A 439,087-nucleotide genomic window follows, 5' to 3' on the forward strand; every position below is an offset into this window, starting at 1 on the left:
GAATGCACAGAAAACTGACTAAGTGTGGCCTTTTTCTTGCAGTGACCTAAGCTTTGAATTAAGGCCTTTCTAAAGATGATCTGATCAGGCATTGTTCCACCTGGACCTCATTGGGTAAAAGTGCTGTATTGCTGGTCAGAGGGCTTAAAACAAATTGACAACTTTTTGTGAAAGTACATAAGCTATAACTATAGTATTCTCATTCCAGAAAATGTTGCGTTTCTTTTTTCCATCAGCATATATATGTGAGTAGCAAATATTATTTCATATTTGCTTTTAATATTAAAATTGCATTTAATTTAACTTTATGCTTAGAGTGACCACATGAGTTTAAAATTCATGTTACAAAAACAGCAATATTTTGAGAAGCCATTGTATGCAGTTTGTAACTAAAATTGAGAGGAAGGATTGAGTGATCCTGGATAAGTGCAAAAACAAATAGTTTCACTCTCTTCATAGCATCCGCTGTCTCTTCACCACAGCATGGCAACAGCCCCTTGGCTCGTTCCACTTTTTTATTTTTTGATGCGGGGGGAATTGATGACCTCATCTTATGGCAAGTCTGCCATGTATTCAGTCAAAGAGGATAAAACTATAACTGTGTCTGAAGTTGCTCATGCGCTAAACCATTCAATACGAGGGTTAGTCTGAAAGATATTGAGGTATAGCAAGGTGATCTGTTTAGGAATAAAGAGATTTACAGTGCTGAGGAAAAGATTGTGAACACCTTCTGATTTTCACATATTTCAAACCTAAAATGTCATTAGATCTTAACTGGTCTAGTTAATCTGATGAAGCATGGCAGAACGCATGCCACTCTTCCGACGTTTATTTATCATCAAATAATGCATCATTCAATATCCATGTGTGAAAAAGTAACTGGTGGCAACCCCTTGAGCAGCAATGATGGCGAACTGAATGTTTCCTGTAATCGGTGCACAGTCTCTCACATTCCTTTTGAGAAAATGTGGCTCCTTCCTCCTTACAGAACTCATTTATCTCTCTACTATTTGAAGGGAGACAAGGACGGGCATGGAAGAAGAAGCCATGAGGCTCTTAAGTGGTTAATATGACCTTAACAACTTAAAATATGACATTAACAAGTTAAAAAAAGAAAAAAACTAGAAAAACCCTTGGGACAATTTCCACTTTCTCATACACTGAGTGAGATTTTCATTTGAAATTGAAATGAGTTAATAAATTTAAAAGCTCAATAACTATGTTAACTGTCTACTGCAACCCTTTACATGTGTGGTACTGTACATTGTCTGTGTAAGGATTTCTGAAGTGATAATAAATGAAGAAAATAACCTTTGCTTTCTGAAGGTTGTGGAAACTTGAATCCAGTTCCTCCTTATTTACTGTATATACTGCCCTGGAGGAGAAACGGCTCACACATTTAATTACTTCTTTCTTCCGAGCAGACAGGCCAGTTGAATGTTGGTGCACTTTTCTTTTCATTATTCCTGTTAATAAACACTTTAGAAAGGCTGCTAGATTTCTCACTAGGAAAAACAGATGATGAATGGATGGTTAATGAAAGTTGATACTGAGTGGAGGCCATTCTACCAATCTTGCTCACTTAGTATTTTATTAATTAAGGGATAGTAAAATTTTGTTGAGCTGATTCTTTAGGGAGAGATATTTAGCTTTATTATACCACTTTATAACACTCTTACCACCCGTTCATCCATTTTCTAACCCAATTCTTAATCCAATTAATGGTCACAGGGAAGTCTGAAACTCTCCTGACAAGCGACAGGCAGGAGGTAGAATACATATACTGTATACCCTGAATGGGATGTCAATCAATTACAGGGCAAAACACACAAGCACACACTCACACCAGGGCCAATGTTCCCAGAAACTAATTAGTCTACCTGGATCTTTAAGGACTGTGGGAGGAAAGCCATGCAAACATGGGGAGAATATACAAACTCCACAGAGACAGTACCCCCAGGAATTGAACTCAGGGTCCCAACACTGCTAGACAGCAATGATAACCACTGTGCCACCCATGCCACTCTTACATTTAATGTAAAACTTTGTACATTACATTATTTACACTGCATTATATACAGTGTTGTCCTGAACAAAGCTGTCTGCAAAGCAAACCAATAAATGATTTATTACAACGCTGAGGGTGCCAGAACTGTTCAATGAGACTTATTATTAAATATTTAAAATGACCTTGACATTAACACTGAGTATTGAAATCTGTAGAGTTTGTCACATTATTAATGTCCACATTATAGCATTGCACAGTAACAGCAAAATGTAACTCAGTTTTAATGCATTTAGTGTGTATACTGTACATATGGGCATGTTTCACCGGTGAAAGTTAGTTACTGTATGTCACGCTACTGAGCCTCTAATAAAGGCAAAATAATTGTGTGTGGCTGCAAACTTTTACTATAGCTCCATTTATTCTTTGTAAGATACATAAAACACCTCTGTGTACTAGCCCCCAGGGAGTTCTCAGAAAGATTATCTGAGTTCTTATAATTTATTGGCTGTGGTTAGAAATCACCCAGATTGGTGTGTGGAAATAATGGTTTAAGATTGATTGAAAATCTGATTGAAAAGTCATGCATCAGCATTTTTATGTAGTGGGAGGGGAAATTAGACAGCTGTGTTGCAACTTTTAACTAACTGCAGAAATAAATTCATACAAATACATAAAGCATCTTATTTCCCACTCCCAGGGTGGCGTGTACTGAAACGCACTGTACAGTATGTATCGCAAAAGTAGGCAGCTTGGTGTTTAGTGCTTCTGCTGCATATCTCTTGGGTCCTGGGATTGGGTCTGGTCAGTAGTGCGTTATGGGTGGAGTTTGCATGTTCAGACTGTGTTCATGTATGCTACATTATTAAACCATGTGCACTCGACTCTTCCTATCATTGCGAAGCAGAACTCAAAATGTTGTAGATCTTTCACATACTAATGGGGAACACAAGCAGGGTTTAGACCAGTGCTTTCTAAGCCTGGTTATGGTGATTCACACAATTGTTGGTTTTTGTTCCAGCCAAGCCCCTGATTACACAATCAAACCCTTCATTGACTTAATAATAATAAGGATAATAATAATAATAACAACAAATAATAATTTGTACTGTTTGTTATCAGCTCTAAAAGAGGTTCTAATGAAAGCAGAATGAAGGATAAGGGCAGCTGAACTAATTAAGCCCAGCTGCCACAACTCCCTACTAATCCTGACGTAGTTGCCTCAGTTCCCATGCATGTACTGTATACACCACACGACACCCTCTCTGTGAGCTCACAAAGCCTTAGAGGATAACTTGTGTCAGCAGGTGTGAACTGACTCTCACCAACACACTTTAAAATCTGGTGGTTGTTTGGTCTTACTGTACCTGTTGAGTTAAAGATATCCTGACTCAAGTCCATTCTACTGGGGCCATATTTGACCAGTTGTGCTATTTTGCTAAATATCTTGTTTACAATCTACTGTAATTACGTTGCCCAGGCTCATATCTCTAATGTGTGAGCTCTCCAGCTCAACACGCAGGATCTTCCTATCATATTAATTGTCTTTATGATGTCACGCATTCAATTAATGTAAAACAGCAAAAGAATCACTGATACAAACAATAAAATGTGCACGTCTTTTTTTCAGATTTCCATGTTTGTGATCAGAATAAAGTAACCCAGAATTTTGGTCTATCAGGATGTTTCATTTAACAAAAAGCTTACTGGACTGAAACGTCACATTTTAAGAAAATAATTACCCTGATACATACTTCCAAGAAGTGTCATCCAACAATTTTCAAACTATTTTCATCCAATTGAAGGGTCACAGTGGAGCTGGAGCCTATCTAAGCAATCAACATGCACAACACAGAATACACCCTGGGCGGGACACCAGTCCCTTGCAGGGCACACATACACACACTCCCACCAGGGCCAATTTTCCCAGATGACCTACCAGCATGTCTATGGATTGTGGGAGGAAACTAGAGCACCCAGAGGAAACACACACACGAATATGGGGAGAACATACAAGCTCCACACAGACAGCACCCCCAGCTGTGGAATTGAACCCAGGGGCCCAGTGCTGTGTTGCAGCAATGCTAACCACTGCACCACCATGGTGCCCCCAAAGAGCTGTCAATGTCTTTTCAAATGTCAATGACATTTAGAATGAATTAAATGGAAGATGAGTTTGAAAAAAATCATTTTATACATCTCTTATAAAACTCAATACTTTCAATTCCTAATATGGATTCTGAAAATCATATTGTGCATTTGTAACTTTCCTCATAAATCGATTTGATCTCTGAATTTACCCACGTAGTTTTACAGCATCTGCAGAACGAAGAAGTATTCTTTACCACAGAATACATCAATTTCGATATTACAGTCATTTAAAATTGCACTCTAGTCAGAGCAAGACTGCTTTGGAGTTTGGCATTTACCACCTTTTTTGTTGTTGAGACGGACAAAAGCAATGGGTCATCTTTGAGAATCCTATGTGGCTTTATTTAGCACTCATTCATGTGATAACAAACAAACCATTTGTTTAAGTTCACCTTTCAACACAAGTCTCTACAGATACATACAATCACAAACTTTTTTCACAAAGTGCCTTTTTAAAAATAAAAAATGAACAAATGAACAGAAAAACCCTTCAGCACCAAATTTAAACACAGAAGTTTCAATGCTCATGCATTTGCTTTCTATCTGCTATTGTGACAATGGTGATAAGAACAATGGCTACAGATCAATTCATGAGCTACAGCTCTTAATTAACAAACGTAAACATTTTCAAAGCAATACTTATTTCATGTTCTTCTTCATTTTTTTAAATTATTCCTTCCAAAAATGTCATAAAAAAGAAAACAAAATTATCAATGAAACCGTCAGTTTCCTTGAACCATGCAGTTTAAATCACCATTAATACTTTGCAGTAACCACCCATCTTAGAGAACATTTTTGCAACATGTACATCCTTGAAACATTCAAAGCAAAAGAGCTGTCTGACAAATATTTATGAAAATCCTAAGTGGGTTCTTTAGAAAAGAACATTTTGTGAAAAAGTATTTTCAATCGGCCAAATAACTGCAATCCTTCCTCGAAAGCGTTTTTTAGTAGCATACATTAAAAGCAGATTAAAATACTGCAGCCTTTCTCCCAAAGGATACTGCAGTTTATTTGGAGACGCTGACAAGTCCCTTAAAACTATTACTTCAGAAAAACAACTTCACAATCAGATTTTTAAGTGTAAACAGTGAGAGAAGTTGTGGTATCTATGTGAATGTGAATTTGCGTCTTTGATGTTTAAATACTAATGCATGACAAATGCACAGAGTGTAATTAGGCCTCATTTGAACAGTGAAGAAAGTATCCCCTGTACTGAACACACAATATGAACCATACCAATATTTGTCATTGACAAGACAGACTTAAGTGGCTACAAGTTGTACTGGTAGAGATATGAAAACATAGCTGACAGCTATCAAACCACACTGTCATATATTTATGTATGCATTTCAGAGTAGTATAGCTGTGATGTTACATTAGTATTAAATTGCTCACATTCAAGTACACATTTTTGTCAATTTTGGAACCTATTCAGTTGTTTAGTGTCATTTATAAAGTAGAAGGAGTTACAGTAGCTGTAGTACTCAGAGTGTACACTTGCACACTCCCTGTATAATCCTCTGAACAGTGACTGGGACTAATTTAAAAATGTTTGATTCATTGTTCAAAAACAGAGAGTGCAGCATGTTATCTTGATATTTTGATGATTTCATAGTTTACAAAATTCTGAAGATTCCAAGTTCCAATTGAATGTATTTTGTTATTATATGAGTAGTGTTTACTGTATATACTGTAACAAGCATTTTTCCAGAGATAGAAAAGTGTAGCACAGTCCTTAAAAATGTAAAAATTAAAATTGGAATTTTGATGCTTTTTGAGTTTAGTTCATCTTTCAGAGCATGATCCTTAAGTCTGAGCATTCTCCTCTGATACTCTGATTTACAACACTTATACAAACGAAACACAAAGACGTATTTCCCAGGTAATAGTAAAAAAGTGCAAATAATACAAACACCTTGAAATTTAAGAGAGTAACAGATATATCTACAATGTAATTGTTAAAAAAAATATTATGGAGCCCTGTCACTAAAAGCTGGGCTTTTCTCCATTAGTATTACACCTAAGGAATACTTATGTATCTGTGGTAAAATCAATCAAATTATTCACAGATTCACATTTAAGGGATGTAGATAAATTAAGTTGCTTTAACACTTTCTTACCCCTGACAATAAATCCAGGAGTAAAAAAAAGTTTTCCACATCTAAACATGAGTTCTGCATTGTTGGAAACTGCAGAACCCATTTAATTTCCCATCTAATTATTAGGAAGCACATCTAAGCTTATTCCTAGAGGAAGAGGAAGAATAAGAAGACATTTATGCTGTCTCATTTATTTTTCAATATTGCATTCATGTGTAACTCCACTGCCAAAGACAAAAGTGGTAAAAAAGCATTTACCTACGGTAGTTTGTTGTTTCTTTTTAATACAGCTTTACAGTTGTGTGGGGTTTACCATGCTTATTCTATGAGGTTTACTGTGGAGAACATATAGTTAGTATAATTACATATCACTCTTTTTTTTCTTTTTATTCATTCTGCTCTATGCTTCAGCACGTTTTAGGAGCATTTTATTGTACTTTTTCTATGATTCATGATATTGTACTAGGGCTTTTTAAGGCTTATCGTAAATTTCTTACTAGAAGTAAAAACGTGATTTCTTTTGAGAAACATCTCTCAGATACCCAGAGGATAAAATTTTTAATGTTCGTGAAAAAGTATAGATGATTTATGTCACTTCCACAAAAACAGAAAATATAAATGACAAGAATTATACAAAACAACTTTGGAAAAAAAATCACTAAAAAGGGTGAAACAGGTTCAGAATTTCCATTGAAAACATATCTTAATTGCTTATATTCTTTGGACTACACTTAATACAAAATCAGACTATATTTCTTTAAAAAAAGTTTGGTAACTGCATTTGCAGTTCATTCCAAAATGAACCCACTATTTGTTTTTGTTTATTCTGTGTTATTCTGGCTTATAACATGGACAGTTTTCTGACCTCAACAGACATGATAAAAAGAGGAATGCTCACTGTTCCTAACTGTTGCAGAAAGCATGTGGTTTAGACCGAGGAGGCCGTATTTCTCTTGGTAAAAATACAACTAATTTGCCAAGCAGTGTACTTTGTTAAAATGGATACCACACCATGTCTGAAATTCCCACCAGAGAAGCTGTGATTAAAGACACTCACTCTGGATTTCACACTGAATATCAACAGTACAGGATACATTTTAACCTTGCTCATATCTGCTCATTTTTAAACACGTTACTGTCCTGACAGAAATCTATTTCATTGCCAAAATAATGCTATAAATATCAAAGAGATTTCGAAGGGCAATAAGTGCTACTTGTATTACACCAGTGCACCACTGGTATTTTACATCACCACAGGATGTGATAGATCATGTTAAAGGACAGGAACAGGGAGTTGTGCACTGCTGATTACCACTGACACTGTAACAAGAAGTTCAAAGGAGTTCATCATACAGAAATGTTGCATCTGTGTTTTCTTGGCTGACATTTCCATTGCATGTTTATGATATGAATTGATCTTGGATTTTCCCCCTTTTTAAGTCCTATTTGAGGCAACTGGAGCAACAAGAAGACACCATGACAAAAAGCACATTGTATCAAGACTATTCTACGTCTATAGAACTATGTATTTATTTTCCATTTCTAGCAGTGTTAAATACCCCAGTCAACACATATGTACTGTAGCACCCAAACCAAACTCCGGACTCTGAACTGGGTTTATCATTCTGGCTTTGAGATTTTTTCTTAACTTAGTGCCAAGCTTTTTGAAAGAAAAGATAAGCAGAATTTACTTCATTTGCCTTTTCCTCCAACCTTCTTTTAAAAAGATTCCTTGCTTAAAACCTGCTAAAATACAAACCAAAACATTCTGAAATGACAAAACAAATTTGTAATTTTACCAATCCAAATTTGTTCACATACACTATCAGCAGGCAAACGTCCAAATACACAATGTTTTGCATCAGTCCCTAAGCAACTATTCTTTTTTCCACAAATAAAAAAAGTGCTCTTTTCAATTTTACTGTTTTCCTTTTCTAAGTAAAGTGTGGTGTTGGAGATATTTTAAGCACCTCTGGTATCAAAATCAGTGCAGTATTCTTGGTTCATCTTTAATTTTCTGAAGCTGATTTCAGTGTTGTGGCCCAGGAGTGATGATGTTCAACCGTTGCTGTTTGGTCCTGAGATGGATGTTCCCATGGTTACCAAATGCCACTGGATCTGCCACCAGGGGGAGCCAAAATTCTGGCTGAAGATCTCTTTGGAATATGATCATCAACTTGGGCTCCTGGCACACAAGAAATAATTGGACAAAACTATTACAGCTATTTTGTAGTTAGATATTGCTCATAGACAATTTTAACATTTTATTAAATAACATTATTAATAACATATTTTCTTGCACTTCAACATCTACACTTTCTCTCACATTTGGCATTTACTTTTATTTTTTTATTTTTAATTTCAAATGAGAAAAAAAGCAAATTCATTAATATCGCTATAGCTGTAAATAAAGTTGTACATAAAAATGCAACTCATACTGAGAAAGTCTTGATATTTGTGTTTTAGAACACAAAATAATTCGGCCACCACATAAAGTTTAATTAGAGAAGAACAACAGAATAATATTAAATCTATTTGAGGTATATCAGTAAATCCCAATTATTCTTTTAGTCTTCAAATTTTAAAATACAAAATTTAAGACCTCTGCAATATAGCTGTCAATGTTCAAATTTGATTTCTCGATTGGGTGTACATCCTGGAAGTACATGGATATGTTTTTTAACCTATATTTTCATCTATTGAAGTGTCACTTGCTGCTCTTTGCCAGTTCATCATGGCCCCTGGAGAAAAGACAGTGTGAAATGGCTGAGAGCTCCCTCTATCAGTGAGCAATAATAATAATAATAATATAGTTTACACTTATATAGTGCTTTTCTGGACACTCCACTCAAAGCGCTGTCCAGGTAATGGGGACTCCCCTCCACCACCACCAATGTGCAGCATCCACCTGGATGATGCAACAGCAGCCATAGTGTGCCAGAACACTCAAATTTGGGAAATTTGGCCAGGATGCCTGGGTTACACCCCTACTCTTTTTGAAAAGCACCCTGGGATTTTTATTGACCACAGAGAGTCAGTACCTTGTTTTTATGTCTCATGCAAAGGACGGCGCCTTTTTACAGTAAAGTCTCCTCGTCAGTAATACTGGGGCATTAGGACCCACATGGGCCACAGGGTGAGCACCCCCTGCTGGCCCCACTAACACCTCTTCCAGCAGCAACCTTAGTTTTTCCCAGGAGGTCTCCCATCCAGGTACTGACCAGGCTCACACCTGCTTAGCTTCAATGGGCTGCCAATTGTGAGTTGCAGGGTGATATGGCTGCTGGCTACAGTAGGATTACCAGACAGACTGAAGCTAGATTCATGCAGGTCCCTCATGCCTCCATGTCGTGTGGTTGGCCTGGTGGGGGTGTCAGCATCGGGGGGTCCCATCTCCTTCTTCCCCGAGTTGTGGACCACCGCTACATCACCCACGTAGGGAGTGCGGTCGACTCCTTTCAGGACCTGGCGCTGACATAGGACACAAATAACAGTCAGTCAGAAGCGTCTCTTTCTTTGGTTGGGGTTTCTGTTGCAGATGAGAGCCAGACAGCTAACATGGTCTCATCTCCAGAGGGTCACAGCAGATCAGTCTCTAGAGATGTGCGCAAAACACAGCGACATGCAACAGCTGCCATCACCTGCTGTATACAGATGGAGCTATAATAATAATTAATAAAAATTGCTTACACTTATATAGCTTTTCTGGACACTCCACTCAAAGCCCTTTACAGGTAATGGGGACTCCCCTCCACCACCACCAATGTGCAGCATCCACCTGGATGATGCGACGGCAGCCATAGTGCGCCAGAACGCTCACCACACATCAGCTATCAGTGGGGAGGAGAGCAGAGTGATGAAGCCAAATCATAGATGGGGATTATTAGGAGGCCATGATTGGTAAGGGCCAATGGGAAATTTAATCAGCTCTATAAGAGCCGAGCTGATCATAGACAAAGTTCACGTCACAATTATGCAATTATTATTTTACTAATTACCTACGTAGCAGGCAAGGAGCTTTTTTGTTGCTAAATTTGGCAACAGTTTTGTTTATGTTTTCATCAATGAAACCAACAACATTCAAGGAAATTTTCAAACGGCACATTTTAAAAAAACTCACAAGCCTTAAATGATATTGGAAACTAAGGGGGTAAGTACCTTTGCGGTAATCCTGTGAAATCGATGTATTCAGAAGATTTGAAACTGCCACTGTTCCAGATCATCAGATCAGGATGTTGATTCACACTAAACTTTAACACTTCATGTCTGAAGTGTCTGTGGCAATTTATAATACTTACAATAATAGAAAGATTTTGTAAGACAAGCCATGTCATTTCAAGGCTCACATTCCCAAATATACTGATGAAAAAAAGAAAGACAACATTTTCTGGAATGAGAATACTAGTTATAGCTTATGTACTTTCACAAAAGCCCCCTGACCAGCAATACAGCTTGTGCAGTCAGGCATTGCACATTACAATCACACAAAAGCTCGTTAGGTGCACTTTTACCCAATGAGGGCCAGGTGAAACAATGCCTGATCAGATCATCTTTAGAAAGGCCTTAATTCAAAGCTTAGGTCACTGCAAGAAAAAGGCCACATTTAGTCAGTTTTCTGTGCATTCCATAATGCCTCGAATGTCACCAGAAGCAATGGAAAGGGCCATTGGCATGCTGCAGGCAGGCATGTCATGTGCCAGTGTTGCCAGACACTATGGAGTAAGCTGCTCCACTGTGTCTCTACTAAAGAGAAAGTTTCAGCAGACCGGCAGGACAGATGACCGTCCAAGATCCGGTTGCCCTGGAGTGACCACACCAGAGCAGGACCGACACATCAGACTGGTCCATCTGAGAGATCATTTCAGATCTGCCACCCTTACTGCTGCTAAAACTGCCGGTAGACACAATGCCCACATCAGTGACAGGACAGTGAGGCTCCATGCTGCTGGCCTAAGAGCAAGGCGACCTGTCAGAGGCCCACTGCTCACACCTCCTAGACGTCACACCTGACTGGCTTGATCCAGACAGAGGCTGGGATGGACTCGTCAGCAGTGGCATCAGGTCACTCTGATGAGTCACTCTTCAGCCTGTTCCACCCAGACAGGAGGGCCAGATTGTGGAGGAGGAGGTGTTGCTTTTCTTTTTTCCATCAGTATATATCAAGTGTAAACTCATCAAAATTACATTGGTGTTTAATTTTCTTGTCAGAAGGATTCCTCTAATCATGTGGTCACAACAGTTGATCCTCAGTACTGATGTCTTGCAAATTTGTCAGTGCAAGTATGAATTTGTATGAATGAACACAAAAAGGCAACCACCAAAAATATTATGGGTAATTGCCAAATAATACATCTAAAATGAAGAAATCCTGCAAATACAAAATATTCAAATATTCATTACTTTCTTTATATAGCAATATATAATTTAAATAATTTAACAGTCTCAAGTGATAATTAACATCTTGAAATCCTGCACTTAGATTTAGAGGCCAGATGAAAAACCTGCCCTCACCAAAGGTGTCTGGTTAATCAAATTAAAAAATATGCTGAAAAATGATAATTCAATGTCATCGTAAATTAAAGAGGAACTGAAGTCCCAATTTCTCAGACCGGTTATTACATCTCGGTAACAAAATCAATTCTTTGAAATGAACAGTACAGAAAAATTTTACACATCTGGAATTAAGTACAAAATTGTGAACTTTGTGAAAGTTCTGTATGGGTGCCATTGTTGTCACAAACCCCTGGTCTCGCCACAGGCAAGAGTAAAAGTTCCCACAATTTGCGCCATGATGTGGCCCTTCTTGCTCACTAGTCACTGTAGTTAATAATGTACTGTGATATACAAGCGAAGAAGTAGAGGTTGAGCAACAAACATTTCACCGCAGAAATGTTCCAACGTAATCTGCATGCAGAGTTAACAAATAGCATTTGTCAGCAAAAGCATCTTGAAACCGAGAGCAATATTTCTATTGGACTAAAAGAGATGTATCTGCAAGCCTGCTTTTTTACAGTGTTATAAGGCTGCTTCAAGTCACTGGACGTTTTATTACACCGTTCTGAATCGAAGACAATGATGGCAACACAGTGTTGTGCATACTTGGAAATTTCACACATCACTGTGTACATTTTATTTTCTATTGTAGTTTGAAATGCACTCATCAATTCCATGTCTTTCTAACTATCAAATATAAAAATAGAGTTGCAGTTCCCCTTAAATACACAAACTGATCGCCATCTCAGGGATTTCACAATGGAACATTTTTTACTTGTGTGACTATTTTTCAGCATATTCTGAGAGAGATTAAAGCAGCACACTATACATCATATCATTCAGTGAAACCTGACTAAATCCCCCTTAATTGTATTTCAAAGAGTAACTGATTGCTGCACTCCTCTCGGCTGACTTTAAACTGGCCATCAGCAGCCATTCTTGGGACTGCTTTGTTCTTACAGCTGTGAATGACTTAACGGAGAGCAGAAGGTTTTGATGTTGCTCTCAGGCTGTGACATACTATAAGGATTCCCACAGATTCTCTTACGTGTTGAGTTTACAAGTCTAAAGCAGCCCATTCTCCTCATGTTTAAAATCCTAGTAACCTTTAACTATCCATTAGGGTCTCCTTGCCTCCATTGTTAATTACATATACAGTATTTGAACTCAAATATATTTAGAGTGTATTGAGGCACTAAAGTCACTTCTGCAACCAGTTAAAGAATCTAGGATATAGATCAGTCAGCTCTACCCCAGCTTCTTCAGGGACCTTCCATTGAACCGATTTGATCAAGACCACACTGTGACCGAGTCTCTTACCTTGTCCCTCTGCACCATTTTCTTGTACAGGAAGTCGGGGAAGGTCCTCAGTGGGTAGAACTTGCCAGTTCCCTCGGCGCACATGAACGCACCGTTCTCACAGACCACCCTGCCGCGGCTGATGGTGACCAGCGGAACTCCGTGGCAGCGCATGTTCTCGTACAGGTTGATGTCTCCTCCTTGCACCTGAGTGCTCACCGAGATAGTCCTGGACAAAGGAAATCGAGATGTGCGGCTTGTGATCACAGCAGGAAAATGCCCCACGGATGATCTTGGCTCTAATTAGGACGTTTCATACAGCAGATAAAGTCAACGTAAGTAGTGGGGTTGACTTCAAGGTTAAGATCAAGTCATTGCAATGTCCTTTCTGTGTCTGAGTATATCCACACACCTGTTTATCTAACAGGGAAGGCCTTTGGAGCTTCAAAGAGCAAGCAGGAGTGGCAGTGAATCATGGGAACTTAACTCATGCAGCTCATGCTTTCTCTTGAAAGCACTGTAATTCTGAAAAGTGTCATATAAAAACTGCTAGAATCCTTTTTGGGGGCAAACTACCACCGTGTCATACTTGTAAGCTCCAATAAGGGCAACACAGCTGTCTTGGGCTTCCAAAATTGACTCAATACTTGCAAAGGAGAGTTTGAAGTTTCTTTAGTCCAGGGATTGACAACCCAGGTTCCTGAGTGCCAAACTGCCACAGATTTTAAAGGCACCTTTCATTTAGCTCCTGATAAAGACATGGAAAACATCTGATTTGACTTCTTATTCTTATGACTTCTTATGTTAAATTCTGAGATGGAATGATACCCAGAAACACACAAGTCACCTGGGGACAGGTTTGCCTGCCCCTGGATTTAGTAGTACTTTCTAATACTATGGAAGCTATGAAATAGTCAGATCTGACTCAGATCTACAGTATTTCGCTATAAAGGTATTTAAATGGATATATTTCTATTTATATTCACTGCTGGTATTTTTTCTTGATTCTGAAGAGATGATGATGTCAGTGACTAAACGTCCTTTTCCTTCCTTTGCAAATGGATCATAAATAGAAGAGTTGAGACTTGCATTAACCTACTGTAGGTTTATAGTAGGAGTTATATAGGAGTCTAATGATGTGTCTTTATTGTAAATGTCTGTAGATTTTGTAGATCTGTAGATAAAGACTGATTTTACTCATTGGTCATGCCAATAAAGCATCTTGAACTGAAATGGAATTGTTTTCAACCCATTTTGTAACAACAGTGCCATCTGCTGGCAGATTATACTTAAAGTGTTTAGCTGACAAGTGATCCAAAAAGGGGAGTGACAAAGCCAGCAGGACAGACAGAATGACTTACTGATATGCAACCTTTTATTCTTCTTGCTATGTGTCTTTTATACCAGAAGGTGGTGCAATCGAGGAGTTAAATATACCAAACTTCACATGTTCGCATAGCTAAACAGACGTTCCTGTAGCTGTGGTTTCTGAGCTGTACATTTCACATCAGTTTCTAACAAGAATATCAGCTTTATAATGTGAACTATCTGCAAAATGTTTATGGTTGAAACTGTAAATGTTAAAGCTATATCCAATACTTCATTACATAATGACATGACATACCATTTTTATGAATTATATTTTAAACCACAAGCGTGTTCAAAAACTTAAGGTAGAAAGAATGGTAATGTACTTACATTAAGTAGCTAAAAGGATATCGTAATCAAAGGTAAGGCATATTCTGTATCACTTTACCACATTAATTCTAATGCATTGGTTATGATATAGTAGAAACGGGTGTCAAGCTCTATAGCCTGGTGCACAATGTCATCGGTTTGGAGCCCAAAGACATTTAAATCAGTGGTTGTTAGATGAGGTGCAGCTGTTGGCTGGCGCTTCTGTATTGCACTTAAACCCAGGACTTTTTGACAAGTCCTTCTATAACCAATATGAAAGGAGCACTTAGTTTCTGTGCGATCTCAAAAGGTCAGCTCTCCTTAAACTGATTGTTGGTGTTACAAGACAAAGCAGATGGTGGAGTTTCAGCATTCAGATTCAAACCTGCCAGGGTAATGTCTTCCCTGAGAGGTTTAGTTAACCTATTTAGTGAAACACACTTGTAGCATTACGATCTGGAGCAGTACAGATTTTTTTGTGGACAAGAATCAGGTGACTAACAACATCATAACTCTTAAAAACTGCAAAGAGCAATGCAGAACTTTGCGGGATTTGGTGGGATACTGGATAATCAGCTCAGCAGTGCACAAAAACACAGTAAGAAACAAACTCACATCACTGATAAGTACACAAGGCATTTGGGCTTTACTACATTACACGTGTAAAGCAACTGATGTTTTGTATTGATAAACAAAAATATATTGTACCTCATTTTGAAAGCTTGCATATTTCAGTACTAGTTCATGCTCTGTCAGGTCTGAAGCATAAAAAATTGAAGTTATTTTATAGCAGTTTTGTGACCTTGATTTCTAAGCTCTCCATCTGAACAGCCGAGAGCTTCCTACCGTGTGGCATCTGGATCCCACACCACCACATCTGCGTCAGCCCCTGGGATGATCCGGCCCTTCCTCGGATATAGGTTGTAGATCTTGGCGGCATTGGAACTTGTTACCGCTACAAAACGGTTCTCATCCATCTTCCCTCCAACCTGAAGGGATTTGAAAAAATAGTACAAAAGTGGACGATGCAGATCAGGAGTGCAGCCTGCAACAAGTAACGTTCTTCACTATCTGCAAATAATCCCAAATGAAGACATCTGAAGGTTAATAAAATGGATTGTGAAATGATTTTTCCAGTCCATTTGCTGTAATGGGAATGCATTATACTTTTCACTCTTTGTTAAACCTTCTTTTCATTCTTAAATTTAAAGGACTGAAGTGGGACTTAGTGTGACGTTTCAGTTAATACAGTACATACAAGATTTGGGTCCATCAATTTTGTACAAAACTGTTGTAATTTCAGGGAAATGGAGAGCTAAGGTGAGTGATGATATGATCGCTGTCCTGTGAGAGAAAACAGGGACAACAGCATTCTGGTATATGAAAATGAACAAAACTCACATAATTCTAAAAAAAAAGACTCCTTCAGAAATCCTCTACTTTTCCCAACAAATCAGATTCAGGATTACTTATCTGTTCATGAGTATTATGTTGTCTAAATGTTCCAGGTTTCTAAGAGGAATTTATAAATTCTCCCCCCAGAAAAATAGCCAGCTATTCCAGTGCAATTTCTGAAGGAGTTCTGCAGATTTCTTGCAGAACCAATATGGGGTTTATCCCCATAATACTTCAGGCTTCGTAAATGTATTTTGCAACATTTCTTGTCAGGAATTCTTAACTATTTTATATAGAGTACAAAGGTCTTAGTTCATATACAGCAGGAGTCACAAACACAAAGAGTTTTGTACTCAATGTCTGGTTATAGCAAGTTTTTAGGCAGCAAACCCACACAGTTTTTATAGGAACAATTCAAGATATTTTTTAAGTGCTACTGCATTAAGGACTCTTCAATTTCCCCTGGGAGTCTCTTCTAAAGTCAGGTTTACTTGCAATGGTGAGCCTGTGAGAGATAGGTCATACTTCAACACCTGAGTCGAACCTTATAGTTTCAGTATACCGTATGTATCATAATGACTACAGAATGTATTACGTACAACTCCTCTCTCCCAGATGACACTCATCCGGTCCTGGACTCCACTGACACCATGGGGAATTTTAGTGAAGTCCTCCTTGCCCATTGCCTTTTGCTTGGTCGTGAAAGGACGGTGGTCTGAGGCCACAACATTGATAGTGTCACTGCAAGCACAAGAAAAATCGGGAATATAAAAAAAAAACATACAGTAGCTATGGATGCATTGGAAGTAAACTTGAAGTGACTGCTAAATTATTTAAATTAGACACAAAAGTAATACATTTTAAAGGAAATATAGTAATTTCAGAATATTGACAGCTCATCAATGAAGGACAGTTATATCAAGGCTTTAACAGACTAAACTCCGGGTGGCACTCTGAGCTCAGCTGAGCTTTTCCACTCCTAGGCCTGACATGGGAGCTGTGGTCCCTGAGGGAACAGAGAGTAGGCCTGCGTACTTTCCCAGCAGGCTCATCAGGTAGTTGGGAGTGTTGGGGTCCAGTCGGAGGGGAGGCACAGTAACATAGGCAGCAGCGTGCGACCAGTCCTGGTGGTAGTAGTGCAGTCCATTCAAGACGGCGTGAGCTACGGTCGTCTCCGCATGGACTACCTTGCCTGGTCCAACAGGGAGAACAGTGATCAATACACACAATATCATGCACATAATGCTACTGTTTAGCCCAATGTTACATGATGGTTATTTAATGCAACATGAGAAGATATTCCTAGACATAATATGATCATCTTACTGTTAGATATTATGTAAATAACATACAGTATCAATCTTTCTAGAAATCCACGTAAAGAAAAACAGAATTAGTACATACTGTTACTATTCTGAACTTTTGTTATTCTGATGGATCCTGTCCAGAGAAGTTTCCCTACATTATGTTGGCAGAAAGGTTTTATGTCCATTCAAGCAATCTGTCATTTAATCCTAGAGACTGTGTACGAGGTCTTGCCGTGTAAAATGAGGCTGTTACAGTGATCTTATTCCCCCAGGTAATTTGAAAGTATTCCCTGCTCCCTGCGGGCAGGAACCAATTGTTTTGGTGTAATGGGTTTGGTACAGTACTAGCAGGGCCTGTGTGGTTTCAATGATTAAAAGATTGTAATGGCAGCTCAAACGCAATGCTGCTTGTGCTTCAGAAAAACAAAAGGGAAGGTTATGATCTGGGTACACAGATGAAGACCAGCTTCACGTTGGAAAGTGGTCGGTTCTGCAGACCTGACAAATTACCTTGGCAGGACACTGCTATCTTTAGCATGAATTCTCCTGTACATTTTTTAAATTACTGCAATAGTAGTCTCCAGTAGAGCATTAAAGAGAAATATGTTTTGTGTTTCTAACCTCTGTGAAATCTTACAGTATATGCTTGCATATTACACTCTTTGGCAATAGATATACTGTGGGCTGATGTGTGCTAACTGGTGTTCTGTTACTGACTGTGAAAGAGACGGAGAGAAATTCTGCCATTAAGCCAGTGAAGAAGAGGAGAGGTGCAAGTGACTGAAGATGAAGCTTACCCTGCATCTTCGCAGTGGCTACGACATCCCCTGCAGACATGCTGGACACATTGACCAGATAGATGGGACAATGAGCCTTAGGAGGTGATAAAAAATGAAGACAAGTGAGTTTCACAGTTCACTTTTCTGAGTACTAAGTATCTTACATCTAAAGTGATGATTTTTCCCCATCCATCCATTTTCTTACCACTTTATCCAAAACAGGGTTGCAGGGGAGGCAGAGCCTGTCCTGGCACAAGGCCAGTGTTCCCAGAAGCCACTTACGTATCAATATGTATTTGGACTGTGTGGGGGGGGGACTGGAGCACCTGAAGGAAACCCACACAAAAATGGGGACACCATACAAACTTCACACAGATAGTACCTAAGGAATTGAACTCAGGGCCCCAGCACTGCAAGGCAGCAATGCTAACCACTGTGCCACCACACTGTGATTGTTTAAAAAAAAAAAAATCAAATTCAGGTACTATACGCACAGGTCATAAATTAACTGAAGGATAAGTTCACAAACTAGTGTATTATGAATTTATCACTTCTGATAAGCTGAAACCTGAAACCTGAGTTATTTTTAAATTCTGTACTCCTGCTGCTCTAACCTATTTAACCTATTTAGTTGGCAATTGGTACAAATGTAGCATAAACTGTGAATAACTTGTCTTGTATATATTTTAACAAAGCAATCTAAATACCATTCGTCAGGGCTGTACAAAAAAATTAACTGCTACCCCTATACATGTCTCCTGTTAATCCCACTTTTATTTGTGAATATTTAAATAAACACAAATGTTAAGACTTTATTGATAAGAATGAGCTTTTAATTTAATTATCTTTTTTTAATTTTAATACTCATCTTATTCTTTTTTTTTTTACCAGATCAGTCTGTACAGGAGCACTGGGCAGCTCTTGCTTCGAGTTGAGTCAGTGTTGTACTGTAGTTGAAAATCCTCACTAGAAGTCTGAAGAAAATGTCTAAACCAAAGATGACTGGGACACACATTTGCCTTTTCCTTATCTTATTGTATTTTGAGTCATGGAGATACTACTCTATAATACATCAATGTCAGACTCAATGAAATCAAAGGTGCCTACTTTCAAAAATCCGATGCAGTCACTACAGACATGCTATTTATTCTACAGTCCTGCAGAAAGTAGAACTCACTTTTTGTTTCTCATCACATTAAATGACAGACCCCTGAACCTGGCACGAAACGGATTCAGCAGTCGGCTTTCCAGCCATTGTGAAGAACAGCACCACTCTCCATTGTGATCTTTTATTAAAACAGTAAATCAGCCCAGAGGAATGTGAGAATAAAGGCAAGCCTTTCTACTAAATCTGTACAATCAGGAAAGCTCTACCAAAAAGGCAGCTTTACTGCCAAACCAACCTTTCAGATTGTTAGGAGTTTTATACGGTGTGCTGGAAATAACAGGGATCCCCCCAAAAAACTTAATCTTCAGGGGTGCTAAGAATAATAACAATACAGGAGGAGTGCAGCTACAATAAAAGTTTGTGCTTCGCTGTGAGCGTCTCTGTACTGTATCTGTTACTGTTGGGATTGTATGACTATATTCTAACCCACAGCAGACCTCGGCAGTTTGTACCTGGAGTCATAACACTGGGCCATCTTTTTATACTACTGCTTTGTGAACCCGTTGTCTTTATTAAAGAGAAAAGAAAATATTTCTGTTTGTAATCATTGTCTTGGATAATAAATTTATTGTTATTACCATTTTCGTAATACATTGGCCAAAAAGAAAAAAAATGATATACTGTACAGATACAGAGCTATCATACAGATAGGAGCTATCATCTGTAGAGCTACTAAATGTAACGTCCAATTAATTAATTGTGGTGCATGGGCTTAAGAAAGTAGAATCAAGTATAAAACCAAAAAGTATAGCTGAATTTAGAAAAGAACAGTCTAAAAACTAATGTTTTAGAATTAATAACTAGTCATTAATTTGTTGTTAGGACTTACTACAGATAATCACTCATATGAGACTCATACTAATAACTTGCTGACAACTACCACTGTCTGTATGTTTCATCAGTCACCAATGAACATTTCAGTCCAGAAACCCTATTTCTTAAACTGAGCATTATTTTAGACTTTGCCGAATTTTCTTTATTTAGGCAATATTCTGTATATTTTCTTGATTTCTCTGCTTTACAGTCATTCCTGGAACACCAGTACCACTTTCATAGAAGGATTGAACTTGTTTTCAACAAAAATGAACGACCTGTGCTGTGCCTTCTAAATATTAAAATTAGCAATGAAGTTACAATTGAATGAATAAAGCAGCTAGAGAATAAGAAGTGTCTGAAAGGTGATAAATACTAAAAATGATTGTTCTAAAGATTTACTGTAAACAAACCATTTTATTAGACATTTTTAATGCTTTTAACTCAGATGATAAGAAATCATACCTCTTGGAAATTTGGATTTGCTTTCCTATAGTCTGTTTACGGGGATAATTTCTGACTTTATTTAATCTTTCCCAGAAATAAACCAGTTCCAGTTGATATATATATTTACAGTATACGTCTTTTAAAAAAAGCCCATCACAGGAACAGATAGGGACTCAAACACACACACTGCAGTATATTATGAATGCAGTACTTACTCTGTTAGCAATGGTAATGGCACGATGAGTGGCCTCTGCCTCTAGCTGTTGGTGGAAAACAAAAGTTGCAGAAATTGAGAAAGAAGGATTTTTAAAGGAAAACCTTTAAACTGTGTTTCCCTATAGTGACTATAGTCCTTTTCTATTACACACCAAAGCTCACATAGTTTTCAGGCTCTACAGGCAAGTGCTCAACAAATAAAGCAGCATACAAGACATCATCACAACACCTAGACAGGACGGCCTTAATCTTATCAAACCTTTAGTGCTCCAAAACCCATTAAAAAAACTTTCTGACACTCTGATACCATCATGACACAATGATTCTAATGATTGTGACTGCTGATGCAGGTACAGTACAGTTTCATGGTGCTGTGTGCAAACAAATAAGGAGTCTGTTATAAAAGGAATATAAATATAATATATAATAACATAAATATAAATGGACTTAACAAGTCAGGGCAATGAGATTAAGCAACATAGTAATAGCTAAACTGCACTGTCTTTCTGCAATTAATACATTATGATATTAATCTTAAGTGTTTGGTTAAATCAAATATCAAATGCATGCAATTAGGGAATCCTGCATTAGGGTTTACTAATTGCATTGACGTGTTTCACATTTCTTTTAAAGAATCCATGTATTTCATTTATACTGTATATCCTAAAAATGGGTACTGAAAGGCAAGAGTGCCGTCCTTTATTGAATTTAGTACTTTAGTACAGTATGGAAATTGAAGAGATTGCAAAGCTCCTAAAGACTACCACTATCCCTGAGAGCCATTTACTGAATTGCATTGTACAGGTCCATATTCCTGTACAGTATGTCTACACCTAATGGAAAACTATACAAATACTTCACATGGTTCATCAGCTGTCTGCTCAGCAAATAGTAAAAACAACATAATTTTCAGACATACTCCCATGCATTACAACACAAAGAACAAAACACTAAACACTGGCAATTAAAATATCTTAGCATCACATATTAAAATTTGCAGAATTATGTCTTGGAAGGATAGAAGAACAGCTTTGAAAGCATTTTTATTCTTATCTTCAGGGAGCAAAATCGGCCCCTGAGAGTCACTCAAGTGTAGATGAAACAGTGCAAACTCCAGAAGCAGCAATTGATTAATCCCTTTACGTTCTTTACTTTCACTCCAGTGCCTTCACACAAGAATGAACGAATTTTCCCATGGAGCCAACAACTGCCTTGCACATCCCCCTGTAGGTTTCCGTGAGCTTGGGGATAATTCAGTGGGCACAGGTGGACCCGCCTGCCTGCTCACCTCCTCAGGTCTGCTGATCTCGATGCCCTCAGGCCCGCTGATGCCCAGGTCCAGCGCCTCTTTGGCCCCCTGTAAGACACAGACCCTTCATTTCCTACAGAGCAGAACCTGGCACCAACTTCTCAAAAGCTATTTTGAAAAACGTGATGTGATTAAATTTAAAATGTAAACAATCTCTGAGATTTTATGCACTTGTCTGTTGTGACACTGAGATTCATAGATCTAAATGATAAGGAAAACATATTGCATATTTCAATGCGTACATTCCGACAACATCAAGTTTCATTAAACCTAAAATGCTTGAGACATATTAAATAAATCTTAGAGTTACCTTACCTTAGAATTACCAGTAAGGTACAAAAACAAAGTTGGAAATACTATTTTAATTTAATATATCCGATAACATCCACAAGGTGGAGCTTCAGGGGCTAGAGTTGCTGCGCAACTGATCTTTAATGAAAACACCTGATTTCTTTTGTAAAGAACAAAAAATCCATGTTTAGCATCAAGGGGGTATTTATAGAAAGATATGCCTTATGAACCCTATTCCATTAGTTTGTATTCTAGATACTGTTTTAATAACGTCACTTCAAACATTACGATTTCTCCAATTACTAATTCAAAGTAACACCTGAAGAAGGCTCCATGGAACATTACTTGTTCCTCCACATACAGTACATGACCATTTAAGAAAGTTTAAGAAAGGGACATCTGTAAGTCTAGCAGAGCTGTAAGTACATCTCAGCTCTCACCTAATTCCCCACTAATCCACTTTCTAGTCTCCAGCAAAGAACTGTGTTAAGAGCACACTGATCACATTCATAGGATTTAGGGGTGATACCATATTTGCACAGCCCTTATTCAGTTAAGCAAACAGAAAAGGCTTTGATTTATCAGAAGGAGCAGGGTGATGTTACACATAAGTAGAAGGGAAATAGGTGGAGATAAAAAGCTAAGAAGTGTAGGGTAAGTATGACACATTTCATCTGCCCAACTGACACCACTGCCTGGACAATGTCCTTTTGTAAGAAACTAAAACAATTGTATCTTCAAGGGCAATTTTATTAGAGTTCTATGATGTCAAATGCATTTCGGAGAGAAATTATATACGTAAGCATGCCACAGTCTGTATATGGGCATTTGTGTTTCAACTCTTGTTCTTTGTGCATCATATATTGTTTGATCAATGCACTGCAAACAGACACAACTCAAGTAAGCAATTATTACCGCATGGAGACATTGGATTCACAGCAAAGAATAGGTTACATGAAAAGAGAGAGAAACAACAGATTTGAAATCAGTGTTATGTTGCTGCTGCCTGTTTGTTGTCGCTCCTGTATATGTCTCAGTATTCAACCAAATTTATAATGAGCCCTTCATGGTTTTTTGGGGGGACATGATTGATAAAAGGACTTTGAGTTCATGATAGAACATTGACCAGCATATTCATGCCACTTACACTTCCATCTCTAGTCATGGCTCTATTCTTATTATACTGTAATTATTAATTCTCTGAAGAATCTGACTCTGATTTTTAATTTTTAAAAGTGGCTCATGCTGGCCTTTGCATGCCTGTATTGTTGATTTTAGACCAAAAGGTATTTATTTTGAACATTTCTACTCTCAGCTGAGGGCCTGTTTTGTTTTTATTTTTAGCTTGTATTAATAATAACATAAATAACATTTTCTCCACTGTAAAATGAATGTGACATTGTTTCCTTTCTCTGGTGCGTCATTTGTATCCACAAGGGAGTGCTGACCTGATTTTTCAGTGTTTGTTAATCAGTCTGTATCAGCCTATTGTTCTGGCCAGAAGAATAAAGCCATTGGGCACATCAAAACTTCATAAAGTTAATGTATCAATCTACATAAGCCTCCCAATGCTGTGAACTAACACATTCCACACAGTAGTGTTGGAACATTCAAAGCAGAATTAACTTAAGGAATTGTTCTTTGTAATTATGGGAGAGTGACTTTGATTGGTTCTACAACATTTGGAGAAGGCAACTTCTGAAGTCAATTTGGAAAATTTCTGAAAAAGGTTACTGTATTTATTAATTCATTTTTAATTTTGCCCATCTCTTTATTTTGTGAAGTGATTCTATTATCTGTGTTGGCTGCCAAAGAAAGCACAGCCAGTTTCACACTTGTTTTTTTAAACCAAAGCACTGGAATGTACATATAAGGAGACTAGAAGGACAGCACAATGCAATCAAAAGAAAGGAGCAGGCCAGATTAACATCTTGATTATGCAGGGCAGTCAATCATATGTTTTTTCTGGTGAGCCTGTTGAATGCCCAGTGAACATCAAAAAAGAAAACACATAGTACGGAACCAATACATCCCACTTATCAAGCAGTAACGCTTGTGTGCCACTGGTTGGTGAAGGGTGGACCAAGCCACCTCAGGTGGATTCTCCAATAGTGAAGTGAAGCTGTCAGTAGTGATGAATCAAGGTTCTGGGTAGACCACTATGATTCACGTTAGTCAGGGAGCCACAGCTGTGCAGAATGAATGGTAATCTGATGTGGGCAGGACTGTCTAGTCACTCCAAACTCCACCTGTGACTGATGACAACCCGACTGGGGCACTGCAGTACATTGTTCAAGTACTGTATGTTCATCGTTCAAGTTTAGTAGTAACATTTTTTGATACTCAATATAAAAAATGTTTAAAATTAGAAAACAATATTGGGGCATCAGTGGTATTACAGCCACAGGACTTTACTCTTGCAAATAGATAATCCCTGTAATGAATAGGAATTTGATTCAAACAACATTCCCCCTTTTCCTTGTTTAAAATGTTAGTGCAGTGTACAGTATACAGCATAAGAACTATTTTCACCATCCACTCAAAACAAAGGTATTTATACACCTACCTGAGATTTCTATTTCAAGTGATAGGGGTGACAGTTTTGTTGATTGTGATTTTAGTTCCTACTTGACCAGGTCCAGTAATCGCGTTAGTTTGTGCAGTAATGTATATAACACAAAATCTCACCTCAGCCACAAGCTCTCCATTTTCGGCATGGACACGTGCCACAGCACCGATGTCCTTGCAGGTATAAAAGACCTGGTACAGTTCACTGTCTCTCAGCATGTACAGGTCTTTGTATGTCATGAACATCTGGAATGAGTTCACTCCCTTGTCTCTCACCAGCGTCTCCATTTCAGACCTCACCTGAGGAACAGGCAGGGCTTCAGTCATGGCAGTAAACAGGTTTGTAGACAATAACGTATTATTAATAAAGTAAATTAAAGTAATAATGTCACTTTGAGGAAGCACATTATAAATAACATGAATAACATCTAGTAAAGGAGCTGAAATTAGGGAAGATTTGATTTAATTTTCTTTTCAAAACACAAAACTCAACTTTCAAATGTTCAATTGGGGCTTTCAAATGGAGTTAATGGCATTTTTAATATTTATTCTTCAACCTGTTAATCTCAAAATAGCACATTATGAGTTTTAAGTTATTTGAGCACAGATTCACCAAAAATGTCAATTGGAATTCCACTATGTGAACACATATCTTATGCTTAGCTAAAAAAAATCGATACACACCCCACTTAAACTGCCAATACTTATTTTAACTACCATGTATTCAATCTGTTCTCTTAATTTTGCTTGTTTATTTTCGCTCAGTCAGTTGGCATTGAACAAAATCTGTTGGCTAACTGTACTCCTTACAATGTGTAAGGATTCTAAATAGTACTGTTGGTACGTTGTCCCAGCATGAAGATTGACAGCTGGCTGTTTCTATTAACATACTGTAAAGGAATTTTACAAAATATACTGTAGCTACTACACTATCAATTCAGTATTTTATAATTGCAGTTAAATTAAATAATTATCACAGCAACCTAACAAAGATAACAATGAAAATATCACTAATTCTTTTCTGTTCTAAGAAGATTATTATTTAATTATTTTACATAAGTTACATATACTTGTTACTTCTACAGCTTCTTCTTTTTTTCTTCTATAGTACAGACAACATTCAGGGTATTTTTTTCTTGTATCTACACACCTGCTGATACCAATCTCTGTGAGTCTTGTATTTATAGGACATAAAATGGGACTCCATCCTACTAAAAGTCAGTAGTGAGTAAAGTTGGAATAATTTGAGTAATACAAATAGAATATATAGATCTAAAAACTGTTCACAACTGGGAAAGTAAAGCTTGTTTGAATTGCACATAAAAAGAGAAAAACTTTTCTGATTAAAATCATCATGTTATTGCCATGTATTGCCAGAACTGGATCTCTCATTAAACAAAGAAAAAAAGGCAGATGGGTCCTGGATAGCAGGATAAAATGCTGTGAAAGTGACTTTTGAGTGCTGATATGAATAGTAGAAATCCAGCTACTCAAAAAAGAAAGAATGACATTGAAAGAAGCAATTTAGCCTATTTCCAGGAATGGATGAAGCAACATAGAGTCGATGTACCTTCGGGCTCCACCAGGTGACCCCCATGTGAAGTGCATAGTCACAGCAGGCCTTGGGGTCAGCCAGGGCTCGGCATTTGTCGTACGCCTCCAGCAGAGAAGTGTCTTTGTCTGGTAAGACATGGCCGATTATCATCGTTGTTCCTCCCACAAGAGCAGCCTGCATGCAGACAGACACTTCCGTAAGACAACAGCGCATAGCATTTACCTTTCACCCATGAGTACACACCTCTCCCCACTGATCTCTTGCTCTTCGGGGTTAAGGTTATTTTTATCGTTTGAAACGTTATTTCCAAGTTGACTGATATTAATAAAGAGGTAAAAGGTGAATTTTAGAAAAAGGTATTACCTTACAGTATAATCTCACAAACTGAGGCAAGTGCAAACAAAATAATTTCCTAAATTCAATGTCTAAATCATGATGAAACCTTTAATAAAGTCAGGTCATTCCTTATGAAAGCCACCATGGTTGTGGTGAATTAATCAATGCATGAGCTTTAAGTAATTAAGGAAAGTCTTGTGGATTAAAGTGGGCATGTAGATTCTTCCAGTGTGCAACCTATTTATTTTAGAAATTCATATTTAAAAATAATCTAATTTTGATTAATTAGAACCATCATAAGCTTTTATTTATATGGTAACATTTCCATTCAAGGTAAATTACATGTAAGCGAAAGTGTATATATAAGAGGAGATCATTATATTTTTTGCAAGCAAAGCAAAAACCTGTAATAAGTGAAATTGTATTAACATTTTTTGAGGGACTGTACAGTGTATAAAGTATAAGAGCTTTATACACTGTACAGTTTGTATGAAAGAGTCACAACAATAAGAATCCAAGTACATACTGTATGGAATGGCAAATCACACCTGATTTAGTGTGAAAGACCTTTCGCTGAAGAATTTCTTCATTACGACTGACCTCAGTCTCAACAATTACCAGTGCAGGATGGGTAAAAATAAAATTGGTTCCATGGTACACATCAACATTTTACTAAGAACAGCAATTAAGGGTCTAATTTTCCTGTTATGAAACTGTGACTCTTTAATGACTAAGAATTGTGGACACAACCATGTTCAATTGAATACTACAGTTCCTCTCTGGCCATCATAGTGCCAGTGCTGTCAGGTCAGTATTTGCAGAGACTATGCACTGTAATTAGACTGTGGAATTCTCATTATGTGCAAAACCCAGACTGTGAGAAGACTAATGGCAGACTGCCTAGTCATGTGTTCAATATGCTAATGCAGGCTAGACATTTCTACATGACAGATTTGAATCGCAATCCCCAGCCACAGTTCGCTCTGTCTGCTTACAGTCAATGTATTATGTATGAGCTCAGCCTTACTGCAAATACAGGGGACGAAATATCTCAGATGACTAGATTTTATTTCATATAATAAAAAAGCATTTGGAGACAAGGTGCTACTGTTAATCTTCAGATTTAGTAAATTGAGATATACAGTATGGTGTAATATTTTACTGTATGTGTTGAATGAAAAGGAAGCATTTTGAATTTATGTAAAAACACAAAGCGACTAGAAACAAGGAGTAATATTGCCATTCTGCAAGGGTGAAAAATATTCAAAGCAATTGTTTTTCTTCACAAGAGTGAAAAGGTGCCACTTTTTAAAAAACAAATAGAATAAAAAACAGAATTGTTTTCATTAAACCCAAGTCCTAGGCTGGATGCTGCTGTCACACACCCTTAAACAAGACACTCTGTGCAAATTACTCCTGATGTATAATTAGGTCTCCAGGTTGTCATTGAAAATGAGACTTTGGTCTCACCTGACTTATGTGACAAAATAAAAAAATGACAAAGCGTCATGACAATGAGTAGTCTTTTTTCTTCATGAATGTCTGTGCATTGATACTCTAATTTCTTCTATATCGGTAGTAAACTTTAAACAAACATTTCTCACATTATCTAATATTTTAAAATATTTTCAATTTCTTTGTTAATAATAATAATAATTGCTTACACTTATATAGCGCTTTTCTGGACACTCACTCAAAGCGCTTTACAGGTAATGGGGACTCCCCTCCACCACCACCAATGTGTAGCATCCACCTGGATGATGCGACGGCAGCCATAGTGCGCCAGAACGCTCACCACACATCAGCTATCAGTGGGGAGGAGAGCAGAGTAATGTAGCCAATTCATAGAGGGGGAGTATTAGGAGGCCATGATTGGTAAGGGCCAATTGGAAATTTGGCCAGGACACCGTGGTTACACCCCTACTCTTTTCGAGAAGCGCCCTGGGATTTTTAATGACCACAGAGAGTCAGGACCTCGGTTTTACGTCTCATCCGAAGGACGGCGCCTGTTTACAGTATAGTGTCCCCATCACTATACTGGGGCATTAGGACCCACATGGACCACAGGGTGAGCGCCCCCTGCTGGCCCCACTAACACCTCTTCCAGCAGCAACCTTAGTTTTTCCCAGGAGGTCTCCCATCCAGGTACTGACCAGGCTCACACCTGCTTAGCTTCAGTGGGCTGCCAGTTGTGAGTTGCAGGGTGATATGGCTGCTGAGTTACATTCAATGTTTTGTGCTGTTGGCATTCAAAAGTGGAGAAAACAATCATGTGAGCAACAAGCCTAACTGCATTTTGTAATATTTTTTTAATGCCAAGAAGTAATTAAAATATAGTAATGTTTGAGAAAAATAAAAAAAACGCAAATAAGAATAAAACTATACGTTATTGTGTTGCTGATTCTCAGTGGTACTGTATATGAAAACACACCCATCAGAGACTTAAACACTTTAAGGCAAAATTAATCTTTTACTTAACTTTTTTGATGATTAATTGGCTCACCATTTAGTTATTTTTCTTTAGCTTGTATTAAAATATCTTTAAAATTATAAACATGCTATTCATCAAATTTATAAGTGGCAGAGTTTAATGATAATCACTCATAATAACATGACAATTGGTCTCCCACTGAGGCTCCCATCATAAATGAATAGAGAGAGAGTAAACATTTGAGATTTAAGGAACCCATCAGTCCTGCCAGGCAGTGATTAGTAGAGTTCAATAACAGTTAGTTTACACCGATATCAAACGTGCCAAGTTAAGGCAAACTAAAGAAGGTCAAACAAAATATATTGAGACACTAGTTCATTTTTCAAATACAAGAGCAACAATAAAACAAATTTAAGAGTTTGTTTCATGATGAAACTGTGGGGGAAAATTTGGAGTTCATTAGTCAAACAGCAGGAGGCAATGTGGTGCAGTGGTTAACATTACTGCCTTGCAGCACTTATTACTTGGCCTTCCAGATGCCTGATTCTGTCTGCTTGGAGTTTGCATGGGTCTCCTCTAGATGCTTCGGTTTCTTCCCTCAGTGCAAAAACATACTGGTAGGTTAATTGGCTTCTAGGAAAATTGGTGCTGGTCTGACTGTGCCCTGTGATTAACTGGTTTACCATTTATGGAGATATCTGCCTTGTGCTTGTCGCTTGCTGGGATAAGCTAAAGCTCCCCGTGACCCTGAATTGGAAGAAGCTGTTAGAAAATGGCCAGATATGTATTGAAGAGAAATGCTTCAAATATGATAACACCAACAATTCAAATCAACTGCATTTTTATCTCAAGCTGACCCTCAAGGAACTTCACATAAAAGGAGCAACAATCACATTGTTCACATACAGTGGTGTGAAAAAGTGTTTGCCCCCTTCCTAATTTCTTATTTTTTTTGCATGTTTGTCACACTGAAATGTTTCAGATCATCAAACAAATTGAAATATTAGACAAAGATAACACAAATAAACACAAAATGCAGTTTTTAAATGAAGGTTTTTATTATTAAGGGAAATAAAATCCAAACCTACATGGCACTGTGTGAAAAAGTGATTGCCCTCTAAACCTAATAACTGGTTGGGCCACCCTTAGCAGCAACAACTGCAATCAAGCGTTTGCGATAACTGGCAATGAGTCTTTTACAGCGCTGTGAAGGAATTTTCACACCACTGTAGTTAATTTCAGTGTGCTTCTGATATGTCCCTTTTCTTTCTTTCATTTAATAATACACAGATGTGTTGAACAGAGATAATTAAATATGATGCTGATGGATGACTTTGAAAGCCTTTTTTTCTCACTGGGAAATGTAAATGCCTCTGTTTTTTATTTCAAAGTTGCTTAAATGGAAATATTGTGCACATCATAGAACTATTAACTCCCTAAAAGCTAACATGCTATTTGCATTCTTTGAACCCTAGTGTTTTAGTTTCCAATATAAAACTCCAAATACTGGGAGACCGTGCTTTCTCATCGCTACTACAGAAGGATCTCCTAGCCCATATTTAAACCTGGCAAGTCAGCCGTTACTTTCAAACCCGGTCTTAAAATGCAGTTTTATACTATACAGAATTTTACTTATGTTAAATTTACTTTTTTACATTTCAAATTCAGATTCAATATTTATTGCCATACCCACTTAGTTGTTAGGAGTTTGCCTCAGTGTGCTCACAAGTTAGACAATTAGACAATAAAAACAGTAACAGCAAAAACACTAAATACAACATAACAAAAAACCATAAAGTGACAAGAAAGAATCTCATACAATATTAAAATAAAATGAAAATACCTGGTGCATTAGAGGGGTTTATAGTTCATGTACAGTACATGTATTTGTGTATATATATATACAGTAGTGTTTGATTGTAGAGAGACTTGGGGATCTGCATTATAATATATGCATTATGAAAGACACAATAATAATAATAAGAATACATTCTTCTTCTTTATTATATTTTACAATATACATTTTAGCAACCAGAGGAAATCCATGTAAACCTGTCTCATCTCACTCATCCTTTTTGATATCTTTGATTAATGTCTTGTACATCAATCAATCATTTTTCATATTTTAATGGTGTTTTTGTGGTTGCTTTTTCATGATAATAAATCAATGAGCTTTTCAGGGAGCAAAACGTCCCTCTGCACCTGAGCCATTAATCACATTGGCAAGTGGCAAATCAGTCTGACGGTGCCTCAGATGTGTACACTCCAGCTGATATCCCAGGGAATTATTTTCTTTCCTTCTGCTTTTGGTTGTTCTTCATTTTCTATGCACGCCAGCAAAATCTTTTCAGAATCAAGGAAGAACAATTACAAATAAGATGGAAGAAGTAAGTCCTTTTAATCCATTTTTTTGGTAGTTTGGTAGTTAATAGTTAAGGCTTCAACAACATGGCTGTGTAGCTTGTTCCAGATTGTGTTATGTTGGTGTTCTGACAGCCACAGTTTAAATTATTTATACTTCTGTTTCAATGGTTTCCTTGGGATTCCCAGATCTGCTCGGACAACCACTTTAAAAGCCTCCATACTTACCCATAATTACATGCATAGAGTTTTTTCTAAATGTTTTTAGACTTCCAAGCATGGAAGCCACTAAAGATTGTTAGGATTTTTCAATTTATTAGACATAAACTATTTGACCAATCAACTTATGACTTGGGAAAAGTCATTTTAGAGATAGTACAATTACAATATGGGATCAAGTTGGCCTTGCACAATAAACATAATAGTTTTATCCAGTGATGTTTGTGTCTCAAAGATATCTTGATATCTCAAGATATCTCAAAGCATTTTCCAATCAAAAGAACATCAATGAAAAAATAATACTTAGGCAAATGCATGGGTAATGCATAGAACAAGTTGAGACAAAGAAATGTCAATAAAAAAATCTGGAAATGTAAGTCTGAATCCTTTTAAACAACTTTAAAAAGAAGTTAACTGGAAGTCATGTACAATCTGAGTTTAGATGTGCAACTGCAAAAAGCCCATTTGCCAAATGTATGGCATCTCATCATGGGGACTCACAGCGAACCAGAATCCAGTGAGTAAAGCTGTTGGGATGGAGTTTAATAATTCAGCACATTTTTGAGGTAGCAAGAAGCCGGATTATAAGGCTTAATTAGACAGGATTTAAAACCAATGACACACTTAATAGAGTGCCAATGCAGCAAAGCCAAGACTTAAGATCTTGTTAAAACACTTGAAAGTCAGTTTTGAACAAATCAAGCCTGCTGATTGCATTATAAGAGGTATAAATAAACACTGAATAATTGTAATCCAATGCAGAGAAAACAAAGGAATGCGTATCTCAGCATCTGACTGGGACAACATAGACCATAAACAGGCAACATTAAGCAGGTGAAAAAAGACACATCTGAATAATATTTAGGAGTTTTTTTTTACCATAGTACTGTAGCTGATCTAGTCATTTACACAGTTCATGCCAAGACACCACTTACCAGGAACTTGCTACATTACATAAAATGTGGTGCTAGTAAGTAAATTTAACACACATTTCTATACTGAATTATAACAGAGTTCTGTTGGTGCTTTGCAATGCAAAGACAAATAATTCTTAGACATTTTTTTCTTTGCTACTAACATCCACTCAATTTCAGTCTTATATATTGCTTTCCTATTATTGCTTTCCTTTAATATTCAGGACAACAGAACTTGCTGTTAAGCCTTCAAAACTGTTTTCAGCTTTCTAGTTATTTTTTACTTTGAACTGATACTGCTACAAATTCACTCTCAATTGCGAATGTGTCCTAAAATACAGTATAACCTTATGAAAGAAAAGTTAGTACATTTTAATATATTTTGTCCAAATAATAGTGATGATTTTGGGTTTTTTTAAGAAAAACTTTCTGACTTTTGACAGTTCTCGAGGTCCACTCAGATGAATCAGTTTCCAAATACTTTAGTATGATTTATCACTCCCCAGTAGAACCTAAGATACATCTTTGAAGATATTTAGCTTGACAAAATCATTTTCATAAGTTAACACAAACCCAAAGGCACATACAATTTGATTAACTATTCTTTCATTGATTCATTCAAATGCTTAATCAAACATTATAAAACATTTATGGTAAAAATGTAGTTTAAAAGGTACAGTATGTAGAACACTAGTAACACAAGCAGATTTCTACCAATACTGAGTTACAGAATGCACATTGCAAAAAACATTAGCTCATTTTTCCAATATAGATTTTTATTTCTTAAGGGACTGCGAAACAGTCTAGACAAAAATAAAAATGACTAATGAGCTTCACAATATTGACCTAATTTTTACACTAGCAAGTCTAGTTGAGAGTGTGCATCATATGCCAGAACCTAATTGCAAGTATTAGGGACAATACATATCATAAATGACCACTCTATCGGCACAGCAGTAAACAGATGGGAGTCTGCCATGAATCACAAGAATATAAAAATTCTCACACACATATATATATACACTAAGAAAATATGTACTGTACATAACAGTATGTGTAATTTTGTACTCCTAGATCATTGTTTTTACATTTTGTGTTCCTGTTCTAGCAAAAAAAACAGATGAATATATTTTAATTTTGAATATTAATATATAGGATGACTGTATTTATTCAATATTTTATTATGCTGTTCAGTTTTATGCAGGCTGCTGTGCACTCGGGGATTAAAAATGTTTCACTGATTATCATACAGTACACCTTTACACCTTTATGAGGTGACAAAGGCAGCTGGTTCCCTAATATGAAAATATACCGAAGCACTCTGGAAATGCAAGACCTGTTATCAGGCTAATTATTAATTAGCAACCATGTTAACAAACTAAACTGTTTAAGTGTGATATTATGAGAGGATGTGCTATTTAAGTATAAAATATTAAAGCTCACATTATCTTTTTATACTTATGGTTACATAAGCAGGGTACAGCCTGAATTTGATGCCAGTCCATCGCAGGACACATACAGACACAAATACAGAGAGCACATTACGTCCAGAATGGAACCCAGCACTGCAAGGCAGCAATTCAATTCAATTTATTTTTATATAGCGCCTTTCACAACAAGGTTGCCCGAAGGCGATGCTAAACACTGTGCCGCCCTGTAGCAACCCAAACTTATCTTTACTCGAAATCACTGGGTTGAACACACAGCATGTTTTTATTACCCACTGGTAGAAAGAAAAAACGTAGAAGACAAGAGTCAGACAATAACACAAAGAAGGCCAATATAGCAGTCTGTGCCTGTGGCAACTGTTGTCAATAGAAATGCTTTATTAATGCATTGTGACATTTTCTATCCATGCAGCTAAGTACAATGTGCATAAGGAACCCTCTTCATAAAAAATATGTTTTGACATTGAAATGTCAAGTATCACAATATTGTCTTTGGAGAAGAGCAAAAGTGAAACAACTTAATTAACTTAAAATAAAGTGACTAGCTGTCAGTTTGTTGGCATCACTAAGCAGCCAAGAGCTGGAATTTTTTCTCATAGTGTTCAAAAAGCAGCAGTATAAAGCAGTGTTCAGTGGCTGAATCATCACACTGCATAAGGAAGTACTTTTAAAAACTTCATCCTTAGGGTTATAGCAGCTACAGCAGGAAAAAAACTGTATTACGGTTTTAGAATCTTAGGATTTATTCCTTGCTTTCTCCCTGTGGCAGTGCACCTACTGAGCTCAACCCATGCTGAGAATGTAAATGTGACAGTGTTCAACGGATCAATGTTGCTCACACATACTTTAGCATTCAAGTTAATATGATACACACAAGGTCTATAAACCAGAGGTAAGCTTTTAAAAATGACTCTTCTAAAGACACTGAATAACTACCAAAATGTATACACATTACTATTCGAGCAAGTAACATACCTACTGTAAGTTTGTTATATTATTTTCATAATAATATACCATGTGAAAAAGAGTGAAAAGACAGTGTAATGATACATGTTTTATCTAATACATGTAGAGTGTGCTCTCCCCAATGATTGTGTGCAATAGCTTTCCAGGTAGCTGTAAAGAATGGTAAGGTACGTGGCACATGCATTAGTTTGTTTTGAGGACTCAGAATGGAAGTAAGACAGGATAATGTCATGAACAGGTTGGACAGAAGAACATGGAGAAGTGCTAGTGGGGTATTCAGAGAACATGCAAACAGGACAGATGTAGATAGTGATGGGCAGAATACTACTTTAAGTCCCTGCACTTACACTGAGTGAAAAAGCTTATGATTTGCTGAAATGGCTTTCAAGTTTTGAATGGCCAGTGAGACTTGCTTATCTCACAAAAAGGGATTATCATTCTCGAAGTTCTCGTCTGTGAAGTCTGACAAATCCAGGCCTAATGAAGGACAAGAAGGATTACACATGCTCATTCATTCAACGATGAGCTGTCCAGGGTACTCATGCTGTGGACATTTTTTAGAACAATAACTACTCTAATGCGTTTTAGATAAAGAAACTAGAGAATCAATTTTAGTTTGTTTTATTCATATTAGCTTGATAGAATATGGACTAGACCAGACTTTTTTGTATTGTTAGATTGGTGTTATACAATAGTACTGCCAATAAAAATCACATTAAGCAAATAAACATATGATTTACTGTAGGATCTCTTCAGATACTAATTCTCTTTAAATTTGAAGTCTTCTGGAGGGGCAGTGGAAAATTAAAGTCAATATGTCATTTGTCTTAGCTTTTCCCACTTTTTTTCAAAAGGCTTTTCATCAAGAATGTGTGTGTGTGATAAATGCAATTTGTTATAATATCATTAGCTAATAAAAAAATAACATTTATTATCTATACACACATTAACTTAAATTTAAACATCAAATTAAACATTCCTAGCAATGTTAATGAAAATTCCAAGATATAGAAAATTACTGAAAAAAGTTCTTAATGTGCTTCTAGCTCACTGTATCATACCAAAACAGTTTACAAGGCACATAAAATACTGTTATCCTGATTGAAGTTTGTATTTAAGAAAGGCTTGGTTTTAAAAATGATTATAATGGACTCTGTGTTTTTTGATAAAATAATGACTACTATTAATATACTCAGGGAGACAAGTTCATTATATAATTACAGCAGAAAATAAAAAGGATAGAATTTTAAAACAATTTATACTGTACAATAACATACTTTTATTAACTGTCAGTCTGGCAAGATTTAGCAAAAATTTAGGCATGCTTTTCCTAACCTGAAGGGCTACGTATGAAATATTTAGTCTCAATAAGCTTATTCTAAGCTTAAACATGGTATTTAATCAAGCAAAGTACAGTAACAGTATTTAGGTGGTATAATTTCCATACATAGCTACCCTCAAGATCATCTGTACTTCAACTACAGCTGTTTTGAGGTTAGGGACGTATTTAATGTATTGGAGATGCATAGGTAGTACTACTACCAATGCTCCATGTGTGTAAAAGAAAATATATCTAATATATACAGTATATAGAGTGTATATATACAAACAATAAATATTTATATTTGCTGTGGTATCGTGTGTGCAAAACAAATATATATTTTTAGGTTTATATCTGTTTATGTTTTATATACTGTATATCTAATATGTCTTAACTCAAAGTCAGAAGATGAAGAATTCTCATGGGTCTGATTTAAGAAACCCCTGAGGAATTGTGGTATGGGCTGGGATGGAAAATTGAGCCTGTCAAGCAATGTAAATGAATTATAATTGAAGGCCCTGCTACAGCAGGTGGAGACATTTAATATAAATAGTAACTGCAATGCAAATCTGTTCTGTAAACAGTAATAATGCCAGTTTAGGCTCGGCATGCATTGAGTGTAAATGATTTTACAATATAAAATAATAAATAATAAATGTAATAAAAATAATAACAAATAAATGTATCAAAAAGGCATATAAGTATACATTTAACATGAAAATGCTGATGCAAAGAGCTGAAAGAAAACAAAATTACATCCTGATTTAGTGTGCTCTCCTGGTTTAAGCTGTTATAAAGCATCTGGCTGCTTGGTATGGGAAGGCTCATTACAACCATTTAAATTTCAATTCTTTTTCTTGGGATTGTTGAACTACTTTGACAGTTAAGAAATGAAACAAAAGCACGGTATTTTCTCATTGCATAAAGACAAGGATCTTGTTATCCAAATTCTGCTGTATTTGACAATATAGCGACAGCAGCTAAGTGTTAAAAGGCAGAGGAAGACAACTGTCGAAAAAGAAAAATAAGAAGAGCATGATTTTAAAGATAAATTTGTAAATTCTTAAATGGGCTGGTAAAGCACTGTATAGACATTTATCAGTTTCACAAGAAGTAGTTTTTCTCATACAATGCAATCTATATAATTAATTAAATAAAATAATGCCACTGTCCATAAAATAGTGTGATGCCACCAGGGTGGGTAACCATAGGGCGGTCTTTATAGGTGGGTCCCTGCCCAGACCCATCCCTCAGAAGCTATAAAGATAATCAGTTCTCTTTATATATAATAGTGTGAGATTACAACCACCATCAAAGAAAATAAATAACCAAAAGAATACCTAGCCATTTGCTGGGCTCCTATCACTTTTTAACAGCAACAAATTAAGAAAATGAGCAGGAGGCTGCATACCTGCAGTCACACAATACCAGCACTGTTGTATTCAACTCTAATGCCCTTGGGGTTACTCATGCAGATTTCTCACTCTTCAGCTCAAAAAGCTTTGACTTTAGATCAGGATTCGCAAATGAGGTCATAAGTGAGTTAAAGGTGTGGTACTTCAGGGGAAAGGCACCGCCCTCCTGTGGTGACTTCAAAATATGATCTGTTATTACAACTGCATCATTATTCACAGTGTTAATTCCACATGGGTGCACATTTTGAAATTGTATTGCGTTCAAATGTATTAAGGAGAAAACTGTAAGCACAATAATGGATCCCATAACTTAGCAAACATCAAAATGATACATACTGTATAAGAAACAGACACAGAGATCTGAGCTGAAATAAATTTAAGATCTGAAAAATATAACAAAAGGTAGGCAGGAAAGTAGAGGAGCAATATAATAACTATAACTCCAAACCTAATCGACTTACTACATGGGGTTGTTGAAATTTATAGAGCCAACTTAAAAATGAACATAGCCTGTATCCTTTTACTCCAACTTAAAATAATTGGCAATTTAGATGACCAGTTCTTCTTACTCTAGGTGATTAATACTCGCTCACTAATGTCAGGTCAGCACTTTTAACAGCATTTGAAATATGTTTAGACATCTTGCCATGTCTCTTTTCACGAGGAATGATGGCAGCCGAAAGCTTGGGAGAAATTAGAATCGTTTATTGGGATGTGGAGATTTGGCGTAACCCGCTTGGCTGAGGGCAAACCTCCCGGCCGTTGGACGGGGAGGATAGGACCCCCATGCGACCAATGGGGTAGCTGCAAAGGTGGAGAGGGGGTGGAGGAGGGATGCAGAAAACAAACGAGGAAGAGGAGAGGGTGACGTTTGATATATATGGAGACCGGTTGCTTACGTCAGGATTAGTGAGAATCGTAGCAGCTGTGTCGAATGAGCACGGCTGCCTTCATTCCTCCCGAACTTTCATTAAAAAACTCAATTAAAAAACAAGAGTACAGTAATCTGCAAACAATATTTATTATCCTTTCACTCAACTTACAAACAATAAAATTGAATGTGTTAAAAAGATTAAATGAGGTTACTGACCATGGATAGAAATTGGTTCCCATACAAGGAAAAGTGAAATAGAAAAAGCTCATTCAATGTAACACGTTTTTCACGTGGTACCACAATGGTACTGAGTGCATTTGTCCTATTAAAAGATACCTATAGCAAGTGAGGCATTGTCAATGTATGAGTATGTTGCAAAAGCTGCTAGTAGGAAGAACATTACTTCTGACGATATGCTTAAAATAGTTTTAAGTGCCGATGATGAATCTTTTGGACTCTGGATAACAGTGGCATGGCTACATGGTTACCACTTTGCAGATTTATGGTCTTCAATCTGATTGCAATGTAGGGTATTTTGTCCCGTCAGCATTAATGTATTGCTTCTTATATTAGATACATAATTAACACCTGCTATTCCTGGATATACTCTCCAGGCATGCCAGCTGTTAATTATGTATCTAATATAATCCATAAGACTGGAATACCTCAGATGCTCATCATACAAGGCAATGGGTAATTTATGGCAATAAAAGGCTCATTCCGCTTTCTAATATGTAAGAAGCCAAGAAGAAAATGGCTTGTCTTTTGCTCATGATAGCCTAAATGTGAGAGGGTTAAATCTTCTGAGGCAGCTGAAAGACAGAATCAATTATTGCTCAGATATCTTAGCACACATGCTGCTTTTGAGAAACAAAGTTACAAACTAACATATTGGTAACATTCTTCAGTATGCCACAGGTCACACTATAATGAAACACTAATTGGTAGCATTATAAAGGAGTCCAAAGAAATACTGTGAACTTTTCATTGTCCCTTGTCAGGTCAAAGCCTAAGCAAACAGAAAACTTCTGAAACTGTGTGGGTTTAGAATTTTTAAATCTTTTTAATGAGGTACAGGCTCTAGATGACTGATATATATAATATAATATATATACGGGTATAAAATATTTGAGGGTATTTCCAACACTCGGAATTCAGTAGGTTGTTAAATTAGCCTTACAATCCAAATCTTCAAATCCACAGCTTCAAATCTTACAACTTAGATAAAACTACAGGTCATTAGCTGACTGTGTACAGTGTCCAGGGAGCCCCAAGGAAGCCAAGAGCCATCAGAGCTGGAAGACCTTCAGTCAGGACAATCTTGAGCTGTCCAGGAGTTGCCAGATGCCTGTGAGCTTACAGTGCTGTCAGTGAGAGATCATTATTCCAACCAAGGCTTTGCCTTGGGCACCATGCCCATGGAATCACACTGTGAATGAGGAGCAGATGGGCCTAATAGCACACAACTGAAGTAAAGCATGTGTGACTCTTATTATCTCTCCTGTGCAAGAATGAAGGCTGCAGCACCGAGCCCACTTAGTTAACAAGTGGGGTTTCCAAACGGGACGATTATGAAAAGAAAAATGTCTCATGTTTCCAAAACATGTTTCCAGAGTTTTCTTTTTCGCAGTGCTCTTTGATGAACTGTCATAGTTCAATTTATCATCAATTGCAATAGATCTTTTTCTTCTACAATTGCATTACAAAGTTGGATCATTTATTTCTGGTTCCAGTTTATTTTTCCTGGTCAAGAGTAATATTTTAAGAAGGTTCATATAAAAAGTTCAACAAAAATATATTCTTGTAGACATCCATTAAAATGTTCTATAATTATATATAATTTAGAGCTTACAATTTCATATTTTAGCTCATTTTAAAATGTGGTAACTAACAGCATTTCCTTCATAAACATAGTATACATTGGCTTATACATCTGTATTATTATACCTTTGTATAAATATTCATCCATTTTCTAACCACTTTATCCAGAATCCCGAAGGAGCCAGAACCTAAACCAGGAAGCAATGGGTGCAAGGCAGGATACACCCTGGATGGGATGCCAGTTCTTTGAAGAACACATGTATAAATATATTTTTATATATTGAACTCTATGATATACTGTGTACTGTAGCTAGAATCAGTATACATCCACTGATTTGCATGAAACATACCCTGCCATACCGAAAAGGCAACAAAAATTAAATAGCATACATTTTGTCTTTAATACATTCTCACAATAGAGTATAACCAACATTTTTTCACACAAGCATTAGCAGTGCATCCACCTGTTCTTTACACTACTTTACAGTCCTACTTGTTCTCCACAGCAGGTTTACACTGGTTGACACAGGCTCCGTCACTCTGCTAAATACAATGGAAACCAAAAACTTCAATGAGATTAAGGTCAGGCTACCAAACCAAAAAATGATTTTAGGCACAAATGTGTTTTTTATGAGTTCCCTAGATATATTATACTAACAAAATGAACAGAATTGCATGTTTAAAGTTTAAATTTCCGTATCTTCTGCATGGAAAATTATTATATTTTAAGTTATTTACATACTTATTTTCTGACAGTTTATAGCTATACAGTACATTTCACTTAAGATTATTCCAAGAACCTATCAAGTTGCAAGCTTTAAAATACCACTGTTAGGTCCACAGGGAGACCTTTTATATGTAAAATAGTTAAAGAGCAGCCTAAACTCAGCTGAGGCCCACGGGAAAGAAATACTTGGAAAAAAAGGTCAAACTTCAATTTTCCAGTCAGATGATTTTTCTTCTCCTTGCAGAAGAAGTTGATCCACTGCCCTTGTAAAATGAACCAATTTTGTGACTTTCAAACAAGCCCTTAGGATTACAGGGAAGAATGATAAACAGTGACATCCAACAGAAGATCCTCATCCTGACTCACAAACATGGTGGTTGGAGTATCATGGTTTAGGGTTGCTTTGCTGCCTCAGGACCCTGACAGCTTGTAATTATTGACAAAACTCAACATTGTATCGGCATATCCTGAAGAAGAATGTCAGATTATCCATTTGTCACCTGAAGCTGAGCCAAAAGTGGGTCATGCAGCAAGATAATGATGCTAACATACACGCTGTAAAAAAGGCATTTGGGATTGACCGAGTCAGATTCTGGACCTACTATAAACCCCCATTCAAATGTTCTGGCAGGACTTCAAGTGTTTATAAAAGGAAATCCTCAAATTATTAACTTGTAGTAGTTCTGTAAGGAAGACTAGGCCATAATTCATAAAAGCCAAGTGAGAAATATATAAACACTAACAGGACACATCTGGTTGCTCACGTAGGAGCAACAGTTTTTTATTTTTTATTTTTAAAAATACACACCTACGTGCTGCCTCACAAAAGTTAATGAAGATAAATGAAACAAAATATTCTGTCATTTAAAGGAATATACAAATCTAATTTAAATAACTATTTTATTGATGTTTTGCGATACCAATGGATTCATATTAGAAAAAAATGAACATTTTATAAAAGGTAGTACAGTAGGTCCCTGTCCACGAGAAAAAGAAAATCCATAAAATTGATTTTTCTAGCCAAGACCAGATAACATGACTGAGAACCTTCTGTACTGTAGCATTACAAATTACAGTGTTTTAAACTTTGTGATAGCACTGTGAACTCCTTTAAAGAAAATCCCCAGAGCTTCTACATCAATCTGGTGACATCTGCTTACGCTTCTTCAACAATTTACTGCATCCCTGAACACCCAATTTCACATGAAATGGAGATGTAATAGCCCACCGGCTCTAAGAAGTATCTGTCATCGCTTTGCCGTAACCTTTGATTTACCTACTGTATTATTTTAAGATTAAGGTACTGTATCTATAAACTGACTACACGCACCAATGTGCACAATAAGCTCTTGAAAACAACGTTAGGGTTTTTGTTCGCTTTCAGTCTGCAAAAATCATACCCAATATATCCTTAGAATAAATCATCAGAAGCTCAGTTGTTTTAAAAAAGGGAAGTAAATTACTAGTTATTTTTCTTACATATTCACCAGCCTGGAATAACCAATTGTTCAAGACGCAGGCTTGAAACAAGGATTCCTGTGTATTACACAGGAAGAATGAAGACACACAGATACGCTTCTCAGAAAAGCTCACCAGCCAGAGCCAGTTACCTGATAAAATGTTGTAAGCTCTATGGTGCTTTCAAGTAGAGTTCCAGGGAACAGCAACACTATTTTTTTTATATTTGGGATTTAGAAAGAATCAGAATTGATGACTGCATTTCAAACCACAGTAAAAATCAAACGTACACAGGATAGATCACATTACATGGATCACGTTGGAAACTTTCTGTTATATTTTGTGAACCACAACCTGTACTTATTCTCTTGTATATTGCATTACAATAGTCATTATAGTGACTAGTGAGCTGGAAGGGCCCCATCACGTCACAATTCTCACGGGATTTGCGACAACATGGCGGCTTACAGTACTTTCACAAAGTTCACCATTTTGTACTTAATTCAAAATTTGATATTTTTTTTTCTATCGCATTAATTAATTTATTTTGTTATCAAATTTTAATAAACGATCTGAGAAATTTGGACTGCAGTTCCCCTTTAACACTGACCGGATGAGTGCCATAACCACAACAATAACACGATTGCAAGCCTTCAGACAACTAACCCCCCCCATCCTGGTAGCACTCTGCCACAAGTATACATCTCTCATTGTACTGTATATCCAATACCAGAAATTTTCATTGGACACACCTGTTGTGAGAAAGTTTTGCAGAAAGAAACCGTAACATTTCAGAGCAACTGGAAATTGGAAACTATATAAACAATATCCTATGGTAATGTTAAAAATATTCCTATACAATTTATGTTCTACACATTTTGTATTTAAATATATTCCCAAGTGTTCTATTCATGAACATAGACTGTATGTTACATGTTTTTTTTTCTTATGTTGCCTTTAGAACTCCTTACTCCAATCTTCAGCTAATGACTGGTGTTTGATAGATAATAATAACATCAGCAACATTTAGAGCAGTCTATATAAACTCAGTCTATAGCTTGATCAACAATTTTCAGCACTGTCAGCATGGACAGCTCCCCAGCCAACTCAGCCTGTCTGACAGGACTATTAAAGAGAGCACTGAACAGCCTTATCTCACATTGAATTATAGCACAAGAAAAGGGCCATGACCTGAGCCATAGATCTATCCCAAATGTCCCTGACTGATGGCTCTGAAAAGCCAAACAGGCATGTCTCCCTGTTGACACTGGCTTCTGTCTGTTTCGCTGGTTTGACTTTTCAAAGAGCAGCAAGATTTCAATGACTATTTAATATTTCCCATATTCATGGTTGTCTGGGGTGAGTGGAATGATAGGATTTCACTTGTAGAAAATTCAGCTGCATTTGAGTTTGTTGCTCAATGAAGCTGGCTTAATTTAAAATTTGCTGTCAACTGGTCATCTGTTCTGCCAGAAGAAAAAGAGGAATGGAGAACAGGGCAGTGAGTTTCTTACTGCTGACAAAATTGAGTATGCATGTTTAGGAGCTGCAATTTGTTTTTGTGCAATACGGTATTCATAATGAACAGAGACAGCAGTAACAATAACAATTAAAGTGTCAGGGAACCGTTTATACAAATTTTAAAATGTTAGACTTACTAATGCAAAGCTGTTCAGCTGCAAACTGAAAGTTTTCCATCTCATTTCCAGTGCATTTTATGGGGGGTAACTGCTGAGTTTATAGGCTATTATTGTTCAAGCTACAGGAAGTGGACAAAAACACCAATGTAAAGTCGCTTACTGTAAAAGGACTTTGAGCCAACACCTGAGCCCAGTGCAGCTTGTATGCACAGTGGCTTAAATTGTACCAGTGTCTGGAATTCTACAGGAACAATGGGACACCGTTTTTCATCTTTTTGACGGTGTTTGACGGAGGTGGAAAAATGATGTCTCATTCCAGAATATCCTGAAAATGCTTAGATTCGTGCAAATCGGTGATGCCATAATATACAGTATGGATAACACCAGTGTCATGCATCAGACAACTGGGAAAACTGTTGTGGATGTGATCGGGTGACTTAGAGGTGTTTGACATGGAAAAAAAGACTTTAACAAATATTGCAGATCCTAAGAGAATTAAAACAAAACGTTTTTACCATTTCTCAGCTGTGGTTAAGAACCAAAAGTTTTACTCCATATTAGTTCTTCCTCTTCTGTTTACCTGGTCAAGGTCCCCTCAATACTTTGCTCAGAAGGTTTCTTTTGTGTTCTGTTGTTGACTTGACTATTGCTTACAACAAAACCTTATCATTGAATTAAATTCATAATCATTGAATTAAAAAACATTTAAATAAAAATTCCCTAGCAGGATAATTACTATTCAGAGCATGCAGCAGTGCTAGTGTGCAAGCTGCAAAAGGAACAAGTGGAGGTTACATCAATGCTGACAAGCAAAAAGGATAAATGTGCTAAATGTGCTGGGAGTTAATCCCCTTGTTTGCCTCTTAACGTCAAAATACAATTCTTTACTCTTCCCTTCCATGCTGAAATACAGGAATCTCACCAAACCCTGTCTCCTGAGCTTTGAAATGAATGTTCTGTAAATTCACATCATTTTCATAGAAGAATCACAATTTCCAAGCACTGAAGACCAAACAAAAAATCTGTCTTTATTTCAGTGGTATTCAGTTCAGTCAATTTAATTACATGAATTTATACCAAAGTGCCTTTAGATTCATATATTAATCCACATATAATTTATAATATTATATTTATAGTATTGTAACGCATACGGCCTCCATTGCTTGTGAGAGCCGGCTTACCAGTGTGGTGACGTCACTGCCCTTCCCTGTGAATAGCAGGGACCGCAGCCACCAGGCTTAAGGGAGACTTCTCTTTGGCTCAAGAGGCTGGGTCCCTATTGAGTGATGCTGGAGGCCTGGGTTCGAGTCCCCGATGGTGAGGGGCTGACCTGAGGTAGCAGTGGTGAGGGTGCCCACGTGAACCCTGAAGTGTTACAATATTTTATTACATAAACAGCATGCCTTATTGTTAGAGGAAGCAGTGAGTTTGGAGTCACACTGGAGTCACACGCCAGCTCATACTCCATGTAAAGACCACTTGTGCAACACTGTGAACCCACAGTTAACAATGAGAAAAATAAAGGACAAAACTTGTTTTAAAGATGATATGTTTTCCATTAGACAGAAGGAAACCACTCTTCCTCCAGTGCCTAGTGCCTATTTGTAAAAGTGTTTTACTTAAAAGAAAGCAAAGCTGACAATCAATCATATACCTAAATAATATATATATATACACAGTGTACCAATTCTAAGGAGGAAACTCAAGGATGATTCAGCATGTATAAATACTAAAACTTTAAATCTCAAAGAATTTAAGAATTTGAATTCAGAAGGCAGGATAAAATGTTTTATTCTTAAAAAGGTGTACATCCCTAAATAATGATGTGTAAACTGGGGGAAAAAATCTTTGATAAGGGAAGTTACTGAGGAAAACTCAAATGGATTCTCACTATGAAAGACAGTTTCCACATATCAAAGAGCTGTTAAGGTTGGTAGAGATAATGGAAAAGTCAGTCATAGCTCCAGAACAATCTTCCCTCTGAACCCTCTCTGTTTTCAAAAAATAACAAGAATGGAAAAAAATGAAAAAGAAATGAAAGATCAGCCAAAACAAAAAGCACATAACATTATTAAATAAGACCATTTAAATTGGAATATAATTGGAATACTTAGAAAAAAACTGGGAGTGCAGTGATTAGCATTGCTGTCTTTCAGCATTGGGGTCCCGGGTTCAATTCCTGTGTTGGTTTATGTGTTGACTCTGTGTTTGTGTCTGCGTGTGCCCTGTGATGGACTGGCATCCTGTCCATGATATAGCCCAACCTGGTACCAGCTGCCTGCCTGGATAGGCTCAGGCTCCCCTGACACTGTATTGGATAAAGTGGATAGAAATTGAATGGATGAATGGAAAAGAACTACCCTGTGTATTGCCATTCCCAGCTATTTCTTTTGCTAAACATGAAAGGTCCACCTGCTTGTCTTGCATTTTTTGGAAGTATTTATGGGATAATCAGTTTTTCTACTTTGAAGTCATCGCGCAATTAGGACAGTAGCAATTTGTTGGAATGGTACGCCATTTTCATAAAAGCATTTTGCCTATAAAAATATTAGAAATCTGTTTTTAATATATTTATCAAGAAGAAAAAAATACATCTAGAGATTTTAATGAAATTAGAAATGACAATGAAAACATTTCAGTACAGTGAAGCGCAAGATCCATGTACGTTAAGGCACCATAAAATGCATTTTTAGTTCAGGTGCCAGCAGATCCAAGATGATTAGGTTGGCAGGGCCCTGTCTCACAGGAGTCTATAATTGAAACCATTGTTCCCAAACACAATGCTGCAATAGGCTGTCTTCCCAGCCCCATGGTTTCTATGGAAACAGAATTTGATCTGCAATACAACAGTCTCTGTGAGCTCTAGACTTGCACCAGTATCAGCTTTATTGTTAAAAGAAAATCTTTAGAAAAACAAGACACAATGCTACTTGTGTCATCAGCTGGACGCTGCCACAATGCAGACAAATTCTTCCTTTTTATAAAGAAATAGCCCTGCTTTGTGTCAGAGTTCTATAATTGGTACATTATCATAGGCCTCACCGCAAAGACCACGTGTGTGGTCTTTCTCTTAGAATGCCCGGATAGGGTTATTTTCCATGTTTTTGGAAATAAATTACTATAAAACATGTCTTTAAATTAATTTTAAATCAGTACTAAGCATACAGTTTTAAGTTAAATAAAGCTTGGTACAAATACTGCTGCACTATCTCTTTCAGTAGTTCAGTAGTCCTCCCTTATACCCTAGGGGTGGTGGGTGGCTCTGTGGCTAAGGATCTGCACCTGTGGCTAGACAGTTGCTGGTTCATATCCCACAGCTGGCAGAGGAATCCTACTCCATTGGGCCCCTGAGCAAGGCCCTTAACCTCAACTGATCCAGGGGCACCGTATAAATGGCTGACCCTGCGCTCTGACCCCAAGCTTCTCTCCCTGTCTGTATCACGCCCAGTACACCTACAGGGCGCTCTACTTCTCTCCTGTCCCTAGTTCCCTGTGATTATTCATGTCTTTCTGGTGTGTCTTGTCGTGTAGCCTATTTACGTCCTGCTTCTGCTCTGCTCCTCACTCAGCATTGACGTTCGGATATCCTGAGACCTGCCTAGCACCAGGTCACTCCTGTCCATGGCCTGAGGGCATAGGTTTCTATATGGCATTTCCTGAACAGCTGAGCCCAGGCTAACCCCTGTCTCACCGCTATGCATAGGGTCATTCCGCTCTCCTGCCATTCCAAGGTTTGTCCTTCCCGACATCCGTGACAGTCTGTATGTCTCGCGGAGAGCAAGTTGGGGTATGTGAAAAGACAAATTCCTTATACAAGAAATTGTATATGGCCAATAAAGAGATCTACTAGTAGAGTCATTTTTTTATAAACCAGAGAATAAAGAAAATAATATTTCAAACAATTGTTCAGGCCACAGTGCACCAAATGGACACAACAGCAAACCTGTATGTAAAGTAATAGCGATTATTTCAAACGTTCACAAGTAAATGCTACAAACAAATAGACTTGAAAAAAAGATATTTAATCCTAGAAAAGTGAAAAAAAAAATGTACACTGCAGTTTCACAGTCTGGTTGCGCCTTATCAGCCAGCCACCAGAAAACACTGAAACTAAACATCTCAATGGCCATAAGATGTATTCAGAGATGTCACTAGCTATATGTCCCCAACATATTCATGTCCAGATAGCCCCATTATTAACATATGGCCTTTGTTAAGAATGCATTTAATTATTCTAACTATCAGGCTGCCAACCGACATATTGTTTTAAGCGATAAGCTCTAGCCTCCTTCTAATGCGATTCCATGTTAGTACTGTCAAATATAAGCTTGCTGTAATAGACTGAACAATCGAGGTACCCAAAAGAAATGGAAATATAGATATCACCACACGCTTTACATTTACCATCGAAAACCAGCACAGCTGTTACAAGAGGTAATGCACCCTTTATTCGTTTTTTTATTTAAACTGAAGTCCTCACATTGCTTACAGTCTGTGCTCCCCTACTGCAGCTAGGCATGTATGCCGAAAAGTGAAGAGCTACAGTAGTCAGGCTTACACAGTGCACTGTATTTGCTTTGCCTTGGTTTCTCTTAACCTGCAGCAGGCTTTATCACTCCTTTGTGTGCTTTGACACTGTCTCCCTCTTCACTATTACACTATACTGTTTCTCTACAGTAACAGAAAAGCACATATTCTCAAAAGGATGTAACAAACATAAGGTCAACGCAAAGTTTAAGGAATTAACATAAAAAATTGTTTGAATAAAACTGAAGGACAATGTCAAGAGCTGATTTGTAAGGTATTATTATTATTAAAGACTCCAAAATCAATGTTATTTTTTCACAGGGAAGACAAAGTACAATCTCTGGGTTCTGCAGTGCAGTGGAAAAATCAATCACAAGGTCAACAGAGTTATCTCACAACTGCAGGTGTGAACACTAGCCTGGCATACTAATCTATTAATCAGGAATCTCTTCATGCAGAGGACAGGAGCTAAAAATTCAGACTTGCTGCTTTAACTGATTTCTGCAAGTATAATATGACTGGAAATTGTGAATACCTGCAATATTTCATCATTTATACATTGTTTCCTACTTACATTACATTCCCTATTTGCTATATACTGTATGTATGTAATTACATATGATATAGTACTACAGCATATTATCCCAAGATATGTTCAAATCTGTTGATATAACAAAATAGCAAAGCATATGCTGAACTCAAGCAAACTACTGTACCTACAAAAAAAATCAATTTTGGCCTACAACGGAGTCTTAAAGCTTTCCTTTTACACACATATTAGTCTTACCAAGCACATGATTGTAAAGCAGAAAGCAGAAGAGAATGGCCCTGTAAAAAAGCTGTCAATCCTTTCTCATTTCCATTGACAAACTACTGTGACAATACCTTTTTGCCAGAGAATAGATCTGACAACACAAAAATGACTCAAACTTGCAAATACTATAATGGGAGAAATGCCTTTACTCAATCTTAATTACCAAACACAATAGATTTCGGGAGAGCAGGGATATTCAACACAGGAGAATGCTGCACTGAAAGGCTATGAAGAAGAAATATTACATGGATCTTATAAGCAGCAGCAAATGTTTATTGACAACAGCATTGCTACTGTACCTTGTAGTCTGATCTCACCAGATCATCGAAGATGGGCTTGGTTATTACTTGGATTATAGATCTTTAAGAAAAACTATGCTACTGCTCTTGCAGTGGAAAAACTTGTTTTCTTTCTTTTTACTTTTCAGCATGGAATTAACCTTTTCTTGTTCCTTTGCTGCTTACACACTGATGCTGATCATCTCTCCATTCTGATCCATTTAACATGGACGACCAACTCTGATCCAGAGTGAATGTGTTTTATATATCAACCGGACAGTGTTTATATCCCTGAGACTGTTATCACTTTATTGAATCAATTAATGATTTAGTCACAAATGGCTCACTGTGGTTTTAAAGAACAACATCAGTTCAACAATTCAAAACAATTCAGTTTTGAAGTATATCTAGTGTTTTAATCCACCTTCTTTAGATTTTAGAAGTGTTCCAAGGGGAACTGATTATTTCATGGTGACTGACCATTATATATGTCACAAATGTATAAATAATCCGGCGGGTTTTATATGTGCTGCATAACATTTATCTTTAACAAGTGATGCTGGTACACCAGCAGTTGGAAGAGGCCCTTTGGACCAGAATTTCCAAAATTCCAATCATCCTTTGGATGAGATGAACACCAAGCTCATGACTGTTTCTGAACACCAAAGATCCCTAACATATTTGTCCCCTTACACCATCCCCCCTCAAATTTACCCCCTTAGTTCAACTGGTGAAGCAATTTCTCACTACTTTCACCTAATTTACAGTGTAATGGGGCTGCTTGCATACAATGGCTACTGTCTCCCTCCTGGATGGGTATTGCACTTTACTGGTAGATGAAAAAGGTTCCTTCTTACACTGCAAGTATTTTGGAGATTCCCCAGGATGAAAAATGCTATACAAATCCAAGGAATTCAATTATTTTCTCGCATTTACAGCATAAAGTGTTTTTCACTGTAGTCTTTGAGCTTGTGAAGGTAAGACCATGTTATCTGATGAAATAGGGCACATTTTCTAGGGTGTGGTAAAGATTTCACATGCTAAGCTTTTTTAGCAGAAATCTTCAGTAAAAGAAATTGTTGCAGACATTGATCATGGTACAATATCTCATTTACAAAGTCTGCTTTCCTTTCCATCCTGTACTAACTAACTAGGCCTGTTTGACTTGTACTGTAGCAGCTAGTATACAACATTCTACAAGTCGTTTGGCTGTAATGAATTTGTAAAATTAAACTGCATGAAGTAAAATGTTGATGCTTAATTACTTCCGATTTGCAGAAATGATTTTTAGCTCATAAAACATTGATAAATAAGCGTAAGGATAGACATATGGAATGGATCTGACAGTTAAAGCATAAACGTAAATCTGATTCTGTACTGTTCATATAAACGATATAACATTACTAATAAAAAATAGACAACAGTGTTGTAATTTTCAAAAACACAAAACCTTTTTTTCTATAGAGGGTTTATAAAGTAAGGAGTAAACCTTCAATGGATTGAGGCCAGATTTATGACAGCTGAGATGTCATAGGAGCCAAGCAAGTCTGGATGATATACTCATCTGTACTGGGATGAAAGCAAACAGCAGATGGTGCATTTCCAAACAGCTCCCATCAAACTGGAAAACTCTTGGAAGAAATAACTTCCTTATGGCCCTGAAACTGCTTTTAAAGCATTTATACTGTGCATGTAATATATTACTTTAAACAGCAGAAATAATTGAGCTAATGCCACAAGGTAGGATTTAGGACATAAGAGGGGTTTTGGGTGTATACAATACAAGTAACATATTTAGTCTGTACACTATTGGGACACTATTGGTCTGTACACTATTTTCTCTTTATGAATAAACAATCCAATGGCAATCTTCTAATGCAAACATACAGTACATATTTGGTTTTATGCTCAAAGTACTCCTGAAAGGTCATTTACTGTAGCTCTCTTAATGTGTGGAGAGGAATAAATTATATCAATGATGAGGAACTCCTGACAATGAATCCATCAGGATTTACTGGTAAATACAACACATTAGCTACTACAGCACTTCACATTTGCTGCTCCTGTACACTTTATCTTGAGGTTTAGTGATCAAGCTTTTGAAGGTTCTGATCTAGAGTATAAGGCTTCAAGCTCAATTACATGACAAGCTTATTTTCTTTGCACTCAATCCAAGACGTAGGATTAAAAATCAAAGTCAGAAGTTCAATTTGGGTATCGTGTCAGTGTGTAGGCTACAAATGAACAAGTGTTCCATTTAGAATTTTTCATGTTATTAGTTTCATGCTGAAACAAACAAAGAAAAAAAAACAAATGTCACCCGTTAAACCTTATTGCCTTATTCACATAAGCCTTATGTGAACGAGTGTCACACAGAAGAAAACTTAACAGTCAAAATGTTAATTATGTACTTTTCAACAGGGATTTAATCACTTCTTGCTTCATTACATATATTGTAATTTTTAATTATGCCTAAGATTTCTAATTCTTTTTCAAAGCAGTTTATTACATTACATTATGTATTATATAACATTAAATGAGATTTAAACAACAATGAAACACTACAATACCTGATTAATGCTTAACTGAACAACAATTAGTGCCACTCAGAAAGTTACAGGCTCCAATGAAGAGCAATAGAACATATTTCAGCTTCTGATATATCTGGTACTCTGTTGAATTCCTATCACACTGAAAATACAATTCTTATGAGAAAGATCAGCAATGTTATTAATATTATCCAAACTATAGTACCAAATGTTTCAGACTTCTGTCAGATTTCTTTGGCTATGCCATAAATGCCAGCAATAGTGTGTCAAAGATACTTCTATAAACATGAACAGAATATGTGATAATTAGGATTAAGGTACCGTCGCAACTGGAAAAGTACACATAACCCTTATAACATGAAAGAAGAGTAAATAAAAATGTTCATCCTCCTATAATTATTCATGAAACCTTTGTCCTGTGAGATTCTGGAAGGAATACATATGACTACTTTGTATATGTGCACAGACTCAGAATCACTACAAATGAAGAAGAGCATATTCTCTCAGAGGCACTGTTGGAGCTGAGCATAGCAGAACTGTCAGTGAAAAGCCTGATCAATAACTCTAATGTTCTGTGAAGTAAAGTCATATTCCATTGTTTTGCTTTTCAGGAGCTATAGGGAAAGCAATTCCAACTGAATGCAACCACAGCTCTTTAAAACAGCACTAAATAGCATGTCATATTCAAAATGCGTCCAGACCCTGACCTGGCCTTTGTAAGGGTGCACATTTTTTAATTTCCCCTTTCTTACAGGAAGCCATGACCAAACTAGAGTCTAAACTTTGTATCTCCTTGCTTCTAATGGTGTTTCATTTCCCAGTATAAATGATTCACCTTCATCTGCATGAGGAGGCTGCAATTCGCTGTTTCTTTCTTGATTTAAGGAGCACCTAGAGCTCTGTCACACAATCTCCCACATTTACAGATTGCCAGGTACTATATACAGTGTATAGAAAACTTTTTAGGCTACAAATCAATAAAGTGTTCTTAGTGCATAGAACTTGTGACCTTGAATGTTAATTTTCAAACTCAGGCCGAAGTTATTAAGGTATCAATGTGAACCAATTTATCTTCTGTTAGTTCTTAAAATCCAAATTTCCAAGAGAATAATGGCAAACATGCAAAGATAACTGTAGTACTCAATAAACATTTCACATTTCACGCCGAATGTCTCTGAATAGAGCAAACACATATAATAATTAAACTGTATATGCTTTCTTGCTTGGATATTCTGGTAACCTAATTCACTAACACATGGTGGATCTAATTTATATGCAAAGAAAAGGCAGAGTAACTGTTTCTATAACAATTTTTACAGTTTTCTGCTCAACATTTTTTTAAATCAGTTTTCAGGCCAGTAATTCATCAGTCATCACAGCAAAAGTTGTTGTAAAATCTGTATTCTATTAAGTCAACAAGACTTTTCTCTATTTACTGTACATTTTCTGCTTCCACTAAAATGAATCCAATGGATCTGTCATGTGAGATATGAACAATAGACTACTGAACTTATACTATGAAGTGAGAGCATTGTTTAACACATACAACCCAATTAACTAGAATCTCACATTATTGATGATATTGATGGCATGAGTTACAATACTTAATTACTGTACAAATAATAAGGAAAGGCAGTCATCTGAGTATACAGTAATTTCTCCATTCTGGTGTGTTTTGTTTTTTCATCACCAAAAACTGCAAATCTTCAGAACATTGTTTCATGATGCAAAGCAAAACAAACAATAATGTAAACTTCAAACCAATGCATGCTTCCTTTATATTCTGTCTCGCACACACACACAAAACAACATTGGAATTCTTCCAAAACTGCTACAAAGCTGTCGGGGCAGGGCAGTTACCCCTCCAGTCTTTTCCACAGAGAGAAAACCGGCACCACATTGTACCTTAGTCCCGTTGTAAAAGTCGTCCACGGAGGTGGCGTTCATAAAGGTCTGGTGAAAGTGGGTGCTGGTGTCGATGCCCCCCGGGATGACCAGCTTGCCGGTCGCATCGATGACCTTGGCACCTCCAGGGATCATGAGCTCACGCCCCACCTGCTGGATAATCCCATTTTCAATGTACACGTCCGCCTCCTGGGTGAAGTCGTCGTTCACCACCTTCCCGCCTTTAATCAGGATCCGCACAGTCGCTGAATTAGCGGCCATGGCCCTGGCAGAGGAAACAAAGAACCAGGAGCACCGTTCAGAGGACATGGATGTAACTATCAATATGAAATATAATGTAATATTAAAACTGATAAAAATATATATTGTAATGCCATTCAAATATATTACAGACAGTAAAAAAATAAACTACAAACTTCATAAAACAAGTACAAAATATTTATTTATATGTACAGCATATATAACAGATATATTTATGTCTTAGGCAGAAAAAACAGACCATCCATAAGTGTAACATTAATGTTCATATATTAAGCTTTCAAAACAAAATGCATTAAATGCCAAATAAAGTGCTCAAATGTGTCCACTTTAGTTTAGAAGGTTTAGCTTTAAAAATAAATAAATTGAGAGCTGAGGGCAGCACTATGGCTCAATGGTTAGCGCTGGGGCCCTGGGTCCTGGGATGGTGTCTCCATGGAGTTTTTCCTGTCATGGTCCAAAGACTTACTGGCAGGTTAACTGGCTTCCAGGAACATTGGCTGTGGTGTGGGTGTGTGGATACTTGTCTGTAAGTGTGCCCTGTGATGGGATGGCTTCACGCCCAGGATGTATCCTGCCTTGTTCCCGTTACTTGTGCCCGGGATAGGCTCCATCTCCCTCATAACTCCGAACTGGATAAAGCAGTTAGAAAATGGATGGATGGAAATTAGGAGCTCAGTGGGTTAGATGTTTTCAGACAAAATGCAAAAGAAAAACTGCAATGCATCTTCAGGAGTGAAGGGGATCCCGCTGGTGGGCCAAATGTTAATAATCTAATGGGAGGTTATGTTTTTAGTTCACAAACGCAGTCCAATATTTCAGAAAGATTTTTACCAAACTAACAGGGAAATTGGCACTTGTGAATTATCGCCACATTTTTAAACTTCAGATTTTTTTTCTAGTGGTGTACCTAAATTCCAAAATGTAATTATTATTGCAAGAATAATAATATGCAGAAAATGGTTATTCCTCAAAAAAATATAAATTAATTAATAATTAATAAAGATATTAATTTTGTCTGGCTATACAGACATCAACCTCTGTTTTTATTAAACCACCACAGTAAGTGGTATTTTAAGTGCTGGCAAAAGTCATTTACAGAGATCAAATTGTGTATTATGTATTATGTTCACTGAATTCAAATGTGAAAAGGGCCATATGGTAAAAAAAAAAGACTTTATTCACTGCTTTTTTAACAGGACTTCACAATCCTCATAACTCCCCAGGGTTACCTGTGAAGAACTCTCAAAATGGTGCAGGAAGTAAGAGTTCTTAAGTATAGGGGTGTTAACACCAGTGTCCTGGCTAAATTCTCCTCTGGGCAAATATAACCTGCCTTACTTAGAGTTTCCTCAAAGTGAAGCAAGTTTTCACATCTCTACCTCATCTCCTCGGTGGTGTAAAAGCTGGCATAAATGGCAACTAGCCATAACCCAGGTGGTTGGTGAACTTCAGTGACGAATGAAGTGGGTCTCTTTTAACATACTGTACTGAACTTGGTACTTTGATGAAAATCAATGCATAAATGCAAGGGATCAAATCATTATTATAATTAAAGGAGGAAAGGAAAAACAAAGAGACACTTCACAAATTTCTCCATGACAAATCATTTAATCATGCAATAGATGGTTTCGAGAGTGGAAAAATTGCACTTACTAAGATCCACTCAACATTTCTTTCTTTTTTGAACATTCAGGCTGGTACTGCTAAATAGGAAGGTTTCACTGTAATAAAAGACTACATTTTATACCTGACTCTCTCTCTGAAATTATTGTTACAAATGATTATTATTTAGCCACCTGACTAACAACAGGCATTTAGATTTTAGGCCTATAGAAGTGTCAACTAGATCATTTGTCTTTACAACCTGTGGATTGAACCTCTCTCGACACAGTTCTTTCAGTATGCAGATGTACTGTAGGTTCTCCTGCTGTGAAATATTAAATCTCCTTCTGAATATTGACTTGTAAATGTAAAAATTACATTTTTTCACTAATCATTAATTTGTCCGTTTGGTAAACTCTGGACATTTGTTTTTTTCTTATCATTAATATAATGAGATAAGAATCTGAGATTATTTTGAAGATGCAGTGGTTATTGCTACAGTATGTAGGCATTTTGTGCTTACACAAAATGCAGTTGAAGCTGTAAGCAATTTGAAACACAAGATCAATTGGAAGTTCTCCTGAGGTCATTACATAACAAATAATATTAAGGAATCCCTCAGAAGTGACACACTGTATTTAATCTTCATGTTTACTTTTTGCATGAACTCAATTTTCTTTGGGCCTTTTTTGGTTAGAATGAGAGAGACCACATATGAAATCCAGATTCCAAGGAAAAGTCCACATCCTTTACCTATTCAACTTGAGGCACAAAAAATAAAAAGGAAGTTTCCCCATGTTGTAGAATGCTTTTAGTGTAGATTTTCAATATTTTAGCACCACAAGAAAAACTGTAAATACATAATTTAAAGGTTGAACAAATTTACAGTGGTGCGCAAAGAACTGTTTTGCTTGCAGGAAAATCCGGCAAAACAAACACATAACATAGGGTACTCAGACAAACACATAAATGTATAAAGTGAAGCAATTTTGTGTAGAAAACAAAAAACAGAACCTGGCACAATTACATACAATGAATATTTTCATATACTGATATAAAATGTGACATATCTATGTGGATCCTACAATTGCTAGTAGTACATATATTATGGAATACGCAATTCCCACTCTAAGCTGGCAAACCCTGCTGGGAAATAAGTTAAGTCCAGGTTCTCCAGCAATTTTAAATTAATAAATAAATTTTCCAAAAACTGTTCCATTGTCTTTCGTCTATTAGGTGACTTTTTTCCCTCTCATTGCAAAACAAGTCCCCTTATCTTTCCTGCAGCCCATAATTATTATAAACTCTACTACTATATAAAGTGACAGGGAGTTTAAAGTCAAAACAAAATACTTATTTCAAATAGTTAATAAGCAATTAATTACTCGGCTCATTACTATGCAGCTGAAAAGCAGATTGTGTACAAATTGAGTGGGCGTAATGCAGATAAAATGGCCGTCAGAGGACAGTTTCAAATTTACAATGCAGTCTAATCTGTTTGGGACCGAAAACAAGCAAATTATGTAGATTTATTTTGCATATTAAGAATAATACCTTTTACAATCTGGCAGTGTGCGCATCTTTCACAAATACCAGTCATGATATCCTGTTAATGAGCTCATTTCTATTAAATGCAAAGGGTATGTTTGTTGTGGCGGATAACACTTTGTGAACACTAGAGCATTTGCTTTCGGTACTGCCCACACAGACTGATTTTTTTTCTGTTAGCCAGCTGGTTAAGAGTGTGACTAACTATATTTCAACTGCAGAAAAGCTGAGCATAATTCTAATTCTAAACAGATGAGTCTACTCAAATCCCAGAGTTGTAAGTGCATGATGACCAGAAGAACGTGGGAGCTCAAAAAGCTATACATTCCTAATGTATGAGGTTACGATATCTACAGACTAAAATTTTCAACTGATAAAAAAAGATTTCTCTAACTTCAGCTACGAATTGGGGCAGTTCCTTTATTTGCATTCGCAATACCATTAGTAAGGCGGAAACCAAAGTCATTCCTTTCACCATTCCAACAGAATCGCCACCTTAGAATAAATAAGCAACTCCAATAAATGTGTACTATACAGCCATAGCCTCAGGGGTCCACACAATTACCATTGATATTTTGGTTTCCCCATATAGAACATTTGTGATATCACTCACTAGCAGAGGACAGACAGCAGATGACAGTCAGTAGAAAGAAGCCAAAACTACAGAGTGCACATCTTAAATGAATGGAATAATCCCCAGGCCACTGCAATACGCATTTAAATTGCTTTTGACAAATTAAATCTAAAGATGTGAGGCTGAGAAGTACCACTCACTGGAAGTAATAAACAAGAAAAGCCACGAGGCTTTCCGTGAGGACTCTGAATCAACACTTGTGCATGCAATGATCTGTTTTACAGCCACAGAATGCAAAAAAATGTTTTTATATTCATATTTGTCCAATACTGTTAGAGATGCTGCTTTTAAGTCTTTATTCTTTACATAAAGAGATTAAGAAAATGTATTGCCTTCTTGTTTGGAATAAATCAGTAATAAAGTGAAAGTGATGAAAGCACGGCAATACGATTTTCCAGTCTCAAAACTTACATTGACCACTTGAAACAGCACTCATACTGTTATTTTACTATTTCAGAAGTTTTGCATCTATTGGGGGATGAATTTCATTGAGAAGACAGATGGAATTAAGTAAAATACCTGTGTCGTGACATGATTAATAAAAAAGAAGCTTCTGTGTCTCAGAAAGGTCTTGAACTTCCCAGCTCAGAGTGGAGTGGTTACTTTTCATACAAGTCATGTTTATCTTGCTTTCTTGAATTAGTTGCACTCTTTGGTCCACCTTGTCACTTACTGTAAGTCCTTGTTTAATATTGACATATTAATATATTAGTAAGCTCACTTGTAGTATACACACAAGGACATTTGCTACTAATTATTTAACTATTTAATATTAAGCATAGAAAGACAACAGAAGTGTTTCCTTAGGGATTTCATATGAATGAGTGTGGTGCTATATGCCTTAGATACAGTAGCTTTTTATTCGACAGTATAAGATGTTCTATTTTTGAGTACAACAATATGAAGAATTACATGCCTTGAAAGGCTTAACCATTCACATAACATCACCATCCAATTCATTAAAATTCCCCTCTTGCTTGTAAACAATTTTGATTCCAATATATTATAAATTAGACCCCAAACTAGACCAATAGGACATACCGTATACATAATGTTGTAACAGAGACGTTAATGCATTAACCTGCTCATTGTAAATCAAATAATTTATATCAAAGTGCACAGATGCTATAGCAGGCAAAAGACACTGCATTGACTTTTGTGCAAATTTATCGCCTGGTAAGTAGAGACTGGAGATGCAAAAACTAGGTGTGTTTGGTGTTGTTTAATCCCATCTGGGATTTCAGAAGCAATGCAATGGAAATGGAGAGAAAATGGCACCTGCAAATTGGGTTGACTTCATGCTCTGCTTACATTACTACATTCAGACATGAGAAAGGAACTGGAAGCAGAAGAAAAGAAATATGACTGAGGAGGGCTAGGCAAAGACAGGAGGAGACAATACTACAAGAATGATGGCAAAATAAGAGATACTAATTGTAAAATACTGTATTGATTTAGAACACAAACATGGGGTTCTTAGAAAATTTTCCTAGCTGAAAATGAATGAGCTGGAGTGCAAATAATTTTGTTCTTGTGTTTGTAAGTTTTGATCATTTCAAAACCTGATGACCAAACAACTAGATACAATGTGGCCTCTGTTGAGTCCTGCAAAACTGTCAAAAGGATGTGGGTACGAGGGAGCCAAGCAGACGGCAGCTCACATGAAGCAGGAGCACAGAGAATGGTCACACTAAAATAAGCAATTGAGATACACTTTAATGTAAAACTATTCTGGTATAGTTTATAAACTAGTCAAGCTGGGCAAACACCTTGCATGTGTAAATGCCCTCCTCTCCTTTCTGATGTTTAATTTTTGAAGCTGTAGCTTCTGTAGATTATGAGTAATTATAGTAACTGCCTCTCTCTGTTCTCTTTACGCTCTGTATTATCAGATGAACAATTGTCAGCTGAGGTGGATACCCTCAGATTCTTTTAGGCCAAACATTAATTGCTTTGACAGAACAAGCGACAGTTTCACTGTCACTGTCAATGTGGCTCAGTCTTGCCCTGGAGGAGTCTGCAAAGCGCATTTCTCACACACAAAAAAATACTTTCTGCCCTGTACAGCAGGCGATCCGCTGTCAGACTCTCACATAACCTGAACTTTCCTAAAAAAATGAAGTAATTAAATTTCAGGCCTGGAGCAATTAAAAGTAATTATACGTAGGATTTTGAGGCTTGGTGGATTCTAGTTGAAGGCCGCTAGGAGCATGATTTTACCACTAAATACGTAGCACTTACACAACACAAAGCATGTCTTCTACAGCATATGCTGAAAAAAATCAACAACAAATCTAATATATTTTTTATAGTTTTGGAGATTTCTATCAACCTTTAATCAGTGTACACTATATAAAGTCTCAGTATCAGATTCACAGTATAAACTCACAAAACAGATAAGCAAGGGAAACTCCAAACAAGATTTTAAGTTTTTCCACTGCCTTATCACTCAACAAAATCTGTCTCCTTTCTCATGTTTTTTTTGTTATGTTATATGTTCATTTTTACCACTTTAATATGTGCATCTCTCTTAAGTATTTTTGATTTTAAGGCTGCTGTTCTCTTTGCAATTCCTCAAATATTAAATAAACAAATAATGTCATAATTTTCATCAGCTACTTCCTAATGTTTCTAAGTCTTCTTCTTAGTCTTCCAACTGGAGGTTTTCTGTCATATAGGTGAGTCTGCAAAGATGAGAAAATGTAGACAGCTAATACTGTAGCCAGTCTATACAGTGAGACCTGGTCTGCTTCAAACCTTATACCGAAAAACAGAGCTAAAAAATACAACAACAATTTTTATTACACCTAAAATCATCTATAATCTGGAGGATATTTATGGTGTTTTTTGCATTACAGCTTCCAAAACATAAAATCTCACTAAACATGCTGCTGCCCAAATAAAGTATGCTACAGTATGTAATGCTGTGCCATTGTTTTGTATCAAAGAGCAAGTGATTATCAAATTACAGTAAATCACAGAGGCCAGCATGAAGTCATTATGACAACAGCTTGGGTTTTTGCCCAAACTAGTGGCCCTTTCTGCTTGCATACAAAAATTATGAGACAGAAAAAAAGAGAGATTATCTGGTACAGTAGTTCTGAGGAGAGGGAGGACATTTTGAGAGGCCATCCTCTAAATCTCTGAAAACAGAACTACTGGACCGGATGGTAATGTGTCTAGAAATATTAATACAGTAGAATATTGTAACTTCCTCTGTAATAAGTCATTTTTCCCTCACAAACGAGGGACCACAATGCTAAAACCCTAACCTCCAATCAAAACTTGAACTTTGCCCAGCCTTGAATCTTGAAGACTTTCAAGTAGAGGTCTAGAAACAAATTGTAGACTAAACAAGAAAGATAAAAAATACAGATCCACTTTGATTACTACCAATAGAAGTAAGAGTAGTAAGTGGTAAGAGTGAAATTACTACTAGATTAATCGAATATTGGGAATATCCTCTTGCAATTAAGATTTTGATGTGACCCAGTAGAAGGTTTTCCTGCATAAGAACATTTTCAATATAAAACTGTAAAACACAGTCCTGTGCCCTAGACCCACAGTTCCAGTCAGCAGAACAGAAGTGGAAATCTTGTCAGGCTGTGCATTTACTGTATATTGTATAAGGATACTTCTTATTGCTATTCTACCTGTGGAACATGCTTAACCTTTGTAACAGTTCAGAACACTGGTGCCTGCTGGAGAAGATAATAAAAGTCACTTTCTGGCTATTGTAACTTCATATACTGGTCAACAACCTCACCTTAAATTTTGTTATTCTTAAATAACAAAGAAAATGTGTGAAGCACATAACTGGGGCAGGCATTCACTAACACTAGAAACTGGAAGGTTGGTCTTATGCTTTGAGTAGGTGCTGACAGCGATGCTCAGCAAAGCTGGATAGTTATACCACAGCTTTGAAGGTTGTGTAGGACAACTAGACTATTCCACTATAGTCAGGAACACATCTTTTTCATATATCAAGGGTCAGCATTATATTGTGTTTCTCAACATCTTCCAAGAACAGAAATTAAGATTCACAATGATATTAATTATTGTCCAGAGGTCTGAACTCAACTCAAAACCAAACTGGACTCAATCATCCTTGCCAAGTGAAGACAAGTTGAGCAAATTAAGGAAATTACTGCAGGGAAAATGGCTACAGGGAATGGGAATGTGTCCCCTATTTCAAACACTGTTTGCTTTTAATGCCTTGGCAAACAATATTATAGAGGATCAAGTTGCAAAATTTCCACTCAGCCTTATGAGTTCTCCAAACCCGCCCTATGGTTACTGCTTAAATAGTTTCTTTTGTGTTTACTGTGGCATTTGAACTGGAAAAATATGAAAAAAACTTCTGGCACAGTGGCTAAAGCACAAATAACCAAAGTGAAGCATCTTCCAACATATTAGATTGCACAGACATACTTTACTAAAAGAAGGGAGGCTGTAAAATCTGTAGTCTCTATTTCATTGCAGATTATCAATCCGTGTTAGCATTTAACACATGCAAATTATAGAAGAGACCACTTTTCAAAAGTTTCTGCTCCTTTTACACAAAAGCATAGTGTCTATTTTTTCAAATGATTATCTTGCATTACAAGGGAGGGATTCAGAATAATGAATTAATTACTTGAAGTGACTTACTGGAAGGTACAGTAATCTTCATCACTAAAATCAATGTTGAGTGAAAAACTAGAACAAAGCAAAATGTCTAAGGCTGCTGTATCTAAGGCACAGCAGAGAGCTTTTCAGAAAAAAACAACACTTTCACTCACATCATAGAATACAGACAATTTGGATTTAAGAATCCGATTAGATGGGCCTAAGATGGACTTGTAAGTTATTCTTCTGTGATACTAAAGGAAGGTGGTCACTGCTATTAATTTAAGACAATCACAAAGTATAGTAACATGGTTATAATGATGTTCCTGTGTTAACTTCAAACTCTCTACTATGTGGGATAAACCCAAGTCCAGACTGCAATGACGGTGACTCATACTGTAGCTAACTGTTTCAGCTGTATTTTTCAGCCTCACAAACCCTGCTGTCTTACTCATTGACTTCTGAAGCTATTTGCAAACCCAGACTGCATGAGACATGCCCTGTAATAGCAGCACAGCATACAGTAGTTCTGAATATGAAATAACAAATAGAGAAATATTTTATGATTATGATTTATCATTGTGATTGACTTCTTATGATTTACTCTGCATCTTGCTCTGCAACTTAAAACCACTTTTTTCCCCATAATACAAAACATTCTGCATTACATAAAATATTGGAATATTAATCCATACTATGAATCTGTTCTTTACTGTATTTACCAAAAAGATTAAATGTGTGTGTGAACAATACAGTAAATAGTCAAAGGCAGGACACACACTTCTGTAAATCCCTTCCCTGTTTCGATCAATGGCTACCCTGGGGTGTCAATGGAGTTGTAATGCAGGAGCAGAATGGCATAGTGCTTAATAATGAAGGGGAGGATTATTCTTTTACACAGACCAAAAATGAGTTTCTGTTTTACAGTCCTTACATTGTTGCCAAGGGATCCTGTACAGCAGCACAGCAAGGAAATCATTCAACCTGCTGCTACACTTCTGGATCTTTGAAGCATATTACGGTTCAGTAACAAATAAAATGGTACCTCTGAAGTACAGGACTGGTTCTTAAAAGCAAAAAAAGAACAACCATATTTCTTGTCTCATGTTCAAGGTGTTACGTTTTCTAAATTACAAGGGATTTTCAGAACTCAGAAGGCTGTGGTCAAAGTTCTGAATTAGAATCATTATTTCAGTATTTATGTTAGATCCAGGAGCACAGAAAAAAAATCATTCCTGTCCCTAGTGTGCTGTACATAACGGTTTCCCTTCTTTTAAACATAAAGAGTCCTGTCTGAGGTTTATGCTGCAAAATAGGAACACATTCAATAGAATGAAAAGCTATCAGAAATCAGTATGTAATGGAAGATTCACTTAGAAAAAGTGTGCAAGAAAGGATAAAACTATTGGGATTAAAGGATTCTGTATTAAAGAACATTTTGAAGATTACAAATAATTTCAAAAACCTACAACAGAAAAAGTCTGAATGAGAGCAACTCTATGAAAATCAAGATATAAAAATATACAGTGATTAACATTAAATTCAAAGAGTTGTGGGGGTCTGGAACAAGCTAATCAGCCAAATTCTCAATGCTAACCCCCAGGCTTCTTTCAAAAAACAAATGGACGTCATTCTCAAATCACTTAGTTACTAACAGCCAGATGAGGCAGATGGGCCAAGTGACCTTTCTCATTTACTTTGTCACTAGTACTAGTCCTTGATCAGTGAATCCCCTGCCAAAACACTCTTAACATACTAAACTACATTATCCCCCAAGATACATCATTCATAAGGTCATGAAAGGCTGCTACAACACACAGTGTGCAGCCAAGTGTTCCTGGAAGGCAAACAGACAGTCATTAGCCTAGAGCTGCAAAAAGGGTGTGACTGTTGACAGAGACACATCCCTTAAATCATGTCTGCGTTGCTCAGTGTTGCTCTTTCACTCACCATCCTTAACCAAGCGGCTTGATGAACACACTTCACTTGAGCAAATGTGCTTATGCACATCCCTATTCTTTTTATCATAACGAAGATAAGGAGAAACTAAAGCAGCTGTCTGAGATCAGGCCCCAGCAATACGGTACCAGAAGGGAGTCAAATAAGCGCCCCCCCCCATTAGCGTATCGTCACAGAGAGCAGCACCCTTCTATTTGCACTTTGGGGTTCTCAGTTCAGGGCTGATTTAGCAATGAGAAAATACATTGTTAATTGAAACAGGCTCTCAAGAATTCCACTGAAAGCGTCATTAGCGTCTCTGCTTAGAGGACTTGTGTACTGTAGATACTGGCCCAAGCACCGGAATCCTTAATCCAGGCAAAATTTCCAATTAGATACCAGAACCAGCCTTGCAAAAACAATGAATGCAAAAACAAATCTCTTTGTGTGTGCGTAGAGTACAATGCTTCTTTTTTGGTCTGATGCCATGAATAAATCATTAGGGATAGAACGGCAGGTCCTTGTTGTGTGATAAATAGTCACAATGATTAAAAAAAAAACTGAGACACTCTTGCTCGTCTGCTCTTATTGAATTGCTTTGTTTGTCCTTATTGCCACATTCGAAACACTAGTGAGAATCAGAAAATGATTGTTGGAACGTAACCAAAAATCATCCCTCCAGAGGCAAAGTTTTCCTTTCTTCTGAGAGGGCACACCCCATATTTGGCAAAAAAGAAACTCGGAAAGAAAAATAAAACCATTATAAACAGTGCTATTTTTGTTGCATTTAAACGTTAAGGTATCAAAACGATTATTCAACAAAGAGTACATAAAATAACAACATAAACATGCAAATTGATTTTATGTATCATTTTGTTTCCTGTGCTTCATTAAACATGCACTTGTGGTACTCCATTAAAACAGCAATAACAGCATATATGAGAAAAAGGCTAGAAGCCGGTGCATTAATTACTGCACAATTGCTATGCCTAATACTACTGTAGTATAGGTTAGCGATGGGGTCTGTTATCCCTCGCGGCTCTACACAATGCAACCAACAATGAAACACAACCCTCTTTTTTGGCTTGCGTACCAAAGACAGGTCTGTCCTGCTCCATGTAATACTATCACACTCGGAAACCGATACTCCAATCTGCTAGCAAATACAAACGAAGCTGATATTTTGTATTCTATCATAATAACTATTAGCTATTTTAACAGTTTCATGACATTATAAATTAATCTAGAACCTAAAACATAAAACCTTCAGAGCCATGTTCAAGACCCGCTCCATTCCCCAGCCTACACAAAGACACCGAGCTCTAATTGTGACCAAAGACACCTCCTGCAGATTTATAACCGTTTGCTGAAGTGACACAAGATGCACAGTTAATACATTTTATTGTGCGAAAAAAGATAAATGCGTGAATAAACGCGTGGGTAAAGTACGTAAATAATAAAAAAAAATCAACCCATACATATTTTTATCATGCTGCACTTAACGCATCCACCCAATGCAGGTGACACTTACAATGGTGGACATTTATGTGCTGCTCTTAATAGAATTATAATGGCACTGCGAGATTAAAAACCTACACGAGGAAGTATTGGTAGAAAAATACGACACGGGCTAAAACCAAACTACCATTAACTTAAACAGCGTCTCATTCAGTGAAACAACCTCCTTAATCCAGTAGACACTGTATCAAGTGTGTAACACGCAGAGTACAGGTACAGTATATTTACTGTTCCTTCCAGCATTTCAAATGCACTACAAAGATTACATTTCCTAGAACTCACTCATTGCACACGGTAACCTACAGCTAATGGTACTGAGAGAATGAACATACCTTGGTTTTCTTATTTCCAAAGGTTTTTCTTTCACAGCGTAGAAAACGAAGACACCAGCCCCCTCCTTTCTGTGCAAGCCGATGACAGCTGGCACTTCACTGGGTTGCAGATGCTGCACTTGGCGGAGGAGCCCTCTCACAGCATCTTGAGAAAGACGAGACCGGGTGACAGAACTGTATACCAATCAAAGAGAGCCTCTCTCAAACCAGTCGCTCTGACTGACCAATACACTCGCAGACGAGGCGTGCCTACACGAGTGGGTTGGAACCATTCTGAAGCCCCTGGGGATTTTGTGGGAGTGCTAGCATTAGAAATGTTTTGCTTGGTCCAAATAAGTGATACACAGGGAGAAAACGTACCCCCCATGAGCCAGATAATCTAAAGAAAACGTTTCAAGTGCCTACTGTATGGTTATAGTGTAAAGTGGCATTGAAAGAAAGAATAGTTAGATTTAATAAACAGTAATGGTTAGTCTTCGCGCAGAGAAATAATTCTTGATACTTTTTCTGATATTTTATATAGCTTTTGCGTTTTAGAATGGAAATGATAGAAGACAGACGTTTAAACATATTGTGTAATCCATTTACTCTCCAAAAATTGTTAACCTACAACCAGGTAATTGTGACACATCACACACATTTCCAGGCCAGATCAGGGAGAATTAATGGAAATTCATTAATTTATTGAACACTTATTGTTCACCTTAACTAGTTCATGTACTGAACAGTATATAGGATATACTGTAGATTTCACTAACAAATCTGAATTGCTTGCAGAAAAATAAGGTTTAAAACAGAGGCTTCAAACTGAATTCCAGAAATGTGTTGTGTCTACTGGTTTCTGTTCCAACCAAAGAAGTCAATTAATTAAAAAATAATAATTCCTAACACTTATATAGCACTTTTCTGGACACTCCACTCATAGCGCTTTACAGTAAGGAGGACTCCCCTCCACCACAACTAATGTGCAGCACCTACTTGGATGATGAGACGGCAGCCATAGTACAGTACGCCAGTACCCTCCCCACACACCAGCTATCAGTGGGGAGGAGAACAGAGTGATTAAGCCAATTCATAGATGGGGATTATTAGGAGGGCATGCTGGGTAAAGGCCAACGGGAAATTTGGCCAGGATGCCTTGGTAATTCCCCTACTCTTTACGAGAATTTTTATCTTAAGGTCTTGTACTAGTGATTCTACAAGACATTCACTTCATTAAAGGTCTAGTTACCTAAATAAATCACCTCAGAGCCTGGTTGGAAGTATTACAATTATGCCGCTAACTGAATAATCAAAGTAGTACAGTATGTACAATTAATTAAGAATGAGTGAAACAAAAACAAGATGACACTCAGACCTCCAGGAGCTTGAGATCCCAGGGTTAAGGATTATCTTATGTGGTTCATACTGTACATAATATACAAGGCCAAAATTTAAGTCTTTCAACCATGAGGATTGACCCTGGGGAAATTTACACAGAAACTTGTAGGATATTAATATAATGTTGCCGTCGAGTTCTGGTATTTCAGCTGCCAATCAGAAGAATGGCTTTTCCTTCATAGCTGTCATTGAGAGGAATTCAGATATATCTTTCCTGACATGACTTACACCATTAAAAACAATTTAAATTAACTATGAAGAGCGTGAAAGGGCTGGTTACTTAACTCAGGCACTATTCATCTGTTACTGGGGCTCTTTCTTCGTCAGCGTGCTGCTCACCTGTGTCTGGAAGAAATGCTAGCCCCGGTGTGTCTAGACTGCAGCTGTTGGTGCACCTGCTCACCACAGACTTAGGGAACCTTACTGCATTTCAGAAGTACATGACAATAGTTGATTATTATTCTATTTGCAAGCCAGCCAAAAAAGGAAGTTTTCCTTCCATTGTCAATAATTAAGGTGTTCACTTACAATGCATGCTGAGAGCAATGGTCAAACATTGTGAGGTCAAGCCTAGAAGATGTGTACAGTTCAATTCGGGCCAGTATTTGATTTCTGTGTGGACAGAGTGTGACACACCCACAGTTTCGGGGGGCCATAGCAAGTGATGTTTTACTGTATAAAGGCAGGTCCAGCAAACAGACAAGGTTCAAATCCAGTCTTCCAAATTCCTAGAAACTCACAACTGGGGATCTGAGACTATGCTCTAAACTAAGCCTCTGAGACATTTCTACAACACTCTTCTGAGTTACTCATACAGTAGTTGCACAGCTCAGCAGTTGCTTGGTTGGTAGCTTTCAGTCTACCCCTGAGGGGTTTGCACACAGAGGCTCTCCCCTCTGCCAATAGACAGCAGAAATCAAGAAGCGTTTAAACTGTCACCAGACAAATTGTCTTCAAGCAACTGAAAGCAGCAACACACTCCCCACAGCTTACTGGGTAATACGGCTCAAACAGTGATTTCTAATTACTCTGGAACGTCTGCCCTCTTACAAGACCCACATATTGCCTCCTCCAACAGCAGTGAATTTCACAACGTCAAAGTACCAGCCGACTACATATAAGAATCCAACACTTTGGGTGTCCCGATTAGTTACGTCACTATAACAGTTTAGCCAGCAGCTACTGTAAATCACCCTGGAACTCTCAACTGGCAGCCCACTGATCTGAAGCAGCTGTGAACTTTGCCAGTACCTGGATGGGAGACCTCCTGGTAAAACTAACACTGCTCAAAGAGGTGCACAGTAAGTGGGACCAGTAGGGAGCACTCACCCTGCAGTCTGTGTGTGCCCTAATGGCCCAGTATAGTAATAGGGACCCTAAATACTGTCTTTTGGTGAGATGTAAAACCAAGGTCCTGATAAACCATGTAAAACTGTGGTCAATAAAAATCTCAGGGCATTTCTTGAAAAGGGTAGGGGTGTCCTGGCCAAATATCCTCCTGGCTTCATTAGCTTCAATAGCTGATGTGTGGTGAGTGTACTGGCGCACTTTGGCTGCTGTCGCATCCTCCAGGTGTGTGGTTCACATTAGTTGTGGTGGTGGGGAGTCCAGAAAACCGCTACTATATGTTCTGTAAGTATAAGTAACTATTATGATGAATTATTAGTTTCATGTCTGTATAAAACCTGTTGTATTGTTTCCATCAAAATTATCACAGTCATGCTCTACAGTGACATGCACAGCTTGTTACCACCATCACTCAGACTTGTGGAGACCTTGTGAGTTAATTGGTATGGTGGCATGGCCTTCCGAATCATCCAGTGGTGATGGGTTCTACTGTGGCTAGAAACCTGTCTTACCAGAGTGGAATCTAACAGTGATTAGGAGATATGTGGCTCAGGGCTGGGAGCCCTGAATATACTGTAACATATATTTTGTTACATGTGACACATGCCACAAGCAGACTGGAATTGTGATTATTTTATTGACTTACAACAGAACAATGTAATTACAAACACAAACAAAATAAAACATACAAAATTGTGACCTGTCCCACGTCCCAGGATTTGTCATTGTAAATTATTGAACTTTTTCCTATTAGAACAGTTCCAGCAACTGAAGACAGGCACCCAACCTCATAATATATATTTACTGTAGATTTAGCTGCATTTAGATAAAAAAGTAAAAGTCATTGTGCTTTTAGATAGTAATGTGTAAGTCATCATTATGAAAGTACAGCAGGGAATTTACTTCATTCACTCTGAGGTGAAGCATTTATGGCAGGCATTATCCACCTAATATCCCAGATAGACAGCAGAAGCTTATATTACTTCCACAGTTGTTTTTACGGGAAAAGTTAGAGTGGCAAGCCAAAAGTGGAATTTAGCCAGAACCTAGGAATTATCATCACTGCTCTAACACACAGTGCCAACCACATGTTCCGGGCCTTGGTTATCACAACATTGTGCCACAAGGATCTGTTTATTTTCCCTTTGCTCTTGATTATATCAACAGCTTAGAATCTGGTACAGTTACCATACTAGGAAAATTTACAGATGATACCCAAACAGGGGGAGTGGCGTACTCAGAAAGAGTATCAGGGGAATAATGCAGATAACAATCATGAATTGGCCAGACAGCTGAGTAAAATTAACTTTGATAAGTGCAAAATAAAGTATGCTGGCTGTGGGAACATAAACTATACATATCACATACAGTAGGTGATTCTGAGCTGCAGGAAATGTAAATTCTTTCCTCCTTCTCACGTTTGCCCATGATAAAAAAGCAATGAGAATGCTTGTGCATATACAGTGGCTGATACTGTGGTTATATCCAGAAAAGTTCATCTCAAGCCTTACAGTGTACAAGCAACCTCTCATTTAGAATATTATGTCTCAAGCAGCAGACCAAAAAAGGTATATCATAGTCTTAGAATAAGGTCAAAGAAAATGACAAGAATGATTCATACTTTCAGGACATTATTATTATGTGCCTCCATACTAAGACATACCCCCCGTGAAATAGGAACATAAAGCAAATTCTAAAACAATTCTAAAAGAATGAGCTGTGAACCGAATAATGTGTATCACTTCAATAATAATAATAATAATAATAATAATAATAATAATAATAATAATAGATATCCTGATCTCTGGAGGTGCAATGGGAGTCTCAAGAACTACATCAGTGGCCTCCGAAGGCTTCCTGTCTCCATGGGGTTTGGTAATGAGAAGATAATAGATGGAATATGGTAGAAGCAAGCATTTTCATGGTTAAGGTTAGAGAGCTCTTTGAAGAATTCAGACAAATGGTCATTGATATTCACAGGTTGGGAGATGGCTATGAAATAATCTACCACTTTCCACTGCAGTGTCCATTATTACAAACAGTTACAAACATGAGAAGCCCATTCATCCCATCCAGCCTGTTTGGGCACTTACTAGTTAATTTGCTCCAAGGATCTCATCCAGCCACTTCTTGAATGAAGTCAAAGTATTGGCTTGAACCACGTGGATAGCGAGTTTATTCCATACTCCTACAACACTTTGCATAAAGATGTGTCTACTATTCTCACTTTTAAATGCACTTCTGCATAGTTTTTACTTTTTCCCTCTGGTTCATGTTTCACTGTTCAATTTGCAGCATTCCACAACGTTGACTCTGTCGATGGTTTTGAATTTTGAATGCTTGCATCAGGTTCCCTTGTAGTCTTCTCTGTTCATAAATGTCCAATTACTTCAGCCTGTGAGTATAGGACATTCTTTGAAGTCCTGTAAAGCACCTGGTTGTTCTTATATGGAGTGATTAAAGAACAGCAATATCTTTTGTAGTGGCACTATACTAATAGCTGCAGACCTGCTAGGAATAAGTTGAAATGCCACCATGGGCTGTGAAATAAATGGGTTGGGACACTATTGTAAATGTAAAGTTACAAGGTCACAAAGTGAGCAAATCTACAATATACGCAGGCATCTTCACGGTTAAAAGTGTTACCATCTGCATTTTAACATTGCCTGGCTTAATGTGGTTTCCAGAGCTAGGTTGCCAGGCAGAAGAATTTTCTGAGGGAAAACTTCAAAAAGACGCAACCCAGGCATGCCAAACATCATGTGAATGACAATTCGGATAAAACAAAATTCAGATGAAATGAAAATGACATGATCATCAGTGATATGTTGGGCATAAAAAGATGAAGCTCATATGAGAAACCTTTAATGCCACTGTGATACATTGTGGGGGTGGGGACTCTTGTGTTTTGGGGTTGTTTTGCATTAATGCGTCTGAAACCATTGTCAAGAAGGGTCAAATCATGAACTCTGGCACAGGCCAGGGCATTTTGGCCAGACAGCCAGTTCGTTCTGCCAGCATGCTCAAGCTTTGCTGAAAATAAATTTTCCAGCATGACAACTCTCCAAAGCATACATCCAAATTAACAAAACTGCATGGCATTTGTTTGTTCATCTGTGTTCGCGTGGCTTTCTCATGGGTGCTCTGGTTTCCTCCCTAATTCCAAAAAATACTGGTAAATTAACTAGTTACAAGCCCCCTTTGCTGAATGGATGGGTGGAAAAGACCTGACAGGATCGACTCTGTGTGGAATTAGCTACCCCCTGTGCCAATATGAGGCAACAACCAGGATGAAAATTGTTTTAGTCTGAGTCTAGGCTTCATCTCTGGAGAAAAGAGCATGAGAGTACTGGAAGGTGTTTTCAGTAGCAATGGTTTGAGCTGCCAGGCCTGTAGGACTCGGGATACTTGTGAAGGACGCTAGGGATGCTTATGAACAGAGAGCTTAGGCTATAATGAGGGACATCACAAGTGCTCAACAGGTGGGCTGCATGATAGCTCATTTGCTACTGAGGATTGGGGCTGGCAAGCTGAAACAGGTTGGATGGGAGGAATTAGCACCTGCTGGAATAGGACATCAGCTGGCAAGGTATGAGAGAATCTTCTAAATGGGAGAGGGAGTCTAGATAGCACAGATGGAGCTCTGAATACACTGGGTGCTTACCATCAACAGATAGGTGTGGCCTGAGAGAAAGAATGGGAGATGCTGCTGTATCAGGCACAAGTGGTGATTAATGAAAACCAAGAGGGGTCCCTGTCCAAACAGGATCAGCCGTTATAGTTGAGATTGAAATGATTGTTTTTGCAAGGATTATGTGCTTTTGGAAAGACTGGCAGAAACATGGAGTGAATCATGAAGAATACTCTAGTGCCTAATATGATTGGTGAAGTTATGGTGTTAATGAAAAAACTAGGAGCCGGAGGATTTCCATCTGTAAGATTGAGTGACAACGTAGGTCATTTACAATTAAGGTGACGTGTGAGCACAATTCAGAATGGTGTGTATGCTTGGCATTGTTACAGCAGGATTGTCTGATACAATGCTTTCTTACATTAACCAAATTGCAGGAGTGATGAAAATAAATGCTAAGTCTATACCTTAAGAACATGGTGACTGAACCAACGGTAAATACTTAAAAGCTAAATGCATTGGATTTCTGTAATTATGCAGTGAAATGTTGGTTTTGTAGGATTTAGTCATACTGTAATTCAGAGGCTCCTGTTTTTCTTTTTAATCTTTGTAATGGAAACAAAAGCCATCTATCTGATTTAGTGACAGTTAATAATTGCAAACTTAGGAGAACAATATGTGACAGCTGCCATAACATCAGAGAGGGAAGTGGCAAGAACGAAACGTACACAATACTGTGCACAGAACTTTATTCATCCGAGCTCCTGAGAGCATTACGTAGTGACAGCGAAGTGTTTTTCTACCCAACTCACTTTGTTGATCAATACCAGAGACCAGAGTGTATGAGTGCAGATCCATTTACTGCACAATCATTGTTGTATAGTTTGTTGCTATTTTGCAGCTTTGTTTTACAGTTATTTTTGTATCTTTCATTTAAACCCACCCAATTTGGAATTGCCAGTAGTTTCGTTATGACTAAGCTTACAACAGTGACCACTGTACTACAGAAGGAGAATAGGGATGAGCAGTCACACATGTCCTACCTACCAAGTCCTACTTGGTTCAAATCAAGTCAATGTGTCATGGGGTAATAGGCCCTGCCTGTTGACTTCAAGGTGCTTAATGCAGTATCTTAATTTGATGTATATCCCATGCTGGAGGTGAAGGAAATGCTAGAAGGGCAGTTCTTTACAATAATGGACTAAATGACAAGATATTTGAAAAATTTCCCTGACACCAGCTGTAGAAAAACAGCTTTTTGAAGTCGCAGTACCCTGTGGGTTACAAGGTGCTTCTATGATGTTTCAAAGTGTGCAGACACCTAAAGTATGAAGTTGTAATCGTTTACAGTACAGTATATCCCCGATGGAAGCATCCTTCTGAAACATCTAACAGAGGTGCTCCAGGATTTAAGGGCCAGACCCTTGCACCAAACCAAGGCCAATGAGAAGGTGGGAACAAAGTATTTCAGGATCGTCTTGGGTTAAAAGTGTGTGAACCGTTAAGAAACAAGGTGTTGGCATTGTTGCCTGTCCTGTGCCCATGTCAAAAATGGATGTTCAAGGAGTTCCGGGGTTTACTGACTATAAGTGGGGACTTGTTAAAAAGTTTTCAACACTGGCCACACCCCTAACCAAGTTGACCAAACAGGGTGCCCCAGACAAGCTCCAGTGGATGGAACAGTGGCAGTCCTCCTTCCAGAATATAAGTTCCACCTGTGTTGGGACCTGGTCTTGTGCTGCCCAGACTCCTCACTACCTTTTCTTTTGCAACCTGATAACACAGGAACAAGCCTAGAAACAGTGCTGTTCTAGGAAGTGAAACGGCAGGAAGTCAAATTTTCTATCTCAGCTGGAAGCTATTATCCAGGGAACATGTAGCACCATAGGAAAGGAGTGCTTAGTGATGAAATGTGCAAAAAAAGCCCTGTGATACTATCTGCTGAGTTTCCCTTTACCCTACATGTTCCATTGAGGGTGGCTGTGCTTGGTAAAGGATAGTAATCGTTATGTGGCTCAGTAGTACTACTCCCTGCAAGTGCGCAAGTATTCCAGTACCAGCTACAGGACAGAGCCCACTTGTCTAGGACACCTTTCCATGGCCATTCAATGGGGGTGGGGGTGGGGGTTGAGGCAAGAAGTCAGCCTACTCACCATCTGAGAGGAGGCAGCTGGTAGTCCTTAAGATCCTATTATCTGATAGCTATGCAAGTTTCTGTTTAAACATGTTTCATTTTCTCAGGTGTGTGAGGTAGCCAGCGAGATAGGTACAGTACAGCCAACACACCCAGGAGCTCTGCAGATGAGCTCCCGAAAGAAACTGGGTGAATGTGGTGAAGGTCAGGCCACTGAGACACACAGCCAAGGTGCTGAGAGTGGAAGATAGTCAGAAAGAAGAGACAACGAGCTCTAAGAGAGTAGCTAGAGAAGTTGCTGGTGGCTGAAGAGGTTTTTTTTGTTTGTTTTTGGAACTTGGAAAAATGTTGGTTAAATAGAGCGCTGGTTTCACTGTGAACGCTTCAACCCTTCCCATGCTGTCAGTTCCTAGCAGCCTCTAACAGTCATGGTTATGATTTCCTTTGCTGGAGTGTAGACATATGAAGGATTTTCTGTAGGTGAGGACACTAGTATTACTGTGATTACTCGGTACTCCTCTTCAGTTGCTTTTCATCCCTCTAGATGAAAAGCATTAATCTGCTGTCTTTTATATTATTCAACACGCACCTAGGACTATATTTAGAAATGTACTGTAGTATTTTTAGATAGCTTTAGAACATTCATATGTGTCCTTTATAAACTCAGTCACTATACAAATTATAAATGAAGGCACTTCTTTAAGTAGTTAAAAATGGCTCATAAAAGTTAAAACAATGAAAAGGTACAACTTTATTTGGGATAATTTCATTCCATTTTTATTAATTGGCACATCTGTGGATCAGTCTGTTATCCCGTATTTCTGTTAGTAGTCAGTGCCTTCAATAGTTGCCATTTGTATGACTATATGCTGCACTGTATATGTCTGTGCTGAGAATGGAGAATGGTGTTATAAATAAATAAAAAAAAAACAAAGAGAGCTCTGAAGTAAAGGCTTTCAAGAAATGCTGGACTGGAGTTCGACTGACATTAGTCTGACCATAGACTATTGTCTTCCCATCTTAATGTCACATGGCACAGTGAGTAAATACATAAACAAAAACATTTTATTACACGCTATACATCACAACAGACTAAAAGAAGATAGTTCTCAGTAAGTACAAAAAATACAGAACAAAAATGAATAGCTAGTCCTGCAGCAGGTCTGATTGCTTCTGTGTACATATTTGCTTTTTTAATGACAAGGTGTCACCACTGTTACTGGATCTATACTCACGTAAACTCAAAAATTTTAACATTATTGTCTGCTGGTATTCATTGAAGTGCTGCCATTACCATAGTGCAAAGTTTGTCCATATTACTTTTCTGTTATGACTCCATCTTTACACTACCAGAGGGCGCCTCAAGCACTGGCTGCTGGCCCAGCTGCGCAGCAAAGACACAGATCATGCAGACGGCTGTAACCAATCACGAACTGAGCAGTGTACCTGGTACTCCATGCTCCCTCACTCAGCTACTGTATATATAAACTGAGCTCTCATTCATTCAATGCTTAGTCTTGTACTTGTATATCTCTGGTCAGAGCTCTGGACCTTATTTACCTGGTTTTCCCTGAACTTAGTTTCCTGTGTCTGTTTCCTGTTGTGTTCCAGTCCTTGTTTATTTTCTTGTCCTTGTTTTATTATCTTCTCCTGGTTACTCCTAGTTTCCTTTCCCCTGCTATTTGTGTTTTATTTTGCTTTGGATTGTCTTCATGGTTCCTGAATTTGGCCTGTTCCTGGACTTTGAGGATTTATTATTTTAGTGTTTGTTTAGTATCTCTGTTTGTTGGTACCTGCACAGGGTTCATTCCCCTATTTGTTGTAACTGTCTCGGCAGCCCCTTACGTTTGGTGATCTGTTTTGTCTCCACAAAAGAGAGATAAGGACTTTTCATTTGCTAAAATGCCAAGCCTTTTCAAGAGCTAGAGTTGTACCTTTTCATGTTCATTTTTTTTAATGCTGAGTATAGTGTCGTTCAGTTAGCTAACGATGTGCATAACCCTGAATTCCCTCACTCACTTCATCAGTGTCAGGTGTGGGCCTTTAACAAAATATCAACTCGTACTTCTGTTGAAGAGGAGATTCCAATGTGGGACAGAAGTAGAAGCAAGAACAGATAAGAATGGAATTATGGATATTGAATTGAAGGGGCTAGAGGAAGTAGCATCAATGATAAACCAAAAGTGCTTTTCTTCATGATTTTTTTCACTTGCACCTCATAAAACATCTATGAAGCCTGTTTGCTCAATTTGTCAGATGCAAATGTTTCAGCAATTTATGATGACTACGTGTGTATGTTTTAGTGAAAATTACCCACTCTTAATGAGGAAAGGAAATAGAAAAACTAAACGTAATGGTAATACATTATCCATTGATAATGCAAGAAGTTGTGCTTTGATACATTGAAAGGAGAATACAGAATAGATAGAAATAAAGGCAGAGTATAAATCAAAGCGCGGTACACCTCCCTAGAGTTTGACAACACGGGGTTCTGCATATGTCAAATTATAATCAATTCCTTTTAAAACTGATATTTGTTAAAATCAATTTCTCATTGATACCAGAACACAAATTTTAAAATACCACTAATATACAGAATAAATTACTTACACATCTAGTGGAGGCAGGGATCTGTGAAAAGCAAGCCTGCTGCTGTGACAGATTCACTTGCTGTGTAGGAACATAACAGATGCAGATTGGTTGAATGGTCTGTTCTCTGATGTCTGATGTACTTGAAATCTGGAGCTGTAGCTGTCATCTTTTGCTCGAGTATAATAGTCACAGGATAAGAGATAATTCATTTTAAATTTGAAAAAGCGTACTAAAACAGTACTTTATTAAATTCCTTTCTTAGTAAAAAGAGACCTCACAATTTAAGACCAATTATCTTACGTATGCCCGATTGTAAATAATTGTCCTTACTGTTTCTATGTCTGACTGTTCATAGCAATCATATTTACCTGAATATACTGTACATGTTAATGATGCAATGGACTGGTACGGTATACTTTTGTTGTACTTAGGTTTTGTTGTATTAGCTTTTGATGTTTCAATTCACTTATGATTTTAGTGGTTTGAATATTGATTCGTTTGGGTAATTTATGGTTGAAGATTAGCACGTTTTGTCAATGCATATTTCAGTCTCCAGTCTTGTCATGTGTATGACACTCTTCAAAACTGATGTCACCTGATGTGCTGATGTGCACAATAAACTTTAGAGAAGTGATCTCCAATCTTTCTAAGCACTGTAGCATTTTTGGAATGTAATTACAACACAAAATCACCAAGAAAATGTAAAACAAACAGCCTTTTTTACCTGATGTAATGTAAAATCTAAAAGTCAAGTGTAAATATAGCGACGGTGAATGAGCTGATCTTGTCACCTGACCAATTGCAGGAATTGGTGGTTGTCTGTTATCTGAAGGACAGAGGGCATAACCTCTTTGTGTGCAGGTCATAGGAGGGAAGAGGCCAGACCAAGGATCAAGGAACTGTCTCAGAAAAACTCTTTTGAGGAAAGTCTGGGAGAAACTTTGTTGTTTGGAAGCCAATAAGAAGGATAACTGCTTGGCCATGATACTGTAGAGAGGGAGTTTGTAAAATAGTTCAGGTAGGAGCTCAAGAAAGAACTTAGAATTTTGTTTTGGGTGTGGTGTTTTGAGTTCCCTGCCCTATAAATAAATTGCACTAGGGTGTTTAAACCTTACAGCTGTGTTTGTGTGTTTGCTGGCCTGGACCCACATATTTTAAAGATTCCTGTCACGACACACCCATGGGTATGCCACAATATGTACGTATTTTGTCCACTACTCACCAGTTCTCAGTGTGACATCTGTATCTGCACAATATCTTCCAGAGCCCTGAAATCAGGCCTGTAGTTTGAGACTGCTAGTTGGATACTTCATATCTGGCATCTGTCAGGCTGGTCTGATGCTTGGTCTAGATTATTTTCATTTAAAAAGTAAGTGGATCCAAAGTAAGCCTTCACTTTAAAAGCAAGAGATAACAGAAGCAGATAATTTAATTTTTAGAGGACTCATAAGCATGATGTCAGCTCAATGTCATTTTCTTTATAGTAGTTATATCAACTCCACCACATTGTGAACCAAACGAACGTTAGAAATTTGGGAGTATTGATAAAGGAACCCAGCTTTGTCTTGTTGAAGCTGATACCCTTACTTCCTTCAAGAAGCTGCTGGATGAGATCATGGGTTCAATGGGCTACTTATTACAACTAGCAGGCTAGATAAACTGCTTGGCCTCCTCTCATTCAAAACTATTCTCATGTTCTTAATCTGACAGCAAATCTACAACAGCTCCAAATCAAGTACTGCAGTAGATGGACAACCTGATTTTTCCCTGTTTCCCTTTTTCCCCAGTTTCCCTGATGCTCTTTCCTTTGCAGAAACCCTGCTGCTGTTGCAGCACCTGGCCTTAGGAAACATAAGCTACAATACCCAATAGCAAGTCCTCATTTTCCATCGACAAACAGACTTACACTTAGACGAAGGCCAGTTTTTCCAGGTGCCAATTTACCTACCAGTATGTTTTTGGACTATTGGAGGAAACTGTAGCTCTGAAAGAACATGGGGAGAACATACAAACTCCATGCAGATAAGCCCCCCTGTATCTGAAGCCAGGGCATAGTGCATTGAGGCAGCAATGCTAACCACTGCTCAAATGTGCCTTTCCACTCAGTACTTGAGCAGCAAAATACGTTTGCCAAAAGAGCTGATTTTTTTCAGTGTTCTCTTTAGGAAATAGAGGTGCTGCAGCATGTTATGCTCTTTCACTGGGAGGACTAGTCCCAGTTTCGATCTGAAGGCATCCAAAGCTTGATACAGTATGTCTCTTTACTTTCCCTGTAGTTCACAGTTCAGCTTCTTCAGTTTTATGTTATATCCATAAGGAACCCGGAGTATATTAACTATGTATGGTTAGACAGCTCTCTGCATTGCAGCTTAAAGAGAGAAAAACAATGACAGCTTCTCAATACTGTACATGCATTCTATATATTTCTCACTCTTCCCAAAACACCTGAGCGTCAAGTAGCTCTTGTGTAGAAATGTCTTCGGTGTTTATTCCCACCCCATATTCCACCCCATAAAAGCACCAGGCCTGCAGCTTGTCTGTAGCTGACGTTCAAAGCAATATGGTCATGGAAAATGGATTGGTATAATGTTAAATAGTTAGTGTAGTGGAGCTGTTAAGGAGAAGCCATTAAGCAGTGTGCACTTTTTGCCTGATGCTGGAGTTTATGTGGGATTTGAGGCAGATTGACTTATGAAAAGACTGTAATATTCATAGTCATGCCACTAGTGGCCACCATAAATATGGCCTCAAAATGTACAGTATAAATGTCTCCCTTGAATGTATCCATCCTGGCAAGCCACAGACACCAGTCAGGGTACCAGTCCATCACAAAGCACACACACTCACACCAGGTTTTACAAAACCCAATTAAGTGTGTCTCATGATGCCTTACTATAATCATAGGATGAGAGGTTTTAAGAAGTGTACATTTTGGAATAGGTAACAGAAATAGGATAATTTAAAATATACCCTAGATGTCTCCGGGACTTTCAGAAACAGTAGCATTTTGTGCTAAGGTCCCCTGAGCTACAAAAAGTGGGAATGTTTCACGGTAGTGTGGCTGTGAATGATTCCTCACCTTTTCCTAGTGGCTTACTATAGCAGAGAGATTTTATTTAACAAAACTTACTTATACAGTAAACTGCAATAGCATCTCATTTTCGGTGTTTTCCTGGAGAAGGCTAGTATTTCTGGATCATGCTAATTTTGACTTTATTCCAACAGGTAAGAATGTTCATAGTGTGACACACTGGTAGAAAGTCATGGGTCGCATGGTGGGTTGTATGAAACACAAAACAGAAACCTAAAGTAACTAAATAAAATACAGTGCCAGTTTCTTTAGGCAGCCTAATACAGTACCGAAATTGCATAATCCAGAATGGCTAGTATACTGTACATTTACATTTTTTTCCTGGATTTTTACATTGTCCAACTACTGTAAATCCGTATTCCTGAAGGATGTCTTATTTAAGAATAGGGTTCCCAATGTACTGCAGAATTGTAGCTTTGAAGCTTTTTGTAAAAGATCAAAAATACTGTGTTTAGATCTTTTCTAATCCTAGATGTCCTTCTAACATTTGGCTCTGTGCATATACTGTATACAGTAGATATGACTTGATTTGAAGGATCTGAGAATTAAAATCTCTTCCACACATTGTTATTTATCTCCTCAAATACAATAAGCCATATTACAATTGTGATTGTGGAAACTGAAGAGGACTATCAGAATTAACTATTTTTTGTGTTTTTCATGGAACATTTGATATTCCTCCTGCTTTCATGGAGGCTGGGGACTTGAATTTGGGCTGCCCATCCTGTGTTTAACTTATAGTACAGTATGTCCACTGAACTTGTGGTTTCCTTCAGCATCTTCCTGTAGTCTATCGGTCTATCGTATGTATAGGTCTATCGTATGTATAAAATACAGACATCAATTAAATACATTCTTTATAATATATATATTTTAATGAATACAAAGAATAATTCAGGAAATAACTTTGATTCATAATATTTGCAATTAATATGCATTCATATATTGTAATGTTAGAAACAATCAATGCATGTTTCTTTTTTTTCAGTAATAATCTTTTTGTTTTAATTGGAATGCGTAGCTATAGCAAACATTAAAATGAAGTAATCATATCACACCAGACTGGAGCTCCTCTGTGTTCTTTAACAGCCAGAAAAAAAAACCTTCACAAATGAATCCAAACCTGAGCGACATCCTCAATAGCAAGTAGCTACAACAGTAGCTCACTCAGTGATATTTTTTTGGGATCAAACTATGGAATAGTTCACCTTAGTAGACTTTGGGAGCCAGGTGAATCTTTCTCACACAATTCCCCCCCCCACTATTTTTGTCCTCCTGCTGCATAGATTTTAACAAATGTGCACATGAATACACACAAACAACTTATTTATACTTTCATCCTCTCACTTTTTAGAGCCAGCCTTTAGGAATAGCCATCATACGCCGGCAGCTGAATCACCAGCACTAACTTGCCTACAGCTTCAATATCAAAAACTACTGTACATTGACTGCGTGACTAACATTGACCGAAGGAGGCCACACTAGGACTCTTCCAAAATTCTCATACAAAAGCTGTAGAAAGCGCAATGCAAAGGTCCCAGTGGAGAAGCCCCATGAGCAGTGTTCATATTGTCTGGGCCCTAAGCAAGCCCAGAGTGCACTGCACAACATGCATCAAGAATGAGACAGTTTTCCAGTTCTTCACAGGTTGTGCTGAATCCACACTTTGTGCTGCCACTCTGAGGTGTGGGTCCACTTAAGACAGCTTGGTATGCTGATTACACAACCAGCTCAGCGAAGACTTGTTGCTCCCTATCTTACAACAAGTAGGTGCACTGTATCTTCTATAAGGAGACAATTACAAATCCTCATATATTGTAGATGGGCACCATGCTGGTTATTGGTGGGCACTTATAGGCAGATTAGGCAATATAAAAAGATATATTCATGTATGCTAGTCAGTCAGAGGTTAAATTCACATGATGAGACAGAGGGAATAAATATAAAACAAACTAGAGATCAGTATACTATTATTAACGTCTCAAAGATTATTTTTCTTCACAACCTTAAAGTCAAAGCGTAACCCTCATCATTAACTGGATTTAGGGCACCCCCTTGGAAGCCTTAACATTAAAATAAGGATTAGAATCCCAGTAAAATTAAGATTCTGTGGGAAGACAACATTATTGGAGAGCTCTGTTAAAATAAGCACATCACTTTTCTGTCCTTGAAGTGCTGGTAGGAATATAGGCCCTGGGCTCTAGTTCATGGAGGGTTCTGTGTTGTATCCACCTGGCTTCACTGCACGTTTGCCAGATTCTACAGCCTTAATGTTTCTCCCGGCTGCAGATCTTCACCTTGTAGCTTTGGCCAAGGTCTGTGGCTCCAAGGGTCCAGTCTGGACTCTCAAACATCTTATGCTGCACATTGGTGGTGGTGGAGGGGAGTCCCCATTACCCGTAAAGCGCTTTGAGTGGAGTGTCCAGAAAAGCGCTATATAAGTGTAAGCAATTATTATTATTATTGTCATGTTAGGTAATGACTGCTTTTGAAAATGAAGGGGAATGGTGTGTTACACTCTGAACCTTGGCTCCCTGAATGAGAGAGAGTCACTCCCCACAATACAACCATCAGTAATTTAGATACAGGCAGCAGAGAGCCATGCAGCAGGGGTTGAATAGGTGACTTTATTACACATACTCAAGTGCAGAGCATTTCCCATGTGTTGATAAGTGCACTTCCCTCTTACCTGAAATTACGACTCCTGCAAAAATGACAAGTGCTAAGAAAATAATCTGTGGCTCTTTAAGAACATTACAGGCTAAAACTGAATAGAAGATGTTTTCAGGGGTGCAAGGTGCAGCTCCCCTGTTGTATAAAGGATTACTCATCAAGCTGAGGTGACAGGAAACTATAGGTTCGACAGTTTGGCTGTTTGAGTTACTTTGCCAACCACATGCAATGAGAAACAAAGATCACCTCTCCAAAAAATTGACAGGAAATTCTAAAGAGTATCACTCTGAAATCTGAAAGTAGAAAAACGAATAGGCTGCCTGTATTTAGTTAAGGTTAAGATGACTAAACCATAAAAAACGTTTTACACAGTGAAGGGTAAAAGTCTGCACATCTTTAGTAAAACACTGGAGTGTCCAGATCGGTGACCCCTATAAAATCACACATTTGTTTTATTTTTATTTCCATTATTGTTATTTGTGTCGATTGTGACTCATCTTTTTATTTGCCAGTCACATTCCATTTCATCTTTATTCATGGGTGTGCAGGCTTTTGTCCATGAACAGAAGTGCTACACTTTCACTGCTGAAGCAGAACACATGCTGGCAGTATGATGCAGCAAACATGAGCAATGAAGGTTTACAAATAAAAAATGTTACGTTAGGTGTATCATGTGCAACATGCAAGCAAGATATATTATGTGAAAGAAGAAATGCTTTCTCTATTTAAATAGAAATGTTAAATTATGTTGCACCCAGAACTACCCAAATCAGCCAATATCATTTAAAAGGTCATGGTTTAAATGAAATGCCCATCATTGCAATGTACTCAAGTTGGATAATTTCACACCTTGGTCAAATCAATACACAGTACTTACAAAACATTTGGTGGGTGAGTATACTGTATATAATGTGTTTTAAATGTAAACTAAAATACCTTACAGAAGACTGGGGGTTGGATTGTTTTAGGTTTTGTTTAAAAAGACTTTACAATGCAAGGTGTTCCAAACATTAGCAGGATGACTTTCAGCTATCCTCTTATTTCAGTCTTGAAATGAACCCCCAAAGCAATGGTTATTTCAAAGATTCATTGATCGCATGGCCTCTAGCTTGATTTTCACTAGCAATTGTTGACAGTTCCTCCCTTGGAAGAAAACTGAGCTCTGAAATACAAAGCTTCAAAAGTCAAATTGTAAATGTACACCTACAGTAACACTGGAACTGTGGTCAAATTACACATATTAAATGTTACAAACAATTTAAGTACTGTGGTATATGGGACACAAAGTTAAGAGGTATTTATTAATGAAAAAGTGAAAAATGACAGGAGCTTTAATTTTTTTTTGCACAAAAACAGTACATTTATTCAAGTGTTCTCCAGCACAAGTACATAAGAAAGGAGCCTTTTCTTCTTTCTGGGCACTGAAAATAATGGGACGAAGGCGGACTGAGTCTGACTGCTACATTGGTTGTACGCACTGACCTTTAGAATAAGTATAATTCATATACAGCTATGTCACGAGAAATAGTTACACAGAAGTACAATAGAATCACTGAGAGAAATATAGAGCAATTGACCTGTAGTCTCAGACTTGTGAAATGCACGTTATTGTTGTCAATAAATATCGAAGCGACGGTAAAAATTACAGTCCAATGAAACAGAATCTAAAACAAACAATAAAAAAGAAACACTGACGATCCTGCTGCATGGAATGTAGGGTAAAGAAGCATTGCTGCCAGGGATCAAGCAAGTACATATGTAACAGTAAAAGTTATTACCAAAGGGGTTTTTTCTAATTTCCAATATGAATACATGATTTTCCCACAGATAAGCACCAACTACAATGTCTAGGCTAAAACACATGAATCTTTCCATTATTTTTTTACTTTTTATTTTTTTCAAGTACAAAGTTAAAATGCCTTTGTTAATATATTTGTATAAGAGTAAAATAATAGTGCTTTTTTTCATAACTACGAGAACTTAAAAACAGTCATTGTCAAGACAAGTTGATTTTTTTTTTCCTAACAATATATTTTTTTTTCTTTTAGCACCTTATGAAACACCTACAGTCCCTCTTTTAGGTCTTAAAAAAAGAAAAAGAAACAAACAAACAAACTACCGCATGTAGGGCTGTGCGATAAAGCTGAGTTTCTCCTTCTTAAAGCTGTTGACAAGTTATTGTTAAGATCACTTGACAAATCATCACAAGCCACATTTTCAATCAGACATATAAACTATTCATAAATACAAAAGGCAGGCTGGAAATCTCTCACCTCCCATTCCCACTGCTTCATAGCTTATTTGAATACAAATTAATCAGTTCTTTTTTTTTAATCTAAGCTTTACTAATTTCATTATATATATTAGCAAAGAATCATATTTGTACATCTCATAGGTAATTTAAAAAGACATAACAAACAAATAGCAACAGGCGAACTTGTCTATATACAAAATCTAGGCATTGTAATTATGGAGTTGGACCAAAGGAGAAAGGAGCAAACATGATCAATATCAAAAGCTGAAGTTATTCAAGTCCAGTGCAATGTTGATAACTGTATATTGAAATATCTGCAAATGGTGCCCTTTTTTCACATTTGTTTTAAGGAGAGAAAAACAATCCTGTTTCATGAATGTAAAATTGGCTGACACTTGAGCTAAGTGGGTTAAGAATTTCCTCATTTTCAGTATTTGTGACAAGGCAGCAGAATCTGGGGGAACACTGTGTCTGAGATGACTAAGGACAACACCCTGCTTCACCTTGAGATATTCAAGTGCTGCGTTTTAGTTCCTCTCTTTCAGCAATCATTAAAAGCAAGCAAAGTAAGTAGTTTTTCTATTTTTTTATTTCTTGTGCACCAGGGAGTTTAAAGGTCAGACATATAGGCAAGTATAGTGATGACACCAGATTTTATAGCAGGAATCATAAGGAAATATGCAATTCCAGCATAGTTTTGAGGTTGGAGGGTGGTCAGAACGCAGTTATGTACCAGTAGCCAGACTCAAGCAGGATATTAATTTACACTAACCAATGCTCAGCTACAATATTTTAAGCAGTTCCTTTCTCCTATTTGTATCCCACATGCTGCACATATTTAATTTCATCTTGATATGCCAACTATAACATAGTGACAAATCCTATCCTAAAATAGAGAAAGATATGGAAAAAAAGGGGATCTGCTTTCTTTACCCACTGAGTGTGCATGTGTATGACAAATGCCACACACATGCTCCCCCCCTCAACTAAATAGTATACATTGTTTTCCTTAAAATGATTGATCTCTTCCATTATACTTGATTAGAAAAATAATCACCCACACCCCCTTTTCTTTCACATCCATTGGCACAGCCCTAGCATGATCAAGTACTACAAGGGTAATACAGTTCACATCATAATGCAAAACAAAAAAAATACTCAAAAAGGAAGGGAGAGGGGGAGAGAAATAAGAGAAAAAAAAGGAAAACATACATACAAAACAGCTAAACAAAGTTGATAATACAGCAAAAAACTCCTATAAAAAGGCAGAACAGCAATGTGAAAGCCGCACCATTATTCTTGTAGTTTGCACCTGACTGAATATAGCTTGCAGGGGCAAGGGGTGATGGTCATGCTCACTAGGCTGTAAAACCGCCACCCTTCAACCCCAACCCCCTACAGAGTTGTACAGTAAAATGACATCAGTCTGAGTAAAACTGCAAAAGTAGTTTACTACAGCCTGTGAGCTCAAGGTTTTGGATGACGAAAAACATCGCTAACCATTTGGCTGGCTTAAGTTCGTTTGTGCTGCCACAGGCGTTGGCCTGAGTAAACAAGGCCAAAGTATTGAAAAGCACCAGTAAATTCTGTATAAAAGCTGTGGTAGAAAAGCAGTAATGGCAGATTATTTGCATTTTCTTTTTCTTCCTTTCTTTCTCTTTCTTTTCTGTCCATCTTTGTGTTTTTTTTTTACAGTGACTTCACTTGCAACTTATTGCGTTGTACGTCCCTTTCCGTGGACAAAGCCACGGGACATCACTGACAAAAAAACGAAAAAAAAAAGACAAAGAAAGCAAAAAAATAAACTCTTTTTTTTATATGTCGTCACAACCCTGTCTGTCGAAGTTGTAAGGCCACATGGAAGCGGATGTTTTTAATCATCTTAGTCTTTTAAAAGCACCATAATATAGTCACCATTGTACAGTAGTACCTTTAAGTTATGTATATGAACTGTAAACGAGAGGTAAAAGTGAATTGTTGTTTTCTTTCCAAGGATTCCTTAAGACAGAACCATCAAAACAGTAAAAAATGTATGCTTGATTGGTTCCTATATCTGTAAGGCTCAGCAACTGGAAGTGAATAGCATACTGTTGTGGCCCCCTGGCTTGTGCTCCTATCCATCAGAACCAGGCTGTAATGATTACAGAATTAACACACACATATATATGCTCATACACACATGCAGGATATATATATGCATCTTAAGAATGATCATTATTTCAGCTGTTCGGTATTTCTCAATCCTTCTCTTCAAAACATTTTGTCTCAGTGCTGTAAAAAGAAAGCCTTGTCTCAAGTACAGCTTGCACACATAAATCAATTTAAAAAATTTGACCGGATAACATTGCTAAAAATTAAAATGACATTAAAAAAATTAAATAGGATAAAAGAATGACGTTTAAAATACAAGAAATTATGTAAAACATCTACTTTAAATGTATTTTTTTTCTTGTAAATAATCAGAGTAAAATTTCATTTTTTTCGCTTGTTTCCTGTTAAATATCAGTTCTTGTGTGTGTGTGTTTTTCTTTCTGCAAGTGTTTCGGGTTTTACAGACAGGCAAAGTACTCTTTTAGTGGTGCGAACAGGTGGCGAATGACCGGCACACTCCAAGACCTTCCCAAGAGTCTCTGCCTGGCCAGGCGGCTCATGTTGGAGACATCTGTGTAATGGACAGGGAAGCCAAACACCCTATGGGAGGGAGAGAAAGTAATGAAGAACAAAAAGACAAGGAATGAGCTTCCTGATTGAAACTCCCTTTGATGTTTAAGAACCCAACCTGAAAAAAAATCATCTATGGCCTGTGCCTCTTCTCTTTTTGAGGTGTTTTGCCATTCAGCCTATTTGCTGATTGACCTAGACTGGACGTTTAGCACCATTCTACAGAGAACATCTCTCTCTATCACTTGTGGCAGAGCTCTGCGGTCTTAACAAGCTTTTTCCGATGTCCCTTCTTATACATCTGCGTTTACAGCGTTTTCTCCTGGTTTCTCTTTGTTTCTCCATCACCAATGTCTGGTCAATTCAAATTACACACATTCTCATTCTTATTTATTGACAGGATGTGGTCTTTTGTAAAATGACCATATTAGTCTCTATTGCTCATATTACTTCAGTGTTAGGGTAGACATAAAATGTACAATTTAAAGACAATATGTAAGCCGTAAATTCAACTCCTTTAAAGAAAGTACTGTGCATAGACAGTAATAAAAATACATACAGATGCAGCCATTCAAAAGGGGTGGGGTATTTCGCGGTATACCCCGGTGGGCATGTCGCATCAAAACGCAGTATCACGTGATACATCGCGTCATTTGACGTCATGCCGGAAAGTATCCGGAATCACCTTGTAAAACCGCCAGGAGGAGCCAATAAAGCTTAACCTCTCATGTACAGCATTTGAGCTTTTAAATTTAAACTGTGTATTACAGCATGTTAATCACCAGTCATTAAAAAGTTGGTAAATTTTATGAAAGCAAGATTGCTCAGTTGGACAAAAGTACACAACCTACCTTTATCAGAAATATTAATGCATCAAAGCCTTTACCGAAGATATAACTAATAGTATTAATAATGAACGACTTTGGAAAAGCTGTAAACTCAAAGTATTACGCTGGTCCACATTCTTTCTAACCGTCATTTTAAACAAAAATACTTTTAGTTCTTTCTTTGACAAACAGGACATTAGCTAGCCAATACGATAAAGGAATGATAAAGGAATGACTTTTTTTTGCTAATTTCTTTAGCACATTTGTACAAGCACTTGGAATCTGTCCAAGCCCTACTTTGTCAGGCATTTTCTTTTACTGCAACGGACATAAAACCTCCCTTGCTTTTAACAGAGCGTTCATAATTTCATAATTGATTTTTCATAAAATCAACGCTTTCTTTTCCCTATACCAGATATTATGGAACCACTTCAGAAGGGTGTCAGCCAGTCAGATTCCAGGAATCGGTACTTAAAAGAAAAAATACACACCATATTCCATTTCTCCCTAAACATTTTAAGCATTGAAGTCTTTAACTAACATGTGAAATAGCGTGTAAAAAAGTGATAGTTTTAAGCTTTTCTGCTAATATAATATGGAATCGCGTATCTAAATAAATTAATAACGATATGATTATATTCGTGTACTGCGACATTTCTTTAAAAAAATAGAATAGCAATATTATGGACAATTAATTGACTTTTATATTTCTAAATATCACAACATGATCGAATTTAAGTCATTTTAATAACAATGAATAGTCACCTACTGTATGCGTTACAATATAAACATTTATATTGATTTAAATTCGATCATTCGACGGACACAAGAACTCAGACTTGCGGAGTTGAATCTCAACAAAACAACAACAAATCTCAATATCTTGTATGAATTATTCGTAATACAAACCAAAAATAGCCCGCAAACTCTCTCAAATTCCTCCAATTATCATAATCCCGGCCCTTATGCAAAATGAAACCCTCCTCCCATCCCAGTTTATCCTCTTTATCATAAACAAAATCTACCTCAATTTTCAACATAAAGCATTACACAAAATCAATACCTCAACACTCCATACTCAACAACGATAATTCACAAACAGCTAGAACATGTAACTCCACAATCCCAAATAGACCTAATTTCCATAACCCCGCCCCTTATGCAAAACTAACACCCCTCCCCTGTTCTCTCTCTCCGCTGGCATTTGTAATCGTTTTTTTTTTAAATAAATTTTAGTCATGTATTTTAAAAATCTTAAGATTTCTATATTTATGTCTTTATTTAGTGGTTTCATTAGTGACAAAGGCTAAACTTTCTTGGAAAAATGTCTTTTATGTTAACCATGTTTGCTATTAATTCATTTAGGGCTAGAATATGTTAATTGCCTTCCAATGAAAGAAGGGTTCCTTTCGCCGTAGTCGGGTTGACATTAGAAGCTTGCCACGCCGGACTGTTATACCAACGCATTAGCATGTTAAAGCGATTTCATTGAGGAGCCTAGCTTTCTTAACTAGTAAGTACGGTACTTACTGGGTGGTTTTGGAGGGGGGGGAGGTGTCTTTCGCTGGAAATCTCGCCCCCTTCTACTTTGAAAATACCTGTGAAACCGGTTTAATTCGTCACAGCCAGCACTCCCGCAGAGAGGGGGGTTGTACTTGCAGTGCATCGGTATAGATGGGAAAGCTAGAGCCGACCGCTACGCCGCCCACGTGTTATGCTCTTCGTTAATGTCTAAGCCGGAACACATCATTATATCTCATTTTGTATTTCTATTAAAAAAAAATCGTTTGCCCAGCCTAACACTATTGTTGTTATTGTTTTTATCCTGTAAAGCGCTTTGAGGAGCCACCTTTAAAGGCGCCATATACAATAAAGTTCATTATTATTATTGTTAATTTGCTGGACAGAGAGGTGAACATTATTACGCAGAAGACAAAGATAGCGATTTACGTTGCATTGTGCATTGTGGTGCTGTAATACAGTTTTAAATAATTAAAAGTCTAAACAGTATCAGCTTTATTTATGGGTTTTAAATAAAGGCGATTTAAACGCAATTTAAATCAATATAAATGTTTATATTGTAAGGAACAGGTGACTATTCATTGTTTTTAAAATGACTTATATTTGATCAAGTTGTGATATTTAGAAATATAAATTTGTTTGGTGCGGGGTGCGGAACCAGGGAACTATTTACATGGAAAACGGGCGTTTCCAAGTGCTTGTACAATCGATGGAAATGTTCAAATAAATGTGCAAAATAAATAAACAAAATAATCATTTATTTCTTTATCATATTGGCTAGCTAATGTCCTCTCTTTGCTAGTTAGTGGCTGTGTTTCTGCGTTGGGTAGCAACGGGTGACTATGTTCTCAGGTGGAAGATGTAAACAGCTTAATTTTCGTGTTATATAATTTTCTTAAAATTAAAATTCATACTATACAGCAATCGCATATTTGGGTACCGTTTCATAAAACTTTCATGCTTAAAATGTTTAGGGAGAAATGGAAGACTGGTGTGTATTTTTTCTTAAACATACACAGTACAGTTTACATACAGTAATGTTTATGTTCCTAAATTAATATCGTTTATGACCTTCAGATGCGTTATGCTCCTCTTCTTTTTATGCTCAGCTACTAACATTTCCCTTTAGTGGTAAAATTTCATATAAATATTCAATACTAAGCAGATTAAAATGTGCACAGTAAAGAGATTAAATGATTAAATCTTTTCACTACCGACCAATGCACCACGAGTGCCCCTGCAGTGGCTTTCCCGTACCGCGGGTTTGTACCGTGCATTTTGAATGGCTGCATCTGTACAGCACGGGGTGATATTTCACCAGATGTTTTACTTGAATGATCATGTGATGGGAAGATTTACTATTGGACATGCTTCTTTTTTATGAAGCTGCAAGCCTCACCTCCTTCACTACTGGATAGTTCAGAATAAAAAAAACAGCAACAAAGTAACAAAAGCATCTTCTCACATGCAGCACATCAACTACAGCTCTGCCAGAAACAAGGCAGAAGAGACTCTGAGACTCTGAGATGTCTTACCTTTCCATCTCAGTGCACCACAGAATGTCCTCCTTTTCATTCATGTAGACGGGGAAGTGCTGGTCTTTGCCCTGCTTGATAGAATTAGACCGAGTGGTGATGGTTCTCACTTTGCTGAACTGAAAGAAAAACCAGTGCTTTAAAATGAACAAAAAGGTCTGGCTTTCACAATGGACTGAATGGGCAGTGCCTTCTCGGCAAGCCAAGGATGTCTGCACAAGAGATCTCTAACAGTGAAGGCAGAGCTCTACTGCTTTGCTGCATAAAAGCTTGTCAACATTGTGAAGGTCTTTAATTTGATTAATTGTTCCATGTTTTCCTTCTAGTCTTGCATTTACAGCACGTCAGGTTGTTCTTTTGGCACTGTATTACTACAATGTTACCATGACACCGAGCAAGCAAACCAAGATCCAGCAGCAGTGTGGCATATCAGGTAGAACTCTAGACTCATACTGTATCTACAGTATACACAGTAAGATTGTGGGTTCATATCCCAAGTACTGTAGATCCCTTTTGTTGTGCCTTGGAGCAAGCATTTGGAGCTCAGATTACTGAAACAAACCCAGCTTTATAAATTGTTACCAAAGATTGTTAATATGTCAGGCAATGATGCAGTATAATCTACAGTAACCCCACTTCGCAATATTTCTCATTTTTAAGTCATATGCATTTTCTGGAGTGTTAGACTGACTGTTGTGACAGCCACAGTGGCCAGAGGCTAGGTGCGCAGGCAGGCTTTTAGAAACATTTAGAAAATGACCACATCATTCTAGGGAGGTCAGTGGATGGTAGAGTAGAAAGGTGGGTCCCACTACAGGAAAAAATAAGACTCTACAGGCTTAATCTCTTTCATCTACTGTACCTACGGATGAAGAAATTGCACTGTGAGCAGACTTCAGCCTTAACAGGTCAGAAATCTTTCTGGTCATCTCAGAATTTAGGAAAGGAGCTGCTGTTTTAAAGATGTGGGAATATTTCCTTTTTGTGGTCAAGATACTGTATCTACCAGGTAAAAGAAATAATTGACTTGTACAGTATTTTAATGCACTATTTGAGAAAGGGTAAAAGAGTGGAGATCAGCAATCAAAATCAGTCCTTTGGTTAGTATCGGTTCAGACAGTTATTTTGTCCTGAGTAGGATCTCCTAGTTGATAAGAAGCAGTCCCTTTCTGGCCTAAATCGTGCCTAAATTACAGGGCACAATCTGTAATCTGTTTCCTGGTTCTGTGGAAGGCTGTGGCTAGGTACTCACTGTTATTGCAAATAACTGTACTTAACGGTAATAGACATTGTATGCTGGGGTTTTTCTGTTAATACAGTAGGTGTAATTAAATATGTTCTCATCTTAGATCTTGTTCAGGTTAGAAACAAAAACAAAACTGGTATTCTCTCACGACAGAGATTTGTCATTATTAACTTTTAAAATTTGTTTTCTTATCTTTTAAGGTCTTGGCTCATTTAAGCCCCAAGACAATACTGAGATGTTTTAACTATTTTATAAGATTTTAGAAGGAAATCTGTACATGCAACTTAAAGAAAAGTCTCATGGATACCAAATCAGACACACAGATATTTTTTTAACTTAATGTGTAGCCTTCACAATGAAAGACAAGATTTTACTTCTAACCTGTCCAAGTGATGCCAAACAGTGATTAATTAAACATGTTGGCATCTGACAATGACATCTGTGTAATCTATATATTTAGTCAAGAAACTTTCTATGTTTTCAGAGATAATTCCCTGAAGTGTACTTTTTTGTCTTCATTTCACCACTTACATTCACATTTTCCTTTGTCTTTTTAATATTTATTTTTAATATTATCAATGAACACAAATCCATTTAAAAATAAAGATTCTGACAAGACCTCTAGTGATCAGGCAGGTTAGTAAAACAAGCATGTCCCTTCCAAACTGAGACTCTGCACAGAACAACTACAGGAGTAAAGTGTGAATTACTGAGGACTAAAATGCATTAAACCTCACTGTTTATTTTATTGTAGGATTTTTCTAACCCATGATGTGAACCGAGTCTATATAGAGGGGTTAATAATGCTCCTAGCCCTGCACTGCTCTCAGTGTGAGGTCTAAGACTCAGCTGTCAGGGCTAGACCATCAATGGAGCTGCACAGCAAGAAAGAGCAAGGCTGTCAGTAGCACTTGAAGAGAGCCTCAAAACAAATGGAACCAAAACAGAGTCTCAGCAAAGCTTCTGGAAACCCTGATGTTACATAATTTCATACATTTCATTATTTCAAAGACAACATTCTCACAATTTTTAATGCTGTCCCTTTCTACACTATGTCTGTAAACGCTTCACCCCCTACTGTATGGCAGTTTTGAATTATGTGTGTCTTCTACAAGACTAGAATTATGTCTCCAGTCCCCTTACCATGGTGTACAGTATATATGTCATGTCAAGGATAAGAAAATCCTTTTGTGCTAAAAACGGTTTGGTGCAAATTCGGTTAATTTGCAAGAATAGTGTGTGCACTTAACCAATGGTTAAGAACCAGTAGATGTACTGTATATTAGAAAGCACACTTCAGAGAGAATCTGCTGACAGCTCATATCTGCTTCTCTATGAGGTACAAATTTAAGATACTAGCTGGATAGGGTCCCGTGTGTTTCAGACATATTTGCAGAATACAGAAAATCAGGAAAAAAAGACATTTTTTTTTCAGAGAAGATGAACATAAATGGTCTAGACACTTGGTGATTTAATTTGTTCTGACCTGGCTCACATTACATCTCTTACTTGCACAAGAGCATAAGCATAAGCATTAGCATAAGCATGATGGATGAGCAAATTACAAGGATGTCACAGGTTCCACACACGCTGCTGAGTGCTCCTGGGCTCACCTTGGCTGTCCGACCATGCTCCAGACAGTCCTGCAGATCCAGCTTGTCATTGGTCATGGCCGCCAGAGGTCTGCACACAGGAAGACAGGACACAGGGAGGGAAACGACTTGAGCTCTCTCCACGGACCTATAGTACATACGATCCCCCTCTCCCCCAATTTAACCTCTTGCATGGAATGCTCTGCCGCAAGGTTACTTTGAAGAAATGTTTGTAGCTTGGGATTTAAAAAATCTACTGTTGTGACTATAGAAGGAAATCATAAGTGTTAAATAACTAAAATAAAAAAAAACACAAAGCCACCCACCATGACTGCAAAATATAACTTTAAATGAGAAAATATATAATAAACAATCCTTATATAAGGTGTGCAAGGCTTTCATAATGTTTTGCAACTCAGGTACACAGAAACAAGATAACGAAAACCACTTTTATTGCTCAATGCATTATCTCAACATACCTTACCTGTTCCTCCTTCAAAATAATAATTCCCTAAAAACAGAGGTTTTCTCCGATTGTCTTACCACTTATCAAAGGGGGACTTACCATCTTGAAACCTTGTACCATACACCACAGATTTTAGAAACTAAGGCATTTGCCATTTTCTAGGCAATAGGGCGGTTGACCCAACATTTCAAAGTCACACTCTTGAACAGATGCCTTGTGAAATGACGCACATTTTGCATCAGCAGAACACCACATCTCAACATCCCCTAGTGTTTTTGTTTGCAGACTAACACTCTGGCCAGCGAGTCATAAGACTATTGACCAGCAACTGTAGTTATATGGCATATAATCAATTAGCAGTACACCCTTCTGGTTTCCACAAATTTCTGATCATAATCTCCCTAGGCCTAGACACAGTGCAGAATTTACTCAATGTACTACTTCCACTACTTTGAAAAACAAAGTCTGGGATTCTGGGTATCAACCCCTGTAACACCACCAATAACCAGTAACAGCAGTGTTGCATCAGTTTTAAAGAGATCCAGCTTCTCTTTGCTGATCTCTACTCTGGTAATGATGTGACCAAGGTTTTTGGACAAACCCACCTGGTAGACACTGTTGAAATGCCAGAGATTTCATGGATAATGATTTCAACATGTCCTACAGAACTGTGAATCTTTTTGCAAGATTTGCAAACGTGATTTGACACTCTTGCATTATGTTCTTTAGAAAAGACGTTTGGGGACTTACTGTGTTCAGGTATTGATTTTAAATCTTTAAATCTTTAGATCACTGTGGAATAAGGAGGAGCTGCTTCCCCTACCTCAGTAAGCCCTGTCTGCTAGGATATACTTTACAGTTCCTTGCTTTAGCAAGAGTGAGCTGACTGCAAGTTGCTTTACAAAATAACAGAATGATCTTCTGACCAACCTTTTAAATACATTAAAAATACATTTTAAATAAGAAATGATAAGTATACATGTGCTTTCAATAATGTTCTTCAGTTCAGTTCAGTTTTATAGTCATTTGCACAAGTGCAATGTGCAATGAAATGCTTGTTTGCATCTGTGCTCCAATACAAAGACATTAAGAAAAACACCAACAACATAGACACAGAACAGCAGCAGCAACAACAAGTTAAATAACATACATTTTAGAAAAAGAAAACATCAGTGTGAGCCAGTGGTAGGGGTAGAGTTCAGTAATCTGACATCTTGTGGGAAGAAACTGTCTCTGAATCTGGACTTTTGTGCCTTTATGCTCCTATAATGCTTACCAGACGGAAGGAGGGAGAAAAATGAGAAACCAGGATAACTGGTATCCTAAGCGATACTTCCAGCCTTCCTGAGGCAGCGAGCAGTAAAAATGTCTGATATTGAGGGCAGCTGTACTCCAATGATGGACTGGGCTGACCTGACCACCCCCTGTACTTCCGGTCAGACAACGAGCTGCTGCCAAACCACACTGTAATACCACACGTGAGCACACTCTCTATAGTGCACCTGTAAAATGTGGTAAGGACAGCTGAAGATCGACCAAATTTTTTCAACTGTCTGAGGAATTTGACTTGCATGACAGGAACGGTTTTAGTTATACTGTATAAGCCAAAAATCTTTTGAATGTATTAATTTTATTAATTAAGTGCTGACTGTTTGGCACTCATATGCTCAGTTAAAAGTATTATAGTTTCCTATAAGGATTTCCTATAAGGATCCAGAGTTGTTAAGTTCTTTTTTTATATCTGACTAAGGCCTTCATCTGTAGTTATTAAGGAACTGTTTCAATATTGCTAGGCATTTTAGGAGAACATTATAATAAAGCAAGATGTTACCAAGATGTTGTCTCACTAGGCAAAGAATAATACAAATGACAACCCAGCCATCAAATGCAACTTTTAAACCTAATGCTTTTTGGCAGCTTTTAATGGAGGCAGGTGAGATGCCTGTAGCAAAAAGAAAGCTATCAACTGACAAACATTTGGGACTTGTTATTGGCAGGCAAGTGGACAGTTTCATTTAATATATTCAGAGAGTCCACTAGGTTTTATAGGCTACCTATAATCCTCAGTGAGTAATGACCTGGAAACAGCGGTAATATAAGGCAAATAAGCGAATAAGTGATTCACGTAAAATGATGAAGAGCTCAGGGTGGAAGGGGAAGCCAGAAGACACACACCAGGAGTGAACGTCAGTGGTCTAGCTCATGTTTTCATTAATAACAGGTTATTTAAACCAACACAAATTGGAGGTTTTCCACTGCTCACTTTCCACTGTTATTGAGAACTCATGCGCATATCCATCTGTCCTTCTAAAACACATTTTCTCTGTATATGTATGCACTGTATATATCATAATTTCAAGAATTCTCTAAATCTTCAGCCATCATAAATGAGATTTTGTTTTTAAATGGACTTAACTGGTTAAATAAAGTTTTAAATTTAAATCTCTAGTACTCTGAAATTTTCTAAGTGGCTTTTCAATGTAATGGGCAATTTATTACAAGCAGTATCTTCACAATTTGGGATCGCCAATTGTTTTAACTCTCAACTCTCTGCCACTGACTGCTCTACCTGCTCAGGGGAGAATGAAATGTGAATATGCTCCTGCCACGTGCGCACACATACAGAAGGGTTTACTGGATGTTGGATATATTTAAAGCACAAAGGCTGACTGTAAAGATAATGCTGGCTAGAGGAGCAGTGTGTCTATTGATAATGCCCCTGCCAACCTGCAGCTATCTGGGCAAGATACAGGAGTCACTGCTGCACTGAGAGCAAAGTGGACTCTGATCAACTTATCCCAGAGCTAATCTGATGGCATTCAGCCAGCTGTGCACAGTCCAAAAGATCACCACTGTTCTCTGTCAAATATCCTTACCTTGTGATATACAGCCACAGCTTAGCATTTTCACAGGGGTTGCACTTTTCTAACCCATTTTCTACTGTTTGATCAAGGTGACAGTGTATTTCTTTGGCTCCTTATTGATCTGGGTGGCACCAAACTACACAGCTTTGTCTGCTCACATGCACCAGAATTTTTAACTCACTGGGTACAGTATTACCGAAATGCTGTGTTCAGACCGATGGACGATTGCACATAAGCAGCACCACTGTGAGACTCCATTAGAAATAAAGGTTTTCAGTTCTAGCTACCAGTTATTGAACAATATTAACAAATATTGGCACTGAGGTAAAGTGTCAGAAAATGGTAATTAGAATGATACCAGGTCTGTACTGTAAGTACAGTATGCAGGTCGATTTAAAGAGCTGGAATAAAGAAGCGTTCAGGGAGATCTGAGTGATACTTTAATAGCTGCCAATTTGTCAGTCATTAGTAAACGAAAAGTGCAGCTAATTTTAGGAATTAGAAAGGGAGGTACTTTATACTACAGGACTAAGAATGCACAGGCTTCTGGATGCTGTGTTCTGGATGCTATTAAATAACAGCCCCGATGGGCTTCCTGTTTATTAAGCTTCTAACAACATGAAGTGAATATTCCCCTCTCTCCTGTAAACTTTCTATTTTTGAAAATGAGATGCCAGACAGAGACCAGCCACAGCCTGACAGCAAGAGGGAGGGGAACCTCAGCCTTCTCTATTGTCTACTGTCTGTATTGTTATGCTGGGATTCAGGACACCAACAGTGGCTTCCCTCACCGTTCTCTCACCAACCTGTTCATACCAGGAAGGTTACCCCAGAAGTAACGAGCCCGGTGGGCAGCAGAGACCTCCTTGGCATCAATCATTACTGGGTTGCACTGTGGAGGATGGAGACAGCAAGGAGAAAGCAGTGTAAATGAACCGACCTAGAACATTGCTGACAAAGAAAGGATGTACAAAATACTTGCACGTTAAATAGTCCTCCACATAAATCAATCTGGTCATTAATCTGAGCAATATTAAAGAATCTCAGTACTACTGTTATAATGCTCTGAACTAATAATTCAAGAAGAATCTATTCTTCATCCTGTTTGATCCATAGCAGTACACCTCTTAGCCACACGGTGGCAGCCTTTGCCCATGAACTAATGCTTGAAATTCAGCAACATCAGAACTTCAGCGCTGTCAAATGTGATGTCACCAATTATATAATGACAATAAATACATTAGCACGTAACCAGTGCTGTCAATATGCAACAACTGAGCCTTCAGTTATTCAGCCTTAGCTGTCAGGATCCGATTATTTTACATTTAGGCTCTGATAGTGTTAAATGCAATAAATATACTGTAACAAAAGAGTGAGGGAAGCACCTCCAGGAAGCGGGAGATATCTCGCTTGTCGCTGACACCCATGGCCACCACATTCTCAAACAGCCAGAAGAAAGGCCTGTCGTCTCCTTCTTTGGGGCGTGCCTCATGGAGCAACCGGTAGAACTCAAAAAACAAACGGCCAGTTCCCTCTGAGAAGGAAACACACACAGAGGACACGCATTCAGCCTTCCCCGTTAAACTCGTTTACTTCTAAACAGATCTACTGTACACCCAGGCCAAAAATGGAAAAGAGAAGAGGCCTAAGCTTTACTAAAGCAATATGTAACACCACTGAGCTTTAGAATAACAGAAAAACATGTTTTACCTTTTGAAAACATAAGATAAGAAGCCAGATTCTACATTTTAAAAATACTTTGATTAGATTAAACTACATATAAGTCATTTAAATCTTAATAGAATGTCTCAAAGACTGAAGGTCATAATGACTGACTGACTAGATGTTTAATTCTTTTAATTTACAAACACTGCTTTAAACATCAGTCACTTCCAATGCAGAGAACCATATTGAAGCACGATATTATCAATTATTAATTTATGAAAACAGAATACATTAGTTCAGTGACTTGCAGTACTGTATGTTCACTAAAGAGATTAACTTCATCCTTAGTCTAATGTCCACAAGAGTGTGCAATACAGTACCAAACCTACTTTAAAAGAAAAAGTATGCCATTTCAAAAGCAAATAAAATTGTATAATATTCAAATCACCACATCTACAGAATTAAAAGTATAACATTGATCCAATACTACAAATTAACTGCATCCCCCTCCTGCAAATACTCTACTTAGCGTACACAAATAACCTCTACAGTATATTAAAAACTTGCAGTGAGTGAGCTGAAGAAAAAAAACACCAGGAATTTCTACTGCCTTCCATCGTTTGAAAAAATATTTCTAAATCTCCTTAAAATGTCACCTTTTTGACATATATTCTGTACTTTTTCAAAAATAATAGCTGAAGTTGAGCCACACTCCAGCATTGAAGTATACTGTACTACTACAAATACAACTAAGTGAAGTGTTGTCATTAAACACCACAGTAAAGTGCAGTATGATAAAAAAGGATTTTACAATTTTCTGCACAGAATCCTCAGTTCAAAAAGATTAAAAGTTAAAGATTGTCAAGTGAAATTACATGAAGCTGCAATGCTATGCTAACAGAAGCTTATCCATAGATGTACTGTAGTGCAATATAAAATTTCCATAGTACTGTAGCTGTTTAAAATCAATCTCGGTCCTACCATAAAGGCCTTTCCTAGCAGGATTCACGATGGAAAGGTCATTGCATGGGCTTCCACCGATGACCAGGTCAAAGGGGCCCCACTCCTGTATCTGTGGAGAGAAACAAGTGGACTTTCTCACACAGTTCATTGACTCATCCAAGGAAACTGTTCTATTCCCCCAGAAATGTACATTTAAGGTCACAAAAGTATTCATTCTTCACTGGGTTTTTAGCCAAGACAGACTATATATTTTTTTTTTAAAAAAAAAAAGATCTTTCAATTGTCAAAAGCAGATTGTCAATTGTCAAAAGATGGTTTCCAATACCCATTTACAAAATGTGTAAAAAAAACAGAGTTTAAAAAAGGGACTAAGGACAGGTTTCACATGATAGCATCTAAGAAGCGTCAAGCACACTCTATAATATTATCTCAGAAATGACTCTGGAAAATTTCTTCATCTGAAATTCAAATCCCTATTCCAAACATGAGACCATCTTCATTAAAAACATCTGCTAGAATGTGAATCCCTTTATTTAGGGAAAGCAGAGAAAATGAAGGGGGAAAGTAACAAAGAGTAACACACAATACCAAGGAATCTGAAGTGTTTCACCAGTCAAAGGTAAACTGGTTTTCAACTAAAATCAAATTATGATACAGCACCAACATCATGTCAATCAAGTAAAAACATATCCTATAATATCTTATATTAAATGAGGAGTTGGTAGAACAGTAGGAGTACAAACAGTAATACAAATTGAGGAACAGCCCAAGCCAGTTTAAAGACAAGGAGAAAAACAGTGGTGAAAGTGAGCATCCCTGATGAGGAACAAGTACATGTTTATTCCATGCTGAAAAGAGAAGAACGTTTCTTCTCAACGTTTCGGCTGTAGAGCCCTCCCTGATGAGTACCCCTATAAAAAGCAAACTAAAAAAGAGGATGGTTAACATTTCAGAAAGGTTTGCATACAATATTTTCACCTTTATTCATGAAATCTAGTCCCAGTCCCATATGGCATTCTATCCCATATCCCATTCTTCCGTCTCAGAAACATTTCCTATATTGTCTTTGATTGTTGTAGAAAAGCTGGTCAACACATTAGTTGTTTTTTTCTAGAACTGATGACTGCAGCATCCTGCTTGCTGAGGTAACTAAATCCACACTGAATAAACTGCAGTATGTCCAGAATTCAGCAGCCAGAATCCTGACCAGTTTGGTGCAAGAGATCACAAAACACCTTTCGTGGAGTCCTTGCACCTGTCTGACGTATGACTCTGTTCTCCACCTGGCAACCTTTTTTGTCTTGACTCTGGCCTTGTAGATGTCCCTCAAGCTCATTTACAGTCAATGGGTGAAAGATCCTTCTCCTGCTATTCCTCAGTGCTCTGTAACTCTATCCCCAAGGATATCAGAGAATAATTTACCCCTAGCACGTTTAAATCTAGACTCAAAATGTTTCTGTTCAGAAAGGCTTTTTCTTACCGTACTTAGTGTCTTTGCTGGCTCAGGTTTCTAACTTCTGCTGCACTTCCAATTGATTGTCTGTCTTTTACAGGTATGTACTTTGTAAACTGCTTATCCTTATAACTGTTTTCGTTCCTTTTACACCTACTGTAAAGCTTTGTGATGCTACTTTTAAAAGGCTCTATATAATTAATAACAGCTTTATTTTTTTATTATTAATAATAAAAGTTGAACCAACCTACTTGAGACAGTCAAAAGCCTTCTTGGTGTGCATGTGGAGAAGCAGTGTCATAGCTGCATGTAGAAAGGGGAGGGGGCAGTGAAGTTTGCCATTTCCAAGGGACTCTTTAATAAAACCTGCCTACTGTAATTGTTGGTTGTACAGGGCTCCAGCTGGCATGATCACACAATAACTCACTACTTCAGCAAAAGGAACGAACCCCAAAAATAGTTCAGGAACTTTGTCTTACAACAGCAACAAATACAGCAATAATACCACAATAATATCACACTAAAACCTTCCACGATGTTGGAATTCAGCATTTCAAGCAGAAAGGATACTAATTGCAGCCAAAATGTCTGACAATATTGAGGAGGAATACCATCAACGTCAGGAGATTTGTCATGTTCCGAGCTGCTTGATTTAGTTCTGACAGGGATAGAGCCAGTTCTGCAGTTAAAAGACTAGTTAAATGAAGAGAATGGTGAAACTTCAAACACTTTTTCCCAATTATATTAAATTTCTGAACTGTTTAATTAACGGTGTTGCTATCTGCACAGGATCTGACAGTAATACATCCTCTGCCAGTCTGAAAGCAGGAATGTCTGCAAAGTGTTCGTAGCGGACTCTCAAAGCAGGAGTGTGGTTGGACTAGCTGTGAATAAAATACTGTAACAGTTCCGCCTAGATCTTTGTATAAGAAATCTGGCTCAATGTTTGAGCGTCAAATTGAATTATTTTCTATCAAAGCTAAGTTCCATTATTATAATGTATTTTGAAAAAGTCAAGTTTAGAACTCCCTAATTTTACATACACAAGATTTAATTGGTTGTGCGTAAATATAACAGAACTATCTTTAAAAATAATTATGGAGTTGTCAACAGAGCCTTGGTTAAAAACAAGTGATGTCTTCAAGTTAGTGTCAGAAGCATCTCATTTTGTAGTAATTTTGTATTAAAATACTAGCAGGGACATATCTGACAGAAATATGCTGGCTCAAAATGAGAATGTTTTTATAGTGACATGGGTATCTCAACATGTGTCATATCTCAGTATCACATTGTGCTACAAAACATATATAGTCAATTCTGAAGTATGACTTGGGACTAGCCCATAAATTATTAAATATTTTTTTTAGTTGTCAAACATTCTTAATTATCTAATATAACCAGATCAGACATACAATTGTCCAGTGTTGTCTGGTTTTTTAAATTGACATCACTTTGTCACATATCTGGATCATGACAACATTCGTATCTGCCTGCAGAATCACATCAAACTCCACAAGATTTGGCAAGGAAATTTAAAAAATCTGGTTTTAACGTCGTGCAGGCACGAACTGAAACAAATACCCTCCGCCCTGCCATATAATCAAAAACATCAGATTCAGGAAAAAAACCCTGGTATGATAAAGAATAAGAAGTCATACAAGAATTTCACTCTCTCAAACCACTAAACACTAAAAATTATGAAGGTTTAAAACAAATTGACATGCTTTGTAAAACAAATCCAGATTTAAAAGACATCAGAGGAAACACGAGAGGATCAGGAGCCAGAAGGTCTCACCTCCCAATAAGAATTACTGTAGTAAAAGAAAAAGAAAACCAACTGAGTTGACATCACACAATGACACTAAAAGTCACTCATTATGAGAAAATGTGGTATACACAAAGCACGTCTGATTTTATCCACATCCACAGTAATAAAACACAACACAGGACATTTTAATTATTAATGTACAGTAGTAAGTGTTGTTTGTTAATCCAATTTTATGAGGCAAGAACTTTGGATTTAATGAACTTTTCTATTTCCTTCACCCCACTAATGTGAGGCTGTCTGCCAGCATGAAGGACTTTTGAGGACCATAGGATACAATAAGAAAGACTGGTTGCCAGTCTCCCTCAGTGATCTTCTCACTCTTAAAAAAGCAGATCCCTGCTGAACTGTCGCTGTGCAAAATGTGGGTAAAAATGAAGCACCACTCCCTCCATCAAAAGAACAATGACAGATTTCCTGCTTTCTTTCAAGTGCAGCTGTTTATCAGTCTATCCAAATAAATGCTAAGGGCTTGCTCCAGCCTCTGGAAGAATGATGTGCTCAGTGTGCCCTCTCACTCAGAGCCACAGCGCCTCTCACATAGCGCCCTAGTCCTGCTGTTCCAAATTTGAAAGTCACATAGGGATTGTCTTTTTAAAGAATGCAACCACTTTTACATGATGGATCATTTTCCCTCCTGCAAAACTCATGCTGCAGGCCGTTGCTTCAGGAACAGCCCTCCAGATCTGCAACTCAAGTGTTTCAAACTCTCCTGTTTTGCTATACAACTATTCAGTACCCTTTTCTCTGTCCTTTGTGTCCCTCTGACCAAGACCAGTTTTAGTTAATTATTCCTGAACAGCTGACACCTGAATGCTTAAGCCCACACTTATCACAACAACCCATGAGCTTTCCCCCGCCATGTCAGCTTTGCAGGCAGTGCCTGCTGCTCCATTAAGAGCTCCAGCAGAGCGGCCATTTTAGCTAGCTCTGGAGAACTGAAATCTTCCAGCTTCTTCTTAATTTGGGGGACTGTGGGGTAAAGAATTAGCCTTTTTCTGCAGCCCAGACATCCCGGTTAGACTGCCAACACAAATATAGTAAAGGATAACAAAACTGACCGAAAAGAGGTGAGTAAGCAGAAGGAGCTCTAACTTGAAATATTGTTCCAGCATACTGATCTTCCTTCTGTCTTATTTTTTTGAGGCTGCACATCCAATGAAGGCTAAGATTTGATAGCTCTTGTCATTTAGAGATGTTGGAAGAATGTTTAAAAATCTTTATGCACTGAATGTACAGTTGATCAAGATTGCAGGGGAGAAACAGTTTAGACCTAGTAAAAACTTAAAACCCTCTTGGACTGTGCCCACCATCACGGCCTTATCCGTTCTTGTTGATGTGCCTTTTAAATGCTATTTAAATTGTGAATTAAAAATCCAGTTAAATTCCAGTTCCAGTGTGAATTCCAGTTTGACAAAAAAATGACCTAGCTGGAGTAAGAACATTGACTGATGGGAGTTGAAGATGGGCAGAAACACAAGAAGCCTGGAAAATACTTAAATCTTAAATTCTTAAAATCAAAAGCATAATCAGCAAAACTATTGAAAAGCACAGCTGGGTCACAATATTTTGTAGATTGTATAACACACACGTTGGCTTTTTCAAATTGGCGCAAAACTAACTGATAATAAGATGCCTAATAGTGAATTTATATACTTGCACTTCAGTAGTCAATCCCTAATGGTGTAGCTATACAGTAGGTTGTTTTAAGTCCAAATGACTTTTCTCCTTTTTTTTCCTACAAAAGTATGGTATTTATAAACAGGAAAGAGGTCACATAAGGAATTTCTTTTGAGCTGGCAGGAAATCATTAATTGTAAAAGCCTGATAATTCACATTCCAAAAGGATCAGCTAGATTTATGTCACTTTTAAGTCTTTAATCAGCGTAACAGAAGATTGCAGAACATTTACACCCTAGCACAGAATCAGGTAATATATGACTTTCACTGAGCACCCTTGACTGAGGTGTAACTTGACATGGGTAAAATAGTTTAAGATAAATGATAACTCTCTGAACTGTCTGAACATTAAGAATAAAAGGGTACTTGTTTAAAAAGTGAGGGCAAGATACTGTCTCCGCAAATACATGAACGAAATATCTTGTTTCCAAGCTTTTTTTTATACAATGCCAAAATGTGCTTCAGCATATAGATAGGAATGGACTGCATTTGCTGGGTCCAATAACAAAATAACAATGTTTTATTAACAAACTGTTATGGAAACAGCTTCCTTATTGGAATAATTCTTATTTGAATTGAGGATTTTTTCCTAACCTCCTAATGTAGAATAAAAAAAGATCATTGATCATCTGTTTCCTGCAGCAGGAAGGTTGTGAAGAGGACATGTCACTGCACTCCAGTGAAACAGCCCCTCTCAAGCCTCTTTAAAAATCTCAGTCACAGTCATCTACTAGCTTGGGCCCAGTCACAGAGCAGGCTTGCTCTGCTGTTGTCTGAGTGTGCACCTTTTCCTGGCTGGAGGGTTAAGGGCCCTGACTGATCATACTTTTCACACAACTAAGAAAAAGCAGTATCTGCACTGAGCTGACTGCCAGATTTCACTTATACGTCTTTAGAGATCTGCATTCGATAGAATCTGCTTTCGGTATAAACACTGCAGGAAGACACCCAAATAGCAGGTGTTCTTTAGGTGTAAAAATGAATCATTTCACAGACATTTTCAGGCTCACTGAAAAAAAAAAGACAGAGGCAGCACTGTTACCTTCCAAGAAAACAACCCAGTTTTTGATTGACAATTTTTTCCTACATACTGTATTAATCCATTTATTCATCTTGGAAAATGCCACATCTCAGAAAAAAAAACCCAAGCAAAACAAGCAGTAGGGACAACATACTGTAGCAAAATGAAGGTTAAGTCTTCATTTCTTTTGAGAGATGTCTGGTGAGTTTGCACTTACGTGTTTGCGTGTAACATTCCTGACATCTCCAACATACATGATCCTGCCCTGGTGTCGGACAATCCCCACTGTAATGGAGTCCTCACACACTTCGGAAGCTATGTACCGCTCCACCTGAATACCAAGGTCTTTTAGCACCAGAAGTCCTGGAGAAACATTGATAGTAGGTAAAATAACAGATCTCCAGCATTCATCCTACAATATACTAATACACCCGCACAATAAGCTCAGCCTACAATCTTCAAATTTGGGTATATAGCTGAGGTTTCCCAAAGTTTAGCTAAGTTGCAGCACAGATCCCTTGAACGAAGCCTGACAAAAGATTACAAAAGAAAAATCTCAACGTACTATATGTTGCTATCATTACTGCAAACCAAAATCTCCTGTTAATTATCCTGACCTGCTGTGGGTCTTTGCTAACCTGCGAGAAGACTTGAATCGACTTCTGCAGTCAATAAAGGAAACCATCAAAAAACTCACCTGTTGCAATACCATCAAATAGCGACAGGACGCGAATGGGTTTCCTTTTTTCGGCAGAGACTGGAGGGTAAAGCTTTGGTGGATCCTGAAAAACAGAAAATACAATGTTTTGAGAAAAAAGATCAATGCCATACTTTCTTGGCACATCCTCTTACTTCTTCCTGAAATTGGAAGAATGAATTGTTAAGCAATCGTTAGCACTGTACTTCATTCTTTTCAAAAGTTAAATATTTTAATTTATAACAGGACAAGAAGGAAGCAGAGCAAAAAGAATGAGCAAGAAACATCGTCTGATTAACAATTCCTTCAGTCCTTACATTTTCTTAGGTTGTTCATTATGCCATACAAATGAAAATATATGCCTATGAAGCCTGCTGTTTGGTGGTCTTTTGTGTTAGACTGGTCAGCTCATGTTCTGTACCTCTGATACTCACAAAATCTTGGTCATGGTTATTGGCAAAGAAGTGCTGGAGGCGGGAGGGCCAGTCCTCTCGTCTTTTCAGCAGCCCGTAGATGCCCTTCGTTCCACACATGTAGCAGTTCCAGGGATCCTCCTTGATAGCGGCTTGGGCTGCACCTGGTCCCACAAGAAGGTCCACGCACTCCACACAAAAGCACCTACAAGGGAATATGGGGCAACCTTGTTGTGAAAGGTGCTATATAAAAATAAACTGAATTTAATTTAACATAATAAAGTCATCCTTCCTAACCCCAGGTCCAGGCAGATTAAAATATCATGGAATCTGCCTGTGGAACAAATTATTTGTTTTGTATGTGGCCATACAGATACTGTACTATTTTATAGAGCTACTTGGTAGCTTCACACATTCCAGCTTCTGCAACACGGTGAATTGGAGTTCATCACCACTGGAAAGCTTGTATACTCCATATGGTGACTATGTAATGAACAAGCTGCCCAGCCACATTATTGAAACTGATACTCTGGCTTCTTTCAAGAAATGGATGGGTGAGATTCATGGACCAAATAACTATTACCAAATGGGCCAGATGGGCCAAATAACCTCCTCTCGTTTGTAACCTTCTTACTGTACGTTGTTATCCTGAATGTCCATTACTTGAAGGATCTTCGGCCAACAAAGCAAAATCTAAATGAAAAAACAATTACTAAGTCCTCGTAAACCTGCACGTCCCGGTAAAGACATCATGTGCCTAAGGTTGAAAGCTAAATAATATAAAGTCTTTATGCCCACAAAATACAGGGTAAGATAGTCAATGTGATTTGAAGCAAACAGCAACAGAATAACAACTGAGTACGACTGTAGTTCTTAACTGTCATAAGGTTCCCATTTAATTGAGGTCTGCCTGACAAGTTCTATCATGAAAATTGGTACTATTTGATTTGAATCTGTAAATGTTAAATGCTGAATTAAAAAAATATATATATATTTGCTCTCACTTTACACTCAAAAGGCATTTGTACACAGTAAACCCTAGGTTTAACAGACTGATAGGCAGGAAGGAGTGTTCGTTATTGTGAAATGTCCTTTAAAACTCAAATTACATTATTTCAACCTAAAAACACATTATAATATGAGAACTATATCTAACGACTATCTATACGCTTTATGTATCTTTTGATCTATTTTTAAAAATGACAATCTACAAAATGAGAACTGTTCTCATGCCTTTTTTAAACAAATACACAAATTCTTTCATCTGTCCTACAAAATACTGTATAAAAATTGCTAAAGCATACAAAACACCAACGACACCCATTGCAAGCAACTGATCTAACCCTATAGGGCACCAGTGATATTCCTGAATTTCAAATCTACTGTATGTATAGCATCTAGCTTAGAATTTATTTTAACCTTTTTTTGGTGCATTTCACTGAATTTCTTCATATTAACATGTTCATGTATTTTTAAAATCTTTAATAATTCACTAAAACACACAAACAACACTAACTCTAAGCAATTGACCTACCCCTATACCCACTACTGATATTCATGCTTTTTAGAAAATGATATTTATTGTTTTATTATTCCATTTGACTGAGATTTATGAGATATTTTTCTTATTTTATTGTACATTACTGTTTTGTACTTCTTTTTATAAATGCATAAAATATTGTGTCATATTATGCAGTCTCTTATTAAAAAATGTCAAACACCAATACGATCCCACTTTAACAATATCTTACATTTAATGTATCTACAACTCATTTATACTTTTATTATTTCTTCTAATTCCTATTTTTCAGAATACATCGAGAGTGTTGACCAGACTAGCTTCTGCTTTTGCAGCCCAGTATTATTATCAGTCTGGTATTTCCGATTTCATAGACAAAACTCCCCAGAATTTGTCTGTTAAAGCCAAAGTCTGTTAAACCGAGGGTTTGCTGTAGTCACTTGATGTTATCTATTTTTTCCACTTGAACCAATTTAAAAATGGATCTAAAACGGATTCAAGTGTTTTTTTTTACTTGTAATGTCCGTTCTGTTTCCCTTTGGCTCTGAACGACTATTTCTTGCTGCTGTGACAAAGAGTAAAGCTACACAACAATGTTTCCTCCTTACTTCACGGTCCATCAGTCATTAAGACTTAATTTTGTTTGCTCCTGCTCCTGTTATTTAAGGCATCCACCATACCTTATGAAGTAAGATGGTAAAGGAAGGTAAAAACATACTGTAGTAGTTGTTTAACAGCGATAACTGAAACTTCAGGTTCGACTTGCTCAAGGCTGATACTCCATTAGACAGGCTGTGATGTCCTTGTTACAGCACAGTGTTCAGCCATGCCGGTTTTAACAGACAATCACATGTGATACTTGCCCTGCACCTGTCAAAACATGCTGATTAAGATGAGAGAGCAAACACTTGCTTTTACTTGCAAAAGCAAAAGAACAGGAACAGAATTCCACTGACTGAGCACGGAAGAGGGCAAAAAAAAAAGAATCTCAGCAGAAAATCCCCTCTCATAGTAGAAGTCTGCAAAGGATGTTAACTGCAGGTCCTCTAAAACCGAGATACTGACCTACAAATTTACAATCTCTTAGTATTTGTCCTAGAAATGCTCTTAATTACCATGAAATTATAACTTTGGATAAACAGCTGTTGTTGCTTTGTGAGTACATTTACTGTACAAAACAGTACTGCTGAAGTGATTTCTGTTTTACACTTCACATTCCACACGATTTAGGCATGTTCCATGTGACGCACCTCAGAGTCGTAGTATACTGAAAGGGAACAGGTAATTCCAATTTTAAAAAAAATCGATGTACTGTTCAGTCTGTTTTGCATTGATGCAGTGGAATTTTAGTTTCACACATCACTGCAATACACTATCTTTTCTGTATTTTAACTCAAGAGATTTTTGTTGAGTGAATGGATCTTTAGTGGGCAGGGTTGTAATATGTAGGGAATTGCTGCCTCATAGCTCATGGTCCCTTGGTTGAACTGTTTCCTCCCACAGTCCGAAGACATACTGGTAGGTTGATTGGCTTCTGGGAAAATTGGCCACTGGAGTGAGTATGGGCAAGATTGTCTGCTTGTGCCCTGTAATGGACTGGCATCCTATACAGGGTATATCCTGCCCTGCACCCGTTGTTTGCCAGGTTGGGCACCAGCTCCCCCCTTCAACCTTGTATTGGCTACAGGAGTTGGATAATGGATGGATGCATCTTTAGCTTTGTGCTACACAATATTTTTTGATTTTACACTGTAAAGTAAAAACATCAGACTTGATAATAACATTTTTCCTCTGTATCTGTGTATAAACTAACTACATTGATAACTACTAATTTCACTAACTACAGGAAGACGCCGACAGCTAGACATGTTCAGTTAGAAAGATCCTTGCTGAAGAAAAGTCTGTGGGTATATGGAGATCAAAACTGCTCTCTGTTCACACAGGAATAGTAACACTGCTGCCCCTCAAAAGTAAAAAAAATCAGATTACCTAATTGTATTAAGGAGGAACTGCAATGCTATTTTTATATTTCCTTAAAATCTTGCAGCAAAACTGAAGTTAAAATTGCACAGATACTTACTTTACTGCTTTACAGAAATCACAGCTAACCTTTATTTAGAACATACTAAACAGGTCACTGCTTCCAATAATACTGCATTAGAAACCAGCCATATTATAAAATGTCTGAATTAGCTGCTTAGACATTGTGACAATTTCTTATACACAGACCATGGCAGAATTATTATTTTATGTATAGCTGGCCCAGGTATTCCACAGCTTTAAATCTCTGAAGGAATGAACACTTTGCAGACATTCTTGCTGTCAGGGGTATTACCATCAGAACATGAATAATCCCACATTTTGCCATTTTCTAAAATTAAACAGTTTGTACACTAAATATGATCAGGAAAAGTGTATGGGGTTTCTCCAATCTCTTCATTTATCTAGTCTTTCTCCTGCACAATTGCCAGGAGAAAGTCGGGCAATGGGTTTAGCCTTTCTCTAGGGAATCTCATCAGAGCTGACCACTGTTAGCTATTTCCCTTGTCTTGTCACTCTGCTATTTCAACCCCTATTTCTATCAAAAGTATTCAACACTGTGCTGATGATGGATGTGTATTTAGACAACGGCTCCCAATCTCTGCCTCATCTATTACCTATTAGTGCGTTACTAGGGCATAAAATGCATTACTGACTTTAAAATTTGCCAATGAGAAAACTGGCTTATTGACAATTGAAGATAATGTATCCATATGAGCAATTTGAAGTGCTATATAAAAGATTAGTTGCCATTAAAGTAAGTGGATTAACTGCCATTAGTTCATCTGTAATAAATCATATATCCTGTACAGTGGAACACTGGGACAATGAAGTGAAATTTGTCATTTTTGATGTGTACTAATGAAACTTCAGATCAAATGAGGAAAGAATGAATACAGAAGTACAGAATGTCAGCTTTTGTTCCCAGCTATTATTTTACATACATATTTATTCATGTTAGAATAATGTGATTTGTTTCATTTCCCTATTTCAGGTGAGCATACTGTACTGTAAGTGCTGTATTGGAACAAATGGCTCACATGTGCTTCTAAATGCTCAGGTGTTCCATGTTGCATTAGTTTTGAAAACAAAACAATGTTTCCAGCTTCTGAAGTTTACTCTCTGGATCTGCCTCTTGATTTAGAAGGCATAAACCAAGAGGAAGCCTAGAAGAGTTGTCGGTGATTGAAAAGCAAGCGAAGATGAGAGCAAAACAAAATCCAATTGGAACCATTACAATGAGATTGGGATTGTATATATAATATAGAATATATTATATATACAATATACAACAATATTACAATATAGAATGCCTTGAAAAATAAATAAATTACTGGAGAAGTAAGCAATTGGAAAAGACAAGTTGTCCAAGGAAGATGACAACGGTTAATGACAGAAAAGCTTGAGAACTCAGAAGAAAAACCCTAAAATAACAAGTCAAAGAGATTACAAACTCCAGAGAGCAGGAGACAGGAGAATTACAAAGGCTATGCTGCCAGATGCAAATGTTTCATCACCACTAAAAACATATTTTTTTTATTAATTCATTAATTTAAATTAATTTAAATACTCACCTGAAATTGGAGGATTGAACAAAACAAATGACATTGTGTTGAGCTGACATTAAAACTGTGAACTGTACTGTATGCACAAAAATATCCAGAAATAAAAGCTGAATTAAAATATATTTTTCAATAGCAGGGCTTGAAATTCAAAAATCTTTTTGTCAATCTGTCTTTTATTGCCAACCTCCTCTTCATTGAAGGTACAAGATGAAAACTTAGGAGTAGGAAGATAGTTTTTCTTCCTCATCAAGCAACCCTCAGCAACACCCTCAGTGAAACTCAGCAAAACGACACGCACCGCCTTTCCCCCCGATTAACTAAATTCATTTCACGCAAGGTTCGAAATCAATAACACAGAACCAGCTAAGGAAATCCCAGTAAACCAGGGGGAACACCCACTGTCTGTCTCCAGAGCTGATGTGTACAAGGTCTTTAAAAAGACAAATCCACTAGACTAGAACGCAAAGCTCCTGACCCCGATGCTATCCCTGGTCGTGTCCTGAAGCCTACGCAGATCAACGGGCAGGCATCTTTCACGGACATATTTAATCTCTCCCTTACTCAATGCACAGTCCCCTCTTGCTTCAAGAAAACCATCATTGTCCTGATCCCCAAGACAATCAGAGTCAACTGCCTAAATGACTCTGCTAAACCGCCTCTGTTGCACTCACATCTATTATCATGAAATGCTTCGAGCGGCTCATCAAAGCTCATCTTTACTGCCTGACACCATGGACCCACTGCAATTTGCATACCGACAGAACAGATCAACAGAGGATGCCATCGCCACTGCTCTACACACTACCCTTTCACACCTAGATTAAAAAGGAACGTATTTGAGAATGTTGTTTGTTGATTACAGCTCAGCATTTAATACCATCGTACCCTCAAGGCTAATCACTAAGCTCTGGGATCTAGAACTAAGCTCCCCTCTCTGCAATTGGATCTTGGGCTTTCTGATGGGCTGACCGCAGGTGGTGAGACTAGGCACAAATATATCCTCTACCCTGACTCTGAAAAAAGGCGCCCCCCAAGGCTGCGTACTTGGCTCTCTGCTCTACTCTCTATTCACCCTCGACTGCGTTGCCAGGAACAAATCAAACTTCATCATTAAGTTTGCGGATGATACAACGATCATCGGCTTGATCACGAACGGTGATGAGTCTTTGTACAGGGAGGAGGTAGAAACGCATGGTGCCAGGACAACAACCTCTCTCTGAACACCAGCAAAACTAAGGAGCTGATCGTAGACTACAGGAAGCATCGGGGAACAGACCACGCACCCATTCACATCAATGGGTCTGCAGTGGAGAGAGTCAACAGTTTCAAATTCCTTGGTGTCAACATCACAGATTATCTAACCTGGACCCACCACACCAACCTCGTAGCCAAGACAGCACGGTAGTGTCTATTCTTTCTCTGCAAACTAAAAAAGTTTGGCATGCCGTCACACATCCTGAACAATCTCTACAGGTGCACCATCGAAAGCATCCTAACTTGCTGAATCACTGCCTGGTATGGTAACTGCTCCACCTGAGAGTGCAAGGTACTGCAGAGGGTGGTGAAACTGGCTCAAATCACTACCGGCTGCACGCTACCAAACATCAAGTATATCTCCTCTTTTAGAAGCCTCAAGAAGGCCAGGTCTATCCTCAGATACCCCAGTCACCTTAACCACAACTTCTTCACTCTACTATGATCTGGAAAACGATACCAAGTATACAGACCAAGACCAACAGGTTTTGAAACAGCATCTTCCCCCAGGCAATAAGACTGCTAAACAGTCAACCACAGCCTTAACCTAATCCCTATAAACTTCTGTCCTTCTACCCTTACTGTATATCCCTCTTAACGAGCTCGCAGATAAAGCATTTCATTGCCCACAACACTGCTGTAGGCTGTATTGTTCATGCATTGATAAATAAACCTTGATTGATTGATTGATAGAACCCACGTATCTGCTTTTCATGTTGTCAAAGGCAGGCTTTTGTGTATGACAATCAAACAGATTGTCTCCTTTAAAGTTGTTATCTTCAAGGAGGCTCTGAAGGACCAGGATGCACTAATACCTCTGTCAGTGCCTCTTTAGTATACCGAACCATAGCTTGAACTGTGGAGAAGTCTGTCTTCCCTTTGAAAATGCTTCGAGAGAAGGACTACTGTACATGCACCAGTACATCTTTCATCAAGTGGCAGAGGGCCACAAAGTTGAATTGTCTGTCTGACAGCAATCAAAATCAACCCGTTTTCTATCCCTGTTCGTCCGGCTATAACGAATACAAGATGTGCAATAACTAAAATTGTGTGGCATACCGTTGCGCTGAAATTCAACCCCTGAATAGTACACAGTAAAATTTCACTTCCCTGTCCTACTAGTTGCACTTTTCACCGTACATGCCTTTTGTGATAATGAGTTTGGTTGTGACAAAATGTCAGCATTTGAGCATTTGTTTGCTGTTAAAACAGTGTATAATAAATATTTTTGATTACATTTTAAATATTATTTCTTGCATCCTTTTCACATATACTGTATGTATTTGGAATTTCACTGTTTTGCAGTAGCCTGGTCTGACTGAAAGAAACACTGTATTTGATTTATAGCCTTTTAAAGCATTCATAGGTCACAAAACCTGACCAATAAAGCTGTAGCAGTAAATAAACAATCTCAAACAAAACTAGAATAAACCCTATTGTTAAACCTTGGATTCACACAGACTCGATCCTTTTTCTTGTGGCCTTGTCTCTTCCCACAACTTTACTGCTGCCATTTGTCTTCAAGATGTCCTCGGCTGGCCCCACAATATGCTCAAGGTCTGGAACATTTCTCACCGGCAACAGTTGTTGTTTCCGCACATGAGCACCTCGCGGCCCCCGCAGCAGATGGTGCAGTACGACTGGTATCCGTCATCGTCGTACTGATACGCACATTCCAGGAAACAATTCTGAAAAACGCAGAACAGTGTTTGTTCCCTGTAACTCAGATACGACTGTTGCTGAAGCCAAAACGCATGCGGCTCTGTGATGTGAAAGTTGAGAAGAAAGCGTGTGAAGCCAGAGACCATAACTGCCAAGATCTGAGCCTAACAAACACTATCAGAACACTAAAAGAGCAGTATCGACTGACACTTTGCTAATGTGACGTTTCTGACTGTGTCCTATTGAGCGAAGTAGCAAAATTTTTTGACTCCTGTCAGTGACAGGACTGCTCATACCGCGTGACTAGAATACAGCACACAATTCGTTTTCTCACTAATACAGCTCTCAAAAGTCAACATGTGATGCAATAAAAATTTATTATCTCAGAAATTTGCTTAGCCCTCAAGCAGCTGTTTTACACAAAGAGATAAAAAACAGTAAAAGAAACATTATATTAAAAATGAACATAACATTACAGAAAGACATAAATCCCTACACACAGTAGTCATTACACTCCACTCCTACAGGAATCCACACAGATTACCAGAACATGTAAATGTACAGTACTTCCCTACAATCACCTTAAGCTCCCGTAATTGTACGATACCCCTTCACCACTACCTGCACTTGCTCATAAACCAAAACTCCTTTATTGGGTACATGTTGAAATTGTAAGAAATGGTAAGAAGCAGACTTAACAGATTTCAGCCAGTAAAAATGTTACATTGGGAGACGCCATCCTTATATTAATGTGTAATAAAGGAATCGGGGCATTTGTATTAACAGCCTTACAGTAACTTAAAATGAAATTTTAATTTGAAAATTTCATTTAGTTATTAGCCCTGTTTACTGCCTTAGAACCCCATCAAGTTCATACTGACAGAAAGATCAAGCATATCAATATACAATAACAAACATAATAATGTTGGAGGGTGGAAGTAACTAGATTTATAGGCACCCCTGCAATTTTACATTTACAAAGAATAACCTTTTTCCTTTCACCTCTTCAATATACTTATGGGAAAAATAAAATGAGATACAAATTGCATTTGATTGTTCTGGTATTAAATAAAAAATATTAGATAAATATTTTAAATAAATCAATGAGATTAAATGTGAAGGACTGCCCTGCAAAAACCAATATAATCAATTTTTTGCCATGCTTATACTATATACAGGTCCAAAACAGAAAAGAAGAACATATCTATTCGAATGAACTGTTCTATCACTGGGTAGGAGTTAAGGCAGCTGCAGAAAACTATGGGTAAGACTGTTAATTAGCTCTTTGTCCAAGCACAGTGTTTCAGGAGACTTTCTATCTATCTAACTGGAAAGGCAAACACATAAACATACCTTGCAGTTTTGGCACATGCCTCCCAGGAAGAGAGGATGTTCAAGGGAGACATTCAGACTTCCGCAGGAAATGCAAATATCTGTAAAGAAAAGCATACACTTTAAATCTAAATAAAAACATTTATCCTGCAAGTATAGCAACGCAGCCCTGCCTAGTAATAGCGTTTTGCAGTCACAAGCAAAATAAGCCTTTAAACTTAAGAAGTACTTTGCAAGGGACAAGACAGCAGGCTTTGTGTTTTGTTCGTGTCACTGACACAATCCTCTTCAGCAGTTCAGCAATGGCCCCATCGGATTACTTGCTGCTCAACATCAGTGACCCACTTCCTCTCACAGAATTGAATCTGTCCAAGGGATTGTTGCAGAAACTCTTCTGTGGATGAAGTGTGTGCTTGTTGTACAGACTTTGATGTCTGTCCAAGACTCTTAAATATCAGCTAGAACGAAATGAGCGCTAAGAGTCGCTGATGCAGTTAATGAGAGACAGATGCTGTCCGTCATATGGAAGGGACACTATGGCCAAGCAGTGAAAGATAAACCACATACCTTCTATGTTTCTGCATTTTTGCCTCACTTCATACACGAGCCGCTCTAAAATTAAAAAAAAAAGAAAGTCACTTTTCAGCCCTAGGAATAGAATAGGGTTGCTTCACGTCCAGTTTTACAGCATATACTGATTTCCAGCCTAGCCACCTCCCCCCAGACTTACACCCAGTAAAGTACCCAGCTCTGATACATTACTCACATTTCTGCAGACAGCAGTGTAACGATGGGTAGGTTGGCACTGGTGTAGATCACAGGCCAGGACTAAATAAAGTCCAAACCACAGGATGGAGGTATAAGCATGAACATGTTTATTCGATTGTAATATGCTTCAAGCAATATTCACTTTATATGCAGCTCTTTACAATCAGAGTACATGGATGTCAAGAGTTAGGCTACTTAATCAGTTAAACTCACGTATCGTAATATCATTAGCAAAGAAGTGCCTGCTCTTAGGTTTCTGCTATTTCTGCAGTAGTGTAATGTGCACAGGTTTTAACCTTGCAATCCACTATATTAAACTACCCATGGTTCTTAAAGGTTTATATTTCATTTCAATAGGTCTCAGTGTAACAAAGTGGACTCTGTAGGTACACTCGCAGAAGTGGGCAGGAGCAGGTTTCTAGTACCTCGGGTTCTCTCGTCTATGATTTCCTTGATCTTGGGCTTCTCTGCTGTGCTTTTCCTTGGCTTTTTGGCTGGTGGAGGTGGGGTATAGGCTGCAGCTTCGGGTTCCACCCACATCTCAGTGTAAACTTCTTTGTAGGGGTTACGTTCCTCTGGGGAGGGGAAGAAACGTTGTGACTTCAACATTGCAACAACAAGGAGCACATTCCCAAAGCTTGGTACCAGCCTTGAAGGGGAACCATTTTTAAAGCAGGAATTTCAGCTCTGACCAAGGTTTTAAATCATTATTTGTAGCTGGATGCACAGTACCGACTTCTGAGAAAACAGCAGGAGCAAAAAACTGGAGCAAACGTTCTTTCCTGTGGACAGCCAAATAAATGTGGTTCATAAGACTGAGAAACCGCAGCCCTAAATGCACTTACAGTAAAGTGAAGAGTAGTTTTAATGTGAAAAAGGCAAAGAATAGACATGGAAACAGCAATTTTTGTACTGAAAAGGATCTACATTTCTGAATAATACAATTAACAACTGCATAAGTGAGTTATTATGGTAGTAAACACTGGGTTTTGGAGCAAATAATGTGTCCACAAAAAGGAAGGCACTTATCAGTAAATATTGATAACCCTGTTATTCTGTAACTGTAAACTGAAATTAATTGAAAGTTGTAAAGAGCATTTTGACACTACCGAGCTCTGAAATGCTGGTGAAGTGGAAGCTTTTTTATTTTGTACACATTTGTTCAAATTCCTATTGTACATGTTGACAAAGAACCTTTTCAAACTATTTAGAACACATATCTAATTTGATAGCATAAGTTTAATTATCTAGTGGTAATTTTATCTCATTTTAAATTGTGCTGTTTAAAATTAAGATAAAAAAACAAAGCACACTGCACACTGAAAAAGAGCAGCAAAAAACAAGTTGAATCACCTTTGAAAACACCATCCTTGTCAAGGTGCTAACTCTATTTCTCATGGGTCCCAAGAAGGTCAGACTTTTATTTTAGCCGAGACAGATTTTAAATTAAATCTGCTGTGCTTTCTAGTGCTATGAAGTAGCCAAAGACAGCCACTAAGTCTTGTTTTTTTTAACAGGTACTGCATCATTAGGCAGCCATGGGGGAAAACAGTAAACCCCACCCAAACACTAAGAAAGACAAAAACATGCTAACAAAGCCCAAGAATTGGGGACTAGCACACCAAATTTGCCCAGGTGGGCATTGTGGGTATTAGAGCCCAGTGCCTGTCAGCAGAGCTGCTGTTTTAATCACTACCTTCTGGGGGCTCCAGTCCTTTTGGCCCAGTTGGCTGGAACCCGCCCATTGCCCACTCGATCATCTGCTTGTTCTGAAGGTCTACTGATTTTGATGTGTCAGTCTCATCGGTGTCAGGACAGGTAGGGAAGATTTTTCCTGCTCTGCTGCTGGCCACCTGCCAAAAGATCACAGGACCTTTAATGTGACACGCAACCTTCATTTGAACAGGATGATACATCAAACAAAGTCATTATGACAAGTGTTCTCGGTGTCACACACATGGTGTACAGTGCACAATTTGAATGCTTCCAGCTCTCACTGTAGTCATGCTTCCTCTCTATCCTCTCTATCACTCCAGAGGTTTCCTGTGATGCTTTACATATCATGAAGTTACTTACAGAGGCTTTCAATTATCAGAATAAAATGTTCATACTGTAAGCACTAGAAGAACATGTTTTGTATCTGTCATGATAACAGTTACAGAAAACAATAAATACTGCTGCAGTTTATATTGTTAACAACTAAAATCTGTAGCTCTGTGCCTCTTTCTATTCTAACCTTTCATGCCATTTTACATGTTTAAGTGATAATTAACTTTTTCTTTTCTAATTTAAATTTAACACCTAGTGTCTTTTGAGAATGCAGAGTATGTGCTTTTTTGTGAAGTTATTTTTTGTGATACTGCAGAACATTTGTTCCAAAAAGGGATATGCAAAGATAAATTAAGTCCTTTTTTCCCCAATACTAGCTACTTACAATTCATCTGAGGCTAACGGAACTCCTAAAACTTTGTGCTGATAGAGGAACATTCATTGCCTACAAATCATGCAGTTTCAGTGGACTGATGGACTTTTAACAATAGTTTCCAGTTAAGCCTTAAACATACAGCATCCTTTTAGACAGTAAAGTAAAAGTTTGCATTAACAATACAGAATAACACACTGCAATATTTTCTCATGCTTTGATTGTATTTTATAGTCTTGGCCAGCTTATCTGACTTAGGTCTCAAGTTTATTTTTGCTTTTTTGCACAATAAAGCTCATTTTACACTAATTGATTCTTGTGTGTAAGTGACAGTGTGTGGGTTAATCAGCCCAGCCCTTGTTAACCTTGTCAACTCCAGAATATTGCACTTGCTCTACAATGCAACCATGTTACACTGCACATAATTTAAGCTGCGGTTGTGTTTTTGAATGTGGTTGCACAGCAGTGAATGCACTGCCATTGTGTTTTACATGATAGAGAGGGCTGCCAAAAACCCAGACATCAATAACACACGTGGGAATGGAACATAGATCAACAGAACTTCAGAAAAATGACAGATACAGTACATCACATGGCAAGAGGTGGGGGTTTATAAATTTAGATTTAAGGCTCTCAAAATTGACTCTTGATGAAGGCTTTGGTCCTGGATTGTTGGCTTTCTTTGGTATCTGATACATAAAAAGTCATTTCCATTTTAAGAATATCAACTTTTGTTTGAAAGTTTTCTATGTTATACATATTTTGGTCTTTTTTAACTTAAAGCCTCTACATGACTGTGGAAACAATTATTTTTCAAAATCAACCATATTTCACTTACTTGAAGCACCTCATAAATTGCTTTCTTGTACATGGGCTGTTTGTTATAGGTTGGCTGGTGAAAGGCATTAGAAAATGAACTCAAAGGCATCAGTTTCTCCACGCAGACCTAGCAAACAAAAGATAAGTAAGCATAAGTAAGATAAATTGCCCATTTTAGTATTGTTTACACATTAAAACTGTCTGTGTTAACATCCAAATTCAGACATTTAATCTGGCTATATATATATGTACATGCATATTTAAACATACTATGGGAACTGTTTAAATCACTGATTAAACTGTAGAATTTACAGCAACAAAAAGCAAAAACCCTGTAAACATGAATAGTTATATAGTTTTTCTATAAAGAACAATATGCCCTTGACTAATGAAAACAGAATTTGAAATGTTAAAAATGTTTTCACCTTGTGAAACACTATGACTTGATAGTACAGCACCCTCTTATTTTGAATATGAACAAAAAACTTCAGCAACATTTACTCAGGAACCAATCCTGCCCCTCGTAGCTTTTCAAAGAATTCTGACATTTTCAACCACCAATCTTCTTTGGTTGGAGGCTTTCACTCTTTGGTTTGATGTGGTTTCTGGCGGGACAGAGTTGCACATACAGGAAGGAGCTAGCAGAAGGAGGTTCTTTACTTTCTTTTGATCACTGTTTCAAAATTTTCTAGTTTTGTCTATTTCAGTTAAAAAATAACTGAATGATAGCAAAGGAATGTTTCACTGGATAATGGATTTTTGCTTTCTCAGGATCTATCAGTCCAAACCAACAAATATTTCACAGAAATCAGGATGTAGTGATGAACAGTATTATAAACTCAATGTGTTTGTGTTTTTGTGCATGTACTTTCTAAGTTTGGTTTACTTACTCTATAGCACAGATCATTTTATATGTATCCATAGTTTCAAAGTGTACATATACTTCCTGTTTCTTGCTACTTCCTGGCATGAACACAAATAATAAAACACATGATATAATTCATCTAACATACTCACATATTCTCTTTTACTGTGTTGTAAATTCATGTTTTGTCTTAATTATTTCACTTTTGGGTGCTCATTTTTAGTTCTGTTTTAAATATAGAATTTCTGCTTTCATGTTTCTGTTTAAAAAAAGTACTTTTTTTTCTTTACTTCTAAACAAGTTTAAAACTTTAAAAAATGAAAAATTAGATATATTAGATCAAACATAACATCGTGGATCTCTATTAGTATTAAAAAACCTTTGGGTATTTTATAAAAAGGTAAAAAGGAAACACAGTATGCTGCCACTGTAGGATACAATCATCTGAGAGACATCAACTGTGAATGCAGTCAGCTGATACCAGGAGTGTAATGTATATGTATAGTATATGACTGTGAAAACCAGCTTGCTGATCTCTCTTCACATTCAGCACAGCAGCAGGAACCAGTTACACACCCTATAAGGACTGTGTGGTCACAACAAGCAGGGGTGCAGGAGGATTCAGCCTGAGAGGTCTGAAAAGAAGTTTCCCTGCTGCAAAAAAAAGTTCAAACTCTGTGATCCACGAAAAGGCTCATTAACTCATTAAACTAACAACTGAGAAAGATGGGATCAATGACCTCTTCCCATTTGGAACCTTAAATTCTTAAGTATCTGTTGTACAGTACGTTATTGAGAGATTTGGTAAACAGAGGGGCTTATACAGTATCTATGTGTGCCTATGTATATTTGCCATTGTTGTATTTCTTCAAGATTAATATAAACTGATGTCTTCATACACGGGGAAATTATGGCTTTTTTTACTTGTTAATCACTTTCACATACAGGCATACAGAGCCCACTAGCACACAGAACCTACTGCAATCTAAGTGCCAGTCAGAATAAAGAACCTTTGGTTAAGTGTGTGAATTTGCAATGATGAATTTATTCCATTATTGCCATTATCGATAATTAATGGCTGAGATATTAATAGGCTGTTTCAGTAAGTCTGACGAGTGGGTGCTCTCCCCAGTAACTTTATAAGCAGTGACAGCACGTGAGGCTTTATTTTTCTTTAGTATTGGCTATTTCTGCCAATTACTCTGTGGTACCGTCGAGCGTGTCTTACTGGGAAACTGTTTCTGTTAGTGTTCTTTTAAGTTCTGCATGCTCACGGATGCAGCTTTTTATTAGGGCTACTGCACGAACCATATCATGAGATAGAGGTGTGTGTCATGAACTGGGTCATTTGTTTGTGTTTGGGAATCGGAATTGTTGTCTTCCATTTGTGCAAGCAGTTTTCTGTAGTCTATCACATTTGTTGCTAATATTGTTTTTTAATTTTTAAAAAGATATATAAAGTCCCTAGAGCTCTGGATCTATGACCCCACCTATACATACCTACTGTATACTATGGTATCTTCCACACGGGAGATTTAAGGGGATTTAAAGCTCTAATATGATTTATTCGGGGAAATGACAGTTGAGGAGAGGTAGAGTGCTGGAAACTGCTTCTCAAATTTCCCCTAATAGGTAGGACTTGAAGGTTAAACCCTGGAGTCTTTCTATTTTTCTCTCGTTGTTCATAAAGGTTAATCCTTCGTTTTATTTTTGCCATTTAATTTTTGACCTTTTTCTTGTTACATTTCTGTGCATTTTGTTAATCCAGTTGAAGGTTAGGCTTCGTTAGGTTTTCTTCCCCTTTTTTGCCCAATAAAGGCTGTTATTCGTTCTTAACCCCACATGCTTTGCCTTGTCAGTGCCCTCTCTGCATTCGCACCATAGACCTGGAGAACGATATCTATCCTCTCTGTATACTTGTATATGGCTGGAATGACAAATAAACTTGAACTATGTTTGTGGGAAAATCCATTTCCAATAGTGGCACAGGGCCTTTTTTTTGTGGTACTGTCCTTCTTGACCACTCAGCTTCATCTAAAACAGCAAATCTGCAATTTATTTAATTAAGTAATGAGGGTCCTTCTGGTTTGGTGTCTGTCGGCTTGCGGTCTGCTCACTGATTAATGGTTTGCCCCGAGATTTTGACAGCCTCACAGGCTGGCAGGTTAACCACTCCATTAATAACTGCCTCAGAATGCCATCACATACCCAAAGACAATACTTTAAATTGTTGACTGTCATAGTGCTAATACTAACACTCCAGTTTGACTGTGGCTTAATAAGAAATACGGTAACTATACACTACGGCACTAGGTACTAGTATTGCACACAAAGTAGCACCACATTCTTGACCTACAGTATAGAGTAATGTGATGAGAAAATTAAATATTTAAAAACAATAATAATAAATAATTCCTTACACTTATATAGAGCTTTTCTGGACACTCCGCTCAGAGCACTTTACAGGTAATGGAGAGTATCCACCACCACCACCAATGTGTAGCATTGCCAGAGTGTGCCAGTACGCTCACTACACACCTGCTATCAGTAGGGAGGAGAACAGAGTGATGAAGCCAGTTCATATATGGGGACTATTAGAAGTCCATGATTGGTAAAGGCCAGGGGGAAATTTGGCCAGGACGCCAGGGTAACACCCCTACTCTTTTTGAGAAACAATTTTTAATGACCACAGGGAGTCAGGACCTCGGTTTTACGTCTCATCGAGAGACCTTTTTATAGTATAGTGTAGTATAGTGTCCCTGTCACTATACTGGGGCATTAGGGATCCACACAGACCGGAGGGAGAGCACCCCCTACTGGACTCACTAACACCACTTCCAGCAGCAACATTAGCTTTCCCAGGAGGTCTCCCATCCAGGTACTGACCAGTCTCACACCTCCTTAGCTTCAGTGGGTTGCCTGTGAATTGCAGGGTGATATGGCAATATTTCTAAATTGCTGTGTTTTAAGTTTTGAACCGAGTCTGCAGGAGCCATATTTTAAAACTAATGCAGTCAAATATACCACTGGTACAATAACAGACCTTTTTTTGTTTTATGATTAAGCAATGTGATTCTGATAACCCTGAGCAGTCCAAACAATGTGCATAAGTGGCGAAAACCCCTTTAAAACAAACTCATATTGACATAAAACCCAACTTACATCCATGGCTATATAAAGTCCATGTAAAGCTTACCACGGAAAACTTGCCGTCACCGAACCACATGACCCATCTGGTTCCCTCGGCAGCTCTGCTCCGCCCTGTCATCCACCAGGACACGATCCGGCCTGGCCACCAGGAAAACCCGCGTAGCTTCCCCCAGACCAGTTCTCCAATCCCAAAGCCACGACCGTCCTACAGGAGCCAAGCAGCCACACAAACAATGAGAATCTTTTCATCATGAGGCCCACTGCATACTGCACCGTAATGAAGGATCCATTTCAATTTCAAGTATTTGGACAGTCACACAATTTTTGTTGTTTTGGATCTGTACTCCAGCACATTGGTTTGAAATGAAACAATGAAACAATGACTATGAGGTTAAAGTGCAGAATGTCAGCTGTAATTCGAGGGTATTTATGTCTATATTGGGTAAACCATATAAGAAGCACAGCCCTTTTTATACATAGTCCCCCCATAATAAAGGACGAAAAGTAATTGGACGCATTAACATAACCTTAAACACAAGATCCTTTGCAATTGATGACTGCCTGAAGTCTGCGACCCATAGACATCATATTCCCTGGTGATGCTCTGCCAGGCCTGTAATGCAGCCATTTTCAGTTCCTGCTTGTTTCGAGGGCTTTATGCCTTCAATCTTGTCTTCAGTAAGTGAAATTCATGCTCAATGGGATTCAGGTCGGGTGATTGACTTGGCCAGTCAAGGACATTCCACTTTGTGGCCCTGAAAAACTCCATAGTTGCTTTAGCAGTATGTTTGGGGGTCATTGTCCTGCTGCAAGGTGAAGTGCCATCCAATGAGTTTTGAGGCATTTGGCTGGATCTGAGCAGATAAGATACTTCTGTACACTTCAGGATTCATCCTGCTGCTGCCGTCTGCAGTCACATCATCAATAAAGACAAGTGAGCCAGTTCCACTGGCAGCCATACATGCCCAAGCCATGACACTACCTCCACTATGTTTCACAGATGAGTGGTATGCTTTGGATCATGAGCAGTTCCTTTTTTTCTCCACACTTTCCTCTTTCCGTCACTCTGGTACAGGTTAATCTTCATCTCATCTGTCCATAAGACTTTATTCCAGAACTCTACAGGCTTTTTTATGTACTTTTTAGCAAACTGTAACCTGGCCTTTGTGTTTTTGAGGCTTACCAGTGGTTTGCATCTCGTGGTGAGCCCTCTGAGGTTATGCTGGTGTATTCTTCTCTTTATGGTAGTCTTTGACACATCTATGCCTACATCCTGGAGAGTGTTCCTGATCTGTTCAACAGTTGAAAAGGATTTTTTCTTCATGATTGAAAGTATTCTTCGCTCATCCACTACTGTGGTCTTCCATGGTCTCTTGCTTCTTAACAATGTACCAAACAGTTTGACACACCTAATGTTTTGGCTATGTTTCTGATTGATTTATTCTGATTTTTCAGCCTCATGAAGGCCCGCTTTACTGTCATTGCCCCTTCTTTGGTCCTCATGTTGAGAGACAACAGCAACAGACTCCAGATGCAAATGCCACATTTAGAATCAACTCTAGACCTTTTGTTAGCTCTCTTGTGCATGAGCTCACAATGCAATGACACACAGCTGGCCAAGAAACAACTGAGTGGCCAACTGTCCAATTACTTTTGGTCCCTTAAAATGGGAGGACTATGTATAAAAAGGGCTGTGATTCCTATATGGTTCACCCAATAGAGACATAAATACCCTCAAATTAAAGCTGACATTCTGCACCTAAACCTCATAGTCATGTTTCATTTCAAATCCAATGTGTTCAAATACAGAGCCAATCCAACAAAAATTATTTCACTGTCCAAATACTTATGGACTGCACTGTATTTCTAAAAAGTCAATAAGTTCAGAGCAATCAAATCAACATAATTTCTCCTAGTGAATCATCGCATGATACGAGGCACTTAAAGCACAATGTTCGGTTCCTTGATTTTCTAAAATGAATGGCAGAATTAATAATGAACTATTCACAAGAATTCAAATTTGTCACAATCTGACAAGAATCCATTTAGGTCAGTCACATTTTTAAAATTCGATTATTCTAACAGCTTCTAGAAATGGTTCGCACCTTACACTAGGTCTGTTGTAACTTTATCATTTTCTCACAAAAAATAGCTTAGGGTGATCAGCCAAAATCCAAGGGTTCCAATGACTATATCATGTGTCCTAACTTATTAATAGGTAGAGAAGGTTTGTAATGCGTTCAACTGGTTGAACACACAGTAAAGAACATACAAAATGGGAACTGTAACTTGGGAGTATTAAACAAGCTACAGTGTACCTAGCCATGTTGCTGAAGCTGATACCCTGGCTTCTTTCAAGAAAGGTTGTGTGGAATCCTTGGCTTAATTAACTACCAGCTATCAAGCAGGCTAGATGGTTTGAGTGGCTCCTCTCATTTGTATCTAAGAAGAAACCCTTCAGAAAATACTATTGACTATGTTATCCATATCAACAATAAAAACAAAATTCTACTGTGCATCCTTAATGTTAAGCTAGATACATACACCACACTTGAAGCACTCAATTTTTTCTCTTTAACTGACAATTAGTAGTTAGTATTAGTAGTTAATTTTTTGATAATTCTTTAACCAATATTATAGGCTTTTTAGCCTGTTTGGTATGTGGCAGATCAGCTGGGCATGAAAGCACATAAAGAACCAATTCAGTACAGTATGACCTATGCTGGAATTGATTACTTTTATGTTCTCATTTAAGCAAAATGGCAAAGAACACATACTCTATATTAAAATACTTGTCAAAGGTTTTTTTAAACCATTTTCCATCATATTGATGGTTTTTTTAAAACCCTATTCTCAAAAATAAACTTGCAAACATACTACTTAGACTCAAAAAGAAGCTAAACAAATTAAGCGATTTTGGGGTTTAAACTGTTGAGACATACTGTATAAGAGGCAGTTTTGTAAATAGCTAGCCTATTCAAACATCTATATGGCGATGATTGTGAATAGTGCAGCAACTATAAGTTGGACACCACGGATGTACTTTTAAGTCAGCTTAAAATGGCCACCATCTATGTCCATGCTGGCTAACGTGCAGACATAGAGGTGTTCATCGTCTGTTGCCTTTGTCTATGAAACTGTTTCCCATGATCCTTATTACTACAGTAAGGACATCAAATTAAAGTACTCCACAGTAAACAGTTTTCTGAATACAGCATAATTTTAATAAAACGGATCCAATATTCTGCTCTATAGAAAATAGTTTAGAAAATTCTTCTAAAATATAGTATGTCTGGTGCCCTTCCCCAGAAATAGGAGTATTTCACCTCGTATTCGGGTTCCACATCTGTTGACTTGGGGATGGATTTGTCGACAGTTTCCGCGGAGACAGGCTCGGGGGTGGTGGCCACAGTGGGGGAGGCCGGGTCTGTGTGCTGTTGGGGAGGGAGCTGGTTGACGACCACCTCCTCCTCCTCCTTCTGTGTCTCGTTCCCGGCAGGTTCCTCCATTGCGTTCATCACAGCCACAAGTTTGGCCCTTTTCTCTGCCTGCACCAAAGCAAGACACATGGAATAGGGAATGGGTTACTTAGAAAAAAACAGAAGAGTAAAAGCTAAGTTATAAAAAGGCCTATTTTTAGGGAAGAAATTATTTTTTTATTATGTTTTCCAGATATACAGTATAACAAAGCATACATCAACAGTGGCTATAAAAAGTATGGTAAATAAATACTGTACATTGTTTTTTACTTCACTTAGACTTAGGCTTGAATGCGTAGACTTTATGTTGTTTGTATATCATTCCATTTCTTTTAGTGCATCATCATTTTTACTTTTCTGATGATGATTTGGCTCAGCTGTGCTGAAAATTCTAGGAAAAGCATCTTATGGAAAGACTCCGGAAAGGAAGTGAAGGAGAAGTCTAATCCTCTGAATTCCCAAGGAAAAGCAGTGAAGTGTGCGCAATTACTTTGCACACAGACACTAGGAATCCATCCACAATCTGCTTTAGCTGGAATGCTTATTTGAAATGTCAAAGAAAAATCTGAGCAGAACTGAAAACAGATGACTGGTAGAAAACACATGACAAAATTTGAAACCAGAAAGAAATAAAAAAGAGAAGACGACACACACCATCCGTTTTAGAGGACAAAACTTTAAATTAATCTGAATGACCCTCCATACTGAAAGATAGGAATACCACGGCTTGTTCCCACTGTCCCAAGTCCAGAGCTCTTTAGAAGTTAACTGCTTGGAACAAATAGGGTTCCAGAGTTGAACAGACCATTTCATTACATGAACAGAGAGATCAATTCTTAAAGAAGCACACGGACCTCTGTAGCTGCATTAAAACCATGCAGTGGCTATTTTTTCTGTGGAATTCGCACCCTATCTTTAATGTGTCATAAACAGTTTAAAAAAATAAAAGTAATGTATAAAAATAAAAATGTTATAACTCAGTGAACATCCAGAGTTATTTCATGTGCTTCTTACTGCCAGAACAGCTGCTGTGGGAGGAGGTGTGCTGGTGGTGTGCAGTGCAGTGAGATGGTCAGATCATTCCTGCACAGTTCTGATATTGCTGTCTAACTCTTGTTCAGAGGGTTCCATGGATGGCGACTTGGAAAAGGGCAGTACTTATGGCTGAAAGTGAAGATTTGTCAATTCCCTTCAACATTACACAAAAACCCTAATTTGATAAGATATTAACAGAAGACAAATTAAATCCTACTGTACCTTTACTCTTAATACCCATACTGTATGTTAAACATTCTGACAGGTTAGGAATGTGTAACTATTTTCTCTTTTATTTATTCACTCATCTGAGAAAAATTATAATCTGTAAATTTATAAGCAAAACAGGTTATTTGTGATCACATGCTTCAGTTTTCTGTTCTTTATACTCTATGGCTGAAAACATGGCAGTAATAAAAAATGAATAGAAATACTGTGCATGAAGGAGACAGTTTATTCCCAGTAAATTAACCCAATATAAAGAACCATTTCATTTTTGACAGGATACTTATTTTGGTTTGGGTAAAACGGCAATTTCCTATGCGTGGAATCCACAACAAAGTCCTTCACTGTGTCACAATTTTTCACAATCCTTGTATAGGTCTAAGAAAAATAGTGTTTATGCAAAAAACACACCGAAAGAAACAATGCTTGATATAGATTGTACAGGATATTACTAGAATGATTCCATTGGTTTTGTCTACAATTTCTTAATCATTTTTTGACAGGTTTCTGACAGAAATATTGCAATAGATTTATTCCTTCTTCACATCATATTAATATTTTAGGGGTGTCTGTCTTGGACACCAACAATTTTGAGTCTTTGGATGATGTGCTCAATCTCAAGGATCTCTCATATTGCTCAGCTGTGTTATTGTATGCAGCACTTTCTGTGCAGAAGTCACAGGACAGACCCCACTTAGCTGTTACGGATAGTTGAGCAAGGATGCAGCGACCAGGAGGGCTTCGTTTCAGTTGATTTGGTTGCTGGAGGCTACTGAATATGCAAGGACCCTAAATTTCCTTAAGAGTGCTGTCATGGTGCTTCACTGTGGTTTGAGTCATTTCCCAGAGTCCTTGTCTTCTCTCTTTCACTGAACCATCACATTCATACTCCCAGCCCAAGTGTTCCTTTTATACTTGCACACGGCACACTGGCACACCCAAGGTTACAAGCATGTTTTTCTCACCATGTATGTATTGTCACATCTTTCATAATACCTTACTCAGCATATAACAAGGAGCTCTCGCATTATTTATTATTATTATTTATAAGCCTATCATGCCACCTCTCAAAATACTGTAATACTAAAAGTCTTTCTAAAAAGGATCCACCTTTTCCTTTTAACCTATCCTACTGAAGATCTACTGTAGTTCAAGCCCTTATCTCTTTAAAGAAGTAAGAATTTTCTGAGTTCATGTCTATTGAACTCCTTTTTTAGCAACCTGAAAGCTGTGCAAAGAGCACTGAATAAAAAGATATAAGTAAAAACCTTATAACCTTATAATAAAAATAAATGGGTAGCTTCACATCATTTTGTATTTTTGGATAAATTGTGTTGCATTTTTAAAATATTTTACTATTTATGCCAGTAAATTACCCCAATATTTGGTGTCTTGGCATTTCTCAAGTCTAGCAAAAATACAGATCTGTAGTCTGGTCATTGTATTTACAGGTACAATTGACTTGCAATGTCAAAACACTCAAAAAAACAAAAGGTTTTATTTTTATTGCTCTTTAGTTGTTTTATTATAGGCAGATTTAGATAGTACGTTTTTGCGGCAGATTTGCTGTGCCACTCCGTGAAAAGGCACTGAACCTCCTGTTAGACACACTGGTGCATACACTGTGACAAAAGATGAACATCACTATGAGTTAGAAGTGCCTGCCTGCTCTTCTTCATTATCCCCACATGGGAGCTGCTGCTGGGAGCCAAGATTGTGATGATACAATTGGTGATTCCAAACTGGATGGATCATCTAACATAATTTGCAATTCTAACTAAAACAATTTCAAAAGCATGCGCTGACAGTATGTACATATTCCTAATTTTAACTTCTACACTTAAAAACTTGTTAACTAATATAACTTGTTATATTTTTGTCTTTCTTGCCTCATTTTGTTAGACCTCAAAAGCTAAGCAAGGCAGAGACACATCTAAGGAAAATCAGGTTACTGCTGTAAGCGACGAAGGTGGACAAGTAGGTGGCACTCTTGTCTCTAGCTCTGGCAGGAATTTCCACAAACCAATTATTATTAATATCCCTTCAAGAAAGTTTTTTTTTCCAGAGAAAACTTGTAATTAACATTGTGAACTTCCATTCAGTCTTCTTGTTATATCCCAATGCCTACTGTAAGCAGAATAATCTTGCAGAAGTTTAATTTGAACTGGCACAATTTTCAAAATTCTTTGCTGTATCAGCATAGTTTCATTGCCCTCAGCAGTTTTAAAATATGATGAGATTCTGAATAACAGATGCACTCAAGAAATCGCTGCTGACTCCTTTACCTGACACTTGGCAGAGTTCACAAGAGAAGGTGTAAGTACGGAGCTCTCTGAAGAGACATCCAAATAAACACCGCAAGAAATATGAATATAACAGATAATGCAGAAAAGACCATATTTTGGATTTCTGACAGATTCTCATAATTTTTTTATATCAGCTTCCCTGTGGCAGAAGCTTATCACTCACATGGGAGGCAAGGGTTCTACAATTTCACCACCTTTAATTTTCTTTCCAACCTGAAATTGTGGCTTCTTTATTACTGGGTTCAGATGTTAAAAATAGTAGAAGGGCTTAACTAGCTATTGTACTGGTACGGATAAAGCACTTGTTTCAGACTAAGAAACACGTCTCAAGTGCGATTTTGCGGGGCCATTAAGATGTTAACACTGTGGAGACAGCACATAGAGGCAGTTCTTGTTTTGAAGTAAGGCAAGTGATTGCCTGAACTTGGAGAGTGACTTTAATAATACAATTTTAACCTCATTTTGTGTGCATGGAAAATAAGATGAATTTTTTAACTTTCTCAGGAAAGCCATTTATTTTTGGCCACTTCCTATGGGAAAAAAAAAATCAAGTACACCAATTTCCGCATCACTTCAATGTGCTCTTAAACTGACAGCTGCCAATGGCACTGATAAAGGAATGGAAGATCCTCTACGCCATGTTCTGTATGGAAAGAGGTGATCCTCTGACTGTTGGCTCTGCTTGTTGCACTGTGCTTTTGTGCATTAAACTAGTTTCAAGGGAATAGAACACATTCTGGTCAAGGAAATTACACATAAATGTACTCAGTGTGAGACTTTGTTCCTTTTTGACTGGGTGAGTTGAAATACAGTATGTGTATCTACTTATCTTTCTCACTCTGGTTCTCAACTGATGGAGGCTTCAAGAAATGAGTAGGAGACATATTTGTATTAAATGAGAACTGAGCAATATGTGGTGTAAAAGAGGCAATTTGGAGTCAACATAAACACTCTGACCCCTATTTTTACAAGCTCTTTTGTCAAGCTCCTAACCTCAAGTGAAATTTATTGGAGCAAAAACCTCTCAGCAATTTGGGTGCAAATGTAAGTTTACTCATGACAGCTAAAATCTACAAACTGAGAGGAAGCTGCAATGCTCTTGTTAGAAACAGCCTGACGCAACCAAGAGCAAAAGTTCACAGAGCAGATTGAAATGACTAAAATGCTAAGCGAGTTGTAGTAATAGAGCAAATAAAGCAGAAAAACAAAAGCCTGCCAAACCTTTCTAATGAACATGCTGTGGTACAGTTTGTATCAATCCCTCAGACTCTTTCAGCTCATTTTAATTCATAGCTTCTTCAACTCTGCTCACTTGGATCTGGAAAGTATGAAGGAGTTTCCAAGAATAAATGCCAATTTTCTCTGTATTTTTCTGCCTGGATACTAAACACTGAACACTGAAAATAAGCACATTGCTTTCTTCTCATTTTCACTATACAACTCCTCCTCCTAAGTTAGTCACAGAAATTAATAGCAAAAATAAGCACACTTTTTGCTCAAGATACACACCTTGTTCCAATCAAACCTACAATGTGTCATTTATAAACCTAGATGTTTTACAGGGTATCACAAAAAGAAGAGGCTAATATTTTTTGTCTGTACACTGGCATGGCATTTGTGAAGATGGTTTCTAAAGCATTTTTTGGGATAACAAAACATGAGCGCTGTGTTAAAGTTCTTTTACATCTTGGGTGATATTATCTGTGTGAGAGGTGAATTACCTCATACAGTATATAATCAAGAGGGAAACAGATTTCATTAGAATCACTGAAGCCTGAGAGTAAGGACACCACCCAGGTCTTAACAGAAAGCCTAACCCTGTCATAGATATGAAAGAATCCAGTGTTGATAAGGAAAGATGAAAGGTGAGAAAGGGACGTTTCTCATGGCAACACAGTACTAAAAAAATGTATCACAATTGTTCCTATTTTTGCATCTTCTGAAAGACTGCATTTTAAAAGTCTGTGACTATGTACGTTAGACCACAAATGTCATGTACTGTATCTTTACACAACAATGGTACCTTAGAGAGACTTTCATTCAGTTATAGCTGTATTTTACAAGACTAAATATGATACTTTTTTTTTACTTCATTAAATACACTCATAGCTGTCTGCTAGTCACCTACAGTAAATAGAGAGCAAAGGAACATTACAAATCTATGTAAGAAAGAATAAAGTAAGCAAATACAACTTACACACTATATAGAAACTGTATAGAAACCTTATTCTAAAACATATGTTTACTTGAAAGTAAGGCAAGGGCAGTTATAAAAAGTGACAATTCAATCTAATTTGATCCATGTAAATAACACTAGGGCTTTTCTTTGCAACCTCTCATGAATTACATCATAAATGAAAACTTAAAAAATCAGGTAGCTGTGAAATACGTAACTAAAAGACCTACAGTTGCCATGAACTTTATTATTTAATTCAGCATTCGCCATGGAAAAACTAAAAGGTTCTGAAGCAAAAAAAAAACAATAAAAACATAGAAATGTCAAAATGAGTTTTATCTGGAAGAAGAATCATATACAGTATATAACAACAAACACTGGAATTTCTGTAGACTGTACTTCTACAACTAAGCCTTCAAACATCATTGTATTACAGGCTCTCCATCACTGCATGAAGGCTTCAATAATAATGGAACCACCAGCCTTCCCTTCACAGTTCTCTCTACTGACAAATATTTCACCCTTCAGCTGACAGTTAACTATCCCTGCCAAACAGTTTCACCTGGCATGACCTTGATGCAGTTCCCAACCTCCCCCACCGTAAATACAGTAAATGACATGTCCAAATTCCACTGCAGCCTGCGAATCTGCATTTGCCTTGCTATTTGTGGTGATCAGACATGTTGAGTTACATTTCCTAAGGTTTATACATACTATATACAATATACAGTTAACTGGCTTGTGTATTGCAAAGTGTGTTGTATCTTGTATGTTTGTTCATTATTAATAAATTATGTGTTTGCTTGGTCAAAGCTAATGTATTTATTTATTACCCTCCATAACTGTGTCCATACTCATGCTTTAATTTGTTCTTAACACTAGGACCTATTTCTTGACCCCGTTCTATTTTGTAACAATATAAAAGGTGAACTGAGTATCTCACAGTGAGAGGCAACCACAGGTAGCATTACAGTAGGAAAGGGAATAGGAATTTGAATAGTAGGTCAATTTGCACACCTCTTGGATTGGTGTAATAAGAACACTTGACTGACAACAAATACATTTTGATTAAAAAGGGCATTCTAACCTACCCACATGCTGGTAGTATGAATAATAAATAAACTAGCAACCCAAATGGAAGGGAATTAGGTTTGCAGTAGCCGATACCTGCACAGCTTTAAAGACTAGTATTCAGGAAGGATTCTATCCCTTTGCATTGAAATTGCCTGATGAAAACTGGGGAGATTCCAATTTGAAACTGTCACACAGTTATTGAGGAATCCCATCTGTTTTCTTCCGCACTAATGTGAGAAAGGTATTAGAAACCTCAACTTTAATAGAGCTGTTACTCCTTAAAATGCTGAAAAACACATTTATATGTTTAAGGCTGCTGTGACTTTTTCATTCAATTTTTGAGGTCCATCTCAAAGAGGCAGCACATACTGTATACTGTACATCTTAGTCAATATTTAATGAAGCTTAAATCATGGCTCCCTCTTGCTTTACTGATTATGATGTGAGTACAGAGTATAAGTGAAGTGTTCTTTGCCCAACGCATCTGTGTTAAAAAGGCCATAATTAAAGATTACTATTATCTTTACTCAACTAAATAAAAGTTGATTTTTTTATTTTTCATCAGAATACTGAACAGATAAAAAGTAGTTTATGCCTGAATTTTACTCTACACCCTGAGCACAGCAAATTCAAAGTTGGCTCTGCTTGAAAAAAGACCTAGACTGCTGCAATAAGTCATTACTTGTTGGAATGCATTGAATCTGCACACTGTTGTCTGCCATAAGCACAACCTGCGATAGGATGTGTTTACATATTTAAGTCTCTGGAGTAGACTATGAGGTTTCTAGAGTCAATACAGCACATAAGATTGTTAGGAATGCTTTCCATTCTGTTGACTTTAGCAGTACTGTATATCTGCGCCACTGGCCTTATGTGCACAAAGAAGCTTGTAGATGCCTAAACAGTGCATTTCTTTAAAAAAGACTGAAATGTAAATTACCTAAAAAGTATTAGTTCAGAATTTTTTGTTCTGAAAACTCAAAAATATAAACAGTAAATATATACTGTACATTCCTGAATGCAATCATCCTCATCCTTAACTTTACCACCCAATAAAACTTTCACTAAACCTTTGCAGGAAGTTAATCCTGTAAACAGGAGGAGATTGACAAAGGGTTTTCGAAACTTTCCAAATGTGATTATGAAATGGCCCATCTTACAAGAATACTGGGGAAAAGCTGTAGCATAAACATTTAACCTGTGATTAATGTTGCTAGGGTCTTGGACCAATCATTGTGGAATTTCAGCTAACTGAAGTAAAAATCACTAATTGAATATTAAGAGTAATAACATATTTAAACAACTTGCACACCATAGTATTTTCTCAGCAACATTTGGCAAAATATCAAGATATTTTTTTATTTATTTAGCCATTCACACACAGCAGATTGCAAGTAGAATTGTTTCCTAAAATGTTCCTGCTGAGTGCAGGCCCATGTCTTTAGGCCCACTTCCTGTCCTCCTTCACAATTAACATATGTTACTGGGGGTTTTGTTTGGTGTCATGAAGTACAGTAGGAGTACTTTTACTACCAACTGTGCATGTCATCTACACTGCGTTCGGATTTGGTCACTGCATTATACACACATCATAGGAAGCTTTAGAGCAGGAATCTCTAAAATCCAAAACTTATCAGTACAAAAAAAAACTTCTAATAAAGCAAACTTGTTAGATCAATTAAGACTTCCATTAGGAAATTAAATAAGGTTGAAAAGAAAACCAGCAGGTGTGTGGTCCCTCCCCTCCCTGCTTTAGAGAATGTCCAGAGAAGGATAACTAAGATAGACCTGGATGAAATCTAAACTATGAACACCAGGTCATTCTCAAATTTTTATGATCCCAGGTCAACTTTTTGTTTTGAAAACTTTCTTACAGAATGGGAAGTTCACATTAAATACCATGTTTGTTTTCTGTGAATACAGAATGGGTTGAAGTCCTGATTTAACCCCGGAGCTGAAGGGCATATGGCTTTAATCAGATTTAGACTTCTTGTTACACTGGCTTGTTAAACTTTAGTGGGCATAAATACGTTATGGGCAGCTTATTTCCACTGCATCGCACTATCAATTGGGAGGTCACCCAAGTGACAAAACCACAGCTGACAAGGCTGATGACTAACTAAAAAGCACTGATGAGAAATGTTTTTTAATTCTACAGACCATTGGAACACAACCATGAAGCCAAAGAAAGAAAAATGAGTTGGAAAAATGCAAGATTGCAAGTTGTCCCAACAGTCACTGAGGCAGATAAAGCACAGATTTTAAAATTATTATAAATCCTTAACAGGACAGAGATATTTACGAGCAGTGATAAAGAGGAATCCAGCCCAGGAGAAAGCAGCCATGCTTCCTGTTCTATCCCTGTACTTCCTAGATTGGCTCCAGGTTGCTGGAATGAATGAATACATCTGATAATATATTTGTGATTTACTTTTATGGAGTATTTATATTGAAGCTTTAAAGTTAATCTCTTTTACGGATTTATAAGGGAAATGCACATTTATTACAGTCCACCTCTTCTCAGGTTTGTATTACAGAGGTATATATAGTCGAAGGTAAGTTCACCTCTAATCATTGTTTATATTATATTGTTATAGAACCAAAGTTAATAAATTAATCACTTATTTTCTAGATAACCCAAATGGCCACCTTTTACTTGTTTACTGCCTGCGCATCTTTTAGACTGACCTTATGTTCCACACAACTGTAGAGGTTTCAATACTAAGAAGTAAAGGTCCCTTGCTTAATAGAGCACTTGTCTTGGGTACACTAAAGACGTGTTTCTGAGTGGGGCTTGATCTACAATAGGAGAACTTTGCCTTTCGAGGCGATTCGCCAAAGAAGCAAACACCAACACGTTAGGCCCTAAGTAGGACCAATAATGCCTCGACTTTTCCTGAGGTGAGGAATGTCACTGCAACAGGCTCATTATACTGTACATGACCTGCTCTCCAGAAGAAGAGGTCAAACTGGCATTGACTGGCTAATTGTGACACGGTCCAGTTCTCAAATGGGCCATGTCACATGGTCCATTTGAGAAATGGTTTGTCTTGCAATAAAAATATTGAGACACAGAGAAAAAAAAAAAGCCTTAATTTCAAGGTAGCCTGAAGCATTCAGGACAGCAGTGCCAGAAGAGAGAGTTATACTGTGACTCTGGCTTTTAGATCAACCCCAGAGGACACAATGGCCATCTGTGACTAACGAAGCTCACAGTACATCTTTTTAAACCAATCTAGATTTTGTCTTCAAACTCAACTCCACGAGTACCTGAAAATTTTTTGGTGTTACTTACAGTACTGCAAAAATTGTTGTCACCTGTACTGTATATCCAGTATACAGTACTGGGAGGTGTACTGAAGCATATGACATTACAGATTTTCTCTATTATTACGCATTTTGTACAATCCGATGGCATCAATGTGGATTTTTAAAAAATATTCACAGTAGCTTTACTAGTTCTTGCAGTTCACTTTAAATTCTGATTTGGAGTTACGTCAGCATTGTATCAAATATCAGCTCCCCAAAGTTTCATTGCAGTCTGAGAAACATCAGCTCACTTAGCAGGCATTACATCATCTATACAAGGATAAAAACTCTGAAAATATACCTGCCATATTCACTTCTCAGAAACAGACTGGCAATAGTGGAGGTAATAAATGTACTCTTAAAAAAATAAAACCTAAATTAAGCTACCTTTGCTACTCTTAATGGAGACATGGCTTTCTCAAAGGAAACTCTTATGCCGTAATGTAAAAATGTAAATGTTTTTTTTTATTTTGGATTTGTGGTTGAAAATAAGGGGGAAAAATAAGCTGCTCAGCACAAGCAGGTTACGCTATCTGAGTGTCTTGTCCGAGTACAGCCGTTTACATTACAAACACATGTTTTGAAGATAGAACTGCTATTTTGAGATCCCATACCAGCAAAATAACAGTAAACCTGAGTGTCCAAACGTTCTGAATTTAGGTCGACACTGCACGCAACAAGACCAGGCTTTGGCAGTGAATAATGAGGGCCATGGTATCACATTTCCGTTATAATTTACATGCTCGTCAGAAAATTTTACTTTCATTTTTCTCGGGGTGGGGGTTAGCTTATTTATCTTAGAAAGCTATGGAAAATTGCCCTTTTTTTTCGAGGAAAGTCTGTAACTATAAATGCTGTCAGAAACAGAGCTGCTCCTGGACTTTATCCAGTTACGACTGCCCTCTTTCTGGGCCTCTCACATGAGTTCAGCAACACCAGCTGGGAAGGCTTTCCAGTTTTTCAAAAAAAAAGGGAAGCTGGAAATACAATGTATTCTTTATTATTTGCACACACCCTCCACTGACAAATCAATCTGTACAGAGATACCGCCATCTCCACTTCACCCGTTGTGTAAGAGAGCTGAGGAGATGAGGAATATCACACTTTAAATGGAAAACAGCGACTCCCTAAAGAGTGTGAGGCCAATATTGTACTGTATGTAGAAGCTACACTTTTTTTTTTACATACGTAAGCCATATTTTCCTGTGTGTGAAGAAACAGTATATAGTAGAATGAGTAAAACCTTGTGTTATACCACAAAGAGCACAGATTTAAAAATGAAAAAGTAAAGGGGGGAGATGTTTATAAAAGTATATACAGTATGTGCAATTCCTGAACCATTTAAAAAATATATATTTTAAAGCAGGCTTCCAATCGCATGTTCCAGCACATTTGCTCATCTCTGATGTCTATCACCCTTCTGCGATCAAACGGAAAGTAGAGGATCCATTCACTCTTCACTCTCTCCCATATTAATTTATATGGAAGTGGGAGAAAGGGACAAACTAAGCAGCAAAAGGAAAGATCAGTCTATTCAACCTGGGGATGACAAAGAACAGAACCCCTTTTTTCTTGTTTTTTACACCCACATACGCATGGTATTGAACTGTATGATTCCATTAGGGTGACACTGAAGGCAAACAATAATTCCCCAGGATTTGCAAAGGACCTAGAACTTTCAATCAATAGCAACATTACCTCTTTTGACCTGTGTAGGATGCCCCTATACCGCACTTTTAAAACCAATTGATTTTCCTTCCACTGACTGATTTAACCAAACAGTCTACTTACTTTTTTTTTCCAAGATACCTGGTTCTATACCCCTACTTAACATTCACTATATTAAAAAAACAGGCACCTAAACATTCTATAATGTGATGAATAACAGGATAATATTTTATACCAGCTAAACGTTTGAAAGTTAATTAAATGCTTAAATGCAAAGTCGGATCTTCCTTCTAGTGGGGCAAAGATTGGCACTGCACAGACAGGAAGTTGCTAGCAGGAAGTGTATGTTTAGTTCGCTGTTGATCATTGTTTTAAAACTTTTTAGTGTTGTGTCGGTCTCTGTTTCAGTAAAAAAAAAAAATCTGCTTTGCTCCAGATTTCTGATCAACTGTAGGGGCCAAAAAGAAATTTCTCTTCAGGTGATTTGGGTTCTCTTCACCTCTTTATGAAAAATCTAATTTAAATCAACAATAGATTAATGCAAGATATTTGGATATGCTGATATAATTACATTTTTAATGGCAATTCATTTTATTTCCCTGGGAGAAGGGTTAAATAAACTTAAAAGTTGTCCAATCTGATACCCTGGCCCCTTTCAAGATTCTAGCTGCTAGCAAACAAGTACGCTCAATGGGGCGAATGGCCTTCTCTCATTTGTAACCTTATTTTCTTATCGACCAAATTCTGTCATTGATTAAGTTAAAGAAATTACAATGAAAACTAAACTAGAAGTCAATTTTCTAAAAAATCAGTCAGAAACAGCAAACCTTCCCCAAAAAATGGGCCTGTTCAACTCTTCAAATTCTTCAAACTCTTCTAGAATTCTTCAAAGACAGCCTGAAGAAGGCTCCACATCTGAAATATTGTGCTTTATTTTCCATCTTTATTTTTTACTTTTCAGCCTGAAATTAACCTTTACTTCTTCCAAACAGAAAGTAGGCACATATGCTATTCCTACTGAATAGGTTGTTCTGAGCTGCAGGAAGCTACAAAAGGTATCTCAGTATTTAAATTGATTCTTCTATGTCCTCATCAAGACACAGTGTGTACACAATGTTAAATGAGATCTCATTTAGAATATTGCATTCAAGATTGGTTGCCATCCTACAAAAAGGGATACTGCTGCCTTAAAAAAAGTTCAAATTAGATCAGGATTGATAAGTGGTCTCAGTTGAATGTCACATACACACAGTCTGGAGCAAAGGAGACAAAGGGGTGACTTGATCCAAGTACTGTATATAACATTATAAAATGTACAGAGAAGGGCCTACTCAGCAGCCTATAATGAGGATGTCGCATTAAAGATCTTAGTTCAAATCATAATCATAGTGATCTGACCTCATATACTGTACTACACCACAAAACTGACAATGTGAAACAGTATTTCTGATCACCATGATTCTAGACTTACAAATTTTGATTGAATTTTCTGGGCATTAGTTGATTAACAGATTATAGTTATACCTGTAGGTCCATCAGTTCATTGAAAACGAGTAAGAATAAAAACACCCTCACTCAAAGAGTAATGCTACTATAGAATGTCTGATATCAAATGCTAGAAAACAAACTCACCAAACAGCTATGAAAAGGTGTAGTGGATACTTGTTTTTTAGAATTACATAAAGAAATAAAGGAAAACTCACACATGTAAATACCTTTCATATACTACTACTACTACTACTACTACTACTACTACTACTACTACTACTACTACTACTACTACTACTACTACTACTACTACTACTACTGATAATAATAATTGCTTACACTTATATAGCGCTTTTCTGGACACTCCATATCAGTGGAGCAGTTACATTGTTATTTTTTTAAACAAAAAGTCTACACAAACTCTGCATAGTGAACACAATTTAAAGCAGATCCCTCCATAATGTACCGATATAAAGAAATGTTTTTCCTCTTGTAGTTATCTGTCAGCTACTCCTTATAAGCACGGCTCTTAAAAACTTTGCCACGCAGTTAAGCTTTATTTGAATAAATCGATACTAGAAAACCCTTTATCTTACAGCATTTTTCCATCTAACTTATTTCATGCCCAGAGCTTGATCTGAGATTTTTCTTCCATACTAAATCAAAGCAAGATTAAATGTGCTTTGATGGCCACATAACATATAGTGGACTTCAGAATTGAACCTTGTAATGCAGAACCCTCAAAAAATCATAATTATTGAATCAGTCCTTGACCATTTTGTCTGCTGATTAACTGGTTAAGTTCATACAGCAATGGTTTACCTAAGACTGAAAACAATGGTTAATAAAGGACTTGAATTTGAACAAAGAGTATTCTATAAAATCTATGTATTTTTACTGGTAACAAATTCGATTGTGGGTTAAAAAATGGGTCCTTCAATTGTCATCTATCCTTTACTATTACTATTGAATTCGGTATATTCTGGAGAATTACCAGGAAGCTGCTTATTCCTACTGTAGTAAGGGTCATAGCATTCTGGAAGCTATTCAGAAATCACAGGGCACAAGGTGGGAATATAGACAGTCCATCACAGAGCATATACACAAGCACATGCAAAAAACTTGGAGACACAAATCAATCTAGCCAGCTTGTGTTTGGGAAATGGAAGATGGGAATAACATACAGGCAGTAGGAGCCCAGTTCGGAATTCAAATCAGGGCTGAAGAACTGCTAGTATATACTTGAAGAAGCCTTAATACCAAGCTTGCTCCAGTACCACCAGTTGCAGGATATAAATGGGTAACTGCATTTGTGGGGAGGAAGAATAACTTTAAATGGGCCACCATCCCATCCAAGGAGAGTTTCATATTTTCATTCAGCTTCAGGTTAGAGAAACCCAAATTAGCTCCAACCCTGTAACCCACACTAACTGAAATCAATGGCCTGGATTCCAACTGGCAGCCTCCAGCAGGTCGGCCATACCAATAATGTCAGGGTGACAGTTTGGAGAAGCAGTGTGCTATTAAACACCAGTTTCTTACCACACATCTCAGACCTACTGAACAGCAACTCACCGCCCTGTTGGACTGATACTAAAATATAATGCTGAGAGACACTAACATCAAGAATGGATCATTTTCTTGGGAATGACTTCAATAATCCCAGAATCTTACATTTCAAAGCAGTTGAAAACAAATGAAACTTTAAAACACGCAAAAGATGGTAGAGAAAGGCCCACACTTACAGTATGAAAGCTGGCCACAGTGTGCTACCCAGCTGTCCTTAATTGCCATGGACACTAGAAAAAGTTATTGTCTCATAAATCAGTAGACTAGAGTTACCTTCCATTTCAATATGGCAGCCAGCTTTCTAGATTTCTCTAAACTTGTTTTTCAGACAAGCACATTGTTTTGCCACTTGCACATCTGAACACTTTACAGAGATTTCAGATTCGCCTTAACTCAATCCTCTTCCTTTTAAATTTGTTAGTCAATCAAGCTTTAAATGCTATACGTGCAAATCAAAGTAAACTCAGTTGAGCTCAAGACTTTGGCTCATAGCTCTGCTTGAGGTTATAGATGATTCTGTCATAGTGCCACTTTTATAATTATGCTAAACTTCTGATAATGCTCCTAACTTAATTTAGTTTTTAGTGTTTTGCCTTTAATGATATAATCTAATGTTTCAGTTCAATTGTCACAACATTGGCAATATTGTTAATCTGAAAAAACATTTGAAATAGAACAAATTTCAAATTGAAAATGACCATCTGAGAACATAACATGCTTGTCATTCCTTTTGTAATTAAACATATGACTTCCAATTTTAATGATCATAATGAAAAATAAACCTTCATCACCCATTGTCTATGTACTGTAGCAATCATTCTAGCCACATACTAAAAATGAAAATTGGCCATGATGTATACAGTATGATAACACCGAGGGGAGATAAAACCGTACCTGCTAATACAGACTGTTATGAAATGCAATTAAAATTTAAAAGTAAGATACCAGAACAAAGCTTGTGATGTTCATTATCTGTACACTCCACCCTCACACTGTTGGAGGTTCATTATCTCTACAGTCCATCTTCACACAGTTGGAGGTACTGTAAATCCTGTGTTTTAGACATGCATTCATGACAAAACCAAGCACTACACAACATGGGTAAAATTGTCACATGGGTGGGAACTCATTACATAAGTCACAGCACGTAATGAGCGAGTGTTCTCCTGTAGGAGCCTTCAGAGTCACTGTCTGATTTTCTTTATCTTTCTGGATCTCCTGACTCATTATTAAATGGCAGACAGGGGTATCCAACTAATGAGCATTATGCCTTTATTAGAGAGGTGTTTCACATTATTCAGCATAATCCTCAGTGCCATATATATAAGTGCATATTGTGTATTCCAGTTCTGTTAGTTCAGTCACTCCAAATCAAAGAGAATACTGTCACATTTCATTGTTACACAGCAACAATCCAGGGGGCTTTCTCCATACGTATTTATAGTAAAATGTTGGGGTTTTGTTTATTCAAAAATTATTCATATATTTTACTCCAGTGTAATCTTGTCTTGCATATCACCAAGTAATAGAAAGTGGATACAAAACCATTTCTTATTCTTGAATTCATATTAAGGAGTACTGTATGCTGAGTAAACTGTGGTCATGCTCTCAAAGCGACAGGTCACACAACAGATCAACCAGTTCAAGGTTCCGATGCTGTCTCATAATGGTGTTTATATGAACTGGTACTTCTGGGTTTTTTGGATATTGGAGTATTTCTCATTGTGAAGCAAGGAGAAGCTCTAGTTAACATCAAGGTCTTTTCGAGATTTAAAAGAAACATAGATCCAAATGAGATCAACAACCATAGAACAATGAATGATTGCTTTTCACGACAAACTGTTTCTGGTTAACGTTTTCAAAATATTACTTCATCCCCTAACACTGTTTTATCGTTTATCATGCACAATAGATAATTAATTTAAAGAAACTGGACAATAAACTTCATTCAGGCAAACACAGAAGTGGTGGTATTGGATGGGATTTGACAAATCATTGATTAGACATATCTGAGATAAATGCTCAGGGCAACAATGTTGATAAGAACATGAAATACAGTTATCCAAGTTTTGTACTCATAATGTCAAGAAGGAAAATATTTAATATTTATGCACATTTTGTGTAAATGTTAAAAATGTTAGGATTCATCATAAAATATGTTTGCACTTGCATTTTACCAGCCACTGAAGTGTGCGCTTTGATCTCGAGCAGTCCTATAATCACAGCGTATAACAGATGCTACATACGATTCTTGAGCTCAACATTAGTAAAATATTGCAAAGGTTTGCAACTAACAAGTAATAAAAGCTTATTTATCAACATACTTTGTATTTCCAGTGAATTAGTTGAGAGAAATGAAATTTTTTAAGGTGAATCAGGTCATTCACACTCATAAATGAGAGAGTAACAGGGCTCCATGGAACTGAGTCCGTTACAGGGGATGACGTCACTTCCTGGAAACCTACATGTAGATATTGTAGTAGCCTCTCTTGGCTAGAGTTTTGTGGTTTTGCAGAGCTCGTCACTGTCTAGCTATAGTTTGAGCCCAAGAGCAAATGTGATTGAATCCTAACAAGACAGAGCAGAGCTGTACCCATCACAAAAACATTGACAATCAAAGATGGTCACCTGTGATGTACAGAACGTCCAGTTATCAGTGAAATGAAACACAGCCATATGAAGCGTGTGAAGTGAATCTGTCCTAAGGGAGTCAACCCATATCAGGACGTTTCATGAACCATGGCTGGCAAGCTGCAGTAATAGATATTTAAAACTTACGGAAAGAACAACTTTATAAAGACCTTCCGTCTCTTTTATAAACGCATCAACATTTCAAATCAGGAGGAAAGGGATGCTTTGTAACTATGAAGGCAAAAAGCTGCTCTGTTATAATCTATTTTCGTTGGGGTCTGTGTGAACATGTTTCAGCACACACATCCTGCCTAGGTTCTGCAGTACCAATCAGTAAACATTTCCCAGAACAAGGCAGCTGTAACTGCCACATCCAGTGTTTTAGCATGTTTCCAATACTATGAAACCTTATACCCATTCTTCACTCCATATACTGTAAGCCTCTTTGCATTTTAAATAATGGAATCAGACAATGAGAGAGATATCGCTGCTATAGAGACCAGACTAATTGTTGGTCTGTAAAGCATGCCATATTTGGACCGATTAAGGGTAGTAAATCCTGCAAAAGAGATGTGGGGACTTGACTGAGACAATCAAAATCCTGAATGGTACTGTCCAAGTCAAAGACCCAGGGACATTAATGCAAATTAAAACTGAAAACGCATACAGAGGGCTGTGGGAGCTGGAAACACATTTTTCAACCATGTTGCTGAAGTTGCTGTTCCAGATCCTTTTTGAGAAGTGGCTTGAAGGGACACTCTTGGGGCATACTGTAGTAACTTGTAACCAAATAATACATCATGCAATCAGATGACAGGACCTTGTTCAATTCACATAATCTATTAGAAGCTTGTAGATCATGTTTACTAACCTACTTCTCCTGAACCACATACTTCCTTGAACACTTATTTAGGCATTTAAAAGATAGAGCATTAAAAGATTGAATTTTGAAGATTAATTTTTTTCTGGTGAAACTCAGAAGTTTCACCATTCTGCAGCCTTCCTGCAGCCCATCACTGATTTTCTACTGTACGTACTTTGGAAACATTAGAGAAACTAAACTCAACTAGACACCCTACAAAAGGGGTTCCCTAAACATATCCACAAAGAATATTTCCTTAAGAAAAAAATACATTCAGACAAAGGTTACAATTGTAGCTGCATGTTTAAATGGGAGTGTCTCCCTCAAAATAAGCAAAAAAAGATTATTATTATAATAGTATAATCAACATTACTTGTTCAGTTTAAAGAGTGCTGCATTACATATCCCCTCCAGTGATAAAAAAATGGTATTACATGATCTATCATGTTTTCTAAATATGGCCTAACTAGATTTTAGTTAATAAACTCACATTAGATATGATATGTGACAGAGCGTCCATTAAGCTCAAACAGAAGTCTTGTTTTAACTTCAGCAAGGCACGAGATGAAACCACTAGTTCTTTAATCACTAGTTAGTTCTGATTATATTAGAAGTGGCTGCATTTCAAAATCTTGTTTAAATGAACTATAGGTGAGGAGAGAGTGGACTAGATTATAATAACTGGATGTACCCCTCCAAAATCACATAGGGATTTGGAATCAATCTGACTGTTTTAATTTTATTGACTGTCTTGTGTGTGACAGCTGTGCACTCTCAGTGTGCGTGGTTGAGAATGGAGTGAATTCTGAATCTCAGGCAATGACATAAAGTAGTTTTGACAGAGCTCCAAAATTTTAAGGCTGTTTTTTAAACAATCATTTCAGCCACACAAAACGCAAAAACTGTTGTTGCTTTTTTTGTCTTCCTGATGAAGAAACTGATGTAACAAAAAGTTTTTGCTACTGCCACATACTAATGTGGAGCCGTGGTAGCTCCTGACTAGTCTAGGCCTGACTAGAAGGTCCTGGGTTCAATCCCAGGTAGGGGCGAGTGTTGTAGCTTGAGCTAATTCCTTCCAGATGGCTCCCACGTCCACCTTCTTTCCAAATGAGTACCGGGGGTTAATCCTTCCGGGGGTAATAGGCCGAGCGGAGCGTGATGTTAACCACATCACCTCTATCTCCAGTGTCGGATGGTCAAGAGAAATGGTGGTCCTTGCCCCCCATTCCCCCATGGGCCTTTATGGCCTTTATGTACCTACCACATACTAATGCTGAGACAATAAAATTGTTCAAGCTGGAAAGATATAATTCCACAGAGCTGTAAGTCTGAACTTTGAAGGTTTGAAGAATATGAGACAGATAACCAAGATCTCAAGGCTTTACAGCAGCCTTACAGACATCACGATTCTTTCACAACACTGAAAAGAAACTGACACTGATACAGGATCTGAAGGTTTGCACAAGTCAGAAGATGTTTTTGGTCAGACAAAAGCATTAGGTCACTTAGTAACACAGGGGAAGGTTTAACAAGAAAACAGATCAAACACAAGAACTTAATAAAAGTGAAACACAACAAAGTAAGTTCCAAAATATGGGTAGGCTTGACACAAACAAGAGCCAATATATTATCTTATTTGACCATTTATAATGGTCTTCATTTCAGCATTTCAAAAATGTCAGAGAAATGTTCATTCTTGGGACTGTTGACGGCAATGGTCCATAGATGCATGAGCAGGTACAATACTGCTCATCCCAATTGTGGGCACTGCACTCAGTCTGCTCTGTTCCTTTTGTTGAGAAGAACAAAAGGAAATAACTGGTTTAGCAAGGAAAATCCCAAGCAAAGAAAAATTAGGATGTATTAAAAAAGGAGCAGCTGGACCTGCGGTTAGACATAGTACACAACCGGACCGCTAATGAAGCATTTACACCATATCCACCATTAATGTATTACTGAGACCAAGAATGTTTGATTTTTCGGCAAGCTGTAAAACTATATCCGACATGGAAAGGTGACACAAAACAAATACTTTGGTCTTATTTAGAATGTAAAGAAATTTGTTGGATTTAATTGTTGTGAATGGTGTTTACGACTTGATTGCAAATGTCCTCTTCTAAACAGATGTTCTGTATTATGATTATTCCAATCCTATAACACACTGTATAACTGGAGATATAATATATATTTACTATATACAGTACTATACATATTCTACACATACTGTACTTCTGAGCACGGACCTGAGTGTTATTGTGTGATAAAATGAGCTGAATACCTTCCAACTGGCTCTGAAAACAGTGACTAATTTCTTAATTGTCCTTCAGATATAATAATAATATAATAATAAACTTTATTTTATATAGCGCCTTTAAAGGTGGCTTCTCAAAGCGCTTTACAGGATGACAATAACAATAAATAAGAAGACTACAACAATAAATAAGAAAAATTTCACAAGACAGGACACAATTATAATTACAGCAATGCAACAATAACAATAGAGGAGACCGTGGAAGATGGTATTAAGAAGAGCAGAGGGGTGAAGAATGGAACCAGTTAAGTAAAGGCTTTTCTGAAAAGGAGGGTTTTGAGTCTGGATTTGAAGGAGTTTAGAGAAGGTGACTCTCTAATATCCTTGGGCAAGGAGTTCCAGAGCTTGGGGGCATAGCAGGAGAAGGCCCTGTCGCCCATACAATGTAGACGGGCTTGGGGGACAGTAAGGAGGGCAGAATTTGAAGAGCGGAGGTTGCGAGGTGGGGAGTAGGGCGATAAAAGTTCAGACAGGTATTGAGGTGCCAAGCCATGTAAAGCCTTGTAGGTGAGCATGAGGATTTTAAAGTCTACGCGGAATTTGACCGGAAGCCAGTGCAAGGACTCCAGGATAGGAGTAATGTGAACACTTGCACTAGATCTGGTCAGGATTCTGGCTGCTGAATTTTGGACATACTGCAGCTTGTTCAGAGTAGATTTAGATACCCCAGGGAGCAGAGCATTGCAGTAGTCAATTCGAGAGAATACAAATATGTTGATCAGCTTTTCAGCCACAGTTAATGATAGCATAGGGCGTAGTCTTGCGATATTTCTAAGGTGAAAAAAAGATGTTTTGACAGTATGCTGTACATGTGGGTCGAATGTTAAGCCAGAATCGAATATAACCCCAAGGTTTTTCAATTTTGATTGGAGCTCAAGTACAGAGCCATCTACAGACAGGGTTACAGGACTGGCTTTGCGAAGTTGATGGGGGGTACCAATAAGCATGACTTCAGTCTTGTCACAGTTAAGATGAAGGAAGTTTTGAGTCATCCAAATTTTTATGTCAGAGATGCAATTAGATAGAATAGAGATATAAGTATTCTGATCCTACTTAATTTAAAACCGTCAGTCTTTAGATTAAAAAATTATGTATAAAATTACAAGAAAAAATAATAAACATTCGAGCAGTTGTTGTGATGCCAAACTAGATCTGAATGAATCCACACCAAGGAGACAAAATCAGCTGAAATCAACACACATGCTAAGGAAATGTTTCAAACAGAAGAGCAGCAGAAACCTTTCTTTTGCACAATCAGTTTTGAATCTGACTTCCAAGCTGAGAATATATCTCTTAATGGACTTATTAGAGAGGGAGGGAAGATCTTAGCTACTGTACAGCTTCATTACACATTATTTTTTCAGCAAAGCGAGATCACGTAGATCAACAGGGAAGAATCCCATTACAGTTTCACATCTGAAGTAGTGAAGCTGAAGGAATTTTCATGACCGTATTAGGGGAACACATCTCTTGACAAAGCAGTGAGACTGGGAATGACCATTCAGTACAGGAGCGGACTGACCCCATTATCCAAGGACCAGGCAGACTGAGTGGGGGTTGACCTTCCAGGACCTTCCCGTTGTAAAACCATAATGAGAGATGCAAGTGCTGCTGGGTGTGAAATGCCCATTTCTCAATGACAGATATGTTAGTTCGCCCCCTCTGGAAAGAGGGCACTGCCGTTCCTTACTGATGGTTAGCTCCCCCTGTAACTAACCTAAGTGACAGGCGATCCGATATATCTGAAACATTTCTGGCTTTCTTATTAAGTTATGTCATAATTAAGAAAAGCAATCGAAGAAAAATAATCAAGAAATATTCCAATTCTTTTGCCAGAGCCTAAATGGTCTTCCAAATAGATTTACTTCCTTTAAAATGTCTCATTTACCATGGAAGAAACTTGTGGATCATTTAAAAAAAAACTGTTCTTGTTTTGACTACAAATATCTTTGTTTTTAATTTCATGCTTTTGTGTTAAAAAATTGTCTGCAAAGCGCATAACAATGTGAAGATAAGAAAGGAAGACAACAAGTTTCGTGACTCCAACAGACATGAAATTATCTGGAACCTACTGTACACTGTTTCACATCCAATGCTTTGACATTTTTAGCTATGGGTTTGATTCTTCTAAACAGAGTGAAGACTGACTTACATATCTTGCAATTTATGTAACTAGAATCTGAAAACTTTTTGTAGCAATATTATCTCCATGGGAGTAAATTATTTAAGCAATGTGTATACCATTAAGAAAAATGTGATACATTCTTACTTGGGCATACAGTTACGGAAGAATACACATCACATCATTGAGACAGTACTTTTTCTGAATTTTCCCTCATGAGTAAAAAACAGTTATTGTTCATCTGGCAGCAAGTGCATGTTTTTTTCACAGGATACAGTTTCATGAGCCTCACCACTGAAGCTGTATCTTTTCCACTTGTCCTTCATCTGCAGCACAAACTGATTGGGAGGTTAGCATTCAGTGCATGCCCACACATTGTCTCTGACTGGTAAATCACTTGCAACTATTTCCTGTTAATTCATGGATCTGGAAACCATGGACTTGAGCAAGCCTTTACTCCTGCCTTTAAAGCCTGCAATCCTTCGTTTTTGCGAAACAGGTTTTGTGAAACTGAATTACAATAATCAGTAAGGCTGAGAATATGTTAACTGTACATGTGGCAGTGGCATAAACAATATTTAATATGATCACATTTCTTATTTTTGGCATATTTTTCTTCTTTCTTTTGCCATGAACAAATCAGTTCACTCTTTTTATGGGTGTAATTAATGGCATGGAGAAACAAATTACTTTGAGCCACTATTAGAGGCACAGACAATGCTGTTTAAACTATCTAAATAGTAAGATCTTCCAACAACAACAAAATTAACAACATTAATAACATTCAATTTTACTTTACACCTCCTTGCAATAATACAGAGATAAAACTCTGCAGACATAAAATTCACAGAAAAGTGACCAAATCCAAGAGTAAAATAACTGAATACGAGTTGCAGTAAAAAAGACAGATCTTGAAGCAATTAAACAATGTTCACAATTACACAGTTTCTAATGAATTTGGGCAATGAGACCTAGAATCATGAAACTACACAAGGTAAGTTTCCATTACACATTGTTTGGAGCCTAGTCTTGGAAAGTATAAAAAGACGTAAATCAGAAGATCATATATAAAGTGTTGAAATACACTCATGAAATCCTGTAATCTGGAGCTACTGTAGATCATTCAGTGCCTTATCTGTGCAGGGGAACCATAATATCCACTCTATATTTTACAGGAAGCTATTGCATTTACTGTATACTAAAGCAGGGCAGTCACACAAAAGTCACACTATTCTGATGTCTCTTTAGTACCTCGGAAGAGACCCCAGTAAAGTATTACAATTGTTTGATGTAATCTTTCTTTTCAAATGCAATGGAAGGCGGAAATCAATGAAACTCCTTTTTCAAAACCATGTACAGTGTGTATGTGTATTAGTTCACATGGGTATAGAAGCGTCAGTTCAGCTAAGTCTTAATGCTATCTCTGTAAACATACAAAAATATCAATAGGATCGACAATAATAAGACAAGACAGAATTAGATTAAAAATAACAGCAAATAGACAACGAAATGCAGCAAAACAGTTTAAAATATTAAAAATCCCTGCTGGTTGGAGGTTTTCCGTCATCAGTCTCTGCTTGGGATGTATATGGTTTGCTTTAATGGAAAAAAACTGACTGTCACCATCGCCAGTTGAAAGAGGACTGAAAATGGATGGACACAACCATAAAACATACAAATGCACTCCCATTAAACTACCAGTACATCATTAGAAACACAAAATCTGTCAAAAATAAAAAAACACTTATAAGACATCAAGCAAAAAAAGATAAATAAGGAGTATGACACTGCAAAAAAAGCATTTTATGCACTAATTGTTGATTTCCTGTCAACTATGCAGTACGCATGTAAAAAAAAAAGTTTAAAGGTATTGCCAAAGTGGTTTATTTGTTTGGGCCTTTGCCAGTGTGACAGCAAGGGAAAGCAGATCATTATGGTCTACTCTCTCCCTTGTGGAAGCTTCTGAGGTAAACCTATTCCATAACAGCACACAATATCAACACAATTCAAATAATGCACCAGCAACACAGCGAGGGATATGCAACCCAGAAAACACTGAATTATTCAGGAAGGTTCATCATATCACACACTTAAGTAGAGGCTCATATATAACAACCAGCTCCTAAGGGAGGGTGAGCCCCCTGCTGAAATCTATGCATTCCAGCACATGAGGACAACAATAGAGCAATATATGGCTACATGGCTGTTTCATTCACTAAACTTAGCCTTAATAGATCTCACAACAAGTACTGCTCACTCCAGAGAAAGTTTAAGAAAAAACAAACAAATGTTTCAAATTGGATTCATCAGAGCCTTTACAATCCGCACACTGCTTCTTTATATTATAGTTATTTATGTTTATCTAATATCAGACTCTGAAACTACCTTTTGAAATGGCTTTATTTAAAAAAAAACTGAAATTTCTGAAACCATAGCAAGACATTCACTACTACCACAGAGAATCCTCTGTACAAACTGGAGAAATAAGGAAATATGTTAAGTACAGCAACATTTTTTATGTTTCCTGAAGTCCCAAATTCAACTTTTTGTACAGCTGTAAACATTTCCCTACATTGTTCTAAAATACAAATCACGCTACGTGACACAATTAGCATTACAATGCCATTTTCCATTGCATTTCATTTGTTATCTGAGAACCGTTTTTTCTCAGTTAATGTTTAGTGAAGTTTGCACAATGCAGCCTCCTATGGATAGACTATGCATGTCAAACTCTGCTTTAGAAAACAACTTTCAAACATTTTCCCTCACCACTGCTGCTCCCAGAATCCTTTCAAACTATCTTAATCTAGCTGTCAGCGTTGCAAGCGGCACAAATCTCCTTTTATTTGAACCTTTTTGACCTTTCATAACAGAAAGACAAAAAAAGCTACAAAACGTGGCTGATAAACCGTCACTTCGCCAACCCTTCCGGACACACAAAGGGAAAAGTTTCCCCTTTAAAAGAGAAAAGTTCACATTCTCGTTTCATATGTTGCCAATGTCTTACCCTGTTTGCAAATATTTACAACTCAAGTTCAAGGCTTGAGGCCCTCATAATTAACTTTTTGCCTTGTATTAGACTAACAGGCTCTTTGTAACTATCTCATCCCTTCAGCTACTGCTTTGAAGCACCAAATTCCAGCTGGAGATTTAAGGGAGGATTTTGAGTCCTGTTATTACAAATCAAAATTTTAATTAAGGCAGTAAATAATGTACTGATATAGAGAAAAAGTAAAACAAATTAACTACTGGCACAAAAATAAGCAACAAAGAATAATTTCTGCAAAGAAACAAACATCTTTTCTACAAAAAAGTCTCATTACAAATTATTATTCCTATTTAAAACACTTTCCTCTCCTAGTGGTGCTGTTGCTTTCCCTTATTTTATTTAAAGTGATGGTTTCCCTTTAAGTTGCTCAGAGCAGATGCTCCGTAACAACTCTCCAGAAATACCTTAAGTCAGCATATTCTGTCTCCTTGCTGTAACCAGGCTAAACACAAAAGCACATATCACTGTGTCATTAAACAAATAATTTAATGGACATACCCATAAACCCTGGTGCACGCAACTTTAAATCCAGTGTGGGGTTTAATTTTTTTTGCCCCCCTCTCTTGGGGTAAAGGAGGCTTGCTTTAAAAAAAAAAGCTGAAAATTTCTTTGTCTGGGAATTCAGGGTCAGGTGATTCCCGACAGGAATTCTGGTTGGCTAGAAGGGACTTGCAAACGCTGGCAGGGAGCCAGGAGGCTGTCTGCATGCAGGCTGGAAATTTGCTGCAAACCTCGTCTTCACCCTCATATCTATAACACAAGGTTCATTTCCATAGCTGGGGGTGGGGGTTGGGTGGTAGGGAATGGGGGGTGGGCGAAAGGAATAGACTGTAACACAAGGCACATAAAAAAGTGTTCCCGTTTCTGAGTGAAAAATGTACACCCCTGCAAGCTGGGATTTTCTAAGTTAAACCAGCCTTCCAAGACGCTGCTACTATTCAAAAATTGCCTACATTATTTGAGGGATTCCTCACTAGCTAACCAAGGATTGTACCACACAAAATAATGAAGTCCTGCTCATCTGTCTGTTGTTGTTGCTAGAATTTCTACAGAGTTCTAGAATGTTCACGCACACACGCCATGGGTGTGATAGACTTGAGCAGGACAAAGACCTCACTTTGCAGGAAAAATAACAAAAAAAGCAAAACTCTATTTTCACAGCTGGTTCTGTCTATTTACAGAAAAATTCAATGTAAAGCTTTCATACTGTATCTCACAATTAAAAAAAAAACAGTAATAAAAACACCATGAGTGCAAACAAGGACAAATAAGCTGCAGGATACTCTGTGCTTTTATTTTATCTTGTACTCGTTTCTACATGTCCTGGTAGTTTGGTAATATTTTCACCTCCTAGACACATTTATGAACACTCTGCCCCCACTGTAATAGGGGGGTTTTAGGCTTTGGAGGAGCAAATATAGTATAGTAGGCCCTGCACGGGTTTCCATGGTGACAGATCATTACAGAACACTGAAGCGTTCACTACTTCAAATTAATTTGGAAACAATTTCTGACATGATTAAATGATTACTGAGGGAAAGGCATACTTAGAAGCCTTTCATACGACTATGAGATTTCAATCTGTTTAGATGTATAGATTGCACTTCACAAACAAAAAAAAAACTGCAGATTCAAATTCTTTCAGAAAAAGGAGCTCCGAGGTATTCAATTAATTAAAGCGTGTTCTAAAACTGCCGTCTTTTTTCACACACACAAAAGTCACTTCCATTGATTTGATAAAGCCACCAAAATGACACAAAGGTTTAAATTCTTTAAAGTGCAAAGATCTCAGTTCACAAAACAGACCAACAGAATGGGACAGTCCCTTAACCTCAACTAACAATTTTGTTTTAGCAAAGAAACACTGTAGTGGCACTGCTAGCTTCTAAAAATGAAGGCATCTATTTTTTCTATTAAATACCAATAATCATAATATCAGCTTTTCTTATTTTTTTTATTATTACCCAATTATGTTTGTGAAGAAAAGTAAAAATTGAGGAGCTTCTTTTCCTGGGTTAAATTTTTATCATTGTCTTCAAAAAACACTACTTTAAAAATGAAAATGTGAGGATAAATACCTATATACAGTGTACCATTTTTAAATAAAATTATCTTTTATAGTCATGTACAGTAAGTTAGCCATGTTTGACAAAGTACTTAAGCACTTTAAAACAGTTGTGTTATGTAGTCTAATTTGCTTCATTTCTTTTATTTTTTACCTTTTAGGATATACTGTTTACAGACTCACTTAATAGTCTGAACAAGTTTTCTGAACAAACAAATATTTTGATATTGGATTATGCAATGGTCTGTAGTCCGAGGACATTTTATTGAGGGCAGTATCTACTCAGCTTCAGGACTAATCTCTATTTTTATTATTTGTAGACAAATCACAATTTTATGCTGCTGTTGACCTCTAGTTGAACAGATGAACATAAAATACAGGATGTGTACACTGCAGCTTATAACTGAATACAACCCCCCTTTCTGGAGCTGATCAACCTGTTAAAACCAAAGAAAAGCAAGAGCAGGAAACAACAGCAATTTAACAACACAATTCTGTATTTCTGATTGGTAAGATGGTTTGAGACTTTCTAGCATTTTAAAGTACTTCAAAATATACGCAACACAATGTGCTTTCCTATAGTGCCATACAAGCAACTGAAAAGCAACTGAATGATTTCACTATACAGAAATTAGAATTTACAGATGGCAAATATGTGTTTCATACTGACTTATTTACACAATAATTATAAAATATACTCAACTCTATGTGAATATTATACAGATTTGCCACCTAAAGCATATAAAATACACTTTGAAATAAGGCAGTTCCCTCTAATCTTAAACACTATGAAACCCCAGATTTTTAATCTTCCTATTTTGCACTCGACAATTGTTAGACCATTGCGGGGTGGTCTACCCACTACATTGAGGTACCTAAGAGATCAATTAATAAGCTGCTTTGATTAGTTAGTAAAGTGTAGAAGTGCAAAGTGTATTTTCACAGTCTTAGCTGAACCCAGCTACCACCTGTTTCATGCATTTGTCTGATAATGCAGGCAAGTTAAAACATGCAGGCTAAGCACAATATGGTTCACAAGAAAATAAAATATTGAAGTGTATGCACCAAAATACAACAGTAAGTTGCAGGGGTCTAACCGTCTCAACCAGTAAAGGCTCTTAACTGAGGTGAACAGAGTCCAACAGTCCAGACATTGCTGGTTATTGATGATCACTGATACTATCTGTCAGTATGGTGACTGTAAGTAGGATTTCCCAAGAGGAGGCACACAATGGGCTTAACCTGCCATCCAGCAGTTATTGCTAGGGCTATTGAGTTTGCAGTGTTGTCAGGGAGAACCACACTGCTCCTCCAAATGGTATTAACTTTCCCCATAATGCACAGCACATTTCTTAGCATGGATTGACAGGCAGAACGTTGGAGGAGTGCAAATATCGTCTTCCTTTCACCTGTACTTTTGAGAAAAGACTGATAATTGCAAAGCTGGCTTCCAAAGTATAAGTATATCAATGTGAAAACCAATTAGCAATCAGTTTATTAAAAAGTTGACTGATGTATTTAACAAGATATTTCTTGTTAAATACATCAGTTGACTTTTTAATAAATTTCATACATCAAACAAGAAAAAATAGTTATAGACAACATAAAAAAGAAATTACAACATACCAAAATAATTCCCTCTTTGCTAACTATTATTGTCATATTAATACCTTCTCATATTGCTGTTGTGGTAAGTCCTAGAGTGGAATGCAAATAAAAAGGCTCTCAGTGTCTTTGTCTTTTATAAAAGATCTCTCTTACTCCGGTCTGGACAGGGAGGGGAAACACTTCACCAGACTCTTGACTGTGTTGTCTGGAGGTCTGGGTTCAGAGGTTAGGTAATTGCTGCTGTTGTCACATTGACAGGAGGTGTTAGGGTCAGACACAGAGGTCTCCTGAGGCAGGGGTACAGATTCTCCATTAATTACAGCAGATCTTCCGGGTGACTGATGGCCTCTGTCAATGTTAGTGACTGGGGAAGTACATTGCCAAATGCAACCTTATGTTTCAAAGGCCACATGCATTTGCTTAAGATTCTGGTGCACAAGGAAGTTCACAGGTGTGGTCTGATTGTTAAGACATACATAGCCATTCTGTCCATCTTTAGGATCTTTAGCTTAACACTAGACACTGCTCCAGAATCACAGACGCCCTAATTAAATTCTATTTGGTAATGACTGCTGGTCCCTCCAAATTAATGTTATACAACCTTTACTGATCTTTCATGGTGCCGTGTGTAATAGGACCAACGATTTCTGATGGTTAAACACTTAAACACACTTTTGTGAAATCTGACAGGGCATTCATTACATCTTACTACTACTAAGGAATTATTGTGATATTAGATTCCTTAAACAATGGTCCACACTACAGATATGAAAATGCTGCATGATAAAAGAAAATTATCTGTTAAAGTAAAAAACAAATTAATTTAGAATTCACAGCAGAAAAGACACACAAATACATACTAAGTATACTACTTTTCAAAGGAGCAAGTGGAAACTGAGGTCAAATGCTAAATTGCTAACCAATGTAATCGGAATAGGGACTTCCCATCTTTGGCAAGTATTTTGGGAATTAAAAAAAGTAAAGATAAAACCCTTAGATCAATAGGAAAAGGGTAACTTTAGGAACATGCTAGACTCACTGAAACCCCTTTCACTTGTGTGTTATTAAAAATACATGGTTGAATAGCTTAGTATTCAATTGTTGAATGAGTTAGTTCCACTAATTTAGATTTGTCACTTTCTCCTAGATTATTTCCTTCCAAACCAGTTAAATACATCCCTATGTATTCATGTTTGCAAATTACAGGCTTGTAAACTATAGGCTTGTAAACCTGTAAGTAAAGTCTGCATTATGCATGGCACCTACAATTATTATGAACATGAAATAAGTGCTTTGTAAGTAACAACCACAACTCATAGATGAATGGAGAGAGGAATGTGAATTTGTTAATCAACACCCGAGAGTTGCTGCTGTATGCCTGGTTTTGGTTAGTTTGAGCCTGACAAAGTCACCTTTCCAAAGCTTCAAACCACATTCTCCTGTGGACATCTATTAATGGCTGCCAAGCCTCTGTATGAAAAGAGCTTGAAGTGTTTAACAAGAGGCAGCTGTCCGAAAGGTTGTATAATTACTGCACGCAAAGCTGGATTTCTGTCGGCAGGAGAGCATCTCTCTGGGTAAGGGCAGCATATTCACCCGCTTTGTGTACTCTGTGTTTGAAACCGAGTGTGCAAGAAAGGTAAAGGACTACATTTAATTAAGTTTCCCTGATACGCCGTTTAACTGATTCTATTTGCACCAATAAATAAGGCTTCTTCTCACATAAATGCATGGGCTGTTTGCCATCCAGTGCATGAAACACAAGGTCTGCCCCGAAGGATTACATTCAAATGGCTAAGCGGGGCTTAATACAACTCAGCTGGGAGCAGAGAACAGGGGACCGTGTGTCTGTATGGAGGAGTGCTGGCAGTTTGGCTGGCTCTAATTATCATATGATAATTCCGCAACTGACCACTTCCTTTCAGGACGCTTACACTGTCCTCAAAAAGAAAAATATTTGTATAATATTCAATCCAGAATAAAGAAAGAAAACAGAAAAATCTGATGTTAGCATGACACAAAACAGATACATCTATACTTCCATCAAGTGCATGGTTAAAAAACCAAAAAGCAACAGAGGCATGTGTTACTTGGTGCAGTATGGTAAATTCTCTCCCAGGACATATTTGAAACACGATTGTGAACTTCTCTGGCTTTCTTCTTAACATGCGTATTTTAAATCCAATCCATTTCTAAATATTGTACCTTTCATACCCTTCCAGTATGGAAACTGAACACAAATGCAAAATTAAGACTGTTAGCATAAAATGATGCCCTGCTGCAACCCTCAGGTGTAAATCCAAGTGGGGCTGTGATTTCTGTCAAGTATTGATGGATTTGCAGAGGAAATTAGTTTCAGCTGCTGCTTGTGGGAGGCAGAGATGTAGAATATTTACATACCGGTATGTGTTGTGAGCACAGTGTTTTAACTTTCTCAGTACACACCAAATTAAATCCTGGATTGGAAAAACCATTTCATGAGCTGTCCTGTCATTCTTGAATTACGGATGTTTGCAGTAAATTAATGAAGTTTACCACTCGCCAACAAAGCATAAAGTGAAATCAAAGTGAAAAGTGAAATCATAATGAGACCTGGCTTGGGAATTCTCCTGCCTCCTTTAAGGGTCTCCGCCAGTCGGTGCAAATTATGCGGTGAGGACCTGTCACAAATTACTGGAGGCCTGGCATCAGCCACAAGGGGGCCTCCTGGGGTCAGAGTTTATACGCATTTGGAAACACGTGTTAGCAATCAGGTCTCAAGTCATAGCCTGCTGGGAAACAAACGTTTAGCCGACCATTCCAGTCCTCGAGCAGAGAAAATGTCACCTATTCTCTGCCACTCTCCATCCATCTTATGGATTAACATGCACCTTGTGTACACACCAACCCAGATCCACCTGTGAGCTGAGGGCAAGTGTGAATACCAATGTTGTTTTATCTCATTACCACCACACACAGCAAGAACTGCTTTGTTGTTTACAAAGTGACTGTTAGTTCCATTGGCAAACCTATTCCTAATTCCTCCCTCAATTTGGAAATCTGTTTCAAAAGAAATCCTACTCTTTGTACAAAACAGGCCTAAAAAAAACTTAATACAAATTGAGAGGCCCTAGTGGGTGTTTGAATCAGCACACTGAATGTTATTGGAAGCAATTAGTGTAAATGCCTTTATTCAGCTCACCTGTCTCTTAATATGTAAAGTTAAATGGAAAATGAAAACAATAATATTACTGCAATTTTAATTTTAAGAGCTTTTAACAATTTCTGTATGCCAATTTAGCTCAACATGGTTAAAATGATGTAATCCTACACAGTGTAGACGAAAATATTTAATGAACAGCCTATTTAGACTACAATGCATTAAATATGCTGAATTTAAAACATTTCTCAATCTTTTGAAATACTTCTCAAGTCACAACAGACGACTGTATACCTAATTTAGATGTAATAATAATAATCGCAAATATAGCTGCTATGCACCTGGGACAAGCCTGTCAAAAGGGTTCTTTGAAATTTGTCATAGAAAAAGAAATATCACAAAATTCAAGGAAATGCAGGAAGGAAGCCCCCACCTTGTTTTACATAATTCAAGTCTGATTGGTGCAATTTATATACTATCTTGGGAGAATAGCCAAACACTAGGCACTTTTACACCCCAAACTGTTAAGCAAGAATGTTATTTGGCTCAAAAGTAAAAACAAGAGCAAGAAGCTTCGGAGATGCTGTTTATGGATTCTAACAAACCTGTACTGTATGTACAGTGTCAGTTCTTAAATATGTGCTATTTAAAACACTACTCTCTAATTGTATGTACCATCATATATTGAGAATACCAAACAATACAATTTAGATTTGTTCTCATCACAAAAAAATGAATAGAAGCCTAGAACCCTCCAATCAGCAAAATGCAAAAATACATTTTAAAAACTCAGAAAACACCGTGTGCTGCATACATAATACTTTTTTGCCTCACTCAAGTTTGGCCTGTTCCCTTCCTATTGAGACAGCGAGTTTAATCATTGACTTACTGAAAAGTTTAAATACTTGTTTTTGATTTCCACAAGTGATCCAAGTTCTCTTATGGCTTAAAGTGCATGGAAAGATTGACTGTCCAAATTTGTAGCATAAAAAGGGCTAAGAAAGTCTATAAACCTGGAACAGTACTAAAATGTAAATAGTGAAGCTAGTAAAGCTAACCTCCAGTGCAAACCTTTCACACTGCACGTTTCCAGAATCAACATTTATCTTTAGTGTTGTTACATTTTTAAAATTTGACCCATGGAAGTCAGGGTACATTTATGACTGCTAAAGGCCCTGGTCTTGCAAATCTGCACAATGAATAGCAAGACTTTTGTTGTGTGTTCATGGAAATTGCCTTAACTCAGCCTAGAGAAATGAAGAGATCTGTCTCTCAGCTGATGGAACAGCAACCCCTTTTTTTTGCAGATGTTAAGATAATAAAAAGATAAAAGATCAGCCCATACAGTGAAACCTGCATGGCGCACAGTCATAATCCTAGACGTCATAACATCTACAATAGGTGAAAAAAAGGTGACACTGAAAACACAATTAATGTCAGCCAAACATAGCTTTAAGACAGCATTCAGATACAGTAGCTGTCTACTTTTTCATCGAATAGCATCTTGAGAAATCTTAGAACTCAAAAAACCCATAAAAGTCCTATTGAAGATGAAAGAATGAAGACTGATTTTTGTAATATAACTTTATACTATATGTTTACATTTAATCATTTCACTATGAAAGCATCAAAAGTACAGTATTTCATACAGTTCATACATTACTGTACTGTATGTCATCAAGGTACAAGAAAAACCAATTCAGAGAAGAGAAACCAGATAAATTTCAGGGCTCAAAGGAAGATGTACATTCCTACACTGACCACCTAAAAGAACTGAACCTTTTTCATCTTGAACAGAGAAGACTTTGAGTGGATCCAATTTAAGCATTCAAAATCCTCAAGCAGACTAAGCCAATTTCATGAACTTCTTCACAATCAACAGTGAAACATGAACCAGAGGACACAAATGAAAACTATGCGGAAATGAATTTATACCTGAGAACGAAAGGCACTTCTTTACGCAAATGGGTTTGGGTTTCTGGATGTCCCGCCATTTTGTTGAAACTACCCAAGTCGGGACCCTCTAATCATGTTAAATGAAATCTTTCCATCAATTAGCTACTGAAGAAAGTATGTTGAACAGAATGGCCTCCAATCATTTGTAACTGATCTTAGGTTCTTAAAAGAAAATGAACCTAACGTCTCTTGACCAAAAAGTGAATTCCTGCAGTACCACAACTTTTAGCTTTCTTACAGACAGAAATACTGAAAACAGAAATAATAAGTTAGACTGCTACTGTACATGCACGTGCAATTAATTTCCTTTTACTTAAGCATTCAGACATCCATTACCTTAGGGACAACATCAGGAATGAGAAATCTGGTTTGTTTTCTGATGGTCCAAGCAAATGGTACTGTAATGAAAAGCTCTTGACCCCAAAGCAAATGTCCTTAGAATTTCACTACTCTATTAATATGAGGCCCAACCAGGTCATCCTACGATAACACAATATTCAAATAACAAACCAAAATTCTCAATTACTATACATTCGCAGGTCCTCACTTGCCCTATATTACTACATGCTGAAAGAGGAAATATAAAATATGGGCCTTGCATCATGGAGCACAACCTCACAGCAGACTGCTCCTAAAACTCTTCACCATACTTTCACAGTACAGTCACTCTCAGCTCATTTCACATCCCATTGACTTTTAATAAGTGACTCATTTGACTCATAAAGGCTAATACTTCCATCATAGTTTACATGGTTGCCAGGGTTTCATAAGGTAGATAACATCAACTATACACGACACGGGAAGATCTTCCTAGAGCTGGAAGTAAGAACATCCTGTAGGTGAACAGTAGATCTAATCACCCCCACAAATTGGAGAGAAGCACATTGATTATAAAGCTTTGAAATGGTGCATTAAAATATACATGATTTATAAGTAGTCAAATACCAGAAGCTCTTCTGTGAAGGCCAAATTAGCTTATATGAGCTTTCTCACAATCCTTTACACCTGTTTTACATTTCAATTATAGTTGGTTAAGGCTGATGACACTAGCTTCTTAGTAACATCCACTACCATGTTTCATGAATAAAAAAAAAAATCCTAAAATTAGCATGGAAAATGATATGGGAAGCTATGCTACATTCAGCACAATTAAAATAGAAACACATTCATCTCTATTTTATTTTCTTTGAATATCGTCGAAACTATGAAAATTCAATGGAAAACAAGTTATGAAAATAAAAAATAATAAAAGTTTTAGAAACTTTCTGGGAAGAATCCTGTGGATGTATTCAGAATGATTGCTGCCACTGGAATTGCAAAACAGGTTGTGATTTTGCAAAACAAACTAAATCGCAAAATACAAGTTTCCCTAAGAGCCATTTGACTGAGATCTGATTTCTTTCTAAGAACGTTCTTGGCAGCAGTGTCCACAGGTTTCTCAGAGCATGCTGGACGAGGCTGTTTAAACTTTGCAGAACCTTTTCTTTAGAATGTGTGTCTCCTGGGTAAGAAACTTGTTTCGCCACTAAGGAATCTGATTCCAGCCTTCTCAGCTTCAGGGATGGCACTTGCACTTTTTAAAAACAATTTACAGGAAACTTTTTATAGGATTTGAGAACAGCTGGCTATAATCTTTTGCTTAAAAATGTTCATTTATTCTGTCTCACTTCTTGGAAAAGCTCCTAGGTGTAGACATCTTAAAAGTTTTAATATTCAAGCCATCATCGAAAATTAACCACACATGACAGGGCTCTGGACTCCTGACTGGAGATCAATAGTTGGTGATACCTGAGCAAGATGCTTTACCTTTATTGCTCCAAGAAATAATTATGGCCTATGTAGGTTTCTTTGGATAAGTGTCAGCCAAATAAATTGATATATTTAGGTACTGTAACTCCTTTTCCATTTCAAAACTCAATAATGTGCTGCTTGCTTGCTTGAATCTATGAAAATAAGACACATAAACGTTCACAAGTTTCAAATTTCCTTTTGCTTTGCATCTGATTTTGAAGTTTCAAGTTTGTGGTCAAATTGTTCTTGGCAGAGGTGGGATGCTAACAAATTGGATTAATTGTGGCAGATTTAAATAAATAAAAAAACAAACAAAAATCAGGGCAGTCTTCATAAAGTGCACTACTAGATTAACCAAGGTAATTTTGGTTTTTCTTTTGAGGAAGAAATGTTACAGCAGAGCAGTCTTGGTTAGACCAAAGACACTGTCCTCCACTCTTCACAGAAATCAATCTTGATGAACATAGATTAGCTCACATTAAATGTGGCTTAATGTTTTTTTTTTCCATCTGCTAGAAGCAGAGCCTGGGGTTTAGGGAAGATGAGTTTTCTTCTTGCTTCTTCGTGTTGTCAACCATTTTGATTCTCAGCAGATCCCAAGGCAAATGTGCCAGTAATTAGGGACCTAATCAGTTCCAGACTGAAGAATGCAGTTGTCCTAACTAGAAAAGGCAAATATAACATGTTTTAAAATGTACTGAAGCACGTGTGCTATGTGGTGCTGTAGGCCAATAATCTTCCTATCTATTTACTGTATATCTTCATAATTATATGAAAGAGCCTATCCACAAATTTCATAAATTAGATTTTCTCCTCTCTTTCTTAACCATTCTGTTGGTGTATCTGAACATATTTTAAAGTGCATTAAAAGTGGACCTACCCACTGGTGAAAACAGTAACAATAAATTCATGTTACAATATCCAATGCTTGCCATCTCATTGTTGTTGCAGTTGATATAGCCATACATATCTCTTCAGCTTTGTTTATCAATACCTGTCAATATTCGTTTTGATGAGGTTACACATGCTAGTGATCTGTGATTAATTCAATCTTTGATTTTTCCTATTTCTCCTATTTCACAAGGAATATCATCTTACAGAATTGACTCAGTCTTTCCAGGTTTTCATCTGCTTGGACCAAGTGCAGTCTTGGCAATGCTTTCTTTGAAGGCCTCCAATTTCCCTAATGGTCATGAATTGAGGCTCTTGAGTGTGCTCAGGGCCTGACCAAAACAAAACCACCAAAACAATGTGAATTGTCCATAACCTGTATCACACAATTAATCCACCTCTAGGCCACACATATTACAGATTAATGTTGTTTTTGGTTTTTAATTATTTTACAATATGTAAAACCGCATAGGGGTTATGACTATAAGCTTGGAAAAATGACATAATGACAGAAACAGCGCTTCCCTAATTTCTTCTCCTTCTTGAATATTCTAAAACTAAAATATCTTTATATGCTTTTAAAAGAAGAAAAGCAGCAGTAACTTTTTTCCACTCCTCAGAAATCACAAATGTTCTCAGTCTTTTATTACCCAGAAGCCATTTGTTTATATTCATAATTCGTATATTGTACAATTCATTTGTCATTGCTTTCGGTCAATCTAGATCAGCCTACTCCTGTGTAGTGCTTGCCCTTGAAATTGCTATTCGCTCTGGTCATCATTCCATAACACAAGACAAAAACAGGTAATACAGAGTGCTGGATAACTGAGTAAAATCAAAATACTTCCATTGCCAGTTGCTTCAATCAGAAAACAGGAAATAACTCAAATCAAGCCTTCAAACAAATTTTGAAGTCTTTATACAGAAATGGTGACATTCAACCACTAAATGATACTTATATCACAGCACTATAACTACGGAAATTAGATGAAATCCAACCTCTTTAATTATTTCCAGGCCATTCGGGGCTATCAGGAGTTTTTGGCATTTACTCTTCTGTTGTATTTCAATTTGGAAAAGTAAAATTAAAAAATTCTGGCAAACTTTACATTCTACAAGAAAATAAACACTTTATTCCCAAGGAAAGAGTTGATTTAATCTTAAGCTGGTCTGTGGATGTTGGCTCTTCTGCTAGTTGCCTGCTACCCCACCACTGCATTTTGTACTGTGATTCCTCACATGGAAATATGCCATGACCAGGTTATGAACAGTTTAGCCAGTCTGAGAAAACACTGGGTTAACCTGCGGTGCTATGCAAGAAATATACAGGCGGGCAAAATTTTGGCAGGTATAGTAAATGCAAAGGTAACACAAAGATAGATTGTAATATTTACCATTTTTTCTTCATTTCCCAATATCAACACACAATATCCCCCCATATTTAGAGTCTCTACAAGCTGAAGGAGCAAGATAGGATGTTACTGTAGGTGTCCTGATCTTAACAATTAAATAAAAAATCCAACCAAGAGTTCTCTCTCAGGTCTATACTCACAGGAGACTTGAAATCTTGCTCAAGAAGAAAAATGGTAGAACGTTTGCATAGCCACTGCTTGAATTCACCAGCTGTCCCTTTTACTTTGCCCTTTTATTTTTAGCTTCATCTCTACTGCAATGCTCAAGGCAAGCCAGATATCCAGATCAAAATCAGAGAAAATATTAATTTCACACTTTTCCTCATTTTAAATTAATTCACACTTTGTTCACACTTTTCTTATTCTTTTGGCTTACTCTTATTACAATGGCACTGTGTATTTTGCAAGACTAAAGTTCCCTCATCAGAGGCAATGAGAGGAAGGACCCTTGAGTTCCAACATATTGACTACTTCGAAATATAAGTGCAGCTGTGGAAAGAGGATTTGAATCAGCACTTTCATCTTTCCTAAGAATGAGAAGAATGCAACAGAAACCAGAGTGGTCTGGATTTACATTTGTTGCACTGTCAGTATTAAACATGCAACAGACCTAAAAAGAAGAAGAGTGTAAACACAGTTAAGGCCATAGTGAAATAGAATTTCAAGCTTGTCCCAAGCTTCTTGGTAAAGCTGTTGCTGTAGTTGTGGTGTCAGAAGGAAGTTTTCAGATGTTTTCACTACATCCCAGCACAATAGCAAAATTATTTCAACTGTACACAACATGGTATTAAAATCAATTATCTAAGGGAGCTGAACCTTTTTAGTCTTGAAAAGAAAATACTATGAGGGGACCTGATAAGTTTTTAAAATCTTCAAAGGTATTGACAAAGTCAACCCAATGGAATTCTTCAAAATCAACAGTTTAACACAAGCCAGAGGAGACAAGTGGGAAGTACACTGAAGTACATTTAAAACTGGGGATTGGGGAACACTTCTTTACTGGTTATGAGAGTATGGAACAAACTACCCAGTCATGTTGTTGAAGCTGATACCTTGGCAACTTTAAAGTAACTGCTGGATCAGATCCATGGAACAATTATCTACTAACTACCAAGCAAGTAAGTCGGGCTTAATGGCTCACACTGGTTTGTACACATCATTTTGTTTAATTACACTTAATGCTTGTTTAGAGGGGCCACTTACTAATATATTAGTTCACATCCAATCTTAAATGAAACATGGTTGTTATTAACCCATAATAAACAATTTAACATACAACCTTATATTTAAATTTCATACTGCTAAGTTCTAGTGAAATATGAACAGTTAGAGACATACGTATGCAATGCTGATACGTACTGTAAACACACACAAACATATGTATAGTATCTTTATAAACTTATATTAAAATTCATTGCATACTGTAAGTACAGTACCTATTTAAATGTATTTCATATACACTGAGCATGAAAAAAAATCAATTACAGACGCAAGAAAATGAAAAAGGTTTTACTAGGAAATAATAGAAAATCCTTTTTTACAGCAGGTGTCCTAATATTTTATTTTACAGACATGGCCCACCCAATTAGCTACTAAACACCAAATGAGATGGATGGATCGAGCGGCCTCCTCCCATTTGTAATTGTTCTTTTTAAATTCAAATACTGACTGCACTTGTCATCAGCAGGGTTTTAGGAGAATTCTACTGTGAAAGTCATAGACTTGTAGCATCTGTGACCACCAATGGAAACAATTCAAGCTGTACTGTACATCTACAACTCATGCTGAACTCATGTGTTGCACAAGGATGCAGATGTTGTCTTGAGAGAGAAAGATTGTATCCTTTTCCTTTCAGAAGCACACAGATATGCCTGTTCACATACCACATGTCATCCCACACATGTTCAATGGTACTGAAGTCTGGCATGTAGTGTGTCCTAGCCAGTCATGTTGCAATTAACCGCTCAACACTGACCTACCCATTGACTGGTCTGTTGTACAAAACAATTATTTGTATCATTCTGCAAGTGTGCGTATTGTTGATGCCCATCAACGTGACCTACAGAAAACCTTGATTCATCACTAAAGAGCACTTAACTTACTGTTGGCACATCTACTTGTGGTAACTTAGTCTGGACTTTTGATAAATGAGACATATTGGTTTTTTTCTGTGTATTATTCTTTTGATTTTCACCAGGCTTATCATTAAACAGGTTAAATCAGCTCATCAACTGTGCCCAATCAACCCTCAAACTAATGAGGAGATTAAGTGCTTATGCAACAAGTTCACTCAAGTGTATCACAGTCGGCCATGAATAAACAATTTAATCAAAATCACACCAAAAACACTTCATCAATATGCTAAATCTGTATGCTTTATTCTTCTAATAACATTCATGCATAGAGTGACAAGTTTGTGTTGATGATCAGTATGTATGTATAGTATTTAAGTATTTTATAATTATTTAACCAGCACATTTTTTGTAATTTTAGAACTATATTCTATAATGCAGAAAGACTCTGGGGGAGAATTCAGTTTGGAAAACATTTTATAACATGGCTCCATTTGTGTGAATGAACATGAAGATACAGTACCACTTTTGAAAATACAGCAAGTATAGTATATTACTTTTAAGTGGAAATAATCGGCTATATAGCTAAGCAACAGTGCAAAAGAGAACCTTTACAGGGGACATTTTCTTTTGATTACAACAGATCTTATCTCTGCTAAGTATAGAAGCTATCCAGCATCAAATACCTTACAGAAGTTTTGCTTTAAAGAGCTCCTACTATGCTAAAGGTTCAGATAACCACTTTGCAACCACATTTTACAGCCAGGCTACTACAGAACAAACAAGTGTCAAGTTTCCATGGTCTACTATTAAAAAAAAGTTAGCATTTTGTTAACCCTTCAATATCCTTTATAAGATGTTACTTAACTTTTCACTGTCTTTTAAAGATCTCTCACTGCATTTCTATTAGGAGTATATAGCAGAAAAATAAAAGAAAATCAGAAACAGCTTCCAACATACCCCCTTCCGTAAATAGCAAAATATTTACTTACTCTGTGTGGCTTTTCATAAAATAACCACTGAGATGAGCCATAGGAAAATAAATCGGTCTTTCAGCATATGTATAACAAGTAGCACAAATTAATAATTAAGAACAACCCTATTTTATTAAACATTTCCGTAAATATTTCTGAGCAAAATCCCAATCCCTTTATTATATCCAACAAAACTGCAGTCAGAATTTCCATTACTTTATCAATTTTTACTATCTATTCTATCTAAACATATTATTTAATACAATGAGTGTCTCCTATTCTCAGAAATGTATCTCTTTAAACATTTTATACAGTGCTTGTGAATTCAATGACAGCCAGTCAAATCCTCTTGCAAGGTGACATATAACCCAGGGCAGTGTTACAAATACTGCATACTGGAATACTTTCTGGAGAGACACCATGGTGATCAATGCATTTTAAGAAGGAGGGAGGTTAACACAAGATGGCAGTTCTTGTTTTCATTACATTTCCCAGTATGCAATAGGGAATGTCCAGCTGTTCTCTGACCCCTGACCCACTGATGAAGGAAGACAATTGGTCGGGTGACAATTTAAAACTAGGAAGCAGAGGCTTCCAAGTTGGCTGCCTACATCTTCTGGCAAGAAAGTCACCAGACGGAGAAGGGAGAAAATGAAGGAATCAAGTGTAAGAGATAGACTTTGTTTGAAAATCAGTAAGCAACTTAGCTGTCCCATGTGTTTATAGACAGGACGTGCTCAAAGAAGCCTTTTCCAAAGTAAACTATTAATATCGAAGACCCGGAGGACACAACAAATATTAATACTGTAATGATCTTTTTGGTAAAAAAAAACCTTTTCGATGTGCTTAAATCTCATCAGCTTAGACAGTTATTATGGCATTCACCACTTATTCCAAATTTAATTGCCACAGGGCACAGGCAACATGTTCAGTGTGAGCACTTTTTTCAAAGACTAAAGTGAAGGCCTGGAGTCCCTAGTACTGGGAAGGAGCTGGGGCATCTGTTTGCCTAGAAAGACAAGTTGGCAGTAAAGCTCCGCCTTTTTCATGATGGATCTGTGAAGCAAGACAAGTGATCGGCCTCAGAGCAGACACATCACTCATTTCCTCAGGTCAGTGTACAAGCGAGGTGATGTGCAGAATAGAATGATGGCTGGCTAGCATAAAATGGAGCATAAAATTGCAAAGGAATGAACCTAAAACAGAAGACTTTTCTGAAGCGTAAATAATTAACATTCACATAAAGGTAGTAATTGCAGTGCACTGAAATTCATAACATAAGGTTGAGGAGAAGGACAAACCAACTGCAATCACCCTAGGAAGAGACCTTCAGATCACACTATGCATGAACGGTATGCAAATTACACAAATACTGTATATATGGAGCAATTAGGTTCTAGTTTTCTCACAAAGCTAACATCTCAGTGAATGCTCATTATCTCAATTACTGGGATTCAGAAATGTTTATTTTGGAAAAAAGACCACCCACCGTAAAATTATTATACTAGAAGGAAAAACTTTCTTCTGTGTCCATTTAAGGAAAAACAGCAGAAAGATTGATATTTCCTTTTGTATCCAGCGACAACTTTGTTAACTATTATTTCTTACAATTCTTATAAAGGTAAATGTGGCAAATTATGAAATTTGACAAACATTAATGGTATATTCCATTATATTCATTACATATAAAATGAAATATGCTTTTGTGCTCTGAAATATGTTTGTAGTTGAAATTCTGAGCAAAGTGTGACCTATATATTCCCTGGTTGTTTTGCTTTTAAGTGACTGACATTCCAATTTCAGGCTAATTTATATGGAAGAACATTTAAATGAGACTTCAGCTTATGAGACTGTACACAATTACGTTAGATTCTAGGACACGTATCAGCAGTATTTATAGAGCACAGAGTGTCTGTTTTTATTTGGATACTTATTATAAAAAATCACATGAATAAATCCTCTATTCTTTGTGACCACTTGGTTGTGCTAAGGCACTATAAACTCTGTCTTGTTTTGGAACACATGAGCTGTTTAAAAGCTTTTGAGGATTCTGTGATCTTTCAAGTCATCTTTTTGGATGACCTAAATTAAACTGAAAAAAGCCAAGTCTTCATGTGGGCTCTGCTCCATCACTCGTAATACAAAATAGACGGCTATGTTTTCTACTGAAGTGCGATATGAAACAATAACTCTCAGGGCAAGTAACGGAAAGGACAAAAAATCGTGCTGGCCTGCAGCTCGTATCTTTGTAATCTATGTCTGTCTTGTCAGCTTGGACAACATCCAACACAGGATATCAAACCAGAGGGCAGAAGCCTGGTCATTCTCATGCAATACCTTTCTGTTTCTTTGTACTGAATCATCATTACCATTTAGAATTGTTTTGCGGTGAGTTGGGAGTGTAATAAGCAATGCATTTGTATTTTCTGAAAAAGTGAAATTTTCCCAAAATAAACCTCTATTCTTCCCTCAGGAAAAAAAAAATACTGCATTTCCTGTAACAAAGTTCTGTAACAAACTACAACACAACCCTTTCACCTCCAGGCTGCTCGTCTGAAAAAACAAAAATCAGCTCAGCTCCATTTTGATTTGTCATTTGTCAAGAGCTGTGTAAGATGTTTGGGGTGTCACGTACAATCAGAATGACAGAGCTTTTTATGTGCTTTGAAAAAAAAATCCCATTCCAAACTGAACTTGTAAAAAAGTATAAAAAACTGTATGTTCACATACAGTATCACAGTGCCTGACAGAACCTGATGGAGTTGTTACCAGGGACTGCCAGACATGTAGTGAGCGTTCATAAAATCACACAACGCCTAAAAAGGCAGACCTCAGACATGCTGCGCTTAATGAACACTTTTCAGGCCATTTTCTATTGTTCTTTGCTCTCATTGAAGTGAAGATAGTTCATTTCCTATTGGAGCCTATAGCTGAAGAAAAATAGTTTAACCCTTGTGGCACCTTTTACCTTATTTTGTGCTTAACAAGGACTAAAGGCTATAAATACAGAAAGGGTACTGCTATGCTGAGTGAAGATAAATCTACAAGGGAAGCACAATTTACAAATATTTTTCAATCAGAAAATAGGATTGTTAGCACCCATGTTGTTCAGAGTTCACAAGGCATAGTTAACTACAATATAGCAAAAGTTTTAAATGCAGAAGGTGGTGATGGCAATTCTAATAATGTGTTAATTCAAATATAAGCTCTGTGTTTCCAGACACTTATCACTTTTCATACAGTAATAGCAAAATAGCAGCTCAAACTCGTATGTATCTATGGTGTATCCATACATGAGGATCCTGTTACTATTAAATAAAATAGATATGTGCAATTATATTTTGAAGCTCAGTCATGCATACTGTATTACACTAAATTTTTACAAATGTATACAGGTGACTGAGGATGACAGGACATTCCCCACAGCTTTCAAGGAACGTAGTTCAGGTCAGAGCTGCTGTCTTGCTAGAACCTGCTGTGTTCAATTAATCAATTCATTATGGTTAATATGTTTTTGTGCTTTCTTTTGAAGCCATGTGGTTGAAGCTGATACCTTTATTATTTCAAGAAATGTCTGGATAAGATCCTTGGGTCAATGGACTCCGAACTACCAAACAGGCTAGGTGGACCAAATATCCTCCTTTTGTCTGTAATCATTCTTACTGTATGTTTTTTAAACCACTGTGACAGAGCAGATATTTATGTGCAGAGTTCATTTACACTTATGAGCTCACCAATTTCCATTTTAAGAAGTAAAACATATTAATAACTGAATTAGCTGCCCCACACAGGATTAACTACTGCACCTGTCACAGCTATTTTGAAACCCATTTGTGTGTGCAATTAAAACCATATTAAGAGTAAAAAGTGAAGTCAAATACATTTTGGCTGTGTGTGCATGCAACATTCAGCGTCTTAATGTAGGGAAGCCTGCTGTCAGTACTACTGACCACAAAGTATTTACAACTACCCATTCAAGCTCCATGTTCAGCCAAACCAAGATGACTGTGTTTAAAGATCTAACCATTTGATAATCTGCAAGGGGGCCTCAACATGTCAAAATGCAAAGGCATAAGGTACTTTCCGTGTAATCACTATGTTAAGCTGCACCTGAAATTAAATACTACATATTTAATTTCACAGCACACAGCACAGGAAAGACAACTAAACTAAATTATCAGTACCACATAAAATGTACTGACAGTCTTCATTTGTTGCACATTAATAATAATAATATCTACTCCAACAATAGACACTTAGTACTTGTACTACCGTTGCAGTATCTTGTCAGCAAGATAACTCTGCTGATGCAAGATGAAATGGTTTGAGTCTTTATGATTAATGTTAAAGAAAAAATATAATGTCCTTAAACTCACCTTTGAACCAATTCTGTTTGTCAGTCAAAAATGCACACAATCTGTTAATTCCAAAACAAGACCTGAGCTTGCCCTTCTCACTTATCAGCCCCATGGTCAACCAACTGATAGTTATGTACAGTACATGGCTGTCTGTTACATTTTTTCAGCTGGTAAATGAGAAGTCCTAGCAATTTTCTTTTGAACTCAATGGAGATGTATGCAGAAATCACAACTACAAATTATACAATCATTACGGTTACGAATGATAAAAACCAATGCCCAGAAGGCACTCAACATGCTTTGCTAAAGTGGGTTCTAGGGAAAATGTGATGTATTTTCCACGGAAGCATGTCATTGGTAAAAAGACAGACAGACATGTTTGGTTTAGCTAGGTGAACAATACACATTTCTGGCTTCACCAAACATATAACTAACTATATAATTTTATAACTAACATCACACAGTATGTTGAAGGTTTGTTTGCAGTATTAAATTAATTAGAGCAGTCAGGCTGAGTAGGGTGTGCATGGGGTTTACCTAACTGGTATAGTAGTTAAGCATTATCAATGCAGAACTGTTGAGGGGGTTGCTATGATATCTGAGATAAAAGTATTTACATTTAATGCAGATTGATGCATTAATGCATATGAGATCTCAGATTTCTTTAGGAAGCACTTTTTCAGATATGTATTGCTCAATACATTTACCTTCTTAATACATGGCATACAAATAGGTACAGTATGTGTACAGTATATGTAAATGCCAGGCTAAGAAGCTTTACTGTATATGAAGTATGTATTTGAAGTGAAAAGTTTTGAGCAGCAACAGAGGTGCAGTTTGGTTTTATGGATTCCAAGTAATGATAAGATAAACGTCCTTCAAATGCCTAGGTGGCCTAACCATAATCTAAGATTACAAAGTACAAAAAATTGTCATATTATTCTGAGAGAAACACGCATTTTGAAACCTTGCATCTTCCAAAAAATCATTACTGCTGCCTTCAACCATCTTGAGAGTCTTTGTAGTATAAAAAAAGTATTTCTCAAATACCAAAGCAGCCATCACACTTGCAGAAGTAGTGTATCTGCATGATAAATTGCAAAAACTGATATAATCAAGAAGCCAGAGCCCAAAACCCTTTATACACTTAATCATGCTGACAATTACCTTTCCACCTGGTATTATGCCTCTTAAACAAGAATCTTTTTGAACCTGTATGAAAAGCAAATCACCTGTACTGGAATATTAATATTAATATTCAAATCTGTGCATTTTCCAAGATCTTTTTGTAATGGCTTAAGTTTTAAAAACAAAAAAATGAGATTTAAGATGACTATAGGCGAAATATCCAATGGGAAAACAGTGTCCCATTTTAAATTACTACACAAATACTAAATTGGTACTACTTGTATGACAAAATGAAAGCAACTGTCATTTCAGGATCTAGGTTGAAGGCCCTGCTTCAATCACAAAGGTTTTGCTTTTATTATTTCAGTGGATTTCTTCAAAATGTCTTCCAACACATAGGATTAAAAGAATTAAAAACCACAAACCCTTACACTTAGGAGAAATTATTTTTTCATAAAATATGCTGTACCGATCATCTGCATATAGGTACATATCACACAATAGCAATAGATTTGAACTGCACCTTATTACACAACAGTTTCCATCACTTTAACTCCTATTTTTTTCAACAGAATGATACACGTCCCCAAATATAATAAGAAAAAATAAGTAGTTACAGAAATGAAGAGTTTGCCCACAATCTCAGTGGCTAAATTTAGCAAGGACTGAGAAACAACAACAACAACAACAACAAAAAAAAACACTTCAAAACAAGCTCTCTTGTTCCCGCTGTAAAGTGAGAATGATCTTTAAAACCAAAGGCCATATCTTTCAAGCTCTTTTTTCCACCTGTGCCACACAATTAAACAATGAAAAAGGAGAAAACACCAAAACATGGAGGTTTGACCTCAGAAAAGGGACAAAAAATACTGGCTCCGAAAGACGTATCAATCAATAACCACACCACATGTCATGCCAACACACCTAGTAACAGTCAATCAAATAAATGGTACCTTCATGAGATATCAACTGATCCATCAAATACACTTGGCTTTTAAGAGTGATGCGCTTTTGGTAGTTTTCCCTTATTTCGCGGGGGTTTGATTTCGGCTTTGAACTGGCCCTTACTATTGTCTCTCACAGAGGGTGTTGAGCGACTTACTCACCTCCATCTTCCATTTGGCCAGCCACTCATCCCTCTTCCTCTTGCTAATGTAATAAGGGTCCCCAGCCTGGAAGGTTATTCTCTGCATAGGCCTCTGACGTAGGCTGGTTTCCCAGCCCAGTCCCCCACGAAGCCTGGCTCGAGTTCCCTGCTCAAAGGGATAAAAAGAACACGGGAAAACAACATAAATGAGCTGCTGAGTAGTGTTTTCCCCTTACCGAAAAAGAAAGCTGACTATTCCAAACACAGCTGGAATTGCCATCGGCAAATGGTAATGCCAGGGTCTGAAAAGTGCCAAACTAGTGGAATGAGCGCATGTGTGGCTAAGTGAAGCATCTCTTTTTACGAGGTGTTCACTCTCGGGAAGGAAGCGAACTCTTGCACATGCGGCTTAGCATCAAGAAGAAGCCATGAATGCCCACACAGCCATTAAAACTGAATGCATGGTGACTTTTTCTAATGCCACTCACTCATCAATAAGCAGACCTAGCTATTTTCTTCCATTTTGTGTTTTTCCTAACTGTCAGATGAATCCACTGATTAACCTTAATGCCTCTGATGAGAAAACCAAGTGTATTTGATATTTGCAATTTATATACCACTCAGTACCATTTATTTCAAAATGCACATTCATCGAAGGACCGAAGAACTCTTCTGCAAGGAGGAAATCAGCAGAAACTCCACATAACGATCTTGGAACCTCTCCTTATCAAGACAATCCGCTGTTGGTCTTCCACATTTCTTGCACAGACACTTTGTTTTCCAAGCCTGTGGATGTCAGTGAATGAAGTCTCTTATACAGTATATCTAAGGTAAGATATACGCCTTGACCAAGTGCTGAAATGCTTATAGCCTGCAAAGAAACTGGAAGCATATAAAACACACTTTCTTTGTAGAAGCTAATGTAGTATGAATATTTGCAAATAGATACAATTACTTGTAATTTTCATTTTAGGCACTCATCCTTGAGCAATAGCGGGTTTGTTAAAAGACTGAAAATGGGTCTCACCTATGAACTTTGAATATACAGTTATCTCTTTTGTTAGTAAAACAAGGTTAATTTTTAATTCACAGGTCTGAACGAGCCCTTTGGTATCAAATGAGGCATGAAGAAGTTTAATTCAGTCTTGCACTGAATGGGTAAAATAAAAAATGAGGTGTGCTACGATTTAAAAGTAGCCGTTCAATGGGAAACTGAAGTAAAGAACTGAATTAAAAAGTGGGCACAGGCAACTATTGCATTCATGTTTACAGATATTTATGAATGATGATGCAACAGGACAATCATTTAATTTATTTAGAAGGTCTGGCTTACAGTTGCAAGCATGCTTCTCCAGAAAGGAGTCTGTTCATACGAAAGTACGAAAGAACAAAAGTACAGCACTTGTAAAGAAAAAAAGCATACACAAGTCGGGGCATTATTCAGAATCCCCTGCCAGATTAAGATCTTTTCCTGATTAAACTGAAATCTTTCGACCACCTTTTTAGACTACAGTAGCAAACAGCTACAATCAGCTTGCTTTGCTATACCCATGCTTCTCCAGGGCACTCTTCTCCTACCTGTGCACCTCCGTGTTTTTGTCTGGTAACCGGGGGATGCAGCGCTGAGAAGTCAAAGGTTACAGTATATACAGAGCCATTCAAAGCAACACAATATATCAGATCTTTTGCCTGCGTTTTTAAAATGAAGAAACACATTTAGATTAAAATGTCTTTTAAAGCTATGGAAGTGATATGGTAGAAGATCAAAAACTACCAAGTTGAAAGTTAATACCTCATTTAAAACGTCAGGCCCAAGGTAATCAGAATGGAACAACCAGGATCAGGATGTTTCTTTGCTTTGTTTTCCGGCACATAACTGCTCCTGGGGTTTCCCAAGGCACGTTTGTTCTGACTACTGGAAAACTACCACACAAATGCCTCAGTCTATTTCAACAGAAAGCATTTCCCAAAATCAATATTTTATACCACATTCATAAAGAAAGTGGAATATACAGTAGGATTTAACATTCATTTCATTGTGTTAATATGACATGTATTATATTAAATACAGACTGTAGATCTTTTTACCACAAATATGACAGCTCAAAGTATTCAGCTCTTAACCCTTTTAATGAAATGTCTATCCATGTTTTCTAAAGCTTTCTCCATGTAACTATAAGGCTAAAAGAAAGATAAAGTTCTATAATCAATAATCAGAAAAAAAACCTTTGAAAATCTTAAAACCACAGCAGTTTGCGCTCTGAAACAAGTGACCATAGCCAGCACAAAATATCATAACAATACTAAAATTTCATAATACCATTCAAAGAAACCGGTGTAGTCTAAAAATATGTACACAAACAATTTAAAACACTTTCTAAATGTAGCATTAAAGCAGAAATTCTTACTGATACAACTGCCATTTACTGCGCTCAGCATATCCATGCTAATTAAACAAAGACAACCATCAAATAAACAGTGTACACAATTATTCAATTTTCTGGAATTGGGAGCCTTTTCAGTACAATATTAATGACATTTAAGAATACCGTAGTCTTCCAAAACTATACGACAAATCAAATTAAAACTTTATTAATTAACAGCCAAAATGCATGTGCAAAAATAGTACAATGAATGAGAACCTAGTTCATAGACTATTCATTATAATAATTTGCTTCCATGGTATCTGTTTCTTTTTAATCTGAACCCAACAAGCTCTTTGATACACACCCAAAATACCGCATATGAACCACTGATTACTACAAGACTTTCAACTATGATTCTGCTCCAGAGTTACCTCCTGATGCAAACAAATGCTGTATTTAGGATTTATTGAATTCTCAGGGACAAACTACTGTATTTCCCACAGCAATGACTAAAATCACACTTTATTGAGTGAGAGGTTGACAACCTCAGCATTAGCAAATTAGATAGCCATACAGTATGGCAGTGCTTACCCGCCAGGTATTTCTGTTACAGCCTAAGATAAAAAGATTGTTGAAGAACTTTTTTGGGGAGTGACTGCTCTTTCATTTTCATAACCTTGTTAATTATTTTAGGTGTCTGGAAACAACTGAAATAAAATGTATGGCATTTGAACTTGAATTTGAATTACAATAAAGAACAATAAAAGACATCTGCAAGATCTGTTCATACATACGTTCATTTTTTGTATGTACTGTATGTGTATACAGTATGTATACGTATGTACTGCTCACAAAAAATAGTGGATTTTTAGCTAATATTGCACAATGCTTCAAACCACAAATACAAATTTGCACAGTTTAAAAGATAAAAAAGTCATTCTTCACTTCACATATAGCATGTGGAAACAGGAAAATCAAGCAAAAGGCCATGACAAGAAGCAAAAATACAATGTGGTTCTTGATGATTTTTGATGCAGTTTTACACAGCTGTGACTTGACCCTGTCAAATGTGGAGATTATTTCTGACAGCACTAACAATGCTGTCTATAAGGAATGACGACGAGCTATTTTGGAGGCCTATAACATTTTTCCGAATAACACCTCAGCCTAGCACAACCTTATCTGATCCCTGACTTATCAGGGAACAATAGGAGTCTAAGAGACCATACACCACTGTTGTTACAGTCTTCACCAGCCTACCTGAAGTCATGGGTAGTCATGTACAGTTGGTGGCCTCTGAAAGTTCCAACAAGTAGATGATTTCAAATGTCCCCTTTTAGCTCATTTTAGATGTTGTTTTAGAAGTCTAGTGCCTGCAGTGTGTTCTGTGGAACGCCCACTAAAGACTCTTCCAGTGTGTTATAACCAGAACTAGAAGCAGCTGATCACTAACAATAACTGGTTGTGAATCTCCATATCTATGCCTTAAAGCATTTTGAAAGATCTTCACCTATTGTTCTCCCTTAGTCTTTGCATCTTCATTACAACAAAAGTGAATCAATAAACACACAATAACCATTCTATCACACCCATATGCCTTATGCCATAAAAATCTCTATATGAAGTGGCCATCTGTTTTCAGCCCTTAATTACCAGTTCTATCCAATGTCATGTCAATGTTTTTTTGGGGGGACTTTGACCTTTGACTTTTTGTGAGCAGTATACTGTATATACATAAACATAAGTCCTTAAGCATTCAAATGAGGTTTCTGAAACCTAGTGGACTGTTCCAACATGCCCCATACTGTACATCCCTGACGACAGTCATCTTGACTGACAACCTCTTGCAAGATCATCTACATCAGGCCCTGAATATTGCAGGTTCCACCTCTTTTTACTTATGTAAACAGCATCTGGACAAAAGCTTCTGGACACAAAATTGTAAATGGATCTTGAAGAGTCAGAGAGGGGACTGATACAGCACAACAAAATGAGAGCCTTACCTCTGTTTTGACTGTCTCACAGCTGCTCTCGTCTTGCTCCTCTGTGTCTGAAAGAAAAGAATGGACATTCAGAATGACTGATTACTGCAGCTACATGTTTGCTAACACATAGTGTGATCTGTTTATAATTAAAACCACCCATTTGTGATCCAGCTAGAACTGATTATAGCTGCACCAAACACCCTCTCTTCTAAGAACTAAATACGACTCGTGTGGGACATACTATAAATCATGTGTAGACAACCTCTCTAGGAAAAGTCCAAACCAATTGGAAATATGGTACAAAATTCTGTTCTGTATTAACACTAGAAATATTTAACAAAAACTAAAAAACATTTACACTCTATTCTACCGAGAACAAAACATGTGGTTTGTGTTTTGAATAATATCTGGATACTAACATTAAAACAGAACTACATATTGGTTGAAAACAAGTTTCAGTTTAAAAAAAATCAAATTCACCGCAGGCAAATAACCCAGCATGTATTTATCTGAACAGCCAGAATTAAAAAAAAATCTTGTTTTCTAGGAACACTCATCACTGAGGCACTCAAATAAATATGTGAAAAGAAAGACACTTGATTTTGTTTCATATTAGCTGGATAACAGAAAATATAATAAATGTCTGTCTTATCTTTATGAATCTCTAATCATAAAGGTCTAGGTTATTTTATAAAGGCCTCTTTAAATCTGCACCATTTGGAGTTTGAGATTTTTAGAATATCCCTCTATCTCTACAATTTCAGGAATTATGGAAACAGACATTTCAAACTCAAAACCTACGAGTAAAAGTAAAATGACTTTACAAATTCAAAGCTTTTTCCTGGCCTGAAACAGTTTTACCATACCATGAAACAAACCTATCTTCTAAATGTTCACATGTAAAAAATATTTAAAATAATATGTTAATTTGAGACAATAATAAATCAATTAATTTTTATTTTTCAGCTGGAATGAAAACAAGACTCTTTCAGCTTCAAGGAGCGATTCTGAAACTTTGTCCTAAAATTTAGAATGCACAGTTTTCATATAAAGTGACCACATACTTATATACAATTTATATTCATATGGGTTCCTATCTATAACTTGAACATAACATTAAAGCCATTTAGAGTTACAGATAGTATGTTTAAAAAAACTGTTTTCCATCCATCCATTTTCTCACCACTTCTTCCAATTCAGGGCTGCAGGGGAGCCAGAATCTACGTATTTCAGCAAGCAGCAGGTACAAGACAGGTTAGAACCCTAGACAGGACACCACTCCATCGCAGGGCTCACACAGGCACAAACATGCACACACTCACACCAGGGGCAATCTTCCACGAACCTAATTAGCCTACTTGTACGTCTTTGGACTACTGGAGGGAACTAGGGCACACAGGGAAAACCCATGCGAACATGGGGAGAAGATACAAACTCCACGCTGACAGCACCCCAGGTCTGAAATTTAACCTACAGTAGGTCTCCATTGCTGAGAGGCAGCAAAGCTAACCACTGCATTATAAATGCACTAAGTAAAACTATATTCCTATATTCTACAAATCTGACAGTACTTTCATTTAAGATGGCTAATGGACACATTGATGGACACAGGGTAAGAATTCTTCTAAAACATCATCAGAGTGGATGAAATCAGTACTCACATCGGCTTGAACAGTTTTATGAATTCCAAATTAAAATTAAGTTTGCATTCAGCTAATGAATTAAGCATATTTTACAATATAGCATTTGTGTCCAATTGTGACTAAGCATATACTTTGTTAAAGTCATTATCAGAAAGAATCTGGAAAGATCTCAAGTAAATTTAAGGACTCACACAGATCAAATTAATTAAAATGGTATGACTGGGGATAGGGTGAGTGAAGTTGAGTTTCAACTGAGGTTAACATTTGCACTTCCCAGCTTGATTATTTTATTAAGTGTTTGAATATATATTGTTGCACAGTATTTACATTAGCATCCTTGGACGAGGAGAACAGAGATTTTCAATCTTTTCCTTTTTTTCTAACAGGACTAGGAATCATCATTATAAAAAGGTGTGATGTCTTCTTTATTTTAGGGAGGGTCTGGCATTTTATTGTGGAATAATCAGGCTAAAAACACCTCTCCTGTGATAGAAAAGCATGAGTAAAATAGAGAAATTGGCTCACATTCAGTTGTGGGCCCCAGTGCTTGAGAGAAGGAGATTTAATCCTGGGTAGGATCCATTTTTTTTAGGACTAAGGTTTTCTCTCTGAGCTTTGACAGAAAATAAGAAGTATGTAGAGTATGTGCTGCATAACGCTTGGCTATTTCCTGCCCTTTATTTTGTTATAGTAATATAAAAATTGCCTGTCAACACACCTTGCTTTTGCAATGCATAGAATTAAGCAAAGACATTTACTCTGTATAAAAACGGCCCATGCCCTGTTGTACAACTAATGTGATGCACCACCACTTTCAATACATCAGAAGAACACTGACTATATTATTGTGACTTACAGAATTTACAGCAATTTTATAATTTTGTCTGTCAAGATGATTTAAAATATTTCTATGCAAATGTAGTTCAGGTGGGTAGCTGCGTCAGCATGCGTAGGCTGCAAAGGACCAAGTAATAGGTTTATTCCATGCTGAAAAAAAGAAATGTAAATGCAAATGTAGTTCAGGTGTCTGTATACAGTATACAGCCTTCTTCAGGTGTCTGAAGAAGGCTCCACGGCCGAAACGTTGTGTTTTCTTTCTTCCTTTTTTCAGCATGGAATAAACCTATTACTTGTTCCATTCTATGCATATGCAGACTTTTTGCTTGTACAGTGGCTTGCATTTCTTCAACAGAAGAGCTCATCTGTAGTGATTCAGATAGGAACACAAGAGGAAAGTACACATGCTTCAGCACTCAACCATGTGTACTATCCTCCTAAAAGCTGTATAGAAAGTGATGTCTGATAAACATCTCTCTCACCATAATAAATGCCAAAGCCCACCGACTAGGATACTGGAACAGTGGAATTACTATATACTGTATACTGTATATTTTTCATTATTTTATACTATTATTTGTCATTCTCCAGGGGCAAAATCAGGGATAAAGGCAAAACAAATCAACCTGTAGCTCTATAACAAAACATGATTTTATTATATATAACCTGCCACATTGAAATTGTAATAGTTCCCTTAAGGACTTGACTCAGAGCATCAACACATATGATCTCTCTTTTGAACCGCCCACCCATCAAGTCATTCATTTTTTAACATTCATTCTGCGGTGACTTATGGGAGTTGCGATTTCACTAGGAGCCTAGAGAGCTCATCCAACCCACTGACACCACTGAGACAGTCGTGTGTCACTACCTGGGGAATCCCAGCCACAGTCAGCTAGCATCATGACTTAGTCACAAACACATTTGGATCACAGATCTCAACTTTACTAGTCACAGGCAAGCTCAGATAGGAACATTATTTGGAAGACAGGCAACATCCACGTGGTGGCTCTTAGATACGGTTCACCACATTGCAAAAAAAGCAGCAAACATGTGGGGACCTCATGCATACTGGCACGCTGCCAGATCACCCAGACGACATCCTGCACCTCCAACAACCTCATTTATCTCCTGCAAAAAATGCCCAGCTATCTACAGTAAGTTGGGGAAACTGGAAGGAGACTAGGAAACAGCTTCAGAGAACATGTTCGGGCTCTGAATATGAAAGATTTCTCAAACCCCATAGTTTCTCATTTCACCTCAGACGGCCATGATCACACTGATCTCTCTGTCTCTGTTCTCAAAGAAGGGTTCCTCATCTCCCATAGCAGAAAAACAACAGAAGCAAAACTCATCTTGAAACTATGTTCACACCATCTCCCTTCTCTCAATGACTGACTTATTTTCATGTAATCTTCTCTGTTCTCATGTAGGCTTTGACCTCACACCTTCCTTCACCCCTCTCCACTTTGCACTTCCTGAGTGGCCTCTCTGCCTCTCCTGCCTCCTCCCCTCTCTCAGGTTTTGTTCTCCTACAATATTTAATCTTTGCTGTCTACCCTTTCTTTCGCACACCTTAAGAAGGCTTCACAGCCGAAACATTGTGTTTTCTCTTGTCTCCTTTCATCATAGAATAAATCTAATACTTTGCAGACTATGCATGCTGACGCAGCTACCCACCTGAACTACGTCATGTAATGTAGCAAAGTTGCCAATCGTCAGCAGGTGTGGGCATGTCACCACTTGCTTTTGAGGATCACTTGCTTGCTCAAGTGATGGCAAGATAAAATGACAATTCCCTGTGTCCTATGCCTAAGGCATTCAGGTACAGTGCCTCCAGAACCAGACATCAAGCCTTTAGTGGCACCCTGAGTTTCTGTGATGTACTTGTGTGGGGCTAGTTCCCGTCTCTAATCCCTTTCCAAATTATTTCTTGCGTGGACCTTCAAGTTTATTCAGGAACACTAAGTACACTACTTCCAAGTAGATCTCCCTGCAAATGTGTAGTGTGCATGTTTCATATGTCTCGTGTAGAAGGGCATACTGTACATCTCAATTCAGACTACATTTGCAGCCACAGTCACAGCGGGTCACATGCTTCATGCTTCTTCAGAAGACCCCTTTTCTATTTTTCTAGACCTCGATACCATAGCTACTATACTAATCCCACCTGGGATTGATGCTTTCATTATAACACACCCCTTTAGGAGAGATACTGTAAAACTCTTCCTCTTCTCCCCTGATCCTTATCCAGGGAGGTAAGGCAGGCCAGCCATGTTCTTCATTGGTAACTGCTCCTTGTCTGCTCCAGGGACTCCTTTCCAGCTGTGCTAGAACATAGGCCCCTCTCTCTCATTTTTCCTTCTTCTCTCTCGGCTACTTCTGCAATCGGGAGCAAAGCCATCTTCATTCTTTCACGGAGAGAAGGGTCTCTACTCATGGCTAAAGTCTCTTGTCAATTGACATCATAATCTGGCCAGGCAAAAGTAGATGAGTGCAGTGGGACTATACACACAGCTGAGGGCTGTTCTTTTGCTGATATTCCTATGGCTGTTAGCCTTCACGATCCTGCATTGAAGCAGCACCTTCTCCTGGAAACAGATCTTCCCTAGCTTGGAGCTTTTGTAAATAAGGACCTTCCCTACCCAGACACCCACTCTCTTCTCTGAGTGTAGCATTATACACACCCTGAGTCGCTATGCCCTGTGCTTATTCCCATGAATTCTTCAGTTACTGTACCTCCACACTCACAATCAAAATAATTATGATGCTACAGTATATCCTGCAGCTTTTGGGAGGTGTTGATGCCAACAGGTGGTCCTTGAACCTCTCTGAACCAGTCTCTATCCATGGCCAACCTGCCGCAACTGGAATGCTTAGAAAAGCATTAGCTGGGCCCATACATTTATGACTTTCAGTACAGTAGGTGTACAAATTCAGTTTTTACATCTGCAACACACGCACACACACACAGGATGATAATGTAATTATTTGCATTGAACTGAATAGCTGAAAGATATATTGTAGAGTACTTATAAATAAATAAAACCTTGCAAATCAAAGCCTACTATACACGCTCTTATGAAACGCACTAACACAATAATGGAAACAATCAAATGCAAACTTACAGCAATATGAAATATACAGTGAGCTGCTGGTCTACACAACTTTAAGAAATGGAGTCACAAATCAAAGCCCACTTCAGAGGAGGATTTATCCCTGTCAACTGAATTAAATGTAATGAAAATAAGTCACATTTTCAGCATTTATTTTTTGTCATGCGACATCCCTTTAAAATTATCTTGACTAATTGGGTTTCTCAAATAATTAGGAAATAAGCCAAGCTGCTTTTCACTTAAGACCTCAGACACTGAGTGTCTTGTGTCATCAATTCCTCAAGTACAGTTTACAGGTGATGCTGATCGCTAATTCCAGAGCCAATTTAACTCACATTCCAGTCCTGCAGTTCACCAATTGATATATGCATACAGGGTTTAGCATTCATATTCACCAGACAACCAGAACAGATTTCTACAGAATGGAGATGGATCTAATGTACAGTGCTCACAACAACAATATTTAAAAAAAGATGTGGTGCTAAAAGGGTACTTAGAGGACAAAATGAATGCATTTTGCTAATTGTGGATCTTAAATGCACAATTGGCTTTTAAAGGGAGTATTATACATTATACATACAAATAATGAGGATGTGCAGGGTGCATTTACATATCCCTCTCACAGACACACACCCTTTGTAGTGCTTTGTAGTGCTGTATATACACTACAGTGGATATAAAAAGTCTACACACCCTTATTGAAATCGCAGGTTTTTGTGATGTAAAGCCAGAAATCAAGATAATCATGTCAGACATTTTTTCAATCTTTAATGTGACCTTGCAACCAACAAAATTCAAGAGAAAAACAAATAGATAATTCTAAGGAAAACAATTAAAATAAAAAAAAACTACAACACCCTATTTGCATAAGTGTGCCACCCCCCCCAAACCAATACTTTGTGGAAGCACGTTTTGCATTTGTTACAGCAGTATTTGTGAATTAGTCTCTATCAACTTTGCACACCTAGACTTTGCAATTTTATCCCACTCTTCCTTGCAAAAAAGTTCAAGCTCCTTCAAATTGCCAGGGGATCTCCTGTGCATAGCCCTCTTTATGTCATTCCACAGGTTTTCTATGGGATTGAGGTCTGGGCTCTGACTGGGTGTGGCCGTCGCGGTTCCGTGGGGGCTTTGATCTTCCTTTTCTGAAGCCATATATTGGTTGACTTGGATATGTGCTTTGGGTCGTTATCATGTTGGAAGGTGAAATTCCTCTTCATCTTCAGCTTTCTGACAGAGATCAGCAGGTTTTGTGCCAAAATATCTTGATATTTGGAGCTAGTCATTATCCTATCTATCTTGACTAGAGCCCCTGTCCCAGCTGAAGAGAAGCAGCCCCAAAGCATGATGCTGCCACCACCATGCTTCACAGTAGGTATGATGTTCTTTGGATGATGAGGTGTATTGTCTTTGCGCCAAACATATCTTTTAGAATTAATGCCAAAAAGTTCAAACCTTGTCTCATCAGACCATAAGACATTTTACCACATGGTTTGGGGTGATTAAATGTATTTTTTTGCCAAATTTAGATGAGGTTACATGTTCTTTTTCATCATGCCACCCTACCCCAATGCTCAGATGTGCAGAATACAGGAGAATGTTGTCACAAGCAAGGAGTGACCAGTACCTGCCAGAAATTCCTGCACCTCCTTTAAAGTTGCAGTAGGCCTCTTGGTAGCCTCCCTGATAAGTTTTCTTCCCGTCCTGTCATTAACTTTGGAAGGTTGTCCTAATCTTGGCAATGTCCCTGTGGTGCCACATTTTCTCCACTTATTGATGACAGTTTTCACAGTCCTCCATGGTACATCTAATGCCTTTGATATTCTTTTATACCCCTCTCCTGATCGGTACCTTTCAACAATAAGATCCCATAGATGTTTTGTCAGCTCCTTGCGGACCATGGCTATGCCAGTAGGATGCAACCACGAAAGTTTCAAGTAATTCCTTCAGGAACAGCTGATTTTTACTTGGGGTTTATCAGAATCACTTTCATTGATGGCAGGTGTATGCTACTTACTTTTGGACATGATTTTGAATGTGATTGGTTTACCCTGAACACAGCTACAGCCCCCATTATAAAAGGGTGTGCACACTTATGCAACCAGGGTGTTGTAAGTTTTTAAATTTCAATTATTTTTCCTAATAATTATCTTTTTTTTTTTCTTTTGAATTTCGTTGGAAAGATGGAAAAATGTCTGACACGATTTATCTTGATTTCTGGCTTTACATCACAAAAACCTGCAATTTCAATAAGGGTGTGTAGACTTTTTATATCCACTGTAAATGGGAGAGAGAATGTGACTGACAACCTTCTAAGCAGGTTACCAGCAATTAATTCTTATATTACACCTCATGGCCACTGTCTGTACCACTTAGAAAAGAAGCAGATGAACCTTAACTAGCATGTCACTGAAGAAACCGAGCACCTGGCTAAAAGTCATATTACCACAGAAGAACATGACAATTCAGGTAAAATCAAAGGTGAAAAGCTTAAGTCTGCAAGAGCCTCATACATTATTGCTAGGACATATTTTCACTGTTTTAGGATATTTTAATAATGACAATAGATTATTTGCAAACTTGTGCTCCAAAAAGTAACAAATGTAGATTTTGATTTTAAGGTCTTCTCTTCTCACACTGGGCAAACATCTAAAAACAAAATAGAATGCAAACCTGTATATTTATGTTTCTATGTTTATATCTGTAGCATTAAAATGGCACATCAACACAGACCATCTCATCATGAAGGCACATCAGAGACTTCCTCAGACAATTAAGGAAGTTTGTAGTCAGTCAACACCTCCTTGTCCGATTCTAAGCCATTATAGAGAGCATTCTGACGTTTTCTATCTCTGTGTGGTACTGAAGCACGGACATCCTAACAAGGAAAATACTTCAAAGCATTGTTATGAAGGCCTCTAAGATCACTGGCACTGCTCTTTCCTTAGTTGAATCCTTAGTTGAATCCATCTCACCCCACAAATGACTTATTTCAGCTGCTCCCCTCAGGTAGACATTTCACATCGCTGACATCCAAAACTTCACGTTTCAGGAACAGCTTCTTCCCGACTGCTGTTATGCTGCTCAACAAGTAATGTGCCCCCAACCATCAAAAACTTAGTATTGTGCTTTATGACCTGTATCACATTTAAATTGTACTGATTTGTCTATGTTTACATTTGTCTAGTTGTCTATGTTTACATTGCAGGGCATCAACTCAGTATTTTTTGCATATTCGATTATAGAGTGAATTTTTATGTTCTGTATTTTGTTCTGTCTCTCGTCGTTCTGTATTTTAATAATCTGTATTGTATATTGCATTCTGGTCCTGTATTTACATTCTGTATGTTATTGTCACCTGTCAAAAGTCTGTAGCAAAGCTGTACCAACAACAATTTCCACCAGCCTCAGTCGTGTGGCAAAACAGATTCTATTCTATTTTATTTTTTTAAACCAAAACGTAATTATATACAAGATGTTTGTTGTGATTCAATATTATTGTAAATGGGTCCTCTTACTTAATAAAGGTTACAGACAAGAGGAGGCATGCAGCCCATCTAGCCCATTTGGTAGTTTGTAGTTCATTTATGCAAGAATCTCATCCAGACATGTTTTTGAACAAGGCAGTTTATCTACTTCAAACATGTCTGGATAGCTTTTTTATACTCCCACAACCCTTCTGGGTAGTCAAATTATATGACTTACATGATTCAGCTAAATTGTTGTTTTAATGACCTATCAATAAATCTAACTAATGTTTGATCTGAAATAGTGTCTGTTTTCCGGAAAGCCATGGCCAATGAGCTAGCTTCACAGGAGTTACACGTTTCAGAAATTCATTAATTAAGAATTTAAGAATTTCATTGTTGGCACCAAGTTTCAGATGCACAATCTGACATCGGAAAACGTCTGGCAAAACGTCTACGTCCATGTCACGTTCTGTTTCCCTGGATGCAAAAGGTGCTGAAAATAACTTCCATTAGCACGAGTGCAACTTGAAGGAACACATTCCTCCTTATGAACAGCATGAGGCCTTTATTTCTTACCATTAATACATTATTTAATTTGTCGGTGGCAGAAAAATGCTTTGTTAATGTGGATACATCTTAATACAAGCACACTGATGTGTGTGATTATGTTTCACAGCGCATTGTCCGTTGCTTAATTCTGTCATGAGGTCAGTCCATTAGAGGAGATGAAAGGTGCTTATAGATAATAGAATATACCACTCTACATTACCATACAGGCCCCAAATGTGGTAACTCTAGGATTAGGGCAATACCTAATGTGGAACAACATAAACAACATGTTATCAAATGTGCTTCTGATACCTACAGAACCTCTGAATCTTTTATGTTAATGCTTTTTATGATAGGAATGTCTTTCCTTCTTTCAATGTTCTATACACCGAAAATTGTTAACCTGTAGCCATTCATTTTCTATCAGTTTCCCATGTACTACAGTATATCCCATTCAATTTCTCTTTCCTGAAAATACAAACCCTTATTTTGGATTCTACCTTTCAAAATATATTGCAAAGCCTACCATATTATGTTTAAACAGTTTCCTCAGGTTTCACTCCCTTATGTTTTCCTTTCTGTTTCTTGATTGTTTAAAAAGACTAGATCATACAGGCATTCTATCTAGTAGGTGTTGTGACTAAGTAAGGAAGCAATTTTTAGCCTGTCCTTCCTTTTAATTTTTAGCTGCTGATGTCCCAGATGGTCTTCACCAATTTGTGTGAGGAAAATAAAAATCTCCCACTATAAAGACTTCCCTAATTACATCCCTAATTGCTCTATATAAGACTATGTTATTGGAAGATTTGATAAAGAATCTAAATGTAGCAGGTTTGTAGAATATACCAAACACCTATTTGTGTTTGAATATTTGTATGATCTGATCTGTATTAGGAGATGTTTGATTAATCTTATGTTAAATTCCTGTTCCTCAGTTATCTTTTTGATGTCAATGTCTTACATATTTTGGTGGGACAATTTGCCAAAACCAAATATCTAAGTTCCTAAGCAATGTCTCTCACAGTAAATCATGCCAATAACAACCAAATGATTACATAAGTTGGGCACAGTCATATCTTTCATTATTCATGGTTTCATTAAAATGTAGTCTTTTTTTAACTTACAGCATATTTATACATATTCTTAATCAGATTCAGATTCAGATTAGTATATTCTTAACACATTGAACAACACTCAATCAACAAACCTATCTGCTCATTATCCAGGCAGATATGCCATCTTGCAAGCAATATAGAATCATACGCTGTAATTGTGGAGCACTGCTTCGGCTATAGGTGCTGTTTATTAGGCTTTTAATTGAAAAACACTACAACGATGCCAAAAAAAACATCTAACTATAATTTTTCTTTCTTCATAAAAAATGTAAGAGTTACTCTTCCTGTTAGCTCCTGAAAGCCTCAAAGACATCCAGCCAAAAAATGCAGGCTCACAGAAAGCTCTGCAGTCCAATATCCACTGTGGATTGCAAAAGTGGGTCAACCGGAATTCAGTACTGGCAAAACCATTTATACACAACTTAAGATCCAGGCAAATATTCAGATTACTTAAAAAATAAACACTACTGTTTATCCCTGCCTCACTTCCATGTGGTATCCTCAGTAAAGACAGGTAACATGACACCATTTATTAAAAATTATTAAAATGTACTCAATGACAGATAGGCAGATATTTCATAATAACAGTTCTTCTCACTATTTCTGAATCATGCGTACAATTGTCAGATGGAATTTTTCAGATATTAATTCTATTAAAAGTGAATATGTGAAAAAAATATTTATAACACTTTTAATCCCAAAACAACTTGTTTCACACTCTCACTGGTTTAACATTTTAAAAATGCACAGTGCCTCACAGACCTGCCATAAATTGTACCGCTTTAAAACAAAGAGCTAAATGTGTCTTGGCACACAATTACGGCAGAACTACAGGATGTCGCAAACACTCTTAAAATACGGGCAAAAATACAGCTTTATAGAGGTATCTCGTAGCTAAAACCACTGTGAATTTCAGCATTCGTATTGGCGTTGAAACTTGAGTCGCGCTCTTGACACTTAAGCCCACTTCACAACTCAGGGTATTAAAGTATGAAAAAATCCCCTTGTAAAACTTCAACAGGGTCAAGTATCACACCTATGCACAAAAAAAAACAAGCACCTGTTAATGACACACGTTCCGACTTCATATTTTTTACGTAGAAATTTATTAGTGTACTGTATATACCATTACATTTTGGTAAATCTACTGTAGGTAAAGTAATAAAATCATAAAATAAAAATCAATCAAGGTACTGATACATGGTATTTATTCAAAAACCTAGTCTTAAAGAGTGCTCTTAGGGCCCTGACCCAGGGCCTGCTACATCAGAGAAAGCCTGAAAAATCTGAAAAGGTTATCTGGAAAAATACTCAGCAGTGACAAATCAATGAGCTATTCATCTTATAGATGGATTTCTGGTCATCCAGTGAGGACGGACACCCACTCTGGTAGAACGCCAGAACAATAGATAACAACAGAGATAACAAAAGATAACTTGCACTCTAATTAAACAAATAAGAATAAGAGCTTTGAAAAGCTTTCTGAGCAGGATGAAAGTAGCTATCTTGTAGCTATAACCTGTACTTGATATTGGTTTTCTTTGAATAAAGAAGGCCTTGTTACCTGTGGTGCTAAATGCATTATGCAGACAGCATGCACCAAGTAACTATGACCTAAAACACTGACTCTCGTTTCCTGCCTTATCAGAAAATCAATGTTTCTCAGACAGGCTTCAGTTTCTTCCAGGAAAATGAGAACAAAGCAGGGCACTAAAAATAACTCTTCACATGCTGCCATTTTTGCTATCGTGTCACCTCCTTTCACTTGTCAGTTTTTTTTAAATCAGCCTTCATTCAGGTCACACATTAGATTATCCTTTGGCATTGACTGTCTCGGTTAGTACAACAATACTATTATATACTGTACGTATACTGTACATGTTCCAATTGAATTAAAAAAATATTTTTTCAGCAAAACTGTGAACTATGTCAATCAGAACTATTTAAAACAACATAAAACCTAATGCTACAATTTAGTTCTAGTGCTTTCAAATTGGCAAATATGAAGAAAAACAAAAAATGTCTTCAACAGAAAATTCAGTCACCTTTCCCACAAGCTCTGCAGTTCTCAGATATGGGATTAACAGACTTTCTGTTCCAGGATTAATTACATTATCTTCTTCTAAGCAAGTGGTCCCTAACTCTAATTCTTGAGGTTTGCAGTACAGGGGGTTCCTGGGGTTCTTTAAATCGACAGCTGGTTTCGGCCTGAGAAAAAGGGCTTAAAATGACCCAGATGGACCAGTCTGCTTTCAGTTATTAAAGATTTAAGGAAGCTACAAAGCAAAATTTGAGTTTGAGGTATTGAATCTGTTCTGAGGTATTTTAGAATTAAAGTTACATTTTTCTTACACAAGGTCATGGATAAACAAAATAGCTCTGATATTTTACACTGGCCCTTCTGTTGATGAAACAGTGGTTGAATATTAGTTCTGCATAATGGTTCTTTGATTGTTTTGACTGATTTGCTATACCCAATCAAACCCAAAGAAATGGGGCCTAATACTTTTTAACTTGCACACATTCAAATGTTTAATGGTGAGAGAAAATATTGTACACAAGGTCTCACTTCCTCTGGGTGCAGGTTCATACTACACCAGAATATATCTCATATGCACCAGCACTTGAATTCTTAGAATGCAGCAGGAAGGTCACACAAAATACGGAAACTATACATATACATAAAATACAGTGAAAATATTTCTGAAAATACTGTATGTATTCTGTATCAGTTCATGAGTAAAAAAAAAACAAGAACATTACTTTCCACAAATCTTGTACTTTAAAGATTCATTTTCACTCAAATTCACATTATGAAACATTCAAGGTACAAAAACAAAACTCAACAACTTTCTTTCTCACTCAACAATCTTTGACGAGAAATTACACTGATCCAATATTTTGTTACATACAATCCTTTTCATTAGCTTTTTTGTACTGTAAACCCTCATTGAAAGGTGTGATTTATTGAGCTAAGCAGACAAAAATATTTTTTTAAATATTTTTTCCCAAGTGAACTTACAGTACATAAAATTAAAACATAAAACATATATCAACATTTCCTGGAAATCTGTTTAAGAACACAATCTTTGTAAAAAACGAAACAATGTACTTTTTTTCTCAGATGAAATTTAATGTAGTAATACATAACTCACTAATATAAACAATAATGACTGAATTAATCTACACTGTATTAAACCATCTCATTTAAAAAAAAACTCCTCCAACCTAGTTATGAGAAACAATTTTGATCATTAAATCAATTGATGTCTAAGGAAAATCTAAGAGATTTATCAAATAGATGCACCACATACACCACAATATGTTTCTTTGAGTGACTGCACAAAGGAATATCACCTGGTGTGTGGTACATCAGTAATTTATTTTGCTCAAATATACCATTGGGCCACAACTAAAAGGAACTAACAGACTAACATTTAATATAAAAATATAAGAAAAGACAGGCTGACAGCTATAAAACATTGTCTTCTGTTACAAATAAAGGAATGTCCAATTTTTGTTTAGATTTAAACACAGGAATTTGAGTCTGCTAAAAATCATGATAAAGAATGGGAATGATTACATCCATGACTTGCCTGAGATGGGAATACATTACCAAAATGGCTCAGAATATCAATGAGTTCAGGCAGTAAAGTTCAAACTTTCGCAGATGCTGTCGGTTTTGCAGAGGCTTTCAAAAGCAGAAATAGCTAAACAAAAACTTAACATAATAATAAGTTATGGTAGCAAGTACAGCTCACCTAGATGTTACTAATTACTTGACTGCTGCTCTGTGCATTGTAAAATACCTTAATGCATTTGAGGTCAATTATAACAGTGTAACTGTTTATATGCATATGGGGCTTATAAAGCCCATATTTGACTTTTATTTGATCTAAGAATATTATTTTCTAGAGCTTAAGTAGCTAATGACAACCATAAAAAGAAATATTAAACTTTGTCCCAGCATTTCATATATTCCATAAATGATGTGACTACAAAGACATTTACAAAAATGGCTTAAGGCCTACAAAATATTTGTTACCATATATTTCCTGGAGAAAATGTTATTACACAGACAAATTTTAACAATGTAGATTCATCAAAGCCGACGGAACTGAGCCATTGACAAAGCTCAACTGTAACAATTTAAGTGTAAATCAATTTCAATGTACAATATCCAAAAACCAATTTCCTAACAGCTACTTCCAATTTAGGGTCGCGGGGGAGCCAGACCCTGTCTATGGCAAGAAACAAGTACGAAGCAGGGTACATCTTGGATGGGACACTAGTCCATTGCAGGACACACACACTAATTTTAGTCAAGCCAATTAACAAACTAGTATGTCTTTGGACTGCAGGAGGAAACTACAGCAATTTGAGGAAACTCCTGCAATCACTGGGAGAATGTACAAACTCCACACAGGTAGCACCGTAGGTCCAGAAATGAACCCAGGGCCCCAGCTGTGATTTAGCAATGCTAACCCCTGAGCTACCATTCTGCCTTCTATTCTATCTTCTAATAAGAAATATTTTTTCTTCACAAATTTAATTTAAAAGCCTCAAATGCATTTTGACTAAATTATTCTGTTCAAAAATCAGTGCCAGAAACAGGACATATGTAAAAATTCATTTTCAAGGACAGGAACATTTAATTGAAGAGCATGTATGGGTTCTTATACAATATCTGTTTCAGAATAACCCTGACTGAGTCCCTAAGAAGACATAATACTGAAATTAATCTTAAACTGTGGTCAAAGGTCACAAGGTCACAAAATTATTTTTGGACACAACATTTAATGGTTCATATATGTGTTCCAAAATAACCACGCACTTTATAAGGAACATTAACGTTTTCATCTTTATATTTTATTGTTTTTGCTATTGAACATTCTGAGAGGTCAAAGGCCACAGTCAAAGGAGTTATGAAAAGGTTTTGTATTTGACCTTCAGGGAAGGTCAGAGGTTATAGGTAATAGGAAACGTTATTTTGTTCTAGAGCATTAAGGGTTCCTACTTGTGTTTCACAGTACTTATGACACCATCTACACCTACATTATTATAACACTATTCTGCAAGTGCAGAGAATAAGAACAATACAATAATAACAACAACACATTGTATCCTTCCTTCATAAGAGTTTAAATGTTATGTTCATGACAGAGCATATATCATTTCGTAAAGATGTTCCATAATAGCCTCGATTCTACAGTATCTACACTCAAGAAAAAGCTATGACAAGATTTTGCATATGACATTACTAAATGTCGGAGGTTATGATCAAGATCATTTTTTGTTTGAACACATAAGGTTTCCTATTTTTGTGTTTTATAGTAACCATGACCCTATCTATCCAAATTATGGAGTTGCAAGATAATTTTTCATTTGACCAGAAGGAAAGGTCAAAGGTAATACTGTATACTGTATGGCTAAGATATAACGAGAGCAGTAAGCTTCAGGTCAGGAACTATAATTCCTGCAGACTACTCTCCCTATCTCTGTGATTCATGAGCCCACCACATTCTGCAATAGATATAGTATCTGTCACAACTTAAGCAAATGTCTGCATATTAAGCACATGAAATGCACTTGGCTCATGACAGCCATATTTATTCAAGAGGGCGGGATCCTATAATCGTTTAGACATACCAAATTTCACTACAATCAGCCAAGAGCGAGGACTTATCATTCCACATCATGTGACATCAAAAAACATTTCTACAACCACTGTAGACTCAAGCAAGCTCTGGGTCTACTGAAAATGTTTCATGTCTACCACACCTCCCACTTAATAGGCAATGTTGCTAAGTTTTGTTTCTATGGAACCACATCGTCATGAATAATGTAGACAGGCAACACGGGCTACTTTATACCGAGTTCTCCTATGTTTGGTTTTACACTTTCACAGAAGTTTTTTTTTATTCACCAAATTTAAGACAGCACCTAAATTAACTTGGACATAACACAACCCATCCAGGATTCAAGCCCCTGCAATGTTTTATTTTAGAAGACCAAAGCTTTCAAAATTCCTCACTGGGCAGAGTGGTGCCTCTGTGGCTAAGGATCTGTGCCTGTGGCTGGAAGGTTGCCGGCTCAAATCCCGCAGCCGGCAGAGGAATCCTACTCCGTTGGGCCCCTGAGCAAGGCCCTTAACTCCAACTGCTCCAGGGGTGCTGTACAATGGCTGCCCTGTGCTCTGACCCCAGGCTCTCTCCCTATCTGTGTGTCTCATGGAGAGCAAGCTGGGGTATGCAAAAAGACAAATTCCTAATGCAAGAAATTGTATAGGGTTAATAAAGTGATGTTATGATGTTATTTTTGAAAAATGCAATATGGTGGGCAAACCATGTTATTACCCAGTGTAGCTTTCACCCTGACACAGCTTCCCACAAGCCTTTGCAATCAGTCCAAATTTTATGAGTTTTCATCTGGGGGATGGATTGCACAGGCATTAGAAAATAACGGCAGAAGAAAAATCACTGAACAAGAACAGAAACGGCAATGTTACTTGAGGCACTCATTGTAATAAATTCTTATTAATTTTCTTAGGCTGTTGATTTATATAAATGTGTAGAGTAAAAATGGATTAATAAGCTGACAAAACAAAATACTTTAAATGGCATAATATTTAAAATACAAAATGTTTTGCTATACTGTAGATAATCATAAAGCTGTAAAGGTTAAATAAATATCTGCAGCTATCTGCAGCACAACTTTACTTGCTTAGTACATAACTAATTAGTTCTACAAAATGACACAATGCAATGATGGTATAATGATTATTTATTACTTGACTTCAGTCAAGAGTATGCAGATACCTTGAGGCTGGCGGTCAGAATTACAGGTTAAGAAACATTGCCCTATAATGCACAGCCCTATACATGGGGCTAAAATGCTACAAAACTGAAGTTGAACATCAGACATCAAAAATGGTCCCATGCATTCTTTGTTGCGTGCAGTCTTCAGTGTTTTTTTTAAATAAACTGCATGCTTGGTAGCCTAGCATCCTGTACATAATTTGTCTATTTTGACAATTTTCCAGGAGGTTTTTATTTGCAGTGGTTCGATATGAAATACAAACCAAATCTACAGTATAGATGAAATGAGCTTTTATGAAGCCTATATGAAGAAAGTGGGATCTGTCTGCTTTTAAGTGCACTTTCAACATGTTGCCAGCTGAGGTGCATAAGGCATAAAGGCCCATTAATTCAGTCCTGCTGCTAAGCCCTAATTACAATGTTAAGAGAAAACTGACAGGAAGTGGATTAGAAAAGGGAGATTTCACAGAGATTTATTGAGTGTTTAACGTTATGGTGTGAGCTCATTTAAAAACAAACCAGATCCGAAGTCATAATTCTTCAAACTACTTAGTAAAAAAATAATAATTTGGAGAAAATTTGCTTGACTCTTGATAAAGGTGTTCTGTGCTTGTTGCCAACTTTAATCTTCGATGATAGTGTCACACTTGTTATTGCAGAAAATTAATCAAGCAACATACTGTATTAAGCAGGGAACAAAAGAGAATTAAAACAATAAAAAGGTTCCAGATCCATGATGTGTTTGGAGAGAGGCCAAGTTTACTTTGGCACACGTCACAACATGACCTTACATCCCCTCCCATGAGTCACAGCTGTCTATAATTATACCTTAGCTTTCATTCAGCTTGACGTGCACTTTAAACACTGGCTCTGTTGTGCTGCACTTTCGACAGGGATCTCTTAAGTATTTCGACTCACAGTGTGCATCTCAAAGCTTCATGTGGTGTAAAAAATCAACACGTACATACAGCACTCCATGATTACCAAAATGTACAGTACATGTTTAAAATAACTTTAAACCACTGCTCTTGATTAAGAGCTGGTACATGTGCAACATCAACAGAGAAATCGAGTTTTGGATTTTTACAAAGAAAACTAGCTGATAAATCTAAAGTGACCCTTCATGAATTTATTCATCAGTGAACACGCAGCTTTTTATTTTAAGTCCCTGCTAAAGAATGATCTACATGTAACCTACTGTACCAAAGGGTGTAATTCATTTGCAATGGCCTCACTTTCCTGTCTTCAACAATGCAAGCAGAGGTTAGCCAGAGTGTATGGATTTAACCCAAGAGAAACAACAAGGGTGGCTCTCTTGTGTGATACAGTACAGCCTCCTCAATTGTGTGCAAGTAATTTAGTTGACCTGTGCTGTAATTCTTGTGAGACTATTTATTTTTTACTGTTCTTGCAAGTCTTGAAACAGCTACTAATAATGCAAGCTGTAAAGAGAAAAGTGTGAAAAGGGATAAGTTCTTATCATTTAAAGGTCCAGTGCACTGGGGTTACCCTGTGTTTTAAATTAATTCATTCATCTAGCACATCAATACTTTTCTACCACACCCATTCTACTAAACAATAGGGCTACAAATACCTATGTATATATAGATGCGTGTGGATTTTGCATGTGACACAGAACATTTCATCAGTTATCCACATCACTTAAAAGTTACTACATATTCTTTAAAGAAAGTTATTAATGAACAACAATCTTAAGGATGCATTTGTAATGCCGATTTTTCTCTTGATGAAGAAATACAGGCTTCTATATTTTTAAAAAAACGTACATTTATCACAAGTGAAATAACCTTGTTCCTTCATCTGAAATTAACATACAGTGGATGTAAAAAGTCTACACACCCTTATTGAAAATGCAGGTTTTTGTGATGTAAAACCAGAAATCAAGATAAATCATGTCATACATTTTTCTATCTTTAATGTGACCTTGCAACCAACACAATTCAAGAGAACAACAAATAGTTAATTATTAGGAAAAATAATTGAAATTTAAAAACCTACAACACTCTGGTTGCATAAGTGTCCACATCTTTTTATAATGAGGACTGTAGCTGTGTTCAGAGTTAATCAATCACATTCAAAATCATGTCCAAAGATAAGTAGCATACACCTGCCTTCCTGCCATCCATCAATGAAAGTGATTCTGATTAACCCCAAATAAAAATCAGCTGTTCCTGTAGGACTTCCTTGAAACTTTCGTGGTTGCATTCTACTGGGATAGCCATGGTCTGTAAGGAGCTGACAAAACATCTACGGGATCTTATTGTTGAAAGGTACCGATCAGGAGAGGGGTATAAAAGAATATCAAAAGGCACTGGATGTACCATGGAGCACTGTGAAGACTATCATCAATGAGTGGAGAAAATGTGGCACCACAAACATATATTTCTTTTGTTCATTATGAACTGCTGAACAGTGGCACTGTAAAAGTTTTATTTCCTTTTTCAAATCAGTTTTTTTTTGTGCAAACTACACCCTGCCATCTCTTTCTGTTGGGTGTACTTTCATGCAAAATTTAGTAAGATGTACTCTCTGCGACACTATAATTGGTGTCTCTGCAATCAGGGTAGACAGAGATACAGTGCCTTACAAAACAATTTCAAACCCCTGCACAGTTTTTGCATCGTGTTAAAGTTGCAATTAATATTTGTTAGATACATAAACATACCTACACCACTAACTCAAAGCAAAACAGAAAAATAAAAAATAAATAATATGAAACAAAACTGGGAAAGTCATGATTGGAATCATGGGATTGTATTCAAAGTGCAAGTATTCAAACACTCTGACGTTTTTTTTGCTTATTTAGACACAATTAGTTCAGAGGCCTCTTAGTGCAATAACAGTGGTTCATATGAGTTCAGAATAAATGCACTTCTCTCTACATGGTCCCTCAGTCAGTGAATTTCAAGCAAAGATTCAAACATTGAAGACAGAAGATAGATAAAGTTATAGAAAAGCACAAATGAGGAGAAACATACAGTATAAACAATTAACAGCACCAAATTTCCCTTTAGACACTGTGAAGTCAATTATTAACAAGTGAAATAAGTAGGTATGGCTGCCCCTCATAACTGAGCATCCAGCCCAAGAGGAATCTGGTTAAGGATAAAATTGAGACACCACTTTTCTGATTTTGAAAGAACTACTGTACAGAGTTCAATGGCTGAGAAGGGAGAAAATATTCATAAGTCAGTAATATCCCTGTCAGTCTTCAAAGCTGGCCTGTATGGCGGAGTGGCAAACCCATCTCAAATCCCATATGGGGTTTGCAACTAATTATTTACATTATACTGCCAACATGTGACAAAAGGTTTTGTGGTGAGACAAGACAAAACTGGAACTTTTTGGTCTAAATGCAAAGTGTTACATCTGACACATACCCAGCATAGTGGAAATCAATCAACACCATCCGAACTGACAAGCATGGGGGTGGCAGCATTATGTTATAGTTCTGCTTCTCATCAGACTGGGAAGCTTGTCAAGACTGATGGAAAGAAAGATGGAGCAAAAGTACAGTCAAGTCTTAGAGGAAAACCTGCTTCAGAACTAAAGCCCAGACAAAAAAATCACCTTTTTAGCAGGACAGTGATCAAAAACATGAGGCCAATGCTACAATGGTATGACTCAAAAACAGGAAAGTTGAGTGGCCCTGTCAAATTCCTGACCTGAATCCTATGAAGAACTGTAAAAAGGTTTGACAATTGCTGTCGTGAAAAATGATTCCTAAACAGCTTGAACCTGAGGTATCTGCCAAGAAGAATTGGGAAAATAAAAATGGTCTGGAGCCCACAAGAAAAGTTGGCAGAAACTTACCCAAAAAGACATGCAACTATAATTGCTCACAAAGATGTTTCCATTAAATTTTGAGTGCACAGGTATGAATACTTATGCAATCCATCCATCCATCCATTTTCTAACTGCTTAGTCCTACAGATGGTCACAGTGGTAACAGGCTAAGCAGGGCAGAAGACCAGACTTCCCATCCCCCAGCCACAGTCTCTTCCCAATGGGTTGTGCTCGGGACACCTCCTTCAGGAGGTGCCTGGGGGGGGGGGGGAAGCGTCCTTACCAGATGCCCAAAGCACCACAAATGGCTCCTCTCCACCCCAGAGGAACAGCGACTCTACGCCCATGTCATCCCAGACTGCCGAGCTCCTCACCGTGTCACGGAGAGTAAGCCCAACAGCCCTACAGAGAAACCTAACTTTCGCCTCTTGTGCCTGTGATCTCACTCTGTTCACTAACTACCAAAGCTCTGGACCATAGATTTAGGATGCAGACAGATTGACCGGAACAGAGTCCTTTCGTCCAAAAACTTCACCTTCCAAAAAGCTTCACCACTACGGTTAGGTACAGCATCTGCATTGCTGCAGCCATTGTACCCATGGTTGAGGTGGAAGGGCTTAAGTTTCGAAGAGATGCTTAAAGCTGTGTTGTTTCTGGAAGTATATCGCTCAATTCTGTTGATGATGTAACTAGTGAGGGCAGCAGGAGAATGAATTCTGCAGTTGACAGAAAAATGCTGTCTGCCTCTATACTGTATGTATTGGTCGGTGCTTCACCATGCAGCATGAAGAAACGCGTACGGTTAATGCAAGCAAATGGCTAATGCAGCCAAGCAGCTCACAGGCAGGAGAAAGGGGAAGGTTTTGGACTAGCAAAGCCAGTCTCCAGACTGGAACACAACAGAGCCATATTTTACATATGGAAGACAAAAACTGGAGTCAAAGTGGCTGCAACAAACCATCCCAAATTAAATAGACTGGTAAATTCAATGGGCCATAGTCCTCATGCAGTCATTGCTTCAAAGCAATACAGTACAGTACAACCAAATACTGACTTTTACAATCTGAAAACATACTTAAAGTAAATGTGTATATACATTATATATACATACTGTATGTGTATTTACTTTAAATCTCTCTGCTAAACACAAAGAATGTTTTTGATCTAACATGATGAAATAAATGCATGGAATTACCTCAAAATAAAACATATTGCACAATAGGTAGAGGTATAGTATAAGGATACTTCCAGAACAATGGTAGTTTAATACATAGACAACATGGATTTAGAAAGGGAATGTCTTGGTTAACTATGAACTATTTTAACCATCAAGAAGAATAATTTTTATCACTAAAGCAAACATGATATCTCTAGGTTTCTGGAAAGCTTTTCATCATGTCCCGTATTTAAGCCTTAAGGACTGATTCTTGAATACAAAGCTTTAGAAATGCAAGATAACATGCTTAAGGTCCTCCTTAATTCCACTGGTAAAGGTAATTTCTAACCCTATTTGATTGGCTGATTTATCTAAGTCCTCATTAAGACAACGCGGAGAAGCAAGACTGAAACAAAATGCTTGAAAGCACAGCAAAAGTGTGTTATGTAAATGAAGCGAAGACCTCATTTAGAGTACTGTTTTCAGTTTGGTCAAAATGCCACAAAAATAATATTATAGCCTTAGAGGAAGTTTAAAGAATGCCATATAAAGAAAGTTTAAAGGAGATATATTGTATATCTTCAGGCTAGAGACAGCAAAGGTGATTGATACGAGATTTCACCCAAGAGTGAAAAATTCTAAGGGATATCAACATGGTCAAGCCAGAGGATTATTTCAGATTCAGTACAGAAACAAGGGCATGGAGACAAACTTGGAAGCTATCACTGAAGCCATTTGGGATGGGAATTTTTTTTTACTCAAAAGCTTTCCAGTCAGGTGGTTAAGGCATGAACTTCGAGAAACAGTTGGATCACTACCGAACACACTAGAAAGACACGCCAAATCAAATGGCCTCCTCTTGCTGCCTCAGCTAGCTCTTAAACTGGACACACTCACACACAGCAGAATTCCAGTAAAACTACAAATTATCTTTGCCTTCAGTATAAACGCTTGTGTAGTAGAAGACATTAATGTAACAGAAATATATTTTGGTTTCTTGCAAATGAGCAACAGTAATGAGACTCTATTTTTATGATAAGTCAAATTGTAACAGAGATGATTATTTTTAGGACAGCACTGCTGCCTCATAGCCTTGGGTACCTGAGTTCAATTCCAGCCCTGGTGTGCTGTCAACATGTAGTTTCTCTGTTCTCTCCATGTTTGTGTGTGTTTCATCTGTGTGCTCTGGTCTCCTCCCACAGTCCAAAGATGCTCTGTTAGGTTAACCAACTTCTGGTAAAACTGGCCCTGGAGTGAGTGTGTGCGTATCTGTGTCTGTCTGCCCTGCAATGGACGCGTCTCATCCAGGTTGTACATGTATCTAGGCTTGCACCACTTGCTTGCTAGGATAGACTCCAGCTGCTGTGCGACCCTGAGTTTGATTAAATGGTTAGTGAATGCATGGGTGAATATATATATATATTAATGTATTAATGTGATGGTATGCAGTGTATTTTTGTTTCAATACAGAATATTGCTGACATCTTGAGCAGCTCAAAGCACTATTACACAATTGTACATTTCAGGTGAAAAAAATTAAGAACCACACTTTTTACAAGCATCTACAGTAGATTAAAGAGCATTCCATGTTTTATAACTCCAACAAGAGTACAAAATTGTAAGCATACTAACCCCTACTGTAATTTTCTATGTCTGTACTAAAAATGGGAATTTCCCTTTTGCATGAACTGAAACCATGTTTTCTTTCCTCTAAAACACAAAAAGGTACTATGGACAATAAGGTCATTTCCGAACAGAAAATCATGTGAAACTCTGCTTGTGAGAATTTTGCTTTAAGAATCTGCTGGCAATAATACGTCACAGTTTCAGAGAATTCTGTGTCTGTCATTTTTGAATATTTTCTGATATCAATCATGTCTGAAGTATGGAAATTATAACAAAGGCACCAGAACTACATGGAAATCAAGCATAAAAGATGCTGGAAAGAGGACTGAAATTTTGAAATGAACCTTCTCTACCACGTGGAAATGTAGATTTCAGGCATTTCTATTGTTTAACGTGAAAGAATGCCAGTGGAATTGTAGAATGAATGGTTTCCACAAGAATCTCTTTGAAAAATGTTTAATTCCTTCACAATACTTTTTTTTTAGTGAACAATCATTTTTATTGTTTAGCAACACAAGCATGAACTGTGTACAACAAGAACATCTTCAAAAGTCAGCCAAACTTAAAGATCTGAATAAAAGAAAATAGATAAGAGAAAAAAGAAAGAGCAAGACTTTGAGAAAAAAAATACTACAGCAGAAGTTTAGCGATTTCTATTGCAACATATGTACTTGCCCTGTTGTGAATGCTACTGTATATTGTGATACATGCATTTAATAATAACCCTAATCATTGGTTATGTATTTCGTTAACTGGTTAATTATTAAATGTTACAAATCAAGTGGATCAACACTGCAATAAGGTTAGAGGACATCTGTAATTTAATTTCACCGAAAGCATAAGAAAGCACTAATGTCAAAGAATCTCATGTAAAGCCCATGAACAGCTCTTTCTAGATTGAAATTTTTCAAGACAAATGGTATTCCGTTACTCTGCTAGTAGGAATGAGCCCTTACTAAAGTAACTAATAATACCGTACTACCCAGGTGATTTTGTTTCAGACCGAAAAAACAGACTGCTTCTAACTAAAATAATTGGACCAATTGGTAAAAGCAAATTTGAGGCTTTGATAGGAAGTGGAATGATTATAATAAAACCCGACAAGCATCACATACTTTTTTCAGACAATATATTTCTTTTTTGTGGATCAAATAAATTTTTCCTTACTTTTTAGGGAAATGAGACAGCATCAGGGAAAACTAGAACTCTGTGTTGAATGCTTTTATACCACATTGCTCATTTTCTTTTGTATTTTACACTGAACACACTGTTTACTTCACCGTTAAGACAGAAATTAAATTTACACCAATCATGAACAGTGAGTGGGCTCATGTATTGCTTGTTGGTGAGTATGGTGTTTTGCTCACCATGAATTACTTGAGTAGCTGTCTATCTGACAAGTCCCCTCCACGTCTTTGAAGGTTTTTAGTGATATGCAAAAAAGTAATGTCTGCAGTGGGGAGGTAATACTAAAAAGAGGATAAACTAATGAAATGGAACTAAGGAAGCATGTTCAGGACACATGCTGCAGTGTAGATGTTGCTCAGTCTAGTGTATGCTTTTTATTGAGGTTGATAAAGTAATAAAATGAAATACCAGATTATGTGCCAAATACTCCCTGCTCTCCTTTACAGTTCCTTTAAAAGTTTATTTAATTATAAGAACTGATTTGACATGCGTATTCTGAATTGACACTATATAATTGGTTAATACTATATTGCTGCTCCTCTGTTGAACTCTTGTGTACAATTTCTTTAAAACAATTCCAAGGAATGGGATAGGTACTGCACATGCCTTTGTGTGTTTAAAAAAGAAAAAGAGAAAACCCCACTGAAGCTGTAAAAGGATACGAAGGTGGTGTGTATTTCAATGATTTCTGAAAGTAAGTAATGCAATTGGTTTTGCTCGTTTTGGTTTTTTACTAGAAAAGACTAACTGAACTTATTAGTCTTTTTAAGCCAACTAGTATAGATAGATGCACTCTCTCCCTGTCACTTATATTACTTCCCATTCACATACTGTACTATATTTTTGACCATGACCAGTTATAGTTATTTACTTTTTAAAGAAGTGATGAACACTTTTATCCCAAGGCACACTGAACTTCAAGGTCATTAAACAAGACCTACATTACCATAATATTTCATTCTAACAATTACTGTATAATTGCTTAGGGACAACAAATTTGCTGCTATTATGTATGGAAATAATGAACCTGGTTCCATTAACATATTGCAGGTTTCTGCTATTAATTTACAATAAGAAAGGCCTTTTTGACATTTGTAATAGTGGTTGTAACTTGGTTAGTCTGTTCCCCTAGCCATGATCCATCTTCATAATAAAATATGATAATTAACCAGTTATTACAAATTAATTCAAGTGATAACTGCATTTCACTAGCATAGCTGAACTATAAACAAATGTAACGTCATTCAGGATGTATTATATTATTCATAAACACTATACAAATTGAATTTACATTAAGTACTCTGAAATTGATTTTACTACATATGAACAATATGTTTATTCCATGCTGAAAAGAGAAGAAAGAAAACACCTGAAGAAGGCTCCACGGCCAAAATGTTGTGTTCTCTTTCTTCTCTTTTCAGCATGGAATAAACCCATTACTTGTTCCTTTTCAGCCTACGCATGCTGACGCAGCTACCCACCTGATTTACTACATATGTATTGAAATCATATACTGGTATTTTCTAGTAAATTACTGATTGGCTTTATAACCTTCTCCTGCAGATTGTTGTTTGTTCTGAGGAATTTGTTCCCTTTTCTACAAGTCTGTGTGCGTGTACAGAATGAGAGATGAGGACTATGGGTACTAAGGTATTGGCAACAAGGTATAGTAATAGCACAGACCTGGGTGGTATTTTCACAAAACATCATGGAGCCATCGACTGTTCCTTTGTCAACATACCTTTAACAGATTCATAAATATGGTTTACTAGCATGGTAGCGACATTACGATGATGGAAGACAATACCGTAAATACGCCCATCATTCCTTATCTGCATATGATGAAAGTGATTCATAAAAAAACATGATGACAGTAAACGCCATTTACTGGTGTGGAAAATACCACATACTCAACTACTGTCAGTAAGAGAATAGGCTTGTCAGTGGGAAAAGTTTAATGTTATTTTATTCCATTCTCGAGTAATTTGTCATTGTGTCTGACAATATATATTTATTGATTTTTTTATTATTATTTTTGATATGCACAATTAGGAATAGTAAATTGTGTTTTTTCACATCTTGGTTTTCTACAATAAACCCCCTGACTAAACACAGGGGAGGATGGGGAAGTGTAAGTAAACTCCCCTGGCCCCCAGCCTTCAAACCATTTGTCTTTTACCACTAGCAAAACAGCCCCAAACTGAAGTTCCAGTGCTCAGTGAATGAGAAGCATATTCCTCACTGACCTCACTGCAGACCTGTAAGCGTCCAGGGGGGGTCGCTGTGTCACAGAGAGCCAAGAGCCCCTGGCTGACTAATGTCACCTTACCCTCAATCATGTTGAATACCGGGAATACTAGTCACAGTTTCCTAATGGCATGACCCAGTCTCAAACCAGTGACAAACCTCAATTCGGCAAGTGCCTATACTCGCTGAGCCACTCACATCTTTTCTAAATGATAATTTAATGGTGGTATGTGCTGTTAAGTATCATAGTGAAACCTGGGAGTAATTACATGCTCTGAAAGAAACCTAGGTACAAGTCAACTTGAATTAGACAGTAAAGGGTTGCGGTCAGGACAAAAGGGGATATCTCAAACCTTGCAAACTTTGCTGGTCCAACCTTTTAAACTACAAAACGATAATTTATCTGTTTCTGATCATGACACACGGCAAATGTTTGAGCTGATAAAAAAAATACTTTAAATATCATGAACTGGACAGAGAAACAAAAAATAAAGCCCCGAGGAATTGTAAAATTGAATTAATAACATTCCTTGTCTTAATGGGATCACAACAAGATTACATAATGGTTTAAACCAACTATTTTTCTAAAATAATAGATATTTGAGATGGAAAAATAAACCATTCCACTTTTGGCACCACAGTCCAAACTTGTGACTGAAAGTCACCTCTGTTCAGTATCTGCAGTTTGAAAAAACTATGTTCAATGCAGATCACTGTATTAATGTGTTCCCTGCCATGAAGACAGAAGATGCCATCATTTCATACATACAATATGCCTCCAGTGAACAGGATTAATTATGGAGCCTTGACGTTAATTTAATTAATTATGTAAAAATGACCAGTTATGACCATTTCAGTACTGATCGGGCCAAATATTTGTTCTTCCTTTTACAGATGGTTCAGATAATTTATCTGTCTCTTCCAAATTTTCTTTTGTGGCAAAATTCACCTTTTTGTCATATGAATGTGAATCCTACAGGGCATTACCTCAATTTTGTCACTCAGTATTCAGTATTAGGTAAATGAGACACTCATTTCCATACTGACTTCTACTGGTTGCTTTGTCATTTTCCAGTAATGTTTCATTACTTTTAACACGCCGGTACTATGTAATTTGACATGATGTCATTTAACCTGACATTGGTTAAAAACTCTGTCGCAGTGTTTTAGCAAGCCAAAAAGGACATACCATCTCTTTTGATTAATAACTTCCTATGCCACTTTTATGTTATGAATGCTATAGTAATATATCCATCTATCCAAATGAATGAGTCACACATCACCCACTTTTTTATTAAGTCCAACACTTCACAATGGATCCCATAAGTTTATCTGTTGCTGTTTTTTATTTATATTTATGGCTCTGCTCAGAATTGTCTAATCTCTTCATTTAAAAGCTTCATGTACGAAAGTGCATGGACAGCCACTTAGTTTAACGCTGATGGTTTTCATATCACAGATACCACTATCCTCACTGCAGAAATCACGTGTTGCTTTTCTAAAGAGGCTTGTCTGAGAGATGGCTTGTGTATTTAGGCTTGAGGGAGGTAAAGGGGAAAGCAGACTAGGTAAAAATTAAATGAAATGTCCGTATTGTTTCAATTGGACTGATTGTGTAGATTGTGTTCGCTGGGCTGTATTACAGTTGAAATTCGGTAGATCTTGTTTTTCTCACTCTGACTGACCATACAGTATCACCAGGTGGTTTCCTGAAATAAGACTTGGTATCGACTTCAACAACATGGCTGGGTAGCTTGTCTTAAGACTCCCATAATTCTGGATAAGGAAGTACCTCCTGGTCTCGGACCTATGCGCACTTCTGTGTGGTTTCCATTTGTGCCCTCTGGCTCTTGTTTCACTGTTCATTCATTAGAAATCTGCTCTTGTTTCACTCTTCATTCATTAGAAATCTGCTGTGTTTATTATCGGTGCCTTTAAATACTTGCACCATGTCCCACTGTTATCTTTTCTGTTCAAGACTAACAAGGTTCCCCAAGTGTTCACCAGCTGTAATTTGAGGATTTAAGCTTTTATGAGGAAGCTTCTCAAAATCTAAATGTAACATTTTGTAGGCTCCATGTGGCCCCAGTGTCCCTAAAAGCAGTCATTTTACTATTGCATTGTAAAATCTAACTCTTCAGAAACATGGTGTGGCAAATAAAAACATAATATCTACAACACGGTGTGATAGGACTGCAGGTTCAAACAAGGTGGCAGCTGTTGTTTGAATTAGAGTCCTCAGAAGGATGGGGAGAATGATCTGCTGTCCTCAGTCAGCTAACCTATTAGAAGAAGTCAACTTGGTGGGCAACATTTGAAGTGGAGACTTGCATGTTGGTCAACATCTGCTGCCTGAGGAAGAGAGCAGATCCTCTGCACCAGAGGGAGAGCACATACTGTAGGAAGTGTCCATGTGACTGAATGTGGACTGTGGAACTGTGTGTGTGAGTTTTTGTGATTATCCATTATCCAACTGAGCTTTTCTAATATGTGAGTCTTGAGAGCAAGAGCTTTGTTTTTCTGGTAAGCAGTTCATCTGCCCATCTAGTAAATGGAAAGGGACTTTGAAGAAGTCTAGGTAGAGCTTGAAGGAGGGCCTAAGTGATTGTTTGGAGTTTCTCGCACTATACAGAAAAGTCACCCTGGCATTTGTGTCTGTTTTTCCTGAGACCCATCTATTCGAGCATCCCACAACTGGTAAACGAAGAAAAAGAATGAAAGACTAGATGGGTAAGACCCATCAGTAAAGATTAAATAATACCATTTTTATTGCTACCTTGACACCCATGTTTTCAGACCTAAATTTATTGTCCAGCTGACTGTCCAAACTTTTCTTGCTTTTAAAAAGTTTTTAAGAGTTTATTTTTAAAACTAGTTTTTGAAACATGCTGATCTACTGGGCCAGTTTTTCACATATGACAAAACTGTTAATGCTCTCACCCTCACGGGTAATAAAGACTGCTGCCACATGATAAGACATAATACTTCACACATTCTGGCTACAATAAGGCAATCAATAACTGTTCTATACTTGGCTTTGAATACCCACTGCCAACATTCCTCTCTAGGAAATCTTTCAAGTCTCAATGGGACATAGGCCAGAGCACCATTTAGGCTTTGTTAGTACTGATACATTTCTCTGTTCAAATGAGCAGAGGGCAGTACAAGTCAGGAGCATTGTCCTGTATAAAGAGCTTATTGGATTTCACTCTGATGAGCTCTGCCAGGTGATCATACTAAGATCAGATAAAAATGGGGCAGGACTCACATGCCACAGTAAAGCTTTGCACTACTTGCAAAGAATATGACTCACTAGGTAACAGCTTCCATGGTGTCGTTCAGTGTGAATGCAAGGCATTGCTGATTGTGTTTCACCTATGCATGTCAATTTACCTAGTTTTCACTGTCAGCTTGGTAAAAGTAAGAAGTGATTCTCACCACTCAATAAAACTCAAGGTAACTGTACATGTTTCTATTCTGGTTGCCCTCAATTATCACAGCTGGTATGAGACCCCCTGCAATATCTGTGTGTACACAGGAATATCTCCTATACATGCTATAGTGTCTCTGCAACAAAATCATAAATCTGTGGGTTAACTGTGGGATGTTTTCTTTTATCTCTAAAGAGCTCTGGAGAAGCCATTTTGGCCTTATATCTAAAGCACTAATTTATAGTCAGGGGTTCACACGATTCTTAGACTAGATAGGTTTTCATTCTTTTTTTCTGTTTACCCTTGTTGCTGATATTTTGCTTTTCTGTGCCACACTGTACGGTTTTGAACCTTAAACTCTTACTTCAGCATAGGACAACAGTGCTAACCTATGACAATTGTATTCACTAAGAAGAATCTGTACCTCCTCTCTGTTTGGATAGTCCTATAACATACAGCAAATTCACACAACATATTCAAGGCATCCATTTTTAAAATCATGTTTCATATGGGGACCTGCACACTACTAACATGAATTTCTCTTTATACCTGTCATATCTAGCATCTGTAATATCAATCACAATTAATACATTACTAGTAAGTTGAATGAGAACAAAAACTATTCAGTTTGGATTTAATTTCTTCTCAGATTTTTAACAATTAAAACACTACTTAACACACTGAACACAACTCACAGTGAAGTCACTGTCTCATGACATCAGCTTCATTTCCTGCATATCTCTGAGAGAAAACCCCTGTGATAACCACTACACGTTTCCACACACATTAAGCCTTCTTTTTACTATATTATTCTGAGGATGTTCACCTATGGCAAATTACCATTTCTAGGAAGAGCTAATCTGTCAACTGAAAAATGCAGATAAAAATATTTTAGGTAATATAATACACAGTTCTCATTTTTGCCCACTGTATGCTTAAAGATGAATCTGTGATTCATTTATGTTTTCTCAGAGCAATGAACGGTTTGTCATTTATCATTTAGGAGAGGTCGGTTCATTATTACTGTGTTAGTCAGCGACAGCTGGGAGATGCTGTAAGTCACTTGGCTCTGTAAATACCATGGCTAGAAATATTGAGAATTGTAGTAATACATTATTTTGCTATTGCAACAAAATCCATGGGACACGGAAAGAAAAGAATACCAGTAAAACTTTTTTTTTCCACTAATGAAGGTAATTTGTTTTGTCAATTCAGAGAAAGGGAAACCTTACTTCTCTGAGGCTTGAAATGACTTGTGGACTATAACTCAATAGGTAATCAACAGCTGCCGCCCCAAAGAAGAACCTGAGCAATTATTTTGACTGCTAGTCTGGCCAAGGCACACATCTCCTAGGTTACTAGACAAAGGGCCAGCAAGCCATCTATTCATGCCATTTTGTACATTTCTACATTTAGCTTCGGAGGGGTGTTTTCCCCTTTCTGGACAAAGAAGCAGCAAGAAACCCATTTAAACCCTTGGTAACCTATTTCAAATTCTAGTTTTGCTTTCACTTCATTACCCTCCACAAGGCTCATCATGAGCTCTTTGCTTATTGAATCTCACTGGGAGAGACACATCAGACTAGCTAAAAGGCCTCTCGTAGCAGAAGTCTGCCTTATTGTGGCCATGAACAGAGTTTTCCTTTATGGGAAGGACAGGACCAATTCAGTCAAATAACAACAGAAATGCTGCAAAAGACTTATTTCACCTTGCATCTACAGTATGCAGGGATAAGCCTAGCAATAACAAAGTGAAAAACATGCATCAACCCAGAAGGTTACAAGATACGTCCTGGGTCATTCCTTTCTTAGATGCCTTCATATTTAGAAAGCCTCATGGCAATATTCAAAGAAACAACTGTTTGTAGATTCATAAGCTCTACTAGCATCTATGTTCTCAAATATTTATTTAAAATACCAGCAACAGATTTTTTTTCAAAATAACTTGAGCTTAATAGCAAAAGGCAATAAGTAAAAAAACAAACAAACATGTAAGTAAAATTCCTTTGTCCAGGTAAAGCAAGCATAAAATATAACAAACGTAAGCTTGTTACAGTATACCGTAGCTGTCCTCAGAAAACACACACACAGTTTCCCAATACTACTTGGCGAACTTCTGTTCATAAAAAGTTGAACTAAAAACAAATGTAAATCATAACTAAAAAGAATCACATGGGTCTATATGTACAAGACCACTTAAGACACAACTTTAAATTATAGGAAACTATAACACGAGTGTCTTTATTAGAGTAAGACAGACATATCATGACAGCTACTGTATAAGAAAGCATAAAGTGATACTTTTAACAGTTAAGGTGAAATGTTCCATGACCATGCCTCGCTGTGTGACTAAGACCTGAAGACGCCCAAGAAAAAGATACAACCTACCAACATTTCCAAATATTTCTCTGAGTGTGTGCATGGAAACATTTCAGCAATGTCCAAGCTCCGGCATAACTTAATGCAAAATGATATGGACACAATGTATCATGTTCATTGATTAGATTTTTTAAAAGCTTTTGTTGTTTAACAACAAAATGAAAACAAGCCATCAAGCTCTGCCACTTATATTAAACTAAATCTAACTTAAGCTATCAATCAGTAACAAAATTAAAAAAAAATCCTTAAAAGCCACACAGCCTAACATTTTTCTTAAGGTATACTTTAGAAACTAACTCATCGCATTTCAGTTACCAAAGCCTGTTTTACAGCCTGCTGTCAGGCTTGAATTTCTTTTGCTTTGCATTAAAACAAATTCATCCAGAAAAATGAGATCATAAGGGAAGGAAATATTTATCAAGGGGTGGTAAAAGTTATTCTGAAATAAGTATCACAAAGTACCAGTAGTTTTCCATTACTGCAGCGACACTTTGAATTTTGTATGAAAGATTAAAAAAAACACCAGGAAATAAAGAGGCAGTATCTTTTAGAGGATTTGCTCTTTTGTTGGTCCAAAATAAAAACCGACATGAGACGAAATACTAACTGCATCAGTCAAATTTACCAGCGTGAAAAATCTCTCCCTTTTTTTTAAACTGCGGGTAACAAGAGGTGATTCAGCAGGCTTAATAGAATAAGTGTATGGTTTTCCTTATAATTTGCAGTGCTCACAGGCCTATCCATTTCTCAAAGGAAAATAGAAAGGGCAGCAAGTTATTTTTAGCACTTTGATATTGTTACAGCACTGTCTCTGCAGCTTATGTCCTCTAACTAAAACCCTCCCATGCATGAAAGGAGTTCCAGTTCCAGCTGAGTTTAATTTGACACAGTCCAGAGAATACAAGACATAAACACTGTTATTATACAGTGTCAACACTGTCGCAATGAAGAGACTAATTAGTCAAAAGAGCTGCACTGCGATGGTGAAAGAGGCAGGGCTCAAAGTCTCCATAAACCTTGAACCAAGAATGACATACTGTATGTACAGGTTGACTTAACTGTATGCCCATATACTGTACCTCTCCTGTGCATGGTACTAATTCTCAATGCACTAATAAAGACAGTGAAATTGCGTCTTTGCATTGTTTTTGGTAGAAAGATGGGCTGATTTGCTTAAGAACACAAAGGTATGAATAGTTCAGAAATTCCTCTAAGGCAGTGGTTCTCAAACTTTTTGGACCAAGTACCACTCCTGATCAAACCAAAGCATCCAAGTACCACCCACAAGTCATCGTCTCATAGGAACCCCAGAAATTCTCAATGACCAACATGAGTGCGTGTGTGCGCACACACTCACATACACATATAATAAATATTACAATAATAAACTTTATTTAATTTAGCGCCTTTAAAGGTGGCTTCTCAAATTGCTTTTCAGTGAGAGTCTAACAGATTTTAAATCGTCAGACATTTTCTTGATGGCAAAGGTCTCGCGGTGGATGTTGCAATGCGTCCATTCATTTCTGGAGCAACCTCTCCAATTCGTGCAACTACACCGCTGTGTCGGCTTGTCATCGCTCTAGCACCGTCTGTACAAACTCTGACGCATTTTATCCAGTCGATGTCATTCTCTTCGATAAATTCAATCAGAAGCTGAAATATGTGCTCTCCTGTAGTTCCTGTTGGTAGCAGCTTACAGAACAGAAAGTCCTCATGGGACGTACTCCCAAACTCGTATCTAACGTAAACGAGCAAATTGGCCAAATCGACTACAGACTCATCTAATTGCAGTGTAAAGCATCTTCTCATCTTAACACGCTCTATCAGCATACTTTTGATATCATCCGCCATTTCAATAATTCTATGAGTGAATGTGTCTTTCAGAGGGGGTAGCAGGTCGAGCTGTTTAGCAGACTTTTCTCCACACAATACGTCAGCTCTTTTGCCAACGGTAAATAAGATTCTTCAAAAATAGTGTGGGGTTTACCTGCTTTAGCAATCCGCAAGCTTGCATTAATCCCCGTTTCCATTTCAGGAGTCTGTCTCAGAAGTTAAAAGAAGTTTTTATTTCATGCACATGAGAGCGAAACACAGAGATACTCGGTGTATTTTTCTCAAATTAAACTAGAACAGTTCTTAAATATTTTTCTGTTATCTATCACGCTCTCCTGTCCTCACAAGATTACCAGCGTTCGTAGCACGCATTTCTATGCATTCCTGTGTTTACAACTTTGGCATTGTTCCAAAACCATGCAGATTCTCCTACCTCCCCTGGAGATAGCTTTTTTTAAATACAATTGGTCACTTACGTTCGTAGCACACATTCCTATAGAGTGGTATAGAATTACATTGTACTGTAGCTCTGTTTCCACTCAAGTATTAGTGCGAGCTGTATCGTAGTACGTAGGCTGCGTATTCGACACGTATTAAAATAGAAAATATGAAAACTTGTCCTGATTTTTCAGCGCACGCAACAAAGTACCAGGGTCATATGGCGTACCAGCTGGCGGCGCCACAGTTTGAGAAACACTGTTCTAAGGTAAACTGTTAGCTACTCCTGAGGCATTGCCGTCGTCACCCAAATTTCACATAAATATTTTCCATCAGCAATACAACAAACTCTCTCAAAACTGCCCTAACTGCATGATACCTGTAACAAAAATGACGGTTTTGTCAGATTTTAACGTAAAACATTTTTCTAACAAGCAAAAAAGGCAAAAAAGAATGTGTTAAAAAAAATAAAACCAGGCACTATGATATTTGACTGATATTTTCGTAAGATGCCACAGTCTTTAATGTATCCATTTGTCTAGCCTACTCGTTGTTTGTTTATATGTTCATATGATAATCTGTCTTGTATTATTTTTTCCAGTGATGGTGGCTGTGTTTTCTCAAACAATATACTGTATGTTCTCTTAAGTTATAAGGCACAAGGTATAAGAACAGACAGTCAAACACACTTAGAGCAGTGCACATTAATTCAAGGATATTTTTGCTGAGACTATTCTTAATAAAGTCTTGTTCTTTTATCTTTTAATTTAAGATTATAAGAAATAATTAAATAAATCATGATCTGCCATTAGCTAAATGGAATGTCTGATTTTGCTGGTTTTATTAAATGTATTAAATTTAAATGGATCAGGTGCATTTAATTTCCTAAACAACATTTAAGGACATATTCAAAGAATAAGTTGCATCTTCATTTTAAATGAGCACAAATATTAGAAATCCCTCTATTAGAAAGTTGAGAACATTAAAGATGCAACTGAATTTTGTAACAGAAGCATGCACTTTGTACAGACTTGTGTGCTTTTATCTCATACAAATCAAGCCTAGAGAAACTATCTTTGACCAAGTTCTATGCCTTGGCCGAAGGCGGTTGTGTTTTGAATAAATCACTCCTAATTGGAGAATGACGGCCTAGTAAAATCTATGCAAAACCTTAGAAGAAATGAGCTCCCGTTGTCTTAGAAATAATTGGAAGCCATATCATGCAGCTGCAATGAGACTCTTCAGTCCTAAGAGTTCTCGGTATCTTTTTGGGAACCTTTTTTTTCCCTTCACTGTCAAGCTGGGTTGCAATCAAACCGCTGAGTACCTGACCAAACAAAAAGCACAGAATTCGCAGGCCTCTCTACAGCTGTCCTCGTGTAACTCCTCTTTCAGCACAATAGGAATAAGTAACTAAATAACCAGTCCATGAGGTAAAGGGTTTTTGTTCTTTTCTTCCCAAATTCAAGGTCACTGGGTTTACGAAAAGGGTTGGGTTACATTCCTGACTGAGAAAATGTGCCAGTTGATTATGTTCCAGTATTTCTGCAATAAATTCTAATCCCACTCTACTACCTACTTCCAGTATAACACAGAAACAGAAACCTTCCCAATCTGCTCCGTGTTCAACTAAACAATTATAAAACAAAACCTAAAACAAACATATCAGTCCCTGGCTGCTTTTTGTGAGATAAAGTTTGACTTGAATATATTATGTAACAATTAAATTATATACGATCAGGAAAATTGCCAAAAGCACCAGAACTAAGAGTATTTTACACACAGTGTAAATGGAAAACAACAATTAAAATACAAATAGGTTCTTCATGAAGCATTAAGCCTACCTTCACGTACACTTTAAAATGCTATGCAATACAGAAATCAAAGCTGAATCCCGTCAGGTTCATGTTCTTGGTGCAGTTGGCAGATTCATTACTGCTCTTCCTATTTCAGACTGCATTTGCCACAGGAAGATTCTACAGCATCTTCATTTTTAAAGCTGTCACACCAAAGATGAATTTTAAACTGCTTAGGTGCAAATTATTCATGTTCCATAGCCATTCAAGACATGGGAAATCTATAATGTCCAACTGAATAATATAAATCAGTCACACAACATAAAAATATAGTTTTTCCTGTTTGTTGTCCATGGGTATAATCCATGGCATTCGTCTTACATGTCCACACAGTATCAGATTTTTGGGGCCTTGTTGTATTATTATCATTTAATGCATTGAGTCATAAACTGTTGACTCATCAGTCAAGAGTTAGTGCCTCTAGTGAACAGTATTGTGAATGCTTTAAAAATTATTCAAAATACAGCCTTTTGAAAGCCCCCTCCCCATTAAATTGTTGTCACTTAGAACAGTTTATTACCATACCAGTCTGCGTGTGCAGTTAAAACGATCAAACTTCAGACCTTGCCTGAAGAGTCAGTATGAAACACACATACATCATTCTTTTATTACTATACCTCATCCTTCTTAGTTTTGAGTCAACTCCACTTGCCCTTTATCTGCACAGAATTATTTTTTTTCTATAACATGAAAACCCAGTAGAGAATATGATGTACTTCTCCGAAGCATTTTTAAAGTGATAACTTTGAAATTCTGATTCTTTTGGACAACAAGGCAAAAAGCTGTCAGGCACAGACAAGAGTCAAAAGTTATCTAGAATATTATGCAATTACATATATCAACGATAATTCATATGACAAGAATGAAGGAAGCACTTGAGTAAATGAGGGATACCAAGTATATTAAAAGCAGGTGCTTCCACACAGATGTGGTTTCTTAGTTAATTAAGCAATTAACATCCCATCATGCGTAGGATAATGTGTAAAAATGCTGGGCAGGCTCAGTTGCCAGTGATTTGGGCTAACATGATTAGAAGAAGAGATCTCAGTAACTTTGTGAGAGGGGTGATTGTTGGAGCACATTTGGTAGGAGTTTCCGTGATGAAGACCACTCATCTTGCTAATGTCGCATAAGGCTAAGGTCGCCAACAGAGGCTAGGGTGATACTGGCATGGAAGTCTGAGGGGAAGACATCATCAACTAGTGTTAACCGTGGAGAAAGGGGCATACTCAACCATGATGTCCGTGCATTGGTTTGAGATGTAAGGCAAAACAGATGAGCAACTCTGAATCAGTTGACTGCAAATGTCAAGGTGAGGCTTGAGAAGTCTTTTTCAAGCGGATGAGTACTGTACATGTGGGGCGCATGCAAAAAGAAGCTTACTGGCTCAAGTACTGTACTTGTTTTCCACAGTGAAAGGTACTGGTGGCTTTGTCATGGTGTGGGGTGTGTTTTTCTGGCAGGGTTTAAGTACCAATCACCCCCTTAAAGGGCAAGGTAAATGACAATAAATACAAAGCCATTCTGAGTGATCATGTTCATTCTGTGGTGAAGCAGTTCCATGTTGATTGGAGTGGAATCTTGTGCTCACAAGTGCTCACTATTTGGTTTTATGAGCATGAAAATGATGTAAACCATTTGCCATGACTGTGCCAGTCACCAGAACTCAACTCAGTTGAACACTTGTGGGAGAATCTGAAGCAGCACCTAAGACAGCATTTTCCACCACCATCAACAAAACACCAAATGATAGAAGTTTTCTTTGCATCCCTCGGAGAGAGTTCCAGACACTTGCAGAATCTATGCCTAACTACACTGAAACTTTACTGATGGCTTGTTGTGCCCCAACATCCTATTAAGACACTTTGTGTTGAAGTTTCCTTTATTTTGGCAGTTACCTGTATATTCATACATTATAATTAATATGACAACTTCCAAAATTATCCGAGGTTTTTATATGCAAACATCCAAGAAGAGATGTTTATTTTTACCTTTTATTGTTTAGACCTCCTGTATCCACCTTTCCTTCTTAGGTTGTGTTTTTAATTTCCTTATTTTGTTTTATATCCACCAATGAGATATGACCTACCAAGGTTCCTCTCAATGCTTCCCCATATCAGGCAGGAATGTCAGACAGGAAGCAGGTCCTTCTGTCCTATGCTCAATCACAGAATCTGAGCCAGAGGCATTTGATATCTGGTGTACCAGCCAGTCGTCCATCCTGTTTTCTGTCCTCTGTGTTCTCTTCATGAGAGTGTTCTTTGATATACAATGTTTCTTTTTTATACTGTACATAGGGAATTCATCCAAGATGCACCAGCCAGAGACTTCTGGCATTGTCTACAATGATGCCAGTCCTGGGATGCTCTCCAGAATTTCCAGATGTTCTCCTGCGGTGAGATCCTGTTAAAACCAAAACCCAGTACTTCTATTTTTCTTTTGCAAGTTGCCCAGAACAATTCCAAGATCACAAAAGGGGAAAAGGAAAACAAACATAACTGCTTCAAAATTAAGAATCAGATTTCTGTTTTATGGCCTTTGACTGCCATTATTATAACAGTTACATACCCAGGATCTGCAACCATGCTGACTTCCAATGCATACAAATTTTACATTCAGCTGTAAAAGCTGTAAGAGAAAAGAAACATCAATACATCCACGATCAGAAAGCTGCTTAATCCTAGTAAGGGTCACATAACAAGGATCCTATCCCAGTATCGCTGAGTGCAAGAAGGTCATCTAGGAGCGCAAATCACCATGCCACCAACAGATATAACAAGTATAACTTGCAAAAAATTAAAATGAATTGAACACAATGTCAACAAAGCTAATGTAATAAAGTTTTGAACTACAGAAAATGAAATGGCCATTCTTATGATTCATCTCATATTCATTCTTATTATAGTAATTCTTTTGTAATTTAAAGTTAAGCTATTCCTACCTGCTACAATAGCAAGAAGACACTACCTATAAACCTACATACAGTATGCAAAGGAGGAGCGTGAACCAAACACTGTGAAAAACTGAACGAGAAACAACACAAAATTAACGTAAATTCTTCCTGGTGTGTACAACCTAAAGACCATTTTTTCCATTCAGTTCATCGCTGACTCAAGCCACAGATGAAATGAGTGTGGTGGTTTGATTTTAGACCACAAACATCATGCAGCATTTGAAACAAAGAGCTGAAAGGTGAAAGACATGCACTGGAGCCGAGCTACTTTCTCACTCTCCTACATCAGTTTGGCCTAATTTTAACAGGCTTATTTAGCTGTACCATGCCATGTGACAATGACAAACATCTGTTTATGAAACAGATCCACTGTGACTCTCAAAAACTGAAAAGTTTCAATACAATTTATTGTAGTTAATAATACTGCTAGGATCCTTAAGTGTTTAACACCCAAAGCTATGTGGTAGTGGCACTCTCACCTTTGTTCCATTCCTCTGTTGTTCATATCATTAGTGCATATTTTAAAGATCAAACGTTTTGCAATACAGCAGCCTGCCTGACCTTAGTCAGGAGATCAAGAAGGCCAGAGTGTTAACTTACATTTCTTTCCAATCAGCCCTTGTGAGCATATGATGCCACACAGAGATTATTATCTGGATGGGGGGAAAACCCTGAGAAGGCACAGGGTTCTCAAAAAGAGTACAAGTGGAGAGCTTCAAAGCTTTGTGCAGAATGTTTGAACAGTTATCTGAATTCTCTGTAAAATTACAATAGCAGCTTGCCAGTTTTCACATACATTGCCAGTTGACCCGATAAATTTCCATTAAAATTTTCACAGCTAGAAAACTGCAAACTATGGTCCACTCACAACCCCAGGAGATAAAAAAAACATTTTAGAAAATATAATGTTACTGTATATCTGAAGAGAGAACTGTGACATAACTGGCTTTTTCAGCAATTGTAGGACTTTACTCCTCCTAGCTTAACGTGTTTTCTACAGTGCTAATTTTTTTAAGGCGGATTGTAGTGCACCTCAGCTCAACCTCATGGTCAGCATTTCACACAGTGTTTTCTGTGCTAACGTCTTTTCTCTATATCCAGGCTGCCAAAGAATTTGTCTGAAAGGATTTAGTTCTTTTAACCTGTTAAAGTAGGACAAACCTTTGAACCTGGGAATGTATCTGGTCACTTTTGGATTGATTTCAAGTTGATTGTCCTAAATAATTATTATATTGATGTGTAGAAAAAACAATATTCTAACTAGAATCTAATTTATTCTAAATCCTTAAAGGCACTGATTCATCAACGCATTGGCCATCTTTCGAACCAGCGATGAAACTATGTGGAACCAGCATAGAAACTATGTGGAACTGCAGGAATAAATGAATACATCCTAATTACAGGATGGTTTTGTAATACAATACTTACTTTAGCAATGCCTAATCAGGCAAATATTAATTCAGTTTTCTGATATGAGTTCTGCTGAGTTTCTCAAAGATCGCAAAGAATGGACACAGCATTTTTGCTTACCCATCTTTTAATTCAATGTTTCCTTAAGATTTCCTTTATAACACAAGTTTTTTTTTATTTAGTTATTACTGTTTATAGAACTATAATGGAATTCAGTACGTTTAAATACAACACATGAATGTGTTGTAATGTTGTAAAGTTTCTTTAAAAGTCTAATGTTTTCTTGTCACCATGTGTTTGATTCAAAATCAAATTTCCTCCTGTGAAACACAGTGTACCTAACAATGATTCAAATGGGTGCACACAACAAGGTCCACTGAATTAATGTGGCTTATATTAACTCCTTTACTACAGCACCATACTGCACCCCCATTCTGCCAACCCTATAATACCAACCACTCCAGACAGAACAAGCTGGTTTTTTTTAGGACTTTTATTAGTAGTGACTACTCCCATATGTTTTATATGTAGTATACTGCACCATTCTGTCTAAACAGTCAACAGAGTATAATCACAGAAAGACAAAAAACAACTGTATTTAAATACTCCTGTACTGTGGTATTTAAGTGGACTACAGTCATGCTAAATTTATGTTTTTTCTCTTCCAAAGTTTAACCTATACTGCTAACCAGAAAGCTGGTCACTGAGATTTCCTGCTTAAAATCATGAGCTATATGTGCTACTAGACGGTTACTTTAGGGGTAGCTGGTGTGAATGCATCAGAAACATTTGATTGGGTCGTCAGCTGAGAGGAGATATGCCTTAATATCAGGCTATGTTCCCAATTCTGCTTTGTATTTAACAGTTTTGTTAGCAAGGTGATGGGGATTTACAAGGGAAATATCCAGGGTTTGCCTGACTAACAAAATTGAGAATACAATACTACACAAAAAAAGAGATATGATAAGAAATCATGACTGCTTTTGCAAGCTAATAAAAAGCTTATAATTGAGATCTACCCTCTCAGGTCTTGCTGAGGCTGAATCAAATTTTAACCAGCTCTGCAAATCTTTGCAGTTAAATTTCCATTAATCAGGAGGTGCAAAATCTACATAAAATCCATTATGTTTTATCACTATGAATATACTGTCAAAAAACACAGATCATCATATTTTTGTAATGCTTGCACAACATGATGGATGAAACTTGTGTCATCTTCTTGGTGTAACTTTGCACCAAGAAACAGAAGGGTTGCAGGAATTTAAAGCAGTATAACTTTTGCCATTACATTATCACTTCTTAAACTACAATTTTATTTGGAGTTAGTAGTGAGAGGGAACTTAATAGTGACTTGACTCAGGCAAACAAATGAGGTAATAAACGCTGCTTAGTTCCTTGCCAGCACAAACACGGATAACTGATAAATACTTCAATTAACAGCAATGATATGGATAGAAAATGGTCTGCTGCCATAGCCAGTACTTGAGTAAACACCAAAAAGGAGTTAAGTTAAACATTATCAGAACCTTTAAGATTATAGGGTAATGATTACAACAAACTTTGGTGTGAAACTTTGGACATCTACCCTTTCACACACTGTATGCTCTCATGATTTAAGGTGCTGCCAAAAATTACTGAAGCATGTAGAAACATTATACATTTGCAACCCTTGTATTAATTATGCAAACATAACCAATTAACCATTGTGAGAAAGCATGTACTATGTATGTACTATGTATTATGAGAAAGTATGTGAGGTTGTGATGGGGTTACAAAGCTTTCCCAAGTTCACATTCACTTCAAGCAGTGCTCTATTTCTATCCTGCATGTGCTAAGAAATGCAGTGTGCTTGAGAAACTGCATGTGTTTGCTTAATGCCTGCACACTGGATAATTAGTTTGTTGCTCAGTGAAAGAGAGAAGAAAGAGAGGAACCCAACTATGGAAATACTGTAAAGGCAGGTCAAATTAGTGAAAATCAGTTCACTTTATTTGTTTCGCCAGTTTGTTTAATAGTCAGATATATTATCAATATAATATATCTATATCTATATTACTATAAAAGAATTCCCTCACACCTGAAGAAGGCTCCACTGCCGAAATGCTGTGTTTCCTTTCTTCTCTTTTCAGCGTGGAATAAACCTTTAACTTGTTCCTTTGCAGTTTTTGGAGTATGTTCTTGTCCACCTCCATTTTGCCATTTTACCATTATCACCTCACTCTATTTTGAGACTTGTGTCCTGCTCAAAACTGACACAGGTGCAATCTCTTTACTGTTCCATGAAGTAATACTTCTTCCCACATAGCAGAGGTATCAGAAAACTTTTATTTAGGATTTAGGTAATGTTAGCCATTGACTTACAAAAATTAAATTGTGATATTTTAGAAGTATCAAAATAACCTTTCTGATCAAAACCTTTATTTCCATTTCCTTTGCTTTGGATCCATATGCAAGATCTCTCCTAGCCACAATAATTACATGCCTGTGTTCAAGCTAATGGTGGACACACCAGCTCTTGACCACCTACCTGTACAATGTAATACTGTATCTGCCTTTGATGTACAATGTGATCATACAGTGTATGATTTTTAAATATTCTTGTCTGAAACTTACAGGTGGTGAAATAATATCACATCTAAAAACACTTTTTTCTAAAATGACTTTCATTGATGAGAAAAATCACCAAATCAGATGCAACAGGCTTATAGTGGGAAGTTTGTTGGCTCTGATTTTTTACAATTATTGTACAGGGCAGGTTTTTAGCATGATTCATCTTGATTACTGCATTTGTGTTGATATTTAAAAAAAATAGAGGACAATTTATTTCCATCTGAACATGTAGAAAGTAGTTACCCATTTAAACTGCATCTCTTGGTCATTTTCCTTGAACCCTGATCCTGCACATTAATTCGTCTTTAACCAGTAGTTGCTTGAATGCGTGCTCACAATTGCATGTTACCACTTAATGAAAATTTGATCAGTTTTCAAAAAGAAAATAAAGTGGAGCAAAAATGAATTAAATGAATTAAATCCAACCCGAAAAGCACATTTTAACTGGGGAAGCTGGTAAAATAATTTGCCGGACAAGGGTTTAAAGAGACAAAAGAAGTGAAAAAAGCTCCAGCCGTGCCAATTTCAGCTCTGCAGAATAAGCAGCTGCCTCACTTTGAGATGGGAACAGTTCCAGAAAGCCTCTCTCTCTCCCTCCACTGGCCCTTGCTGATGAATGTTGTCCTTGCCTTTCTCCAGCTAATAAACAGACTGTCTCTGAGACAGACCTGTTGTCTCTCACTGCTTTAAGCCTGGTAGGGGCAGTCTGCCAGTAGACCACTCTGCTACCATTCCCCTCTTTACTGCACTCATCAAGGTCAGTGCTGTCTCAGGCTTATCTTATTAAAGGAATGGGCACGGACAGTCATGGGAGGAGGGGAACCAACAGGAGAGAAGCTAATTGATTTGTTTAATCTTCTGTTCAGTAAGGCAGTTGCTTTTAAAAGAAGGATTTTTTCCTGCAGCCACCTTCTTTTTTTCTTTCCTCTTTAACTATTATAGCCATTCCCTTTGTGGTGACACAGCTGGGTCAACAGAAACTAATTGGATTCTAATCCTGGTTTTTCAGCACTAAAGCTGCAGGATCTGAAGAGTTTATTCCATACCTGTCACACACAGTGACACAATTTGACTGCTTTGGGAGATGTTATTCACTTTTAAAGGCAGGAGTGTATTTAAAAAAAAAAACATTTGCTCTTTTGCAGCGTATAAAAACTATAATCCTTTAAAATTTAAATACCTCATTTAAAATGAAAACTCATTTACAACCAATAATATCACAACAAGCCAATGTACAAATAACAATTATTAGAGGGATTTTCTGTATTAGAGGGAAATACCATCAGCAGTGCAAAGGATAGCACTCAGAAGTTACCTTTAATGCAGGATGCATCCACAAAAGGGTGGTAAAACCCAATCAATTAATTATAGTCAAATAATTTCAATTACTTGTAAGTTTGCAGTAATGATAATTGGAACTGAACGAGAGGAACAGCTATGATGAAACAGTGGATGGGCGAGATGGAATTAAGAGCCAGTAAGGGACAGGAAGAGAATATTTCAAAGTCGACAAACTTCATGGCCTACAGGGTATGTATAATGTACAAAACAGATTTAAACAATAGGGAACATACTGTACATACCTACAGTGCCTCATGCAGCAAAATACCAATGTCACACACAAGAAAAATTCTGATTTGTTCACAAAAATGATTTTTATAGTTTTTAACTGTAATTCAACTGTAATAATTTTAACTGTGATATACAGTTTTGCTTAACATTTTTAAGAGATTGGTAATAATCAAAACACCAGTCAAATACATTAATGCAACAGAATGAGCACTAACACAATCAATAGAGTATAACTTTGTTAAATTCCATTCGACAAATGTATCGTTATCAAACATCTAGTATTGAGCATAATGAACACATAATTGATCAAGGATTACAAATTGATCACAGAGCTACTGTATATACAATATGTCAGTAAGTTGCAAATGATTATCCAGTAGACAAATGTTTCAATTTTTATCCTTAGATTTGCTAGATGAGGCAATCTCTAAGCAATTAAGCCAGTACTCCTGCTCCCAACCCCCATACCATTTAGTATCCTACGTTTTGCACCACAAACTCAACTATTTGTACAGCAATGGAACATATTTTTATTACGAAACACGTTCAAATCCCAGGTCGTTGTGACAGCATTACACTGGTGCAATCGATACCCTTCAATATATTTTGGAAAGGCAGCCAATTGGCAGAAGTCAGCATATTTATTCTGTACTTCCCAGTAACTTGTAACTTGGAATTTAGTACCTGCTGCAAAAAACTGGGAAATATGGTTTATGGATTCCCACTGTCTTGCTGAACATGCATTTCACTATTCCGTGTAACTCCTGGTTGCTAACCTGTACTTATCGTTTCATTAAAGCTCCACTCATTTGGGCTACATTCAAAGTTTACATACATTTTACCTTAATTTGTGTTTACAATTAGTGTAGCAAACACAGTAGTGTTTCATTTTTGCACATGGAAAGGCTTCCCTACTGCTGTGTGGTAAGAGAAGACTTTTTCCTCTGCTTGGAAACGGAACAAATACACACTCAAGTCTATTTATAATAATAATAATAATAATAATTGCTTACACTTATATAGCGCTTTTCTGGACACTCCACTCAAAGCGCTTTACAGGTAATGGGGACTCCCCTCCACCACCACCAATGTGCAGCATCCACCTGGATGATGCGACGGCAGCCATAGTGCACCAGAACGCTCACCACACATCAGCTATCAGTGGGGAGGAGAGCAGAGTAATGTAGCCAATTCATAGAAGGGGATTATTAGGAGGCCATGATTGGTAAGGGCCAATTGGAAATTTGGCCAGGACACCGGGGTTACACCCCTACTCTTTTCGAGAAGCGCCCTGGGATTTTTAATGACCACAGAGAGTCAGGACCTCGGTTTTACGTCTCATCCGAAGGACGGCGCCTGTTTACAGTATAGTGTCCCCATCACTATACTGGGGCATTAGGACCCACATGGACCACAGGGTGAGCGCCCCCTGCTGGCCCCACTAACACCTCTTCCAGCAGCAACCTTAGTTTTTCCCAGGAGGTCTCCCATCCAGGTACTGACCAGGCTCACACCTGCTTAGCTTCAGTGGGTTGCCAGTTGTGAGTTGCAGGGTGATATGGCTGCTTGTTTTGCAGTCTCAAGCCTGACAACCAGTAAAAATAGAATATGAGAATGAATACATATGTTAATATTATATGTTAGGCCCTAAATAGTCTATTAGTCTATTTAGGTCAACGTCAAGAGCACTGCCATATGGGATTTTGCACTTCTGCTATTAGTTCAGTGAAAAATGTGTTTTAAAATCTTTCACTACTGTAGTATATACTAATATACTGCTGAAAGATAATCCTATTAACAACATTTTAGAAAGGGAAACATAGAAAAACAGCTGAAATCAACAGGCTCTCTAGGAATACAGTGAAGGGGGTGGTCTGTCACAATATCCCAAATATTAACATATGTATTCATTCTCATATTCTATTTTTACTGGTTGTCAGGCTTGAGACTGCAAAACATATGGGCCTATAATTATGAAAACAAATATTTCACAACATATGAACACAAGAAAGGTGACAAATGAGAGATGTTTATTTGGCATTTGTAACTACTTGTTTAGCTACAGTAGCTAATTGATGCAAGCATCTCACTAAGCCATTTTTAAAAGATTCCAGGAAATCACCATCAGCAAAAGTTACACTTTGTGCAAATATGTGTGACTGTAAATAAAATATAACTATTTAAAAATAGGTCAGATCTGGTAAAAATGCAAATTGGCAAACTGCTTTATCCAATACAGGGTCTTGGGGAGCTGGAGCCTAGCCTTGCAAGGAAGGCAGAATACATTCTGGACAGGACACTAGTCCCTTGCAGGGCAAACAAAGACACACATACCGGGACCAATTTTCCCATAACTCAATAAACCAACCAGTATGTTTTTGGACTGTGAGAGGAAACTCTTGCGAACACAGGGAGAACATAGAAACATTTAAACTCCATGTAGATAGCACCCTACTGTAGATTCAGGACTGAACCCAGGGACTTTGCACTGTGAGGCAGCAACGCTAACCAGTGCACCACTGTGCCACCCCAAAAAAACAATCAATACTATACAGTACATATAGTAATTGATAGACTACCTATCACCTCGGGAGTCAAAGTCCATACCGTACCCACAGCAACTTATCAGTCCACAGAATCCACAGCTAAAATGGTTACCATGGTATTAAATGGACTGGGAGAATGTGACTCCTCCCCTGGATGGAATGCCAATGCATTGTGGGAATCACCCCCAGCAATACTGGTCCCCTCTGACACTGCTGGGTGGACTGAGGCAATTGTGGTAAAGTACCTCACTCAAAGGTAGAACAGCAGGGTCTGCAGCAGGGACAAGAACCCGCAACCTGTCACTAAGAGTCCACTTACTACTTACTCGGTTACATCTAGCCCATTCCCCTCAGGAGTCAGACAAATAAAACTGGATCAAAAAAGGCCAATCCACTTAATCCATTTATTAAAAACTGGATCTGGATCACTGATGTCTGAATGCAAATAACAGTGCCCATTTGCATGTCAAAAAAAGTACAAGTCAGATAAATGTACACTTTGGCATTCCTTTGCCATGATGTGGAATAAAAAAACAGGACAAAACATGTAAACAAAATGCAGAAAAAGATCTAAGGAAACTGCATACTGTATGTCTGAATAACCGAAACAAGCGCCTTTGCAAACTTTAAAATCAATACAATCCCACAGATGTCGTCTTGCATGTATAACATAACATGCAAAAAAAAAAACTAAACAAAAACCTCTATTACCAAGATCCCTCTGTAAAAGGGTCCACATTCTCAATGGGTTAATTTGCTTTATTGCTATAAAAGTGTTTCCGGGCAACCTTCAGCTAACCGTAACCGTAGCAACATCTTGCTTTTGTATGGAGGGCAAGCAAACATCACAAGGTTTCAGTGATAAATGAGCTCTTACTGGTTTAGTCAACCTAGAATCATATAAACAATAGAGTGTAAATACACGTTTTAAAAATAAAATAACAGATGTCGATCAGTGTGTGCAGATGTATAATATGAATGACACTTATTTACACATCTAAGTGCTAGATCTGTCACTTGTCGTCTGCTATTCACTGTGCAAATTTCATGCATTGTACACATACTCAACCATCTCTTTCTAATTAAGTTTAACCACCCACCCCCCCACACACACAAAGAAAAAGGGTATGGCCACACATACGAAGAGCATCAAAAAAATAAATGTTACATATACCTTCTGTTCATTTCATACAGTGAAAAATGCTGCGCAAGTTGTAATATGTGTGAATAAAATTACAGTAAATCCTAAATATTTTCATAGCATCTGCACCTTAAATTAGATTGTATGCCAGTTTTCTTTATCTGTACTCCTGAAGTCTCCGGGTTATCATTCCAGGAATTCAAAATCATACTTGATCCAGAGACTGCAGAGCAATACCAGAAGTAGATATACACAAAAATACATTAATAATAATAATAGAATGCAGAATAAAATGCAAATATTAAACATAGGTACTCTTTCTCCTAACCTTGTTTAGGTTAAACAATGTATCTGATTTATGCAATTGGACATACAGTTGACCCTAAATAATCACTAGTTTTCCAATCTTTTTTGTTCATTGTAGCTTTCCAAATAATGTAGAACACATATAAATATATATTTTTTGTATGTTTTTGTGTAGATTTATGGGTTTCGTGCTTGGTCAACTGAGTAACAAAATGACTGAGACTTTCCCCAATCAGATAAATCGTGCTCGGATTTGATCAAGAGAATTTTAATGAACTGTGAGAAAAGGAAGTGATTTTCGGGATTAGCCACCACCTACAAAAGGGTTAAAAATGAGGTCTTCCAAAACTCTCACAGAATCACAGCAGTGCTGCAGGCTGATTTAATTGGTCAGTATCTTCTCTGTCAAGCATCTCCCTAACTGCCCTGACACATTCAGTCGAAAAACCAAACAAAGACGTAAGTACTGCGTTTTGCCAGCACAGTGGGGTAGCCTTGGAAACCTCAGGAATGACGCGCAAATCATCACCCACACTTCAAGATAAAGCTTTAACGAAAAAAAAGCATTAAGGGAAGCTCCTCTTCCATTGAATTTAAGCTGTCATTGTAATGGATTTGTCCTTCAGTTTCGGAAGATTTTTTTGCCACTTTATCTTATAATATAAAAGAGATCAAATAGATAAAAAAGTCGGGGACGTTAAGACACTAAGAATAAGGTGAGAATTATTTTGAATTAAAAGTGATGCATTTCACACCCGCCAGACTTTGCCAAATGGCAGCTGATGATGTAGCAGTAAAAGCATGAGCAGAATTGTAAAAATATACAGTATATATATTTTTAACCACACAACTACATGTTGCACATGGATTGGAAGAATAGCAGTTACTGCTGTATTAGTGAAGGGGGTGACTGTCACACGTCACACGTTAATTGCATCACCTCCTACAAGAGGGAATGGCCGTAACGTTAATATACAATTTAATCATTTCTGGGAAGTGTGAAACATTACAAGTCTGTTTGTATTATACTGTACTGTATTTAAAAATAACTGACATCTTTCCCCACTATTTACAGTATAATCTATTCAGGTGAAACTAAACAGCTTTTCAATCTGAAACCTCAAAATATTTAACAAACCATGCCTAAAGAACTGATCTGAATACTAAGTAGTCTAGTTAAAGGGTATGTACACTGTAGAATATATAAATAAAGGACAATCACATAATATCCGCTAACAAAGAGGGTGTGGCAATTCCATAGCTCATGTCCAATGTTTTATTACACAATGGAACAACATCTATATCAATATGAAAAAAAAAACTGAGACAAGGATCTGTGTCACAGAATGCAGCTAGGCTTCGCCTGAAATAAGTTTTTTTTCTATACTATTGTCTCGATGAAAAAGAAAACAACAAATAACCCAAAGGCTCTGCGAATTCTCAGGCTCCCAAGTAAACCCCACTCCAAGCTCATGCTGGGCTCTGTGATCCAGATGTTCTGCTTTCGAGCCCTGATCCTGTCATTAGCTGACTGTGAGCAGGACTCCCCAAGAGGTGGCGCACAACCGACCTCAGCACCCCAGCACTGCAGGGGGCGGGGCACGGATCTCTCCGCTCTCAGGAAAAGCAGACGCTGCCATGACGTCCCACTAAGAAATTATTACTGATTCCAAATGGGGAGGATGCACAGTAAAAAATAATTGCAGAGTCGAAGCATATTAAAAATTAAATTCAGTACTTCTTCAGCATCTTCTGTCACTTCATACTAATATCTGTATATATTTTAGAATATGGGGACAACATTTTTTTATGGAGCATAAGACTATAGTACTGCAATCAAGTAGAAAGCAGCTCTTATTTCAATTCACATTAAATAGCAATATTTCTATTTAAAGATCCCGTGGTAGTTTTTCAAGGTGTAGGGGTGTCAACTGGCTAAATTCCGCTCTCGGGTTATACAAGCTGGTCTTCCTAATGTTTGCCCTTATTCTGACATGGTGAAAATGTTTCTCCCTTCCCTCCCTGATCTGCTGGGCAGTGGGAGTGCTGAATGAAATGCATAATCTAGATGTTTCTGCACTAATTATTACATTGACATTACAAGCCAAAACCTAGAGACATAGTTTGAGGTCAACTGAACTCAAAAGCTTATTTAAATAGTTTAATGCACTCTTAATTCCATTTTCAAAAGGAGAAATTCTCATTTATCACTTAGGAATTCAAAAGACATTGTCTTACACAAACATCTACAGTAGTATGTTATAAGTGATAAAGCTGCTGGATTTTTGTTGTTCACTATTTTAATGCTTATTTATTTATGACAGTCCAAAAAGGAGAGCCACTGCATGTGATCTCAATTTATTTTTTAACTCTGAGCCGCAATGTTATGCCATTATGAGCCACAAACATTTTTCAATTAAATGAACACAGAACACATCCTAAATCCATCTGTTAAATGAAAAGGAAACATTTGTTTTCTCTGTCTTTGCTTATTTGCACAATTATTTATGACACAAAGCAATAATTTTGTTTTCTTTTCCTTTTTGTTGTATTGTATATTGCTTTATTGTAATGTATCATTTGCTTAATCCAACTTTTGTAACAAAGCCACAGTTTCATTGGAATAACACACAATTTGAGGTTTTGGTATACAAAATAGGCTTGATAAGCTATTGTTCACATTTTCCCTTGAATTTCCAACTTGTGTTGTTATTTACTGACAAAATTACTCATTTACTTATAGTAAACTCTAAAAGACAAAGTAAATATTTAATTTTCACTGATGAAAAAAAGAGATCCTATCCTGCTCTACGCTAGGTGCTTAGTTACTCGATTTCTTCAATGAGTCATTTCTGAGGCGTGCCAAATTTTTTTGCAATGTTAAGAATAGTTACTTAAATCCAGAAAAAAAGGTTAATATTTAAAGAGCCTTGAAAGGCTTGTTGCAAACATTGTACTTTCTGCTTTTGCTTGAAATTCAGGGAACCAACTAATGCTAACCACACACATACTGTACACACAAATGTGCATAAATGTGTACTTGCAATAATGGAACTCAAAACCTTGGAAAGGCTATGAACTACAAAATAGAAATTTATTTCTATGCCAAACAGGTATTTCTATCATTTGTCTTGCAAACTAGATAAAAGAAAGTAAAGTAAGATAGTGTATCATTAGACCTTAACTGGAATAAAGTGCTCTTATTTGTGCTTATAATTATCATTATCAAATAAATTGCTCCACACATTTCAATCTGTAAGAACAATTAACAGAGAAAACAGATGCACAGAAGAAATTAGAATGATTAAAAAAATTGGGGGCATGAACTCAGAATCAGCATTCATCATTAGATTTTTTTTTTTCAAAATGATGCTGCTGGCTTTGTAGCCTTGTTTGGTAAAGGAGGCAATTACCATAGCAATCCTGGCAGGTCCGTGACTTAACTAAATGCTGTGTTCAGCATATTTTCTAAAGGGCTTTCACTCTGGCAAAGCAACCTGAATAACTTCACTCCACAAACACAGGCCACCAATGACCCACTTCAGATTGTGGGTTGAATAAGAGAAGAAGTAAGGTCAGTATAAATACTGTAGGTTCTTGCATATGTATACTTTATATATCTGTGAACCTGAGACCAGCCCACTTGTTCATAGTGTGACACGAATGAATTCTTACCTGGGTCCGACACGCAAGTGTGTGAGGGGTTTACAATTTTAACTCTAGTAACGGCAACACCGTTATCTGATTTTTCAATACATTAAATGTTTTTAGACACAAGCAAGTACTAACGGCTTCCTGTATCACAATTACTGTAGCACAACTGTCATCTTTAGAACATAATGGACGGACACAAAACAAAGCCCACCTCTCTTGAAAACCATAGCATCAATACAAGTGTTCTATCTCAACGGACAGCAATGTAATATTAGAAGTCATGGGAAATGAATTAATAACTAATGCTCTGTGTTTTTATGATGATTTTCATAAAAATCTTTGGAATCATGGAATCATAACACAAGATTCCAAAGTTCCTCACATATATGAGGGCACATACTTCATCCACCACTGTGCAGAACCCAGTCTTTCTGCACAAGCATCCCCACTACACAGCAGACTGGGTGGAGACGCAAGAACCTTCTGAACCTAATTTCTGAATGGAAAAATTTAGTGAGGGAGTGTCCAGGATACTGAATATCCTGGCGCTCTGGTGCACTATGGCTGCCGTCGCGCCATTCAGGTGGAAGCTGCACATTGGTGTTGGTGGAGGGGAGTCCCCATTACCTGTAAAGTGCTTTGAGTGGAGTGTCCAGAAAAGCACTATATAAGTGTAAGCAATTATTATTATTATTATTATTATTATTATTATTATTATTATTATTATTATTATAACACCTATAACTCTTAAGAACTCTTAAGAACTCTTACAAACAAAGCAGAACCTTTAATGACCAAGTAGTCAGGCCCAAGGTTTAATGTCTCATCCAAAGCACAACAACACATCTACAGAATTTTGCTCTGTATCCCCATACTGGGGCACCAGTTTAGAATAAGGAGTAGTGCTACCTACTGGTTCACCAACACCACTTACAGCAGCAACCAAGGTTTTCTCCAGAACTCTTCTGCCTTTGTACGACCAGGCACAGGCCTGCTGTGCTTCTGAGGTGTGATGACACCAGGTTAAAGGGTGGTAAACGCTGTGGCCATTGGACTGTACACATAAAATATTTTGTATTAAACTACGATAAATAAGTTAGTTGGAGAGTCAACCACATCAGCAATCCATTTTAGAATAACAAAAAGACCTAATAGAAGTATTTAGCATTAATTCTGTCTCCATGTTTACAAAGACCAGCGAGGGACAGAGCACAAGGTCTTCCGCAGCTTTAAAAGCACGGAATCAGATTTTAACTTACGTTTCTCGGGATGCTCAAGTTTCCGTCTTCCCCGCTTTTTTCGGGGAGTGGGTGGCACTTGCTCCCCATCTTTCTCCGAGTCCTGGTCATCTGGGGGAGTTGAAAAGCCATTCTCCAGGGAAGAGTCTGGTCTCCCCTTCCTGTATCCCTGTCCCTGGGCCTCCTGATCCGGAAGCTCTTCAGCCCTTCGGACAGATTCTCTGGGGACCCCGTTTTCAGGGATGTTCCTGCCCTGCTTGGAGGAGGCGGCAATAGTGTCCCCAGGGTGACTGTCCACATCTCCATTGTGCACCTGCTCCGAGGACTGGCTTTCCACACTCGCATGACACTTGGACCCTACGTCTTCCTTTGATGTCTCACAGCTATTAACCTTAAGGTGAAAGAAAGAGGAAATAGATTACTGTTACAGATGGGACAACAGAAATTTGAAAGCAATCCGAGACTACAGTGTATTTCAGACAGTCAATAGACCCACTGTTCCAATATTGAGCTCATGTGTTCACATCTACCACTTAGGGCAAAGTGGGAATAGGACACATATAGTGGCTCAATTTGGTTTAATTCTTCAAATGAATTCATGGACAAATAGAAAATGTATTCTGAAAGAAACAACATGGTGCAGATATGTTTTTGTCCAGCACACAGATAACAAATACCTTGCAGCATGTGGAAAAAGACTTCAAATTCCTTTAATAAATCTGGCCCATATTACAGTATTATATTGCATAACATATACTGTATGTTTCTAAATGTTTTAAGAATGAGTAGACTACAGACTAGCATTTCAGTTTAATACATTAGTTATCTTGAGGAAACCTTAGATTCATTTTCACTCACATATCGGTGAATCTTTAAGGCTTTAGCATTTCAAGGTGATCTGAAGCCATCTTACCACAAAACTGACACTTCTTCTGTGTAATCCATGAGCCTGACACTAAATAATGCAATAAGCATCTCACTTGCATGAAGAGTTCATCACATTGTTCCTAGCGATGTCCACAGGAGAAATGTAAAAAGGCAGTGCAAATGAGTGTGTTTATGCTTTAAATACAGTTCACACACATTCACATAAGTGTAAAGTAGTGCTTGTCAGAGAGAAAACATTCATGATCATGAATGTAGCCTAAGCTTGGCTTAAATACCTAAAAAAGCCTCCACCGTGTTTTTAACTGGTTGCCTAGACATACTGACATTGTCAGAACATAACAATTTGAAAGCATTCTCCTACAAAAGAAATGATAGCCATTTAGATATTGGGACACAACCTCACAGTCAGAAAGATTAGGGGTTCCCAGTTGTGATTCTAGGGAGTCCCATGCCTGCTGTCTTTTTGTTCAACCGAGTACACCAAGACCTAATAATAGGTTTGATTTGAACAAAATTATTTGCACTTCTTAAACATGCAAGAGGTTGTATTTAAAGTACTGTATTTCTTAAGTCATTAAAAATCTTTAACCTTTGTGTAGAAAGGGAAATTTACAAAGGTTCTAACCAAGCATATTGTTTGGTCAATTCAGGATTCATGTAAGTTAAGACAGTACCAGGACTAGGAACCTCTGATGTAGATCATCAAAAACAGTCAATTCAGATCAAACACCACACATCACACTGAACTGATGCTTTTGACTGCCACACAGGAACACATTACTTTAAACTCCCCTGCGTGGCTATTTTCCCAATAAGCACCAAGTATATTTAATGGTACATATACTGTATGTCTGTACCTCTTTAAGTAGCTCATTAGGAAAAAATGACCAAAACGTAGCCACACACGCAATTAGTCTGCCCATTCAATACAAAGACAGTCGTATACCACAACTGCTATCATTAAAATAAAAACAAACAAAAGACAGCAGTCTGCTCTTTTGTGAGAACTCACAGTACTTCCGTTGTTAATAGTCTGCACTATTGTTAACCGCTGGATAGTAAAAGAGAGACATGCCTAGTTTCACACAAAATAAATTCTGAAACTCATCTGGGAGAAAGTGCTGAGATATTACACAAAACGGTCACTCATACTGTAAAATTGGACACTTTTGTTATGTTTCCCAATTTCTAATGAAGAGAACATAGTCAAATCTTGTTTGTAAAAAATGAATTATTGATATTGCTGCTTCACATTTGCATTGTCACTTAAGTAACACAACTGTCTATATGCGCCCTTATAATTTCAGGGAGGACCAATGTAATTAATTGACATTTTGGTATAATCAGGCCACTTGTTGACTCATATTATTGATAATAACAAAATAGGTAACATCTTACTGACAGGCATCTGACCATTAAACACATTTCAATCTTTATCCCAGAAACAGAATCAGCCTATCCTCAGAACAGAAATGCTCCTATCTGCATTGATTCACTTGGAAAAAGAACTGCCATTTCAAACTCCACATAAGCAAAGTCAGAACAAGACTGGCACAGCAGTGCCATGGTGCTATGCAAAGGCTATTTAGAATCGACCGCTTGGATACAGTCCACAGACCATTTCAGCTCCCACTGTAATTCTTATGGTACATTTCACTACTGTTATAACTTGGCTCATACCGAAAGAAAAACCTTTAAATGTGGGGCTGCATGGAGTTTGTATGTTTTCCCTAGGTTTGCACGGGTTTTCTTCAGGTGCTCCAGTTTCCAAAGATGTACTGGAAGGTTAATTAGCTTCTGGCAACCCTGGCTCTGGTGTGCGTGTCTGTGTCTGTGTGTGCCCTGCGAGGGCCTAGTGTCCTGTCCTGGGCCTGTTGCTTGCTGAGATAGGCTCAGGTTCCCCCGAACCCCTATATTGGATGAAGCAGTGAACGAAAATGTATGGATGGATATTCAAATGCAAACAACAACGAACAGTGCCAACTTTAACAATCATGATCATAGACGCCATACGAATCCCACTGTTTTGTTCTGAAACAGTCAGGAAGAGAAAATACAGTAAGACCAAACCCTGCAAATGACAATAACGCTGACTGGACAGATATGAGGAACGGAAGAGATGGAGGGGGCTCCTGGCTGTCTTTTCAAAGTGTTATATCCTGAGCTTCAATGGTATAACAGATGGCTTAAACAGCACTGCCCCTGAGAACACAGCCACAGAGGGGCCTTGCCAGCACTGAGGCTGCAGAACACACAGTCCTCAGGTACCACTGGAGACTGTCAGCCCGCACTAGCTTTCCTTCATCAAAACTTCTCAATTTCATCAACTTCTCTCATTAGATGTGTACACTAGAAACACTGGAAAAGATGGGTGTGTAAAAATACTATGTTATGTGTTAATGTGAAGCTTCACCCACAGGATTTCCCTTGTCAACTCTGCCATATTTAAGCTGAGGTAAGGACACAGCTAATACAGAGATTTTAGGGTTTTGCCAATTTGAAATTGCTTGTTGGTTGAAGTTTACATTCCACGTTAACTCACGTAGGCAAAGAAAATGCCTGAATACATACTGTACTGTACGTACTGGTACAGAACTGGAAACAAAAATTGTGCCCACACATACTGTACAATACACTGTTTACTGTACAAGATTGAGTTTTTCCTAAATATTTTACATCTCCTAAAACAATACTTCAGCCTTGGAACATTTGTTAGTCCTTTAGTCCCCATTTCACTTATTTCTTCCCCTGCAAACTTGCTCTTTGGATCTAAAAAAAACACTTACACATTATTTCTTCTGTGATGTGAAGGAATACTAGCAGTAATATGGTATTATAGAGATATTTATGGATTTTAGAGGACTGCTATTGACATCCAGTAAAATTACTATTTTGCCATTAGCCATTAACATTTTGCTATGTACCTTTTATGACATCATTAAATGTGCTCAGACAATCCAAAATGCAATCAACACAAAGGCAAAGGTTAAAATTTTTACTGTGTATTTAAAGCTGCTGTTGCACTGCAATTTCCCTTCAATCAAGTATATACTGCATCTATCGTACTACAGTACATCTTAAGATTTCTTATTGGGGTCTTTGATGTGAATCAGGTACAACAACACACCCTTTAAAAAGAATATATATACTGTGTTGCCGAACACTCCAGAAGAAATTAACTATACAACATATGGCACAGATAAAAACAGATACAGGTTAACAGCCTCACCATGTGAAACTGATAAGCTTTCCAGCTTGAAATGTAGGTCTCTTCAAACATACACAGTGATTAATAAAATGATGCCTCTGCACAGTCAGCAGGGCTGCGTTGTTTGTTTTACTGTTATGATTTAATAAACCACCAGATGGGTGGCAGTGGCACAATCCTATCTGGTGTTCCCTAAAAATAGTCTGTAGAGTCTAGAAATTCTACCGGCTCTTTGTAGGTCCTAGAAAATTAAAGGGTAACATTATACTATATACCCTTTTTTTGTGTTTTCTTTAAAATAAGTTCCACCGAGATGCACTTGATACAATTGAAGAGTGTTTTGGTAAGAATGAATGTGCATGCCGGTCTAGTCTCTGCAACTTTACAGAAAGCTCATTACTCTAAAAACTTCTTCCTACCTGCCTATAAGACCTACAGTACCTTTATGCTTTATGTTGACCAATTTTCAACATAAAGCATTACACAAAATCAATACCTCAACATGTAACTCCACATTTCCAAATAGACCTAATTTCCATAGCCCCGCCCCTTATGCAAAACCCACATCCCTCCCCTGTTCTCTCTCTCCGCTGGCGTTTGTAATCGTACTAGTAAGTACTGTACTTACCGGGTTTTTGAGGGGGGGGGTATTTGAAAATACCTGTGAAACTGGTTCAATTCGTCACACCCAGCACTCCCGCAGAGAGGGGGGTTGTACTTGCAGTGTATATAGTACACGCGTTATGCTCTTAGTTAATGTCTAAGCTAGAACACATCATTATATCTCATTTTGTATTTCTTAAAAAAAAATCGTTTGCCCAGCCTAACAGTTTTGTTGTTATTGTTTTTAACCTGTAAAGCGCTTTGAGGAGCCACCTTTAAAGGCGCCATATACAATAAAGTTCATTATTATTACTATTGTAAATTTGCTGGACAGAGAGGTTAACATTATTACACAGAAGACAAAGATAGCGATTTACGTTGCATTGTGTATTGTGCTGCTTTAATACAGTTTTAAATAATTAAAAGTCTAAACAGTATCAGCTTTATTTATGGGTTTTAAATAAAGGCGATTTAAACGCGATTTAAATCAATATAAATGTTTATATTGTAACGCATAGGTGACTATTCATTGTTATTAAAATGACTTAAATTCAATCATGTTGTGATATTTAGAAATATACATTTGTTTGGTGCGAGTGAAGTTTTATTTAATCTCTGAGCCATACTGATTCTTCTGGAAGCCAGTTTTCGCCAGGGAGTAAAAAAAACAACACACTATGGTATTCTCTCCAATGCAGTGCAGTTAAAAACATACCTCTGTTGCTGCTCCTAAATGAATATCGTTTATGACCATCAGAAGCTTTATGCTCCTTTTCTTTTTTCCAGTGGATTGAACAGGGAGAGGCATTTCATGATGTACTTTTCACTGATGAAACAACAGTGGCTCTGGAACAGTTTTCAACCATGTCGTTTTATAAAAAGGGGAGATATGTACACGTTACTGAAGCTAAAAGTTTAGCCTTTGTCACTAATGTAACCACTTAATAAAGACATATAGAAATCCCTACGTTACAGACTGTATATGGCTGGTATTGGTAGTTTAAAGAAAAAATACACACCAGTATTCCACTTTCTCCCTAAAAATTTTAAGCATCAAAGACTTACATGTGGTTATTTCGGAAACGTTTGTACGTGCTCCTTCTGACCATGTTACTGTTTACTGTTACTGACCATATTAAGTTTAAGTGCCTGTGGGCACTTTTCCTGTCCGTAGGGGGTGGACCGTCTTTCATTAGAAGGTTAGTCTGTTCTACTCTGAGAATGTAGAGGGGGTGGAAAGTGCCCGCGGTCATTTAATTAGTATTAAAATTCGCACTGATTCCCTTGCGAAGATACGGATATAGGAATATTCGTGCGTGGTCAAAAAATGGCATACAAACGACAAAGTGAAGGCTGTGAAAACATTCACAATGTACTTTATACACAAAGCAAATATACCCCCCCCCCCCTCTCTCTCAATTCAATTCAAGCTGCTTTATTAGCATGACAGATGGGTACAATCAGTGTTGGGTATTTACTTTGCTTTGAGATGCCACTTTTAAAGGTGATATATAAAATCAAGGCTTTAACTTGCTTTAACTCCGCAAGTCTGAGTTCTTGTGTCTGTCCTATCCAACCCGAAAGTATTACAATATGTATCTTTATAGCAGGTGGTGTACAGCTTTTTAGTATAGATCACACTTTTCTAAAATGTATTTAAAAAATAAAAACGATTACAATCTAAACTTTCCACGTTTGATCCCAAGAAAAATAAATCTAAACGGGGAGAAAGCTATGCTGAAAGTTTATTAAGATACTTAGAAGACAAAGATATCAATTTATGTTGCATTTGTCTGATTGTGAATCAAAAAACACATATATATAAACCCGCATTTGCGATTTAAATCAAAACGTGATTTAAATCAATATAAATGTTTATATTGTAACGCCTAGGTGACTATTCATTGTTATTAAAATGACTTAAATTCGATCATGTTGTGATATTTAGAAATATAAATTTGTTTGGTGCGAGTGAGGTTTTATTTAATCTCTGACTCAGGGAAACGTTTCATTTTTTCAAAGAAATGTTTGTAAAAAAAAAGTCACAGCTCCAGCTGGATTCGATCACAGACCATGTGACATGGGAGTCAGGAACCTAACCCACAGTACCACCAGCAAGGTCACGTGGAGAGGGCTGAAAAAACACTACAGAAACATTATCAACAGACAATGTACAGCGTGTACTATTCTTGTGTTGCGGTACATGAATATAATTATATCGTTATTAATTTCTTTAGATACGCGATTCCATATTATATTCCCTTTTAATCAAATTCTAAAAGTATGCTTGTTGACTCCGGTATCACGTTAGTTAAAGACTTCGATGCTTAAAATGTTTAGGGAGAAATGGGATACTGGTGTGTATGTTTTCTTTAAAGTACTGAGACCAGCCATATACTGTATGTTTAAGTTCCAAAATTAATATCATTTATGGCCTTCACACGCGTTACAGTATGCTCCTATTCTTTTTATGCTCAGGTACTAAGATTTCCTTTCAGTGGTAAAATTCCATATAAATATTCAATACTTAAACGGGCACAGTTAAGACATTAAATATACATATACATACTGTAAACAGTACAGTTTGCATACGGTAATATGTTTATGTTCCTAAATCAATCTCTTTTATGAGCATGTGAAAGGCATGGTGAATCACTGTACTTTGCATGATTGGAAACAAATGCGTGATTGCGAAATGCTGTGGTGTTACTTTTACAAAGACGGTCAATGAAAAAAGGAATGTGGACCAGTGGACCAGACTTTGAGTTTACAGCTTGTCCAAGGTCATTCATTATTAATCCTATTAGTAATATCTTCGTTAAAGACTTTGATGGCGACAGCTCAAACATGAGAGGTTGAGCTTTATTAGCTCCACCTTGCGGAAATTCCAGATACTATTATTTTGCTTGCGGTATTATAGGAGAATTTACGGTAACTCGCGGTAGACTGCGTAAAGCGCACCGCAAAATAATGCGGTATCGCCCGCTCGTTTTGAATGGCTGCATCTGTATACCAGTTAAGAAAATCAGTGTCATAATTATTCTTGATCAGCTAACTCTACGTAGGTTGGCTGGCATCTAAAATAAAGGAATGTGTTTTCACAAATTACTGATGATCACGATGCCCATTAACAGAAATATGACCAAAACAGCTATGTCACACATTAATTTCAAGAATTAATATCTAGGTAATCTTGATCAATAATAAGAATGAGATTTGCACTTTCTTTGTGTCACTGGATGTTTTACTTTTTACTTAGATTACAGTTAATTAACCACTACAAGCATTTCATGTTACTGTATGGATTTCTCAAAAATAAAGCAAATTGGGGGAAAGCAATAAAAAAGGCAAACAAAATATTGGGCTATATGGAGAGTGTAACATTTCAATCAAGGGATATAATGTTAAAATTGTAACACACTAGTAAGGCCTCATTTAGAGTGGTGAGTACAATTTTGGTCACAATGTTCTAGAAAAGATATTGCTGCACTGGAATCAGTCCAGAGAGAACCAACCAGATACATTCTGTGCCTTAAAGGAACTTACTACTTACAGGCTGAAGGACGTGAAACATTTTATTCTTGAACAGAGAATACTACAAGGGAAGCTTATACAAGTATTCAAAATCCAACTAAAGGACAAAAGTTTAAACTAAATGAATGTATATTTACAAATGCACAAAATAAACAAAAGGCTACATGGTCTGGTTGGTTCCCTCATGTTTACAAGTGTTCTTAAAAGGTGTAACTGCTGGTCTAAGGATACATTAACCTGCTCCAATTGTAGGCACAAGGTACAGTACCACAGTGTGAAAACACAAAATACTCTTAAGTTGCTCTTAATGTTAGCTAGTTGCTTCAGACAGCTTCAGTGTTCAGCAGCAATTTCTATTAGCTGTTTTTAACACTCAGAGACATTATAAGGTACAGTATCATGACATTTGTAATTATGATTATATTTTAGAGTCATTATTTCACTTAGTTATTGACACTGAAACCCAGGGGAATAATCTATGGTGCAATAGCTTTTCTGGTGTCACATTAAAGACTAATTTGCTGAGCTAAAAGTGCAGCATTAAAAGCAATGCCAGGCATTTATTAAATAAATAATAGCTCATTAATATCTCATGTAAGTGCTAAACACAGTTACACACTGGGTATTAATGCAATTTCAACTTATAAATAATTGCTATACACACTATGAAAAAGTCTTTAAATGTAATTACATTTTCTAATAGACGTTGAACAGAATCAAGGCAAATAAGAAGGGTAGCCCTACGAGCAACGCATTTTCATTCTAATTGCCAGGACTACATCGCCAATCAGATATTTTCTTTTTTTTTTAAATATAAGAATTGGCACTTATTTTAGTTATAACGACCTGATTGTAACTAACTCAGGCATTCTTAATTGTGTGTCTCCGTTTGTAGCTTTGAGCCCTTGCCTTTTAACACTTTACAGAGTGGTTTGTGCTGATTAGCCTCACTGACAGAACTTCATGCCTATAAGCTCCCAGCAGGCCACAGGGGTCACTGCGTTACTGAGAGCGAGAGATCCACGACTACTCCCACACTGTGCTCTGCGGTGCTCAGCCCATTGGGCGCTGCTGCTTGAGGAATCCCCATCAACCCAGCTACCGTCATGACGTAAGCCTCACACCCATGACCACAGATCTCCGCCACTTGAGCCAGGCTACAAGAATATATTTCAATGATCTATTACTAATACAAAAAGGTGTACAGATCATATCTTATTCTAAAGCATTTTTGGAAGCCACGGTTGATTTTGATTTGTTTTTTCCCACAATGCAATTTTGGAGACGCCAGGATTTATTCAAACCCACACCGGTATTTCAGCCACTGACTTGGTCTGATGCAAAGTGTAAGACTTGAGCTGTCTCAAGAGTTATGCACATACTGTAGAACTCCCCTCTCCACAACCCCACCACCTGGCTGGGTACCTCCTACCTGGAGACAGCCCAGGCTCATGTTGGCAGGCAATGCTCATTGCTGCAAGAACTCAGGAACATGGGTCACTGACGCTTGCCATGCCTATCACCTCATGGCAAATGGCCAGTCCCACTCATTTTAAGTCCTAACTTGAACCACTGGTGGAGGGAACAGCCCCCGCAGCTTGGATTTGAGCCCTGCAGGCACTGTAAATTGCGGCACCACTCCCAGAGGAGGTTTTTCCACGATGTGGAACTCTGGAGCGGCCTTTCCTTTCTTACTTAACAAAGAGCTTTCTATTTCTGTCAGTCCACTTCGAATTGATAAATTGCTAGCATGGAAGCATAAGAATGCAGTGAATACTTCTCAAAAGATTGGCTGCTTCACAGACTGGCTCCTTCATGCCACTGCAATCTGCAGTGGCTGTGAACGTCCGAATCATAAAGCATCCACTCCAGGGCAGACAGTAAATACCCATAGGCAAACAGTCATCTATCCATTCTCTGTACTCTTATTATACTATGTGGTAGTAAAATTACAGTAAGAGATATTAGTCTGAATCTACTGATTTGGCTTTGAAGACAGAATGCAGTGACAGTGAATTCATATATAGTATTAGGATATGGCATTAAAGAAATGCATCTTATACATTTGTAGCAATAAAGACTTCTTTTAGATTTGTGTGCTTTCATTCTTTTCTTACATTTATCCTAAAATGACAGTTGTTAAAAATAGGCAGGATGAAATATACAGTGGAACTAGAACGTTTGTGAACCCTTTAGAATGTTCTGAATTTCTGCATACTGTAAATTTGACCTAAAATGTGATCTGATCTTCATCTAAGTCATAAAAATAGATAAAGAGAACCCAATAAAAAGAATAATACACAAAAGGATATACTTTTTCATTAATTTATTGCTAAAAATGATCCAACATTAAATGTCTTTGTCAGAAAAACTATGTGAACCTCTAGGATTATCAGTTCAGTTAAGGGGATAATTAGAGTCAGGGGTGTCAATCCATGGGATGACATTCAGGTGTGATTTTGGGTGGCCCTGCCTTATTTAAAAAAAATATAAACCTGAGTCTTCAATACCAAAGTCTGGTCTTCATCACACAGGTTTGTGAACGAATGCCATGCCTCGATCAAAGGAGATTTCTGAGGACCTCATAAAAAGAGTTGTTGATGCTCATCAGGCTAGAAAAAGTTACAAGACGATTTCTAAAGACTTTGGGCTTCACCAATCCACTGTCAGGCAGACAGTGTACAAATGGAGAAAATTCAACACCATTGTTACTCTCCCGAGCAGTGGTCATCCAACAAAAATCACTCCAAGAGCAAGGTGTATAATATTCCGGGAGATCACAAAGAACCCCAGGGTAACGTCTAAGGATCTGCAGGCCTCTCTTGCACCTGCTAATGTCAGTGTTCATGAGTGTACCATCAAGCAAACACTGAACAACAATAGTGTGCATGGGAGGATAGCAAGGAGGAAGCCAATGCTGCGTAAACGTTTGGTTGAAGTCACTGCTGCTCAAGAGGGTCATACCAGTAACTGAAAGCTTAGGTTCGCATACTTTTTCCGACAAAGACATTCAATGTTTGATCATTTTGATCTATAAATCAAATGAATGAAAAAGTATATCCTTTAGTGTGTTATTTGATTTATTGGGTTCTCTTTATCTATTTTTATGACTTAGATGAAGATCTGATTACATTTTAGGTCAATTGTATGCAGAAATTCTGAAAATTCCTTGCTCTATAACAGTCTTTTTTCCTAATGTTATGCTTCACATGTGTGTGAATATGAAAATTGATAGCTAATATAAAGCTGCTATACAAGAAGGTTCCTTTTAAACACAGTCCAATACTGTATATGAAGTGCATACTTAAAGAGTAAGTACCATTGGTTCTAAAAATACAAATCTAAATGAAATGAAACATTTTATTTAGTTGACTAAATTATAAGGTTATTTTTGAAGCTAGCTGACAGGATATGTTAACATAACACAGTACCAACTTCTTTATTAACAGGAAGTGGAGTTAAGGTTTAGCTACTGTCAGTGAATGAAAACAGGCTGTGAATGCCAATAAGCCCAGTTGCTTCCACAAAAGTCTAGACAATCAATTCTTTAAAAGCGCTGACCAAATTCATTGGCACCAACAGGATAAAAAAAACAACCCTGCTTAACTCATTAACTGAGAAGGGTATCTCTTCAGCAAGGAATCTCAAAAAAAGTCAATTTGCTTTCACCTTATTTACCATCACATGTGGAATTCCTGAATCCACCTTCCAATCATTAGCACACTGTATGGGTTTTTAACCAGCTGTAAAATATTAGTTTACTACAGATTTTTATTAGTCTGGACCTTTGAGCTGGTAATAGAAAGGTTCCTCAAGGGGTGCATCATTAACTACTAATGATGGTATAACATTAAATAGCAGGAAGGCAGTCAACTGGATTAAAAAGGTGCTTTATACACAAGCTTGAGTTGAAAAAATAAAGATACTGTACGTTCAGCCAATGAAAAATGTGTTCCCATGCAACTGTCATTAAGGAAAGAAGATTGTTTATGAGACTCAGTTTCTTCCACATAAACTCCTTTTTATGTAGGGGACAAATCAATGATTTACCAGGGTCACAACCTGGCAACATAATCCTTAAGTGGAATAATATTAAAAGGACTGAATGTGAATTGGGACTGTCAGCTACAATACTATTGCTGACATTAAGACAAGAAGTAGGCTTCAATCTGTTCAGTGTACCTGCAGCATTCATCATTTTCAGTATATGCTTTACACAATACAAACGTATAACCCTGCGTCTTTTCAAGTACAACATCAAAGCATTAAAATTCATTATAATACAGCATTCAGGCTGTATTAGGCTAGGAAGATACAGTATGTGTTACTAAGCATCTCTTATTAAGAGCACCTTAAAATACCACATTCAAAGGACCTCTGAAGTACTTCTCTAGTTGATCCAACAATAATGTGCTTAAGTACAGACCCCTCCTCTGCAATGAAATTGCTCTTCTACAATTTGCAGTGTAGTCTTAAGGACATCCGTGAGTATAACCAAGCACGCTGTTCTCAGTGTTACAACACTCTGTCTAAAAACAACTATATTTAGTGCAGTGATCTTGATAATGCCAACACCTACCTGTTATACTGTAATTAGCATGCCTGTAATAACAGAGGTGGCTTACCAGAACTCTTAACATTTATTCATTGAATGCTACAAGAAAATATAATGATATAAATACAGAGTTGTAGAGACAGCACTTGGGATGATGATTCTGAGAACTCCTCATAACACATCATTTTATACTAGCACGCCTGTTAGAGAATATTTAGCATTTAACTTGTGTCTGTCTGACCTTCTATGCATACAGTGATTCATTTCAGTCTTCCACTTAGATGGTTGCCTGCAAGCTATAATGACTCTCTTGTGCTGTCTGATGCTTTAATTTATATTGAGCACTAAATCTGAAGGAAGAATTCTCTTCCTACTTCCATGCAGAACAGTAAAGATTAATAGGAGAGTTGGAGCAAGTTGTTAAAAAAACACACCCTGAGGGCACTCTGAAACATGCATGGACATACCAGCCTGGCCTTCTCTTTGGCGGGGTTGAGTTATAGGCCACTGAAGGCAAATATTAACCTTCATCACTGGTACCATTTCACTAAAACATTTTGAAGGTTTGATATGATCCTTTAAATAGTATATGTATACAAAGGTCAACTAACTTCCCTTAGACAAATTTTATGTGCTTCTAACCTCAATGGTTTTCAACTAATTTTATTTTTTTTTATATATACATTAGGACCCAAAAGCTACTGTATTACTTTGATCTTACAAACCTAACACTTGTATAACATATCTAATGTACAGTAAATATCTCTTTCTACTTCTTTTCTAGATTATCACAGTAAAAGTTCAGCATCTACTTATATCATGCAACTTCATTTTATGAATTCCTATATTTGTTTTAGAAAAAACATAAATACCAATCTGATTTTCAGCTTATGGGGTTCTATGTCTATTTTATTTTAAAAAATCACAGACTCACAAGCTTTTAAAACATAGACTAATAGAACATGTATCCAGTACAGTACAAGTATCCTACGATTACAAAATGCCATTTAAATTTCCCATAAATAAATAAATCCATCACAATATATATTTTGATCAGCATTTTGACAATATCCAGCTATACTGTACAGTAAGTGTTACAGCAGCAAAAACATCTCCTAAAGAGAAAGAATTTTAAAAAAGTACAAAAGCAGAAGATATTTCTTTGGTCCACCTCAAATATAAATTTAATTAGGGAAGGTGCTGTTTGAAGTTCCCATTGTCTTTGAAAACCATAAAAGCCAAGCAGCCTATGGTTTTCCACTAATGTGGAAAACAAAAATATACAGTAGACCCAAATGATAAGTACATAAATATCAGAGAGCCAATAGGAACAGTACATTTTGAATCCCTTCTCACACTTAGAAAATATTCTCTTCCACATACACATCAAGGATATTTTCTAAGTTTTCTTTTTTTACCAGTCATACTAATCAAAGCTTCATTGCTTAAAATAGATGGAATATTAAGGAATGCATTTTTTTTCCTCATTCTTACTATAGATAAAACAACACAACTACACTTTCATAGCAAATGAACATACAGGGTATCTATTTATATATATATGACAGATTTTTACTTATGAAGTGTGCCCTATTTCATACATTTATTTTAAGCTGTGTGGTCATATCACACTAATTGTGCAAATTTCTCTCTCTGGGGGTGCTACTGCTCCCTGTCACCTTAAACGATAAACTTCAAAAGGATATCTAAAACCTGGTGAAAGGAAAGACCCAAGTTTTGAGAGGATTAGGGAAAACACATTTAGGATCATCTGACTGGGCGAGGCCATTATATAATTCTCCCATCTTTTAAATGAGCTCTTAAAATCCATCCTAATCCTTCCCCTAAAAGTAGGACTTATGAGCTCCGGAGGTACTTTAGTTTCATTTGATTACTTTTTTAGAAGGCAGAGCTGGGAATGAACCAGACAGTTCTGACAATACTCTGCAGAGCGGAGTGAAATTTCAAAAGCAAAAGGAAACTGGCTTCCAGTGCTCATTCTTTTTGACAAAATACTAGTCAGATACTACAGAAACAGAGTGAACAATGCTCCCTATCTGTTCCTTAGTCACAGGATACAAGCTGGGGTCAGGTGATAGGCCTATTGAGCAGTATCTGCATGCCCAAGTGAACCAAGGACCCTGGAGCTATGAGGCAGCTGTGCTACCCACCATGCCACCTTGCAATGACACTCAACCACAATGTTTTGGTAATGTGTTTCATATAGTTCGATATAAAGCTTGTTTGAGACAGAAAATTGCAGCTCTGTCTCCATTCTGTATGCTGCCAAGGCTTGGATAGGCATTAGCAACAGAAATGGAGGAAGGGTAGAATGGTGCAAGTGCACAGGTTGCAAGCAGAAAAAAAAAACATGACTAATAAAACACAAAAGTGGTGCTATTATAGAAGGGAGTTGGTATAAAAACGAACATCCTTTAATATTTGTTAAATACCTGCTCTCCACACTGAGAAAATACCTTCGAATTTTTTCTTTCAACTAGAAAATTAAAGCCATTTTTACATTTCTTCCCTTGCATTATATTTGTTTAGTGTCTCCAGTGATGCATGGATATAAACGTCCACTCAGTGTCGAAACATTAGGACTGCGATTCCTAATCTTTGTCAAAGGTCTTATATATTTACTTTGCTGAATGTAAGATACAACCTTCCAATATTATTTTAAGATGAGATGATAAGAAAAATGTTAATTAAATAATTCAACATTTGAAATGCAGCAATATTTTTTCCAGCTATTTTTAACAGGTTATGATAAAGTGATGAAATAAGCAAGAAGTAGAATATGAAGCTGTTGTTTTACAAGACTTTTGTCGTGTGTTGCAGAATTGGCTCTGCTGTAGCATAGCAACAGATCAAATGTGCAGTTCCAAAACCAGATTTATTGTTTTTAAAAATCAGGATAATGTTAAATACTTTTAATTAAAAAAAAACAGATACGTTTTAACATTGGCAGTGAATGACTTCTGTTTTTTACTGCTGGTTATTTGAAAAACACTGATTTTTATTTTGGTGCTAGTCTATTAAAAAACCTCGTGAAAAAACACATTCAGCACAAATTTGCTACATTCTACTTCAGGTGTAACAGATAAATGTCAATGTCCAAACCTGACCTAATTTTGATGTTATGCGCCATCCATGAGTTATGTAATAACCACTGCAACAATTTGTGCATAAGCTTAGTTTAGCTTTGTGGATAAGAAAAAAATCCCACATCATTTTACATGAAGCTATTAATGAACTAGAAGTTTCTTGGATGTATGGATATTTGCTCATCTGTACAGAATAGCAAGGAGTGAAACTACTAAATTAATACTGTACTTCATAATGTATATTAAATTTATACAAATACAGTTTATAGTAAATATACTTAATAATTTAGTATTAATCCTAAACATGCTGCTCTGTTTTGGTATGATACCCTTTTTAAACATCTAAAGTCAATCAATCTAAACTATTTTTGAGCAGCATTTTGGAAGTTTTGTCACTTTATCGGATGAAAATAAACTAATACCACACGACCAGATGCTTTAAGTCTTCATAAAAAGTACTGATATATAATGGCTTCACCACACCAAAAAGGCTTTGCTGCTGTTTCACAGGCCTCATTTCAAGTGTAATTAATGATTAAATGTTAGAAGAATTACTGTGTCTTGTAAATTGTATCGTACAAGACATCTGGTATATAAAACCAACTGCAGGCTGTTAACAAGTTAATTAGACAAACGCTCTTGTCACCTGGTTTATATAACATGTTACTAAGCTAAAGATTACAATATTAAACATTACAGTGCTAACACATACAGTTTCACCATTCTAAGGCTGCAAAGTACTTGTACTAAGCACATTTTAATAGAAATGTGAACAGTTTTGGTTAGTCAGACAGGCTTCCAAAAACACTGTATCATCCAATAATAGGACTAGCAACCTTTGGTTTAAACAAGCTGTGCTTCATAAATTCTTGTGAAATTAGACAATCAGTTAAAGGGATCAATAACATGATAAAAACATGATATTGTAGATGGCTCTGTACTTGAGCTTCAATCAAAATTGAAAAACCTTGGGGTTATATTCGATTCTGGCTTAACATTCGACCCACATGTACACCATACTGTCAAAACATCTTTTTTTCACCTTAGAAATATCGCAAGACTACGCCCTATGCTATCATTAACTGTGGCTGAAAAGCTGATCAACATATTTGTATTCTCTCGAATTGACTACTGCAATGCTCTACTCGCTGGGGTATCTAAATCTACTCTGAACAAACTGCAGTATGTCCAAAATTCAGCAGCCATAATCCTGACAAGGTCTAGTGCAAGTGTTCACATTACTCCTATCCTGGAGTTCTTGCACTGGCTTGCGGTCAAATTTCGCGTAGACTTTAAAATCTTCATGCTCATCTATAAGGCTCTACATGGCTTGGCACCTCAATACCTGTCTGAACTATTATCGCCCTACTCCCCACCTCGCAACCTCCACTCTTCAAATTCTGCCCTCCTTACTGTCCCCCAAGCCCGTCTACATTGTATGGGCGACAGGGCCTTCTCCTGCTATGCCCCCAAGCTCTAGAACTATTTGCCCAAGGATACCAGAGAGTCACCTTCTCTAAACTCCTTCAAATCCAGACTCAAAACCTTCCTCTTCAGAAAAGCCTTTACTTAACTGGTTCCATTCTTCACCCCTCTGCTCTTCTTAGTACCACCTTCCACAGTCTCCTCTATTGCTATTGTTGTATTGTTGTAATTGTAATTGTGTCTTATCTTTTGAATTCTTCTTTTTTATTGTTGCAGTCTTCTTATTTATTGTTATTGTCATCCTGTAAAACGCTTTGAGAAGCCACCTTTAAAGGCGCTATATAAAATAAAGTTTATTATTATTATTATAAAGTAAGTGCAGACATCAATTCAAGAACTTTACCGGAAAGAAATTTCATCCAAGTTGTACAATAAATGCAAACCTATTTTTTTTTTTTACCTCAATGAGCCAAAAGATAAGTACAGAAGGCCATTCATGTTGCCAACTATGATATTTTAACAATAAATGACATCTTTCAACTAACATGGAAGATATCCCAACACCCGAGGATCCCAATTCATTTTAAGAAGTACAAGCACACCATGATAACAAAAGTACTACAAATGACATGGTGATCATTTATGCCAAATAATTTGTATATACATCTATGTTCATCATGCTTCAATAATGTACTACAGAATAACATCATGGAGGCATGCTGGGGCAGTGATAAGCACTGATGGCTCGCAGTATTGAGGCCCTGGGTGCAATTTCAGGCCTGGGGTGCTATCTGCAGGTTTGAATGTTTTCCCGGTATTCGTTCTGGTTATAAGCCCTTCAGGTGCTCCTGTTTCCCTGCCCAGTCCAAAAAAATACAGGACGGTTAATTGTCTTCTATGAAAACTGGCTCTGGTGTCAGTATGTGTGTGTCTTTGTGTCTGTTGGCCCATCCAGGGTGTATCCTGCCAAGCGCCCATACCTTGCTGAGATATGAGATAAGCTCCGATTTCCCCACAATCCTGCATTAGAAAAGTGGTTAGAAAATGAATGGATGGGTAATAGTAATGATCAAATATGTATTTTTAATAACAATAATCGCATTTCTATTTACTTATCAGTAATACAATGTCAATCTTGAAGCTGAATCTGTAATTAGAGGGGAACGATGCACATTGTGAAGCTCTTAATTACACGTTATTACCATTTATGGATTTTGACTTACATGTATAGCACAAGATCTAAACACAGATTAAAATCTGCTTTGGCACATGGAAGTCAATTTAACAAAAGTTGATTAAAACTATTGATTAAAATGGTTGGAATGAGGCGAGGAGTCCCTGAAAGGTATCTTTATCTCAATATATGACAGTTAAATCTGTAATTTCTTTAAAATATAGCTATTGTGAAAATAGCTTATCTGTCACATTCTCTCTATAATATGGTGTGAGGGCTTCATATCAGTGATGACCAAATTTATCTTAGCTGCATATATTTCAGCAGGCTGTTCAGCACATGCTGGCTGAGGGCCAGATCATTGACACAATAAAAAGTGTGTTAAGACCTGCATAGATGTGACTGACCTTAGAATGAACTAAGTAAAGGAGGTCTGTCTTTTCAGTTTCCTGTGGAAACAGAACACTGTGTGATGCTTGTACCATTTTCAAGCTACCTTGCTCTTTAATGCCCTGTACACTGTTACAAATCAGGGGTTACGAAAATAGCAAAATATCAGGAAATTGACCGAGCAGATTAATCAGTAACTGAAATACTGTAAATGATCATAACCCCCAGCTTGTAAGGATTTCTGTCAAGAATATACCTGAGTAGTTGGTATAGTAAGAGGTAAATTAATTCTTTGTTCTCTGCCACAGACATTGACAATGATACTGCTCTCTAAGTTCATCTGCAATTAATCAAGATAAAGTATGAGTAAATGTTATATCGCTTAATATTCAATAATATGGAAATGTGACAATTACTCTGTTTATAAGTTCATCAAAAGCTGCCTACAGTCAAAAAAGTAATAGTAATTATCATATGGACTGTCCTATATTCACAGGCTAAAGGATACTGTATAGCATCGATCTATGGGCTGCTTCAGATTAAACAGTGAAATATGAACCTGAGGATGTGAAAACTATGGAAAAGTACACTTCAAACTGAGAACAGGAGCCACTTCTTTTAAACAAAGTGCTGTGGGAGTCTGAAAGCCATGTTGTTTAAACCAATACCCCAGCTTCGTTCAGAAAATGTCTGGATGAGACCAATTAGTTATTAGTTACAAAAGAGTGCCTAGTAAAAAAGAATGGCCTCCTCTCATTTATAACTATTCATGCTGGAGTAAGAACACATTAACGTGCTCTAGTTGGCTCACTGACTGGTAGAAATCCTTGGAACAATTAACTACTAAGTAGCTAAAAGATCAAGACTGCAGAATTACAAACAATAGGAAGCCATTCACCATTCAATCCTTCTTAAGTTCTTGAATCCTGGACCTTCTTCTAAAATGGCATAAATTTACATTACAGACAATGTTTACACTGTACATTCTTGACACATTTAAAAACAGTAAGAGAAAAATACACACAGCTAAAACATGATAAAGGAAAAGGAATCTGTTTTTTTCATGATGGCTAAAAAATTGTTTCACCTTACACTGGAGGATTTGAAAAAGTACAATACTAAAAACAAGCAAAGCAACACAAGCTAACTACAGACACATATAAGCATATCTAGCTGTGATTATAATCGAAATTATATCTAATTCATGGAATAAAGCTGCATGAAAAGTTCAATAAATGGCATATCTTCCACAAGTATCCTTGATGACTTAAGTAATCATCATTCTAAATGATCATTCAATTTCTTAAAGAAAGAGGTAGTTTTTACAAGCTAAAATGAATAATAAAACCTCAAACATCCCTTTATATACTTCTCCATTTTTTTTCACTGGTAAAGTATTGTTAATAATATGTTGGCATTGACTGTAGGACTAGGGCTTCTAACATCTATTCTATGTCCTTCCCATAATCTGCAGACACAAACCCCATCCTGGTACAACCTGTTCTACACTCACAGGGGTGATGAGTGGTCTAACAGTGTAGGCACCATGTTCAAAGGTAAGTTCAGGGCACAGCATGAAGATGGCTGTACTTGGAGAACTATGGTCTCTCTACCTGTTATTTTAATGAGAACCACAGCCAGTTTTTTGTGAACAAATTTTGTCATGTTAAAAAAAAAGTTCCATTCTCACATCAGTGGTAGTAAGGACTGGGCTGTGACTGTCTCCTCACTAGCATTTTGAATCTCAGAAATTATATGTTCTACAGAAATTGTATCTTGACAAGCCTAAACCCAGAGATGCCAGAGAATGGATGAAGAAGTTCCCAACAGAATACCCATAACCTTTCAGATTCTGTTGCAGTGTAAGTGTAAGTCAACAAAAGCATCAGGGTGAACAATGAATCTTATTATCTAACACAGTGGGGCAAGGAAGATGAAACCTGAAATTTACCTCCAAAGGACATTTGTTTGAGCATTGTATCATACTATACCAAGCGCTATAAATGACGCTAAAACAAATTTCAGGACCTCTCAAGCACACATTATGTTGGTTGTGCATGTCTCTATAAAGCATTATGCATGTGCTAATAATGTCTTGTGTAGCAGTTTGAAGGGATTATAAAGCCATTATGCAAAACATTCAAATAAAGTGTTACCAAAAGTACTTAAAGAACAGATTTACCCAAAGACAGAGTATTTTCTTCACACTTAGTCACAATTACAGCACTCTTAAGAAATATGCTTCAAACCAAAGGTCAAAACACCTACTGAAAATTTTCAAATAAAACACTTAGAGATTTCTCCAACACCTTTTAGCAAAAGGTAAAAACTTAACATAAGTATGTTTTATAAGCAGGTCCCTGATTCTTTTTCATGACTGCCTCATACACAGGAAATAACCTTTAGTTAAGCTCTCAAGATTCCCTCCACAAGTAACTCACAAACATGTGCAGCCCTGCAGCATCTAGAACGGATTTAATAGTTTATGTTCCTGAAGTTTTACTGAAGTGTACAATATGTATAAAAAGTCTGTACACTCTTTCGAAAGTAATACATTTTGTGGCTCAACAGCCAAAAAACAGATTTTATTTTACCTTTATTTGCACAGTCTAACACAAAACTTCCTGAAAACAAACTTGAAAAACAAATGCTCAAACATTCTGAAAAGTAATAGCGAATGAAAATCTAGCAAAATGGGATGGATAAGTGTACACTGAGTTAGTACTTGGTGGAAGCACCTTTTGTTTGAATTGCTGTCTTAACTCTGTTTGGACAGGTCTGTACCAACACAACTAGATTTGGCAATGTCCTTACAGAACTGTTCAAGTTCAGTCAGATTGTGAGAGAACAGTTGATGGACTGCAACCTCCAAGTCATTACACTGATTTTCAACTGGATTAAGGTCAGGGCCATTCTAAAACGTTTACCTTTTTGTTCTTTAGCAAATCTACTATTGCTTTGGCACTGTGCTTTGGGACATTTTCATACTGAAAGGTGAACTTCTGTCCAAGTTTTAGGCAGCAGGGTTTCCTGAAAGCCTTTTCTGTATTTAGCTCCATTTATTTTTCCTTCTGTCCTGACAAGTGCCCCAATCCCTGCAGATGAGAAATATTCCAGTAACATGATGCTGCCACTACCATTCTTCACGGTAGCGATGGCATTCTTTGGGTAATGTGCTATGTTGGGTGTGTGCCAAACGCAATACTTTACATTTACTGTAGGTCAAAAAGTTCCCTTTTACTTTGGTCAGACCACAAAACATTTTGCCACATGTATGCAGTATCACTTTAATGCCTCGTTGCTGTTTTTTTCAGTAATGGCTTCCTTCTTACCCTACTGTTATATGGACCAGATCTGCAGAGTGCTTGGGATATTGGTGTCACATGCAAATTGTGACCAGTCTTGGCCATAAAAACACATTCCAAGTTGCCATTTGTCCTATAGGTAACCTCTCTGTTCAGTCTCCTTCTTGTTTGGTTATTCAGTTTGGATGGGTGGCCTGCTCTAAGTTGGTTTTTGGACTTGTTGGGTGAAGCCCAACACTTTTTACTTCTTGATAATCATCATGGCCATGCCCCAAGGGATATTTAAGTCCTTTGAAACATTTTTATATTCATCACCTGCTCTGTGCCTTTCCATCGCTTTATCCTAGAAGTCTTTTGATAGCTCCCTTTTGACTATATTTGACTCTTCACTTTTGAGATACAATGCCCAGCGGAGGAGACCTACAGAAACAAACAACTTTAATTCCCGAAGTCATCACAATCATGACAATTGAACATAGGTGGAGGCTAATTAGCTTGCTGTGTGATTTGGAAGGCAGCTGGTTACACCATAGGTAATTCGCAATTGCTGTTACTAAAGGGTGAGCACACAATTCCAACCCATTCTACTAGGCCTTCAGTTGCTACAATTCGTAAGTGATTCATTGACTTATACCTCTCAAGGACGACTGTCTTCCATGAACCTGAGGGTGAATTATGTGGCCAGTAAGGAAGAAGGTGGTGTCTTGGGAGATTTATGGTTTTATTCTGGCAATCATGGTGAATACTCTTCCATTTTCGAGGGACATGGCTCCATTTCTTATTAATAACACTTCCAAACTTTTATTTTTCATGTGGGAAAAATATCAAAGCGGTACATAACAAGTGGAGAGATGTCAAATAGTTCCTTCTGTAAGCAACATGCAATACAAAAAAATTGTAAAATTATTATTTTTTTTAAATCATCATGTCCCAATAAGAGGTCATATTGCTGCTTACTGAAATTAGTGTGATATCTGCTTAATTTTTGCCTTAGAGATGGATCAATAATCCAAACATAGCTGCTTGTTTTCTTCTGTTTTTTGTGTTGAGAGAACTGAATTCAACCCACTTGGCAGACCTCATTATTAGAATAGAAATCATACCTGGCAAACGGCCCTGGCATTGCGAGTTTTTTTTAGTAAACAGCTGAAAACACACTCATCCAAATGCTGACATAATGCAGTGAAGCTTATGCAATATCGTGAATTAAAATAAAATTGTGAAGTATTAAGATCTTTCCCACGTACAAGATGGAGAAAAAAAGGCTGTTTCTGGTAACTCTAGTAATGTGTGTCGGTCTTCTCTCTCCCTCTGTTCAAAATCCAGAAACTATTTAAGTTTAAAAAAACACTATAGTGTCTGCTGAGTGCCTGAGCTTTAAGTGCTCCTTCAGAGTGCAGGCTGAGCTCCATGGCTCAGATGTCATCAATTCGAGGTCGGGACAGGCTAATAACCAAGAAGGAATTTCCCAAATGGTGGCGCACAACTGGCAGAGAACTGCCAGCATGGGGTGCTCTTCACAGTTCTGAAGAGTACAGTGAGAGACATAGCACACAGCTATTCTGCAAGGACCATGAAACTCATATCATGTCAAATGACAAAAATAGGTGAATCCGACACAGGTAAAAAGTAGATATAGAAGCAGAAAGTCAGAAGGTTCTTTTCACTGAGTATAACACAGGGATTTCATCTGTACACTAAGTCTCAAAAATTGGAAAGGATATACCCGAGTGACAGGGTTTTAAAAGACTCTTGTCAGTTCAGATGCAGCCTGTGATACTTTTTGTTTTTTTCTAGTTTTCAGAGGAAACCTCGTACATGATGGAGTGCTGTCAAGAGTCTCGACTACTGAAAATTGACAAGTCAGTAACTAGTGAGTCAATATTCTGCACCCTGCCCCTCACTGTGCTTCTGGAGAGCATATCGCCTGTATTTCAGAAAAGGCTTGCATGCTGTACCAACTTTAGAAAGATTACATACAGACCTGGCAGCCATCTTGTCTGTTTGGCTGCTTCAACTCTCAAGGCCAGTGCCTGGCTTGAAGGGAGTCTGAAGAGGATGGGCTCTTGCTTGATGATGAGCATGATGAGGAAGAAAATTATATTGGCAACGATAAAAGAATGATAAAATAATGTATTGTAAGTGGGAGAGAACTGCAGTGAAAACAATATTTCTTTAAGTTAAACTTACCAGGTATCATCCCATTCAAGGTAATAAAACAAGATTGCCTTTTGCTGTACAAGAGCATGTTTTAATAATTTTAACAGGGACAGACTGACAACAACTCCCAAAATGAAACTACTTTACCACTGAATGTGATCATCACAGGGGAATGGCAACAGGGTGGCACAGTGGATGGGTTCAAATCCCTGGTAGACACTAATGTTGTTCCCTTGATAAGGTACCCAAATTGCTCCAGAAAAATATGGATTTGTCTACATGTAAGAAACTTTGGATTAATGTATCAGCATCCACAAGCTATTACCTTTCTTTATTCAGGGATATGTACTAGGCAACAGCTCTTCTTAATTGATATCAATGATCTAGATTCCTGTATTACTAAAAAAATGTCGAATTTACAGATGATACCAAATAGTAGGATTAACAAACATGAAAAGACTTCGATTATATTCAAGAAAGGGTGGATACCTTGGAGATCAAGTTTAATGTAGACAAGCACAGGGTTTTGTAGGAAGGTAATAAAATAAAAACTACACAAAATGTGAAATGCAAAGACTACCTGTGTAAAATAAAATAGGCTGCTTATGTAAATGACTTAAAGTGTTTATGCTGATTTATCCTTTACATCCTCTGGACAATGTTGGGGAAAAAAAATTAAAAGGCAAACAAAATGTTAGAATATTTAATTAAAGGAATGTAAATAAAGGATTGCAACGTTCATAATACAACGCACTAGGGAAAAATACACCACTACATCTTTTATCTTTTTTGAATATAGGTATATGTTTTTTACGGTATGGATAGGCCTCATTTACAATACTGTGTACAATTCTGTTCACCATATTATAAAAAAAAAGATATTGCAGCTCTGGAATTATTCTAGAGAAGAGCAACCAGATACATTCCTGGTCTTTAAGGGAATACCTCCACTGTGAGACTGAAGACACTGCACCTTTTTAGTTTTGAACAGGGAAGACTATGAGAGGGCCCGATACAAGTAAAACTGAGAATGGTTTTACTCAAAACACTGGGGGAGTCTGGAACAAGCTATCCAGCCTTGTTGTTGAAGCCAATACCCTGATTTCTTTTAAGAAATGACTGGATGAGATTCTTGGATGAATTAAATATAATCAAGCAGGCTAGATGGGCCTACAATTATTTGTAATCTTTCTTATGTTCTTACCCACCCCTGAAAAAGTGGTCTAGAAAACCAAATAAAACCAAATGTTAACTAAAAACTAAAAAAAAAATCTGTTTCTCTGCAAATGTTATGAGAAACACTTATGTAAAGACAGACTTCATCTATTTAAATTTTAAGTTTTATGTTAAGTAAAACCAATGACGCTGGTTGTCACAGCACCTAACAGCTTTTCTAAATGCAATGGATATAAATTTAGACCCTGAGGCTGACTTCAAAGCATATTTAGTTTGAAAAACACAAGCTAGTATAACTACCAAAGTAATCATTAGCCAGTTTACTAAATCAGATCTCCTTAAAGAACATTTTAAGTGAAACATTTAAACCAATGTGTGCATAATTTCAAAAATTCAAAGAGTAAAGCCCTGTGAAGATAAATTTAGAATTGTGAGGAAAAAGACTGAATTACCTTAAACTGAAATCTATTTTTTTCCATTTTTTCTGTTACTATACATCAATATTCAACTTTATTATTATACCAAGAAAAACAGTGTAAAAGAACTTTTTAATGTCTAAATTCTGCATCCTTTTTGTGGATGTTTACTACGAGATTTTACAGACTAAACCAAAAGGTCAACTTCATTTAATGTTGAGGCCTTGACTCTGCAAGATGACAATGATCAAGGAAAAGTAACAGTTCACAACTTACTCAATATTTACTTCAATATTAGCTACCAGAAGCTTGGAGTGTAACAAAGTTGTGCATTGAGTGGTACAGTATTAGTCTCGCCTAAGAGGTGTAGATAAATGTTGCATTATCAAATTATCATACAAGAGTTCTGGAACATGTAGTCTTGAAAAAGGCAGAAAAGTGAACTGCCTGCGAGTTGTCACTTCAGCCGAGTTCAAAGTGTGCCCCTGTTAGCCTATCCTCATTATAACCCCCCTCTCATTATTTCTCATGCTGTGTGGATGTTAAGACAGTGGAGGAAAAAAAGAGTTAAAAGAACACATATTGCAAGCATTTGCCCACCTGCTGCCACTAATACACTAATATGATCTAAGAGAACCACAGTGGCTAAAACAAACCAGGAGCTGCATTCACTAATTCCCTTACTTTCCCAGCTTCCAGGCATCTATAAAAGAACAGTTCAATAGAGTTTCCAGCTCAGTCCTCTTACAGTCTCAACATTGTAAAACAGAGAGAAGGGGGTCCAGTCGCTTTGCCTTTAAGGCACCCACCTGGGTGGATCTGTTTCAAAAGACTGTATCTAATGCAGGCAGAACCTCAAAACCACAGGCTGCAGACTCTAATCTCTGGTTTTGTTTCTTCTATTTGCAAAGGTATGAATGAATGCCATATATATATAATATATGAGCCTATAAATGCACTTTTATGGTTTGTGTTCAAACACATTCTCTCCTCAGAATGACATGTAAACTAAATTAAAATGATGGAAAGCAAGATGTAGTCACGTTTTCCCACCACACACACTACTCATCTGTGCTAAAACTTGCACTGCGCTAGCGATTTAAATATTTGCTCCTTTGAGGGTCATTTTCAGTGTGCTCTCAAAAAAAAGTACTGCAAGATGATTGCTAATAGTAGTTTGTATTTCAAAGCTGATATATTACACAGATCAAATAACTTTGATATGAGCAGGTTATACCCTCCATAAATCTCTTTCTTAAATTATACTTTGAGCCTGTAGCCTAATACCAGACGCTGTTACATTTAAGGCTATATAAATCAGCTAAAGCACAGCAATACAAGAGGTTGATTTTCAAAAACCTCATATTTCTCCTTCAGTAAAAAGACAATTTCCACTACCCAGTGTGTAGTAATAAAATGAGAGGTCGTCAGCAAGGACTGGCATGACATTAGTCAGTTACAGGAGCTGTTTTCTAACCCAGGCTATGCAGTGCTAACACTGCCTTTTAAAAGAACAGGGTTTCCGTTTTTCAGCAGTGACTCTTCTACTGCAATTTTCAAATATTTTCTGGAACATTAGCATCATGATTAAAACATAGACAGAAGAATAATTCTAAAACAAGTCAGGGGACCAGCTTTTACCTGGAATTTGACCATTCAGCTGTGTTGTCTTTGATGAGTTATAAAACATTACAATAATTCACTTGCATATTTACAGTGCTCATCTGTGAAAGATTAAGGAGCCTATATCTTACTGCAACCTGGAAGCATTCCAGTTCAAGATAAATTTGTGCATGAATGTGACTGATGTTCAATTACTTCAGCCAAAGTCTTTGCGCATTGCTGTTACAGCACAGACACACTTTATATAAAATATACTAGCCTAATTGTTGGATATTAGTAAATAGAACATACTTTTTTTTCTTTACTGGTATGTTTAGTAGACACATTTCTGTGACCAACATCTCTAAACCATCATTCTACAGTAGTTGCATATTACAATTACAACAAGACAACACATACCATCAAAAGTCACAACCAGACCCCCTATAGAGCTCATACTTGACACAAGTATCCCTTTATTTCATTCTTTATATCAAATTTTGGTAAGAAATGTTATTTTAGGTTAAATTAGTTAAATGTAGATGCCATCTCGGAGTGCTGCATATGTACTCAAGTCTATTAGACAGAACTATGTGTAGACTAAGTCCAGCTCTATATGGTATCAACCAACAAGTGCAGTTATGAATCATGACTCTAAAACCACGGACAGCTGGCCTCTGGGCCTTAGGAAAGTGATAAATTTGACAGACACATAACAAAAGAACAAAATGACTACTCTAAAACTAAAAATACCCCTTAATATTTCTTTATAAGTTCATTATTCGCATATTATGCTGATTTCAAAATGATCACTGTTCAGAAACCACACCGGCAAAGCTTTGAAATAGTATGGAAAACATAAGGTCAACGAATCTATAAATTCTAAAAGTGGAAATCTCAATGGAATCAATACATCCCCCAGTTCACCTTCTGTCAGCAACGCATTTCCAATAATAGCAAGGTCTCTAGCAATTCAGTTTAACACTTTTGATTTTCCAAATGTTGTGAGAATTATATATACTGCTTGTTGATCATACACATGTGTAGAATGTGCAAATAAGAATAAATGTTGTTGATGTTTCTGAATGTATCTTCATATTACTTCTAAAAATTACTTAACATTTTGATCAATTACTGACAAAACTCCAAATAAGTCAAAAAGAACACGTTTCAGTGTTTTGAATTAAAAAAGTGATTCTTCTTGACTTATTAATATACAGTAAACATTATTTTGAACTGATTTACAATCATATACAGAATTTATTCATAAGTATTGTAAAACGTAAAAATAAGAAATGGCTTTAGAAAATAAAAACCCTATTAATAACAGACATCACACACACCACAGCAAACTGAAATAACCTTGTTAATTGAAAAACCTTGTTAATTGACAACAAAAAGTTTCTGAAAGAAACATCACTGACTGTTTACACAACTTCCTTTAAACCATTCACAAAAAATGTATTTTTACGTCTGCAACGTTAAACTTTCGACCATAGTAAGCTTCCGCCAATTACTTCCAGTGTTTCCAGCAGTGCAAAGGGTGATGTAGGAAGTATAATGAGTGATGAAATTAAAACCAACAATATTTTATGATTTCTCCTTGACAGGTAAGGAAAAGAAAGCCACTAGTCTTGTGTTTTATAGCAAGTGGAACACAACACAAACAAATAAACTGATAAACATCTCCTGTGTCTGCTTCTTAAAATTGGAAACATCAGATCTCTGCATATTAGAGAATTATACTTAAAGGCATTTTTTTACCTTTGCAAAGAGCCTGAAAAATAATTCACCCTATTGCTGGGAATACAAATGTAAGTTCTAAAACATAAAAAGAAATATAATTTAAGTTTGATACAAGTTCTATGTGAATGGTTATTTAATGCTTAATTGGATTTTTGCATTACAATCTATTAATTACAACAATTATACAAAACTCATATTCAATAAAATATTCCACATCCAGGCCACACAGGAGTTCTAGCACATTAATCAAAACTTCAGTGAGGCACTGTAGTCTCAAATCAAGATACATCAAACAGCTTGGCAGCCAAAAACACAGCACCACTTTGCATCTTGAATGCATTATGTTCATAAAGGGCCTAGTGGAGGACCTAGTGGAAAAGTACTGTACTTGCATTTAAAGAGATTAAAAACAAAAGAAAAAAAATCAACTGAATGGTTAACCTACCATGATATGGACAGAATCCAGACGTGCTTTACACGGGTTTAATAGTTTAGAAAAGCCTGCACGTGATTTACACGCGACCCAGAGTGTTTCTTTCTCTCTCCCCTTCTGTGTCGTGTCTCCTCCTCTCATCTGCTCTTTCCGTGTCTGTCTCACTTGTCAATTCTTAATGACCTTCCTGCACTTCCTGCCTTACTCTGTTTCACACTTCTACAGCTGCCGCAAACAGAAACAACTTGCACATCCTGTTTTTGTTCAAAAAAAAATTCAGTCGATCAAAGTTTTGTGACAACCTAGCGACACCAGCAGTAGAACAGAAAAAAAGGAAAAAGAAACACATGCGCCACTTTCTTTCTGTAACCAGTCAAGCTCCTCTGATCGGTAATCTGTCACACCATGTGCTTTAGACCCCTGGGGGACTTCAACTTACATGGATATTCTTTCAGACAATTGAGCACATATAGGATTGGACATATATTCCAGCAAGTGATACAAACAAACCCTGCTAAGCACTTCAATATTTATGTACAGTTGCCTAAGACTCTGTGCCTTTATAGAAAACTTAATAGATAGATACTTTATTGATCCTGTGAGGGAAATTGCAGAATTATACAAACCTAGATGATACAACTCTTATCTTTCCTGCTATCCCGTATAATGCAGCATATGCTTTTAAATAGAAATAAGCTTTAATTTAAAATGTTAAGACTTTATACAGTATGTGCACAACATAAAGGCATACTTCACATGAAAATCACACAAAAGGCAGACAGTATATTACTCAGGAATGTATTTGCATAATTTAAGCAATTTTAAGGGGCTAGGACTGAGTGTGTCTATGACAACTACAACCACTCCCAGAGACACTGCACACTCTTAATGTCTGTACGAAATGTAACTGAATTGTGAAAGGTACCTTTTTGCATGATTTGGTCCAACTCAAAACTTAACACATATTAGCACAACTCAGCTCAGACACTTTCTCTGGTTCTCCAGAGCAACTATCTCTTTAGACCCCCACCTTGCACTACTGGGTGATGATTGTGTATTAGCTAATGCTGGCAAGAATAAAGTTAAACTTAACAAGATAGCAAGGGTTGCAGGTAACACCAGGGTAGGGAGGGGAGGGGGGTGTCTGTTTGTCATCATTGTGAATTACATTGTCTTTTTCCTTCATTGTTGTCTTGTGAGTAAAACTTTTCTAAAGTAAGAAGAAGTAAATGTCTCACACAAGTATGGGATCAATTGTGCACAAGGCACAGCACATATTTAAGAACAGCTCATATTGTAAATGTTTGCTTGTTGGTTCTCCTGCAAAGGACTGAACAGATAATGTGTAAAAATACGTCTGCCTATATCTTAACTGCAACCACATTGCCTGATCTTAGAAATCCAATATTGTACTGGAAACTTTTGCTTCTCACTTAACAAGATGTGGCAGGTCCTTAATGCGAACCTGTCTTGAGGGTTTCTTTCAAACTTACACTCCAGCTTGCAGTCTGTGTTCCTCTGATTCCAGTCTCCAGTGTCAACCTAAGAGATTTTTAAATTCTGAAAATGTACTTGACTTTTACTTTGACTTTTAGCATGAAATTAGTACTATAATTTCTTGCCTGGCACCCTTTAATTGTTTGAATTGCTCCATTGTTTAATTTGTACAGGAATTGTACATATAAAAATATGTACATTTTATTGCTGTGCATTTTGGGACACCACATGAACGGCAATACCTACAGTATATGAATAAAACATAGTAACTTCCAGATGTTTTTGTGGATGTCAGCTTATTTGAAGGCAGTAAATAAACATTTCATTCACTCAAAAATGATCAATAGAATAGCGTCATGCAAATCTTCACAATAAACAGGAAATTATTTATTCTCTGATTACATTACTGTCCCCTGTGCACTTACTGTAGGACCAAAAAGGCAATGGTGCTGACACTAGGCATGATTGATGATAAATGACTGGACAGTGGAAAAAAAAGAACCTCAGTTCAAGTTAATCACTTGCATTTGCATGACAGAAGGACTGACAAATGTGTATGTACGCTGAGACTTTTTTTTAGGTCAGACTGAATAAGGGCCAAAACATTAACAGATTAGATTTCTCTACATATTCTAGATATTTGAAACAGTGCCTATTACACAAAATGCCTTGTCGAGCAAAACACAGTCCTTCTAAGAGGCGATTAGGTGAATGCTAGGCTACCACATGTCAGTGTGAGGTAATGAAATCGCCATAGGACTGATTACAGTGAGAATTAATTCCATCAAATAAGGTGAGTATTTACAGCATCACCAGCAACATACTGGCACGCAGGTCTCGGGAGATTATTAATTCCACAGCACCAAGATAACAAAACACCTACTGTAGATCAGGGAGATCTATGGATTTCACCTTCCTACGATCAATACAATTTCTCACAATTCATTTGCTTGGTGCTACATTTGTGCTCCTTTCATGTCTGAAATATAATGGATTGTTTCTTTTTTCGGGGGGTCGGGGGGGTGGAGTTTTTTCTGTCCCTCATTGTCCCAATAACCTTTTTTTCTGTTTCTTAGTTAAAATACTAAAATGCTACAACACGGTTGAGCTGCTTCTCAATTATTATCCCAGGTAGAATATTAAAGTTGATCAACTATACACTAGTCATGTTTTTGACGCATCTGCTGCTCCTGTCACAAGCCCATTGTAGTCAATGTTGCCACAATCTACACCGGCAGCAGTTGTAATGTGTCAGCTGAGACGTGAGACACTGCGTCCTGCTTCATTTGTGTTACACTTCAGTTGGATTTTTGAGCATAAAGTGAAGTGTAAAAACACAAAAAGTAGCGAGATAATGCAATGGAGATTCTTAATTTTCTATTCGGACCATCCCAAAAATTCTAGGAAGATTGCTATATGCTGACCAGCTGATGTGGTCAAGGACCAGATAAGTTGTCAAACGCTGTCACAGATGCTGCTTACAGCAAATAGCTTAATTCAGAAATATTTTTTTTAAATTAAAAAACATAAAAGCTACATTCAGAATGGAAATCCTTTATACAATTGCATCACAAAACATGGTATTCTCTAGAATTCTATTTCATCTAATGCTGGAGCACTGTGTGCGTAACTGTATTAAATAAAGTATCAGAAATTAATCCAATGCAAAAGTAATTAAAACCATCACAGTAATTAAAACAGTTGAATATGTTGTACTGTATATTTACTGGTTCTGTTGTTTACTCACAGCCATATCAGTGCTATCTGATGACAAGAAAGAAAATGGTGAAGAAGTCGAGGAGGGTTATTGCTCCAAAGAAGAGGTAGAGACTACAGATCAGTGTAAAAAAATGCTACGTGAGCGAAAGACATGTGTTGGAACTAATTTAGATCTGGCTTTAGTGTTGCCAGTCCTAAGGGATTCTAGAGCCTGTTTGACTCGCATTTCTGTCCTAGTTTACCAAATGATATAAATATACACACATGTCTTGGTTTGCAAAGTTAATTTGTTCTTAGAAAGCTGTTCAAACATGAAATTCTGCATTATGGAAATTCAATTCCCATTAATTTATGGGTAAATGTTTATGAATTGTACCAGAGGTCAAGAAGAAGCCCAATTCCACTCATTGTATCTTAATAGTACTGAATTCTTGAAATGATAACACTGTTGCATTATTATAATTAATTAGCCCATTTTACATAGTTAAAACTGAACTGAGAACTGAAAACTCTCCTTTCAATCCTTTTTGTCTCAGAATTTACAGCTAGGAAAAAAATACTTTCCTTGTTTTTTGTTGTAAAACCTGAAGCACAGGCATCACGTTTTGTTAATAATGTAAAATCATCAAACACCTAAAATCACAAACATACAGTATATCATAGAATGTAACTGCTAATTGTAACTTACTGAAAAAGATATCCTGAAAAATACTTTGTTAACACAACAGAGCTTTAAGTAGTGTACAATAATCACCACTGTGAGGCTTAAAATAATTACAGTTGATGCTAAAAAGCAGCATAGATTTGTGAGTCCACAGAAATCAGCCTCACAAAGGTACACTGTACCAAAGGACATTAATGCCCTCAAGACTCGATAGGTCCAGTCTAAGTATTCTTCCATCTTGTTCCCAGAAATCTACAAGAAGTTTGCGTTTGGACTGTAACTGCAGTCCCCCATCAGACATCAACTCCAGCAGATTCTGATGTATATGAAATGGCAGTTATGGAACAATGAGTGTAACTTGAAATGGATTTCACATCCAGCTTGAGATGTGTCCATTGAAGGAAAGTATTTTTCCGCGGTTGCTGACTGAGTTAATCGAGATATTCAATGATGAGTTGTTTAGTTAAAACACGGAGCAGCCTTAAAATTCTCATTAGTCTTCACAGGTGACTGGGAATCAGTCCAGAAAGAAGTCACTCGGGAGAAGAGCAAGAGTAAGCAAAAAATTATTAAAATAGTGCAAGAATGTGAATGAAAAAAGGTGTAAAAGGGTGTTCTAAAACAGGTTTTTGAAAATTGCGATTCTTAAAAATCTAATATTTCCCTTTATGATAACATTTAAAAGTGATTTACAGTACTTTACCTGTGGTTGATTATTTCAACAGCAACATGCCTAGTCCTGCTTCAGCTTATTCACCATTACCCATTTACACTTATGACTCAAACTTAAGCACCTGCATCAGACAGACACTTCAAAACCAAAATCCCTTTAATTACCAGGTCATATTGACCTAATATTAAATTGGCTTAGGCCTGACCTTCATCCGCTTTCCTCTAAATTGAAATACGCACATGCTTTTCGAAATTACACCCTGCATCATACACAAACCCCAGGAACATTTCTGTTATTTGCAATTAAAAATAACAAAAGTGACAGAGAAGTAATAACTGGATTAGAGGTCATAGATCTCAACATTCACTGTCGGAGTCTCAGGGCAGAAAGTCTTAAACATGCACCTATATATCATGTAGCACACAAACTATTCTGACCTTCACCAAATCCTTCAGTTCTCATTTAGTAATGTGCTGTAAATCGGAGAATGTGATTAAACATTCAAACTCGTTATTTTCAAGTCATTATGTCCAATTCATGTAAGATTATCATTCCAGTCAAGTTTGTGTCTCCCGGTGAATTAGCGAGTGACATTCACAAGTTATCTTAACATAAGAATTTTTCAAACAGTACAGTGCAGGAAAAGATATGTGCTGCACTTCCCTCACAAGATGCCTGACCCAAGCCACACTCATTCACTTTGCTGGTCAAGCCAGGGGGTATTGTATGCTATTAGCCAGATGGCAGCAGTGTTTCCCCATAGTGGCCAATCATCTCTAGGGTCAGGTGGATTTGATTTGGCAAGGATATCCTCAGCTTGCCAAGTGATGGTGATTGTGGTGTCTTTCTACGTCCCTGCAGTCTTGCAGTTTAGTCAAGAAAGACTGCTGCAAGTGCAACTCCAATCAATTTGATTTCTCCTGTGGGCACTGTGGGACTCACAGCAGGAAAGCAGAAAGTGGCTCAGAGAGTGGCACATTCCTCATCCCTCCAGGCTACTGTGAGAGCTTTAGAGATGAGCTAATTTCATGAACACCCGGCAATTTCAAACTTTAAAAGGATTCTTTTTGGAATTAAATATCTAATGAATCTTCAGGAACACTTAAATTAAGAATGAATTTTAAGCTCTAATGCATAACCAAATGAGACTGAAGATGACTCCCTTTACCTCTGTTGAAACATCTCTTGTGGTCTGTAACTGATAATTAAAGAAAAAAGAACAGACACTAAATTGCTTGAGAGTTCAGTAATATTTTACACCTATTTTGAACGAACACAATAAAACACTTCTTTATCAAAAAGTTTCCATAGGACAATTGGGACAATTCTGATCAAAACTTGTTTTGTTACAGTAAGTTGTCAGATACTGTATCAGACACCCTTCAAATCATACTTCAAGCAGTACTGAAGCCTGCTTTCGACTGTGCAGAAAATTACTACTAGTTCAAAATAACAGAGCCAAAAGTTAATATTTTGGGGGGAAAAAGTTCATTCTGTGAGATGACATTAATAATCCTACTACACAAACCAAAACTCAGTTTTCTGTGAGTACAGCAACCTGAGTACTGGCTGTAGTTTTGTAAAAGCTTTCTAAAATTATCTGAACAGAATACCAGTGCTTTAGAGCATAAACATTCACTCTGAGCTGTTTTTAAGCTTTTTGAGGCAAGTAAATAATACAACTAAAAAAAATAATCAAATGCTGTTTGAAGACCAAAAGGGTTTTACAGCTTTCAGAGATGACTGTCATTCTAAAGTATGACCCATTCTCCAGTGAATGGAAATACACTTTTGCAGGGAAAGTATTGAGCTTTTTCTGAAGTGTTCAATTTGTTCACAATAACAGAGGCCTGACAACTGCAACACTCTTAGCTTAGCATGAAAGCTTACGTCCAGCTGCTTCACATTCAAATTCCAGAGGTACTACCTGAAGGTAAGTGATCAAATCAATTAGAGCACCGAAACCGCTTGTTAAAGGCATTGGTTATATATTGTTAAATATGGGGGGTTACAAAAATGGTGAAAATCAGGAATTGACCGAGCGGTTTAGGTCAATAAGTGAAATAATGATTTATAACCCCCAACTTGTAAGTATTTTCTAGCAGTATACCCGAGCAGCTGGTATATGTAGAGGCACGTTAATTTTTTGTTCTCTGGCACAGCTTTATTGAGAGGAGTAAATATTCAGGCACACTTGGTTAAACAAATATTTATTAAAATGACAAGACACAAACTACATTACACACAACAAAACATACAACACACAAGTTACGCTAGGTACAGTATTTACACACAAGGTGTTTCAGAGGCCTAACATTCCGCTCAAACAAAAACCTTAGACAGCTACTATGCCTACAGAGGCCACATAAGAGATGAGCTGCCTTATAACTAAATACAAAGCAACCAGCAGTTAAATCTCTCTCTGCACCCCGAATGCCAGCAAAATAAATGGGAGCCTATATCCATAAAAACGCACTCTTAGCAGGAAAGAAGTTTCTAGGTATCTTTTACTCAGGAAACCCAAGTTCCCTAAAAACATAGAACAGCATGCTCTCTCTAACAAGGTTCGAATACTCAGTTGCAGTCAGGTTTGATTTAGATTATCATGACGCAGGTGGCGCCTGGCACAAGCTTCAAGTCCCAACTCCTGCGGCTTCTTGTTTCTTCCTTCCTCTTCGCCTCCTTTTACCCCTTTCTTTTGCTACTCTATTAATGTGATCTTATATTGGGTGTCTGTACTGCTGCGTGACAATCATTAATCCACAACTTACCTGGGCATTCTAAGGTAAACTTGACTATTCTTTCTGCTCCAGAGACCCCCCCAGACCTCAGCAAACATCCTCTCTCCTTCCACATTAGAAGTGTTTACCCTTCCAAGTTTCACAAAGCTTATTTAAAATCTAAGAGACACTTCTCAGTCAACTAAAGCTGTAACAATATTAAATTTAGAATGGCACTGTAAGGTCTCCTGTTGATGTTTTCTATCACATGGTTTAAGAGGTGAAGTGGCTGTATTACTATCAACAAAAACATGAATAAGAAAATATTAATTGCAATAACTTCTTGAAATGTGTATCTACTTTGAATACCGAACATTAAAGTGGAGGCAAGAGAAAGGTACTCATGCTTCTGGGCTAATCACTTCCAATGGTTAAGGTCATGTAATGTCTAATGGTTATAGCCAGTATCTGCTGTTTCACATACATTTCTTGGAGTTTATACTGTATATAGACTGGCACATTATAAAAGCTTAACATTCACATTCAGAACTTCTCAATTACTAGGCAGCTTAAAGCTTGGAGTTCTGTTATTGCTTGCAATAACTGAATGTGTACATGTGCTGATGTGCAAATATAATGTTTGATTTTAAGTGAAACAGACAGACGTTTTTTTAAGCTATCTAAGGGAGAGACTCATAGCCTTTCTTTATCGAAAGAGATACTTTTTGAAATCAACACCATCAGGCATTCCCTGCTGAAAAATGATAACAGAGCCTTAAGTACCACAGTGAGACATTCAAAGGAAAGTTTTTTTTTTCAGTGTTTTTCTTAACATACTGTATATTACAACGCGCAGGGTAAGATTTGTGCTTTGTGAAACATATCTGCGTTATGATATATTAATCATGCTGTGTTAATATTATATATCAGATGAGGTTATCACTTTCAGTCAGATGCAGAAATGTTTCGCATGGAACTGAATGCTGATAACTAGTGGCTTTATCCTCGTGGGCTATGACCTCCCACGTGCCCACACTAACGGGCTGCAAACATACAATAGGTTATCCTCTGGAATGTGAAGACATAAAGACTATCGTTCCCAGGCGTGGAAGTGAATAGTGAAGCATATTCATTTACACACAAGCCGTTCACAATTCATTCAATGAATTGCCTTCCTGCTTACAGTATACTCAACAATATATCTTATCCTTAGGCTGCATTCACTCAGGGCTGGCTGATCTGATTGAATGAAGTAGAAAATGAATGAAAATGAATAACTGAATGCTATCAGAAAAGACATGCAGCCTTTTTGCCTCTGTCTGGTGGAATGTCTATAGAACAATAAAGCTTTTAGGCCACATTGATCAAAGAAAGTACAACTTGCAGAATTTGTTTCAGAAAGGAAAATGAAATATAATATAGCCAGCTCCTTAAAGGCATTTGGGGTGATTACATTGACAGCTGGGACATTGATTGTGACATTTTTAACGACAAGATTAATTTTTTACCACGGCAAATTAGGAGAGAATGGAGCCGTTGCATTTCTCCTCTGAAGTGGAAAGGCTCAGTTTGAGGGTGTGGTGTGCATTGAAATGAGATATCCTCAAGTGTGCAAGCAAGGTCTAAAGAAGTACTGTAGGTTTCTTCCAAAGCATTTTAAATATTTACTTAGGGATCTATTTTACCCTATCCAAATTTTATCAAATGAAGCCCGTGGAAAAAGTAAAAAAAAAAAATCTGCAACAGCTGCTGATTTAATGAAAAAAAGAAACTGGCTTCTAGCATTATTCATTTCACATCATTTCATCACCTCCTTATTAAACTTCAGTTCATCCAATCTTGCTTTGAAATTATCTCAGGGTGTAAATGGAGAGATCACACTCTATTAGAGTTAAAGAAACAATGTATATGAAAAATAACAGATGATCTTTAGAGTTACACTCTGGCTTTAATGGCAAAGAGTATATTTACATTCCACAGGATATAAAAGCAATTTTCCAAAATTTCAGATTTTTACAAATTTACCAAGCTTCGGCATTATTTTTTTCCCCAACACCTACAGTATGTTTACAGAAAACACCAGAACATGACTGATCAAAGCATCATTTAAATGTCTAATTATCCATTTTATTTTCCAGTCATAATAAACTGACTTCTCTATTCCAATTCAGTCACACATTTCCTTTAGGAAGTCACTGCAATTACCTTGTCACACTTATTCTGAACTCTTACTACTTACAAGTACATGTACATATACCTCCAAGCTGTTGAACAATTTTGACCAAAGTCCACATTTTCTGGTACATCCATGTTTAACTGCTGTGCAAATGCAACTGGCCTTGAGTTTTCTACCCAACGTTATCCAGATTGAAGGATTCCTCATTTCAGAGGTGGTGCCGGGACTGGATAAGATTATCATTTTACATCTACTCTGAACACAAATTGTGTCTGGACATTGTAATGCTTGGAAAATAAATTAAAGGAGATACATTCAGCTCGTTTGTCTGCTTTTAACAGGTCTGGATACTAAATTAACATCACAAAAATCCTTGAGAAAAGCTACATTTTCTTACAGCATTTTAAAGTGAAAAAACCTTCAAATTAAGGAAAATTCAGCTAAAAGAACATGTTCTTTTATTCTCTGATCACTCCTAACATGCCGTTTGAATTTTGAAAAAGAGTTCACATTGGATTAAATGTAATATTAAATTTACAGTCTTAAATACAGCCAAAGGCTACACCATCTTTATAGTTTTACTGTTGTTCTGTTGACATATTGCACTGTTGTGAATACTTTTTGGCAAGGGGGTTATTTAAGGTGAAAGACAGAAACTGAAGAAAAAAAGTGGAGCATAATTTAATTGTTGTAAAAATTCTTTATAGAGCTGTGTCTTGGCAGCCTGCAAATCATTTCAGGAGATTTTTTTTTCCTTCTTAGCCTTCCAGGAAATCGGCCTCACTTAAAATGCTCTAAGCTCATAAAATAAAGAAATAAAAACACACTGGACTGTTTATCCCAAAAGTTACTCCAGCATGTATTTCTTTTATACCAAAACCAGTATAATGAATTAAAGGAAATTTATAGGATACATAAATGATAGCCTTTCAAGCAGTCAGAGAAAAGCTGACAGAGCAAAACACAGGACTTCAGAGAGAATATTAAACAAGGAATAAGACTATTTCACTAAGAGCTTCTCAACCCAGATTTTCTGCATATTATATGACTTCATTGACCATAGCAGGCTCAGAACGTTCAGTTTGTGCACATTTATAACTCACTGTCCTCTGGCTCTTCTCTTGAATGTCTGATTTGACAAAGCAGATAATGCAAGAAATACAAGTTACAAAAGGTCTTTCAGTCAATGACTGATCAGAGATGCATACTGTATGTAAAGACCAGGACAGGGTTAACATTTGCAATCAGGTCCTAACCTCATGTAAGTTGATGCTCTTTAGTTTTAGATTGCATTTTGCAAATCTGTCACAGAATGTGTATCTTCATGTAGTCTTTGGATAGCATATCAGGACTTGGCAGATCTTCCAAGTTTCACACACAAGGCATGAGATTCACATGGCTGGGGGCTCCCTCTCACACACACTACGACTTCACTCACCAATTTACTAAATATATGCCAAAATGTAAATTAAATAACTAAGAGACTGAATGAAAGCAATATTACATCAAAGCAATGAATATTAAATAAAGCACAAGTTTAAGGATGTTGTTAAGAATAATAATAATTGCTTACACTTATATAGCACTCTGGACACTCCACTCAAAGCGCTTTACAGGTAATGGGAACTCCCCTCCACCACCAATGTGCAGCATCCACCTGGATGATGCGACAGCAGCCATAGTGCGCCAGAACGCTCAACACACATCAGATATCAGTGGGGAGGCGAGCAGAGTAATGAAGCCAATTCATAGATGGGCCATGATTGGTAAGGGCCAATGGGAAATTTGGAAATTTTCCCAAACGCCGGGGTTACACTCCTACTCTTTTCGAGAAACACCCTGGGACTTTTAATGACCACAGAGAGTCAGGACCTCGGTTTTAGGACCCATATGAACCACAGGGTGAGCGCCCCCTGCTGGCCCCACTAACACCTCTTCCAGCAGCAACCTTAGTTTTTCCAAGGAGGTCTCCCGTCCAGGTACTGATCAGGCTCACACCTGCTTAGCTTCAGTGGGTTGCCAGTTGTGAGTTGCAGGGTGATATGGCTGCTGGCTTGTTAAAGGGCTTAAAGATTAAACTTTAAAAAAAAACGTAGATTCATTTAAAAATACACTTGATATTACATTATTGTGGTCCTTATCTGAGAAATACTCTAAATTAATAACACTTTAGCCTGGGTTAAAATGAACACGCCTTTTGAAAGGATAAATTATATACTGTATTGGAGACAACATTAAACATTTCCTATTCGACCCATCATTGCTTTGTGCACTGGAATTTAAAATAATTGAGTTACGTCAGATTTTATTATGAGTTGCCTGTATTGTGTGCAAAACAAAAACTATGAATCTACAAAGTATAAACTGGTACTACAGTATGTGTTTCACAAAGTTTTCCAACAGCAGCACTACTGTTGGTTCTTCAGACTCAAAACGAGCCTTCTATTAGTGCAATTGTAGTTTGACTAAACTTGTCTCCTTCTGAAACAAGCTAACTCCAATGAGTTCTTCATCACGGGTCATTTCATCAAATTAAAAATGATTAATAATAGAAATAGTTCACTGAGACAGTAATTAACAGAGGAAAACCATGTAAACTCCATAAAGGAGGAACCTCAGCCCTTCAGCTCAGACACTACAGACACTACAGCTATAAGGCACCAGCTCGAACTGCAACTCAACAGTGCCACCTTATCTAAGAAATAGAAACTACATATAAAATATTGATCACTTTGTATTATTAGTGGCCTCAATCCAATACTATACGTTTAAATTACACACTATATATACTCCAGCAATAAAATATTTTCCTCTGCTTTATAAGATCACATATACAGTATAAAGTAAGTATTTCACATACTGTACTGTATACTATTAATGATCACCAGCTTTGTGGGTGATATGCTCAAACACACCCAATATTTATTGTTCAGATTAGTTATTTATAGGTTATGTGGTTTAACTTTGTACACATCTGCAAGATTGTCTGTGGATGTGGATGTGTCTGTCAAATAACTTCAGAATACTCTGAAATACTCTGGTATTTCAGGGGCAATCAAGTGCTTCAGCTGTGTTTCACCCCCATAACCCTTAATGTATAATGAATGGCAACCTTCCCAGCAAATTGCTAGCAATGCCAATAGTGACAGGAAATCCCCTCTAGGATCAAACTAGCCCACATGATTTTGAGAAATAGAGTTAGTAGCATAAAAATGTATTGGATCAGGGATCATAGAACTCAGTACCTGAAACTGCCTAACACTGAAAATGTGAAGACTTAAACCCTTTATGACAGGGGTATAATTATGTCAGTTACTTTAATATCCCAATGTATCAGACTGAGCTGTTTTTTTAGGATTCAATGCTCATAAAAAATAATTAGCTTTAATAACATTTTAATTACTAAAACTTTGCTGTTGGATCTATTTTTAAATGCACTAAGTGGTGAAAACAGCACTGCGCTAAGAACTGTAATTACTTTCTTTTAAACAAAATGTACTTTATAACTTTCGGGCAGAAAAAAAATCTGAAATTTTTTTTGTTTTTCATTTGTGGCATATGAACAAGGATAAATTTATCTTTCTAGAATGAAAAGGTTATTTTGCTATGGTGTAACTGATCATATTACATCAAAACACAATAAACTAAAGCCCGCTTGTGTAGTTATTCTGTAGTTAAATTCAAAGATGAATACCTTTTATTTCAGGGAAAGATTTTGTCTTACAGATTTCGTCTTAATCATAAATGGTTTAAGTAATCAAATGTCAAGAAAGACCAGTTATTTCTAACCATGAAGGTTCTGTGAACAACAGGCTTATACATTTTACAGCTGCAAGGATAAGGAGTATCACACACAAACATTAAGTCATAATATTATAAAAAATGTAACATACAATTGCAGAAACAATTTATACCAATTAAAACAGAGATAAATTATTGAAAAATAAATCAAGCACACAAATGTAAAATATTATGGATTCCTGACCTAGATAAAGAAATTCCCAAGACTAAGATTAGGTCTAAGTAAGGATGAAAGTGCCAAAATGGATATCGGAAGAAAAAAAAAGTGCAGTTTGTAAATATGATGGAGAGGCACATTAAGAAATTCTATCGTTCACAATAACAGAAACTAAAGTTAAAAAATAGGCTCTTTCATTCACAGGAAGCCAGGAATCCTGGTCAGGATCTTAGAAAACTATAACTTAGGTTTCAGAAGAACAGGGCAGTTTCTAGATGTGATCTGAATGAAACAGCAATCTTTTGCCAGGTACAAAAACACATAGACGGTTTAGAGATACCAGTTAACTTAGCCAGCAGAACTTTGGAAAAAACCAGCACACCCAGATAAAATCCACTGGACACTGGAAGGCCATCCTCTGAAGGTGTGAAGTTTCCCTAAAGAGGCATAGACTGTATAATTAATTGTAGAATCTATCAAGTGTGGTGACTTCTTCATCTTGTTGGATTTAGTGATGTCCTCCTAAATTAAAGTACGCATATTTGTTAACTAACAATCACCAATACCTATCAGTCTCCAACTCACAAGATGGACCTATATTATTTCCCATATTATTTCAAGAAAGACTCAGTGCGCTGTACACAGAGAAGACAGTTTATTATTATGATTTGTACCAGCTTGAATATACTCAATATTTTATGTTTTGAAGACTAAAGAGGACAGATGGCAAAACAAGAGGAACAAAATATTTTTTCAACATGAATCAAAGCACGAGTCTGCTTACTTGAAGCTTCAGCTAAACTAGAATACCACAGCACTTATATTCTACTTGGTCTCTGCTGCGCAAAAGAAGTTTGGAATGTTTTATTATTGCTTGCTTGTGTGTGGTATTAGTTTGACTTCCATTAATAAAAAAAAAATCTTCAATTATTCATCTTCAGTTATTAGACTAGGATGTCAGAGACACAAGGAATTGATGCAACATCCCCCATTGGTGTTTATAAATAAAGGTTACAAACGAGACCACTTAGCCCATCTAACCTGTTGGGCGATTAGTAGTTAATTGACCCAGAGATCTCATCCAATCATTTCATGAAGGAAACTAAAACATTGGCTTCAACAATATGGCTGGGTAGCATGTTCTGCATTCCCCATATCTCTTTGTATAAGTATGTGCCTTCCAGTCTCACTTTTAAACACACTTCCACATAGTTACCACTTCTACACCTTGGTTTGTTTTTCACTATTCAAGCCCTCTGGGTTGAATTTGTCAACGCATTTGAGAATAGTGAATACTTGCATCACGTCATCTAGTAGTCTTCTTTGTCCTAGTGTAGAAACGTTCGGTTCCTTCAGCCTGTCAGTGTAGCCCCTAGTTTCCCAGAATGCATTTAGTTGCTCTTTTCTGGACTGATTCCAGAGCAGCTACATCTTTTCTGTAACAAGCAGACCAAATTGCAAACAATATTCTAAATGAACCCTAACCAGTAGGAAACAATAGCTATATAAAATAGATAAAATGATATACAGTGGTTTATTTTTCTGATGTTTATGTGTATACATGCCAGTAAAAAAATGATAAATTTAAAAAAAAAAACAACAAGAAAATACACAGACTGACTATTGCTTTTATGGAGGCATATAAATTACTTCACAATAGTGTTTTCCAGTTGGAGAGTTCAAGAACATACCTTAGTAATTTGTCTACAGTTCTAAATTTATACTTTCAATGTTTATTTACAGGAGCTAAAATCATATGGTATGTGCATTTAACACGCCTGAAGAAACTTTGGCTTAATTCTTATCAGCTTGAATAACACCACCAATACATTTTTTAGTTTTAAAACCTAATATATATACAGTACACTGAAATGATGGAAAAAAGAAACGCAACATTTTCTGCAATGAGAATACTACAATTATACCTTACGTACTTTCACAAAAGGTTGTCAATTAGTTTTAAGCCCTCTGACCAGCAATACAGCTTGTGCAGTGAGGCATTGCAACTTGCCAATCACAAAAAAAACTTGTTAGATGCACTTTCACCCAACCAGGAACAGATGGAACAATACCTGATCAGGTAACCTTAAACAGGCCTTAATTGAAAGTTTAGGTCACTGCAAGAAAAAGGCCACATTTTTCTGTGCATTCTATAATGCCACGAATGTCACCAAAAGCAAGGGAGAGGGCCACTGGCATGCTGCTCCAGACACTATGGAGTAACCTGCTCCACTGTGTCCCAACTGCACAGAATGTTTCAGAAGACCGGCAGGACAGATGACCGTCCAAGATCCGGTCGCCCTCGAGTGACCACACCAGAGCAGGACCGACACATCAGACTGGTCCATCTGAGAGATCATTTCAGATCTGCCACCTGTACTGCTCCTGAAACTGCTCGCAGACACAATGCCCGCATCAGTGACAGGACAGTGAGGCTCCATGCTGCTGGCCTTAGAGGAAGGCGAATTGTCAGAGGTGCTCTGCTCACACCTCCTAGACGTCACACCCGCCTGGCTTGGGCCAGACAGAGGCTGGGATGGACCCGTCAGCAGTGGCACCAGGTCCTCTTTACAGATGAGTCACTTTTCAGCCTGTTCCAAGCAGACGGGAGGGCCAGAGTGTGGAGGAGGAGGTGTTGCTTTTCTTTTTTCCACATATTCAGCATATAATCTGTTAATTTTGTCTTTTTATAAAAAAGATCAAAACCATGAAACAAGTTATTAATATAGTCTGTGGGATTACCTTGTTTTGTGTTTTCAAAGACCACAGTGTAAATTATTCAATTAAATCGTTTTACAGGTTTATCATTTTCATCTTGCAATATGGTACAACATTCATAAATACCAATGTGATCTGAAGTATTACTGAAATGCAAAGAACAAATAACCATGGCCATTTCCTTTCTTTAGAAATCAAACTTGATTCTCTCATAATATCCTATTTGGAGTATTAGTTCTAACTCTTCATTGATAGAATTATTTTATTCAGAAGCAGCCAAATCCCAAAACGCGAATGGGTTACATTTCTGACTTGCATAAAGTCAACAGGTTTGTGAAACATGATTGTCATGTTCCCATACTAAAAGGGCACTAAACTGACCAGCAATTGACTGCTATTATGATGGGGGAAAAACATATGTCCAAATCTCCTAGATGTGCTGCAATATTGGTAAACTAAAAAGTCAATGATTAACAGACACATCTTCAGATAAAAAACTGTTGGGCAACTTTACGCTCTGTTTACCAGAGGAATTTCATTCAAAGTTTCATAGTTATTTGTAGTTTCTACATTTACTGTTTCAATAATGGGTGGCCAACCCTGCTATCTCACAGATCTTAGGTTCTGATTTAGATTTTCAAACAGAACCCAGGGAGCTTTCTGGATGGACTTTGACTTTGTCTGCAAGGATATTTCTACAAGTGCTCCAGTTTACTCCCATAATTCAAAGGCATGCTGGCTAGGTTAATTAGCTTCTTTAAGCCCCTGTCCCTGGTGTAATTCATTTATATAGCATTTTTCTTCTCAGAATTTCCTAAAGCACTTAACATATAGGAAAGTGTTTTCTAAATGCACTTTATCTACCAGGAAGAAATGACAACCATTATATGCCAACAATGTGCAATGCAACAGTCCCATGATGCACCCGATTAAGTTAAAAAAAGATAAATTGTTTTACCAAACAAATTAAAGGGAAACTTTAGGTAGGCTAGGTGGAGAAAGTCCAGATTAGCAAGAACACTGGCTATTACTCTTATAAACGTGTTCTTTAAAGAACATATAGGCCTTTGTTACACATTTCAAAATTCAAGATTCAAGATTTCTTTTGTTTGCCATATACAACAAGTGTATTGGAATACTCGTTCAGCTGTACCCAGTAACATTAGAGAAGGAGAAAAAAAATGCACAAATGACAAACAGAGTGGACAATAACATTTGACAATAGACATTATAATACAGCCATGACAGGACATAGTGCAAACAGTGCAGTACCTTAAAGTGCAGGTGCTAATTTGAGCTGTTTAAGATGCGGACTGCTTGGGGGAAGAAACTGTTGATGAATCTATTCGTCAGTGTTCTGATACTGTGATACCTCTTACCAGAACCCAGGGGTGAAAACAGATCATGGCCAGGGTGAATTGGGTCCTAAAGTATAGCTCAATGGAGGGAAGCTCGGTTCCAGTGATTTTCTGCACAGACCTCACAACCCTCTGTATGGCTTTTCTGTCCTGTACTGTAGCTCCACCATACCACACCGTAATACCACCAGTCAGGACACTCTCAATCGTATTCCAGTAAAAATTGGTGAGTGTTGTCTTGCTCATCCCCCACTTCCTTAACTGTCTCAGGAAGTGAAGGCACTGATGGGCTTTATTGAGGATGGCAGCAATGTTCATCCAGTGGATAACTTCTCATACAGCCTAGGGTCCTCAGTCAACCCAATAGGGAATTGTTTTGGAAAGTCTGTCCACAGGAAAAAGTGCCACCAACATCACCTACCTGCAGCAACTTTGTTTTCCTTGTATTTCCCCTATCCAAGTACTGACTAGCTTCAGGCTTGGAACAGACTACAAAGATGGATCCAGTCTCACATCCAATGTTTCTGAGATGTGTTCTGCATTGCCCCCAACCTTCATTGCCTGGAATGAGTGCCTTTCTGATAATAGATGTACAGTATTTGTATTATGTGTTTATATGTAGAATTCTTACAGGAATGTAAAAAGAAAAATAAAATAAAATTTGAGTAAATATTATGTATTAGCTGATTGTGCCAGGCAGTGATAAAGATTAAAATATAATTATTCTATTTCATAAAACATACTGTATATATGCCATTGATAAGCAATTAAAATGGCTCCCAAGCATATGAGAAAGGGTGACTAATCTGGTGTTGCTAAGCATGCAAGATCAGTGATGTCTCTCGAGGATAAAATAAAAGTTCTTGATAAGACACGAGAAGGTCAAAACAAAAGTGCTGTCAGTCGTTTATTTGGTGTTGATGAATGCATGGTTCACGAAATAAAGAAAAATGAGGCTGCTTTTAGAGCGAGTGTTGCCACTGGCATGACATCTTCACTTAAAACATTTGTAGATGCCATGTGACCCAAACACTGAAAAAGGGAAAATGCTCCAAGTATTAATAAGAGAATTAACAAGTATCTTGTTAAAGTTTGGGAGAGGGAGACTCAGAAAAGTTTCTTCCCAGCAGAGCAAGGTTTGATAACTTTAAAAAGCTGTACAGTTTACAGAAAGTGAAGTTATCAGGGCCGGCAGCATCAAACTCATTATTCTACCATCAATCCATCTATTTTCTTTTACCTGCTTTGTCTAGTACAGTGTTGTGGGGGAGCCGGAGCCTAAACTGGCAAGAAAGGGTGAAACACCAGTCCATCACAGGAATTCAAACAAAAACATGCACACACTCACACCAGGGACAATTTTACAGAAGCCAATTAACCTGCCAGTATGTCTTTTGAGTGTGGGACGAAACCGGAGCACCTGGAGAAAACCCACACAAACACAGACATACAAACTCCACACAGATAGCACCCCACTGCAATCTAAGCACTGTGCAATGTTAAGCACTGTGCCATCCATTATTCTACCATGTTTCAGCATTTTATTTTTAGGATATGGCATTGATAATGCTTGCTGACTTCTACTGCATTTCACATTAGACTGGTGTTTTTGTGTTGATTTACTGGAAGTCAAAAAATAATATTTAAGGCTTTTCAGATGTGCCCTTTACCCTGTTTAGCAACTATGAAGAGCCATGATCATAACCCTTGCAGTTGACAAGGGATTACTGTATATGAAAATGAATAAAAATCCTTAAGGAATGCTATTTTATCCCACTGCTATGATTAACCTTACAAAATTACCTTACAAGATTTTCTTGTGGTTTAAAATGCCATAAAAGTATGTAGTCGTGTGTGCATTGCATGTGTGTGTTATGCATGATGTGTGTGATGTGTACTGAAGCAATGGTGTAGTAGTTGAGTTTGAGCTATCCCAGCTATCAGTGGCTGTTAAAAAATTGATGTTTACAATGTCACTTAGTTATCACCTTAAACAAGCTGTTGGGTTGTGCTTTTTCCCAAGGGTTATAAATAGTAGCCTTGAGTTAAGAGAAACCTCAATAATGGATGATAGGGAGGTTGGCCTCATGCACTAAAGGCCATCATACTATACCTGAGGCCCTGGGTGAAGAAGCAAAAGACTGCAAACACCACTCCAATGCAGAGGCTAACACAAGAGGAGGTGATCTGGTTAAATCACCTGCACAGCAGTGGAGTCAAGGCGACAAGGGTCACTCATGGGGCATTGATCAAGAGTTGCCACCTGAAAGCTACTGCCAGACTAGTGAAGTCTGAGGATTGTCAATAACCTGTCCTGAACATTAAGTACCCTCAGAGACATTCATAAACTCTGAATCATCAATTACCCTAGTTCTAGTCATTGTCATCTTGTGTGTGTGTGTGAGGGGTGATAGAATGAACCTCTTTCTACATCAGTCCATCTGTTGACAGGACATTGTTTTGTATGTTGGCTCACTGACTATAAATACATTAACTGCATTTCTGCTGGGGGCAGATTTTTCAACTTCCCTTTTAAAGCCTTGCCATTAAAGCATAATATGAGCACCAGCTTTAGAGGGTATTTATCTTGGTAGTATGGTTCCTTTAGTTCAGTAACATTTCTACAGCTCGTGGGTCGGTTTTCACATGAGCCACTGAAACGTTGACCTGGAGATGAAACGCCACGAAGAGTGAACCACTGGAAGTTTAAAATATTCCATATCATTAATACCCGCAAAAAGTCAAATGAATATAATTTGTCACATGAAAGAGACTAAACACATGTAATGACAAGAGTTCTATATGTGAGGGCCTGCCTAATGCTCAATTTTGTTGGAAAAACAGATCACTTAAATACATGGAACAATACTTGTATACAGTGAATATAGTGAATACGGTCTATTGTATTTTGTCAGTCACTCACTTACATACAACAACTTTCTTAAGAGAGCACTACAGTTTCCAAACACTTGTCAATCAATAAATTAATCGATTTTGTTCTTAAAGGCCACCTTTCAATCAAGAGTGTTCTTCGTAGAAACACCTGTGCACCTTCCAAGTGGGATTTTCAAGAAACAGCAAGATGCAAGGTTGCATACATAAATATACCTCCAACCATTTGTTTGAAATAGTTCCGGGGTTAAACCATTGAACCCAGGTCAATGAAACAGTTCCTGTTCATCCAAGTATTTACCTAATTCCTGGATGAAAAGCTCCTACTGTAGGGAAAATATAAATATTCTGCTAGCTGTTCAATTACAGTCCAAAATTTGATTTGCCATTACATGTCAAGCTTGGAAAAGATCTCAACAACGCAGGTGGGGGCAGATAAGGATTAGAAGCAAGAAATGTCCCAAGTCATCCTCCGTTTTTGTGTATGGATGTATTCAATCCTTGTAATGCCAATGAGCATATCTAACCTCAACTCTTCCTTCATAACTTCCTCATAGACACTATGAATAGACTTTAAAGAAGTGTGATCCAGGTGTTGGATAACAGCTTGTCTCTGCTCTGCTCCAGCCTGCCAGATATCCTTAGCCCTCTGCTTGTCTTGACATGCCACGACCACTCAGACCTACAGACTTTCTAGCAACACTGCTGTGGCCATACTGAACTTGTCTCTGTCCCTATAACAGTTACTCTGCAAAACACAATATTTGGACAAATAAAATCTGGACATAGTGTTATTTTACAAAAATAGCATGGGTACTCTACAAAACTAAAACTACAACTTTTGATTCTTGTATTGTTCCAAATATGTGGAATATATTGTACTTTTACCTAACAAAAACCTATGACCAAAGCACTAAATGTCAATGGCACTCACCTTGGTACTCACTATTGGCTAAGTGCATGGAGACAGTAATTTGTAAACATTTTATTTGTAAACATCTCACCCTCTTGATTACAGATGTAGTGTTTCATAGCCGTTCAGGGACGCCAAATAAGTAACGTTGCCATAGCCAAAATGTAATATAGTGGCTCTCTGAAGGCACCAGTTCTGTAGGGTTTGGGCATTTACTGAGACAATTATTAATTGTAGCAGTAAATCACAAAGTTGATTCTTTTGATGGCTTTAGAGTCCAACCATGCGACATAACTCAAACAACGCACACACACAGGTACTAATACACGAGGATACATTTATTAATACATAGAATATGCATGTAAACCTAACAGATCTTATCGAGAGGGTTATCAGAATACAAAAGGTATATATTCAGTCAGTTACAAAGTGTTACACATATCAAGAGGACATACGTTCAGTATATCATTCATTTAGACCGTTTCATAAATGAACTTGGTTATAACTTCTACATTAGATACTCGAAACAAGTACATAACTCTTAGGAATTAAATTGATATCAACTGGTTGGGATAACAATTGAACTCTCGAGCTATAATGCATTGAAGTTGAATACTCATCCAATTTCTGGGGATTCAGATCTCCTGCGGGCACAAAGAAACAGTTGCAGGCTGTTGCTGTCCAATCCGCGCTCTCTGGCTCGGTGCCAGGCTGTGCTGTGTGGCTTGCGACGGTGCGCTGCTGATGTTCACTGTTGGCTTTAACTAGCAAAGTTTGTGCACAGGAGAAAAGATGACTGTGGGTCCCAGCAAGTCAGGAAGAGGACCGGTTCGTTCCTGATGAAGAGCTAGTTCTGAATAGTGATTCAGCTGTCCACAGTTCCGACCTGTTCACGAGGCCTGCTGCTGGTGCTAACCTCGGGTGGATCCTCTGGTTATTCTCTGGCAACCTCCGCTCTAGACTCTTAGAACAAAGGAAAGTTCTGGCACTCGGACACACTGGCCGTTCCGTGGTTGTCCGGGCTGAGTCTCAGGATGGTCAGGAGGCGCGCTGCGAGAATGTCCTGCCCTTGGGAGCCTTCTGCTCCTGGGCCGTCCTGCCCTGGAATTCTCCTTTGAATTCCCTTTAGAATTGTCCACAGAATTCTCCTGGATCTTACTGAATCTCCTCTGAATCTCTCAGGCTCTCTGTGTTGCCTGTTTTTACCTGGAGGAACTTCAGCTCATTGATTGGCTGAAAGTTCCATGGGCATCAGAGTCCCACGTGGGTTACTCGGCCCTACCAGTCCCTGATTGGTTGATCAAGGTGAGATATGAGTCACTTACTCCTGACACTTAGTAATGCAGTCCAGATGTCCAACTGGCACTCCCTAGACAGATAGGCGCCAATGGATGACCATTGATCATGATAGCCAGGCTTAGCTAAGTGCATCCCCCTTTGGGAGCTGTCTTTTATCAAAGGAACCCTAAATCAGCCTGCATGGTTTCTCTGTGGCTGCACCACAGAGATGAACAGAGAAATGAGGCCTAATTTGGGAAAGCTCAGAAACACTTAATTCTGCCTTATTAATAAGCCTCGCCGCTACACAGATAATCTGGATCCCTTGCAATTTGCTTGTAGTGACTGAAGATGCAATTTTGACTTAAGTGAACTTAGTAGCTAGTCATCTGCAACAAGCAATGTCATATTTGTGTATTCCATTTCTTGATTTTAGTTAATCAATTAATACAATCCAGATCCACAACCTGAATGGCTGCTGTGTTTGGATGTTAACGGGAGGCTTATAAAATGGCTTACTGATTTTCTAACAGATCACCCACAGCGGATTCTTATGAACAATACATTTTCAAATTAAAAGGGTCATGGATTTTAAAGTGCTCACAGATGATAATTCTCTGAAATCCAAGGGGACAGAATTCCAGAGTTCTGGGGCATAGCAAGAGAAGACCCTGTCGTCCATAGTGCGCAAGCAAATTTGGGGGACATGCATGTGACCAGAATCAGACAACCAAAGACTGTGAAGTGGGAAGCAGTAAGATGATCAATTAGACAGGTACTGAGATGCCAAGCCATTAGAGCCTCATAGAAGAACATGAAGATTTCGAAGTCGACATGAAACTTGATGAGAATCCAGTGCAAGGACTCCACAAGAGGAGGAACAAACACTTGCATGCGCCCAGGTCAGGATTCTGGCTGCTGAATTCTGGACATACTGAAGTTTCTTTCAGTGTGGATTTAGATACCCCAGTGAGTAGGCAGTTGCAGTAATCAATTCTAGAGAAGACAAATGTGTTGCTTTTCTCCTCTGGCCAGAGACAATATAGGATGCGTTCTGAGGATATTTCTGAGATGGAAGAATATATTTTGTTTTCAATATTTTGCACATGTGGGTCAAATGTTAAGCCAAACATGTGCTGGATCAAATACTATCCCCAAGTTATTCAATTTAGCTTGAAATTCAAGGACACTTCTAGCCACAGATAGGGTTATGGCACTGGCTTTACATACTGTAGTTGATGGGAGATGTCAAGAAGCATGACTTCAGTCTTATCACAGTTTAAATTAAGGACATTTTGAGTCATCCAGATTTTTATGTCAGTAAAGTGTCAGGTTTAGTATGAATATAGATTTGGCTATCAGCATAGAAATGATCATTCAAACCATGTGATCTTAATAAATTGGTAGGGTGGTGTCAGTCAAGCATACTTCACATTAATGTTGATAAAACCAAAGAACGGGATACTTGTGACAGTAATATGTTATTTATTAAATCTTAATAAGATTTTTGACATCTTTCCCTTATTAATCAACCTATGGAAGTTGTTCAGGGTTTAAAATACCTAGAATCAGTAATAGACGAACATTTAAAATTTGCAGAGAACACCAACTGCATTTTTAAGAAAGCTAGTCCGCGTTTATTTTCTGATCAGATCATTGAAAGGGTTTGGGGTCAGTCAAAACATTTTAGAGAGAGTCCTTACGGTTTGGTATCACAGTGTGGTATGGTAACCTGAGAATTAAGAGTAAGGGGAAACTGGCCATACTTTTTAATAGTGCTAGTAAAATAATTGTCTGACATACAGAAACAACGTAAAAAGCTGTGTTATATTGCAGTTCAAAGGAAAGCTCAGCTTATTACTGACGACCTCTCCCACCCTCTTCATTCCCATTTTTGACAGCTACATCAAGGGTGGTGTTTAAGAATGCCAACTGCAACAACACTGGAGTGCGAGGAGCCGCGATGAAGACTGGGGCGGACCTACCAACGTGAGGTTATCGAAAACCATAAGGGAAAAACTAAAAAGGATAAAGAAAAATGCGCCGCTTTGCACAGCGGCATCCAAGCTAGACTGTCCCTATTTAGCGGGATCCAACCTGGGGAAAAAGAACTGCTTGAGATAGCAGCATCCACTCTGGATCATCCCTATTTAGCGGGATCCGGACTGGAAGAAAAGAGTGTGCGGCCAAAACAAAAAAGAACTCCACCTGTCCTGGTGGAGATACATGGCAGGACAGGGGAGGAAAGGTTCAGCCTGCCCCGGTGGGAGATACACAGCGGGACAGAAGAAAAGAATTAAGAAAATAAAAAGACGAAAAACAACAGCCTTACCCTTGCGTCACAATCTCCTCCGGGACGGCTGCTAGAATGTTCTCCCCTTGCGGGGGTCTGCTCGTCCCTACGGGGAGGTGCTCCGTGTGTCTTAAAGGGCCCCCACAGCTGCAGCTCGTCCTTAATTAGCCAGGACAGCTGGGGTTACTAAGGCAACGCGTCACCCTTAATGCAGGGCTCTGCCTCCACACTGAACACACTATGGCCAAGAAAAATGTATACAAGAAATCTTTTATCTCTTGTGCAATTGGTTTTTTAAACACCTGTTTAATATACAGGTATAGAGTATATTACAGTAAGTGACTGTTTCCTTTATGAAGGAAATGATAAGTGTAATATGGACAGAGAGATGTATTATTGACTAAGACTATTTATTTTATGTTGAGTGTTTTTTGTTTTTTGTTAATTTTGTACGGGCATACCAAAGACAGATTTCCACACACCCTTTGGATGGACAATATAGTTATGAAGTTAAAGCTGTTTTCTGTATGCCAACTGCTAGACAGCTACTAATAAAATGTACATCTCAAGTCAAACAATGACATAACATGCAAGTCTACTATGCCATACAGCTGTTTTATGCATAATAAAAAGTACCAAACTAAGCATTAGATATGAATATTTATCAGTAATAAATCTGACATGCAACTTCTTTTGTCAAACAGGATGACTGTTTGGTACTTTTTATCCACCTGTCAATAACAACATTGCATAAGGAAGAAAAACTGAGAGAGTGGTGGTTGGACATATTAACAAGATACAGAGCTTTGAGCTAATGTCTACAATGAAAGAAGTGGAGCTAATTACGTAGTGGCTGAATGGGGTTCAATGCTGGCAGACAAAAAAATTCAAAATAATTTCTTCACACTTAATATAACACTATTTGTAAGGTCTGAGCTTCCTGCACATCAATTGTAATAAAAAAATCATTTAAAATGGTTTTAAAAACATTTTCCTAGCTAAACAGAGCTAAACTGTTGCAGATTACATGTAACTAATCCTGATATCAGAATGTTGCTGAACTAGTAAACTTGTTTCCTGAAATACATTTAAATAATAATAATAATAATAATAATAATAATAATAATAATAATTGCTTACACTTATATAGCGCTTTTCTGGACACTCCACTCAAAGCGCTTTACAGGTAATGGGGACTCCCCTCCACCACCACCAATGTGCAGCATCCACCTGGATGATGCGACGACAGCCATAGTGTGCCAGAACACTCACCACACACCAGGTATCAGTGGGGAGGAGAGCAGAGTAATGAAGCCAATTAATAGAGGGGGATTATTAGGAGGCCATGATTGGTAAGGGCCAATGGGAAATTTGGCCAGGATGCCAGGGTTTGTTTTTCTGCCATGTATATCACAGAGAAATAACTTAAGTTTTTTTGGTATGTTATACAATCTGTGTAAGGATGAAGATTAATGATGTTTGGGTCTGAAACAAAGTCACAGATGTGATTTGAAAAACATGCCTTGATATTTTGCTGGGTTTCCAGGATTTTGTGGTAAATGTAATATTTTAAGGTTTTTAATTCTCATAATTTTGGTTGCTACATTAATCATAAATTGACAACCTAAAAAACCCTTCTCTCCTTATTGTAAAACCCTGAAAAAATATTTTTCAGACTTTCCATCATCATTATGGAAATCCTACACATTGCAGGGGAAGAAGAAAAGCCCTGTTGAATTTTGAACAGGAAGCCTTGACAATAGCTCCACTATTTTAATGAAGTAAAGCTTTGATTTTCCTAACATCTAGGCTATTGTCAAATGGGACTATATAATCATCCTGACAAAAAAACTGTCATTTTCTTCTATTTCTGTATGACTAATCTATTTGTTTTACACCACTGCAGGTTAATGCATTGCTCTTAGTATAATCATACATGTACATTTCAAATCTGCTTAAAATATTTCTTGATACATTCAAGTTCTCTTACACTGTAACAGTAAAAGTAATTTGCCATCTCATTGTTGTTAAATGCATTATTCCTTTTTTTATTCAGAATCTAAGAACCTATACATTAGACTAAACTGTACAGTTTTAACTCGGTAGAAATGAAGAAAAAAAGTAGATATGGTTCTACAGTGAATCATGTGGTAACAAAAGTGAAATGAACAAAATGACAATACTAACAACAATGACTGCAAGCATTTGGAGAAAGCAGCGTAATCACATTAAATACTGTATTAACATGTTTAACATATCACCCTTTCATTACATCATCATCCTGCTGATAAACACCTAAGAAACAGAGTAGATAAATTATTACTACAATATTGGTAAAGATATCTAGATACCTTTGGTAGCTGTTGTGTTATATACAGTATTACTGCTGTAGCAGGCTATTCTGTGGCTTCACATCCAGTCGAACGATCTTTTGATCTTATAATGAGAACAAATTACACTGAGATGTCAATTTTATACCCAAAAGCTCACACATGTAAATTGATCTAAATCAGATGCAATGCTGCAGATAATTTTGCACCTTCTCCCTCAGGCACTGGAACACAGACCAACTAAAATTAAGGGAATAAAGGCAAGAGATCTGTTTTACCAAGAAAGCAGCGGGGGAAATACTCTAAAGTCTCACTAGGCAGACTCATATGCACAGTTTTAATTAAGACAACATTAACACAACGTTAGTTGCAAACAAATTTGGTTTGGTGCATTTGGTCTGAAACAATATATCAGTATCCTAGTATCCTGAACTTGTGAATCCTTCACATTCTTCTCCAAAAAAACTAAACATTCTAATATGAATAAGCACTTAGACCTTACACTTTTTTGAGAACAACACGTATTATTGCCAGCAATATCTCCTGCATCAACACTATACCAGGCAGATACCGAGTACATATCACCCTGCAACTCACAACTGGCAACCCACTGAAGCTAAGCAGGTGTGAGCCTGGTCAGTACCTGGATGGGAGACCTCCTAGGAAAAACTGCTGGAAGAGGTGTTAGTGGGGCCAGCAGGGAGCGCTCACCCTGCAGTCCATGTGGGTCCTAATGCCCCAGTATAGTGACGGGGACACTATACTGTAAACAGGCGCCGTCCTTCAGATGAGACGTAAAACCGAGGTCCTGACTCTCTGTGGTCATTAAAAATCCCAGGGTGTTTCTCGAAAAGAGTAGGGGTGTCCTGGCCAAATTTCCCATTGGCCCTTACCAATCATGGCCGCCTAATAATACCCCTCTATGAATTGGCTACATTACTCTGCTCTCCTCCCCACTGATTTCTGATGTGTGGTGAGCGTTCTGCTGCACTATGGCTGCCGTCGTATCATCCAGGTGGATGCTGCACATTGGTGGTGGTGGAGGGGAGTCCCAATTACCTGTAAAGCGCTTTAATGGGGAGTGTCCAGAAAAGCGCTATATAAGTGTAAGCAATTATTATTATTATTATATTGGTTCAATATACCGTAACCAAAACATTAAAATACTACAGCACTACCTAGAATTGGCAGCTCTGAGCTGCTGACAGATTCCTGCCAATTTTGCACCAGTAAAGGTAAGAGTGGGAAGCGTCATTCAATTTTATCTGCTGTGCTCTACTGTAAAAACAAAAATGCTGTATTGCTTCAAACTCGTTTCTTCCAACACTAGTTACTGAAGGCCAAGTATTGTAGATGCATCATGCGTGTAGCAGTTTAATGAGAGGCATGCTGAAATCTTTCAATGCCATTTCCATGGTCACCACATTGCTAATTTGAAACCAGGCCAGTGATGAGGCTAGTTATATATGCCAACGGAGGGAGCAGGAATCATTACGATGTTCACCGAGCAAGCGGTGTTTATACAGGTCTACTTCACATTTGGGTTATTCGAAGAAAAAGGATCAATACAGTATAATGAACATGACCTAGCAAATCCATTATTTGTGTCCCTGGCAACCTACAAACATGAAGTGATATCCTAGAGGAAAAAAAAACCATATTGAACAAGTCCCATTTCTTTCTGTTACACTACAGGAAATTGTGACTTATTGTAATAGATGATTCTCTGCTTATTTACTGATGTATTTGGGACTTTCTATGGCACAAATACTACAAGCTTCATTAGGACATACATCTGAACAGTTTTAGTCCAATAACAGGGTCTTGGATGGAATACTGCATTTACAATAACTTCAGTGATTTGCTTGGTGTAAAAAAAGCGTTCAGTACGCAAATTTACCAATGTTATTTTTTATTTCAAAAATACTAAACTAGATTTTAAACTTCTTACATAAAGGTTCGGCTTTTTTCCATCTCTTCTGAATAATGTAAAATGAAACAAAGACAACATTGCCAACGTAATGAAGTTTTCAAAATAAAATTTAGCCACCCCTCTCCCCTTATAATCTATTATACTCTAATATTTTATCAGGTAGCATTAGGCATTATTCATGCTATGTGCTGATCAATTTAAATAATTTGATAGTAGACCCAAAACAGATGCAAAAAGTAAAATACTACACTTTTACATCTTATGCATCTAAAAAATAACATGACTTCTATACTATAATAACACATTTAGCATTAGACTTTCCATCATCAGTATCTTATTTTGCATCTTAAAAATAATATGACTCTTAGACCATTTATTATAAAGCACTACGGGATGGAGCTTCCCATTGTTACTCTAAATTTTTTTTTAATTTTTTTTTCTTATCTATTAGTAGGACATTATAAACCAGCATATACTGTAAGTTTTAAAATCAATACATTCTAACTTGTGCCATCATATGTTTGTATAAAAGGGCCCCTCATGGTAAAGAAAAGCCTGACTAACAGAAAGCTTCTAAAACATGACTAGAGAGAAAATAAAGTTTTTAATTACAGTATAAATATCAAAAGCTCCGTTTCCATGTGAAGCTTTGTGAGTACCATTTTGTTTTGGATGGTGTGCTCTAAACACTTCCAAGAAAATGCTGGCCTGCTGCCTACAGTAGACGGTGCTGTGTTTAAATAATCAAGGTTTTGCATTCTCAAGAGCTTTCCACTCGAAAATGAATGAAACTACAGTATTTCAGAATCCTACAGTAGTTATTGGTATATACTATTTGAAACACTTGCCTTCTCTCCAAAGACCATTTTGAAATTGCGGCTTTCCATTATTTCTCCTGGTTTAGGATTATCAGCTGTTCTGAAAGCAGTCTTGCACACTGTTTGCTAGCGAGGGGAGGAAAAGTGCATTTGTGACCCCATTTCAGTTTTATTATGAGTCAAGGAAAAATTGGAGTGTAGTTTTAAAACAATAATATAGGAATATAACAATATATTCCTATAAGTGAACAGAAAGTAGTATATACAGAACCAAACTGGAAATAATAAAAATAAAAAACACCTGTATCAATATAAACCACACAATATATGTTCAAAAGAATAACAGGGTATTCATACTGTATTATCATCTCAATTTCATATAATAAGCAGTCAGACCAAAGCCTTGAAAAACTTTAACACTACAAACATGATAACTGCTTATTATAGCTTTAACAGAATGGAAGACCGATACAAGTAAAGCAAAGGTTTTAACATATGCAGTACTTTGTATAAGAAAGTATAAAAAGATGTCTAAGTCAAAAACAGTAGTATATGCAAACATAATGATAAACTACATGTGTTTGGTACTATTCTTATTACTTTCCTACAATTATTTAATAAGATAGCTTTTATTAATGTTGCCAAAATAATGAGAGAAATAATTAGAAAGAAATTAGCACCATTGAGAGCTGTAAATCTAGTCAGCCATACCTTCCGAAGATACTGAGCGAGAAGGCAGAGTCTTTGCTGAACTAAAAGACTGAATATTAAGCTTCCCAGAATGCTAAGCCCCAAGTGTTTTGTTTTGTGAGAGATCGTAGACCAATCACCTTTTTAAATTTCTGTCAACTTCACTGTTCCTCCCTTAGTTAATTCCTCAATAACATATTCATTAAAAAGAAGAAGGAAAAAAAGCAATCATGATTTCTCAGAACGGCATCTCCATTCTGGTGAGTTTTCCTCCTCTCCACCAGCAGTTGTTTCACAGCCATGGTTTTTAAATCAAATACAAGAGCATGTGAGTCTGTGTGGCTCAAGCAGTTTCCATGGACAGGACCAGATTTCTAGGAAGGCTCTGAACCCATTGTTGCACATTACTGGGAGGGCACAGAAACCAGAGTATCAATGTCTGACTAAGCAGACGAAAACGATTTAACAGTTCCCTTTCTCCGCTGGAGTAATCCTTTCCAGTCAAAGAGGTCTTCTCTTTGGCTGGATCACATCGTGTTCCACCGCTGATCATATAAATCAGATCACATCACATCACATTACTTTCAATAACTGCTGATGCAATTCAGGGTCACTCTCCTTGGCCTATGCCAGGAAGCACTTGGTTCAAAGCAGGATACATCATGGGCGGGACGCCAGTCCATCGCAGGGCAAACAGACACAAAAAAGCACACACATTTCCAATTAAAGTGACACCTATAGTCTTAAACATAGTGAGTGGAACATTTTCAATAATCTCTTAGGTCATGGAGATCTGGAGCCTCTACTCACTCAGAAGATAGAGATGGATTGGACATCCGTTCCATGCTTTGTTTTATCAGGTTGGTTTTTAGATCCTGTATTACAGAATAAAGCAAAGCAGTGTGCTGCGAGTGTCAACATCCTTCTACAACAGCTAAGAACAGGGACTTTGACAGAAATACCATCTACTAATCATATACTAAAAAAACGGAAATAACCTTTGAAATTAAATTGTTTTGAGTTAAGAATGATTCAAGTTATGAATGGGGTCTGACAAACATCCCCTGTGATTAAAAACAGCATGAACACATTAATTGCAGAAGCACGGATCTTTCATCAGAGGTTCATCTAAAAGAAAACAGTACCTGGAACTTTCATGTGATAAAATGAAACATCTCAGCAACAGAAAGTATTTTAGTATTGAGTGAGCTTTTAAATTTGCATGGTCCGGTCAGCCATATACTGTACATTTAAAAGTCTATGGTATTATGGTATTATAACTTTGGTTTTACGGCTGTGGTAAACAGGGGATATAACCTCAATTCTAATTCCATGTTGAATTAAGTAGAGACACAGCCAATGCCATGCTTCAGGAGTTATTCTTTCCATTTGATGTTTTTCCATTTTTGATAAAATCAAACTAATAAATAAGTATTCAACAGCTGGAACAAAAATACTTCAGATCAACAAGGTGACAGCCAAACTCGCAGTTTTGTAAGCTGCTTAATTATGTTAAATAGGATTACAGTATGTCATGACTTACTGACAAAAATACCAAGATACTGTTTGATCACAAATCACCGTTTTAAAATGCACAGTCTAAAGGCCTCTACGAAAAAAAGGCCTCTAAAGGCCTCTATGAAACCATGGAAGTTATTTTCAAGATCTAATAATGTCCAAAGGGAAACTGATTGAGTCTTTTAACTCTACAGAAAAGACTTTATGCATGACTACATCTGGCTTTTTTATTCCTCTGATCCCACAGTTATACACTGTAGGCACATTGTTTAGCACAAGGCACCTGTAGCCAACATAAAAAGGGTTTAAATTCTTTGACTTTATACAGTTCAATCAGGGTTTTGTAAACTTCCATTGTCAGATTTTATGATGTTTACCACCTGTAACTTTGTTTGACTTTAGACTCTAAGGAAAATAAGCCACCCTGTCAAAGTTTGTTTCAGAACATCAGTGGGAATAAAATTAATAAAAATGGTTCTTTTCAAACCAATTCAAATAATTTCTCAAGAACACTATGTCAGGTGTCAATTCAAGGAATTTGAATCCTAGCAACTGATGACAGTGGAGATTTCCATACCCTCTAGCAGTGTCTAATTAAGGTTAGTAAGAAATTCCTTCTAGAGGACATATTCAATTTCTGCTCTGTATTATGATAACGTCATTTTTCATTAATAAAAGAGACTCTGTCCTTTCTTTTTATTAAACCACCAGTTTCAGTAGAGAGTACGGAGCCTACAATTTGGACCATTTAAGGAATCTGCAGAGCAGAAAGTTAAGTGAATAGTTTCAATGTCCACCAAAAGAGCAGAACAAAAATATCTAAATGTTTGAAAAGCTTTTTGTAGATGGGATCTATAAAATACTGTTTCTGCCATTACCCCATTTCCATTTAATGTTGTCCTCCATCTCAGGTAATCCTCATCCCTAGGAATTGGAAAGCAGGTATTTAACTTCAGCTGTCGAGCTCCACTATACTGATGATGTTGAGAAGCAGCTCTTCGGGCAAATCGGCAATGTATTTACTGACACATACTGTATAAGAAATTGACACCTGAGTCTCAGGAGATTAAGATCCTTAAGATTTATGGATAGTCTTTTGGTGAGTATTTCCCAAGCTTCAGATATAATCTCTCACCAAAGGCTGACATCAATGAAGAGATCCAAATTGAATTAACAACCAAGCTCGATACTTTCTCTGAGCAGGATTAACTGCTGCTTTACGGAAACAGACTCTGAGTGTGCTGTACTGAACCATATTAAAGCGAACGCTTAATATTAATAATGTCTGCATATAAGGCATTCATTTCTTATACCATCACACAGGGTGATATGGCACTGTATTAGATTTATCTAATACAGTTTCACAGGGGAGCCAGAGCCTATCCTGGCAAGCAACATGCTCAAGGCAGGGTACACCCTGGACAGGACACCAGTCCATCGCAAGGCTCATGCAGACACAAACATGTACACACTCACACCAGGGCCAATTTTCTCAGAAGACAATTAACCTACTACTATGTTAATATAATGTATTTGGACTGTCTGATAAAACCAAAACAGCCAGCGAAAACCCACACAAACATGGGGAGCATATACAAACTCCACACAGACAGCACCAAAGGTCTGGAATCGAACCCAGGACCCCAGCACTGCGAGGCAGTAAGCTGAACTTTGCACCACCATGCCGCCAAGTTCAGATTTGTCTTTTTTAAAGTATTACCAAGTTAAAAAGAAAGGTATAACATCACAGAATGTTACATTACCAAGTAATTAGCAATCCAAGGTAATTATAGTTGTATTTAACTTGGCTGGAACCTTCATACAAGGTAAAGCTGGCCAGAGAAATACATTTATTTTCTGCCTACTGCAATAATTCTAGTGACTGCTCCGCAGTCAGATCTTAAACAGACCAACCTCTCATCAAATACTAGCAAACTTCACTCATGATACAATTGTAATTTTCAGTTCAGAGAAGTACTGAAGGATGATAGTAAACTGTCTTAAAAACCGTGCATTAGAAACGTCTTAATTTTAAACATCAGTTGCTATCAGACTTTATCCTTTTCATTTATAAACGGTGATGTACTGTACATGACAGAAGGAAGAAAATCACCCCCTGTATGTTCCATTCAAATCGCTGGGGCCCTGGAGTGTTATTTGTGTGGTGTTTGGATGTTCTCCATGTGTTCACATGAGTTTCCCTCAAGGTGCTCTGGTTTCCTCCCACAGTTCAAAGACATACTGGTGGGTTAATTGGCTTCTAGTAAACCTGGCCCTGGCGTGAATATGTGATGGACTTCCTGTCTAAGGTGTATCCTTCCTTGGGCCCACTGCTTGCTAGGAGAGGCTCCAGTACCCCTGCAACTCTACATTAGATGAAGCATTTAAAAAATGGATGGATTTCTTTTCCAATTTAATCAAATTCATTATGGCATATTTCTTAATTGTATGTTGAATTCTCTCCTGTTCTTTGTTTTTCACACAGTGGGTGAGTGGAATCCAAGTCAAGATAAGGGAAGGCTCTAAACTAAAACAGCCTTGCCTGTATGTGTTTTTGTTTCGGATAATCCTACATCAAGCAAGGGTCAATCTATAGGATATATCATCGGAAGCTAATACATCTTTTTGCAAACACACAGGTACCAAGATACCACTAGGATATTAACTACTATTCATTAATAATGGAGAATCAATTTAAACTTTACTAAGCTGTTGAACAAGCTGAATTGGACACGCAACCTTTCAATTTTATAACATACTGGGTAAACTCTTTTCAACAGCTGTGATGAGCTCATCAGTTATTTCAATAACACACACAGTCAACAGTTGCACAGTCAACTGCACAGCATTGTCAGGTCTGGTTTCTAGAAATCATGAAGCCAAGTCAGAGTAAACAGGGAAAAACCAGTCATAAAATGTATAATGTATAAATGTATGCATGATATGATTTTGTAAAAGAGAAATCAGCATGACTTTTAGACTAGATTAGACGATCAAAGAGGGTGAAAGAGATTCACATGATTTTGCTCATTATTTTCAATTTTATTTCTAATGAATTGCCTTTTTAGTGAATATATTTATACTGCCTAAATGAAACATCCTATTTTTCTCAGAAATCTTTTTATCTTGCAAACAATTTCAAAAGAAGCAATTAAAGAATTTAACTCTACTTGCTGGTTAAAACAGCAATAACAGTTATTGAACTGAAAAAAAAACGTGTTGTACAGATTACTTCAATACAGCCATATTACCTAAATGTTTTGTAACAATTGATTCACAATACCCAAATACAAATAATAAATTGCATTACTAACAACAATATAACTTTATTGGCAACAAAAACCTAGCCAACTAATTTATAACTACAATACAGGTCAATACACTACTTGCTTTGATTATATTATTTCTGTATTTCAGCACTTTTTCTTTCTCTTATAAAAACACTGACTTTTGATCTGAACACTCTTAAACTTAAGGGAAACAATCACCACACCACCAATATTACACACAGCAGCAACATAAATTGGAAAGCTGCCCATGTTTTGTGATGTTTGTTCATCAAAACTAATATAATCGGTAAAAAAAAAGGGAACAGGAAATTACCTTTTAGGTGGCAAGCAATGCTTTGTTAACAATGGTCAACAATGGACACATTGTACTGTAGCTGCAGTACACAGAACATCTGAACGCCAGGTATTATAAATTATATCATGTAAGAAAAACCCTGCACTTCTAATATCCAATATAACATTCAATTGAAATGCTGTAAATGTATTTACTTGAAACAGGTGCTTGACAAAAACTGCAGTATTGAAGTACAGTACATTATTTCAGATGCCAGTTACCAAATTGTGTTTGTTGAGATATCTCTGAAGAGCTGGCTTAACTTCTTAATAAAAATTAGATTGTTCCAGGAAAAGTCCAAATTGTGAACTGAAAACAAATGTATATCTTTTAAAGCTTAACATGGTTTTGCATTTTACATTATTTTAATCCACCTATCAAGAAATCACAGCTGAATGTTCCGTTTCATTTTTTACCACATGAACAAAAAAAAATCTATTACATTGCACTCTGTTCTGTGAAATGAAAAAAAAATCGGTCGAGAGGAATTTCTGTTTCCTCTGACAGCTTTTTGTCCACAATGGAGAATATCATGCCTGAGAAAATGGTAACTGAAAGACACATCCAGCGAACAAGTGTGGCAACAGCCAGCTTCTAATGTGGCCTCAATAACAGGAAAAATACTTTCAACAGTGGCAAAAAGAATGTGTGGAGAAATCACCAGCACTGCTGTGATGAATGGGAGCTTCGATCCTGCAAATGCTGCTGGGTTAATCTAAGAAATAAAAAGGTTCAATAAAAACGAGCGTTTAAAAGGCTAGGTCAGAATGCACTGGCAGTCAAGTATTAGAGAAGTGCTTAGATTGACATTCGATACTTCTAGACTATGAAAAGAAACAGCTTTCAGAAGTGATACAATTACTGGGTCATCCGTTCATTTTAATCATGAAAGTCATGGGACTGCCGCTCTCCTCTTTCCTTATCCTATCTTCTTTTCTTATTCTTAATCTTTGAAGAAAATAGTTTTTTTTTTCCCATCCATCCTTTTCTAGCAACTTCATCCAATCCAGGGTCATTGGGGAGACAGAGCCTATCCTTGCTGGTAACGGGCACAAGTCAGGATACACACTGGATGGGAGGAAACTAATGAGAACACAGTAAGAACTTACAAACTCCAGAAAGTACTGTCCCAGCACTGCATTTCTTTACCTCTTTAAAAAGATAGGGCACTAATTGTGAACAGGAGAAGAAAGTAATACAGAGAAGAGACAAGACCCTTCGTAGTGACTATGGATTACATCACTGTATTCGTATTCAGCACAACCGCACTACTTGTATATATTGCATACACCATGGACACATAGCAGCTCTACTCACTGAGTTTTATTCAATTTCTATTACATCTATTATTATGTAACCTTATTTTCATAACCTCAATTTTGTGATTTTTGTGATTTTTATGATTTTTGTGATTCTTGTGATTTCTGTGAGCTCACAGAAAATACATTTAATTGCCAGCAACCACTAGTGCACACTGTATTGTTGTGCATTTGATAAATAAACTTTGATTTGATTTGATTTGCTGAGCAAGAAGGAAAAGCCGCATCCCATAACAACCTGAAGGAACAAAGGGCCGAGTCTGGGATACACCCAACAGGAAGAACCCACAGATCCCAAAAACATGTACAGGCCATTGTCAACGACAACACCAATAGTATGATGTCTGTGGTTTGCTCAGCTAGAGCTGGTGTATTTTGTATACACCAGGATGGGTAGGTAAAGGACTAAGAAGGACTAAGAACCTATCAGTAAGTAAAAATTAGTCCAATAATGCATCTGACTTTCTTGAAATGTCCAGTGAGTTTGAAATCATTAGGTCCTTTCAATATTATTTACAGTCAGGCACAACCACAACACTAAAGGCTTTAGAACACTGTATGGTTGTCAATTCAACTGTTAACAATGTGCCCTTCCAAATGAAACTAATTTGAATTTATGTGGTCTGGGTATTGTGGTGGGAAAGAAACTGTGATGAATGATTCACTGCAATGTGATATTTTGTCTAAAGTCCTGTGACAGTGGTCCCAATGAAAGAACAAACACGAATGGACAACAGCCACCTCCGTGCTAACTCAGGGGATATCACAGACCCAGACCGTACACAAGCTGTTGTGGCATTGTATAAGATATGAATTAAGGATAATTAACATTTAAACTATTTGAATTCAACCAGTTAATCATTTAACCGTAGTTAATCCTCTACACTACATTCTGTTCAAACAAATCAAACATTCATGCCGAGCCTGTCATTGCTCATCCATTATGAAAAAGCCACTTAATCCAGGAAAAGGCTACAGCAACCCAGAGCCTGTCCTAGACATCTAGGATGCAAGGTGAGACTGCACCCAGGAGGGAACATACCAGGACAATTTAGAAAACACTAACTGAACCAGAATGTCGTTATAAGGTGGGAGAGAACTGGAGCATCCAGAGAAAACCAACTTGACATCATACAGTATATTACTGCCCTGTACAAGTTAGGCAGATCTCCAGTGGTACTGGCAAAAGAGAGCATTGGCTGGCTATATGCTTTTATAATACAGTCATCTTAGGACCACATCTTGTTCTCAGTGAGGACCAGCCATTTTTGAAAAAAACTATTTCTTAATGTCCAGTGATGTTTGTTCCTTTGCAAAAAAACTACTTTAAAAATAAAAAAATCCACATCATATACAGTATTAGAATCCAGTCAAACTAATATGTTTATTTCTTAACATATTAAATTGTTATATATGATCACATTCTTGAAATGAAAACCTTGAGACATGCCCTTCCCAGCCCTGTCTGTAAAATACAGTATCCCAGTAAGTCCAGAAAGTAATGTGCATTTTTGTGTGATCACAGGAGCACACTTCAGGTTTTTTAGTGTGTATATGATCCTGGTCCTTAAGTTAAAAGTTAATGGCTTAGCTTGAGGAGTTTAAACATTTAGTCTTTTACACCTCTAATATGAATTCTACTGATGTGTAGAAGGCCTCATCAATGTGTTCTATAACAGCCTGTAGAGAGCAGCTTTCCAGGTGAGAGAGATTGAAGCTTTATTATCACCAAGGGGCACTTTGCTTTACAGCAGCAGACAACACTGTATAAAGAAAACAGGCCACAAACAATATGTATATACATGCACAACAGAAAAATAATGTTATACCCACAGGTATAAATGAGAACTTAAACCTGTTTGTTTTTAGATTGGGAAATCTGTATCTGCATTCTGAAGGGAATAATCAGAAGTCATTAAACAAAGGGTGTGAAAAGGTCCTCTATGATGGTATTTGCTTTACACAAGAAAGATCCACACCAATGACCTGCTGACATAGTCTGACAATTCTCTCCAGTTTGATCAAATCCAGGCAATCAAACTCTTCTCTGTGTCTCAAGAAACTACTGCACAAGAGGCTAGACCAAAATACTAAAAAGCTTAATCTGTAATTGGAAGCGTATTAGCCCTTCAGAATGACACTAGTATGTTTAAGTCATCTTAAAAAAACCTTTGTTAATTGTTTTAAGTGTGACACAAACTATTTCTTTCAAGTACAGTGGATATTCGATGAAACCATTCTAAAAGCTGAAATAATTTTTTGGAATACTTTACTCCTTATTCAATTTTTAAACATTTTTCAACGAAGCTAGCATGGAGAAACCTTTTCTACCTATAGTGTTAATATCCTAATCACAAATGAAAACATCTGCCAGCGCATGACCAAGGTTGAACTGCCTTGCTGACTTTCCAGATCACTCCAAGTAATCAAAACACCTCTTCCGTACACCACCCCATAGCAAACAATGCTTTGAAGTCACAGTTGTGAGCCAGCTGGAAAACAGTAAATGTTGTTCATCATGACTAAAAAGAAGTCAGTACACACGTCAGTACACACAGAAATATTAATGAAAACCACTTTATGTGTCTCACTGAGGAAGGCTTGAAAGTAGGGATACAATGATTTGTTAGTAATAATAATAATAATTAATAATAATTACTTACACTTACATAGTTCTTTTCTGGACACTCCACTCAAAGCGCTTTACAGGTAATGGGGACTCCCCTCCACCACCACCAATAATGCAGATGATGCTGGGTAATGCGACGGCAGCCATAGTGCGCCAGAACACTCACCACACATCAGCTATCAGTGGGGAGGAGGAGAGCTGAGTAATGAAGCCAATTCGTAGATGGGGATTATTAGGAGGCCATGATTGGTAAGGGCCAATGGGAAATATGGCCAGGACGCCGGGGTTACACCCCTACTCTTTTCGAAAAACGCCCTGGGATTTTTAATGACCACAGAGAGGCAGGACCTCGGTTTTACATCTCGTCCGAAGGATGGCGCCTGTTTACAGAATAGTCCCCATCACTATACTGGGGCATTAGGACCCACATGGACCGCAGGGTGAGCGCCCTGCTGGCCCCACTAACACCTCTTCCAGCAACAACCTTAGTTTTTCCCAGGAGGTCTCCCATCCAGGTACTGACCAGGCTCACACCTGCTTAGCTTCAGTGGGTTGCCAGTTGTGAGTTGCAGGGTGATATGGCTGCTGGCTGCTGGCCAATTAGTAGTAGTAGTCCAATTACTATGATTACATATTTAACGCCATATGTTTGTGATGGGTCTATCATAGACATTTAAAAATCCTATAATAATCATAGAGTTCAATTGCCAAAATGACATGTTCATCAAAGCTGAAATAGAACAAGTGCATCTATCCCTCAGGCAAGAGGTTAAAACTACTGCCCAGACAATTTTGGCTGCACAACATAAATATAGCAAAATGATGGAAGATGGCCATAAAATCAGTTGCAGAAGGACAACAAAAGTAGGAACAATGTCAAACAGTACTAATTCCTAATTACTTGCAGTGGAGTTCAAAGACGATTGGAAAACTTACAGTATAATAATATTAAATCATTCAACAAGCAAGGAAAATTGTAATACTACCTGTATATGAAGAGGTCCAGATTGTATTTTTAAAATAATTTCACAGGATATGTCACATATTGCACCCTCCCTCTAAACGTATCACCTTTTAAATAAAGGTGCAGTACCGCCATGTTCAACACTCCCTCCTTATACCAGTGCCATGCAACTGTTGTATTGTATTATCGAGTACCTTTAGTCATCAATCTAGACAGATAGGAACCACATAAAAGGTTCGGCACTTATCAGCACTTAAATACATGTTCTTAAAAAAACAAGCCCAAAGAGTTTAATTAAAGCCCAAACCTGGCTAAACTGCTGATCAGATCCTCACATTCTTCCTTGAATCCAGCTGTCACAACACTACGCTTACAGAGGTGTCAACTTTTAAATGGATTTGAGTTCTGCTGGCACAGATGGCAGAAGTGCATTTTCAGCGCTTTTGATGCGCTATCACTGGAATTTGGCAAGTTACAGTGCTGCAGGAATGACGTACTGCTTAACTGTGGGGGAAAAAAATTAATCCCTGCAAAAAATCAGAAGGTTTACCAATGCCTATGAAACTGTTGCCTTTAAAACTGTCCTAGTGGCAACCACAAACGCGAAATAAAGACAAACATAATTGCACCGCTTATGAGGTTCCAGAAAAATCAGATCTTTTCACATAACTTATCATCTAATTAGTCAAATTAACACTCTCTCAGAGTCGTAAGTTAACTGAGATGACTAATGATCCTTGAGTCAATACAATTAGCAATCAGTTAGGGCTTCTGCGTAAATGACCACCATTTTGTTTTCAAACTGCCTCTGTTTTAGAATCTGCTTGAAAATCACACTCAATCCTGTTTCAGACATCTTAACAGACTGCAGAATAAACCAGCTGCTACACTGCCATTTCATTCTCTTGACAATTAACATCTTATACTGCACACTTCTTCTGAGCAAGGACTGGTTGCCCAATTAATTCTGAACACAGGTATCATTACACAGTTATATGTGGTTGATATATTTCTATTGGAAATACACTTAACACATAAAAAAGAGTTTCTACTTAAAACAAAATGGTTGCCCAGCTGCATTTTATTATGTCAAACTATAGCTGTCTTAAGAACTGATTTAAACTAATTCCATCACACTAAAACGTGCGTCAGACTTGCTCCTCAATTTCTACAGTCACATTAACTCCACCCACAACAGGTCATCACCTGTTTTGTGAAAAGCACCCCACAATTAATATACAACGTTGCAAAACAGGATTCCTTATAAAATATGGCCAAGAAGTAGGCCAGCATACACCAGGATTGCTGCCTTATGTTTATTTCTCCCATCAATATGTTTGGCTTACTACTAATGCTAAATGTAACAGGTATAATTTTTGGGATGTAACAATTTAAAGAAGATGCTGATTCTACTTTTTTTTCCAATTGTATCACCAATTTTTTTTTTTGTTATATCAAGCTGTATGTCTTTTTAATTATCACAGGCAACACAGCTCCATACGGAAGGCTCAGAGCTGACTGGAGGAGTCAGTATGCCTGAAAGTACATAGGAGGTCACAGGGTCTTTGCATCACTAAAAGACTTCTCTGTCCTTAGTAGTGCATCACTAAAATCCTTCTCTGTCCTTAGTAGTGCAAAACCAATTGTGCGCTACCACTTGGGGAATCACAGTCAGAGTCAGCTAGTGACATGATCCAGACTCAAACCCGTGATCACAGAGCCCAACCTGAACTTGGGTGACCCTCTTTACCAGTTGAATGTAAGAGGTACAACAGTAATGCTTTTAATGCTCAAATTGTGTCATAATTGAAACACAGAAGACTAAAATGTGCTTAGAAGCCTTCAAAACTACTAACAAATTGCTCTTTCCTACCAGACTTATAAACAAACTTTGTTTAAATTGTTGTGATGCTCTGTGGATCATGAGAGAGTGGGCTCACACTCATTCAAACAATGACAAATTATTATCATTTCATCCTTACTTGAAAGCTGCAAGGTGAGTGGGTTTTTTTACTAATTGCCTGGGCTTGTTAAAATTGAAGAATGGTGTTTCAATGTGATTTCAATGTGATTTTTGCACAATGATCTCAGAAGTCTCAGCAGTTTATGTCACAAAACATGTACTTTTACTACTAATAAATCAATAAATACTGAACTGGCCATTCTCTAGCCCATTTGAAAAGTACACTGTGGAGCTGTAGGATACACAGTGTAGTGTTTAACTCTAAAACTTTAGCAATGGAATTAATGTTAAGTATGCTACTATTTATCCAAATTGAATGCCTCTAGTGAATAGCCATAAAATAAGGGGAGAAACTGTTTTTAGGAGGAGATAAGAGTTTCAATCTGTGACCTATGAAATCAGTTGTGCATTAACCATACCTGAATGTTATATAATTTATCACAGGTTTACCAAATTTAACATAAAAGTTGCTCTCACACAAAGAACAAATGGTATCCATAATCTAATGTTATACACAACAGCATTATGGTGCCTGAGTCTACTGACAAAATGTTCAATAGGCAGGGGACCAAAAAGTGATTATTTAATCTACTACAGCGATTATTGAATGCTGTATATTATAAAAACTGACACGTTCAATAAATGCTAGGGCCTTACTAGCTTGGCCAAGAGCAAATTATGTAGCAAATAGCTAAGGCACGTCGACAAAGCTGTGCATTAACTTGTGCAAAGAAGTGATAAATGTCCAGTAATTCCATACAGCAGACACTCATATAAAGTGTTTTATTACTACAGACACATGAAGACTGTACCTCAGCACCTCTTAAAGTAGAACACTCTTCAACATGCATCATCATAATGTTCTGTAGTTTGAGAAAGAGGAAACCCACCAAAAATACATCTAGGCCCTGATCCCTACATTTAGCAGATTTTGGCCAAATTTATAAAGTTTGTTTGTTGTTCTTGTAATCTGATCATTGATGCTGACAGGCATCAAATTTGATTAAACCTCAAAAACTTTGTAACAACAGACACAGTAAAATAAACATTTATTCTATGAAAATTTTTGTCTACAAGCCACCTTTAAAATGAAAAGCATGCATTGTAAATACAGTGCCCTCCAGAAGTATTGGGACAAGAGTTAAAAATAAGCCCATTGTAGCTGCATGCTCAGGAAATGTGGATTTCAAATCACAAGATGAATATGAGACAAAAGCAAAGATATCCCCTTTTACCTCTGGGTATTCTTAGACATAAAAATAAATGTTTAAATGTTTTACCATTATACAAGTGCACTTTTTTTGTTCAACACCCCACATTTTAGATGAGCATAAGTATTGGGGAAAACGGGTTTACAGGTGTTTCTATTTGCCCAAGTGTTACAAGTTGCATACATTTCACACGCATAAAAGAGCTGTGAAGGTCTAGGCATGGCTGAGGTCTTTTGGAACTGCTTCTGAAGTCTTTCACTTGAATTAGTCAATCAAAATGATTAACCGTGTTTGCGAAATATATCCCCCAAAAAAAGGGGACCGTCTGAACTCTAAGAATAATTAGTTTTATGCAACTTCCAATTTCTTGTGTATACAACAGGGAAAGGCTAGTTTAAGTTTTTTGTCCCAATACTATTGGAGGGCTCTGTACAGTATATACGTAAATAAAAACAGACAGAATGTCAACATTATTGAGTATTGATTTTTTTTTAATTATCATGTTCCCCGAATGAAAAAGTACAATAAATCCAGTTTTAACACAGACATGGAGCTGTATGCACACATTTCTTTCAATGTGTCTCCTCTCAAATATTATGCTTCAAAAATCATGCTTCCATTTGGTTCACAGAAGAAAAATACAATTTGTCTCTGCAATCTTTATGTTGATAGTAAAAATAAAATGAACTCAATACTCGTGGCTTGTTCAATCATACTTTGCAGAATAATTAAACAGATTCACATGAACCCACATCAAGATGCAAATATCAATCTATTAAAAGTTTTACATTCAAATCCTAGACACACAAATATGGTGTACTCTGAAGGTCTTGTTTAGCAACACTGATTTAAATGTTAACATTAATTTAAAGGATCCTGAAAATTAAAGTCAGTATTTACATGTATGAATCTTTTCAACATTTGATAAGATCTTACATATAACAAACCACACCTTTTGTTTTATTGGATCAGTAAAAATGCCATCTAAATCTTCACTTAGTTACTTTTATTTAATTTATGTACTTAAAAGATGCATTAGAGATCTCACTATGGATGATACTCCTTGCACAAATGAATATTAGCAGACACCTACATATTGTACTCAACAAAGCTTAATAACTGGAAAAAAAACTCAAGGAGTTCTTTGCACACCATTTAGTCACACACATAAAAGCTTTAAAAAAGCTATATATTTCTAACTACACAAAAATAAAGTATGAATATATCAGAGAACAAAATAAAAAGCACTACACTTTATTAAGTATTTCTTTTACTCATTAAATTCATTACCACAACAAGATTCTTGATTTATGTTATTTATGTATTAATTATGTTATTAATATACTACATCATCTAAATAATAGTTTACAGTGATGCCAACATTTTACAGCTTTGTAGCTTAGGTGCATCTGGATTTACAAAGACTCTTTCTCCTTCATTTATTGCATGAAAAAGAGAGGACGAGGGGTTGTGTGTGTGTTCATGTGCCTGCAATTTACACAACAAAAATAGTTCCACATTATTCTGCCTTGTTGCACTGCATACATTATGCCCCAGACTAGGATAATGCATCTTTAAATTGCACATGGAAGCTGAAGTGCAGCGTAATCTATTTATCTGTGTCACTGCTGCCATGGGGGATTTTCTGTCACCAGGTGACCTAGAAACCGAGGAGCGTCAGCAGAAGGCACTTGAGTGCACTGACGCAGTCCTACTCCAAGGAGCAGTTGGCACTCGTTTCCAACTGGCACCTTCAAGAAGGAAAACAAAAAAGCTGAATCTTTTCACCCCCCCAACAGCAGATGCTGTTTTTAAACATGACAAAAAAAAGCTGAAGCTGTGATAGCACAATTATGTGTTTCATGGCACTGTATTCCAAGGGACAACATGCAGCCTGCAAGGGATATGCAGTGGCTTTTGTTTTCAACATGTGTACAAATTGCTTTTTATGGAGTGCGCTGCCTCCTAGAGAATCCTGCTGTGGTGTTTACCGATGTAATAACGATTCGGGATAATGCTAAGATATTAAGAATCAATCCAATTGCAAGAAATGAAAATAAACATGAAAGCATAGTTTAACATTGTGATTGCTGTCCACAGATTTACACATCCAGTCTTCACTCATCTCAAAGTCGCAATGATGCAATAAAACAGTTTATAAAAGCTATACTGAAAGACATTCTTCTGCCCATTGCAGAGTGTGGCAGTTCCATTCAAGATGGTGGCTGTCTGAACTACATTTCCCAAAAGGCTGTAGGAATTCACCTGCCATCCTCAGTTACCTGACCAGATGGCAGGTAAATAAAAACAATGCAAATAAAAAAAATCACTTGCTCTTTACCTCATGGCTGTTGTATGTGGTGTTTTTTTACGCTGAGCTCCCTATCAACGCTCTGGTTTATGACACCTTGCACCAAGGTGTGTACCCAAGGGGATACATTTTTAAGATATATAACTGTGTCCTGAAGTCCTCAAAAATATCTGGTGGGAATTAATTGCTGTTTTTCGCTATTTAATTTTTACCAGCTCAAAGCTAGCTTTTCTTAATTGTCACACAGCAAGTCTGTCATTTAAGTATCCTGCCAGTGAATCACACTCCATGCAGGCTGCAGATCCTTTGTGCTCTCAGTTCAACCCATTACTGAACACTAGTTCAGTAGCTTGAGATGACATTTCATTATCCATGATATATTCATATTAAAAAATATTTTTGTTAAATATATTTTTAAGGGTGGCACAGTGGTTTGCATTGCTGCCTTGCAGTTCTGGGGCATGTGTGGTCCTAGCTGCGTTGAGGTTGTATGTTTACCTTGTGTTTGCATGGGTCTACTTTACATTGGCCCTGGTGTAGGTGTGTGCATGTGTGTCTGTGTCTGTCTGCTCTTCAATGGACTGGCAACCTGTCCAAAGTGTGGCCTGCCTTGCGCACCCATTGCTTGCTGGGATAGGTTCTGGCTCCATCCCAACCTTGTACTAGATAAAGCGGTTAGATAATGGGTGGACTTATAACCAACTAAAAAAGCAGTTGTAATTTTTCATCACACGGTTAGTTTTGGTTACTATTGATCTTGAATTGTATTGTATTTATCTAAAGTGTCACAAAACAGGACAAGGACAATATGGAGTATATAAATACAAGAAGTGAAAATTATTCGGTCTGGATTCTCACCTGAGGCAAGCTTGTTCAACATTGAACAAATCTGCATATTAAAATGCTTACAAGTTAATAAGCCATATTCTTCACTTGGAATTGTATTATTTATTTATCTAGACATCAACAGGTGATGTCGTTCATGCCTCAGATAGGGCAGAGAGGGCATAGCAGTGATCTTAAGGAAATGATTCAAAATCTGGTTCCCCTTTTAGTTTGACCTTGAAAGTCCTAAACTGGTTATAGATCAGGAAATGTAAAACCTACAAATACCCTTTAGCATTCCAATGCTTTCATGGACACATGCTTTCAAGTGCTGCTCTTAATGAAATACTTAAAACTGTCACATGATAATAGACCTAATTATTTAAAAATATTTTAAAACTTTTACACTGTTGCATAGGGTAACCTTTGAAAACATCATGCAAACTATGTATTAATATTTACAGTAGGTCTACTCCAAAAGCTCAAACATTATTTGCCCTTCTACCAAAATGAATGTAATTTGTATTTTTAAAGTTATTTTGTATACCATAAATATACTGTGGGAATTGCTAAATCCTAGCAGTGAACAAGAAGACAGCACTGTTCAAAGCAGTCTCTAAGGTGAGCATGACGTCCAACACAGCAAGTAATTTAAAATCCTATTTTCTAGTGCACCACGTTCTCGGGAATATGGTTTTGCGATTAAACATTTCCAAAACATTTGACTAGTCGCTTCAGTGTTATACCTCTGCTCAGAATACAATATTACAAGACATAGTATTTGATAAATAAATTAATTAAACGTATTAACTGGTATATAAACATAAATACGGTATATTTATTCATTTTCCTTCTCCATTAAGGACCCAAACAAAAATCTCATCGTTCAAATTTCTAACATTTCAAAAACAATTTTGAAAAAGGGATCCAATCCAGGAACATGCTGATTCAATTAATGATTTGATAAAGTAAAGTGCTTGGCTAGAAGGAAAACCAGCAGGGTCTGCAGGTCCCCCAGAAGCAGGGCTGGGAACCCCTGACTGCAAAGCATGGTATAAATCTGTTTCTTCTTTGACTTAGAAAAACAATCTACAACGCTGTAACATCCACAACCAAATGATTCACATTGGCAGAGAGGGGGCTGGGGACTTGGCCACATTTCCGCAACCATCTAAATATAGCATTAAGTTGCAGTTTTCGGAAACAGTTCTTTTTTCGTAGGCCAAATGAAACTCGCACTAGTCATTTGTGTCTGTGAGAGTTTTCCCAGATAGCACCCCTTTTGAAATAATACAGGAAGCTTAGAAGACGTTTCATACTGTAGGTATTATGAAATGATTAAAAAATATATTTGTTCTCTTTACTCCTACTCCTCAACTTACAGCCTCCCTTATTTAACTTTCCCCAAGAATTATTGTAGTTTTTCTAATACTGTGCACTCAAAAATTACACAACAAATACATACTGTAGCTACCTGTCTTTAAGAGACTGATAAGAATTATTCAATTATAAACATTACTGAATACTTACAGTAAGTGTAGATTACCTGACAAGATATTAGCATATGCTGTGAACAATCAACTGATTTTGATTATGTATGGCATTTACCATCTTCAGCCTTTACAAAGGTTTTTAATTTCCTATGTCAAGCATCAGAGAATATACTGTATACTGATGGAAAAAAGAAGCACAACACTTCCTCCTCCACACTCTGGCCCTCCCATCTGCATGGAATAGGCTGAAGAGTGACTCATCCATGAAGAGGACCTGATGCCACTGCTGACGAGTCCATCCCAGCCTCTGTCTGGCTCAAGCCAGTTGGGTGTGACGTCTAGAAGGTGTGAGCAGAGAGCCTCTGACAGGTAGCCTTGCTCTAAGGCCAGCAGCATGGAGCCTCACTGTGCTGTCACTGATGCGGGCATTGTGTCTGCCGGCAGTTTCAGCAGCAGTATGGGTGGCAGATCTGAAACGATCTCTCAGATGGTCCAATCTGATGTGTCGGCCCTGCTCTGGTGTGGTCACTCCAGGGCAACCGGATCTTGGACGGTCATCTGTCCTGCTTGTCTGCTGAAACCTTCTCTGCAGTCAGGACACAGTGGAGTGGCTTACTCCATAGTGTCCATAGTGTCAGGCAACACTGACACATGACATGCCTGCCTGCAGCATGCCAATGGCCCTCTCCCTTGCTTCTGGTGACATTCAAGGCATTATGGAATGCATAGAAAACTGACTAAGTGTGGCCTTTTTCTTGCAGTGACCTAAGCTTTGAATTAAGGCCTTTTTAAAGGCAACCTGATCAGGCATTGTTCCACCTGGACCTCGTGGAAAAGCACCTAACAAGCTTTCGTGTGATTTTCAAGTTGCAATGCCTCACTGCACAAGCTGTATTGCTGGTCAGAGGACTTAAAACAAATTTACAACTTTTTGTAAAAGTACATAAGCTATAACTATAGTATTCTCATTCCAGAAAATTTTGCATGTCTTTTTTCCATTAGTATATTTACACGGTTTTCAGATTTTACTCTTGTAATTGGATTCTGAACTCTGTCAAAGTGTTCTGTCCTTATCTTTCAGACCCTCTCCTTGATTCTTGCTTGATTCTCCTTGATTAATTATCTTCATGGTGTTCCCTTCTTAGGGAAGAGTGCGCAGTTCTCTTCGTTCCAATACGCTTTTCACGTGGTTCTACTCACACAACTCTTCACTGTCTTCACTGTCTCTACTCTAAGCACTAGAGTATTCAACTCGATTCGACTCTATCCGTGTCACCCAATTCTGAATCTTCTCTTTGTCACACCACTCACTTTAATAATAACTTGAGTATTCAATTTAATTAACTCCATGTTGCCAAGTTTTCGGTCTTCGTTTTGATTATCAGTTTAATTCAACTTCTCACTCTCACCCTGCACCAAGCACCAGATCTTCACTAAAACTCCTGGCTGATCCTGTTGAGCCAGGGACACATCTCTAAAACCAATATGTGCGTCCCAGCCACAACACCAGCCAGTTTGCCATTTTCTTTCATTTCACACAATCTGATGACTTTAAGACACTGGGAGTACTTGTACCTGTGCCCTGAAAGTCATCCCTCTCTCTCTCTGAGCTGTGGAGATAAGGTACACCACTAATTTCGCCAAACTATACCCAACTCCTCCAGGAAACTATGCCTCTATTCAGCTCAGGTTTAGCTGGCCAACCCTGTTCCTCTGTGATGTACTTCAACCCAGTTGAGCCTGACAAACAAAGTTCCACACAGTGCAGGCACTAAGCAGTATTTTCTCAAGCCTCCATAACTCAATGACTCCCACAAGCCTGTAAGCCAGACCAAGCCATTACTAGTAACTCTCTACTAGTAGCTCTCATTCTCTCTCCTTCCAGGGGGAGCCTAGATGCAGACTTAAACTTATTTTCTCCCAGCTGGTCTTATAAGCATCTTAATTAGCCCAGAAAAGTGCCCAATTCCATGTAGAGCCTATTCCAACAACTACCTTTACCTCTCGGTAAATTACTTATTCAGACCACCTGTATGTCATCCCGCAGGCCTTCCCAGGAGGTCATCTTAGCTCAAGGCCAAATTACTGCACCAATCACAGTGCAGAAATACAGAAATGTATTAATTTTTTAAACACTATAAAATTGGAAAGACAGACATAAAAAATAAAATATTTCAGATCACTAAGATTCCTTGAAATATGCTAACGTGCAAAGTGTATTATTTTTTCACAAATTGCGCAATGATCCTAGAAAACTGTTTTTCACGTCTCTTCTGCGTCTTTGTTTGGGGTCTCCTTTTTCATAGTGCAAGCCCTGCAGCAACTACAGCAGATTCAGCATCAAATGGAGGAAGTCTGCAGTCCTCGCTGACAAGACTGTTTTACCATTTGCCGTTTAATTTCTGAGAAGACAACCGTGTGATTGAGTCAAGCCCACCCAACTCTGCCATCTGTTGGGGAAACCAGCTAACTTAGACCAGCAATGTCTGCACTTTCAGAACCTCTACAACAGAAGCCCCGTTTAACATTTTCAACCACAACCGGATATAATGTACTGCTGTCTCAATTGAAAACATTAAATATCTACTATCAAGACAAACAAATCTGGCCTGCCTTACGCATCACACAATAATATTAGTCAGAAATATGAATTTGGATAGATAATCCTGTTACAGAGCAAAATATTTTCACAGGTATACTAGATAACACAGATCAAACACAAGGCTTGTCTGCACAAATTTGCCCAGATTCTTTTCACTCCACTTTGTCCTGTTAACATAAGAGACTGATCAATGGAAAGAAGATGACCTCAACAAAGACTTAGTATTAGTCTCCTTCTGTCTTTGGAGAAGCAAGTCAACGTAGTAATAATAATTGTAAATTCCTTGCATTATAGCAATTTTCATCACAAAGGAACCCAAAGCATTTTACATATAGAGGGGACCCATTTCATACACTAAACATGGTGATGCACAGCAACTACAAAGTACCAGCAGCACCACAACATAGCAAATCAGGTCAGCATGTACAAGCCCAAAATGGAGCAATACCAGGACACAGGGTTAGCTCCCCGGTTTAATGGCTCATCCCAACGTGGGCACGTGGGCACCTCCTAATGCCCAGTGTCCTTGGTCTCTATACTAAGGCACTGCTTAGGAAAGTGTTGTCCAGAGGGAAAAGTGCTGGTCTCCATCAAGTATTAACCAGTCCTACCTCATGCACACAGTTTCAGAGTTTTGAGAAAGCAGGGGTAAAAGATGGTAGTTTTGCCATCAAGTGGACAAGAAATGCTGTCTAGTTTTGTTTCTAAACCCCAAATATTTGTCTCAAACAATAACCATTTTCATACAGATGGACTGTGTGAACCAACATATTCACACCAGAAATTAAAACGCAGCTTAAGCATAGAGAGCATTAAAGCGTTATGTGTTAAAAAAAGATGCCTACAGTAAAAGCCACTGGAGCCTCCATCATCTGCAGTGGCTGAAAATGTGAGACCTGTCATCATGGAATTTCCCCACAAGATGTTAACCCAAAAATGCTTTTCAGTGCAGGAAGGAGCTGGCAGTGGATTTTCAGGTGTGTTTATTTAGAAATCCGACTTAGCTGGATTCCCTGTCAGCAAAAAAAAACAAACTTTTTTGTAAAGTATTTAAATAGCTTTTGTCAGTTGGAATTTTTACCTCAAAGCACTCTGCAATGTTAGTTGTATTTTGACGTTGCAAGTCCCTGCTTGTTGATAGCCCAGATTCTACCCCCAGCAAACTGAAAACTGCCAAAATGCCAGAAATCCTACATGTTCTCAACCACCTTGACAAAATTAAACACCCTCTCACTATTACGTTATTTTACATTTGTTGAATCATTCCTTTCTGCAAATATACCCTAAGTCAGTACAAAAATATTGGACTGTGACAAAATTGTTAAGTTCAGCTGGAGGCCTCCATATTCGGGACTATCATTATACAAAAGGATTATTGCCTGCAATACCGGGGGGAAAAAAAAAAACATTCCCCCAGCCAAACTATGTAATGAGAAGAAGAATGCTGCACAATTATCTCGAAAGATTCATCAATGTGAAGGGAGAACAAGAAAAGAGAGAGATTAGAGACTGCCGTATGTGCAGTGTGTGAGAGGCAGAGTAACAATAATTGTCTGAAAGGCGCTGGCATCTGAAAGCAAAAAACTGTTATGCAACAGCCTCACTAACCTAGTGACCCGCAATCGGCCTCAGCATTCTAGGCCATAGACGAACAGCAGTTAACACACTGACTTCAGCTAACTGACAGACCTAACTGCCACGAATATAATGCAAGACAGCAGCAGCAGCTGAACACAGCAAAGGAAACAATACATTTTAGTTCTAAAAGTGTTAGCAGGTAATTCATCGGTCAATAATGCCAATAATAAAGCTCTTAGAATTTGAACCGTAAGAAAGAAATCCATGATATATTTTTTTACTACCTAGTAGGAGTGTTCCTTAGAAAAAACTGTAACATGCCAGAAAAGTACTCAGCAAAAAAGAGAAGGAAATAGAATTTAATTAGCTCAAATCACACAGTGCTTAACTTATCCAGTGCACACAAGTTATATTTTCATTGGAAATGAACAGCAAGACTAAGCAAAACTGCAGCTTTGGTCTTCATCATTTTACAAGATTTTTCCACAATCCTAGTACTAATTTCTACATTAATTAAACACATTAAGACACACAATAAAATATGAAGCAGTGTGAAATGATGTTATTATCCTACACATCCAATGATACTATGTATTAAATTAGCCACCTCACTAGATTATGAAGTTTTAATGACTTCCCACTGTATAATATTTTGTCTTTGTTTGCAGTAAAACAACCTTATAAAGGTAGAAAAAATGAAGATCTTCTTTTGCCTTTTTTCCCCATCTCATGACCCTTTTAGAAATGTAATAACCTACAGGAAAATGTCAGGTTTCCAACACCGTAGTGTGGCTAATTGAAAGGAAAACATCTGCTACATGGCATTTTAGGGAGAAAGGAGCAGCAATGATGACAACTTTCTAAAATCGAAATAACCCTTGAAACCCACCACGTACTTCATGAAAACAGAATGCTCATGTGTCCAGGTCTTAAAACATATAACTGTACAGCACATGTATTTATTATAAAACTATTATAAAACTATACAATAAATAAATCCCACATTTAAAACAAAACTGGCTTGGAGCTATAAAAATCTGTATTCAGGTCATTTAAAAATAAACACGGAGACAGTGGATAAAAATACACCCCAGTGACTCCAAGCCTATTATTACTGGGTTACTCTTTCCTTTAAAACTGACCTTGCTAAGGTGAGGACATTTCCCAACTATAACCCCAGTAATACTATGATTAAATGGGTCACTGCATTTAATAAGCATTATCTCTTCTGTACATTTGATGAAAGAACACATAACACCTTTAGTATTCTCCTTTCAGCTTTCTTTCAGCTAGGTTTTCCCGTTAATGGAAAATGAAGGGCTTTGTTAACAAATGGCATATTTGTTAGAACTAGTTTACTGCTAAACAAACACAAGTTATTTCTTCTTAAGAAAACCCATAATCTTATCCCGCAGTATGCAGTGTCTAACTTTAAAACAGGAAATACCTGAGCACCTAGTTTGGAAACCTTATCTGGATAATAACACTTTTCCTTCAGAATAAAATACTGATGTCTTGTCAACAGGAAGAAAAAGCATGTTTGTTGAAGAACTGAAGTGTCTCCAACATAACCTTAAATGCCTTTCCCCTGGCCAGGTACAAATAATACTTTGACTGTTTATAAGCCTTTCTCAGAAGTTACCTGATTTAAAAAAAAATGCAAACCCACAAATTTTACTTTATAATCAGATAATTTTTGGTTGCCACAGACTGCTCTTTGACATCTGTATGTTTACTCAACCTGGTGGTGATGGACACATTTGCCACAGAGTCCCTTTGCATTCTGAATGGGAAAACATGAAACCATTATATTCATGACTCTTGTCACTGCCTGATAACAGCACAAACTCTTGCTTCCATGGGTGACAGCTAAAGGGTTAAAAATGAACTACAGGAAAGAAAACAGCCAGCATATTAAACCAGTAATTGACTCTATGGGTATATATGATGAGCCCAAATGTATTTTCTGGCAGCCTAAGGATTTGCATACAGCCCCATGTGACTGATGTAACCTGCCAGATATTCACTGGCTCTGTGTTCTTTATCCAGAAACCATCCAAGTTTACAGTCTAGGAAACCTCAAAATGGCACTATGACAATAAAAACAATGTACATTTGTTACAGCGTCTTTTACAATGGCTAAGACCTTGAGGCATTTCACTGGGATAAATCCCAAATTACAATGGCATCACAGAAAATGCAAGGGGGAGTTAAAGGCTGCTGCCAAAACAACCCCCTTCTCTGCTTTCACATAATGATCAGCAGTACGTAGTCTTGAAGGCTTGCGTCTACGTTTTATATCACATTCTCTTTTGTCACTCTTCCAGTGGGATAACGAAGAAAGTTAGGATTAAAAACTCCATAGACTTCTCTCATTGCAGTGCAGTGTTATTATACAACCTCTACAGTAGGTCTTTAGTAAAGCAAAATGTACTTCTGCTTATCTTGATTTCTGGGTATAGACAGTAGAATAAGCTAAATTAGTCATATTCCATGGAAGAAAGCATTTGTAAATTATATTCTGTATATTTTTGCAAATTTCCCTTGGCTTTACCATGCTGCTAACAAAGATTTGCTTTGATTTCTCATGTTACACACTGATTGATTGTCATGCCTTACCACTCCTCTCTGTGCTTTACCATGACTTCACTGTGCATTACTACACTTTATGCTGACAGCAGGGTTCTATAAAGCCCACACACTCATTTTACAACCCGGTTAGAAATAAGCATCAACATCCACAGCTGTTCAGACATGGAAGTTTCAAAAAACGCCATCCAAATCGATGGAGTGTAAAATATAACTGGACACTTGAGGTTAGGTTAAATATCCACAACTACCATGTAGAAATGTCACTAGTTTCAACGTAGTTTTATCTCCAAACTGCTTCAGATTTTGACACACCTGAATGGCAGTGAAAAGAAAATGGCTTGTACTCACGGGCAGCTGTTTGCGTTTCCTTCCTGGCCGACCAACTTTCCTCAGAGGCACGCTGTTGCCTGGCTCTTTGCCGCGGTCTTGCTCCTGATCTTCACTCTGAAAGAACGGAAGAAAACATTGCTTACCTGTATCTGTACCGTTAGGTCTACTGACTCAGTTGAGAAAGATGAGAAGACTTTCTTTGTTGTTTTTTTAAAGACAAACTGAGAAAAACTATTAAAAAAATAAACCTGGAACTTGGGGACATTTTGGTGACTGTTAAGACAAAGACACTTCAAGAACAGATTGATTTTGTTAATACAGTAGCTTAACTGGGGAAAGTTCAACCATGAATACTTAACGTTAATTTTCATTACATGCCCTTGATTAATTATTTTTTCATAAAATACTGTGTTTGAGTTCAGAGTCCTGAATAATTTGTAAATACCTGCAATGAACAGGTCTTAGAAAAGACAACACATGCCAAAAGCAATACTTTCTGTGAGTACAGAAAATGTATCCCATTGGGTAGTTCAAAGGTCTTCAACCTATAGCCCAGGTATTTTTATTTGGCCCGAGAACAGAGAGCCACCATTGCATGCTTTCACACAAGTGTTAAAGAAGTTAAATAACCTTTACCTTAGGTTCACTTGTTTGTTGTTCTTGAGTTTTCTTGCATTGTTTATTTTACATCGAAGTGTCAGGAGTTAAGAGGAGAAAACTTGACTCTAACATCCGAAGACATTACGATACGAAGCACAGAAGTACTCAGACTTGACTGGCAAAATGCATTCAGATAAAGTAGAAACACTGAAGAAAAACATAATTTATCAGCGTGAAACATTATAGTTGTGAAGACAGTGAATTTTATACGATCATCCTCCCTTCATCACAGTCAGTTAAAAACTTCCTATCTGAAATCGAGAGTGAATATCGGGACGTTCCGTCCCACTGTGAGGTTAGCTGAATCAGCAAAGCTAAAGTGCTCAAGAGGTTTTTTGAATTACGCACAGAAATCGATAACTTCATGACTCAGAGGAAACGACCTACAGTATTAACGCCCTCTCTAACAGTGTTTGTTTATGGAAGCTCGCCTTTTTTATGGATGTGACTGCACATATGAGTGAACTGAATGTGAAACTTCAGGGCGAAAATTCTATCATTTCAGACTTGTTTTCACATGTAAAAACCTTCAGACAAAAATTAATTCTTTTTTAAAAACGGGTGGCACTTAACAATTTTGTTCATTTTGCAACTTGTGAAAAGTACAGAAATAAATGTACTAAACCTTTTCCCGATTACATTCACTTTAAACGCGATTTCACATTTTAACCAGCAATCTGAAGACCGTTTTCAAGATCCTGACAGTATCTCAGAGAACATAAGATTGTTCCAGAATCCTTTTGCAAGTGAAGTTGAAGATCTTCATCCTGAGATGCAGCTCAAAGTAGACCTTGCTGTGAATGACTTGTATAGGGATCTGTTTAAGGAAAATGATTTGTTAAACTTCTATAAATCACTGCCTGAAGAGAGTTTTAAGAACATTCAAAAATTTGCTCGTGGAATGTTTTCTGTCTTTTCAAAAATGAAATATGTAAAATCTAAATATCGAACAATCACTCTCTGATGAGCACCTCAAGCAGATTTTGATTCAGGGGGCGACAAAGTTTGAACCAGAATTTGAGGACATTCTGTCACAGAAGCAGTTCCAAATATCACATTAAATTTGTACACAAGTATTGGAATATTTCTTTTAGCTCTATTTGTTCATTTGAAAATTACAATATATGACATATGGGTTTTCATTAAATTTATTATAAGTGTAAATTGTGTTGTTTATTCCTCTATCATAAAATCTCCCTGTCTACCCACCCTCCCACTGTCTGGCCCTCCAGCCTTTCTTCCGACGCAAATGTGGCCCTCAGGAAAAAAAGGTTGGAGACCCCTGGGCTAGCTAATGAACATTAAAATACAGGAATAATACTAAGGGTTAACAACACCACACAGTTAAGATTTTTATGAACAAGTAAATATAAATTCCACAGCGAAAAAGGGAGAAATAATGTTTCGTCTGCTTAGCCTTTTTGAGGCGTGAGTGAGAGAGAGGAAGGTGTTAGAATATAAAGTACAGGAGAACAAAGGGCAAAGTACAGTAGGTGATAAGGAGCTGACAGGTGATCCAAACAAGGGGGATCTGGAAGAGAGGTGTGAAAATCTGAACACAGATTAAATGTTCCATTTCTACTAACTTTCAGCGTGTGAAAATAACTTTTACTTGTTCCTTTGCAGCCAATGCACGTTGACACGCTCCCCACATAATACTCTCTAGGTACTTAACTAGACATCCACCTGCTCCATGAAGCTTTATAAAAATCACTTCAGGGTGCAGATTTTTTCTGCTTGACTGAAAGCAGCAAATCAACACTATCAAAATGCAGTCTAGAAGAATTTGGTTATCAATTGATCTGTCTTCACCATGGGAACTACAGTTAAAGATGAACTACAGAATAAGATGTCCTTAAAAGATTATCTGGACTTTTCTTCTAGCTAAAATGTATCTGATGGAATTGTAATATACTCTATAAGTCGGCTATTGTATTACGATTGCACCTTTTGTAAGACACCCTGGATTTCTTTGTTCTCTTTGCTTTTGTAACACCTGCAGCATTCATAACACATTTTGAAGACATGTTAAAAATAAGGAGGATGTTCAACGATGAAAACTGCTAAGCATGCAAGATAAAAAAGGGAAGGAGCTACAAAGAAGAGAGCCTTCGCTGAGACATACATTTGTAAAACTGATTACCCGTACAGCCAGGGTTGGATGTTAATAGTTGTACATTTGTTCAACACTTGTCAAAATTAAAATGTCCTGACAATATTAATGTATTATAGTATACATGAACAATTATATATATATTAATAAAATCTGTCCAAACTTGGCAAACGAGTTTGACACTCCTAGTCAAGATGTTCGTTCACATCTCTCAATTCATCAAATATAGACCCACATCTAGGAGTAAGCTACATTTCTCTAGGAGAAAAGTGGTGTGGATTTTGGGAAATGAGTCTTACTAATTCTAAAAATTTGAATTACAGTTTGTAGCATATTCATGTAATAGATGAAAAACACTGTACGTTCTTAATATCAAATGTATTCAGTTAAAGTGCACTGAAGGGATTCAAATTTATTTTAACTAGGAATAGTTAAAAACATCCACAACAACACATACATGTGTATTATCAACAATTTTATCATTATTGTGTATTATGTGAATTACAAGCATTTAAACATTCTTTAATATTTGGATTTGCATGGGATTTTTATATATAGTTTTTTGACAGAGCATGTGAAAGCTCCAACTCAACCAAGTTTGACAGGTCCTATGCCAGAAAAGAAGCAGGAATGTGAACATAAAAAGACTGCATGTTAAATATTAACATGTGCAAGCACTCTGGTGTTTCAGATTTGGTATCCTGCTCCAATGCACTGCAGCTTCTGAAATTCCATACTAACCAACATCTGAAAAGAAAATCGTCCCTTGAAATTCAAATTTAAGTAATTTGTTCAGTATGACATAGCTTCACCTCTGTATCTTAAAGTTCATGTTATAAAATCCCTTACTTTTACAAATCTTTTAAGTGCTTCAGAAAAGTATTCATACACTCAACCCTTCTAAAATGGTTTAAAATGAATGGGATGCAAGGGTAATATTGTTAAACTTTGTGTAGATTTTATTAGATACTGCAAGAGAGAACAAGGTATTAAAATACCCTGTATCTAATGAGCAATACTTAACAAAGTAACAGTAAAAAGAATTAAGCTTAATTTTTATTATTGTTAACTGTGTGAACATGGTGGGTTTGTTTCCACTTTACATCAATGCAGTTTTCAATATAACATCAATAGTTAATTCAAGAAGAATAACACAATTACATGTGGAATAATTCAAGTTTTGTGTAGAAGTCATATCATAATGTATAAGTGTATTTGAATTTACCGATCAGCATCACTGTAAATTCTTGGTATAAATTCAGAATGATTCAAGAAATTTTCATATGATGTGTACAAGTGGGAGCATGAATTACTTTATGGTGGTCTTTTAAACATTTAAGTCAATAGGTGTCTTTCGAGTTCTTTGCTTCAGGGGTTTTTAGAGAAAAAAAGATGTGAAAAGTGTGAAGGACACAATCTTACGAATACACATTAAGTAACAAGTTGCAGCGGGGCTAACAAGCTCAGTTTCAGAAGCAGTCCTTTTAGTTGGAGTTCCCTCGAATTAATAAAGCTCTCTTCCCTTTTACAAAACATACTTTGAACAACTCAACCCCCCTCCCCTCCCTGGAGCAAGTTTAAAAAGAAAGATACGAATATAGTGGCTTCAGGCTTCATATTGAAGGAACACCAGTATCTTATCTGAATGTGCAATGAGACTGCAAATTCTATACATCAGGAAAAAAGAAAAAAAGCTCACTCAATTCCTAAAGCTTTCCATCAGAAAACCTTGTCTAAGCAAAACTACAAATGCGTTGTGAAAACTCACAAGTTACTGCAATCAATTAATCTTGCCTCAGCAAAGACCCCAAATCCTGTCCTGTTTGCAAGGAAATCTTTCAAGGCTCCTTGATGACAGTTGAAGACGAAAAGCACATCAGTTCAACCTATTGAATTCCTTTTTAGCTGGTACATCAATGAACTGTGCTCCACTATAGAGCTTCTGGGATGTGTTTGAGGAAGAGCCTTGAAGAGGCATTAGGTTTTCAGTAACTTCATACAAGCCAGTAAACTTTATTCTTTAGATAGGGATGGCATAGCATTGATCAGGTAAAAGCTTTGAAACCTGGTTCAATAAAACGCCCCCAAAAAAGTATTACAGTTTTCAAGTTCACAGCTTGACTGTATTTTGTAATGTAGTACGTTTTATAAGCAGTCAAAAGGGTAGTCTTGAAATCCTAAACATACTGATGTTTTTAAGCCTTTAATGATTACCACCGAGAGGTTTTCCTTTTTTGGTTTTACTGTAGATCTACAAGATTAAAATCACACATGACTAATGGAGAAAAATGCTAAAAGTTCTTACCTTCACCTTTGTTAGGAATACAATTATTTCTAGTGTTTTTAAAACATTTTTTTTACAAATGAAGAAAATACATAATTACATGATAAGACAACTGATCGCACAAAACCCTTTATCGGCTACAAATGGATCAAGATGAGACGGGGCCTCTGCTCTTTGAAGAAATAAGGAAGGTACATGGATCCTAAACAAAGAGGGACAAGTCTAACCAGTACCTACGATCATACGCATCAGCTTTGAAGGTAGGATATTAGAACCATCTGCCAAGTCCCTATAGTCAAATAGGGTCACACAGTTACCAAATGTGGTGGCTCCATAAACACTTATTACCATCTTCAGCATTGACAAACCTTTATTATTCCCTAATGATCTAATTTTACAGTAATAATCACTGTAAAATGAGTTAAGACACCAATGACTCATCGTAGCCAAACCATGGAAGAGAAAGCACTGTAGTCCCTTTGAAAGGTATGGAATTAAGCATAAGAGCCCTGAGAGGCTTCCACAACTTGTGACTTTTTCTAGTCGTCTCATGCATTGTGTAGACCAGCTCCTAGTTGAAGTGGGACATGTATATATCTCACTTATCCAGCATCAAAGTATCACCACTTAAGCACATTGTGAGAGGTGTTGATGGGGTCTGTTAATTTAGCCTCAAACAAAAGTTCCACTAAGATGCCATAAAGCTGACTTGCTTTAGCAGCCCCAGTGGCTTAACGCTACATAATAAAAGACAGGAACGACACCCACAAACAGGACAAAGCAGACCAATGCCTGCTGCATATCAAAGGACAGAACCTAGAGCAAGACAGAGTAGGACTAGAAGTAATTACATATCAAAGAACAGGACAAGCATTCAGATTGTGAAACAAACTTTCTTCTGACTGTATATAAGAGCTGGGAAACCCTTGCAGTTTGTCTGTTCTGTGGGGCAGACCCAGCATGCGTTGTTGGACTTATTGAGCTCAATAAAACTGAATCTGCACTGTGTCCTGCTACTCTGATGAAGAATTTCCCACAACATAGTAAAAGTAATTTGTGGCTTGCTGAAAATCCCCAATATGAATACTGACAAAATGTTTTTCACTTCTTCCCTTTCTGTTGCTCTCCAGAGTCCAATTGTGAATGCAAGAACTGAACCAAAGTGTTTTTTAGAATTGGTCTCCTCTGCTTATCTGCTCATTTCTTTCATCATAAGCTCTGATAGACTGGGAGAGAGCATACACAAAAAAATACATGGGATCACTACTGGTCCATAAAGAGTTCAGGGCCGACTTCTATGTTTGAAAATCAGAAATGCCTTTTACCACAGCTGACTCAGTGGGTGGTCTGCCCATTATTCACCCACATTCTCTCCCTATCAAAAGGGCCTCAGACACCACTGCTGTTCCTCCAGATGCCTTTTTACACAAATCCATGGAACTTCTCACTACCACTATTCGCAAATGGGAAAAGACTCCTCATTTCTCTTTGAATTTTGCACTGCATGCAACTTTCTCAATGTATGTTTTTTTAATCAATAAACCACAGTATGATGTTCTACACCACAGGATAACAGAGCAAAAAAAATGTAAATTAGGATTATTTTTCCTTGAGAACACCGAGGGGCCGGAAATGTGTTGTATGCTGTTTAAACCCACTCTACAATCCACATACACACACAGATTAAAATTTAATATAATATTTATCTGTCATCTACCTTGATCTGTAAGCTATGCGACAATATGTACATTTCTGTACCATACTTTGAAACAAGCATGAGTTGGGGACCTGGGACTTCAGATCCTGAGAATCTTCAGCTGGAATCGCCAACAGACCCTAAAAAAATAGGAATTCCCAATAGGAATGCAGCCTTAAAATGAAAACGAGAGCACAATCTGTCAAGTCTTATTCAACCAAAAATGTACCAGCACATTGTATATTACACACAGTACATACCTTCATGGAACTTCAAAAGGACCAAAGCCAAAAAAACACTGATCACAACGCAGGGTGAAACAGAGTTTGTATACAGTGAATAGTGGAGTCACATCTTGTCCCCTGACCTACAGTTTGGAAAGCTTCTCCTCTCCAAAGACACTGACATCTATTAAAAATGAAATCTTAAGAAGACCAAATTTATTTACCCTTTACATACTGTAGCATTATATTGATCACTCAGCTGTGAGATCTTCATGTTGGTGTAACAAAATAACAATTACCTAATCACATAATGAAAATTCACATTAAACAAAGCCCAAACATTGTGCTCATTAAACGCCCTTCTCACTTTTAAAACAGGGTTACCAAAAATCTTTATAATTTCATGGAATGAACATGCTTGGCAATGACACTGCTTCAAGCCAGAAAGATAAAAAATGTTTGTTTCTCAGGGTGTTTGCATAGCTGAAGAACGTGAAGCCAGCTGGCAAACCCTGAGGCCCTGTAGAAAAAACTAACTGGTCGGCCTAATAAGAGGAACCACTTATGATGGAGATAAAAATGATTCAGAGCACATATTACAGCAAAAACAGCACACAGTCAAAGGTATGTTTTATCATCAGCTGCACAAGCAAACACACAAAGATAGTATGAAAGCCATACTATACACGCGTCCCTGAAAATGTACTATACAACATGTCCTCAGGCTGTATTGTGGGTCTGTGCCAAAGATGCGATAAGGAGTTCATGAGAGGTAAACAGCAGTAAAAGAAAAGCAAAAGTGAGCACTGCTGTAACAGGAAGAGTTTACTTTTCAATATTCACACACACACACACAACAAGAGGAAAGCAGCTGGTGAAGAGCAGAAAAGGACCACTATCCAGGCTGAAAAAGATATGCATTCGACACCAGTCACACAATCATCTATATCGATTGCTCTGAGAAGGCGATTTTAAACTAGTCTTAAGAGATCAGGAGAAAAGCCAAGCATTTGTCGAGCAACTGTTTGTAAGACATAGGACACCTATACAAATTCCCCTGTTATCTGACTTTCTCTGTTCAGCTGCAACTTCAATTAACAGAGTATTTTTTTGCTTTCCGTCTATAGTTTTTTCCATACCTGACTAAATTTGTGAGACAGTGTAACTGAAATATTGACTGAAATATTTAAGAGATGCCCCTCCTAGTTCATATTCCCGCCTTTCTATTTTTGTTAAGTAAGCACAGCTTTACTGCAACACAGAAGTTTCATTAGAGTTTCAATCAAAGCTCTAGATCAGCCATTTCGATTGCATCTATTCCAACTCTAAAAACAAGGAAGTACTTGGGAAATGGTAGGAACTGTACACCTGCATCCTGAACATGAGTTTGAAATTCATGACTGGGCAGTGATCCACAGTCATGTGGTTGCAAAGGAATTAAGTTGTGAGTGGGTGAAAGACCTATACTTCTAGAGTGAAGTAACTGACATGGCTACAGACTTTAACCTGCTCATCCCTTGCAGGGGTACCAAGCACTGTGTTCCAACTGGTTCAATTCTTTGCTTCACTCGATGTAGTTTTAAAAGAACAGAGTTCTTGATTTGCCATCATTCTTTTATCAAAATATCACTGCCGTCAGACAGCATTATGAAATATTAAACTTACAACTACAAAAAAGTGGACATGGAAGTTCTTATCACTACAAATCTGTCAATAAGGAACTTCATTTACTAACTCATTATAAGAACATAAGACATGTGACAAATGAGAGGGGGGCCATTCAGGCCATTTGGTAGTTAATAGCTAATTGGTCCAAGGATCTTATCCAGCCTCTTCCTGAAAGAAGCCAGGGTGTTAGCTTTAACATCATGTCAGGGTAGCTTGTTCCAGACCTTCATGGAAACACATTACCAGCTATCACAAACATTTAGAGGTCTTTGCATACACTTATTATTTACCTGGATGATAATTCTATCCAAAGCAACCGACAGTTGTACCTGTTTAAATAACAGGGCATTTTAAGTGAATGCTTGAGAGTACAGTAGGATCTTAATCTTGAATTTGAACTGACAACATTGTAGTTACAAACGCAGAGCCCTAACCACTGCTCCACACGACAGTAAAAAATGAGCTTCAGTTTCATAAAGCAAAATGCCTTCTATCAATCTGCTACCAATTATCAATTTTCATAACTGAAAAATAAAACAACCTTGTATACATTTTTCTTGGTTTTCCTTTTTGAAGAAAAAGTCATTATGAAACTGCTAGAGAGAAAAATAATACCCTCAAACTTCTACGCAAGGAACCAGATGTTAAATACTTACCATTTGTTTAACATGGAAGAATTTTGTCTTTTCATGTTTAAATTAAGAATAAAAGCTGAAACAACAGCACATGTGGCTGGTTTTCTAAAAAATGAAGCAATGTGCTTTACTGGTCTGTGGACATTAAATAGTGCTTTAACATTATGAATGGAAATTAGTCTGAAAGTGTATAACACTGTCTTCTATCCTTAAAGAGTTAAGCATCACTAAATTCATTCCAGCTGCTCAAAAAATACTATTCTATACTAAAATAGAATAAAAAATACTAAAAGAAAAGTCTAATCCTATTTTTGGCAATCAACAAAGAACAAAACAAGTGAAAAAATAAAAAAAAGTTGTTAAATTTATAGAAAGGAGCATATAAAATACATTTTATTATTATAGCAACAGTTATTTTTTTTTCATGATTTTAGTGTTAACAAAATCAAACATATAAACAAAATGCTACTTTGAATGACTGGGCCAGGTCTGTATACCATGGAAATGAAAACACTCACTTCTTTGGTTTTAAAATTCATTAGTTGTTTTCATGTTTTCTCCTTAAACACTGTAAAGTCTGTCAAGCGAGATAGTGTTCAGTAAGGTAGTGTTATTTACAGGTTTATTGCAGCTGGTAAAATAATGGAACTCTGTGGGATAGCAGACTTGGAATTCACCCAGGTTTAGGCTTATAAATTGAAATAAAGGTAAATGGAAAACACTGCACCAAAAGAGGAAATCATAAGTCTCTTTAAGTTGTAAACATATGAGCAAATTTCTCATTCAACTGACTAATCTCTTTGGGACCTCAAGATGCCTGCTTCAGTTTGCTAAAACAACTTGTCATGCTACATTATGAGACCAAAAATTAATAGGTACAGTATTAACTTAATCCATGTAAAAGCAGTATTACTGATTACTGCACAAAGTCAACATAAAAGCAGGGTGTGAAAATCACAACTGATGTTCCTGCCTAACATCAGGAAATCCAGGTACAAGTTTTGTAACACTGTTACAGGCATAAATAACTTGCAAAAATTCAAAAGTAGCTTTTGAAACTACTTTTACTATCGCACTGATCAAAGACCTCTGGCAAAAAAAAATCTGTTGAATCTGTTTGTATTACAAATGTGGTCTTATAGATAGCTCAGTCAAAACTACTATTATTTTTGCTTTACAGTTATTATCAATACAAACAAGTGAGCCAGCTCCTGAGGTGGTCATTCGGGAATTGTCTTCACCATGCTTCTGGAACAAAGCTAGATGAACAGATACGACCAAGTTAAACCTTTACCAAAGAAATGGAAAGCTTAAATTCTGGGGGAACTGAATGTATGCAGTTTTACAATTAGCTGTAGGAAGTGTGCAACTAAAATAAACAATTGAATCTGACACTATATGATGGTTGCTTATTGGTTAGATAGTTAAAGTGCTACAAAAACCTTGTTTTTGATCTCCAAATGTGAAAGATTACTGTATATCACCACTATCCTAGGGCTGAGCCTGTAACAATAAAGCTTCATTCTACAATGCTGTTCAGTTTATGTCTCAGCTTTCTCACCGTTTTCATTCAACATATCAACAGCTGGGTCTCCGGTTGGCTCAATCAGTACAGCGTTCAACACAATAGAAAGCTCTTCCAGCGGCAATCTCTCATAAATTAAAATTATCTAAACACTAATGTCAGAAGACGTCTTTGAAGTTATTGCTACCCAGCTGTTTTATCATCAAAGTGACATTAACTCTAATCTTCCATATTTCCTTTGTTCTTAATACATTACCCAGACAGACTGGACATTCTCTACATAACATGTATAGGCCATGACTGTTTTTCATCAAAGAGTAGTTAGATGTCTGTGTATCACAGCCTCTCTATAAATACTCCTTACCCCACACTTTCACCTTTCATGAACTTAAAACTCTGCAGTTAACCTACAGCTAACAAAAAGATCTATCTAGTAGAATACTTTAAATCATATGCTCTACTGACTTGCATACATAATTACAGTATTAACCTTCTTTTACCTGACTTGCCGATCTCAAGTTAGTCTGCTGTAGCTTGTTAAGGTGTTTCATGCTCAAAACGACAATCTGCAAAGAAATCTGTAGTTGCATTTCCCTGAAATTAGTGTACCAAGTTGTTCTTCTTTGACAACACAAAACCAACTTTCACAGGTAAAACACCTGTTATGTTTTCCTAGTGAGATAGTAAAATAAGAACAATTCTTATATAAGCTGAATGAAAGAACAGCATTTTTTTCTGTGTATACTGATTTGTTTGTGAAAGCATGTCAGCCATATACTACAATCTATACTACTACAATCAAAACATTGATTCGTTCATTAAGGCATCTTACAGTATGAATAAGAAGATAAAAAAACTATTCATAATGTAAAGAAATAAACTTAATTTAAACTTTTATTTTTTATAAAACCCTTCCATTTATATAATTTTTGAGGAATGAAAACCCCACTGTATTTTCCTAAATTATACACATCATTAGTCTCTTACAGGTATTCACTGCAGACATCCATCACACTTTTTCATGGTAACTGTCAGACCCTGCAAGAACAATTCTTCCTCACCCCATTAAAGAAAGCTTAATTTCTAATCTTTGAAGCCATTGGAATAGTCTTATTAAGACACAAGATGGACACTCCGATGGACTGGTGCCCCTTGCTCCATGTGCTTCTTTTACCACGAATACAAAGCTTTCTGACAATGTCTGGATAGAATATAGATCCATTTAGATTATTTATTTACCTTGATGTTGAAGTTTTGTGTCAACATACACTTGTGTCTAACCCACACAGGTTAATCAACTTTACATTTAACATTTAAAAGGAATGTTCTGCGGACTATTTAATCCAACTAAGAAATGAAAGCTACCTCTGACTTAAAAATAAGACCAAACACAACCCCACAACAGGGTTGATATACTGTATGATGGAGTATTAATTAGGACTTTCTTCCTGAAAAAAATAAAAGCAGGGGTGAGACCTTGCATTAACACTTCATAGGTGAGTTTAAAATAATTTTCTTTGCATATTATGAGTTTTTCGTGTTACATTTACTATTGTCTGACTTGGAAAAAACATACATCTTTCTCTGTTCAGATTTCCCACATCCTCACAGATGTCAAGAATTAGCTACATTTCTGCAGGTGGTGCCCTGGTTTCACATTTTGGTCAGTGTCTACAGAATACATTTATGAGGCTACAAGCAAGTTGCTAAGGTAGGAGGTTTGTTGCTAAGGTGAAAATCCTGCTTAGCAACCATTATTGTCAGAAGCTGGATGCTGCTTGCTGACTAACAGCTCCAATGTTGCTCTGAAATGGAACGTGTCAGAGTAATTCAAGCAATGACTCACTCTCAGAAAGGCCTTTGTTCTACCTAATCTGTCAAAGCTAGAGAAGCTTGACGACAAAACAAATATGCTTTTTGTTCTCTGTGTTCTAGAAAAAAAAACACTGAAAACACACAATGTTTGGTCTTTGTTTTAAAAAAAAGCTTCGCCCAGAAGTACTACACAGATGAAGTGAGACATTTTGTGTTGTCGCCGAATGTTTACTCTACCATCTGGTTGAAAACAAAGCGGCCTTCCTAACAATCGGTGATCCAATAATTTCGTGGATCTGGCGTGACAGCCAATCGCCCAAGGCACACATGAGGCAGAAAAAAAAAGTGAGTATTGCATCTTGTGAGGTAATTTTCAATCCGCAGTGAAAGCCACGACATCGTGTCAGTTTTTACGTCACAGGTCAAACCACTCTTATGATGTGCAGCTGCGCATGCCCAGAATCTGGGATCCTGACATGGACGCAAGATGAACCCACCTCATGGCAGGCTTTCACCTCGACAGCAAACACAAAACCACTGATTGTTCCTACCGGCAAGACATTTGTCATACAAGCAGTGCCTACTGCCTTGCCTTTCAAAGCAATGCCTCTAGAAGAGCATGTCTTTTCTTCTTTCACATTCAATATACATTCAATGGGAGGAAACCAAGATGAAAATTAAACATGATATATTTTGATTTAATTTATTTTAGAAAAAAGACTGACTGTGACTGTATTATATTACATATATAAGCATTAGTATTACTAGTTTGGTTTAGTCCATTCCTTGAATAACACAAAACAAAGTAATATTGCTTACTGCTAACATCAATCATGTAATGTGACTTAACCAGGTGCGGCCAGCTTGAATACACTACAATGACAGAAACTAGAACAGAAATGAAGCACCGACAGATTTTAAACTCAAGTAGCATTTACTTAGTTGGTATACATAGTACCAAAGTTGAAAAAAAGGATTTTCAACAGACTTACACCTAGGACTCTTCTGGTGTCTCTACTAGCCCATGAAAAAGAAAAAAAAAACACTGGACTAAATTAGATTACAGCCTAATCGAAAGGGGAAAACAAGACTGCCTTTGAAAATTAAGGTATTTTCTTGCAGGTTTCAGACTTGGAATTAAAATATATCTTAACATATCCTGTGACTGTGTATTTGTGTATTATTGTTTTCTGTTTACAGAGATGCAAAGTATAAACCTCACACACCAGTATTTGTCTCTCGAATGCCACCTGTGAGGTGCACCTCACCTCTCATCAGCAAGACCTGCAGGCTCTGTCAAGAAACTATAACAAAGGATCTCTACCTGTAGAGCTAAATCAGTATATCAGTTTGAGCATACACTTAAGCATTTTTAGGCTATATTCCTTTCAAGAAAAGAACAATACAAATATAGGTACACAACCAACATTCAAATAGAAATCAAAAGAGTTTAATTAGATTGCAGTACGTAACACTTTTGGAAGAGGTAATCAAATTGATGGAACATGCTAAAGATCTTAAATAAACCTGATGTGTATGCACAGATCAAATGGACCAGATATTTGCAGTTTATATGCCATTGCATACAGTGATCTGTGATTGATACAAAAATGAGAACCATGGAATAGACTTCCACCTCCACGATTTAGCCTTGATCAGTAAAACAAATGAAAATGGAAATTTTAGCATAACTACCAATTGCCTTCAGCACTTGTGGTATGTGCAAACATCTCTGTATGATATTTAGTGTTGCATAATGCCTTTACAGTTATTTATATTTGTAGGTTACAGGTTTGTAATCACACCCACAGCTCAGAAATAATGACCAGAAAGCAACAACTGCTGGGATACCATCTGGTTCACATTATTAGTTTGGCTGACCACTCACTGGTCACTCACTGAGCCAGCAAAGGGACAATACCGGAATTTACACAACATCCGATGACAGTCCAACCCTGAAACTAACTAGGTTAGTTGTTCATATCAATCTTTTTATTACTCATGCAAAAAAGCAGCCTTCATCACATTCAACAGCCAGCAGAACATAACATGTTTTTAGACATGTTGTTGCACAAACTCATGCAGCACTATAAAAGATATATACCTAAAGTATTATTTAGGCAGATTTATAGTATATATTTTATGCAGGATAATTGACATTATTGGAAACTGTGAATTTAACTCATGTACAAGAAACAGTCGTGCAGGTAAAATAAGGTAAAAATAAATTTAGAGAGAAATTAACTGAAGTAAATTAACTGAAGGAGTAAAGTGTCAGGGAAAAAATGAACAGGTAAAAGCAGTGTACATATCAGTAATGTAAACACCCTGTAGGCATGTAACTACAGTATGGAAGAGGGTTGTAGGTGGAGAAAAGATGGGGGGAATTTATTGGAACCACATTCTTTGGAAATCTGTGGGGAATGACCAGCTGCACTTAGTCACCTGAACAATTGGTGGAAGGCAACCGTTTGGTTGAAATTTAAAAACAAGGAAGCAAAGGCAACCACGCTAGCTTTCGAACTCCGCTGGGTAAGAAGAAAGCAGAGTCTCTGACAATGCACCATACCACAGGTAGAAGGCAGCAAGGAAGGAAACTACCAACAGATGGAATGTGGACACTGGAGAAGTGAATGTTTTGTAGTTTAAGTCTTAGTTTCTGAACCCAGTAAGGTGGAAGCTGCACAGTTCTTTATATAGAGAGATTTGTTTAGTGTTGTTAGAGCTCAGAGAAGGTTAGGTTGTTTTTATTTTGTTCTGTTACTAGCACTGTGAATAAAAGCAGTATTTTCACCTGACCGATTAAAAGAACCCTGACATGTCACCCCCGCCCCCAGGTATATTACAAATGAATATGTGCAATTAACAAGTTACATGACATTAAATTCAAAACTAGATTTTAATTATCTAATATTAGCCTTCAAATTAAAACATTAGTGCAATACACTGTAAGTCACTGACAGATCACTCACATGTGAAGTAGTTAGGAACACAGGTGCTGTTAAAACAGATGATTCAGGCTTGAGTAAGGGTTAAATGTGGACAGGGACTGAATGGTTCTGATTTCTGTTGGAAGTTCATTACACCACAGAGAAACAAGGGTGGAAAATGAATAAGCTCTGCCAGTGGAAGAACAGAGCATATAAACAAATACTGTACTTGATGGAAGAGGTGATCTGGAGCAATTAGAGAGTACAGTATATGGAGCAATAAGAGAATCAAGATATACATGAGCTGCTGTATGCTTTTGAGACAGCAGGAGTAAAGAGTTAAGTATTTTAAATTGTATGCATACATGGCATAGCATGATAGCATTAGACAAGTTAGTAAGAGAAAAGACAAGGCAGGCCATGGAATTCTAGATGAGCTGAATTGTAGGCAAAAGGCACTGGCAAAGACGCCAGCCAAGAGATAGTACAATAGTCTATGTGGGAGAATACGAGGGCCTAAACTAGGACATGTGTGGAACACTTAGTTAGGAACTAACTACTGGTTAAGGTGAATCCAACAAATATAGCTTAAGAAGAAGTGGTATAAACAGAGGAGAAACATGTTAAGAGAAAAAGAGACTTCTATAGAAAGGGAAAAAGCTGATAAAAAAGGAGGTCAGACTAAAGTTTATGGGAGTGTATCCAGGAAGAAATGACTGGTACAGTTAGAAATATGGGGGGAGACATGAGTATCTATGAGAGGAGAGGAATTACCACCATAAAAATTATATAATAAGCCTTTGGAGCACATGAATGGACAAACGGTGTAGAGAGAGAAAAATAAAAACAGTATGGGAGCCAGGACAGAGCCTTGGAGAAGACCAGAAGAAATAGAGTAAGGAGCAAAGAGTGAGCCTCGCCAGGAGAGCTGGTTCTTCCACTCAACAAGGCAGGAGAAAAACTACACGTACACAGAACCAGAACGTTCTAGATAAGCACATACTGAACAGAAAATTGTCAGAATGGAGGAGTAGAGGAGAACAGTGTGATCCACAGTTTCAAAGACAGGAAAAAGACCTAGAATGATTAAGACTGAAGAGTATGCAACACTTATATGTTGTAATATTTTCTGCACTTAATACTGTATCTAATAAAGATGGCTTTCTGCATTAAATAGGCCTACAATGTGTAATGTAGTTTACATATTAGGCAGAATGGAAATGCAGTACCTCAAATTTAATAGCAAAAGGCAAAGAAACAAACTGCTATGTATGATAAATAATGTGTATGGCCTAGAGTTTTTCCTGCCCACATGATCTCTGGGGCTCCTAACACTTCAGAACTTGTTGACCTTCTTGGCATCCCTCATCTCCAGCAACCATTACTGTAGGTAATCATAACAGGATCTGTGAATAGTTATTCAATCATGAACTAAATTTGATGGGTTTTGGTGAACAAATATAACAATAGCCACTCTTCTCTATAATGATGGATGTAGCTAATTTCGTAGAACCTGCAAAAAATGACAATATTTAAAAGATAACATTTAAAATCACAACATAGATAACACAGACCAACATATAAAATTACATACAAAAACACAACAAACAGCTAAAATTGACACTGGTGAGAATGTGTCCTCTGTTAAAAAGAAAGGAAAAAGAAGGCTTGGTGCTATAAAATACAATTTGACAGAGACACTTGTTCTCCCTTATATTCCTGTAGAAAAAGCTGACTATCCCAAGATGGGTGTATTGCTCAACAAATAAGTAATTAGCAGCAGTCGATTCCTACAGCAAGTTAACTGAAAAAGGAATATTTACCACAATCTGATGATTTTCACTTTAACAAAACTAAAAAAGGGATCAAAACATCCATGGATACTTGACAATGAAGGTTCAGATGTAATACAACTATTTTACACATTTTGTTTTACAAGGACAATCGAGTACCCATGAACTGAGTTGATCTAGCAGACAGATTATCTGCACTAACACCGGACATTGTGAACTCTTTAAACGCACTTAAAGTTGATTTTTAAAAGATGTTTGGACTATGATAAGACTGTTAAATGAAGGCATACAATGACATTCTTCAAGGCTCATTGCCAGTTCATTTCATTTCAAAAGCAATGCCAACATACTGTATTAGCCCTGTCAAGTTAAACATAGGCATACCTCTTGAAATCAGACATGCATGTGGCAACTATGGAAAAAAAAACATTTTTTCAACTGAGGAGATGACCCAGACGCAAACCAACAATATCTGGTTTGACTCAAAGGGCTCTTCCTTGCCTTTGAGGAAGCACATTTACTGGCTGACCTGCTCAACAGCACAGATACTGTATATGCGTTTTTGAACAAATTGAGCAGTCGACCCATGCAGATTCTAAAGCCCCACTTAAAAATATCTTCAGCAAAGTGCTTAAGAAAGTCACTGATTCAAGGGAAGATGGAGAATGGGGATTTCAATGGGTTGGGTTGCAAACCCTCCATCTTCCATAGTTCACAGCCAGTTGTGACAGGCAAAAAGATCAGCCCCTGCATATATACAGGTTAGGGAGTAAGGCCTTTTTACACAAGATGGAGACATACCGTATACAGCAGCAAGGAGTGATGGTCAGAGCTTTGGACCCCAGCCCAGAAGGCTGTGGAATCACAGTGGTATACCCTTAAGCATGGTACTTCACATAATTGCCCCAGTAAATGCCCTGCTGTATAATTAAGTCCTCACTGGTTTTCAATCACCTTATCTATTTAAAAGTTCAGATATTCTACTTAAAAGGTGAACAATTTTGATGTCATGATTCATTTCTCTACCTTTCATGACATTTTTACACAAATATTGTACTGTGAGTTGACAATTATAACAATGTAATGGTAGTAGTACTGTATATGTTGACTCCAACGTTCTTTCAATGAATATCTTGGATTCTCAGGATTGTGAAACAAAGCCATTTATAATCCTCCCTACACTCTCCAAATTGTGCTAAAAAAATGGAAGTTTTTACTTTTTTCCTGCCCCTTCATTCTTTGCAGTTTTGCAGAGAGTAATGATTTTTCACAATCCAGTGTCTTGTTCTGCAGACAAAACATGTTGTGAAGTAACGATAGTTAGTGCCAACAACAGTACTTTAATTACAACTTAGCTTATATTTTCTTGACTTTTTATTTTATAGTGTTTAAAATTGTTTTTTTTATTAGTGCTTTATAATATACATTATTACTACAGCAATATTTTAGTTATGCGTTTCCCTGCAACAGAACACTCGTTTTCAATCTTGATTATTAGGGACCTGTTTGTCTTCTGTTTTTTGCTCCAACAGAGAGAGGCTACACAATTTCAAGTTTAGGTCTATTTTTAAATTACAGCCCTAAAAAGTTAAATGACATTTGCAATTTATTTCAAACCCTGCACTAACAAGTGAGATTTAGAACACCTCTCATTCAGGTGTACAATGGGACCAACTGGACTGGAACAGAAGAAAAAAAGTAATTGTGAGAGCGTCTGTGATATTGTCATTCCCATCTGTTAGATTATCATAAACAAATCACCTATCAAGAGATTCTGAGTTAGAAATAAGGGAGTGAGTTCTAATTATCAAGCCAAAGACAGACTGCATAGAGTCCTGTGCAGTTAATTTGTTCTGTTTGAAACCCAGGCCTGAGTGCAGAAAAGAAAAGTCGAGAGAAGCATCCATATCAGTTACAAATACCAATTAGCACCATCGATCAGGAGCCCGGCTGGTATAAAACCCAGCAGACACAGGGGTCCCTTAGGACAAATACCGAGAACCAGTTATAGTTAAAGTAAATGCATTCATCAAATACATCACAATGCAATGGTGTACCAGACTTCTCTCTCCCTGTGTTGTCCTTATACTGCATTCCTATTCAGTGGAATACATCAGGAAGAACATGAAACCACTGCCTTTCACTTATCTTCTAACCATGAATGATTCTGTATAGATCGAAGATTTGATCCAGGGTAATCATGTTGACATTGTAAACAACTGTCCATCTTCATTTTTATAGATTGCAAGTGAAAAAATAAGAGCACAGCTCTACTTACTTCATATCACTCATTTGATCAGGTCCGGTTATTACCACATGCTGGTAGGTTATGTGGTTTCTGGGAAAACTGGCTCTAGGTGTGAGCATGTACGTGTCGACGTTTGTGATTGTGCATCTGCCCGGCAATGAATTAGCATTCCATCCAGGGTGTACCCTGCCTTGCTCCCTCTGCTTGCCAGAATAAGCTCCCCCATGACCCTGAACGGGAACAAGTCTTTAGAACAAGGATGGTTTTTACCACTTGTAAGTGTAAGAACAACTTGTTATTGCAGTAGATGCCCCCTGGCATTGTAATCACTTGTGAATTATTTTTTTATGATCTGAAAACAGCATCCATTGTGAATCCACCTTTAACCTGAAATGGAAATTGTTACATTTAGAAATATTAAGCCTTTATCCTTTTATCAATGTATTAATTACATTCCATAAATATTAATTCCATAAAAAGAATAATAAGCTTTCTTTACAAATAACTGACTTATTATTCCAACAAAATAATGGGCTGGTACATATAAAATCAATACAACAGCATTAATTAGGAAAGACTACTGATCAAATCAGATTCAATCTAGGCACACTGTGGTTTCCAGGAAGCTCTTCACCACACCACACAGTCAGACCTAGAGGATACTGGAGGGATGGCTGCAGGATGTAATGACTGCCAAGTTAATTAACAGTACAAATCTAACTGAATAAAAACAAACAAACTGTTCAATTAAATATGAATATATTGCATCCTTTATTCAAGACATAATATGAACCTGGCCAGCACGGAAAGGAGAAATAAGAAAAAAGAAATGCTCTCTTTTATTGCAGTTTTTATTTCTCATGCTTAACTTGATTAATCCACATCATTTAAATGTTGTGTGTTCCCCTGCGAGCTCTAGGTTGTGAATAGTTGTGGTATCATGCTATTCAAATCACACTGAGAGTCAAGATAGACTTCTTCATCCCCGCTCTAATAACCCTTCTGTGCAAGAAAATGTGCACAGTCTATCAGTTGCTTCCTCTGTCATTCCCTCACACAGCTGCTTCTAACACTAATGCTGCACATTCCATGACGCGACTACTAGAACGACTAGTAGTAGTAGTTTTACTAGATGGGGACTCCCAGAAGCCTGCTTTGCTGGTCTGCAAATCATCACCTGACCAATTGTTCTTTTTCAAACTGGCCAGGTGAGTGAGGTTTCTGGGAAACGTAGTTCAGACAAGAGCCGTCATCTTGTCCAGACTTGCAGTTCTAGCTCACATCGCTTATAATCAGAACCTCAGAAAACCTGCGAATTTGCCTCCTTAGCTGGAATCCTGCTGCACACCACCCTCAAGACCACGTGAAAGACAGCTGAACAGCCATAATTCAACCGGGTACTGAGCAACTTTCATAGAAGGAAGGAGGAGTATTCCACATTATACTCCTATATACTAGCTACTGAAAGACATGCAAGAGACTATTCCAATGCTCTACAGATCTTCCACTCTAGAAGAAACAAAAGAAAGTCAAAACAGGATACACCTTGGATGGGACGTGAGTCCATCACAGGGTACACACAGACACAATCACAACCACTCACACCAGGGCCAATTTTCCCAGAAGCCAATTAACCTACCAGCATTCCTTTGGACTGTGGGAGGGAACCCATGTGAATATGGGGAGAACATGAAAGCTTCATGCAGAGAACACCACAGGAACTGAATCCAGGGCCTAAGCACTGCAAGGCAACAATGCTAGCCACTGTGCCATCCAACAGTTATCAAGATAACACAAAATCACCCATACAGTAAATGAGGTTGAAATTTGTCAAGAGTGAAAATTCAATCTGCACAAAGATTATCATTATGTGCAATTTAATAGAAATGTCTCATCAAAAATGATTTCCTCGTTGCTGGGCTCACCCAGAGAAAATACACAGCCTTTTAAATGTAAAAATCAACTCTGACAACACACAAAGCAATTCCTAGTCTGAGCTGGTTTCCAAATTTTGGACTCTTTGAAGATGTCAATCTGATCATTCTTCAAAAAGACACAGAGCTATGGATCATTCTGTCACATTATGTACATTCTTGTTTTAATTGTTTTCCATTACACTTACTGCATTATAATTATGAAAAGTAACACAGTACGTACCCTTCACGTAAAAAGGCAAGGATCTGTGCTCTGGGATTATTATATGCAAGTGCAATGCAGTTTTTAATATATATTATAATCTTCCCAAATCCCTCTGAAATGTCTACGCACAATTATTTTTCACATTCTTGCTAGACAAAATTGTAATGTGGATGCACAATCATTTAATTCTTGAGCAATAAGAAGTAACAGATTTCACATTTATGTAGCAAGCCTTGTCTGTACATTATGTAACTGGGAATCGCAAAGTAAGCATCAAAATCCAAAGTGGAGAACATACAAGATTATCCTGAAACTTTTGGTTGTTAATTAGAATGTGAGGGAATTCTGTAACTTTACTACAGCAGGGACTGATCTAATAATGTGCTGCATAGTAAAACTAAAGTAATACTTCTGTTATTTTACTTGCCAGATTTTAAAGAGCTCTCCTCTTACCTGAAAAGTCTAGGTTAGTTAAACGTCATCCACAAAGGTGACAACTTTCTTCATGCTAATTGAGAGTATCCTGATAAAGTCAGAGGCTACCTCACTTAAATTTTACATCAACACAGATGTACAGAAATATCAACCCAGTAAGAAACTCCTAAACACACAAAAAAGAAAACATCATGATGTGTTTTTTCAGTACGTCTTTCCACTTGATGTCATTAATGTCTGAAATTATAGCACAACAGGCCTCAATGTGTCTGAATTCAATTTCTGAAGTTTAGAGTTTCTAAACCTGAGATATTGCATTAAGTTCTCCCTTCCGTTCTAGCAACTGAAATATTATTTTCTTTCCGCCAGGTATGGCGAGAAAGGTCCCACCATATTATTTGTTCAAATCTAGAGTGAAAACATGTCTGTTACAGAATTTCCCTTGAACATCCCATTATCTCTAATTTGAAAACTGCTAATCGCTGATGAGTTTCCATTGGTGGCAGACTCATGACATTCATCTACCTACTGGATGTGTCAAATACATTTTCAAACATATATTTCTTATCAGTCTGAAGACGACGCAGGTTACCGTATTTTTCAATCAAGTCTAGATAATGAAACAGACAGTTCCATTGACTTCTCACTATGAAATCTTGTTCTGCAAATCTTAAAAGTTTCCAAGATGTTCATGATTGTCAATGTCACAAAAAAGTATCATAAACAGGGATTCATTTGTCAAGTTACAATATTAATTAATTATGGTAGGTACTGTCATTGTAAATTAATTTATGTATTTCAGTTTTTAATGATTTTTTAAACAAATTATACTGCACCTTTGCTATACTTGATTGTATCATTATTTTCCAACACAGTCCAATAGAAATGCTCGCTCTTAAACATCCATCCAGTTTCTAAGCGCTTCATCCAATTCAGGGTCATGGGTCTCTTTCACACATATTCAGAAATTTAAAAAGTAAAACAATCTTTCCAGTAAATCAACCAGCCACAACACCACATATGATTTTTTTGACAGGAGTTAAACAACAAGTTCCGTCACCCTTAGAACTATGTTACAAAATAAAAACATATGGAAAGCGTAATTTAAATCCATTTAAATGAAAAACTGCATGGTTAAGTGGTTTGTTACAGGAACATTTTCCATACTTAAATCTGCATTCACTTAACCATATCCATGGTCTTATAATATTTACACTGGCTCATGAGAACTTTGGGTTATTTTATTGAATGTTACACATTAACCTAAAATATGTGCCTGTCAGAAAACCAAGACATTCATGTAAATAGAGTAAGCTAAAGGAAATAGCTACATGTATGGACACAAATTAATTTCCTGAACAAAAAGCAGTTGGTAGCAAGGCGTGTGTTTAGATATTTAACAATGCAAAAATAAAAACCAGCTTCATTCAGATAGGACTTCTTATGGGCTGGAAGAGCAGAGACCACCATCTTGAGCAATAGAACAAGGTGAAATTGGCAGAAGACTGGCCATTTGTTGTTCCCTTATCTGAACCCTTTCACTGTCGATATCATTGCTCCATTTCTGTCTGCACCAGGTTATTTCAGGCAACTCATGTTGCTTAGCAACGAGACTGCGAGAGCTCTGCTGCATTCTGCTAAGGATGGAGAAGTTCCCCCGACAAAATAGGTGCTGTTTGTGTACATCCCCTCTCTCATGACCATAATGAGTCAAGGTGTAAAATACAAACATCAAAGCATAAGCAAAAGCCTCGAATGCAGCCGCACATATTGTTTTAGAGAAAAACTAAACTGTGTATGGTGAACCGCTGCAGTATACTAGATTTATTTTCTTCACTTACACACACCCAATAACTTAATTACTGTTGGAAATCATAATTTTGCAAAAAGGTCTGTTCATAAATGAGGTGCAATGATTTTAATATGTTTTTGATGACATTCTAAACTATTGTATAACATGGCAGGTCTCAGTGTGTCTCAAATCAAAGAGTGTTCCCAGAACACAGCATCTGGGGCAAAAAAAAAAAAAACATGAAAATGGCCTCATTGGGTAAATAAAATGTTCATTTTAAACAAAGCTAAATATACAATTAAAGAAAAATTAAGTACAGCAACAGAAGATCATTTTTCAAAGTTCTTACTTATGGGGACATACTGTACAGTAGGATGCCAAGTGATAAATTCAGTTTCTGACAAAACTCTATCCAAAAATGTAATTACTCAGCAATAAATGATGGGAGATTTCTTTTCCATTACTACAATCAATCCATTACTACAACATTTCAATCTTTCTCAGTCAGCGTGATCCATAAAGAACTTAAGCATTTATGTTGATCTAAAGAGATCTGTAAAAAACAGCAACCTAGCGAAGACACTAGTGCAGTCCCAAAATATAATTTTATTCATTTTCAGATATAGCCCAAGAATGTAAAATCTCATTTCCACCATCCCACTTTGTAATACATCTCAGCTTGACCATCTGGCATAAATTTGTACCAGTTCATTTGGACTGAATTATTTCTCTAAATTTAACTATCTACAGCTGTAATCGATATACATTAAAAGCTTTACTGGCCCTTTTACTAATGAGAAAGCCCTACTAAATGGCATTTTCTCCATAATCATAGAGCAAGTTACTACAAAATCATCCTTCGCCTTCTTCGGAACAATGCAGGCTCAAGTACTGTCAACATCCACCATAGCCCAGGCATACTATAGTGTATCATCTTTGCCTGGTTTTGTTTCAAAATAATTACTTCATGCTGACATTTTACTGTAGGTGCAGCCTCAGTCTTATTCCACATTGTCTCATGTGCATATCCTCTTTCACCTGTCTGTTCTCTGGAGTTATTTACAATATTAAGCTACCAAGTAACTTTTAGTCTTGTTTAAGTTGGTTATGGAAGTCTAAAAACATAAACAAATTGAAAATAAGGACCATATTTTTTATACACCCAAAATGAACCTGAATGATCAATAAAAGCATGAACAACTATCAATAGTAAATCTAATCATTACACATGGAAGCACAGGGCATTATTTTTCTACATCTCTTTTGCTGTCTTTTTCTTGTATTTCTACATGTTGTATTTCTTGTATTGTATATCTGCACATACATACAGTACTGCATTACGTTTGTGATGTATCCTGCAATTCTTTTAGAGAATCTTATTTACGAACGCCCAGCTACAGTCAACCATAAGTTTATAATAACAAAAATGTATTATTAAATGTAAGTTACCCTAACTTCCAAAATTAAATAGAAAAGCAAGTTGTGTTTCTTTCTGTCATTTCACAATGGTAAATAGCATAATAGGACATCATTTTGCAGTAAAATATCCGGTAATTGTCATGGATAAAGTTCGAATCCTTGTTTTGTGTCATTTTGAAAATTGAACAACACCTTAAGATTTGTGTTATGAAATGAACTGCATCAATAAAAACCCTGTGTGTGGACAAGAAGATTGGTTTAGAATAATTGCAAACTATGCTTATACTCTGTTTTATCACTTTTTGTTGGAAAAATCAAGAGCATGTACTATAAGGGCACTTAATATAGTTGCATTTTATTGTGGTCAAGCTAGAAACAATTGAACTGAGTTTGAAGATGAAACCAGTAACATTTATTTGTGACAACGGTGCCCAATGAAAACTAGAAGTTTAAATCAGAAAGAAGAATCAAAAGAGGACAAAACATAAGAAAGAAAGGCCAACAACTTTGGTGCCTCAAGAAGAAAGCCTTTCCACAATCTGCACTCATATACAAACATAAAACCTGGATTCTAAACACCACAAACAAAATAACACAAGAAACTATGGTACAAATAACCAAATGGAAGAGAAAAATGGACAAAATGGACAAGAAAGCAAATGGGTTCTTGACATTATTGAAAGAGCAAAGAAACTGAAAATGGTTAGGGGCTGCAGGCATAACAATTAGAACAGATGAAGCAAATTCCAAAGTGGATTCCAGGAAAAACAGTTCACACCACAAGGAAGGCATGGGAAGAAATCTGGGAAGATGAAATTAAGAACTTTGCCCGAGTGAAACAGATGCGAAAAACTGAACTGGGATTCATGGGGCGGGGTGGGGGATCTAGGAGAGGCCTTCATTCCACAATGGTTTGAAAAGGGATGGATGGTGACGAATTTGCACGTTGAACATGCCGACACAGAAAATAACTTACAATTCAAAACTTACGGTTATCTAGAAATTCCTTTTATTTGTACACCTTATTTTGGTTGAGGGTATTCAATATAGAAAGGGTTCTAATATTTCCAGAACAATCATAGTATATAGTATTTAAGTATATAGTACTTATAGTATTTAAGCCAGGTGCTCCTTCCCAACCCCAACTCCTCTGACGGAAATGCAAAGGAAGAATGGCAGCTGTTTAAATGTAACACCTCAACATTTTTTATACTAGAGTACATTATATTTATTTTGGTAGATGTCTTTACTACACTATTCAAAAGCTTGCAAAATGCCAGCAAGGGGTTCATTTTCATATGAGAACAGAGGAATAAAGTGAGATGAAAAGGCACAATGCATTAGGAGCAATCCATCCATACTGTGTCCATCTCTAAACTACATCTTGTGAAGATCTGGAGTTAACCTCAACTTTATTAGCAATCTCCTACAAGGAATCATATTCAAGCTAATGTTGAGAACTAAACAATATTACCTCACTGTCTGACCAAAATTTGTTGTAGCCATAACTCAATGCCTTAAAACGGGATTTGAAAGCAGGGAAACAGTCAGCATTTTGTGTTGGTGCAAGTAAATTTAAGAATTGCCAACAGAGAGGTGAACACTTCATGTTGACCATGGTGACATATAACCTGTCCCTAGTAATATATTCACGGTAAGGGAGGTCTGAACCGAATTACAATTAATTATCATGCTCAAATGATCTAAAATATGAACTTGTAAATTTAGGGAAAAAAAGACTATTAAATAGTTTAGTGTTACAGTTCTGAATGGATATTAATGATCCCCTAAAACATCTCATGTCTACTACTACCCCTTAAGGAATGCAGTCTGCTTGACAATTATAAAGCTAATACAGTCCACATTAGATGAGGTGGAAACTGTTTAGTACTGATTTCAAATGCCTTTACATAAATTCCTAATTTAATAGATCATGACTCTGTACAGATCTTAAGAAAAACCTTGCTGCAAGTACAAGTGCTAAGATTTCTTAAAAAAAAATACAAAATACACATGCAAAAACAAAATTCTGCAAGCAGCTACACTCCTGTCTAGACCATTTTGTATTCTCTTTGCTTTCTCTCATCAGTAAAGTTTTGATAATGTCTCTCACCTAAAAGTTCATATGTGAAACCAACATTAGTGGACTAGTCACACTCAAGCAAACAAAGCAAAACATGCAGTATTTTTTATTACATTCACACATTGTGAGAGTCTTTAGTAAAGAGTCTTTTTAACACACTTTATCAATTATATTGGATATACCGTACACAAGACAGTCAATGTGTCAATAATTAAACTATTATTTTGTCGGATTTACTGTATATAGGCCATTAGCCTATTTACCAAATACAGTATCTATAGCATTTCCCAAAAATAACATTCCTTCTTCTTTACAATAGCAATTTTAATGGCAAGCATAATCTATTACTACGCGGGAGAAAATAAAGGTTTCTCCTATTGTGAAGGTTAGAAAGCCAGAGTTGCAAGAGTCCTAAATTGTATATTAAAGTGCACAGATACACTCTTATTAGCAAATGAACAAAAATAATAAAGTTTTGTTCTGGTACTACTACTAGCAAAAAAAAGTCCAGATCTTCGAAAGTATGAAAGACATTGTAAATGTGCTATATTTAAATCCAAAATAATCCGTGAATCTTTTTCATGTCACGTCTTCAGTTTGATAAGTACATACCGAGAACCATGGAAAATATGAAGATAAACTGTATTGAACCGCACCATACTGACTGTGAGGAAGGAATGTCACTGGCAGAAGCCCACTTAAGATACTGGCAATTTCACCGTTCTGGTAATTCTGCTGATCTGAACCCAAAGAGGCCGAGCACCACAATCAAGAGAGACCTGTATACCTTTCTGAAACAAGATTCATACACATGTAATCTTTTCTTCACCATCAACAGTTTGCTAAAGCCAAACTGCCCCACCACATTACCTGCCTCATCGCAACCTTGCGACACATTCTTAGATTTCTTAAACTCCAAGATCGACAACATCCAAGATTAACATCTGTGGTGATGAAATGCCTGGAAAAGCTGGTGTTGTCACACATCAACTCCTCACAGAGTCCCTGGAGCCCTTGCAGTTCACCTACCAGAACAACAGATCAGTGGATGATGCTGTCTCCTGGCTCTGCATACAGCCTTGGAACACCTGGACACTAAGAACTCGTATGTGAGAATGCTGTTTGTGGACTACAGTTCAGCATTCAATTCCATCATACCCAGTCAACTGGTGACAAAGCTCAGGGGATTAGGTCTGTGCAACTCTGTCTGCAACTGGCTGCTGGACTTTCTTATCGAGAGACCACAGGTGGTGCGGATAGGCAATAAAACATCAACACCACTCACCCTGAGCAATGGAACCCCACAAGGCTGCTGTCTGAGTCCAAGGTTGTACTCCCTGTTAAATCACGACTGCACAGCAAGACACAGCAACAACCGCATCATTAAGTTTGCAGATGAAACCACTATAATAGGACTGATCAGTGATGATGACGAGTCCACTTACAGGGATGAAGTCATACAGCTGCTTAGGTGGTGTCATAGCAATAACCTGGACTTGAACATAAATAAAACGAAAGAGCCAATAGTGGACTTTCGGAGACACAGACCACACACTCACAGCCCACTCAGTATTGATGGAACGGAAGTGGAAACAGTCACCAGCTTTAGGTTTTTGGGAATTCACACCTCTAAAGATCTAACCTGGACTGTGAACACTGACTCTATCATGAAGAAGGCTCAGCAGCGCCTTTATTTCTTGAGGTGCCTCAAGCGATGGGGGATGCCAATACATGTGTTGGTGAACTTCTACCGCTGCACCATCAAGAGCATCCTCACCAACGGGATCACTGTGTGGTACGGCAACACCTCTTCGCGAGAAAGAAAGGCACTGCAGAGAATGGTCAATATGGCCCAGAATATCATCGGCTGCGGTCTCACCGAGATTAAACAGCTCTATGAGGACCGCTGCCGTGGTAGAATTCTGGCCATCACAGAGGACAGTCACCACCCCGGGCATGAGCTCTTCACCCCACTGCGCTCAGGCAAGAGATACAAGAGCATACGGACACTTACCACTAGATTCTTCAATAGCTTCTATCCACAAGCAGCGAGATTGGCGAACACATTTAGCCATCCCCCTTGGACCACACCTACACCATCACCATCTACCTCTTTATGATTTCTTATCTATTGCACATCTCCAGTCATTGTTTACACGTCTATATTGTTTACCTTCAAACTGTCTACATGTTTACTTGCACATTGTCTACTGTTTGTTTGTATATTGTCTTGATGCACTGTTTGCACTTTGTTTTGTTTTTTACACTTGTTTTACAATCGAGAGACTTTCTGTAAGTAAGAATTCCATTGTACCAGTACCGGTTACATATGGCAATAAAGCTCAAGTTCAAGTTCAACCGGCATCACATTCTCTCCACTACGCATATCATTTCCATACCTCTTCCCTCCTTATCCAACTTTTCTGGTTCCCTTCTCTCCAACATCTCTCTTCTGGACCCTCAATAAACTAGTTACACACATGTAACCCACCACATCTATTTTATGTCCCATTCCCACCACTTTATTTCAGTCTTGTTTCTCTTCTCTCTGTCCTATTTTCCTCGATATTATAAATGAATCCTTGAGCACTGGCGTTGTACCAACGGTCCTCAAAACTGCTGCCATTACCCCCATGCCAAAAAAAGCCTAACATGGCTTTCGACAATATCAACAATTTTTGCCCCATCTCCAACTCACGCTTTCTTGCAAAAATTCTAGAACGTGTTGTCACATTTCAGTTACATAACCACCTCATGGCAAATAACCTTTTCAAACCCCTCCAATATGGCTTCCGTCAACTTCACAGCACAGAAACTGCCCTGGTCAAAGTCACTAATGATCTTCTAATAGCTTCTGATTGTGGTTCTCTTTCTATACTCATCCTTCTTGATCTCCATGCTGCTTTTGACACTGTTGACCACGACATCTTACTTTCTCATCTTGAGACTGTGTTTGGAATTTCCGACACTGCTCTCAATTGGTCCTACCTCAAAGTGATCGCTGTCACTTTGTCTCTCTTAATGGTACTGAGGTGTCAAGCCATGTCTGAAATTGGTATTTCTTAAGTCTGGTGTTCCTCAGGGCTCAATACTGGGCCCCTTGCTCTTTAGCATTTACATGTTTCCACTTTAGGTTAGGTTTTAAGATCACATGGCCTCAGCTATCATTTCTATGCTGAAGATACTCAAATACACATCCATAACAAACCTGACACTGATGTGGCTGTCTCTATTCTATCTAATTGCATCTCTGACATAAAAACGTGGATGACTCAAAATTTTCTTCATCTTAACTGTGACAAGACTGAAGTAATGCTTATTATTGTATCCCCCCCATCAACTTTTTAAAGCCAAAGCTGTAACCCTATCTGTAGATGGTACTGTACTTGAGCTTCAGTCTAAATTGAAAAACCTTAGGGTTATATTCGATTCTGGCTTAACATTCGACCCACATGAGCAGCATAGTCAGAAATATTGCTAGACTACGTCCTGTGTTATCACTAACTGTGGCTGAAAAGCTGATCAACACATTTGTGTTTTCCCGAATTGACTACTGTAATGCTCAACTCGCAGGGGTATCTAAATATACATTTAACAAACTGCAGTATGTCCAAAATTCAGACGGAATCCTGATCAGGTCTAGTGCAAGTGTTCACATTACTCCTATCCTAGAGTCCTTGCACTGGATTCCTGTCACATTCTGTGTGGACTTAAAAACTCCTCATGCTCACCTATAAGGCTCTGCATGGCTTGGCACCTCAATACCTGTCTGAACTATTATCACCTTACTCCCCACCTCACATCCTTCGCTTTTCTAATTCTGGTCTCTTAACTGTCCCCCAAGCCCATCTTCATTCTATGGCCAACAGGGCCTTCTCCTGTTATGCCCCCAAGTTCTGGAACTCTCTCCCCAAGGATATCAGAGAGTCACCTTCTCTAAACTCCTTCAAATCCAGATTCAAAACCTTCTTCTATAAACGAGGCTTTACTTAACTGGTTCCATTCTTTACCCCTCTGCTCCTACTTTACTTAGTACCACCTTCCACAACCATCTGTATATTGTAATTGTGTTTTATCTTGTGCATTCTTTTTATTTATTGTTGTCATTCTGTAAAGCACTTTGAGAAGTCACCTTTAAAGGCGCCACATAAAATAAAGTTTATTATTATTATTGTTGTTCTGCAATTGTCTCTTGGTTAAACTCCACAAAAACAAAGCTAATAAAAAAACAGGTATAGAGCACTCTGCCAGCTGTCAGAACTGAGTACTTACTGCATCTGAATCTGGTCTTTACCCAACTACACTCAAAATCATCAGAAAAGTGGGGCTTAAGACCCTTTCTTAAAGCCCACTTCAGGCCCACTAAGACCGCATTCTAGCAATGTCAATCAAAAGGTATGGAACTAAAATACTGTTGTCACTATGAAATGAAATGAAAAAAAATATGGAAAAAAAGCAAAATCCACAAACAAGGCACCCCAGTCCACAACTGAAGCCAATGTCAATGTAACACAAATCACCAAAATAAAGGCCATATGAAAAATAACACTCAAATAACAAAATAAGGTAATACAATTGACAGTCCTGTAATTGTCCTGTTTAAACTAAAGATATACTGTAAGACCCTACCCTTTCAATTGTATGACATACCACATTTAATTAGTGTTGAATGTCATACAATGGAAACTGCAGTAAATTTAGAAAAATGCTTTTCATCCACATTTCACTGACAACTTTTACACTACAATACTTCTAATTCTCCTCAATTTAATATGTCTCAATTTAATCTGGCCCTATTACTTTCAGCAAAAATTAACAGTTTCAGCATTTTGACTTTCCTGCACCTTCAATTAACAATATTACTTGAAAATTGCATGTCCACTGATGTTTAATTGTTAAACTGATGTTTAAATGTGTTTTAACAAGTGTTATTTTCTAAAGTACCTGAAGGCAATGAAGACATTGTCATGAAGACATCCCAAAGTTCTATAAATTAAAACAAGAGACAAAAAAGCAAAGGAATAAAAAAAATGTTTTTAAACAAATGGGGTTCGAGGCAAGACAAAACCATACAAGGAGTTGGATTTATTAGTGTTTCTTCCATACATTCCAAAGTCTTGGTTCATAAACACCATAGTCTCTTGGAGACAGACTTGCTGAAAACAAAGACAGCAAGGACTGGGGACACAACTTTACAAACGACAAGTGGTACGGGGCAGACCACAATGGCTTCCAATCCATTTAAAGCCTTGGAAGGCAAAAGAATGGTATTAAAAGGCAATTCCGGAATCAAGAGAAAGCCACTGTAGAGATTCAAGAACATGCTTAAAGAAGAATGTGCCAAGACTAGAGTCTTGCAGCAGGAATTGGGACACACCTACCTGGGATATTTTGTCTCAGTTGTGTTCTGGCTGGAGTGGTGGTTAGGTACTAAAAAGTGTGGGATAAAATGGTTATCATTCACATTTATATAGATCAAGTACTGAGAACATGCTTTTCATTTGGAAAGCTAACACAGATAGTAGAAGTATACTAAGAAGTAGCTTCCTCAATCAACCAGTACCAAATCATGTACCTCAATCTCCTAGAACGCAACTTACACACCTCAGTGCAGTACAGCGTATAAAAGTGCTGATGTTAGCATGGCAGTACAGAAGGCATAGTCAGCTACATTATTTTTATTCAAGGTAACGTGAAGTAAGCTAAACGAAACACTTTTTTTAATTGTTTACAGGCTTTTAACATAATGCTTGACCAAGAAAGCCCTTTTTAGAGCTGTAATAAATAAATGTGTGATGTTTAAATGTGTATTAGCTTTCTATAATGTTACATATTGCCATGAATTAGTGATTCATGTTTTTTATTAAATACGCCTACAATACTGAAATAGCAAAAATGATTCCTACATTAAAAATGGAGTGACATAAAAAAGAAAGCCACATTCACTGCACAACAAGGGAAAAAATTCATGCTAAATGGGAAAAAAAACTCCAGTACTCTTTGAGAAAGGACAGATACAATCTAAGACCACACTGTACCTCACTCATCTTCATTTCTATAACAGCTTATGGTCAATTAAACATGGAGACTACAGTTTTTTAATTGACAGCTGCAGTTATAGAATCATGCTTTGTCAGACAGGCCACCCTGAGTAACAGGTGTAATGTCCCCTTAATTATTAAATAACCTTTAAGAAAATGTTTCATAGGTAATTCAGCTATATTCAAGACGCAATGATACTCTGCTACAGCCAGAACACCATAAGTAAAAAGAAGTGAGATTTTGACACTGGTGTTGTGATCTACCATGCAAGCATAATCCTGCAGTGGATTATCCAGCAATACAGGAACAATTTCAGTCTTTGGTTGCTATGATCCTTTAGATACATTTAAAACATTCAATTTTCAATTTTTTTTTGCATTGGGAAGCCAAATCGATGTACTTATTTTTCAATATCTTAATTTACTGGGGCCTTCTGAGGCAATTTTACAATCACATCTTTATACATTGATTCATTGCCTGTGCATGATTTGACTAATTACACTGTCAGAAATACTAAACTGTGTATCACCTGTGAAAACATGGTGGGTACCATTTCTCCCAAATTCTTCATTGCATAGTAATGTGATCTGTGAAGGCTGCAGGCTTGTTATCTCAAACTCAAATGAAAATTGACAAGATTTACCACATTCCATGAGACCTGGATACAACATCAGTCATGATGTACAGTAGGGCTGCTTCATGGATTTTCAGAATTGCACATGACTGCAGCAAACTGCATAATTCAAGACATCTTTTAACATCCTTTAATAGCTCTTTCTGTCTGTCTACTCATGATGCTAAGGCAACAACTGAAATGTGAAAAAAATTCAAAAGAAACTTTCTGCATTTAAGTCAAATATATCTGCACTAGAGATTAAGTTGGTGTATTCAGATCCTGTTGCAAACCTCTCTTTTACAAGACTTCAGTTTTGGGGGTGGATAATGTAATATTAAAACACAGCCCACTTGTTGTTTTGGTCCCTAGACTATATTTTGGTTACATTTTTGTCCTGCAGCTATCATGCCTTTTCTGTGCGAGAAGAACAATATTTATCTGTGATATGTTCTGTTTCCCTCTGCATTAAAAGTCTTTTACAAAATTATTACTGAAGAATCTTGTATAGATTAAATGGTCCTCAGAAATTCTAGCTACACCATTTCTTTGTACTGGCGGATCTTAAGGGTCTATATTGGGCTCCCTCTTATTTACAATCTACTGTATATGTTACCCTTAGGTCAAATATTTCAGAAATACAACATTGAACATAATACCTTTGCTGATGAAAAAAATCCTTTAATCATGCTATCACATTAAATTCTGGAAGTATCCAAATTAAGTCCTAAATACTGAGAAAGCGTGTCATGTTATTTAGTTCTCAGCATTTGATTGTTAAATTTAAATGTCTAAGGTTGTTACCTGATAATTCTGAATTTACTCAAAATGCTCTAGTCATAAACCTTGCTGTGCTTTATGAGTCTAAACTTTAAACCTCATGCTTAGAAATTAAAAACTTCCCTTTTTCATTTAACTTGCAATGAACAAATAAGATCCTGCTTGTCTATGTCTGATGGTGAGAAACATGTTCATGTCTTTGTTGTTTCTAAGTCTGACTACTATAATCCACTGCTGGCCAACAACTTAAAAAATATCAACAGACTGCAGCTTGTGCAAAACAGTGATGCTCAACCCCTCACAAGCTTATCTCCTCACAAAGTTTGTATTCTCATACGGTATCACCCCCTTGCAAACAATGCAATGTCTACCTGTAAACTACAGGTTGATATATTGTATTTGAAAGATATTTGACTATAGGTAACCAACCGTTTTGCCGATATCCATAAGAAACATTTGTTATTTTTTAAAATTCTGATAAAGACTTCTGTTATACAGATTACTTGAAGTAAATTATTAACTAGTAAGTTCTCTATTTACATTTTTCTACCTTTTTAATGCATTTAGTTGTTCTTGTACAACCACTTCATTGATAGTTTATAAAATTAGTGCACGTACTTGAAAGATACTGTACAAAAAATATTATTTTCATTAATATCTGCATTTTAACCAAATGTTTACTTTGATTAAATTAAAGCAGCGTGTAGTTTTTCCACCACAATCTCAGCTTGCAATCTAAGAGGACTCAGACACTTAATATTTTTGTGACTTAGCTTAGTAGCTGGCTATACTAACTTAGGCCAAAGAAAACATTAAATGTGGCTTTTTAATGTTTTAGAGTTAAATGCAAATAAAAACTAAGGGGTTTTTGAAAGGAAAAAAAAGATGACCCCATGGGTATATATATACGCCGAATAAATAGAAGTTCAAGCCATCTGAATATCCTGCAATACTACCAATACTAGTATTTTTCAGAGTTGTTGTGACCACTTGAGGTTTGGCCATGATTGAGATTATGTTTTTGCTTCCCAGATGCACTGAGCCACTCTTTCTAACTGTATAGCACTTATGGTTGTAGAATGCTTTACTGTCCAAATACAAAATTGTCTTTAGTAACAAAATTTGTAATAATGTATTACAAGAGGTTTCCTTTGTAGGCAATTCTGTAAAACAAAAGCTCCCTTTCTTTGCCATAGTGTTATAAACTGTTTACCCTAAAGACATAAAAATACAAAAGTTTACTTTTTCCCCCCACTGTAGTCTCAATTTAAGCATGGTCCAGAACTAGACTTGGCTGTGAATACAAATGGACAGCCTATTCCTGTGTGACTGGGTGAATTTATTGGGTTCAAATCTAAAACAAAACCATATCTATCAAGTTTAGCACAAGACCTTTAACAGTACTTGGATTTTTAATTACATGTGAGGAAAGAATAGGAAAAATACATATACAGTCTTTTAAATTCAAAGCACAGCTACACTTGTAAAGCAATCATTTAGCATAGATAGGTTCATATTGTGTTAAGGAGCAACAGAGAATCATATTTATGTTTGCTAAACAAAGGTAACACCTTTATAAAGAAATATTTCATTGTATGACGTTTCGCAATTCCAAGATTCCAAATGTTTGAGTTTGGAACACAAATTGAATTCTGACAACAGATCTAATGCAGAGGGTCAGATTAGAGCAACAAGGCAAAGTTCCATTCTCATTGCAGTCTCCATAACCCCAACTCAATTACATAAAGATGCCAGCTAGACTTATACAAGTATTCCCAAATGTTTTCTGGAATAGTTTTATAGTTTATGCTTTCAAAACATGTCTTCTTATCTTCTCCAAGGTTGAATGGAGAATGGCCTCTCCAGAATGTTTACCAGTGTAAACACATTCATGACAGCTTCCAGACAGTATAGAGAAAAGTCCTCAGTGGGCAGTGTAAACCAATATGCTACTGTACATCATCACCACCACTTTGTCAACTTCCCATAATTCATTTCGGCACTTGAGAAGAGGGAACTAAAAACAGTTCAATAATCAAGTCACATCATAAGAATAAATGAAGTTGAATTTGTACAGTATATATTCCACATTTCTATACAACTTTGTGATTATGTTTGATACATTTATTAAACTACATTGAATAATATCATGATACCTTGACAGCATTAGCAAATCTGTAAGATAACATCAGGATTTCTCAAATGCCTGCCACCTTTGTGTGGTTTCTGAGTCTCTGTTCCGGAAAGAAATACCTCCTGCTGTTTCATGCAAACCCTATTGTGGAACAGGGTGAACTGAAATCTGAATGAAGCAATACTGGTATGCCAGTGTGAACATACCTGATGTAGAAATACCCATGGAATCATAAGAAGAACTCAAGTATTGAACATTGAAAAACAAAAAAATCGGACAAATACATCCAGTGTCTCGGCATGCATTTATTTAACATACAGTATCTGGTTAAAAAAGTAATTTTAGGACAGTATGTACAGTAAGACAATTGCATTATATTGATAATGGGACCAAATACAATACAGCAGTTGGAAATCTGCAAACTTCTGAGCAAAAAATATTTTTAACTTACACCTCATTAAACATTTACAGTTTCACTCTAATTACAGCAGGGAAAGATTGACTAAAAAACTTAATACTATATAATAAAATGATCAGAGAATTATGTCATCTACCATATACAATAGTTCTAAAACTAAGTCAGAGTACTGTATAGTATCAGTTGGTGACAAATGTATAAAATGACATTAAAATGCCCTAAAAGCACACCAATAAAAAAAGAGGAGAAAATTCCACTTTTGTGATTGAAAGGCTGCAACACAGGAGCAAAGACTACATTTACCAGAAAGAAAATAGGTCAAGTAATGTGGAGTGCCTAAATCTAGTTACACAAATTACTAGAACTCAATATCTTGAAATGTTTTCCATCAAACCTAAAACACCATTAAATATTTGAGAGTAATGTTTTTTAACTCAATGGGGCAATTTAATCTGGATGTCACAGTCCCCTAAAATAGCTGCTGTATGACCTTTATCTTAAAAGAAAGCAAAAAGTGAAAATCGCCAAAGGACATACAGTACAGTAAAGAAGGGCTATAAACGACAGGTGATCATTCAGCCCATCCTGTAGTTCACAGATAACTGATCCACAGATCGCATCCACTCATTTCTTGAAAGAAGTCAAGGGATCAGCTTCAACAACAAGATGGGGAAGTTTATTCTAGACTCCCACAACTAGACTTTCTAGACTTTCCTGTGTAGGAAATAGTGGCTCCCATTCCCAGTTTTAAAATATATTGCTCCCTTTGACAGTGTTCAGTGTGGATTCAGTTTAACATGATGCATGGTACTAAAGTGAAGGTACTCCCCATATAATCATAACAGCCAATTTACCTGTGAGCAAGCACTTGCGATACACACTTGATAATTCAGAACTAAAGAGACGGTTCAATAATGGATTAGTGGCTCACTGAGGTTTAACCTCACAGGGTACCTGCACTGAAGTTTAACTGTGGTGCCACAAGACAAATCTATCCCAAGCGATTTCACCCTCCTAGACCAGAAATACACCATTATCTGTACTGAGAGTTTAACAGGTCCTGATGTCCCAAGCCAGGCACCGCCATGACAAACTACTCTAGATGTTTTTGCCTTCTCAGGTAATAGGAAAATGACCCTTTTCTGCATGAAGAAAAGAAAAATCTGTGACACTTTTTGAAGAATTTTGGAGTTTCTGATTTTTCTATTCACAGTTCTATCGATGCTGCAATTTGCCTGTTAACAGATGATAAAAAAAAAACCTCATAGACACCAGGAATGAAAATCTGTACTTGACATGTCATGATCTGCACAATTTAACTTAAATGGTGAAAATACTGCTGAACAGAGATTGTGATTGATATAGAAAGAGAAAAAGTGATCACAGAGAAAGTGATAATATAGCTCATCCATGTATTTTCTAATCGCTTTACCCAATTCAGGATGGCAAGGAAACCAGAGCCTACCCTGGCAAGCAACTGGTGCAAGGCAGAGTACACCCTGCACAGGATGCCAGTCCATCGCAGGGCACACACACAGACACACATACAATTTTCCCAGAAACCAAATAAGCTACCTGTATGTCTTTGGACTGAGAAGAAACTGGAGTACCCAGTGAATATGGGGAACAGCCTCAGTGAAATACTGTATAGCTCCTTAAAAAATACTTTTAAAAAAAGCTAAAACAAACAAGCTAATCTGATTTCGTATTAATTTTGGACTGAAGTGAGAGCAATTCTGTTCCAAGCTAATGTCTAAGTGCAAAGTCTAATGTTTATTACACTTAAATGTAACATTTCTTTTTGTTTTCCTTTTTCAGAGCACCATGGGTACACTATGGTACACTCCCTCTACTTTGGAGAAGCATTTGTTAAAAATTCTTTAACTCATCTGATACTCATATCTGCAGTTGCTACTTTGTTCGTCTGCAAAGAAAGAGCAGGTTAAACAGTAACAGGTATTTTACAAATACTGTACACCACTAGACCACTTCCTTTGAATCTGTAAATTATGCGAACAGGACTGGCCTTTCCCATTGTTAAGGCCAAAATGGTCAACAAGCATCTTTCAACAGTGGAGTGAACAGCCAGTGTAAACTAGCATGAGCCCAGAGAGTGCAGCAACTCAGTGCTGAGTGGACTTGAAGGAGTGCCCTCCTACAGGTAAGATACTTACGGATACTTCTGCAAAAAAAAATCCTATACTAATAAAGACTGTCGTCAACCACTACCTTTCAGCTTAATAGAGGATGGATCCAACAAGCCATTTTAAGGCACTAGAAAAACTCAACGGCTGTTTAAATGTTAACGATCATCTCTTGGCATGTTATTGCTCCTTTAATGGCTGCTTACATGCCAGTCCTGCTTGACAATGCAAATCTAGTCCATAGACATCCACATACCTACTGTACAAAGTGCACTTCACGTTTCATCTAAATAACACCATATAAAAACCACTGTCTCCTTATTAGAATACCAGCTTTAAACCCTGCAAAATTAAGGCTAGGTGCATAACTGGCCTTGTTTGCACTTAGGTATGTACTCTATACAACCGAAAATTCTACGTAAAATATTATACCTTCAGAGATAATCTTTTTTTTATCAAATTTATCAACACAAATAGCATAAAGGAATTATATTATCGTTTCTAAAAATATAGAACTTTGAAATTAAAATACGCTCAGAATGAATTAGACGCTGCTTGTTATATAGAGAGGAAACGGGAACTTTTCCTCACAAAAAAACGTAAGGGGGCGAAGTGTCCACCCATTGGTGTAAAGAACAAACTCGACAGCATTCCGGTTCAAGAGGCCCCTGGATTTATTCGGTAGAAAGTACCAGTACCTACAGTACAAATACCTACTGTATAAAAAGATCGTGACTAATATTTGGCCTTAAGGTTAGTCACGTCTCATGCTGTTGTTGCTACCATAAAAAACAAAATGCATTCTTTCACGATTCTTTTCTAAACCACACTCAATGTAAAAAAAAAGCTCCTTTATAAAAAACAGTACAGTACGTGGCGTCCAGTGGCATTGACATTTTTTTCTACACTGAATAACACTAAATACGATGTCCATGTTTATTTTTTAAACCATTATTACAAATTATCCATGAGCCATTTAATTAAGAGTGGGATCTGGGAGACGCCTTTATATTATTTTGCAGTTTCAGTCTTTCCACTGCGTCTCCATAGATCGTGAGCTAGCTGTAACCAGACAGCGTCCCCGCAGTGCCTTTCTCCATCAATGCACCACTTTTTAACACAGAGATGGTAATGAAGAAGACAGTTTGATACGTTTTAGTATATCATAGAAATTAATAAACACATCGTCTTGATTAATTTCGCTCTGCTAAGCAGTGCTCTGTTTCTTACCATTTTATTTGCAGCTGCGTCATAATCGAAGTCTGAACTTTTGAATGTGGTAGTGGTGGCTGTAGCGTTGGACGGCATCACCGAAACAATATTTAAAAATGATTAAAAAATAAATTGAAATTTAAATAAAAATAAAAGGAAAAAACGAACTGGGTGGAGCCTCCTTTCTCAGTTCTTCCTTTTCCCTGTGAATAAAGAAAATATATGTTGTCATTAAAGAATTAAACGTAAGACAGAAATGTTAGAAAAATGAACAATATAGTTGTTGCACAACGGTAAATGCAGTAAATAAGGAACTGACGGCCTACTTTTCACGGTTGTTTCAGTCAAAACTTAAACACTAAGACGCAAAACATGCGAAGAATTATATAAATGTACACCTTGAGTGAATTTCCAAATATAAAACACACCTAGCGTAATGCTGCTTTATAACATATTATAATGATAAGACTATATGAAAAAGTTTCAACAGCTGTCAGTGCTAATCTAACCTCATTCATTGAGCGAGACGATGTCATTGGTTCGCCTTTAAAACAAGAGCTAGGGAGGAACATGTGTATTGTGTAGAATTAAGTGCAACACATGTGCATGTCAATAACGTCTGAATGATCGTTTTTCATGATATTTTTTTAATCTTTCAAACCATTCGCCATTACTCAGATGCCGTGAAACAAGCTCCCTCACGAAATGAGCTTCTACATTGTATGCTGTACAGCTACAGTATATTAAAGCGTGCCCTTCTAGCGTTCTCTTCTCATGAAAAGCCTTAACATGGCGGGTGTTGAATCCTTGCCAAAATCTATTTTCTCGTTTTACTTAACGACAAGGGAGATCTGACTGCTTTGTAGCAGTGCACAGATTTGAATAATTTCTTTACTTTTTATTAGATTATGTATTTTCATTCTTTTATTATATCCCTATGTGCTAGAACATTCTATCGCTGCTAGAAGCTTTTCCTTTTCATGCGAAACAGGCGCTACCTTTTTATTCAGCCTGTTTTAGAAACCAGCCTTCTGAATTTATTCAGACATTCAAAACATGCAGACTCCGAAATGATGACGTTCTTGTTAACAGTAATGCATTTTTACTTTCCATGCAGGTTCTTTGCTTGGGAAGTGACCACTTGGGAACACACATTTTTTGGTGTTCATTGTAGTGGGAGAAAGTGAACCAGATTAAGCTTTATATTTTTAAATTCCCAAGTTCCACCTAACGAAAATGATAGAAAGTTTGTTTTTTGTCGTTTTTCCATAATAAAAATACAATAAATACGTTCAAGAATGGATCGTTTTCCGAATTTTTTAGTACACGTACTGGACTAATCTGTCTCTGCAGTCAGTGATCGTGAGGGGTAAAGGGCACAACCTCTGGACATCAGATTTATTACATATACCAGAGTATGGTAAATATATGTATATACTTTGTACATAACGTATGTTCTGTTAATAGAAGATGGCCTTGCCTGCTTAAATGCACTAAGAAAAAAAGTATTCATCCCTTTCAGGCAAGGTTCTTCAAAGTCCTAAATTTATAATAGCCGCCTAAAATGAGAGATACAGTAACACCTGTTGCTATGGGGAAATTCTTCATTCACTCAGTTTTTTTAAAGACGTCCTTAACAAACGTCGTTTCTGTAGTTTGTTATATTGGCCCGTCTTAAACGTTACAAGAAACTATAACGACTAAAACTCCATACATATGATTTTTTTTTAAAAGCTACACCTGTATACAGTATAAGCTACGTGATTCACATCAATTCAAATCTTTGGTAATTTTTTCTATTTTAATGCATCACATAATTTACAGAAAAACTGTAAAACTAAACGAGCTAAAGATTCCGTTATTGCAAAAAGAATACCCCTTGAGTACACTCCAATGCAGTTTATCAATCAACAAAAACTCGTTGTTACAAATAGGGAACAAAAATTGGAAGTTATTTTGGCCATTTAAGTCTGGAAGAGTCTTTAAAAGTATTCATTTTGTTTGTGCATTTTGCACGTAACAGTTCTTCATGGAAAAAGTTAATATATTTTTTGTACCATGACCCTAACCTGCTCAATGTAAAGTTCAGAGAGTGTGTTAAAATAACTGTTACAGAATCACTATCATTTTTCTCTGCTAGTAAAAAATAAATTGATCGATTCAACTTAAAGCACTTATCTAATATTTTTAAACTACATTATAGCATTGCAGTCGAATACCTAGTGAATTCATAAAATGTTATGTTGTTCTTGTTTATGGGTTGAGTTAACGGAAGGGTGAATAAACAAGTGGCTTTAATCAGCTAGATCTCATTACAGGTTTGAAACCAAGTCTCGCCTGTCAACTCAACGCGTTACAATCAATCCGACTTAAAAACTTTCCTTTTAAAGTAAACAGGGTTGTCTTGATAAAAGTAAAGTTGATTGATTTTCATACAAAAAAAACATTAAACACGCGATACCTCAAATGTTAGTATATAGAGCTCAAATCACCATTATCAACACAAGTTTTAATGCAGAATATGTATTATGTAGGTATAGCAATAAATGTTTATTATAATAAGCTTAAGAATATCATGTTCTGATCTCACCATTGTATAATACTAATTAATTATTCTCTAGGTTTTAATTATGTTTAAACAACCTTAAATAACATACATTTTCTGTACAGCCCTGCTATGGAAGCAGATAATTTGATTAGCAATTTAACATTAAAGTTTACGTTCTAAGAAAACTAATCTATACAATTATATCATTTGTAATCTGTTGTTTCCTTTGCATCTACAGTGCACAATGAAAAGTTTGCAAACATTCCAGTTTGCTATGGATAAACAAATAACAACCATATTAAAATAAATATAAGCGATGTTCGTGGGATTTCATTGCGCCATATTTACACAAATATTAAATGTTTACATAACCAACTGCTGTCTTGTAACCAATGGCGTCAAAGTAAATCTGAACATTTTCGGTACAAACATACGTTATGCTTACAAACCCCGCTGGGCAAAGGTAAGACCCCTTTCAAACATGTGTATTGAAAGATTATTAAGTGATACGTTATAAATACTACAGTAGTAAAACACACTCATCTAAATATGGAACCGATCAAAATTACACCTTCTACCTACCAAAGTGACTTGAAATACATGACATTGTCAATCGCCACATTCTTTCTGTTCAGTTTCATGAAACTGTCTGCAAACAGTATACCACTCAAGAAAACTCTTGACATTTACTTATGGAAAACAGAAAATCTGTGATATATTACAACGTTTCATTTTCTGTGAACACCATAACCAGTTTAGACATTAACGTAAGCACTAAACAATAATCATTTTGATAAAAGTAGGAGGAAACAGATATCGCCGTATTATCTGTCAGTATTCAGATTGGCTGCATTGGCCCTAATAAGCCTATTGTATTTCTCGTCAAAAACTTATGACTTATCTGACAAGTGTTGAGCCCTTAACCATGTTATGGCGCCTATGTTGGGCAACATTTTAACGAAGGTTTTTAAAAAAGTATTTTTAACAAAGGTACTAAAAAGTATAGTAGTTAAATTGATCAAAAGCCTATTAGATTCAATTCCTCTATGCGGGTTTCAAATTGGGTGAAATATATACGTGTGTCGGGGATGATATCTGGGGCCAGGTAAACAAAAGCTTGCATGGAATGGCATACAGGCCTATACGCATTGATCGAATCTGTTCTCGTTTATGCACAGAAAACGTACTTCCAAAACCGATTTAAGACCAATATTTAAAGAAGGCACTATACGTTTGTTGTCGCGAAAATGTAAATATGGAAATCTGCATAATGCTCCAGAACACTTACAGATTCTTACAACACATATTGTATAGCCTTCCCAATGGTGGGTTCCAAAAAACAGGTCTATCTTGAGTTAAAAAGTGTCATGAGATAGTAAATTTCCGCAGAAATATTGTGACATTTATGCAAAACCTATGTAGGTCAATGTGTGGACAAATTAAATTAAGTTTATTTTCCCCACTTATAATGGATTAACTAAATATTGCATTAAATATCCAACATTAGTCTTTTTCAGCCCGTGACCACGTTTCCTTCTTCGTAGGTCTAAAGGGTACATATGTTCAAATACACTTCATCAGTGATAGTTTAAATAGGTACTGATGACCCTTAGGGCATGGCTGTACAAAAAAAAAGCTCTTTGCTTTTTAAAAACTGAAATACTGCCTTTTCTGATGAATACAGGAGTTGAAACGTTTCATTTTAAGAAGCTTACCATAAGTTTCAAACAAAATCAAGAAAAGGAAATTTTAACTCACGCAGGGGAAAATCTCCTATAACTTACCCACTTTGTTTTTTCGCGATTTTTTAAAGCATATTGTTAATCTAAAATGTATTATTATGAGACCCACGCAAAAATAGTGCCAATTTTAATCACACATAATCAGTCACATCATTTGATTATTCTCTCACTTGTAAGGTGTCAAGTAAAGTGTCAATTAAAAGAAATGCACGCTGACCGGCACCGGCATTTGCAATTCTTGTGACCGTCTTAAGACAAGTTCAAATGTACAGTATGTCTGTCTCCTCAGGACACATCTGCAATTGTGAAAATATGCAAACCTTCCACTTCTCTAAACCATTAGCGTTACACCACCCGTTTAGACTCACTGTGACACACAGGTATTTCATTAAAACAAGGAAAAACGTGGCAAAGGTGACCGCAAGATTTATTCGGCAAAGTCCTTGTTCTGTTTCCCACAAAAGCTGTTCCCAAGTTCAAGTGCGGATCGCAATGCCTAAACCACACATCTGCAAAAGCACCAAAATGCTGCCAGTTTTCTCCACCATTAAATGCCTCCCTATTTGTGGTTTCACTAAGGAGCTCAGAAGGTTACCCCGTCTGAAGGGTTTTTGACTACGGGCCGAGGTGTTTTAATTAGTGGATCACAGTGTTAATTACCCGTTTTGCCAGTCCCAGGCCTGGACCTTTTCGTTTTCGCTAGCTCCCGGATCTTCCTTCTGCTTCTCTCCCTGTCCTCCTCCTCCCCAGCCGGCGAGGCCTCCTCCAGCTGCTCCGCTCTCTCTGCAGAGGGCCGGTAGATTGCTGTGCTTCTACAGGGTCCTAAAGACAGTAGGCTCTGCCAGAATGACATCATCACAAATGCTTTAATGGGCAAAATTCTTATTTAATTAGTTTCGCAACACCTAGCCGTGTTAACGAGTAAAGAGTAATGTAGAAATAATCTTTTTTCCAAGCAAAATTAAAGAAAAGAAACAGAGACGGGCACTATTCTTGTCTTCTGGCCACTTTAACCAGCACTCAAACACTTAATTGAAGTAATTATTTGTTTTAATTAGTTAGAATTAAGGTAATCATTAGTCATTTAATGACAACAACATTAAAATCATGAAGAGCTGATCTCTAGGACTATTGGTAATGACTGTTTTAGTTAAAAAATTTCAGAAATACGGACTTCAACAGCACTTCAGATCTCAATCTTTGGGAACTTTACCGTAATGACAAATACATTGGAAGTTTATAATTAGAGCCAGAGATTTAGTATTTTATTATTATTTACATTTTGCATCCCTGAAAACAATAATTATCTAACTTGCTATGTTTTACATTTTGTGCATTTCAATAACTTGGACAAATAAGAATAATTTGGAATGGTGAAGGGTTATTTATCATTTACAAAGTATCGCCATATTACTCCCTCATAATTTGTTTCCTAATTTGAAAGTAGTACTGGATTGGTCCCAAGTACTAGAAATGTACCAGCTGGGATTTGGAAAGCATTGTGCATTGTGTTGCATCCTAGTTATTGTAATTTTTCTTAGCTGTTTCAATGAGTACAATGTACATATTAAACAACTATAAAACTATAAAACAACACTGACTTCTGCAATGCTGCTTACATACATAAATATATATATATGTATTAGTGTTTATATTCTTTTTTCATTTTTATATTAAATCCTTGTTCCTGTTTTTGAATACAATACGATGTGCAGTAAGTATGAAAAATGTCTTACAGCAAATCATTGTTTTCTTTCCTGGTCAAAGATTAATGCATGAAGCAAGATATTAAAGCACTATAAACATATAAATACACAATAGTACACAAGGCTAATGTCTTTATGAAACAGGATCACTTTAAAACATGTTGCCTCAATATACTGTAGTACTTGAAATAACGCCAGTATAAGAGCAGGTATAATCCCTTTGCAATTGTGGAAACAATTTTAAAAGGAATGAGTTTAGACTGCCATAAGGGAAGGGTTAGTTTCAATAATAACAATAACATCATTATAGCTTTGTTGAAGTTTTGATACTGTATATACGGTACTGTATGTCGGCAAAGTTCTCACCTAAATACACCTGTAGTTCATTAGTTTGATTGATAGACAGGCAGATAGATGGTATGATCACATAATACTGTATAGTGATATGTGACAGGTTGAAGACCTGTAATTGTACTTGGTGTAAGTACAGTATGCAGCAAAAAGCAAAACCCCTTTCCACCAGGAGCAAAAAGAAAAACTACAGGAATTCAAACTATGGCAAAGGCAGGTTTTGACCCCCGGTTTCATCTGCTGTTTGGCACACATCTCCAAGTGCCCAATGTACAGAAAGGCATCAAACCAGCTACACACCAAAAGACAGACCCCTCACGTTGGATGCACTGAACATTCTTGAGAGTGCGGGTGAATGATGGTTTCATCACTTAAATCTCATTTTACTTTAGAAGACCTACCTGTATTATACAAAAACTGGAGCACCACGGTTGATCAATGGATCAAGATTATGACCTGTTTAGTGTACGTTAAGAAAAGAGTATTGGCAAGAGGGGGCAAATTTCTTTTTTTTTTTTCAATCTTATTTTTGCCCACAGCAATTACACCATAAAATAGTAAAAGTAATGTTAAAACAAAGCTAGCCAAGATACCGTATATAAGGCACCAGGTTAGTTACCGTCTGTTAAAGACACAATGTAACTTTATTTTGTTGAAAGTCATTTAAGGTCATGACACAATGGTACTGTATGCATTTCAAACTTGAGAAATATGACAGAAATAGAAAGCCAGAATTGATGAGCCAATCCTTGGATAATTTGGGGTTTTGAGTTGTGTAGAGGGTGCTGAACTTTGAGTGCAATTCTCTCTTAATGAGCATAGATTAAAGAGGAATGTGCTTTTGACAAAAGAGGTTTGTAGACTGCCTAAATCTGACTCAACATAATCTCCCATAGCGTCATTAATGTACAGTAGAGATGGACCAATTAGTGGCAGAACATGTCTGTAGATGGTTTAGATATCTGAAGTTAGAATTCAACACTAGGATACAATCGCACAGCAAGTGATGGTTGGGGCAGTCAAAATCCAAACTTCAAACTTTCAAGTAGGAAACAAATGTGCGCAATGAAATTCTAGTTTTAGTGACAGCTGTTCAAAATCACAAATTGTAAGAGATTGTAAACAATGGTGCTGGTCTATAGGGATATCTTGTGCAAGTAACACCACATACTGTATGTCATTGCTTTCTGCTAATTTCTATTCTCTTTTTAATCTGCAAAACAAACATGCAAAATGGCCCTGATCAATACAGAGAGACAGGCAGGGAGGAAGTCTGTAAAGCACTTTACACTTGTGTTCAGTTCACAACATGCCTATGAAAATGTGGCAGTACGAAATTAATCGCTTTTGAAATGTTACCCGAAGACAAAAGCATTGCTTTCCCATTTGAAATGCATTGGAAATAAATAACCACATAAAAGAAATTCAGATGTTATCTATGATTATATGTTCTCAATTTGCTGTAGAAAACAGCAGCAGCCACTTAATATACTGTACAAGATAGAAAATGTCACTATATCAGGTTTGGCATGCAAAAATATCAGTGGCACAGTGCCACAGTCTCAGCATACTGAGCCTTAAGGCTCAGTCATTTTTAGTCCTAGTGAACATAGCACTCAGATCAAGTTATTTCCAATTAAAATAAATGAAGGAAGTTACAATACCAGCTTTTGCTGTTGTAATGTCCCCTTATATCGTGCAGCAAAAATGCTGGGAGTTATTTCATTTCTGTTCTTAAACAGGCAAGCCATCCATTTTGTCTATTCAAATGTTTAAATGTAAAAATTCCTACAAACAGGGAATCCAAGTCATAAATTACAAGCCTACAGTTGTGCATCAAATAATGCACATGGCTAATTTACATTATGTGCTAGGCTTTTTCGTTATTTAAATTAGCCATGTGGTGAATCTGCCTTTATTGTCGGGATGTTTTCTCTGCACACTTCTCACATTACAAAATGTCTGGCAAGTGTAATAATGCCCAGGGGCATGGGAAACCACAGAAGTGTTGTGTCCTGCTTTCAAAGCAATAACATTTATTTTTTAATTCTTGTGTAATTGTTTGATGAAAGGTGAGCCTGTAGTGCCTTTTAATTAGAAGCAGCCGCAAACCCCTTTTAATAATCAAACAAAAAAGGCATCCATTCTATATACTGTAAGCCAGCAAAAAACAGCGAAACCTTTAGATTTAGGTTCTGCCTTGTTAAGCACAGTTTTCAGAATGTGCCAGGTATTAGGATTAAAATGTGGATACAAAACATTTTCAATATGTGGGCATATGACTGTGTCTAAAAGTCACATAAAAATGTTGATAATTGTAGACCCATTATTAGAACTTGTAACATGATCCTGACAGAGAAATGCCCTCTTAATGAAAACATTAAGTGCGAAGACACAGGAAGGAATTGTGTGGTTCTGAGTCTGTCTGTGTGAGGTTGATATACACACACATACAGTAGAAACACATCATTTTGCCAGTTTTGGTGGCACATTACCAACACCATAGCAAATTAAAATAGTGAAGGAAGGTACTCTGGAAATGTTTCTGTCAGGAAAATTATATTCAGTTCCACCTGTCTACCACTTCTAATAGTCCTACAAAGTGACAGGTGGTCCCTAAAATCAACTGCCGCCTAGTCAGCGGATTGACAACTAAACTACAGGTTCGTCACGTTCACTAGGACCACCTGAGAAGTTTCTACTACAGCTAAGAGAAGACAATAACAACAGTAAGATCCTTGTGAATCCTGGAAAGTGGTGCAGTGATTAATTCATTTTGGTGTCAGTAGCATAAAGGTATGGTTGTTCATAATGCCAACTTCAGGATTCAATTTGTTGTTGTCAAAGGTAATCTCCCTGTACAATGTTCTGATGACAACATGCCGAAACTTTTTATCCACTACAGCAACACAAAATTCCTGAATTTTTCAAAATAATGAGACTTGTCTGTATACAACTGGGGTCCCTCAGTAACCGACTGTAACAATCTATAATCTGTGTCAATCATTGGAAAAAAAACCTGTATTAACAGATCTTATTATTGGAGTTGGATCGACACCAAAGTTAACTGCCAGCAAACAATTTGATTCATTTGGCAGTTATTTATTTGATATTATTAATTACCTGCTTAGCAGAAGCCTTTATCCAGGATGACTTACAAAATGCACATTGAATACAAAAACAACGTAATTTATTCAAAATAGTAATAAAAGACAAAATAAGTAAAAAATACAACTACCTATAACAATAAAATGAGGAATATAATAGTGCAAAGCCTATGCAATGCAGAGCAATGAAAAACAATATTAATTGAGCAGTCAACAACATGTGACATGTTAAGGAATCCATTATTACAATAAGAAAGGCATGTCATTGTCAATTTAATCATTGGTTCTGGATTGTATGCATTCCGGTGTTCAAACTAATGATAGACACACTGTGTCACCAGGTCACCAATCTTTAATGACTTTCAAATTTTCTTGTCAGAACTGTGTTTACAATGTCACAGTTCAAACTTTTGGAATCAATTTAACTTTAACTCATGTGATACTGACCTTGAACTTTTTTTGTAAAATATTTCAAGGTGATTGAACATTGAACATTATTGAAATGTTTGGCTAATTTCAGTTTAGAAATAGTGCAGTGTGGTCCATAACACTGCTAGGGTACGCTACTTTTGTTTCTATAGCTGCTCCTCTTGAGGAAGAAATAATAATCTTGTTTGAAATGGAGGATAATAATAATAATTGCTTACACTTAAAGAGCACTTTTCTGGACACTCCACTCAAAGCGCTTTACAGGTAATGGGGACTCCCCTCCACCACCACCACCACTGTACAGCATCCACTTGGATGATGTGATGGCAGCCATAGTGCACCAGAACGCTCACCACACATCAGCTATCAGTGGGAAGGAGAACAGAGTGATGAAGCCAATTCATAGATGGGGATTATTAGGAGGCCATTATTGGAAATTTGGCCAGGAAGCCGAGGTTACACCGCTACTCTTTTTGAGAAAAATCCTAGGATTTTAATGACCACAGAGAGTCAGAACCTCGGTTTTACATCTCATCCGAAGGACGGCGCCTGTTTACAGTATAGTGTCCCCATCACTTTAATGGGGCATTAGGACCCACATGGGCCACAGGGTGAGTACCCCCTGCTGGCCCCACTAACACCTCTTCCAACAGCAACCTTAGTTTTTTCCCAGGAGGTCTCCCATCCAGGTACTGACCAGGCTCACATCTGCTGAGCTTCAGTGGGTTGCCAGTTGTGAGTTGCAGAGTGATATGGCTGCTAATAGCAGAAGACATTTTTTATATTCTATTAATGTAAATAGTGTAATATAAAGAAGATATGGATGACATATTCAATTATCAGGTGAATTCTCAGATGACACACTTTCTACTCCCATGTGTACAGTACTCCTCGCAAAAGGAGGACATAATTTGCTCCTGTTGTGCTTTGGAGATAAGTATCCTTATCAATTTTTGTGATATATTTTTGAAGAGAAGATGGCTGTATGTTCTGTAGTGCTAAATTGTTTGCAACATTTTTGGATGTGGAGGAGATGAGTAATTACACCATGGTTTTATAAATACATGTTTTGTTTTTTTCAGGAAAAAATCCTACTTATTTACCTCTTAGAACCGTTTAGCTTGGACAGAGAAGATTCAGATGCTTAGGAATCAACAAGAGGCATCCTACCTTTCCTACTGGTTCCACACTCAGCAGTCTGAAGATTAGTTTAATAATTAAACTTCATTCAGTTTTCATCTTAAACCAAACAGCACACTTCAAACCGTGGGTTAATTTTGTAATGCATTGTGCAATAGAACCTCATATACAGTAGATTGAAATCATCATACTTATTTGCTTTCTAACTAAAGTTCAATATAGACTATTGAATTGAACAAGCATTGGAAGATGAACTAAATAATCTCAGTTATTTCAGTATTCCCCTACCAATTATTCCTACTGGAGCATTTTAACAAAACGATCCAGTCATTTTGAAATACAAATGACTGTAAATCACTCCAAAGAGCTTTTCACATGATCTGACATGCTGCCTTTAAGAGGAGTACTTCTTAAGGAAGTACAGTAAGTAGCCTAGCAGAATTAATCTACAAGCTCTTTTAGCCTTTCTCTTACTGGGTACCTTGAGTTTACGGTCAGCACAGATATTGAAGAGAATGGTATTAAGTGACATCATTATTTAATTGTTTTAAAACAACAGTTTGAGTATCTTTGGAGCCACTGACAATTCTCTACTTGTCAGGTCACACCCTTGAACATTTTGTATCCTTTATGTACTGTAGATGTCTATTTTGCTTAATGGGAAAGAAAAATCATTGTTTTTTTGTGGAGTAAAAACCAGTTCAGGAAAAGATTTTGAAACAGTAATAAAAATGAATGTAGGACAGTTAAAAAGTAAACAGTTTACAACACGTCAAGGTCTTTAGGTCCATAGCACAATGTATTTAAATTCTTTATAGTTCATCACAGCTGATGAAGAGAATACAAGATGGATCTCACTAAAGATCATAAGGCCATCATCGAGTTCCTGGTTGAGAAAGTTACAAAATGTACTGAAATTCTTCAGTGAATAGTGGATGTGTATGATTCTCACATAATCCTTCAGAGGTCAGATAGAGATAGGGTTTGCTGACCGTTGTCAATCAGTGTGCTGCCTTACAGCTCCTGGGTCCTGAGCTCCATTCTAGCCTCCTGGACCACCACTCTCCGTTTGAAGTTTGGCCAAGATGCCAGGGTAACACCACTACTCAAGTCAGGACCTTGGTTAAACAACTCATCCAAAGGACAGCACCTATTTACAGTAAAGTGCCCTCGTCACTATACTGGGGAATTAGGACCCACACATACCCCAGGGTGAGCACCTCTTACTGGCCTAGTAACACCTCTACAAGAAGCAAGCTTAGCTGTCCCAGGAGGTCTCCTATCCAGGTACTGACTAGGCTCACACCTGCTTAGCTTCAGTGGGTTGCTAGTTGAGAGTTGCAGGCTGATATAGCTGCTGGTTAGTTTGTATGTGGCCCTTGTATTTATGTAGGTTTGTTATAGCTACTCTCATTTCTGACAGTTATGTGTATACTTCAAATTGTTTCATAAGGAAAGTAGATAGACACATAACCTCACAATTCCATCCTGTATTGTAGTGGTTCTGATGTTCTTCTGTCTTATGCTCAGATTATGAGTACAGGTTGCGGCAGAACCTTAGTGCTTTTAATTCTATTTCATTTTTGAAAGGAACTTTGGTCCTTGTTAACACTCCCAATTAACATTTTATGTAGAATGGATATAGTATGTTACTGAAGCTGAGTTACAGACTAGCCACTCATTTATAAATTATAACAATTTGCATGCATGACTTAAAACGTAAATGCTAGTCACCAAAGCTCAAGTGCGTTCTGTGAAAAGTTTTATTGATTGGCAGCTTGAAAGTTTTTTTCTTTGTGGCTTCACTGAACGTCATTCCAAAATAAGCACCCTAATTCTTTTAAACTATAACCCAACATGTTAAAACTTAGCAAGATGCCTTTATAATGGATGGAGAGGAAAGGCTATGAATTTCTTGCTGTACACATTCATTTTGCAAACCACAGAAAGAAAGAAGCACAAGCACAGGAAGCAGAATTTACAGTGCATTTCATTCTGCATTAAGAACCATTCATTGCAGGGTTATTCTTTAATGCTGTCTTGCCACTAAGTCATGTGTCATTCTACACTTAAAAAAAGAATGTACTATGTTGAAAATCTTCTGAAATTCTTTGATGGAATATTAAATTCAATATTCTACATATCCTTGTCTCAAGATCAGACATACTCCTCACTGTTTTAAAGTCTAACTTTCAATTTTATGATTTAAGCATTTAATAATATAATATTGTATTTTATGACAGAATAGTTTTCAAACCAGTTTGCACTGTGTAACATTAAAGATTATGCAGCTGTTCCAGAAATTAAATGGCAGGAATTAAACGGTTCTACAGTATGTATCTACTTTACCATCATACATTTAGTTATGTATTTCACATAAAACATCAGTCATTGAGTTCTCCTTTGATTTCATTTCCTGGATTTTTATTGTGCAGGTTCTATTGAGCTGTTTGCCCTATTTTCTGATAGTTTAGTAGGCTAACCTAATTACAATAAGAGTGAGCTATTTCTGAATATGAATTAGGTTACTGTGTGTATATACAGTAATTCCACATGTCCATATTTCATTTCCTCTCATTTATATTTTTGTTTTGCATTCTTACATTGTTTTATTTTACATCTAATAGTTACATGTCCAGCAAAGTGTTTGAGTGTGAGTTTATCGACTGCAATAATATACCACAAAAATGTGTGAAATTACAGCCAGTAAGTTTATATTTGTATGTACAGTAAATACATAAAATATATAATGCTGTTATTGTGAGCAAAAAAATAAATTTTATTGTGCAGTGAAGATACAGTAATAGGATTTATCAGATTCTGTTTCCCTGATAATAAAGTACCAAAGAAAAGGTGGTGTGCAATAGTCTCTCAAGATTGGTGTCCTTGGCAAATGATCTAATGTGATATAAGAGAGTGAAATCGATTTGTTGCTCACTGACTTCCCTGAAGTTTTTAACAAATTGCGTACAACATTTAGAACCAAGTTGGTAAGCCAGCAGCCATATCACCCTGCAACTCACAACTGGGAACCCACTGAAGGTAAACAAGTGTATGTCTGGCTGGTCCTTGGATGGGAGACCTCCGGGGAAAGCTAAGGTTGCTGCTGGAAGAGGTGTTAGAGAGGCCAGTATGGTTTGTTCATCTTGTGGTCTGTGTGGGTGCTAATGCCCCATTATAATGATGGGGACACTATACTGTAAAAAAGGTGGCGTCCTTTGGATGAGATGTAAAACTCAGGTATTGACTCTCTGTGGTCACTAAATATCCCAGGTTGTTTCTTGAAAAGGACAGGGGTGTTACCCTGGCATCCTAGCAAAATTTACTATTGGCCAGGGTGCTGCAAATAGGTGGTGGAGGGGAATCTCCATTACCTGTAAAGTGCTTTGTGGGGAGTGTTCAAAAAAGTGCTATGTAAGTGTAAGGAATTACTATTAGTAGTATTATGATTATGAAGTGAAAGTGAATCATAGTTTGGAGACTGATGAATGTTTGGGGAGCTCTGGTCATTGAGAGAACAGTCAACAGTCAAATTAAAAAAGTAAAATAGTATAAGTATAAGTAGAAGTAAAGAGTAATTTAAAAAAATAAATAATTAGTATAAGTAATAATAAAGAGTAATTTAGATCCTTAGACAGTGTAAATGTTCCTGTCCAAAAGTGAATTCCTGAATCAGAAAGTGTTCCACATTAAATGTCCTGTGGCTAAATACTGTACTGTATGCACCGGCAAACATTTTGGAGCCCATCCTTTAATGTTTTTAGGAATGTTTTGCAGGCACAATTCTAAACCAGGTCTCCCAACACACCCTCTAGGGTCAGAGACAGGGTGTTTTTCTCACTGTGACACTATGTGTTAACTTCCTGCCATTTAGTGACAGTAGCTGAGAGGAACAATTAAATAATTTGTTTCTGCCCAGGGCAGCATTCCCCTGAATGGAATGTTTAGACACAGCACACATGCACCCAAGCTCACACACACCAACACACAAACAATTATTTAACTGTAGAAACGTGGAAACATTTTTCATGTTTCTTTTTCTGTACTACGTTTTACGATTGTTCAAAAGTAAAGCTAAGAAGGATGCTTACAGCCTTCGGGGATATTCTTTTTGTGCTATGGTATGTTGCTAATGGTATGCTCAAGTAGTACAAATCTTGAAATAATCTCGAAGGAAATAGCTGTGGATTTACCTAAATTGTTTTTTTTTATCTCTCAGAAGATTATATGGCTCACAGAAAATCATTCATCCAATAAATTATGTTGCTATTATGCATTCTTCTGGGATTTTGCTTAATGTTATATATTTCTACTTCCAAGGTGCCTAAATGTATTTGGTGAAGTTACCTTTGCCTTTCAGCAGACATTGGGGATTTTAAAACCAGTACATAATTTGTATTTCTACACCACTGTCCTATCAAAAGAACATGGTATTCAAACCCCCTCTGATGTTTTAAATCTGCTATAACCCCGTATTCAAGATGTTTCTAAGGTCAGTCACAGAAGAAAGCTAAGACAGTTACTGATCTGTGGTGTTGTAATAGCTACTGAGAGAATTGCTTTTCTGGGTCCCAGCATAGTACTTTAGCAAGTTCGGGTGCTTGGGGGGTTCTGCCCTTGCCGCTCCTGCCCCAGTTTGTCCCCCGCCTCAGTATCGAACCCAGGTCTCCAGTGTTACTCAACAGGGATATTGCTGGCTGAGCTAAAGAAGGCCTTCCTCAGCCCGGGTGGCCAAAATCCAAGTTACGCGCAGGAGAGTAGAGGGCAGTGTCGTCACCAAACTGCAACTGGCTCGTACAACCTGTATGTTGGCCGTTCGTTACAGTACCATTGTACCAGTGTGAAAGTCATAGCTCTGTGGAATGAAAAACTAGCAAAGAGCACTTCAGACCCCCCAGACTCTTCAAGATATACCTCTGCCAAAGGTCAAGTCTCCAAGGAATGCAGTATTGTACATTTTCGGAAATTGAAACGTATTCCATCCCTCCATCTTCTGACCGCTTTATCCAATACAGGGTTGCTGGGAAGCCCGTGCCTGTCCCAGCAACCAGTGGGACAAGGCAGAATACACTCTGGACAAGATGCCCATCCATGGCAGGGAACACACTGATACAAACATGCACACACTCACACCAGGTCCAAATTTCCTAGAAACCAACTACCAGCATGTCTTTGGAGTGTGTGAGGAAATCAGAGGACCCAGAGGAAACCCATTCAAACTCGGGGAGAAAACACAAGCTCCATGCAGACAGCACCCCAGGAACAGAATGCTAAAAGTGCTAAGAGGCAGTAATACTAACCACTGCATCACTCCATCACCATGCCTCTGTACTGAACCTTATTCTTCATGATGCAAAGCTGTAAAGAGAATAAGGGAATCACAGCTCTGTTAAGCCCTTCACTGAAAAAAAACAACCAATAAACGTGCCACCTAAGACCTCATCTAAATTCTATGCCTGGTCTACAAGTCTACAGGTGTCTGAAAGTACCCAGTTTTCAGGGTGCAGAGCAGGAGACAATGCTGACTTCCATAAGGCAAAGGGTGATATTTCAAATTATTAAATCTGCTCATTAAAATACTTCACAGTACACTTTTGACCTTTTGAAGATGGTGGCTTTTAAAATATCTATTTATTTTTTTGTCACTGTGAATCTATATGCCATCAAAGGTTCAGTTGTGATGTGGGTTAAAACTAAGTAGTTTAAGTGGGTAGCTGCGTCAGCATGTGTAGGCTGCAAAGGAACAAGTAAAATGTTTATTCCATGCTGAAAAGAGAAGAAAGGAAACAAAACGTTTCGGCTGTGGAGTCTTCTGTGGGTTTCTGTAGTATTTCTTATCTTTTCAGCATGGAATAAACCTTTTATTTGTTCCTGGGTAAAAATGATCTGAGATCGTTATCTCCAGTGACCTTCATTCATCATTACTGAATCTTTTTTTTTTAAGCGCTACAGGCACTTTTTTTTCCCCAAAGGACAACACTGGGCAATCTAGCTCCTGCAGGTCTGCAGGTTTTCAATCTAACTTATCAATAAACAACCGAAATCAGCTCAGCATTGGCTTATTTCGACCAACTGAGCAGCTTCTCCCCAGTCTTCAGGTGGGTGTTTGGAGAGGAAGTTAAATCTTATCATGTTAATACACCTACTGGTCTCTGGACAGATGTTTAGCTTTTGCTTCATTTCCTTCCTATCAAGTGTCTATCTTAACCATATTGTATTAAAGTGTTGCTGTGGTTACACACACAACCAATCAAACAGCAAAGTCTTTATAAATACTATAAACCAAATAAAACTAAGAGAGCTTATTAGTGACAAAAGACAGAAAGATCAGGCCTTGATAGTCTGGTTTGTTCAATTTTAGGGATCATTGTAGGTAAAAATACATTACTCCTCATCTACATTAACCTTTTCTTTCTTAAAATGCAATGAAGAAATCACACAAAGAGCTGATAATACAATTGTTGATTCCAAGAATATTAAAAAAGGCAATAATTCTACTGAGAACCCCTTCCTGCCAACCTGGATTATATTGTACCTTTAATGGTAGCTTTATCATGGACTGATCTTTTATCCCTTTTATTAACATAATACCCTGGCAGAATGTTTTGAAATTCTGTCAAAAAGATCCAGCATACATGTCAGCTGATGCTAATGCTATCAAGGAGAGTATCAAGATAAAGCCGGTGTTTATTTTTTGGAGGCAATTTCAGGAACTGTTCATGTAACCCTTTGAATAAAGAAACAACATGCAGTTCATTCATATACTCATATAATTCATACTGTAGGGAAGAGGAAACTGGTGGAGAACAAATATTTTGTCACAGACAGGTTACACTTTAACCAAAGTAAAACATGTGTTGCAGTATGGCTTTAAGTCGCACCTTAAACTAGGAGCTACAGTATCAACCTACAAACGTTGCAGTACTTCTAAGTATGCCCACTAGGTGGAGAAGTTTTTTTTTCCACAACAAGGAGCTCGGCTACAGATGAAAAGATCTGCTATAAGCACAAACAAATCCTTTACCATCCTGGCCTTTTCCTTAATGGTTACAAAAGGCGGACTGATAAGATTAATTGGGCCGGTGGGTATCTGTGAGGTGCAATTACAAGATAGCGAGTCTCTGTCTCCCCTTGACAAACACGAGTTCAGTCAAGGACAACTGCCTGACGTAGTGGTTAAATTCTCTCTCGGAAACTCTGGCTGAAACGGCAGGAACTGCGAAAGACGCATAGTCATTCAAGCATTCCTATTGCAAGTAATTCATCATAAAGTACTCTAAACATGTAAGGAGGTTTAACAACCATCTTATACCTTAAACATAACTCAGACAATTGCTTTGTCTTAAGCTTTATGAAATTATGTGTTCTGTGGTACAGTATGTTGCCTGAAAAAACACAAGGAATGTTATAAATTAGACGAGACCATTTGGCTCATCTTGATTGTTCTATTGCTAATAATTTCTACCAGTCTATTCCTGAAGTTTTTTATTTATAAGCATGCATCCTCAACAAGGAGTAGAAGCTAGCCCCATGCACCCACTGCTCTTTGGGTAAAGAACTGTAAATTGTGAATGGACTATGTCATGTGCATTCTCTGTTCAAAATATCAGTGTTGAATTTGAACAGCTCTTCCATGATTTTTAATAACTATTTCTCCCAGAAAACCTTTGTCGTTCCATACTAAAAAAAAAAAAGAGCTCTTCTAAACAAACCATCTGTGCAAACCATTCAGTTGCTGGGATTATTCTGGTTGGTTCTCTTTACACCTCTCCCAGCAGTACAGTGTTGTAGATTCACTGCAGACTTACACTTTAACTGTAGTATTACTTCCCTACATTTGAAAGGTACTGACTTTTCCCCTGAAGGAAGCACCTGAGGGCAAATGATACAGAGAGCTCTGCCCTTGAGTGGTTGGAAATCCTCTGAATCATGAGATCTCCCAGTCGGTCTGAACACCTGTGACAGCTGAGTTCAGCACAGCAGGCAGCTGTTCAAGAAGGCCTAGCACACAGAAGGCCAAGCCCAGCCCACATTCATAGGCTCTTCTGGATCCTACCGTAATCAATGTAATTAATTTGGATCAATATTTAAAAGAAATGGTAAGGATCTTAAAATCTTTGTATTTTCGATATGTAACACCCAATGTCAGAAAGGTATAAAGGTATCTATAATCATAAGGAAAATGCTTTCCTGTAAGGGAGAAGCACTCAGTAACACTCCATGCTTTTGCTTCAGTAAAAGTTCAATCTTGGTATCAGAAATTAGAAAAGATTATACCCTGTCTGATATTGTATTTTACCTGTATAATAGTCCTCTCTCTTATAGTTTTTAACTTCTGTATTACATCAAACAAATGGAATCCCAATTTATTTCTTCAGCTTGCCAACATATCTGACTATTTGCGAAAGCAGATTTTTAATTTGGAGACATGTCAAAAAAGGACCCATTCCTCTCCAGAAAGAAGATATGCCTGCCAGCTACTCAGGAAAGGACAGAGTGTCTGTTCTGTACTTTTTCCTAGAGTACTCGGCGGGCAGTGTGGAGTAATGGTTAGGGGTTCCGATTCGTGAAAGGAGGGTCATGAGTTTATGTCCCAAGTGGGGAAACTGCTGCAATATCTATGCGTAAGGCACAGTACTTTTCCGAGAATGTACCGGCAAACCCAGCTGTAAAAATTGGTACCAAAACCAATTTCCTCACAAAACTGTAGCCCTGTAAGTTACTTTGGATAAAGTTATTTGCCGAATACATTAATAGTAATAGTAATTCTTAGGAACAAGTAATATGTTTATTACATGCTGAAAAAAAGAAGAAAGAAAACACAACGTTTCGGCCATGAAGCATTCTTCAGGTGTCAATTCTTAATAGTAATAGTAATAGTAATTCTTATAACTGTGTGGTGAATACCACAGGGAGCCATCTGTACAGACAACATCTGGATCCAAAAAGAGGATGTTAGTAAAAAAAAAACCCAGCAAAACCTCTGACTGAGTTACATTCCTCTGACTTGCATAGAAATGCAGAAAACAGCAGGATTATGTGCGGTGATGATGTGCTAAAGTGGACAAATCGAAGTTGCTACTGCCATGGAGAAGTAACCACTACAGGTTTTACAAGTGTGCTCTAGTACACTAGGGATCCCTGTGTTCTTCATCAAGCCGACCTGATCCTCTACACAGCAGGGAGGAGCTGCACCAGAAAGAAATGATACTTTGTTTTAAAAATGTGCAATCAAAGCAAAGCTCATTTTTTTCTACTGCTTCTCAGATGAATATAGTTGTGTAGATGAATATGGTTTGTAGATCAACAACATGAAAAACTGAATTCTGGTGTGTTTCATATGCTGTAAGTCTACATTGGTGGATGGCATGGTGAGGGCATCAGCAATTTCCCTCATGGGATCAATAAAGTATCCATCTATCTTTTTATGTTTTCCTACTGTTTGTATGAGGTTTACATTCTTTGTTTTATTATACGTTTCTGGGATCTCACCCCCAACCCTAATATTGTATTGGTGAAAGTATTAAATAAAATTGTTATTTTGGAATATGGAGCCTTCAGAGCAGAGGTCAATCACTGCAGAAATGAGCAAAAAAAACAAACATGACAATATCATCAATGCGAGAAGCTGATGATGCTGTGTGTTTTTCTTGAGCAGTGCTGGTGGTGATTTCGAGTTTTAGGGTTGATTGACACAGCTGAGTGGCTCCCATTGTTCTTTTATAATGAAAAAAATATTTTCTTAAAGGAGGCAGTCTTTAATGAATACTAATGGAAACTCAATCATCCTGTCTCTCATGCTGCGCCAGGTGCTCTCCAGTAAGTAATGAATGCACACTGATGTGTGTGGCACAGTGCCCACTCCATTGTACCGAAAAGGAGAATTCGCTCTGGTTGTGCTGTGCCGTTCAGTCTTTATCTTTAAAAACAGTCTAGATCCCCCTCGATTATTTTTCCGCCTTTATGATTTCAATGAAAATTACTGATAATTCCAGGTTTTTTTTGCCTCAGTAATGATTTTTTTGTCTCAAGTCTACAATGTATCTCTCTCGTAACGTGGTACAATGCAGTGATGAGTTTGGTGATGCTGTCAAACTGCGGCACAGGTTAGTAAAACACTGTGGAAAACAGGTATATACATGTTGAGCCCAAGACATTTTGACAGAAAGCAGAGGAAACAGCAGCAAGCATATTGAATGCTCCATTATTTTTATTTGCATTTGTAGATTCTGTTTTCTATAGAGTCTTTGAGTTTCTATGATAAAAAACCTTGATTTGCAGAACTCATAAAATGCTGTACTTCTTTCATTTGTGCTTTTTGAAGATTCGCAATACTTATGGTTAAGTCCCTTTTTAAGAAAGCAACTTTGTTAGTTTTTACTGAGATGTTTACATCTGTCTGAGAGAATTTAAAGAGAGTTTGTGAGCCTTACTTTTTGGCTTCTGGTAGAGCTCAAGTCAAGATTGAATCTGTTCATTCTTATTATTGCACCGAGATTATCCTTGTTTGAGTTTAGTTTATGAGCTGTTGACAAATTCTGATTAGGGTTCTCCAAAGTCAATCCTCCTAGATTTTGGTTTCCTTTGAAACCCTGGACCATGCAAAGCTACCAAATTAAAGTTCAAAGTTCACTGGGTGCATAAGGACTTTCATATGGATTCAAGAAAGTGTAAATTCTGTTGTTTTTTACTGTGACTGCTTTTGCCTTTAATATTTGTCCTATCACAATGGCATATGTACAATTTTTATTTCTCCACAAAGTTCTGTCTGATATCTGTATTCATGATCTGTGAAGTCTGTAAAAAACAGAATATGGCAAAGGTCTCTTCTCATTAATAAAATCTTCCACTCAACAGAGAATTTCAGACTCATCACGATACACCTGTATTAGAAAAAATAATTTCTTACTGATAATTGAATGTTTTCTCTGAAACTGACCATGGATTCCAATACTTATTTGCATAAGTATTTTTGAATAAATGTTATGTTCGCTTATTTACTGAAACTTAATTCTCGTATTGGATTCTGTGTTGTTCTATATTTGATACTTGATGAGTGTTTTCTCTTTTTAAATAACAGATGAACACAGGCCTTAGTTTCATTAAGCAGCTTCATAGTCGTGTATTTAACAAATTTATAACTCAATTACATTTGCTTTGCCCAGTTTAAGGAGTCTCCTCTTTACTGGTTATCAGGAGTAAGTGAACTGCAAGAAATTCATCATTTTTCCATTGAATTGTTTTGCAAATTAGTTTATGTCAAAGGTTTTAAGACCCTTTATCAGAAGTGACTCATAAACATGCCTTATTAGTAAGACTAATAAGAGCAGCTTACTTCTCTGAAAAAATACATATTTTCCTACTGTCCTGTTCAGCATTTGTATACTACTACAGAATGTGCCTCAGGGACAAAAGTAAATTTACTTTGACTGACAAAGAGAATGCAATGAAATTTAGATGCATAAAATTCACTTTGTGTTTTATTGCTGGGTGAGGTGCCTAGCTTTATCAGTATTAACTGACCAATTGGATTAATGTGTAGAAATGATTACTTCAGACAGTTTGCTATTAAAGAATGTTTCATGAATATTGATAAGCCAGAGAGCCCCTTGGCTCTGGAGTCTCTTCTCAGTCTGCAGTCTTCCCAGCAGGACAGGCCTGGGCTGAGAGAAGAGAAATCACTTTTATTTATGTTTTAACTAAAGAGCACAGAGCTATGACCTTGTGCCAGTAAACCACTTTTCCCAAAGGTGAACAGCTGGGTTTAGGGAGAATAAAAACAAAACATAACCTTTGTGGCGGATTGAATACGTTTGTCTTCCTGCTGTCACACAGACAGACGGAAATGATTTGTTGCTCTGGAAACCGAAGGAATTTTTTTTTTTGTACTGGGGTTGATGATACCGCACACCCCTCCACAGCAGAGGGGGGTGGATTCCAAGCTATGAACCTATTATGATTGGAGAGAGGACTCCGTGCCATTGTAAAAAAGGGAGATATTAAAGGAGGTCTGATTCAGAATGAAAATAATGTATAAAACTTTAATTACAATTCCTGTGTTAAAATGCACATAATTAGAATAAGAGTGCATTCTAGTGAAATATACAGTAACATCTACTTCATTTAAGGGATGAATCATAACAGTGTCTGTCCCTCAATGAAGAACAAACTGATTCTAGGAACAAGTAATAGGTTTATTCCATGCTGAAAAAAAGAAGAAAGAAAACAAGAAAGGTCGTGGAGCCTTCTTCAGGTGTGAGAACAGCCGAAACATTGTGTTTTCTTTCTTCTTTTTTTCATCATGCAATTAACTTATTACTTGTTCCTTTGAGCCTATGCATGCTGACATCGCTACCCACCTGAACTACTACAAACTGATTCTATTCAGCATGTAGAGTTAAGGATCTACCTAAAACACTTTTATGGGAGAGTCACAAGGGACTATTTAAATAAGAGCACTTACATAATCACAGGTTAGGACCTACAGACCTTGATGATTAGAGCACCAGTTATTTAGTCCATTGTGACAAGGATTTTCTAGGCAGATGTGGACAATTTGCATAGTTCTGCTGGGGTGAGGTGTGATTGAATCTAGTTTTTCATCCTCACATATCATATTGACTCCTGGGACTTGTGGGGTGTGTGTAACCTTTCAATGGCATCAGTGAGAGTTGAATCACTCCTCCAATTAAAACAAAATGCAAGAAATGTTAAAACAAGAAGAATTGTTACACACTTTTTGGAAAAACCAACACAGGAAACAACAAAACTGACAGAATAAATGAATACTAACATATTTTTTAAAGTAATTTTGGGATAATGTGTCACTTGGTTGGTATGCTAAACTGAGATAATGTCATTCTTGTTTCTTTTAGGGATTCTGGATATCTTTCACGGAGAAGAAGGGATAGTGTATGACTGATACTGGTGAAGCTAAGTAAAAAGAAACACTGTCCAATTATACTGTTCAGAACAATTTTGAGATATTTGTTACCCAGTATTTTTACATTTATGGTTTGATTTCATAATGTGTTAATGTGTCATAAAAAGTAACGTAGTTAATTACCAGTAAACTTGTTAATTGAGAAAATGCTAGAATGACCATATGACTCCATAGTCACCATGACATTTAGAAACTGGAAATGATTTAAATGCTGCCCTCAACCTAAAAGAGATCATAGTGTAAATTAAGCATTACAGTTTCTGTGTAATTTTCTGGTGTTTAATGACTGCACATTAAGCTGGTAATGCAGAATAGCTGTTTATTTCTCCTGTCATTGATCAAACTGACTGAACAGCTGATCAATATTACAGATTTGTTTTGGAGAGTCATTACAATTTACAACTTATCAACAAATGCAAAAACACAGGCCATTTTTATTATAGAAGTAAATGCAAAAAATAAATAGCAGCAAAATAATTATATTTCCATAGGCTCATTAAGCAACCTGACACAATTAATAAAAAAAGTGTAATGCTGAATTTTAAAGTTAATGTAATTCCATTCATTAATTTTCATTCCTATTCTGGCAAGCAATAGGCACAAGGCAGGCTATACCCTGGTTGGATGCCAGTGCATCACAGGGCACACACAGAGACAGACAAGCACACAGTCACCCCTGGGCCAGTTATTTCCCAGAAGCCTACAATATGTCTTTGGACTGTGGGAGGAAACCAAAAGTCTAAGAGGAAGCCCAGGTGAACACAGGAAGAGCATACAAACTCCACATAGCACCCCAGGAATTTAACCCAGGGTCCCAGTGCTGCATGGTTAAGTCCCATCCTGTCTCACAGTGTTTCATTACACATGAATTCCTGTGATGACTCTAGACATCAAAGATACAGAGTGGTAGATGAGCCATCTCTCCCCACTTTGAAAAAGAGAACCTTAGATATATCAGTCAGTGCCTTCTGTGACCACTTCTTGTGTCAATGACTGGCTGGCAACAGATTCTCATAGGGCACAGTTTCTTTGGCAAGAATTAGTATTATTTATGAAGACATTAATGCAAAACAAAGTTATATTCAAAATGCAAATATCAAAAATGAACAACAGTATTAGTATTTTCATGTTTTTATTTGCTAGTGCAAAAATAGAACAATAATATGGTGCAAATATATAAGCAATATACATATTTTTTCAGTTTGTCAACAAAATTCCTACCACAGAAACAAAGGAACTATTTTTTTTATGATTTGATCTACATTATCAGTAAGAGATCCAAGAGTGTATTTTAAAGATAGAACCTCTCCAACATATTTGCATGATTTCACTGATTCTGTTTCGCCACCAAATGACTTGAGGTTTGTGACATCAGGTCTGTGGCACAACACAAATGGCTTGTCACATACTGTAGTCAAGTGACTGTGCTCCTTTGTAAGCACTGATTTTTAAAAACAATCTCCTGCTAGGAGTTTTATACACTTAGAACTGTAAATGATCACTCTATGAACGTTTCTTAAAGAGCTCCAAAAGAACTGGCTTGATCGCCCCTGCACTAAAAAGGTGTTTGAGACATGCACAGAATCCTCATCCAAACAATTTGGTAAAGCAATTTCTCTGAACAAAAGGGCTGTCAGGGCCTGGAACAAATCATGCTGGTGAAGCTGATTCCCTGGGATTCTTCACGAAAAAAAACTGGATAAGATCCATGGTCAGAAAATTACCAAATAACCTATGTTTATTTGCAAGTTTTCTTATGCTCCACTTTGGGTCAAGGTGTGAGCTCTGAAAATATGCATTAACACTATACAAATAGTACACTCAATTTTATTTTATTATAAATTGATTTTAAGTTGTTAGCCACAACATGAAAAGAAATGTTGAATATACAGTGAGATTTGTATAAAATTGCAGGGAAATGCAAAGGAAAATAGATAGCACTGACAACAGGGAAAATGGGTCTGCATATTATAAAAAAAGACAGCCCTCTTCAGTGAAACTTTCTTTTAAATACAAGTTGTTTACTTTCATTTCTTGTTAGAGATTTCTTGTTTCTAGTGTCTAGACCCTTTTTGGTCTTGGTAATCATGGAAGAGGTTATGAGAAAATGGTTGTTATATGGTCATGCTGACACTGTTTAATCGTAGGTCAGCCTTATCTTCTTCAGGACCAAAAAAGTAGGCTTTGTCTCCATACCTAGCAATCCTTGCCCTAGGTTTCCTGATCTCCTGGATTGTGTGTTGATTCTGTGATATGGGCTTGGCAGTGAAAGAACAACTCCTGGTGTTGAAACTGTTCTACAAGCATATTGCACACTAAGGGAAGAAGCACCTTAAATTAAAAGAATGTTGTGGAATACCATAGTAAGAGAAGAATTAGGTGCATTAGTACATTGAGATCACGGTAAAATGGGATAAAGTGCACTAATGATTTTATAGTTTTTATGTTTATGCAAACCGTAAAAATATAACAAAGTAAATGCATGTTACAAACATGGTAAAAACCTTCATAAAACAGGAAAACTTGTGCTCACATGGTGGTGTGGTGCTGTAGACAGCTCGGGTTACAGGGAAACTCAGTCTGTAGTGAAGGGTGAATCCAGGAATCAAGGTCAAGTTTCAGTCCAAATCCAGAGGCCGGTAGACACAAGCAAAAAAAAAATAAGTATGACAAACTAAGCACAGCTAGGGGAAAGCCTAGAAAAACAACAGACTTGCGGGGCCCCGAATCAAAACTCAATGACAGAGTCCTGAGCTCTGTCTGGTCCATGTATTTATCTTGAAAAACACCTGGAACGGACATAGTCATAAACCATCTCCAGGTGATTCAAGTCTCCAGGCGTTTGGTTTCTGCAGCAGCTGATACAGACATGGGTTGACGGTGAAGTAACTGACTGCCGCATTACAACTAGGACATAACAAACACGAATAATTCTGCTGCTGGAATTGGATAAATATGTATGCTATAAATGAAGAAGCAACAACAACAACATTAGGAAAAACGACACGAATACAAAAAATTGAAGTTATTTACAATTCAGTTATGTCAAATTGAATCTTATAGGATGCTCATATTGGAGTTAGGAGGAAAAGACAAGGGAGTAGAATGTCTGTGGTTATCTGTGCGCCTATTAGAGACAGAGGCCTCTGATTCTGCAGAATGATAACACTAGTACTGAGAACATCACTATGAATCAGTTCTCCAGCAACACTCATATAGTTACAGTGATATATTCAAATGTGAATCTGTGAACGGGACTTACACCTACACTTGCGTATTATTATAGTACTTGACTCTGAAAGAAGCACTGGGGAAAGCAATACATGCATCTACAGTATGATACAATAATCTGCCAACATCAACTCAAACAATCTTTAAAAACTTAAACCATGTTTTTTTAATGTTATGTACCTTAACTTATTATTAAATAATGTCACAAATGTTCTGCTTTAATTCCCACAAATATGGACAAGCAGAAATAATGTTAATATAGCCAAGTGATCTGTACCTGCAGCAATAAGAGGCCCGACTGCATTAAAAAGTTTCACAAATTATGATTTTAACATGAATACACCATGCCCTGTCTCAGTTCCAATGACAAACACATAGCCATGGGGGCAGAACCCACTGTGTGTAGGCAGGATGTTCAAGCATTTTGCATTAATCAAATGATCTGTCGCTATCAACAAGCAGTGTGGCAGAATGTCCCATAAGAGCTCATTACCTTCATTCCTTTTTGGTCTAGGATGATTGTCTTCTATGAAGCCAAAAAGTACTGATAAAGTCATTATGGGATCCACACACTCTCTGGAGCAGGTGTTGTCTGGAGATATCAGATCATGTACTGCACATACTGGTCATGGTATCTCTTTGACATTTTTTGTGTCTTGTACTGGACTCCTCAGATTTTCACCATACTGTAACTTTGAAATACTTGTTCTGTTCTGATTGCCTTATGTAAGATGGGAAAAAACAACTATGTTTTGGCCCTTTGAACTAGATATCTAGATTCTACCATTCAGACGAAACATAAAACTTGTGTTTCCTTAAGTTGGAGAAAACATTGCAGTTGGTGTGTCTGTCTCCCCACTTAATACTTAAAATCTTCCTTAAACATCATTGGTGAGATAACTCCGGTCCTTTTAAGTGTCTTTTGTACATTCTACATGTTTCAGCCCCATTCTGCAATGTACTGTAGGAGTGGTGACTGAGTATTAGTTTTAAAAGTGTGATCCTCAAACAAACAAGTCCAAAGGCAGCACTTGTAAATTTCTGGTCATGCTAGATCTCATCTTCTAATACCAGGGTTCTGTGACAGATAACTCCCAAGAATGAGAAGTGCTCCACATTCTTCGTATTAGGATTTTCTGATGGAAAATATAAAGCTGACAATCTCCTGAATGTTAAGTCTGGGCCACTCTTCTGATGAAGATCCATTTCCTCTAAGAATGATACGGTAGTGGCAAAATTATACCAAGTCATTTTCTTCTTTCATATACAGGATTGTATTTTGACACTATGGCATCCACTTTATTAGAATCTGTTTTAATGCAGGTGTCCCTCTTTTGATGCCATGTTTAACCCAATATCATTGACAGGCTTGACTGCAGTACGCATTTCTCCACAGAACCTGATGCTGCTTGACTGACAACACAAGGATGTTTTTTTTATCTTTCTATCATGCTGAATATGACTTTCCTGGAGAATGCACAAAAATACAGTTGTCTTTCAAAGTGACAAAGAAGTGACAGAGAAACCACAGCCTGGCTCCGTATTTATTGCACTTTATGACCCACAGTTTTGTCCTTGTCAATGCTAGTATGTTTTGCAGCATGATTATGCCATCAGTTAGAAGAACCATTAACCTTTTTCAGTCTGAAGAAAATGGAAATAGTGTGACTTACCCACCCTATGCCCAAAGCTAAAGCCTACTGAAAATTTGTAGTACAAAATTATTAGGCATAATTGGCAGTAACCAGGAAACAGTTACAAAAAACAAAGTTGAACAGCTTCAAAAATGTGAGGTACACCTTTATTCATGATCCCTTTCTCTTCATCTGTCTATAATATGGAGCTGTTAGTTAGTAATGAAAGAAAAACCTATTATTCGATAACACAGGGCAGTTGTGGCTGGTTACAGAATTACACTTCTGGATACAAAACCCTTTAAACATGTTCTAAATCATTTATCATCAGATAGACTGGTAAAAAATAATAATTTGCAAGAAGAGATTCATGGGGTTTAATTCATTCTTTTTAAAACTACACATTTTCCCTGTCATTTGTATGAAAACTGACAATTTGTAATATAGGTCTTCTCTGCACACTGAGGAGCCCACTTGATGGTCAGAGATAAATTGATCATGGAAAATCTTAACATTAAAAAAATATTTCAGAAAGTATCCCTTTAAATTTTATGAGGACTTGAAAGGATGTACCATTCTCCCTAAGGTATATGAGGTTTGCTATTGTTAATATTTGTGGATGTTAAATAGCCATGATATGACATTAATCTTCTCTAATGGGATAATTGCGTTTATCAATTAATTCACTTGGTTTTGAGTTCAATTCAAACTTCACTTAAAACATAACAACCATCATCAACAAAGAGGTGAAGAAAATATTTTGAGAATGTATCCTGTGAGCACTATAACTAAATAAAATGCGTTATTGTTTTACTTTTTTAAAAATATTACAAGAAGATAAATGATTTCTTTAGATTTATGTTCATTATACCTTGGGGCACAGAGACATGTCCCAGATGGGAGTACTTTAATTAGTAATGCAAAACATTATAGCATTCATAATGATCTGACAATCAATCAATATGATCAAATAAATAATCAATTTAAATATGTATTCTTTAAAAAAGCATGCCAGTCAAAAGAAAGGAATGTTATCTTTAATTACAAACAATAATAATAACATTTAATTAGACTACAATAAACTGTTTTTAATAGACTCATCTGATGTCTGTTGAAATCTAATTATTATTTGTTTAAATGTCTGAATATTCAAATACCTCTTCAAAGTAGAATCCACTCCAGTTTCACAGACTCCCACTGACAGTGGGTAGTTTGCCCCTTGAAAATAATAGCAATTGTAAAAATCACACACTACAGCAATCACAATTAGCCACAAATTTTAGTTTTTTTATTATTTGTTTAGAAACAGGGCTACTTACAGAATTTATGAAGTTTTGCTTTAAATGTAAGCATGCTAATAAATGCTTAAGATGATGATTTAGCTTTAGAATTTTACTTTATTTTATCTTTGTTTTATTAGTATTGTTAGTTTTGTAAGAACAATATTTTTGTAATTCATTGTAACATACACACCATTGCACAAAACCCCATGAAACATTGTTTTTTAAAAAATATATAAATCAATTTGAAAATCTTTCCCAAAACCTCTTGATGGGCTGTATTGAAATGTGTAATGTATACATTTCATGTCCAAGATTTCAGCTTGTTCAAGGACATTCAATTAGTATTGTAGCCACATAGGTTACCCTTGTTAAGGTACAAATCTCTACCTTAAAGATCTGTATCTCCCTATAACTATTCAGTGTCCTGTGACTTACTGCATGTGTTTCTTGATGCGACTGTTGTCGCTGGGATGCTGAGACCTCAACTGCTCCTGCTCAACATTGATTCGCAAATTACTACCTGCAACTACCTCGAAACCATCTTAGTGTGGAGACTAGGACACCATTAAGAACATAATAATAGTTTCAAATTAGAGGAGGCCTTTCTAGCCGAGACTGTACTTGGTTGCATTTATTTCTAAAAATATTTTTTTATGGGGTGAAGGACAGCTGCATTATATTTTGCAATGTAAAACCATGAAATATTTTGCAAAAACTGTAACAGCATGATACGAAGCTTTCTGTTTTTTTTCTTGGCTTTTTGCTGTTTTTAACAGCTGTGCTGTTTGCTGTTTTGCATTTGTGTACAACGCTCTAGGTCTGTTTTACAAATTTAAATTCAAAATAATTGTTAAACAAAGAGCATTGAGCAGGGCACGAGGCATGACAGTCATTTTGGATGACTTATAAATATCCAATTATAAATTTCTTATAAATATCCAAATCTCCATTCCTTGGAAACAGTGGTGTGATTTGGCAGCCATGCTTGATTTTTTCAAAAGGGTTTGTTACAGTGTTTATGGAAAGAGAAGTTATCTGTCCCCTGGTCATTGCAGCATTGCAGCTTTAATTATGATGATGTGGGTAAGTCAATAAGTGAAGTGAACTTGTTATTTATCCACCAAATACGCTTCACAGTTGGGATGAATTTGCATGAAAAGAATAAATAAATTAAAAGAATAGACGATATAGACAATATAGGCTTTGATTACATTACCAATAGATAGCTTAATTACAAGATTCTGGCACTAGGTTCATAAAGATGTCTTCAAATGTCCAATGTTAAATGCACTACAACCAATTATCCAAGCCTCCTCAAGCTTACCCTGAGCATAATTAAATGCCTGTGTAGGAGAATCTGTAATAACTATTAAAATGGTATCCACTGGGACAAAACGTCTTAAGAGAAATCTAACTCACAGTCTTCTTTATGCTTGCAAAGGATTCAGTAAGTTCAATTTGCCTGACTTCAGGCTCATTAACAATTTGTGTGTTTTTACAATCTAAATTTAAATTGATCTTGAAGGAACAATGCAATCAGAAACAACAAATGTAAGAGTTACACATTTTCATCGTTTCTTCCTGTACTGCAGTACAAGACTTCAATAAGGAATCTTCAAATGAGGACTCAACATGATGCCTACACACGATTTTAATAGATTAATTTTATAAACATTGAAAGGGTTGGAATATTTGTTCTGAAATGAATAATTAAACTTCCTTAATAAAAACAGAATTTAAAGGATAAATTATTTCCCATTTTTTCAATACATTTAGAAACATCAATGTTAGATATTAAAAGATAAAAAAATTCCATATTATAAAACATGGATAAGGACGCACGATTGAATTATACTCAACAAAAAAAGTGTTTAAGATTAAAACATTTTTTATTTCATGCCTGAAGTTTTAGATGAATTACAAAAGGCATCAAGTCAAAACCTTGACACAAACTGAACATCCTTCAACACAAACGTCTTTTCTAATAAGTTATTGTCTAGCCTTTGAAAACTTTTTAAAATATACGTTCCCTTTAAAAGGAAAAGCTGTTGTAAATCCTAGCTGTTCCAACTATAAAGAGCAGTTTATTGCCACTGTCAAGATTTATGTCGATGTGAAAAAAGAAAATGTGGGGGAGGTGGAGACTCATTATAACACTTGTTATATGAATCAAAAATAAAGTACAGGTGACACCGCAACTGAAAATGATCTTCATATGATTTTAAATTAAATACCAGACTGAGTCATTTCTGTGCAATTTGTTGAGGCGGTGAGAAATCTTTATTCCTTACAATAGACTCTTTATGATCATAAATCGTGATTGAGGGGAAAAAAAAACATCCACACAACCTTCATTCTACAAAGTTTATCTGTTACTATCAAGTTTTGTAAGAGACTAATAAATAGTAGGTAAACTGCATTCACTTGGAAGGAATTGTTTTATTGATATACAGTAGATTAGACTTCTTTGTTTTGCTTTTTTTGCCCCAGGCTTTTAATATACTGTATGAACACTTTTTTTCCACCGTAAAACTACAAGTAAACCTTCGATCAAAAATATTTGAATACTCCCATAAATATTGAAAAGAGGCCACATGACTTTCCTAGACTAATTTCATTTAATTTATTTGCACAATAAATGGTTCTGTGGTTATTGTTCTTTGATGATGAAGTTGCTGCATTATCTAAAAAAATCAAATTCAGATGACGCACATAGTAAAGCCTGCAATTCCCAAACAAACTGCTCCTTTTCCACTTCTTTAGGTCTATTTACTGTAACCCAAACTAAAAGAAAAAAAAGGCCACTTGTTGCCTTTTAGATGTTTAAATTCAAAGCATTTTTACTATAAGTAAAGAAAGTCATCAATCACAGGTCTCCTACCTGAACAATGTCTGCAGTGTGTGGGTGTAAGTCATTTCTTACTATATACACTGCTACACTTGCTCCAAACATGTAGTGAAAAAAAAAGAAGACAGGAAAAGAGGCTTATTGTGTTAAATCTGATCGCCGAGACAGAAGGGGACAAACATACAAGAACATATAACAAAGCAGTGGTGCAATGGCTTCGCTAACAGTCTAGGTTATTAAAGTGTTTCATTTTACATTAAGTGCAGAAAGCACAATAATAAAGGCAAAAATAAAGTACAATCTGCACTGACACAGCACTACAGTTGTAACACTATTGTTGTGTCAGCAACACAACAATACAGCCCTGCTTAACATGCAGTATCCATCAAAATGTGTATTGTACTAGTATATTGTATAGCAGAGCTCACATTCTGTTAACTATAAAAGACATGGAAAAGAATAGTGTTTCTCAATATGCCTGTTTCTGACTAAGACGTCAACATAGAAATCTGGGATATATTACATTCAACCATAAATAACCATCCAGGTGGATGCTGCACATTGGTGGTGGTGGAGGGGAGTCCCCATTACCTGTAAAGCGCTTTGAGTGGAGTGTCCAGAAAAGCGCTATATACTGTAAGTGTAAGCAATTACAATTTTTAATTAATTATTATAAAATATTTAGTCAAGATCTGCAAGAAACCTGTGAAGAATCCAAAGTAAGCTCTATGGAATGTATGAGACTCTGGTGCAATCAGATGTAATTAAGAAAACCCAATAAAGGATGTCTTTTTGGCATGCAATCAACCTGTGAAACTGATGTTTAAGGTCATCAAAGATATCTCCAAAGATTACACCTAGTGATCAGTTTAATATACAATTCTGGCAAATGTTTTTGCTCTCACTATGCAAAAACAAATAAAGAGCCTGATGAGATTCTTAAATAATGATTGAAAGAAAAACAATTTACTTTGTTAATAAACAACTTTTTCTGTAATGGAAATTCCTGTCTCATCTATAACCATCTTCATTTCCATATAGTTATCTCGTGAAGTGCTTGAATTCATCCCTGTCAGGAGTATTCTGCTATTGCTAAGAGGATCTTTTGAGAAGTCACTAAGTGGTACTTGATATAAAAAAGTAGTTTTTCAACTTGAAGGAAGTCATCATTGGGCCTGGAAATTTAAAAAAAAAGTTGTGTCCAGAGTTTAACAAACATGTTATTCAAGCCTTTAGACCAAATACTCTGTAGTAATTAATTCTCTAAAAGGCATATTTACAGTATTTGACAACACTGCTAAATTAACTAGTGATTTGTTACCCTGATAAAAACCAAAGAAGTCATTTCCACTAGCGTAAAAACTAATTTCCACCATTCGAGAATTTAGAGACGTAATAAAAGAGGAATTGTCATAGAAATAGCAAATTGTTAAAACATATTTTGATGATGATTGTAATCACTGCCACATACTGTACTGTAGACAGAGTACAAACACATAAAGACTTACTACCATAATATTATCTTTCCACCCATTTTCCTTTTGCTTTTCCTGGTGACAGATGTGGTGATCATAATATTCCATCCATAATATTAAAAGTGATTAAATCCGAGTATAAAAATAAAACCTCAGAGTTAATTACTAAATATTGGTGATTACCTCAATATAACCTTCACTACTTCAAAAAACAAGAATTAAAGAGCTACTGTACAAGTCCCTTGTGTACAGTTAAGAAGTTAGCTTCTTATCTGGTCTATGGTTGTTAGCAGCCATGTGTGTGTCACAGAGGAATGAAACAAGGGCAACATATAGAAAATTAATGCTAATTACTATGTGACGCCCTTTATCATATTGTACAATTAGTTTCCTCTATCTTTGCTGTTGTTTAGTCTGTTCAATAATTTTCAAATACCCTGTTTGCAGTTACACCTTAGTTAATTTGACCTATTAATTCCTTATTGTCTGACTACATGACTAATATAATTGGTTACATATCTCCCTACCCAATAATTCCTTTTCCCTTATCCTGAGGTTACATTGCCCTGTGTTAATGCATCTAACTGGACTGGAGATGGTTGAATCTCATTGTGGCATTGTTGGGTTTGTTCATTGTCTGTCTATGGAAAGGTCAAAAGAACTTGTGGCCCTGGTGAGAAGTAAAAGTTCAATGCCTCTGTATAGTGGTGCTTTCACACTTCATTTATTCCCCATAGCACCTCATTGGTGCTATCTCTGCTGCTGAAACTTGATGACAAGCACCTCTTACAACAACGAGTCAACTGCATGTTGTTTCAAACACAAAATAGAATATTGATTAAAAAAAACGGATGCATTGAAAACCTCACTCCATTCCACCCTCTAGAGCTCTCTCTCCTTATGATGCTGCCCTTACCTTAGAACTCTTTCCTAATTTGCTTCCAGACATTTAATTGGCAGCTTAGGGAAGAGATACTTGCTGAGGGCTAGATGCCAAAAGCCTGCAGTCTTATCTGAGACTGAGACAGAGAGTGACCTTGCTTGAAACAGCAGCCCGCTCGTTTGACCTGCTTGTGACTCCTCCCCAGCGGTCGAAAAGGAGAGGGAACGGCCGCTCGTGATGAATGAGCCAGCTGAAAGAATGCAATCCTAGAAGGGAACTGATCTGATTTGGGCAAATGAAAATGGATTGTCTGGCTTCGTCCCCGAGCTTAGAATTTCTTTTCTGTTTCCTGAGTCTAACACCAATAACCACTTCTGTAGACAGTGAGCTCTCCCCACCCCTTTTAGTTTGCAGGCAAGCCATCGAGCCCCTTTTGATTAGACATTACAATTCACCCCACGTAGTGGCGGGCTTGGCTGGCTGTCAGCCAGGACATGGTTCACGGCTGCTGTCACCAAGCTCACTTCAGCCCAGCTTCTGCATGCGTAGAGGGAGCCTCTCTATTATCGGCTGAAGATTGCAATTGAAATCCTCTCCATTTTTCGACAGCCTACCTCTCAGCTCCCCAGTGGGGGGCAATAACATGAAGCAAAACCGTTTGCTAAAATAAAGACATTTGCCAGCTCTCCCCCAGCTTACATGAAAAGCATGAGTCGCCCATACACGGGCTACGGCGGCTTACAATCATCCAGAGTGGCATGCATTTAAAAAGCCACTTACAGATGCCTGTCCATCAAACGGGGTGGCTGCTCATACTGTAATTAACAGCACAAGTACTCTAAATGTAGAGATGTGCAATAGAGACCTACCCTATTCTCAATAGTTTCACTTGAGAAGAAGATCTGAAAGGATGTTAGCTGGGCTATGTTATTATTTCTATTTCTATGTGTCCTCCTCATTGAGGATGTTTTGAGTAGTCTTACAGAAGAAGCAGTGGCTTTCTTTTTTCCGAGAGGGACAATGCGGGAATGATACATCAAGTTAATTACCAATAGTGCCTATTTTAAAATATCAGCGCACTACCTTTTCTCCAGTCTACATTCAATGAAATCCCTTCAGTTGTGTTGCGTGTAAGTGAGTTCCTTCATGAAGAAATGTATACTCTCTGAACCGCAATTTCTGTGTGTGTGATGGGTGTCTAATTAACTGATTGTTGAGTGTGAAAGTAATGAGGTGCATTCGTCAATCAATTACAGTTATTTGTAAAAATAAAATACATTTATTTCATAATGTGATTTCACTTTAGTCTTCTCAAGTGTCATAACAAATACAGAGTGAAGAACTAACTAGGATATTAAATGAATCCGAAAACAATCTAGGCTCAATCTGTAACTGAGCCTACAATTTGCATTTGTAAAAAAGGAAACATTTTTCTACTTAGCGTATTTTCTATTTCTATGTATTGATGGACTAAATGATTAAAGATGACAGAAAAATAATCTATCCCTCCATCCATTTTCTAAACATGTCTTCCAATTCAGGGTTGCAGCGGAGTGAGAGCCTGTCTCAGCAAGCAACGGGTACAAGGCAGGGTACGCCCTGGACAGGACACCAGTTTCTCACTGGGCAGACAGACATAAACACAGACATGCAAACCCTCAAACTCAAACCAGGGCCAGTCTCCCCAGAATCCAATCAACCTATCAGTATAGGTAGGAGTAAACTGGAACAGCCAGAGGAAACCACCCGGGAAGAATATACAAACTCCTCCCTGTAGGTAGCACCCAGGTATGGAACCAAACTCAGGTCCCCAGCGCTGCAAGGCAGCTATGCTGATGATTGCACTACCATTCTGCCCAAAAAAGTCATCCATGAAACCTCAAAGACATCACATATGAAACTGCCTGGAGCAACTGTTGAGTATAAGTGTGTATCTGAATCTCACAGAGTGTAAGATTAAGGACTGTCTTTGAAACCTACCCACTATACCTCTTAAATGGAATTACCTATTTTGTATTCACAATAAAACATTTTTAAATATGTTTTGGGGTTATGGAAGAATGGAAACACCTACCTACTGTACCTACTGTATGCTGACACAGATGATATCCTGGTTTCCTTCAAGAAATGGCTGGATAAGTCAGGTAAATTAATTACCAGTAAACAAATAAGCTAGATCCCTTCATTTGTAAAATTCCTATGTTTTTAGAGTACCGCAAATGTATTATTTACCAATAAGTATTACTTCTGGCCTCCTTAGTGACTCACACACTTTCCCTAAATTTGGATTTTTCATCCTGATTCATGACAATGTCACAGGCTGCAGGCACACACACAATATCAATCCAGAAAGTGGATTTTGATTATGGGACAAGACACTTTTTCTCTGTTCTGTTGGTCCCTGCTTTCATTTTGTCTGTTCTACATGAGCAGAAACAATAGGGAAAAACCCATTTCCTGTACTGTGCACTGTATATAAAAATCCCCACAACATTCTGAATCCTAGGAGAAAACTTTAAAGGCCATTTGATCAGGAACCACAGTAAATTAATATTTAAAATGACTACACATTCGCTTCAAATTTAGTATTTTTTACAATTAAATTAATGATGGGTAAATCAACTAGGGGTCAGCACACGTACTGTATACAGTATATCAATTAAACAATAGAGATAGAGCCTATTTTAATTTACTCTCCCAGCAGGATTTGAAACAGTACTTGGGCAATTCCTGGATGGATCTTCATGAAAATTAAAATTAAACTTCAAATTCTCCTTCTTTACAATCTTTAGTATTCTTAAGAATTACTAGTAGAATATTGTAGATTGGAGGGATTGATCAGCTATGTATCACTTAAAAACTAAACAAAAAAAGCACTTTTCCCTTTAAACTAGGAAATGTCTTTTAGAAGACATCATACTTGTGATAGAATTGTCTTCTAAATTTAATATTGAATAATATTTGCAGCCATTTGCCTATCATATACAGTTCGAGTTTTCAAATCAGAGTCTTCTTTCCTTCTCTTTTCCATACGGTTTACAAAATGGCACAATATTCACCCACAAAGATCTACAGGAAGTAAACCTGAAATGCAGTTGTCCAAAAAACGTTATAACCCCAAAGACTAGTTCTAAGATACCGTAGCAGAATATAAATAACATCACAAGTAATTGTTTCATTGGTTTTTAAAGCCATTTTGTAAAGGTGTTTGCAACTACAGTAAGTCACTTGTGGTGCAACCATGGAAACTAAAACCAGGATGAAAAAACAAGTCTCCTGGCCCTCACTGATATGATAGTGGAGGGTGTTGTTGTCTAGGATGTACCCATTCTCATCATCTGGGACAAATATCGTAATCTGAAGGGAACTGTTACTAACATAATTGTCAAATAGGACTGCCATATAACCTTGGCATCTTACCAGGACTGAATTCAACTGACACTCTGAGATGATTTTCCGAAACAAGTATTTCTTCTTCTTTTATTGGTACAGCACACAAAGATTTTTTTTACCTAGAAGGACCTCTGAAAGCTGTTAATGTTTGTCATACAAAATCACATACAGAAAGAAAGAAAAGTCTTTTCCATAGATGGATTTTAAAGAGTGTGGATTCTCTGTTTGCTATTCTAAATGCATACCAAACAATTTACAAATAGCCTTCAAATATGTTATTGTTCCTTTTACTCATTGGAAATAAAGTAAAGCTTTACTTGTCACATCACATGTAGTCACAGTACAAGGGAATCCACAATATTTACAATATTGAATCCACATTGTTGTGGAATGTTGTAATTTGCATTTAACACCATATTACTGAAAGTATTTTGCTATTTAAACAGCTATTTTAATAAAACAATCATTTTTTATGAGTTTGATGTAATAGTCTCATTCAGAAATGCAGATTATACTGTACAGTTTATAACTAAATGCATGGGGGTTTATAACTAGTATTTTAGCAGTTATTAACCTTGACTAGAGGTTTATAACTCTGTTGGGTACCATTAATTCATTTATAATACATTTATTTTCGCATAATTTCTCAAGTTACCTTTTCATTAGCATAGATGTAACCTTAATGGAAAGTGTTCTATGTTCCAGCACTTGCAATATTCTAAACCCCGAGTATGTTACAGTTCAATTTAAATACAAGTTTAAATAAGCATTACAAGTGCAAATTTCAGAACATATCAAATCTTTTATCAAACGGGTAAATGCATAAAAGGTTAACTAGAGCCTCTAGGGAAATCAGAAAGTCTGCTGAGACATACAGCAGACTGAACATGCAATATAGATCAAATTACTGTGTGTGGCCTGTCTGAGTTATACACTTTTATGATGAAGAAATTGCAACTTGAAATAATGCCATAATTACGAAATAATTGCTTCAAGGTGATTTCTTTTTAATTATTGTACTACAATAATGAAAAGTAACCTATAATACCCCTTCATATACTGTATGAGAAGAATTTTTAAGCTTTTATATATTAAAATTTCATCTTGATTATCTTTGGAATTGCACATAGCATTGTAGCATTCGTGTCTTGCTTGCTCCTTGCCCCTGTGAGATTTGGCAAGGAGACACTCTATGGCTGGATGTTGCTGGCTTTGCCTTGAAAGGGAGAAAGGCAGGAATGGCAGTTTCCTTGGTAATCACAGGGTTTCCCCTCACTGCCAGAAAAACATTCACAGAGGAGCACAGACTTACGTGAAAATATGTCGGTGTCTTCTCCGGCGATTAGAATCAGAATGTGATGCATTGTTGACTGTTCACCACAGATAACCCCAGGAGTATGGAGGCTTCCCTGCAATGGAAACACCTACTTGCACAAAATCCCCCCTGAAAACAACCAAAGTCACATCCAAGTGTTATGAAAGTGATGATAACAAACAGTCTGGTACCAGAAGGCATTCTTGTTATCCCCTCCAACGTGGACTGTGAAACAGTATCAAGTGCAACCTACTCTGCTCTTCACCAACTGAATATGAAGCCATCAATATGTGGTCTATAAAATGTCACTGGGTGACTCACCACCAGTGTTATCTTGTAATATGATAATGTTCACCCACACATGGTGAGGGCAACAGCTTGGTGTATTGAGGAGCTTGATTTTCAAAGAGCATTTTTCTTATGCACATTTGGGCAGCAGAGTTAACCCCAGATAGCCTGATATAGTCAGGTTCAAGCTCTGGGACTGGGCAGTGGAATGGGAGACCCCCAAAGAAACTTCGGTTGCAGCTACAACTGAAGGGGGAACAGTAAGTCATGATCTTCCCTCTGGACAAGAACGTCCAGAAAACGATGCCTCAGTATGATTACCAGGGACATTGTGCTGCAAGAAGTGCTGTCCTTGGGATGAGATGTTAAACTGAGGTCCAGCCTTTCTGAATCTCACAAGAGTAGGGGGGTTAACCCTACACATAAGTAGTGTCCAGGCTAATTTCCACTTTGGGCTAATATAATCAGGCCTCCCTTAATTCAAGTGGTGAAGCAGTTTCTCCTTCTCTGATCTGCTGCATAGGGGGGGTGCTGAGCACAATGGCTGCATGCCATATACTGTAGTTGACTATTGGATGATGAATGAATTGGGTCCCCTGTGAAGTTCTTTGTGCCGTAAAGAATCACAACCTTACAGTCCGGACATTCAGGTATTTAGTTTATCATCTATATGACTTGAAGAATGAAATTATTTGATGTTGCCGGAATTTGCTGAAGGACTAACCAGTGAAATACACATAACCCTGTGAAATGGTGGCAGGAGTGTGTGGACTTGCAACAGGACTAAGCTGAAAAACAAAAGTCTCATCCGTGGAGTATATTTGGTGGACAAATCACCAAATTTGTGCTCCACACGTTACTGAAGTATTTTCACATTTTGTGTTACTTTGTCTGAAAATTGTTTGAGTGCTATAAATATTTGTGCTTTTGGAACTAAAAAAATTGGGAGGAGGTTTGTGTTGACATTTCTTTTTTTCCATGTGAAATAATCCCAACCTTTTAATATTAGTTTAAACAACAACTGTAAACCAAAAACTGCTCATAAATACAGTTTAGTCAAGATACGGGAACCTGGAAATGTTTAGTTTAAAAATTTACAGTAGCTTTTGGATATGATGGATAAATGCACTAAACATGGTGTATGCAAGAGATTGCATACAATTTTTCAGGGTGACAGAACAATTAACCTGCCAAAAAGCTGTCTGTTATAGAAAAACAATATAAACACAAAGACGCTTAAATGTATCACTATAAAAACAGTAAAGTAAAATGTTATCTGTCCTGTCCAAATGTTACTGTTGTGGAACTGTCATGTTTTCCTTTACTCTTAATTTACACATGAAGAAAATGGGGATCATTCCTCAGATTTGGTGCTGTTCTGCATCTGCGTGGCTTATTTTGAAAATCATATACAGAAACCCTATGAAGGTAAATTATTCATGGTTTTGAAAGGTGCCATCTACAGGAGGTAGTGTATCTGCACAATGATTATATATATGTCAATAATCCTTAAAGAGTACCTTTACATATCTGTTACATGTTGCTTTATTTTGGGGAAAAGAAAAGACTATAGGGCTGTTCCTATGGAGGTACTGTAACTCAGAAATATATATTTTCCTTTGAAATTTTATCCCCCAAAGCACTGAGATGACAGCAATACATTTTGCAGGATTAATAAATCCCGTGGGTTAAATGCCAACTGATATAAGAACTTTTTGATGCAGGGGACAGAGAGTTAGAGAACATAGAATTCATTTTGGATCACAAAATAATGTACAGTAGTATAGACTTTAATTCTCGGTTCTCATATTCAATTTAGAGAATTTTGCTTTGTGTTCTTGTATTCACAGTGAAAGTGCACTTTGCAAAATGTCACTGCAATTGTACTCCTCCCCTTTTTAATGTGTGATTTAGAAAAGTCATCACATTTTTAGTTGTGCCTTTTTCAGGATTCTTAGGCTTCAATAGTAACAGAATATTCATTTTTATAAACACAAGTATTTTATACAAGTATGAAAAAGACATCAAGTGAAATACACACCCATGACTTTATAAAGGTTCAGAGATGTTAAAATACTCTCACAAGATTAAAAAATAAATATTTTAATTTTAAAATATTCATATATATTCATACTTACCTTAGCCATGATCTTTTTGTTACAGTGCATTGTATCACTGTATGCAGAAACATTTTTTCTAGATTTTAAATATTGCAACTATTTGTTTAGCAGTGCAATGTGCAGATACCTGAGTTTAATCTGAAATCCTCTCTTTTAAAAACAGAGCATGGACTTCCTAAGATGGCACACTTGCATAACAGATTTCACAGTCAAACTTTACACTGACAATTTTTAAAATCAATGATTCAATAGTAAACAACCAAAAGTGACATGTGTAAAGTGTAACAATGCAGATTCTAAGAACATATACAGTACTATTACTGAACAATATAAGGTTCTCATTTATAGCCTTTCTTATCTTCTGAGAAACAATACCTGAAGGTTTATTTTTATTATTTTGTCAATTGTAACAGTATTTAGGAGTGGGTTATATACAGTGGCCTTTAAAATCTCTCCTGCACACATAGCTCTAGCTCAGACATTTCCTGCTTTGTCTGTGAAAGCTAACAGAATCTTGTATGAAATCCATTTCCTAACATTGAAAATGTTTCACGTGAACCTGAACAGTGCAATTGTTTTTCTGAGCCAAAGGTAAGCAGTGAAAATATTGCACTGTTCTTTAAAATATCATAATTGGTATGTACTTGCAGCTCAGGAGGCACGCTTAGGGTAGGTAAACAATTTTCCTGACACAGGCATGGAAAGTAGTGTTTCATGCTTTCATTAAGACAACTTCAATTCAAGACAAGCTGAATTAAGATTAAATGGAAGCTGCTGCCAACCTAGAAAATTAAAACACTGCTTAGCTATACAGTTTTTTTTCAGTTTAACTGATTTGCATTATAAGTAGTCTCAGAATGTTTTCAAAGGGGTTGAGTCTCATCATGGAGAAAAATAATCATTACCACTTCATGCGACTTCAAAAATGGACCTTATTTATTCATTTCCTTCCATCATGCATAGGAAAAATAATTTAAACATCCCACATTTTGTCAGGCCATCCACAGCCTGTCTAAAACAATATTCTACAACTTAGGAAAATAGGAACAAGTCATTACAATAATAAAAATATTTAAAGAACAAAAACTAAGAAAATGAACAGACAGCTTGCTGGAAAAAAAATAAATCTTTTTCCAGAAGAAAACTCTGGGGTTTCCAATTGTGTACCTGGGTGTGTCTACTGGTTTTCATTGCAACTTGATTCCTGACAACCTAAATTAGCTCATTACTGGATTAAATGGATCAGTTTACCAACTTCAGGTGCTTGTACTTTAAAGAGGCCTACAGTAGAAAACCTGCAGACACACCGACTCTCCAGAATGAGACTTGGAGATCCCTGTTCCAGTTTGTTTATAGGGGAAATGGATGAGTAATCAAATGTATTGCAAACCTATAAACCTGATCTATGAAAGGTGTAGAGTGGTGTCTAGGAGAGACCATTGATTATGGTTACACACATTGCTGAAGTAATAACATTACTAAAAAAAAGTTTATTTCAGTGTAGAACCAATTTCATCAGCTCAGTAACTAAAGCCCAATATCATGTTATTGACTGGCATTACACTGGCAAAATAGAATCTATCTGGTGTTGCCACAGAAGTATGGGTCAGTTTCTAATCTGTACTGATCAAAAATAATAATTACATGTATTGTTATGTCAGATTTCAAAACACCATGGTGAACTTAAAATATTGAAATGAGTTAAATATTCCTGCTAATATTGCTTTTGCTATATACACTGCTAATATTGAAATGAGGTAAAAATAAAACGAAGCAAAGTAAGTCTTTGACGAAGACTCTAAAGACATTTAAAAATTATGTTTATTTCTGGAAGATGATGTGTTTGCTCTGATGTAATCAAATGATATTGGATTCATTATAATCAACTGGCTTAAACATAACATCATCACTTTATTAACCCTTTACAATTTCTTACATTAGGAATTATCTTTTCGCATACCCCAGCTTGCTCTCCATGAGACACAGACAGGGAGAGAGCCTGGGGTCAGAGCGCAGGGTCTGCCATTGTACAGCGTCCCTGGAGCAGTTGGGGTTAAGGGCCTTGCTCAGGAGCCCAATGGAGTAGGATTCCTCTGCCAGCTGCGGGATTTGAGCCAGCAACCTTCCAGCCACAGGCGCAGATCCTTAGCCACAGAGCCACCACTCCACCCCAGCAGCCTTAGTTCTGCTGTTCTTGTTGAAATAAAGTGCAGAACTCTTCAATGTGTCTTCCTCCGCTGCTTGTTGTATATAAACAATTTGAATTCTAATTTTACAATCCCTGGTATTTTTAAAGTCTATTTTTTGGTCAACAAGATAGTAATCAGTAACTCTGTGTTAGTTTCAAAGGCAACTTTACAAACGAGAAAGAAGAAACACAACAGCATTATACAGAACATCTCTGTTGAAAGTATACTGCATATAAATTATTTGTATTTTATAGCATCTCAGTATAGACCTAAGATGTATTTCCTGGGAGTCCAGGATATTTCTGTGGATCGTTCTAAAAAAATATTATTATTAAGCACTTGGTTTGTAACTTGAATACTACGGAAGTAAGCTGTTTAAATATCCCTTTCACTGTACAAACTGCATTCCCTGATACTGGGGTCAGGAGAGAACTGATGGCTTATTTAAACCTCTCTGGTCTGTCAAAGTCAATCCAAAATTCCCATCTTAATTCTACTGTCTGAAAAGTTGCCTTGGGGCAGCAATGGGAGATCAGAAAAAAGAGGATCAAATCAAGAAGGAAGAAATAAGAACCAGGGCAAGAAAATAGTCATAAAGCAACCAAAGTCACGGGGATTACAAGTTAAAAGCAAAATATGCTAACCCCCGGTCCACCCTAGATCACCAAGAAAAATAACTTATTTTAGCACAGATACAGTGTCATGGTAGGCTACTAATCGTTTCAGTTTTACCCAGTGAGAGTTATATCTCAACTTACTTCAGGCTAAAAGTTTAAAACTGACATTTAATCACCCAATGTGAGTCTGTATCCCTCCTTTCCCCCAATACGCAGTGTGAAGTGAAAGGAAAAGACATATATGAATGTCTTGGATCCTAATGCTTGAACTATCTGCAGACACTTGCAAAACATAATTACTGCCATCCTGTATCTAAAATGAAGCAATTCTCTTGTCTACTAAGTGTAACAAATGAAGGTTATTTAAGTCTGCTTGTCATTATTATTTCATTTACTAAAGACTGTTACATCATCTTTAGAGTGGCACTGTGGCACAGTGGTTAGAAATTCTGCCACACAACACTGAGGCCCTGTGTTCAGCCCCAGACCTGGGATGATATACAGTATATCCACTATGTGGAGTTTGTATGTTTGTGTGGCTTTATGGATACACTAGTTTTCTCCCACTGTCCAAAGACACACTGGTAGATTAATGGGACCTAGTGAGAGTGTTTGCTTTTATATTTGTGTATGCTCTTCCAATGGAATGGTGCCATCCACTGTGTATCCTGCCTTGTGCCCATTGCTAGCTAGGATAAGCATAGGCTCCCCTGTGACCCTGAATTGAATAAAGCAGTGGTTGGAAGTTTCATCATATTTAAAATGTATGGTGTCAATATACAGTAGTGCCTCTAAATTAACAGATGTCTAAAACATTCATATGTCTGTGTAATAGATATTTCCTAAAAATAAGGAATTGCTCTAACAGTGCAGATTAAATTTTGGCAGTCATGTGTTTAGAGATGTAAAACAATGGTACTTAAAAACAAAACAAGCAGTGACAACAGTGTTAGATTCATAGTTTTGTTAAGTTAATTTCAAAAGCAATATGCTAACCAATGGTACAATTTACAACCAATCAAATGCGATTTCTACCGTTGCCTTAAATTGACAAGGACTTTGGACATTTTAAAGGAAAGGTCTAGGACATTTTAATTGAAAGAAAAGATCTGAAAGTGAAAAGGAGTCACACGCTATACATTTCAATGCTGTTTAGGAAAGAAAAATATTTCAGTTGTGTTTTTATATGATGGCACAACACGCCACCCCTGCAAAATTCTCATTGATCTCTCTCATAAGCAGATGAAGTTGTGCACTCAGCAGAATTTCCTGCATAAGTGTAAGACTTTCCTTCTGTCAACCATCTGCTCTCTCCTAACAAGAGTAAGACTTTAGAAAGCACAAGCCATAATTCCAGAATTCCCTCTCAGCTTCTTATGTGGTTTAAGCTGGTATAACAAGCCATTGTGCACTGCCTTGACACTGCATTACACAGAAAAAAGAGAGAACTTGAAATAAATCAATCTCTCCCTTTCTATTTTTCAAGTGTAAGATTAAGGAAATTGACAGAAGAAATTCACACATTCATGAATTTCTGGTTATGTATGAAAGCCTCCTTCCAGTCTGAAGAGGTTTAAGTCCCAAGCACTGACTTCAGAAAGTAACCATGATGTTATTTTCTTAGTAATGGATATTTGAGTAGTGGATATGGGCAGGAATTTCAGTAGAAAACTGTTTTTTTTTCCTTCCTACAGTAACTCCCACACAAACTGAAGGCTTTCCATGTCTGTTTATGTGAGTGGTTTGTGGAGGAGAGGGGGGCATTCTAGGTGGAAGGTTACACTTAAGAGTTTGTTTTAGCCCATTTTTTGTACAGTCTTAAATCCTGCCGTGTTGACATTTCTCACTCGTTCATTGGGCCATTTTCAAACCTGGCCTTAACAACTAAAGTTACCACTTTTACCACACCACAAAAGCATGTGTGCCTTAAATGTAATCCAGGTTACTTACATTAACTGTTAGAAATATGATCAATCACTACAAAGGCTTTCAATATTACTGTATTGTACTGAAAATGTTAAAGTATTTTCCTATCTTGCAGCCATAAAATGTTCATAAGCAATAGCCAAGCCTGAAAATGAACCTCCGGGTGCTACTACTGTAGATAAAGAAACCTAAGCTTAACCTACTTTTCTGTACAGTATGTGCTTAAAGGAGAACTGCAACGCTATTTTAATATTTTGCGGTTAGAAAGAATCGGTACTGATAAGTGCATTTCAAACTACTGTGAAAGTAAAATGTACACAGCAACTTGTAAAACTATTTGGTCTGTAGTTCCCTTGTAAATATAAATAAGAATCATATCTGGAACCATCGGGATCCCCACACTTCTTGTACACTATAAAGACCTGTTGAGCTCTTGGTGATAAATAATTAAAACAGGTTACGTAATTTAATTTTTTACTTGAGAAAAAACAAGATCACACTTTGAGAAAGACTGTCCATTTTAGCTGAAACACTTAAGGATAAAAAAAACAATGAAATCTGGAAGAAAGTCTCAAAGGAGAATGGTGATTATCTTGGAGTAATCCTTCAGGGGTTAGATTACCTGGCATGTTTTTCCAATTCCTTTTTAACCAAGAGGGGCTGAGGAGGAGATTAATCTTCGTAGCCCACCCACAGCATGGGGCCTCTCATCACTGTAAAATTATCTTGAGAGGTTAATTATTAGCTCTGAAAAATTAATGATGTTCCTTTTTAATCCAGTCATATAAAGTGCATATTGTATTCCTGTCTTTCCCTTAAGGAATGTCTGTGTATGTATGTGTACATGTCTGCCCTCTGTGGGTGATATTTTACAGTTCAATTTAATGGCATTGTGTCGAGTAAAGGAAATGGAATTATGAATTATGAAATGGATGTCCTATGTTTTCTCCCATCTCAGAAGATTGGCTGCTCAATCCATCTCACTTTATTAATGATGTTAATGAAAGTAGTGTTAAATTTTAAGTTTATGAAGCTAATAAAACCCATTCATCCTTTCAGTCACCCTGGCTGAGGGCATCTGCAGAGGAAAGAAATAATAATAGTAATAATATGATATATAAAGCAGCTGATTTGGAAAACACATTGCTCTTGCTGACCTGTAGAGCTAAGAACTGACAGTGCTCTACATGTATGTCATGAAACATTTTGGTGACTCTAATGAGCAGCTGAGACTGCATTGGGATGTCAAAAATCTGTGTCAGTGCTAAAAACATGTTCTTTTATGCACACCCAAGACATAAATGTTTGAAACCTGAAGATATGAACAGTTAGATTTTTGCACAAAAAATTTAAATAGGTAATGTAACCATATTAAAGTGTTAACAATTTGGCTGATGCCTGATCACCACTGGGTCACTTGGCACTATTAATCCATCCATTTATTTTCTAACCATTTAATCCAATTCAGGGTCACGGGGGAGCTGGAGCCTGTCCTGGTAAGTATTGGGCACACGGCAGGATACACCCTGGTCAGGATTCCAGACCATCAAAGGGAACACACAGACACAAACACACTCACAGCAGGGCCAGTTTTCCCAGAAGCCAATTAACCTATTGTACCAGTATGTCACTGGACTGAGGGAGGAAACCGAAGACATTGGAAGGAAACTCATGCGAACACAGGGAAAACATACACACTCCACACAGATAGCAGATAGATTGGTCCGGAATTGAACCCAGGATCCCAGCATTGCAGTGCTAACCACAGCTATTACTATTAGGATTACATAATCAGCATCATCATCTGTATACCTGGAAATAAAAAAAATACGGTTAGTCGTGTAATGTAAAAATGCTTTAGAAATTCTTCAGGGTGACGCAGCATTTACATTAACATTAATTGTTTGCCTTGTGACCCACCCAGGAGGCACACAGGAGAGCCCCCTTTCAAATTACATATAGGATTTTCAGACTGTGACCGTATTATAAACCTGGATTAAATTATAGATACACTGATTAAGATAACAAAGATAGATTATAGATAATGCACTTGACTGCTGCATTATTATTCAATGAAAATATAGCAGCCAATGGGTTTTATTTGCTCTCTATTACACTGTTATAAAGCAAAGACTGTAAAATGAAATGATAGTTTTTCTCATTTGATGATGAAAATAATTTCAAATATTAAAGATAATAAATACATAGTACCATAACAAACAACATCGCTGCATTCAATGCAGAGATGATCAGTGATGCAAATAGAACCTTTTAGGTAGCAGAGGACTGAGATGCATCACCATGTCTAAAAGGTCAAGAGTCCCCAATGTCTGTAGTTTTGCAGACAATAGGGGCTATTTACACTTAAGTGAGATATTAATTTCAGAACTGGTGTCGGCACAAACAAAATTGAGATTTTTTTGGCCAGATATCACCTGACATACTGCATGATGTTTAACAAAAAAAATCTCATTTTTTATATAAATATTATTTTCTGCTAGCTGGTAAAGCCAACACTGCTCCGTTTCCTGTCAAAGGCAGCCATTACTTCTCTTCTATTACTACACAGAATGGACAGGCAGCGCTGACATATGTCTGCATGTTGTCTCAGATTCTCTCCTTCCTTAAGATGTCAAAACTGAACGTAACATGTTAGCCCATCTCAATGAGCACTAGTTTCTCACAGCAACACATTTCACAGCTGAAGGATTAATTAATACCACTACACACTCTACCATATAAATATCTTTCTTAGGAAACAAAGGAAAAGATGTGATTTTACACCTTGGACCATATTTTGTGATTATGATGAAAGTAACTGAAACATGTAAAATCAGAATTTCATATTACGAGAGGATTCAACAGCTTGTTGCCAATTCAGTTTGAACCAGGGCTTGAGACAGCTGGCAGTGCCAATCTCTTTTTAATAAGGCCTGTGGGACTGAGTGGCAGACTCTTGTATCCATGACGACTACTTTATAACCAAACATTACCTATTCAACAGGCACACTGGATTCAATCGGTTATGCTACTGTATTTTGTCTTCAACTTCCATTGCTTTTACTTTTTAACAAAATGTATGTGTGTTTATCTTCTTCTCCCCTTGTATAATTACATTATTAACCTTATTTTTTAAATGACAAATGCTTAAAATATTAAGCAAAATAATACATTAATTCCTTTAACATAAATTAAAATGAAGTAAATGGCTTTCCAAGCCATTCACAATCATCTGTTTCTATTTACTGTATATAATATTTATTTTATATGCTTACAGTAGCACAACTTTTTGGGGTTTTGTGACTTAAGAATTGTATTGTAATTTCAAAGAATATATAGGTTTTCCCCCCTATATGTTCTTCATTTATCATTCACATTACTTTGTAATGTAATGTAATTATTTTTTTCTCATAAAAACAAACATTCCATTAATTTATTAATTGATTTATTCAGAATTTCTTTTAATTTTGTATTAAAAACATGCTCTAAATCTGTAAAATGTAATTACCAATGTATTTCTCTTTAAGGAAAGATCTTTGCATTCAGTTATTTTTAACATTTCTGTCCTTTCATCTTTTTCACATTAATGCTAGCTAATCACAGAAATAACATGATTCTAAGATTCAGGACACATTTGTAAGTCTTTGAAGTGCTTGCTATTCAGTAGCTTGCTCTGAACTTGAAACACCCTCTTCTTGGAGTGCATTATTGTAAAGTATTGCTTTTTTCAGTAACAACCTGCAATCTTTCAAGTGATAGATACTTACAGTCTTTCAAGATTAAATCCCAAAGCATTGAGCAATTCTTACTGACATTTCTCTCCACTCCAGTCAATCCAGGCATCAGAGTGTAGAACATCTCAATTTATGGACAGCATAGATTCATTTAAAAATACGAGCAACACAGACATGATCAGCTTTTTGAAATTCAAGACTGTTTCTTTTGTTCGGCTTAACTTTAAAGACATTACATCTTTATTTCAAAAGAAAAGCCTTCCTTTTCAACTGACACATCCTAATTTTCCATGGCCTTACTTTAATCCAGCCATCTATTTTCAAACCTCTTTATCCAGGGTCACGGGGAAGTCAGCAAGTAACTGGCGCATCCCAGCAAATAACAGATACATGTCCGGATACACCCTGTAAATCCTTACTCCAATAATAAACATACAATTTGCTGCTGGTTCAGGTTGTTAGTCAATGCTGAATGACCTCCTCTTGTTTGTAACTGATCTTATGTTATGTTCTTAAATCTCCTTACAATAGTAAGTCATTGTTCTTACAATAACAATTGTTCTTACGATAATAAGTCATTGGGAATGTGTGATTAATAATGTTGCATTTAAAAATGAAAAATTAATATGAAATGCAAATGAATCATGTTAAAAGCACATTAACAAATACATCGGAAGAGTAAACAATACAAAGTAGCCAGAGCTCTGTAATTCTTTAATGTTGCGGCCAATAGCAGCTAATCAATAGATCTTGAGAGGACAATGAAGGTCCTGTTTCGTGTCTTGTTTTGGCTGCAGCTGCATTGTAAAACTTAGTAGCTACAACAGCATAGTCTTCTTTTGTAGTAACAGAAGAACGCAGACTTTTTTCACAAGCTTTGTTCTTTTTTTCTTCTGTAAAAAAATCAAAAGAGATCTCAAGGGGCCCTCAGAGACCTTCAGTCTATGACGAGAAGTAAATAGTAAATTCACTTTTGCCACTCAATGTCCTAAACGTATACAATTTAAAGAAGTTAAAGTGCAATAAATCATTGTGCTCATGCTTTACTTTATAGATGTTTGGTATGAGGAAGTCGTTCTTCACTAATTACAGGGAATATGGCTTGTGGAGCTTTATATGGTACCTTTGAAAATGCCAACAGCAAATTTGCAAATTTGTGAATAAAGATATGGATTTATTTGCATTTATTTGTTGAAAACGGTAACAGTACACTCTATATCAACAAAAGTATAACGAATTAAACAGTTGATCCTAAAGTATTTCATATACTGCAGGTCAAACCCCGGTTACAGTGACTGCTGCTGCCCTAATTCTTTTTTCTTTTCATTGTTGGTTCAGGAAATGCCATACCATTCCTTCAACCACACATAGTACTCAGAGCAATGAGACACGTTGACCACTGCGTTCTTTCCATTTTCTGAAGTTCATATCCGATGTGTTCCGAATAAAGAAGGTCAGAGCAGGCCAAGAAATGCTGTCAGTGATATTCTTTAGAAAAATATGTGTTACAATTAAAGCTTTGTTGATATTGTGTGTTGTAATGTTAGCACAAATACCGGCCCTCTAACAAAGTTGGCAGTAGGCTGCTTTCTAAAGATGCAGTATTCAGTAGGCTGTGGTACAACAAAAGAGTGTAGTTCTTCTCTGACAGAAACAATCAGCCTAAAGTTTGCAGACAAGAAGGATGATTTTGTCAATTTTCCTGAAAACATCATCATTTAGGCACTCTCATTTCTTGACCTGGCTTGATACTGCCAGACCTAATGTACCAGACACAGAATTCCTCTTAATCTGGTAGGTGGCAAATAAATGGGTGTTTTTTCTGCTATAAAATATAAATCAATAATTCTACAATAATGTTTTAAGATGACAATCTTTGAAACAGGATACTATGAGCTTTCACTATCTCCTTAGTAAGCCTACTGCATTATACACATTAAGGTCTTTTCATACATTGTACAAGGGTCATCCAGCTCTGGGCAAAATGTGTGTCAGATTTTCATTCAGCTCATTTCATAATGACCTAAATCAGCTCATTATGGGCAGAATTGGACTAATTTAACAACTTCTCCCAGCTGTTCAGGTGCTGCCTCTAGAAAACCTGCCGACACACCGACATCTTTCCATTGAGTTATTGCTGAAAATTTTGTATTTTTATTTTATTTTTATTTAATATTTTCTATGACCATGGTATTATTTGGTATTGCATTTTGTAATACAAGACTAATTGTATCTTGATGTACTGAAGTCTTTAAAACAGCGTATATGCTACCTTTAAATTATTTAATTTAAATAGGATTTGTATTTTACTATACTATTCTTACTACAAAGACTGGATTAATACTCATCTTAGAATAATGCATAGAATAGTAACTCACTGTAAAGTACAGGGCATTACTGCTAATACTGTTTTTTTCTTTTTTTCTAGTTTTACTGAACAAGTATTTCATTACAAAGTAAAGCAGGTGAATATTGGGCTTCTGATGTTTAAATACCACATATATTTGTGTAATACATTTGTGCTTTCCTACAAGCATTCATATAATCAGTTTAGACTGTTTTTTTTTAATCTCTTATGACAATTATTCATCTGTTAAAGAATCTTTTTTTTAATGCACACTAGAAAAACAACAAATCTAAGAAATGATCCTTTGACTGAAAGGAAGCTTTTTTTATTAGAACCCTTTATGCCATTATTTTAAAAAGCTACAACACATACAGTGTACAGATGTCCACTCACAATTAAAGTGATTTTAGTTGCCTACAGTATGTGTGCTAGAGCAAAAATGTTCAAATGTTTTGAGCATTAGATAAACAGCAGATATTCTGAAATACACAATAAATAGCAGGTATAAAGTGTGACAGCTAAACACTGATCAGTTATATTGATGAAGTATCTATAAGTACTGTGTCTTTATATTGTGATGTTTAATGAACTTGTCTAGAGACAGTTTAAAAAGAACTCCAGAAAAGGAAATGACAGACCAATTAGCAAACTCAATTAACCTTTGAATCTAAGACTTCATTAAGGGTGCTTCAAAATGATTACCTGGAGTACATGTAGTAATACTGTATATTTATGATGTAATTTCTTTAGGTTCAGTTGCTGGGATGTCAGATATTTGGTAGATTCTGCAGAGAAAGGCCTTGGGATCTTAGCCTCTAAGGTGAAAGTCATTGCTGCTTTAATTTTGAGTTACAAATTTGAAACATCTGCCTACTAGAGTAGTTATACAAAAACTTGAATTCTTTGTACAGTAGCAGTAGCAGTAAGATGCCACTGACCAAAGATTTAGAACATAAAATGTGAGTTTTCAAAGTTTTTCTGACAGGTTCACCCAAATGTTTCAATGCAGGAGATTAGATTCCCAATCTGTGCTCTCCAATGTATCCATAATTAAAAACAACATCTCTGCTTGCATCTCTTTTACTTCACCCTTTAATGCTTGTACTGTATGCCTTGAATCTTTCAGCTAGTAACCTTATTTATAAATGAAAAGTCAGACATGCATCACAATAAAACAGATAAAAAACAACAATTTGAAAATCTGAAAGCATTTTAAACTTTGGCACCTGACAAGAAATACCTGTACTAGACATTTGAAAAAGATTTGACTTGACATATTCTTAGCACAAAACTCCATCGAAATGACTTTTCATTTACCAATTTGGACTGAAAGCCTCTATTGTGGTATCTAAATCTGCATGATTTTCACTACAGACCAAGGAAAAGTATTACTCCAGCAATAAGTACAGTATACTTAAATGCCCAAGGTTATGTTTTTTGATTCTCTGATAAAAACAGGAACATCCTTTGTATTTGAGAAGGACTTTCTTTTTCATTCATTTTTTTAAAATTTGTACTTTGTACAGAATTCACGCTCAATTCAAAAACCTAGGATTTTATAAATTACTACAGAAATAAATTAGTAAATACTTTTTACATCTCCTACATTCCAGTACAGGAATCAGGCTACTGTAATGTTAAAACTAATTTAAAAATATCATGAGTAAGTTAGACTCATGGACTCATAGAAAAATGTACTTTTTACCTTCTTTTCAACTTGATCTTTTGCTGTCCTTCCTGTACAATTGTCTATGTACAGTATGTGATCTTTCTTCTGGCAATAGGTACCCTACGCAAAACTGTGAGTTTTTTCACAAATCTGCTAACCATAGTATAATGTAATTCATGGGTTTGCACAAAAACACATATTCAAAATACAACACTGTAATAATGTACTGTACTACTACTACTACACTTTTCTCTGTAGAACAGCTCTATCAGTATTACTCAATTATCCCAACTGCTACCCTGTTGAACAACTGTTATCCCTTTGTGGCAGAAATATGTATTGTATGTTTGTCATTATCAGATTTTATACAGGAGTAATATAAACAGCATGTGGCAATGGAAAGTTCCATATGGATTTTATTGTTTGGGGGTAGTACATCTTTTTTCTTCTAAAGCATAGAGGAGGAAACGGTCACAGCTGCCTATCAAATTATATTACAGTGCAGAGAAAAAGTATTTGAACTTCTAGCACAATTACAGTAATTATAATTTCTTATCATGATGATACCCTTGCTTAATCACAACCGGTCTTTTTGTTCAATGAACAAAAATGTTTAGGTTTATCAAATCCGCTTTTCTGAGACACAATGGTGTATAAAGTAGAAACAAATATAAAAAAATAAGAATTGGGGTCTGTGTAATAGGACGGTGAAAACTAGTAGGTTAAATAATTGGTTAACAAATAATCAAAGACTAAGTAGTTCAGGTGGGTAGCTGCGTCAGCATGTGTAGGCTGCAAAGGAACAAGTAATAAGTTTATTCCATGCTGAAAAAAAGAAGAAAGAAAACACAACGTTTCGGGCCGAGGAGCCTTCTTCAGGTGTGTCTGAATAAACGTATTACTTGTTCCTTTGCAGCCTACACATGCTGACGCAGCTACCCACATGAACTACTACAGCAATTTTCATTTGCTGTTTCTCCTGTACATTGTTTCCTCATCTTCCTATTTTTGTATCATCTGCCAACTTGACTAGTTTAGGAGAATACCAGATTCAAGATCACTGGTTTAAATTAGGAAGAGTGGTGTTCCTCTAATTACATCAGTCCTTACTTGTAGATTCTATTTTCTGCAAAGGAGAAACTAAAGGTTAATTCCACATTGAAAACACAACATATCAACTGTTGAGCCTTCATCATCGGCAGAAATGTTGTGTTTTCTTTCTTCTTTTTTTCAGCATGGAATAAACCTATTACTTGTTCCAATCAAAGACTAAGTTTGGGCATCCCTGTCCAAAGAAGGGGTCAGAACTTTGGTCAGAAACAAGGCAAATCTTGTTAAAAAGAGATTTCAAAGGACCTTGGAAAAAAAGTAGTGGAGGTGCCACCACTTACTGAATCTAAGGGAATCTTATTCACTGAAATAAACAGTATTTACTGTAGGATCACTTTGATGATAAAGGAACCAAATACAGTACATCTTATCCAGATATATAGGCTGTATAAGATATGGTGTTGTACAATAACTCAAATACAACACAACCCCCTCCCACTTTAAAATGCAAATGACTTTGTATAAAACTTCCTTTTATATATCAGGATTTATAAATTCAATATTTTAATTTAATTTTCAGTATTACTTTAGCATGGATATACATTCAAATATATCCAAGTATGTTTTACATCTATGTTTTGTATTTTTAATTAGGTTCTCTTCATTAGACTTCCGTGTTGATCTTATTGTTTTTAAAGTCTGAAATATATTTTAATATGGATCATATAGTTCACAGAGACCTACAGTGCATAAATCTTGTGCATTTGGGTGCAAACAGCTCTTGAATCGCATCTCATCAAGCCACATCAAGACAATCTCCTGAAAGGGACCCCAAATGTAACTAGCGTCATCCCAGGGATCTAAACACACACCAGCTCACAAGGTATGAAATTCTTGGGAGAGTTCAGAGTTCTTCCAGGTTTTTCAACAAACTCTTCAATAGGCTTCTCACTGTGCTTCTTCAGAAATCCCCATCCCCACTAGCACTGTGTCCTTTTTAAACTCCAAACACAATTAATAAAGCATATGTGACAATGTGGAATTCATCTCTTTCCACGTAAACTAAGGAATAATTAAGACAAACCTACGATTGAGTAGATTAACACGAAGAAAGTGAATCTCCTTTTTTGGCCCAGTCAAAGACCTGACTTGACTCCCATTGAGAATCTGCAGAAAGACATGAAAACTGTTGTCCATAAGTGATCATCAAGCATCTTGAGAAAACTGCCATGAAGAATGAGTCCTCAAAAAGAGTTGTGGCTTCAGTTGATGGCAAAGGTGCTTCCATTAAATATTGAACTCACAAGTTTGAATACTTATGCAACACATTTCAGTGTTTTCTTTACCGTAATTCATCACACCCTTAGAGGTCTTCAGTCTGAGCGTTCAGATTTTGAACATTCAGTTAAAAAATGTATGTTAACATTTTGTAATTTCACAAAATACTACGCCATCTAAAGGCACTGCAGTTAGTGTTAGAAAAATGAATTGGCGGGAGTAATAATAATAATAATAAAGCTGATGTGTATATTAAACTCTACTGTAATTTTAAGACAGATGGTTTAGAAAGGCAATTTGTACTCACCTTTAAAGTGCCGTTCATCTTTCTTTTCTCCCGGCAAACTCTTTCACAGGTTCTTCATAATCCAGGGAAGCTATAAAGCTGTTCTCAATTGACGATAATGCCAATCCATTTAGTTATCGTCTCTGCTGATCAGAGGTAATTTTTCATGGTTCAACACAGAAAACAATTTTTCTCCAGAAAAAGAACTTTAGAGTTCAATAAGAGTATAGTCAGGCACAAGTTCTTCAGAATCAGTTCTCTAAGGTTCTTGTACAAAGTCTTTCCTAATGTCCATTTTGGAACATGGTGCTGAAATGGCAAAAGTCTTCCTCCAAGTCCTGTGGGCAGTGCTCTATTAAATGTTCTGTAGGTGTAACTCACATCTTCATAGAATTAAAGTGTACAAGAAATATATATTTTTTGTTTTGATGTTTGTGGGTGTTTAAAATGTATTTATGTTATGGTCCTACTCTACACTGACTGCTCACCACAATAAAAACCACTGAACAACTGTGGGATACACTTGCATGACCTGTGGGATACAAGTTTCAGAGACCTGTGAAAGGTTCATGCTATATGAGAAGAATGAGTCATATACAGTAATAGTCACATATTATATGAGTTCAGGTGGGTAGCTGCGTCAGCATGCGTAGGCTGCAAAGGAACAAGTAAAAGGTTTATTCCATGCTGAAAAAAAGAAGAAAGAGAACACAACGTTTCGGCCGTGGAGCCTTCTTCAGGTGTGAGAGTGACAAGGCAGTAGGCAAAAAGAAATGTAGCGGGAGAACAAAGGCAGGGAGGGAGGAGGAGTGAGAGGCGGGAGCAGGGGACAGAAACTGAGGCCAATCAAGAGGTGTGAAGTCAGAATGGGTGTAGAGAGGTGTGAAAAGAAACTTCCATTGACTGGAGAAAATAAAAAAAACTGTAGTATGTCATTAAGAGAAGGGATCCTAGCTGCAGAATAATTTTGGTTTCGGTAGTCTTTCTGATGTATGAGTTCGGAAAACCGTCTTTGAGAACACAGACGGAGAGATTAGAGTGGTCGTGGCCGTCAGAGGTGAAATGAGAAACAATGGGTTTGGAGAGATCTTTAATCTTCACAGCCCTGACGTGTTCTCTGAAGCGGTCTCTGAGTCTCCTTCCTGTTTCTCCAATGTTTCTCCAATGTAGATGGTGTGGTGTCTCCGGGGGATAGTTTATGTAAACGAAGGTCGTACTTACACCACACTTTACTGTCCTCCGATCCGTGGCGTTTCTTCCAACACCTGCCTTCCGAATACAGTCCGTAATCCGTTCCCTTAGTCCTGATTCGTTCCGAGTTCCAAAAGTTCGTAATAAAGACAATCCGCGATGTATCCTAAACCAGTGTCCGTAATCCAAAATCATAAACCTTTTCTCCTTGCAGTCGTTCGTTAGCCCGATCCTTAACATCCACCTCTTTCCACTCTTTTCCTCCGAAACGCATTCACCTTACCGGCTTCCGCCCCGTTCACTGCCTCTGGGCCACTTATATTCCGGTTCCTGATGCGTCTCAGCTGTGTCTCGTTGTTCGCCATCTTGCTAAGGTCAATCTCTAGCATTTTCAGTGTTTCATTTCGGAAATACCTGTTAGAGATGACCCTTCCCCGGGTCCTCTTACATTCCCTCCCCCTGAGATCAGCCCCGACCTCGGGCGATCTAGAAAAAAACAAACAGTGCATTCGGGAGAGGGCGTCTACATTTCCTTGTTTCCTTCCGGGTCTATAGACCGTCTGAAATTGAAAGGTTTGCAGACTAAGACCCCATCGCGTAATTCGATCGTTTTTATCCATATTTTGCAACATCCATGTTAACGGCGCATGATCTGTGTATAATATAAATCGTCTTCCCAATAAATAATATTTCAAATAGTCTAGGGCCCATTTGATTGCTAGACATTCTTTCTCTATCGTGGAATAGTGTTTTTCGGCCGGATTCAATTTACGGCTGATATAGAGAATAGGATGCTCTAGTCCTTCAATCTCCTGTGACAGTATGGCTCCAATCCCAGTGTCTGAAGCATCAGTTTGTACCATGAAAGGCTTACTGAAGTCTGGTACCTGTAAGACGGGTTGAGAAGTGAGAGCTGCTTTTAAGTCTTGGAAAGCCCTCTCTTCCACGTCGGTCCATTTTATTTTCTCCGGACAGCTCATCTTCGTCAGATCGTGTAGAGGGGCGGCCATGGCTGCAAACCCTGGGATGAAACGCCGATAGTAACTTGCTAGTCCCACAAACGTTCGAATTTGCTTCTTGGTAGCTGGTTTGGGCCAGTTCTTGATTAATTGTACCTTCTGATCATGGGGCATGATCAATCCTCTCCCGATCGTATAACCCAGGTAATTGGCTTCCCTAGCCCCCAGACAACATTTATTTGGGTTGGCCGTTAATCCTGCTGCTCGCAACGCTCCAGTCACTGCTTCCAGGTGATATAGATGTTGTTCCCAGGTCATGCTATGGATTACAACGTCATCCAAGTAGGCGGCTGCAAAATCCCGATACGGTCTCAGAATTCGGTCCATCAATCTTTGGAATGTTGCGGGCACGCCATGCAAACCGAAGGGTAGGACCCTATATTGATATAGTCCTTCAGGTGTGGCAAAAGCGGTTTTGGCTTTATCTTCTTTGGCCAGCGGCACTTGCCAATATCCCTTCGTAAGATCAAGGGTGCTGATGTATCGAGCGTTACCTAATCGCTCGATTAGTTCATCTATACGGGGCATGGGGTATGCATCAAACCGCGAGATCTCATTTAACCTTTTGAAGTTGTTGCAAAATCGGATAGTTCCATCTGGCTTGGGGATCAGAACTATCGGGCTAGCCCACTCACTATGGGATTCCTCGATTATTCCCATCTTCAGCATTTTACCCACCTCTTCTTTAATCAGTTTCTTTTTAGCTTCTGGTACTCGATACGGGGGTAGCCTTACCTTTTTCCCCGGTTCCGTGACGATCTTATGTTGTATAAGGTGGGTTCGACCAGGTGTCTGGGAAAAAACATCTTTGTTTTGGGACAGGAATTCTTGTAGTTCCTGTTTTTGTGCCGGAGCCAGGTCTCCCACGGCTACCGCACCCGTTTCTTCTTCCAGTGGGTCTGGGGAAAAGTGGGTGAGCAGAACTTCGGTGCCATGCCATTTTTTCAGCAAATTGACGTGGTAGATTTGATGCTGCCGTCTTCTGTCATGTTGCTTGACCTTATAGTTGACTGGCCCCACCTTTTCCACCACTTCATAAGGTCCCTGCCAGGATGCCAAGAATTTACACTCTGGGGTTGGAACTAGCACCAGTACTCTGTCCCCAATCTGAAATTCCCTCGCAACTGCTCCCCTATTATAAATTTGTTGTTGTTGAGCCTGGGCTTTCTCCAGGTTTTCTTTTACTAAGGGAACAATAACCTTTATTCTTTCTCTCATCTGTTCCACATGCTCAATGATAGTTTGTAAAGGGGAAGGTTGATGTTCCCACGATTCTTTGACCACGTCCAATAGGCCCCGTGGTTTCCGAGAGTATAATAATTCAAAGGGGGAGAATCCAGTCGAAGCCTGCGGTACTTCTCGAACCGCAAACATGAGATACGGAAGCGGCTGATCCCAATTTTTTCCATCCTTTTGCATCGTCTTCCTAAGCATGCTTTTCAGGGTCTTATTAAAACGTTCTACTAGACCATCAGTTTGAGGGTGATAAACAGAGGTTCGGATCTGCTGTATACCCAGCAGCTTACATAAGTCTCGCATGACTTTCGACATAAAAGGTGTTCCTTGATCAGTTAGGATCTCTTTAGGAATTCTGACTCGAGCAAACAGTTGTACTAGCTCTCTAGCTATGTTTTTGGCGGTGGCAGCTCTCAACAGAATGGCTTCGGGGTACCTGGTAGCATAATCTACTATTACTAGAATGTATTGGTGACCCTTGGTGGTTCTGATCAGGGGCCCCACCAAATCCATCCCAATCCGTTCGAAGGGGGTTTCAATAATTGGGAGGGGAATCAAAGGGTTCCTATAATAAGGTTGTGGCGCACTTTTCTGACACTCGGGGCATTCCCGACAGTACTTCTCGATGGCCTTATAGATCCCTGGCCAAAAGAACCTAGAGAGGAGTCTCTCGGATGTCTTCTTTACCCCCAGGTGCCCACCCAGGAGGTGGCTATGGGCCAAGTTGAGGAGTTTCATCTGGTAAGGTCGGGGAATAAGGAGTTGTTCCACTTCTTCCTGTCCCTTCTGCTGCACTTGATAAAGGAGATTATTCTTTGTCATAAAATATGGGTAACTCACGGTGTTAGGATCAGTACACCACTCCCCATCAATTTTCCTGACATGTCCCCACGCATGTCTCAAGTTCCCATCTTCTAGTTGGGCTGTCCCAAACTTACCCCGACGTTCTGGGGGTTCCCAGTTCGGTAGTTCCATATTTCCAAACTCAGCTCCAAGTTCAGTTCCGCTTTCTTGTGGGTCCGTCTCATCAGGGTCGTCGGCAGGGCCATCACCACTGTCTTCCGGCCAGGGGATGGGTCTTGGCCTAGCTGATTGGATCGTGTTCCAAATCTGGAGGAAATGGGGACAGTCTCGTCCCAGTATGACAGGGTATGGCAACTGCTCAACTACTCCTACCGTTGAGCGGTAGGCCCCCTGTTCTGTAGAGATGCTCAATTCGACCGTCGGATAGTCTTTGGTGTCCCCGTGAATGCAAGTAATAGGTATTCCCTTTGTTCTTGGAATCTCTAGTCCTCCCGGAAGTATTGTAGGGGTCACCAGGGTCACCGCACTGCCAGAGTCCAATAAGGCCTCGATGGGTTCTCCCTCTATCTCGATTTTCGTAAGATGGGGATCCTCGCGGGTCGGGACCTATACTTTATCACTATACTTTATTGGCCGGTACTTTATTTCGGTTTCCAGACTCTTGGGGCTTCTTCTCTCCTCCCTCCGAAAGTCCCCTTTTCTCTCCCTAATCAGGGCCTCTGTGGCATGGTGTCTGTCCACCCACTCCACGGCTTGATCTAGGGTCTGGGGATCCCCTTCACTTACTTTTCTTTTCAGGTGCACAGGCAGACTCCTCACGAAATGATCCAACACCACCCTTTCTACCACCTGTCCTGGGTTTAATTCTTCTGGCTGGAGCCATTTCTTTGCCAGATGTACCAGGTCAAACATCTGAGACCTCGTAGGCTTGTTCATCTGGTAGCTCCAATTGTGGAACCGGACTGCTCGTATCGCCATGGTTACCCCTAGTCTTGCCAATATTTCGTTTTTCAGAGTCTCATAATTCTCTGCATCTTCTTCTTTTAAATCATAATATGCCTTTTGGGCTTCTCCAATTAAATAAGGGGCTACTCTCCCAGCCCATTGTTCTTTGGGCCATGCATTTCGAGCGGCCGTTCTTTCAAAGGTGGTTAAATAAGCTTCCACATCATCAAGCTCAGTCATCTTTTCTAGCGTAATTTGTTCTTCCTGAGCGGTGCCTCTCCCCGCTACCGGGGCCTGCCGGATTTCTTCCCTTAACCTGCACAACTCTGCGCGTATTAATTTTTGCTCCTCTATAATTCGTTCGTTGGTTTCTTTTTGGATTTGGTTCGCCTCCAGTTGCGCTTCGTTAGCTTCTCATTGTCCTTGTAATCCCTGGAATTGGGCGAGGGTGGCCTGGGACAACTGCTGTAGTAATTCTTCCATAGCGTTTCTTCACACGCGCAAAGCGGAACCCGCACACACACACAAAAAAAAAACTTGCTCTCTTCGATTCTCAAACCCGAGCGGGAGCTGCCCGCATCCTCCACCAATTGTGGTGTCTCCGGGGGATAGTTTATGTAAACGAAGGTCGTACTTACACCACACTTTACTGTCCTCCGATCCGTGGCGTTTCTTCCAACACCTGCCTTCCGAATACAGTCCGTAATCCGTTCCCTTAGTCCTGATTCGTTCCGAGTTCCAAAATTTCGTAATAAAGACAATCCGCGATGTATCCTAAACCAGTGTCCGTAATCCAAAATCATAAACCTTTTCTCCTTGCAGTCGTTCGTTAGCCCGATCCTTAACATCCACCTCTTTCCACTCTTTTACTCCGAAACGCATTCACCTTACCGGCTTCCGCCCCGTTCACTGCCTCTGGGCCACTTATATTCCGGTTCCTGATGCGTCTCAGCTGTGTCTCGTTGTTCGCCATCTTGCTAAGGTCAATCTCTAGCATTTTCAGTGTTTCATTTCGGAAATACCTGTTAGAGATGACCCTTCCCCGGGTCCTCTTACAATGGCTAGGCATTTACTGCAAGAGATACAGTAAATAAGGTTGCTGGAGGTATAAGATGCCATCTGGGTGATCCGGAATTGTCCTGAGGGGCCTTGTATGAGTGTGGTGTTAGATGTGTACTTGCAGGTGATACAGCAAGCTCTGTTGCAAGGGAAAGTGCCAGGTCAAGGGAGCTGTGAACACGGAGGTTACGCAGATTAGGTGGTCGGCGATTTGAGATGATGGGGCGATCAGGACTTGGATTATTGAAAGGAACCTATCTGCATGTTATTTCCAAATTTGGGAGAGCAAAATCTGATTATGGAAAAAAGCATACAGGATATATCGGGGCATATATGAAGGCTGCTCCAAGCCCTGGATGTTTATTTTCATGAGAAAATATGAAATATGAAAAACAATTCAGACCTTCCAGCCCATTTGGTGGTTTGAAGCTACCTAGTCTCCAGGATCTCATTCAGCAGCTCTTTAAAAAGAAGCCATGATACTGGCTTCAACACCAGTTTATTCCAAACTCCCACAACCCTTCAAACTTCTCTGGTAGACAGAGAGTTCCTTTTAAAGGAAACAAGCAATCCTGTTATGTTTGTTTGGCTGAAAGATCGGGACTACAGGCCAATGACTGCCCAGCAGAGATGCACTTTTGCAGCAGTGAGGAATCACAGAGGGAGGCAGGTGTCCAGTCTTTTGTGCTACATTCTGTGCTGGCAGACAATGTCTATTTACATTAGCAAATGAGGCCAAGAGGGTCCTGATGTTAACTTTATTTTTTTTTCAGGATTTATAAATTCAATATTTTAATTTAATTTTCAGTATTACTTTAGCATGGATATACATTCAAATATATCCAAGTATGTTTTACATCTATGTTTTGTATTTTTAATTAGGTTCTCTTCATTTTTATTGAGACTTCCGTGTTGATCTTATTGTTTTTAAAGTCTGAAATAGATTTTAATATGGATCATATAGTTCACAGAGACCTACAGTTCATAAATCTTGTGCATTTGGGTGCAAACAGCTCTTGAGTCGCATCTCATCAAGCCACATCAAGACAATCTCCTGAAAGGGACCCCAAATGTAACTAGCGTCGTCCCAGGGATCTAAACACACACCAGCTCACAAGGTATGAAATTCTTGGGAGAGTTCAGAGTTCTTCCAGGTTTTTCAACAAACTCTTCAATAGGCTTCTCACTGTGCTTCTTCAGAAATCCCCATCCCCACTAGCACTGTGTCCTTTTTAAACTCCAAACACAATTAATAAAGCATATGTGACAATGTGGAATTCATCTCTTTCCACGTAAACTAAGGAATAATTAAGACAAACCTACGATTGAGTAGATTAACACGAAGAAAGTGAATCTCCTTTTTTGGCCCAGTCAAAGACCTGACTTGACTCCCATTGAGAATCTGCAGAAAGACATGAAAACTGTTGTCCATAAGTGATCATCAAGCATCTTGAGAAAACTGCCATGAAGAATGAGTCCTCAAAAAGAGTTGTGGCTTCAGTTGATGGCAAAGGTGCTTCCATTAAATATTGAACTCACAAGTTTGAATACTTATGCAACACATTTCAGTGTTTTCTTTACCGTAATTCATCACACCCTTAGAGGTCTTCAGTCTGAGCGTTCAGATTTTGAACATTCAGTTAAAAAATTTATGTTAACATTTTGTAATTTCACAAAATACTACGCCATCTAAAGGCACTGCAGTTAGTGTTAGAAAAATGAATTGGCGGGAGTATTAATAATAAAGCTGATGTGTATATTAAACTCTACTGTAATTTTAAGACAGATGGTTTAGAAAGGCAATTTGTACTCACCTTTAAAGTGCCGTTCATCTTTCTTTTCTCCCGGCAAACTCTTTCACAGGTTCTTCATAATCCAGGGAAGCTATAAAGCTGTTCTCAATTGACGATAATGCCAATCCATTTAGTTATCGTCTCTGCTGATCAGAGGTAATTTTTCATGGTTCAACACAGAAAACAATTTTTCTCCAGAAAAAGAACTTTAGAGTTCAATAAGAGTATAGTCAGGCACAAGTTCTTCAGAATCAGTTCTCTAAGGTTCTTGTACAAAGTCTTTCCTAATGTCCATTTTGGAACATGGTGCTGAAATGGCAAAAGTCTTCCTCCAAGTCCTGTGGGCAGTGCTCTATTAAATGTTCTGTAGGTGTAACTCACATCTTCATAGAATTAAAGTGTACAAGAAATATATATTTTTTGTTTTGATGTTTGTGGGTGTTTAAAATGTATTTATGTTATGGTCCTACTCTACACTGACTGCTCACCACAATAAAAACCACTGAACAACTGTGGGATACACTTGCATGACCTGTGGGATACAAGTTTCAGAGACCTGTGAAAGGTTCATGCTCTATGAGAAGAACGAGTCATATACAGTAATAGTCACATATTATATGAGTTCAGGTGGGTAGCTGCGTCAGCATGCGTAGGCTGCAAAGGAACAAGTAAAAGGTTTATTCCATGCTGAAAAAAAGAAGAAAGAGAACACAACGTTTCGGCCGTGGAGCCTTCTTCAGGTGTGAGAGTGACAAGGCAGTAGGCAAAAAGAAATGTAGCGGGAGAACAAAGGCAGGGAGGGAGGAGGAGTGAGAGGCGGGAGCAGGGGACAGAAACTGAGGCCAATCAAGAGGTGTGAAGTCAGAATGGGTGTAGAGAGGTGTGAAAAGAAACTTCCAATGAATGGAGAAAATAAAAAAAACTGTAGTATGTCATTAAGAGAAGGGATCCTAGCTGCAGAATAATTTTGGTTTCGGTAGTCTTTCTGATGTTTGAGTTCGGAAAACCGTCTTTGAGAACACAGACGGAGAGATTAGAGTGGTCGTGGCCGTCAGAGGTGAAATGAGAAACAATGGGTTTGGAGAGATCTTTAATCTTCACAGCCCTGACGTGTTCTCTGAAGCGGTCTCTGAGTCTCCTTCCTGTTTCTCCAATGTTTCTCCAATGTAGATGGCTAGGCATTTACTGCAATAGATACAGTAAATAAGGTTGCTGGAGGTATAAGATGCCATCTGGGTGATCCGGAATTGTCCTGAGGGGCCTTGTATGAGTGTGGTGTTAGATGTGTACAGATGCAGCCATTCAAAATGGGTGAGGTATTTCGCGGCATACCCCGGTGGGCGTGTCACAGTATCACGCAGTATCACGCGGTATCACGTGTGTCACGTGTGTCACGTGACTAACTATCCGGCGTCGCCTTGTAAAACCGCCAGGGGGAGCTTAACCTCTCATGTACAGCATTTGAGCCTTTAATTTTGAACTGTGTATTACAGCATGTTAATCATCAGTCATTAAAATGTTGGTATATATTATGAAAGCAAGATTGCTCAGTTGGACAGAAGTACACAACCTACCTTTATCAGAAATATTTATGCATCAAAGCCTTTACTGAAGATATTACTAATAGTATTGATAATGAATGACTTTGGACAAGCTGTATACTCAAAGTATAATTTCTTTAGCACATTTGTACAAGCACTTGGAATCTGTCCAAGCCATACTTTGTCAGGCATTTTGTTTTACTTCAACGGGGCATAAAAACTTCCTTGCTTTTAACAGGGCGTTTCATAATTTCTAGCTACGAAAATGATTTAAAATGACACCTATCATTCAACTAGAGCTTAAAATATCACAAGGAAAAATACACACCGGTATTCCATTTCTCCCTAAACATTGCTTCGAAGTCTTTAACTAACGTGATACCGGAGTCAACAAGCATACTTTTAGAATTTGATTAAAAGGGAATATAATATGGAATCGCGTATCTAAAGAATTTAATAACGGTATGATTATATCCGTGTACTGCGGCAGGACTGTGTAAGGCTGTTTCGCCTACCTGATCATGCGAGCTGTCTTGTAGCCTACTGGTCTAGGTGCGTGACTAACAACGCACAGGTTGTGTGTTCGAATCCAGCTGGTGCTGGGCTTTTCTTTTAACAAACATTTCTTTGAAAAAATAGAATAGCGATATTATGGACAATCAATTGACTTTTATATTTCAAAATATCGCAACATGATCGATATTTGCGATATTTTGAATATATCTTCCCTTCTGACAGCGGTTCCTGCTTCTATTGTGTGTGTGTGTGCAACAGTAAATTTTTATAGAGAAATGGAGGCTGGACAGTATGCGTTACAATATAAACATTTATATTGATTTAAATCGTGTTCTGATTTAAATCGCAAACGCGTGTTTAATTATGTGTTTTTTAATCATGATCAGGCTAATGCATTTCTACATTTTCTGTATGAACCAGCTTAGAGGTTCATACAGAAAGACAGCTTGTGTTTAAATTGAGTGTAAGGTAATTTATGCTTCTAAAGTCATGGTCAGTATTGTTGTACTGTGCTGTACTGTGTCACATTATTTTATAGCGTTTTTATTGCGTTATTAAATCCGGTGGCGCTGTGTTAGTTTCCTGACTCACATTATTTAAACTGCGACACTGATCATTCATCTCTAAATAAACTTTATTTTATATAGCGTTTTAAGCAAATAGGTAATTAGATTGCTCATAAACCTAATCACTTTTTCTACATAAACACAGCGTGATTGCTCTCTGAAAATGCTTTTCCTTTATTTTTAAAGTAGGCTCAGATTTCAACTATAGATCGTATTATTATAAACTTTCTTGGAAAAATGTATTTTATGTAAACCATGTTTGCTATTAATTCATTTAGGGCTAAAATACGTTCATTGTCTTCTAATCGAGTCGAGTTGACATTGGAAGCCTGCCACACCCGGACCGTTAAACCAACGCATTAGCACGTCAAAGCCCATTGAGCCAGTATTGGCTTTAGTATCCCCCCCTTCTCCCCTCAATTCAATTCAGTTCAAGGTGTTTTATTTGCATGACAGATGGGTACAAGCAGTGTTGGGTACTGTATGTATATTGTAACGCTTACGGCAGACAGGCACTGTGTAGGAGCCGACGCACCAGAGCAGCGCCTGCAAATTTTATATTTATAACTTAGTTTTTAAAATTAGTCAAGCAATACGAAGCATCTCCTTTTACTTAGTGCCTGAGCATACTGCAACGCGTGTGAAGCCCATAAACGATATTAATTTTGGAACTTAAACATACAGTATATGGCTGGTCTCGGTACTTTAAAGAAAACATACACACCAGTATTCCATTTCTCCCTAAACATTTTAAGCATCGAAGTCTTTAACTAACGCGATACCGGAGTCAACAAGCATACTTTTAGAATTTGATTAAAAGGGAATATAATATGGAATCGCGTATCTAAAGAATTTAATAACGATATAATTATATTCATGTTGCAAAAGAACTGCAACGGACATAAAAACTCCCTTGCATGGTTTCATTACGACCAGAATCGGTCTTGAGATATTTTTAACTTGATTTACAGTATTTGAGAGGTATGTCTTAACACCGATACTACAGTGCTTAAGTACTGCTCACGTATATGTTTCTAGGTTTATATTATGCATTTCATACGGTCAAATTACTTTTGAGCAATAAGAAGCGAGAAACGGTATGCGTTTTACTTTCGTTTTGTGCTGGGACCCGTGGATTGATTAGAGATATCAAGTACATACAAGTCATTTTTTAAATGTTGTAGTTCGTCTTGAAAAAATGTTACGAGTACATCATCTATCAACAATTACACAGGTTCTGTTTCCATATTGCGGATTTTGGTTACGTAATATTATTTTCTAGATTTCACGTTGTGAATATGATGGGATGTCTGATGGGATGTTCCTAAAAATCCATCCTCTGTAAAACGTCTTCTCTAGTTGTCCTGCATATGTATTCGCTAATGAAGCTGTGTGTTCTGAGCCTAGCCAGCTTAGAGGGCTAAAGACAGCTTGTGTTTAAATTGAGTGTAAGGCAATTTATGCTTCTAAAGTCATGGTCAGCATTTATCTTTGTACTGTGTTGTAAACTTGTTCTGTGCCAATCACAAACTCGTTTTCAATAAAATTATTTTATTAATTCAGCAGTTTGTGAGAGGGACATCCAGCAGGGAGACACACACACACACCGGTTTTCATTGACAACATTGTTTTTTTTTCAATTCCTCTTGTCTAACAGGAATGTTTTGTTTGTGGACAGACTGTTAGACAAGAGGAAAAGACCGCCTCCTCCTACGAAGCATTTCGTTGATCCGATCACGAATTCTTTTCCAGTCGTACGCAGCAAGGGTTGAGAATCTCCGATTCACCATCGTACTAATGGTTTCCCGGAGATTGGGTTAAAAAAAAAAACATACTAACAACTGTGCCATCCTACTCCTTAGTTAATACATTTTATTATTCATGAACAGTTAACATTGTTAGCAAAATATTTTGAATTATATTTAACCCTATTTTTTCTTTAGTTTTGTATTTAACTTATATGATAGTCAGACTTAATGTATATTTGAACAATGAAAATATATTTTTACAAGATTTTACATTAAGCACTTAAGATTAATATGGTTAATAATAGTAAACTGTAACATGCTGTAACAAGATCGGTTACAAGAAGAAAATGCTTTCAGAGAAAATGTTTCAACCAAACCTGTTCCCACACACCCCGCCCCCACTACCATTAGAATATACACAAACATTTTAGCGTTTCATTCTGAGCAGAAGACACTCACACCTGAAGAGTGCTGGCTGTGACGAATTAAACCGGTTTTACAGGTTTCAATCACAGACCATGTGACATGGGACTCAGTAAACTACGGTAACACCGTATTTGATAACGCTTTAAAAACGCTATAAAATAATGTGACTTGGCACAGAACAAGTTTACAACACAGTACAAAGATAAATGCTGACCATGACTTTAGAAGCATAAATTGCCTTACACTCAATTTAAACACAAGCTGTCTTTAGCCCTCTAAGCTGGCTAGGCTCAGAACACACAGCTTCATTAGCGAATACATATGCAGGACAACTAGAGAAGACGTTTAACAGAGGATGGATTTTTAGGAACATCCCATCAGACATCCCATCATATTCACAACGTGAAATCTAGAAAATAATATTATGTAACCAAAATCCGCAATATGGAAACAGAACCTGTGTAATTGTTGATAGATGATGTACTCGTAACATTTTTTCAAGACGAACTACAACATTTAAAAAATGACTTGTATGTACTTGATATCTCTAATCAATCCACGGGTCCCAGCACAAAACGAAAGTAAAACGCATACCGTTTCTCGCTTCTTATTGCTCAAAAGTAATTTGACCGTATGAAATGCATAATATAAACCTAGAAACATATACGTGAGCAGTACTTAAGCACTGTAGTATCGGTGTTAAGACATACCTCTCAAATACTGTAAATCAAGTTAAAAATATCTCAAGACCGATTCTGGTCGTAATGAAACCATGCAAGGGAGTTTTTATGTCCGTTGCAGTTCTTTTGCAACATGAATATAATTATATCGTTATTAAATTCTTTAGATACGCGATTCCATATTATATTCCCTTTTAATCAAATTCTAAAAGTATGCTTGTTGACTCCGGTATCACGTTAGTTAAAGACTTCGAAGCTTACAATGTTTAGGGAGAAATGGAATACCGGTGTGTATTTTTTTCTTTAAAGTACCGAGACCAGCCATATACTGTATGTTTATGTTAAGATTTCCCTTCAGTGGTAAAATTAGATATGAATATTCAATACTTAAATGGGCACAGTTAAGACATTAAATATACATATACATATTGTATACAGTACAGTTTGCATACGGTAATATGTTTATGTTACGCGATTAAAAAATAAATAAATAAAACTGGAAGGTCCAGCACCACCATTATGTTTATATGGTTGTTTTTGTTGGTTGGTTGTTATTATGGTTATTAATAATACGATCTATAGTTGAAATCTGAGCCTAAATAAAAAGAAAAAGCAAGTGATTAGGTTTATGAGCAATCTAATTACTTATTCGTTTAAAACGCTATATAAAATAAAGTTTATTATTAATTTGCTGGACAGAGCGGTGAACATTATTATGCATAAGACAAAGATAACGATCCTGATCAGTTTAGAAATCTGTGTACGCTGTAAGGTTTTTACTTCTTAAACTTTTAAAATACACGTTTTGAATATAAAGAATTCCTCTTCCTGGTAGTGTGTATAGCACGCCAGCATGTCTTTTTTCTCCAATCAGAGGGGTGTCAGATGGTGTCAGCCAATCACCATTCTGCGTTGGGTAGCAACGGGTGACTGTTCTCAGGCGGAAGATGTAAACAGCTTAATGTTCGTGTTAAATAATTTTTTTTAATTCAATTAAACGGGCACAGTTAAGACATCAAATATACATATACATACTGTATACAGTACAGTTTGCATACGCTAATATGTTTATGTTACGCGATTAAAAAATAAATAAATAAAAATGAAAAGCCCAGCACCAGCTGGATTCGAACACACAACCTGTGCGTTGTTAGTCACGCACCTAGACCAGTAGGCTACAAGACAGCTCGCATGATCAGGTAGGCGAAACAGCCTTACACAGTCCTGCCGCAGTACACGGATATAATCATACCGTTATTAAATTCTTTAGATACGCGATTCCATATTATATTCCCTTTTAATCAAATTCTAAAAGTATGCTTGTTGACTCCGGTATCACGTTAGTTAAAGACTTCGAAGCTTACAATGTTTAGGGAGAAATGGAATACTGGTGTGTATTTTTTTCTTTAAAGTACCAAGACCAGCCATATACTGTATGTTTACGTTCCAAAATTAATATCATTTATGGCCTTCACACGCGTTACAGTATGCTCCTATTCTTTTTATGCTCAGCTACTAAGATTTCCCTTCAGTGGTAAAATTCAATATCTACAACGGGCACAGTAAAGGCGTTTACAGTAAGTCTTTCTACGACAGACCAACGGACCACGAGTGCCCCTGTCGGTCAACCAATCACGCACCGCGGTATCGCGTGTCATCTTACCTGCGGTATCTGTACTGCGGTGTCTGTACCGCGCACTTTGAATGGCTGCATCTGTACTTGCAGGTGATACAGCAAGCTCTGTTGCAAGGGAAAGTGCCAGGTCAAGGGAGCTGTGAACACGGAGGTTACGCAGATTAGGTGGTCGGCGATTTGAGATGATGGGGCGATCAGGACTTGGATTATTGAAAGGAACCTATCTGCATGTTATTTCCAAATTTGGGAGAGCAAAATCTGATTATGGAAAAAAGCATACAGGATATATCGGGGCATATATGAAGGCTGCTCCAAGCCCTGGATGTTTATTTTCATGAGAAAATATGAAATATGAAAAACAATTCAGACCTTCCAGCCCATTTGGTGGTTTGAAGCTACCTAGTCTCCAGGATCTCATTCAGCAGCTCTTTAAAAAGAAGCCATGATACTGGCTTCAACACCAGTTTATTCCAAACTCCCACAACCCTTCAAACTTCTCTGGTAGACAGAGAGTTCCTTTTAAAGGAAACAACCAATCCTGTTATGTTTGTTTGGCTGAAAGATCGGGACTACAGGCCAATGACTGCCCAGCAGAGATGCACTTTTGCAGCAGTGAGGAGATCACAGAGGGAGGCAGGTGTCCAGTCTTTTGTGCTACATTCTGTGCTGGCAGACAATGTCTATTTACATTAGCAAATGAGGCCAAGAGGGTCCTGATGTTAACTTTATGCAATCGTTGTGGCAGAACCACTTCAAGCTACACTGTGGATTTCTGGCATTGCACCACAGTGCAAGGATTGCTGTTTAATAGTCTATTATCTCTGCCATAAGAAACCAAAGCATGCAGATCTCTGTCTCAGTGTGGCTCTATGCAGGAGTACTGTTTGACAGCGTTCAAACAACAGTGTGACAGACTCAACAAGGCTATAGCTCACCTGTAGCGAGATTGTCCACAGACAGGAACAAGTGAAAAATCAAATTTTCATCTGTGCCTTGACTGCCCACAATTTGACTCGAGTGCAGAAAATATATCATGCACTCTAGTGTGGCTGAGAGATCTTAGGTGTTGGGTTAAGGCTCCACTCTCTTTAAGTATTTCTTCACGTCCCTCTGCTGTCCTTTATACCAAAAAGGCTAGCTGGGCTGAACTAGCCTCTTGTTTTTAACCATTCTGATTTATATATGACAGGTTGCAACCAGTCTCTCAACTGTTAAGACTGGCATCTTCACAATCTGCAATCTATATTAAGTGAATGTGATGAGTCTGTTTAAGATATAAGTGGTTCTAATTTAGAAAATCATATAAATTCTTCATTTACGTTAAAAAATCTTATGTTTTTCTCCATTTTCAAGTAACTGTTTTACTGTATATTATGTTTAAACCTGGAACATTTTTTCCATGAAGCTAAATGTATTCTTTCTTTCAATCAATCCAAGAGACATCCATCACAAACAAAACTTGTTGTGACAGTCATGTAGCAATCATGAGGTCTGCCGTATAATATTTTAGGATTCATTCTTCATTCTCCTTTGGGGTGAACATTTAAACCCTGCACTCTATAAAATTGACTTTATAGGCTTTTTGTAACTTGATGGTAAGGTGTCAGTGAGATCTGAAAGATCAAAAAGACTATCCAGGACAGAAAGACTAAGGGAAAATGTCAGATTTGGATGAAAACACAATTGCTATAATCTTGTTTCAAATTTACAGTTCAAACAACACTTTATAAAGATATCCTCTGATGTGCTCTTCAGTCTGAGCTTTAGAATTAGATATTAATGCTTTGCTTTTGTTAGCTCACAGTTTAACAGAGGAAGGCACCAAATGTTAATCAAGGTCTCCATCTTTATAAAAAAGGATGTAGAAAGATGGACTTTCCACATTAATTCTATCACCTAGCCTTGTGTTTTTTATGTCAATACTGTATCTCCTGAAAACAGGGCACAGAGTAGGAAAAAAAAGCTTTAAAGGTTCCACATGAAAATGTTGTCGTTTTATATGATTGTTGTAATCATATTGATTACAAACTTGCATTATTCAATAGTGTCTATCACTAAAACATTTTACTCTTTAAAATTACTATTAGGCATATTTGTACAGCCATTTAAGACACGCTAGGTCAACTGGTATTTTTGTAGCAACCAACTGCTGTAATAAAATATAAAGGAAATGGTTAGGGCTAGAGATTCTAAACTGACATCCTGAAAGATTTATGTAATGCTTTGTAACTTAACTGTGTTTTGTTCTTTTAAGAGGAAATACACATGGTAGTAAATGATTAATGAATACAACCCCTTGTGAACTGTTGTGCTGACCTGAATCTCCGGCATATAAATGAAGAGATCAAATGTGCTAGATATGAAAAACTATCAACTGCAGGCCCTTGAAACAACTAACTTTTAATTATTTTATTTACGATTAACCCAGTTAAATTGTAGTACAAACCGCTCTGCAATGAATTAAGCAGTTTGGCGGTTGGACAATAATCACATTACTGATAACAGGCTGACTTTTGAAGGGGAGTTTTTCTGCAAAGGAAAGCTTTCGAACGCACAGTCCACATTTTGAAGAACATTTACCAACTAAAGAGAAGAAGGTTAAACACAAAAGTCACAACCAAAGCACAGAAAACAAATGCACCTCTGCATAGTCTTATAAAGCTACAGTACTGTATATAAAAGTCAGTTCTTTTTATCTGTAATAAAATAAAACTGGGGATAGCACATTGACATGTCATTATTACCTCACAGCACTGAAGCCCTGGGACCAATTCTTGAAGTGCTATCTGTGTGGAGTTTGTATGTTTTCTCTGTGTTTGTCTTCCAGTGTTCCAGTGTCTGGGTGTTCCAGTGGGTTTTGTACAAATCAGCCCAGGTGTGTGTGTTTGTGTGTGTGTTTGTGTCTGTGTGTGCCCTGTGATGGACTGGTGTCCTATCCAGGGTGTATCCTGCCTTGCACCTGCTGCTTGCTGGGATAGGCTCCGGCTCCCCTGCAACCCTGTATTGGATAAATCAGTTAGAAAAGGGATGAAGGGATATAAAACTGGAATTCAAAGACTTTTAGGTGAAAGAGATAGCAATTGAATGATAAGCCTTTACCTAAAAGATGGGAATTTAGGAAATCAAGAGATGCCAGTACCATTTCTCTATATACAGTAGTACAGTATAGTCTGCTTAACATCCTATCTACATGATCTAGAATAACTAAGAAAAATAAGACATGAAAGCATCATAGCCGAAGGAATACTCAATCCAACGTC

The 439,087-nt window shown here is 37.3% G+C and overlaps 2 protein-coding genes across 10 annotated transcripts; both read right to left on the reverse strand.

Annotated features, from left to right (window-relative positions):
* Window positions 1–6,630: 6,630 nt before the first annotated feature.
* Window positions 6,631–67,172, reverse strand: LOC148674789 (dihydropyrimidinase-related protein 5). 2 transcript variants are annotated; one of them, XM_088625417.1, is made up of 13 exons: window positions 67,021–67,172; window positions 54,580–54,844; window positions 26,591–26,749; window positions 25,141–25,320; window positions 22,141–22,209; window positions 20,852–20,896; window positions 18,227–18,302; window positions 17,158–17,314; window positions 16,722–16,863; window positions 15,574–15,716; window positions 13,072–13,279; window positions 9,600–9,729; window positions 6,631–8,443 (listed from the first exon to the last, which is right to left on the reverse strand). In XM_088625417.1, the coding sequence occupies exons 2-13, from the start codon at window positions 54,838–54,840 to the stop codon at window positions 8,358–8,360; spliced, it is 1,656 nt and encodes a 551-aa protein (XP_088481543.1). In that variant the 5' UTR covers window positions 54,841–54,844; window positions 67,021–67,172; the 3' UTR covers window positions 6,631–8,357. The 2 variants fall into 2 exon arrangements, with proteins under 2 accessions (XP_088481543.1, XP_088481541.1); XM_088625415.1 differs by having other exon boundaries at window positions 9,561–9,729.
* An 18,026-nt stretch (window positions 67,173–85,198) lies between these two features.
* Window positions 85,199–368,232, reverse strand: LOC148674790 (DNA (cytosine-5)-methyltransferase 3A-like). 8 transcript variants are annotated; one of them, XM_088625421.1, is made up of 23 exons: window positions 368,086–368,232; window positions 363,154–363,338; window positions 322,352–322,447; window positions 237,044–237,413; window positions 182,102–182,148; window positions 177,752–177,898; window positions 129,274–129,495; window positions 125,994–126,152; window positions 121,952–122,059; window positions 120,388–120,544; window positions 119,117–119,266; window positions 118,491–118,535; window positions 117,945–118,024; window positions 116,505–116,617; window positions 108,573–108,756; window positions 108,139–108,223; window positions 107,659–107,804; window positions 101,481–101,571; window positions 100,220–100,368; window positions 99,641–99,726; window positions 95,526–95,595; window positions 92,667–92,785; window positions 85,199–88,813 (listed from the first exon to the last, which is right to left on the reverse strand). In XM_088625421.1, the coding sequence occupies exons 2-23, from the start codon at window positions 363,229–363,231 to the stop codon at window positions 88,672–88,674; spliced, it is 2,844 nt and encodes a 947-aa protein (XP_088481547.1). In that variant the 5' UTR covers window positions 363,232–363,338; window positions 368,086–368,232; the 3' UTR covers window positions 85,199–88,671. The 8 variants fall into 8 exon arrangements, with proteins under 8 accessions (XP_088481547.1, XP_088481545.1, XP_088481549.1 ...); XM_088625419.1 differs by having other exon boundaries at window positions 99,626–99,726; XM_088625423.1 differs by having other exon boundaries at window positions 92,667–92,737; window positions 177,752–177,901.
* Between the last annotated feature and the right edge of the window lie 70,855 nt (window positions 368,233–439,087).

Source organism: Lepisosteus platostomus, chromosome 3 (genome assembly GCF_059453375.1).
Source record: "Lepisosteus platostomus isolate fLepPlt1 chromosome 3, fLepPlt1.hap1, whole genome shotgun sequence".
NCBI classification, from domain to species: Eukaryota; Metazoa; Chordata; class Actinopteri; order Semionotiformes; family Lepisosteidae; genus Lepisosteus; species Lepisosteus platostomus.

Excerpts from the sequence above, each read along its gene's own strand:
- LOC148674789 (XM_088625415.1), bottom strand. The coding sequence starts at position 54,840 with ATGGCCGCTAATTCAGCGACTGTGCGGATCCTGATTAAAGGCGGGAAG. Across the intron at positions 15,717-16,721 it reads TCATCTGGGAGAGAGGAGTT|GTTGGAGGGAAGATGGATGA; the intron begins GTACGTAATACA and ends AAATCCCTTCAG. Across the intron at positions 9,730-13,071 it reads AAATGGTGCAGAGGGACAAG|CGCCAGGTCCTGAAAGGAGT; the intron begins GTAAGAGACTCG and ends GTCCTATGTCAG.
- LOC148674790 (XM_088625418.1), bottom strand. The coding sequence starts at position 363,231 with ATGCCGTCCAACGCTACAGCCACCACTACCACATTCAAAAGTTCAGAC. Across the intron at positions 237,414-322,351 it reads GGAAACGCAAACAGCTGCCC|GTTAATAGCTGTGAGACATC; the intron begins GTGAGTACAAGC and ends TTTCACCTTAAG. Across the intron at positions 88,814-92,666 it reads TGGTGCACTGAGATGGAAAG|GGTGTTTGGCTTCCCTGTCC; the intron begins GTAAGACATCTC and ends TCCCTCCCATAG.